This window comes from Mauremys reevesii, linkage group 1 (assembly GCF_016161935.1).
Source record: "Mauremys reevesii isolate NIE-2019 linkage group 1, ASM1616193v1, whole genome shotgun sequence".
NCBI lineage: Eukaryota > Metazoa > Chordata > Testudines > Geoemydidae > Mauremys > Mauremys reevesii.
This window is the reverse complement of record NC_052623.1, coordinates 66,917,174-67,330,684: the sequence shown is the minus strand read 5'-3', so window position 1 is coordinate 67,330,684 and position 413,511 is coordinate 66,917,174. Positions and strand designations below refer to the sequence as shown.

The window sequence follows — 413,511 nt, the reverse complement described above, 5'->3', positions numbered from 1 at the left end:
CTTTCACCCCTTCTCCCCCGCCAGGAGGGAGATGTGTAGTTTTGTATTCCCACTTCCGCAGAAGGGGGACATTCTCTCTCTCTCTCTCTCTCGCTCAGCTGCTGAAACCTGGCCTGGAGTGTCAGCTGCTGGATCTGGAGCCTGAACTGTGGTCTGTTCAGAGTTATGAACATTTCAGATTTATGGACAACCTCCATTCCCGAGGTGTCCTTAATTCTGACATTCTTCTCTACAGGACTTTGCATACTAACAGGTTTTACACTTTCAAAAAAATCTACGGTTCTTGGAATGTTGTTGTATTTCAAAACTGGCCTGGTTTAGAAAGTGCAAGTTCTATTCAGCTTCCCTCAATTAAAACTCCTAAATATATTTGAAAGATTTAAGACTTAATTTTAGAGAAATTTATGAACCTCTGAAAGCATCATCAGGTCCTGAGGAAGCTAAGAAGACATGAATTATTTCTGAAGTAGAATGTGTAGTAAGTGCAGGCCCTGATAAAGGCCCAGTATGAGACCTGAACTAAAGTAATGGTCAAGACTTTGCTAATATAAAGCAAAGTTAAGCTGTGAGGCAGAGGCAGGCCCTGCTCACAGAAGCTGGCAAGGAAAGGGCTGATACGTACCTAAAAGGTACTGAACATTTACATATTTGCACATTCCACACAGATAATAAAGAACAGGCTGGCCCATTCCAATGACAGGGGCAAAAGGGTAAAATGATAGATAGAGTTGTTTTGATCGAACCAACATGTACAAGGTAGAAGGCGGCACCTTAATACGTAGAGGGATTGTACCTTGCTACGTAGAGGGGTTGCACCTCAATACGTCAGGTGTGATGTGTAACTTGTTTGTATCTGTGTATAAGAATGCATCCTTGGGGCGGTGTCTTTGTCCGGCCGAAGGGGGAGTGGAAAGTCCTGCCACTGAGCCGGGTCCATTGCCAAGAGGCACTTTCTCGTAGTATGCCCTGAATTAGGCTAAGAAACCTACAGGGAACTGCAATTGTGTCAGAGGTCGCAATAAACCTAGCCGACGTGACTTTGCATCTTACTGGACTCTGTGGTTATTGGGGGTTCTTGTCGGGTCTGCTGTGTAAGCTATCTGCAGAGCTGGGGCAGCACACAGAGGGAACTCACGCACGCAGCCGAGTGATATCAACAAGGAGAAAGCAGAGCACCATACCGGTACAACTCTGACGACAGAATGTGCCATTATACAAACATGGTTCAATTGGGGAGTGGGACAGGCAAGGGCACAACCACCTATAAGAGGACCGCTCCAGAGGCCAGGACACACAACAGGGCACAGGCCATGAGTGTTGATAATGGTATGGAGGTGAGTGGAGGGCTTGGGAGAGTATACTAAAAGGCCAAGGAAGAGAAGTAACAATGAGACCACTCATGTTTATAAAGTTTAGCACATGTAAAAACGCTTACAGTATCAGAACCTGAGATTATCAGCTTTGTTAAGAGGTGGTCTCTACCACCTGTAATTGTACAACATGTACCCCAACACGGACTTGATCTTGATAAGAGGGCTCTGGGCATAACTAATACAGATAATAAACCACTCTGTAGAGCAGGAAACAATTAAGATGCACAACTATAAAATTGTGCTATGCTAGTGCAGTAAAGAATGGCAACTGTTTCATACTTTGAATGTGCAAGACCCATTGTTAATTGTGTATGTATACCTGTAAAGCTTGAAGTTTAAAGTTCAGTCATTTGAGTGGTGTGTATATAAAAAAGTCTTTTTTAAGCTCTGAAGTACATCTCTACCCCGATATATATATAACGCAACCCGATATAACACGAATTCGGATATAACGCGGTAAAGCAGCGCTCCAGGGGGGCGGGGCTGTGCGCTCCGGCAGATCGAGGCAAGTTCAATATAAAGCAGTTTCACCTATAATGCAGTAAGATTTTTTGGCTCCCGACGCCAGCGTTATATCGGGGTAGAGGTTTATATATTTTTCCATTGTTGTATCTTCAAAACTGCTCAGATTAAAAAAGCCATCTTTGGGTTAAGAAGAAACATGGAAAGTTTCAAAGAAAAATGTATATAATAGAAAGCTGAATGCAACTACCATGAATACTATGACAGCACACTATTATCCAATGACCTTTGAGCAGGAGATTTCTTTACATTCATGCCAACAGTGGTTCTGTGTGTAGTTATAAATCTTTTTCTTTTATTGCTTTAGTGTTCCTTCTGCTTCCTTGCTAATAACAACTGACTTAGCTCTACATCTGTATTACTTTCTATACATTGCACTCAATCATTCTTTTCTGTTAGAAGAATGACTCCTTAAGTAGTTCTCTCCTGTGATGGAGTGGAAGGATTGAGCAGATGCTCAGGGTGGTTTTCCACAGATGATTTAACACCAGGAACAAACATATTTCATAGTTTCATTTCCTAGACTTAACAGACTAATACATTCCTGTTTGGAATTTGAAGATTCTTAACAAAATGTTTTACTTTTTTTAAACAGAGAAAAGATATTCCAAAGAGTGAGAGATCAAATAGCAGCTTTCTGACAGCTTCCAGACTGTTCTCTCTAGTAGCTGTCAGCTACTTTGCTGCACAGCTGTATCTCCAGACTAAATTAATTAGATACAGGTGCAAGCTGTAAAGAACAATATATCATCTTTGACCTGTTCCCAGTCAATTCTAGCACTCAAAGAGAGCAGACGCTTGGGATGAAAAATTCTCGCTGCACTGAAGTCAATGGCAAAACTTTAATTGACTTCAATGAAGCCAGGATTTAATGCCTGATGTTCTGATTGACCCAGCTGCAATATATGCAAAGATAAATAACCCTTTACTTGCTAGTAATCTTTTGTATAAAGGATCTTCCAAAGCCATATTCGGAAGATGGAAAAGGAAACCCATTTTGTTATATTCTTTAGGGAGTTCAGTATTTTTTTTATTCCATCATCCCATAGTGCTCGTAATATCTAGGTTTTTTTGTTTATTAATTTCATTGTTTGTTTTTTAAAAATTGAGTTTTATGTAGATGTCCAAAAATCAGGGGTTCTCTCTCTACAGTATATACTGTAATGAGTAATCTTTTTGGAATGTTTCCTGGTGTACTTGAGCACTGATTCAAAAAGCACTATATTAAAGCACACTAGGAAACATTGACAGTTGAATGTCCTCAGAGTTATGAACACTTCAGGAATGCAGGTTGTTCATAACTCTAAAATGTTTGTAACTATGAACAAAACCTTATGGTTGTTCTTTCAAAAGTTTACAACTGAATATTAACTTAATACAACTTTGAAACTTTACTATGCAGAAGAAAAATGCTGCTTTCTTTTTTTTTAGTTGTTTACATTTAATACAATACTGTATTTTCACCTCTCCGCCCCTCCCCTTCTCTGCTGCTTCCTGGTTGCATACTTCCAGTTCCAAATGAGGTGTGTGGTTGACTGATCAGTTTGCAGGGGCGGCTCTAGGCACCAGCAAAACAAGCTGGTGCCTAGGGCGGCCAAATCTAGGGGGCGGCAGGCTGCGCCGGCGGACCTGCCGCAGTCATGCCTGCGGGAGGTCCACCGGAGCCCCGGGAGGACCGGACCTGCCGCAGGCACGACTGCGGAGGAGCGCTCGTCCGCGGCTCGGCTGGACCTCCGCGCAGGCATGACTGCGGCAGCTCGCGAGCCGCGGGATCCGCGAACCGTCCGCAGCCGCGGGGGGTCCAGCCGGGCCACGCGGGACCAGCGGACCCTCTGCAGTCATGCCCGCGGGAGGTCCGCTGCTCCCGCGGCTCCGGGGCGCCTCCCGCGCATGACTGCTTGGGGCGGCCAAAACTGTAGAGCCGCCCCTGTCAGTTTGTAACTCTGAGGTACTATTGTAGTGTGTACCAGCAGGGTCTACATGGACCAATTAATGTGCAACACCTTAGTGTGCTTTGGAAATTACACCTCCCCCAGTCTTTACTGCTCTGTTTAGACAAGCCCTTAGATACAAGTAACCATTTCCAGTGTTTCTCTTTTCTTAAGTCCTATATCTCGTTACATGGCCTTACTTTTTTTTTTTTTAACTCCATGCTTTAGTCTAGGGTTAAAAATCAAGCTATTTATTCTACCACAAAAAGTATTTTAGCATATTATTCCTCCCCAGAATAGCATGTAATTGTCTCCTAATTAGTTGAGGGTTTGTTTAACTCTTTGTACTAGTACTTTACTCAAGAAGCAAACATTCACTACGTAAAATTGTTTCTTGGTATTTGTTCATAATTTTTTAGATATTTTTTTCTTTGTCTAAATTGAACAGTTAAGTAACTAAGAACATTATCAAATTTTAAGCAATACTGACATCTAGGTCAGGAGTTTCTTGGCAATTGATGGCTGAGTGGAAGAGTTGAGGTTTACCTAGCCAATATCTGATTGCTTGGAAATGTCTGCTTTGAAGATAGTATTTATGCCTGCAATAAAATTGTGATTTTTTTTTTAAGCACACGAGGTAATAACAAGGTATTTTGTTTTTTTCTTTTGTCCGTTCTGGCGATTGCAGAATGATGCTTTTTAATTTACTTCACAGGTTGTTTCCTAGCAGCTAAAAATAATTAATGGAAGCCATTGTAAACACAAAACTTCTTTCTGAACATTTTAGTTCCAGTGTTCCACTTTCCATAAGTGGATGGCACGAAAAGCTGGTATAAGTGTGTAGGGAATAGAAAGAGTTCCATTGCACACTTTCTCTCTATTTGGTCTCCACAGAAGCCTTGCTTATTCCACATGGTCAGGGCCATGGCTAGAGCCAGCCTTTGGGGACTACAAACCCCATTGTTCCGGTATGTCTCTCCCAGTTTGGGAGAGCTAGAAATGTCAAGCCAATTTTTTTTTTTAAATAAGGGTCTAGGATTAGCTACAACAGCTTTCATGCCATTAGGCTCCCATTAGCTTCTGTGGGGTTCCATGTAGATTCAGGACTCTACCTGCATGGAAGCTATTGCAGGATCAGGTCCTAGCCCTTTTCATTACACATACAGTCTTGACAATGCACGCTGATCAGTAGAATAGTGATCAATATGATCTGGATATACAGGGATTTAAGTGCTATGACGCTCTGCTTAGCAATGCCTAACTTTTAGACACCTAGAAAAATCACAGGAACAACACTGCTATCAACAAGGCCTGGGTTGGGCACATAGGCAGCCTATACAGTGAATTGGAAGAGACATCTTGCATCTGAAGAAGTGGGTATTCACCCACGAAAGCTCATGCTGCAAAACGTCTGTTAGTCTATAAGGTGCCACAGGATTCTTTGTTGCTTTTACAGATCCAGACTAACACGGCTACCCCTCTGATACTTGGAAGAGACAGGCATCTATGAATGCAATCCACAAAAAGCCAGTATGCTAGGTGAGGAGCTGCCTGTCAGGAATGAGGACTTGCAGTTGCACCTGCCTGTGAGCACAGCTGAGTCACATTAGGGCTGCCAGATAAGCTTCTTTGTCTTATCAGCCACAGTGGTCAAACAGCAGCCACTGGTCCCTGGCTGCTCAACATAGGTGCCTGCAGCTGTGATCTCTCCTATGCCTGCCCTGTTCCTAGCCTTCCTAGTCTCATTCTTTCCTGGGTCAGTTTGAGGAGTTTATCCATGCCATATCAGTAATCTTTTGATGACCTGTACAATACGTGCACAACTGAGGCCACACTCTGGACCTTGGGTGGTAGCCAGCTATGCTTCGGGTTTTCAGTACCTTTTGTGGTGGACATAAAATGGATGAATCTGCTCAGTGCTACCACTTCCAGCTCAGCTTGAATGATGGCACCATGGATGAGCTATCACAAGTAGAACCCCCAATCAGCCTGGATGCATTTATTTAACCTATGTATTAAGATTGATGACTGGCTATCAGACCGTCAGGAAAGAGAACCACTCAACCCATACCTGCTCCCCCAACCCTGGTCTGCTGACCTCCAGTAACCTTCTCCACATGCACACATACCAAAACCCATGAAAGGTGACATAGCCTGGCCTTGTGTCTCTGATGCGGGACACCAGGCCAACATCTCTATTGTGGGATTGGCACACTTCTAGCCTACTGATGAACAGGAAGAGGTGGTCTGCACCTCAGTCAGGAAATAGAGGGGGCTTGGCATCTTCCCCTCAAGACTGCAAATGGCCTCTGCACCTGTCCACCAGTACCCTAGCAGCAGCCAATCAACCTTCTACTTTGAGATATTCTGCCATGTCAGAGGTCAACTTGACAGCACTAATAGACTCTGGTGCATCCAGTTGTTTTATGGACTCAGATTTTGTTCCAGGTCACAGAATTCAGATGCAGTACAAGGCTATTTCTCTCACCTGGTTGAATCCATTGACAGATCTCTCCTCTCTTGGAGTTCTGTCATGTGTGAGATGGCAAGCTTACAAATCACCTCTTCAGGGACAGCATGAAACCCTTCAGTTTGATCTGGTACATCCCCCACATTCTCTGGTCATCCTCAAGATCACCCAGCTTTCCATCCGTGACCTATATATCCTCTGGAAGGCTGGCAAGGTTTAGTTCTGCTCATCATTCCGCCACAAACAGTCCTGCCTCCTCAAACCTGGGTTCAAATTAGAAGCAATGTGCAGTTCAACCCCAAGGACACACTGCCCCTCTGGGAGCACCAGAACAGCAGGGATGGACTGTGAAACCCCAGATAGTGGCTACCCAAACAAGATCAGTAAAACACCAGTACCTTGCAGATGTTTATGGCAAAAGGAAGTCAGACATATTTCCCCCTCTCCTCTCCCTGCCACCCCATCATTGCTGTGACTGCCACATAGACCTCCAGCCAGCTGCCCAGATTTCATTTGGTCGCATTTACTCCGTCTTGGAGCCTGTGTTGCATAGAACCTGAAAAAGAGATTAATCCAATCTGCCTATCCAGCTCCCCAGCAGGAACACATTTTCTTTGTGTCTAAGAAGGATGGCTCCCTGTGCCCTTGCATGGACTATCAAGCTTGGAACAGATACCCTTTGCCTCATTAATGAGCTCTGAGAGACATCATTCCACAAGGATTTTCACCAAGCTGGACCTTTGTGGGGCCTACAACCTATTCCATATCTTGGCAGGGGATAAATGGAAGATGGCATTCCACACCCACGACAAGCATTTCAGATACCTAATGATGCCCTTTGGGCTATATAATGCTCCCACAACCTTTCAGCACTTTATCAACAACACATTTAGGGACATGTTGGACCAGTTTCTAGTGATCTATCTAGATGACATCCTTATGTTTTCTGAGAAACAGATCCTTCATAATCAACATGTACACCTTGTTCTGGAGAGGCTTCACCAGAGCCACCTCTATGGCAAGAACTGATTTAATTCTTGGGTATAGAATGCCTTTCTTCCTCTGTATATCATCCACAGACCAACAGACAATCAGAGCAGGTGAACCAGATTATCTAACAGTACCTGCAGTGCTTCATGAATTACCACCATGATGACTGGGTCTCCTTGCTCCCATATGCCAAATTTGCTTATAACAACAAGATCCTGGCCTCCTCTCGGCAGAGCCTGTTTTATTCCAATGTTTCCACCTTCACTTCCACACAGGGCTGCCTATGAGCTCCTCAGTCACTCCAGCAGTGGACCTGTGACCCATCTGCATTATGTACAAGAGCTCATAGAACACCCATAAGCAGCTAAAGCTCTACAAGAAGTATGCAGATAAAGGCCATCAACATACACCCTAAACTTAAATTTCAGAAACTACATATAAAACACTAGATTAAAATGTTAAGGTTGCAAAATCTAGGAAATCCCAGAATTAAGTTTTCCTGTGTATTCTTAATTTGGCACCCTTTGTCATATCTATTATGACAGTTTAATTACACAATCACTCACTGCTTTTACAAAGAAGCCATGCTTCATTCAGTGCATAGGATGGACCATGCTCAAAGAATGAATCAGGGCTTTGTAATTAATGAGGCTGTAGTCTGAGGGACTCCTGCCTCATTTGTTGCAAGGGATGGCAGGTGGATAGTGAATGAGGCAGCAGATTTCAGGGAGAGAAAGGAGGGACTTGTGCTTTAGGCAGTCAGAATCCAGTTTTCCTGGGTGGCATCTATCACTGCCTCTTCCTGTGGGATGTTGGGCAAGTAATTTCTATAGACCTTTTTCCAGGTGGCCACTAATTGAGTATTCCTCATTTTCTGGGTGCCTGAGTTGACATCATAGGGTTTGAATTGCAGCAGGGAGTGCTCACTACTTCTGCAACTGAAGGCAATGAAAGCTGTACTTTGAACACAGAGTGCTATAAAATGGTAAGTACGCTGAAAAAAATCAAGTCCTCAGCATCTCACATTGGGCATCCAAAATTAGGTTATATTTGACATTAAATTTTGTTCTCCAGCTGTAAAATGGGAATAATTGTACTGCTTTCCCTCACAGGGTTGCTGTGAAAATAAATTAATATTTTTGAAGCACTCAGATTCTGTCGTGTTGAGCACCATAGAAAAGTCCTTGAGGAAACTAACAATTGAGTAGGGTTTGAATAGTGTGCAGTAAATAAGGCATATGGCTATGCACTGAAGTGAGTACCGCCCATCCTGGGTATTAAATCAGAGTTAGGAACTGGGGGAGGGGAGAGAAGAGTATGTGATCATGTAATGAAAGGCCATTATAATGCATAGGCACAAGAGGTTGAATGGACCTTAATTGTGACATTTACTAACTTTTGAGTGCTTGACTTTTCAACTTTAATGCTATTTTAATGTTGTTTATTGTGTATAAATTTAGTCTGGGTGCGGCTGTACAGAACAACAGCTTGAGAAATGCTTCCTAGCAGATTAAGTGAGATGTCTTGAAGTTTGCTACCAGATCTTAGTGCAAGGGTCGGCAACCTCAGGCACGCGGCTCGCCAGGGTAAGCACCCTGGCGGGCCGGGCCAGTTTGTTTACCTGACGCGTCGACAGGTTCGGCCGACCGCAGCTCCCACTGGCTGCGGTTCGCTGTCCCAGGCCAATGGGGGCGGCGGGAAGCACTGCGGGCCAAGGGATGTAGTAGTGGAGTACTTACCCTGGCGAGCCACATGCCAGAGGTTGCTGAACCCTGTCTTAGTGGTTCTAAGGCCTAGTCTTGCCCCCACTGATTTCAGTGGCAAAGTGGTAAGATTTCCATTAACTTCAGTGGGAGCTGGATCACAGCCCTTGTAAACCTTTCATTTGCTTATTATAAAGTTTAAGCATTTGTTTAGGTGGATGTTTTGTGATTCTTGAATACATATTTCTTGAATAGAATTACTTTAGAGATGAATTATATAATTCTGTTGGCTTCTTTCCTTTCTTCATGTTTTTTGGACACTTTTAGAAATGAGTCTAGTTACTTTAATATAGTGTGTCAGTGATCTCCTACACACATTTGGTTCCATCATTATGCTCATTGAATACCATCTTAAATTTTGCTACTGAGCTCTCAGCCCTCAGACATGGTTTAGCAGCAGTCTTGTTTTTTTAAGCTTCTTGCCACAACATTTGTGTGATACTAATATTTGGGTTCTTTGCCCAGTTAAGTGGATAACAAGCATAACTGGTGACAAGGCAGCCATAAAGGTGCCTGTAAAGCTGTTAGTGTAACAGCTGTGCTGCACTTAACAAAAGATTAAACTACTGTACTTGTGGCAGGTGAGGAAAGGGATTTAACTGCTTTCATAATGTGAAAGTTGCTTGTTGTTAGTAGCTACCGGTGTGGTGCTCTGCTCCTGTTCGATGATAACAGTCGGCTGCGTGCGTGTTCCCTCTGTGTGCTGCCCCGTCTCTGCGCAGATAGCCGACACAGCAAACCCGAGAGAACCCCCCAAAGACCACAGACTCTAGTAAGGTACGAAGGAAGCTGAGCCAGGTTTATTGTCAAATGAAGCACAGTAATAGTTTCCCCTTAGACTCTACAAGGCATACTACGAATTTGTGCCCCCTGGCAATGGACTGGCTCAGTCAGTGGCGGGACTTTCCACTGCCCCCTAGGCCAGACACAAATGCGCATTCCGGGACCTCCTTTTATACAGTTACAGGACAGATTACTCATCCCTACTGACATATTGAAGTACAGCCCCATGGCTCATTAGGCTGCTGTCTCCTCCTTTGATCATGTTGTTTCAAACAGATAGATTTATCCATCATGCAGTCCTTTTGACCCTGTCTTTAATATGCACCTGCCTGTTCCTTGTTATGTCTGTGGAGTGTCCTGATGTCATCTTGGCACATGTTCCTCTTATTAGCACTTATGTGTGGATGCACCTGCTTCTAACAACCCTCTTCTTGCCAACTTCTGTGAGCGGGGCCTGTCTCTGGCTCACAGCCTAGCTTTTGCTTAGCAATGCCTGGAAGTACTTTGGTTCAGGCTTCAGACTGGGCCTCTGACACAAGAGTTTATGTTTCAGGGTCTCATCTTACTACATTGCTTAAGATAGATAAAAGCCACAAGAAAAGCTATTAGTCACTGAGAACAGATGCAGATTGGAAAGATGCTTCAATAAAATGTATTCAGTGAATATGGTGTTTTTTAATATGGGCTTAATCCTGATCCCATTGATACAGGATGAAGTGTCACAAAGGTAATTTAACATTTTAAAAAGGTAGTGGAGGAGCTAATATAGAAGAGCAATGTACAAAACTTAGTTTTGGTTTAGCCTTAGAATTTGCAACATAGGCCAGTAGGCCTGAGAGCAATATGGAGGTTACACAAACCCAGAGGAAGAGAATGCTTGAAGACTTGCCTCTCTACAGGCATTAATTTCATTAAAAATTGTCAGCCCTCCTAGCTGGCCACAGCGTAGTGCTGCTGGTAACACAGGGTAAAAAAATTTAGCCCAGGATGGAGGGTTAGGTGAACACCCAACTTCCATTTCAACAATGTAATATCCTAAGTCTTTGCTTTAGGGAGTAGCTGATGAGAACCCCTTTGGCATGTGTTCTTGGTCTGCATTACAAGGCAGAAGAGAGTTCATACTTCAGTGCCTAACCCCTCAACCCTGTCACTTCAAATAAAATAAAAGAAACAAACTTGTGCCTTTTGCTCTGTCACCTTCAGGAAGAGCCATTACAGCCTATACGACATATCTACATGAACTTGGAATGTAAAATCTTCTTATATTAGGCATGCACAAAAGGGTAGAGTTACATTTGCTCTGAATTTCTTGGTGTTTGAAATCCCAAACAATGTTGTATTAATATATTCTTTTGCACTGAATATAAATTAATGAGAGTGGGCCTATTTGAAGGGGGGGTGTATTTTTCCCAGGAATTTAAACTGAAAATTAATTAAACCTGCATTTACAAAATAGACTATAAATTAATTATCTCTGAAAAATGTGGGGGGGCGGACAACTGAGGACATGCCAGGATTTGCTTCTAAAGAGAGACCTTGAATATATTTAAAATTCAACTCTTGTAAAGTCCATTTCTGGAGCCAAGTACAATCTGCACTCTTTCTGGATAAAGAGTATTTAACACAGCACCTCAAGGGAAACTAAGTTGATTAAAATTCCGTGAGTATTTTGGTTAATACAGCACTCTCATTCACTACCTAAGCAAAGACAAACCATACTCATTTGGGTTATTTCTGTACTTATTTTTTCTGCTGCTTTGTTATGTTTCAGGTGAAACAATGTAAACTGAAAGTTAGTAATATTTCCATAACTAATTGAGGGTGGCTTCTAAAAGAAGATGCATGGAATGTTTTAAAAACAAACAAACCCACAAACCACTTTTTTGGCTTAGTCTGAAGTTCAGGATCTTTGAACATGCAGGTTCCTTTCACCCTTTTTCTACAATGTACAGTAGCTCACTATATAATTTTAATCAGATAATCCATCAAGGAAGACTCAATTTTATGACAAGTGAAAGAATGTGCAAGTTTTCATTGCAAAGGACGTTTGATTAAGGCAGCACACAGAAGGGTTAGCACAGATTGTTTTACATTCAGGGTTGGAGTGCTTGTTTTGTTCTGTTTTAGAACATTTAAACCAGAATTGGCTTTGAATATCCATGAAATTTACAGATTTCTCAAATCAAGATTCCTTCCTGTAACAGGTTGGCACTCACATCTGGTGAGCACCCTCTTAGCAGAGTGTGTATGCCTGCACTTTCTCTCCCTGTAGCCCTCCTCGGGCTTAGGTCCTTAAGTAGTCCTGCAGTCTGTCAATGGTCTCAGCCCTGGTATCAAGCTCTACTCCAGGGTTTCCCCCCTGGAGGCAGTGTCCTCACTATCTGGACCTTTATGGCCCCAGCTCCTCAACTGGGCCACTAAAAGAAATCAGTTCTCCTTCTGGGGTGCATCAAGGTCCAGGCCACTTCCCCAGTGGCTAACATGGAGAAGGGGAGGGGAACCCAGACCTATCTACTACTCCAGGTCCCAGACCAGGGACCTTGTAGATAGCAGCCATCTGCCAAATCCCTTTAACTAAACTGCATCACTTCTACACTTCCTTGGGCCATTTCCCCATAGCCTCAACACATTCTTCACCCTTATCTCAGGGCTGTGTTCTGGTTGAGTCCCAGCAGTCAGCGTGGAGATCCTTCTCATGATGATGATGATGATGATGCCGCCGCCGCCACAGTCTCTGCCAGCACTGCTCTGTCCAAGGTCCTGTAGCTCCCTCAGCCAGCAAGGCACACTCCAGCAAGGAACTGAGTGACTTTGGTCATGCAGCTCCTTTTATGTGAACCTGCTGGCTCTAGCTTGGCTATTCCCTCTGACCTCCCTCATTGGCTGCTTCCCCACAACCACTCTAGGCTGCTTGGAGGACTTCTCTTCTGCTCCTCTCTGGGACAGGGTGTGGCAGGACTGCAGGGCCTTCTAGAAGGCCTCAAAGGGTCTGGTATATGCCATCACACCTCCCCGAATTGATCTGAATATATTTGTAAAATTGAAAAAGATATTTGTTTATTTTTGTTCTTACTACAGGGAGTGACCCAGCACACTGTCTTAGGTTTTCTTTCACTATCCTGACCAAGGGGATTGCTTTCACTGTCTTAATATGTTAAACCGATTAATGTTCCTTAAGATAGCATAAGTGGGATTATAGAGCTTTCATCTATACCTGGGACATTATTCTTTCCCTTTGCAATTCCTTTCTCCATCTCTGACATTGGCTTTGGGTGATGGTAGAATTAAAGGTCTGACTGTTATTTATACAGCACTTAAAATGTACTAAGAGCATTACAAAGTAAATAGCACAGGCTTTTGCCCTCAGAAGTCTAAGAGCTTGACTGTGCATGTTCACTACTGTGCACTACTAACTGACCTTTGATATCCATAGGAGTACTCACATGAGTGAAGTTACTCTTCTGTGTGTTAGTACTGTGTTAGTGGGATTGGGCCATGTGACACAATGAATGCATAACACACAGCGGAAGTGTCAGGGAGGACAAGAATTACAGTGATAAGATCAATTACTTAGTTTTGGTGTGTGCATCTCTTAGTTCCAATACATGTATTAATTATTTATTTAATGTTAACTCGCTTTGAGCTATGTGGAAGAAGAGGGCTTTTAGGAGGCTTTTGAAATGAGGAGAAGGTGCTGGCTAGCTGAACAGGGAACAAATGGCCCTGGTGTCACTCCACAGGCAAATGTTGTTTGCTTAGCCGTATAGATTTGATTCCTAGTTTAGTTGTGCACCTAATTATTTAACTATCCCAAAATCTATTTAGTGACCAAATAGGACGGTGGTATCCATCCAGCATTAGCAATAAAGGAAAGAGAATTAGGGAGGAATTTGAACGCATTCACAGAAATAGGAGGTGTGCCTCTTATACATGGCAAGAGATACCAGTAAACAATGGCCAAATCATTGTCCTCTGTCAAAACACTTTGAATACCTTTAAACTCTCCTCTGCCATGATGACTACCAAAAAAAAAAAAAAAGGAAAAAAGAAAAACTTAATAGTAGTTAGGCAGCTGGTATTCTTTGACCACTACTTATCAGGCTGCCTAGTATTGTCTCATTGTTTCCTTGTACTCCCTGTTTGTTCTATTCACCTGTTGTGCATACTGAACTTAGATTGTGAGCTGCTTTTTGTTATGGTTTGTACAATGCCTAGTACAGTGGGGCCCTGAACCATAACTGTGGCACTTAAGCACTAGACCAATACAAATAGTAAGTGTGCTGGAAAGAATTCCCAAGCCTTTTATCATCAAATTCATATCCTCCTCAAATTAGATTGGAACACTAAAACCAGAGTGAACTGTATTGTCTCTTTTCCTTCAGGTACTCAGATAGGCCTAGGCCCGCAAAATCCCACTCACATAGGAGTGCATAAGCTGTCTGCCAGCTCTGGCCACAGAAATACCCCATAGGGACAGCTTAAAGTCTGCTTTGTTCCACCAGAGTTTCTAACTCTCTTCCTGGGTCACCTTGATGTCTGCTTTATGGAACTGGCACAGAGTCATCCATTTTGACACAGTTTCTGCACTGAACAGGGAGACGGAAGAGATGTTTGGAAATTGGGTTGCGTGAAAAGGAGCATCAGGAATGTTCTGCACACATTGGAATCTCGACAGTTGAAACTTGGGGCTGTGAGGGGGCATCATGCCACACCCCCACTTCTTCCACAGAGAGAGTGCTCTGAGGCCTTCTTGCCTGTGAACACTGCCATCTAGTTTATTCACAGTGTTTTAATCCCTCCACTGATGCACATTAGTATTTCCACACCTTTATACTGTATCTGAGTTTTCTAACCCCTTCACCAAAAGGAGAAGTGAGGTGTCTCTACTCAGCTTTTATACAGCTGTAAATAGGCTGATTGGCTTATTGACTCATTAACCCCCATCTGTCCAGGTAATTGGGTACACCTGTCCAATTAGGCCTTCTCCAGTGGAACCTAATCAGTATTAATAATGGCTAGAGTGCTAGCCCTTGACACTGTCACAGAGGCAATAAAATACAATGTAACCATGAATGAGGTTTTCATTAGAGTTGAACTTGAAGCATGGGTAGGAAAGTTCAGGGTAAATGATCTTCCTATTATTACAGACAGTGGAGACAAACAGGAAGTGTGAATTAAAATGGGAAATATAAGGATGGAGTCATGCGTGGGTATACTCCTTTACCCAAATGAATATGTTTTAGACACATAACTGAAATAAACTGATACAAAGCCACAGATTTGTTTAGCAATGAATCAGAGATGCGTCTTTAATGACTCCTGATACAAGTCATCAAGTGACAATTGAACCTAGGACCTTTAGTAGCAGAGAACAGAGCTCTACCACTTGAGGTAATAAAATAATTGTATCAGCTATTAGGAGAAGTACACTCTTATCTTCTGTCCAACCAAGTGGGAGAGAAAACACGCTTAGCCAGTGTTTTATGACTGGATAGCTATAGCAGCAGTGTCACAGGGGTGCTCACCTCCTGGCAGTTGAGTGTGGTATTGCAATCTTTTTCCATTCCTGGCACACACACACCAGGTTGCCAGTCTCACCAGATAGGTCTTCAGTGGCTCAGCCCTCCAGCCAAGTCAGACAGTCAAAAATGAACCCCTTCTGGGGTAGTAAAGAGTTCACCAGACTGTCTGCCCTCACCAGGGTCACCAGCCCCATCATCCAGCCCTTTGCTTGGGCTTCTAAAGGAGCCTTCTCCTCTTCTCAGGGCTTAGGCCAGTTTACTAGCAGCCCATGGGGGAACCCAGGCCCACCCACTACTCTGGGTTCCAATCCAGGGACCACATAAACAGCAGTCACATACAGCTCCCTTCCATTAGTTGCTGCTGTGTTCCCTGGGCCTCTTCTCACCTGATCCCTTTGCCTGTTACCTTATATAAGTGGGGGAATGGTCCCGCTACTGTGGGGAACGTTCCTGGCTTATAAATTACCCCAGTGAAATGGGTTAGCGAAAGGATCTGAGTCCTCGCTCCCACTTCCTTTACCCAGAGGCGTGCCTGACCTCAAGGGCTCCCCTTCCACTCTCCTGTCTGGCAGAGTCCTCGTAACCCAAACAAGGCTGGGTCCAGGATTCATGGGGGGGGGCTCAATCCCCACCCTTGTTGTGGTCACTTAGAACAGGGCCTAGGGTGTCCCCACTCCAGGGTGTTCTCTCTGCTCCGGATGCTTCCCTGACCCAGTGATCATTACATATAGTTCAAGCAAATACAATTTATTAAACAGCAATCAATTTAAGATAAATAAGGAAAAATGGGAAAGGTTAAAGGAAAACCCGTAACCCCGCTCTGTGGCATGGGGACATCACAAACAGCAGTCTCTGGGATGTAAGGGAAGTGCACAGTCTGTTCCTCACATGTCCCAGGCCTCCTGCCCAGGCCCTGGCTGTGCTGCAAGGATGCTGTGAGTCAGACACTTGCTCTGGCAGTGGCCACGCCTTCAGGCGCTAGGTGGCAGGACCCTTCTTCCCAGCATCAGGCCGTCAGGATTATGATCCCCCTCCAAGTCTGGCCTGCAAGGCCTCTTGGCTGGAGGCATCTCCTGAGCTGGACCCGCTGCTCAGGGTCCCCCCTCACTTTCCCCAGCTGCTCACCACACCTGTCTCCAGACTGCTCCAGCTCCAGTCCCAACACTGCTGCTGCTCTGCCTCCAGATCCCTGGGCTGCTTTTCTGGCCCCTCTGGTTCTGGTTGCTGCAGCTCTCCTCCCAGCACAGGTCTGCTCTCTGGGCTGCTTCTGTGGCTCTGCTCCCAGCACTGACCTGCTCCCTGGGATTCTTCTCTGGTTCTCCCTAACTGGCGCAGCTCTGCTCCCCAGCTCAGCTTAGGCTCCTGCTCTCTTTTTAGCTCAGCCCCACTCTGGCTCAGACAGTTCCAGCTCATACGGAGGATAGAATCCCCTGACCTCCTGACTCCCTCATTAGCCTGCACACCCTGTCAGTCAGGCTGACCTGAAGCATTAGCCTCTCCCCATTGTCCCTGGGAACTGTCAGTCTCAGGGTCCTGATTTCCCATCAACTCTTCCCCTTTCTTTTGGTACTGCGAGCTAGCCAACCAAAAGTCCCCCCCGCTGCCGCCACGAGTTTTAGTAAGGGGCCAACAGTCCCTTTAACACTTAAGGTTCAAAGTGTCAGGTCCTCTCTCCCAAGTCCAGTACATACAGGCATGGAGCACATTTGGACAGAGAGGTGCACCCATCTTCACCCCTCTTATTTCCTGCCAGGAAATGAGCTGCTACGGCCCTGCAGCTCATTTTATCTAAGCCTGCTGGGCTCTGATTGGCTACTTTTGTGCAGCCTTTATAGGCAGGCTTGGTGGACCCACATTCACTGCTCCTCTCCTCGGGCAAGGTTTAATAGGACGGCAAGGCCTCCAGCAGGGGTTCACTGTGTCACAGACAAGCTAAGAAGGAGAGCGCCAAAGTGTAAATGGCTGCATTTGTGTAACCTTACTGCCAGGTGGAGACAGCAGCAACCAGGGCCAGGTTCAATATCTAGGGCTTCCTTTCCATTGACACAACACAGAACTGGCTTGAGCCCCCACCCAGTAACCTGGGAAAATTACACACCACCCTCGGACGCTTCTGAGAGGCAATACTTCCCCCCACAAGCACAGAGTCTGAGTGTAGAAAAGAAACTTTTAATGAAAGGAGGGAAGTCACCTGACATTAATTAGTGAAAATGCCACAAGCAGGATTCATAATCACAGGACCGTGAGCAGGACACCCACCCCAGAGTGTGTGGGGCAGTGTCTTCCTCTTCATATTCTTGAGTCCTACAACCAACAGTTCCTTTTCTGTGCCCCTCTCTGCTTCCTCACCATACCCCACTCACAGTGATCATCCATGGTCAGAGAGGACCCCAGGGTTCAGAGGTACATCTGTGTGAATTCACCTCACACCCGGGAAAGAAGGCACCTTGCTTGCTCCAGCATCTGAGCACTTGCTTTGGCCGGCTGCCCCGCCAGCCGCTGCTCCTCTGTGCTGGCCGTCCTGCCAGCCACTGCTCCTCTCCGCTGGCCGTCCTGCCAGCTGCTGCTCCTGTCCGCTGGCCATCCTGCCAGCCACAGTTCCTTGCTGCCTTGCCAGCCAGCTGTCAATCACCTTCTGCTGCTACCTGCCTCTCTGCTGTGACATCTGCACATCAGTCTCTTAGTAATTGTCAGCTTTTAGCAGGCAGGGCAGAAACACTACCCCACTACAACTGATTTAATCTCTGATTGAACATTTTAAAATAACAAAAAGGCTTCTAATGGAGCCTATATAGCTCTTTCTTTGAACAGTGGGGAAGGACCCTTGGGGAGCGGCCATACACCTCTTAGCTGGAATATCTGTCCCCACACCTCTTATTTCCACAGGGCTCTGGTATTCAAGCCCGTGGCTTAACGAGGTTCTTTCAGCTGAGGGTGACCCCCTCATTTGGGACAGGTTAAGCACGGTTCTGCTCCCCTTTATTCACAATAATGCCAACACTGGTAACAGCATTTCACTACCTGTGCATTCAGTACTAAGGTGATTTGTAACCCAACACCAGCCAAAGCTGATCACTTTGAGCAACACACTGCTCTATCTGCTGGATATCTAAGCAGAGTATGTGTGTTCATGTTAATACAGTTTACTCTTGAAGTCTCTCCCCTTCCCAGCTACCTGTCAGGGAAGAATTCAGCAGACCATGATTACATCAGGGTCACAAAGAATGAGGAAAAAAGACACAGAAGAGTGCATGGAGATCAGTTTCTAGCCAGAGCAAACCTTAACATCAAAAATACTGTTTTATTTACTACTATAGTTTGCTTAGCATCTTACCTGCTTATCACTATTAGAAAAGAGAGATACATCTATATCCAGTTTCTTGCTAAATATATTAGTTCAGGCAGAAATAATTCAGCTCCTATTTAAAAAAAAAATTTCAAAAAACTGTTCTTCAGCCCCGGAATAGTTTGTGATTATTAAGAAGTTCATGGGAAAGACCATCATTTCAGCTCCCAGTGTAGTAAGTAGTTTACTATCAAGAGAAAAGTGTAGTGCAAAACATTTTATTATAGAAGAATTGCAGATTGTTTTATGCCTATATGGAATTCCAAACAGCTGTTTAGCAATCTTTTATTTCACTTTATACAAGATTGACCAGGCCATGGTTTTTCAAAGACCTGTTTCTGGCTTGTCTAAATATAGATAATGTAGAGGAGATTTTGTTTCAAGTACTTTATTTGTTGAGGGGGTACTTTCTTAGTCATCTTGTCTGTACTTCTCACCTCACTACCACTTTTTTACTGATGATACTTAGCTGCACATATCTTTTGACACATGGTGGCTTCAGCACAGATCGGAGTTCTAGCTAGTGCCTTCTCCACAGGACTGTTCTTCCCCCATGCTTTAGCAATAAGTCCATCAACCTTCAGACCCAACCAATCAATGTTCTTCTGTGTTTTGGCATGATTTGTAGTGGGGTATGCTCCTTAGCTAGCCAGCAGGTATTAATCAGATTAAATGTAGTTTTTACGCAGCAGAGTCAGACATAGGCTAAACAGTTCAAGCAAATAAAAAAAAAGCTAAAACCTTCATCCATCTTCTGAGGTAAACTTGCACTTTGTTGATCATATTCCTCCTTAACGGTTCCATGGCCTGTTACCACATTTACCCCAAGGTATATGTAGCCCACTCTTCATCTTGGTAAGATGGTCTTTTGTAGTGAAGGACAGGCAGTCTTTTCCCCTTTTTCCTGCTCAGATAATATATTCAGGGGATGGATGGATGGGTGGCCTCCTGCCCTACTAGGTGGAGAGAGACCAAACTGTCTATTTATAAGCATTTCTACAGCACCTATCCCCCAGCTTCTAGGCCTTATTGGCAGCTGAGGCTCCTATATAATGGAACCAGTACAAGAGGTGGCAGGAGTCAGCAAGATTGCTGGTGTAACTAAGTACTCTTTCCTGCATTCTAGAACAACTTTTGCCAGTTTTTTAATTCTGCCAACCACATTTTGTAGGAGAGAGCCTAACTTCCCACTCCTCCACTTTTCTCACAGCATTTTCGGTTTGTTTTGCTGGTTTTATGGACTGTATTTTCAATGTATCTTGAAATTGTCTTTTATAATTACACCCTGGAATACATTGTGCATAAGAAACACTGGAGCCAAATCTTCTAAGCTTGAGTTTGATTTTGAGGTGTATTTCTCTCTTTTTTCCCAAATTTTGTTCAGTTAGGGACTGATCTTTTTATTGACTTCAGTGGGCTCTGGAGCAGGTCCTTTTACTGGGAGACGTACAAGAGAGTCATAATTGGTGCCTCTGAAACATTTAACATGAAAGACAGGATGTTATTGGAAAACAAGATCTCGATTCAGTCCCTTGTGGATAACACCCACTTGAATGAAGTTGCCATCTGTTGTTTTCTTGGATTGTGTCAAAATATATGAAATAAATGGGAAGAGAGAGAAGCAAAACTAGAGAGAAAAATGTGAGCAGAAAATAATGTTTGGAAATTTACTATTAAAGAACAAATAATATGAGAAGCAAGGATGTGAAACATTTTATGTTGGGTGTCTAAGCAGCACAGTGGTGTAAAGAGACCAAAAAATTGACAGGCTCACTAGATGGAGGAGAGCTAGTGTAATGGCTCTATACTGGTCCTCCTTACAGTCCCCAGTGTAGAGGGTGTGCTGGGTACTGGAAAGAGAGAGAGAGAGATAGAGAGATCTATTTACAGGAGCCCGAGGATTATCCAGGGTTTATCTCTGGCTATACTTGCATAGCTGGGTTTGCGGGGAGAGAGGGATCTGAGAACTTTGGCCCTCAGCTAAGGGTGAAGATGGAAAGAAGAGGTCAGATGGGAAGAAGCCCAGGAAAGTAGTAGCATTGAATTAAACTGAGCAGTATGTTGCTGCTGGTAATATGGTCTCTGGGTTGGAGCAGGCCTGGGTTCCCCAATTGGCAAATTGGTGTAAACCCAAGAGCAGAAGGGGCATGCCTCACCTAAGCCCCAAGAATGGGACAGAGCTTGTTTGGAAGCCCAAACGAAGGGCCCAGAGCTGGGGCTGAAGACTCAGGAGGGGACAGATAGACTGTCTATTTTTTTGACTGTTTGCTATCCTGAAAGAGGTTCATTTTGACTGTGTGACGTGGTCGGAGGCCAAGCCACTGTGGACCTTCCCAGTGTGGTTTACAACCTACAGGGGGTACTAGGAGCAGGAAAAGGACTGCAGCACTACACTCAAACACATGGAGGCGCTAAAGAGGGGAGTGCTAATACTGTTTTGCTAACACTGTTACTATAAAGGTGTCAGATTTGTCTGAAAGCTGTATTTTGATAGTACTGCTTTTAAGAATTTTTGAGAATCAGTGATATAAAAAATATTTCCTGCAGAAGAAATAAGGTTTTGGGGTTTTTTATTGATTTTTAAGGGCATCAGCTTTAGCAGAGAGGCACTTATTTACGAGACAAATGTTAGACAGAGGTTGAAATTCTACTCTGTTTTTACAACCCATGCAACCTCACTGCTGTAAATAAATTATGAAAAAAATAACCTAGATTAGATATTGCTGTTCTTATTTAAGGAATAAAATTAAGCAAATAAAAATGAGGAAAAAAAGGACACCTAAAAATTTGGACATAAGCTAAAATAAATGAAAATATTTTATATCCATCCTCTGAGGGTTGCTAAGCTTCAAATCTAATTGACCACCCATGGAAGCAAATTCCACAGAGAGACTCCTACAGTGAGCAGCTTCTGTCATCAGCCCTAAAGTGTTTAACCACAAAAAGTGACAGCAAAATACTCCCAACTGATCTTCAATGAAGAGATAAGTCTGGGTATCATATCATTCAAGGCTTTAAAAACTAAGGTCAGTATTGAAACTGCATCATGGATAGAACAAGAAATCAGCATAAAGACTTGGGTCTTGATCCAGAAGCCCAGCCTGGCAAGGATCATCCACTGTTCCTGGAGAAGAGTTGCAGTAGACAGACCTCCAAGGGCTCCTGATTCCAGAGAAGGATCTTATCCTGATAGGGGCCAGAGGCTGGAACAAAGAGAACCCCTGGGGAAGAGTTTGACTAGAGGCAAGCCCTGGAATCACGTGCGGGATAGATGGACTAAGAATGACCTGGTCACCCAGCCAAGATACTGGGGTGAAAGTTTTGTTTATGTTCCGTTAATAAATGAGAATGAGAACCTCCACAAGGAGGTGCTCTTCTGCATCTAAATGGTCTGTTTGGACCTGATAGCTTGGGTGATGGAAAAGTCAAGTAAGGGCTCAACTGCAACACCATGCCTGCCTGCAAGGAACGGATGCCAGGTCACCTGGAATGATGATACTCACCTAATAATTCCCTGTCGTTGCAGGAGCCTTGGGCATTGGCCTTGGTATCTTCTGTTCTCTGCCTGTAGTACACTACAGTTTAGCCCAGCTAAAGTCATTGGGCTCAATATAGGACTATATGGGTGAAATTTAATAGCCTGTGAAATGCAGGGCTCTAATAGATGATCTTCCCTTGTGGCCTTAATCTCTGTGAAATAAAAAAGGGGAAAAAGTGAGTCCCTTAGATAGCAAACAGTTTTACAATATGCTTAATTTTGCTCATATAGACTTCCCTGGGTTTGCACGCATGTGAGAGCAAAATTTGGTCCATTATGTACAAATGCAGGGATCCTGAGATTACTTAAGTGAAAACATGTATCTCAGACGGTCTTAATTTGTTCTTCTTTCTGAAGGGTTGGTGTCTGAATCATTGTACCATGTACAGCTAGATGTGGAAATCCACACATATAGACAATAATGTAAACATCAAAATGAGCACGCTACTCCTTGATGATACTAATAACCACAATCAAGCTTCACTCTGAAAAATTATCTTCTTGGATAGTTTCCACTTCAAATTAGAATCCAACAAATGTAAAAGCCAGCTGTGTGTGGGCACTAATAGGGAAAGTTCATCACTTGTTGCAAACGTCATGGAATAGTCTTGTATAAGAGTAGCAGCAATTATTCATGTATGCTTTTGATGCAATCAAAGCGAATGCAGATTCTAATATTCTTTCATTGTAAACTTTGTTGATTTTCTTGAAAGCATGTGCTGTACACAAAGCTAGGTAAAATCTCAGTGCTTTATATTTCCATCCCTCTGCCTCTTTAAATCAGGGGGATTGCTCCAAGGTCAGCACAGCTCTGGTAAGCCAGGAGGCCAGATTTTTTTTATAGCTATTTAGATACCTAGAGATGCAGATAGGCACCTAGGTGCCTTTGCAAATCCCACTAGGCACCTAATACCTAGTGAAATCAATGGGAGTTAGGTGCCTTGGTGCTTTTGAAAATCCCACTAGCCACTTATCAGCATCTGTAAGAGCCTAAAAACTTGGTTTGAAGTGCTTTGCGAAATGGGGTTTAAGCTACCTGCAACAGTTCCATAGTGAGTTGTGTCTCCTCTGAATCTATAGGTACCCTAATCTTTTTAGCTAAAATGTGATTATTCTGATTGTTTGTGGAGGTGTTATAAAGATACGATTATTTTATGATTGATATTGATTTAAACTATGCTATCTATAAAACCAAATGTTAGTCTCATCTCAAAGCTGCAGAACACAGTTACAAATACTTGGTTGAAAAGAGGGACGTGTTCTGACTGAATTTAGTATCTTGAAAAGTAGTGTAAAAAGCAAATGCTTACGTAATGTAAAAATATATTTTGTTTAGAAGCGAAGTTTAGAGCAGTGTTAGATACAATATTGTGAACTTTTCAAACCTGCGTTATAATCTCTGCTGCTGGTACACAACTCTGGATACTGCTGAGGATATTTGTAAAATATTTGATTTTGTAACTTAATTTGCTCAGGAATTTTTGTAACTGTTTAATTAAATTTGTATATAGATTTTTACTAGAACCAATTCATTTTGTTTTCTAAGTGCCCAATTCTTCCACTATTACTCACCCTGAATAATATTTTACTCTGTGAGTAGTTTCAATTAAACCCATGGTATTGCTCATGGAGTAAGCTGCTGCCGACAGAACTGTGCTCAGAGGGCATTATCCTGCCAGATAGTCTCTGTGCCTCTGACAGGTGTTGAATGCTCTCAGCTGCCTTTGAAGTCAGTGGAAGTTGATAGTGCTCAGTACCTTACAGGGCTAGGCCCTATAGCAGTGTTTCTCAAACTGGGGTCGCCGCTTATGTAGGGAAAGCCCCTGGTGGGCCAGGCCGGTTTGTTTACCTGCCCCACCGCAGGTCCAGTCGATCGTGGCTCCCACTGGGAGCTGCAGGCCAATGGGGGCTACTGGAAGTGGCGGCTGGTAAGTCCCTCGGCCCGTGCTGCTTCTAGCAGCTCCCATTGGCCTGGAGCACCGAACTGCAGCCAGTGGGAGTTGCGATCAGCCAGACCTGCGGACGGGGCAGGTAAACAAACCGGCCTGGCCCGCCAGGGGCTTTCCCTACACAAGCAGTGATCCCAGTTTGAGAAACACTGCCCTATAGGAATATAAGCTTATTGAAGAAGATAGCACAAATCAAGTGCTGAATAGATTTCCCCTATTGTATTTTATATTTTGGCTAAGCTATGAAAAACAAGGCATTCAGTATTGGTAGGTTTATGGTATTAAGCACTGACAGTGATACTAGTGGTTCAGGTCTAAGAAAAATGGAAAATAACTGGAAATTAGAGGATTTTGAGGTGAAAAAAATGAAGATTTAAAAATAAGGCCCTGATCCAGCATGCATATACTCATTTGCCTATCTTTACTACTGCGAGCGGCCGGGTGGATTAAAATCATTGATTTTTTTTTAACAGGATTTTTTTATTTAAATACAGGTTTATTTTTAAAAATAACTTGAAAGTTTATTTTAAATAGATTTGACAACCTATGTTACAATAAATTTACTGTAATCTTTTAAAATAATTTTAAATTAAATTTAAAAAAATATTAATTAGCATGTTTACTGGCAAAGTTTTTTAAAAAGTCAAACCACAGAACTGATGGAAGTCACTGGCTAAGCACTTTGAAGTAGTTTGTTGAAGTGCTAAGTCAGTTTTTGTCAATAGTAGCCTCTTCTGCAGGTGCACAGAGAAAATTTTCTTCACTTCAGTTCATTTGACTAGTTGAGTTCAATGACAGTTCATTCAAAGTTATGAAATCAACTGGGAGTTGCAAAAGCAGGGAAGCTTATTTTTCTCTTAGAATCTATGAATAAAAACTAGGGTAGAGAAGAGAGCTGCTAGTTCTAAAATCCTGAAGGACAGTGGAGACCAAAAATAATCAGTCCATTCATTAACTATAACTAATACTTTGTTTAATAAATCAGTTGGTTTTAAATGTAAAACATATTTTAATAAGCTCTTCTCTTATGTATCCAGCATACTTAAAGGACTTTTATTTAACTAAAAAAAAAGTTATATGTGCATTTATTGAATATTAATTTCCATCCAAGTAGAGCTTGAAACAAATCACAAGCAAAAATTAATAATCATCTATTAAGGGAGAAACTAATTATTCACCACTAGTGTAATAAAAGTGTAAATATTAAGAATCTGAATAAATGTCAGTTAAGCTGTATAATTGTTATATAAATGTGTATCTTCTGGTTAGCAAAAAGAAGCCCAAATTCAGTGTAAGGCTTATATCTAGTTGCAAATCAACATGTTTTAATGTTTACCAACCAATAAGAATCAAAGATTTCTTTAGGAAAATAAGTAAAAGATACAAATGCAAAAGGGGATTAGAATCAGTGACTTAAATCAAAGTTTCCTGCTTGCTGATTTAAATCGGGACTGAAATTGGTGATTCAGACTCATAGACTTTAAGGCCAAAGGGACCATCTTGACCATCACTGTGATTTAAACCTGTCCACCCTGATGAGTAGTGCCATTGAAGACACTGTGGAATATTGCTGGAAGCTATGGGTACCGGACAAGTCGATCAATATAATAAGAAAATAACACTCAAAAACAATACTGGGTGTAATCCTGGCCTGATTGTAGTCAATGACAAAGCTTCCATTGACTTTAAGTTTACTGCTATGTACATACAAAATGAATTATTAGGGTTTGCTTTTTTAAATAAAGACCTATGTACTTATAAATATGGAAATGAGCAGTTAAGGGAGGGCAGCTCAATATTCAAATTAACTCAGTTAATTAACCAATCAACTAATTCATGGAAATGTAGGGCTGCAAGGAACCTGGAGAGATCATTGAGTCAAGCCCCCTGCGCTGAAGCAGAACCAAGTATACTAAGACCATCCTTGACAGGTGTTTGTCTAACTGGTTCATAAAAACCTCCATGATAGGGATTCCACAACCTCCCCTGGAAGCCTATCCCAGTGCTTAACTATCCTTATAGTTAGCTGGATCATTAGCTCCCCCATCTTGGGCCAGGTACTGGTGGGGAATGCAATGTGAACACTGATCCATGGCCCACTGTGATTCACTACAACCCACAGATGCTTTTCAGCACTATAACTTTCTAGCTGGTTATTCCCCATTTTTTTCTTCCTAAATGTAGTACTTGTCTTTATTGAATTTCATCCTGTTGATTTCAGACAAATCCTCCAACTGGTCAAGGCTGCTCTGAATTCTAATTCTGTCCTCCAAAGTGTTCCCAGTTTGGTGACATCCACAGCATACTCTCCACTCCATTATCCAAGTCATTAATAAAAATATTGACAAGTATTGGACTCAGGACAGATCCTTGCAGGACCCTACTAGATATGTTCCCCTAGTTTGACAGCAAACTATTTATAACTATTCTGAGTATGTCCTTTCAACCAGTTTTGCACCCACCGTATAGTAATTTCATCTAGACCACATTTCCCTGGTTTGCTTATGAGAAGTCTTGTTGGACTCTGTCAAAAGCCTTCCTGAAATCAAGATATCCCCCCATCCACCTCACCAGTGAGTCTGTCAAAAAGAAAAAAAAAGAAATTAGGTTGCTTTGGCATGATTTATTCTTGACAAATCCATGTTGGCTATTACTTATAACTCTGTTCTCTAGCTGCTTACAAATTGATTGCTTAATAATTTGTTCCAGATCTTTCCAGGTATCAAAGTGAGGCTAACTGGCCTATAATTCCCCAGCTCCTCTTTTCCCCCCTTTTAAAGATAAGTACCATGTTTGCCTTTCTCCAGTCCTCTGAGACCTTACCTGTCCTCCATGAGTTCTCAAACATAATTAACAATTCCAAGATTTGGGTACCCTATGGTGAATATCATCAGACCCTGCTGACATGAATACATCTAATTTATTTAAATACTCCAACTTGTTCTTTCCCTGTTTTGGCTTGTGTTCCTTCCCAATTGTTGTTAATATTGTTTGTGTTAAGTACATGGTCACAATTAACCTTTTTAGTGAAGACCAAAGCAAAAGAGGCATTAAACACCTTATCCTGCTTGATGTCCTCTATTCTTAGCTTTCCTTCCTTGGTAAGTAGAGGACCTATGCTTTCCTTTGTCTTTCTCTTAGTCCTAATAGAACCTCTTCGTATTGCCTTTTGTGTCCCTTGTTAAGTGTAAATCATTTTGCACCTTAACCTTTTTGATTTTGTCCCTACATGTTTATGCTGTTCTTTTGTTCTCATCTTTAACAGTTTATCTATTAACAGGGACCGATAACAGCGAGTTTTGAGAGGGAGTTTGGAAGGGGAGTGGGAAGGGGGCGAGGGACACTTGCCAATCTTTAAAACCTTTAAACTAAACTATAATCAAAACTTCTTGATTTTAACAAAAGCCCTATCATTAACCTAGGTAGCTGTAGGAGAGAATGCAGGCAGAAGCCCAGCAGCAGAGTGGGGGCTATCCTGTTTATTGCGCTCAGTGTAGCATGTATGATTACCTGCCCTGTGGGTGGGTGGCGCATGTGTGTATTTGGTGCAAGGAGCTCCTGACCCTCAGAGACTGTGTACGGGCTTTGGAGGCCAGGGTGGCAGAACTGGAGGAGCTAAGGGAGGCAGAGAGGTATGTTGATGTGGCTTTCTGGGACACTGTAGATTTGTCCCACCTCCAGTCAGACAGCCCCTGCGCTGTTAAGGAGGATGAAAGGCCCAGGGAAGCAGAGCAGTCAATGGGAGCAGAGGGAAACCGTTCCATAGTTGGAACCCTCCTTCCAGATGATGTTGGGATATCCTCTCACACTGATGTTACTTCTCTGGGGGAGGGAACTCCAGTTTCTAGGAAAAGGCAGGTGTTAGTAATGGGAGATTCGATCATTAGAAATATAGATAGCTGAGTTTGTGATGACCAGGAGAACCGTATGGTGACTTGCCTGCCTGGTGCGAAGGTTGCAGATCTCTTGAGGCATCTAGATAGACTTATGTGTAGTGCTGGGGAGGAGCCAGTGGTCATGGTATATATAGGTACCAATGACATAGGGAAGGGTAGGAGAGATGTCCTGGAGGCCAAATTTAGGCTACTAGGAAAGAGACTGAAATCCAGGACCTCTATGGTGGCATTCTCAGAAATGCTCCCAGTCCCATGCACAGGGCCAGGTAGGCAGGCAGAGCTTCAGAGTCTCAATGAGTGGATGAGACGATAGTGTAGGGAGGAGAGGTTTAGATTTATTAGGAACTGGGGTAACTTTTGGGATGGGGGAGCCTATACAGGAAGGATGGGCTCCACCTAAACTAAAGTGGATCCAGACTGCTGGCACTTAACATTATCATAGAATCATAAAATCATAGATCTTAAGATCAGAAGGGACCATTATGGTCATCTAGTCTGACCTCCCACAAGATGCAGGCCACAAAAGCTGACCCACCCACTCCTGAAATAATTCTCTCCCTTGACTCAGCTGTTGAAGTCCCCAAATCCTGATTTAAAGACTTCAAGTAGCAGATAATCCTCCAGCAAGCGACCCCTGCCCCATGCTGCGGAGGAAGGCGAAAAACCTCCAGGGCCACTGCCAAGCTACCCTGGAGGAAAATTCCTTCCCGACCCCAAATATGGCGATCAGCTGAACCCCGAGCATGCAGGCAAGACTATCCAGCCAGACACTCAGGAAAAAGACTTTCAATATCCCAACATTGACCCTCGGTACTAATTACCAGTGGTCGCACGTTATTGACCTATTGACTAAATCACGTTATCCTATCAAACCATTCCCTCCATAAACTTATCAAGCTTAATCTTGAAGCCAGAGAGGTCCTTCACCCCCACTGTTTCCCTCGGTAGGCTGTTCCAGAATTTCAGTCCTCTGATGGTTAGAAACCTTCGTCTAATTTCAAGCCTAAACTTCCCGACTGCCAATTTATATCCATTTGTTCTCGTGTCCACATTAGTACTGAGCTGAAATAATTCCTCTCCCTCCCTGGTATTTATCCCTCTGATATATTTAAAGAGAGCAATCATATCTCCTCTCAACCTTCTTTTGGTTAAGGAAAACAAACCGAGCTCCTCAAGTCTCCTTTCATACGACAGGCTTTCCATTCCTCGGATCATTCTAGTGGCCCTTCTTTGTACCCGTTCCAGTTTGAAAAGGTTGCAAAGCAGTTTTTAAACTAGGAGATGGGGGAAAGCCGATTGCTGTAGAGGAGCACATGGATCAGACAGAGACTTCTCTTAGAGGAGAGTCTATTGATAGAGATTCTCTAGGTTCTAGTCAGGAGCAGAGGATGGAAGAGGATAAAGTATGGGCCAGATCAGACAAAAACATTCACATAAAAAAGAATCTGACACATCAGAAAAGGGCAGACAAATAAACAGGGACAAGTTTTTAAAGTGCTTGTACACAAATGCTATAAGTCTAAATAATAAGAACTAGAGTGCCTCGTGTTAAAGGAGGATATTGATATAACAGGCATCACAGAAGCCTCGTGGAGTGAGGACAATCAATGGGACACAATCATTCCTGGGTACAAAATATATCGGAAGGACAGAATAGGTCAGGCACATGGTGGGGTGAGGGGAGGAAGGGAGCAGCACTATAGGTGAAAGAAAATGTAGAATCAAATGAAGTAAAAATCTTAAATGAATCCACATGTTCCATAGAATCTCTATGGATAGTAATTCCATGCTCTAATAAGAATATAACAGTAGGGATCTATTATAGACCACCTGACCAGTACAGTGGTAGTGACTATGAAATGCTAAGGGAGATTAGAGAGGCTATCAAAATAAAGAACTCAATAATAGTGGGGGATTTCAATTATCTCCATATTGACTGGGCACATGTCACCTCAGGACGAAATGCAGAGACGAAATTTCTCAATACTTTAAATGACTGCTTTTTGGAGCAGCTGGTACAGGAACCCACAAGGGGAGAGGCAATTCTCAATTTAGTCCTGAGTGGAGCACAGGATCTGGTCCAAGAGGTAACTATAACAGGACTGCTTGGAAATAGTGACCATAATATAACAACATTTAACATTCCTGTGGTGGGAAGAACACCTCAACAGCCCAATACTGTGGCATTTAATTTCAGAAAGGGGAACTATGCAAAAATGAGGGGGTTAGTTAAACAGAAATTAAAAGGTACAGTGACTAGAGTGAAATCCCTGCAAGCTGCATGGACACTTTTCAAAGACACCATAATAGAGGCCCAACTTAAATGTATACCCCAAATTAAAAAACACAGTAAAATAACTAAAAAAGAGCCACCCGTGGCTTAACAACCATGTAAAAGAAGCAGTGAGAGATAAAAAGGCATCTTTTAAAAAGTGGAAGTCAAATCCTGGTGAGATAAATAGAAAGGAGCATAAACACTGCCAAATTAAGTGTAAAAATGTAATAAGAAAAGCCAAAGAGGAGTTTGAAGAACGGCTAGCCAAAAACTCGAAAGATAATAACAAAATGTTTTTAAGTACATCAGAAGCAGGAAGCCTGCTAAACAATCAGTGGGGCCACTGGACGATCGAGATATAAAAGGAGCACTTAAAGACGATAAAGTCATTGCGGAGAAACTAAATCAGGGATCTGCAACTTTTGGAACGCGGCCTGCCAGGGTAAGCCCCCGGGTGCGCCAGGCTGGTTTGTTTACCTGCCGCATCCTCAGGTTCAGCCGATGCAACCAAAGAAGTGAGCTGTAGCCCATGAAAGCTTATGCTGAAATAAATTTGTTAGTCTCTAAGGTGCCACAAGTACTCCTGTTCTTTTTTAGAAAGATCTCACAAAACTAAGTGATTGGGCAACAAAATGGTCAATGAAATTTAATGTGGATAAATGTAAAGTAATGCACATTGGAAAAAATAATCCCAACTATACATACAAAATCATGGGAGCTAATTTAGCTACAACTAATCAGGAAAGAGATCTTGGAGTCATCGTGGATACTTCTTTGAAGACATCCACACAGAGGGTGGAGCTGGATGGCAGGAGAGAGATCACTTATCTATGTTCCCACTCTTTGATTTTTTTTTTCAGGTCACTAAAGATCTCCTGATGGAGCCATATTTTTCCTTCACCTTGGCATAGCTTGCTGGTTTACATTTAACTTTATCTATTTGAGAAACTGTCAGTTCTCCTGAACTTCTTGTTTCTTTAGATTTTCTTCCCATGGGACCTCACCTACCAGTTCTCTGAATTTGTTAGTCTGCTTTTTTGAAGTTATTTGTCCTTACTCTGCTCCTTTCATTTCTTCCTTTCTTTAGAACAAGGGTCGGCAGCCTATGGCACGCTTGCCAAACACGGCACACAAGCCGATTTTGAGTGGCACACTGCTGCCTGCTGTGGTCCTGGCCCCCAGGCCCACTCAGCCCCTCCGCCCACTGCTCTCCCCTGCGGGGGCAGGAGGCAGAAGCTTGGTCCTGCGGCAGCCAAGCTTCCCTCTCCCCCGCTTCTTCCCCCAGAGTGGTGCTTTTCTGTCCCGCCCCCTCTCCTTCCCTGCGCCGATCAGCTGATGGCCCTTGCGAGGGGGAGGGGGAAGAGTGGCAGCATGCACGCAGCTCTGTAGAAGAGGCAGAGAAGAGGTAGGGGCGGGGCCTTGGTGAACGGGGTGGAACAGGGCATATCCCTTCCAGCCCCCTGCCGTGAGCCGCTCAGGGCAGGGGGCTGGGAGCACCCCCATGAGCCGAGCACCCCAGCCCTCTGCCCTGACCCCTGAACCCCCCACATATGCCCAGACTTCTGCCCTACACCCCACACTTCTCTGCCTTCTGCCCTGAACCCCCCACACCCCCACTGCCCTTTGCCCTGAACCCCTCACACACACCCAGCCTTATGCACTGCACCCCCACAACCCCCAGACCTCTGCCCTGACCCCTGAACCCCCCCACACACCCAGCCTTCTGCCCTACACCCCACACTCCTCTGCCCTGAACCCCCCACTGCCCTTTGCCCTGAACCCCTCACACACACCCAGACTTCTGCTCTACACCCCACACACACCCCAGCCCTCTGCCCTGACCCCTGAACCCCCATGCACATCCAGCCTTCTGCCCTGAACCCCCCCCCCACACCCAGCCCTCTGCCCTGACCCCTGAACCCCCCAGGTCTGGGGTCCCAGATGCCGGCCCCTTGCCAGCCGGCTTTCCAGACGCAGGCCCCACTCAGCCCACTGCCAGCCTAGGTGAACAGAACCCCAGGCTGGCAGCGAGCTTGAGCAGGCTGGCGGTGTAAGATCAGCATTTTAATTTAATTTTAAATGAAGCTGCTTAAACATTTTGAAAACCTTGTTTACTTTACATACAACAATAGTTTAGTTATATAATATAGACTTATAGAAAGAGACCTTCTAAAAACGTTAAAATGTATTACTGGCACGCAAAACCTTAAATTAGAGTGAATACATGAAGACTCGGCACACCACTTCTGAAAGGTTGCCGACCCCTGCTTTAGAATCACGAAATGTATCCTCTCATGTTCACTCTCATCCAAACAGCCTTCAACCTTCAGATTAACAACCAATTCCTCCCTGTTAGTGACATGAAGTCCTCCCTGGTTACTTCCTCCTCCTTCTGAAACAAAGTTGTTACCAATACATTCCGAAAACTTACTGGATATTTATAGAGCTCTGAGGAATTTTTCTATTCAAAGAGTATTTGTGTATGTTTTTGCTTTTTTAATTATAAAAATATGAATGTTGTTTTATTGGAAGAATGTGGGTAAATTAAGAAAAACTGAAGATTTCAAATTAAAGGGGTTAGAGAGTGAAATATTCTGATATATCAGATATATGGTGAAATCAGTGCAATTTTTAAGAATAAATACTTTTGCCAGTAACTGGTAACTAGTTACAACATCTTGTACAAGCTGCCAGGAACACTTGAAGAAGCATATCAACTCATCTCTTATAATTACTTTAGATACAGAAAGACATAAGAACAGACGTACTGGGTTAGCCCAGTGGTCCATATCCTGTCTTCCAACAGTGGCCAATGGCAGATGCTTCAGAGGGAATGATCAGAACAGGGGATGATGGATCACTTGATGGTTGCCTGTCATCCACTCCCAGCTTCTGAAAGACAGAGGCTAGAGACATCCAGAGCATGGATGAGATCTAAGTTTTAATAAGTTTTCTAGCATACTTCCCCACTTCATATTCAATTAAGCTGTCATTATCTATTTGTACAAAATATTTTGGCATATATATACTTTTTATTTTAAAAACTGCATCCCATACAACTTCTACTTTGTCTGCTCTCAGAGACTAAGCAGAATTGGACCTCATCACCACTTGGGTGGAAGACAGTTAAGAAAAACCCAGCGTCTACAGGAGCTGGTATCTGTAGTTCAGTAGGAGGCATTCTTCCTTGTGAGTGCTTACTAACCCAATAATACCACATGGTGTTCAGTGCTGCTGAAGTAAACTCTGTCAGATGAGATGTAAAATCAAGCTCCTGATTGATTCAGGTCATTAAAGAGCAATCCAAAACCCAAACAAAGAAAATCCAGCCCCTACTGACTGGAGGGAAGACAAGCAGATAGTGTAGTGTACACATGAATATATAATTATCTATCTTGACAGGTACTCAAGTTTAGTGTTCAATATATATTCATCCAACCTATTTCAATAATTTCAATCAGTAATGAAATGCTGCTATTTCTGGAGTGGAACAAAGAGGCTGTTCAACATTGCAACACTATCCAGTAATTTTAAAACAGGAAATGAAGAAGAATATATGTCCAACTGAAAATAGAAGAGGATTTCAATAGGACTACTCATGGTATTAAAGTTAATGATATACACAATTGTTTGCAGGACTAGGGCTCAGCTAAACTATACAGCTGCCTTTAATTTCAAGGTTTCACCCATGGCTGGGGCGGGGGGTGATTTTTGAAACAGTACTTTATCCCAAAAGTTTAACAGGTACCTGGCATCTTCTTTAAGATTCAGTTAGAAAAGGCTATGAAATTCCTTAATCCCATCTAATCTATTCCTGTCACTTCTCTAAACCCCACTTAGTTTTATACTGACGTGGCAGACAAGGCTCAGAACTAACAAAATAAGCATTCTAGAACTGACACTCTGTTCCTCGGTACGTTCATTAATAAATACCACTTAATGATCTCTTAATACTAAAAATATTTCTCTGCTTATGAATCCAACTTTAAGCAACCTCTTTTTTTCCTATGTCTCATTTTACCTTTCTGAACCTCCTTCCAGCATCATAGTTACAGATGGAGTGAAGTTGTTGGTCAGTTGCCTAAAGTAACCAAAGCCAATGTTACTACATAGCTCATTTGAGGTCAGAGTGTCATATAAACTATTTGGCTGTAAATCGCTGTCCTAAGTAGATTGTGAACCAATCATCACTGTGATACATTTATCCTCTAATAATCTGATTTCTATTTCAGAATCCAGCTCTATATTAAACATTTATCTGCCAGTTCTCCATGCTGCTTCATTTTTCAAGCACATTTATTCTTTTGGGTAACAAAAAAATTACTGTACTGTAAAGTAGAATTTTTAAACCACATTTTATTATATGTATATTAAGTTTTATTGAAGTGTGTTAACTAATTCTCGGGGTGTCCAGAACTGTAAGTCAACTTGTTACTCCCCTGCCTCAGCTGCTAAATTGTGTATCTGTTAGCTAGCCCAACAAATGCCTCAGTACTCTGCCAGCCCTTGCTTGGTCTTGTAGGTAACACTTGGTGCATATTCATTTCTGAACCCCCTTGAAAAGCTTTGCCCTGCAGCATCCAGCCTGCAATGGACACTCACAGAAATTACTAAGGACTTGTCTACACCATAATTCTTGATATAGTGTTAATACATACATTTCTTAATTACATTAATGCTTTAATTATATTAGTGTGAAGTTTTTATGTGATAACTTATGTGACATGGCAGCAATGTATTAGGTATAGGGAGTTTGTCAGACCCAGGTCTGCCGACAGCAATTCCAGACCCCAGGGCAGAACAGTCAATAGGCCCCCATGCATGCACAAGCTGCGCCCGTGTTCATGCGGCCCACCTGACATTTGGGCGGTGCTGCGCCTGCACTCTTCTTCAGGGCTTCCATATGCCCACCCAGTAGGGGTGCCAACTGTCTACTTGGGCAAACCCAAAGACCCTTTCCCTGCCCTTTCCCTGAGACCATGCCCCAGTCCTGCCCCTTCTCCGAGGCCCCACCCCTGCTCCTTACATTGCTCGTGTCCCCCACCCTCACTCACTTTCACCAGACTGGGGCAGAGGGTTGGGGTGCAGGAGGGAGTCAGGTGGTCAGTGCTTACCTCAAGCAGCTCCCAAAAGCGACCGACACACCCCTTTGGCAGCGGCTCCTGGGGAGAGTCCAGGGGGTCTCCGTGCACTGCTACCTACAAGCACTGCCCCTGCAGCTCCCATTGGCTGCAGTTCCCAGCCAATGGGAGCTGTGGAGTTGACATTCGGGGCAGGGGCAGCATGCAAAGACCCCTTTCCCAGGGGCCACAGGGATGTGCCAGCCACTTCTGGGAGTGGCATGGAGTGAGGGTGGGCAGGAAGCCTCCCTTAGCCCTGCTGCGCTGTTGGCAGCAGTGACTGGGGGCCCCTGGGCAATTCCCCCCCACCAGCCCCTTAGCTGGCCTGGTCAGGCCAGATAGGAGTTGCTGCAATGTGATAGTGAACCCTTGGCCAGTAGGCATTGAGGGACTCAGGGTCACAGACCTGACCTAATATTTGGGACAGTTATACATATGTGATTATTGACTTTAATTTTAAAGTCTCTCTTTGAAGGGAGATGAAAAACATCCTGGAGGCAGATTGTTTTACATTTGTGTATTTCACCAGTAGCAATGCTGCTTTTAAAAATCTTGATGAAATGAAAAGTAGCAATGCAAAATGAAACATAGATTGTACCACCTAAATTAAATCTTAACATTCAAAAGATATTTTTGTATCACATTGATGCATGATAGGTTGCAGAAAAACAAGACCCACAGTCTTATTATAGGTATGTCAAATCTAGCAGAAAAGATGTGAACAAAGACAAAATGCTGCAGTCATGCAGAATAAATGTATTTAGGTTGTTCTTTTATTCTTCCAATTGGGTAAAAATGTTCTCTTCAAAAGGGTTTTCACCTTTTAAAGTCTTTTCTTTTTAAGTAATTATTAGGGATGTACTGAACTATTTGATATGCCAAGCAAATTGAACACAGTTCAAAAGGTCAGCAGATTAGGAGTGCAGCTTTGTGAACATCATGGAAACTTTAGCAATGAAGCTATTTTTATCAAACCAAAAACTGAAAGCAGCATTTGGTTTTCCTAAGACCATGTGAATAGGTATAAAAGAGTCTGAGAATTTGAGAGAGCAATGGGGCAGTCCTCAGATTCTATTTTTCATCATTGCCAAGGTGGGACAGTCTGATTTACTAGCTGATTAGAATTTTATGTTTGCTTTATAACTGAGAGGTCAATTTTTATAAATACAGTAGTACAAATGTTTGAATCAAAAAATAAGATCAGGAGTGAGACAGTACTTAATGTTAAAACTTGCTCCATACAGAAACATTGCTCAGACTCTCTTCAGGGAGGAGGTTAATTAACATCGTAGGAGTTCTTTTAAAAAAGGAAGGCTTGCTCAGACAAAGCACTAGATAATACAAAATAGTTTGTGGCACACTGTTTTGATACGTAGTAAGACAGGATTTAATTACTTTTACAGGGAATGACATACACAGGTCTGGAAAACTTAGGCCGTGTCTACACTACAAAGTTCAGTCAACATAAGGCAGCTTATGTCAACCTAACTGTGGAGGTATACAATACTCCTCCCACCAATTTAATTCTCCTGTTACGCCTTGACAAGAAGCATAGATCTTAGGATGACATAGTTAGAGTGACACAGTATCAGTCTAAACACTGCATTGCTTATGTCGCCCTAAGTGCCCTCCAGAACATATCCCACAATGCCCATCCTGACTGCTCTGGTCAGCAGTTTGAATTCTGCTGCCCTGCAGCCAAATATACAGGCATGCGCCCCTCCCTTTTTAAAGCCCCAGGAAGTTTTGAAATTGCTCTTCCTGTTTGCTTGGCATGGAGAGCTCTCATAGCAACTGCCCAGGTGGTCATACCAGCTCCATGCAGCAAACATACTGCCTGGACTACACAGGAGGTGGTGGATCTCCTAGGTCTGTGGGGAGAGGAGACTATGCAGTCACAACTGTGCTACAGCTGCTCGGGGCATGGAGGAGAAGGGCTGTGAAAGGGACACGCAGCAATGCCATGTAAAAGTCAGAGAGCTGTGGGAGGCAAACTGTCGCTCTGGTGTGGGGCCGCAGATATGCCACTTCTACAGGGAGGGGGCTGGGGTCAGGGTGATGGTATATGGGGGGAGCTGTCAGGTAGTGCGTCAGGATACTTAGCCTCAGGCTCTGGGAAAAGAGGGCATGGTTTTAAGGAAATACAATTCATAATAGAAATAAAATTAAAACTTTCCCTGGAGATGTAAAAACAGACACCACAGCAGTAGTAGCAGATACTGCAGCAGTACCCAAGACAGTCCACCCTGTGGGAGATTAAACACAATGACAGACGCATACACACCCAGCTGTGAGAACCTTGTTGATGTATGTGCTTGTGAATTCTCTGTTACCTCCCCTTTAAAGATACTTTCCCCTGCATGTATGAAGTTTACCTCAGCATTACATAGGTATGTCTGCATGGGTGTGGAATAAAAATCTATTTATGGAAACTGAATTTATCTTTATTATTCTCCATCACGTAGTGGCTGCTGCTAACATTCAAGACAACAGAAATAGGCGCATGTGCATTGTTATAGTCTGGCTCACACAGCAATCATTGCAACGTTCATAGCATGGTGCAAACAAACAAAGCCAGACTCAGCAGACTACAGCAATCCACGTTACTGGGGCTCCGGGTTAAAATGCTCCTTCAAGGCCTCCCTCATCAGAATAGCCCCTCTGTTGAGCTCCTCAAATGCCCTTGTGTTCATAACACACAGCACAATACTGAAGAGCAATGCAGGATCCATGCTTTCTGACAGAGATAGCTGGCTCGCAGGTTACCAGGGCAGTTGAAAAGCAGTTAGAAACCTAGTAGGATGCCCATGGAAGGATGGATTGAGAAACCTGCTTCATGTGATGCTGAACCTAGTCCCATGAGTAGGGTGTCCAGATGTCCCGATTTTATAGGGACAGTCCCAATTTTGGGGGCTTTTGCTTATATAGGCTCCTATTTCCCCCCACCTCGTCCTGATTTTTCACACTTGCTGTCTGGTCACCCTATCCATGAGGTATTGCAAACCCTTCCCAAAACACCCTGCAGACAGTTGCACAGTGGGGGAGCTATCCCCAGTGCACTGCTCTCTCTGTCAATGCAAGAGCTGCTAGTGTGGATGCGCTCCACCAACACAAGGAGCTTAGTGTGGACATGGACTGGAATAAATTGCCTTGGGAGGTTGTGGGATCTCCATCATTGGAGATTTTTAAGAGCAGGTTAGACAAACACCTGTCAGGTATGGTCTAGATAATATAGTCCTGCCTTATCATAGTTTCTCTCTGCCAGGGTCAATTTACGGGAATAAAAGAAACACACAGTTGAAGTTGGTCATTTGCTGAGATAATACTGCTCCAATGGTGAAGTAAATGACCTGGTGAGACTGATGGATGAGGATGGACATCATAGTAAAAGCTGTTTATAGTTGGTCAAAGGTATACTGGGCCTTCAAGGAGCAGATGAATTGGACTCCCTTCCAAAGAATTGCCATCATCAGGGCTACCAGGTAGGAAAACCCTCTGAAGGGCTAGTATAAGTTGAGAAACTCCAGAAATCACTGTACCCCTCCTGCATCTTTCAGAGCTGCCCAGTCATAGATGGCAGTTACCTTGCACAGATCCATAATTAGGCCCTTAGGGGGAAAACAATATATTCAAAGAACTGGATCGTGTTCTGATCCAAATTTATATGTCTTGAATATTGCATAGAGGTGGTTCTAGTGGAGCCTCTGCAAGATGTGGCGCACATGTTGGTCATGAAGGGTGTGGTTCTAGAAAAAAAATGAAGATATTGTCAAGATATGATAATGAACTATCCTGCATGTCCCCAAAGATATCATTAATAGTGTTAGAAGGTCACAGGAGTGTTGCACATCCCAAAGGGAATCACCACGTGCTTGAAGTCCTCATTTTTGAGTGCAGAATGCAGTCTTCCACTCATTCCCTTCCTAAATCCAGACCAAGTTATAGGCCCCATGGAGGTTGAGCTTAGTGAAGACTTTGGTGGAGCAAAATCTCTAGAAGAGCTCATTGAAGGGAGTACCTATTACAGATTAGTTACCTTGTAATCCACACAATGATACAGGGAGCTGTCTTAGCCACAAAGAAAATCAGGGCCCCCACTGAGGCTGTGGAGGGACAAATGAACCCCCTTTTCAGGGTCTCTCAGAGATAGTCTTGGAGCATCTGTAACTCAGGTTCCAAGTCCGAGGTTCCGTGGGGACAGGCCTGGAACCCAGGTCTCTGGGGTGGCCAACACCTCCACTGTCACTACGTGGCAGCCATCGTAGGGTTGCCTGCATTACCACTAGATCCTGTGGAGGTATATGCCACAGGAAGTACCACCTCAGAAGGTTGAACTGACAGCTTCCCTTGTGGCCCCTGACAGGTCCAGGGACCCTGTTTAAGCTCAAGAAGAGTTCCAGGAAGAGTCTGTGCAACAAAGTGGACACCCTCGCCAGCTGTAGTGATGGACTTGCCTATCAGCTTGCTCTTGGACTCCTGCCCCTTGGTTCTGACTCCTGGTCTAACCGTCACTGCTCTGCCCACCCTAGCTCTGTTCAGGACACTGAGAGGATGGGAGTAGATACTCCTCAAGGGAAACTTGGCACCAGACTGGAGGTCAATGGGACAGTCACAGTGACGATGAGGTGGCAAGATCTCAGCCTTCTTACTGAGAACATCTGCACAGTCTTGGTACTTCACTGGGATCACCAAGACTGCTAGGAGGGATGTGGTAGCTAATAAGAGTGCTCTTGCACTGGCCTCCTCCACCCCTGAATCCCTAGGCACACAGGGCTTATGCAAGATTGAACTACAGAGAACCTCCAATCTGGAACTGTGTTCAGGGAGACAAGGCTGATAGTATGGAGAACTAAAATGCACCACATAGGATGCGTGGATCATGAGTGGTGAGCCAGGTGATGCCAAGAATGACTGAGAAATGCGTGGTGCAGACCTAACTGAACTGAACTCCAAGGGCACAGTCTCTTGCATGATTGGGCCTGATGAGGAAAGGGATCCATTAGTGGACTCTTTCAAATCAGAGAAAGCCTTGCAATGTGTTGCGATCTTATTCACTCAAGTGAATTCTAAGTCCATAAAATTACTGGAAGTGCCAGTAACTAGAGCCTCCAGTTGACTCTGACATGGAAGAGTACCAGAGCCAAGGAGAATCTGAATGTATGTCAGGTGCTGGTTAGATGCTGCCAGACTACCAGTGGTAAAGTGAGGGTGCTGCAGGTGAGAGCAAGGAAAGAAATGCCATCTCAGCTCAGACTCCCCTATCAGGGCTAGGGCCTGGTGTTTCCTGACCAAGATGTGGATCAAACCTTGGCAGAAGAGCTCAAGGCAAAATGTCCAGGTTCCCTACAATACAGATATAGACCAGACACCCAACATTGGTGAAGAACATTGGTTCTTCTCTGCATTGAAGAGGTGGGGCCATGCCAAGCTACATCAGTTCAGGTTGTTGGCTGGACAAAGGAGGTTGTCTGGCAGGTTTCATCAACAGAAGCATGGGTCAGGAAACCATCCTCCTTTCTTGACTGTGTTCTAAAAGGCAATTGTCAATCTTGATACTTGGATTGATTAAGGCGTCCAGCCCAGTCAGGGGTTCCACCCATGCCAGCTCATCTTTGATCTCATTGTTTAAACCAAGTTGGAAGTGATAGCACTTCATGGCCTCATTCCATCCAAGCACTGAAATTCTGTGGCATAATTAGCAACCAGCTGGCATCCCTGCCTCAGTGCTTGGCAAGCAGCTTCTGCCATACATGTATGACTCAGGTCATCATGAATCACTGCCATGGCTTAGACAAAGTCCAGGAACTAGATGTCTCCAAAAGTGGAGAGGCCCAGCCCAATGCCTCTCCAGTTAGCAGACTGATAAGTCTCACCCTGGACCAGTCTGAGAGATACCTGTGCAGGTGCAACACGAACAGGAGATGACACTGGTTTAAAAAACCTGATGGAACTTTCGACAGTCATGGTCAAACTTGTCCAGCAAAGAAATCTTAGTTCTTGATGGCCTAGGGCCATTCTACATCTACAGGACATTAGAGGGTGCCCTGCAGACCCAGGTTAACTGTGCCCCTAGCAGTAAAATGTTCTCAAGGGAAGAGAAAATAAGAATTGTATCTACTCTAGTCTTTTGTTCAAAAGTGTGGGAACTACCCCAAAAGCTGCCATGTGGATTCCAGGTGTGGTCAGGGTGAACATGAGGCAAAGCCTAAAGGAACAGCAAAGGTGATAGGTTTGGTGATTACTTCATAAGGAAACTTGGATTTTCCCATTATTTACCTATCAGACAAGCACGCCTATACTGTTCTGTGTAACTCTTTAGTCTCCTCCAGGTTTACAAAAATAAAGCATTCATAATAACTTGGCCTGTTTACATTGTGACTTGCAGACTCATTCAAGTTCAGTTTTTGTTGCATTTTTCTCAACCATCCTCCCAGCTTTCTCCAAATGTTTATGCTTTTTGCTTCTATCTCCAACATGCTGCATCCCTTCTTTTTTTCAGTGAGTTTTAAATTTCACTTAGACGTTTGTTTAGATTTTTTTTAAAGGTTAAAAAAAAAATCTAATCATTGTCCCTGATCTAGTTAACTTTCCTTTTAAAACTCCCCAAAAAGCATAGTACAATACTGTAGTATATTAATCAGTGTATAAATGGCTAATTTCAACTCTCTTGACCTAAATGGAGTTACACCAGTGTTACGTTTAACCCAGTAATTGCAAGAGGACTAATGTCTTGCATTTTTACTTAATTTTTTTCTACTTTGTATTCATTTATATATTTGGAATGTAAATGTATAAATTTTGCAGCTGAGTCAATTATACAAAGGAACTGTACTGAAGAAAAAACAGTGGGGTGTTTTTTGCTGTTCTTTCTGTATGAAAAAGTTAAGTAAAGGAATGTAAAATGTAGCACCTAACACAATATGAATAGGCAGAATGATGGATGTTACTCACCCTTTCCATTCTCTCATTAGTGCAGCTTTCCATCTTCCCTTCACTATAACTAGCCTCATAAATCCTGATTTCCTGCTGTGAAATGTCATCTCTTTTCTGTTATTCAGTCTCACCACTCCATAACTTCTCATTGCTGCCACTTCCCAATCACTAAGTAACAGACAAATCCAGTTCAAGAATTTCATGCACCAACCAGGCATCCTCTCAGCTACTCAGACACAGACTTCTTTGCTCTTGTGAATCTAAAATGACAGGCTACATGGAAGAAAAAGAAACATGGAAAGGGCCAGCTAGTGCCTGACTATTGGGCAGATGCACAGGAAGGGTGAAAAAGGTGCAAGAACAAAGCCGTCCTCCACTGCTATTCACAGCAGCTGGGTAGTCCCTGTGTGTATGTCTACACGGCAATTAAGCAGTCATGGCTGGCCCATGTCAGCAGACGTGGGCTACAGGGCTGTAAAATGGCAATGTAGACGTCCCCATGCGGGGGGGAGGGGAAAATGGGAGAAAGGAGGTCCCAGAGCCCAGGTTCCAGCCTGAGCCTGAATGTCAACCCCACCATTTTACAATATCGCCGCATGAGTCAACTGACATGGGCCAGCTGTAGGTGTTTAATTGCAGTATAGAAAACCATGTATTTCCCTGAGTGCTGGGACCCACCTCTCCATGCACACCTCAGGGCATAAAATGGTTGTCACAGGATTCACTCACCACTGGGCACCTTTGTGTGACTGTGTCTAGGGGTTAGCTCCACTCAAGTCTGACACTCCCCACTTCTGATGGCTTGCTCACACTGTATCCCTCCTCGCTCTACAGAATTCGCAGCGCTTCCTTTTTGTGACTCGGCCCTAAAGCCAGGTCACTATATACTCCTCCCCTTCTGGGCTATCAAAGTCTCACAGGGTCAGCTGTCCACATGTTGTTCCAGACAGTCTTCTGCTCCAAGGCCACATCGTATGCTACTTCCCCACTGACTAGCAGAGGAAAACTGGGTCCACCGTCCACTCACTATTCCTGATTCCAGCCCAGAAGCCCTATGTCTAGCAACTATGGTCTGCTTGCTCCCAGACCCTGTTGTTGTTTCTCTGGACTCCTTCCTACTTTCCTTCTCTATTGTCTGGCCCCCTCATCTGGGTTTACCAGCCCAAACTCTTGCCTCCCAGGGAGTCAGTGTAGACTCCTACTTCCTTTGGGTTTTTGCAAGATGAGGTAGCCCCAAACATACCTCCCTTGTCCCAGGAAATGATTGCAGACTACTTCCCCTACAGCCCTTTTCTGGTCTCAGCTTGCTGACTTATACAGGATCAGCTATGGGTTTCATCATCAATTAGGCTTTCAGTCCCTGGGTGGCCCTAGGGGTGGACTATCAGGTTAATTATCCTAACAACCTGTTCTGCCTTGTATGGGGTCAACACCCTATCACAGGAGGAGATGAAGCTGTGGCCCATTTCTCCCCTGTACACCAGCTAGAAGAGCTGGCCAGGTGCAGACGGGGTAGCTGCATTTCTAAGATTGCCTTGGCTGATGAGATATCCAAGCCTCTGAAGATTCTGCTGTGAGAAAGGGAGCACGGGGTGTAATGAAGTGTCAGATACACTACTCACTATAGGTCCATCCTTAGTTTATTGAATAACACTTTTCTGAGTTGGTATGGTCCTTTAATGTAGAAAAGTTGGAGTCCCTCCTCCAGTTAGAGATTCCTGAACTTCTAATCCTTGCACATATAATAATCATGTTGATTTGAATGGGAGCAGTGTAAGCATGCTAAGGGCTAAATGATCAAGCAAGTAGCCAATGTCATCCCTGTTGTTCATGATTATTAAGGCCTCATAGTGAAGAAGTTTCTCCTCAGAAAAGTGCAGACTACAGACACACATGGATAATCTTCTTACCTTAGACAATTTCACTGAAATTCTTCTAAGTCAGCTTCAAGTAAGCAGAAATGTTGGGTCCCAGCTTAGAATATGTCTGAAAGGGGGACATATTCTTCTAAGTCAGCTTCAAGTAAGCAGGGTTGCCCTGCTTAGGATGCCACCTGATGTACTGAGATACCACTGAGCCTGTCTATTGTGCCAACCTGGGATACCCTTTTTACCTGTCTTGCTGGCTATTCTATTAAGCCTCCTTCAGCACGCACAGAGGCAGGGCAACACCAAACTGCAGAACGAAACAGACACTGAGATCAGTTCTGTGAAGACTCACAAAAGGGACTTGGGTGTCCACCTCCCTTGGGGTGAAGACCCAAAGATATATTATGAAATCTGCCGCCTCCCTCAATGTGGAGAAAGGTATGCACAGCCTCTTCCCCCTCACCCCAATTGTGAGTTGTACAACCAGGGTTATATTATAAACAAGAAATAAGTTTAACAACTACAAAAGGTGAATTTTAAGTGAATATAAGAGATAATAGACAGAACAAAGAAGATCACTGAGCAAGTAAAACAAACTATGCAAGCTAAACTCACTATACTTAAGAAACAGGTTACAAAATGTGATTTCTTACCTTAAATGTTGTTTTAGGCAGGTTGTAAAGTTTCTGTGGTTCAGAGTTCCTGTTATATTTCTTTTCAGGCTGGACTCCTGTCTCAATCTGGACTCCCCCCTTGCTTTCCCTTCAGGTGTCTTTTGCAGTCTTTCTTCTTGGGCAGACAGAGAGGAGGAGTCTTGTTTGCCTTCCTCCCCACCCTTAAATAGAATTTACATAAGGCGGGAATCCTTTTGTTTCCCAAAATTGAACCCCCATCCCCTCTCAGTGGAATGTTACAAGAAGTCCCAGATAATGTTTAGTGTCAGGTGACACTACTAGGTCAAGTGGTCTTGTCAAGTTACATCTCCGGACGCCTCCCAGGAGGGAGAGAGATTAGTATTTTCTTGGTTTTGTTTCCCCTTCCTGATGGCTCATCAAATCTGATGGCCTCTTGTCTGGTGGGTGTCTTCCCAATACACATCCAGTTGTAATGGTTACATAGTCCATATTCCTAACTTTAGATACAGAAATGATATATGCATACAAATTGGATAATCACATTCAGTAAAGCATAACCTTTCCAATGATACCTTACAAGAGCCATCTTGCATAAAATATATCTTGGTTATGTCATATCCATATTATAAGCATATTTTCATAAAGAATTTGGAGCATAGCATCACACCATGGTAAACAATTTGCTTCTGAAAAAGACCTTTTTTTAATTAGTATGGCTGCTGAGCAGGGACGGTTCTATGTTTTTTGCGCTCCAAGCATGGCAGTCAGGAGGCCTTCGGTAGCATCCCTGTGGGCGGTCCGCTGGGGACGCGGATTCGGCGGCATTTCTGCGGATGATCTGCCGGGCCTGCGCTTTTGGCGTACCCACCGCCGAATTGCTGCCGAGGCCGCAGGACCGGTGGACCTCCCGCAGGCATACCGCCAAACGCTGCCTGACTGCCGCCCTTACGGCAACCGGCATGCCGCCCCAGGCACGCGCTTGGTGCACTGGTGCCTGGAGCCATCCCTGCTGCTGAGCACTTGAGATGGGCTTAGGCAAAGCCATATTTGCAGAGTTTGTAACATTAGGTAAAATGAATACCCTGTCTGATTCAAGCCAAGATGGGCAAAACTTCCCCTGCCTGCTCTGAGGAACCTATGCTCCTTCTAAAGCATTGGATTTATGAAAGCCTGCTAGGACTTGTCTCCTTCTCTCCACCCTGGAAGATATTAGTAAGATTTTCTGAACTCTTCCAAAGGCCAAACAGGTGAGTCAGAAGGAGTTTTATAACTGCTACAGAATGCCTAAGGGCTGCTGTAAGGGATGGAGCTTGGTTTCTTAAGTGAGTCTGACAGTTTTTGTCTTTCCCAAAGAAAAATATATATATTTAAAGGGGAAGTACTGCATGTCCTTAACATGTTTATTCCTGAACATTTTGTAATCTATACAAAACAGACCACATTAGTTTTAGGACTAAGAGGAATAAGAGGAATCCCATGGGTAAGTTAGAAATTCTCTTGCTGGGAAAATGGAAAACTTTCTCATTGTCTTAAGACACAATGATTAATGATTCTGTATCTTAATTTTAGCAATAGTGCTTCTGACATTTTTAAACTTTTGATTTTGTGGATTCATGAAACAGAGGTTTTTCTATTTTACAAGGATTTGGAATTATATGAGTCCCACTGCAACATGGCACAGAGAAGAGCCAATTTAACTAATGGAAAAAATCACAGAAATGGGATTTGGGGGAAGAACTGCCTCTCCCTATGGTCAATACACTGGAGTTCACTATTGAGTAATCAAGTGGGGGCATGGACAGTGGGACAAGGGTTTAATCAAGGAGTTTAGGCACACAAGGAAGTGAAGTCATACTTCCCTTGGGGAAATAATCCACTGCTGCCTGGACATCCCACAGGCATGTATGTTGATACTGCTGAAGTCTGAATCAAGGATTTCAACATACAGCAACCATGAGAGATATGATTTGTGTATTATAGGGGGAGCTGGGAGTGACCTCTAGATTTAAGTACTCAAACACTTTTAATTATTAAGGATTCTTGTGACCTTTTGTTTGAGAAGTATTAACACATTGTTTTCAGCATGCCTTTGATACTCATCAGGGAGAGCCTTCTCAAGTTACAGAAGCATCTCTTCTTTGCCCCTTAAAACTCTGTTCAGATACAGGGCTCATCTATACAGATTTTTTTCCAGTTATAGCATTTAATTACACCACTGTAGTTATACCTTTGTAACTCCTCATGAGAATACTCTTACTCCACAATAATTGGATTTTTTTTCATCTTAGTTTAAACCACTTCCAAATAAGGTGAACCGGAAAAAGGAACTCTGGAATAAGTGTCAACATAGGGAGTCATACTGGTGTAACTAGAGCAGTTTAAATTCATACTCTACCTTTATAGTGGTATAACTTTCAATGTGGACAAGCCCTTGGCTGAGTTGCAAAGTGTTAACAATCACTACTTCCTTTCTCTCACTTGTGTTCCTCAGGAAACATTTGGCAGCCTGACAAAATCTCTGAAACATTCTAAAGACTCCAGTCCACGTACCAGGAACAACTGGAACCTGCCAGAGCCACTGGAGCAAGTGCAAAAAGGGAGAGAGCCATGCTGAGCTTGGGATGAGTCAGCATGAACAAATAGGAAATAAATCAGGTGTCTGTAGTGAATGAAGTTGTTGTCTGTCAGACCTGTTGACTACAGAAGTTGGAAGGTGTATGGGGGGTGCTGGAACAGGGGTCCATGGCTCAATCACTTTTGGGGAGGGGGCAGAGAGGAGCAAGCAGGGGCTGGGGTCTTGGGGAGAAGAGGTGGCAAAGGGCCAGGGCCTCCAGGGAAAAGGGCAGTGCAGGGAGCAGGGCTATGGTATGGGCACCTATACCGCCCCCCTTTTAGCTAGCTTCCGTCACTCCTGGTGTGTAGTGAATGAGGCAGGAGATTTCAGGAAGCAAAAGGCTGGCATTGTGGTGGTCAGGGATGCAGAAACTGGGAGGGCTGGGGGGGGGGCATGGCTCCCATGTGACTGGTTCCCTCTGAGGTGCCACCTGGAACTGGGGTACTACTGAGATCCCTGACCCATCAGACTGGGCTCCCTTTTACACTGTACTGCTGTGACAAGCTGCCAAGCCCTCTCTAGGCTCCACCCTGCATTTTCACCAGCACATGTACAGGTAGGGACACACCCAGCTGCAGTTATATGTGGATGCTCTGACCAGCCCCTGCATGGGAAGGCTCCAGCTATGGTGCTTCCCAGTTCCTAGGCATGTACCCCATCTGGAGTGTAAACCCAAAATTATATTGTCTTGCGCTGCACAGGGAATTGTACAGCATAAGCTCATGAAATTCATCCTTTCCCTCAATGTGGAGAGGAATATGCAACAGCTTTCTGCCCTGAGTTATGACACCCACTCACTGGTTTTAGATAAAGCAAAAACAAGTTTATTAACTACAAAAGATAGATTTAAGGGATAACAAACAGATCAAAGCAGATTACTTAGCAAATAAACAAAAACCACAAACTAAGCTTAATATACTACATAGATCAGATATGAATAGCAGATTCTCACCCTAAGAGATGACACAAGCAGGCTGCAGATTAAGGGGCAAGCTGCACTTGCTTACAGCTTGGAATCCCCAGTGTTCCACTCATAGGCTAAAAATCCCTTTAGCCTTGGTCCAGCCCTTCCCTCCAGGTCAGTCTTTGTTCCTCAGGTGTTTCCAGGAGTCTTCTTGGGTGGGGGAGTCAGTGAAGAACCACAATGATGTCACTCCCCTGCTTTATATAGCTTTTGCATAGGGCATGAACCCTTTGTTTCAAAGTTTGGTTCCCACGCCAGTCAGTGGAAAAATACTGACATCCCAAGATGGAGTCCAGCACCAGGTGATCTGGTCACATGTCCCTGGAGTGTCACAGCAGTCATTACTTGGAGGCTGTCTATAGCATGCTCAGGAAGGCTCCCCAGGTGGGAGATAAGTTTCTCCTAAGGCGTATTGTTCTCTCTAATAGCTCATTAACCTGAATGGGCCCTTCCCAGCCAGCTATCTAGAATGAAAGCATCTTCTCTAGTGTGCATTCCCCAGGTATAAACACATTTGAAATATAGATACATAGTCAATATTCCTAACTTCAGATACAAAAATGATACATGCATACAAATAGGATAATCATATTCAGCAAATCATAACCTTTCCAATGACATCTTGCATGCCTTGTCTTAAATAAAATACATCATAATTATGATGTAATTATATCATATTAATATCACTGTGAAGAATATAGGATGCAATGTCACAGCCCCCACTTTAAAAGCAGGAGGGTCATTCACATGCACCTTTTAACATGAGCAGAGTGGCAGCAGCAGGAGCTGTGCAGAGCAGCGAGGGAGCTGATAGGGTAATCAGCTCCACTGCCATGAATCACAGCCCATACTAGTGGCACCAGCCTCTTCCTGGTGGGGGGGCTAATGTGGGCCTTAGTTCCTCCCCTCAACACAGGGGCCCTTGCTCCTCCTCTTCCCCCTGAAGCCTGACCCCCTGGCAAGGCCAGAAGGCAGAGCAGGGCTGTGGTAGGAGCTGCCCAGGGAGCAAGAGCTGCTATGGGGAGCCCTGGACCTCCCACCTTCCCTATCAGGGAGAGCTTATTTAAACCCTGCTTACAGTGAGAACAAGGATAAGTTTATTATCAAAGAATAGAGATTCAAGTGATAGTGCGTAAGAATATTGGAAACAAATGGTTACATAAAAACCAAAATCATAACTCACTTTCTTGAGACTAAATTAACTAACAGGTTAACCTCCAGTCTAAAGAAACTTACCTCACCCAAAGTTCTTTCCAGTATTTTCAACCAAGCTTGGTCGAGACGTCTTTTTCATTAAGCAAACTCGCTATCTGTTGACTTCTGCAGAGAAGAGCACCTGGGTGTCTTCTCTGCCCCCCAAATATAGCATACCTTTGAAGTGTACCTTAAGATAAGGTTCTCTCCCCCTGCTGTTTTCTCTTTCTGGTAGGCCTGGTCTATACTACAGAGTTAGGTCTACATAAGGCAACTTATGGTGAGCTAACTGTGTAAGCGTCTACACTACAATAGCAGCAAAGAGTCCTGTGGCACCTTATAGACTAACCTACAATGTTCCTTCTACCGATTTAACTCATAGACTTTAAAGTCAGAACAGAAGGGGCCATTGTGATCACCTAGGCTATGGCTACACTTAAACTTCAAAGCGCTGCCGTGGCAGCGCTTTGAAGCGCTAAGTGTAGTCAAAGCGCCAGCGCTGGGAGAAAACTCTCCCAGCGCTGTCCGTACTCCACCTCCCTGTGGGGAATAATGGACAGCGCTGGGAGCGCGGCTCCCAGCGCTGGGGCTTTGACTACACTGGCGCTTTGTAGCGCCGCAATTTGCAGCGCTGCAGAGGGTGTGTTTTCACACCCTGCTGCAGCGCTGCAAATTTGTAAGTGTAGCCAAGCCCCTAGTCTGACCTCCTGCACATTGCAGGCCACAGAACCTCAACCACTCCTGAAATAGACTCCTAAGCATTGGCTAACTTACTGACATCCTCAAATCATGGCTTAAAGACTTCAAGTTACAGAGAATTCACCATTTACACTAGTTTAAACCTGCAGTGCCCCAGGCTGCAGAAGCAGGCGAAAAAAATCCAGGGTCTCTGGTCAATCTGACCCAGGGAATAATTCCTTCCCAACCCCAAACATGGTGACTCTGAGCATGTGGGCAAGACCCACCACACAGACACCTGGGAAAGAATTCTCTGTAGTAACTCAGAGCTCTCCTCATCTAGTGTCCCAGCTCCAGCAGTTGAGGATTTTTGCTATTCATCCACTACATCGACCTAATAACTCCACCTCCACAAGAGGAGTAGCAATTAGTTTAATGTAGTTAGGTCAACACAGTGTCCGTGTAAACACTGCATTGCTTATATCTCCTGTTGCTGCCACTGACAGCCAGAGCCCTGCCCGCCCTTGACCTGATGGCTGCAGCCCCGCCTGCCCCTGGGCTGACAGCCTAGGGCAGCGGGGCTCCATTTATCAGTGCACCACAATGCCCCACTTTAATCAGTGCAAGCACTCCTGGTGAGGGGACACACTGCCGAGAGGAAGGCCACGAAGAGCCAACTTAATTACTGTGGTGGCTGTAGGTCGACCTAACTTAAGTCAACTTAATTTTGTAATGTAGACATGCTCTTAGGGCTAGTCTACACTGGCAGCGCTAAAACGCTGCTGCGGCAGCACTTTAACGTGCCCGTGTGGTCGCGGTGCAGCACTGGGAGAGAGCTCTCTCAGCACTCTAAAAAAACCACCTCAGTGAGGGGGTGTAGCTCCCAGAGCTGGGACACTGTTTATACTGGTGCTTTACAGCACTGCAACTTGCTGTGCTGGGAGTGTTTTTTCACACCCTGAGCAAGAAAGTTGTTAATTGTGTAGACAAGCCCTTAGTTTCTTTCTGAAGTTCTTACAACCCTTCATTTGCATTCAGATTGGTGGCAGGAGACCCACTGTGAATGAGACAATACCCAATTTACTTGTAAACAGATGGAAGGACAAACATCTCTTCTCACAGAGCTTTTGTTTTTCACCTTTGCTGGTGACCAACCCCTCCAGACAAAGACATTAAGAACATATTTTCAGTATATTTATATAACTTCTTACATAGTATCTGTACATGCATTTCACAATTATCTTGATGATGAGAGTGACACAGGCTTTTATTCAAGACCTCACATGAAACTCTTTTGGTGAGCAGAGTCAGGAGATTCCTGTAACCACAGGTGCTCAACCCCCCACTCCAGTCCAGGCCCCATCCCCTACCCCACCCCTTCCCCAACTTCCACCCCTGCCCAGTCTCTTCCTGCCCCGCCCCCACCCTGTCTCTTCATGCCCAGTTCCACCCCCTCCTCCAAGCACACCCCATTGCTCCCCTGCCCCCCCCCAGCCCCTCCTTCACGCTGTAGACCAGCTGATCACAGTGGGCAGGAAGTGCTGGTGGGGGGGAAGGGGAGCTGGCTGCCGGTGGGTGCTAAGCACCCAGAATTTTTTTCTGTGGATGCTCCATCCCTGCAGCACCCATGGAGTCGGTGCCTATGCCTGTAACCCCTATGCACCCTCTCTGTGCCCCTTGCCAGTTGGCACTAAGAGCTTCCTAGGTCAGACAATGGCTCTTTATAAAGATTCAAGGCTCTGTGAGACATGCTAGATTAAGCCTTGTAAGATTTGGAAGCTCAGAAAGTAACACTCCTTTATACAGAAATGGCTTGCCTGTTCCATGCCCTGAAGACTCTTTTCAAAATTCACTCTGCAATATTAAAATGTAAAACAATGAGCAGGATCCTGATCTCACTTGCACTGGTGTGAGGCTGGAGTAAATCCATGAAAGTCAGTGGTGAGAATCCCGAGTTTCACTGCTGATACTGAGAACAATATCTAGCCTAATGGGTTTAAATCCCTGCTTCACACACTACCTAAATTTTAATTTGCACTGTTAATTTCTGAGTGTGTTACTTCTCAGTATCTCCAAAGCAGCTTCTCTTACCAATCAATCACCCATGACTGGTTTTCCCTTCCTTTATTGTTATAGTTAAAGGATGTGCCAATACACATATTGCTGCTTTGATGGAATTTTCTTTCCCATTATAATTTAGAAGGGTTTCTGTGGTATAATGCCCCCTTTCAACTCTATGAAAATGATATAATCAGTGTGACCCAACCGCCAACCAGTTTACCCTTATGGTTTCTAAAATTATACTAGTTGACTGAGGATGCTCTTCATTTTTGCAGATCAATCATTTTTACAGCCTACTGTTGTGGTTTACAATGAGCAGGTTGTGACATCCCAGGGCTCAAACCCAGGCTGCTGAATTCTTAGACAGCTGTTGCATCTTGGCCACCACCCAATATCTAGTGAAAACTGACAGCCTGAGAAGCTAACAGGACTACAGCCTCAGCCAAGACACCACCCAGGGGAGCCCTGATTGGAGGATCACCCAGCTCCACTGATTGGTTCAACCATGCTATATAAGCCAGAAGGAGGCATAGCAAGTTGTCTGAGCAACTAGGTGATTCTTCTGCTGCTGTATTAGACCAGACATGCTGCACCAAAGTCTGTTTCTGATTCCTGCCTTTGCTCCCACAGTGCTCCTGCTCTGTGCCTGATCCTTTCCTCTCCTCCAGTTCCTGCCGTTATGTCTTGCTTCTGTCCATCGGTTGCCAGTCCTAGTTCTGACCCCCAGTTCTGACTCTGGCTTGACCCTTGGCTCTGGCAGTTGGTACCTGACTACAACAGGGTGCTGGCCAAAAAGGTTCTGGCCAGGCTCTTGTTAGCCCAGCTCCCATTAAGGGGTATTAATTGGTACTGGCTGGGTGTGGCTTGCCAAAGGGTCTAAAGAAAAACACCTGCAGGCCTTGTTAGCCAGGAGGCTATATAAAGCTGGCAGGAAGGAAGCCGGGGCGGGCCAGGAAAGGGAGGAGCCTGAGGCTGTAGTTCCCAGCTGGCTGAAGAAGCTAGCTGTCTCTCAGGGAGCTGGCTGCAATAGACTGTATATAAATGGTGGTGGGAACTGACACAAGGAATAAAAGGGCACTGGTGCTTGCATATTAAGTGGTCTCCGACTGATTTTTGGGACAAGCAGTGAAGTGCTCTGTTACACTGACCCTACTCCCAGCTTCAATTCCTGGCTCTGATTCTGGCTTGCCCCTGGGTTCTGGTAATCAGCAATTGACCCTGGTGCTGACCCTTGACTCTGTTCCCTGACCTGGATGCCTACTCTGACCATTAGACTGCCTACATCCTGGTCCCTAACACTGGTTTGCCTAGAGCCACACACCAGCCCCACCCCAAATTAGAGGACTTGAAGGACAGGGAATTACTTGTGGGGATGACATGGCCAAATCTGAAGACATATCTTGATTGACAAACAAGGAATGCAGTAACAAACATCCCTATCATATGCCATGTTCCTGAAGGTTTCCTGCTGTTTCCAGGACACAGTGATACCACAATGGGTTTGGCGGGATTGAGATTTGCAATTGGGGAGTAGGCCATGTGAGACTACTCCGGGGGGGGGGTCACCTCTGGTCCTAATTCTGCTTAGCCTCTCACTTGCCTGACAGATCCACAGCTGCCCTGAATGGAAAATCCAACTATTTCATTTTGGCATGCATTCCACTTCTATTAAAACATCCTTGCCAAATGGAACAATGACTGTAGAAATATATTTCAGTAAAGCGCTAGAATTTATTAAAAATAAATGGAATTCCATTATTGAGCAGTGACTGACCCAGCACATCTTTAAAACAACTTGACAGCCTGCCACTATCTTGTTTTAATGGACACTTTCAATCATTATTTATGAAGTGTCATCAGTGTGCATTATGTTGCAAAAGTAGAGAGAAGGTGCCCTAGCACTGGGCTTCTTCGTGCTATCAGTTCTGTGCACTGCCCCATAGCTGCTGTGAACGATAATTGGCGATTAATTCTTCATTTTGTTTATGTACATTTATATATTTTCTGTTTCTGAAATAAAATAGCATTTTGCCTTTACTGAAGAATTTTCTCAATCATATTGATGGTGAAACACAGCCATAGTTCTAGGGACTCAAGTATAGCTTTCTGCATTTGATCTCTATTGACAACTGTCAAAGTTAAATGCTTCAAGATTCATTTTTCAAAGCCCTTCACCAGACTGCTGTGAGCTATCTGAAGGACAGTTTCTTTCTCAGTGATCATGACCTCCTGCAACAGCTTCTTTCCAATGGAATTGTCAGCCTCAAGAACGAGCAGTTTTCATGGGAGAGACAACACTTTCATGGCAACTGGCCCATATCAGTGACTTTGCTCTCAATACTTGAGAATCCCTGCAAACCTCACTACTGTCAAAATAAAATTTAAAACCCATTTTGAACATAGCATCCCAAGTTCAAGTACACAAATGATCCTACTGACTTCAGTGGGACCATCTGTGTTTAAAGTAATGTACATGCTTAAACACCATAGTGAACTAGGGCTTCACTCTCCCCATGTTTTTTTCCAGCAGTGATTTTTCTCAGGCCTGGCCTCACTCAAGTGCTACATTAAGAAAAAGGCCATCGCAGCGCTGTAATTGACTCTCTCACTTGACGGGAATCTGCCTCAGAGATATCCACGAAACTCTCATGGAGATACTGGGCAAACCGCTGCTGCAGGTGTTTGTCAGACCTGCTTTGTTTCTTTCTCCATTAAGGGTAACTTTCCTGTACCACTCTGCCGTCATGGTGGGGCTGGGGGGGAAATATTGCTGCACACAGGCAGGCCGCATAAGGGCCAGGGCAGAAAGTGCCCCATGTATGGCTTCATAAGCCATGGCATTAAGGGGTAGGCAGGGTTTCCCAGGATCACAATGGGCATTTCGACTTCCCCTATGGTGATCTTCTGGTCCTGGAAGAAAGTCCCTGCTTGCAGCTTCCTGAACAGCCAGTGTTCCGAAAGATGTGTGCGTCATGCACCTTTCCGGACCAGCCTGCGTTAATGTCCATGAAATGTCCATGGTGATCCACAAGCACCTGAAGAATGATAGAGAAATACCTCTTCTGATTAATGTACTCGGTGGCTAGGTGGTCTGGTGCCAGAATTGGAATATGAGTGCCATCTATCACTCCTCCACAGTTAGGGAAGCCCATTTGTGCAAAGCCATCCACAATGTCACGCACGTCACCCAGAGTCACGGTCTTTTGGCCCTGCACACTTCTGACAACACAAGTCCAACGGTCGACTTTCCCACTTCAAACTGGTTAGCGACCGATTGGTAGCAGTCTGGAGTAGCCAGCTTCCACCGTGCAATTGCCACACGCTTCTCCAACGGAAGGGCAGCTCTCATTCTCATGTCCTTGCACTGCAGGGCTGGGGTGAGCTCATCACATGATCCCATGAATGTGACTTTCCTCATCCGAAAGTTCTGTAGCCACTGCTCCTCATCCCAGATGTGCATGATGATGTGATCCCACCACTCAGTGCTTGTTTCCCGAGCCCAAAAGCAGCGTTCCACTGTGGTCAGCACCTGCGAGAATGCCACAAGCAATCTCTTGTCGTAGCTACTATGCATGACGAGATCAATGTCAAACTGCTCTTGCCTTTTTGGTTTAAGGAATAACTCCACTGCCACTCATGATGTGTTAGTGAGAGCAAGCAGCATATTGGTCAACAGTGCGGAATCCATTTCTTCAAACTGAAGAGGCAGAGCAGAGCACGCAGTACACAAACCATTGAAAAATGGTACAAAATGTGGATGGAAGCACAGGGATTGCTGGGATGTGAAGCAATGAATCACGGGGCATTGGGACCGGATCCAGGATGCCCTGTGACTCCCTCTGCCTTCCCACAACTCTTAGAGGCAGAAGAAGAAGAGGTGCCCTGTGGGATAGCTGCCCAGAGTGCACTGCTCTGAATACTGCTGCAAGTGCCGTAAGTGTGAACAAGCTATTGCGCAGGCACCTGACGGTGTGAACACACAACAGCGGTTTCCCTTCAGTGCTCTCTGACCGGCGCTGTAACTCTGCCAGTGTAGACATACCCAAATGTCCCTTACTTCAGATTATGACAATTACATCTTGTTCTACCTTTAGTAGCTATGGAGAACAATTGATTACCATCCTCTTTATAGAGGCCTTCACATATTTGAAGCAGCCCTTCACATATTTGAAGACTGCTATTAGGTCCTCCCTCAGTCTTCTTTTTTCAAGACTAAACATGCCTAGTTTGTTTAACCTTTCTTCATAGGTCAGGTTTTCTAAACCTTGTATCATTTTTGTTGTTTCCCTCTCGATTCTCTCCAGTTTGTCCACATCATTCCTAAAGTAGTGTGCTCAAAGCTGGACACACTACTACATCTGAGGCCTCACCATTGCCAAGCAGAGTGGGAGAATTACCTCCCGTGTCTTACATATGGCACTCCTGCTAATACAACCTAGGATATTAGCCTTTTTTGCAACTGCATCACATTGTTGACTTATATTACATTTGTGATCCAATAGACCCCCTAGATCAGTGTTTCCCAAACTTGAGACACTGCTTGTTTAGGGAAAGCCCCTGGTGGGCCGGGCCGGTTTGTTTGCCTGACGCGTCCGCAGGTCCGGCCGATCGTGGCTCCCATCGGTCGCGGTTTGCTGCTCCAGGCCAATGGGAGCTGCTGGAAGCGGTGTGGGCAGAGGGACGTGCTGGCCGCTGCTTCCAGCAGCTCCCATTGGCCTGGAGCAGCGAACCACAGCCAGTGGGAGCTGCAATTGGCCAGACCCGCGAATGCAGCAAGTAAACAAACCAGCCTGGCCCGCCAGGGGCTTTCCTTAAACAAGCGGTGTCCCAAGTTTGGGAAACACTGCCCTAGATCCTTGTCTGCAGTACTATCACTTAGCCAGTTATTCTTCATTTTGTATTTGTTCCATTGATTTTTTTCTCATGAGCAGAGAACAAGAGGATAGACAAGAAAATGGTGGCTAGACTATGGGAGAATGGAGAGGATATGGAGTGAGCATTGGACCAGCAAGCCTGGAAAAGACTGATCTGGTGACCTGATCCTCGCTACCTGGGAAAAGGGATTTTTTTTTCTTCCTAAATGTGTGTCAGGCATCAGGGCCTGCAGCATAGCCAGTCTCTGGGCAACCTACCAAGCACAGTTGGCCTGTAGCTGCCTGATTGGCTACATTGCTTGATTGGTTGGAAGGGTCAGCAGACCAGCTCTTAAGCCCAGCAGCAGCAGTAGTTCAGGGACAGCTCAAAGCATTCATCCATGGCTGGAAGACCTGCTTGCTTCCAGCCTTACTCCTGCTTTGTTCCAGCCCTGCTTCTACCTTGGACCCAGCCCCTGGTCTTGCTTTGACTCCAGCCTTGCTCCTGCCTTGCCTTACTCCATGTAACCCAGTTCTGACACTTGGCTCCAATTCCTGACCTCTGACTTTGGCTCTGACTCTTGGCTCTAGCATCTGGCCACTGACTCCAGTTCTGACCCTGAGCTCTGATTCCTGGCTACCAACTCCTGTCCTGATCAAAAGGCCTGACTTCTACTCCAACAAGGCATGAATGCCCTTGTAACAGTCACTGACAGTTTGAGCAGCCCCAACACAAACAATAAGGGGACTAGAGATGATATAGCACACATTGATCCTTCAAAGGCCAATATCTCTCTGACAGAGATAGTGGGAGCCACAGAGTTGCCATAAAGCAGTGGGTTGTCCCACTGCAGGTGCAGAATGCAGTTCTGCAAGCTCAAGCCATGCTGCCTTCAGCCCTGACCCCCACATTCCACAAGTGCAAGTTCCCTCTGCCTGACAAGTTCATTGGTGATCATGACACATGTTGAGGGTTTCTAAATCAATGTCAATTCCTATTTCTTCTGTGCCCATGGTCATACTGACCAGTGGGATTGATTATTAGCCTGCTTACTGGGGAGACACTGGCTTGGGAGTCTCTGCTCCTGGAAAACTCATCCCTTCTCTGTTACCAAACCTATGCAAGCCAATCAGGTCCAGCCCAGCTCTCTGTCATGGGGAAGAATTGATGTCAGGCATCAGACCTATGCCTGTACTGCAGAGAATCAGGACACTTCGCATCAAGCTGCCCTACCAAGGTACAATTGTGCTCTGGTTGGGAAACACCAAGGTTCAGCCCCAATCGGGGTGGGGTCCAGGCTGGGTTGGCGCCATCTCCTGACTTAGTGGATTCTATAGATGGGTCACTCCTTTTGTCAGGACTAGTCATCTACCAGACAGCTCCCTTAGAGGTAACTACCCTTTGAGATCACTGAGAAGTCCTCCAGTTTGAGCTAATTTGTGCATCGCATTCATCAGTTGTCCTTGGCATCCCTTGGCTTGTCACCCATGAGCTGCACATCCACTGGCGGTCAGGCACAGTACACTTTGACTCCCCATCTCACAGACAATCCTGTTTCCCAAGAGCCAACCCAGGACCAGCAACCCTTTGTGGCTTACTTGGTCCTCTAAAGAATTCAGAGGCAAAAAGAGAAGATTCAAAGGTGACCCTGGCAATCCCCAGGACTTCCCTATTCCTGTTAAATCTCAACACTATGTTGATGTGTTTGGCAAAAAGAAAGCCAACACCCTACCACCTCACTGCAGCTGACTGCCCATCAACCTCCAGCTGGGGACAGAGATTCCCATTTACTCCCTCTCCAAACCCAAACTACAGGAACTCCAGATTTATCTTGAGGAAAACCTGAAGAAGGGGTTCATTTGCACCTCCTCATCCCTAGTGGGGACCCCAATCTGCTTTGTGGTAAAGAAAGCTGTCTCCTTCCTTCATTGTGTGGACTACCCAGCTCTGAACAAGCCGCACAATATAAAACTGGTATCCGTTACCACTCATTAATGAGCTGTTTGAAAGACTCCACTCTGCCAGTCTTCACAAAATTGGACTTCTGTGAAGATTATCACCTGGTGAGGATCCAGGAAGCAGACAAATGGAGACTGCCTTCCATACCAGGCATTTCCATTTTGAGTATTTAGCCATGCTGTTTGGGTTGTGCAATGCCCCGGAAATCTTCCAGCATTTCATACTCTTCACATCTTTAGGGACATGCTGATCCAATTTTTCATCATTTATCTGGATAACATCCTAATTTTCTCCAAAATCAAGACCTCCACAATTATCATATGCACACTGTCTTGGAGCGGCTCCATCAAAACCATCTCTACACGGGAGTTATTTAAATTAAGCACCAATGTGGACACAAGAACAAATGGATATAAACTGGCCATTAACAAGTTTAGGCTTGAAATTAGGTGAAGATTTCTAACCATCAGAGGCGTGAGGGTCTAGAACAGTCTTTGAAGGAGAGCAGGGGGGCAAAAAAACTAATTGGTTTCAAGATTGAGCTTGATAAGTCTATGGAGGGGATGGTATGATGAGACTGCCTACAGTGGCATGTGGCCCATTGGCAACTGCCAGTAGCAAAAATCCCCGACTGCTGGAGACAGGACACTAGATGGGGAGCGCTCTGAGTTATTACAGAGAATACTTTCCCAGGTATCTGCCTGGCAGATCTTGCCCACATATCTCAGGGTCTAACTGATCACCATATTTGGGGTCAGGAGGGAATTTTGGCAGAGACCCTGTTTTTTTTTTTACTTTTCTCTGCATCATGGGGCATGGATCACTGGCAGGTTTAAACTAGTGTAAATGGTGAATGCTCTGTAACTTGACATCTTTAAACCATAATTTGAGGCTTTCATTACCTCAGCCAGGGACTAGGGGTCTATTTCAGGAGTGGGTGAGGTTCTGTGGCCTGCAATGTGCAGGAGGTCAGACTAGATGATCACAATGATCCCTTCTGACTTTAAAATCTATTAATCTGAGTCTATGAAGCTGGAAAATGTGAGGACAGAGTGGAATTCTTGGGAAATACCATCTTGCCCGAGGGACTTGCCATGGACCCGCAGAAGGTGGCAGCAATCTCTGACTGGGCTGCACCTAAGGATGAATGTGGGATGCAACAAATCCTGGACTTTGCTAATTTCTACAGGCAATTTATTAAAGGTTCTCCAAGCCTGGATGCAAAATGGGGCCTGGTTCACCTGGGCCACGTCAGCTCAGTCATCCTTGGATCAACTGAAGAGGTCATTCACCTTCCGCACAGACTTGTCTGGAAGTTCCCTGGTACTGGCTAGCATGGACACAGCCTCCCATCTACACCAGGTGCACTAAGAGCTCAAGAAACACTTGCAGTCTGCCAAAAAGGCCTATAAACACCCTGCAAACCAAGATGGTGGGGGATAGCTCAGTGGTTTGAGCATTAGCCTGCTAAACCGTGGGTTGTGAGCTCAATCTTTGAGGAGACCACTTAGGGATCTGGGGCAAAAATTAGTCCTGCTAGTGAAGGCAGGGGGCTGGACTCAATGACTTTTCAAGGTCCCTTCCAGTTCTAGGAGATTGGTATATCTCCAATTATTACCTTTATTACTATGATCAGGCTGCCCCCAATCTGTCCATAGTGGGACAAGGTGTGGCTCTTTGTTCAGAACTTTAAATCAAGCTGACCATCTACCAAATTAGACTACCAATACCTGGGCCCCTTCAAGATTATAACATGGGTGAATCGAGTGGCCTTCAGGTTACAGCTGCCCAATTCCTTGAAGATCCACCCCATCTTTCACATCTCACTTTTAAAGGCCTATACTGAGAACCTATCCCCAAATTCCTCCACACACCCCCCACCACCTCCCATAACAGTCTGTGGACAGGAGGAATACTTGGTTCACCAAATCCTTTATTCTCCATGAGTTAGAGGAAGACTACTACCTGGTGGAGTGGGAAGGATACAGTCCAGACAAGCAGTCTTGGGAACCAGTAAAGCATGCCTCAGACATAGTGGAAAAGTTCCATCAGAAGTACCCCAAGAAATCAGGCCCTGAGGCCCCTATAAGGTGCCCTTGAAGAGGCAGTACTGTCAGGAAGCAGGGCCTGCAGCGGAGCCAGTCTCGGGAAACATGACCTGGCCTGTAGTAGGCTGCCTGAGTGCCTACACCACCTGATTGGGTGGCAGGGTCAGCAGACCAGCTTTTAAGCCCAGCAGCAGCAATTTAGTGGCTGCCCAAAGCATTTGCCCACGGCTGCGATAGCTCTTGTGCCTATTGTTCCCAGCCCAGCCTAGCCCTGTTCTTGCCTTGCATCACTCTGTCATCCAGTTCTGACCCTCGGCTCCAATTCCTGACCTTTGACTTTGGCTCTGGTATCTGGCCTCTGATTCCAGCTCTGACCGCTGGGCCTGACTCCTGCTCCAACCACTAGGCATGACTGCCCATAGCCACTCAGTGACAGTGCTGTATTTTGCACATGTCTTTGTGGAATTTCATTTTGTTGATTTCAGAACAGTTCCCCAATTTATCAAGGCAATTTTGAATTCTAATCCTGGCCTCCAAAGTGCTTGCAACTCCATCTGCAAATTTTATAAGTATACTCTCCACTCCACTACCTTAGTCATTAATGAAGTCAGCAGGGTTTGAACTTCAGTGGTAAAAGTATGAGTCTCTACCACTTGAGCTAAAAGAACAATTTCCTCAACAGTTAGTAGTAGTAAAGTTTTATGTTGCTTTGTCAATCTGTCATTAGAGGGCAACAAAGTCAAACATGGTGCTAGCATGGATTACATCAACAAAGAGTTTTTGGCAAAATTTTCCCACTCTTTCTACTACTGGTTGTAGCAACAGTCAGTGCTGGTGCACACAGGTATTCAGAGGGACCACCACATCAGTCAGCTCTGCTCAAAACAGGTCTACAAACATGGTGCTTAAAATGCCAGTGGCAGTTGGCAGTTTTTCTACACTAGCACACCTACTGTTGCTACTACTAGTTGGTAGCAATGGTGTGACACTTTTGTCCTAAAAGCCTAGTGTAAACAAGGCCAAAGAAGACCAGATGACAAAGAGTGCAAACAACGGTCATGTCAGAACCTACTGTAGATCACCAGTAAAAGAGGTGAGCTGAGTAACGTCAGTGTAAAGATAGTATCTTAGTAAATCATAGAATCATAGATTCTAAAGACACCCTTCATACGATCCCATCTCCTAGCAGCACCTTATCTACATGAGCAATAGGAGGGACAAGAGAGAAGCTCGTTGCCCTTCACACACAAGACTCATAGGCGATGATGAGCAATCACCCATCATCACCTTTTGAGACTTCCCCTCCAATAACAAGAGGAACCACTGAAAAGCAGTTTGTCTACTCCCACCAGGGGTATAGTCCCACCACCACCTGTCTATCAACGGATTGCTGATAGATCTACTACTATCAAGAATAGCTCCCTTCATCCATTCCTAGAAGACCATCCATTACTTTGAGCAGATCTGTCTCTATGCCAGGAAACAGATTGAAACCATAATAAAAGATGGTAAAATAGATTGAATCCTACACCTGCAAGGTCTGATCTATCACCCACTTAGGGTTTTATACTGCCACCCATCCATATAGTAACTTCCTTCCACATAATATAGATTGGCAATAGGAAAGTTCATGTTAGATGGTCTTCATGGGGTCTCTGGGCTTGTCTACATACAGTTTTTGCATTGATTTAACAAATCAATAGAAAAATCCATTTCATTAAATTGGTGCAACCTCCTAGAGTGGATGCAGTTATACCAGTTACCAAAACAAGCTATACTCCTATAAATGCCTTTGTGCAAATAGAACTGGTCCACATTATGAGACTGCATCAATTTAACTAAAATCCAAAAATGTATGTGTAGATTAGTCCTCTCAGTCTTCTCCCTTTTCTGGTTACGGAAGGCTCTACTTGGGGTAGGGTTTCTGTAAACTCTCAATACATTTTATAAAATGGTAAAACTAGAGATCAGATAGTAGTTTCCCAAAATGTTAGTATCAAAGGAAAGGTTTTAAACATTAGGATAGTTTTTGTAAAAATGATTATCTTTTGAAATATCATCATAAAGACAAATTCCCTCCCTGTTTCTTTTGGACGGCAACTATAGTTTAGAAATAATAAGTCCTCTTCTGATTGTTGGAGTTTTTTGAATAGGTGATAGTCCGATTTGATTGCTTCAGATTCAAAAGGGCATGTCCTGTCACGCTAGAATAAAAAGGAATACAGAAAGGATAGGTACGTGTAAGAGGGTGGAAGTATTGTTTTTAGCTGTCCTGAACAATTCTTCGAGTTTCATGTGTTTAATCTGTCTTTCTGTGAATGCAGCCTTACAAATGTGCCAAGCCTTCCCATCTGTCTTGTAGACACTATTTGCCAATTCTCCAGCAACTGGCAGAGGCAAAAGAGTACACGTGTTGAGGCTCATAAAGAGGCACAACAACATCCACTTGAAGCAGTTTAATACATTGGCTGTGGTTCAAGGGTGTTCCGGTAACTAGTAAACTGAGAAGTCTAAAGTATACACAGCATGCGTTAATAAAAGGCTTGATGGAGAGCAAAGAAATCCTACCAGTCGCCACAAGGAAGGTTGGCCCCAGGAAATGAAAAGCACACAGTGGTGTACACGTGCGCACACACCCTCCCCGGGACTCTTTTGAAATCAACCCACCCACACTTCGTCCTGAAGGAGACCTGTGGGGATAGTCAGCGGGTGTCGAGAGCCACTAAAGATGGACCGTTGGCAGTGCTCCTAGACCATCGGAGACGGAGGTTTGAGACCTAAGGACAAAGTTTCCGCCCTCGGGATCTTGGCTCCATCCATCAACTGGAGTTCTTCACTATGAAGCTAGAACTCCAGAGGTTCCCGATTTAGCAAAGAGCCTGCGGTAAAGTACCGAAGACAGGAGCTGTGTGATGTGAGCATTTGGAAGCTCCCGCTCTTTCCTCCACAGTTACCTTTCTCGACAGGCAGCTACCAATCCGACTTGCTCGTGTTAAAGCAGGCTTGGCCGCCTGGGTGTGTACAGACTGATCCTGTTGCGGTGCAGGCTCCGCTCCGGAAACGTGCTCCATAGTCAGGTCAAGAAGACAGCGCTCTGGGGGAGGGAGAAGGAGCAACACTCTTCGGGAATTAACAATTACAAGCCCAGCCTGATTCCGGAGCGCTCTAGTCGACACGGAGCGGGCGAGCCTTGCTGCACCCTCGAGAAGGAAACAAGCGGGCGGGAGCAGGCGGCTGGACCGGTCCCACACTGAAAAACGGAATACAGCCCATGTACGATTTTTAAACCGGTTTATGTCCAATGCGATTGCGTGTACTCCCTGGTGCATGTGATAATGTGGTGCCGTACTGCGCGTGTGGCAGCCAGCGGCAGCAGACAGCAGATTAAATCGGACCGTGCGACTGGGGCTGGGCTAGATAATTGACACCTGCTGGGCGCCAAAGAGGAGAGGGGATGCAGACCAAGCGCCGGGGCACGGTCTGGAGCCCGGATCCTGGCGCTACTGAAGTCAGTGGCCGAGCCCCTCTTGACTTGACGGGGAGCAGGGGTTAGGCTCCACGCTGGGACCCCGGCGATGTATGTAGGTCACAGCAGGCACCAGTTTAGCAGAGCTGAGGCGCAGTTTTCATTGTAACCAGTTATCGGGAGTCGCTGACCCTGCTCCCTGGGCTGCCAGCACCTTTCCCCGGGGAGGCTAGAAGCGGGCGGGGGACTCGGCGCCACAGCGAGCTGCTCGTGCCCCCGAGCCCTAGGGGGAGCCGGGGAAGCCGCTCGCTGCAGCTCCCGCTGGCTCCGATCCTGAGGCGGCAGTGACGGCAAAAGCGGCCGCTATTGGTTCAACACCATATATGGGATGACAGGAGGGTCATGTGGGCTGCGAGGCAGCTGCAGCCCCGGGTCCCTGGAGAGAGGGATCTGCGCGCCGTGCCCGTGGGAGAGGGGGAGAGAAACAGGACGGGGGAGGAGGAGGCTGAGTGAAAAGAGACGCGAGAAGGAGGAGGAAGGGAGCGCGGTGCAGGGGCGGAAGAGAGAGCAGCAAAGCTGGTTAATTGCCACAATCTGCAGCAGGAGAAGCAGCAGCAGCAGCCGGCGGTGCCCTGTCTTCCCCGCTCTCCGCAGCCTGGAGGAGAGAGCCCTGCTGTGGGGGGTGATGGAGCAGCATGGGCACCCTTCCTATAGCACCCGCAGCCCAGCCTGGGAGGAACTGGTAGGTACATGCAAGCTCCGCACGGCACAGGCATTTCCTACTCGCCTGCCTGCCTGCCTGCCGCTATTGTTCAGCCAAGGGTTTGTGTTGTCCTCATTCCGCCTTATCAGTTTCCCCGTCACTTCTTCCCACTCACCAGAGCTTGTCTGCGGTCTCTCGCTCTCTCTTTCCCCGCTATTATGAGTGCCCCACAGTGTCTGTCTGGTTTGTTCTTGGTCTTGTCTTCCGTGGGAAGTGGAGTTATTTTACTGTTTTAGTTTAATTGGTTTGGTGGGAATCCTGGGCTCAGCCCGGAAGGCTAGTGTACAACTTTGCTGGAGGGGGAAGGGGAAGGAAATAAGATGATCCCCTCTGTGTTAAACAGTTTTTTTCAGGGAAAGACGGAGGGAAGCGAACCAGTGTTCTGATATGGGGGGTTGTGTCCTGAGAACAATCTGAATCTCTCCACATAGATCATTCCTCTAATCGAAATAAATTGCTGTTTATGGCTTTGCTTTAACTATTCTCTTAGCAGAGGGATGGGGCCTTTCCTTGCTGACGGCAAATTTATTTGGTTAAATATGAAATGAGGATATGACACAAACTTGAGGAAAGCTGCTGAGTGGGGGATTGTCGGTTTGTTTAGGCAAATCCTAGTCTCCCTTTTCAATCAAAGGAAATCATGTCACCTATATAGCCACTAGATTATATCAATTTTCCCTCTGAAATATTACCAGATTCCGTTGCTGAGCCTTTCTGTATTGTGCAAATACACACACACGCACAACGTGCAGTGAAGGATAAAAATAGCCTGTGGGTAAGTCACTTGTGGGATTTAATACGATCTCAGGCTGCTGCGGCTGTGTTCTCTCTGACATATTGACCTGATACTGTACTTGAAATGGATGAAATACAAGGCTATGCTGTATCTTATTATGACTTTGTGTCTGAAGGGCTGTGTGATTTCCTTCCAAGCTGAAGTGTCAGTCCCGTGCTCTCCTCTCCCCTGCTTGCTGTCTCCACCGGCCGGAGGTTAGCTTCACCCCCAGCCGCATGTGCAAATTTCACTTTGTTTTACTGTCGGTTTTGTACAGATGGTCCAGGATAAGAATATTTTGGCTGGTTGTTTCTGCATTTGCATTTTCAAGAGTGTAGTAGTCTTACACTGTATCTCTTTGAAGACACCCATAGTGAATTAAATTAAAATCCTAACAGTTAAGATTCGTCAACCTTACCTTTGTTCAGTTGCTCTATAGTTCTTTGCCCTTAACTCCTGGGTGTTTTTTGTCTGCATTGTTTGAAAGTTCAATTGCCCCCCCTCCCCCATTCCGTACACAGTTCCCAAATCCTACTTGAGAAGCAGCTTTCATAGGAAAACAGTTCCACTCATTTTTCAATAACATGTTGCTGACACCGAAACGATTAAATACATGTGAAAGGAAGCCTTCCAAAAAGATTAGACACCGTGATAGGAAAACGGCGAATCTGATTCCCATTTAATGTGTTACTTTATTAAACTGTAGTATTTACATTGAAGGCCACCATCTAAAACTCAGCCGAAACTCAGAACACAAAGCAAATTGAGTCCCACAGGTTGGAAATCCTAGCGTCATTTCTGGCTGAAGGATTGAGGCACATTTCCTTCCTTCTCACATCCAGTGGCTTGAATAAACAAGAAACAAATCACCCCCCCCCTCAATATGGGCAAGATTTGCCCCTGTACCTCTTGTTAACATTTAATGTCTCCTCTGTAAAACAAAGGTTTTTTTGTTTTGTTTTAGCCGGTTACATCTTTGCAGCAAGAGCCACATCACTCTTATTGCAGCTGACTTTTTATTTAAGAAACAAAATAATTTTATAGAGGAAAGGGCAGCAGGGGAAATTAGGACGTGTACAGACCCTGAAAAACCATAGAGAGGGACAAACATTATAGGGGAAACTACTTCATTTATTGCTGTTTCCAGAACTCTGCATATTAATTACCCATTCAAGTTATCGGCAGTTACATGAAATGGCTATTCCTATAATACTTCTCTGTAAACTACCAAAAATGGGCATGGAACAGAAAACACAAGTTCACCTGCTTCTAAAATCTGGGCTGTACATGTGTAAAATTTCAAACTTCCATGCAATTATTTTCTGTATTTAAGGCACACTTTTACAAGGGGAAAACTCCCAATGACTTCAGCCAGAGCTGGATCAGGGCCTTAGTAATTTCAAATACGTAGAAGTAATACATAAGATTGTGAAGCCCAGTCCTCACGCAGAGATTCAATAGTTTTGTCTATGTTAGGCTTGAAGGATCAGCCAATTTATGTGTATTTAAATTAGAAATATACACAATGTGTGTTACACATGGTTGGTAACACTTTAAAGAGTCTAGACTCAGTTACTGACTCTTTATGTTGGCCACCTATGATGTGTAGATTTGATCTTCTGTCTGATCAAAAGCACTGATACTTTCAAAATAATCCCTTTGTCTTGGGTAATATTGCCTTTTTCATGATATTCTATAGCTCTTCATCTAGAAGTATACTGATAAGCTTTTGTAGCCTGTACTTACGGAGCCATCTCAGTCACCACTGAAATACAGCCACCACGGTGATAAAATTTCGGTAGCCATTCTGCTCAACAACAGTATACAGGTGTATTGTTATATTTTGCTTTGTCTTTTTTTTTATTATTAAGGAGGTCATGTGGAGAATAACAGACAGAATAACCGAATTCAGACAGGCAGTGCATAATCACCTGAAATTTATTTGCTCAGGATTCCAAGTCCAGTTAAACAATTGTACTTAGCACTTATATACAAACAGTAATCCTCACAATTAGAAATGGTTTAATACTTATTTAATAATAAGATGAACAATGCTTTATTAATCTAATTGCATTATTTGACCAGCTCCTCTCAGAACAGCCTGTGAGGTGCATAAATAAGTATTATCCCCACTTTACATATGGAAAACTGTGCCAAAAAGGTGAGGTGATTTGCCCAAAATCACGAGAATCAACGTGGGAATTGGAACTCTTTGCTCATGTTTGTGATCAAATCTTATTTTTTCTCACAGTAAATTATATCTAATGCTGTTATTGCAAATGGGTTTCAGTCATGCTATTCCTAGTGACAATATTAAAAGCTGTACGGTGTTTAAAAAAATGAAGCTGATTTGTCCAGCACTTTGGGGTTCCTTGAATATGAGGGGAAAGAACTTCAGCTGGTGAAAACTGTCATAACAGCATTGACTTCAATGGGACTATGCTAGATTTCACCACTTGAGGATCTGCACCGAAATGTTCACATTTTACTTTATTCTTTCCACCAATCTTCATCTGCTCTAGTTCTGATTAAAATGTTAACAACTCTTAAAAATAATATGAAATATAAAACACGTTAAACAGAAAGCAAGAAAAAAACATATCCAAATATTATATAATAGCTGCATATTTAAGTACATATAAATGTCTCACCTATGTGCACCATGAACCAAATTCAGCTCACAGTAAAGTCAGTGGCCCCTTGAGTGCTACCATTCATTCTACTGTAGTTAAAAGTCAAATTCACTGTTGGCTATAACATGATGTATAAATCTCAACGTGGGAGAGAATTTCTTATACCAAATCTGACTTAAATCAGTTTGATTAAGTTATAAGATAAAGTATAACAAAGGTATAATTGTAGTAGTTTAGCAAGATGAGAGCCTGAACCTGCTGTCCTCAATGAGGAAAATATCATTGGCAGTTTTCCCTGTGTGAGCACTGTGGCCATGATTATGTAGATTAGCGCCTTTCTAAAGCAGAACCTGTAGAAACATTGATATTTTATAAATTGCCTCTGTACAGGCACAATATGTACTTTTACAATAAGAACTGTTTACATTCATATAAATGAACAGTTCAGGGTGATTTAGCACTTACACAACTTTATTCACCTTCAAAGCACTCTACAAACATTAACTAATTGCAGAATATAGAGCATATTATCACACAAACTTCCATTAAAAACTCTGAAGAAACCATATTATAAATGATCTGTAATTATGGGCCATACCCAGCCACTTGGACAGATCTAGACTGTTGCTACTAAGATAATCAAATATTAGCACAGAATACCCCCCACCAATGTAGCTCTTTCCCCAGCATTCCAATTTTGTAAAGCTGAAATCTTCATTAGGAGATACAAATCATTCTTTTGGGGAGGGCCATGGCCCTGTTCACAACTGAAGGCCTGTAGCTGCTAGGGCAGAGTCTTGCATTGGCTCTGTAGAGTGTAGATCCATATTTAAGCACATCTAGCAATTCCTACACAGTACAAGAAGCATCTAAGGACTATTGTGCAAGCTCATAGGGTGGTGTAGCAGCCACGGGGGAGCTACACTGTATTCCTGCACACTGGCTGTTTTCCTAGCCCTCCTGCACTTCATCCAGTTACTTGGGGTTTCATAAATTCATAGCATTTTAAGGCCAGGAGGGACTATTAGATCATCTAATTGGATCTTCTGTATTTCACAGGCCGTTAAATTTCATCAGGTTACCCAGCATTGAGCCAAATAACTTGTGTTTGGCTAAAGCATAATTTCCAGAAAGGCATCCAGCCTTGATTTCAAGACATTGAGATGGAGAATCCACCACTTCCTTTGGTAGCTTGTTCCAGTGGTTAATCACCCGCACTGATAAAAATGCATGCCTTATTTCTAATTTGAATTTGTTTGGCTTCAGCTTCCTGCCATTGGCTCTTATTATGCCTTTCTCTAATGGGCTAAAGACCCCTGGAGTATTTTTTCCCCATGAAGGTACTTAGACACTGTAATCGAGTAATCTCTCAATCTTCTTTTTATACGCTCAACAGATTGAGTTCCTTAAGTCTCTCCCTAAAAGGCCTTTTCAGCAGCCCCACATCCTTTTTTCTGCCCCTTTATCATTTTTTCAACATCCTTTAAAATGTGGACACCGGAACAAGATGCAGTATTCCTGTATCAGTCTCACCAATCACATATATAGAGCTAATACCTTCCTGCTCCACGTCACTACTCCCATTTATACATTCAACCCGTGCATGAGCCATTTTTGCCACATCACGCTAGGCACTTATGTTCAGTTGCTTGTCCAGTATGACCCCTAAATCCTTTTCAGAGTCACTGTTTTGCAAAGTGCAGTCTCCATGTGCTCTGTAGGTATGGATTGCATTTCTTGTTCCTAGATGTATAACTTTGCATTTGGCTGGCTGCAAGAAGCTGTTAGCAGTCTAGTTAAATTTGTAATTCCCTTGCACATGTTCTAGGGTCCACTACTCACAGGTTCTAGATATGTGACAGAAGTGGGGTTTTTAACTTAAAAATATCTAATACTGTAAGTTTAATATTTAATATGATAAAATATATTTAAAATCAATTGCTACATGATCCAATATTTTATCAAATTCAATATGGATTTTTAAATTAGTCACTGACTCTCTAAAAAGTAAAACTGGTTTGAAAGAGAAAATTAGATTAGTATTCTGATCTGGAAAATACTGATGCTATTTATTTAAAAATGTAAACATTCCAATGTGAGGTCTTGAGCCTGGAAACATTTACACATCTGCTTAACTTTAACCACCTAAGTATTTGCAGGATCGGGGTCTAAATTACATGCAACTAAATGATGCTTTAGAAAAAAAAAATCCAGGGCGTGCTTTTCCAAACACATTTATGCAGGTGAGTAACTATAGCCAACTGTGTAATCCCATTGAGTTATAACATACAACCTCAGAATTGTACACTTAGTTAATATGCAACCCTGTAACATGCTTGGTGTCTGAATGTGCCTTTTTTCCTGTCATGTCTTGGCTCTGTGTATACACTAATCTTGCAGTGATGCACCACATGACAGCAGAAGTCCATTTGTAATCTCTTTGTAGCAAGAAATGTCATTTATTTTTGGTTCTGTACAGAACTCAACACAATGGGGCCCCAAACCTGTAATACAAATAAATAGATAATATTCATATATACAAATATTTGCAGGACCAGGCTTCATACTCACAAATATGGGACCAAAGCCTGTCCACCTTACTCATGTGCGTTGTCCCAATAACTTCAGTGTATTGCTTACCAGTATGAGATATTTCACTGACTTAAATTCAACAATTCACAGTGGTAAGCACTAATATAGTAGCAAGTGTTTATAAGATCAAGATATAGTTGCATGTATTTGAATATTAACCAAACACACACATAAATATTCAGTTTGAATACACATTCCTAAAGTATACTCAAATATTTGTAAATGAGTCAGGATCTTTTGCAGTTTGTCATCTCATTAAGGTTTATAGAAAAGGAGACTCACATAAGTTCCCCTTTGGAGAAGAATTAGACATGGGCATATTCATCCATTAGCTTCTTTTGTTACCCACAATCAAAGGCAATTAAGCTAGGATGAAAAGTGCTGTATTACAGGTAGTTGTTATATCTGTGAAGTGGTGCTTATGGCAGGATTTGGCCCCTAAAGATAACTGTTCCAATGAATGACACAGAAAATAATGTGCAAATTCCTTTAAAATATTTCCAGTAGAGTAAGGCATGAGCAAGGGTGGCAGAATCTGACTTTAAGTGCCTGACACAACTTGAAACCAAAGCCCTGAGCCTGCAAAGATTTATGCAGTGCTTAATTTCCCATATTGTGAAATCAGTGGGACTCCTCAAGTAAGTGAAATTAAAGACATAAATAAGTATCTGTAGGAGCGGGGCCTAAACTATGGTTTCCATTTTGTTCCTGTGACATATTTGGGATTTCAGATTCCTTTCTAAAAACCATGAATGGAATTGTAGATGGAATATATATTTCTTTGCCTTATATTAAATACACACACTGACAAACATTTGTGTGTTTTTCTTAAATGTTTTCTTAAATGTTTCTGTGATTAAAATACTGATCCATATACACTTATTATAAACCAACAGACCAGAGGGATTATTTTTTTTTAAGATTCTCACAGCTGAAACACTCTGGCAGTGTGTCACAAAAGTTTGAGCTACAGAATGAGAGACTAAAAGAGTGACAATAAGCAAAAGATGCAAATGGAGAAAACAACAAATATGGTCATTAGGGAGGTGGACAGACAATATGAGAAAGTAACTGTAAGCGTGTTCTTGCAGATGTGTAATGTTTCAGGCAGGTGGGAGAAAAACAAAAGATACTAGGGGTGTCCTGTTATTTATTGTTTGTATTGTGACAACAGTTAGAAGCCCCAATCATGGGCCAGGACCTCACTGTGCTAGGAACTGAACAAAGAACAAAAAGTCTCTGCCCCAAACAGCTTACAAGCTAAGGTTCAAACTTTAAACTGAACCAATGCAACAAAGGTCTTTCTCATCTAGAGCAAAATAGTGTCTTATTTTTGAAGGCTTTCTATATACACATAACCCAATCCCAAGCAATCTTTTATACCTCAAAAAGGCAGAAAAAACAAAAAACCTCTATAAAATCCACTAGTGACTTCACTATTGCTAATTAGTATTACATTGAAGGGGTATTACATCAGATTCTACAGAGATGGGTGATAGTATAAATCCTTATGGGAGGTCTACATTACACTAGAAAATTATATCAACACGACTGTGTTGGTTGGAGTGTGATTTAAAAAAAAACACCTATATATTTATACCGGGGTCGGCAACCCTGGCACGCGGCTTACCAGGGTAAGCACCTTGGCAGGCTGGGCCAGTTTGTTTACCTGCCATGTCGGCAGGTTCGGCGGACCGCGGCTCCCACTGGCTGTGGTTCGCTGTCCCAGGCCAATGGGGGTGGCAGGAAGTGGCACAGGCGAGGGATGTGTTGTCAGCGGCTTCCCGCTGCCCCCATTGAGACAGTGGGAGCCGTGGTCCGCCGAACCTGCTGACGCGACAGGTAAACAAACTGGCCCAGCCTGCCAGGGTGCTTACCTTGGCGAGCCGCATGCCAGAGGTTGCTGACCCCTGATTTATACCACTATAAACCCCACTGTGTATGGAGTTATGCCAGTATAAAGGTGCTTTATGCTGGGATAGATTATTATGCTTCCTGAACCAGAACAAGTTATACCTCTGCAAAGCACTTTTATTGTGATACACAACAGAGGAAGTCTGCAGCTTTGAAGCATCAAAACTTTGCAATGTAGACAAGCCTTCAGATAGACAGTGTTTTCTTACTGCTAGGCACGCTGGTCCCACTATCATTGAGGTCACTGACTTTGTCTTCACTACAATAAAGGTGTGGTGGTGTTTTTTAAATCCAGAGATAGCTATCTTGATGTAAAATCCTAGTGGAGACAAAGGGCACAGTATTTTTTACCTCAGTGTAGCTAGTTGAAGTCAACACTGCACCCCCCACTAGCTACATGGAAAACGACCTGTGCATTGTCTCCACTAGGATTTTACATCCAGATTAAAAAGTTTGGTGGTGCAATGAAGACATAGCCATTAACTTCTAGCGGAACAGACTAGACTTCTTCCCAGCAGTGGTGCTGGAACTGGGGGTGCAGCCAGTTTGAAGTAGTAACAACAACCACCACGTGCGTGGTTTCCATCATCAGCCCCCCGGCTTGCCAGCGGCTCAGCATCCCCACGCAGCGGTCAGAGTGCGGCTGCGAGAGTAAAGCCGGCAGCGAACCCTAAAGCTTCCGCGCCCGCCTTGGCGGGACTGGCCCGCGTTTGGGGGTGTGGGTGTGTGTGTGTGTCTTGGCCGGGGGGCAGGCACTCGTCCTGCACGCCCCCGGCCTGCAGCGCCCGGCGGCTGCCCCCTTCCGCCACAGGTCCCTTGGTACAGCCAAAGAGCGCGGAAAGTTGCCCGGAGGGCGGCTGGGCAGCGAGCAGGGGAGGGGAACGCAGAGCCCCCCGCAGCGGCTCCGGAGCCAGACAAAGTCGCGGCGCCCGGCTCCGACCTGGGCTGGGTCCTGACGCCCCGGGTGCGGTGTCCAGCCTGTTGCTCTGTGCGGGCGCGGGGGGGGCTCTGCGGCGGGGCGGGGGAGCCGGCTGGGCGGGGAGCGTGTCCCCGCCGCTCTCCAGGGGGCAGCGGCCGCCCTCACCTCCCCTCAGGTGGGAGCCGGCAGCGCGGCCCGGCACCGGCCCCGGAGCGCAGGGGGAGGCGGTGGAAGATGGCGGCGGGGCGGGCCGCTCCTCCAGCGCTGGCTGCGGGCTCCTCCTCGGCTTGTCCCCGCCGCCGCCTCCTCCTCCCCCGGCGCCGCCTCCTGCCCGGGGAGGGGAGCGGCAGCCCGGGCTGAGCCGAACTCGTGTGCGCTCTCTCGGCAGGAGTCCGAGAAGATGGCCGGGGCCGAGGCGAGGATGAGCGGGGCCGGGATCCAGCAGCAGCAGCCCCAGCCCGCGGCGGTGGGAGCCGCGGCGGCGGCGGGAGACGAGTCCTCGGACAGCGAGGGGGAGCACGAGGGCCCCCAGAAACTCATCCGGAAAGTGTCCACCTCGGGCCAGATCCGCAGCAAGGTAAGAGCCGGGCCGGTCCCCGGGACACTTCTGCCTGCTGGAGCCCAGAGGCTGCCGCGTCCCTCCCCAGCCCCGCACAGCGAGCCGGTGCCTGGGGTCCCCTCCTGCCTCCCCCCAGCTGGGGCGGCAGCCTCTGTCCCCGCCTGCAGGGGGCTGAGCAACCGGGCTCGGGGCGAGTCGCTTGCAAAGCTCGCAGCCTACCCGCTCCGTCCCGGGCAGAGAGGGGCAGCATCCGTCCGGCCAGCCCAGCAGCGCCTCTTCCTTGGCCGAAGCCCAGCCCCGGAGCTGTCTCCATTCACTCTCCATTGCATGCCCCTCGGGCTCCCGGCTGGGCGGCCTCAGCGCCGGGAGAACGCCAGGCAGGGCTGGGTCCAGTGTGTGTCCCCGCTGGCGGGGAGCTCGCTAGCCCCAGTGACCAGCGCCTTGCCTACGGCCAAGTACAGACACAAGTTTTGAAACCCACAAGGGCACGTACGATTCCTCTTTGAAAGCGGGAGTGCCACGAAGGAAACATGATTTCCGTTTGAAGCCCACGCTGGAAATATGGAAGGAAACGTCTATCCATTCCTCCGGTTAGGCGTGAATACTTAAAAATAGCTGTCAAAATTTAATGTTAATGCCTAAGGGAAAGTTTTCTGGCCGTCTCAGAAGGCTTTGAAGTCACCCAGGTGGGAATTGCCTACTTTCTCATTCTTATCGACTTCACACCTTTCTTGTAAAACTAATGCAGATAAGATTGCTCTTGAGGCTCTAGATAATCAGTGCTAAATACTTTCCCACTCAGGAGGCTCTCAAAACACTTTACAAACTATGCCCTGATCCAGCAACTGGATCCTCACAGAGAAACTGCCTGCCTGCCCAGTGCCCCGTCGAAGTTAACGTTTCTATGGATGTAGTGAAGTCAGTAAAGACCTTGTACTACTCAGCAGTCATAGAGTCAGTTTTTGGGATCAAAACGACTCTGCAGGCCCACATTGTTTATACAACAGGTCATTCACTGTCGTTTTCTCTGCAGAACTCTCCTTACTGTTTGGAGGATCAGTGGCAGTTTGAGGATCAGTGGCAGAATATGGATTGCATTTTAGTAAAAGATTAAGTGCAGCCACGTCCAGGTGAAAAGCATCAACTGTTTAATAGCATAGAGTAACACTATACAACAGTTCAGGGTAGAAAGAAATCCCCTGTTAAGAAGGTAGGGTGACATTCCCTTTTGGTTACTAAAAGTCAGTTTTACTATTACAGATCTGTACTTTCCCCATTGGGGAAATTCTTGTAGCAAAGCATTACTTAATATTTTGTTTTTGACAAATATTTCACATTCTTTAAACTTAAAACCATACAAAAAATTCCATCTTGACATCTCTTGCATGTGACTATCTTCAAAATATTAAAAAAGTAACAATGTGTAACACTTCTTTTTAATATTGCAATGTTAAATGTGTTAATTTTCAAGCATCTCTGAAAAGGTTTATAATCACATAAAGAGATGTTATGAAGTATATGAATGTGATAGAATCAGTTCTGTGAGAAATAATATTGTCTTGCATGCTAAAAAGACACCTAATGAATTGTCACTTTTTCTAAACTTAGCTTGCATCTTTTGTTCCTTTTGTGTGTGTGTGTGTGAATCAGATTTGTATAGGAAAGACTAACTACTGATATAACTGTTGTGTAGTGTGTGTTCAGGAAATCTAGATTCTTGCTTTATCAGTTACAACTGACGATAATATGCAAACCAGAATATAAATAACTCTCCACCTACTTAAAAGTGATATACTTTTGTTAAAGAAAAGAGCTGTAATAAATACTTCACTAGCACTTTATTTTATAACTCATGATGCATTATTTTAAAGTATCTATATTTAGCCAGACAACTCCCATTTAGTTTAAGGATGTTGTATGTTTGCTATTGTAGTGGTTGTGATCAGTGGTTACATGAAACCACTGGAACAAAGAACACCAGGGGACTTTTCTTGGACTCAGCTAGTCCCTGTCATTGAAATTAGATTGGTTAAGATTCACTTACTCAGTGATTGTGTTTGTAGGCCAAGGTTTTACTTACATGGATTGGGTTCCTCTGGCAGCTAAGAATAGACTTTTGAAAGAGACCCAAACAGGTATACTGCATTTATTGTTCAAGTTTGTGGGGCAGTATAGTTTAACACTGCTATTTTTCTCAAGTGTTTGTTTACATAGTTTCTTGAAACATTTCTGCAGCTTGTATTGATTCATTAGCTTAGAATGCAAAAGCCTCTGTTGGTAAGTGCTTTTTTGTTTTTGTTTTAGTTTTAGTAAGGACAACTTTACTTTTAGATGTTTTGGTACAGTTGATCACTAGTGAAAACTCCATTTGAAAAGAACCACCATATGGTAGTCATTCAGTAGGGGATTTTTTTAATGTTGTGTATATCATAGCGTTAATCAAATGCATTTATCTTAATAGGACTGCCTATCTTGCTCCTTTCATAAACATATATTTGTCATTTCTAAAACTGGCAGTGCTCAAAGTGAACCGCTAAACTTCAGCTCTTCTCCTGAATTAGATACAAAAAGCTTGTTTACTTGACTAAAGAAAAATGAAATGGGAAATGAAAAGAAAGAAAACTGCCTTTGAAGACCTCGTTAGACTGATCAGTTATGCACTGCTCCTCAATTAAGACTTCTGCTGCAGCATTATTTATTGAAGGTCCAGTTTTGCCCCACTTACTTATGTGGAGTAGCATTTTCTCCACAAGTTTCGATGGTATTACTTTCACCGTACGTTACTACTCACCATGTGTAAGAATGACAGGATCAGCTCTTAAAATAGCTAAGTTACTTAATTTGAATGTGAATTTAGTAATGTGGTATTACATGTTGGTTTGGCTTGGATGGCTACAGTTTCAAGCTTAACAATAAACCACCTGTCCACACTTTTAAGGGCATGTCCATGGTACAAATAGGACCATTGTCCATATCAAAATTCTGTCAGTGAATCTTAATCATCCTCTGTACCCTCTAGAAGGCTGGAAAGCAAACAAATTTGGACTCTGACAAACTGAGGTGGAGGGAGCAAGATGTGAAGTTGAAGACTGAAAATATCCTTTGGGAAAGCATCCTCTTTTCTTAAACCTGGGAGCTGTTTGCTTAAGCACCTTGCTGTTTTCCATTGCCAGGGTATCATGCAAAGAGAGAGAAAGTCTATAAGGTATCCAGAACCCAAATCATTTAGTGCTCTTATAAGTTAAAATCAGCATCTTTAAACATTATCCTGGAAGCTGCTGCTTACTATGGTGCACAGGTGTAATATACTCTCTGAAGAAAATGCCACTAATTAAAGTTTGCCACATTCTGCATCGTCTGAAGTTTGAGAGGTCTTCAGTTTCAGTCCCAAATAGAGGGCATTGCAATAGATTAATAAGTAACGTGAGTTCCCTCACTTTTTTCCCCTCACTGTGAATGAGGAAGTACCCATTTAATATTTTAAATGTTGCTCACTGGGATAACCTTATAAAATAAGCGCATCCTTTTCATGATGCTCTTGAGAAACAGCAGTCATACAGTTTTATAGCTGCATGCTCAGTACTGTACCAACAATATTATATGCAAGACAATTAACCTAAAATAGCAGAAAACACTCTACAGTCCAAAGGCCAAATTCTGTCCTTATTTACACTAAATGTGGCATACTATTTCAGTTCCTTTCAAGATGATAGTTCAAAAGTTTCTTCAAAGTAGACAGTACCTACTTAAACAGAACAGGTAGCTTATTTCAGCTGTTTGGGGCAGCAGTTCCAAAAGTCCTCCTATCATAATCAGTTTGGTTCTAGTCACTTTAAAATACAACTGGGTTTAGTGAAGAGCAAACTACAATCTAAGAAAACTGTAACGGTCTTGTTTCAGCTCTTAAGCCTATCTGGGAAAAGAGGATTCAATTTAGAGCTGATACATTTTTTTAAAAGTTTGCTTGTCTCAGGGAAATGGTCCCTGAAACACTTTGAAGCAGGTTAAATAGATGAGTGTAGTTACCCACTTGGTTAATGAGGAGCAGGATTTGTATCTTCCGTAGCTGACCTTGCTTCTCAGATGTGTGGTTGTTTTTCTAGCCTATGGTTTATTGTGGGATGAAGCAGATGTACTCTAGTGAAAATGCAGGGAACTACAGTGTGATGGGTTGGATCACAGAATCCCCCTTGGGAACTGCCAACTGATGTGCCAAGATTACTTCTGCCCCTGCTTTCCCTGCCAGCTTGGGACTCCAGCACCCTGATTTGTTGAGCCAGACACGCCCGTCTGCTCCAGCACAGACGCAGGGTCTGAACCACATGCCCCAAAGCTGCAGACTTAACTGAAAGCAACTTAAGAAGTGTTCCTGTCTTTAACACTCAGATGCCCAACTCCCAATGGGGTCCAGACCTCAAATAAATCCGTTACCATGTATAAAGCTTATACAGGGTAAACTCAAAAATTGTTCGCCCTCTATAACACTGATAGAGAGGTATGCACAGCTGTTTCTCTCCCCTCTCCCCCGTTATTAGTACATACTCTGGGTTAATTAATAAGTTCAAAGTGATTTTATTAAATATGGAAAGTAGGAGTTAAGTGGTTCCAAGTAGTAACAGGCAGAACAAAGTGAATTACCAAGCAAAATAAAATAGAGCATGCCAGTCTAAGCCTAGTACAGTAATAAAACTGAATACAGATAAAATGTTACCCTCAGAGATGTTTCAGTAAGTTTCTTTCACAGACTGGACACCTTCCTACTCTGGGCACAATCCTTTCCCCTGGTACAGCCCTTGTTCCAGCTCAGGTGGTAGCCAGGGGATTTCTCATGATGGCCGCCCTCTTTGTTCTGTTCCATCCACTTATATATCTTTTGCATAAGGTGGGAATCCTTTGTCCCTCTGGGTTCTCACCCCTCCTTTTCAATAGAAAAAACACCAGGTTAAAGATGGATTCCAATTCAGGTGACATGATCACGTGTCACTGTAAGACCCCAAACCTTCATTCCTCCCAGCCTGACTCACAGGAAGGCCTGCTTGCAAACAGAGCCATCCACAGTCAGTTGTCCTGGTTGATGGGAGCCATCCAGATTCCAAACCACCATTAATGGCCCACACTTTGTAAAATTACAGTAGGCCCTCAGAGTTATATTTCATATTTCTAGTTTCAGATACAAGAGTGATACATTTATACAAATAGGATTACCACACTCAGTTGATTATAAGCTTTGTAATGATACCTTACAAGAGACCTTTTGCATGAAGCATATTTTAGTTACATTATATTCACACTCATCAGCATAACTTCATAAAATCATATAGAGTACAATGTCACATACAGAAATAAAAATTGAGAGGGGTAAATAAACTTGCGTTGTCCTGTGGACTGCCTTTTCCTTTCCCCCCTACACCAAATATTTCTGCTGCTGCTTTTACACAAGTACTTTGTACTTACACAAATAGATGTTCTGAAATTGGGATGTGTTAAGTCAGCAAAGATGATACTGCATTGTTATTTAGTGTAACAATTCTAACGATAACTTTTATCATCATACTTTTTCTAAACTCATTTGCTTTTGAAATGTCAGCAATCATTCTAGGGTAATACAAATAAAATAATAAAAATACATAGTATCAATTTGTCTTCAGTATGTAACACCAACCATTTATGAAATTGAACTTTCAGAAATGTTTTAAAATCTACCACATGCTTCATAGTGCTAAGTTTCTTTAGTCAGTTGCTGTTTGCTTCTGGTATAGGTTTCTCTCTAGTAAGTGGCTGATGACAGTATTAATATTAGATTTCAGTGAATATTATTTTCTCTTCTGTAGTCTGTTTTATCTAGTGTTTATTTGGCAGTTTCAGACTTGGATACCAGCTGGCCAGTTGTAAGCCCAATGGTAATTTGACAAAACAATATTATTTTCTGTACAAAAAACTGTCATGAGAATGTTAAGGTGTCAAATCTAACTTTAACTTAGTTCTCTTTGCATATGTGTTATGGTTGTCCGTATGACCATATACTAATTCTCAAATTCAAAGTAACTGACAATTTATTTTTCAATAATAGAAACACGTGTAGCAGCTTTAAATTATATTGTCATGCATATTCACAAGGGGCAGATTCAAAGTTAGAAAGTGTGCAGTGGTCCTCCTTAATTTCTTTGGCCTGACACTGTCTGCAGACTCTACAGGGAATGAGCCTCGGAAATGCTTGCCTCAACCCATGTGTACCTGCACTGTTGTTTTCACTACACAACTAAGTTAGTTATGCAGGCATGCACAGCCCAACCATCCTTAGCTGAATGTTTCTGAAAACTATTGAGAATGAGATTTTTTTTCAAAGTCTCAAACTCAGTTTTCAATTCAAGCAGCTCTTGTCATTGGGGGCTGTTCTGTAAATTCAAAATCATCTTTTCACTTTAGGATGTTTCAGTTGTAGCCTTGTTCACAAAAGGGTAGAATAATTATTTTTTATAATTGGAATAGTGCACTCTTTCTCCACTCTGCTCATAATTATATTACTGAACCACATTACACAATTTTCCAGAAAAAAAATCACGCTTGGAAAATTTTAGTCCAAAACATGACAGTTTCAGAAAGTTATGAGCTATTAGCATGGAGTGTAGGAGAGAGTGCAGTTAGAATGGAAAAGTTATGCTATTTTAAGAATAGTGGTCATTGGCACTTCAATTTGTAATATATGTTCGTATAGCTGAAATGAAATCTATTGAGGTTTTTCTTTTGTCATATATATATAAGCAAAACTTATGTTGCTTCTAACGCTGCATATCAGAAGTGGGGGAGGAAAGGGAGGTGCTTATACAATCTATGGTAGATAGCTACAAGTAGTTCTTGAAAGAGACTAATTGCTTTTGGTGTTTTGTGAGGAGTATATTTTCTTGAAAGGGTTGATACTATTTTGGTTAGAAAAATAACAGAAATGAAACTGTTTCCTGCTGGCTGGTGAGCTACAGATGTGAAGAAAGGCAAGACAATCAAACATTTATCTAGATTAGTGTGAGAAATTTTCTTTTTATTGCTTTCTGAATCAATTTTTTTTAAAGGTGTTGGGGAACAAAGGTCAAGAAAATCTTTACCCAGTTTTATGCATTCGTGTAAAACTTCCACAGAACTCTGCAGACATGTTTGTATAGCCTATCTATATGTGAAAGTCTTCCACAAATCTTTCAAGGCTTTATCCTTAATATTTATTGTTGTTATAATCTATTATTTATATGTTGGTAGTTTCCAAGAGGAAGACAGCATTTGCTGAAACATAATTGGTAAATATATCCTTAAGGCAATATTGTAGCTTTCTTTCTTTTTGTTTTTTGTCCTACTTTGTATATTGAGGTGCTGCCTTTTAAATATTGAGTGATATGACTCACATTATTATAGTTCAGTATTCCTGTGTGATAGTTTAAGGAACATTTTACATGCTTTAAACAGTTTTCCAGGCCAAGTTATTTAAATCAAGCTAATTCCAATTAGTTGAATGCAATTTTGTAGTAATATATATGGAGGGGGAAAATGGACAAGGTCTAACAAATTATTAGCCCTGCAATGTGTTTTCCTTTTAACTGTGGAATGAAAATGTAAATGTTAAGGCTTATGTTTGTTAAGGCTTATGTTTGACTAGCAAAGATTGTTTCAAGCTTCTTTGAAAACTGACATTTAAAATTAATGCCTTCTAAGTTTTTCTGGGTTTTAGCAAATGCTATTTGTTAGTTCAGATGGGTGTGACTAGGAAGTGTTTGCACTCCATGTAAGAATAATTGATGGTGTTTTATGAATGGAATGTTTTATTAATTATAATTAAAATAAATAATACCTAATAATACCAATAAGACCTCAAGACTAGACTGCTTCCTATCTTTCCCCTCTGCTTACTGAATGCCCTTCTGGCTAAAGAGTCAGACTGAACATGTTTATCTTGCAGTATGACCTAAAGATCAGCAAACTCTGGCTTTGAGGGAGTGCAAGAAGGCGTGTATTCTTGAAGAAAAAGTCCCCTCTAACAAAAATATCTTATACCAACAAATTCAAGAGTCCAACCCTAGCCCCAGATGGCAAGAGTATACTGTAACTGCCATGCCAAGGCACAGGGACGGAATGCTCTAGGAAACAGCTGGGTCTCAATCCATTTAGGGCTTTATAGATAATCCATCAACATCTTGAATTGTTTCCAGCTGTGAATAGGAAGCTAGTGCAGAGCATAGGTTTAATTTGCTCACATCAGACTGCCACATTTCATTATGCACTAGCTGGAACAGCCAAATAGTTTTCAATAGTAGCCTATAGTAGAATGCATAGTATGACAGTAGTCTGTCCTGGAAGTAACCAGAGCATAGATTACTGTGATGATGAGGTTTATATAAGAATGGAAGGCTAGGATTGTCTAGGCTAGCTGAGGATGATAGAAAGCATCCTAGACAAAAAATGTCACTTGACTTAGGAATGGTGATGGTTTCAATAAGACCATTATGAACCTCTGAAATGGAGGCTGAGCATAACTCCTCATTTAAGGGATAAATTGCAGACACTGCCCATTTCTTATGGTTTCTGCATCCATCCATCTGTCAGCATCACCTCCATTTTGTCTGGACTAAGCTTTGTACAGTTAGCTCTCATCCAGAATTCTATCTCAGCCAGGCACATATGGCATGGAGACTGCAGAGTCTGAGCTCAATGTGAAAGTCATGTAGAGCAGGGTATTGCCATACTAAATGACTGGAGCCCCAAATATGATTTGAAGCAGCACTGTGTAAATGCAAAACCATATTAACATTACCTGATGGGGGTAATTAAGGCAGAGAGCGGTTCAGTGACGTGGCAGGATGGACCCATGGAATTGGCATTGGATTTAGAATCAAGAGAACTGGATTCTAGTCTACTTTTCTGTGATTTCCTTACTGTTTCTTACTAGTATTTGGAGTGAGGATAGGCTGTGCTGTGCATGCATGTGTTATTTGCTCAGCTGTATGGTGAACATACATATCTTGTTAAGTGTGTAATGAATGAGATTGGCTTCCTCAGAAATTATCAACATGGCTGGGTCTGCCCCCCCACCTGTTTAATAATTTGGTGACCTGACAATCTCACTTATTTAAAAAACAAAGCAACTTTCTATCTTTTCCTGTGGAAAAGGGGGAAAAATTATATCCCTACTTACCCCCTTATACCCTCCACCCCTCCCTCCCAAAAAGTGAAATTTCAAAACCAAACTTCATTTAAAAAAACCTCCCTAACAATTATGGTTGCTGATTGACAACAATTTAGTTAGCTATCATATTGTTACTAAAGCAAGAAACTAAGGGCAAGGGGCAACTAAGCAAGTAAACACATAGTCGTGGCATGTATGTCTTACACTGCACACATGATAAGCAGGAATAGTATTCTTATAAAGCATGTGTTTCATCACAATGCAGCAACCATAATGGTGGCCCGAAATAGCTGTTATTTCGTTGGTAAGCTCAAAATATAAACACTACACAAGATACTTAGAAAAAGAAACATAGGCCCTGATCCCACAAACCACTTAATCATGTGTTGAAATTTAAGCATGTTAGTAGTCCAATTGATGTTTATGGTATTTATCACATTCTTAGAGCGAAGCACATACTTAAATGCTTTTGCTGGATCGGGATCATAAAAGTTGGTCAACAAGTACACATACGTATATACTTATGCTCTTCTCTGTTACAGTACTTATATTTGCTATTTTATTTGAATAATGTATTTTTCAGATAAGTTTATTGTCATTTGATACCTGTTACTGTTTAGCAGTATTCTTTTAAAAAGAAAATACTTAGGTAAATACTGCAGCCAAAATAACATAACTCTCCTACAGGGATTGTTGGAGATTTTAACATTGTTGTGTTGTGATGAAATAGACATTACTTTATATTTAATGAGAAAAATGTTTATTGTGGGTGTAGTGGCCTTTATGATGTCCTTAGCTATTCATTTCTCTGCTTTTAAGTGTTTGGGTTTTGTAAATGATGTGAGAGGTAGCTGCATTATTGTCACTTAGTAACCTTAATGGGTATTTGAAGCTAAGTATTTAGTTTTTGTGAGGTTGTGAGATTCCATACTTGTTCAATGGGAAGTTAACCCCCCTTTTCTCCCCCTCCAGGACTACACAGGAAAATGCTTTGAGAGGATGTACACATCACAATCCTGTAGGTCCTCCCTGAAAAGAACGAGTGAAACTCCTGTAAAACCATGCTGTGTACTCATGTAATCTTGTAGGTCTAGCATGCTTCTGTGCTGAGATGACCTGACTCAGGCCTGCCTGGTCTACACTGAAAATTATGTCAGTTTAATTCTTCTGTCGACGTAGCTAGTGTCTCTCGGGGAGGTGAATTACGTACTTCCACAGGAGAATGCTGAAGCACTCCAGCGGCCCGGCTTCAGTGGTGCAGCTGTGCTGCTGTAATGTTTTGAGTGTAGCCAGACCCTAAGTTCCACATCTCTGGAGATTTAACTAGATCAGTGGTTCCCAAACTGAGGTTCACAAAATATTACAGGGGGTTCTCAGGGAAAAATTCCCTAATTGCGGACAGAGCTGTCCCTAGGGACCTCGGGGCCAGCAGCCCGGAGCCCCTGGACTTCCAAGAGCTAAGCAGATCAAAGCAAGCATGTCTATCACACTGAGGAGATTTAAACTTCAAGACTCCTTCTAAAAAATGGTAAAGGGAGGTGGATATTTTTTGCTGTTTTTAAAATTAAATAGGCAGCTAATATTGTTTTTAAAATTATTATGAAGAACAAGTTTAAGCTTTGTTGTAACGTGTGTTGTTTGCCTGGACTGCTCAAGACCTGAATGCTTGTGTAGGAACTCTTTGAGTTGGCTTCCTAAACACCTTCATGCTGTTTCACATCTGATACTCCTTGATGAAACATAGGAGCCTTGTCTTATAACAGACTTATTCAGGGTGACACAAGCTACGAAAGTGAGATCTTGGAAGAGTGTTGCCATTTTCATAATGTAATACAAATACTGTAATGATAAATAATTAATAATAAATAGTGTGCAATAAGCATGTCATAAAAACAAATTTTATATTTCCAAGATCACTGCTTTTATAATTTATACTCAGGTAAAGGAGAAAATCCCTGGAAATATTCATTTTTAGCAGCGGGTTCACGAGACATGACATTTTAGTGAAAGGGGTTCACAGGTTGTTAAAGTTTGGGAACCACTGAACTAGATCCAAAGGGGTTACAGGCCACATTGGATAGCTATGTACTGTTACATGGTTGCTTAATCCCAAGCCTGGTCTACACTACGCGTTTAAACCGGTTTTAGGAGCATTAAACCGATTTAACGCCACACCCGTCCACACTAAGAGGCCCTTTATATCGGTATAAAGGGCTCTTTAAACCGGTTTCTGTACTCCTCCCTAACGAAAGGAGTAGCGCTAATATCGGTATTACCATATCGGATTAGGGTTAGTGTGGCCGCAGATCGACGGTATTGGCCTCCGGGCGGTATCCCACAGTGCACCACTGACCGCTCTGGACAGCAATCTGAACTCGGATGCAGTGGCCAGGTAGACAGGAAAAGCCCCGCGAACTTTTGAATATTTCCTGTTTGCCCAGCATGGAGCTCCGATCAGCACGTGTGGCGATGCAGTTAAAAATCAAAATAAAGAAAGAGCTCCCGCATGGACCATGCGGACGTGATCGCTGTAAGGGCAGGCAAATCTGTTCTATCAGCGCTCCGTTACAGAAGACGAATTAAAAAACATTTTTAAAAAATCTCCAGACAGACGCCATAGCAGGGACTCAGCGAACTGCTGCGTGACAAGCGTAACGGAAAGCCAAGGAATCAAATGGACGCTCACGGACTGGAGGACTCAAGCTATCCCACAGTTCCTGCAGTCTCTCTGAAAAGCATTTGCATTCTTGGCTGAGCTCCAAATGCTTCTAGGGTCAAACACAGTGTCCACGGTGGGTCAGGGCATAGCTCGGCAATTTACGCACCCCCCTCCCCACCCCCAGAAGTGAAAGGGAAAACAATCCTCTCTTGACTCTTTAACATGTCACCCTATCTTTACTGAATGCTGCAGATAGACGCGATGCTGCAGCACTGAACACCAACATCCTTGCTCCCCCCCCGTCATGGGTGGCTGATGGTGCAAAACGACTGGTACCCGTCCTCATCATCAGCCTATTAGCACATGGGGCAGTGCAAAAGGGCTGGTAACCATGCTGACTAGCATCCGTCAGATCGATCAAGGGCGCCTGGCCCTAATTTTTCCTGGTAGATGGTGCAGTATGGCTGATAACCATCGTCGTCATAGCAACAGGGGACTGAGCTCTGTCAGCCCCCACCCTTCATGTGTAAAAAAAAAAGATTCAATTGCCCCTGGACTAGCAGAGGGATGCTGGGCTCCTCTCCTCCACACTCCTTACTGTCCTGTCTGGACTATCATAGCAGCTGGAGGCTGCCTTCCACTCATTTCTCACTAACAAGTCAGTGTGTCTTATTCCTGCATTCTTTATTACTTCATCACACAAGTGGGGGGACACAGCTACAGTAGCCCAGGAAGGCTGGGGGAAGAACGGAATCAACAGGTGGGGTTGTTGCAGTAGCACCCCCTGTGAATAGCATACAGCTCATAATTTCTGCAGGATCTGACACAGAGCAGCTGTGCTCTCTGATACAGTGGTTCTCTAGTACACTTGCCCATATTCTAGGCAGGACTGATTCTATTTTTAGATATCAAAAAGGAGGGATTGACTCTGGGAGTCATTCCCAATTTTGGCTTTTGCGCCCCTGGCTAAGAGCAGCCAGGGGCACTTATGACAGCAGCAAATGGTGCAAAACGACTGGTAGCCATGATCATCTTTTTACCAATTTATGGATTGGTAGATGGTGCAGTATGGCTGGTAACCATCTCTGCTGTCATGCAAAAGCAAAAGCATGCTGCTGTGTAGCGCTGCTGAATCGCCTCTGTCAGCGGCATCTAGTACACGTACGGTGACAGTCACAAAAGGCAAAACAGGCTCCATGATTGCCATGCTATGGCATCTGCCAGGGCAATCCAGGGAAAAAAGGCGCGAAATGCTTGTCTGCCGTTGCTTTCCCAGAGGAAGGAGTGACTGACGACATTTACCCAGAACCACCCGCGACAATGATTTTTGCCCCATCAGGCACTGGGATCTCAACCCGGAAATTCCAAGGGGCGGGGGAGGCTGCGGGAACTATGGGATAGCTACGGAATAGCTACCCCCAGTGCAACGCTCCAGAAGTCAATGCTAGCCTCGGACCGTGGACGCACACAACCGATTTAATGTGTTTAGTGTGGCCGCGCGCACTCGATTTTATACAATCTGTTTTACAAAACCGGTTTATGCAAATTCGGAATAGTCCCGTAGTGTAGACGTACCCCCAGATGCTCATTTTGTGACATCACTTATGGCTGCTGTTGTACTCAGGAACAACAGCGGGGGCAGTGCCTACCCCAAATCTCTGGCGTGGTTTACATGACAGAGCTGCCTTACATCAACCTAACTCTCTGAGTGTCTACACTACTGTCATAGGTCTCACCCCCACTTAGAGCTGTTGGGTTCCAATGTGGGGACCTGCTCTGGTTTCCCTCTAAACTAAAATCCTAGTTTAGATCTAGTAAAAGCTGCCACCACTCAATCAGGTATGTGGATTGAGACACAGTCCTTCCCCAAAATCCTAGGGGATTCCAAGAGCCCCAAATCCATGGAGTTCTTACACCCAGGAGAAATAAACCATTCCCCCCTGCTTCCTCCCACCTCCCTTTTCCTAGGCGAGACACCGGGATTTAACTACAGAGGGATACCTCCCCCCTCCCCTTTCCTGAGAATCCACCCAAAGAAAGATCAACCAAGTCCTTAATAGAAAAGAATTTATTAAAGAATAAAAAGAAAAGTCACTGTCTCTGTAACCAAATTGGAACAATATACAGGGTCTAAACTTATCAATCACTGGAGAGAATTCCCCCTCCCTTCTTTCTCAGTAAAAGCAATCACAGTACAGACTTAAAGAAATTCTATAGCAAAACACAGAATTGCAAATACAGAAATAAAAGTATAAGAATACTAGTTCCTTGCTAATACTCACTAGCTTGAATAGAAGAATTTGTTGCAGAAACCTGGGAGGACTTGATTAAGATGTCTGGACTCTCTTAATTCCCAAGAGAGACTCTCTAAGAAAAACAAAGAACAGGGAAAAAAAACTTCCCTCCACACGGATTTGAAAATAATCTTGTCCCTCATTGGTCCTCTGGTCAGGTGTCCACAGGTACTGCTTGTTAACCCTTTACAGGTAGACAAAAACCTTAACCCTTAACTAACTGTTTATGACAACTACAATGTTGCTCCCGCCAATGTAAGTCGCCCACTACATCGACCTAATAACTCCACCTCTGCAAGAGGCGTAGTGCTTAGGTCGATGTAGTTAGGGCGACGCAGTGTCCATGTAGATACTGTGTTACGTACATCGCCTGTTGGCTGTCAGCCCTGCTCAGCGCTAACAGCAGGAGCCTCCCTGCCCTGAGCTCTCAGCCTCTAGTGGTGGAGCTCCAGTTCAGGCTGTCAGCCACCCACCACTGCCCCGCTTCAGTTGGTGCAAGTGCTCCCAGTGAGGATACACACCACTGGCAGAAAGAGGGTAGTGTAGACATGAAAAATCATAGTAATTACCATAGTGGCTGTACGTCAACCTAACTTAGATCGACTTAATTTTGTAGTGTAGACAAGGCTGCAATGAGGAGGATGGGATTTCCCTGGTTTAGTAACAGCTGAGGAAGTCTAAATGGGTCATTGTAGCCAGTTGTTAGTCCCAGCTGCCCATCAGGGAGAAATTCCTCCTTCCACTTATGCATCTAATGTTGATCATGGAGGAGATAGATGCACACAGCCACACCTGTACTTGTTTTGAATCTCTCTTAGTAACTTGTGCATCCTGACATCCACTCTTTCCTGGCTGCTGCTCTGTGAGGGTTTGTGTGGTAACTTGCACAGAGAGAGAAAGGGACTGGGCTCAAGGAGGGCTGTTGAGGACGTAGATTTGGTGGAATCCTGGGTACATGTGGTTGCTGTCTCCTGTGTGGTGACACACCCTTCTGTCGTGTGATGTGTGCTAGGCAACTCTACTCTCTTCTGCATCATGAACACATAGAAAAACATAAACTGTTGAGCAGTAGTCAACATGGTTTCTGTAAAGGGAAATCGTGTCTTACTAATCTATTAGAGTTCTTTGAAGGGGTCAACAAACATGTGGACAAGGGGGATCCGGTGGACATAGTGTACTTAGATTTCCAGAAAGCCTTTGACAGGGTCCCTCACCAAAGGCTGTTACATAAATTAAGCTGTCATGGGATAAAAGGGAAGGTCCTTTCATGGATTGAGAACTGGTTAAAAGACAGGGAACAAAGGGTAGGAATTAATGGTAAATTCTCAGAATGGAGAGGGGTAACTAGTGGTGTTTCCCAAGGGTCAGTCCTAGGACCAATCCTATTCAATTTATTCATAAATGATCTGGAGAAAGGGGTAAACAGTGAGGTGGCAAAGTTTGCAGATGATACTAAACTGCTCAAGATAGTTAAGACCAAAGCAGATTGTGAAGAACTTCAAAAAGATCTCACAAAACTAAGTGATTGGGCAACAAAATGGCAAATGAAATTTAATGTGGATAAATGTAAAGTAATGCACATTGGAAAAAATAACCCCAACTATACATACAATATGATGGGGGCTAATTTAGCTACAACGAGTCAGGAAAAAGATCTTGGCGTCATCGTGGATAGTTCTCTGAAGATGTCCACACAGTGTGCAGAGGCGGTCAAAAAAGCAAACAGGATGTTAGGAATCATTAAAAAGGGGATAGAGAATAAGACTGAGAATATAGTATTGCCCTTATATAAATCCATGGTACGCCCACATCTCGAATACTGTGTACAGATGTGGTCTCCTCACCTCAAAAAAGATATTCTAGCACTAGAAAAGGTTCAGAAAAGGGCAACTAAAATGATTAGGGGTTTGGAGAGGGTCCCATACGAGGAAAGATTAAAGAGGCTAGGACTCTTCAGCTTGGAAAAGAGAAGACTAAGGGGGGATATGATAGAGGTATATAAAATCATGAGTGATGTTGAGAAAGTAGATAAGGAAAAGTTATTTACGTATTCCCATAATACAAGAACTAGGTGTCACCAAATGAAATTAATAGGCAGCAGGTTTAAAACAAATAAAAGGAAGTTCTTCACGCAGCGCACAGTCAACTTGTGGAACTCCTTACCTGAGGAGGTTGTGAAGGCTAGGACTATAACAATGTTTAAAAGGGAACTGGATAAATTCATAGTGACTAAGTCCATAAATGGCTATTAGCCAGGATGGGTAAGAATGGTGTCCCTAGCCTCTGTTCGTCAGAGGATGGAGATGGATGGCAGGAGAGAGATCACTTGATCATTGCCTGTTAGGTTCACTCCCTCTGGGGCACCTGGCATTGGCCACTGTCGGTAGACAGATACTGGGCTAGATGGACCTTTCGTCTGACCGGTACGGCTGTTCTTATGTTCTTATAATCAATACTGACCTATTTCTGATTGATCATTGTGAAACTGTTACGCTGGAAGCTAAATAAACCTCTTACTTACTGCTGATGAAGCATTGTAACCATTTATTATTACTTGACTATTCACACAGCACTATGTTTGTGCTTTATGGATAAACATTAACAGGTCTCTCTCCTAAGGAACTGACAATTAAAATTAGATATAATGCAACAAAGGATAGGAAAAGGTAATGGGACGGGATATGGAAGGCAAGGATTGCATTAATGAAAGATTATGATGTACCAATTGTTACATACATTGTTAATTTCTTTTGTGTGTTAATTTTTAGTATTCTAATATATGAATACTGTTGGGGATGAAGGCTGGGTAGAGATCTGCAATAGAAGGTTAACAGAGAAATGAGTCACTTGGGTCAGCAAAGAAGAGCAAACATTTCAGAGCTTTTAAGGAAACAAAAATGAATTTTTATAGTTCACATAGCTTCTCATTAAAGGCAGAATAAACAGACTTAACCTTCGTAGTCGTCAGACCTGTTGCTCTTTTATATTGTTAAATTTGATTTTTCCCCACGAGTGAATTTGTCTAAGCAGACACTGCATACAATATAGAAGTCTCCATTACAATATAATATACCTTTGCAGGAAATAACTGAAGTTAAGAAGCTTTCTTCACGAAGCTTGATTGACTGCTGCCTGTTTTTTGTGTCGAATGAACATTGGACTTAAGGTGTTTTATAGCAAGACACTATTTCCTGTCTATTTCAGGTTTTATCTTTTAAGATGCAATGAAAGGATTTCTCCCTAGAATTAGAATTTTGTAGTCCCTTTATTTTATTATGTATTTATTATTAGCATTATAGTAGTGCTCATCATCTGTCTACGGGCTATAGCCACGCAAGATACTGTCCCTGTCTCAAAGAGGTTAACCTCTAGAGCAGTGGTTCTTAATCTTTATTGCAGCCTGCACCCCTTTGGTTCTCAAAATATATTCTCGCACTCCTTATAAAAAATCAGAATATGTTCTCACACCCCTTACACCTAGATATATTTTTTGTTTGTATATTACAATAATTGTTAAAAAATGTATAATGTTAATAAATACGTAGGTTTGATGAAACGAAGTAGTTGTACTTACGTGTCTGTGCTTAATTTGTGTGTTCGATGATTTACCTTCCAAAAAAATCTAGCATGTCTCGCACCCCCAGAAAGGGCATCCCGCACCCCCAGGGGGTGCATGCACCCCAGGTTAAGAACCACTGCTGTAGAGGTTATATTGTGCTTCTGCACTCTATACTGTGTATGCAGTGATGTGTAGCTCTGCTTTTCCAGGAGCAGGGAAAGGAAATGTTCCTATGCTCTGCCCACCTATTTCTGGGGAGTAGCGTTTGACTAGTACCCATTCACCCTTGCATACTTGGAGCCAAGGCCTGGGTAGGCAGCTTTTGTACAGGAGTGTAATCTTACCCTCCTTATGTCCCTGTGTGACTGCACAACCCTATACCACACTCTAGACCTAGGAAGACAAGCAACAGATAAAGGCAGGGAAAAGGAATAGAAAATGTAATTATTATTTTAAATCAGCTTTTATTAAATATCAGTTATTCCCATTGCTATTCTAAGTAGCCATGATCAGCTGGCCAGTTTCTTCTATTTTGATAGAAGTGGGTCTAAAGGAGGACAGCAGGGGTATTGGCCTTACAGTCCCGTTGATGGAGGGTATTCCTTGCAGAGGTAATTGAGCAAGATCAGAACATAAGAACGGCCATTCTGGGTCAGACCAATGGGTTCATCTAGCTCAGTATCCTGTCTTTGGAGTGAGTGAGCAAAACAGGACAATTTATTGAGTGATCCACCCTGTCATCCAGTCCCAGCTTCTAGCAGTAAGAGGTTTAGGGACACCCAGAGCATGGGGTTCCATCCCTGACCATCTTCGTTAATAGCCATTGATGGACCTATCCTCCATGAACTTATCTAATTCTTGTTGGAACCCAGTTATACCTTTGGCCTTCGCAACATCCCCTGGCAATGAGTTCCACAAGTTGACTGAGTTGTATGGAGAAGTACTTCCTTATGTTGGAGGCTTGGAAGCATAACTTCCTTATGTTTGTTTTAAACCTCCTGGTTCATGTGTGATGTGAAGGGTAAAGAGCACTTATTTACTTTCTTCACACCATTCATGATCTTCTAGACTGCTATCATATCTCTCCTCAGTTGTCTCTTGTCCAAGCTGAACAGTCCAAGTCTTTTTTAAATTTCTTCTCGTACGGAAGCTGTTCAATACCCCTAATCATTTTTATTGCCCTTCTTTGTACTTTTTTCAATTCTATTTTAACTTTTTTGAGATGGAATGACCAGAATTGCATGCAGTATTTAAGGTGTGGGTGTACCATGGATTTATACAGTGGCATTATGACATTTTCTGTCTTTTTATCTATCCCTTTTCTAACGTTCTGTGAGCTTTTTGACTGCTTCTGCACATTGAACAGATGTTTCCAGAGAACTATTCAAGATGACTCTAAGATCTGTTTTGAGTGGTAACACAATTTAGACCCCAGCATTTTATATGTATAGTTAGGATAACATTTTCCAATGTGCATTTTTCAATGTTAAGTTACATCGCCATCTTTTTGCCCAGTCTCCAGTTTTGTGAGATCCTTCTGTAACTCTTCGCAGTCAGCTTAGGACTTAACTATCTTGAGAAGTTTAGTATTGTCTGCATACTTTGCCACTTCACTGTTTACCCCTTTTTCCAGATCATTTATGAATATGTTGAACATTTACCTGCTATTTACCTCTCTCCACTGTATAAGTGGACCATTTATTCCTACCCTTTATTTCCTATATTTGAGCCAGTTACTGGTCGATCAGAGGACTTTCCCTCTTCTCCTCTGACTGCTTACTTTGCTTAAAAGCTTCTGTTGAGAGACCTTGTCAAAGGCTTTCTGAAAGTCACAGTACACAATATCCACTGGATTACCCTTGTTCACATGTTTTTGAACCTCCTCAAAGAATTCTAAGAGATTGGTGAGGCATGATTTCCCTTTACAAAAGCTGTGTTGACCCTTCCCCCAACATATCGTGTTCATCCATGTGTCTGATTATTTTGTTCTTTTATGTGATTTCAGCCAGTTTGCCTGTACTGAAGTCAAGCTTACTGACCTGTAATTGCCAGGATTTCCTCTGAAGTCTTTTTTTTTCTTTTCTTTTTTCTTTTTTTCAAATTGGCATTATATTAGCTATCCAACAGTGTTCTGGTACACAGGCTCATGTAAGTGTTAGGTTAATACTTAGTAGTTCTGCAATTTTGTATTTGAATTCAGAACTCTTTGGTGAATACCATCTGGTCCTGGTGACTTATTACTGTATAACTTACCAATTTGTTCCCAATCTCCTTTACTGACACCTGAGTCTGGGACAGTTCCTCTTATTTTCACCTAAAAAGAATGGCTCCCGTGTGGCAATGTCTCTCTCATCCTCTGCAGTGAAGACCAATGCAAAGAATTAATTTAGCTTCTCCAGAATGGTTGTGTGTTCCTTTAGTGCTCATTTAGCATGTTGATTGTTCAGTGGTCCCACTAATTGTTTGGCAGGTTTTCTGCTTCTGAAGTACTTAAACAAATTTTTGTTTGCTAGTTTGTGTCTTTTGCTAGTTGCTTTTCGGCCCGTCTAGGTATACTATTAAACTCTGGCAAATGAAGTGTGTTCCTTTTTATTTCTTCAGTAGGATTTGAATTCCAATTTTTAAGATTTCTTTCAGGGATTTGGAGCAATCAAATTTTTGAATTGCTCCATTCTGGCTCAGCTCCAGCTCCGGGCAAAAACCTACTGATCTGCGCTCCAGCTCCAGGCTCCGCTCCAAAGCCCTGATTTCTTTGTGTGTCTAGCCATCTCTTTTACTCTTAGCCGTGGTAATATATTTTTTGGTCCTCTTACTGTTTTTTTAAATTTGGGGTATATATTTGGTTTAAATGCCTATTACAGTGTTTTTAAAAAGTTTCCATGCAGATAGCAGGCATTTCACTCTTGTGACTGTTCCCTTTAATATCCACTTAACTAGCCTCCTAATTTTTGTGTAGTTCCCCTGTATGGAATTATATGCTACTGTAGTGGGTTTTCTTTGGTATTTTCTCCCCTACAGGGATTAAATGTAATTACATTGTGGTCCTTGTTACCCAGCGGTTCTGCTGTATTAACCTCTTGGATCAGATCCTGTGCACCTAGGGTGACCAGATCACCCAGGTCAAATATCGGGACATGTGGGGGGGGACAGGGACAGAGGGGAAAAAAATGGCGGCAGAGCAAAAAAAAAAAAAAAAAAAAAAATCCCCCACCCCCGATTCCTCCTCCCTCCGCAAGCGCTGGAGGGAGGCCCGGGAGACTCAGGGGAGCGCGGGGCTGGGGTGAGTGTGAGTCTGGCCTGGCCCCAAGCAGGCAGGACTCGGGCGCGGTACCTGGAGGGAGAGTAGGGGGCGGCCTGCAGGGCCAGGCGGCGGTTGTTCTCCCCACCTGGGCAGCGGGACTTGGGAGCAGCCCTCACTGCCGCGGGGGGGGAAGCGGCCGCTGGCCAAGCTTGGCGGCTGCGGCTCTAGCACCCATTAACCGCCCGGGCCTGCTGCGGGGACCCAGCGCGCACCCAGCCCCTGGCCAGTCGCGTCTGGGCTGGCTGCCCAGCTGGTGCAATTCCGCGGGCGGCCCCAGAGTGGGGGCAGCAGGCCCCAGCCCCCCCATCCCGCTTGGGTCCCGCAGGAGAATGAATGGGGCTGGGCTGCCGATGCCTCCGCTGCGGGATTGCACCAGCCGGGCAGCCAGCCCAGACACAACTGGCCAGGGGCTGGGTGCAGCGTGCGCGCTGCTGGGTCCCTGCAGCAGGCCCGGGCTCGGGGGGTTCTGGCCCGTGCGCCAAAGCCGCAGCCGCTGAGCGCCACGTGCTTGGCCACTTCCTCCCCCCCGCGGCAGTGGGAGCTGCAGCAGCGGCTGCTCCCGAGTCCTGCTGCCCAGGTGGGGAGAACAGCCGCCGCCTGGCCTTGCGGGCCGCCCCCCTACTCTCCCTTCAGGTACCGAGTCCTGCCTGCTCGGGGCCAGGCCAGACTCACACTCACCCCGGCCCCGCACTCCCCTGCGTCTCCTGGGCATGGCATGCTTGGCAAGAGGCGGGGATTTGGGGAGGGAGCCAATGGGGGAAGGAGGGGGCAGAGTCAGGGAGGGGGAGGGCGCGAGCCCTTCTGGGCTCCGGAGCCTTTGCTTGTTTGTCCAGTGTCCCGACCTAACATTGGTCGGGACGCGGGACAAACAAGCAAATATCGGGACAGTCCCGATAAAATCGGGACGTCTGGTCACCCTATGTGCACCACTTAAAACTAAATCAAGAATTGCTTCTCCCTGCGTGGGTTTCAGGACTAGCTACTCCAAGAATAGTCATTAATGATGTCTAGAAATTTTATTTCTGTATCTGTCCTTAGGTGACATGTTCCTAGTCAATATGGGGATTGTTGAAATCCCCCATTATTATTCGGTTTTCTGTTTTTTGTAGCCTCTCTAATCTCCCTGAGCATTTCACAGTCACATCACTATCCTGGTCAGGTGGTCGGTAGTATATTCCTACTGCAATGCTGTTATTGTTCAAGCATGGAATTTCTATCCATAGAGATTGTATGGTACTGTTTGATTCATTTAAGATGTTTACTATATTTGACTCTATGCTTTTTCCACATATAGTGCCACTCCCTCCAGAAGATGACCTACTCTGTCACTTCTATATACCGTGGAACCCTGTCTTGGGACTGGGGTCTGATCGGATAATCCAGAGAACGGGCACAGAGCTTCAGCTCTGGTCGCTGGGACTTGGGCTGTCAGCCCCTGGTGGCAGGGCTCGCGCTTCAGCCATATTAATGAAACTGGGGCTGAGAGCTGGAGCCCCGCCACCCGGGCTGTCAGCCCCAATTTGGTTAATATGGAGAGCCAGATAATGGGGGCTCAGTTAAACACAATTCTACAGTATTTTGTACCCTGGTATTACCATGTCCTATTGATTATCATCATTCCATCAAGTTTCTGTGATGCCTGTTATATCAATATCCTCATTTAATATCAGGCACTCAAGCTCACCCATCTTAGTATTTAGACTTATTGTATTATGTACAAGCACTTATAAAATTTGTCAATATTTAGTTGTCTGTCTTCATATGCTGTAATTGAAAGGGATTTTTTTAAATTGTTTCTCTTAAGTTCCTACCTATACTTTATCAACTTCTATCCTCTCCTCTTTACTAGGATATAGAGTATCCCCTTTAACAAATCCTCCCCTAAAGGATGTGTCTGACTGAACCATGTGCTCCTCTGCACCTGGTGGCTTTACCCCCCCAGCCCTTAGTTTAAAAACTCTTATATGACCTTTTTAACTTTACATGCCAGCACTCTGGTTCTGTTTTGGGTTGGGTGGAGTCCATCCTTCCTGTATAGGCTCCACCTTTCCCAAAAGATTCCCCAGTTCCTAATAAACCTAAATCCCTTCTCCAGAAACCACTGTCTCATTCATACCTTGATATCTTGCGGTTCTGCCTGTCAAACTGGCACTGCGCGTGGAACTGGAAGCATTTCAGAGAATGCTGCCATGGAGGCCTTGGACTTCAATCACTTACCTAGCAGCCTGAATTTGGCCTCCAGGAACTCTGTCTTGCCTTTCCCTATGCCATTGCTGCCTACATGAACCACAACCACCACTCCTCCCAGCACAGCACATAAGTGTATCTAGATGTCTTAAAAGGTTCTCAGCCTTCACACCCAGCAGGCAATTCACCATGCGATTCTCCTGGTCATCACAAACTCAGCTATCTATATTTGTAACAATTGAATCCCCTGTTACTATTACTTGTCTCTTCCTAATAATTGGGGTTCCCTCCCCTGGAAGGGTATCCTCAGTGCAAGAGGATACCGCATCATCATCTGGAAGGAGGGTCCCAACTATGGGATCATTTCCCTCTGCTCCAGTTGGATGTTCTCCTTCCCTGAGACTTTCATCCTCCTCAGCAGCTCAGAGTCGGAGTGGGACAGCTCTCCTGTGCCCCAGAAAGTCTCGTCTTTGTACTTATCTATCTCCCTTAGCTCCTCCAGTTCAGTCCCCTTGGCTTGAGAGACCCAACTCTGTCTCTGAAGGCCATGAGTTGCTTGCACCAGATGCACACATACGCCACCTGCTCACAAGGCAGGTAATCATACATGCTGCATTCAGTGCAGTAAAATTGCGTGCCCCTACTCTGCTGCTGGATTTCTGCCTGCATTATTTTTCTACTCTTGAAGGGTTTGTTTGTTCTTTGTGTGTGTCGTTTTTCCATTGGCGGGGTTATTGGCATAAATTTAGAGAATGTTTAGTAGGTGTATCTGGCTCTCCCGCTCTAAACTCCCAAAATTCCGGTTTGCTGCTCCTGTTCACTAGCTTTTGTGGTTGCTTATGAGTTGGCTTTTTAAACCCCTCTTCTCCATGCGTTAGCTGTGCCCCCTCATCAAGGGATCCTAAAGGGATTAGGGATCAAAGGATGGCAGGCTAGAGCCTTGTTAGGAAGCTCTCGGCCTTGCCTTGCTGGCCATTAGGCTCAGCACACAGTCCCCCAAACAGACCACACTATAAACTCCAATGAAGCAGGCACACAGTAACAGACAACAAATTCACCTCAAGGGACACTTAGGGATCTCCTTCACCTGGAGAACTCCCTCTTAAAACTTTCCTGTTTACTGCCCCTGTTTGCTATATGTCAGCCCAGAATGCTGTCCTTAACAGCTGTGATTTTCAATAAATAAATAAACTGTTTGTTTTTCTTTTTTGCATTAGGCAATATAAAAATAAGCTCTGATCCTGAATACTCAATAAGTAAGTGTTTGCAAGGTCAGGGCACCAAGCGTGTATGTTTCAGTGATCTGTAAAATTTCAGAGAGCAAAGTGTGAAACCATTCAAAATTTAAAAACTGTTAACAGTGCTGTCGTTGGAATCCTTTTTGTGTGTTGTCTGCTAGCAGGCAGGTTTCTCCTCTTAATCTTATACTCTTAAAAATATTTTGAGCTCTTCTAGGTCTATCAGAGCCAATATTCCATGTCTGTGACTGCTATATCATAACACTTTGTCCTTGTTCTTTTGCAATATCAGGAATGTTATTCAACGCTTTTGGTCCCAAATGTATTTGATTTTTCTTATAGCAGCACAAAGAGAACTGAAACCCATTCCTTCTTTTATGCCACTAAAACTCATTTTCTCAAATAGTTTGTTGTTCCTGTCCTTATCATGTTGTTTTAAGTATGATTTCCATGGAGCTGTGAAGTTTATCTCAGTGGGTGTTTGCTCCTTAGGTTATAACACTGACCTTACAAGAAAAGGTTGCTTTTTGTGGAGATTTCTGATTTTCTATTTCATCACCTTCTGCTACAAACCAAACCATTTGTCATAATTTCTCTTTCCCACATAGTTCATATTTTTTCTTATTTAAAAAGCCTACAAGTGATTTTAACATTCTCAAATCTCCAATCAAAGTAGTCAAAATCAAAATCAACAACAGTGAAACAGGCCGGAACCTGATAAAATTGCTGTGGCCTGATACTGCTTTACTAATAGTTTTCTGAAGTGATCTTAAGCAGGGTTTGTCCGTCCCCCCTTGCAACTTTCAGTTTTCCCTAGTTCTTTCCTAGATCCTTCTGTTCTTTTCATTTTTACCATCTAATACTTTCTCGTCTATCCAGTGCTGTCTTTTCTACTCTATATAATCACTGGATCGTAGCTGTTGTCACTCTGTGTCAGTTGGATACAGTAATTCATGACTTCAAAGTTATCTAAGCTATTGTGTTCCAGAATACATCATATTGATTTGACGTTTTTGTCTTTCCCTTTTTTTTTAAATTTTAAAGTAAATGCTACTAGTTTAGACCCTAAACCTGCAAACACTTACACACACACTTAACTTTTTATACAAGTGAGTAGTCTCATTGAGCTTAAAAAAAAAATCTAGGTGACTGCATTATTGATGGAGAAAGATGTTTTTCTAGAAATTGTGATCAAATTGTTGCAATACCAACTTCATTCCAAATATCATGACTGAGTGTAGGTCTGTGATTATCACACTTTGTGTATAAAGTGGACCGTAATTAGATGCTTTTGGTGTGTGTGTGTGTATATATATAACAAAATGTAAAGAATAATTTATATTGTATTGAAAAAAGAGGCAAACGGGGGGATTCTTGGAGAAGTAAATCTGTCACTAAGTGGAAAACTTGAAATAAGAAAAAGAATTTGTATCATGGATTCTAATCCTCTCCCATCCTCTTTCAGCACAATGATGTACTGCCAATAATTTAATATAGAGCTCTTACTTAAAATAAAACATAAAATTACCCACTTAGCCTGTGATAAGCCTTGTGTCCCAAGGGAGTGCTGATAGAAAGGAAGCGGGAGTGCTTGGGGAATCTATATATTTCCATTAGAATTAAATACTTTCAATAACCACAACCAAGGAAGGAGGCAGCAAACAACTCATGTTATGCTGACTTGTGCTAACGACAACTATACTTTATTCTTGAAAAATATATTGTATTATCAATAGCAAAACACACAGCTTAATTAGTAATTTGAAGAGAAATGAGTTGGGAGTTTGTTGTAGAATAAAGATTTTATAAGTGATTTAGGGAGATGTCCTCCCCGAGGAGATATCACCTGTGTGAATGTTTGCCACTTTTCTGAAAAACAGCTTCTGCAGTCTCATTTATTTCAAAGGAAATACTTTGCTTCCTAGGTATAAGTTATCCCTGATAGGGATGATTTAGCAGCAACCGAAGACTGGGCTACTCCATCAGAGGGAGTGGTAATCACTTCAACTTTCTCTTTCATTTGGTGGCACAATTTTAATAAAGGGCTCCTTGGAGCCCCCAGTAGACACCTTTAGCATATCAGCATCTCCACCCACAGACTCATATAACACAGTATAGTGACACAGAATGACCACTTCTTATGTACCAGTACCTCTTCAGAGTGCCACTGCACAGTTCTTACTTGATAAGGGATCACTGTTCTGACACGTTTTTGTTTGTGCTGCAGATAAGACGGCATGATTATAAGACAGTGCTAGGGAATCCTGTTATGTCCTGGGAAAGGTCCATACACTTGTTCTGTCCAAACTACAAACAAAAAGCCATATTATAATATGATCCCCACTCCAGTAATGCTTTTTGTGTCAGACAGTTGCGTGCTGTTATAGTTAGACTTGTAGGTTGGGATTTTCAAAGGAGCCGAAGGGAGTTAGGTACTGAATTTCCATCTGTTCCCTTGAAAATCACAACCATAGTGTAGATGGGATCTTAAAAGGGTCTCCTTGTTCTTAATTTTTCAGTGCCATTTACTCTCATCTGACCTACCTTGAGTCCTTCCATTCTGTGGTGAACAGAAAATAGTGGCTCCTCCTGTAAGAACTCCAAAAAGAAGCTAGATGGCATTCTTGATTGGGTTCTTTTGGTAACCTGTTAAGCTTTCACAAAAGCATGGAGCTGTGCAGTAGTGGGCAGGTGCATTTTTCCCCGTGAACACTTATCACTCTATGTCTATTTCCTTCTTAATTTTTTTCCCTTTAATTGCTGTGTCTTTCATGTAGGCTGTAATAAAACATTTCTCAAACTGTTAGGAAGTTGTGCAATTAGGTCTGCCTTCTCTCAGATCCTAAGCTTGCTCTTTGCTTTTATTTGACCTTAAACCACCTTGAAGTTGGTGGGTCTGGAGTTGCTGCTAATATCACTAATCCATTTTACTACAACATATGGCCGTGGAGAAATACAGACTCCAGATGTCAAACCCAAGGTGTTAAGTAACACCAAAAGCCTAGATTTTGATGTGTGCAGAGTTTTGTAATGATCAGGAAATGATCTTTACATCTTCCCTTATTGAGGAAGCATATGTGATGTAATTTATACATGGTCTAGACTAGAATACAGAAAAAATGATGCCTGAAACCTGCAAAAAAATACATATTGTTTTTGTTATGTTTTGATTAAAATAAAATGAATAAATTCGGAGAATACATACAGGGATGCTGTCTTAGAAACATTTGCAGTAGAGCTTTTTCCCCCTAGGTAGCTGTGCAATGTACAAAATGATTATTCATCTCAGAAGTATAAATAAAGAAAAAGGTTCTGACATGTATTTAATGATGGCTTGATGTTTTAATTGCAAAAGTACTTTATTTCAAGGTAGAAGGGCTGCAAATCACATACCACTTAACAATATAGTGCTAATTAGTCTCTCTCTCTTTTTAAAACAACCTCTTAAATCTGACTGAGTGCAGCACTTGAATTTTACCCTAGAGAATGGAACTTTCATAGGAAATTCTCTGTGTGCTGTCAGTTGGAGAATTCCTTGTTGTCATAACTCTTCACTCCTTTTTATGTACTGTATGTCTCAGCAATGGGGGTATTCACATCCTCAACAATGTTCTTTTTAATTTTAAGATTTAGGACCAAGGGTTAAGCCGGTAGTTCAGGCAGTATCCTGGCAGTACATCACTTATTATACCAGTACCATTTGTACTATTCTTTTAAAGGTTTCAGAGTAGCAGCCGTGTTAGTCTGTATCTGCAAAAAGGACAGGAGTACTTGTGGCACCTTAGAGACTAACAAATTTATTTGAGCATAAGCTTTTGTGATGAAGTGGGCTGTAGCCCATGAAAGGTTATGCTCAAATAAATTTGTTAGTCTCTAAGGTGTGTGCCACAAGTACTCCTGTTCTTTTAAAGACCATCTTAGCATTTCTGTTACAAACATCTAGTCTTAGGGATTTATAATTTGGCTATAAAAACTCATTCTGGACAGAGCCAAGGACTTGTATCTTTAGGAGCTGATCTTAGAGTGAAAACCCATTTCAAAGCAATCGAGTTAATTTTGTTAGTCATCATAATTTCCCTCAGTATGAAAAAACTAGTGATCTGCACAAGCAGCAACCTGAATACTTCAGGGGAGTATAAACAACGAGGAATCCTTGTGGCACCTTAGAGACTAACAAATTTATGTAGGCATAAGGTAAACCCACTTCATCAGATGCATAGAGTGAAAAATACAGGAGCAGGTATAAATACATGAAAGGATGGGGGTTGCTTTACCAAGTCTGAGGTCAGTCTAACAAGATAAATCAATTAACAGCAGGATACCAAGGGGGAAAAATAACTTTTGAAGTGGTAAGAGAATGACCCATTACAGACTGTTGACAGGGAGAAATTAGTATTGGGGAAATTAAGTTTAGGTTTTGTAATGATCCAACCACTCCCAGTCTTTATTAAGGCCTAATCTGATGGTATCCAGTTTGCAAATTAATTCCAGTTCTGCATCTTCATGTTGGAGTCTGTTTTTGAAGTTTTTTTTGTTCAAGATTTGCCACTTTTAGGTCTGTTGTTGAGTGATCAGAGAGATTGAAGTGTTCTCCTACTGGTTTTTGAATGGTATGATTCCTGATGTCAGATTTGTGTCCATTTATTCTTTTGCATAGAGACTGTCCGGTTTGGCCAACGTACAAGGCATAGGGGCATTGTCGGCACATGATGGCATATATCACATTGGTAGATGTGCAGGTGAACGAGCCCCTGATGGTGTGGCTGATGTGGTTAGGTCTGTGATGGTGTCCCTTGAATAGATATGTGGACAGAGTTGGCACCGGGGGTTGTAGCAGGGTTTGGTTCCTGGGTTGCTGTTTTGTTGTGTGGTGTGTAGTTTTCTGGTGAGTATTTGCTTCAGGTTGGGGGGCTGTCTGTAAATGAGGACTGGCCTGTCTCCCAAGGTCTGTGAGAATGAGGGATCTGTCCTTTTTGTGTAGGTTCATAGAAGGCACGGGAAACAGCACAACATGAAGTACCAATATCCTAAGGATAGGACATGGGGACGGACATGCTAACTGTTCTTGGAAACTTGTGAGCGTAGCAATGCAGGATAGAGAGAGAGAGATGCACTCATGGGTACAGTGCAATTTGAACACCTCACTGCAGTGTAGGGTGTGATGCTGTCTACCCTGGTGCCAGCTCAGGACAGGTCTGCAGGCTAATTCACTCATAGGCTAATGGAGTGTCAAAGGAGTGTCAAAAAGTATTGTAGTGTAATCAGGCCAATTCACTTGTGTGTTAGCTTAGTTCAAAAGAAATGTTAATGGTATTGTCTTCACTTATCTGTAACCTGTTGATTGCTATTGCATTTCATTATGCATATCCCTGTAACTACTTAATCTGACATTAAGTGTGTGTGCTAGTGTTAAGGTGAAGAATGTGATGTGTAAACCTCATGAAAGATTGTTTGCTATTACATTGTGTATATCCTTTGTAATTAAATTACCCATCAAATGCAATTGGAGCCTTGGAAATGTAAATGGAAAAGATCCGCCAATTTCAAATCGAGGGCCATTGTGTTCAACAATGGAAATTCACAGAGAGTCTGCATTTCCTACTCATCGAACCCACATGGGTGAAGACACTGTTCAGATTGTTTTCCGGAGAAGAAGATATAAATATTGATTAAAGGAGTGGTCCTGTATCTCTGACTGTTTTGGACTTTTACAGGGAAGATACCAAATGCAAAATGGAGATTCCCAGAAACATCTGGGTTCCCTGAAAAGTTTTTGGGAAACTGAGAGATTACTACAGCTCTGCTATTATTTTTGACTTACAAACTGTGACTCACCTGTCTAATGTGTTTTATCTGTTTTAACCTCTCAGTAATTCATTTCTTGTTTTAACTGATAAATCTTTAGTAAGGGTATGGCTACACTTGAGAGTTGCAGCGCTGGTCGTACAGCTGTGTAGGGAAAGCGCTGGTGTGTGGCCACACTCACAGCTACCAGCGCTGCAGTGTGGCCACATTTGCAGCATTTGCAGCGCTGTTGGGAGTGATGCATTATGGGCAGCTATCCCAGCGTTCAAGTGGCAGCAACGTGCTTTTCAAAAGAGGGGGGTGGGCTGGAGTGTGACAGGGACCGGGGGAGAGAGAGAGAGTGGATTTTTGGAGCTGACACTGTGTATCAGCTCCCTGCCTTGCAAAATCAGAAAATTTTTCCGACCCCTTATTCTTAACTGCAAACAGCCTGCAGACCAGATAAGCAGCTGCTCCAATGGACTCCCTTTCTCCGCCCTGCCCCCGCTGTTTCTATCGTCAAGCAAACACTCATCCCCCTGCCTGCCTCATTCATAGCAAGGTAGTGGGTTATCTCATTTGATTGTTTACAGTTACAGATTGATCACGGCAAACAGGAGCTGTGTTTGTTTTTTAGATAAGCAGCTCCCGGAGCCCCGAGTTCACAACAAAACAAAGAGAGGCAGCATAACAAAACAAGAGAGTAATTTAGTTAAAAGCATTCTGGGATATCTCCTAATACCCTGGAGGCCAATAACAGCACTGGTGTGTGGCCACACTTTACGAGCAGCGCTGCATCACCAGCGCTGCACTCGTTATACCCCAAACAGATCCAGGTGTACAGCCAGCGCTGCAGGCAGGGAGTTGCAGCGCTGGATGTGTCCTGCAGGTGTGGACAGTTACTAATTGCAGTGCTGGAAAGCCTCCACCAGCGCTGCAACTCTCAAGTGTAGCCATACCCTTAGTTTACTAGAGAATTGGTTGCCAGCATTGTCTTTGGTGTGAGCTGGGCCGTCCTTAGGATTTACGGAGCTCTATGCAGTATTATTAAACTTGTGCCCCTATGCCCGACTTGCTCTTAGCAACACAAACATAAGTTTACAGTGTTGGAAAACTTGCCACATGCACTGTATTAAAACCTGTTTAAACTAATTAAACACACTATAAAGCTGATGCACTGTACTTGCACTAAAGAAGTAGTGCTATAGAAAAAATTCTGATTTATTGACAGAATGATGCAAATAATTTTTTTTTAAATTTGTCAACATTTTATTGGAAATTTCTATGAAGAGGTATTGAAACAAGGATATGTTTTTAATTAAAAGCAACCTTTCTGGCTTTTTTGGCTGCAAAATCAGTAATAACGTCATCATATGACAAAGACAAAGTGATGTCTTGTTCAGCTGCAAGAATAGCAAGACCAGTCAAGCGTTCCTGACTCATTGTAGAGTGGAGATAGTTTTTAATGAGCTTTAGTTTCCTGATGCTACTGTTACAGGAATTGTCAGTAGAATACTAGTGGCAATGTACACATTAGGATATATGTCAACAAGTTTGCTGGTATGAATAAACTGTACAATGTCCATCATCGATTTTGCGTGTGGCAACATTGATGACAATGTACTCAATTCTTTGTACAGTTCAAGTCCATTTAAATCAAAACTATCACCGTGCTTCAGGTTCTTGCACTTTGCTTTCTAGGTTCTTGCACTTTGTCATTAGTTGCTCTCGTTTTCCTATTTTGTTGAATTTAGTTATGTCATACAAAAATCCAAACTGTTCATGATGTGCTTGTAAGGTATTAAGCCTTTCATCAATGGAAGATATTGCTTTATCCATCACAAATTAAAAAAAATCAACCTCAAATTTCTTTTCTGGATCTTCTGTGGGCTCATCTGCTCCTTCATATTCCTCTTGCCGATGAAACTCAATGTTGAAAAATGCACATTGGAAAATCTATACATACAAAATGCTGGGGTCTAAATTTATGTTACCACTCAAAACAAAGATCTTAGAGTCATCGTGAATAGTTCTCTGAAAACATCTGTTCAACGTGCAGTAGCAGTCAAAAAGCTCACAGAAAGTTAGGAACCATTAGAAAAGGAATAGATAAGATGACAGAAAGTGTCATAATGCCACTATATAAATCCGTGGTACACCTACACCTTAAATACTGAGTGCAATTGTGGTCATCCCATCTCAAAAAAGTTATAACAGAATTGAAAAAAGTACAGAGAGGGGCAACAAAATGATTAGGAGTATGGAACAGCTTCTGTGTGAGGAGAAACTGTTCAGCTTAGGAAAGAGATGACTGAGGGGAGATATGATAGAAGTCTACAAAATCACAAATGGTGTTTTTTAAAAAAAAAAGAAATGTGAATATGGAAGTGTTATTTACCCATTCACCTAACACAAGAACCAGGGGTCACCCAATGAAATTAACAGGCAGAAGGTCTAAAACAAACATAAGTACTTCTCCACACAATGCAGACAACCTGTGGAACTCATTGCCAGGGGATGTTGTGAAGGCCAAAATTATAACTGGGTTCAGAAAATAATTAGATAAATTCATGGTGGATAGGTCCATGAGTGGCTATTAGACAAGATGGTCAGGGACGCAACTCCATGCTTTGGGTACCCTTAGACCTCTGACTGCCAGGAGCTGGGACTAGATGACAGAGAGTGGATCACTCAGTAAATTGCCCTTTTCTGTTCACTCCCTATGAAGCATCTGGCACTGGCCATTGTCAGGCGACAGGATACTGGGTTCAATGGACCATTGGTCTTACCCTATGTTCTGACTCAATGGCTGTTCCTACGTTCTCACCCTAAGATCTCCAAAGAGCCAAAAGCAGAAAAAAATACTGGCTCCTTGGATGGAGCAAAAGGCCTTGCTCAGCATAGAGGCAGTCATCCCTCAGGCAGAAAAAGATTCTCCAGCTTACAATGAATTGGAAACACAGGGGTGGGCTTAGAAGAGCGCAATAATGTAAAGCCCTACCCTGATAAGTAAAGATATCAACTGAACACTTAATAGTGCCCAACACACCTTTTGGATCTGTACGCACTGTACTAGGTTAAGTTATTGGAATGTTAATTTTAGTTAATTACAGATACACTTTATAAAAGAACTCTGAGCACATACAGTGGTGTTAAAAGATTTTGATAAGATCCCAAAGCTAACAGAGCGGGAAGGGCATTCCAAGTACTGATGTGCAAATAGGCAAAGCAGGTGTTTTGCTTTAGCACAGAATTCTGACCCTATTGCCTATCTAGCACTTTTACAACAGGCAGCAATACTTATCCAAGCCAAGTGTGCAGCTAGTGACACTTTGCCATACCAGGACCCATCACTATGCCCTGGCATCCTGGTCTGGCGTACAATAACATTCACGTACAAAATTCTACCAACCTGTTTTAGAAAAACAATAGAACATAAAAACATTTTTAACTAAGTAGCTCAATCATTTTTATTCCCCTATCATAACAATCTAAAACGTATTTTCCTTCTAACAATAATGGATAAGCAATAAAACATTAAAAAAACAAAACAGAAGGCATGGTATATGTGTTCAATATATCATTTAAAGCAGCCACTTTCAACTTGGGAGTGCTAACACCTTTTTCCAGACAGTCACATCATTTTCTGCAGACTCTGCTTTTGGCTCATTTACAAAAAAGGCTTCTGGCCTTCTGGTTTAAAAGATAACCTTTAGAATGTAAATTGCTACTGTAATTAGAAGTATTGCTTATACAGCATATTATTGAACAAATGTGTAAGGAGCATAAATTCCATAATATGTAAAGTGAAAATTATGTATATAGTATTCCTAGGAACACAACAGTGGCCTTCTAGTTCAGTATCCTATCTGACAACTTCAGAGAAATGTGCCAAAAACTTTGTGGTGCCCATTTATGGAATAACTGGCCATAAGGTAAGTTTCTTCTTAATCCCCATCTGTTAGCAGCTGCCTTTTGCCCTGAAGTATGAGATTTATATCTTCTTTGGTTTAGTTAGGAAAAAAGTATGAATTTTTTAGTCAAACTTCTAGAAATGTAGGCAATTCTATCTATTTTGACTTTGGTATAATGAGCAAAATTAAACTGACATTTTTTTTTGGTCCTCTGACTGTTTTTGTTGTTGTTAAATTTGAGGTATATGTGTAGTTTGAGCCTCTGTTATGGTGTTTTTATTATGGTTGGGTTGTGGATTGGCTTGAAACTCAGCTCTTCCTTCTAAAGAAGGATGTTTTATTGAGTTAACACATGAATATTGTATTAGGAGCCCACTGAGGTGAGTGGGGTGCATTTAGTTCTGCTTGCACGTATAGTAGTGGTAGCATGTTTGGAAAGAAATTTTTTGGTCCCTAGTTCATTACTGGCAAAAGGAGCTTAAATGTCTCGCTGTGCTAGGACAGTCTCTGCCTTCCCCCACCTGGTTCATACCAAGAACTCCATTTAGCACTGTTATTGTAACTAACGTGTAGCAAAACTTAAGGCAGAAAGGGACCTATGGGGAGTGGAGGCAACTTATTTCCTCCTATAACTAACAGTCGGGTTGTGGGAAAAGGGCATGAGGAAAAATGCCTCATGTTTCGATCTCCTCAAATTTTTTTAAATCTGTCTTTGCAGTGAGCACCTCTGTGGAGAGGAAGGAAGAGTATAGTAATGATTCAACTTACCTTACTTCCCCTCCAAATAAAAATGCCTACATACTGCAAGTATTTACACCTTTACAGTTATTGCAGCAATATCTAGAGACCCCATCACGGTCAGCACCTCATTGTCCTACACATTTTACAATCTGAGTTTAAAAAAAAAAAAATTCACCACTACTCTATGAAGTAGAGTTACAGTGTACCGGTTTCAGAGTAGCAGCATTGTTAGTTACAGTGTAGTTAAACATCACATTTGTACATGGACTGACAAAACCCAGACAACTCAATGCTTGATCCTTTACTCATACTATTGTTCCATAATATTTTTTCCTCCATTACATCATGAACTATGAAAGTGCCAACTTTTTTTTTTTAAACTGCCTGGCCTGTTCTTTTTTTCATGCCACAACCTTTTTACTTAAAAATAACTTTGTATTCAGTATATATTTAGAGAGGAAACTCCTCTTTAATGTGAAAATGTTGAACATCTGTGGTTTTACCCACAATATATTCTAAGCATTTGGCATATGCATTTATCTGTAGGGACACAATGACATTTTTCTCGGCAGTTGTAACCATGACAACAACTGGGAATGTCTGTGCCTCTTAACTTTTCAGAAGAATATGACTTTTTACCTTCCTAAGGGAACATTTGGTAGAAAAGGTTTTTGCAAGTTGCTAAGCATATTCAATTTCTTCAACCAGTTCTGTCAAGTTTATAGTGTTTCAGTTTTAGTACGAAAAAGTTTTAAAAGTAAGAGTAGAGTTTAAGTGAAACATCAGAGGTATATTGGTGTCTCAGCACATGCTTAAGAAACATCCATGTGCATGTGAAAGGATAAAAGTACAAAAGTTTAGTCCTATTCCATAATCGCATTACAGGTTTAAGTGTAAGTGCAGAGAAACTAGGATGTTAAAGAAGTTGATTTTATCTTCATGGAGTAACTTCAGTGTTGACATTTGTATGAAGTAAGTAATATAAACATTTATTCTATTAGGTCCTGAGATGTTAAGGAGCAGTGTGTAATTACATAATTCACTTCACTTATATAACATCACTAAAGTTTCCATGGATACATAGAAATTTACAGATTATTTCTTAGTATAAATGTCTTTGTAAAATAAAATAGTCCTGGAAAACAAAGTTTTACAAGACATTGTACTTAGTGCAATTCAAATTTATATAGCATCTTTCACAAACTGTACCAACATCCTAAAATGTAGAACATAGTATGTGGTATAGCAAATAGTGGTTCAAATAAATATCAACCAGATTATCAGAACTGCTCAGGACCCAGCAACTCCAATTTGGTGACATTTCAGTGCCTAAATGGGAGTGGATAGTGCTAAGCTCTCTTGAAAATCTGGCCTATATTGTTTAAAACATTCAGTTGTCGTAAATTTAACAGTGGAAGGAGTAAGATGAAGAGGCATGGGAAATTGAGAGATGGTAAAAATCTGAATCCAAGGACAAGTTCATCAGATGCGGCCTGCAAATGTATAGGCTGTTAAACAGCAAAAATCTCCTAGTGGAGAAGGTTTCTGGTGTGATAATTAAGTTCCCAAGATTTATTGTTCTGGGAGACTTCAACACCCATATTGATAACACCCTTGCTACAGTGACCTAAAACCTATTCTCCACACTTTCCACCCTGTTTCTCACAGGTACTTTCACCTCCACACATATCCAGTCACATCCGGAACCTGATTTGCAGACTTCATATTGCTTACATCAATCTAGGATTTACCAACCCATCTTCCAGGCTGAGATTGAAAGTCTCCCGCTTTCTAGTCAAAAGGAAGCAACCATAATAATCTAGGAAGTTAATGAGTTCCAGTCAAATTCTAAAACATCTTTCCAGGTGAATGCACACAACCAAAATACCATGGAACAGAAGATCTACTCCTGAGGGCATTCTGTGCCAAAAAATTAAAAATTCTGCACACAATATTTTAAAATTCTGCAAATTTTATTTGTCAAATAAATGTGGAGGCTCCAGCATGGCATTGGGGAGCACAAGCCACTGGCTGTGCAGAGGTGGGAGATCACTGTGCAGCTCCCCACTCCAGGACACGGACTCAGCAGTGAGACTGCACCCAACCCTGACATAGTGTAAGGACCGGTCCTGCCCCAGAAACACCCCAGGGACCTGCCCCTCCATGTCAGGTGCATCAGGTATGGGGCAAGCATGCTCAGCAAGGCAGGATCCAAATGTGGAGGGGCTTAGTGTGGGGATGATCCAGGTGTGGGTTGAGGGGGCTCTGAGTGGGGAAATCTGGGTGCAGGCGGCTCAGTGGGGGATCTGGGTGTGGGGCAGATCTGGATGCACAGGGGCTTGTTGGAGGGTTATGGGTGCAATGATAATGAGACTCTGCAGGGGGGTTCCGGGGGATGGTTGGGGCTCAGCGGGGGGTCTGGGTGTGGGGAGGATAGAGCTTGGCAGGGTGGTCTCGGTGTGGGGGGCTCATTGGGTGGGGTCCAGATGCTGGGGGAGTAGGGGTCAGTGGAGTGGGGATCCATATGCAACTGGTTGGGGCTTGGTAGGGTGGTGGTGCGGATGGTCCCTTATGAGGGAGTGGGGGAGGGGGAAACAACCAAATGGAAATGGTATTTGGCACACACAATTCTTGTGAGTCTATGACCTCAGCATGGGAGAAACAAAGGAAAGCTCACTTCTGCTTCATCATAATAGCTGCTAACTCATACCTTGTTGAACTGTTGCAGAGAGAGAGGAGATTTAGGAGAGTTCTTGTCAGAGGGAAAGCGAAGATGTGCCAGTATTTCTGTAAAGTCTCTCACTGAAGGATTGATTGGAAGTGAAATTGATCTTCCTCAGTGGCTAAAATCATGGAGCTTTAATCCTTGTTCATAAAAACTTCCATTGACTTAAATGAATGATATAAATAGAAGTTCTTTCTGGACAAAATTTGCACAAGGACATAAAGATTTTGCCTGGAACCATTAGTTAGAACAGGGGTCGGCAATCTTGCAGAAGTGGTGTGCCAAGTCTTCATTTATTCACTCTGATTTAAGGTTTCGCGTGCCAGTGATACATTTTAACGTTTTTAGAAGATCTCTTTCTATAAGTCTATAATATATAACTAAACTATTGTTGTATGTAAAGTAAATAAGGTGTTTAAAATGTTTCAGAAGCTTCATTTAAAATTAAATTAAAATGCAGAGCCCCCCCAGACTGGTGGCCAGGACGCGTGCCATAGGTTGCCTATCCCTGAGTTAGAAGTTAGTGTAGGGTAAGAGGATGTGGCCTCTTTATCTTTGCTAGGTCTCTGAGGATTGTCCCAGTCTACAGTTTAAAAACAACACTTTTTTATTGACATGAGTATGCAAAGTATATCACAGATCTCTGCTACATCTAGTAGAACTTTGATTTCACAAACATAGGGAATAGAATGAAATAGCCTATTTTACACCGTTGTATCTAGACCAAGTGTTCAACATCATTTTTGAAAGGTCTTGTTATTTCTCAGCCTATAAAACAGTTCTTCATTGTTGGTACTTTGTGAAACTTTTGAAATCAATTCACATATGTTTTGGGGTCTTTTTTTTGAGTTTCATTGCCATATGACACACACACAGCTGAACAAAAACCAACCAACAAACAAACAAAAAAAAGCAGAAATGCCTGTTTGAGACGTAGTAGAATAGTTGTCAGTAAGGATACTCAAGAGAACTGTCCCTGGATCCAGTAGAGAATTTTCATTTCAGTAGTTGTTTCACAGTGCATTGTATATTTTCCCAGTATATTTGTAGTTTTTACACTATTCTTCTGTTCGTGGGGGGAAAGGGGTGTCAGTCAGCTTTTTCTTCGTTGCATTTCAAAAAATATTGTCTGTGATTTCCTTAGCTTTTTTTTAATTGAATTCCTATCCTGCTCTTAAACAGTGAACACATGCTCTGTAGAGTCAAAAATTCCTGGGGTTTGACTTATTAACAAATTAATTAGACAAACTCCAGCGTATGACACTTCCTAGGGTTTCCTTAGGTCTGCTCAGCCCCAGATTTCAGCTTCTTCTGACCAGAGGGGCTTCTTCCACCTCCCTTATATCCAGGGTAAGTTAATGAGCTGCACATGCCCCAGTGAGTTAGCAGAGCTCAATTCCAACACCTGCTAATAGTGTGTTTCAGCAGAAGAACCCAGCTGCAGTTTTGTGGTGTCAAAAATAATGAATCAAGAAATAATATTGTAGTTTTTGTTTTTACTGCTGTATTTTGAGTTGATACACCAGAATTCTCCCAGTAGTATGGGAGTCCCCATGTATATTTCCTTACTTTCTTGTGCTTTCAAATTTTTATACATTACAAGTAATGAGTTTTGTTACATCAGGTGCATTTAGCATAAAGCAGTTTTTAACCCTTAATCTTCTATTCCAATTAACAATACACACTGGCAAATAGTTGTGTGCAGATTTTTGCAAGGTACATAGCAATGTGAACTGGGAGAAGATGGAACCCTACAATTATAAACCCAAGAATGATCTTACAGTAAGACTTTTTGATATTTTAATATTTACAGTCTATTTCTTCAAATTCTGTTTTTTAAGGTGGTGGTTATTGAACAGAGTTTGAACAGTTTGCCACATGTTGGTTTTTAGAATTGTGTATATACCCATAATTTAGTGATCCACAGTAATTCTGCTCATCTGTAAGAGCAACATCAATGCAATGAATTAATTTATCAGTAGAGCAGACTATTTGATCGGAAAGATCTAAAAGAAAGATAATTAAGTCTGACTGATTTCTGTCTCTGTCTTTTGTCTGACTGACTCTGGAAACAACTTAATGAAATTTTAAATATTTGATCATCTATTAACTGAAACTGCTTTCCTAAATTGTATTAATTTTATGTGATGTAACACTGAGTTAGTGTATATTTTGTTCATAGCTGCTAATGAACACGTCCCATTTACATTGTTACTCCTGGGTTTGCCTAATGAAAACTCACAAACTTAATAAACTTCAGAAGTGAGATATAGCAGATGCATCTGGACAAGTATCTGGTAATAATTAGGCTTGGAAGGATTCGATTTTTATCAGTAAATGTCAGTAAATACCAATTTCACTTTACACAAACTGACAAAAAATATTTCTGTAAATGGTAATCTATTTACAGGTAGGCAAAATAAGAAAAATGCTGCTTGAGAATTTATTAGAGTTTGATTTAAGGATATTTTCTCTGTATATTTTGACATGAGGTTGACAATTTGTTTTCAAGGTTAGAAAGCTTTAACTTTTTGAATCTCAGTGTCTGCAGTCATTAAATAGTTATTGGCTGACTGCCCCCCCTCCCCAATTTCCCACAACTGTGAAAATATAAGTCTGTACAAATAGAAAAAAATGCTTAAAAACCCATTAATTCTGCTGAGAACAGTAGTAATAGGTTTAATCTACTTCATTATAAAGAATATGGAAAAATATTTGAAGCAGCTGCTGAAGTAACTTTTTGCTTTTAGGTATCAAATCTGTTTTCTCCAGGTTTTCCAGTGTGAACGACTGCAACTGTGGTAGGTCAGATCAATTAAGTTTCACACCCACGTAGCATTACACCATGAATCACTGGACAATTGTTCTAAACCTCTCAATGTTACATTGAATATGGTGTGTTCTGACTGGTTCATATTAACTTCTCTTTTTAAGTAAGAAGTCATACTCCTGTTAAGGTATATAGTGTAAAGGTTTACGAAATTCAGCTTCTGTGCCTTTAAGAAACCTCATATGATACAAGCAAATATATTAGATGTCTTGTCTGAAGCCTTTTTTTAAACCTTCATGCTTAGAATTCAATAGGAACATAATTCCTGTCGGTGTAAAAACAGATTAAGTCTGAAAAGTATTCCCTTTATATATTGGTTACAAAATTACTTTTCTGGAAATGTATGTAAACATGTCTGCAGGTATCACTGTGATAGTAGGTGAAAATCTAGCATTCATATTGTGATATGTCTTAAGTTTTATCCTAAGTGCACACACTTGATTGATGTTCATAACTTTCCCTTTCCTGGTGTTTTTATTGTTAAATTAAATTAACAGCAAAACATAAACCACAGCATATAGTTGCTCCTGAGTTTGACATAGGGTACATTGGATTTCTTTGATGGTTTAGTTTAAGAATTTATCCAGTCCCCAGGAACCTCATTATGCTCTATTCCCTTTTCAACCCCAAGCACCCAAATACTCTGTGCTCTTTCCTGGACTTCCAAATTCTTCAGTTTCCTGTAGTTGTGAACCCCACACTCAATTACTTTACCAGTTTTTTTCTTATATATATGTACTTTATCACTTAGTTTTATCGAGGTAGATCTCTGCTTTAAACACTTGACATTCAAGTGTGGATAACTTTCCCTGACACAGAGCTTGATTCTATATTCCATGAGGAAGAAAAGCTCCCACTGAAGCTGATGGGTTTATCTGTTGCAAGGAGTATAGAGTTGGGGTCTTGATCTCAGCTGTCTTTTGTAGATGCTAGAGATTTTTGTAGCATTGCCACTTTTTTACCCTGTAATTTAGTTTTCATGCTTGCTAGAGATTCTGAAGGACATTCTACCCTTCATGTGTAATGTGGCAGAAATGTGCTGGGGTGGTCTGGGTGGCCCAGTTGCCTGGCATTTAAAAAAAGAAAAGAAAAGAAAAGAAAATATGTACTGCTTGACTTCCTTCAACTCTTTCCCATCTTTTAGAATAATCTGATAATATAGTCATTATATACTATCAGGTTGAATAAGAACCTGAGCAAGATAGCTATCTGGTTGAATAATAAGAAAACTGTTCATCCATGAACACCTTTGCCAGTGTTCATAAGATCAGGTTTCTGCCACTGTCAAACCAGAGTTGGTCTGCAGTGCTCCCTGCCCCTCCCCTTGCTGATGCTAGTTTATGAAGCTGTTCATAATAGGGCAGTTTTTCCAGTTTAAAAACTTGTCAGGTAAAAGGGCAAAATGTGAATGTTTTGTGATTTGCTTAGTTAATGGCTTTATTGAAAGTATGGATCCAAATAACTAAGGACATGGAGTGGTAATTCACTAAGTCAATTATCAGAGGATTGAATTTACACAAGTTTTCAGTGTGGGGCTAACTTTCACATTAGGTTAAATGGTTTTTATATATTATTTAATAAGCAGTTTAATTTGATGCCCCCAAATAGGGGAAGAGTTTATCATCTTAATATGATTCGATGCTTAAGATGTTTTAACTTTAATTTCTGTTTGTAATAAATCAGAGTAGTTTTGTTAGAGCAAAGGCTGTCGCGGTTCCTTGTCTAAATGCTGAAAAGAGATAATACAACAGTTTACACTTTATTAGGAAATTACGTAGTCAATGGACTTGTCTAGACTAGCATAAATGGTGGGTTTTTTTTAAATGTATTAGCAAAAACATTTGAGGGCTCTAATGGAGACAAGGCAAGTGCTCTCTGGGAGGCAGGGACCTTTGGTTTCCTTTAGGGGTCTGAGGATGTTAGCAAAAGTTCCAATCTCCTCTTGTCCCAGTTTGTATCTTACAATTTCCCCCTGTGGCTTTTCCCAGAGGTGGCTCCAGGCACCAGCACCCCAAGCGCGTGCCTGGGGTGGCAAGCCACGGGGGGGGCGCTCTGCCGGTCGCCGCGAGGGTGGCAGGCAGGCTGCCTTCGGCGGCATGCCTGTGGAGAGTCCGCTGGTCCTACGGCTTCGGCGGACCTCCTGCAGGCTGCCGCCGAATTTGCGGGACTGGGGACCTCCCGCAGGCAAGCCGCCGAAGGCAGCCTGCCTGCCGTGCTTGGGGCGGCAAAATACCTAGAGCCGCCCCTGGCTCTTCCCTGCCTGTTTCAGTGCCTTCCCATTTTTGTCTCCCCTTATCACTGTGTCCATCCCCTTCTGTGTTCACCTGTGCCTCTTGTCTGCACCCATGTCCTCCTGTGTTCTCCATGTCCCAGTCCCGTAATGAGGTACAGGAGAGAATTGGACAGCCCGAGATACTCACTGCAGGCAGGCATTAAGGGGGGGTACAGGCTAGTGCTATACTGGGAGATAGGAGGCAGCATTGGGCACTGTGTGCTACCCTCTCTTTATTCAGCCCCTACTTCTTCCCTGACTCTCCAGGGGCAAGGAGAACAGCTGAGATGGGAAAGCAGGAGGAACACAGTGAGCGGCTGCTCTGGTTGTTCTTAATCTGAAATTAACTAAAAGCAGTTAGAACCTCATGATGCTAGTAGGCAGATGCAGGTGTTTAAAAATATAATAAACACCACAAAAAATTGTAATTCAATATTTACTGGTAATTAGTTGATTCCCTCCCCCACTGCAGCAGGTTGTATGCTCGTGAGGTATCTTAAACTTGATGCTCAAAATATTGCTTTATAAAGAAACACTTTATTGTTAGTCCAGCTGTTCAGTTTAGCCAATCAGATGTATTCTACCTATATTAGATTATGTTGAAGCAATAAATATAACTGGGGGTAGGGAAATATTAGAATCTAGAGAGAGTGAAACCACACTACAAATTTAAGGTCTCTTTTTTACCACATGTTCTTAAGGTTTGTCCAGGGCAGTATTGCTGAGATTTATTTGTGATCCTGTAAAAGACTTGGGTTAGCCGGCTCTTCAAATTCTGTGAAGCAGTAGGTACGGTATAAAATGTTACACAGCTTAATGAATTAAAACAAACTTTTTTGTGTAAAACCATTTAAGATATGTATGGTGTTGTTTGTTATGAATTCTTGCAATAGAGCTTTCTTCAGGAAAAATCATGAGCAACTTAGACTGTTATGCATTTTAAAATAATAGCATGCTTTTAATTATGTTAAAAATGTGCAACTCAATTTGTGTTCAGTAAGATCACTTGTTCAAGACAGTTACCACCTCTTTCAGTTTCTTTTCTATAACTATTTTTCTTTTCTGACACTATTTCCTACTGCTTTTCTTCCATTAAAAAAAAATTGTTTAGTGATGACTTTCAGGAGAAAATAAAGCTGTTCTTTTTTCAATATTTATTTTTCTTTTTGGTCTTGCATCTGTTTGCATTTTTGTTCTTAGTCTTTTGGATTGTAAATATATTTTAAAATATAATTTTAAAATATTTTAAATCCACTGCTATCTTAACATTGGTTTAGTCCATCAGAGTGCCTGACAGAATTTTAGTACCGTATTTTTCCCTTAGCCTCTCTTGTCTTTATTCCCTTTATTTCTGGCTTTTTTCTTCTGTTCAGGTAGAGAGGTTTCAGTCACCCAACCTGGCTTTCATATTTTGTTTTTCATCCTTCTCCTACCCCGCCCCCCAACATTAAAGTTTTTCTCCTTGGTTTTTATTACGGTTTCTTTTGACTGGCTCATTTTTTCATGCCACTGTTCTCCTTTTTGTTGTTTAAGTGTCTGATCTGTTTTGCTGCACTAAAACTCATTCACTGCATTGTCACTATTAGCATTAAAATTATGCCGCTCTACAGAAGTTCTTGCTCCAGTGGGAGCTGTGATCGGCCAGACCTGCGGACTGGGCGGGTAAACATACCGGCCCGGCCTGCCTGGGGCTTTCCCTACACAAGTGGTGACCCCTGTTTGAGAAACCCTGCTCTAGATGGTTAGTAATATGCAGTACTAATTAGATTAATTAGTTAATACATGTTCAACACTTTGTTTTCAAAGCACTATATATGTGCTAAGTTGCTAGTGGCTGCCTCTTGAATTCATATTTGCTTTCTTCCATTCTACTTTATTATTTACATTATATTATGTATACTTTAAAATGTAACTGGATTTTAGAATAAATGACATTTTAACCATAATATTGTATTTATGTCTTCAGTATCTTGTATTCTTAACTTACTGACATTTTTTATTATAGTCTGCACTCTAGAATAAGGTCTATTTTAAATGTGTTTTGTATATCACCACCATCATTTAAAAATAATAATAATGATGTCCCATTTGGACAGAGAACAAGCTTTAAAAATTTGCATTCAAATGATGATTTTAGTGGAAAGGTATAAATGTCTAGAAAAAATGGAGAGTCACAGAAGCAGAGAATTGGGTGAATGCTCAATCATGACTATATAACTTAGCTACTGCAGTGTTATTGTCACAGTCTTGGTTGAGCTCCCCCTGCTGGATGCCTACCAGGCTGCAGTCTTTGGACCCACAAGTTCAGCTCATGTGCTCCCTTTAGTCACTGGGTAGGCTCCAGCTCGCTTCTTGGGCATCAGCTCTGTCTGATACCCCTTCTAGAAGTGGGATCCCACAGGCCAGCTGCCCTAGGCACCCAGAGCTAGTACTGACCCTCAAGATACCCCAGTAGTTTAAGCACACCTTCCCCACAGCTCCACCCTTGTGGGCACTCTGGTTTAGTTTATCACTTCAGAGACATAGCGTAATAGACATAGACATTGCAGAAGGGTTTCTAAAATATTCTTTGTTTTAGACGGTACTAGATATACTAATCTAGGCAAAATAATAAACACTTGCATGCTATTCCCTTCTCCCTATTTCCTCACCACTCTTGAGTGTCCTTTCAGATTTGGGTCAGTGTCTTTTCAGGGTTCCAGGTTCCCTTTCTGAGACTTCACTCTTCCAAGTCAGGCTTTTCTTCCAGGTCAAGAAGTTTCCTTTCTGATCCCCTACAGTAAGCTTCCTTTCAGCCTTGGCTATTCCCACAGTCAACAGGCCCCCTCTTGCTCAGGAAACCTTTCCCTTTGAATCTCTTGGTGAGTCCCTCTTCGACTTCACAGCCTTTGTGTTTTTAACCCCTGCTCTGACATCATCTGTCTTTTTGTTTCCTTCCGGGGGTTTTCCACTCCTTAAAACTTTAGGTATCCAGAGACAAGTGGAGAAAAGTGGTTTCACTTAGGATGTAGCCATCCCATTGTTTCTGTTTGGGCAAGATCTAGCCAGGGGTTGGTCTTTAACAAAAATCCTGTTCAGAGAGACACCCCTCTTTGTCTCCTTACTGCAAGGAGTATGAGGCATGGGTACAGTGAAGTTAATCATAAGAGTTTAAACATACAGAGAATTCATAATCTCTAACAGAATTTGTAAATTGTACATAGATTTCCCTAAATCATCACAGTTATAAAAAGAGTCAAAGATTTATATGGGACAGTGAGGATATTCCAGAACAGGGGTGGGCAAACTTTTTGGCCTGAGGACCACATCTGAGTCTGGAAATTGTAAGGAGGGCCATGAATACTCATGAAAGTGGGGGTTGGGGTGAGGGCTCCGGCTGGGGTGCGGGCTCGGGGGGGGGGAGAGAAATGAGTAGTTCAGGGTGCAGGAGGGGGTTCTGGGCTGGAGCAGGGTGTTGAGGTGGGGGGGTGGGCTCTAGGGTGGAAGAGTATGGGACCAAGGGGTTCAGAGGGCGGCTAATGGGAGCTGCGGTGATGGCGCTTGGGGTGGGGGCAGTGTGCGTATCCCCTGGCTGCCCCTACTCATAGGAGCTGAAGGGGGGACATGCTACTGCAAGCCACACAAGCCCCAGACTCCACTCCCTGGCAGGAGCTTGAGGGCCAGATTAAAACATCTGAAGGGCCAGATGTGGCCCTGGGCTGTAGTTTGCCCACCCCTGTTCTAGAAGGTATGTCAGACGAGTGAAGAAGTCTGGTATTTAAGGATGGGTGATCAAAATAAGAGGGTCATCAGGTTGCTCAAAGTCTCCTGTGTAGTGATGAAGCATAGTATCATTTTGTCATGATACACTGTGAGGAAGTGAGTAGTGAAAGGAGAAGAACTGTATCTGAAAGGAGACAGGCAAAAAAAGTATGCATGTCTGTTTGCAGTATTCGGGTTTAGGAGCATATCCCTTGACATTAAGACCTTATAAAGATCTAGGTTTTATATTGATGTAAATACAACAAATAAACTTAGAGCTTATTTGGTCTTTGCTGCCTGGATAATTGATGCAGTTTCCAGTATTTTAGGAATTAAGATTTTTATAGTCCGCATATATAGAATATGTCTAACAGGCTAAACAACTTTTTGGTTTTATTAAAATCCCAAATGTGCACCAAAGCTACCAAAACAAGCTGCTCCTAATAAACTGCTCTGGTCTTATATATCTCCTGTCCTGTCCATAGCCTTATTTTCACTAGGAGAAAAGATATGTTCTTATCTTGTGTTAGCTAACACATCTACCTTGACCACTTAACACATGTGAAAACTACAAACTTTCCTTCACTAGAATTTTATCTTGTGTTAGCCATGTGTTAATACAACCTAAGAACACATCTTTTTCTTAGTGTGGATGCATCCCTACACGAACAAAGTTCCTGTACTCATCTTTCATTTAAACGTAGGTCTTGCAGCCCCTTCCTCCTATGCAGTCATGTCCCTGGACATCTGTAGTATATATGTTTGTGTGCTTGATGTAGTATTTTGGCACAAAACTTCCTATATTACCATCAAATTGTTTACTCCCTAAGTCTCATCTTTTTTTTTTTAAATGTATTTTTCCTTCTGTTTGCCTTTTTCTCTCTCCTTTTTGTTACATATAAATTTGTTGCTCATTTATCATCCTCTCTCCCCTCCCTCCTTTTAGGCTTGATCCAAAGTCCATTGAAGTCAATAAGCTGTGGATTATACCCTGAATCTCCATCCTCTTTCACTTCCATCTTTCCTCACTCGTTTGCCCTATATTTTACCCCATTATCTCTTCTAAATTTACTATCCCACCCATTTATGCTGTACCAGGAAAAGAGATGGAACCTTCCCAGGAATTATTTTATACCAAGTTTATTTTTCAGAGAAGATATGTGGAGACTATTGTTTTTTCAGATGAATACTTCAATCCCCAGTGGTTGTGTGAGCTTTCAGGAAGTGACAAGCTCTTCTGAAATTACTGTTTAAAATCTTCATAATTTGAGTTTAATCAACTAAACTTTGGCCTCGCTAACACTAGATTTCAACCTATTGAATCCAGTAAAGTAAGTTTTATCTCTCTCCCTCTTCTTCTTCCTGTGGTGTTTCTTTTTCTTTCCTTTCGTTTGCTCCAAAGTGGCCAAAAATATATATATAGTTTTAGCCCTGATCTCTGTATTGATTTGAGAACCTATTGTTAAATGCACAACAAAATTGTTAGAAAAATTCTGCCCTTTACCTGGATCAATTTTGACTAGTTTGTATTTATTTCAATTGTAGTACAGAGGGACCAGAATAAGTCTTACAGTAGAAATTCAGTGGCAAGCTTAATTAGAGTTGATGCTGCCACTCCGTAATTCTCAACAGCCTATCTCTAAAACTCAGTAAGTTAGTCTCGTATTAAAAAAATCAGCAAGAGCAGCATATCGTAATAAAAACAAGCAGATAAAGACACATGGTTTTGCTTTGTGAAGTTTTTTCAATACTTCTGAACTATAGCTGATCCTATTTAAGGGGAATGCAGTTTTAAGATAGTAATCTATATGAAATGGAGAATATGCTTTGTTTTCATCTGTGATCCCTAAGATTGTAGCTACATGTAGATAAACATCCAGATTGCTATTTAAGGAAGTAAACTTTAAACTATGGCAAAACAGCTAAAAATAGTAACAAATAACTCACACATTTTCATCTAAATAAAGCTTACAGAAAACTTCCTTTGAGCATGCTGCAGCTTTGTTTCATGAAGAGGTATTGTTACACTAAATTGAAGGACAGATGCCACTTTTTAAAATACAAACTTGAGGTGTAAATTGGGGAACACAGAACAGTCCAACTCCAAAATTGGAGGGGACTTTAGGGAAGGAGAAGTAAGAAGGGGGCATGAACGAAGTGTAGAATAACAGAGAAAGGTGCTAATGCAGAAATGAACTGCACACAGCCTGGAGCAGAGCAATCATTTAGATTTGTTGAGAAAATAAACCTAAGTCACTTGATTGTTATTGGTAGAATACAGGATTTGGGATTAGATGCAGGTAATAATAGCATAGTTGGGCAATTTATTCTCTATAGTTCTCAAGTGTCCCTCATGCCCTTTGAGAACAGCTGGTAACTTAATGAAATAGTTAATGATTTTGCAGACAAAGCAAACTGAAGGGATATGGGCATATGCCTTCTGCCAGCTGTGTGGAAGAAAACTAGAGCAAACGTTACTTATGTTAGTTATTTTGATTTTATTATATATATATTTTAAAAGTGCCTAATTTAAGATGTGCATGAAACAGGATAGTTTTCTTCTCTGCTGTTTTGGCATTACCATGAACTGGATAAAGAAGGAGTGTATTAGCAACACAAACATTGGTATAGTATGGGTTGAGGGCAAATGCCTAGAAGATTGGACTTTGCCAATGATAATGCACAATTGAGAAAAGCTATAAATAAAGACAGGCACCATGGCAAAAACAGCTTGCCAAGCAAGGCTCCAAATCAGTTATGCCAAAACAAACATCCTTGAAACCCAGACATCAAGGAGTAACATCATATTAGAAGGCAAAAACATCAAGAAAGTAGAACAATTCATTTATCTGGTAAGCACCATACTAGTCAGCAGTGACCTCAAGAAAGATGTGACATCAAAAGAGAGGAAAGGCATCCACAGCATTCACTAAACTCAACAATGTATGGAAATTAGAGATACACTGTACCAAAAAAAACCTCTCAGAATTTCCTTAAGGCTGCGAGAGCTGGATATCTGTAAAAATGTTAGAAAACTAGATGCCTTTGAAAATAAGTGCCTGTGAAAGATTCTGGCATTGATTGGAGAGACTTTATCACCAAAAAAAGAGATCCAAAGAATCACTAACCTTCAGCTTGTCTCCACTAGAATTAGACGGACATGTTGGATGTATTTGGACCATGTACTCCAGATGCCAGCGCGCACGCTCCCACATGAAGCTGTCTGTAAGGCCCAACTGGTCTAGAACTTGGACCTGCAGAGCTGCTAGTTAGCTGACATTGCCATGGTGTCACTTAGCAGCAGCTGTAACAAGCTTGCACTCCCCTGCCTGCAACCTGTTTTGGACATAGGCCATGGGAAGTCCCATCTCAAGTGGTCTGACAGGCAGCAGCCCTATGGCCCCTAATTGGCTCCCTGCCTTATATAAACCTATGGGGCATTCCAGGAAGCATCCAGACAACAATGTGGACTTCCTATAGCTGCCACAACCATTCTCAGCTCTTGAACTCCTGGCTTTGGCCTCAGCTTGATTTGGACCCTAAAACCTGACTCTGACCCCTGGTATTGACCTTGGCCTGGAACCTGACTATGCACTGCTTCACTACTCCCTGCCTCAGGTTTGCCCCTGCTCTGGTCCTGGGTTCTGACTGCCTATGATGGAATCCTGACACTGTCAAGTGGAAAACAACTGGTATGAGGCAATGATGGCACTCAAGAGAAACCTTAAGAACCCTTATCAGGAAGGGCAGGATAGTCGATCTCAACACCACAGAGCAGATGAAAACAGCAGCTAATGGCAGAAGGGGATGGAAGAGACTGGTTTCCACCCTGTGTGTCAACAGCAGAGGGAGAAGGACGGAATAATGACCAACTTAAGATGTAGAACTCTTCTCATATCTTAACAATTAACAATTCCTCACCACAAAACCAGAAAATGATTATCGAGAAACCCAATAAAAACCAAATAAACACTTCCTCACTGCAAATAGCAACATTTGCTATGTCCTCTCTCCCAAAAGCTGGGGTCAATAGATGGACCTTGCAGCATGTCCATAACGTCAACAAATTTGGGCTAAACCTGACCAAACTGGTACAGTAGAACCTCAGAGATACAAACACCAGAGTTATGTATTTACTGGACACCCTGTGGAACCAGAAGTCCTCAATCAGGCAGCAGCACAAACCAAAAAAGGAAAAAAAAAAAAAAAAGAAGCAAATACTGTGCTGCCTCGGGGCTAATGGTTGTGGCTTCAGCCCCAGGGTGGGAGCGTTGGGTCTCGGGGCTTTAGTTTTGCAGGAGGTGCTGGGGCTTGTGGCTTCAGCCCTGTGGCTCCATTGTTGGTTTCAGCCCCGTGGGGAATGCTGGAGCTCAGGGCTTTAGATACGAGGGGAGCATTGGTTTCAGCCCCAGCTCTCCCCCTGTAGCTAGGGCCCCAAGCCCTGGTGCGCCCTGAGAGGCTGAAACCAGGAGCGGAGCCACAGGGCTGAAACCCCGAGTCCCAGTGCTCCCCTCCCAGGTCTAAAGTTCTGAGTCCAAGTGATCCCGTGGGGCAGAAGCCGTGAGCCCCCTGCCAATAGCTGACTCTTCCTTGCAGCCTCGCCATTGGAGAGACACGGGAACAGTGCATGGTTTCATCAGCCACTCTGAGACCTGGCAAACTTTTAACAGAGTGAAGTTGTTTAGGAGATTGCTTTACGCTGCCCTTCTGGTCACAGGCTTACAGTGGTGTTGCAAACAAGATGGCTTTGGCTGGCTAAGCCAGACTCTTATTAAACAGAAGACAAAAAGAGATAGAGGAAAGAGGAGAAATAGGGTGGGAAAAAGAAAAGGACTTGGTATCAGGAACCTACGTCTTGCATCTTTGGTAGTATTTGAGATTTAGCTGGATCCAGTAGAGGTGGCGACATCATCTGTGTCCCTTTCCCTGTGATCTGGTTTGGTCAGGACATATTTCAGAGTCAGGACAATGAAAGCCAAATGGGGAGTCATGGTGGATCCAGGAGTCCCAGGAGATAATGGGGGTGGGGATGGCAGCTATGATGGTGAAGCAGTTCACTCATTTCTGAACCAGCCAGCTAATTAACTAAAGTAATGATTTCTTCCTAAACTCTCTCTTTGCGGACCTCAGAATATCTCATCCTCCTATTATTTTGTCTACCAATTAGTCTTAATTTCCAACATATCAATTTTGGTCCATAATTTCGGTCCCCCATTTCTTTTATTTACCAGACATAGTCTTAACACAGTCCTTGAGTTATATGAATAGGCTTTTTTGTTTGGGCTAATTCAGTGTGTCTCCCTTTTGTACCTTTTCCCATTAACATAGGTGATTGGATAAATGTTTATAAAATGTTCCACTTTCCCTACAGTTGAGCTCACAATTGGGGTAGACCTGTTGAGCGCCAATTATCACAACAGTCCCGTCCCTGATGACAGCTGTGGCAATATCCCAGAGAGGCAGTCTCTTAGGCAGGCAGGTCCCAGCCCAACTAATATCTTAAATTTAACCTGTCCGATTGCATGACTGAAACTTTTGTAAACAGGAGGGAAATTTGAAATTTCAAGATTGCAACTGAAACACTTGAGCAAGGCTGAATATTCGCTAGTTTGTCTGGGAGCATAATGTAGTAAAATCTCCTTTTGTGGGTGAATTGGTGATAGAAAGGTAAGGGAGGTGCCATTTGGCTTGTAAAAATGTACAGAATCATAATTTCAGTGGTGCCATCCTCTGAGGCATGGCAGCGGATACTTGCTGCCCTCAGCTCCAGGTTGTCTTATTGGTGGAAATTTTGATAATACAGTTTTGTCTAGAATGGGTTGAGTTGAGTATCATTTGAAAGCTTTTTCTTCCATGAATCATTAGTACCAAACATTACAAACCTAGAACAATTATGTAGATATATGTTCAAGAAAATGTTTAAAATCAACTTTGTTTAAAATTATACTTTAACACGGATGCATTGCTTACATAAAAACGACACTGATTTTTGGTAATCCTAGGGAAGCTAGCCTTCGTATGTAGGACTGAAAACATTTATTCATCAAAGTCCTCATCAGTGTTATCTTAGTCGAGGGCACCAGCACTAGACATGTTTTCACACTGACCCTCGCCCGCATCACACTTGCACATCTCTGTACAAGGCAGGCTGCTGGCCAAACATTTGCAGGGTGGTGAGCATCAGTTCTTTGCATACATGCATTTGATTAGCTGAAGGATTGATTGACACACAACTTGTGAAATCAGTCCATCCTCCAAGACCTATCCATGCCCGAAGCATTAACAGATAACACAGTACTGTTGGTTGAGGGCCACTATTTAACTTTGTGAGGGCTACATGTTTGACAGACCTGTGTTAAAGTATAATTTAAAGAGATGATTTTTAAACATTTCCTTGCATATATACATAATTGCTCTAGGTTTGTCACAGTTGATACCATTGTGTTCATGGGAGAAAGGGCTTTTGAATGATATCCAACACAACCCATTTCCAATGAAATTCTATTATTCACCAACTGGAGGACTGGGAGCTGGAGGGATCAGCGAGTCCCCTTGCCACACCACAGAGGGTGACATTTAGATATTTATGAATCAAATGACACCACCCTTGCCTTTCTCTCATTAACTTGCCCATGGAATTCCATGTGCTCCCAGACTGTCTTTTGCTTTCCACAGATGTTCTTGAGAATAAAAACACTTTAGTTTTTGGTCCAAATGTTTGCATCTATGTTTTGATGTATTTACTCAGTTTTAGTTGAGTTACTTTTTTTGGATTTTTTTTCAGTCAGACAGAAGAGCTCTCATTAAGACAAACGAGTTATTTGAACATTGGATCATAGAGAGGGAAAAAAGAAAGTCGAAGTCTCCAGCAAAAAATATTAATAATAAAAAAAATCCAGATCCATTTTGTTAAAGGGGAGGGAAGGTGGTATGGGTGTGTGAGAGAGAATGGAGTGACCTGACATAGCAATGTTGGTTGTTATAGCTGAACAAGTTCTGACAGATATACCAGGAAGTTAAAAATAAACAATCATTTGTAGAAGATTAATTGTGTGGGAAGGGGGGAAAAAAGTACAATCTTTCTGGTTTGTTGATTCCAAAAATCTTTACAGAAAGCATGATTTAACTTGCCCTCCTTTGTATTACTCAAGTAGTAATGAGGTTAAAATCTCCACCCAAAATAATATCGGAATTGGGGAGTGGAATAACTTTAGCAATAACAGAATTCAAGATATTGGAAACACACATGTTATATTTAAATGTACTTCCTCATTTCCAGAATCTTGACAATATAATCATTCAGTGCTTCTGGAATCTGTATGGATCTTTTGTGTGAGTATAACTGTTTTTCTGAGGTACATGGGGAAAAAAACAGTCTTTCAACAAATGTTAATGTTCACCTCTGTTTCCTCCAGAAGCCTATTTTGAGCAATGCTTGTTATTTACAACAGAATGCCCTTAGTGTTCTATGAACAGGGCCAGCTTTAGCAAGTGCGGGGCCTGATTTGTATTCACCTGGCGGCGCTCTGGGTCTTTGGCGGCACTTCGGCAGCAGGTCCTTCACTTGCTCTGGGTCTTCGGTGGCACTCAAGGACCCGCCGCCGAAGACCCGGAGCGAGTGAAGGACCTGCCAGGGGTGGCTCCAGGCACCAATGCACCACGTGTGTGCCTGGGGCAGCCTGCCGGTCGCCTTCAGGGTGGCAGTCAGGCTGCCTTCAGCGGCATGCCTGTGGGAGGTCCGCTGGTCCCGTGGTTTCAGCGGCAATTCGTCGGCGGGTATGCCGAAGGCGCGGGACCGGCAGACCTCCCTCAGGCATGCTGCCGAAAGCCGCCTGACTGCCGTGCTTGAGGCAGCAAAATACATAGAGCCGCCCCTGGGACCCGCCGCTGAAATGCTGCCGAAGACCTGGAGAACACCGCCGGGTCACTAAAAATTAAAAAGGTGCCGGTGCAGGGCCCTGTTAGGTGCTGGCGTGGGGCCCTCTTAGGTGCGGGGCCTGATTCGGGGAAATCGGCCTAAAGCAGGCCCTGTCTATGCAGCACTTCCAACTTGTACATGACAGATTTAAAACATTTTGCAAAAGTTAACCCCTATATTATAGAAAAAAACCAATAACCTAATGAAAGAATATATATTGTATGGGATATGTTCATTGGGATATATTATATCTAATAGGATTTATTTAAAATTTAAACTGTAAGTACATGGTTTATCAAAACTATTTGCTTATTCAGTCAGAGCATGAACACAGCTGTATAGTAGAGTAGCACCTCCTTTAAACTTATATTGCATCCACATATTCTCCACTTGAGTATGTTCTGAGAAGAATAAGTAAAACAGGTGCCAGTACTTATCAACCTTAAAAACAAACATAAAAAAACACTAATAAACCAGCTTACACTTGTGACAGAATTGGGAGTGTTTAAAATTGTGCAATACCCCAAAGCTTTCAGTAAACTGACTGTTCTGACAAACACTATAATTTACAGGAAATCAGATTGTAGGCAAGAAGTTCTTACTGTTTGCTGTAACTACTTTAAATTCATAACTATATCGTGTTAGTATTGATTCAGGAAACAAATGTCAAAGTGATGAGAGATGGTCTGTGGCGAAGACTTAGGAGATCTGGGTTCAATTTCTAGTTGTGCCACAGATTTCTTGTGTAACTTTTGGTAAATCATTTAGTGCCTAATCCAAACCACACTGAAGTCAGTGGGAGCCTTTAAATTGGCTTCTTGTCCCCATCTGTAAAATCAGGATAAAAAAAAACAAAAAACTTCCCTATTCTATAGTGGTATGGTGAAAATAAGTACAATAATGCTTGTCAAGTGCTTAGACACCGTTGTGCTGGAGAACTGTAGAAGCATATAGGTTGACATGACCTGGTTTTGTACTAGCTCTTCTTGCTTTCTTTCTTCTCCTCCCTTATCCATACACTTTTCTGAGCCTGATGAAGTTCTTGGTGAAGAAATCTAGGTGGATAATGTTGAGGCACCTGAAGTAAAACCAGCATATTTGCATGAGACAGAGCTCTTTGAAGAAAAAGAAGGGAGTGTAAGGAAAATGTAGAACCAGAGAGCTTTGTTCTCACAGTTCGTAAGTGATTTTCAATTTGAATTTCCATTGTATTGTAATTGTTCCTACAGGTACATTTTGATACCTTTTCTGTCTAACTGCAGATTGAAGAAATGGGATGCAGGAGTTTGGGGAGAATCTTGAGTGGTGTAGAGGCGCCAGTGAACAACATGTAAAATTCAAAATAGAGTATGTGACTAAATTCTCAACAGTGAGGTGGCGATTCTTGTTTTAGATTCAATATTCTATATTGGAAGTTCCCAAGCTGTGATCTGTGAACCACTCATTGATCGTTGGCGCACTTATTGGTGGGAGGCAGAGTACTGGGTCTCCTTTTTCCCAGGCTCATCATTTCAGAGGAGGAGAATGTTCAGACAAACAGGGAAAAGGCATGATGTGTATATTGGTTGGGAATTATAATGGCATGGGCACCATACAGCTAGTAACATGGTTTGATTTTTTTTTTAATTGCTCTGTTATTCCAAACATGACCTGAGAATGCACCATGGTCAGTATCTGGACCTCTAGGATTAGTATCTGGTCACAACCAACAAATCCCCTTAAGTGATTAATACATATTGTGGTGTTCTCAGCTAAAAGGATGGTGGACATAATATTGTTCTCAGACAGTGTATGAAGTCTTAAAGGCAGATACGCTGATACATACAAAGACTGCTATGATTGTGGGTGTGGTTGCCTGGCAGCAGCTGTACGCAATTTTTTTTCACCCGTTAGCACAAAAACATTTGAATTTTTTTTTTGAAAATGTAGCGTGATCCATGTTTCAGCTTAAAAAAAGGGAAGAAAATAACACTGTTTGGCCTTGAATGTTAATTCTAAAGGCCTGGTCCACACTGCAACTTTTAAATAACTTTGTCACAAGTTAGTGGATATGGTTTATGTCTCTATACAACTCGTCAATACTCTTAGTAACCATGGCAGCTAGCAGTAATATTGCTCCTGCCAACAATCTAGGCTGGAATTTGTTTGCCTTCCTGTAATCCTTTCCCAACACCTGCACTTTCTTTGGTTGGGATCCTGTAACTGTGTAACTGGCCTGTCCCCCTTCCTCTTAGCTTTCTGATTTTGCTGTAGGTGAATGATGTTTGAACACACTCTCCTTTGCTGAGGCACTATGGCAGGGATCGGCAACCTTTGGCATGCGGCCCGTCAGGGAAATCCGCTGGTGGGCCGGGACGGTTTGTTTACCTGCCACGTCCACAGGTTTGGCCGGAGCTGTGGGAAGTGGCGTAGGCCGAGGGATGTGCTGGCCGCCGCTTCCCGCAGACCCCATTGGCCTGGAACGGCGAACCGCAGCCAGTGGGAGCCACGATCGGCTGAACCTGCGGATGCTGCAGGTAAACAAACTGTCCCGGCCCACCACTGGATTTTCCTGACCGGCCATGGGCCAAGGGTTGCCGATCCCTGCACTACGGGATAACAACCCATTTCCCCCCTGAGAATGTGCTGATATATGTAGGCATGGGTTTAGGTCTGAGTGCACAGATTTGGTTAACACATGGCTGTGTTGTGGAATATAAAAATCTACTGAGCGGGTACAACTAAACCTTGTTTGTTGTAACCAGGTAAGATGAACTAACTGGTAACTGAACAAAGCTGAATTTGTAGCATAGATAGGGCACAGTGACAATCCTGTATTAAAGATGGAGCTTTACACAAGGGCAAACTTTATAAGAGACCATTTATAGAAAAAGAAAATATAATCTATTGCCACTGCTAATTACTGAAATATAGTATGGGACCTCAAGCTAACTTTTCCTCCGGATTCTGCAGTGAAGTCAGAAACACAGAACTATGACTCCCCAAAATATTACTGTAGAGACATCAATTGATGTAAGGATGGAGTATAAAGGTAACAGGCTTTTATGCCTGTTTATGCAGTGCCCTTGCTTAAACAAAATTGATAAACACCTATAAAAGTCCCATCAAGAGAGTCGAGGAGTTAGAGGAACAGTAATATTGACGAACGTATTTTACTTTGAGGTGGGGGCATATATCTCAATATTTAAAACACATCCAATATTAAAAAAGATTAAAATCTTTAATACAGCATCTCCATTAGTTTGTTATTGGACTGTCTGACAGGAACAACATGGCCAAAGCCACCATTCTCAAAACTCAACATGCACCTGCCTAAAGTCTAAAATAAAGAGAATGTGTTCACTCTCTTTATTAAAAAAAGGCAGCTCCCTGCCTGGAATGTTTATTACCCTCTCAATGTTTGTAAATGCAGGATTGTCTTATAATATGTTCAATACAGTGTTTGAATATAATAGTTTGTTTTTCAGAGTGGTTTTTCTAATTGCTTGTAGTCCAGCAGAAAATGTTATACAGATAACTTCTAGAAAAGATAGAGTAACATTTAAAAAGCAAATGGCTTGATCATTTTTTTCCCATTATATCTTGCCTATCTCATAAGGGTATTGTGAGGACCTATCAGTTATTGTTTCTATAGCTGGTCTTGATAAAGCAGTGTTCAAGTGTTAAGTAGTAGTGGTAGTCGTCATCACAGACTTTTCTCCAAGTTATTGCAACCTTTCACCCATCCCATACTTAGCCTTGAGATTCAGCTAGAAAACTTAGCTTCACTTTCACTTCATAAATTAAAGCAAGATGTGATGGAGTGCTATCAGCAGTACCCTGATTACTGACAATGCTGCAGCCTAGAGAAGGCTGCAGGCCCAGCTGAGGGCAATTACTGTACGTACTTTCTGGTGGGGCACTGTGAACACCTGGGTGACAACCACTGGGTTACTGTAATTGGAGAGACTATAAGGGGAGGAAACAGGAAACAAGGGCTGGTTCAAGAGGAGCTCAGAAGGAAGCTTAGAGTGAGTCTGGGCTGAGGGCTTCAGGGAAGCCTATCCTTGCTGTAAGTCTGTGTTGCCTGGTATTATTATGTAATAGCGAAATAAATGCACACCATGGTGAAAGATAAACAGCCCGGTGTGCATTTGTGACTGCAAAACCATCTGAACTGGCCCGGCAGTGAGTTTCACCAGGTAGCAACGGAGGCACCTGTGACACAAGAGAATTTCTTAGTCACCAAGGTTGCAATTCAAACTCTCTTCTGTTTGTCTCTGCTAATCAGGAGCAAAGAGATTCACCTTTAGTTTTGGAACCTATGCATCTTCAAGGTATTCTGAGTACTTTCCCTAAATGTATTTACACTTTGTATAAGATGAAGCACAGAGAACCCAAAAATAAAAGTAGACATACACTGAAAAAGTATTGCTGAAAACTACTTGCATGGTTTTGGTGGTAGAGTAGAAAAAAGAAGTTAACTATTAAAACTTGCAGTCATTTCTGTTTGTGACCTCCAGAGATCTGCCTTTCTAGTAGGAAAGTCATCAAGGCCCTGGGAGGAAGAGAGGGAGGAAGGAAGAAGCACGTGGCTTTCCTTCTTGAAATTTTCAGATATCCTGTACATGCCTCCTTTCTCTGGATAAGTGACAAACAAGACAGGTAAAACTAGTCATCCGGTTTAATTTAAATTCATTTCACTTTAGTGTTGGGTGTAACTTAATTATCTTGAAAGTCAGTTTCTCTGTTCCCTACTGGGAGTCAAAACCAGGCTTTTATTTGACAACTGCTGTGTAATTACCCTTATTCATTGAAGTTGACATGGCTTGAACATGCCATATACTAAGCTTTTATACATTTGTCAGTAAAAGCTGAGGCCAAAATTTTCAGAAGTGTCCACTAGTTTTGTGTACCTCAGTTTTTGGGTGCTCCCCTTGGTGCAATTACTGCTTGAGTATTCCCCCTCCCAGCTACTGATTACACCCATTTTCACCGTAAATTGATGGGATCTGTGGGTATGCAACACTCATGAAAATCAGGCTTGAAATATCTCATATTAGACACTCAAAAGCTGAAGTGCACAAAGTTAGGAATACTTCAGAAAATATTGACCTGAACTTGTTCTTGTTTGAAATTCAGATTTTGAATCTTACATGTATACTACATTAAAATTACATTGTTTTCTCCAGGTTGAAAACAACCTTTGAGCACAACACTTAAATGTTCTGTTTCTTAGTGTTCTACTACGTAGTGTTTTGTGTGTCTGTCTTTTTTTGGTGGACTGTTTGTATAGCGACAGATGCTGTTGCTTAGCAACCAGTAGCATAGTGGAAGTAGGTAATTAATGCAGTATGAATGTTAATTTCTCTTAGGAAATGTATAACTTAAATTGCCCAACAAATCTATTAAAATAGTTTTTTTTCTAGTCCTTCCTCTTCCAGTCATTTCTGTTCAGTAATGCTGCCGGGTCATCCTTGTTTTTAGCTATCAACTCTGATATACATGGTATAAAATAACAAATGATGTCAGCTTGTTGTTTGGGTATAGAATCTGCTCGTTATAAACATGGGGTGACATGAAAATGTAAATCCTAGAATGATAAATATGACTATTTTTAAAGTTCTGCTTTAATCTTTCAGTGATTTACTTTAAGGCACAAACACTACATTTTAAACATCCTGTTATATTTGATTTTCCCAAATTAACAACTGTTTTTTGCTGCTATACATATTTACTAACCTCTCTTTCACATTGGGCACCAGGATATCTCATCTCTCTGTCACATAACCATGTGTCCAGTATATAGCTTGTGAGGATTATTTGAAGGTTGAGGTATCTTATGGACATGCCTTGGGTGAACTGAAGCACACGATTAAAGGCCATCTGTCTCTGGCAGAAGGAATAGTAGATATTCTGAAGAGCATTACACTTATCATAGTAATAGTCTACCATTTTGCAATCGGTTCTAAATTATATGGATGTAGTTTCACAATTAACAGATTGGAATCTTCATCAACCTCTCAGAGTGGTCTCTCGGCTCATTTTAGAATATTTAAACAGAAAAAATAGAACAATTAAAACCTATTCTTTTCTATAGTTGATCAAAGTTTACTTGATATTTCCAATAGTTCTTCTGAATCTTTTAATTATAAGCTTTTTGACAACATTAGGAAGCTCTAACTTTATTTTTATGTTTTTAAGATTTTTTTTTAACCTGAGCATGTAAAATATAAAACACTGTGTCTGAAGATACAGGTACAATTTAGTCCCCTTAATAGCTATGTTCTGTATCTTGTGAGCCCAGGATGAGCCTTTGGCTACATGTTGTAATGATCAGGACCACTGTAGCACTGTCTTATTGGATAGATCTGTACTTTCCGCAGTTAATGTGCAGGTGCGAATAGTCTAGTAGGATCTGACTGCTAAGCTATATATGTGCAATACTTCAGCTGCTTACAAGGATGTTTAATACTTAAGAAACTTTCATAAAAGAATTTTCCTAGAATCTGAGTATGAGGAATAGTTGGTTAGGATTTTATGGTCTCTATTTAGAATAAGTACTGACTTTTTGGATTTTGAACTAGTGGGACATGTAAATATTGCTTTTAAACTAGGCAGGGAAAGGGGAGCTTTCATGGATTAATTCTGTATGAGGAATAAGTTGATTGATGTACTAAAATGTATATACAAAAGTGCAAGGAATATGAAAAATAACCATGAACAACTAAAGTGTATCTTAGCAATTGATAAAACCAGAACCCTTTTTTCAAGCTCATTGAATGTTAGAAGAATTTTGAATTTCCAATCTCTGGATCCGATACAAAATCAGGCCTATTTTTCAGTTCAGATGCATACAAAATCTTGCAAGAACAGTTGATATAATGTGATTTCCAACATTCAGGATGAAATTTCAGCATGGTCTTGATCACAACTCAAACCCTAGCTTGGTTTCATCCTCTAACCTAAAATCTAGCTCAAATCCAATACAGATCCAAACAGTGCCTTCTCAGTCCATGTTTCTCACTAAACTATGGTGATTCTCTTCTAGGGAGTGATACTGAAAATTGGTGGTGGTGATCCCTACAAGAATGTCAGCTGAGAGAGGTACAATCAGTACAGGAGAATCAGGAAGAGAAAAAGGAGGGAAGAGATATTGATGTAAAAAGTATTTACAATGCCAGAAAGTTAAGAGTAGAGAAGTGTGCTGGTGAAATCTCTGGGTTGAAAGACAAAGCAGAAATGACGGTTGGTTTTGGTTACAACCCTCTTGAGCTTGTGGAAAGTATGAATGAAAACTCTGAAGATACTGGGAAACCAAGAATCATACTGTATTCAGAAGGGATTTTTAACTCTGGGTAACAAAAGCCAAATATGTATAATCACAGATATTCCAGTTACACAGAATATAACTTTATGATCCAAAAACAGAGATTCCAGTCAGAGAAGAAGCCATGTTCTAGTTGTTTTACAAGTAGGGAGGAACTGATTAAGGCAATGACAGAAGTGAGAAACAGATTCTTCCAACTTCATCTTCTTTTAGTAGACTTCACTCCTTCCTTCCAGAGGAGACTCTGGCCATGGTCATCTGTTGTTTGTCCTTCAGGGTTAGCCTAGCCTGGGGATGAGTAGCCACACTGCAAAGCCATACCCATTGGCCTGGAGCAGCGAACCGTGGCCACTGGGAGCTGCGATTGGCCGGATTGGCCTGCAGATGCGGCAGGTAAACAAACTGACCCGGCCCGTCAGGGGCTTTCCCTGCACTAGCAGTGGAACAAGTTTGAGAACCATTGACCTACACGGATGGTTGTTACAGAAAAACCTAATAAAGATTATATTGAATTCTCACAGCAAAGTACAATTAATCCATAGATTTAATCCTTCTCCCAAAAAAACCTCCCTATTGAATAAATTAAATATAAAATATTTGAGGAAATCTCAATCTGTTTGTGGCTATTTAATGAGTACTAAGAGGCTAATGTGACAGATGCACTATATACTGAATTATTTACTCATTTGAAGTAATTAGGATTCCAAGTAGTCAAAATGTGTAGGCATCTATTTGAGCAGGCATTGAAGATGGCTGAGGTTTGTGTCGGGTTACGAGTTTTGAGGAGCTTAGTGGAGACATTTGAGAGTTGTAAACTGTGGGAAGAAATGTTCTTTTGGGGTCATTGCCCCTCCCCCACAGTGCGTAAAGCTGCATAAAAGGACGTTCTCCCTGGAAATCCTCACAAAGATTCCCTTGCAAAGTTTATCTCCATGTATCATTGAGGGTAAAGGCAGGGGTTGCCTCTTGGAGTAAAGGCTGTGGGAGTCTGCCCCCACACTAGTTCTGACCCCGACGGCTCCCTCTTGCTTCTGGGCCTTGACTGCCCTAGATGAGGGGCCATATGGCAAAGGGAATACAGCCTCACTGTGTATTACCTTAATTGGATAAGGTTTGTGGAAGTGGAGGAGGACTGAGGTGGGTGCTGCATAGGTGCTAGAGCACCCAATTCACTGTGGTGGGATTGAGATCTGCGCATTGTCTGGGCTTTGATTGCTGCTGCTATCACCTGCTGTTGAACTGCATTTTAAATTTGTCAAGGGCGCCAAGAGCCTTGGATAGTTATTCTTTTATTATAGGGACAGCTAGTAGCAACTCTGATATTCAGTTTGCATAACACTTTTCATTATAAAAGAATCGTGTACCCTTTTTTTTTTTTTTTTTTTTTTTTAAAAAAGCTGAGTCAACTCCATTATTTGCAGCAGGCCTTTGCAATTCATCAGGGAGACATGCGGGGCCAGAGAATTGTCCTCTTGTCCCATGCAATTCCACTCAGGTTTAGCTGAGATATACCATATATACTTGTTCATAAGCAAAATTTTTTTAGTAAAAGAGGGAAGCACCAGAGAAGGGGGTCGGCTTATGAATGGCTATAGAGAGGGAGAGGTGGGACACAGCCCCTCCCCCCAACAGAGGGAGCAAGGAGAGGCAGCACAGCCAGCAGAGCCAGAAGGGAAGAGGCGGGGCCAGAGTCTCTCCGCTTCTGGCCTCGCTGCTCTCCCCCAGTCTCCGAAGCAGCTGCAGCTCCGGGGCTGCAGCTGTGCCACTCGGCCCCGCCCCCCAGAGCGGACTGCGGCCGCACCGCCTAGCCTGCTGGAGCAGCTCCAGCCATGCCAGAGACATCCTCCCCTGGCCCTCTCCAGATAAGGTGGAAAGGGATGGGATGGGGAGAGTGTGGGGGTCCCGGGCTAGGAGTGGGGTCATGTTACTCCCCTGACTCCCAGCTTCTCCCCTCCCTCCCCCTGAAAAAATTTCCCCACCAGTTGCTGTCCCGGCGCGTCAGGGTAAGCAACTGGCACGCCGGGACACTTCATTTACTTAGGTTTACCTCCATGCCTGCAGACGCTCGAGGTAAACAAACTCATCTTGACCCACCAGTAGCTTATCCTGATGGCCCGGGAGCCAAAGTTTGCTGACCCCTGACTTATAAGGTCGGCTCATGAACGGGTTATAAAATTTTCCATTTTTACTTATCCATCTTGGTGGGGGGTCGGCTTATAAACAATCCGGCTTATGATGGAGTATATACGGTAAACTACTGAAAATGGACATTTTCCTTCTTTAATGTATGTTGTCAGCAACATTCTGGCAGCTTGTCAAAATTATGACCGAACATGCACATTCTAATCTAAGGCTGGACCTGTGCTGCTGTCTTCTCTGCAGCAGCATACACTGCACCACTGGGAACTCTGGGAGGAGGCAGCCCAAAAGCTGGGGAGGAGAATAGGGATGAGGTGTGAAGTGCCAGGCTGCGCTCTCCGCAACAACCATCTCTCTGACTCATTAAACGGCCCCAGTAGCCCTTTGGTCCTCTGGGATAACAAAGGATGGATGCTACTTTGGGAATGAATTATGGTTGTGTAGTCTCTGAGGCTCTTGTCTGTAGGACCTTTGCTTCCTTCATTGTAGAGGTTGGCAGATGTGTAGAGAATGAGGAAGGGGATTACAGGAAGGAAAAGCATGTTCTTGTGGATAAGGCAGATGAATGCCATGCAGAGAATTCAGTTTATTCCTGCCTCTGCCAGAGGCTTCCTGTGTGATGCTGAACCAGTCACTTAAAGTAAAATTTTGGTAGGAAGGCACTAATTGTGTGTGCCTCATTTTCTTGGTGCCCAACTTGAGACACCTGAGTCCTGCTCTGAGCACTTGAAGCTTCAGCAAAAGTCAGTGGGAACAGTGAATGCTCAGCTGCTCTGGCAGTAAGGCATGTGTTTTGGAGGAATGAGCACAGGGATGGACACCCAGAAGTCATATCTCGAGGTCTGATCCTGGCTCTTTCATTGATTCACTGAGACCCCTCAGGCAAGTCTCTTTGTCCTCATCTGTAAAATGGGAAGAATAATACCTCACAGGGGAGATGTGCAGATAAAATTAGTGTTTTTAAGCCACTCAGATTCTATCGTGATGAGCACCTTAGAATAGATCATTAGGAAACGAACAATTCTGTGTTCAATACAAGGTTTGGATGATGTGCAGTAAATAAGGCACATTGAATGATGAGGATAAAAACTAATATTAAACAGCTGCCTCATTCGTGGAGCACCATCCATCTTGTGCATTGAATGAGGAATGGGTCCACTGGAGAATATAGTACAGTAGAACCTCAGAGTTACAGACATCTTGGGAATGGAGGTTGTCCGTAACTCTGAACAAAGCGCAGTTCGGGCTCCAGATCCAGCACCTGACGCCCCAGGCCAGGTTTCAGCAGCAACTGATCTCCATACTCAGCGCAGGCATGAGTTTGTAAGCAGCGTGTCCCCCTTGCTGAGGAAAGAAAGTATGAAAGCAGCACAGACCCCAGCGCTGCTCTTGCTCTGCTGACTTTAGCTGCCTTGGGCTGGCAGCCCCAGCATCTTGCTATAAGTGGGTGGTGCCCTACACGTGGGGGTGGGGACAGGCAGCCCAGATGAAATACAGGCACAGTATAGTATTTGTTTTTTGGTCTTTGCTGTTTGGTTACTTCTGATTTCACACGGTGTCCGGTTAACTACTCGGACTGTAACTCTGGTGTTCATATCTTTGAGGTTCTACTGTATGTGATTATGTAATTAAAAGACAATCAAAATGTATATGCGCAAGGGGGCTGAATTAAAGTTGAACGAGCATTCTGAAGTCTGGCATTTCCTAACTTCAGGTTGCAAAGGCAAGCACTCAAAATACCATTCATTCAATTTAGCTGTTTTGGTATGTAATATTATATAGGTAGAAGTAAAAATAAAGCCAAAATAAGCGAACATTTGTGTTTGGTTTTGCTCCTGTTTCTGTGTGTTTCCAAAGTGTTTAGCATATCTTGGGTGCTACTGAATAATAGTAATACTTGCATGGGTGATGCTGATCATGTAACTAGGACTTTTGGTTTCCAGTATTAATGTTTATGGAAAAAGTGGTCAGATTTTTTAAATGGAATGCTGTATAGCCTATTTTAAAAAGTTGTTTTACATGACTCTTATGGTCAATCTTGTACCATATCGCACCTCTTCTTGTCAGTTTTACGTTAAGCCTAGAAGTCGAGTTCAGCTGCATGAGGCTTAGCTGCTTGTTTCAGCTAAAACTTTACCATAAATCCTGGCAATAACTCTATTAGAAATAAAAATCCCTGTTTATAACTCTGCTCTCTGTGTGTACTCTTGTATTTTTGTTGTTGTTGTTGTTCCTAGAGAGCTTTAGGAACAAAGGAAAGTTCATGTGCATTTACCACAGTATCCCTTATGCAAGTTTATTTAACAGGGTATGTACAATATGGTGAATGTTTAATCGGTTCTCTTATCTTCTGTTTATTTGGAGAATAAGACATCACCTGTTTTAAGGAAAAAGCACAGCAGAAATAGCATGGAAGGTTTTTTGCTAGCTCAGAATTCGAGTTGGGATGAGAATTCACAAAGCAACTTCCAGTTATAAACTGGTAACCTGGTTACTTTTATATTTGTGGAGATTTAGAGTAATTATCAGTACTATCCGTTTAAACTCTTTAAGAGAATGCCTTTTGTTGTTGGAGTCTATATCATGGGTTTGCAGGAGGGATGGTATCTGATGATCTAGTTAGTTTTTTCTGTCTTTTTAATCAGTTTCTAAAAAATAGTGTTGCATTTAGGAAAATAACAAATCATTTACCTCATTAATATAAATGTCATAACCTTTAATTTAAATTGTGCTTTAATATTTCACTTAGACCCTGATCCTGCAATCAAATTTCTGCATTTGGATCCTTGAACCTGCATGGAATCCCATTGAAATCAGTGAGGCACTCCATCAGTGCAGGATTTACCCGTACAGATCCAATTGCAGAATCGGGGCCCTTGAGTGAAACTTGGCACCTTATTTTTGTTGTCAGAAAGACTAAAATTGTGAGCTGTTGTGAGCACAGTGGATTGATTATTATAATAGAGATCATTCAGTATCCTGAAACTGCACTGATGGAAGAATTCTCTCCATGTGTCTGGGTTTCCTTGTGATTTTTGTTGTTGTTGGTCATTTTAAATTTGTCTTAAAACTTTAATACAACTTGATCAGGGCACTTTAATCAAACAATATAATAGATCCTCATTATAAGAGGAATCAAGAGAACCATTCACCTCTTCCCCCTCAAGTCCTTTTGCTGTCCCCACCCCCATCACTGCTGCCTCTGACCTACTTTCATTTTCCTGGTTGCTGTAATCCTTTCTTTCAGTGACAATTTGGTCACTAAAAGGGACTCAGCAAACTACAAAAATGTAGATGTGGGGAAGGAGACAAGAAAACAATTGAGGGAATAAAATAGTTCAAAATCTTGGAGTGCAGTGACCAGATTAATATAAAAAAAAGATATTAGCGGAATACATATCCTCCACATATACCAAGGTTATGCCCTAGAGATTTCCTTTGTCTAGAGATACTCTTCATTTCCATTCCTTCCTCATTATCCCTATGTAACAGGCTGTTGCAGAAAAAATTAACTGGTCGCAGTCTGTTCCATCAACTTTGTTTTCAAATGTGTGAAGGTGGGTTTTTTTAATCATTGATAAAGACTATTGCAATCTCTTTTTTTAAAATGAATTAATGGAAAAATTTCTGATAGAAAATGTATTGTTCTGAAGTTTGTTGACAAGACAGCAGTATATAATGGGAGACAAACTAAAGAAACATTGCTTAGATTCAACATTTGAAGCTCTGCCTAGAGCAGGGGTGACCAACTTGTGGCTCTGGAGCTGCATATGGCTCTTCAGAAGTTAATATGCAGCTCCTTGCATAGGCACCGACTCTGGGGCTGGAGCTACAGGTGAAACTTTCCAATGCTCACTGTTCAACCCCTGCCTCTGCCACAGGCCCTATCCCTGCTTCCCCCAAGGCCCTGTCCCTTCCCACCCCCTTTTCCAAACCTGCTGCGCCCTAGCGCTTCTCCTTGCCTCCCAGAGCCTCCTGCATGCTGCGTGAGGCACAGGGATGGAGGGGAGGCGCTGATCAGCAGGGCAGCTGGCAGGCGGGGCGAGGGAGCTGATGGAGACTGCTGACATAATACTGTGGCTCTTTGGCAATATACATTGGCAAATTCTGGCTCCTTCTCAGGCACAGGTTGGCCACCCCAGGCCTACGGCATCAGTTTTGTTTGCAAAGGAAGAAGAGTTAAGGACTGTAGCAGTCTCTACTCGTGGTAAAAGTGCCTCCTTGCATAAGAAGTTGGCGTTATACGGATCTGCCCCTCTAGCACTCCCTTTGGCTGCTTCTGCTGTCCTGCACCAGCTTGTCCTTTGCCTTTGTGCCCTGTGTCTTAATCCTCTAGCCAAGATACTTCTCCAGTCTTGTTTCCTTTCAGGGTATCAAAAGGCCAAGATAATAAGAGCCAATCAATGGTAAACAAGAAGGTCCTCTACCCTTTCACAGGGCTACATCAAGATTGCCAACTTGCCGGTCGTTCTTCCCTCAGGACTTCCCTCACAAGAGCCTGTCTTGCTCTCTGTGATACTCTCCTTGCAGGGGAATTCTGCCTTCTCTGCATTCTCTCCTCTATTGAATTCCCTCAGGTTCCTATAATCCTTAAATGTTACCTAGCTCTGCCCCCTCTGAGTGGGGATGTAATCAGTCAATCACCCCACAGGTCCAAAGCATGACTCTAATTGGGGTTTTCTGCCTTCTTTAGCAGGTGATGAGGGAAACCTGTCAAAAGGACTTTTAAGTATGTGAGGGAGGAGGTAAGGGAGACTGCTTGAGCCCATTCATATTACTTTTAGATGCATTTTTAAGAACAGTGAATCATAGAATTGAAGATGCGTAGGACTGGAAGGGACCTCAATAAGTCATCTAGCCAGTTTGATTAGATTGACTTACTGCTGCAACTTATGCTAAATCCCCAAAATGTGACAATATGTCCTCCATGATTTCATATGGGTCCTTCAGCTTCTTCCATTTGCCTTATTTAGAGCTGATGATCTATGTCTATACATCTTAACCACCAAAGTGACATTCCTTAGAGCCATTACACTAGCTAGGAAAATTTAAGAGGTAGGAGCTTGATGAACTTTTAGGCTCCATTTTTCACCTTGTCAGATCACGGTAGTTAAACAACTTTGTTAGAGTTCATTGTCCTAAAATCAACTCTCTTTTCCACAGTGCAGAGGAAATCCTAGTTCACATTGGAAAAATCACATCATAGTTTCAGATATCAGGAAGCATTAACATATGTGTTTTTGAAGAGCTCTTTAGATAGCTGGCTAAAAATTTGAATTACACAAATGTGTATAGTCAACAAGAATCCAAGACCAGAGCAACGTAAGCATCATAAGCAGAAAGAATTTAATGTTTCATTTCAAGCTGATCTGCAAAGCTGCTACTTGTTGGAATTTACACCTTTGCTAAATGTTAGAAAGTCTGTTGCAAGCATCCTCTGATGCAGCTGTTGTGAGAAATGTTTTCCAGCCTATGGGGTCTCATTTAAAGTAATAGTATACATAATTTACCCATGTTTGTTTCTTTAAAAATACAGGGTTGTCTATTTTTGCCTTCCCTATTAATAACTCACAGCTAATTTCATCCCTATTTTGGAGATTGACGGACATACAGTAGAACCTCAGAATTATGAACACTAGAGTTACGAACTGACCGGTCAACCACACACCTCATTTGGAACCCAAAGTACGCAATCAGGCAGCAGTAGCAGAGACCCAAAAAGAAAAAAGCAAATACAGTACAGAACAGTACTGTGTTCAATGTAAACTACTAAAAAAAAAAAAGGGAAAGTTTTTAAAAAAGAAAGGAAACTGTTTCTGTGTTTGTTTCATTTAGATTCAGATGGTTAAAAACAGCATTTTTCTTCTGCATAGTGAAGTTTCAAAGCTGTATTAAATCAATAGTCAGTTGTAAACTTTTGAAAGAACAACCATAACGTTTTGTTCAGAGTTGCAAACATTTCAGAGTGAGAAACAATCTCCATTCCTGAGGTGTTCATAACTCTTAGGTTCTACTGTACTACAATTAAGAGGGAAACCTTTCTTAACTGTTAATTTCTTCTGATCTGTGTCTTTCAGTCTTTTCCAATTTTGTGTTAGCATTCTACTTCTAAATGTGTGTATAATAATAGAAATGTAAGTAGTTATAGTAGTTTAGTTTAAGGTGATTTTAATGCTTGTTTGTGACATGACCTATTCTACAAGTAAATTTAGGGTGGGAGGGGGCATAGTCCATACCTCTACAACCCCTCTTTGGCAATTTTGTGCTGCCCCCTTTCTCTAGTGAGAAACAGCCCAGTGCTCCTAGGAGAAAACAAGTTAGAAGCTAATAAGTTGTACCTTTGTTGTGGTTTATACATTATGGGTACTAATTTATTTTTTTAAATGACTTACTGCAAGTGAAAAGATGACACATACAATGGAAAGGTCTCCTATTGCTAGTAGCAGTCCATTAGTAACAGTTATTAAAATGGCAGAATAAATACAAGCAGGGAGAAGATTAAAATGTTTGTTATTGAATGGTCAAACCATTTCAGAAATAAATGTCCTATTTCAAAGAAATACAGTAACACCTTAATGAGCCTGTGGTTACCTTAAGGTTATGAGCTTATGTGCCTATGTCTTTATAGCCTGGAAATCAATGTCAGTGGAGATAGCAAGTGAAGGCCATAATTATTGGTTTGTATGAGGATGTTCAGTGTGAAAATAACTGGGTGTCACTGAAGAGGTTAGATTAACTGTTAGAGTTGACAAGGTATAATTGCTTATGAACAGCTCTGCTTTAACAATGAAAATTTTGTTACTAAAGCTTTTTCTTTTTAGTATAATGTCTGGTCGGAGAACTGGTTTTAATTAGAGGTTGACATTGCTGAGAAGTAAATGCTCATTTATTTTTAGCTAGGATAAATATCCCTAAAATAGTTTCACTCAGAAGTAAAGGGTAATGACAGCAAAATATTTGAAAATGGAGATGTTGGTAGTTTAATTGAATTTGAAACAAATAATTTAAAATCCATAGACTGGCCATAAACTGACTAGCTCTCTTTTAATTGGTTTCACTTGGGCACTGCTAAACATTGAAATTTTCATACTCCCGTAGCTTAAGTTTTTGAGCTGTGTCAAGATGTAGCCTCAAGTAGACCTCTCCAATAGTGTGGTCTTGAAATGGCAAAGACATGGATGATGGTAGCAAGCTCTACTTCTACAAGTAATGGTCACAATTGTCTTGCCAGATACAGATGGAAAAAATGCTCTTGGAAATCCAGGGATGCTCCTAAGCTGTAATATTGTAAATAGTAAATGGCAGCTGCACACCCCCAGCCAAGGGTACCAAGGTAATTTCACCAGTTCTTTGAAGCCAAGATTTCAAGAGTAACTAGTGATTTTGAGTACCTCAGTGTTTATCTGCTCAATGTATATCACATTGAAGGGGCCTGATTTTCAGAAAGTGTTGAGAAGTCACACTATGAAAACTGAGTCCCTTTAAGGAAGCTCAGATTGGGCATCCACAATCAGTAGTCTCTCCTGAAATTGTTGGCCTCAGTTGCTTCCAACAGAGAGTACTTTGGTCTTATCTTGGTTGAGCTTCATTCTTGTAGACACTTGCCATTTTCTCTAATTCAGAGTTACATGGAAAGGCTATATAAAGCTGAGTGTTCTCAGCATATTAAGGACATAACGGTCTATATTTTTTTATTAACTCTCTTAGGCCGTGTCTACATGGGGAAATTGACCAGCATAGCTCATCTGCAATAGCTATTCCAGAGTAGCTCCCCATGTTGACACTATTCCAGAATAAAAGTGATATAGATTCTGGAATAATTACTCTGCTTTGTGAGCGTAATAATAACTCCCGAGTTCTCGGGACACTCACTGCAGTATCCAGCCCCATCACAGGACACTCACAATAACTATCAGTTAAACTGTCCCCCCAAAGAGACAATGTATATGCAGCTTGACGAGTGCAACTCAGGATCAGGTCCTTTATAACATTACAGCACTAAATATATTTAGAGTGAAAGCAACGAAAAGTTTATTTTCAAAGATTAAGATAACCTGTGGAGCTCTTTGCCAGAGAATGTTGTGAAGGGCAACCCTATAACAGGGTTCAAAAAAGAACTAGATAAGTGATGAGCTGCCAAAATCTTAACAACGGGTTCCCTATAAAAAGTTCTGATTTAACAACGGGTTCCCTATAAAAAGTTCTGATTTAAGGGATGTGCGACAGCATGTATTTTTTGTACCAATAGGGTTACCATACGTCCATATTTTCCCAGGAGGTGATTAAGAACCGAAAAGCCTGACATGTCCAGGAAAATACAGATGTATTTTAACCCTACCTAAAGTTCTTTTTTAAAAAGATGGGGCTGAACTAGAAATGAGCTCCGTTTCACATGTGTGGGTGGTGATCAGGGAGTCTCAATTTTTGGGTCTTTTTCTTATATAGGCTCCTATTATCCCTCACCCCCGTCCTGATTTTTCACACTTGCTGTCTGGTCACTCTAGGGTGTGCACATGTGTGGGTCCCAGCTGCTCCCTGCCCCCCCCCATTGAAGCAGGTGTGCAGGGTTACTGCCCTGGGAACTGCAGGGCACCAGTGGATGTGGGGCTGGCTGCAGATAGGGGCGTGGGGCAGGGCTAGCTGGAGGCAGGGAGTGACACGGGCTGGCTGTGGGCAGGTGATGCAGACGGGCGGGCTGCGGGTGGCTGCGGGCAGGGGGTGGCTGCGGGCGGCTGTGGGCAGGGGGTGGCTGCAGGCAGGGGGTGGCTGTGGCAGGGGCTGCAGGCAGAGGGCGGCGGGGGGCTGGGGCTGGCGGGGGGCAGGGGCTGGCTGCGGGCAGAGGCGGCTGGGGCAGGGGCTGGCTGGGGCAGGGGCTGGCTGCGGGTGGCTGCAGGCAGGGGTGGCTGTGGCAGGGGCTGCAGGCAGAGGCTGGCTGCAGGCAGAGGCTGGCTGTGGGCAGGGGCTGGCTGCGGGCAGGGGGTGGCTGCGGGCAGGGGCTGGCTGCGGGCAGAGGCGGCTGTGGGCAGGGGCTGGCTGCGGGTGGCTGTGGGCAGGGGTGGGGCAGGGGCGGCTGTGGGCAGGGCTGGCTGCGGGCAGGGGTGGCTGTGGGCAGGGGTGGGGCAGGGGCGGCTGTGGGCAGGGGCTGGCTGGGGCAGGGGCTGGCTGGGGGGCAGGGGGCTGGCTGGGGCGGCTGGGGGGGCAGGGGTGGCTGGGGGGCTGGGGTGGGGCAGGGGCTGGCTGGGGGCAGGGGCAGGGGTGGCTGGGGCAGGGGCTGGCTGCGGGTGGCTGGGGGCAGGGGTGGCTGGGGCGGCTGGGGCAGGGGCGGCTGGGGCAGGGGCTGGCTGGGGCTGGCTGGGGCAGGGGTGGGGCGGGGGCTGTGGGCGGCAGGGGCAGCTGGGGGCAGGGGTGGCTGGGGGCAGCTGGGGGCAGGGGTGGCTGGGGCAGGGCTGGGGCAGGGGCTGGCTGGGGTGGCAGGGGCTGGCTGGGAGCAGGGGCTGGCTGGGGGCTGGCTGGGGGTGGGGGTGGCTGTGGCAGGGAAGGCGGGGGAGGGGCGCAGACACTCACACGGGGGGGGGGGCTGGGAGCAGCAGGACGCAGCCGCGGACTCACCAGGCAGCAGCAGGAGCCCCAGGGCCAGAGGTCCAAAGAGCAGGAGCAGCAACAGGGCCAGGAGGCAGCTCACATGGCTCTCGCAGCACAGCGCCCCCCGGCGGCCGGGAGGAGGAATTACAGGCTTCCCAGGCAGAGCCCATCAACGCTTCCCTCGCAGGGAAGCCTAGTTAACAAGCGGTTCTAAAACCGCTTCTAAATTTAACAACGGGTTCACGCGAACCGGTGCAAACCGGCTCCAGCTCACCCCTGGGGATAGGTCTATCAATGCTTATTAGGATGGATGGATAGGGATGGTGTCCCTAGCCTCTGTTTGCCAAATCTGTGAATGGGAGACAGGATAGATCACTTGATGATTGCCTGTTCTGTTCATTCCCTCTGGGGCACCTGGCATTGGCCACTGTCAGAAGACAGGATACTGGCCTAGATGGGCCTTTGGTCTGGCCCAGTTTGGCCGTTCTTATGATTTAAGAGATACTGAGAAAGGATAAGGGGTGGAAACAGATCTGGTTACACACATAAAACAAAACAAAAAAAGCTCTACACTTATTAATGGTTACACTTCCTATTTTATAAAGTAAATTTTCTCCCAAGGATTCAGTCTTTGATAGAGCTGCTGGTTTTCAGTCAAAACCAGGATCCAAGTTTTTATGAATATTCCTACACCCTACAGGGAGTTTCCTCAGTATACAGATACCAAACTTGATAAATTTATGGAGGGGATGGTATAATGGGATAGCCTAATTTTGGCAATTCATTCATCTTTGACTACTAGTGGTAAATATGCCCAATGGCTTGTGATGGGATGTTAGATGGGGTGGGATCTGAGTTACTACAGAGAATTCTTTCCTGGGTGTCTGGCTGGTGATTCTTGCCCACATGTTCAGGGTTTAGCTAATTGCCATATTTGGGGTCGGGAAGGAATTTTTCTCCAGGGCAGATTGGCAGATGCCCTGGGGGGTTTTCGCCTTCCTCCGCAACGTGGGGCATGGGTCACTTGCTGGAAGGTTCTCTGCTCCTTGAAGTCTTTAAACCATGATTTGAGGACTTCAATGGCTCAGACACAGGTTGATACAGGAGTGGGTGGGTGAGATTCTGTGGCCTGCATTGTGCAGGAGGTCAGACTAGATGATCATAATGGTCCCTTCTGACCTTAAAGTTCATGATTCTACCACAATGGTTTTCAGCTTTTTTTAATATTTCCAAAAATTCATTGTTTTGACCTCAGAATAAAGATCCCCCCGCCCCGCCGTTGTTTGATGTGCTGGCTCCAGGTTGTTTTCATATCCTCTTGTTAACTTGACATGCAAGTGTAGCTCCCATTTTGTTTGGTTTATAATGCTTATTCTCCATATGAACCTAAGTAGACATGAATATACTTTGCTGTGTCTGGCAAAATCAATTCTTTACCTCTTTTGGGGGTGGGAAGCTTCTCCTTAATACAAACTATATTAATAACCAGCATGATCCCGGCTTTCATTTAAGATCCCACATGATATTCTTTATAGATAAATACTACAGCAACCTATTTAGTGTAGTGAATTTGTCAGGCCCCATAGAAGTTGCTGTTGCAGAACAATGAACCCTTTGCCAGTTGGCATCAATGGATTCTTGATTTAAATAATTGCAGATTTTCTGTAATTCTCTGCTTTTCTTGTGAGAGCAAATGTTAGTAAAAGATAACATGATTTAACATGTCTATCCCAAAACAAAACAAAAAAAGCAAAACACATTTTGCCAACAGATCTTACTATGCTAACCCTCCCCCCTAATTTGTGGAACTAACAATGTTTGCAAACCTCTCCTGTTCACTTGGTTGTGTATTACATTGAGTGATGTAGTGCTACATTTGGTAATTCCAGGAGCCCCGCAGAAATCTCAAGTTAGTAATTCTGTCATGCGTGAGAGTGTCTCCAAAACCATCTTGTGTGTGTGACATCACCGTAAGATAAAGCACCCATATTCAAAACCTAAGTAATATTTTACCAATTTTATCTAATTGAGAATCTGTGTAACAGTAATTATGAGAGTTCACATATTAGTAGTAAATACTCATATTGTATCAGGGACAGTATGATTTATATTTGCCCCTTGGGCACATGCAGGGGCGGCTCTTGGCATTTTGCCACCCCAAGCACAGCAGGCAGGTTGCCTTCGGCGGCTTGCCTGCGGAGGGTCCACTGGTCCTGCGGCTTCGGTGGACCTCCCACAGGCGTGCCTGCGGAGGGTCCACTGGTCCCGCGGCTTCGGTGGACCTCCCACAGGCGTGCCTGCGGAGGGTCCACTGGTCCCGCGGCTTCGGGGAGGTCCTCCGAAGCTGCGGGACCGACCAGCAGACCCTCCGCAGGCACGCCTGTGGGAGGTCCACCGAAGCCACGGGACCAGTGGACCCTCCGAAGGCAAGCCGCCGAAGGCAGCCTGTCTGCCGCCCTCGCGGCGCCGGCAGAGCGCCCCCTGCGGCTTGCTGCCCCAAGCACGCGCTTGGCGTGCTGGGGCCTGGAGCCGCCCCTGGGCACATGTCAATTAAAAGATCCATTCTTATGAAGTTCTCAGTTTTACTTGATTTCAGTGGGGGATTTATATTTAAAGCCTCTTTCAAACTCCAACCATATTGGAATGGGAGCTGTTTAAGTGAGAAATTACCAAATCCTTTTACCTAAACTGTATAACTATAGCTGGTTGCTATCCACAGTCAGATACCTTTTCAGGTGAGGATGATGCTGAATTTCCTCTTGGAACTCACTGCTACCAGTTTTTTCACATCTTATTAATTTCTCTATATCAGTATCTTTCTGCTGGCTCCTATGCCAGTCTATTGACCCACTGACCTTTTCTGTATCTCTGAGCATTACAAACTTGATTGACATTCCCCATCCCATCCTTAGAGAATGGCACACCTCTGGTTCATCTTCTCCTAAATCAGGCCTCCAGGACAAGGCATCGGCATTCTGGTGTTGCTTCTCTGGGCAATGTACAATCTGGGAGTCAAACTGAGCCAGCTCTTCCAACCATTTGGAGTAAAGCGTGCGAGCCTGCACCTGTTCCTCTCCAGGTTGGGCATTTGCTGAGTGGCTAGGCAGCAGTTCTGCAGAACAGGACCTAGGGGTTACAGTGGATGAGAAGCTGAATATGAGTCAACCGTGTGTCCTTGTTGCCAAGAAGGCTAATGGCATTTTGGGCTGTATAAGAGGGGGCATTGCTAGCAGATCGAGGGATGTGATCATTCCCCTCTATTCAGCATTGGTGAGGCCTCATCTGGAGTACTGTGTCCAGTTTTGGGCCCCACACTACAAGAAGGATGTGGAAAAATTGGAAAGAATCCTGCGGAGGGCAACAAAAATGATTAGTGGGCTGGAGCACATGATTTACGAGGAGAGGCTGAGGGAACTGGGATTATTTAGTCTGCAGAAGAGAAGAGTGAGGGAGGATTTGATAACAGCCTTCAACTACCTGAAAGGGGGTTCCAAAGAGGATGGATCTAGGCTGTTCTCAGTGGTGGCAGATGACAGAATAAGAAGCAATGGTCTCAAGTTGCAGTGGGGGAGGTTTAGGTTGGATATTAGGAAAAACTTTTTCACTAGGAGTGTGGTGAAGCACTGGAATGGGTTACCTAGGGAGGTGGTAGAATCTCCTTCCTTAGAGGTTTTTAAGGTCAGGCTTGACGAAGCCCTGGCTGGGATGATTTAGTTGGAGATTGGTCCTGCTTTGAGCAGGGGTTGGACTAGATGACCTCCTGAGGTCCCTTCCAACCCTGATATTCTATGATTCTATGATTTGCACCCTTAGCTTACATAGGTGTGGGAGCTCCTGAGATAGAACCCAGTTACACAGAGTTTGTAACCATTTATATATATATATTATATATATTATATATTAGGCAAGGGAATAAGTTCAGACCAGAGGGCTGCAATAGGGATGGGAAACTAAGGGAATACAGTAAGAACGGTGAGACAGTGAACCAGTAGCACAATTCCTTCCTCCACCTCCAGAGGTGTCCAAAACCTTTATCCCAAACCGGAGACCTTTAACGCCACCAGAGGTACACATAAAACAGTGCTGCGCTAGGCTGCTGAAGTTCATTGCTCCTTTGGTGACTGCTCATTCTGGACCTCCAGCCTGGTGGGGTGCTGTTCCTCAGCTTCTTGGCCCTCATCTGCCGTTGGGACACATGCAATCCTCAGATCAAAGTGCTTACCACAAGTCCCAGGCTAGCAGTGTTCATCCCGGTCCTTTTCCCTGGGCTCACGCACACCCGCACTCAGGGAAAAAACAGTCTTCTTTCCACAGAGGCCCCATGCGTGCACACACACTGCTGCCCCCCTGGTTCCTCCTTGCTGTCATGGAATCCTCTGGCTTCTTCCCCCTCTAGGCCGTTGATCCTCCAGGACTTGGCTGCTTGCATTTAGGTGCCATCTGCTGGCTTTTTAAAGCTTCTTTGAAATTCAATCCATACTGGCCTCCCTATTCTTAAAGTGAGAAATTCTTTTTAACTAAACTGTTTAATTATAGCTGGTCGCCATACATTTACAATGCTCCAGTGGTTTCCAATAAAAAGTAAGCATTTGGCAACAGAAACCAGACATATAGTATATGAAACAGATGCCATGTAAAATTATAAAAGCACCTTAGAAATACCATTCATAGCTTGCACTACTTGAAAGCTTAATTGGTGGTGGATATTGCTTAGTTGAGATTTAAGGGCCAGATTTGACCGAAAACTAGCAAAACGTCTGTTCTGCTAGCTAAATAAAATACAAGTCATAACAAGGCCTCACCTGACACAAGGGGGTTGTGCTCATTTGACCTCTCTCATCCCAGTCCAAATGCTAACAGCTTAGCCCCATTTCTTCTTCCTTCATAGGTGGGCCCAGGTTTAAGCAGAAAACTGCTTCTCTTGCCTGCTAAAAGTCACAAAGCCATCAATTGAGGAGGAATGCATTCATTATATATGCATCAAATCTACCAAGTAGACACTGACCCTATATTCCACAACTATAAATCCACTATGCTATTTAAATGAGACCAAGATAGAAAAAGAAGGGATTTGGTGGTTTCATGCTGAAGAAGGGGTAAACTATTAATGCTATTCTATATGCAATGGATCTTTTTATATTGTATTTAAATTTCTACAGAAAGAAAATGTTCTGTAGGTGCAAGTTTACATACCTTATTTGTTTTGTTCATGTATTACTGAATGCTGCTGTTTATATGGAAGGCAATTTCTATAGAAACACATGAAGAGATGGGAAAGGGAAGCCCGTGTACTACTTTTTTGGGGCAAGAAAAAACATTGTCCAATAAATGGCCCTCTGCCACAGATGCTATAGGGAATGGTTTTGATGTTTTATAGGAAGAAACATATAAAATGCTACTAAATAGTGTTTTGAACAGCATAGTTTCTGCCCCGTCACCCTTTTTTAAAATCCCTTCACAGGCTTCTACTTCTACACCACATTAAACACAAGCTTCTGATCCTTACCTTCAAGGCGCTTTATAACATAGTCCTGTCCTTCTTTCCTGCTTTCAGCTGTCCTCCAATGTTTACTTGTGTGCGTCTCCTAACAGAACCTTTATGCTTTCTTTGACACAGAATACCTCTTGGAACTTGTAGCCCGCTGGAGCACTCACTGGTGTGGTGCCTCCTGCTGGTTGGTCTGGAAATTAGCTCTTCCAGCTTCTGAGCGCCTCCTGCTGGCCAGTGTCTCCCTTGCTGCTGCCTGCTTCTCCCTTTTTCTAGTACCACCCTTTAGTTCAGGCCACACATCCGTCCTGGCCCGCGGTGCCCCTTCTCTGGGGTACTGCCCTGCAGCAGTGTCCCCACACTATGGAATCCTCCCCTTCCCGGGGAACCCCAATTCCCCAAAGCCCACCTTGCCTCAGTGACCGAGGTTTCATCTAGCCCCTTTTCTCAGGGGCAAACTGTAGTCTGAAATGGCCGCTCATCATTGGCAAGGGGGTTTGGACCTGCTGCCTTTTCCTGGCCTGGCTGCACCTTCAGTACCTCCACAGGCCCTTTTAGCTGGGACTCGCCTGGCCAGAGCTCCCCAGCTCTGCCTGTCCTTCCCCAGCACTGCTGTGTTTGAGATACCCTTTTCTAGCCAACAGCCAGGTCCTTCTCACTCCACCACTGGAGTGAGACTCCCTCTGCTTAGCTCCCAGCCCTTTTATCAGGGCCAGCTGGACCCTAATTGGGTGTGGCCACAGCTGCAGCTGCCTACCCAATCAGCCTCCCTTGGCTGTTTTCAACCCCAGCCCTCTCCAAGGGCCGGCTTTTAACCCTTTCCTAGCCGGAGCGGGGTGATTGCCCCGCTACAGAACTAGTCAGTGAAGCTGTGTTAGGGTTTTCTGTGCACAACCTAGTGGCTAGATCGCTGGTCTTTCAGCCAGTAGGCCAGAAGGGATGATAGGGGGACCGGGCCCTCCCTCTCCACTGGGTCCCAGCCCAGGGCCCTGTGTAGGTCATGGGGAGATGGGTCTCCCTCCCAGCAGGGGGGATCAAGACCGGCTTTCCTGTGACTACTTCCTACATGTCTCTTTAGTTTGGGGTGTGGCCCCGCTTGTCCAATTGCCCCATAGCTAGGGATTATTTGTTTCCATTTTCCTTACTGTCTCTTGACTTATTGATGATAAACTTATTGTTGTTTTCACTATAAATATATCTCAGTGCTGTGGTGTTATACAAGGAGCTGAACCTGAGTTCATTCAAATAAGCTGGGGACAGGAGACCTGATATTTCTGTGAGTGTTCAGTAGATAAAGGGCTGGACACTATAGAGGAACATTTCAAAGGGGATCTGGGACTGGGGTCCACCTATGGTTAACCTGTAAGGCAGTGTGAGGGCTGGCAGAGCCCTGAGGAGAGTGTTTGGGTGGCTAGCTGGGTGGTAGTGTCAGGGAGCTGACACCTAGTTAATCTCAAGCGAGTCCCCCTCTCGTTGGAGGCAGGAGGGTAACAAGGTGACTCACAGTAAGAACTGTCACAGGAATCAAGCCCCAGATCTTTATATCTGAACTGGTCTACCCCTCCCTTTCTGCCCCACACTCAGCCCTGCTTCCCCTATCGCCCTGGAGGGGGGTTGCCTCTTCCACCCTACACCTTACTCCTCTCTGTTGGCTCAAGCCCTGCCCCCTCCCTTTCTGCCCCACATCCAGCCCTGTTCCCTCTCCCCACCTTCTCCCCCACCCCTTCCAGTCCCCAGAAGAGAGTTACCTCTACGTTCCTTACCTCTCACCCCAATGAAAGATTTTCTCTAAAAAGGGTGGGGGGTAGATCCAGGAGCCATTTCGCTATCCTAAGATCAGGTGGCTAGTGTATCGCCTGTGAGCTCCTGTTGCTTAGGTGCAATAATTGTCCGCCCTAAATCTTCATATGTCAGTCACTACAAAATAAAAAAATGAATAATTTAGGAGTGCGCTGAAGACAATAGAGAGGAAAACAAACATGAAGATCATAAAAAAACAGCTCATACTACTGTAACTTTAGCGCCCTCGTGGCCAAGATGCAGTCTGCTAATTGAATATATTTGAAAATGTAGAAAGACATCCAAAATGTTTAATAAATTTCAATTGGTATTCTGTAAAAGCAACAAAGAATCCTGTGGCACCTTATAGACTAACTAACGTCTGTTAGTCTATAAGGTGCCACAGGATTCTTTGTTGCTTTTACAGATCCAGACTAACACGGCTACCCCTCTGATAATTGGTATTCTGTTGCTTAACAGTGCGATTAAAACTGCACTCTTTTTTGAGTTAATAGCATGATTTAACTGCGATTAATCCACAGCCCGTTTTCATTATATTTTGTGTAAATGAAAGCCAAAACTATGGACAACATTAAAGGGTACTATTTATAGTTCAGTGCTGTGGATTCGCCCCCCCCCAACAAAAGTGTTAACTTTGTAACAATATACTGGGTAATAATGTTGATATATAATTGCCTTAATATTCGGCATTTTATTATGAGGATGACTATTAAAAAGGGACTTTTTGTATCCTCTCATATCTGTCTCAGTAAAAATGAGTATTTCTAAATAGCCAATACTATAGCTGTAGGTTGCTATTACTTACATGATACTGCTGGGTTTTTGCATTCATTTATTTTAAGAAAGCATAATAAATAAGAAATAAGCTTAGCATTTTTTTAAATTATGCTTCTTGGTGGTCTAATGTACAATACCTCCTCTTTTGTTCAACCCTGTAGAATCCAACACTTTAATGTGAATCCCAAGTCCGTATGTTGCCAAAGAAAACATGCTGGTAATGTTCTTTGAGTCAGCAATGCTGAACCTAAAATACTGTAGGATATATGTTTTTTTATTCTGTGATACTGTTTTTCATAATAAAAAAAGCATTTTGACTTTAGATGATGAGGAAATGAGATGTGCCAAACCATGTTTGTGGACTGATCTAAGATATGGTAGGAAACAGATGGGGGAAAAACACTACTGTAAATGACAATTCACTCTTTATGTGTATCTGTGTTAGCATTAAGTTCTGGAGTACTCTGAAATTTGCATCTAAGTCAAATGTGCCCACTTTGGTTGCAAGCATGCACAGAAAAGGCTTGTTGTTTTTATAGTTCAAGTTTAAGAATGAAGAAAAAAGAAAAGAAAAGAAAAACAAAACAAAACAAAAAACTCAGCCGCTGTCCTTATAGTACCTGGGATGAAAAGAGTTGCTTACGAGAGAAGCTGAATTGTTAGCTGTTTGTTGGGAGCCCAATCCTACTCCCACTGAAGTCAATGAGAGAGTTCCTTTGTTGTCAGTGAGAACTGGATTGGGCCCTTACATGATAAACTGCTGTACCTACTTTTGGGAGTACTACATGAATATAAAAAGAAAGAAAAGGCTGTCGCTTCTTGAGAACTCAAGCTAGGAAGAATATCCTTTTAAAAATTTTGAAGATCTACGGAGGGTTGTTTATCTATATGGGTTTTTATACTATGCTCATCACCATAGTATCCGGGTGTATAACATATGATGTGATAGTGCATCTTTGTCCTGTCTTAAAGACAACACAACCCATTATCTGCTAATAGGTGCCTTGGTCACTGTTGGAAGCATGTGTTATCCAAAGTTTTGATATTGGAATATTATCCTAGTAGAAAGTTATTTTTTTATTTTGTTGTAGTTTTGTTTTTAAACTAAGCTCCTCTTTCCAAAACTTCAACCACCCAAATTATCTGAGATTTAAAATAGGCTTAAACATTTTGTGGGCTGTGGAGTGTTTAAACTAGAGTACTAGTTTAGCTTACTATAGAAGGCCAACAAATGTTGAATAAAGCGTTTCAAGCCAAAAATAATGATTTAAAAAGCTATTTTTGCTTTTATTGCTGCTGCTTGATGGTATTTGGTTAAGAGAGAGAGTCAGACAAATTAGTGGTGGGTGACTCCTCAAAATTGCAGATAGGCATCCACAAGTTCAGATGCTAATGTGAATGTATTCAGGAATCCATGGTCTAGATGTGCCCACAGAATAGGATTTTCACTGTTTCAGCCCGAAAATAGAAACAGGCTGCTTCTTCGATTGCTTGCTCATGTTGATTCCATTCTAGGTGTGCATGCCCACGTGCACAGTCGTCGGAGATTTTTGCCTTAGCGATATCTGTAGTGCCGGCAGTGGTGCTCTCTGGAGTGCCGTGCTCATGCATCCATATATTAGGCGCTGCAAGTCCTACACCCTCTCAGTTCCTTCTGACCACCCTTGAGGGTTGGTCAAGTGCCTTATCTTGCCTTGCAAGAGTGTTAGCAGTTTTTCTAACAGCCCATTGACTGTCTTCTTTGTATATAGTTCTCTGATACTTAATGATTAAGTGTTAGCTATTAGTTTAGTAGTTAGAGTCCTGGCAGGGCATGCCCTGTTCCCCAGGCTTCAAACTGTGTTAGTCATGCAACAGGCCTATGCCTGTTAGTGACCCCCATAGTACCTGTTTGGAGTGCTTGGGAGAGTCCCACAAAGGAGAAGTGCAGGATTTGTTGTAAGAACTTTCGTCCGAGAACCGAGGAAGAGCGGGACATCTGCCTGAAAGCCCTCCTCATGGAGGCTGCACTTCACCTGGCATCAGAACCCTCTCAATCAGTCTCCACGCCCAGCACCTCAGTGTCAGGACAGAGTGCCCCACTGGCACCAGGTTCCCCCTGGCACTGTTACCCCTTGATGGTGACCAAAAAGCAGACAAAGAAACAAATAAGCTCCCCGGTGCCATCCAAAAAGGAGAAGAGAATTCTGGGCAAAGGACCCAGTTCAGACCATGTGCCCATAGGAGCTGCAAGGGAGTGCTGCGTCGGTCAGACCCCCAGCCCAACCAGGGTCCACCTTCAACTCCTGGGAGCAGTAGGGGACCCCGGCTCCTACTGGGCCTTCGATGCCTGAGGCTGCCCAGATGGCTAAAGACCTGGTGGGCCTGCTGGTGCCGCATATTCCGTGCCCAGTGCTGGATGTGGCTGAGGCCCTGCAACCCAAGGGCAAGCCAGCCATGGGGCCACCCCAAAGGGCAGTGGAACGTTGCCGGTCTCCAGAATACAGGTGTAATTCCACATCCTCACGACCTAGGACCCTTTCTTTGCAACCTCGGTCACCGGCCAGACTACTCATGTCTCTGGCACCACGCTTACGATTTCCCATCTCTGCGGCATGGGACACCAGAATCGAGGCGCCGGTCTCTGCATTCCCAGTACTGACCAGCCTCTCGCCAGCAATCACCCCGGTGCAGGTTCCTATAATCTAGATGATCCTCCATGCATCGGTGCCCACTGCTGCAAGACCGTTCACCATCGCGGGCACCGGTATTCATTGTCCCAGTACTGCTCTGTGCAAAGGTGCCGATACCCACCCTCCAGGCATCAGTCTCTGGTGCTAAGAGTAAGCTGGCAGACACACAGGCTTCCATGGCCCCACTCTGGTCTCTGGAAAGTGACTGGTCCGAGTTCAGCCTTTTGCCAAGGAAGCATAGATCTCTGGCTACTTTGGAGACTGGCATGTCACCTATGGCAGCAGGGCCAGTGGCTGGCACAAGAGCCTTGTTGGAACCATTGGGGCATGCCTGTGATGCTGGTGCCATACTCTCACCACTCCTCCCTGGCTGCCTTGGACAAACCATCCCCATCAGGCTTGGAGCACTGTGCGGAATCTGACACGGGTAGCACAGCAGGTGCTGATGCCTAGGGACCCATCCCCAGAAGGAGGAGGTGAACCCACCCCTCCGTTTGCGATGCCCTTGTTGTTTTCGTCGCCAGATGAAGTGGTGACAGGGCCTTCCCAGACTAGCAGCTCTCTCGATGACTTTAAGGAGCACCAGGCTCTCCTCAAGAGGGTGGCTTCCAGTCTAAACTCGGAGGACAAAGTGTTGGCAGAGCAGTTGGATGAACTTTCTAATGTAATATTGGCTGCTGCAGCACGACTCAAGATGGGGTCAGTCCACCCAGAGGTCCTCAAAATCGCGAAAGTGTTGTGGCAGACCACCTCATCCAATCTGCCCAGTTCTAAATAGGTGGAAAAGAAGTATTATGTCCCTGCAAAAGGTCTTGAGTATCTCTACACTCACTCACCAGCTGGGTTGTTGGTTGTGTCCGCAGCCAACGAAAGGGATAGGCAGGGCCAGGTGAGCAACATGCCTATGAATAAAGAAGACAAATTTGGCAGGAACTGTAGAGTGGAAAATTTTTGGCAGGAAAATTTATTCAGTGCCCAGTCTACAGTTACGGGTGTCCAACCACCAGGCCTTGTTGGGCAGGTAGAATTTCAATCTGTGGGACTCCCTTGGCAAGTTCAAGGAGGTCCTCCCCCAGGACCTCTCCCAAGAATTTGCCACGATCCTGGAGGAGGGCAAAGCAGTAGCAAGGGGCACCCTCCAGATGGTCTGGGACGCTACAGACTCGCCCGACAGAATTGTTGCCTTGGTGGTGGTAATGAGGTGCAGCTCTTGGCTGCAATCCTTGGGTTTATCCCAAGAGATACAGTCCACCATTCAGGACCTCCCATTTGAGGGCACGGGGCTCTTCTCTGAGCCTTAAAGACTCCCATGCCACCCTATGCTCACTGGGCATCTACATTCAGCAGTGGGCCAGAAAGCAGTTCCAGGCTTCTCCTACTTCTAGATCCTGGGGTCTTCCTTGGCAAGATGCCTACAGGAGAAAGGACAGAGACAAAGGGTATAAATGATGATGATGCTTGTCCTCTCACTCACATGCTCAACCTGGCCCTTCGAGACACCGTGAGGGCCAGAGGCAGGCATTTTGAGAGTGCGCTCGAGGATGGCTCCCCAGTGAGATTACAGGATCCACCCTCCTATTCTTTCCTTAACTGCCTGTGCCCCTTTCAACTGGCATGGTCGCGAGAAACCTCGCACTGTTGGGTGCTCAACATATTATCTTTGGGCTACACCCTACAGTCCTTGTCCGTCCCTCCCTCCCACCCCCATTCCCTGTCCCTCTTCAAGGACCCTTCTCACAAGCAACTCCTCACTCAGGAGGTAGAAAACCTCCTGTGGCTGGGGGCAGTAGAGGAGGTGCCTCAGGAAATGAGGGGAAAAGGGGGGTTCTTCCGCTATTTCCTAATCCCGAAAGCAAAAGGGGGTCAAAGACCCATCCTGGACCTGTGATGCCTTAACAAGCATCTCAAAAAGTTGAAATTCTGCATGGTCTCCCTGGCCTCCATTATTCTCTCCCTGGAGACTGGTACGCCACCTCCAGGAGGCCAGTATGTCGCCTTTGACTTGAAGGATGCATACTTCCAAATCTCCATTTTCCAAGGACACAGACGGTTCCTCCATTCTGTGCTGGGCCAGCACTGTTTCCAGTTCACGGCACTATCGTTTGGACTCTCATCAGTCCTGAGAATGTTTACAAAGTGCATTGCGCCAGTGGCTGCATACCTGAGGCATTGAAGTGTTCAGATTTATCTGTACCTCAATTAATGGCTCATCAAGGGATGATCTCGGGATCAGGTGCAGAGGAACCTCGATCTGGTATGTGCCACCTGTCGCGATCTGGGTCTGTTGATAAAGAAAATTCAGTTGATGCTGGTGCAACAGATAGAGGTAATTGGGGCTTGAGTCCTTGATTCAACTCGGGCCGAAGCTTTCCTCCCCAAGGCCCAGTTCTGAGCCATGACAGATCTGATCTCGTACATGTGGGCCCACCCTCTCACCACTGCTCACACATACCTGAGGTTGTTGGGCCACATGGCAGCCTGTACTTGCGTAGTCTGGCATGCATGGCTCCATCTCAGGACCCTACAGGCATGGCTGGTGTCGGTTTACGCCCCAACAGACACAACATAGACCAGTCAAGGTACCAGACCACATAGTAGTCACTTGTGTGGTGATTGAATCCCGTATCGGTATTGGAGGAAGTCCTCTTTGCGGCCCCGACCCCATCGGTAAACTTGGTGTCCGATGCCTCGGATCTGGGTTGGGGAGCCAACCTGGGCAATCTCAGCACACAAGTTCGTCCTTGAGTCACAGTTGCCCCCTCCACATAAACGTCAGAGAGCTCAGAGCAGTTTGCATGGCCTGCCAGGCTTTTCTGCCTTATCTGAGGGGCAGAGTGGTTCAGATCCTAATGGACAACACCACCGCAATGTTCTATATCAACAAGAAAGGTGGATCCTGGTCGTCAGCCCTTTGCCAAGAAGCTGCTTGGCTGTGGAAATTCTTTGTATAGCATGCATGCCATTCATCTCGTAGCTGCGCACTTCCCCAGGGCCAGGAACGCTTTGACAGATCGCCTCAGCAGGACCTTCTCGTCTTGTCACGAGTGGTCACTCTGTCCAGAGGTGGTTAGCATCATCGTCCAAAGGTGGGGAACTCCCTGGGTGGACTTGTTCCTGTCCAGGCAAAACAGGAAGTGCCATGTTTTCTGTTCAATTTGAGGGATTGACAGCGGATCCCTGTCTTTTTGCTCCCGTGGTTGAGGGTTCTGTTGTACGCCATCCCACCAGTGCCATTAATACACAGAGTCCTCATGAAAATCAAACAGGACAGGGCGAAGGTAATCCTCCTAGCTCCAGCTTGGCTGCACCAGCACTGGTTTGGCATGCTGCTGGACCTTTTGGTGGCTGCCCTGCCACAGTTGCCACTTTGGCTGGACCTGCTGTCCCAGAACCACAGCAGTCTTCTGCACCCCAACCAGGCAGCGCTGCACCTGACAGCTTAGGTGCTGCATGTTTAATTGCAGAGGAGCAGGAATGCTCGGCTTCTGTCCAAGTACTGTTGGGCAACAGAAAACCCTCCACTAGGGCGACCTACCTTGCCAAATGGAAGTGGTTCATGTGCTGGGCATCGGACCAAGGTATTTGGCCCGAGCAGGTCTCACTGCAATCAATCCTGAACTACCTTCTGCATCTCAAGCTCCAAGGTCTGTCTCTTTCATCTATCAAGGTCCATTGGCCGCTATTTCGGCCTTACAGCCACCACTCCAGGGTAGGTCAGTCTTCGATCATGACATGATGGTCCGATTTCTAAAAGGTATGGGGCAACTCTACCCTCACGTCCATGGCCCAGTCCCTCCATGGGTCTTAAAACTCATACTGTTGAGGCTCACCGGCTCCCCCTTCAAATAATTGACGTCCCATTCCCTCCTTCTGCTCTTGTGGAAGGTCTCGTTCCTGGTAGCAATAACATCTGCCTGTGGAGTCTCTGAGATTAGGGCACTTACCTCAGAGCCATCCGACACAGTGTTCTATAAGGACAAGGTCCAGCTGCAGCTGCTCTTGGCCTTTCTGCCTAAGGTAGTTTCACAGTTTCATGCCAGCCAGGACATATTCTTACTGGTCTTCATTCTGAAATCTCATAAATCAGATGAGAAGTGTAGATTACATTCTCTGGATGTCAGGAGAGCATTCACCTTCTGCCTCAAAAGAACTAAGGCATTCCATAAGTTGACGCAGCTGTTCGTTGCAGTGGCAAACAGACTGAAGGGGCTGTCCGGTGTCTGCCCAAATAATTTCATAATGGATCACCGCCTGCATCTGTTTCTGCTATGAAGAGGCAAAGGTGCCTCCACTGGGGATTGTCACCACCCATTCTACTAGGATGCAAGCCTCATCTGCAGCTTTCCTGGCCCAGGTGCTGATCCAGGATATCTGCAGGGCTGCTACCTGGTAATCTCTCCACACTTTCACGTCCCACTACGTGATTACTCAGCAGGCCCGGGATGATGCTGACTTTGGCGGAGCAGTATTGCAAGCTGCACGACCGTGAACTGAACTTCAAGCCTACCTCCAAGGATACTGCTTGTGGAGTTACCTAGAATGGAATTGACATGAGCAAGCACTCGGAGAAGAAAAAATGGTTACCTACCTTTCGTAACTGTTGTTCTTTGAGGTATGTTGCTCATGTGCATTCCATTACCTGCCCCCCCTGTCCCTCTATCAGAGTTGCCAGCAAGAAGGAACTGAGAAGGTGTAGGGCCAGCGACACCTAATATACCAATGCATGAGCGAGGCACTCCAGATGGCGACACTGCCGGTCCTATGGATACCGTTAAGGCCACGTTAGAAACACTGCACCGGCAACTACACAACACATAACAAAAACACTAACCCAGGAACCAAACCCTGCAACAAATCCCAGTGCCAACTCTGTCCACATATCTATTCAAGGGACACCATCATAGGACCTAACCACATCAGCCACACTATCAGGGGCACATTTTCCAATGTGATATATGCCATCATGTGCCAGGAATCTGACATCAGGAATTATAACATTCACAAACCAGAAGGAGAACACTTCAGTATCCCTGGTCACTCAATAGCAAACTTAAAAGTGGCAATTCTTTAACAAAAAAATTCAAAAACAGACTCCAACGTGGAACTGCAGAACTGGAATTAATTTGCAAACTGGATACCATCAAATTAGGCCTGAATAAAGACTGGGAGCGGATGGGTCATTACAAAAACTAATTTCCCCATACTAATTTCCCCCTACTGTTACTCATACCTTCTTGTCAACTGTTTGAAATGGGCCACCCTCATTATCATTACAAAATTGATTTTTCCTCCCTTGGTATTCTACTGTTAATTGAATGGTCTCATTAGTACTGACCCCCCACTTGATAAGGCAACTCCCATCTTTTCATGTACTGTGTATATATACCTGCTACTGTATTTTCCACTCCATGCATCTGATGAAGTGGGTTCTAGCCCATGAAAGCTTATGCCCAAATAAATTTGTTAGTCTCTAAGGTGCCACAAGGACTCCTTGTTGTTTTTACTGCTTGAATAGCCTTTCTTAGGTTAGGAGAGCTTAGACCCACACTGCCAGTTCTGGTTTTGAAACACAGTCCTGGCTGAAACCATGATGTGCAGAGGTGTAAGAACGTGAAGACAAAGACAACAGAGATCAACCAAACTTCTTAGAACCTCTCAAAGATTCAGTCTGACTTGTGAATAATGGTTCAGTTCCAGTTTTGTCCTTTCCCTTTAAGATTAAAACAAGATATCTAAAGTGGCACAAGATAGTAGACATGGGCCAGAGCCTGCAAAGTGCTGGGTGCTTCTACAAAGTGTTAAGTACTCTTATTTCCATTATCCTTAATGGCTGTGGAGGATATCCAGCACCTCTTATGGTCAGGCCTCTAATGGGGTGATGATTGGTTTTTGTTCATTAATCTGTGGGAAAAATCCAAAATGTGATAGGTGTTTTTCAGACACAGCACTATCTAAACAAGGGGGGAAAAAGATATATTTTAAAAATGTGTTAAATAATATATTTTAAGGAACACACATTTAAACACCCTTTAGAGCTTGTCTATGCTGCATCGGCTTGTGGACTATGGGGTGTGAATTGTAGAGCCCACCAAAGTGTTGTGAGCTAACTGCCCTGTGTGGACACTGTTGGCACAAACTTCAGTTCGTGTTAACGTGGTCCTATTTGAAAGAACACTCACAAAAGTGATTGTTTTTTGCAGTGTTCTTGTAGCCATGTTGGTCCCAGGATATGAGAGAGAGACAGTGCGTAAGGCAATATCCCTTAGTGTACCAACTTCTGCTGGTGAATGAGACAAGCTTTTGAGCTGCACAGAGCTCTTCTTCAGGTGATTGTAGTTACTCAAATTTCTCATGTTTAAGGAGGCTGTGCGTGTGCACACATGCTTTTTTTTTGTTTTTGTTTTTTTAAAAAAAAGCACATTCCAGTCTTTGAAATGTGCCTGTCATTAATTTAAATGCTGCCCTTGAGCATGTGTTGTGTCTGTTTCTTAAATTCTCATTCCTAGTCATAAGCCCCTGTCCTCATTAGTCTACTAATTATTGTGACCTATGATGAAGCAACAGCCTGTTGCTATTTTTCACCCTGCTGTGTAGACGCTATGCATGCATATGGGTATGTGACCTAGTATGGGGTTACTGTGGGGGAAAAGAGAGCTAGTTTCATCATTAAATATTAGATATTTTCCTATGATGTGGCTCTTTTATGTTGTATGTCCGTATTGCTGCTTTTGAAATCTATTCCCATCTTTGATCATGTGTTTTTGGTTAAGGGGATCTTCATGCTATTCTTGTTAAATACGCTGGATTTTTACTGACGCCATGTTTTCAGTTATTTTTCTATTAGGCAGTTGGGTTAAGGTAATTAGTAATGTATTTGAACATTTAGCTAAATGTGTGAGTTGAGACTCTGTTTGTATTTCCTTTCTCATTTGTGCATCAGAGACCTGATCTCTCCATGTTCAAATTCCATTTTTTATGCACCCACAAACAGAAAAAATATAACAATAATTAATAAACTGCTTTCTCTGAGTCTCTTGGTGTGTCCTAACTTACCTATTTTTATGGTTAGGATTCTTTGTGTAGGTTTATATATATTTTAACCAGTACAACGACTTCTCCAACCCAACCCCTTTTTTGCTGCTGCAGATAAAAATTCTGCATATCAATTTAATCAGCATGGATATGTGACCCATGACCATTAGATGGGCTACCAGACACTTTTCTTTTGCCTTTGTCACTTTCTGGTTGTCCACTTGGCCCTAATAGTAATGTCCTTAATGTTCTCTTATTGATCAGAATTTTGCCACTGAGGAGGCACATCTGCATTTTAGTTACAGATTGGTTTTTATTTTGGAATATTTATAAATATTGCACTTTTTTGCAAATGTAGCATAAATGTAATTATGATCCATTTTACTGGACCATGTTGTGTTCATGCTTGTGTACTCACATGGAGAGGCAGGAGCTATGAGCAGCACAGAAACTGTGTTCATCGGGGGAGGGTTTTATTGCAACACTGGACTAGGAGTCATGAGATCTGGGTTCTGTTCCTGACTGCCAGGTTTCCTCTATGGCCTTTTGCAAGGCACTCAATGTAGCCTTCAGTGTTCTCATTTGTAAAATGCAATAAGGCTAATATTTGCCTGTTTTACAGGCTCATTGTAACTAATTCTATAAATGCTCTAAAGGGCTTTCAGTTCCACTGATGGCAGGTGCTGTATTAAGTATTAGAGATTTTTAATTGTTATAACATTCCTGCTGTCTGTTGTCAGCAGGTGTTTTGGGTGGCAATGCGAGAAATATTGTTTCCAAGAAATCTAGAGTAGAGCCTTCGCTCAATCATTAATGGAATGAACAATGTTTCCTTGGTATTGTTTACAAGATGTTGTTGAGTAACAAAGTTCAACGGAGAAAAGTTGTTTTCTCTTGCCACAGAGGGCAGGACAAGAGGCAATGGGTTCAAATTACAGCATAGCAGATTTAGATAAAATCTCAGGAAAAAACTTTCTAATTGTAAGAACAGTAGGACAATGGAACAGACTGCTTCAGGAGGTCATGGAAGCCCTCACTGGAGGTTTTCAAAAAGAGGGTGAATAGCTATCAGTCTTGGATGGTTTAGAAACAACAAATCCTGCATCTTGGCAGGGGGTTAGACTAGATGACCCCTGCCGTCCCTTCTAACCCTATAGTTTTACGATTCTATGAAAACTAGTTCTCACTTCTGACTGATATGTTGAAAGAATTTGTGTCAAAGAGATGCATACAGCCTCATTCATGTAAGTAAAAAAACCAGGAGTACTTGTGGCACCTTAAAGACTAACAAATTAATGCTAAAATAAAATTTGTTAGTCTTTAAGGTGCCACAAGTACTCCTGGTTTTTTTGCGGATACAGACTAACACGGCTGCTACTCTGAAACCCGATTCATGTAAGTGTGGAGCGAGAGGAAAATACAAGTGGTTATTTTTCCTTACTAAATAAGTATCATCTGACCCCCATTCTTAATAATATTTTTTAAAAGATAAATTTGTTCTACATAAAGCCTGAGATTAACCATATCCTCCCACAACAGGTCACATTTTAACCTTGACCCCTATTTCCTGTGACAATGGTGCTTAGATATGTAAGGTTCTGTCAGTTTGACATAGCCCTGTATTACTGGCTGTTAACCAGAAATGTTTTAAAAAAATCCCCCTCCAAAAAAAACAACAACCCCCCCCCCAGCTTTTGAGTTTTTCCACACAGAGATATGACAGTACAGTCCAGCTCTGGCTGGAATCAGTCTGCTGAATAAGTTGAACTCAATTATCATCATTACTGTAATAATGGAGCTGTGTTCTGTTGCGTTGTGAACTAATTAGGTTTCTTTGTTTTTATCCTTTAAAATTTATCATATAAACTTTTGTAAGAGACTCCTGATAGTCAAGCTTTTCATGATGTTAAAAATGCAAAGTTTTAGATTTAATCTTGAATTGAACACTGTTAAACACTAATACATGACATTCACAAGCCTTTTGGTAGCCCCTTTGGAAATGTTGTATAGAGCCCTTTAAATTGTCTATATTCTGTCTACAAAAGTTCACTTCCCACCACTGAGTAGATTATAGAGCCTTGCCAGTCAGAAATCTTAAGGGAAAAACACTGTTCAGAAAATGCTGCTGAATTGAGAATACTAGGACTTGTTCTAAAAATAAACTTACTTGAAAAGGTTTGTTTTGTTTACTAATGTGGTTTACATCACTGTTTTAATATTTAAATAGCCGAATGTTGTAACCCAGAGTACAAGAATACTTTTTATGTGCAGAACTCCCACCAGAATCTTGGAAACCTTACATGAAACATTATTATGTTTATTTTGCCACTGGCAATTTTCTTGGTTTAATGTTACAAAAGAGGATGAAACTGTGTACTTCAGAAATGAAAAACAGATGATAAATGGGTTAAAAAATTTAATGTAGTTTTTGCCAAGTAGTTATGCTTAGTCAGGAACAATATTTTATTTGCAAATGATATTATTCATGAGACTCTATCAAAACAATCTGTTAAGGCAATATATTTTTGAGGTCCTGATTTTCAGAAGCATGGTGTTAGCCTAGTTCATCTCTTTGTGCCTGTAGCTTTCTAGGCATAAATAACTGCATACATAATTTTTGCTCACTCTTACATGTATTGGCAAAAAGGAAACCTGGGGTTGAGGAATCTGGCCCTAAATCTATTCTATGTGTATTCTTAAATTTTACCTTAGAGCATATTTTAATTTTAAATTAACAAAGGAAACTAATTATATCCATAGTAAACAAAGATTAATAACATTTTAATATTTTTTGATTAGGCTCTGCCACAACAGCCCCAAACAAAGCTGAACCCTATATGATGTGTTACAACCAAATTTCCCCTCACAGGTAGTTTTCTTGTGTAGAGGGGACAGGAAGATAAAGAATTTCCATCGCAGTTTCCATTAAATTTTTCTGTTTTTGAGGGAAGAGGGGTTACGTTTTCCCCTCCTTCTTTCCTTCCCAAGCCCCACTGAAATGGAAGGGGATTCATCCTACAGAACCCACATCCCCCCTGAGATTCATAGGAGGCCAAGGCAGTGATGTGCTCAGGGCCGGCTCCAGAGCCCAGCGCGCTTGGGGCGGCATTTTACCGGCAGGGCGGCAGGCGGCTCCGGCGGACCTTCCGCAGTCATGCCTGCGGGAGATCCACCGGAGCCGCGGGACCAGCGGACCCTCTGCAGCCACGTCTGCAAGAGGTCCCCTGGAGCCGCGGGAACGGCGACCGGCAGCGCGCCCCCTGCGGCGTGCCACCCTGCTTGGGGCGGTCGGATTCCTAGAGCCGCCCCTGGATGTGCTGTTGGTATTTTAGCAACAAGTACTCAAAAAAACTTTCCCTGTCCTATGTGTTTGCAGAGAGGAGGTGAGAAGGGACTGAGGCACCTACTAATTAGTTTTCCTATTTGAAAACAAATACTTTTTCATAAGCATAACCAAAGAAGGAGGAAATGCCACTTGTCAAACAAACTTACATTGGGTACAACCAGAAACCCTGGTCTGGATAATAAAACTGACAACTCAGTTACTTATTGGCTGATGAACCAGTTGTGGATGTGCACTTAAAAATCTTGGGTCATTGACTAAGCAACTTATCTGATACAGTCTAAAATTGAAAAAAAGCCTCTTGTTTTCTTTGTGAATGCTACCAATTGGCATAAGTAATGGAGGTTTTTTTGCAGTCTGCCACTATACTAACTTTCACCTCTGGCCTTGTGTTACCCATGGAGAAGAATGCATGGGGCTAATTATGTGCTCAGCCTTTCCAAAGGCTTTACCACCGTTTGGTGGTACAGTATTTGTAAAGAAACTAAGATGGGAGGCTGTTTTTTATTTTCAACCTCAATATGGATTCACCAGTTCATCAATGTATCCAGGTGCTGACTCCCAAGAAGGCAGAGGCAGTATATTTTTGTCAGACAACCTTGTTGTAAATCAGTACTGTATTTGGTTTTCTTTGGACAAGTTTCTTTTATATTTAAAAGACAAACAAAAAATCCTATCCTGCCTGCAGTTCACCTTTAATTAAGGAATATTGAAGAAACCCTATTACCATGAATTTGGCTTGAGAGACAAGGTGAAATGTATGTGAATTGTAGTTATATGTTGAAGTTAGGTATAAATTGCTTAGCTTTATATTTATTTCCAAATTCCATAATTGTTGCTGTAAAGTGCTTTTCATTAGTTTGACTTGAAGTAGGCTTACTGGAGAACAGTAACTTAACATTTGCATTGGCAACTGAAAGCTAAAGGCAAGCTGATTTTTTTTTCTCCAATGATCCACCGTGGGTGGGTGAATGTGTATTGATTTTCTTTTCTTTTCTAGTGTCCTCACTTAACCTTCAAGGATGATTGAAGGCTGTGTTAATTATAGACATGCTTATGACAAAAATAGATTCTCTTTTAAAGAATGAAATGAATCCAGGTTTTATTTAACACAGTCATGAACAGCCAAGCAGTGAACAAGTTTGTAATAGGTATGCTTGATCCTGAAAAAATGTGTGTGGATATGCTAAGCAACATGGGTGCAGCCAGTGACCAGAATGCTCTATCTTTGTTGTTTAGTTCTGTAGTGACAGTGAAGCAGGAAGGGAAGAAGGGGTGTCCTTACCCCAGTTATTACTTTGTGGGTGTGGAAATATATTGCTTTTACCAATAACTGAACATCATTGTTACCTATAAAGTTCCTATTTGTTAATGAATATGTGATAATTCAGAGTTAGACTAGAGATTTTCTTTTAAAGAATTTTGTGTCTAAATGGAATGATAAAAACAGAGTAAACTTGGCAAGGTAAAAAGAGTTGATTAATGCCAAAGGAAATACCGGTAACATCCATTACAGGTTTAAAACTAACTCATCATTACATGTGATTAAATGAAATGTTTGGAGGCCCCATGTATTCATTACAGTTTTAGTCATGGATTGTTGCCTCTTCTATTTAAAGTGATGTTGATTGTGGTTCTAAAGATGAAACTTACATGTTTACAGATGGGGAACCCAGATGTTTTTATAGCCTTGTCAGCTGTCTTATGACGCTAAAGTTTCCAACTGCTGAGAAGAAAAGTGATGAAACTGAACCTCTCCTACATTGTGTGACTTCATAACATTCGAAGGGTTTAAATGAGTTTAAAAATCTAATTTCCAGTTTTCCAGCAACCAAATATTTTAGCACATAATGTAGGTAATATGATCTACCAGCAGATGGAGACGGGAAGCAAACTAAAACTTGGTGAGGTCAATTTTCAGTGCCTTTCCATTCTCAGCTGGTGAGAGTTGCAGATAGGCTGAGCTAGAGTTTTAATTTGGCTTGTTTGTCAGATACTTTATAATCCTTTACTGTGGTAAGATTACTTAGCTAGACTAGGCGCTCCATTGTGAGAGGTTAGTACTGCTATTCTCTTTCTCTCTTTGCTTCTCTCACGCTGTCTGGAGCAACCCTCTGTCCTTGATTTTTCCACTTTCTTTTTAAAAGAAAGAACTGTTTGTGCTGGAACTATCTAGGTCTTTCCCCCCATCCACTCCTTTCTCCAAATGTCCTTTCATTCCACCTTTGATAAAACAGACTGGACTCTTTTTGGGTGATCCATAGATCCCTATATGTCCCACATCGCTTGCTTGTACTTTGAATTAAGAGCTGAAAACTTTCTACCCAGAGCCTATTACCTTATTTGGTTTTGCTGTGAACATACTAATTACATAAGAAGATAAGTCCCATTGTGAGGAGCTGTTCTTTTAGCATGATATGCTGCTCTTTTGTTGGTCAGATCTCATCTAGAAAGGGAAGATGCTGAAATTGGTACTGTTCCAAGATCCCAAGGTATATGCATGTTATTACTGAACACACATACCAGGTACCATTTTTTTTTATAGTTAACAAAATAGGAACTGTAAAAGCAGCAAAGAGTCTATAAGGTGCCACAGGACTAACAGACGTATTGGAGCATGAGCTTTCGTGGGTGAATACCCACTTCGTCGGATGCAACAAAATAGGAACTGATTCAATTGGCTGTATATCTGAGAGCCTGTATGTTTTTTCATTTAGATATAAATATTTAAAACTACCAGGATTTCTGTAGGAAGTAATTCATAATACTCATTTTAAAAAAGGGTTTACATTTCAAAAGTATTGTTAAGTTTTAATTAAATTCCATAAAACGCATCTGTTGTATAGAGATATTATTTTTAAAGCAACATACTTTGGAACCAACTTGTGACTGTTTTGGCTAATTTTAAAAAAATCCAAACTGAAAGATATGCCTAAAATTGTGATAAACTTTTAGAGCATATCAGCTGATAACTCCACTTTTAGTATTTTGCTGATTTAATATAGTTCATGTTTCAAAAGTAGTAGGGCAAAATATTTACAGTAAAATATTTTTTGTTAGGATTTGACTCCATAATTCTGACAAAATTAGAGCAATATTCTGAAATTGCAGAAATTTTCAACTCACTTTTATGCTAATGTTGGTTTGCTGTTTAGAGAACTGAAAATTCAGTAGCAGATTTGTTTGCATTGCATTAAAATAGTTCAAACTGGAGTGATTGATTGTGACCTGTCAAATCACATACGATTGTTTGTAGTTTTCTGATTGGCTAAGTTTACCCTGTGCAGTGAAGAAGCTTGGGAGAAGTTACTCTGACTGCGAGAGAGTGGCTGCAATGTGGGTGTCCTCTGAACTAGAGAGAAGAAAAATTGTTAGTAACAGTGGAAGGTGGCTTTGTACTGGCTCCTGGTTGAGTTTGGAGGAGCAGACCTACTTATATCAATCCATCACCTGCTCTCAAAGACTATCTAAATTTAGCGGGGCTATTGGCTCTACCTGGCACCCTCACAAAGACCTTGTGGCTAATGGAGACTCATTGGCTGAACTGAAATGCACTGGCTGGGATTTGGTAGTTGCAAACAGTAGGACGTGCATATTTATTTATTAGCTATTTATCTTTTCTCTCTTTCCTAAACCTGAGAGGGTGAATAGATTGATGGGCAGTCTATTTTGCTTTACAGTGTGATTTTAATAGGCACCCAGAGTACAGGATGATTGCCTGTAGTTGCATTTTAGAACTCTGAAAGCAAGCAAGCAAGAAAGAATATGCTGCTGAGAGATAATACCCAGAGCTTCAGATACAAGGTCATATAGACGTCAAGAGGTTGTGATTGCTTAAACATGTACGTTGTTATGTGGTGGTAACTATATCCTTGGCTAAGGCTAAGGCCAAGGGAATCGTTGTTATGACTGAGTTAGCACAGAGCATCTCCAAGAAGCTGGTATATTTCAATATGCTGTTGTTCCTTCTTACTCTTTTCCCTGTCTCTTCCTCCATGACTGCTCCTCTCAGTCTATATGCTGCTTACTCAGGATTATCCCCCACACCCACAAGTAAATTACTTGCTTAAAATAAATTAAAAGCTCATTTTTTCTGAATGTGAACGGTGAGGGTACCACCCCCTTCCCTTGTTCCTTACCTGCCGGTCAACACTGCTCTTACTTACTTACTTACAATAAAGAAAGATGAGGAGCTCTATAAATAAATACAAATAATTATTAAAAATTACTCTTTGAAGAGTTGATTTAGCTTTCATCAAAAGCAAGAGGCAACACAAGTAGGTAGGGTTAGGAGGAGCCGGGCTATATGGAGTGACTGGTGCTAGGGAGGGAGATCAAACTGATGCATCCATATTTGTTGTGGACGTCTGAGGGCAGTAAACAGCACAGTGAATTTTCATTTAGCACTGTTAGAGAAATTGCCATATGTCAATGCAAATCAGTGTGCTGTGAGTAAGTATCATTAGCATCTTTACTGGGATTATTGAGAAATAATAGTGCAAATCAAACTCCCTCAGTCAGTCAAAGCACAGGGATTTTATGTAAGTAAGATCATCGATGACTGTACTACATCTCTAAATTCTGCTGAGATCATTGCACTTCAGAATAAACAATTATAAAATGTTTTGTGATGTCATCAGAACTTCAGTGCTTCTATGCTTCTATCAGAGTTTGTGCTTTCCAGTGTGAACAATACCAGCTTTTAGGACATTCATTCATTAATATTGTGAATGCTGTAGTAGTTGAGGATCTCAAACATATAGTTAAAGGATAACCTGCTAAATGTCATTTGTCAGAGTATGCAGTGTAGTTATATCCATGTCAATCCCAGGATACTAGAGAGACAAGGTGGGTGAGGTAATAACTCTTATTGGATCAACTTCTGTTGGTGAGAGGGAGCATCACCTCAACCACCTTGTCCCTCTAAATTTATCAGAATAGAATTATTTTGAGGGAATTACGTCTATGCTTAGAGGTCAACTCCGTTACATTGCTGTAATGTCAGGTTTTTATATTGGCTCCAATTAAGCAAAAAGTAACTTTTCTGGCTGAGTGAGGCTTTGTGGACATCTTTTTATATCAGTTACAGTATGTATTATATGAAAATACACACACGAACGAGACAATAGAATTATCTCACTGTCCTAGGGTCTGGTTATACATTTGATGGTATTTTTACTGGCTGGAGCTATACTATTTTGCACATCCATAGCATGTTTTGTCTGAAGATCTCAAAATGTTTGACATACTCTAGTGAATTACATCCTCACCTCTTTTGAGCATTAGGTATTATCCCTGTTTTATAGCTTGGGGAAATGGTACACAAAAAGATTTTCCAAGGTTGTACAGTAAACCAGAGGGAGAGAACATGTGTTAGAATGTTCTTGACTGTTAGTCAGTCCTGTGGTTTAATTAGCAATCCTTTTTATTCCTGAGTTAAATACCCGGATATATGAATTTTAAGACTTGCATCAATGTCACACTACTTCTGCCAGCAAAATAATACACAGATCAGCATTCTCATTAATGCTTAAATGGCCTTTTGTGTTTGGGTTATTTTAAAATTCAAACAGACTTCTATTTGCCAAAGGATGAGAGCACATTCAGACTACCTTATTACAAAATTTAATCTTTAATGCAACTAAACATCTGCTCAGTTTCCAAAGAGATATTCTTTACAGTTAAGTAGATCTACTTGCAGTTGTGTTGTTTGTTTCTGTTTATTACATTTTGGTATCTACTTTGAATGTATTTTCCTGCGGTCTATATGTCAGAGGGCATCATGAAAAGATGAAGTCAGTGATATGATATTACTGAGTTGGTTTCCCTTCCTCAAATTAATTATATTGGGCTTGTGAAAGATGTGTGGAGCGTTGCTATTTGAACTGTTCTGGTGCAAATTCATTTTTAAGTTTAGATATCAACATGAATTAGTTAAAACCCATCAATCTGTCATCTTTAAAACTGTGCAGTGGTTGGAGGAAATAATCAGATCATCTTTTTCATATAGATAAAAGAAATTTCAGGGCTAGATCCTCCTAGTTGGAATTTTGAGACTTCTGTGGGATTGGGTATAGGTGGGAAATCTTGCAGAATTCATTCAACAAACTTTTGTACATCTGCTTGGAGGTACAGGGCCAGATCTACACTAGAACTTTTTGCCAATATAATAATGTCGGGGTTTTATGGCATTTTTATAGTGGCAAAAGCCTGAATGTAGATACAGTTATACTGGCAAAAGCACACTTTTGCTGGTAGTAGCTGCCTCTATACTAGGAGAGTTTGCTGGTATAGCTATGCTGGCAAACATTTCTATAGTATCTCAAATGGGAACACTCATTGTAATTTAAATTTGTGTCTTGGTGGGTATGTCAGTGGCTGTCAGTTTCCTGTTCCTGCTCCCTTCTTTATCTCAGAGTTCCTTGTCCTCTGGGTTTTCCTGCATGCTGGAGTCCATTCTTTCCAGACATCACCAGAAGTGGACCTGTGATGGTACTTAGCCACTATGGGCTCATACTCTAACATTTTGCATCTTCAAAGTCTTTTGCAACTGTAACTCAAAATCGTATAACATTCTGCTGAGGTAGGTAGTTTCAGCAGTTTTAAACCTTTGGGTTATTACCCCTAAGAGAGTTGACATGAGTAGCATTAGAGAAGGGAAATGGGTGTGGGATGGGGTGGGGAAGGTGAGTGGAGTGTCTCATAACTACTCATATTTGTTGGGACTATTTCACTTAATTGGATTTGGATAGCTACACTCAACCTAGATCTTAGACATGAATAGTGTACCACATTTGCATCAATGTATTTGAATATCTGTTGGGTCCAGGAGAAGGGATTCTGGGAAACATCTGAGAAGACACTGATTGCTAGAGGCCAAATGTAGTGGTTTGGAGAAAGTTGCCTTAGTTAAAGAAATCTGTGGCTCTTTGAGGAATTTGTTTTAAATACCCATAAAATATTTAAGGTGCTTATCTAACTCTTGAACATTGAGATTGCGTTTATTTTCATTGTTTTGTTTTCCAAAACATTATCCCAGCTTTGTGCGTCCATCTTTGAACCCCCCCCCCCTAATTTTTATTATTTGTATTATCATAGTGCCTAGGAGTCCTAGTCATGGACCAGGACCCCACTGTGCTAGGTGCTGTACAAACACAGATCAAAAAGATGGTCCCTGCCCCAAGAGGCTTACAATCTAGGTATAAGACAAGGGACAACAGATGGGTATAGAAAGATGGAGGAAATACAAGGAAACAATGAGACAATATTGGTCAGCATGACAGACATCTATTTTGCACAGAGTACACTTAGCCACAGAGCATCCCCACTTTTTAAAATCTAATGCTCATGTTCAGGCTTTACACTTTGTGTAGAGGAAATGAGGTTTTTTTTATGACAAAGGAATATGCAGCTAATCTAAGTCACTGGAACTCTATGAAACTTTGGTCCTGGAAATTTGAAGAGTCCCCTACAAAGTATGCTTTGCATCTGCTGTGATATCACCATCTTGGCTTTGATGAATGTTGTCAATGAACTAGCATCGTGTATGACTTGATCTCTGATTAAATACCTGACCTTGCTTGCATTAATAAGACCTTTTTGGATAACAGTTTACCTAATACTTGGCATACTTGTTGCAGCAAGCATAGCACAAATCTAACCGAAGAAAGCGGGAAGGATTGGCCATATTTTTTCATATCCAGCCTGATAAACAGGAAGATGTGCAGGTTATTGAGCTTTCACAGAAAAGATCAAGTGTAACTATGACAATCTCTCCAACTTCCTAGGAAGTGCTAGAGCTGAAAGTGGTCCAGCTAAGTTTAGGTCTGACTTTAAAGCACAGATGCTGAAACTATTGAAGGAAGTCTTTGCCAATTATATTTAATTTTGGCCTATGCTTTTCATAGCAGTTGAAAGCTAGGTAAGAATAACTAGGACAATTGCTATCTGTCCCCTCAGAGAGGGCATAATCCTAAAGCATCCAGTGATCAGATCCAACCTCAAGAAAATTGCACTTGCTGCCAGTTGCTGTGCAGTCTCCCCTTCTTGGGTAAGATAATTGGGAAGGTGGTGACTAGACAAATTCAGCAGTACCTTTCCAATCTGACTTTGGCTCTAAAATGAGGTTTGGCACTAAGATTATAATAATAGGGCAAATGGCTGTCCTTGTCTGGATTATGTGTGTGCTGTAGCAGGAGTTAAAAAAAATAAAATAAAATAATAATTAAAGAAAAAATTTCCTAACCTAACCTTAACTCCTTCCCAGAGAAGAGATTGCAGATAATCATAGAATCGTAAGACTGGAAGGGACCTTGAAAGGTCATCTAGCACAGTGACCTGCACTCATGGCAGGTCTAAGTATTCTCTAGACCAGGGGTCGGCAACCTCTGGCATGCGGCTTGCCAGGGTAAGCAGCCTGGCGGGCCGGGCCAGTTTGTTCAGGTTCGGCCGACTGTGGCTCCCATTGGCCGTGGTTCGCCGTCCGAGGCCAATGGGGGTGTCGGGAAGCTGCGGCCAGCACATCCCTCAGCCCGCACCACTTCGCACCGCCCCCATTGGCCTGGGACAGCGAACCGTGGCCAGTGGGAGCCGCGGTCGGCCAAACCTGCAGACGCGGCAGGTAAACAAACTGGCCCAGCCCACCAGGGTGCTTATCCTGGCAAGCCGCATGCCAGAGGTTGCCGACCCCTTCTCTAGACCATCCCTGAGAGCTGTTTGTCTAATCTGCTCTTAAAAAAATCTCCAATGAGAGAGATTCCACCACCTCCCTAGGCAATTTATTCCAGTGCTTAATCACCCCGACAGGAAGTTTTCCCTAATGTCCAACCTAAACTGTCCTTGCTGCAATTTAAGCCCCTTGCTTCTTGTCATCAGGGATTAAGGAGAACAATTTTTTCCCCTCCTCCTTGCAACAACCTGTTATGTACTTGAAAACTGTTAAGTCCCCTCTGTCTTCTCTTCTCCAAACTAAACAAACCCAATTTTTTCAGTCTTCCCTCATAGGATATTTTCTAGACCATTAATAATTTTTGTTGTTCTTCTCTGGACTTTCTCCAATTTGTCTACATCTTTCCTGAAATGTGGCTCACAGAACTGGACACAATACTCCAGTTGAGGCCTAATCAGCGCCGAGTAGAGCGGAAGAATTACTTCTTGTGTCTTGCTTACAATACTCCTACTAATACATCTCAGAATGATGTTTGCTTGGGGTTAGGCAAATGCTATTAAGCCAGGACCTTCTGATGGGCTCAATCCTATCAAGTCTTATGTGAAGCAGTTGGGTGAACCTGGGAATACAGTGCCACTCATTCACTGTCTCCTCAGACAATAGAATTATCTCACTGTCCTAGGGTCTGATGGAAATGGGAATCTGGATGAAAAATTGGTGGCTCAAACTCACCTCAGGTTAGACTGTGACAATGCAGGTTGGAAGAAGGAAGTGATTGGAGGAACTAGCAGAAAATGTGACCACACCCTTAATGAAAACATCTGGCCTCTCTGTCAAAGTGGTCTGAGGTATAATGGCCAAGTGTCTGAAGAATATAATAATTATAGATCTTGGCCTCTTTCAATTCTCCAAACATACCTGGAAAATCTGTTTTTATGCCATCCTACTTTGAATTAACTACATAGTTTTCTCATTGTACTTTTAAATATACACTTTTCTTTGATGGTAGTTCTTGCGACATGTCTGCATTACTTTACAATTATGCATGACTCAGTTTCCCTGTTCAATTTGGTACTGCATCCTACCTCAGTGCATAGAGGTAAATCAAATGAGGCTGTAAGGGGCTGTTACAGAACCTAATAGGAAGGAGAAAGCAATGACAGAGATAAGTCACCTCATGTACACAGCTTTGAGGGAATTAATGTAACAATGGTTAGGCCATCAATTGCTGGGAGAATTTACCTAGCTGTCTCCATCCAGGATAGCATGTTTTACTCTTCCCACAACAAGGCCTGGGATCAAAGACGATTCAAAAATGGTAGAAAAGGAAAGCTTTTTGGGTGAGCTGAGAGAGGCTGGCCAGTGCGTGTCAGTGAAAAGGCTGGCAGTCCAACTGAGACATTCAGAGACAGCAAGAAGTGTGAAAGCTGTGTAGGCTGTTCCAACTCAGAGATGGGGGAATAAGTCAGACCAGTCTGAGCAGTGGTTGGAGAAATTAAGCTTAGGTAAGGGACTATGTGTTTAGGTCTCTTTCTTCTTCTCTAACCACTATGCCATTGGGGCAAAATAAAACAAGCTTTTTTTTTTTTTTTAAGTTTTGTCTCACTGCAAACCTATAGCATCAGAGGCTCCCAAAGAGAACTGCCAGGGCCTGGTGAATTAGTCATGGTTGGTTCTCGGGTCTTTGCCTGAGAGTGGATGAATTGTAGAATTCCACTGTAAGAGAGGTAAAGGCTGGAGGTCCGGCATCTGTGATGGGTGCAGTCAGAGAGATCCAGAGAAGGGATAGCAGTGCGGGTAGTCTGGTAACAGCTCTAAAGAAAATTAGGTGATTGATCTTGCCATCAGTTACTGGTCCCTTGAAACTTTAAAGTGAACAGCTAATTTTTGTATGGAAAAGGGTTTAGTTACACTTTAATTTTCCCTAGCATAGAGTAGCTGCTCCCTGAAGAATACAGTAAAACCTGCCAAGAATGATCCCTCATGGGAGTTAGCAAAATTGGTCTCTTATAAGAGGTGGTCTATCTTCAAAGGTTTGCACGCCAAAGAGTGGTGGTGTTCCGTGACCTCTTCAAGTAGTCGCTTGTGACAGGTGGTCTCTCTTCAGAGATGGTCTCTAAGGCAGGTTTTACTGTATTGTCTGTAGTTTGTAGATGAGGTGATGATTAAATATAAATTTATTTTACCTAATGGTCAAAGATTCTTACAGAAGAACATATGGACATATTAATGAAGAGCAGTAAGAGGGGCATATATCAATATGTAAACCTGCCACATTTAATGTAGCTCCCTTATTGTGGCATTATCAAAGTATTAAGCATGAGTACAATATCTAAGCATGAGTACAGGTATCTAAAAGGGTGTCATAAGGAGGTGGGAGAAAACTTGTTCATTTTAGCCTCTAAGGATAGAACAAGAAGCAATGGGCTTAAACTGCAGCAAGGGAGGTTTAGGTTGGACATTAGGAAAACGTTCCTAACCGTCAAGGTGGTTAAACATTGGAATAAACTGCCTAGGGAGGTTGTGGAATCTCCATCTCTGGAGATACTTAAGAGTAGGTTAGATAAATGTCTATCCGGGATGGTCTAGACAGTATTTGGTCCTGCCATGAGGGCAGGGGACTGGACTCGATGACCTCTTGAGGTCCCTTCCAGTCCTAGAATCTATGAATCTAAGATGAAACAGGAAATGAGATCACAGAAGTGCATTAAAAATTGATACACAATATTTCCCTCTTCAAAGTGAAGCCTGTAACATGGAAGATTATATTAGCAAACGTGACTTTATGGTGCATGAGAGAAGTATTTAATAAGTTACACACAAGTTAATTTTCTGGATTCAGATGAGAGAAGGGAATGTTGGCTAGTGTTTAGAGCAGAGGAGTGAGTTGGGATTCATAGTTCTGCTACTGCTGACCCACTGAGACCTTAGTTACGCAAGTCACTTTACTATTTCTGTGTCTCAGCCACTCAATCTAAAAGGAGGCATTATGTTTAACTTCTAGTAGTGTCTGAAATTTGATGCTTCAGATTAAAGAGATGTGAACATTCAAGTCCAGTCAATTAAAAAAAAAAGTTTCAGGTACCATTCATTTCCGTGCAACTCCTTATGTTTGTTTGTTTTTTTAAAAGAAATTCTCCTTGTATTGGTGTAAAAAACCTTTTAAAAACGGGAAATTCATTATTTACTATACTGAATAAATAGTGAAACTGACTATATGCAAAAGTGCTGTCAAATGCCCTAAGTGAAACTGAAAAATAAATATTTTTGTTCTTTCTTTCAGTTATAGTAATCTTAGGTCTTTGTTTGACACTGGTCTTATAGCTGCCCTAGCCCAAATCCCTAGGGCTTGTCTAGTCTAGGGGAATTTTTTTTTTTGACAAACATGTTAGCTAACGAGAGACAGAGCCTTCGGTGTTACTTGTTAAAATCGTAGGTAAAAATGTTCAGACAGAAGTAAAAGTGTCCCTTTTACAAAGCAATCTTCATTCCAAGGCAGCTGTTGGACTCTTTCACAAACTACTCAAGAGATATCTTCCTGTGCTGTGACACACAATTATTTGTAACAGTTACAGTATATCTTTAATATGTTATTTTGTCTCATTGGGTACTAGAAATAGATTGTTCAAAAAATAATACACACCAGCCTAAACATGGCTTTACACAGCTCCTGAAAGATAGCATGTGACATCTGCTTGAATTTTGTTGTGAATAGTGTCACTGAGTTATTTTTCCAGTTGGGTCTAGTTCTTATTAAATAAAAATGGAATTTTTATTTATAGCTCAGGACTCCAGCACCCTGTCTTGTTGAGCCAGACACTCCCGTTTGCTCCAACAGAGACCCAGGATCTGACTGACTTGCCCCAAAACTGCAGGTTTACCTGAAAGCAGCTAACAGAAGTGTGCTTGTCTTTAGCACTCAGATGCCCAACTCCCAATGGGGTCTAAACCCAAATAAATCCGTTTTACCCTGTATAAAGCTTATGCAGGGTAAACTCATAAATTGCTCACCCTTTAGCACACTGATAGAGAGAGATGCACGGCTGTTTGCTCCCCCAGGTATTAATACATACTCTGAGTTAATAAGTAAAAAGTGATTTTATTAAATACAGAAAGTAGGATTTAAGTGGTTCCAAGTAGTAACAGACAGAACAAAGTAAGTCACCAAGCAAAATAAAATAAAATGCGCAAATCTATGTCTAATCAAACTGAATACAGATAATCTCACCCTCAGAGACGCTTCAGTACGTTTTTTCCTCAGACTGGACACCTTCCAGGCCTGGGCAGAATTCTTTCCCCTGGTACAGCTCTTGTTCCAGCTCAGGTGGTAGCTAGGAGATTCTTCATGATGGCTCCTCTCTTTGTTCTGTCCCTCCCCTTTATATATCTTTTGCATTAGGGCAGGAATCCTTTGTCTTTCTCTGGGTTTCCACACCCCCTCACTGGAAAAGCACTAGGTTAAAGATGGATTCCAGTTTATGTGACATGATCACATGTCACTGTTAGACCCCCAGCCTTCATTCCTCCCAGCCTGACTCACAGGAAGGCCTGCCTGCAAACAGAGCCCCAGTCGATTGTCCTGGTTGATGAGAGCCCTTAAGATTCCAAACCACCATTAATGGCCCACACTTTGCATAATTACAATAGGCCCTCAGAGTTATATTTCATATTTTTAGTCCCAGATACAAGAGTGATACATTTATACAAATAGGATGATCACACTCAGTAGATTATAAGCTTTGTATGATACCTTACAAGAGACCTTTTGCATGAAGCATATTCCAGTTATATTTACTTATTACCATATTTTTATAAACCCATATAGACTGCACAACATCACAGTGAGACTATAACTTACCATCATTAAACAAGTATTTTAGAAGTACCTCGTGCTTCAAACAAATCCTCTTACTATCAAGAGCAGTGTTGATATGGGGTTGCCACCTCCAGGATTGTCCTGGAGTCTCCAGGAATTAAAGATTGTCATGTGATGAAACCTCCAGGAATACATCCAACCAAAAGTGGTAACCCTAATGATAGCAGAGGTTCTACTGCCCTTGCCAGTAGTACAATACCTTTATGATTTCTTCTTGGATTAGTTAGGGGATTTTTAAAAATTGGGATAATAATGAGAAACTAGACTCAACCTTAACAATGGCACAACCCTTAACACTCAGTGGATACTTTTCACACTTACTCTTCTTTATATATTTAGATTTAAATAATAAAAATATGCTGTCTGTGCAAAGGGAGGATCCCTGGTATATTAGTTAACATTCCAGCATAATACCCCAAGTACATTAGAAAACAAACATTTTTGGGGGGTTGGGAGGAAAGGGAGCAAATAACTCATCCCTTTCAATCTAAGTCGGCCACCAACTCCTAAAAAGCTCTTTTCCCACCACTCTGGGACTATATCCTCAACCATCTCAAAAAACCTTATCAAATAAATATGACTGTCACATGTTTAAAAAAAATTGGAAAATTTGTGAACACGTGTTATTAATGACAGTATGGATGAGAACAATATGCATTTAATAACTATAAACATTTGTTGCAATGCCTAGTTACATAGCTTAATCCTGTTGATTTATATCTGGTATTCACTTCTCTTTTTTCTCCGTCGATATTTGCACTCTGTAAAAGTCCAATAACATTTTTAACTTAAAAAGCCCAAACAAACAAAACCCGCAAGCCTCTTATGTGTTGCCTGTCATTTATCCCACAGCTGCATCACCCGGTGGCATGCTTTTTCTCACCTCCCTTGCTCTAAAGATGGTGGAAAGGAATTAATCTTCCTTTTGAGGAAGATTAAACTCTACACATTGTCCCTTAAAAATAAGTGTGTAGAATATTGACTCCTATGTTTATGGAAGGAATAATCAACCACTGACATGTTACCAACTTGAGTCAGCAAAAATTTATCCAGCCTCATGCCACATAGTACTTCAGAAATGTTAAATGGACGTCTTCTTGCATGGCACATGAGTTCAGGGCATCAGGCTCTGTTTCCTAGATTAATGAAAGTTCAGTGCAATCATATGGTCAGTAAAAGCTTGCTGATGATTAGGGCCCTATCAAATTCACTGTCATGAAAAACACATCATGGACTGTGAAATCTGGTCTCCCCCACCCCTCCCCTGTGAAATTTGGTCTTTTGTGTGCTTTTACTCTATACTATACATATTTCACGGGAGAGATCAGCATTTCTCAAACTGGGTGTCCTGACCCAAAAGAGAGTTGCAGGGGGGTCACAGTATTGCTACCCTTACTTCTGTGCTGACTTCAGAGCAGGCTGTTGGCTGGATGCCCCGCTCTGCAGGCAGCAGCGCAGAAGTAAGGGTGGCCATACCATACCATACCATCATAATTTCTGTGCTGCTGCTGGTGGTGGCTCTGCCTTTGGAGCTGGGCTCCTGGACAGCAGCCGCCGCTCTCCAGCTGCTCAGCTCTGAAGGCAGTGCCACTGCCAGCAGCAGCGCAGAAGTAAGGGTAGCAGTACCTCAACCCCCCCTACAATAACCTTGCAACTCTCCCCCCCCAACTCCTTTTTGGGTCAGGACCCCTACAATTACAACACCATGAAATTTCAGATTTAAATAGCTGAATTCATGAAATTTACAATTTTTGTAATCCTATGATTGTGAAATTGACCAAAATGGACCATGAATTTGATAGGGCTATCCTGGGATAATTCCGTAAATAACTACAAGAAATTATTCAGACCTTTTCTGGCAGAACGTTAATTTGTGACTGTTTTGTTTTTCACAACAAACTGTTCACAGACAGCTGACTGTTTGTTATATTACTCCATTTGCTCCCCCCCCTCCATATTTTAGGACCTTACCCTGTAGTTAACTGCATGTAGGTGCAGGGAGTAGAAGTAAATGTAGCATCACGCAGGCCTACAGGTGTGCCCCTCCACAGTCTACTGCAGAAGTGGGGCCACAGATGTTGTGTTAAATGACAGTGTACGCAGCAGTCACTGTAGAATGCTAAACGCAAGGCACTGCATGTATTTGGGCATTACCATAACACCACTACCACCTTGTGGTAATTGGCAGTAACTGAATTTTATACAAGTAACAACAAATCCTTATTGTTCATGCGAAGGATGATATAGCTAGATCTCATACATAAATATATTTTCTACTTAAAAATAAAGGAAATTGTAGTTTCTCATAAAGAGGTTACCAGTTTGGCATTTTTGTTGTTATTTTAGAATTTGATGGAGATGTTAGGTATATCGAATTAAGAGTGACTTCTCTACCGGCACACTTTTCCTGGTACACATAAATCTGGTGTAATGTATACAATATTTGTGTGCAAAAATATATTATCTAGCAAGTAGGCATGAGAACTAGCTATTGCCAACAGCTTTTTTTCTGGGCTGGAAAGAAGAATGTCTGGGAACTTAGGCCCAAAATCTGGACTGTGTTTTACAAAAATTGCTAAACAGAATATTAACATGTTTTAATAAAATGTAAAATAAAATTTTAGATTTACAGATTTAAAGTATCCCAATCTTTTTTATCGTTGGCAGCTTCAGTAAATTTAATTGATGAACTAGCTGAACTAGCTTATATTATGAGTCATCATAACAATGTTCAGTCTCCTAGTGACTCATTTCAGACCTTTTAAGAAGCTTATACTGCATTCATGTTGTTTAATATTGGAAATATTCTTGTCCATTTAAAGTCAGAACTACCATTGTATTATCAAAATACAGCTTTAGGCCTTGTTACGATGAGTACCAAATATATGCAATGGGACTGGCCTTATGACTTCCATTTTGTCCCCTTGTCTCAAAGCTTGGACTTATGTTAGATATTTGGAATCCATAGTCTTGGGCAACATGACTGAAGATTAAAAAAACCCCAAAAAACCCCCAACCTTGGATTTTTTAATTTTTTATCATTGACATAGGTGTTAAATTGGTGTGCGTGTCACAAAAGTGCACACTTTTTTCATCAATCAAAAAAGCAAGATATTCAGTGACCCTTCAAGTCTATCTAAAATGCAGCTGCCAGATTGCCTGCCTTGCCTTCCATGTGACTATATCACCCCATCCACTGGGATCACTCAGTCTCCCATTGTCAACCGATCAAGTTTAAATTTCTTCTCGCTTTCAAGGCCCTATATAACGCCATTGCATCTTGCATCCTCCTAGCCTCATGTTGTATACTTCTCTGGCAATAATGCCATACTTAGCCAATCTCCTCTCAGTACTTCTTTCTATGTCATCACCTCTGTAAGGATTCCCCGTCACTTCCTGTTTGCCATTTTTCTGCTCTGTATATATTAAAATTCCTGTTAAAGACTTATTTCTTCCACAGCGCCTGGAAGAAGTGAATCAATAATAATATCATCCTGCCATTGCCTCTAAAAGAATAATGAAGTTATTCCTTCCTCTGGGCTTCCCGGTGCATCCTGTTGTCTTTGTACATGGCTTGTTTAGACTGCAGCCTTCTTGAGGTGGGACCTCTTTGCATAGTTCCCTGGACAATGCTAAGTACATTCTCAGTACCTACAAATATAATACCAGCCACCACTCGCCAACCTGCCACCAGCTTGAAATAGATCTTTGGTGACTAGTACAGCAAAAAAAGTTATTTGCCAAGGGAATGCTTTTCCCCAAAATTCACTTTGTTTTCCATTTAGATCAGTATTTTGTGTGAAATCTGTTTTTAGATATGTTTGTCATTTATAAACAAACAAAAACCCAAGCAGAGCTCTGAAACAAAGTGAAATATAATAAGACTGTGAATGAGACTTCCACCAAAACAGCCTCTACTGCAAATGGAACAATAGAGAAAAAACAACTTACACTGCAAACATGAGTGGCCAAATTACTTATATATATAAAACTAATATCACCACTTAACTCATCATAAACAAAATATGTTAAAAGCAATTAAAGTAACTGTTCACCCCCTCAGTTATAACGCAGCCAGTCTCCAGGGCAGAAAAAAAGCAAATTCCTGGTGCCTGTTATTCCTAGCTGAGTCCACTAATTAAATAACCCTGCTTTGATTGGTTCCACAGTCCAGAAAGGGATTGCGGAGGAGATGTATTAGGTGATTAGATTGCAATAAGTGCACCTCAGGCCTCCTGCCATTCTCATCATGTATTAAATTGTCAATGCTTGTCCTAATTTTTTTCTATGGAACCCCCAGGTGAATCCAGACCTGCATTAACTTACAGGTATATAAATTCAAACCTGACTTTCAGTGTAGTATGAACATGTTTAAGAATATATCCCTGCTACTTCCCTACATAATTATATTTAGAAAGCACATTAATTCTTAAGACACTTACAATGCCAATTAATGAAAGGGGGAGATAACTCCAACTCTTTAAAATGTCCTCTGCCTGCACAGGTTCAGAGGAAGTCTTTGAGGGACCCACCAGCAACCAAGCTACTTTTCTTTGATTTATAGGTGAGAGGGGAAAGTTCACTTGGTACTAACAACAATGTTTTCTCAAGAGTCATTAAGGAATTTCAGGTTTGTAACCAGAAAAGGTGGTCTGCTTTTTCAGTGTTGCCATATCGGACATGCAAAAAGAAGCTCAAAGTGTGTGACAAAATAGTTTAGAAATAACAACTATGAGTTAGATTAGATTAACCATCCTGTCAGTAACTCAGGCAACCTTAGAGTGAATGTGCAAACTTAAGGTAACCCTGAAGCTGAGAGCATGCCTCCCAGCCCAGGTAGGCAGACTTGCACTAACTCAGCTCAAGCTAGTGTGCTAAAAATAGCAGTGTGGACGTTGCAGCTCCAGTGTAGGCTTAAGCTTAGCCACTTGAGCTTGGTCCTGTGTGACCTCAAGTGGCCAGCCCAAGCCTTTGCTGATGCTGTGTTGTCCACACTGCTATTTTTAGCATACTAGCTCAAGCTGAGTTAGTCTGAGCCTGTCTTCCCCAGGCTGAGAGTCACACCCCCAGCTGCAGCATAGATATACCCTTATAGGCTACAGCTGCAGTGAAGTTGGCTCAGTTGCCTCCTGAAATGCTCTGGCTGCTTTTAGCTAATTCCATTGTCCTGTGGTTTTGATTAGTCAATATTTTAGTTTACTGCCTAAAAGTCTTCTGGCTTTATAAAAGGAAAAATATGCAACAGTGACCGTATCTGCAGCTCATGGGATAATCTACTGCAAACAACATGCCTGATTTTTAACTTGTCTCAGGTCGTGGGAAAGGGCCTGTCCTGGCAGTACTAGCTGCTATGTGTCCAGTTGCTGATGGTGTTGAAGATTCCAGTGCAGAAAGATAAAGCCAGCTTCTCATCCGTACGGAGGGGGAAGTGTCTTTTTTTTACACTTCTCAAATGTAATTCCTCAGACAATCTGATTCTTTCTGATGGTAGCTGCCAAACACTGGGAACACCGATGGGACCAGCCTATTGTGGTAAAAAAAAAAAAAAAGACAGTTATCTGTTGATATACGCTTATGCCTTCATGGTATTATTAATTGTCTTGGTCCAGTTGCATCATGTCTCTCAAAATTCATGTTCTAAAATCTGACAAGGAATCAATACTATGTAACAAAAATAACCAATCAAACAAAAAACCTTCACTCTGTCAATATCCCTATTTTCAATCTCTGTTTCTTCTCTTGCCACAGAAATCACATTCAGGAGCGCAATGATATTGTTTGAGAAAGATCTTATCAATACAAAATCTTCCTGAGATAGGATTAATCACTCTTGTTCTCTTTTCTTGTCTTGTTGCTAGTGATTAACTATATTAAAAATCTGTTTTAAACAAGTGAGATTGGATGGGACTAGCTGTCTTTCTAATAGGTACAAAGGCTTTCAGTTCATTGACACCTTCCTCTCCCGTGTAGTATACTTCCCAGGTCCTGGCTTGGAGCCTAAGATCTAGGCCTGGTCTACACCTACAAATTAGATCACGCTAGCTACATCATTAAGAGCTGTGAAAAAAGTCACACCTTGTGCAATGTAGTTAGGTCGACCTACCCCCACTGTCGATGCAGTTAGATTAATGGTAGAATTCTTCCGTGTAGCTAGCTTCTGCCTATCAAAGGGATATATTTAGTACAATGATAGAAAAATCTCTTCTCTCTCTGTAGCAAGTGTCTGCGCTACAGATGTCTATGCTGTGGAACATAACTGCAGCACACGTAGCGTAGACATACTCCTGGAATCAGAGCATGAATTAATAGCACCCATATGCAAATGAGACTTTGTTGTAAGCTTATGCTGTTTCCTTTAAACTGTGTTCTTCCATAGTCCTTTTTTTTTTTTTTAAATAAATGAAGTACAGTAACCTACTTAGCACTGGGATTTTTTTATTATGCTACAACTGGAGAGAGAATTGTACTCTAAGTAAATTCAAATAAGCTACTTTTCAGTTGCGTCATTGCTAGTAAAAAAGTTAGCAGTAAGTCTGATCCTTGGTGTGGTTTTACATGGTAGAAAATGGAGGTTGCCTTAGCTTTTTAAAAATCTATTGAATACGTGTTAGCGTGTCTTAATCCTTTTCTGTATATAATTTCTGATGGTGCTGGAATAGATAAAACATCTCTTGCACACTGCTCTCACTAGAGTCAAGTGGACAGAGAATAGAGGATTTCAACCAAAACCATCAGATAGAATTAACAGTCTGCTTAGCTCTTCTGCTTCCCACAACTGAGCAGAGTGGGATGGTTTGGATGACTAGTCAGAACAAATGATTGAAGGGAAAAGGGCTCATGTCTGGACTCTCTTAGAAGCAAATGGCCTCAATTTAATCAGCTTTATAGAGCACCCCCTGGTAGCTGGATGACTGAGATTAGCAATCAAAAAACTGACCAAGAATTTTAAGAGGAAATCTGATAAAATAAGTTTGAGGTGCCTCCTCCTTTTGTGTGAAAACGTTTTTTTGTAAATCAGTTCATTTTGAATGCTTTTTGGCAATGAAAGGATTCTGAAAGCATTCTTCTTATAACACTGACTTATTGAATTGCTATTGAAGACTATACCAGTTTACTGAGATTATATATAAATATCCTACCACTTCCCAGGAGTGATCCGGTAGAGGTATTAAGTGGAAAGAAAATATCAAATGAAATTGCATGAGAAATACAGATACTTTCAAGTTAGCATGACTGTACTTTTCTGTCCCTTATTTAGATTTTTAAGTTATTTTGAAAGTTTATTTAAAACTTTATAATAAAGTGCCCCAACTGCCGGAAGTTAGACAAACAGATGTGGTCTCTGCCCCATGATGGTTCTAGCAAGCACATGTTTGGCATGGGGAAGGGGAAGAGACTTAGGCCACGCACTACCGCGCTGGATGCGGCATAGATGTGTCGATCTATCGGATTTTTTTTTTTGCCCGTCCCGCGATAAATCAAATCAATCCCCCGCCCGCCAATACTCCACCTTGGGAGGAGAGGAGTAAGATGACGGGGAGGGGGTTGACTTGACCGACCCGTGAGAGTGGCCGAACAGGTAAGTCGAACTAAGATACTTCATCATAGATCGATTTCACCCTGCTCCCCCCAGGGTAGACCAGCCCGTAGATAAGTGATTGAGTGGTGATGGCTTGAATGCCAATTGTAGTTACACATAGTTTTAAAAATCTGCAAAGAAGCTTAAAAATACAGTTGGGTTACAAAATGGTGTGATGTGAATAGTAAGATTTGCATTCCCTTTTGCATCCTTTGTTTTTTATAAATGCTAGCAATAGTAGTTGTAATAACTTTTTTGTCTTCTCCTTCTTGCCCCCTAAACACAGCTCTTTAATTTATTTGAAGTTAAATCTCTCCAAAAAACCTCAACCAAATAAACTAGGTTAAAAAAACCCTAACAACAACCAAACACGAAGGCAGGAAAATTGTAATTTTAGGAATATACTTTGAAGTGTAAGTTCTGCATTTCTTTGCTACCGAACTTATTCTCTGGGTACTAGCTTTTGTTCCCAAGTGCTACTATGCAAAGCAGTTCTTTTTGCATGAGACTATTTGATGGAAGTGGCTTCACATTTATTATATTCTGCTACCAGGTGTGCATATCAAATACAGGTCATGCAGCTTGAAAGAATATTGGATCAGTTTTATTAATCATAGACCTGGCAATGCTATGGTACATAGTACTGGAAGTACCAAATGCCCTTCATTACCACTAACTGGAATGATCTTGCGTGAGGGCCCTTCTGAAGCCAATACATCAATCTCTCATGAACTAAAAGAACCCTGCAATGTTGGCAGTTGTGTCTTCCATGCAAGGATGTTAAAAACTTGTGTCTTCTTCACAAGGCCTATTATAAAATCGTAACACACAATTCTCATCTTATTGCATCTCATGCAACTGGGCATTCAACAAAGCCCCTAGGCCACATGCACAAAGAAGATGGTTCAGTACTGTCTCCAAAGGTCTCGTCACTTCTTTCATGCTCTCAATAGGGCAGAACTAATCATGTCTCTTCAGACAATCCTGAAGCGATCACCTAGAGATTCACACAAAGCAAAACTCCACAGAAACAGGTTAACAGTTATGAGGAAAAAATTGTATTAGCTTCTAGTTTGTTATTGTAGAAGACAAGCAAATACCAAAGAAACACATTGACCTGTTTTCATATATGACACTTCATTGAGAGGTGTCAGAAAACAACTTTACCTATCTTTAATGTATATACTAAGTTCAACACTAGTATAAACTAGGTTCAGGAATTTTTAAATAGTCCCTACATTTCTTCAGTGGCTGAAAATTTGATATAAGACATCTTTACTCAGGATAATTTTTTCTCTTCAAACAATGTACAGTAGAACCTCAGAGTTACGAAAACCAGAGTTATGAACTAACCAGTCAACCACACACCTCATTTGGAACCAGAAGTATGCAGTCAGGCAGTAGAGATTTAAAAAAAATAAGCAAATACAGTATAGTAGTATATTAAACATAAACTACTAAAAATAAAGGGAAAGCAGCATTTTTTTCCTGCATAGTAAAGTTTCAAAGCTGTATTAAATCAATGTAGTTGTTCTGTCTCAAGTTCACAACTGAACAACGTTTTGTTCAGAGTTACAAACAACCGGCATTCCCAAGGTGTTTGTAACTCTGAGGTTCTACTGTAATTTAATAGAAATTGACTAGGTCAGTGAAACAGGGTGGCTTGCCCCAGGGACTGGAGAGCCTGGGGCTAAGACAGTTGTGATTTCTGCCTGAGCCCCACCTGTCAGAGGATCCAAGTATAAAAGAAGCAGGAAGTTGCAGTGAAGGGGGCAAGACTCAGGAAACTGTGGCAGGGTCTGCAGAGAGCAAGGAAAACTCTCCAGGCAGGGAGGCTTGGGTGAGACCCTGTCCAAGCAGAGGAGAGACTGCAAAGGCCCCAGGCAGAAAGATCTGGGAGGAGGAAGAGAAACCTTGTGTCATGTGGTTTATGAATGGAGTTTATTTGGGATTTTGAGTTTTATTTGCAGTTTTTTATATTAATAAACCCAGTACCCTCCCAAGGAGGAGTATTTTTGACAAAGAAAATTAAGTTTGATTTGAATACACCCAGAGAGAAATTAGCTGCCTGTAGTGTGACCCTGGCCCACAAGGGGGCACAAAGGAGGCAGTCAGATTAAAAAATCCTAAAACCGGTGTAATAAATAAGTGAAGAATAATAAGACAGTGTTACAGTATATTTACATATGAAGTTTGTGATCTAAACAAAAGAAAGTCAAGTAATTTTAAGTTACGGCTGATACTCTACACCATGCTGTTCTCCTCCCCCTAGTTTCTTCTCTCACAATGGTGAGAGCTAAGAATGGACTCGAGTCTTCACTTTAAAATTTCGTGATTATTGTAGATCTGTGTCATAAGTATAACGCTGGCATGCATAGAATTATTTTGCCTCTGAATAGGGAGTATATGCATTATGTACATAATGAGAATTTAAAAAAACATATTACAAATAAGGTGACTGAATGTTTGCAGTTTTTATAAAGTGGAGATAAATCCTCCCTAGACCTTAATTCCATTGACTGTACTTTTGAATACTAGTCCGTACGTAAACATGCTGTATGGTTCATAGATGCTCTTAGCTACAAGGGGTGCTAAATCCTAACCCAACATGTGTGGATAAGATGTCTGTTTGTATGAAATTGAGAATTTATTTTTATGGACAACTTTTTATTGATAAAATGAAAGGCAGTAATTATAGAAGTATAACTTTTTTTTGACAGTTTTGATACTCTAGCACATTTATTTCCATGCTTGTCATTTCTATTTTTCCATGTTTTTCTGTTAAAACTACTTTGTTAATAATCTGTTCAGTTGTTTTAATGGAAAAAACAGACATCATGCTACTTAAAACTTAAAATGAAAAGTGCATATTTAACTGCACAACTCACAGTAAAAGGGTGAATAATTACAATATCTTTATTGAAGTGAAGGTAATTGAATAGTCCTATTCTTACGCTTGTTATTCTAATTTAATTACACTAGCTGCCAAGTGATCGGTGGACTTCTCATATCAGAGTGCCAGAGGAGGTTCTGCAGCAAAACAGGAAATACAACAGAAGAAAAACATTTAAAGAGAAAACACTCTTTTAAAACAAATTGTGTGTGTGTGTGGTGGGAGGAGAACACACAAGGTGCAGTGATGGAGAAAGAGGATGCACACAGTTAATAATGGTGGTAATCACAGGGGCTAATGAAAATAACTTTAGGTAAAAAGTCTTAAGGTAATGGTTAAAAGTGGAGAGAGGTCATGGGAAAGAGAGTCCCTCACTCTAGGGTCCTCTGAAGCAAAGGCAATCTTGTTAGCTTAAAAAGATACATAATATCTGTCAAGCTGTCCTCCAGTGGCTCAAGAGCGTGAATACCTGTCCAAGACTGTTCAGAAGCAGGTCACAAACTCCAAATTGGTTAAATAATAATAATAATAATTGGAGATATACCAATCTCCTAGAACTGGAAGGGACCTTGAAAGGTCATTGAGTCCAGCCCCCTGCCTTTACTAGCAGGACCAAATTTTGCCCCAGATCCCTAAGTGGCCTCCTCAAGGACTGAACTCACAACCCTGGGTTTAGCAGGCCAATGCTCAAACCACTGAGCTATCCCTCCCCGTTGTGAGTTCTATACTTAGATATCACCAATTATCAAGTGAAAAAACTCTTCAAGCACTATGGAGGCACAGACAGTCCCTTGTGTATCTTACCACCCCGTTAAGCTTACCTTACACCAAACATCTCAGCAATATTCAGATTACTACCAGTCCCAAAGACCAGACCCTTACCCTAGGTCAGTTACACCTGAGATCTCACACCAAAGACAATCCTATAATAAACTATCTAAAGATTTAGTAACTAGGAAAAGAAAATGAGAGAGTGGAGCTTTTTGTACTAGTTGGAGTTTCCTGAGTGCTGTAGGTTTCATTTCCAGGTATATTGCGTTGTATGTGTTCAGCCGAGAAGTGACAAAGGCTGCAAATCCTCAAAATACTTTCCTCTGCCCATGAGGATCACCTCTGTTTTGCTCTGGTTCAGATTCAGCTATCTGTTCTTCATCCATGAGTTCATCTCATTCAAGCTCTGAGCCTGCTTGGTGGTAGCGGTGTGGTTGTTTGTGATGCAAGGTAGAGATATAGGTCAGCTAGTGTTGTTGGCAGTCGAGTCCATGTCATCTGAACAGTTCACCTGGTGGTTGCATGTAGATGTTGCAGAGGACTGGAGAGAATTGATTCTTCTGAGTGTCCAGAGTCCTCTTATCCTCAGTAGGTCTGGTAGAGTTCCAGTAGCCAGAAGTCCCAAGCAGCTGGACCTCCCACAGTGGCGCTAAGAGTATAGATCTGTTATCTCCACTGACTGTCAGCTACTGAGTTGTTCTGTTCTCTTTTTAAGCTCCTCCTCCATATATATGCTTTCCAGGTCTGGGGGTTGGGGTGGCCTGGGCCCTAAATAGCACTTAACTCCTTCCTTTTCTGTGTGGGGTTGTACACCCCTCACAGCTGGCAATAACAACACCACCATGAGGTAAGGAAGTATTATCCCCACTTTGCAGATTGGGAATCAAAGCACAGAGAATGAGTGATTTACCTGCGGTGAGACAAAAAGTCTATAAATGAACTGAGAAAAGAGTCCAGTCTTCTGAATACCCATCGGTGCTTTTGTTCTCTTAATGAGAATGAAGCTGTAGCTGGAAATAAGGAGTGGAGCCTGTACCATGTAACTAGTCAGCCCCCCACAGATCACTGGCAAGTAGAGCTGATGGGGAATTTTGCAACAAAACTTTTCTTTTGGGGTCAGAAACTGCTGATTCATCAAAACTTTTGTTGGGAAAGTTTCTTGGGTCCAGGCTGAAATTTCAGAGCAGATGGGCAAGGGAGAAAGGGAAAAACAAACAAACAAACAAAAAAAACCCGTAGCATAGCCAATAGCCTTTGGTGGTTAGTGGACTCACCTGAGATGTAGGGGAGACTGGTTCAGGTCTCTTCTCTGCCTGATTCTCTCTGCCCATGAATATGCAATAAGTTCCTGCATTGAATTGGGCAGAATAAGAACTTGAACCTGGGTCTCCCATATCCCTGGTTGTCCCCTAACCAACTGGCTTTGTCCCAAGGAATATTTAATTATTTATACAAAGTGGAACAGCTCCAACAGGAGAGATCTAGAGAGTCTGACTGTTTAGCTCAGGTGGATTCACAGCAGGGATTGATCCTCTATCTCCCTCATCCCAGGTGAGTGCCCTACCCACTGGGCTATTGGCTATTCTGGGCTGGTCCCTATCCTTCTCTTGTTTTTTGTGAAAAATTTCTAACGGTCTTGGTCTCATCCCAGTGTGGAACAAAAACAAATCTTGAAACCTCTAAATTTTTCATAACCCAGAATAATTTTTTTCGGATTGCCCTACCAGCAAGTGCTCTGTTGATCACAGTTTAAGAGCCATTGGTTTACACCATATCTTCACAGAACTGCATGGTATAAAGGCATCTTTTGATGCTAAATCAAACATTTTAATAAAATATGAAAAGCCTAATCCAGTCCCCAGGATGCCAGATTACATAAATCATGAAAATTTAAAAGACAGTAAGCACAGTCCATAATTCTTCAGCTTTATCTGGAGTCAGTTGCTATAAACTGCTTTTTCCATGTTGCACAGTTCCCTGGCACACTTTTACCATAGTCACATCAATGAGATTGCTGCTTTTCACACTTAAAAATATGGATTTCTGGGCAGTGAATAATGAATTAGAGAGTAATCTTTTTTTTCACCACTGAGATCTGCTGGAAAGAGGTGCCCTGTCTAAGGAGTTATTGTGGATGAAAGGTTTAATTGAACTGGCTAATCAAAGAACAGATGTATTAAACTTCTTGGGGAATAGTTAGAAAACTGAATTCAAAATATGTCATAAGTAACCAGAATTTCCCACACCTTCTAGTAAAGTGGAGTGAAGTCAATGTAAACTTGGAATGCAGTGAAACCAATGAATTATTTTAAACTGTATAATCTGTAACTCAAAAGGAAATGCTCTAAAAGTAGGCCTGGCAGAATTCAATTTTTGTTTTTTAATTTTGATGGATAATATCTCTGTTCATTTTAAAGCATTTTTTATTTTTATCAATATACATTTTCACAGTTGCAGGAATTATGGAGGTGGGTCTGACAGTAATTATTTAATGGCATTAGATGCTGAGATTCACAAAGTTAACACTTGATAACTGTTAGAACACAAATTGTCAACATCAGATGTCAAAATATACTCAATAAGTATTCTTAAACTCTAAGTTCTCACGCAGCATTTTTCTTAGTTTGCTTATCTGTATATTTTGATGATTATCCATGGAAATAGCTTTTGGTCAGTTTGTATGTGTATGCTGAAATCGACATTTACTGACATTTACCAATAAAAATCTAATCCTTTCAATCCTATCTATAAAGTCTCAAAGATACCCAGCACTTTAATGTGTCAACTAACAGGAGTTTGATAAACTAGAGTTATGATATGAGCTGCAGTTTGTTATAACACCTGTTGTTGTCTTATACAGACTTAAAGCTATTAAAATATCAGAAACAATATGGTATAATGACAGATCATTTTGTAACCAAAATTGTTTGGAAAGCCTTTACTAATGGAGGGGTATAGTACTGATGCATGTTTAGGTTCTTCAGAAAAGTCAATAAATATTAAGGTTCTGGGAACACTCTCCTATCACTTTATAGGTCTTCACAACATTTATATTGTCCAAAAGTTCAGTATTTTCACAAATGTTGATAACATTTAGTGGATTTGATAGCCAGAAATAACAGTCTGCTTTCTACTGAGTACAACTCCTTAGAGTTGTGTCTTAATCAATGGAATTTGTTAGTGTTCTTAAAAGGAGAAAACCAACAGAGTAATATAAATGAAAAATTGAATATTTGTTGAGACAGACCTAATTATAAGATTGATTTTATTGTAATTTTTGTTTATATTTTCTTTCAAAGAATGATTTGAATTGAAAGCATTGCCGCAGTGTTAATGTGCCTCTCTGCGGCAATGCTATTGTTACATCCTTTAGTAAGGGATGATTGCTGTTGTTGACATTTTAAATGTGTTAGACCATTACCCTAGAACCACAGACACTATTTACTCTTCCCTGTGGAATTGTAATGGGATTTTTGCATTTTGCTTGTGGGAGGCATCTTCTCTTGAGTAGTTTTAGTAGTTTGTCTTATTTTATAGTTATACGTACATGTACTTTATGGAACAACAAAATCTTTGAGTGCCTACTCTGCAGCCATTGAAGACAATAGCAACACTCCCATGGACTTCACTTGGTACAGGATCAAATCCAGCATGACTTTATTAAAATTAGCATAACCAGCAGTGTAATTTGATTGTGTCTCTGGAAAGAGTCATATACATTTCTGTAATTTTCCAATTTTGATTTTCTGACGTATATGGTATTTACATTCCACTCTTCTGCCTGGAAAGAGTCATTTTACCCATTTTAAACCTTTTAACTCAGAACTAGTGAAACTAAAATGAACAGTACTTGATATTCCAAGTAGTAGCTGTACATTATTGTTCTAAGACAGAAGTTAGCTCAATTGTGAATAATACCCAAGCCCTTAAGTCTTCGGAACTAAATCACAACCTTGTAAGTGATCTGTCCCTTGTGCAATATTTTACAGCTGTTCTATTCCCCTTATTAATAAGAACAGTCTGTTCTTTCAGTTAATTGTCTTTCATTTACATAGTATTTTCCATTTTCAGAACTTTACAAACATGAACTAATGAGATAAATGTTTTGTAGATGGGGAAACTGAAGCAGAAAGGATAATTACTCAGGGCCACAGAGAGAGTAAGGGCTTGGTTATAGGAACATTTCATTCATGCTAAGCTTGGATATGAATCTATCTCACGCTAGCCTGCCGCATGCTAACTGTCCATGCAGACCCTGCTGACACGTGCTAATTGTTCCTTAGTGCACTTTGATCTAGTCCTGTTTCAAAGCAAAGTAGATCAAAACACACTAAGGAATTGTTGGAATTTTAGTTGTGGCCAGAGGTGATTTACCAGCCGAACAAGGAGAGAAATCTGTAGACCAGCGGTCGGCAATCTTTCGGAAGTGGTGTGCCGAGTCTTCATTTAATTTAAGGTTTTGCATGCCAGTAATACATTTTATCGTTTTTAGAAGGTCTCTTTCTATAAGTCTATAATGTATAACTAAACTGTTGTTGTATGTAAAGTAAATAAGGTTTTTAAAATGTTTAAGAAGCTTCATTTAAAATTAAATTAAAATACAGAGACCCCCGGACCAGTGGCCAGGACCCAGGCAGTCTGAGTGCCACTGAAGATCAGCTCGTGTGCCGCCTTTGGCACGCGTGCCATTGGTTGCCTACCCCCGCTGTAGACGTACAGGTCAGAGAAGTACAATTGGTTATGATACCACAAAAAATTGCTGCATAAAGATAATTTACATTGGGTTTCTAGTTTTTGTTGGTGTTTATTTTTATCTTTAGATACATATTGAAACTGCTACAATCTTTTTTATTACATTAAATTACTTGCACCTTTTCTATCAATTTTTTCTGTTAATTTCTTTAACTGTGCCCATTCATAGCCCTGGCATAGCAATTTTTAAAGGTCAACCTTTTGTGTTTTTTGATGTCACAAGAAACCCTCAATAAAAATGTACTCTTACATTGAACAATTGGGTGAAGATTTTGTTCTCTGTAGATACAATTTATTTTTATTTTGAAACAATTAATACAGAGCTGTCAGTGTAAGTGGCAGTAATGAAACCAGAGGTGAAATTAAGCCGGTACGGTCCGGTTTGACGTACCGGCAAGAGCCAGTAAACGGTGCTGGACCGCACCGGCTTCCACGGCAGGGATTTAAAGGGCTCTGGGCTTCCCACCGCAGAATCCCTCTCGTGGCTCCGGTGGCCGGGCTGGGGCTGGATTTAAAGGGCTCAGAGCTCCGCGGTGGCCGGAGCCCTGGGCCCTTTAATTTGCCCCTGAGCCCTGCGGGGCTCCCAGCCACCTCTGCAGCTGGGAGCCCCGGGTTGATTTAAAGGCCTTGGGGCTCGCAGCCACAGCCGGTGCCCCACAGCCTTTAAATCTTGAGAGGCACCACCTCTTCTGGTTGAGGCCACGCCTCTTCCGGTTGAGGCCAAGCCCCCTCAGGACTCCGGCGGTACCGGTAAGTCCTGTAAGTTACTTTCACCCCTGAATGAAACTACTGTTTTGAGCTTGGCAACAAAGCATAGACTTGCAATCCAAGATCCCATCTTGATCAAAATTCAAGACTTTGATTGAAAAAGACATATTATTAAAAATGTAATGATCTACAGAAGACTTGGAAAGTTAAGGGAGTATGAGTTAATGAAAACCATGAGATTTTCTTTTTCTGTAATGTGCTTAGAATTGTGCTTGCTTCAGACCATAACTGTGTGCCCTGTGAACATGTAGAAATCTCACAGCAATACAGAAATATTGGTGATCTGTTTTGGTATTCAAATGTAGGAAGGTAAATCAATAGGCAGTGTCTCTGGAGGATGGAATGCATGGTATATTATTTTATTTAAAAAATGGTTTGCGTCCTTAGCAACCAAAATATTAACTGTCCAGGCTTCTGATGGCCTAGGTAAAGTCAAAAAAAACAAAATTTAAAACAAAAGGTCAACTTGAAAAATCACTCTTCTGTCTGACGTTTTTTAAGTTGTCCCTAAGATTATATAACTGAAAGTGACTAGGAAGAATGTAATTTTTTCTTTGATTTTTTTCAGTGTGTTTTTTTGAGCTTGGCAGTACTTTGTACATAGTTGGTTTCAATATTTTCCCTCAGCAGGCTTACCCTATTGTTTCTGTGGATTTTTCTCACAAAAATGGCCCGGGGGACACATCCGGCCCGCGGTACCATCCTGCCCAGCCCTTGAGATTCTGGCCGGGAAGGCTAGCCCTCGGCCCCTCCTCTGCTGTTCCCCCGCCCCCAGAGGTACGCCGCTGCGCGGGCAGCACTCTGGGCGGTGGAGTTGCACGCTTCTGCCAAGCAGAGCGGCAGCGTGTCTGGCTCCGGCCGGGCGGCGGGGCTGCCAGACATGCTGCTCTGAGCAGCATGGTAAGGGGACCCGGGGGTTGGATAAGGGGCAGAGGATCCCGGGGGGCAGTCAGAGGATAGGGAGCAGGGGGTGGTTGGATGGGGAAGAGGTTCTGGGGGGCGGTTAGGGGACCGAGTGGGGGGTTGGATAAGCGTGGGAGTCCTGGGGTGGCCTGTCAGGGGGCGGGGGTGTGGATAGGGGTCAGAGCAGTCAAGGTACTAGGAGTAGGGGGGTTGGATAGGGGGTGGGGTCCCGGGAGCAATAAGGTGTTGGGGTCCAGGAGAGGGTGAGGAGGTTGGATGGGTCAGGAGTTCTGAGGGGGCAGTTGGGGGTGGGAAGTGGGAGGGGTCAGATAAGGGGCGGGGCAAGGCTGTTTAGGGAGGCACAGCCTTCCCTACCCGGCCCTCCATACAGTTTTGCAACCCCAATGTGGCCCTCGGGCCAAAAAGTTTGCCCACCCCGATCTAAGGTGATAGTCATTAATTCAGGGGTGGGCAAACTTTTTGGCCCGAGGGCCACATTGGGGTTGCAAAACTGTATGGAGGGCTGGGTAGGGAAGGCTGTGCCTTGCCAAACAGCCTGGCTTCCGCCCCCATCTGACCCCTCCCACTTCCCGCCCCCTGACTGCCCCTCTAAGAACCCCTGACCCATCCAATCCCCCCCTGCTCCTTGTCCCCTAACTGCCCTCCTGGGACCCCACCCCCATCCAACCCCCCCCGCTCCCAGTCCCCTGACTGCTCTGACCCCTATCCACACCCCCGCCCCTTGACAAGCCCCCCTGGAACCCCATGCTTATCCACCTCTCCCTGTCCCCTGACTGCCCTCTGGGACCTCCCGCCCCTTATCCAAGCCCCCAGCTCTGGCCCCCTTACCATGCAGCTCAGAGCAGCATGTCTGGCAGCTGCGCTGCCCGGCTGGAGCCATACACACTGCCACGCTGCTTGGCAGGAGCGTGCAACCCCGCCGCCCAGAGCGCTGCCTGCGTGGCGGCATGGCTGCAGAGGAGGGAGGACAGCGGGGGTGGGGAGAGGGCCTAGCCTCTCTGGCCGGGATCTCAGGGGCTGGGCAGGATGGTCCTGTGGGCCGGATGTGGCCTGCGGGCTGTACTTTGCCCACCTCTGCATTAATTTCAGTTTGCTGAGCGTACAGCCGAGTTCATTGATAACTAAAGGAAAATTGCATTGTACTGTCTATTTTATTCATGAGTATTTGCTCTGTCCCTAAATTTTTAGTTTTTAGTTTGTGTGCAGATTTTTATAGTGACCGTGTATAATTGGATACACGAGCTGTCATGGGGGAAGCTGGAGGTTTTAGCAGTTGAACGGGAGACAGAGCTTTTGGCAAGCATCGCAGTGCGGGCTTGTGAGATGCACCCATTAACTGGATGCTTCTGCCAAATTACAGCAGTGAAGTAGTTAACAATATTGACAATTGTTTCCATTATGCTTCAGAGTTAATATTCTGCTGAGGTTAATGGGTCAGTTCATGGCTCTTTGATTTTTCTTGTCTGAAGACTCAGGGAGACATTATTACTGCTTTGGTTTCTGCTCCATTTGTAACTGAAGGTTTTCCTCTCAACCCTGGGGGTTAGCAATGTGATATATATATGACCCAAGGACCTCTGGATGCCAGCTGGCAGATGGGTTAGTGGGGGGTTCATCAAAAGAATGTCATGTAAGTCTCTAATGAAAGCCTGTATCACACAGGTCATCATAGACATTGCAAAGCATATGGAGTTATGAATATACACTGAAAATTATGTTCTTAAGGTCTGTGACTAGAGACGGGTCACCAGAATGGTGTAAAGCGGGTTTTCTTTCAGGCAAGAAATGTGTGTCTATTTGTCTGTTTAGGTGTAAATTAAGGACCGTATGGTTCAAAATGGGTATCTATTCACAGCGTGAGCCAAATGCTAATGAAGGATTGTGAAATCTTCAAAGAGAGGAAATTTAGAGGAAGAAGTGAACCAGTAAGGACAATGAACTTTTGGGGAAATAACTTGGAGGTATGAAGAGGAGGGATAGCTCACTGGTTTGAGCATTGGCCTGCTAAACCCAGGGTTGTGAGTTCAATCCTTGAGGAGGCCATTTAGGGATCTGGGGCAAAATCAGTACTTGGTCCTGCTAGGGAAGGCAGGGGGCTGGACTCAATGACCTATCAAGGTCCCTTCCAGTTCTAGGAGATAGGATATCTCCATTATTTATTTATTTATACCCTTATTCCTTTAATCTGTGAGGCCAGGCTGCCAGCGGGCTTGATTTTATGAAAAGAGATCTCAGCCAAATTGGTTGAAAATGCTGGGGAAAATACTTGGGGTATATTTTTATATCTTGTAGGAGATTGGGCAGTGCCTTTTAATTAAGTTTAGGTTCTAGAAAGAATGTTATGATTTTGTTTTATGTGTAACCATTTGTTTCCAATATTCTTACTTTCTATCATTTGAATCACTATTCTTTGATGATAAACTATGGGCTTGTCTACACTTACTAGTGAAGATGCTACCTACACTGACGAGAGAGCTTCTTCCATTGGTGTAGATACTCCACCTCCCCAAGAGGTGGATCCTGAGCTGAATCTTGTAAACAGAGGGGTGCTGTTCCTTTGGGAGTAGTGTATCTGAGAGTTCTGTGTGCGTTCAATGGAATGGGCTGAGCAGTCCAGAGGGACCCTCAGAGGACTCAGTGGTTGGTGCGTACCTATTGCTAATCTTTGCAGAGAGAATTAGGGCTGTGAAGGCCTGGAAGGTCAGTCTTGTCTTGCCAGAGGCTGGTGGCTTCAGAGAGCTGATCCACAGCAGGCACAGGCAAGACTTCCTGACGCTAAGGGCAGGTGGTGGGGAGGTGCCTCACAACCCCAGGAAGTGTCACACTATAAAGGTTAGATTTTTGGACCAAAGTAGGGGCACAATCGGAATTTTCCTGAGGAGGAGGCCCAGGTAATCTGCCAAGTAGCAGAGATCACTACCAAAAATATATGGGGATAAAAGTCTGCATTTGTACATGTTACACAAAATATTAAAGCCCATGTGTTCCAGGATTGCATCACACTGACCTGTGGGACTCGCTAATCAACATACAACCAAGAGCTGCACACCTCTGTGAATTCAATGCTCCCAATTTCATTTTCAGCAGCATCCCATTTTGTGCATGCATTGGGTTCCAAGAGGCACCCACATATATGTTGTTTCCACCCTTCGCATAGCTTGAAGAGAGGGCAGCCCAGGGTTCTGGAAAACAGGGAGCTAGGGTTGGAGCCACAGGAAAAGCTACTGCCCCCTCTCCAGGCCCTGCTGTTTGCTGACAGCTTCAATCACTACTTTTGCCTCATCTCCCAGGACTGGTCTCAGGTGAGAGAGACCAGCCAAGACCTCTCCGTCTCCCTCTAGTGACCTATCATTAAGGCTAAGATTTTGTCTCAGATATTTTTAATAAAAGTCACAGACAAGTCATGGGCAATAATGAAAAATTCACGGAAGCTCGTGACCTGTCCCTGACTTTTACTAAAAATATCCATGACAAAATGAGGAGCCTGGGTAGTGATGGGCAGGGTTGAAGCTCCAGGGTCCCCCTCCGCTGGTGGTTCGGAACTGCAGGGCTTCCCCTTGCTGCTTGTGGTAGCCGGGAGCGGTGGGGGGGCTCTTGCCACTTGGAGTGGCGAGGGTACCCCACAGCTCCCTGGCTCCGCAGGCAGCAGGGGACCCTGCAGCTCCCAGCCGGCACTGGCTGAAGTCATGGACATCTTTGACGTCCATGATTAAATCGTAGCTTTACGTATCATCTAATTCCAAGCAAGTGAAGGTCTGGGCTTACTGAATCCCTGGAGCAAAGTTCTGTAGCAAGGGTTGGATTTTGTACCAGTGGAACTGGATGATGCAAGTACTCTGCTCTCAGTAGTGTATGTCTGTTGATGAAAGCATTTACACTGTACACAAATGAATGAAAATACGTTACCTGACTATTTTAAATTAATAAGAATATTTATTATCAGGATCTGTTGTAATAGCTACATATGAAAAAAACTATGCTATAGTGGTTAAATGGTTTTTCACCTCCAACTTTAGAAGGATTTTTTTTTTTTTGAGAAAAAACTTTCTCATAGTTAAAATGAGAGTTTAAAAGATTTGTCATAGAGTTTTGATTAATAAGCTGTTTACGATTCCGGAGCCATTTAATGGACAACACAATCCCTTGGTTACATTAAACATGTTGGAGTGTTTGTGCAATATTATTAGTGCTCTAAAAGGGAGAGAGAAAGCCGTGATAATGCCTGTTTTTGTAGAAATGGCATTACGGATTTAATTTAATCTTCAGGAAAACAGTGTGTATTTTTTAAAGTCTAGAAAAATAAATAGGCCAACAGATTTATGTTCTTTCTATAGATTTTAAATTCATGTGCCAATGCCTGTTATGTATTTGAAGAGGGAATTAGGATCATTGGATACAGAGGTTAAATTGTATGGAACTGATTTCTGTATTATTCTCGCTTTTGAATTGTGTTACATATGCATAAATCATATGCACGTAATTCATGTGCACCATGAAAATTTCAAAGAGGGGTACAAAACACAAGTACAGTATGGATATAACAAACAAAACCAAAACTGGTGTATGTGCCTGTGACTACTGTTGACGGAATTGTTAACAAATTAAATCCATTACATCACGTGAAAATATTTTATCTTTGTTAGATATATTTTGGGGCATTTTATTTAAAAAAACACTAAAGAATTTAGTACAGTAGCCATCCTATGGATACATTTAATAATTGTTTCACATTCATCAATGGGAAATAGTGGAACAAAAAGGTATATTTTCCTTTTTTTTGTGAATGTATTATGTTAAAGTTAAGAAGAATTTGACATCCATTGAAAGAAGAATATGTAAGATGCTCTTTGATTAAGCTTATAAGTGGTCCAGATCAACTTGTAAGTGACCTTTGCATCATGTTGTCTAGAAATTGCACTGTACTATGACATCGGCATCATGACATAATACAAAAGGGAAATACCATGCTTCAGAGACCATTTTAGAGCAGAGAATCCAGATCCATATGTATCTTTGTTTCCCTTTTAATAGTGTACTTCCAAAGAGAAATTTGTGTATTTAAGACTCTTGGTGATATAGGCCAATGTGCACAACTATATTATACCATTGAGTTATAAAAACTCCTCCTATGAAATGTACATGGAGAGTGCTTAAAAATCAATGGTGTGATGAGGCCCACAGATATTACCAAAACATTTCTAAATACATTAATTTATTGTGCTTTTGACACTGTTCTTCCAAGTTTCAGCTGGTGTCTTCTTTTCCATTTTAATAGTTAGAAGAAAGGGGTAGCAAGAATACAGATGCCACCGAGTAGGATCTGTATGTGCTTATATGGCATAGATAGCTAATATTTTTTTTTCAGAATTGTGCAACTGCCAATCATTTCTCACTACAATATTGTGGTTTTGGAATTATAGAAGTAATACAGTTAAATAGCAATTTAATCTCCAGAATAGTTATTTGCATTTTTAGTGTATATCTCCACTGCTTTTTGAGTGCATACACAAAATTAACATTTTGCCAGTATTCTCATTGTTAAAAATAATTGTGCATAGTTTGATTGTCAAATGATAGAATCAATCATAATCTCATATACATGAATACAAATAAAAATAATGAATATCTTTATACAGAACAGAAAATTGTTTACAAAGGTCTAAGAATTTTTTTATATAGTAGATTTAGATACTTGGATATTTGTACCAGGTCTGATGTAGTTAAATATTTTTTTCTTGTTTTCAGACAAGTATAAAGGAAGGGCTACTACTGAAGCAAACAAGTTCTTTTCAGAGGTGGAAAAAACGTTATTTCAAACTTCGAGGCCGTACCCTTTACTATGCCAAGGATTCAAAGGTAAGGATATAAGAGACTGCCTTATGGGAACAAATGCCTTATGCTTCTACCACCAATTGTCTCTTAGGTTTATTAAAATTAGAACATCAATTTAACAGTGATTTGTTTTCACAACCAATTTGCTATTTATCAAAATTAGTATACAAAATTAACTTGCAAAAGAAGACAGGTTACATACACCTCTGAGTTTTAGGTATGGTGGTTTTGTTTCTGTTCTTTTACCCTTTTTAAACAAATTAGTCAAATAATGTTAATAAGCTGATTTCTGTGTTTTTTACTTAGGAAAATAAATTTTAAAAAGGAAAAAAACATTGGAGGGATATTGTTCAAATGTTAAACCTCAAAGTTCAAGCTATTATTGTCTGAAGGGCACTGTCCTGAAAGATACTTAAATGATTATGCTAAATAATGCTAGTCAGGAGTCATCCCTTGAAATGAATTTTTCAATGGAAAATTAAGTTCTGAAAAACTGAAATTTTCAGTGGGAAAATTTCATTTTCAGAAATTACTCTTCTTTCTGTTAGGGAAAATCTAAATGAAATATTTCATTTCAGGTCAGTTTGATCCAAATGGAAATGTTTCAGTTTGTTGAACTGAACTGAAACATTTAATTTCAAGTCAGTTTGTCATTAAGCTGCTTCTGCGTGAGCCCCCATGGTGCCTTCTGGGAGTGGTAATTCAGGTGCTTCAGGCCCTCATTTGCTCCTATTGATTGGCCTCCTTGACCCCACTGCATTTCCCATAATGCACTACAATCTCCCCTGCGACTGAGCTGCATGGTGCATCAAAGGAGTCACATAGGTAAGAATGGGGGCATGAGTCACCCAAGCTAGGCACAGTTGTACAGTCACTGCCCTGAAGAACTGACAGCCTTAATTAACAAGACAGACAAGGGGTGGGAAAATGGCAGGACCATTCATATATTACAGATGGGAAACTGAGGCAGATCTGGGAATTAAATCCAGATCCCCTGCCGTCCCAGTCATACCTGCCTCAACTGCAGGACCATCCTTAGTTTAGACTACCTGCCATGAGCTGTGTGTGTGTGTGTGTGTGTTTCTTTTTTACTCTCTTTTGCCCACAGCACAGGAAGGGAGGAGAGAGACATGACTGGAATTTTTTTTACTGGTCATCAATGAGCCTCAGTGAGCCAGCAGAACTCATTTAACCCTTTCCCAGCAGACTTAATGCTGGCAAATAGGCTGTGATGTTTAAAGTAAACTCTGCCAGACTGTTATATGTATCTTTCTTCTTTGACTCCATTATGGCATGTTTATGTGGCCCTCCACGGCTGAATATCATATTGTAAATTTTCTCAAATTTTGAAATGAAGATTACTGTTTTGACTGGGATAAAATTCATTTTCAGCCTGCTTAAGTTTTTGAATTTTCCTACTGATCCGATTGTTACATGGCTCCCTCTGAAAGGTGAAATTAGAAAGATTTATCTGCTTAGTAATTTTTCTACTTTTTTCATTTGATTCCTAAAACAATAATGTGGAAGTGAAAGTGCAGTAGAGTAAGTGTGCTTAAAAGTGGTGTTTAATGTGTTTGTGTTATTTTCCATTCACAGTCTCTAATATTTGATGAAGTTGACCTGTCAGATGCCAGTGTAGCTGAATCAAGCACAAAAAACGTCAACAACAGTTTCACGGTATGGTGCCTTTATCATAACTGTAGCCTTGAAAGCTATAAAAAGACTGTAACTAAGACAATCAAGAATGCTCTCAATAAAGTTGTTTCTCATTTTCCTTTATATGGAAGTGTATTAATGAAATAGCCTGTAGTGTCTTGACAACATTATATTAACTGTTGATAATTCTGAACATAGTTTCATGCACATCTTTTATCAGCTTTTAATATATTTAATATTTGTTTCATAAAATGCTGATACAGAACATTAAAAAAATAGTGAAGGTGAATATCAACTGTCCTTATTTTCAATCATCTTTATTTTATGCTGTAGTTTATCTTTTAATGTGTCATATTCTTTTAAGTTAAATTTCCTGGATGATTATCACTAAGTGTGATTTTTATTCCCTATTCTTAAATAGATAATTCTGATCCTCAACTGTATTAAAATAATTGGGTTTTTTGCTAACCATATTATTCTTAGTTGGTTTCAACCTCGCTGTCTTTGTACTTATACCTTATTTATACAGTGGCATATGAGTGAGGGCATTACAAGTTTATATAAATCCATATCGGAGTTTTATACAAAAACCTAGAATGTTGTCGTCTTTTCACGCTCCTAAGGGAAGGCTGAATGTTTTGTAAATGTTTTAAATTATTTTATTATGGGAAATAAGTGATAAAGATCAGTCTGTTATGTCCCCGTCCCCCCGCCCCCGAAAGTGGTGAGGTTTTGTGAAAATTTTTAACTCTCATGGAAAGGTATTTTAAAGCCAAGGACTAGCTGCCAAGAAGACACTGGGTGAAATCCTGCTCCATGAAATCAATGGAAATTCTACCATTGACTTTAGTGGTACACCTCCACCCTGATATAACGTGACCCGGTATATCATGAATTCAGATATAACGCGGTAAAGCAGCGCTCTGGGGGGGGGGTCACACTCCTGTGGATCAAAGCAAGTTCAATATAACACGGCTTCACCTATAACACGGTAAGATTTTTTGGCTCCTGAGGACAGCGTTATATCGGGGTAGAGGTGTACTAGGATTTCATCATCTTATCTGCAACTCCCACCACTCTCAATCTAACTATTAACCTTTCCGTTTTTCCTGAGGATTTTAGCAGTCCCAGGTGATCTTGGTCACATAGTAAGAGTCAATTTCTGAGGAGGTTCCGTGCCTGCCTGATGAAAGCTTTGCTGATGAAGTCTCCAGAGGCTCGCTCATTCTGGTGTTCGATGAGTAGCTAATGTAATCACAGCAAGCGTGCTTTTATCAGCCTAGGTTGGAGGTCAGGTTGTTTCTTTAGCATTTATAATTCCTTCCCAGATACAGTGATTTTCAATAACAAAGTCTGGACGACCAGATCCACATCTGGCAAGATAGTATGTGATCTTTTGGCTAGGGGAAGATAGAAAAAGACTGCCTTTTTGCTTTTTGGCTGTCTATTGTCAGTGAAGAGTCCAGAAAGCCCTCTTTGCTGCATGTCACTCTGATGACAGTGGGGCAGATGCCCTCTAGTGAGGGTGATGGAATGTTAGCTATTTTTTCATAGTGGTTTTCATTACCTATTTGAAATTCTACTTCCATCTTGCCTGTTTTTAGCTTTAGACAAGAACTATTTATCATTCCAGCATTGGGATAGCTGAAGAATGAAGAAGAAGTGTACTCTACCTGTGTGAGCAGAGGTTCAAAGTTTCTTTGGCTATCTTTCATCAGCAGAAGAAAGGCATGGGTGTGTGTCTCTGTTAGTGGCCCCAATTTCTTTCAGTGTATCTAAGAATGCCTATGAGATGAATAGAGAGGGTTTGTTGTTGTTGTGTTTTTTGAAAAAAGGATGTAATACTGGTTTTTCTGTTCTTGGCCATCATATCTTGAACTCCAGAGTGTCCATCTTTGATGTGAGTTGTCTTCTATGTGCTTTTCTTTTGGATTTCCTTACAGAGGTTGGTGCTGGATTCTGGAATAGGTTGGAGAATTCTGAAGGATATTTTGTTTTTTCACTTCATTTTTCTGGGCTTTTTTGAGAACCATGGAGATAGTGAAGAAGGTACTGGGGAAAATGTCTTTGGGGCCACAGTGTTGACAGCTGTGGATAGTGTATTATTTTCATATCTTACTAGGTCTTCCAGCCTGGGCAGAGCTTTCACTAAGAAGTTTTATTTATTTATTTAAATTATATCTGGGTCTGTAATTCTTCCGGAGTGGACTATATACTGGCCCTTGCCATTTGTTACCAACTCTCATCTCCTTCTTGGTCTTTTGTCTTCTTCCCTTGAGTTTGTGTGACATAGTCTGACAGCAGCAAAGCTCAATGGGATAGCACATCTCTGTCCTTGCCCTTTGACTAATACTGAGGGTAGAGGTTCCAGAAACTTTTCGCCTTTCAGCACCTCTCCATGGGGAGTACTGAGAGCTCTCTTTTCTCTTCTTTCTTTAAGAAATAACGTATCCCAACCCAGTTTCATTATCTGTTTCTTTGGGTTATCTTCAGCTTTCCCCTGTAAGCATTTTGTTCACTAAAAATCTGTCAAGAAAGAAATAGATGATGTGGATAACATGCTATTGATTCTCCGTCCTAATGTGTGACACCCATTATTAACTTAGGTTTATTTTGGGTGGAATAACGTCCGTCCTAATGGGTCACTGTGCTGCTGTCCAGTAATGATTGGAATGAGATAACTCTTTCCTGCCTCTTAGGAGAGGGAAATGCACCTTCATGAATATTTAGTAGTTTCAGTGAAATAGTAATTTAGTTTTATTTTTTTTTAAATCCATTCTTATTTTAAATTTCAGACTTGCCATTTCACTTTAAAAAATCAGCTTTCTATGGAAAGCTTTATATTCTCTCCCCTTCACCCCTTCTAGTATTGCATCTTTTTGGAGATAGAAAGGTGCATGTTGATATTTTTAATACACTAAAAGCACTATCCTTGGGAAGAACCCACATCCTAAAATTAGACACAACACAGCATTAAGGTTGGATTTATCTGAAATGTACACAATGTGTATTGCACATTTGTAGAATATTTTGTGTGACTAAATGTTATGCTTATTCACCAGAAATACTTTCTCACCGAAACGAAGTGGGAGGAAAGGGAAGAGATTTGAAGGGAAATAAAATAAAATAGAAAGAAGCCAGCTAATAAAGCATGTAACATAACATCTATTTCAGTTTGTTCTTCATAATTATTTCTACCCATGAATATCTCAACCCCCAGACAAACCTTCTTTCTGACAAATAGTGCCTAGTGGACAGGTTTGTACTGATGAGCAGTGCAGTCCTCTCCTTTTTCAGTCTCTGAGGACCTGATGCAAAATCCACTGAAGTAAAGTAAAGGATTCCTAGGGTACGTCCAGGCTACCCACTGTATCGGCGGGTAGCGATCGATTTATCGGGGATCGATATATCGCGTCTCATCTAGACGTGATATATCGATCCCCGAACGAGCTACCCATCGACTCCGGAACTCCACCAGAGCGAGCAGCGGTAGAAGAGTCGGCGGGGGAGCCACGGACGTCGATCCCGCGCGGTAAGGACAGGAGGTAAGTCGGAATAAGATACTTTGATTTCAGCTACGGTATTACCATAGCTGAAGTTGCGTATCTTACATCGACACCCCTCCACACACACCCCCCGCAGTGTAGACCAGGCCCTAGTGACTTCATCAGGTTTTGAATCAGGTTCTAAGTGCCTATGTTGCTCCCTAAGTAGTCTGCTTAGCTTGTTTGGGTCCCCTTCCCCCCAAAACAGTGTACAACCTCTGCCTCAGTGAGCTGTTTAGAAATGTGGGTGTCTTATACTCAGCAATTCAATAGCAATATTAGATTTCTACTTTGGAATACTACTTATTTTAGAGAATCTGTGGGCCCATGTACACTGAGAGTATAACTGTGTCAGTACATGGCTGTCTGATTAAATAAGAAGCACTCATATTTTAGTACCATTTTCTGTTTTTAGTGTGCATGGAATAGTGTGGTTCTATAGCCATTTTAGGGACTGGTCTTACAGCCTAGTTCCTAATCATAACATAATATGGTCCTGTTCCTCAGCTCCATGCTATACTTGTGTTATCCTGTTCTACAAACAAAAAATGGTCACAATGTGGATATCCATAATTGTGCTGACATGGTTTGATAGTAGGGTAATGCAATGAGCAAGCTGGACTTGTTTCTCCATCGCCCTGCACAGTGTGTAGTAATTTGTGTCAGAGCAAAGTGTGTGCAAAACACTACCAAATCACAATGGTGCAACGTTTCACACCTGCTTTGAACTGGTCTAAATGCCTACATGAGATGCAGGGCAAAAGAAAACTAGTCCTGTTGGACTTAAAGGACATATCAAATATTAAATAATGAAAAGGGGAGAGGTGGGGTTGAGAAACACCTCTTTGGACATTCTAAAATTTAAAAAATATTTTCAGGGCTTCCATTTTCCTGGTCCATCTGTCTAATGTTAGTAAAGGTAATGACAGGAATCGCAGGAACCCCCCTTTCCCCACCATGGTGGAATGGAACACCCAATAAGGCATTACCAAAAGTCTGGAAATGCCTTTATTGGGTAAAGAGGCATCTCTAGCTGTCATTTCAATACAAGCTGAGGAATGTAAAAGCACAAGCTGTTCCTTTTGTGGGGAGGGCATTAGGGTGAATCAGACTCCTATACCCATAGCCAAATTAGAGATGGAACAGTGTCCAATTTCGCCTTTCTTTCCTTTGTATCCTAACTCTACTTGGATTTTTGAACGGGGGAAATAAGGGTGCCTCATACCTTTATTCAGGAAAATTACTTTATTATTGTGCAAATGACTCTTCATTCTGTTAGATATGGAAGAGTTTTCTCCAAGATGTGGCAGTGGGACTCTAATCAGTTGGAGCATTTGAGGGGTCTTGTGTGGGAATTAGTTTCCATTGGCTCAAGTGGATATACTTAGTAGGAATCTTTCTACATTTAATTATTATGGTTCTAGGACAGGCAGAGCCAAATTAATATGAAGCTCCTCAGGATAACAAATATAACTGCTAAAAGGAATCTTTTTCAAGTTTTGACAATATAGCTTTTATCTTCAGTGTCTATCACTGTCTTGTCTTTTCATTAAAAAGAAGTACATTAAATAACTTCAAAACATTTTAAAAATGCACATAAATATTAACCACATTTATTTTCAGTCATTGATCTACAGGTGTATGTAAAATGCTATGGTTACTGCAAATCCATCTGGCTTAGTGCAGTCTTATGAAATGCACAGGCACCAGGTGGTATAGCACCTATTTTTAGTCCTAACTGATGTTTGGAAAATTTTAGTTCCGATATCACCTGCCATAACAGGTGTGCCTGAAAGATGGTTAACAGTAGGGTCTGAATTTTAGCTCTGAGCTGTTAAGTTGTACTTCTAACCCTTCCTGCACATGCCCACAAAACCATAAATGCTCACTTCCTTTATCGCTTCTAAATCATCCAGTAATGGGAAAAACTTCAGTGGTTTAGTTCTGCTGGCTAGTCTCTTCTGTGGGTAATAAAGGAAATAATGAAACCATATTTTGGACCAGTCTCTGCTAGGAACATATGAATTGCCACACTAGATCAGACCTATGGTCCAGTATACTGCCTCTGACAGTGGCCACCACCAGATGCTTCAAAGGAAGGTGCAAGAAACTTTACAGTAGGTAGATATGGGATAATCTGCTCCTTTTGGAAGTCTTGTCCTTACCCGACATAGTTAGAAATTCGCTTGAGTCCTGAAGCAAGAGGTTTTATATCCCTTATAATTTGTTTTGTTGTTTTATTTTTCTAGATATTTTGTTATCCAAATAGGTGTCTAATCTCTTTGAATTTTGCTAGTTTTTGGCTTCAATGACATTCTGTGGCAAGGAGTTCCATAGTCTAATACTGTGTGAAAAAGTATTTCCTTTTATCAGTTTTGAATTTGCTGGGTTTCAGTTTAATTGAACAGTCCCTTCTTCCAGTGTTACAAAACAGGGAAAACAGAAGCTTCCAATCTACTTTCTCTAACTGGACCACTTATTATTTTCTATATTTCTGTCACCTCCCCTCTCATTTACCTACTTTCTAAGGTAAACATTCCCAGTCTTTTTTTCAGGTGAGAGTTTTTCCATGCCCCTGTGTATTCTCACCAGTCATCTCTGACCCCTTCAGATTCTGCAATATAATTTTTGAGGTGGGGTAACCACTACTGCACGTAGTACTCCAGATGATGGGAAACCACTGATTTATATAATGGGATCATAATATTATTTTCTCTCCCATTCTTTATGCATCCTAACATTTTGTTTGCTTTTTTGATGGCAACTGCACATTATACAGAGGCCTTCTTTGAACTGTTCAGTGATGCACGAGTGAGGTCCCTTTCCTGAGCTGATACAGTTAATTTAGATCCCTATAAGGTGTATGAATATTTAAAAATTTCCCTCCAGTGTGCATTATTTTGCATTATCAACAATGTACTTCATCTGTTATCATGTTGTCCATTCACCTGCCTTGTTTAAGTCCCTCTGAAGTTCCTCAGTTTTTTCTGGGCTTGAATACTCAAAATAATTTGTCATCTGAAAATGTAGCCACTTTTCAGATTGATCCGCTTTTCAGATTGTTAGCAATGATATTAAACAACACCAACAGTAGTACAGAACCTTGAGGCATGCAGCTGTTAAATTTTTGCTGTGATGAAAGCTTACCATTTATTCCTGCTCCTTTGTTTTCTGTCTCTTAGGCAGGTTTTGATCCTTGACAATACTTTCTCTCTCATCTCATGATTACTTAGTTACTTCAGCAGCTTCTTCTGCAAGCCTTTGTCAAAGGCCTTTTGAAAGCTAATAAATTATAGAATCATAGAAGTGTAGGACTGGAAGGGGCCTTAATAGCTCATCTAGTCCAGTCCCCTGCACTCAAGGCAGGACTACATAATAACTAGACCATTCCTGACAGGTATTTGTCTAACTTGTTCTTAAAAACCTCCAGTGATGGCGATTCCACAACATCCCTAGCTAATTTGTTCTACTTCTTAACTACTCTGACAGTTAGGAAGTTTTTTCTAATGTCCAATCTGAATGTTCCTTGCTGCAATTTAAGCCCTTTGCTTTTTGCCCTATCCTCAGGGGTTAAGGAGGACAATTTTTCACCTTCCTCCTTGTAAAAACTTTTTACGTACTTGAAACTGTTATCATGTCCCCCCTCAATCTTTTCTTCTTCAAGCTAAACAAATCCAATTTTTTCAATCTGTCCTCATAGGTCATGTTTTCTAGACCTTTAAACATTTTTGTTGCTCTCCTCTGGACTTTTTCCAATTTGTCTACATCAATTCTGAAATGTGGCGCCCAGAACTGGATGCAATACTCCACCTGAGTACAGTGGAAGCATAACTTCATATGTCTGGCTTACAATATTCCTGCTATTATCTTTCCCCTGTTCTTGAATAAGGGCCTACCCTGTCCTTGGTGTTCCTCTTCCTTCTAATGTATTTGTAGAATGTTTTCTTGTTATCTTTTATGTCTCTAGCTAGTTTACTTTCGTTTTGTGCCGTGGCCTTTCTAATTTTGTCCCTACATGCTTGTGTTGTTTGTTTATATTAATCCTTCATAAATTGACCTAGTTTCCACTTTTTTCAGGACTCTTTTTTTCAGTTTCAGATCATTGAAGACCTCAGGTTAAGCCAGCGTGTTCTCTTGCCATACTTCCAATCTTTCCTATGTAGTGGGGATAGTTTGTTCTTGTGCCCTTAATAATGTCTCTTTGAAAAACTGCCAACTGTCTCAAAGTGTTTTTCCCCTTAAATTGCCCCCATGGGCTCTTACCTACCAACTCCCTGAGTTTGCTAAAGTCTGCCTTCTTGAAATCCATGATCTTTATGCTGCTGCTTTCCCCTTCTACCATTCCTTAGAATCATGAACTCTATCATTTCATCACCACTTTCACCCTAGCTGCCATCCACTTTCAAATTTTCCAACCAGTTCCTCCCTATTTGTCAAAAATCAAATCTAGAACAGCCTCTCTCCTAGTTGCTTCCTCCATCTTCTGAAATAAAAAACTGTCTTCAATGTATTCCAAGAACCTGTTGGATAATCTGTCAGCTGGTTTCTCTTTTATCCAATAGTTTGAGATGTTCAAAGAATTCTAATAGGTTAGTGAGGTGTGATATTCTTTTGCAGAAGCTGTGCTGATTAGATCTTTTCATATTATGATCTTTAAGGTGTTTTGTTATTCTATTTTTAATCATCATTTCATCCTATTTACCTGGTATAAATGTAAAGCTTACTGATGTGTAATTCCCTTGATCATCCACACAGCCTGTTTTACAATATAGGTTCAACATTTGTTATTCTCATACCCTCTGGTACAGTAGCTGTTTTTAATGAGATTGCTTATCCAGCACCTCTTTTTCTGACACCCCAATCAATTCTTAGAGTTAGGTGTTTTGCTGTATTACTTCTCCCAACTCCTGATAGCCACTAAAGGCTTTAAAAACATAGTGCTTTGTGGGATTGCTCTGCCTAAAATATGTTTTGATGGACAGGATGAATTCCTTAGATTCTTGAACTACTTTCACTTCCGTTCTTGTTGTCCAAATTGTTCTAAGCTTTTGTCAAGGTTAAAAAGAGAGAGAATGAGAGAGAGAGATCATAAGAAACGGTCATACTGGGTCAGACCAAAGGTCCATCTAGCCCAAATTCCTGTCTTCCAGCAGTGGCCAATACCAGTTGCTTCAGAGGGAATGAACAGAAAGAACAGGTAGTCATCAAGCGATCCATCTCCTGTAGTCCACTTGGTATATCTGAGTGCAAGAGTTGCTAAACTATCTTTTCCCTGCCAACAGCAGGAAATTAGAAGTTTTTTTTCTCTGGAGAAATTAGAAGCATTTAATCACTTCTTTAGTTTTGGGTACTACAGGTGTCTGTCCTTTTGACTTCAGGTTTCATAAATCATAGCCCAAGACAATTACCCCCAGTTTCGAGGATGTCTGTTTTGGTACAAAATACCATTTACTTTCCTCTGTGGATAATTTTACATAAAAAAATATTATTGTTACCCCCTTTGGCCCAGTTGATTAGCCAGTATTCAGAGCCTTCACTGTCATTGTCCATGTTATTGGAGATATACTAATCTCCTAGAACTGGAAGGGACCTTGAAAGGTCATTGAGTCCAGCCCCCTGCCTTCACTAGCAGGACCAATTTTTGCCCCAGATCCCTAAGTGGCCCCCTCAAGGATTGAACTCACAACCCTGGGTTTAGCAGGCCAATGCTCAAACCACTTATTCTATCATCCACTTGTAACTGTCATTGCTTCTTCTGTTCATCTGCACCATTCATAGTGCATTTGTTGCTCTGGTCTCTGCGTGTTAAATTGCTAGATAGCTAAGTTTGAAATTCCAGTCAATTATTCCATGATGAAGAGCTCAGTGTTCTGCTGTGTCTTCATGCTAAACACACACAGCAAATTTTCTAAAATGTGGAGCACCTGCAGCTCCTGCTGACTCCAATATAAGTTAGATTTAAATCAATTTAAGAGGGTCCACAAAGAGGTTAGCACCAGTTTCACTAATTTTTAAAAATTATTACAGTTCAATTGGTCCAAATTTTGTATGTAACAGGCTGAAAGAGGCCCAAAGCCTTATCTTAGATCAGATTTGTGAGTTGACTATAAGTTAATTTTGCAGCTTGTCATAGAGCCACTTAAATAAATTTAACAACAACAAACATCAATCTGCCAACCACCAGCACTCCACAGTTTTCTGGAGTCAGATGGATTACATTGCTTGCAATGTTAATTGAAAAGACTAATTTTTAAGAATTTGAGTAACCTTTCTATTTTCTTTTCCCAGGAGTTACCGATAAACTTTTTCTTTTGAATTCTGTCCTCTGCCATTATCAAAAAGGGCAATGAGTAGTGTCTCTTTAAGATTTAAAACTGGCTCATTTAAACACTTCCAAATTATGTTTATTTTTTGTTCCAATGCAATGCTAACAAATGGTCCCAGGGTGATTATCTGCAGACTGAAGCCCTTTTTTTATGAAAACAAGGTAGAGCACGGGTAACAAGCTTCTGTGCACACATACCTCAACAGCATGACTCACCCAGGAGCAGATAGTTCAGTCTCCATGTCCATTTAGTTCTCAGTATTTCTGCAGAGACTGCTGTCAAGGGTGTCCATTAATATCCTTTGTGATTGTAGTCTACTTGTAACTGAGACCTGGTTGTGGTCTACTAGTAATTTAGGTTGCCTGCTCTTTGAGAAATTATTAAATATCCCATGGCTAATAACGAGTTTTGACTGCTATTGATCTGAGCGATAGTCATACTACTGAATTAGTGGGGGAAGTGCTTTGTATTCCGTTCAGTCCCATATGGAGTCTCTCATACTCATGCTGTTTTAAAAACAAACCAAACTGAAATAGCAAATTAATTATGTTGCAGCAAAGAATGGGAACTACAGAAACAATTAGTATTAGAGTCTTATGAAGTATTTAAATTTTTTACTCCATTTAACACTTATACTTTTTTTTCCTGATAATGATTAAAAAATGTAATGAAACTGGAAGCTCTCCAGAGTAATGCACCATTTTATACGATCTGTGGATACTTTGATGGGTCTGGGTGTGACTCTTAAGATTAAGCATTTTTAGGTCAGACATGGCACACTGGCTGTCTCCTTCCCTAGTGTGCCTGGAGACAGTGAAGCTCCGAGTTTAATTATGAAATAGCAATAAAGCATTTGAGTGGTGAGGCTATAATCCATGGATAAACTCCATGGGAATGGGTCTATTACAATGAAAGCTTAGTACTTCAGAAGAGAAAAAAATAATTAGCAGATTTTTAAGACACTGGCTACACAAATAGTCTTGTTTTAGTAATATTTTAATGGATCTTGTTTTCTACAGTTATTTGGCTTAAGCAGGTCACAGGTAATTTAATAATTTTAGGGGCAAAAAGGGAATTACATGGCTTATTTAATTTGCAGAATTTGAAAAAAACATATAAAAAAGACTTAAAGGTAACTACATCAGTAAAGAGATTAATATAGATTAAATATATGTTTTATTTCCTTGTCTTGTCTCATTTTCTGTTACTCTGTTAAGGCAGTGAGTACAAGTGACAGTGACAAGTGTTTTAGAAATTATTGCTAAACAACTATCAAATTTCATTCATTGGAAACTTTTGCTTTTAAATTGTTGTCCCACCCACCCCACTTCAGATCCATACACTAAAATGGATTATAACTATGAACAAAAACATTGATAAAAATGCCAGTAAAAATCTTGCAAAATACTTCTAGAACAATTTCAGCATGCAAAATAGTTTTTGTTAACAATGCCTTGGATGTAAAGGACAAATATATTTACTGTTTGATAAACAGTGACCTCTAAATTCAGACACGTGTTAGTTTTATGCAGGTATATTACTGTTTCAAAAAGGAAAATGGTTGGTGCTTGATTTCAATATACTGTGTGTTGTTTTGCATACCAATTCAACAAGATACATAAGAGAGTGCCTTTCTTTAAATATGCAAATCTTCCAGTGTGACAGTTAGGGTACATCTACAGTGAATGGGAGCCCATGTAGGCTAGATAGCTCGCTAAAAATAGCGGAGATGATGCCACAACATGAGGCTCAGCGCAGGCTGTACAAGCTCATGGGTATTAATGTGTGCAGCCAGTGCTGAAGCTCACATTATAACTAGCAGAGTACAGCTAGGGCAGTGCAACTATGCAAGCTGCCACTCATGCCCCCAGTTGCAGTGTAAGACATACCTTGAGACATATGCTTAAATACATTGCCATATCTGTCACAACAGTCTCATCCATGGAGAAGGTAGTTGCTGTACATTGCTATGCACTGAGACCCTGATTCAGCAATCTCCTGCAATAACCTTGGAAGACTTTATCGTATTAAGATGTGCTGGAATTGTATATAGCTTCCGTAGTGGGGAGATGTGCCACCTGTGAGACCTGATAAGTGTATGGGAGTTTGAAAGACTATATTGAAAATGTGCCAGACAAGTATGGACTTTTGGGATAATTAAAGTGGATTTCCTGGGGAATCCCTTAGGAGATGTTGTTACAAATCCCCCTACTCCTGTTATGCAAAACACTGCTTTTTGAAGCAGCCCCCTGAAGAGAGGGTCATTACCTGCTGATTGCCTGCTACAGAAGGCCAAGATCAAAGGCCTGAGCTATATAAATAAATGGCAGATTTGCCCAGCCTATGTTCTGGTTGTGAATCTAAGGGTTTGGCTACACTTACAAATTTGCAGCGCTGCAGCAGGGTGTGAAAACACACCCTCTACAGCGCTGCAAATTGCGGCGCTACAAAGCGCCAGTGTAGTCAAAGCCCCAGCGCTGGGAGCCGCGCTCCCAGCGCTGTCCGTTATTCTCCACAGGGAGGTGGAGTACGGACAGCGCTGGGAGAGTTTTCTCCCAGCGCTGGCGCTTTGACTACACTGAGCGCTTCAAAGCGCTGCCGCGGCAGCGCTTTGAAGTTTAAGTGTAGCCATAGCCTAGGATAGATAACTTGTAATCATGGAGAAAACCCAGTTCTGCATTTTGAAGGACTAAAACCTACCAGAGCCCTAGGTTAGAGTTGGGAGTAACCTTTGGTAAGATGTTTAGTATAGATGTAGGTTCTTTTATTGTTTTAATGTGTTTTCTCTGTAATGCTTTTACCTTCAGAATAAATATGCTTGCTTAGAAGGAGCTGCATGGTAACTTATAACTGTGGACAATATACTGATCAGAACCTTCAGAGAGAAAACAAAGCACAGATGTTGGCCTTTTTTTAGGCTGTCTTTCTGGCTGGGAATATCACAGTGTAATCCAGGGAGTTATGCAGCCTTAAAATTCCCAGTCAGGTGGGGAGAGATGTGGGTCTTCGCCCAAGAGAGCTGGAAGATAGAAACCTGTAATTCTGTGACAAGTACATCACTTTTAAAAGGATGGGCAGGAATAAGATCAGAAATAGCAGCTTTAGACCTGAACAGAGTAGATGTTCAAGGAATAAGATGATATACAGAAAGTTGCTGGTTTGTGACAGATGTAAATAGTGGCTCAGGGTAAATCTCTCTCTCCTTCTGTCTCATCCTTTGTGTCATAAACTCAATCCCAGTTCATATCAAGAATAAATCTCCCTTCCTTGTAAATCACATAGTTAGATTCATTATCAGGCTTTCATCCTTTCATCTGAAGGAATTATTTTCTCATTTTAGCAGTTGGACTTTGCTAGAGACAGGATGTTGGATTAGAGGGTCTGTTCTATTTGTACATTTTAGCAGGGCAATTCCTATGTCATTTTTATTTTGCTTGTTCTTGACTGTAAATAAAGCCCTGACCCTGCAAAGGGATTCACTAAGGCAGACCCTCAAAGCACTACATTGACCCTTTTGCAGGATTGTAATTAATACAGCAAGATCAGAAAGTGGACCTGCACTATTGCTTTTACTACATATTCAAGTCTCATAAAAATCTGACACAGCCACAAAATTGCATGTATTCTTTTATGAATCAACAGCTAATACAAACTACATTCTTCCTCTCAAATAAAATAGGCTGGTAATCATCCGTTTACAATGCATAAATCTGTTTAATGGTCTAAAGTGTTTCCTTAAAAAAGACAGTTTCTTCTTTTTTAATACATTTATAACTTATTTGTAAAGTTTTCTGTCTATAAAGTATCAGACACATATTATGGCATTTTAGAAATAATTATATCTTAAAAAATACAATACAGTATGATCTATAACATCTAATGTGTGTATAACATATAAGAAGAAAATAAATATTTGTAGGAAGGAGGCAGTTTTTTTCCTACCTGTATTTACTGATTGCATTTTTGAAGTGATCCTTTTATAACTGTGTTTCAAAAAGTGCCTTTAATAAGACATTCCATTGGGACACTTTTTAGTGACTGCTGAAATTCTGTTATGGGGGAAATACATATTCCCAGCCTAGCAACTGTCGAGTGAGTCTGATAGAACTACATGATTTTACATCATCATTCTACTATATACCGACAGGACACCATCCTGTGAGTTGTTAAGTTTCTCCTACGTGATGCTGAGTAGATTCCATTTTCATTGGCTTCACTGGGGATTGAGAGAACTCGGTACCTATCATTTTCTTGCCCAGGCTTACAGTGTCTTGAGATGTTTTGTTTTTTGTTTATTGGCTAAGCTGCTAACTCATCAGACACAGCTTGTATCCCAAATACTAATATGGTGAAGGGTGATGCTATTACTTTATTGAATTCATGACCTCAATATACTTAAGAAAAGATGGGGATAAATACTGTGCCTTTTTGGTATGTGTGCTTTATGTTTTCCTGCCAAGAAATAGGTCATTGAATTAAACTACATATGAGTCATTTGAAGATGTTGCTTGGTGCAGCAGTTCTGCAGATATTGCTATGAAAAGCTGAATAAATGCACTGCAGTATTACTATTTTCAAAATCATATATTCAGTGCCATACATTGTTACAAAGCTAGGTGAGCGTTCTTCGACCTGAAGAGTTACAGTCAAAGGGTGTGACTCTGCTCTCATTGAAGGTAATAGAAAATCTCCCATTGACTTCAGTGGGAGCAGGATTTAAGTCCTAAATAGTCCATTCAAGTACAAGATGCTAGCCGAAAGTGGGGATTACTGATAATTAAGATGGATTACCAGGTAAAGTGGGTTATATTTGGAGGAGAAGAAATCAGGAGATGGGTAAAGGAAGAGTTTTCAAGGAACGCCTGGCAGAATGATAAAAGTTGAATGATTTGTTTTGGAGAATGGGGGGTGGGAGGGTGGAGGAGGGAGGAGAACAAGAAAAAAGAGATTGAATGAAATAGGTACAAAAAAGGAATAAATTTAAGCAGTACTTTAGAAAGCATGAAATTATACTTGATCCATGCTTCAAAATTCCCAAAGATCTGAGAAAACAGATGCGAGAATAGATTGCAAACTTCTGACTAATGTGCATCCCCAGAATTTGGTCTAACAAATAACATAAGAACATAAGAACATAAGAAAGGCCGTACCGGGTCAGACCAAAGGTCCATCTAGCCCAGTATCTGTCTACCGACAGTGGCCAAATGCCAGCCCCTGAGGAGAGAGAACCTAACAGGCAATGATCAAATGATCTCTCTCCTGCCATCCCATCCCATCCCTCTGTGAACAGAGGCTAGGGACACCATTCTTACCCATCCTGGCTAATAGCCATTTATGGACTTAGCCACATGAAATTATCAGTCCTTTTTTACATTGTTATAGTCCTAGCTAGCCTTCACCTCCTCAGGTAAGGGAGTTCCACAAGTTGACTAATGCGAGAAAGAAAAGAAGAAATTTTTTTTTTTTTTTTTTTACTGCTGCTTATTTTTTTTTTTGATTTCCCTTCTTATTATATTATATGAATAAAATAATAAATTTTTTTTTCTTTCTTCACCTCATCATTTTCATGATTTTATATTATGTCCCTCCCCTCTTCTCTTTCTTTTCTTAACTTTCCCTTTCCTTTAATCTTTTCTCTCTTGGGACCTTCTCTAAACCCCTAAAACTAATCATTTTTTCTTTTCTTTTTTTTTTGCTTTTTTAGAATAGAATTTCTTTTTTGAGGTGAGAGACCACACACATACACAGTATTCGTGGATGGGGTGATATGGTCATGGATTTATATATAATATATATTATATTCTCAGTCTTATTCTCTATCCTTTTTAATGATTCCTAACATCCTGTTTTTTTGATTTGCTTTCTGCTGCTGCGTGGACATCTCGAACTATCGATAACTCCAAGATCTTTTTCCTTTCTGCTTTGGCTAAATTGCAGAATTAGCCCCATCATGTTATTGTTGTTATTGTATTTTTTTTTTTATTTTTTTTATTTTTATTTTTATTCATTATTACATTAAATTTCATTTTGTATTTTGTTGCCCAATCACTTTGTTTTTTCAGATCTCTTTTTTTTCTCTTTTAACTCTTTTTCTCTTTTTTCTTCTTTAGTATCTTCTGCAAATCTTCACCTGCCTCCTTACTTTTTTCATTTATTTATAAATAGATTGAATATGGTCCTAAGGAGAACCCTTGGGGAACACCACTAGTACTGACCTCCCAAATACTATGTTACTGATGATGAAAAATGGATGCTGAAATAAAGCAGAAGTTAATATACTGGGAAAAAAATCTCTTACCAAAGAGGCCTCTCTTTATCTGTCAACACAGAAGGAATCTTCTGCATGCCGAAAACAATCCTATGAATAACTTAGGGCATGTCTACACTGCCCCACAGTTCTAACTACAGGGATTTGAATAGCAGTATGCACCAAAGTGCTGCACTGTAACTACCCCATGTGGACCCTGTAGGCATGAACTAAAAGATTCTTCTTCGAGAAGTATCCCTGTGGGTGCTCCATTTAAGGTAGTCATGTGCCCCAGCACTTGCAATCAGAGATTTGTAGTAGCAGTGCTTGATTGGGTTGCATATGCGCTGTCTCCGCCTTACAGTGCCTCAGGCGGTTATAAAGCACTGTGAGACCAAACACCCCCCACCCAGTTCCTTCTCTACTGCCTTTAGCTTGAGTTGGAGCACTTAGGAGTGCCTTGGTACCCAACCTAAATAGTATTAAGTTAATTGTTGATTATCTTATAGTTTCCTTTCCTTCTCTGTTTATTTTACTTCCCGTTTATATTAAGAAATTAAGTTTCAATTGTTAGTGACCCTTCAGGTAGAGTAGTTGTTCTCCCTTCTGGGGAAAAAGCCTTCTCTGAAGGGCATGCCCAGCTCCCCTTAAACTCTGCCTTACGTGCAGACTCTCTATTCTAGTCTCTGACGGGCACTCGCAGTGTGTCCACTGCCTTGGTGAGTCACACATCCCACAGAAGTGCTCACATTGCTATAACCTGAAAGCCTGCACCAGGAAGATGAGAGACTTGCAGTTGAAACTCCTTATGATGGAGAAATCTCTGCGCCTGGTGTCTGAGCCCAAATCACGGACTCCCCCTGGACAACGGTCTCCTACAGCAGCCTCCTATCCACTCTCCCACCTCGTCCCTCTGCAGAGACCCCTCTCATGAACATCTGCTGTGGCAGGAGGTAAACCACCTCATATACCTAGGCTTAGTAGAACCAGTACCAACACAACACAGAGGGAAGGGATTCTATTCACATTACTTCCTAACCTCGAAAAAAACTGGAGGATGGAGGCCCAGTTTCGACTTACGAAAACTCAATGAATTTCTGAAGACCCAACGCTTCAGGATGATTACATGAGCAACCGTAATTACAGCACTGGAAAGAGGGGACTGGTTCTCAGCCCTCGACCTCCATGATGCATATTTTCTTATAACAATATATCCCTCACACAGGAAGTTCCTTGGGTTTGTTTTAGGAGCAGACCACTTTCAGTACAAAATACTGCCCTTTTTGGACTCTCCACTGCCCAATGGCTATTTTTGGTGGTGGCGGCTCACCTCCGCAGACAAGGGATTATAATATTCCCCTATTTGAATGATTGTTTACTGAAAGCATTGACTCAACAAGGGGCACTAGGAGCTACTCAAAACACAGTAGCTCTTTTCACATGTCTAGACCTACAAATAAATGCACAAAAATCAACATTAGCACCTGTGCAGAAAATGGAGTTCATTGAAGCCTGCCTCAGTTTTCTGGAGGCTACAGCCTTTCTGCCCTGACAACAATTCACAACTTTACTCACAACGTTAGATAGTCCGCAGACATTGGCCAGGGCTTGCCTACAACTGCTGGGCCACATGTCCACAACAATGTTCATAGTTAAATATGCCAGACTGCACATGCGATGCCGGCAAGCCTGGCTCTGAACAGCCTACGTTCTGCAAAGACACAGCATAAACAAATGTCTTATGATGCCAAACAAAGTAAAAGACTCCTACAGTGGTGGACACGACCAAACAAGGCTTGTGCACGAGTCCTCTTTTTACAGAACCCTCCAACTGTGATGATTACTAGACACTTCCCTATTAGGTTAGGAGGCACACGTGCAGGCTCACACTATCCAAGACTATTGGTCCCCATCAGAATTCCTCTTACATATAAACCTACTGGAGCTATAGGCGATTCACAATACATGCTCCCATTTCCTACCTATGATCAAGAACAAAACCATAAAGATCCTCACAGACAATGATGCTTGCATGTTCTCTATAAACCAGTAATGGGGGGACATATTCACACTACCTATGAATGTCAAGTATCAGAGGGGTAGCCGTGTTAGTCTGGTTCTGTAGAAGCAGCAAAGAATCCTGTGGCACCTTATAGACTAACAGATGTTTTGTAGCATGAGCTTTCGTGGGTGAACACCCACTTCTTCGGATGCAAGCTTGGATTCTTTGCTGCTTCTACCTATGAATGGAAGCCATGCTACTTTGGATCTGGTGCATCAGCCACAACATCGACATCTCAGGATGCCAGAACACCACTGAAGATGCACTATGCAGAAAATTCTCCCAGGATCACGAGTGGGAAATGGATCCTTGAGTACTACTGAATATATTCAAGCAGTGGGGATTCCCAACTGTAGAGCTCCTCAGGACAACACAAAATGCCAAATGTCCACAGTTCTGCTCCAGAGAAGGATTGGATCCCCATTCTCTGGGTGATGCCTTTCTCATCAAATGGGACGCACCCCTTCTGTGCGTCTTCCCACTGACCCCTCTTCTATCATGAGTATACACAAAATCAGAATGGACAATTCCAAAGTCATCTTGATAGCCCCCACGTGGATCTGGCGAATTGGTTCCTTTACCTCCTAAAGATGGCTGTGTGCCCATCACACACACTTCCTCTTCTACCTCATCATCTCTCACAAGATGCGGGCCAGGTTCACTATCTGAACTTGACAAGACTCCACCTCAAGATGTGGCTATTCCATGGCTCCCAGAAGCCAAAATGACCTGCTCAGAGGAAGTAAGGGACATTCTGTTAAACAGCCGTAGACCAACTACTCGACATACCTACTTATAGAGGTGTGATAAATGAAGGGAGGGGAGTAGCTCCCTTTTACGGACACCCAGCCAGCCAGTAGCTACAAAATCCCTCTTAGTAGCTATTCTCTAATTGATCTACCTGTAAAGGATTAAAAAGTCTCACTGCTATGCATAGGTAAAAGGAAGCACGTGGGCACCTGGCCAAAAGAGCCAATGCGAAGGCTAGAACTTTTTAAAATTGAAAAAGAGACTCCCCTTTTGTCTGTCTATCTGTTGTTCTCCCGGGGAGAGGCGGACAGGGCAGCAGCTTTGCTATAAGAAGGTTGGGCCAGGTATGAAAAAATCATCAGTATCATACCTAGAAATTACTCATTTAAAAACCCAGATATGTAAGTAGATCAGGAAATGTCTAGGAGGATGCAATTAGGTTTATTCCTTTTATTTTGTTACAGCTTATGGATTCCTCTGTGCTAACCCCAGGTGCTTTTGTTTTGCTTGTAACGTTTAAGCTGGACCTCAAGAAAGCTATTCTTGGTGCTTAATCCATGTAGTTGCTCTTTTAAAATCTAGCAATAGCCTGAGTTCCCAGATGTATTTTCTTTCTTTTTTTTTTAATTAATAAATTTACCTTTTTTAAGAACAGAATTGGATCTTTGTGTCTTAAGAGGTTTGTGAACATGTTGTTTAATTAGCTGGTGACAACAGCTGATTTCCACTTTTTTTCTTCTCAGCTCTTCCCCAGAGGGGGGGTGAAAGGGCTTGAGGTTACCCCACAGGAAGGAATTCCCAAGTGCACCTTCCTGGGCTCTCAAAGGGGTTCTGCACTTGGGTGGTGGCAGCATCTACCAATCCAAGGTCAGAGAATAGCTGTAACCTTGGGAGTTTAATACAAGCCTGGAGTGGCCAGTATTAATTTTTAGAATCCTTGCGGGCCCCACCTTCTGCATTTGAAGTGCCAGAGTGGGGAATTAGCCCTGACAGGAGACGATTCACTATATGGGGCCAAAATAAATAAATCACGCACTCTACTCTACTCTTCTTCTGACATTGGACTATATGTTGGAACATAAGAAATTGGCGCTCTCCCTGAGTTCCGTCAAAGTACACCTTGCAGCTATCATGGCATTCCACCATAAGTTGGATGAGTTATTGATTTTTCACTCACCCAGCCACCAAGCATTTTCTTAAGGGCCTTCGTAATATCTACCACAAAATACAACCCCCTACTCCATCCCGGGAACTTAATGTACTGTTATAGGGCCATATCGGACCACTGTTTGAACCACTAGTGACATGTTCACTACTTCACCTTTCAATTAAGGTCGCCTTCCTTGTCGTCATCATGTTTGCCAAATTGGTGGGAGAGCTAGGAGTTCTCATGGCATACCTACCATACACAACATTCTTCAAAAATAAAGTTACCTTAAGACCGCATCCCAAGTTTTTAACTAGGTTGCCACCTTATTCCATCTGAAACAACGCATTCATTTCCTATTGCTCTTCCTGAAACCCCATGGGAATAAACAAGAAGCAGTACTCCAAACCCTGGACATAAAAAGGATGCTGGTCTTTTACATCGAGAGAACAAAGGCTTTTTCAAAATCACCAAAATTATTCCTCTCTATCACAGCATGCTCAAAAGGAGGCACCATATCTAAACAGAGACTAAATGGATCTCCAGATGCATTGACTTTTGCTGTCATCAGCAACGGCTTAAATCCCCAGCAGAGACCTACACACACTCCACCAGAGCTCTAGCTGCTTCGATAACCTTCCTTAACAATGTCCCCATCATGGATGTGATGGGTTTGGTCACAGAGACCTCCTTGGGACTGTCATCTGATGTGCTGAAATTACTTCTGAGCCCATTTTCCTTGATGGCTTAGGATTCCAGAACCCAGCCTTGTTGAGCCAGACACGCTAGTCTGCTGCAACACAGACCCAGGTCTGAACCATGCCCCCAAAGCTGCAGGCTTTAACCAAAAACTGCTAAGCAGGTCACCTTTCACCAGCACCCAGAAACCCCAAATAAATCCATTTTACTCTTGTAACTTTAGTGCCCTCGTGACCAAGATGGAGTCTGCTCTGCAGGCAGCTCTGGCCAAGAGATGGCGTGCGCAGGAATGCAGTAGGAGAAATCCCTTTCACCTCAGGGACACCTGTTCCAAACCCCCCAGAGTGAACACACCTACCCACAGGAAAAGTACAATGGATATAACAAAGGGAGATATTTATTTACAGAGGGATGGATGAGAGGAGAAAAACAACAAAGGGAAATATAGAGGGAGCAGTAGAACAGGGCTGCATCCAAACCAAGGCCCCACAGGCCCAGTGGTAGCACAGTCTGGAAGGGCAGACACTGAGCAATGTGTCTGCACACAGAGTTCAGGAGTCCTGAGCACAGTTCCAGTCCAGTGGTGAGTCTTGGGTGCTCCTGGTCGTCTTCGGCGCTAGTGAACTTTCCCCAACAAACCCCTCCGGTGCCCTCTTCTGCCTCTCTCTGCAAAGCTACCCAGAGCGACCACCTCCCCATTTAACTAGCTAGCAGCCTCCTTCCTTATTCCCAGTGCAGAGTCAGAAGCCTCAGTACTCACAGCCCCATGCAGCTCTGGGCAGCCGTGATACTGGGTCAAGCTCCGGCCTGTCCTTCTCGGGCGATTCCTCCCTGGCACAATGCTGCTCCGGGCTCCTGTCCTGGGGTGTCCCTGATCAGCCTTCCCAGGCCTCAGGCAGGTTCTCTGCTGCTTCACTTTGTGAGGGCCTGCGGGCTGCAGCCCTTCTCACCCTCAGAGCTCCAGAGCCACACCCCCGAGTTTCCCTCCTTTCTCTCAGTGCTCCCCTTCCCCCCTAGAAAAAGATTTAAAGGGGCCATGCTCTCTAAACCCAAAAGTGGTTGCACTCTGTAGAAAGCTTATATAGGATAAACTCATGAATTGTCCACCCTCTGTAACACCGATAGAGAGATATGCACAGCTGTTTGCTCCCCCAGGTATTAATCACTTACTCTGGGTTAATTAATAAACAAGGATTTTATTAAGTACAAAAAGTAGGATTTAAGTAGTTTCAAGTAATACCAGACAGAACAAAGTAAGTTACTAAGCAAAATAAAACAAAACATGTAAGTCTAAGCCTAATACATTTAAAAAACTGAATACAGGTAAATCTCACCTTCAGAGATGTTCCAGAAAGCTTCTTTCACAGACTAGACTCCTTCTTAGTCTGGGCCCAATTCTTTCCCCTGGTATAGTTCTTGTTAGTTCCAGCTCAGGTGGTAACTAGGGGATTTCTCATGACTGCAGCCCCCTTTGTTCTGTTCCACCCCTTTTATATCTTTGGCACAAGGCAGGAATCCTTTGTCTCTCTCTGGGTTCCCACCCTTCCTTCTAAATGGAAAAGCACCAGGTTTAAGATGGATTCCAGTATCATGTGATATGTTCACGTGTCCTATAAGACTTCATTACTCACTGGCTGGCACCCATGTATACAGGAAGTCTTACAAGTAAACAGCCATTTACAACCAATTGTTCCAGTTAATGGGTGCCATCAAGATCCTAAGCCACTATTAATGGCCTAATTGCATAATTACAATAGGGCCTCAGAGTAATACTTCATATTTCTAGTTTTAGATACAAGAATGATACATTCATACAAATAGGATGAACACACTCAGTAGATTATAAGCTTTGTAATGATATCTTACAAGAGATCTTTTGCATGAAGCATGTTCCAGTTGCATCATATTCACACTTATAAACATATTTTCATAAAATAAGTGGAGTGCAACATCACAGTGGACATCTGCAAAGCAGCAACCTGGGTGTCAGCTTGTACATTCATACAACATTATGCATTAGAGCAGCATTCCTCATCAGATGCTCCGTTTGTACTTACCATCTTATCACTCACCATGACTACAACTTTGAAGCCCATTCCTTCCACTGACAGGCACTGCTGTACACTCATCTAAAGTGGAACACCTACAGGGACACTCCTCAAACAAGAAGAGACGGTTACTCACCCGGTGCAGTAACTGAGGTTCTTAGTGTGTTTTTTTGATCTCTAGGTTCTTTAAAAGGAGTCTGCTTGTGAACATTTTTGTGTGTATAAGTGTGCTTTTATGTTGTTTGTGAATATAACCACTTAATATAATAGGTATGCTTTTATTGGGTGCTGTATGTTGCAGACACTACAAAACTTTTTCTCTAGCCTTTTTATAAAGGCAAAACTATTTAAAGACATCCAGGTAGTATAACAACCCTTCCTTTCTCCCTAAAAATCACCCCTATATTTATCAACATAACCAAAAATGATTTTTTTACAGAATTGCCAGGTGACCGCTTACAAATTTAACAGCAAAGGCTCTGGTACAATAAGGTACTTAACCAGGTATGTGACTTAAAGCATGCAACTTCATGGGATTAATGTTACATATGTGCTTAAGTACCTTGCTGAATCAGAGCCGGAATGCCTTTAACAGTAACATCACCAGTCAAGTGCAGATTTATCCCTCTTCAGACACCCAACCACCCTCCTTCCTGCTGCAGGCAAATTCCCATCCTTGTTAACCTGTACCTGAAATGCCAGGTGCCTCTCTGGGTTTTTCCAACTTTCAGTTCAAGTTCCACATGTGCTGCTCACTTGCCTCTCTGTTGTTAGTTGCTATCTGTTTAAAATATTTGTGACCTATTTGTGGAAAGTCTGTGGCACTCTGTGCCTCAAAGCAACACCCTGGACCACCCCCATATTCACCACTGTCATATAATTATGATAAGTTTTGTACAAAGTATGCCTTGTGAGGTATAATTTTTAAAAGTCTTGCTCTGTTGAACATTAATATGGATTGTATGTGCTATCATTGTATGTGAAGATATGAAGTTTTACTATATGTGTGTCAGAGAAAAACTTAGTTCTCACTTTTTGGTTGGGTGCAGCAGAGTCAGATACTTTATTCTGTTTAGCAGCTACAGAAGGGAGAGAGTGCACTAGGACATAGGGTCTCTCCTTCCTAGACAGGTCTCTCAACAGGTAAACAATTACAGCAAGCATTTATACTTTTGTTACAGACAATAATAAGTAACAGCTGCATTTTGTTTATACATAGGTCATCCTGATATCTTGTTTTTCTCACTGAAGAGACTGCAGTCTACATTTCGTATTATCTACACATTATCTACACAAGGTCGAAACAACTTCTCACACAGTTCTTTTCCACTCGCCTCTCACAATCCTCGCTTATACAAATCTCGCCTTATTAGGGTTACAGCTAGCCTAACTCTTGCTAACAGAGACTGTCATGCATTAAGATCCCCTACAAATCCCTGTCAGTTCTTTCTCTATTTATACATGTGTGTTACTGAAATATGTTGTGAGTTTGGGAACACCCACAACCAGCCTTTCAGGTACAACAATGGAGTAGCCAGATGCGCTGATGGCCCAGTAAAGGGAATCCACACTCCCAGCTACTATGCCAGGATCTGTATACAATGGAGACTTCTCAGAAAGAGCACGTAGACAATGGAGAATGCTTGACCAATGGGGTCATGAGCATAGAGCTTTCCAGCAAGCTGGAAGAAACTATAAAAGAGGGGAAGTGACATCATCTCTTAGCCTCACTCCCCCCACAACTCAACACCTAGAAACATGTCTGAAGGACAAAGATTTTGAACTGGAAAGGTGGTCCTGGGCTGAAGGAGAGTTCCAGCCTGTGTATTGAAGATCTGTAACTTGCTTGTACTATCTATCCGGGTGAGACACTGCTTGATTCAAATTCTGTTTAGTTTATAGAACTTAGACTGCAAATTTATTTTATTTTTTAGGTAACCAACTTTCATTTCTACACTTATTACTTATAATCACTTAAAATCTATCTTTCTGTAGTTAATATATCTGTTTTATATTTTACCTAAAACAGTGTATTTTGGTTGAAGTGCGTAGGAAACCTGCTCAGGTTATAAAGGCTGGTGTATGTCCACTTTCCTTTGTAAAAGTGGCAAAGTTAATGAACTTACACTGGTCAGGCTTCTGACTAGTGCAAGATGGTACAGTTTTGGGGTGCAAGGCTGGGAAGCTTGGGGGAATTGGCTGGAGCCTCTCTATTTAGTTCGTTCATGGTTCATGAGAAGCATGTAACTCAGTTAGGTGTGTCCCTGCCTGTGGATGTCTGTGTAAGTACAATGCCTGACAAAGGTTTGTGGCTTAGCAACAGCATCACTGTGTGAGAAGGAGCCCAGGTTGGTGGGACAAAGGGCTCAGTGGTCCCACAGTTCAGGTTGCACCCTGGGAACACCTATCACAATGTCCCAATTCAAATGCAGTATTGCCTAGCTGAAAAATACAAGAAATATGAGTCAGACCCCCCAAAATTGAGATACTTTTAAAAAATGGAACTATGTTTTATGGTCTCTTTAGATTTTCTTAACTCCCCCTCCCTCGTCTGCCCTCATCCCTTTCCAATATGTGTTAAAATTATAATGTTACCATCACTCACAAATTTATCATGAGTAATGCAATTTGGGGCTCTCATTGGAGGACCCAGCTGAGGTCAGGGCAACATTGTGCTGCTGTAAAAATGCACTGTGTGATAGACTGACAGAATCCTGCAATATCCTAGGCAAACCTTATGGGATTAAGGTAAACCTTATTGAATTAGGTTTAATACCTTTGGTGTCCATTGTATTAAAAATGCAGTTGTGTATGTGTTATTGTGGAATTATATGTTACTCCTCTAGGAGGAGAGGGGTGGTAATGTAATTTTTTTGGTTATTAGCTCCTTTGAAGCCACCCTGTGGAGAGGTTCACTTATAATAGTTCAAACTGACTAAAAGAATTTTTGGATGAACAGCTGGATAAGGGCTGGAAGGGACTTTATACAGAGAACCATCCCAAGTTTTTAACTAGGAACCCAGGAAAGGTAAAACAATGATCTAGGTAAGAAGCATTCCTTCAAACAATAACAAAGTTTATAGATGTGAAGAGGGACTCCTCAGCCCAGACTGTGGTAACAGGGCTGTTTGCCAAGGCTGAGAATCTGGAGATCAAAAACACTGATCTGCTAAAGACAGAAAGGGGGGATTTGGTGAGAGGTTGGCCTGAAACTGTCAGTGAAAAGGCTGACAGGGTGGCTGAGAAACCGAGACAAAAGCAGTGGTGGATTAGCCAGTAGACCTCAGGGGCCCCAGCCAACTGCAGGGACCTGGAAAAAATCCGCTGATGGAGGCAGAAGCCTGGAGCCCCAGCCGCCAGGCAGGTGGGTGGGGGAAGCCCCCGCATCCCAACCCCGTTATGCGGCAGCAGCTGTGGGATGGGGGAAGCCCCCCCAGTAGACCCTGTCCTTGGCAGTAGTTGTGGGATGGGGAAAGACACTCTCCTCTCCCTTCCGCCCCCAAAGCATCCATCCCCTTTCCCGACAGAAGCTATGGAGTGTCAGGACAAGCTCCAGCACCGTTCCATCCCCAGCAGAAGTGTGGGGGGTGGTAGGGGAAGCCCCAGCACCCAGACCCCCGCTGCAGCCCTGGGACTGGAGGAGCTCTCACTCCCTAGTGTGGCCTGGGTGCCATGGTGCAGGGACAGAGCTTCTCCGGTCTTGGGGCTGCAGTGGGGAGGGGGCAAAAAGGAGCAAAAGGGGTTGCAGGCCTGCAGTGGGGGGGACCCTGGGTGGAACAGGGGTGGGCCCCAGGGAAGGGGCAAAAAGGGGTGGGGCTGTGGGCAGGGCCACAGGCAGAAGGGACGGAATGGGGGTGGGGGCCACAGGCAGATGGGGTGGGGGGGCCCCACTTGGTCTGTCTCAGGGCCCCAGGAAACCTTAATCCATGGCTGCAGAAAGGAACCAGGGTGCAAGCAGTGTCTGCTGTTTCTGCCCACTCAAAGATGGGGAATAAGCCAGATCCATCTGAGCTATGGATGAAAAGGCTAAGGAAACGTGTGTGTGTGTGTATGATTCTTAGTGATTTAAAATCTATGTTTCTAAGTGCTGTGTACCTTCTGGCAAAATAAATCATGCTTTGTTTTGAAGAAGCTGTTTCGGTATTGCTGCAAACATATGCCAGCCTTCCAAATTGAAATCCTGGCAGGGTGCAGTCCCTGTTGGACCTGCTAACTAAATCACAGTCGGTAACCAGGGGGCTGTAATCCAGGTCCTGATCTGAGGATGGACAAATTGTGGAATTTCATTTCAGGACAATTCCAGAATACATAAAGAGGATGCACTCAAAGAGACTCCCAAGAAAGGACAGTGTGCAGCTAGTCCGGTAACAGTGAGCTGAATGATGAATATGTGTTTTCTCCATCTGCCTAGTACAAACAGAAAATATTAAATATAATGGTAACACTTTAAGCATCAATTTAATATAATGGACTTCAGCTAAATTAGTGATAACTATGACAGCCATATAAAGAACAAACAGGCTAATTGTGATCAGTGTGCTACAGTGAGTACTAAACAAATTTAAGATTGGCCATGTCAAGTGATAGTCCTGTAATGCCTGTGAGTAGTAATTTAAAGCACTGTAAAGCTTTTCTGTGCAAATATCATGTTCCTGGAAGTTGAGTGTTTTGCCATCACTACTGTCTCCCCCTCTGAGCTGTGTACACTGTTATTTTCTTAATTAGCATATGCTGTGTTTGTGCTTTCTGAATTGGTTTTTCACTTTACCTATGATTGATTATATCAGTCAGCGCTGCTGATATACCTGTTTCAAAACAATGATGGCAGTTCCTAATGGTGGTTTTATGGTATTAGGGTCACTATAAGACAGGATGTGCTGAGACAATAAAAATTAGTTGTGAGTATGATTACAGCAAGGAGGGAAGCTGCAAAGCAGATTCAGAATTCCAGAAGACCTGCAAATGAGTCAGCATTTCTCATTGCAATATTGACAATACAATTACAATATGAATGACATATTGTATTTTGTGGAAGTGCATAAATATTCTAGGCAGTGTTTTACATAAATTCCAACTGAAGTATGTAGTAATGTTATCTAGTGCCCCCCAGTCTACCAGAGGCCAAATGAACCGAATAATTTACAGTACATTGACATGACATACAATCTATGAATTATAAATTATCTACTTTATAAAGGCCTTGGGCTTAAGATGAACAGTGACCATTAGGAAACAGATTAATGTCTGTCTTTGTATCTATGCGCAAAGTATATAGTTATAATGATAATCTTACCCCACTGTGGCATTGTGAAACTGAGAGTCCTCATGTACCCGAGGCCTTCAGGAATCTGATGTAATGTTAGCTCCTTGAAGAATTATGCTATATGCTATTTTAAAAAAGTAAATTAAATTAAATTGTAGGGCTCACCTTTGTGTATTTTTTACTTTTACAGTTCTCAGCTTATCTTTTATAGCAGAAACACTTCGGATTGAGGAATGTACAGAATTTTATAGCCAGATTTAGCCCTGGTGGAAGCAGGTGCAACTCACACTGAATTTAATGGAAGTTTCACCTCCTTATGTGTGGGATGAATTTGATCCCAGTTCTCTTAGGTGAAAAATCAAACTGGCAGAACAAAAGCTGATTCTCCAATTTCCAGGGAAATGGACACAAAGTAAATTGCTTGGGTTTGTGTGTGTTTGTTTTAGAGAATAGATCAAAAATCCCAATATCAGTGTGTGTGAAAATCCTCTTTTCTGACAGCCCTTGCAGAAGAAGGGAGGTAGGGTAAAAAAGGTGACCCTCACCTCATTCTCCTGCCAAATATCCCCTTCTATTATTCAGAAGTAAAACATGGAGACTGTCACAGTAAAGGGTTGAAGAAAACAGCACTTACTTTTTCACCCCTTTTATTGTTTTTTAATCCTTTATCTGCAGTCCTCTCTTGGTCCCTAATCTTTCCTGTTCCTCCTCCCCAACGTCTCTTTGCCCCATGTGGTGCCTTCACTGCTGCCTTGAGAGCCTATTTTGATACCATCTCCTCCTCCAACTACTGCCCCATCTGAGATTTAGGCTTCTCAGTCAGTTAAGCATTGTAGCACTGAGCAGAACAATGTCTAAATACCTACATAAATCTGGGCCTAAACCACTTAGGTGCTTCTGAACATTTTATCCAAGGCCTTTTCTCCATCTTCATCATTTTTGGTGGTGCGGTTGATGTGGTTGAACACTTGTATCTCCTAAACTTCTCCTAGTCTTCAGAGAGCTAGTGCTTTCCTGGTTCTGATCCTACCTTTTCAACTCCTCCTTCGGTGTTTCCTGTGAGAGTTCTTCCTCTTTCTCTCTTTGAATTGCAAGCTCTTCCAGATTGGAACTTTTCTTTTACTTTTCTGTAAAGCACCTAGCATAATGTATGCAATACAGATAACAGTATGTGGGGGTATTACATTGATTGCTATAGGGGATCATGTTATTTAATATTTTCATTAATAACTTAGAAAGAGGAAGAAATATGTAGATGACACAAAAATTGAGATGTACTAGAAACATCTGAGGACAGACCCTGCCAATGTAAGAATGGTCATATATAGTCATACCAATGGTCCATCTAGCCCAGTATCCTGTCTTCCCACAGTGGCCAGTGCCAGATGCTTCAGGGAAATGTATCAAGTGGCAGCTTCTGGCAGTCAGAGGTTTAGGAACACCCAGAGGATGGGGTTGTATCCCTGACCATTGTGTCTAATAGCCATTGCTGGACCTATCCTCTATGAACTTATCTGATTTTTTTGTAACCCATTTATACTTTTGGCCTTTGCAACATCCTGAGAATGAGTTTCCCAGGTTGATTGTGTGTTGTATGAAGAAGTACTTCCTTATGTTTGTTTTAAACCCACTGCCTATTAATTTCATTGGCTAATCCCTTGTTCGTCTATTACGTGAAGGGGTAAATATAACAGTTCCTCCGTACCATTCATGATTTTCTACATCTATGTCATATCCCCCCAGTCCCACAAAGAGAATGCAGAAAACCTACAAGGAATGGAAGATGGGATGGATCAGCAAGGAAAAGAAATGGGATGGATCAGCAAGGAAATCTACCTCTTGGAGGACAGAAAGTGTAGGAAAAACAGTGAAAATTGCCAAAAGCCAAGCAGAGTTGGACCTTGCAAAGGAAACTAAAATCAACTGTAAAAGTTTCTATAGCCATATAACTAAAAAGAAAACAAGGAAAGAAGAAGATGGACCACTAAACAGTGAAGATGGGTGGAGATTAAAGATAATGTAGGCATGGCCTAACACCTAAACCAGGGGTCTCAAACATGTGGGCTACATGCGGCCCGCAGAGTTATTTTCTGCAGCCTGCCAAGCTCCCCGCCTCCTCCCCCCCTGGAGTTATTTCCTGTGGCCTCCATGCTCCCCTCACCCGCCGCCCCCTCTCCCGCACAGCGCACCGCATCCCCGCTCCTCTGCCTACGTCCAGGCACTTCCCACTGCCAAACAGCTGTTTGGTGGTGCTTAGCGCTTTCCAGGAGGGAGGAGCGGGTAGCCACATGTTCAGGGGAGGAGGCAGAGAAGAGGCGGGGCAGGAGCAGGGATTTGGGGAAGGGGTTGGAATAGGGGCAGGGAGGGGCGGAGTTGGGGTGGGAACTTTGGGGGAAGGGGTTGGAATGGGGGTGGGGCCTCATGGAAGGGGTGGAGTGAGGGTGGAGCTGGGGGCAGCAGGGGTGGTGGCTTTTGTACCTTTATATGAAAAGGTGTCAGTGATGCGGCCCTCAGGCCAATGTACTAGTCCTCATGTGGCCCTTGTGGTGATTTGAGTTTGATCTAAACGTATACTTTGCCTCAGTTTTCAGTAAGGGTAATGAGGAGTTTAGGGGTAGTGGCAGGAATGGAAATGAGGATATGTAAGTAGAAATTATCACATCTGAGGTGGAAGTCAAACTCAAACAGCTTCATGGGACCAAATTGGGGGATCCAGATAATCTCCATCCAAAAATACTAAAGGAACTCTCGTATGAAATTGCAAGTCTAATAGCAAGGATTTTTAACGAATACAGTAAGTTGGGGGTTGTTGTACCCTGTGACTGGAGAATTGCTAATATAGTACCTATTTTTAAGAAAGGGGGAAAGAGTGGTCCAGGTAACAACAGGCCTGTTTGACCTCAGTCATATTGAGGTCCTGAAAGAAATTTTGAAAAAGAACATTGTTAAGGACCAAGAGGTCAGCAGAATTTGGGATAAAATATAACATGGTTTTATAAAACTGGATCATGCCAGACGAACCTGATCTTTTTCTCCGAGAAGATTTTTTTAGACAAAAGAAATGCCGTAGATTTCAGTAAGGCTTTTGATACAGTTCCACACTGGAAATTATTAGTTAAATTGGAGAAGATGTTGATTAATATGAAAGATGGGTAAGGAACTGGTAAAAGGGGAGATTACAACAGGTCATACTGAAAGTGGAACTGTCAGCAGGCTGGAGGGAGGTTACTAGTGGAGTTTCTCAAGGATTGGTTTTAGGACCAATCTCATTTAACATTTTCATTACTGACCTGGGCACAAAAAGTGGTAGTGTGCTAACAAAATTTGTGGATGAGACAAAGTTGGGAGGTATTTCCAGTATGAGGAGGACCAGAATATCATTCAGGAAGATCTGGACAATCTTGAAAACTGGAGTAATAGAAATGGGATGAAATTTAATAGTGCAAAGTGGAAAGCCATGCACTTAGGGACTAACATCAAGAACATAAGAATGGTCATACTGGTTCGGACCAAAGGTCTATCTAGCCCAGTATCTTGTCTTCTGACCGTGGCCAATGCCAGGTGCCCCAGAAGGAATGAACAGAACAAGTAATCATCAAGTGATCCATCCCCTGTCGCCCATTCCCAGGTTCTGGCAAACAGATGCTAGGGACACCATCCCTGCCCATCCTGGCTAATAGCCATTGATGGACATATCCTCCATGAATTTATCTAGCTCTTGTTTGAACCCTGTTATAGTCTTGGACTTCACAACGTCTTCTGGCAAAGAGTTCCACAGACTGTGCAATGTGTGAAAAAATACTTCCGTTTGTTTTTAACCTGCTGCCTATTAATTTCATTTGGTGACCCCTAGTTCTTGTGTTATGAGAAGGAGTAAATAACACTTCCTTATTTACTTTCTCCACACCAGTCATGATTTTATAGACCTCAATCATATCCCCCCTTAGTCATCTCTTTTCCAAGCTGAAAAGTCCCAGTCTTATTAATCACTCCTCATAAGGAAGCTGTTCCATGCTTGAGAAGGGGCAATCACATCTGCATGCAGTATTCAAGATGTCGGCGTACATATAGAGATTTATATAGAGGCAATCTGATATTTTCTGTCTTATTACCTATCCGTTTCTTAATGATTCCCAACATTCTGTTTGCTTTTTTGACTGCCGCTGAATATTAAGTGGATGTTTTCAGAGAACTATCCACAATGAATCCAAGAACTCTTTCTTGAGTAGTAATAGGTAATTTAGACCTCATCATTTTATATGTATAGGTGGGATTATATTTTCCAATGTGCATTACTTTGCATTTATCAATATTGAATTTCATCTGCCATTTTGTTGCCCAGTCACCCAGTTTTGAGAGACCCTTTTGTAGCTCTTCGCAGTCTGCTTGGGACTTAGCTATCTTGAGTAGTTTTGTATCATCTGCAAATTTTGCCACCTAACTGTTTACCCCTTTTTCCAGCCAATGTGATGGGGCCATGAAAAAGACTAATATCTAAGAAAGATGAATTCAAACTGGAATGGGTGCAGAGAAAGGCTACAAGAATGGTCAGAGCAATGGAGAAGAGACTCAAAGAGCTTGACGTGTTTCGCCTAACCAAGTGAAGGCTGAGGGGATATATGATTCCTCTCTGTAAATACATCAAAGGCATAAAAACCAGGGAGAGAGAGGAGTTATTTAAGTTGAGTGCCAATGCTGATGCATGAATAAATGAATATAAACTGGCCATCAATAATTTTAGGCTTGAAATTAGACAAAGGTTCTAATCATCAGAGGAGTAAAGTTCTGGAACAGCTGTCTAAGGGAAGCAGTGGGGGCAAAAAACCTAACTGGCTTCAAGACTGAGCTTGATAAGTTTATGGAGGGGATGGTATGATGAGACTACAGTGGCGTGTGGCCTGCCTGTGACCACTAGGAGCAAATATCCCCTGTGGCTGGAGATGGGACACTAGATGGGATGGGCTCTGAATTACTACAGAGAATTCTTTCCCAGGTGTCTGGCTGGTTGGTCTTGCCGACATGCTCAGTGTCCAACTGATCACCATATTTAGAGTCGGGAAGGAATTTCCCCCCAGCTCTGATAGGCAGAGGCCCTGGGGGCTTTTGCCTTCCTCTGCAGCGTGGTGCATGGGTCACTTGTTGTTTTAAACTAGCATAAATGTCGGAATCTCTGTAACCTGAAGTCTTTAAATCCATGATTTGAGGACTTCAGTAATACAGCCAGAGGTTATGGGTCTATTATAGGAGTGGGTGGGCAAGGTTCTGTAGTCAGCAATGTGCAAGTCAGACTAGATGATCGGCTTTAAAGTCTATGAGTCTCTCTCTCCTCCTATGGAGGTAGTTCCATAAGCCTAATAATTTTTGTTGCCATTTTTGGTACCTTTTCTCTTCCAATTCCAGGGAGAAGAGAAAAAACATACAAATATGAATTGGGTAGGGGTGCGCATCTGTGGAATAAGAATTAAGTAACAATCGAAAGGAAACTAAATATGATATTGGAATGTAATACCATTGGGAAAAAGCCATTGATGAGATAATGTATTTGTATGTATACATTATATATATGTTAGTGGATGGCAGATGTAGTTGGGAGGATCTTGTAGGAGGTTTCTTCTGCCTGTTTCAAACTCTTTAGGCCTGATTGGATAGCCCTAATATTTTACTGAAATTGTTTTTATGTGAATTTTGTGGTGCTTCATGGAAACCTGTGATATTTGTAGTGAATGAATCATGTCCTAACAAGACTAAAATGGGGCATTCTTGATTTTTGTGGTTCCCAAAAAGATAGGAAAAGGGTTTTTATACTATGGGTAAAAGTTGCATCAGAGTAATGAAATCTAGCAAAGCATTAACACACTATTTAAGCCCCACTTAAGCCTTTTGTTTAAGAATTTAGGAGGTATGGAGAGCCATGGGTGGGTCATCTGTGCTGGGATACATTTTAACCCTGTATGTTTCAACAAATTCTTAAGTTGCTTACTTTGAATTAGAAAGCCACAGACACTTAGAGTGTGCACACTCACAAAGTAAGAGACTTTTTAAGTGTAAGCACTGTATGGTAAATTTACCTATTTAGCCATGGGACCATGTGACATTACTCATGACATGCCTACATGAGACATTCAGGAAGATTAAGCCAAATTAACTAGAGGTGTGAATTTAGAGTGCATTATGTTAAAGCACATTTAACAGCCGTGTAGATGGTCTCCTTCAGAAGTAAAATAGCTCTAGTTCGCTTTAAAGTGAACTAAGAGCACTTTATTTCTGAATTAAAGCATCCACACAGAAGTTTAATGCACTTTAAAGTCAGTCAAATGTAGTTGATTCAGCTTACCTTTTGTGAATATTCCCATATAGAGGGGTCTTCCGCATAGGCGCCGACTCCGTGGGTGCTCTGGGGCTGGAGCACCCACAGGGAAAAATTAGTGCGTGCTCTCCACTGACCGGCAGCCAAGCTCCCCTCCCCCCACTTCACCTCCTCCCCCGAGCGCGTCGCATCCCTACTCCTCCGCCTACTTTCCAGCGCTTCCCTCCGCCAAACAGCTGTTTGGCGGTGCTTAGGACTTTTCAGGAGGGAGGGGGGAGGAGCGGGGATGGGGCCCGCTCAGCGGAGGAGGCGGGGCGGGGTGGGGACTTTGGGGAAGGGGTGAAATGGGGGCAGTGCAGGGTTAGGGCCAGGGCCAGGGGTGGGGTCAAGCACTCACTGGGAACAGTGGAAGTCGGCACCTATAGCCTTCAGTGTAAATGGAGAAGAGAAGGGTGGGGTATTGTATGGTACATAAGATCATTCTCAACTCAGGAAACCCCTTAAGGATAGAAAGAACCTGAATTCATAGCTTCATTGCTTCTCTTGGTTGGAGGTCAGAAACTTAATGTTATTCCAGCATAGGTATTTTTATTTCATATAACATCAGGTTGTCTTTTTGTTTTGTATGTCTGGCTCCCTTACAATAACCAGACTGGCTGTTCCTTGAAGCTTGTTGTTGGAAGTGCGTGAAGCAGAAAGAATATAAGTAGATTAGTCTTCATAGCCTTTTACGTCCTGTATCTACAAATATGTGGGGCTCTTCCAACTTTCCAGTGTGTTTATTTTAATAGCTCTAATAATAATTTATCTAACATTCATATGTAGCCATCAATTGTATAACTTAATGCCTCTGCTACAGCCTGCTGTAACTTATATGAACAAATATTAAATAAAAGTGGTATTGCTATAGGAATATCTGGTATGGTTATACATGAGTTATTTGGCAAAGAGACTTTTTGACTCTTTCATGTAAGGGATTCTATGTGAATGATATTACTAAAGATAAGAGATCCGTGATATATGTATTTGATCTGTATTTTTTTGGAAAGATTATCAAGATTTTTTTCCAGAAGAACTTTAAGGAGCAAAGGTATTTAAATGTATTTTTGGATTAAATGTGTTTCACTACACTGTCTGTTGGTAGTCAGAAGGAAGGAATTGACATGAAATGCTCTGACCTAGCTGTGTGACTAAGGCAGCTTTGTCCTTACTTTAAAGCTATAAATGGGTATCTTTATTATGATATCATACAGTATATTGGGAAACAAAGACTGGGGGAAGTATTTGTACAAATAATATCTATGAGTTCGATGAAGCCTGGTGCTTGTTATTGGAACCAGGGTTATATTATGGTTTAATGGCTTCTTTGTGCTTCATTTGATGAGCTGTCAGAAAAACATTTTGAAGTAATAAAGCATCCATTTGGCTCCTAACTGATGAGAGAAGCATTGCTCTTTGCATTAACTGTTATTCAGGAAGAGAAGTGGACAGATGTTAATAAGTCTTATAAAAAAAAAGGGTGGAGAAGACTGAAGGAAATAGAAAACAGAGTGGAGTCCTCCAGTTTCATGTGCAGCTTGTACATTTAAAAAAAAAAACAAAGCTCAAAGGTTTGTACTGCCCTTCCATGTGACTTGTAGTCTGCTGTATTTCAGTTAGGTTGCTTGTCAGATATATTAAAGTGCAGTTCAGTTTAATGAAGAACTGCATAGCACAAACCAGGAGCAGAGGCTATCTCATGGTCACCGGGTGAGTAAAAACAGTTGTAAATAATTACTTACTAATAATGTATGTATTGTAAATGTTACAAGAACCTTATAACACCATGAGAGAAAATTAAGAGTTTTCCTGTGGTTTATGCTGTTACTTTACTTAGATAATTTCCAAATGTAGGCAGTATGGACAATGAAATACATGTTCAGACTGAACAAGGTTTTAGTTTTTAATTTTTGCAGAAGAAGCAAATGACTCTTTCTGTGATTACTTAGATTTTTATTTTAGATTCCTTCGTTGTTCTCAAAGCAACTACAATATCTATTTTAGTGCGGTGCTCAAAATAATTTCTGTGGGAGTTAGCTGATAGTTTTTGGTGCCTTACTGTGATTTTTAATTGTTTATCTACTAGTGGGGGAAGAAAAAAACACCTTTACTCTGAATCTCCAAGATTCAGCAGTCTTCAGATTTCAAGATGAATACAGTGTCTAAGATCTAAATCCAGACTACTGAACCCCGCACAACATCAACCTGTTCCAAGAGTGCACTGAAGCACTGCATAGGCACCATTGCATAGGGTTTGAGCTGTTTGTTTTTTGCTCTGTGTCTTTTGATTATACAGCTTGTGTAGGTGTATTCCTATATTAACTCATAAATCAAGTTTTTTTATATTTGATTACAACAATTATGTAAATACAATGTCATCACCAATGTAGGAATGAGAAATGCGCAGAATGTTTATGAATCTCCAGCTTTTGTTTATCAGTATGATTTGTCTTTGTCTACAGTAATTATAGATTTTGCAGTTGCTATAATGTTGTTATGAAACAGAACTGACATCTGTTTAAAATAATTTATGGAAAGATTTCTTAGCCATTTTAGAGCTTTGCAGGGAGTTTTACGTTTACATATGGATAAAGAGCTGAAAAAGAGACATAATTAATATATTTTTTTAAAAGCCCATATGAAAGCCCAATATAAATCCTGGGAATTTAAATTGAGAAAAGTTCACTTTACCATTTTAAGACAGTGATTAAAAAAACAACAGCACATAGCTCACTGATATTCAAGGTTTTGATTATCATATAGATTTAGGGTGTGCATTTCACTTGCATCATCAGAGAGAAGAAACATTGGCTTGTCAGATGTTACATTTTGTAATGATCTCTCCTATCTATAAAATTCAGAATCATTAAATTGAGACGTCTCTTTCAGATAATCACTCCGTTCCGGAGGCTGATATTGTGTGCTGAGAACAGAAAAGAGATGGAGGACTGGATCAGCTCACTGAAGTCTGTACAGTCTAGAGAACATTATGAGGTAAGATAATATCCCTTTCAGTGCATGTTGTTCTTCTTTCAGGATAAATACTGATTTAATATACCAAGCTCTACAGTACACAGAACCCAAGACATACAGTCTTGTGGAGTGTGAAAAACCTGTAAGGTTAAAATGCAGTTTTTGTTAAACCTTTATTTTACTAGTACAATTCATGCTACTATGCTCTTGTTCTGAGGTTTTGAGAGAGAGTTAGTCTCCTTTCAATGTATTTCTTCTCCACATTGAATTTTCCAGCATAAATATGGAACTCCTAAGTACTTTCAGTTTCTATAGCTGTGTTCTGTACTTGCAAATTTGTCTTAACTTCTCCTTTACTAGACCGCACAGTTTAATGTGGAACATTTCTCAGGGATGCATAACTGGTACGCCTGCTCCCATGCGCGACCTACCTTCTGTAATGTGTGCAGAGAGAGCCTCTCTGGAGTTACTTCTCATGGCCTGTCTTGTGAAGGTAAAGTCAACATATTTTTCCTTACAATATCCGATAAGCTAATAAAAAATTAAAAGTCTATAGGCAGGTAATAGTACTGAAAATGCTATGGAGTAAGAAGAAACCTACTCGTTGCTATAGAAAGGAACATTTCTGTTGGTCAGAATAAATGCTAACAATATGACACACATTATTCACACTCTGGACATTATTTTCTAGTTCATCTCAATATAAAAGGCTCCTCCTGCTACAAATACCTTCCCCCTCCCCCAGTTCCCCTGTATGTGCTTGCCTGAGTGCAAGGTTTTTGAGAGAAGGTGAGATTACTTTGATTTGCACTTCAAAAATGATGTGGAGCAAAAGTGCAACATTTTCTTTCCTCCGTTCTCAGAATTGATATAGCATTCCTTTGAAAGAAAAGAGGAAAAAATAGAAATATTGTTAGTCTCTCATCGGCAAAAATCTGGAACAACAGTTAACTCCTTAATTGGGTCCATGACCTTATTTCTTCCCAGTTTTTGTCTGATTTGCTGCTCTCTTTCTGCTGACTGATATTGTGGTGCAGGCAGGGAGGGTAAAATATGCTTCTTCACTGGTCACATAATGGATAAAAAAATCATTTATATGCTTTTCATAATTTGATAATTAAAGAACTAATATCCAACATCAATAAAAACTGGGATGGGACTAAAGGTTCAATGTTAGAGTGCAGGAATTATCTAGCACAGGCACATTTCTATAATAACCTTGAAAATATTCAGTTTTATTTTATCATTTATTGGCTTTTCACTGTAACTTCTGTGAAAAGCAGTGATATGTCTACCTTGTTTCCTGGAATGTGGCAGTAAATTAAGTGTCAAATGTGTCCTTATGGAATATATATGCCATTTACACACAAGCTTTGGTATTGCTTTTTCACTGGGAAGAAAAATATGTTCTTAATACTCTTTATAATAATGGTTAGACCTTTAATTACAAAATAATTAACTGCCCAGCAAACTCTTGCTGCTGTATAATAATGTAAATATGGTAATCAGTTATTACACAATATATTATTCAGAAATAGATTTTAAGTTGTATGTTACCTAACTACCTGTAGAATTCTGTTCCTGTTATCTGTACTGTGGAGTATCTGTACTCAATGCTAAACTGTGCTAAAGCCAGTGTCAGGTCCCTGTCGGTTAGTGTTCATCATCTGAAGGCATTCAGCAGGGTGAAACTGTCCAGGGACATTGATATGAATATACATGTAAACCCCAAGGAGATTATCTTGATTACTGGGGCTCTGTGTGCTGGTAGCTCAGGGAGAGGCACACTGTCACTGGGAGGAAAGGGGAGCCAAGGGCAGACTCAGAGTCTGCTCGGCAACCAGTAGGGAGTGAGGTGCCCTTCCATGGGAGCTCAGGAGAGGGGAGAAGCCACTTTTGGAGCAGTTTGGGCCAGTCAGGGAAAGGATAGAACTGACTGGGGGAAGGGGGCTGGTGAGCTCCAGGCCTGCTTGCAGGGTTCAGTCTCATCTTCAGTTTGTCTAACTTGGGTACATTAGTGAGTATGAAGTGGTGTTCAGGGTCGGTGCCCTCCAGCTCACACCAAGTTACAAGCCTCTTCTGGTAATCCATACTGGGAATTTACTCAATTTCCCTGAGAAATGAGCAAGGGTAAATGTAAGGTCTGAGTTTAAAAGACGGGATCCCAACAGTACCTCCAGTGTAGCACCCCCCTATCCACCTGGTTACCTCCTTTAGTGCCAATCTCCTTACGGGTTTTGATGGACAGGCCTGGATTCTTCTGATTCCCGCCACCCACTCAGTAGGGTGCAACTTATTTTTCTTCCCATATGAATTTATTTGCCAGTGCCTCCACGCCCCTTGCTCCTTCCTGGCAGGGTCACCAGCGCAGCTTGGGAAGCCACCAGCACACAGAGCCCCTGGAATCTAGGTAATCTCCTTGGGGGTTACATATATCACAGAAGTTAGTGATGGTGTAGCTGACCTCCACTGTCACTGCTATTTATCATTTCCCAATTAGTTTCCCTAGTCATTCAAATAGTTTTCAGTCATTCAGGAAGTTTTCGAAGTATGATTTTAGGGGACACAGTATCTAGTGCTTAATCAGAATTCAAATATATTGCATCTACTGTGGTTCCCTTTAAGAGCTAATATTGTACTTATTTAATAAAAAAGAGTAAGTTTTTTCTAGCAAGAATTATTTTTTTGTAAACTCATGTATTTCTCCTACACTCTATGATTCTGTGATTTCAACGCTTGTAGTCCATTGTCCACTAGCTAAGTACCTTTGTTTTTTGCATCTTAATGTTCTATTAGTTAGCTAGGACTGGCTGTTACATTTACATCAATGTAATCGCCAGGGTTGCTCTTTTTTGCCTTTTTGAAAATTAAAATTACTTTTATTTTATTTTAGTTTTCGGTTACGTTTCAATTTCTCCATGATTTTTAGATCTAATTCTTAGTGGTAGAGTAATTTGTTTCCTAATGTCCTTTGGATTCTAGAATGCATATAATCTGGACTGGTTTATGTGTATATATTCAAATATTCTTTCACCAGTTTCACATGTTCTTAATTTATATTTAAAGAGTCTTCCTTCCTTTCTAATCATTCAAATATATATATCTTATTGAAGGCAAATTTCATAAAAGGAGTATCTCTACTAGTCATTAATTTAATCTTCCTAATTTATCTATGGATTGACTCACTTTTTAGTATTGCAGTATTTCCTCCTCACCCCCTGATATTGTAAAAGCTGTAGTTAATCCCCTTTAATTTATTTGGCTAACAAACTCATTTTGGTTGTTTGCCTGCCTGTACTCTCTTTATAAGTCCTACATGACTAAGTCCTTGCTTTGTTGTCTCCCTTGTTTGTTTCCAGAATATTTTTAAAAATTTGATATTGCTTGAGCTGATCTTTGTAATACCATATTGGCCATTTCTTGTACTCCACAGTCTTTTTATCAGAGGTAATGTAGTGGGTATGGTGTCTTTTAGGAGTAACTAGGGTGACCAAATGTCCCGATTTTATAGGGGCTTTTTCTCATATAGGCACCCTCACCCCCATCCTGATTTTTTTACACGTGCTATCTGGTCACTCTAGGAGTAACCCAGAAATCTTCAATGCCACTTCTTCCCATTACATCTTAATCGCATGGCTTTTTTAATTTGCTAAAATGGTCATGCCTGAAATTTGACACCCACGTACTTCTGTATTCTGTGAATCCTTTTATTTCTATGCTAAATTCAGTTAGGGCATGGTCACTGGTTCCATGCTTCCCTGTTATTCACATGTACTCAGTGATTTTCTCCTTATCAGTAGATCCAGGATGTCTTCCTTCTTGTTGGTGTTTCTGGTTTCTGGCACATGAATTGTCTTCTGTGAGCGCAGCAAGTTGCAGCACCGTAAAGCGCCAGTGTAAACAGTGCCCCAGTGCTGCGAGCTACGCCCCTCGTTGAGGTGTATTTTTTTAGAGTGCTGCGCCATGACCACACATGGCATGTTAAAGTGCTGCCAGTGTAAACTAGCTCTTAGATTGTTTGTATTCTTTGATTCCTGGTTAGCTGTATTTGTTACCTTGTAGGTAAACAAAATTCTCTCAGTTAGTATCTTGCAGCTTAAAAACTTTTGAGAAATGGCCCAGTAATATTTCGTTCCCTCCAGTCCTACTGGTCTGAAGCAGATGTCCACAGGTGTTTTTCTTCTTTGTTTAATTGTAGCTCATAATTATTTCGGCAATACAGTGCTATTCCTCCAGTTTTTCTTTCCTTTTTATCTCTTCTACATACACTATCTACAGTTATCAGAATCATCCCACTAAGTATGTGATGCCAGCAAGTCAAGATTTGCATCCAGCTAGTGTCAATAACATCCTGATTCCTATTGCATTTGTGCACAGACATTAGTAATTCAGATAAATTCATGATGTGCCTTGCTTTGGAATTCTATGCAGAATAGAATTAAGTTAAATTCTCATTCCCCATCCCTTTCAAACTTTTCTTTCCCTCAAAGTTGTGAAGTCTGCCTTATTTAGGAGTCTTGAATTTAGGAGGTTGGTTAAGTGGAGGGACAGTTTTCAGACAAAGAACCATAATAACCCACAGAACCCTAAGAACGCTCCTTAGCCTCAGTCACTCACCACTAATAAGTTTAGTATTTATTGGTGCTTCTGTACTTCTGTCCATATCACTTTCTAAGGAATATTGCTCTTATGTGTATTCTGAATAGAAATAATAGAGTAAACTCAACTCAGAAGGTTTAGTTCTGAATATAGTATTATAGAGAGTCAATACATTTTTCATAACAGAGCTAACATTGACAATTCAAAGTCAGACATATCTGGTAAGTTAAAGACTGCAGTGCAAATGAGACACTTTCAGCCTTATTTCTTACACACACAAATTACATTAAAAGAACATGTAAGGTTGCAAAGTCACACAATCAAAAGTTAGGAAATGCCGGAATTAAGGTTGTCTGTGCATCCTTAATTCGTCCCCCTTGTGGTACCTGTGCATTATGAGACTGTCTTCAGTTACATAATCACATATTTTTTCCACAGGATCCCTGCCTCATTCAGTGAACATGATGGACCTGCTCTGAGGACGAATCATGATTGTGTTGTGTAGGAGGCTGAGTGGTAGGACCTTTGCCTCATTTATTGTAGAAATTGGAAGTGAATGAGGCAGTGGATTGTATGAAGAGAAAAGATCTTTAATTGAATGCTGCCCTGGAGGATTGGATTCTATCTCTACCTCTGCCACAGAATTTCTATGTGATGCTATAAGCAAGTCACTTAAACCAAACTTTTCTTGGTGGTCATTAATTGTGTGTTCCTCATTTTCTGGGCACACAACAAGAGACCCTGGGGTTTGATTTATGGAAGGTACTGAGTGCTCGCAACCTCAGCTGAAGTCAATGGGAGCTGAGCTTTGAACATATATAGTACTATGTGCTGCTAAGTGCACTGAAAAATCAGGTCCTAAGCATCTCAGTTTAGGCATCCAAAATTAGTGGTTGCTTTTGACCTATTCTCTCTGTACCTCAGTTCTTCATCTGTAAAATGAGGGTAATGCCACCTCCTCATCTCACAGGGTTGTTGTGATGTGAAGATAAGTTTCTAGAGCACTCAGATTCTATAGCAATGAGTGCCATAGAAGAGCTCATGAGGAAATTAATAATTGTGTATTCAGAGCAGGGTTTGAATAATATGGATTAAATAGGGCTAGGGCCGCACATTGAACATTGAGGATAAAAGATAACACTGAATAGCTGCTTGTTATTTGTGCACTGTCCATCCTGTGCACTGAATGAGACTAGGGTCCTGTGGGGAAAAATAGTATGTGATTTTATAGTTAAAGACTTTATCATAATGCATATGCACAGGGGACTCGAATTAAGGTTGCAGAGGCAGCCTTAATTGTGGCATTTCCTAACACTTGAGTGCCTGACCATTCAATCTTGAATGTTTTTAACATAATTTTTTTGTTTTAGTATATAAATATTTTATTATTAGCTGACTAAATTTACATGACAATGAGGAAACTAACAAGGCCTCTCCAAATTATTTTCCTAAACAGGTTTATCTAATACAGGCTGCAATTCGAGTGCTTTGAATTTTGTTGTTTTCATGTCAGTGTTTGAATTTCTTTTCAGTTGGATTTTTAATCCCAGTATTCTTGGAAACAAAATAACAGCTTCTGTGGATTCTCATGGGACAACTGTTTGTTTCTTGACAACATAAACTATGGGTACCAGAACAGCGATCTCCTTGTCAGTTTCAAAAGTTTGGCTTTAGCTTTTGAAGTCAGGAAAAACATTCCAAGTAAGCAGCTGTTCTTTGAAAACTACCAAAAAGAAACTTCGTAAGACGACAGAGAGAGGCTTGGCAGGACATGCAGATTTTTTCAATGCAGTATAATTAATAAATCAGTCAAGAAAATGATATATCTTTATGCAAAACCATGTTATAACAAAGATGTTTGTTTTCAAAGCAAGAGGTCCCATGACAGTGTTCTATTTCATTAACTTTATTTCTATTATACCTAATAATTGCTATAAATTTTAATTATTGTATCTGGCAACAGATGTTGGTGAAACTGTGACAATGCCAACTAGTTACATGGTCTACTTAATTGCTTTAAGGAAAAATGTTGTATATTACAGTTAATTAGAGAACTTTACCAAGCAATTTATACTTTTTAATAATATACTGTATATTTATGATTAACCTGGTTTCTGACTGGCTGCATTTTTCCTTTCCTTTTTTTTAAGCTTTATCAGCAAATTGTCAGCTGACATACAGAAATATAACTGGATGCTACAGAACTGGGTGCTACAGAACTCATTTATTAATCAGCCCCAGTATCATTTGAGATAGGAGCACTTAATATGTCACATTTGCAAAGCTCTGTGTTAGTTACGGTTGAATTCCACTTTTCTTTATAAATCTTATCTTTAAATGGTGGCATTGCTAAAAGGGAAACTATGAACAAGTTCATAATTTACAAAAACTTCTATTTGTAAAAACTCCTCACAAATTGCAATACTTCTTCCCTATTATTCATTTGTTCTTTTCCACCAACCACCCTTATTTCTGACAGTGTTTAACATACAGGGTGGCAGGCATTGTTTTCTGGTGGTGGGTGGGTTTATATATGTGGCTGTCTTTAGGCAGCCTTATTTGAAGATGGAGAAGAGGCAGGGTGTTCAGAAAGCACATGTGATGTCACTTGCCAGGGTATTATCTGCTGGTCCTGACTGGACACTTGCCTTTTTACTGGAATGCTGGGGATAAGTAGGTTTGAGTTACTTTTTGATTGGTCCTGAGTCTGAATTTGCAGGTCTTAATTAGCACCCATAGTCCTAGCCAATCAGGCAGCAAGCCATCCAGGTTGACCAGACGTTGGCCCCAGAACCATGCTATCTAATTGGATGGTAACTCTTCCACTGAACTGTAATGAAGTGAGGACATATAATTCTTTCCGACTCCTCATTCCCATCACTAGAGCATCCAATTTCTTCACAGGTGGATTGGATCTGCATAGCAAGTTCCTAGAAGACCTCATGAGGTCTTCATTCCTTTCCCTTCCAAGGTTACAGGAAATTCTGCTTGAGATATATACATATAAACATTTGTAAAAATCATTCCAGGTATGCTGAGAAATGCTTTCCTTGCAGCATGTCCTAGAGGTGATCATATTATGGATTAGTCTAATCCCCTCCGGAAGGTCATTCTACAGCTGAACTTCCTCTGCCTCCCACTCTTGTGTTTGTCATGGCTTTCATACTCTGTATTGTTTCAGAGTACAGCTGTCTTAGTGGGTCATGGCAAGGATGTGGTGTATGATATAGCTTGGTCTTCAGTTGCTGATTGCTTTGTAGATCAGGGCCAAAACCTTGAACTGGCAAGAGAAGCAGACTGGCAGCCAGTGGGGATCAGACCACAGTATGATATCCTCACAACAGCCTGTCTACCTGAGGTTTTCTGCTGCATTCTGCCTGAACTGGAGCCTTTGCATTGATTCCACCTCCAGGCCTAGATATAGGGCTTGGTTGGGATTCCCTATTCATGCTCTCAAAGGAGTAATAGGGCACAAGGAATCCCCTTACTCCCCTGTATGGGCTACCCACAATGTAGGTCTGTGTGTAGGAGTGAGAGTGGCCTCCGTGGGGTTGCTGCTCCTGCATAGGGTGACCAGACAGCAGGTGTGAAAAATCGGGACAGGGGGTGGGGGGCCATAGGTGCCTCTTTAAGAACCCCCCCCCAAAAAATTGAGACTGTCCCTATAAAATCGGGACATCTGGTCACCCTACTCCTGCTTAGGAGGACAGGTGAGGTTGGTGAAGTGGGAAGCCTTGGTTCTGCAGCCTCTCATCCCCACCCATGTGCTCACAGTCGCAGCTGAGCTGATGTACAGGGGGAAGTAAGCTGCTTCCCCTGGAGCAAGAGTCAAGTAGGCTCCAGATTGTGACTGAGTCAGTTTCATTTCTGGTCTGCTTCTCAGGTAGCACAACTGCACACTGCCTCTTACTTAGGCTCATGGTTGACTCTACAATATAGTCCACAGTGGTTTTGCAGGTTTCAAAGTGGTAGCCATGTTAGTCTGTATCAGCAAAAACAATGAGGAGTCCTTCTGGCACCTTAGAGACTAACAAATGTATTTGGGCATAAGCTTTCGGGGGCTAGAACCCACTTCATCAGCTGCGTGGAGTGGAAAATACAGTAGCAGGTATATATACATAGTACATGAAAACAGGGCCGGCGCCAGGCACCAGCATCCCAAGCAGGTGCTTGGGGCGGCAATCTGCAAGGGGAGGCAGTCTGTGTGTTTTTGCCCCCAAGCAGCGGCTGAATTGCCACCGCAGACGGCGGGGGCAGTCCGTGTGCCGTTAGGGCGTTTCCGCGGCGGTGGCAATTCGGCGGCAGCTTCTGTGTTCAGCTGTCTGCGGCGGTGCAGCTTCTGTCTTCCGGCTGACGACAGAAGCTGCTGCCGAATTGCTGCCACCACGGAAACGCACATGCCACCCTAACAGCACATGGACTGCCCCCGCCGTCTGCGGCGGCAATTCGGCGCACTGCTTGGGGCGGCAAAAACAGTAGAGCCAGCCCTGTATGAAAAGATGGGAGTTGCCTTACCAAGTCGGGGGTCAGTCCAACAATTCAATTAGCAGTAGAATACCAAGGGAGGAAAAACAGTAGAATACCAAGGCAACCCTCATTACCACTAAAAAGTGATTTTTTCTCCCTTGGTATTCTACTGTTAATTGAATTGACTCATTAGATTAACTCCCCACTTGGTAAGGCAACTCCCATCTTTTCATGTACTGTGTATATATACCTGCTATTGTGTTTTTCACTCAATGCATATGATGAAGTGGGTTTTAGCCCACGAAAGCTTATGCCCAAATAAATTTGTTAGTCTCTAAGGTGCCACAAGGACGCCTAGTGGTTTTGCAGTAGACCAGCCTGCAGGTGACAAAAGTGTGAATCATTGTGTCTAGTGCTGCTCTTGTTCTCATGACCCCATATTTATGGACCAGATTTTCAAAAGCATTCAGCACCCACTGTCAAGGCTATATAGGTCTGTCACGGACTCACAGGTCGTGTCCACTCTTGGCCCTGTGCGGTCCGAGGGGGGTGCCCCTTCAGTGAGACAGCCCTTCTTGGGGGTCCACTCTCTCTCGGGGTTAGGCCCCTCCACCTCCTGGAGCCGCACCTCTCTGAGTCCTAGCACACCTGTTTCGCACCCTGGGCCCCGCTCAGGGAGTCCACTCGCTCTGGACCCCTGGGGCCTCCACCCCCAAAGGGGATGATGCAACCCTGTTCCCTAGACCGGAGTGACTCTCAGCCAGCGTAAAACAGGAGGGTTTATTGAGAGGTGAACACAGCACAGGAAACTCTCCAGCCTCAGGCCTGGCCTCCCTCAGCACAGCACATCCCAGTTTCCCTGCACCCAGGCAGGCCCTGCCTGCTCCCCCTCCTCAGCCCAGTGCCCTCCTGCTTCCCAGATGGGCATCTGATAACACCGACCCCAAACCCTACCTCTGTCCATTGTTTTCTCTCCAGGTAAACAGGGTTGAAAACAGGGTCTCCTGGGCCTCATCTCCTCTCAACTCTGGCCCCTCTGGCTGGAACCAGCTGGTTAGGTAGCCGGGGTCCTCTCTTCCCAGCCCATTGTCCTCCCACTGGCCAGAACCGGTTGCAACTCCTGAGCTGCATCAGGTCATCAGTTGCTGGGGTATCCATCCTCCAGGCCATTGGCTGGGGTCCCAAGTTCCCTCTCTGGTTCTCTGTAACAACAAACTCCCTCTCCCCTCACTTCATTAAACCAGTAACACCCGGGGACACTGAGTCCCACTCCCTCTGCATGCAACCCACTGGAAAACATGAAAAAACCCAAGAACCCCCTTCCCCCCCCCCCAACTCCGTCACAAGCTTCCATTCAGATACCAGATTAAGTGGTGGATTTTCAAGTGAGCTGAGCTCATGGGGTACTCCCAGGCTGTTCCAGTGGAAAATGCAGAGTGCCGAGCACTTTGAAAATCCATCCCTTATTTCTGTGCCTCAAGGGGAGCTGAGCACTTTTGGAAATCTGGAACCACTGTGGGTGCTGAGCATTTTTGAGAATCTGGCCCTATTCCTCTGGCTGAGGAGGGATAGACATAGATACTGCTGGAACCCGTGAATGCTGCTTTTGAAATAGCCATGGGGATTGTTAGAGAGCAACTGGGATGCTCCTTCTGTTCTTCTGCCCTTCACTGTGGGTGGACCATATGCCTTTCTGTTCTCCTAGTCCCTGCCAAGGCAGGAGCAAAGGCCTTGTTCATTTTTTAAAAATCTGACAATGGATCAGTGGTATTAAAAATATAAATAAATGTATGGTCCAGGCTCCAGAGGGACCTTTTGTACCAGATCTTAGCACTTTTAATCTTGGACAAATGTTGGGCCAAAGCATTTGATAGTTATATTTGTTTGCAAAGAAACTACTGATACTGCCTGTGCTCTTATAAAGCTTTTATGGTTATTGCAAATATAAAGTTCTATAAATGGAATGATCTCATACACTTCCACTAACATAAAAACTCAACTGTAATCCATCAGTCTGTTTGGTACAATATGATTTCATTACATGGTATGCAAATTATATCAAACAAAATAAAAATTATTCAGACTTTTAAAATATCAAACCACATGCATGAGGCATATGTATAATACATTAAGACAACTATTAACTAAGGTTTGTAACCTGTCCTTTAAATCGGCTTCGGTACCCAATGACTGGAAGTTAGCTAATGTAACGCCAATATTTAAAAAGGGCTCTAGGGGTGATCCCGGCAATTACAGACCAGTAAGTCTAACATCGGTACCGGGCAAATTAGTTGAAACAATAGTAAAGAATAAAATTGTCAGACACATAGAAAAACATAAACTCTTGAGCAATAGTCAACATGGTTTCTGTAAAGGGAAATCGTGTCTTACTAATCTATTAGAGTTCTTTGAAGGGGTCAACAAACATGTGGACAAGGGGGATCCGGTGGACATAGTGTACTTAGATTTCCAGAAAGCCTTTTACAAGGTCCCTCACCAAAGGCTCTTACGTAAATTAAGCTGTCATGGGATAAAAGGAAAGGTCCTTTCATGGATTGAGAACTGGTTAAAGGACAGGGAACAAAGGGTAGGAATTAATGGTAAATTCTCAGAATGGAGAGGGGTAACTAGTGGTGTTCCCCAAGGGTCAGTCCTAGGACCAATCCTACTCAATTTATTCATAAATGATCTGGAGAAAGGGGTAAACAGTGAGGTGGCAAAGTTTGCAGATGATACTAAACTACTCAAGATAGTTAAGACCAAAGCAGATTGTGAAGACCTTCAAAAAGATCTCACAAAACTAAGTGATTGGGCAACAAAACGGCAAATGAAATTTAATGTGGATAAATGTAAAGTAATGCACATTGGAAAAAATAACCCCAACTATACATACAACATGATGGGTGCTAATTTAGCTACAACGAGTCAGGAAAAAGATCTTGGAGTCATCGTGGATAGTTCTCTGATGATGTCCACACAGTGTGCAGAGGCGGTCAAAAAAGCAAACAGGATGTTAGGAATCATTAAAAAGGGGATAGAGAATAAGACTGAGAATATATTATTGCCCTTATATAAATCCATTGTTATGCCCACATCTCGAATACTGTGTACAGATGTGGTCTCCTCACCTCAAAAAAGATATTCTAGCACTAGAAAAGGTTCAGAAAAGAGCAACTAAAATGATTAGGGGTTTAGAGAGGGAGGGTCCCATATGAGGAAAGATTAAAGAGGCTAGGACTCTTCAGTTTGGAAAAGAGAAGACTAAGGGGGGGCATGATAGAGGTATATAAAATCATGAGTGATGTTGAGAAAGTGGATAAGGAAAAGTTATTTACTTATTCCCATAATACAAGAACTAAGGGTCACCAAATGAAATTAATAGGCAGCAGGTTTAAAACAAATAAAAGGAAGTTCTTCTTCACGCAGCGCACAGTCAACTTGTGGAACTCCTTACCTGAGGAGGTTGTGAAGGCTAGGACTATAACAATGTTTAAAAGGGGACTGGATAAATTCATGGTGGCTAAGTCCATAAATGGCTATTAGCCAGGATGGGTAAGAATGGTGTCCCTAGCCTCTGTTCGTCAGAGGATGGAGATGGATGGCAGGAGAGAGATCACTTGATCGTTGCCTGTTAGGTTCACTCCCTCAGGGGCACCTGGCATTGGCCACTGTCGGTAGACAGATACTGGGCTAGATGGACCTTTGGTCTGACCCGGTACGGCCTTTCTTATGTTCTTATGTTCAAAATAAATCTATTAAAAATTAGGTTTGTCCTTACCCAAGTAACCTATGAGACTCAACAATAACCCCCAGTCTACTGAATAGACACATACCGTCCTAATCCTTCACCTTCTCAGAAGTCTACGGAAACTGGAAACAGGCCTTCTATTGTGCTGCAAAGGGCTACATTGGACAAAGAGGAAAGTAAATGCCCAGCAAGCATTTCCTTCACATTTAAACCAGAACTCTAGCTGCTCAAATGCCTCAGGTGATTTCAGCTGCTGCTATGTCACACAAAGAGAGAGACAGTTTCTCAGGTAGCCAAGACCCAAACAATTACATTTTTATAGGTCAAAATAAGTACATTAAATTGCACCTGGAAATTAATTGGGAGCCCATGTGAATCTCACAGGACAGATATAATAGGCTCCTTCCACGAATAACTAAGCAAACTGACTATTGCATCCTGCATCTGCTAAAGTTTCCAAATGGTCTCCAAATATAACCCCATGCAGAGTATTCCAATTGCAGTCATTCAGTTTCAAGGTGAGAAAGCCATGGATAACTGTAATGAGGGTTGCATTCAAAATATATCGAGCAAGAGATTTATGCTGTCTCTTTTATAATGTCAATGGAAGATATTTTTAAAAGCTACAGTATAAAAGAATTGCATTTTTTTAAAAGTCATTAAAATAACTAAAGTTTACATATGAATAATTGACAAGAGCAAGAAGACTTAAGACTGCCATTCCATGCTTTAATGTCTGTAGATCTTAAAGAATTTCAGGGGATACAGAATAGTGAGTAATCTTGCAGCCAGCAAACAGCAGTATGTAATCCCTAGACACAGTTCAGCAAGTAAAAGGTAGAGTGAGTTTGAACTCTGAATTTTCTTTGTTTTAATTGGTTTGTGTTTTGTCTGAAACAGTAAGTGAACATGTACTCCTCTGTTTTATAGAGTGATTTGCATTTGACTGAATTTCTGAAAATGTAACTGTTGATGTAATGCTTTACAGAGACTGCAGTCAGGGAATAGCTAATATAAAGTACATTTGTGTCTTTCTTCTAGTGTGTAAATTTAAAGCACATAAAAGGTGTGCGGTCAGGGCAACAAATAATTGCAAGTGGACTACGTTAGCCTCCATTGGGAAAGATATCATTGAGGATGAAGATGGTGTAAGTATTATTCAGGCTTTCAATACTTCACAACAGTTAATTGTTTGGTGGGTATTTTATTTTATTTTATTTTATTGGCCAGTATAGAAATGTTGTCATATGACCCATTAAAGTTAATGGTAGTTGGCTGTATTGCTATAGATACTATATTAAAAGCCTAATTCAGGGGTTCTTCAGGAGACACATTTACCATCAATGGGCTCTAGAAGGAAGAATTCCATGTTACAGAATTCTGGCGGAAGTATGGATGGATCCTCTGAGCTTTGAGAATTGCTGTGAGAAGCCCCTTTCTCTCCTACCTCAAACTTGAGTGAAGAAGGTGTTAGTCTTGTTGATATGCTGTTTTCTCGGCCTGCTTTGTCTACTTGTAACTGACCCCAGTTCCCCAGAAGATCTGTTTGGAATTCATTAACATAGTAGTTCTATTGATACATGTAAGAGTTAAAATTAAAAGTAGAAAATGTAACAACACTTTCTGTCTGAGTTGTGTCAAAGTAGATGAGTTAATTTTACAGCCACTGGCATGAAACACTCTTATCTAGAAGATTAGTGCTAGAATTACCAAAAATATGCACGCATACAGAAATTTACATATCTAGATATTGGTGCAAAGAGTAAATCAGAGGAAAGTTTCAGGAGGACACTGAATTACTGATATTTTTGTAGTTTTAATGGCAAGTTTCCATGCCATGGCATTTAACTTTATAACAACTTCCTCACAGATAGCTATGCCTCACCAATGGTTGGAGGGTAATTTGCCTGTCAGTGCCAAATGTGCTGTCTGCGACAAGACTTGTGGCAGCGTTTTACGCCTCCAAGATTGGAAGTGCCTTTGGTGTAAAGCTATGGTAGGTACCATATGGCTTGTAAAAATGTCTTGGATTCTGCCAGGATGATTATTTACCCATTATTCTTATTTTTCATTACTTAACCTTTTGGAAGGGAAGGGGACCAGGCAGCTCCTAGAGAGTGAGTTGGACAGATCTGTAACATTCGTAATCTAGAATATCTGTCCCACTTGTCTGTTGTTTTTAATAGGTCCACAAATATAGGTTTTTCTTTAATAGTCCTTGCTATATATCATTTATCCTTTGCATTTCTCCTAACTCTCTGAGGCCATGGTCCAAAGCTCACTGAAATCAAGGGGAGACTTTTTGCTTTTACCTCAGTGGGCTTTTGATCAGGCCCTTCATGCTTCATCCTGTACTGGAGGCCCCTTGTGTTTTGAGCAGGTCATCTGCTTGAATAGTTGGTGGCATACTCTGTGCCCCTTATAGTTATATGTATGGCTTTCATTTTAGCTTCCTTGTATCTTCTAATAAATATAAATCTAATTGTCCTAATCTATTCTGAAATACATAACTGCTGAAACTTTGTTACCCTTGTTCCTATCTTCTGTACTATTTTTCATGTAGTATAGATTTAAATTCTTCATCATTCTATCACTGTCTTCTCATCAATATATAATTGCATTTCTTCCCTTGATGCCTTTATCTCTTGTTAGCGTCCTGTATTTTGGTGCTTTTCCTAGAAAATCTGCAGAATTTTTAAGTATCGTAGTGCATTCAGAATATTTTGTTTAGAAATAGATAACTAAACAATTTATGGTTTAATGTTTGTATATATTTGAATATACTCCAGTATAGTCTGTTATATATTACCCTATCTCTGAATAATATCTAGCTACTGTATCTATTGCAATTTTACCATAAAATCAGATTAAATGTTAGGAAACAATTATTTATTTAACTTATTTTTCCTCAGGTTCACACTGCCTGTAAAGATCTGTATCCTCGAAAATGTCCGCTTGGACAATGTAAGGTATCCATCATACCTCCAACAGCACTCAACAGCATAGATTCTGATGGTACGTAGTATAACAGGGCCATTAGTAGGTATTCTATAGTTATGGTTTCACTGAGATTTCTACCTGAAGCAGGGCTAAAATCCCTCTTTTTCACAGATAAATTTAGTCTCCAAATTTAGCACAATAACTCTTCAGATGGTAATTGAACTTTCCATGTAATTATATTTTAGAAAAGTACTTAATAGCTTGCAGAGGAAATATTTTTAAATGCTCCCCTTTACAATTTTTGTGTTCTCCTCATGTTTCTCTGGGATCCGCCAGCTAAACAACCAGAGTCCTTGAGAACTTCACACACATGCATTCTGACATGGGCCACTTTCGGAAAACACAAAGAATGATTTCTTTAACTCCAAATCACTGTTTTGTGTTACGCAAAGATTAATTTACTGAACTCCTCAGATGCACTCTCTTCTGATGTTTTTGAGGGTAAAAAAAATATCATTTCCATTTTCTATCAAAATTGTATTTTAATTAGAAACACTATGTTAGTCATTGAAACATGAACAGATCACTGTTAAAGATAGTGAAAACTGAAATGTGCTCATTGGTTGTTCAGGACAGAGATCTTGACTGTAGGTGCAGGAAAGAAGGTGAAGTTGAGGTTGGGAAGATGAATTGTTGAGTGGAGTGCTGAGAAACTAATTGTTTTATTTCATTTTTTTTATAGTTTGTGTTGGTGGCATATGCAATCCAACTACCTTACTTATAAGTTAGGCACTTTTTTTTTTTGTATGGGATTGATATAAATGACTGTGAATACTGGAGATGTTCATTGACTGTGTGAACTTACTGTCTAATGTCTTTGGCTGAAGCAGTGAAATTGCTGCTATTTATTATTCATGCTAAGAAGATTGCTTTCATTATTAGTGCAATTAGATTGCTTATCAGTAAAAAAAAATATTGTTTTAAATTATGCATTAATAGAAAGTGGAATTATATTAAACTTCTTACATTTTCAAAGTCAATTTTTTCTAATTCATCAGAACTGATAAGAGTTTTAGCTTTCAGATTTGTTTTTAGACAATTAGAAAGAGATAATTACTTTATTCTTGCCTGAAATAAGCGTCAAAACCTGGTCACATATGGCCTGATTCAAAGTGGTGCTGAGCATCCATAACTCCCATTGGGCTCTCAATGAATGTGATTTTCATGACAACACTGGCCATTAGCACTGTTTACTAAAGTCCTGACCCAAAGCCCATTGAAGACAATTGAAAGTCTTGCAAAGACTTCAGTAAGCTTTGGCTCAGACCATAAGAGTGTGGTGTTCAGTTCTTCCATTATAACTCAGCTGTATAAATTCAGTCTGAAATAGAAGTTTTCATGCAAAGTCTCAGTTGGGCGTAATTTAACAATATAACATTTAGTGGAAATGTATGGGGCTTCTTAAATTTGGTGGGAATGGGAACTTTTGTAGATTGGAGGACTCAAGTCAACACTACTGCAGTGTGGTGGAACTTGATAGAAGCTTTTAAAAACAAGTGAGAAAAAAATATGGTTTATATCTGGAAAATGTATTTGATGTTATGGTGATATATGCTGGAAAAAATTGAAACATTCCATCAACCCACCTTTTTGCTGTGGAAAATAAAGCTATTTTCTTTTGTGTTTTGCTAAATTTAGACAACATTTCAGATAAAAATCTGGGAGACAAAAAGCAAAGTAGTAAATTTGAAGTAGTTTTAATATAACAGTGCTATTCTCCTTGAGGCTAATATTCAGTTCAATTTTTGCATTATGCATCATATGATTGCATCCCTTTTGTCCTTTCATCCATTTTCCTTTCCTTTCTCGTGATTTCTCTTGAATGTGTTCATATATAAAGATCTTATTTATTTCATTCTTTCTAACTTTTTGTTCACAGGATTTTGGAAAGCCACATGCCCGCCATCCTGTGCCAGTCCTCTTTTAGTTTTTGTTAACTCAAAGAGTGGAGACAATCAGGGAGTAAAGTTTCTTCGTCGATTCAAACAGTCGCTAAATCCAGCTCAGGTGTTTGATTTAATGAATGGAGGACCTCATTTAGGGTAATGAACTTTGCAATCTTGAGCAAGCCTTTTCAAAGGGAATTGAGTATAAAGGTGACTCAGTTGTCCCCTAATTATAGTATTTTTTACAAATCTCTGATATTTGCTTTCCTATTAACATCCGTAATTTAAAACACCAGTCACCTATAACTTCATTATCAGTTCTGAAGGTGTGTAGGATTTTATTTATTTTAAAAAAAGATTCACTTGAAATTAAAAATGCATTCATATTTTTCATGGACTTTTGGCTAGCTCCAGGCTGTGGTCTCTACAGTTACGTCTATACAGTCTGCAGCAGTGGGGCTTGTGGAGCTCATGCTAGTGCTCTAAAAATATCTGTGTAGACAGAGCTTTGAAATTGTGGCTGGGGCTGGAGCTTGGGCTCTGAAGCCCAGGGAGGGGGCTGATCTGCCACAGGCTATGTAGACATACCTAGTGAGGCCCTGATTTAGAAAGGCAATTAAGCACTTGCTTAGGTGCTTTCCTGAATCAGGGCATTATACACAGCTGAAAGAAATGTGTTCTTTTTGTGTGTGTGTATTTTCAACATACAGTTCAGCTATGATTGGCAGCTCATTTTGAATATCTATATACAGAAATATGTATGTGTAAATATTCTGTAATGTCTTAAAATAGCTTGAATAATATTCTAACAAAGCTTTAGGGCAGGTCTACACTACTGGTTAAGTTGCTTTAACTTACGTCACTCCAGGGTGTGAAAAAGCTCCCCCATGAGCAACACAAGTTTCGCGCTGTTTACACCAGCGCTATGTCAGCAGGAGATGCTCTCTTGCAACATAGTTTCTGCTTCTAGCTGCAGTGTAGTAATTATGCTGACAGGAGAACGCGCTCTCATTGGCATAACGCATCTTCACCAGACATGCTACAGCAGCGCTGCTGCATCAGTGCTGCTGCATCAGTGCAGCTGCCCCGATGTAGCACTGTAGTGTAGACTTGCCCCTAGAATTTTGGACACAAATGGCACTTTGAAAATACTACAGGAAGTGATGTGGTTGGTTAAGGACATTAGCTTTTCACCACTGGAGACCTACATTCAGGTTACAGTCAGTGGTGGATTAACAAATTTGGCGCCCGTAGGCCCTCAAAAAATTGCCCCCCTCCAGCTCACCTCTGCTCCCTCGCGGTAAGCCTGGGGGGGACGGAGGAGAAGGGGAGTTGTGGCGCTCGGGGCATGGCAGCGGTGGAGTGGAGGTGAGCTGGGGCAGGGAGCGGTTCCCTCCCCCCCCCCCAAGAGTCACTCCCCATACCCACGGGTCCCAGCTCACCTCTGCTCTGACTCCTCCAAGTGCTTTCACGCGGCAAGCCTGGGAGGGAAGGGGGAGAAGAGGCGTTGCGGCATGCTCGGGGCATGGCAGTGGTGGAGCGGAGGTGAGCTGGGGCAGGAAGCGGTTCCCGGCCCCCCCGAGTTACTCTCTGCGGGCCCCACCTCACCTCTGCTCTGCCTCCTCCGAGTGCCGCTATTCGCTTCTCCCTCCCTCCCAGCGCTTTCACGCGGCAAGCCTACGAGGGAGGTGGAAGGAGGGAAGAGCAGTGCGCCTGGGGGAGGAGGCGGGCCCGGGATTTGGGGAAGGGGTGGCGTTGGGGAGGGGTCGCGAGCACCCCTGCAAATTTGCTGCCCTAGGCCTAGGCCTTGTTGGCCTAGGCAATAATACGCTGCTGGTTACAGTTTAGGTCGCAAATGCAAATATTGCTTTGTGATTAAATGTCCTATTCATGTCAGGTAACACCAAGTGAATATATTGATTTCACATTTGTAAAGATGCAGAACCAGGGGTGCTGCAACAGTTTGTGTAGTGGGAGTGCTGAGAACCATTGAACGGAACTGTAAACCCTGTATATAATAGAAACCACTTCAAGACTTCTAGAACCCCTAGTTCCAGTACTTATGCACAGAGCTATGTTTGTATGATAAAAATTTAAAAATGCCCCCAAATAAAAAAAATGCATGTATCTATATTTATATTTATATCTATATCTGTAACTCACTCTCCAGCATAACCCTAATATAGATTCAGACTTTATTTAAAAAAACATCCTTTCCACCTAATATTTCACATGCAGGCTCTTGCTAGAGGAAAAAGAGAGGAAGTTTCAATTGAATTGGATAAGCCATTTTTGAGATATGAAAGTTTGAAAAATGTATCTTAAGTTTTTTAAAAGTCTGGGTTTTTTGTAAAGTTGTATCTCAAAAGCACCTTGGTTTAAATACTTGACACAGTACTAAAGTTGGGAATAAGTATCAGAGAGGTAGCCGTGTTAGTCTGGATCTGTAAAAGCAGCAAAGAGTCCTGTGGCACCTTATAGACTAACAGACATTTTGCAGCATGAGCTTTCGTGGGTGAATACCCACTTCTTGCATCCGAAGAAGTGGGTATTCACCCACGAAAGCTCATGCTGCAAAACGTCTGTTAGTCTATAAGGTGCCACAGGATTCTTTGCTGCTTTTAAAGTTGGGAGGTGATTGACTTTGGCAGTGGTTCCCAAACTGGGGTCTGTGGAACCTATTCTATCAGATGATGCTGATAACTTCCTGTTTTCAGCTATTTGAAAGGCAAAATCGTATTCTCTGTACAGTGTACTTCTAGAGGATTATTTCTGTTCCTGGGGTGGCAAATATCATTTTGGCATCAGCTTTGTGATTCCAAACACTGTTTGAGATGAGTAATATTGTGTCTTGTTTTGAATATACATCTGCCTATTATACAAGATTCAGTATTTTCATTAGAAATGTCATAAACACTTCAAAAATCTGACATTCACGTTATGTGCTTCTTTTAGAAATAATGCTAAGATGATACATGTTCTGGAAAATAATATGCATAAAAATACACAGCCGTATTTTTATCATTTAAAGAATCAGTATTTTTTTTTAGTATTTCTCCCCTTATTTTCTCTTAGTTTTCCCATTCCTGCTCTCTCTCCTCTTTGATCTCTATTTCTTCATGTCTCCTTTTCCTTTCCTCTTAGTCTCACCTCTCTGTTTGTTCTTTGTCTCCTCTGTCCTCCTTTTCTTTATCACCTAAGGAGAATATTGTATTGTGTATCTTGGCAGAATTTGGAGAACTGAAGGAACTGGAGGCAGGTAGTCTATGAGTAGAAACAAGACATTGTTTGAAGATCCAGTATGAAATATATTCGCTCTGTTTGCCTTGTATTCCCATGATCACCATCTCATGTATAGCGATTAATTTTCCTTTGGTTTAGAAAAGTCACAAGTTGGCAGGGGACTGGACTGTCACCCCATCCACATTCTGGACCACACACTGCAGTCATTGCTTAACCTTTACTGGTGCAAAACTCACATTGACTGCCATGGTGCCTCGAACATCCAACTTTGATTGGCATTCTCAGAGCATGGACTCTATGGTTTGGCTCAGTATTCTGACAAACCTCATATTTTAAAAAAACTGAAAACTGCGCATGAGATCTTAAAGGGAAATTTGTCATTAAAATTCTGCATGTTATTTCCCAGAAAATAGGGTAGGTAGAATATATTGTAACAGATAAAAGTGTAAGTTACATATGGTGTAGTAGTTGGACTTATCTACATCCCTATTATCACAAAAGCAAAAGCAGGCACCTATGTACTGTAAACACAAGCATTTTCATTGAATATCCATGAATGGGCATGCATTCTAACCAGCTGCATTTTCCCCTCAGGTTGCGGTTATTTCAGAAGTTTGACAATTTCCGGATTCTTGTATGTGGTGGAGATGGAAGCGTTGGTTGGGTTTTGTCAGAAATTGATAAACTCAGCTTGCACAAACAGGCAAGTGTATGTACTTACTTTTTTTTTTACCTTTTCCCACAGATAGGTAGGTAGCGGGCCAAATCCTGTAATCCTTACTTAATCAACACTCCCACTGAAGTCGCTGGGAAATTTGAACTGAATAAGGACCATAGGATTTGACCTACAGATTTGAATTAGTAATCAGCTATATAATTAACATTTGCTTCTTGAAAGGGTGTAAACATTTGTGTTAGTTCAGGGGTGGGAAAACTATGGCCCGTGGGCCAGATCCAGCCCCTCAACTTTGGATCCGGCCTGCGGGATTGCCACCCCCGTGGCGTCGCGGGCCCTCCTCCACTCTGGGAACTGGGAACCGTGGCCAATGGGAGTATCGGGGGAGATACCCACAGGCAAGGGCAGCACGCGGAGCCCTCTGCTCCCCTTCCCCTAGGGGCCATATACAAGCGGAGCGGCACGGGGATAGGGACAGGGCAGGCAGGCCCTGGTGCGTGCCACTGCCTCCCCAGAGCCCCTCCAGGTAAGTCTGCACCCTGCACTGCAACTCCCTGCCCCGAGCTCCCTGCCTGCACTCCAACCTCCTGCCGTACCCCACACCCCTCCTGCACCTCAACCCTCTGCCCTGAGCCCCCTGCCACACCCCACACCCCTCCTGCAACCCAACCCCCTGCCACACCCCACACCCCTCCTGCAACCCAACCCCCTGCCCTGAGCCCCCTCCCACACTCCGCACCCCTCCTGCACCACTGCCCTGAGCCCCTTCCCACACTGTGCACCCCAACTCCTTTCCCTCAGCCCCCTCATACATCCCGCACCCCTCCTCTGCCCCAACCCCTTGCCCTGAGCCACTTCCTGCACATTGTACCCCAACCCCCTTCCCCAGCCCTACATTCGTGGCCCTGCATGCAATTTCCCCACCCAGATGTGGCCCTCAGGCCAAAAAGTTTGCTCACCCCTATGTTAGTTCATGCTTTCAGTTCTTTTATTTGCAATAAAAGATGTGTTCTTTTGCTGTATTTCAGTGTCAGCTGGGAGTGCTTCCCCTTGGTACTGGAAATGATCTTGCCCGTGTCCTTGGTTGGGGAGGGTCATGTGATGATGACACACAACTTCCTCAGATTTTGGAAAAGTTAGAACGAGCCAGCACTAAAATGCTGGACAGGTAAAAATATAAGTATGTGTGTATGTGTATTTGTGACAAATTTCAGAAATACCTGCCCGGGTGTCTAATGGTCTAAAACTCTTTCTCAGAGGTTTAATTTGTCGTTGTTGTTTAAACAGCTTAAAAGGTAGCACATTAACAAACCCCATCACCAGTTGAGTTCATTTTCTCAGTTTTGTTAAGACTTTCTTGGTCCAAAAGCAACTATTCTCCCTCTTCCTTGTAGCAAAGGAAGATCTTTGAATTTAAAAAACAAATTGGCTGTGCTAACAATCTAATGAAGACATCATACCCTATTGTTTATTGGTGTGTGTATGTGTTTTGTACACGTGTGTGTATGTATGTGCATATTACAAAATAATTACACACTACCCCCATTCCTATGTCTCTCTCACAAAATCAGGAGTCATTTTTAATGGGAACTCCTCATCTGATCACTGGATCATTTTACAACATAAAAAGTTCTTGTTTTTGATCCTTAGTAATAATGTTAAGGTAGGCATTCAGAAACATGCCTAGAAGACTATTAATAAATCACTTTTTTTCTGTTTTAATTAAAAAAAAAACTTGGAGTCTCTTCTCCCTGTAAATTCCACAGACTGTTTCCAAGGTCATTTTTTGGCAATTACTTGCTTTCTTTTGCATATTTTGAGGCATGTTAGTTTTAGCAGCTTCATACTGTCAGTGCTATGCAATATTGTTCTATGCCAGAAAGAAGTTGATATTAATGAAGATACTTTGTCCCAGAACTGTTCTAGATTGAGGTTTCAGTATAGGAGGTTTTGGAACAAATTGATAAACTAAACAATAATAAGTTATCGGGACCAGATGGTATTCACCCAAGAGTTCTGAAGGAACTCAAATGTGAAATTACAGAACTACTAACTATTGTATATAACCTATCTCTTAAATCAGCCTCTGCCAAATGACTGATGGATAGCTAATGTGACACTGATTTTTTTTAAAAAGGCTTCAGAGGTGATCCTTGTAGTTACAGGTCAGTAAGCCCAACTTCAGTACCAGTCAGATTGGTTGAAACCACAGCAAAGCACAGAATTATTAGACACAGATAAACATGATATGTTGGGGAAGAGTCATTATGGCTTTTATAAAAAGAAATCATGCCACACCAGTCTATTAGAATTCTTTGAGAGGAGTCAACAAACATTTGGACAAGGATGATCCAGTGGATATAGTGAACTCAGACTTTCAGAGAGCCTTTGACAAGGTCCCTCACCAAAGTCTCTTAAGCAAAGTAAGCTGTCATGGGATAAGAGGGAAGGTCCTCTCAAGGATCAGTAACTGGTTAAAAGATAGAAAACAAAGGGAAAGAATAAATGGTCAGTTTTCACATGGAGAGCGGTAAATAGGAGAGTCCCCAAAGGATTTGCACTGGGAACAGAGCTGCTCAACATATTGCTAAATGGTCTGGGAAAAGGGGTAAACAGTGAGGTTGCAAAGTTTGCAGACTATACAAAATTTCCCTAAAATAGTGGCTTAAGTGGACCATTGGTCTGACCCACTATGTCCATTCTTATGTTCTTATCTCAAAGTGTTTTAGAAAGGAAGGTAAATACTGTTAGTCCCCTTTTACATATGGGGCTGCTGAGGCACAGGGAGGTGTGAAGTGACTTTCCCAAGGTTACACAGTAGGTCACTAGCAGAATTTGGGAATACTAGCCAGGTCTCCTGACTTCCAATCCAGTGTCATATCCGGTACACCACACTACCTGCTATAAGTAGCTGATGCATAATTAAAGCTGATGGGACTTTTTATACAGGAAGTAATTTGGATATCATAGGTAATATATGTTAAACAATTAAACAATGAATCGTGAGATGACAACGAATTCTCATCGCTCAGTGGCTTGACTCAAGAGATGCTGATAATTCACAACTCCCACTAACTTTCTAATAAGAGTTTTGTTGTTTGGCATACTCAGGGTGAAATCCTTTTTGAGGCCGAAAACCCCAGGAAAGACCCCTTATGTGTGTGATTATTTAGTAATTGATCACTGAATTTTCTTTCCGTTGACAAGTGGAAGTGTTTGTTTTGTGGATGTTCTTAGAAGAATCTGATAATTTGGAAAACTTCAAAAGCTGCTGCTTCTATTTCCTTCAGATGGAGTATAATGTCATATGAACTGAAATTACCATCAAAGCCTTCTATTCTTCCAGTTACTCCAGAAGAGGAATCTGAGGAATGTCAGGTGAGGCTTTATTTTGCATACATTTAGCTGTTTGAGTGACAGCACTGAAAAGATAACAAAAACAGTTCTGAGAAGTGGTACAGGAAATAAGTCTCTTCAATTGCTCTTTAAGTCACATCTAGTTCATGTCATAAGTATATAATATAATAAGGTTTCCATTTCTTGGTTAAAATATTTCATATTATTTTTCCAAAAAAGAGTGAGGTGAGTGAGTGGTCCTCATCAGAGTGATCAGAAAGAACTCATAAGAACAATGCAAGAATTTTTTTGTAAAAGCAAACATTTACTAGTATATCTTGAATTTGGGGAAAATGAAATGAGAGGGTTTTTTGGGAAGGAATTTGCTTTCTTGACAAGAATAAAGGCATTTTGGACCCGATGAAAGTGCCTTACAGGACTTCATGTTCTTCTCTCCCCTTTTTGTCCATTCAGACGTCGCCGAATAATTGCTGGACTGGTGGAATATCCTAATACAGCTTTCAAACTAGCTGCCTACCTCGCTGCCATTGTAGCATCAATCTGGGGGTGGAATGAAGTGTTGTGATTAAATTCATGTGGCATAAAAATGTAGTTATGTCTGGAAATGGAAAGATATCACCCTCCTGCAAGATTTCATGTAGCTATCAATCTTAACTTAAGACTACGTGAGAAGCAGAAATTAATGAGTAGGTCCCTGATTAATGTAACCATTCAAACATTACCAAACCTGTTTGGATAATCAGGAGTTGTTAAATGCTGGGAGTTCATTAGATAACTGAGATTCAGAGAGGCTGGGGTCCCAACAGCAGAAATTCTGCTGTCCTTTGCAGTGGTGCTGGAACAGTTTTTACAGTGGGGGTGCTGAAAGCCAGTGGTCCCCAAACTTTTTACCTCGTCCCCCCACCCCCCAGAGCTGGGGCCAGGAGCAGGGTCGTGGCTCTGGGAGGGGGGCACATGGACAGGAGTAAGGGGGCCAAGGCTGGGGATGGGAGCAGAGCCCTATGTGCAGGGCTGGCAGCAGCCAGCGGACCCTGGGCATGGGGCTGACGGCAGCCGGGGGCCAGGAGCAGAGCACCCGTATTTCCCGCACCTATGGTCCTTTACCACACAACTCTGTCCCCAGTGGATAGATGTCAGTAATGCACTGCAGAGATTATGTATTCTTCTACCATTTTGTAGAGCGGTCAGTGCCTTCAAATACATCTTCATCTTCTACAGTTAAGAAGAAGAAAATGTATGGAATGTTCCATTATATCTTCCTACGAAATTGTTAAATTTAGTTCCAATTAAAGCTAAAGAAACTAGTTGTAGAATACTTGTAATCTTAGTATTTAGAGAATAGGTACCATAGGCCATTTTGCTAACTGTAGTTATCTTGAATGATAAAGGATCATTTTCTTTTGGGCACCTTGAACTGCCTTCCCCCCTACCCCCCCACATATTAATATTTTCTGTATGGTTTAGTTTGGGTTAAACTGAATTTTAAGTCTTTGAAACAGTAGAGACGAATAGACTAATCTTACATTATGTGTTGTACCAAATTGCAGCATTGATTTAAAATGGTAGATATTGACACACACACTCATTGTCATCATAGCCATTTCATTTGAGACACATTGGGAGCTCAGACATCAGTGTTCGTTCTCCTATGCTACATTTTTTTTATTTTCTCTTTAAAACTAAAAATGCTTTCATATCAGAGCTCTGGAGCTAAGGTGGGTGGATAAAGGAAATGAAGAAATTATATTTCTGCTTATTCCATGTCATGAATGGAAACCCAAGTCACTAATCTTTAAATCTCAAGAACACACAGTCACTTTGAACCAGAACTTAGATTTTAAACTAAGGGCTAGATCCATACCTGATACGGACTGCCCACCATTAGGAACAGCATGGAGCTGCACCACCCTAGAGAGAGTGTCAAGAGGCAGAATGGTTCTCTGGTGCTCAGAGAAAAATCAGATGCTATTAAGGTATAGCTTGCTGCGCCTACGTGCTGGTGCAGGGTGAGGTCTATGGACATGGTCCTGGTCCATGATGCCTCCCTACACCCTTCCTGAGCATAGGGTGTGCAGTTCTGTGTGATCCTTACACAGACTGTGCAATCAGGGGGCAGGGGACATCTCTATGCTCTTCCCTGCATGCATCTACATAAAGGCCAAGCAGAATCTTGTCACGAATGGTTTATTCACTAAGGGCTAGGCTTTGATAGTATTATACCAGTTTAGTAGCCCATACTCCACTGCTCACCCTATTCACTTCAGTGGGACAGCTTGTGGAATGAAGTACTATTCAGTATTAATAAGGAGTTCAGAAGCTGGCCCTAAAACTATGATTTATTCCCAACCCATTGATTTAGTTGCAGGGTATCTTTCACTTTTTTCTGGAAAAAAGTTTCTGACTATTAAAGATCTGAAATCTGTTCAGACCGTCATCTAGAAAAATAGGATGATATTGTTGGCTATGGAGGGTGATAACTTCAAAGAAACCTTTAATTGGATTTTTAGCACAGAAAAGATAGAACTCTTAATTCAACGTCTCACAGTCACGGTGATTTTGAATATTAAATTGCAGTTAAGGGGAGGCATCTGACCTTTCTGCACTAAGTGTAGATCTCATATGTTGGAAGTAATCCCACTTATCTGGGAAGATAATTACCGCTTTGTGTTAAATGCTAACACGGGTGGAATATGAAGACTCATTTTTGCTGCATTTTCAGATATCTGCTTATGAGGATTCAGTTGCTGCTCATCTCACAAAAATCCTCAATTCTGATCAACACTCAGTTGTCATATCATCTGCCAAGTGAGTTGATGATTTTGATATATAGTGTGTGGGATAAATCCCAGCGTTCCATCTACATATATGAACATTATAACCTTTCCAGTAAGCTCAAATTCCTTCTGACTCTCGATCAGCTAGTTTGACCTAACACTATCCTGATTTACATGTTATAAAGTACAGTTGGTTTCTTTTTATAATTATGTTGTATTGTATAATTATATTGTATGTGTTAATGTAATTTAAACATATCAATCACACAAAAATCTTAAAGATCATGTAATGTAAAAATCACTTAGTTAATTAAGACATTAGTATACTGAGTTAAAATGTAAGCCATATTTTTACTTCTGCATATAAGAGATCTGGTTTATTTAAAGGGGTTCTTTTTGTTCACATCCAGTCTATTAGACGCACACACATAACCAATGTGGAAGTAGGAGTCTTCAGCTATATGGAATAATTAAATATGGGCTCAAGCCACAGAATTTTGATTCCAAATTTGAACACCTCTGTATATGAGGACTCATCTCTCTAGAACCATGAATCCCAAATGAAATCATAGTGTTCCATTTTACCGTGCTGAGTTCCACAGGTTGACTGTATGTTGTGTGAAAAAATACTTCCTTTTGTTTGTTTTAAACCTGCTGCCTATTAATTTCATTTGGTGGCCCCTAGTTCTTGTGTTATGAGAAGGAGTAAATAACACTTCCTTATTTACTTTCTCCACACCAGTCATGATTTTATAGACCTCTATCCTATCCCCCCCTTAATTGTCTCTTTTCCAAACTGAAAAGTCCCAGTCTTATTAATCCCTCCTCATACGGCAGCCGTTCCATACCCCTAATTATTTTTGTTGCCCTTTTCTGAACCTTTTCCAATTCCAGTATATCTTTTCTGAGATGGGGCAACCACATCTGCCTGCAGTATTGAAGATTTGGGCGTACCATGGATTTATATAGAAACACTTATATTTTTTGTTTTATTATCTATACCTTTCTTAATGATTTCCAACATTCTGTTTGCTTTTTTGACTGCCGCTGCACATTGAGTGGATGTTTTTTCAGAGAACTATCCACAATGACTCCAAGATCTCTTTCTTGAGTGGTATCAGATAATTTAGACCCCATCATTTTATATGTATAGTTGGGATTATGTTTTCCAGTGTGCATTACTTTGCATTTATCAACATTGAATTTCATCTGCCATTTTGTTACCCAGTCACCCAGTTTTGAGAGATCCTTTTCTAGCTCTTTGCAGTCTGCCTGGGACTTAACTATCTGGAATAGTTTTGTATCATCTGCAAATTTTGCCACCTCCCTGTTTACACCTTTTCCCAGATCATTTCTGAATATGTTGAATAGGACTGGACCCAGTACAGACCCATGCAGGAAACCACTATTTACCTCTCTCCATTCTGAAAACTGACCATTTATTCCTACCCTTTGTTTCCTCTTTTAACCAGTTACCAATCCATGAGAGAACCTTCCCTCTTATCCCATGACTGTTTACTTTGCTCAAGAGCCTGTGGTGAGGGACCTTGTCAAAGGCTTTCTGAAAATCTAAATACACTATATCCACTGGATCCCCCTTGTTCACTTGCTTGTTGACTCCCTCAAATTAAAAGGGGCCTTTCATTTTGGCAGCAGCCAATTGACTGACAATAGAGCCAAGATTGTATGCATCTGTCCTTACAGTTCTTTTCCATCTAAGAAAGCAGGTTATTACAATGCAGTTTGTATCAGGATGGCCTACGTACTGCACCATTAATATTTATCTGTGCCAGATGATCAGAACTCTGGATTTTAATTGTTGACTTTCTTTTTAAGATCCAGCATTTATTCATTGCGAATTGAAACTACACACAATTAACAATAGTAGGTGTTCATTCAAACCCAACACATAAATTTATTCTGCATGTTCAGAGTAGGCAACAAAGGCCAAATTTTGCTTTCATTTACACTAGTGAAAGGTCACTGACATCATTGTCATTTGGACAGGTTTATCTCAGGATAGCATGTGTCTCAAAGGTCTCGATCCTGCATTGAGAACTCCTGTAAATGGACCCTGTGATGGGGTGGATTAGGCCCAGGCTAGGAAGGAGCAGAAAAGAAGTCCTCCAAGCAGCCTAGAGTGGTTGCAGGGAAGCAGCCAGTTAGGGCCCAGCAAGGCCATATAAAAGGAGCTGCAGAAGAGAGCAGCAGTCAGTTGTTGGCTGGAGCTGGAGAAGAGAGGATTGTGTTCCTGTCTGTCTGAAAGAGCAGCAGGACCACAGAGAGCTCAATGTGGGCAGGGACCGGGGGAGCAACAAAGGAGCTCCTGGCTGGCTGCTGAGACTGAGTAAGGACTGAGCCTGGGGAGGGCCACAGGAAGGTAGTGTCTCCAGAAAGGAAGCTCTGGGAGTATGGACCCATACCAGGGCCAGATTTCTTAAAGACTGAGCCCAGGGAGGGCTAGAGAGACACCAGCCAAGGGGTGCTGAGACAGGCCCCTTGTGGACTGTATACCCCAGAAGGGGTCTGTTATGATACACATACACAATGTGTGTGACTCAGCCAGAGGGCTGAGTTGCTGGAAAACCACCTGAGAACCACCGACAGGAGTCACTCTCGAGAGGTGGGTGCTGACCCGGTACAGACTCCTGTACCCATGTAGAGTCTCACTGAAGTCTGCATGAGCGCAAGGGTCTGCCCACGTGGAACGATTTGCAGATTGGCCTAAGTCAGTATAAGGAGCACAAGTTATCAACTCTGTTGGTATGGTTGATGATACTGATAATAAAAGGTATGCAAACAAGGGAATAAATAAAAATGACCACATTAATGTCATCTAAGTTAGAAATAAAAGGGAAAACGGAAGGAAGGGGTAGGGAACCAATGTGCACCAAAAGACACTGGATACTTAAAAAGAAAAATATAAAATCTACTTTTAAAAATTATTTCATGGTGTCCCCTTTACAACCAGAATGGTCTACAGTTGTATATACACTGTAGACAAATGGCTATAATTTTATTGGTCGTCCACTTCCACATGTGAAGTATGTGATTTTAAAACTTTGGCTATAACTTTTTCTTAATGTTCTCATGCAAAAGAGGCATGGGAGTTCTCTTTGGATTTGGTGGAATTGTAATAAGAAAACCAAAAATATGTTAGTAATTAAAAAATGCATCCAATAATCAATATTAATAGATATAGCCAGTTCATTTCTTTTTATTTGACTCCCTTTTTTTATCCAAAGGATATTATGTGAAACCGTAAAGGACTTCGTATCCAAAATAGGGAAGACCTATGAAAAAACAATGGAAAATGCAGAGGAGGCTGATACCATGGCCATTAAAGTAAGAACTTTTCTTAACATGTTTTTTTCCAGCTACTATTAGGTTTTTACAATTTAATGAAAATTAAATTAATTTAGGGGGACTGGGTATTCTAATTCAAAAGTAGTTCAGGAGACCTGACCCTATTCTCAATGAGGTCAGTGGCTATAAGTTGTTTTTCTTTCCATTAAAAGGACCAACTTTACACTAGAAAACAATCTATTAAATTTACTAAAGATGAACTTTTTGTCTTTCCCATTCCACAAAATAAAAACAAGACTCATAGACTTTAAGGTCAGAAGGGACTGACAAGATCATCTACTTTGACCTCCTGCACATTGCAGGCCACAGAATCTCACGCATCCTCTCATGTAATACACCCCTAACCTCTGGCTGAGTTACTGAAATCCTCAAATCATGATTTAAAGACCCCAAGTTACAGAGAATCCACCATTTGCACTATTTTAAACATGCAAGTGATCCAGGCTCCATGCTGCATGTTCTCTGCCAATCTGACCCAGGAGAAGAGTCCTTCCCAATCCCAAATATAGCAGTCAGTTAGACCCTGAGAATGTGGGCAAGGCCCACCAGCCAGACACCTGGGAAAGAATTATCTGTGCTAACTCAGAGACCTACCCATCTAGTGTCCCATCACCACCATTAGAGATATTCGCTGCTACCCATCACAGATCAGCTACATGCCATTGTAGGCAGACCCAACATACCATCCCCTCCATAAACTTACCAAGCTCAGTCTTGAAGCCAGTTAGGTTTCTTGCCTCCACTGCAGCCCTTGAAATGCTCTTCCAGAACTTCACTCCTCTGATGTTTAGAAACCTTTGCCTAATTTCAAGTCTAAACTTGTTGATGGCCAATTTACGTCCATTTGTTCTTGCGGCCACATTGGAGCTTAACTTAAATAATTCCTCTCTCTCGCTGGTATTTATCCTTCTGATGTATTTATAAACAGCAATCATATCTCCCCTCAGCCTTCTTTTGGTGAGGCTAAAATAATGGACACTTGATGTTATTGAAAAGCTTATCAATTGAAAATTACTTTTCAGTTAATAGAGAGCATATATCCTAACCCAGGGGTTCTCAAATTTAATTGCACCATGACCCTTTCTGACAACAAATATTACTTACAAGACCCCAGGATGGGGGACTGAAGCCTGAGCCTACCAGAGCCCCGCTGCCCCGGGGGGGGGGGGGAGGGGAGCGGGGGCAAAGCCCAAACCCAAGCTCCACCCAAAGCCCAAGGGCTTCAGCTCCAGGCAGGGGGGCTGTAATATGAGCCTTGGGCTTCAGCTTTAGCCCTGGGCGGTGGGGCTCGGGCTTCAGCCCTGGGCCCCAGCAAGTCTAAGACAGCTTTGGTGACCCCATTAAAATGGGGTTGTGACCCACTATGGGGTCCTGACCCACCATTTGAGAACTGCTGTCCTAGGCATATATTAGGAAAGTGAGTAAAATGCATAACTACAACCACAGACATTCACAGAAATATACTGCTGTAGGAATTGACGTCTCTCTGAAAGGGATACAGTTAATTGCAATAAAACAATGGGATTGTGAAGAAAAAGTAACCAGCTGGAGGAGGGGGACAATAGTACATATAGTGGGCCAGGCTGAAATCACAGACCCGTGATCTAGAGTGGGTAAGGAAATTAAGAGTCTGGTTTGAGAGAAAATAATTACATTGCAGAAAAAAGAATACTTTCTCTGTTGACTATGTTATTGTACAATGATGCCTTTGTATTTCAGTCTCTGATGTTTTTTTCTTCACTGTATGCTTAAACAAAATAGAAAACTATTCAAGTAGTGTTTAATGAATAATACAAAAAATATCCTGTACCAGACAAATTATTACTCCAGTTTAGACTTTAGACAATCTGGTAGTTAACTTTTGAATTGACACTCAAGTGATTTTTTTTTCTTTTTGTTTGTATTTGTAACTTTGTTAGTGTTCAGAATTAAATGAGAAGCTAGACCTATTGCTCCAGGCTCTTCACACCGAAGCCCAAGCTACTCCCATCCTACCACGGCTCACTCCCCCCATTGTAGAGGAAGAAGTTGAGGAGTTTTCAAGTGAAGAATCCTTGTCTGAAAGCAAGGAACAGTTAACAGAGAGCATTGCAAAGTCTTCTACTCAGAAAATCTTCAAACCAAGAGAACAGTTAATGCTGCGGGCAAACAGTTTAAAGAAGGCAGTGAGGCAAATCATTGAACAAGCAGAAAAAGGTGCACATCAGTAAGGGTTTCCTTGTTAACCATAGAGTGTCACTGTTTCTGCTAGCATAAAGTTCCATTGTTAATACTTGATTCCCATATTCTTACATAAATACAGTAGATGGTTGTTATAAGCTATCTGGCAAGACATGCCATGTGTTAGAATACTGCCTATCCTATAGATATATATATCTGTCTGTCTGTATCTTTATACCATATTCATTCCTGGGCTATCTGATGGACAAGATGGAGTCCTTAACATGACATTTGTTTGCTGCCAAAGGGAGTAGCTAGTGGAGATGTACTCAACAATGTATGAAATCCCTACCACAGGGGTCAGCAACCTCTGGCATGCAGCTCGCCAGGGTAAGCACCCTGGCGGGTTGGGCCAGTGTTTACCTGCCGCGTCAGCAGGTTCGGCCAATCGTGGCTCCCAATGGCTGTGGTTCACCGTCCCAGGCCAATGGGGGCGGTGGGAAGCCGTGGCCATCACATCCCTCGCCCGCGCCGCTTTGCACTGAGTCTCACAATTACTGTGGTATTTGTGAATGCAGGTGGCACATAACTAGCCTTAAGTGTGCTCAGACACTATACCTGATTGCATGCACAAATTAAGCATACAGTTATGTGCATGTAATTTTGAAAATTAGACCCAAAATATATTCTCAGAAAATACAGTGATAGAAAATTTGACCCAACTATATAGCATTTAACTGGGCTAGATGGGATTTCTGATGTAATATGTTTTGTTTACGTTTGTAACTCTTCTCCTTCAGAAAGAAAAGTACTGAAAATTATTAGCAGGAAGCTTTGCCAAACCGTCACAGAGCTCCATTTTTAAAGTATTATTATCGATATGGTGGTGAATCACCTCTCAGTTTAATTATTCCATTATCACTGGCAGAGGATTGCTAAACTGCTCTTGAACTGATTAGGCAGAACAGTCCTTTTCTTAATATCTGTATGTCCTAAATTAGTGCTACAGTAGTAGGATGTTAATTTTCTACAGAAGCTTTACATATGCGTATTTTCTCTGAAGAAATTTTAACTATTTTTCCTCCTGCTATGCAGTTGTGGATGAACAGAATGCTCATACTGAAGAACAAGTGAACCAATCCCCTATAGAATATAGTAAGGAATTGGATGAATCCAAAGAAGAAGAAAAAGAGGAAGATACAAAAGAATACGAATCTCAGACAAGTAAGTAAATACAGAATAAAATTCTTTAAAACTCTATAGAGTATTACTTTTATTATGAAGCCAAAGTAGTGGCTTCAGAGTTAAACTGGTTAGACAGTTTCCATTATTAGCCTGATTCTGATGCACATATACACCCTCCACTTTTTTGGGGAAAAAAGACTTCTTTGTGAGTAAACTGTCCTATATATCTCTTGATAGGAGCTATTTTGAACTTCATCTGCTACCGTAGTGACTCTTGAAACAGGTGTGAGGCCTGAAAGTGGGGCTCAGTGCTGTAAGCTTTGATTGTTGTTTTTGCAAAGTTTATAACTTCTTTGAGGCATCATATGGTTCTGTTCTGTTGTTTTGACACTTTCCTGAGAAAGAGCAGAGTGAAGCCTTCCTGGATCTGATATAGGTTGAAAAAATCAGTGCAGGTTTATGTGTGACAATTCAAGATAATCTGTTAGAATTCGTGTTCTCAACAGGACAGATTTTAGTTTCAGATGGAAACTGCTGATAGTTTTTAATTCATAGGTAAGAGGCGGGTGAGTTTAATGTGATGCTGGAACCTTAATTGTTAATATCTTGAATTTCTGGCTTTTTTTTTTTTTTGAACTAAAGCATTCTGTTAATGCTAGTTAATAGGTGCAACATTCACAACCCTAACTTAATTTTTTTCTATGTGGGTATCTTTCCAAACCTTTGTTTCTCTATGTCGTATTTGGGCAGATGACATGTTAAGAATCCAGAATGTGCCCTTTTGACGCTAAGCCATATTCATCTACTTTGATATCCTTACTAGGACATCATAACTATATAACAGAAACCTGATTTTATGTGCTAGACCTGTATTGTTTTTAATATATTTTAAAGAGGGAACCAAAACTTTACTGAAATTGGCATTAACAGCAATAAGTGTACACTTACCAGAGAGGCTACGGTTTTGAAGGATTGAATGGGTATGGAGGCTGAACTTGGTCTGTGTAGGTGGTTCCTTTTAAATCAGGGTTAGAGAACAAAGAAGGGCTAATATGGGAAGCATCTGTTCCTGCTGCCTGTGCTGAGCCTCTTTCTGAGTGGATTTCAGACTCTAAGGCTGGAAATTTTTATGACCATTACATTTAAAGTTTAATTATAATAAAGAATGAAACTTAGAATTTTGTTTTATTTGTATTGTTAATTAATTAATTGTTCAGATCAGCTGAATTTCCGTGGGTTTTTTTCTTTTTTGTGTATGTGGAGGTCAGTATGGTTCAGGCCATCAGAAGGTGAAGTACACCTCTACCCCGATATAACGCTGTCCTCGGGAGCCAAAAAATCTTACTGTGTTATAGGTGAAACCACGTTATATCGAACTTGCTTTGATCCGCCGGAGTGCACAGCCCTGCCCCCCCCGGAGCACTGCTTTACCGCGTTATATCCAAATTCATGTTATATCGGGACACGTTATATCGGGGTAGAGGTATAGTTTGGGCATGTACAGTAAACTGCGGAGGAGATGACCAAGAGCTATCAAGAGTGTGATCATCTTCTGTCTATGCAGGCACACACAAGTGCTATGCCAAAAGCCAATAGGTGTTACAAAATTGCTTTTACCAAGATCACTAGTGACCTATTCCTGGCCATGCCTCTTTTCCATCCTTTCATCTTTGATCTATCCACTGTCTTTAACACCGACAGTTTGATGGACTACTCAGCTCCTCTACATAGTGTGACGTCTTATTGACCAGTTCTCCTCCATTCTGTTAGCAGTTACTTCTGCTAATCACTTCCGTGAGTTTATGTGGTCTTTGTGAAGAGTCAGCTCTTGACTGGTTTCCTTTACCAAGCCTTTTGACAACAAGAGACAGGACCGCAAAAAGCTTTCTCTCCCCTGTTTAGTTCAGTCTGGTTTTGGAAGAGGAAGGTCAGTACTTCTCTGATTTCCCAGAAATCCAATACCTGGAAGCTCTGTTGCTCCCATATCCTAGTTACTTGATGCCACTGTTGGCAGTCACTGTCACTTATTAGCATAGGGATTTTCTACACAAGAAGTTGTATCAGTATGCAGTAAGAATGGATTTAAACTGTTACAGTTATACTGGTATAGCTCTCCAAGAGGAAACGTTTATTCTATAAAACTATGCCTTTTTTTCTCATTTATCTTTATGTTGTTTTAGAAGCAGTTTAAGCTAAAATGGGAAGAGCCACTCTTATTTTGGAATAAAAGTGTCTGCATGGGGAGTTGCAGTGGTTTACCTGTGTCTGTACTATTATACCAGTATAACTTCCTGTGCTGACAGGCCTGTAGAGAGAAGGATGCTGACCATCCTCAGTTATGCAGAGGTTTTCCCTGTCCTCAAGAAGTGGAGTGAGATTCCATGCTGCACATCTAAGGAGCCTAGTGGGATGTGGGGGGCTAAGCTGGCTTTAAGCCATCTTTGCGCTTTTCCAAATCTTGGCTGCTTCTGGGGTCAGAGCAGCCACTAGGACAATTTAGAGAGCCCTGGGATAGAACATCACCAGTATATTGATGATACACAGCTGAATATCATCTCTTGCCCATAGACCCACTAGATCTGTCTTGGCTTGGCAAACTACTTGACAATAGTCAGTTCCATCTGGATGCACTGGAATTACAGTATTTTCTGTTCTCAACCCTGGGAAGATTGAAGTCTTGCTGGGGTGGAGCGTCATCAGTATGTGAGACCATCCTTTCTCTAGTATTCCCACTTAGTGGGGTCTTATTTGGGGGTTTTAAAACAGATAGTCTTTTTTGATCATGCCCATAGAGATTGTATGTAGCAGAAAGCCAGGCAGGAGGGAACTGAGGAAGGTTTCTAGCTGAAATTCTACAGTCATGTAATGAGTAGCTTTAGAAATACACCTCTACCTCGATATAACGCTGTCCTCGGGAGCCAAAAAATCTTACCGTGTTATAGGTGAAACCACATTATATTGAACTTGCTTTGATCCACCAGACCTCCTCGCCACTGCTCGACACTACTTTATACTATATTATATCCGATCGGATCGTGTTATATCGGGGTAGAGGTGTAATATTATTTGTGTTAACCAAAAAAGTTTCTTGTTGTGGGGAGGGGGGAAGTAACTCTTTCTGGATACTTCACTACTGCTACATGGCAGCTTGACTCTAAACAAACCATGTTTTGGGCATGGGTAAGAGACGTTTATTTACTTTCCCAGTTTCTTATTCTGCACCCCAATTTATTCCATTATAACATTACAACAGCAACATGTCCTGGCGGCTGTGGGGCTCCATTATTATAATTCCATCCTGGTATGATTTCCAGCAGTGGGCTTTTGTCACAGCTTACTAGTACAGAATGCTGCAGCATGTTTCCTTAGTGATTTAAGAAGCCGTCATTGTAATACTCTCTCTCTGCGTTCTTTATTTATACACTGCCTGCCTGCAATGTTGTGGATGAATTTTAAACTGTCACTGTTAGAGCCTTTAATGTGAATTTCTACTCAGAAAAATGACTATCTAAAATGGCATCTCTTTACTTATCTTTATCCCTTCTCTATGGTATATTGAGTACATCCGCTCACTTTAGTTACAATAATACGTTTTTACTGCTGTTGCTCTTGCAGACACAACACAGCTGTGAGAGTCTGAGCTGGATTCTGTTTCCATTTTATGCATCATTAACAAAATTGTTTACTAAATTCCAACTACCTGGCTAATTAGTCAGACCTTTGTAATTCCATTGACATTAGGAGGTTGCACAAGTGTTACTGAAAGTGTAGTCTGAAGATGGTGAGGTTACACTGGTGATGAGTTTAGCTTTCAGATCCCATGTTGACTTTGCGAAGCTAGTAATTAGAAAACACCTTCCCCCATCTCTTTTACTTGCAAGCTGATCATGTTTGGCCTGGGTGTCAGGTAGAGACAATAAACATAGACCCCCCCACAAAACCATTTTATTGAGTTGCTTACCAGAGCAGGACCATACTTTTGACACTGTAGGCCCAGCTAAGTTTGATCTCTCCTTTGAGCCTGCACCTAGAGCTGATGGTATGATCATGTGTTAGGTCCCAGTTCAGGAAAACACTTTAACTTTTAAGCATGTGCTTCAGTCCCATTGAAGTTAATCGACATAAACACATACTTACGTATTTTTGCTTAAATTCTTTCCTGAATCAGGGCCTCATGTTGACAGGTAATCTGGCTTGAACTGTAGTGGGTTCTATGATTTTTCCTCTTTACATTTGCCACAGCTCCTCCACTCCCTTCCTTTAAACACCAAGTAAAGACTTGCTTTTATTCCCAAAGTTTTTTTAAAATGGTAAGTACTCTTACCCTTAATAATAGATTACTTGTTACCCCAACTATTAGAATGTTTTCCTTTCTCTTCCATTTTTCTTTAGTTTTATTAGAGCAGTTTTTATTAGATTTGTTTATAATTTATTATGAAATTATTATATAGCACTCCAAGAACTTTGGATGTGGATTAGTGGCCTTATACATAATTCCTATTACAGCAAATCTTTTAAACTTTTTTCCTTCTTAATTCTGCAATTTTTTTCAATGGGACATCCAATTACATTTATCAGAAATGAAGTGCAGTATTTAAGGTAATATTAAATTAGTACATGCCCTAATGAATTGAAGTGGAAGTTGGGAACTCCAGAGTTCTTGTTCTATATATCTCTGAGGATTTTCATTTGGGCTAATCACTTGAACTTCCTGCATCTGAGTTTCTCCATGAATAGAATAAATGAAGTAAATACATAAATGGGGATATTTCTGGGTACAGTCCCTGCTTAGGCTGTCCCTTTGGAGATCCTTTTCCAGTTCCCCGATTGCACCCTTTCAAGGTATGAATGTGCCTCCACTTCTCTTTGGGGTGGATACCCATGATCCAACCACTCTGACTGGGTCTCTGGGATAACCCCCCCGCCCCAATTGCCAATTGGGATATCTAGCAGTCTCCATGGGCATGGCACCTATCAGAGCTTCCCTTCGGCAGCCTTTGGACAGTAATAATATGCAGTAACAGAGAAGCAGTTTGTGATTTATTTGCCAAAGATGCACAGCACTCTAAGAAGTGGATTTAAAATAACACACCTATATGCTGACTGTCTTAACTACGCTTGGCGTTCTTTCTCAGCCCCCTCAGTAGATATGACTTAGCCGTGGTGTCCTGCATTCTCTTGGGGACCAAGTTACATTGTGCTTTCAGCAGGACCGGACTCTCTGTCAGTCTGTGTCAGCCTGCAGCAGCTGACAACCTTTTCTCCCCACTCCCTTTCTGCAGGGCAGATCTTTTAACAGATAGGTGTCTTTTGATCTCTAGAGTCTCAGCCTTGGCAAAACAGCTACATTTTACAGCTATATTCCTGATTATTGTGTTTCAACATTTGCTGGGGTGCTTCTTCTCTAGGGCATTATTTCATCTCTCCTGCTTGGTTTCTTTAACAACTCCTTTTGATCTAACTCCATAGCAAGTAACCCATCACAAGCAAACACACAGAGGGACACAGAATATTCATACAAAAAAATACAGATATTTGCCAGTTCTCCAGAGATCTTAAAGTGGGTTAATAGGTTAGATTAATAGCTCATGCTTGTGCAATATGTTGAGGCTCTGAATCTTAGATAAGCACATATGCAATTGTATCTACAATTTGTGTGTGGGTGTATATTTAGTTCTAACTTTGTTATTTCTTCTTCTTTTTTTGGCATAGTTAAAGCTGCACCAAAATCTCCAGATCGACATACAAGTCGGGGCGTCCCCTCTCATACTGGCTCTTTCTCTGCCCAAGCTGTGGCAGCCAGTAAAGAAAACCTCCCTGTACTTAACACCAGGATAATCTGCCCAGGTAATGATGATTCTGAACTCCATTAGTCCTTTCAGTACCTTGCTATATGCCACAATTAGTTGTTAAATAATAATACCTTGCACTTACATAGTGTCTTCCACCCAGAGATGTCAAAGACCTTTACAAATATTAGTGAATTAATATGCATAACCTCTTTGTGTGGTACCATAGAGAATGTATATTCATTGAAAATGCTTCTGGTCACTGTCATGAGCAACAGATACATTACAAAAACATTGCACTTGGTTTGGGGAATGAGGAGCAGAAATGAGAGGGCTGTGTTCATCGTGGAGTCAAAGGAACCTTGCTCCCCTAGTGGATGAAGGCCGTGCTAGCCTAGTAAGAGGCTAAGGGCCAGAATCAGGTAAGAAATGATCTTTTGACTGAAGTCTGAATGGAATGCCAAGGGGACATACCTGTCAGTAAAAATATAAATTAAACTGTAAAAAGGTACTTTGCAACAATAGCAGTTAGAAAATCTGTACACATCCCAAAGTAAAAATGTATACCAGAAAGCATTGCTAAAACACTGGCTTAATGAACTTTCATTATCAGTATTAACAATATACCTCTGCCTCGATATAACCCTACCCAATATAACACGAATTCGGATATAACACAGTGCTCCGGGGCGGGGCTGCGCACTCCAGTGGATCAAAGCAAGTTCAATATAACACGGTTTCACCTATAATGTGGTAAGATTTTTTTGGCTCCCGAGGACAGTGTTATATCGAGGTAGAGGTGTATATTGAAACTAAGCACGTACTGTTTGTAGATTACTTTAACTAAAAACTTTTGAAAGCAAATTTCTATCTGCATTAATTAAACACAATTGTGCATGTTACTTTGATATTAGCCAAAATGGGCATGGCAGGGTTGCCAACTTTCCAGTGGGCAAAGCTAATCAGGCTCTGACCGTTCCCATGGTAGAAACAAGAATTGTTTCTTAGCTCATTAGTCAAATTCTCCCTGCCAGCCTCTCCTCTTTTGTCTTTCTTATTTATTTTCATTTAACTTGTATTTCTGTGTTTTTACACCTGCCTGTCTGTCTCTCTTTCCTCCCTATCCCATCTGACTTCTGTCTTTCTGTTCTCTAGTCCCCTTGCCCTCATTTTTTCACCCATACTTGTTTGTTCTGTCTGCTCTGTCCTTCTCTCACTTGCCTTCAACCCCTCTCTAGGAGATCAGAGTGGTGGCTTTAAACATTTGCAGAGAATTTCTCTTGTATAAAAGGGTGGCAAGGGAAGAACTCCCTGTTGAACGTACATTTATCAAGCTGAATTAAGGAGTTAAGCATTTCTCAAAGATTCTAAATGAGCTGATAGGCTGCATGAACAATGATCCCACTGTGGAAGCCTGCCCCTGTGGGAATAGAATGTGAGATGCTGAGATTGTTTAGGCTTTTGGGATGAGCTGATTGTGCTGGGAACTGTGTGTGAAGGGCTGGCCTTGGGCTTGTTCTTATCGGCCAGCTAATTGTAAATAGGATGATAAGTCAGACAGGTGTGTAGGATGATAATTACCCTATGGGTTACAGCTGTGGCTGTGAGAGTTTAATTAATTAATTAGCAATTGTTTGATTGCTTACCATATTGTATATAAGAGCATGCTGGGAATGAATAAACGCATATGCATACACACATGCCTTCTCTCTCTGTTTGGGATCACATTGAATGTTGAACTCTGTTCCTGCTCTTCTGCGATGCAACATGCCCCCCCCCCACTCTCTCCCAAACCACCCCAAAGTAATGAAATAGTTTGGAGACTGGGTGACTGGACTAAGAGATGAAAAATATGGTAACCTTCAATGGCATTAGGTGAGTCAGTTAATTACTGTGCAACCTGTCACCTCCGTAGTCTTGGATTGAAATATGACATTTTTATCCAGTGGTGGACAGTGAACCCCACCACCGAATTCAACTCAGTTGTCTTTCTGCTCAAGAGAGGCCAAAACTGGAAGAGAGAGGTAATGTAGGTAAGAACTTAGGTGCGGTAGCAGAGCTGTCTGAGAGAGTGCACTTCCTGTCCATCCTGTGCTTGGCTATAGACAATACTATTTCTCAGAATTGCATGCGTTACATTAACAAATATTGTTTTGTTTCTGTGTTTTCTCCTTCAGGTTTAAGAGCTGGATTAGCTGCCTCTATTGCGGGGAGTTCAATTATCAGCAAAATGTTACTTTCAAACATTGATCCATTTGGTGCTACCCCATTTATTGACCCTGATCCAGATTCACTGTAAGAAAATTTCCTTGTTTTCTCAAATTGACTATGTTAGGGTTCAGTCTCTTTTCCTTAATCATTTCTTTAGGAAATTGTACTTTGTAATTACTAGAATGAATAACGCAAGCCTTGAAGCACAATTTTTATAGATAAATTCAAAGAGCCAGATGGTGTCTTTTAGGCAGAAGCCCTGAGTTAAAGGCAGTGCAGAGTTGCATTGCTACAGCAGGATTACTGGAAGGCATTGTGACCGGTGGAGCTTCTTGATACACTCATGAAGCATGTTTTCTGTCCACCTTAGGAGCATGCAACCTCCTCCCCCCCAGGCAAGCTCTCCTAGATAGGGGTGTGGAAGTAAGGCCCTGTCTCTTCTGTTCCTTTTGAGGTGACTTACACTCCATGGTCCCTGTGACTGCTATAGAGTGGAAGGATGCTCCAGTGGTTATGGCACCAGCCTAGAACTTGGGAGATCTGAACGCAATTTCCTGCTCCATCACAGACTTCCTGTGTGCCTCAGTTTTCCATCTGTAAAATAGGGATAATAGCACTTCCCTATCTTCCAGGGTTGTTGTGAGTTTAAATACATTAAAGTTTGTGAGGGGTCCAGGTACTGAGTAATGGGGCCACATAAGTATCTAAGATCAATCAATCAAATGCTTTGCACCCTGCCTCAGTCATGTGCCTGTGCTAGGGCCAGCCACAATCTAGCTCAAAGCCCTAAAATAATTGTTCAGATAACTTCATAAGTGGATACTTACATATATTTATTCTTTTCACAGGGAAGGATATTCAGAAAAATGTGTCATGAACAACTACTTTGGAATTGGATTAGATGCAAAAATTTCATTAGAATTTAATAATAAACGAGAGGAACACCCTGAAAAGTGCCGGTAATGGAGTTCTTAGTGATAAAGCAGAGGCATTTAATTTTTCTTAATGTTGTTATTCTGTTTGCTTTATTTTATATCCTTAACTTTTGACTCTTTCCACAGCTTTGATACATAACAAATTGCGTGCTTCAGTATATGAATTTTTATTTACTTATTTTCAGAAGCCGGACGAAGAACATGATGTGGTATGGAGTGCTTGGTACCAAAGAGTTACTGCAAAGAACCTATAAGAACTTAGAACAAAAAGTTCAGCTTGAGGTAATATTTATTTTATTTACAGATTTGATGAGTTTTTGCCATTAAAATTTACAGTGCAGAACATGGGGATCATCTTGAAATATCTCACTTGTTTTGTACCTAACAAGTTAGGTGAAACTATGAAAAGTCTGTCCCTCATAAATGTAATCTGTGAAATGCGGTGGATGAGAAGTTAATCACAATGTGAATGCTTGGACACACAATGAGCATTTTGAAATCTGCAAAAGTATGGCGTTTAATGTTTCTGAATAACTTTTATCATTGTCACTATAATAATGTTTCATATAATTAAGGAGACAATAGACTCTAAGGGATCTGTTTTCTCAATATGCATCTCTCACTGACACCAATAAGAGGTTTGGGGGAGCTTTTGGGGCACACTGAATAGAGAGTGGGTCTCAAGAACAACAATATACATTACGGAAAAAAAAGATCATTAATTCTATCAGGTTGGTTTAGCTAGTATGGAAGCTGACTAAATGTCTATACAAAGAACTAATAAACATCTTGGAAAAGAAGGCTTAAGAATGATTTAAAATGACTTCATGATAAATGACAGATGAATTTAGTACATAAAGAACCAGGGCATTTAGAGAGACTTTCCTAATTCCAATACTGAGGGAACTGTGTAAAAGTAGGAAGATATTGTGTCTTTCCACAACACAGATACATGTATAAATCAATTCAATCTGGCTAGTTCCTATTCTAGTTCTAAAACCAAATTTAAGCCTTTTTCAAAATACCAGGAACTTGAAAAAGACATTAATCTTAACAAGTTCAGACATAGCAAAAGATTAGCCGTGATACAAGTCTGGGAAGTGGTTACATAAGTTTTCTTCCAAAGTTTGATGGGGGAAGGAAAGAACATGCATTGTCCTTTTCTTTGCACTAAATATTTTATCTGAAAGTTCATGTTATTTATATGAAGATACCTGTTAAGCTGAGAGAGTAATTTTAATTTATTGTAACTCTCTTTCTCTTGAGTGTGCTTTAGAAGGGTTTAGTATTATAGAAGCAAGTTTCCATTATCTAAGGATTTAGCAATTATCTAGAAATTGTGCTGTAGTTAGTGAAGATGATGATAGGAAAGAACATTATGTATGCTCCAGGTAGATTTCTAATTTAAGAACCTGCAAATGTAACATTTCTTTTGAATAAGATATATTTTAGCATTCAAATCTGACCTTTTCATAATTATTTCTGAATATTTTTGGAACTAGAAAAGTCAGTGGAAGTTTCATATTTAGTATTGTCTTACATAATTATATGTGTTTTATGTGCTGTGATAAAATACACAGCATTGAAGAGTGAAATAAAATTAGTCATTTTCCAAGAGTTAGAACTAATCATATACTATAACTCACAAGTGACACAGTCACATCTATTAATTTCATGTCATACTTTGGATACTGTCATATTTTAAGTTTTTATATTTTGAATTGCTGCTAAGGTGGAATAATATAAAACCAGAGATCACAGGTGCTACTAAGCATATTTCTAATACATTTTGGGACAGTTTTTCAGAAGTGGGTTCAATATGTTGTACTTCCAAAACTGTTCTCACACTGACTCCAGGGTTACTTTTTAGCAGCAGCTAGAGTTGTCAAAGTATTTTAGGAGATAGGGGATGTAGAAAGAGGGACTGTTCCAGAGACTGTTTGCATGTTTGGAATTTCATCTTCTGACTGGCTGTTTTTCTGTAAATTGTCAGAAGTGGACAATGTGAAGTACAAGGGAAATGGTGAAAGAAGGGAAATGGTGAAAGAAATCTTTTCATCATGGGATAGCAATTGGGCATGAACAGTTAAGGGCATTGAGGAAGATATAGAAGTGAAGCCAAGCATATAAGCACAAACAAGACTTCTGCTTAACTTCACCTTTCTCATTGTGCTGGTTTATTAAATCCTTTCCCTCCATCTTTCATTGTTTGTCTGATTATATTGTAAGCACTTCAGGGTAGGAAACACTCTTCTTGCATATTTAGCAAAGGATCTAGCATACTCTAGATGTTATGTAAATAACAATAGTTTAGCAAGACTATGAATACCTCTGCAGGGTGGGATTCTAATTATCCAACGGGTGAATGACGCCTTTTTTGAAATAATGAGAGATGAAGGTGGCAACATCCAATGAAATCTCAAGTTTAAAGTGAAATCTCACAAGAAGTACTTTTTCTCATTTTTCATAGCAATTTTTTTCTAGGCTTTATCCAAGAGTTAACAAGTAGATATGCTGCAATGGCTTCTGTCATTATGTGGTTGACAAATGGAATGCTACAGTTTATTAGTTTATTTAAGAAAGCAGTAGTCCTCTTTTTATATATTCTTACACAGCTTTTTACATTGTATTAACATTTTATACATTGTTTAAACATATTAATAATTTTTCATTTTATATTTGCTTATAATATTTTGTAGGCTCATTTGACCACTTTTCACTGCAGTAGTATAGTTATTTTTCCAGTGATGAGGTTCTAATTGCAACTAAAAGATGCTATCTGCTGTTGGTAGTATTTCTGGTTAGAAGAGAGTAGACATGCTGGACCATATGCCCCAAGATCAGTCCTGATAGCCCAGTATTCTGTCATTGGCAGCAGCCAGCCCCATATGCTTCAGGAGAAGGTGCAAGAAACCTCCAAATTCCTAGTAGTTAGAGACTGACATATAAAAGGATAAAGTTACTGCTGGGAACTTGAGCAAATTTCTATGAAGGGACAGAGAGAGTTACCTTTTGACACTGTTGCAGATACTTGTAGCTCAAATATTTTGTAGTTTAAGAAAAAATCTTGATTAGTGTGTGAAGAATAGATTCATGCAGAGCTACTCCACAGCATAGGAAAAATAGACTCATATAGAGCTACTAATGCAATATTGACTTTAGCTTCCATTGCTGGCTCTGTTGAAATGCTTTGTGAATTAGAAATGGTTGATTACTTTATCAGGTCATTTGTCTTACATTCTCACATAGGTTTTTATGCATTACAGTGTGATGGACAATACATCCCCCTCCCCAGTCTACAGGGCATAGCTGTGCTAAATATTCCAAGCTATGCTGGTGGGACTAATTTCTGGGGTGGAACCAAAGAGGATGATGTAAGTAACATTAAAGAAAAGTAACCTTTGGAAACAAAAATTACAAAAAGCACTTTGCACTATTGTTGTTCTTATTTAATTGTAATAGTACTGGTATATAGTCTGGATAACTATCAGGAAGCTATTGTTCCGTAAGGTGGTTTTAGTTTAGAAATGTGTGCACTCTTGCATTAAGCTTTTCCATTTTTGCTGAAAATATGTCACTTGGATTTCCATTTTATCTTTTCTTTCCTTTCTCCTCCCCTTAAAGTCACCAGCATTTCCAAGTAGGGCTCAATACTTAAAGAATATATGGCTATAAAGGTGGAATTTTTAGACATTACTCCTTTACAAACAATGATGGATGTTAATAGCAATTCCTCTCCTCTTTTATGTACTAGTTGATGATCTGCTATAATCAAGGTTTCCCAGTGCACACACTTTCTGTGCACTATATCCAACAGAAAAGAGAGCTGGCCAACTATATCATTCCCACAGCTTACATCTTCATTTTGCTCCTATTCTTTAAAAAGCTGTCGGTGGATTGGTGAATCTGAAAACAGGGACTGAGAATAAATTAATTGAAGAGAGGATTAAAAATTGTAGAATCCTTTAATTATCTTTTTGTGTGTCTATATCTTGTATATATTGTTGCTAGTAAACTTATGGACTGATCCAAAATGGTCCTTTTTTTTCTTGACAGACCTTATACTGCACAGACACTTTACTACATACATTACTGTTTCACTGCTTTGAGGGTATGCCAGATGGGATTCTTACTGTTGAAGTGTACTTTATGCACGAATGATCTAGTGTGATTGCTGTGGGATTACCATAATTTTGAATCTCCTGATTTAGTGTGTGTGAAGTCTGAATCACAGCATTGCTTTGGCATGGTTTTGTACATTTAATTATCATTTAAAATTAGACTTGTTAGTAAGATTGTGTTTTAACATAGACTATCCCTAACATTTCCCCCGAAGTGCTTAACTTTCTTACTGTTCACAATCCCTCACCCCTTTTTCCCCCCTTCTTCATCAAAAACATTATTTCTTATTCTTTGGAGTCTTTTTCCTATTCATAGTACAAGTCTTTTGAGCATGGCAGTCAGCTCAAGCTGCATTTGAGTAAAGATATCTAGCATTTTGGTGGCCTCCATATTCATGTTTGTGACATGGAAATTTCCCTAACATCCATCCAGGTTATGTTCAGGAATTTTTGCTTTTTTTCCCAGAGGGTCAAGAAAGAGAGGAAGACTGTTCTAGCAATCATATTTGTATGCAGCACACACGTATGTCTGGGAGCAACCTTGTTGCTACTCATAATCAAACGTGTCACGAAGGTGACACATTTATTCTGTGGGAGGTTAGGTGCACAACCCACTGCTCTTTGTGCCGTCTCAGGTGACTGATCAACAGAGCAATACTGACAGTAGTCTTTGAGAGGTTGCTGGTTCTGCTTATCTGAACAGAAGAAAGTCGCCGTCTTGACAGCGATGTCTATTCCTAAAATATTGCTCAGTGAGCCTGGCTGTGTTTGACACAACACACTTACTGAATTTTGTATACGGGGAGTTATCCCGGGGAGTTTGTTCGTTTGGAAAGAACAGGGAGATTAGAAGCAGAACCCAGGGGGAAAAAAGGGGAATGCTAATCCTTGAATTTGAATTCTTAGAAGACTGTTATTTCTTTTGTTGTTGTTGGAAAAAAAGCATGCTACAGAAGTTCTATGGAAGTAAATTAGACATGCAGAGAAACCAGAATATAACAACACCCATCTCTGCACTAAAGATAAAACACAAGCTAAATGGGCTTTTGTAAACAAGCAGGGGGAATGGAATTGATCCCAACTTGTGAGTAGGCTGTAATCCAGTTCCTGGGAAGATGGAGAAGTGGTATCCTGGAGTAATTTCCGGTCCACTGGTTACAAGTAAAGGACAAATTGAGGGGGCAAATGCAGGAGCATGCCATCTGTGTTATGCTATGCAAGCATTGCATGCCTCAGAATTCAAATGTGGTCCAAAAAGGCATCCTCCTCAGTTCACACACTGCGTGGAGGATGCCATTTTGTGGAATGTCACTAAAAAGGCCAGGGGCATGGCTCAGTGTTCATGTCACACTCCCTGTAAGTACCCAGCCCAAGCTTGGGAAGCTAATGATCCAACCAGCAGACCACATTCAGTGATGAATCCTGGTCATGTGCCACCTGAGGCATGTTGTGCATATGCTAAGAAGGAGACTAAAAAGGCATGCCATGCAAGCACAGAATTGTATACACAAGGTTTTAATAATTTTAATAATTTGCCCTTATGTAAGTAAAGAAGGGAACATCTCTCTTTGCATGAATCGATGAGTCAGTAATTATTAATAAGATATCATGCCTTTGTACATTTCTGGCAGATCATTAGATTAACTGCACTATAGAGGTTTAACAAGCTGTACTTCTGGCCCTATCAACTTTACATCAACACAAAGAATGTATGGCGTAAAGCCACTTAAACAACCAATACAATGCCTGCAGATGTCACAAGACTAGCCAGCAACACCTAGCAGCCTGTATTCAGTTAGAAACTTTTGGACAAGTTTGCATTGATCTTTAGTTGGATAAGCAACGGACAATTTATCTGTCATATTAAAAAGTTGTTGCATGTCTCAATAAAAATGTCTCCACACACCACTGCCCAAATTCCTAGGCCAAGCCAGACCAGGCTTACTTCAAAAAGAGATGTTGCACTGGCCTGTTTATTGCTGATGTGCAAGTGCCACATGCGGTGTAGAGGCCTTCTTGCGTGACTCTTCTGTCTTATTTCTCTGTTCAGGCTCTTGCCTGAGCCCTCACTGTAGAAGTTAATTGCACTTTTTAAAATGTATGGTAAAGGTTTTTATACAGATGGTATGCTACAAATGCATTTCTAATATACACTTATAAGAACAGCTTTCACTGATTCTACAATGCACATTACTAAGTAATATCACCACAAAGAAATTGAATTACACTAAAGTAGAAAAAGAACACCACATATTAACACACGTCAATCTAGTCACCACCTATTAATTTATATTTAAAAGAGAAAAAACAGAAACAAGACAGTCTCATCCAGCTAAAGAGGAATCCAAAAGATTCACAAAATTAATAAGTGTTAAAAAAACACAAACAAAGTCTCACATTAAATTACTCAGTGTCTTTAAAGGATGTTTCTTCAGTTAATTCGTCATATTTAGTATCTTGATTTTTCTTTTAAAAAGTGGTAGGCTGGTCTGTATCATAGAGCAGAAAAGTTAAACCATAATAGATAATTGTGCCATGCTTTGAAACAGCATAATAATTTCATCTCTGCTTTTTTAAGAATAATTTTAGGGATGAAAGAAATGCTTTCATTTTTTTCTTAAAGGCAAGTAAGCTGAAGCTGGATATATCAAAAGTTACTTGAAATAGAAAAGGAAGGAGAAGCACCTGGCAAAGAATAATCTTTTTGTTCTATATTCATGTAAGACATTTGCATGCCCTTGATGATGAGGGTCATATAATATCCTAGAGAGAGAGAGAAACTTTTTATTTTAGGGAACTGCCAAGCTAACTTACAAAATCTGCTTTCAGTGTTAGGTCCTGATGCTGCAAAGACTTATTTGTGTGCTTAACTTTTATGCCCTGTGATTAGTCCAATTGAAATCAATGGACATGTACTTAAGTCTTTGCTGGATTGGGGCATTAGTTTGATACAAAACCAGAATGTTCAAGTAAAGTTTTCATTATTAAAACAGGTGAATTTTATTCTGTAAAATGAGATTCTTCTTCAGCATTATTGAAGTGGCATTGACACTTCATTTACCAATATAGATTTTGAAGATGGTCTAAAGAGAATTCTGGACAAAGAAAGATAAGCACTTTTGAGCTCTGTTAAAATAAATGTCCTTCTTAATTACTCTTGGACTTTAGAAATATTGACCAGTTGAAGATTAGCATAGTTTTGTTTGCCACCTTAATCTTGCGTTGACTAACATTTCTCAGTATATGCATTTAAACCCGCCACCAACTTTATATATCAGGAGTTGGCAACCTATGGCACGCATGCCGAAGGCGGCACACGAGCTGATTTTCAGTGGCACTCACACTGCCCGGGTCCTGGCCACCGGTCTGTGGGGGCTCTACATTTTAATTTAATTTTTAATGAAGTTTCTTAAACATTTTAAAAACCTTATTTACTTTACATACAACAGTAATTAAGTTACATATTATAGACTTATAGAAAGGGATCTTCTAAAAACATTAAAATGTATTACTGGCACGCAAAACCTTAAATTAGAGTGAATAAATGAAGACTCGGCACACCACTTCTGAAAGGTTGCCGACCCCTGCTATATATGGATAATATACTGTGGCTTTCAAGTACTTTAATTGTCATTATGATCACCCTTGTTATGACAGTCCTTTGCTATGTTCAAGTGATGGTATAATTTATATATACTTGAATCTAGAATTTTATTTTTCAGATACATTAGTTCTACTATTTAAATACCTAAAGTGTGTTTGGAATTGCACCAGACATAAAAGGAGACAGAATCCTTGCACTGTGTAGATTGCAATAAGAGCTTAGAGTCTAATAATAATATTTTCTTTTCCTCTCAGATATTTGGGGCACCATCATTTGATGACAAAATCTTAGAAGTTGTTGCAGTATTTGGCAGCATGCAGATGGCAGTTTCAAGAGTCATCAAATTGCAGCACCACAGAATAGCTCAGGTATGTGTCTTGTTGGAAAGTAACCAAGATAGCTGGCATGCTGGGAGGCTGCAGAGAAAAGAGGTAGTCTAGACAACTACTGCATTATACATTAATAAAATATTGACTTGGCTTTAATTTTAACGGATAACAAGTCATCATAAATGATGAATGAAATACAACAGTGTTTTACCCTCAAGACAAACCTGGATAGAAGCCACAGCTCCTAACAACCAGTCTAATGCAGGTGGACTGTCAATTTCATTAATATATTACTCTGTGAACTAACATGTTTACTCTCTTTCAGTGTCGGTCAGTAAAGATCACCATACTTGGAGATGAAGGAGTTCCAGTGCAAGTAGATGGAGAGGCATGGATCCAGCCCCCAGGAGTTATTAAAATTGTACATAAAAACAGAGCTCAGATGCTAACACGAGACAGAGTAAGTTATAGAAAGCCTTTTATCTTTTGTATGGGATATTTCATTAGTGCCATTATTATAACAACTTGGTTCTATTATAACAAGAGAAAAGAGCTTATGAAATAATAATATGAAATAAGAGCTTAGCCCTGCTGTGTGCCGCTGCCACCCCAGAGCCACTCGAGGTAAGTGGCGCCGGGCTGGAGCCCGCACTTATGAAATAATAAATAAAAGATTGGTACAGATATGGTCTTGTACACAAATAGCTTAACTCTTATCTTTGCCACCTGATAGAATGTCTGACCATAACATTATTTCTTTTTTTTGATGAGATGAAATCCTCAAACTTCCAAGAGGAAACATTCTGATTATCTGGCTTTGCCTGTAGTACTATGTATACTTTTGTATAAACATAAAAGACTATATTAGTGACTATAATATAGTCTATATTAGTGACATATTAGTGACTATAATATACTTGCTCTTTCAGACACTAGCTTTGTACTTTATCATAAATTGAAAGTTTTAGCTGCAATTACTAGGTAATAAGGTATATAATGTGCCTTCTTCATGACTGCCGCAGCAAGAGCGCATGCTCTGCCAAATAGTAACAGAGCCCATTTCAAACCAGTTAGCCTCTGGGGGAATGTGCACTATTCTACCAATCTAGAATCAAGGGTGTAAATCAGGGGTGGGCAAACTTTTTGGCCTGAGGGCCACATCTGGGTGGGGAAATTGTATGCAGGGCCATGAACGTAGGGCTGGGGCAGGGGGTTGGAGTGCAGGGTGTGGGAGGGGGCTCAGGGCAGGGGGTTGGGGTGCAGGAGGGGTTTGGCAGGGGGTTAGGGGCCTCAGTGCAGGGGGTTCAGAGTGCGGGCTCCAGCCCGGCGCCACTTACCTCGAGTGGCTCTGGGGTGGCAGCGGCACACAGCAGGGCTAAGGCAGGCTTCCTGCCTGCCCTGGCCCCGCGCCACTCCTGGAAGTGGCCAGCATGTCTGGGAGTGGCTTATGGGGGTGGGGTGGGGCAGGTGGCTCCGCAGCACACTGCCCTCACCTGTGGGTACTACCCCCAAAGCTCCCATTGGCTGCAGTTTCCTGTTCCCGGCCAATGGGACCTGTGGGGGACGGTGCCTGGAGGCGAGGGCAATACATGGAGCCCTGTGCCTCTCCATCCCCCAGGGGCCGCAGGGACATGGTGCCAGCTGCTTCCAGGAGCGGCACGGGGCTAGGGTAGGCCGGATTGAAAACCCTGATGGGCCGGATCCAGCCTGCGGGACGTAGTTTGCCCTCCCCTGGTGTAAACGCTCCTAACTTCCCCATAGTTCCTCTGTCCATTGGCCTGAATGGATGCTGAATTCAGTCCTCTCCCTTCATCATGACCTGTGTTATGATAGCTACTTTGTTGTTTAAAGCAAGTTTGTTAGGGCTTTTTTTTTCTTTTCTTTTTTTTTCTTGTTTTCATGTTTGGACTCTGCATGACTGTTAGATTCCCACTGTGCTCAGCATAAGGTTCAGAACATCTTGTCCTGACAAGTAATGCCTACAGTAATGTCTTAATGTAAATTTATCTCTAACAGCATATTTTACAGAGGACAGGGGAGAGAGGTTACTCACAGAAGTAACTGTTGTTCTCTAATACTAATTTTAAACACCATTTATAGTGTGGAGTATTTGTAATATTTATGTAAAATGATGTACTAATCTGTGTGCCTAATAAGCTTAAATAAAAAACGGCCAGTACTGTCAGCTAATGTATCATACCATTTTCATCAGGCTTTTGAAAATACCCTAAAGTCTTGGGAAGACAAACAGAAGTATGATTCCTGCAAACCTGTCCTCCGATCTCACTTGTACCCTCAACAGGCTGTTGAGTTGGCTATGGAAGAAGAAGTTGCACAGATCCAGCTGTGTTCACAAGCTGCAGAAGAACTTATTACCAGGTACAGTAGAACAAATGGGTTTAATGGGATAGTAGTATACTCCCCAAGGTAAAATTATTTATAAAGCTGAGGGTATTTCTATATTCTGACTGAAGATTTGTTATCACAGTATCAGTTTTTTTAAAAGTCTATTTTATATACTATAGCAGATCAGCAAATGTTGTTTTCTCCCATGAAAATTTTTAACTTTGTGTGGATAAATCAAACATTTTCTGCCAAAAACTGAATGTTTTCAATGTTTGTTCAGAGAGTTTTTGATGAAAACTCAGCAGTTTCTGCAGAAAGCAGACACTTTTCACAAAAATACTTGTTTAGTCGAAAATAAAATTTTCTGTAAAAAAAAAACAATTTTGACCAAAATTGTTCAGTTGGCCCTGTTGTATACATATAATAATACACACTTTGATATTTTATTTTCTGATAATCAAAGTAGGTTTAGCCATATAACTTCTTTTTCAGATATCACTGTTTTAAACTCATAGATGTACCATTTCTCAGAGATAGAAAGTACAATAAAATAGTGATACTCATCTGTTTTCTTTGTCTGCACTAGATGAGACCATAACTACTGGCTTTGTATATTAAAGCTATCTAGTGGGTAACCGTTAAAATTAATGAGAGAGAGGTAACAAGTGATGGAAAAGTTATAAATACATGAAATCTATTCATGTTATATTTGGCTCCATTCTTATCAGCAAATGAAAATGATTATCTTTCTTATGCCTAACTATTAATAATAAGCGATACATTAAAGTTAAAAATATACTGTTGTTACTGGATTGAGTTTTTGGAGGTCACCAAAAGGTTACATTTAAACCCAAAACACATCCTAACTGTGCATGTGAGAAATGTATAAAAATACTCTCATATACAACGCATACATGGAGGTGACATCCATGTGATAAACTGCACAGTACTTCAAACACATGCTGATAACCACCTCATCTTCAAAACCCCACGAATTAAAAGAAAATCCACCATCTATAGAAGAGTTTATTTCTTTTCCCCTCAGATATATAATTTCCCCCTGAAATTATACCTGTTCTAGGCTCAGAAATTAAAGGATTCAATCCTGGGCCAGGAACAGCCTCGTAGTATGATCTTTGAATCTATGAACAATTCTTCTGTGCATAAAATACAAAGGGTTTTAATCTCTGATGTCTTGTGGCTCCTCATGTGTTCAATTCTTAGCATTAGATATGTGTGTTCAATCCTTAGCATTTTTTCCTCAGGCTTATGAAACATTTTCCTATCCCTCCATCCTCCCATCTGCCAAACTTTTTTCTCTGACTCCTATTCCTTACCCCAACACAAAAAATTGTGTGTTCCCCAATCACCCAATTTATCTGTATTAATGAAAATGTACAGCACAGTTGCTGCTTTTATAAAACACTTTTTTTAACATAAACACAGTCTTAACTCTTAAATGACTGAACAATTAAATATCTGTAGGAACAAAGTCTAAGCAAGTCTAATTGTCCGATAGACCTTTTGTATCTTTTTGTGTACATATTCATTGTTATGAGAGTTCACATTCTGCTGGAAGTCCTAAGAGCCTCTTGACTGTTGATCAGTTGAAGTTTTGCCCTTCAGGGGCTCGTGTGTGGCTAAATCTGCTGAAATCTTTTCTTCACAAGAACAGTGAAGAATTTCTAGTAGTTTGTATCATTTCAGCAAGGCTTTGCTGCGCCTTTCTCAGTTCCAAATCAGCCCAAAGTTCCAAATCAGTTGGAATGATTTGTTTCGGCTATTAATTTGAAAACTCCAAGCTGTATGAAACCAGTGTTGTATCCAGCGACCTACTAAAGAAATCCACTTTGAATTTAAATTTTAAAATCATACGTTTTTCCCATCCTCCCATTCATAATCAAACACAAACTAATCCCTTTTTGCTTTCTTGTCTCAGGACAATCAAATTCTTTTGCCTTCTCAGGGCTCGTCTACACAGGGACACTGAGGAAAATTGATCCGAATTAACTAAAGGTGTGAATTTAAAGTAAATGAATTAAACTGTATTAAAACATGGTGTGGATGCTCTTACTCAAAATTAAAGTGGCCTTAATTTGGTTCAGTTTAATTCACTTTGAAAGTGAATTAAGCTAAACTGAATTAAGGACACTTTAATTCTGAGTAAGAGCATCCACATGGGTTTAATGTGGTTTAACTAATCCACATTAAAAGTTAATTAAGATTAACCTTCTGAGTGTCCCCAAGTAGACAAGCCCTCAGCTGCATGCTCAAAATCATTTCCTCTATGTGGCAGAGGAATTCCATCCATTGAATCATTCTGTATTAACTTGCTGTCAAGGCTCACTTCAACAAGCACGTCATACCAATGTACACAAGGGTCACACTTTATTTAGAACTGTGGTAATGTCAGCTTGTAGTTTAAATGCTGTTGTTTTCAATATTTTCCAAATCTTGAGCAATGCATCCAAAAAACTATTTTTGGCTGATAGTGATATGCCTACACAGAACTGATTCTGCTCTCTCACTCAGCCCCAGAATCCATTTCCCCCTAAAACGCAAGATTTTTTTTAAGAAAGGGAAAATTCAGTTTTCAGAGCAACACCCCACTTTTTCAAAGAAAAGTACATTTTTATTGAGTCACAAACATTTTTAAAAGCCACCAGCAAAGTTTATAAGACATTTTAATTCCCCAAATCACCACTCATCTTTTTCCGGGGAACTTGCAGAGCTCTTTTATTTTTACATGAGACACCCCTTGAAAAACCAAGAAAAGGCCCACTAAGAATTCCTTATGTTTTTTGTTTTTTTTTAATAAAGGCCCTATGCTTTCAAAGAAGCAAATGTTTGTTTTTATAATAGTATTTGTTTTGAGTGTACCGCAAGCAAAGCCACTCACTCATTTTTAAGTCAGTTTACTGAATCTTTCAGAGAAACATAGGACACAGACTGGAAGGGATCTCCTGGGTAATCGAGTCCAGTCCCGAACTATCACAGGCATGCCATCATACAATCTCATCCATAATTTTATCAAGCTCCATCTTAAAACTAGTTGGATTGTTTGCCCCTGTTACTACTATTGGGAGACTGTTGCAAAACTTCATTTCTTTGATGGTTAGAAACCTTCTTCTAATTTCCAGCCTAAATTTATTCATGGCCCATTTGTTCTTGTGCCAATGTTGTCCTTTAGTTTAACTAGCTCTTCTCATTAGCACACACCTACTTTTTGTGCCAGTGTCATTGAAGAAAATATTAAATAAGATTGGTCCCAAGAGCAAACCTTAAGGAACTCCACTAGTAACCTCTCTCCAGCCTGATAGCTCTCCTTTCATCATAACTTGTTGTCGTCAATCATAACTTGTTAGACAGTTCCTTACCCAGTTTCCAATTCTGATATTAATCCCTATCTTAACTAATAATAGTCCATTGTGTCAAATGCTTTACTGAAGTCCAGATAGATTAGATCTACTGCATTTCTCTTGTCTTTAAAAATCAGTTATCTTATCAGAGAAACATATTGGCTTAGTCTAGCATGATCTGTCTTCGGCAAACTCATGTTGCATTTTGTCCCATCTTCTGTTTCAAATGATATCTTTCAACAGAAAATAGTGTAAATACCCTTAGTCTTGCTACAAAGGCACCCTAAGTGATGATGCTGAATGAGAGATATTTTATGTCTGAGATGATAGATGTGTTTAGGAAGGGGTCTCTCTCGATATCCAGTCGAGAGTCTCTGGATTTAAAATGTTTTGTCTCACGTATGCAGACACACACACCGTTTTCAGACCTTCATAATTTTAAAGGGATTTTCTTCAAACTTGGATTGTTTTTCCTGGTTCAGCAATGTATAGGATAGCACCACATTTGATGTTTCTAACTAGAGTCTTCTGTGTTGTGCAAGTGCAAAATTTCAGTTCAGTGTGTGGAATTTTTACTTTCCCTCCTGTCATCCCATCAATCTCGACTTAAAAAACTGCCGAACCAGTTTTGTATATGTTTTTTAAAACGCTCACCTTTGGGCAGATATTAACATAGATATTTTCAGTTTAAAAATGTTTTTGAGACTGTTATGAACAAGTAAAAATACCAGTTTACAGTGGACTGTATTATGGGGCTCACTGTCTCAAATGCTATAATATAAAAATCATGTCATGAACCAGACACTGTTAGAGCAACTGTTTAACTGCACAAGTTTAGGACAGGAATTGTAGAACAGCATATTCAGTTTAAACTGCAGGGATGACTCAGGTAGGCAGGAAGGGGGAATTTATATAGACATAGTGTAATATAATTATCCAAACTGAAATTCAGCCAGGTCATAGGTTAATACAGGGGCTGGCAAAGTTTTTGGTCTGAAGGCCACATCAGGTTTCTGAAATTGTGTGGAGGGCCGGTTAGGGGAGGCTCTGCCTCCCCAAACAGCCAGGCATGGCACGGCCCCCACTGCCTATTCATCCCCCCCATTCCCTGTCCCCTAACAGGATATACAGATTGTCACATGACACCACCATAATAATTCTCTTCAGAATGTGTTTCCTGTATGAATTATGTGAATGAATAGTCCTGGTTTAATCAGTATAATCTATATGTAGCCATTGCTGGTAGGATGACATGCCAGTTAAGACAATAAACGTTCCTGAAGCCCTCATATCAGAACAGATCTTCTGTATGAAGAATGTCATTTAGATAAGAGAGCAAAGTGCTTTGTTGTCTAAGGTGATACTTATATTTAAGCTTTAGATACGTAGAAATATACATAGGACTCTAGGACAATTAGTGTAAATGTTCTGTGAAATATTTCTTTTCCATCTGCCAATGTTTTTTAATTTTAATCACATTTTAACTGGTTGTAAAAGAAGGTGACAAAGTACCTTTCTTGTTTTTCATATTTTTGTAGAATCTGTGAAGCAGCAAAAATACACAGCATGTTGGAACAGGAGCTGGCTCATGCTGTCAATGCATGTTCACATGCATTAAATAAAGCCAATCCAAGGTTTCCGGAGGTAAAGGAACAACAAAGCGTTATTTAATAATAAATCAACTGTAGCCCATGTGTGCAGAAGTGTTTCTGGAGACATTGGAGTAGTCCCGTAGTCCCAATCACCATTTTCCAGTGGCTAGCATGTTAACTGCTGAGGTTATTGATATTCCAGGCTCCTGATCCTGCAAACATGCTCAACTTTAAGAGTGTGTCATAGGCCCAAGCACTGAATGGGATGGGGAGGAAACCAGCCATGCTTTTTCTCCTGCGCCTACAGCAGCAGCCTCAGCACCCCCTCCTTACGCTAGTAGGGCCACTTAATAGCTGATGGGCTCTGTTGAGACTCTACTTCAGTGAGTCTGAAAGGCAGAGACAGCACCAGCAGGGGTAACCAGAGGGAAAAGGAAGTGGGAGAGAGACTCCCTTCCTCACAGACCTGGAGCACATTGGAAGAGGCAGAGGATACCTGACAGCTCCCATCTCACTCTCCCCAATGGGGAGGAGGAAGGTACTGCTGGGTGGAAAAACGTTTCCTTTTGTGGAAACGGGACCTAAGTGGGAGTGAGACATTAAGCATATTGGAAATAGAGGGGGGCAAAGGAAGATACAGGGGCTCAGCAGAGCATAGCATTAAGGGCATGACTCAGAGTGCTGGGAGATGGACACAGAACTACACCCAGGTACAGTCATGCGGGCACACTCACACAGATGCACATACATCTTAATGGAGGACATGGTGCTAGTGGGAGAATTTCAGGAGGAGCAGAACTGAGCTCCTTATCTCCCAGCCCAACCCCCACAATTTGAGCTTTTGTAGGATCTGGGCACTAACGTGATTTCATGAACATGAGTTTGTCAGTCCAATTTTGTCTAACCTAACATAATCTACTTAAGCCCTCATCACCATAGTAACTATGCAGGCTAACCACTGCTTGTTAAAGTGTGGCAGCTCACCCCCTCAAGTGTGATGTGAACAATCCTCATTAATGATCCTTGTTAATAAAAGGCCCAGAGTTTCTTTATTGGCCTTAGCCAGCCATAAAGAACATGTGGCTAGTCACTTGATACTCTAGCACATCTGAGCCCTCAGTAAACAGAGTCAGGTGCAAACCAACCAGCAAATACAGTACATTTCCCCCTCTTCCATTCTGGATTCTTATGTAAACTAATACGGTCTGTTCTGCCTCTAAATAAACAGGTGAAATTCCCACAAGCTTCAGTGGAAGTTGTAGAGATGCATCTGAGATCAGATTTTGGCCTCTGTACATTGCTCTTTATCTTATTCCCTTTGGTCTAGTAGAATACACTTGTCAAGCAGAGCTGGATCAAGCTGGTTCCTTTTGGAAAAACTGGCCAAGATTGGGATTGTAAACTCAATGTACTTCTGCTCACAGTTTAACTTATTTGACTGTTCTGCTTCTATTCCCCAGAGTCTTACCAGAAATACTGCCATTGAAATAGCTGTCAATGTGAAGGCACTACATAATGAAACTGAATCTCTACTAGTAGGAAGGGTTCCTTTGGTAAGAAAAAATAAATGTTGTGTAACTTGGCCCTGTGTACGTCATGCTTCTCTAAAGGAGCACCATAGCGTTATAGTGCAATGAAATACTATACCTCGGAACCTATAAAAGGCTGAATCAGAGGATTTTATACTACACCTATTATTTGGGTTGGAATGGATTATGAATTGTTCTCCTAGTCCATTCACCTGCAGCATGGCAGGAATTAGTTTCTCTTCCTAAACCATTGTTAATTGGTGAGTGTCCAGTAAAGTTTTGTTGGCATTGAAAGTCATTGCATCTCTTCCCTTGGTTGCTTGTTTGTGGATCTATACGTAGTTAAGTTCTTCAATAATAACACGTGCTCTTGACATACAGTTAGAAATTGGTACATTTGATATGGTGAGGGGAGGAGGAAAGAAACAGGGTTCCTCATGCTTTTCTATCAATTGATACACTAAGTAGGAATGGTTATGTCTTTTTTGTGCCTTTGGTCTTCAGATTCAGGAGAAAAATTATTAATGTTTTATTAATTACCCTAAGTGTGTGATAATTACAAATGGATATTGATTGGAATATTTTCCTGTAGAGGGACTTGAGTCTGAAAGGAATGGTATTAAGATAAAGACCCTTTCACATCCTAAATAAATGGTACAAATCCACTTTATTTCCATAGTGACTAAAAGTCATTGCCACCTGAAGACTGTGTCAGCAGTTCACTTCTAGAAGTATTAACATGTTAGGCACATGCTCTGCTTTATTTAACTTTAGGAAGGGAACAATGCTCTTTAGATAGATGTATCCAATATAGAGGAAAAAATCTGCTGAGATTTCAAATTCCTATATGTTAATGTGGAGGCAAGAATGCAATATTTGGGTTTTTAAATGTTTGGGGAAAGGAATTTGGTTGAACAGTCTTCAGGTGGTGATTGGGATGCTAGTCTAAAGATGGTTTAATGTATCAAGGGATGATAGGACGTTTAAATTATGAAATCATACACACTGAAACCCCTCATTTTTCAGCCAACAGAGGGCACAACCTCACTCTTAGAGTATCTATGCTAAACCATTTTTTTAAACAAGGCTGTTATCTGATATCAATATATTTTCTGTGTCAGTCCACGTGTTGACTTTAGAGATACTCATAACTCTCATTTGCGAATCAGCACTAAAACTTAGCCTTGGACTGTCTTGTTGGCTTGTACTTCCATCAGTGCTGAAACAACATGTAGGTTGGGCTGACCCATGGAGATGATGGATACAGCTGAAAGTTTTGGTGTTACTTAAACTGCCAGTCAGGCACCATACTCCAATTTAACTGTCTCCCCTGACAAAGAAGCAGATCTCTTAATTTGCTCCTTCCTTATTTTTACCTCTTTTCATCTGTCCAGTTCTTCCACACTCCCCTTCTCTGCATCCAGTGCTCCTGACAGCCATGCAGTTGATACCATCATTGCCTGTACTGCCTGTTGATCTTTTTTCAGGAGTGGGAGGCAGGGGGGGTTGTCTCTACCAGTGTTGCTCCTTCCATCTCAAACTTCTCCTCCCCCTACTGAGAAGGTCTAATTGACAAGTCAGACTCTAATTCACTGAGCTAATCTTTCCATTAGAAACAGGAAGGTTCTAAGACTTTGTGGTCTGTTAGACATGCAGAGAAGAGATCTTGCACTAAGTTGGTCAATTCTCTTATCTCTGCTTCAATTTCACTATTGATTTCAGTGGAAGCAGGATCAAGCCCTTAGTGCACTTTCTCACTATAAGCAGAATTAATTGATTTTCCACTGCCAAAATGTAATTCTCTGAGACTCTATGTGAGACCTTAGATAGGTGCCATCTGAGGAAACCCATACCATTTGGACTAGTCCACTTCTTTTATCTTCCCCTGAGAAGAACAAATCAAAAACAGAATAATCCAGAAAATGAAAACATTCTAAAGTGATGTCCTCCTCAGAGGAAAAAGAGAGGCTTCATTGTCATCTATGCCCAAACTCCAAGCTCCCAGCGCTGTAAGCTAATCCCCACGGGGAGGTGGAGTACCTACAGCGCTGGGAGAGCTCTCTCCCAGCACTGGCGCAGCGACCACACTCTCACTTCAAAGCGCTGCCGCGGGAGCGCTCCTGCGGCAGCGCTGTGCAGCTCTAAGTGTAGCCATACCCAAAGTTTTCTCCAGGCCACTGGCCTTTATTAAATTCTTACCTCCCTTGTTGCGTGACATCATAGTCCAACAATAAGAACATACAACTATGAGCTTATAGCAGAATTGGGAAAAGCACAAAATATTAATATTTTTACATTTGGCACTGTGCTGATTACCAGTTGTGCTTCTGGATTGATTAGGGTGACCAGATGTCCCTATTTTATAGGGACAGTCCCCATCCCGATTTTTCACATTTGCTGTCTGGTCACCCTAGGATTGATGGAAGTTCAAGACCACAAGACTAGGGAATTTCTTACTGTAAATTTGGTTTCTCTGGGCTTGTGCATCCATTAGTTTGGGAGACTCTCCCGTGTGCTTTAAATCTCCATTTATATTTCTGGAGTGTGATGAGTGATGGCAGAAACGGATAGGTGGGCACACATCAAAGTTTTAGCTGTTTTAGTCATTCTTGTAGTTAGGACCAACCCAAATGCAGTCTCTGGATTGGTGAAATGCATGCGCAGGGAAATTAGATGTGGTAAGAAATTCCCCATTTGTTTACTTTCAGTATAAGGCAGCCATTTAACATTCTTTTTCTGGTTTGTTCATAAATAGCAACTGGATCCCCCCCATGAAGAGCTGCTGTCTGATGCATTACACAGTGTGGAGACTGAACTGAGAAAACTTGCTGAGATTCCATGGCTTTATTATGTTTTCCAACCAAATGATGATGAGGTAGGCCAGGTTATTACTCCTAAGTGAAAATAATTTTATTTCACTAGACAAGAGTAAATTAGAATTCCCCATCATCAAGTGAGGCAATTTTAAAGTTTAGTGGTTGTTTTCCTCTTTTTCCATGCAGGATCCCCCTCTGGATTATTCTAAGAGAAACAACAGAAGTACAGTATTTCGCATAGTGCCAAAGTTTAAAAAGGAAAAAGTCCAAAAGCATAAGAGCAGCCCTCAGCCTGGTATGTGTTTTGACATTGCAAGAAAGATCATAACTTTTGGAAGAAAACATGATTTCATATCTTTCATAATAGCTAAAATAATGTGCAACACCTAGAGGATAAAATCCTAGCTCCACTGAAGTCAGGGGGAGTTTTGCTGATTGATGAGTCAATGGGATGAGGATTTCTTGCAGTACATTTAGCAGGTGTGTGTCAATAGGATCCCCAAACGACTAGGTGAATAGAAGTAGTATTTTGTAGCTACTGTTTTGCCATCTACTTTTGGGATAGAAGGTCCCATGTGTCTGTTTGGGTGGTTTTATTTAACTAACTCCATGCCATCACAAGTCATTTATAAACCAGTTCTGTTTCTGTATAAATCACTGATTCCGGTTTTTCAGGGTAGTCTGAGAGGCTGCACAATGGCTTTCATTAACATTTGTTTAATTGAACTAGTCATCCTTTAAAGTCCCAAATAAGTTTTCACCGCAGTTAATTCTGTACATCAAACAAAATCCTGCTCTCTTAATTAGTTAGTAGAAGTTGAACAAACTCCACTCTCCTCTCTCCCCACTGTTATCTGTGAACATACTGCCCTGAAAATAACTGGTGTCACAACAGACCTAAAACTGCTCCAACACCTTGGTCTTTCACAGCAGGCAGTGTGTTAAACTGCCCTCAAATGCAAAACAAGCTCTCTTCAGTTGTTAATCTGAATTTAGCTTCTCAGTTCACTAATATGTTAAAATATAAAGCATATTAGAGTACTTCAGTCTGAAGCTAATCAGCATTGAATGAAAGATAAACAAAGGTACAAAAGAATAATAGTAACATAAAACTACTTTATTTGAATAAACTTGGCCTGTTAAGACTAATGTGGGCAACTAACCTTAGAGAACAATGTTGTCAAAGAGCTTTTTAATGGTCCATGCAACCGGTATAGTTAATAGAATATTCGTTGCATTAATTAAGAGCACTAGAAAAACTTCTGAAGTTGGGCTTGCATGCTGCGATCGCTATAGGAGTACAGTATATATGTTGATTTTACATTTTAATTAGTATTTGAAGTGTGGTTTTTTTTCTGACTGCACTGCAACCAATAACGTGTCATTAGTATACAGTGGAACAAACCTGGATCTTGCGCCACTGATCCTAATGTGATTAAAAGTGAATTTGTTGAAGTATATGAGGTTTGATGGCTTTATTGAGGAAACTGGAGTAAAGCTGAAAGCACGGCTGCAAAGCAAAGAACCCCATCTTTGTTTAGATACCTTCTAATGTTTATTGCTAACCTCTAACCTGCATGTGAAAAGAAACTCAGTTTTTGTGGAAATGATACCTTTAACCTTTTCCTTTGCTAGCACGGCAGTTCTACTCTGTTTTCCACTCTCTTTGGCCTAACCTTTGCTTGTAATGCATTTGAGCATGTAGAAATTAAGGGGGTTTTGCTCTTAACTTTGGTAGTTCAAAAATGGGGCACAGATGAAGTTGCTGCTTGGCTGGATCTGCTCAGTTTGGGAGAGTACAAAGAAATCTTCATCAGCCATGACATCCGAGGCTCTGAGCTTTTACACCTGGAAAGGCGAGATCTTAAGGTATTTCCTTTGTGCTACTTTTCTGCTCTTGAGAATTTTCTTTGACAAAAACAAAACAAAACCTTTCTCCTGTCCTTGCTTCTGTTATGTGCTTGTAGCTTGGCTTATACTGTGCAAATATGCAGTAAATTACTACACGCTGTCCTGTGGCCTGAATTTCTTATATGTTGACCTGTATTTTCAAGCCAAGGATATTAACAATATTGGAGATTATCTTTTCTCATGCTTCATATAGAATGATAGTATGTTCCATCAGGCTCAGTGAAAGCACTCTCATTGTCTTACCTACATCAATATACTACATTGTTAACTTTAAAAAAACCTCAGTTTTAACTAGATTTATTAAAGAGGATCAGTGTGGAAGGCGAATTATTCATAATCAATTTATTAGGCTAGTGATAATTATTTTAAATGTATCTAGTGCAAGGTCAGTAGGTAAAAGTTCATTTAAAATTATGAATACATTACTTCAGTAGTCAATGTGTGGAAGATGAACAGTTTGATGATAGTCTTCACACTGGCCATTTGCAAGCTTATGAATTTGTCTGTCAGGTGTCCAAATATAGCCCTCAGTACAGCTTTTTGTTTTGTTTTTGGTCAGTTTTTAATTTTGTGAAAAAAATCAAGGCTTCTATCTTTCTGAGATCACTTATTTAAAAAATTAAAAATCATTCCTCCCTCTTCAGTTCAAATAAATAAGAACCATGTTTTGGAAGAAGAAATGTTAGTGTGTTGAAAAATATTAGCCTGGCAAATGAGAGTTACTTTGCACTTTGAAATGGTGTTATCTGAGATTGCTGGTCTTTTTCAGGATCTACTTAAGTGCATCCATTATATGTAATAGAGACAGTATCTTTGGGGATTCATTAAATTACTTTTTCCTGGAACAGAAATAATGACCTTTTGATAATGTGTTTGAGAAATCTGCATGCAAAAATATGCAACTTCTCATACTGCATAAAACAAGAGGTTTCAATGTATACAGTATCCTAACATTTACCTCTAAAACACAAGTCATTGTGTCCAGCCACATCTGAATACTGCTGCATGTCTAGGCTGTTTCCATGTGGACATCTGTAAGGATGCTCCATTAAATTGTTTAAAAAATTGCTCCCATAGCCTGCAATACTTCCTGATAAGAGAGTGCTGACGTATGTCTGCCGTGGGAGGAATGCTGTTGGCAAAGGTAGTTGTGTTCTTGTAACGTACTTAGGGTATGGCTACACTTGCAGCTGTACAGCACGGCCGCGGGAGTGCTCCCGCAGCAGCGCTTTGAAGTGCGAGTGTGGTCGCGGCGCCAGCACTGGGAGAGAGCTCTCCCAGCGCTGCAGGTACTCCACCTCCCAGCACTGGGGCACTGTTTACACTGGCGCTTTACAGCGCTGTAACTTGTTGCGCTCAGGGGGGTGTTTTTTCACACCCCTGAGCGAGAAAGTTGCAGCGCTGTAAAGCGCCAGTGTAGCCAAGGCCTTAGTCTTGTATGATACATGTCACTGGTCCTTCTGTTTTATCCTGCATCAGTGAGACCCGTGAGCCTCTTTGTCACTGCATTAAACGCTTCCATTGAGGCCTCACAGATCCCAAACCTGCAAGAACCAAGAAACAGAAAATTATCCAAATAATACATCACAGACTACATTCCAGTCTCTGGTGTAATTGCCCATTGTCCAGCTATACTGAAAGAAGGAAACTTTATATGGATTTAATGAGGCCGCAGTTTTATTATTAAATGTCTGGGACAATCTGGCAGATAAAAGTGTATAGTGCAGGCAACTCCATGTCCTTCAAATAACTACCTGGGGCTTCTATCAACCCCCCTTCATTTTTCATCCAAGTCCCCCAGCCAACCCCTGGCTTTGACCTTAGCATCCATCCCCCACCTTGTAGGGGAGGGTTAACGTGGACTATAAGAAAGGGGGGTTTGGCTCTCTGCCATACCAATCATAGGAGCCCCGAACCGCTCCCACCGCTCTGTTCCTTTAACTAGCACATCCTTTTTAAGTGCTTTACCAGCCCATTTATCTGGTCACTGGATGCCTTCTCTATGGAGTACCTGCACTGGACATCCGCCCCACACTTACAGAATAAGTTGCAACACATAACCTAACAACCTTTCCTCCTCGCCGTAATAGGTCCTCCCTGACACCTGCTGTCGGGAAGGCGAAAAAACCCCACTCCACTGAAGCCAATTTGGTGTGAGGGAAAACATTCCTTCCCAGCCCCCATAAAAAGGAGTAACTAGCGCAATGCCCACTGCAAGTCCTAACCCAACCTGATATTTGCACCTCGAGGGGAGAGAAGTGGGTGGGTGGGGCTGCCTTGCCTGCTGCATGGAGAATGTCTGAATCTGCCCCTTTTAAAGCCTTCCGTCCTTAGGTACCCAGGGGATGAATCACCCACCCTTTTTACATTGGCTTCTGACTTCCTTACTTTCCCCCTACCTGTACAACACTGCTACCTTCCTCTGGCAAGCCAGGACAATGTCTTCTCCCCACCCCCCTTTTCAGGTGCAGTGCAGTCATTCTGAACAGGGACTAGACAATTCAAAAGCTAGACAGGAAACTCGGCACCCCAGGGCTGTGGCTTTCTCAAAATGGTAAAAACCCTTGAAAGGAAAAACCCAAGAGATCAAAATTGTAGTAAACAGCATTACAGCAGGCAAGGAAAGTCCCTCTGGCCTTGTGCAAGGATCATTTTGATTATGTGATCAAACTGAAACTTAACCAAGTAGCTTTCTGCAATGTGACCATTAACTGACTCTCCTTGAAGCTAGGGCAAATGATTAATCAAAGTGATTTTTAATTGCCAGTGGTGCAGGGAAGCCACTATCCATGAACTACAAAGAGGCTAGGTCATGTGCAGTAACCACAGTGTCATGTCGAGAGTGTTTCATATTTTTGCCAGAATAGCTGTGGAACTTCCAGCAAAAGTGCTCATTAAATCCCAGCAGACCCTTTGGCCAAATGTTTGTGTTTTTTGTGTAATAGCAGCATATCTGAATAAATGAGTGGAGTACTAAGGCTGTCTGTTGCAAACAATACTGGGAATTCTGAATGCAGATCACCAATTAGAGACAGTGCTCGGCACCTATGGTTTTCTGACTGCTGAGTTGATCAACGATATATCTCTGTGCTACAAGGACATTGGAAAACATGTCCACAAATTTCCCCTATCATATTTTTCTCCCACATGACTGAGATGTGAAAACTTTATGTGTCTTCAATACACAATCCACCTACATCCTTTCCTCCTTGCGATCCACGTTTGTACAGGCCCGCACTTGTACTATCTGACATGGTCTTTGATCCCTCACCTGTGTGTAACCATCTTGTTCCCTAGACTGTCTGCAGTGAATTTACCTTTCACCTTGCCTGAGCTATGGGAAATGGCTTCTGTCTGTTGCCCATTATAACTAAGCTGCCGGCCCACCTCTCTCCTCTACTATCAGAGGGTTACTGCAAAATTTTATCACCAGGAAAGCCCTTTCATGAACCAGATCCCCAGTGCTGGAGTGTAACCACTTCCTCCTCACCCCAGCATCCAAGCTGAAAGTAATTTATCAAGCTGAGGAACCTGACACCAGTCTTTTCTCTGTCATAGTTGGTATGTCCTGGACTCAGTTTGTGCCTCTCTGGGGCATCTGTTCAAAATGGAGAACATCTGCAAGCAGTGCCAGATGTCCCTCAAGACTCTGCCTCTCTTGCCCCTTCTCCAGCCCCAAGTACCTGATCTTAGCATGGACCTTCCATCCACAAGATCTCTCCCTTCTTTTGATGGTGGTGGGAATGAAACATTGACTGTCAGTGCCACAGGAGCTGTGGAAGGAAGGCCTGACTTAGACCTCAGTTCCCTTTGTCTGCTCTACAAGCAGACTCCCTCAGCATGTCCCCAAGTGATTCCCAAATAGTCTGTGCAGCTACCTGGGGACGAACTGAGAAGAACAATAAACTCCTGGCATCCCACGGAAGCCCAAACAGTCTGGCCAGTCATTGCCTCAACCTGTAATTTGAAGGTGGAGGGGGCAGAGAGGAGGGCTGGGTTGGATTATTGAATTGTTATAAGATTACATCTGGCTTTTATTATAACTCCTGCACTTCACCTTTCTCATAACTTTTAGAAATATCTCCTTGTCAGTTGAAGTTTTGATTGTAGAGGTTTTTGTTGGTTGGTTTGTTTTTTCTTTCAATGCTTGTGCAAAATCCAGTCACCCGTTTTATGAGGATTTTATTTATGAGGGTAGAAAGTAATATATGCTGGTTTCATCTGTACTCTCCAGCTTCTCTGTGTCACTCAGGAACCATAAACCTGTTTTTTGCTGGTCAGACAAGCTCAAAGCAGCCAGAGGATAGCAGTGATTCTGACCCTTTAATTTCATATTGTTATTTGCACATGCATTACTCAAAAATAGGAAAATTGTTCTTCTCCCTGAGTTCTTCTCCCTGAGAATTAACCTCTCTACTAATTTACAGTTATTAGCATTTTAAAACTGCTCCTGTGCATGAGAGCTGGTTGCTAATATTCCTAGCTGCAAGAGTGTCTATTGGGTTACAGTGGTAGCGTAGTTCTGATGTCTCCATAGAAATATTTCAGCACAGAAGTGTGTCCTATATTTGAAGATGCAGGATCTGGATGGTTGTATAGTGAGAGTCAAACTGAAATTTATGGTGAGGGTTGTGTATTGTTTTCATCTTTAGTTTTTGTTAACTGAGTAATAGGAACTAAGTGTTGTTGTAGCTGTGTTGGTCTCAGGGTATTAGAGAGAGACAGTGGGTGAGATAATCTAATTTATCAGACCAACTTCCATTGGTGAGAGAGACGAGCTTTCGACCTTACATAGAGCCCTTCTTCAGGTCTGAGAAACGTACTCAGTGTCACAGCTAAATACAAGATGGAACAGATTGTTTAGCCTAATTAGTTAACACACATTTCAATGGACAATTCAAGATGAAGTGGCCCTTTAACATACTTCAGTAATGGGGGAAGGAAAAAGGGGGCCGGGGGAAGGAAAAAGGGGGGAGGTGTTGGGTTATAAATTTATTGTAATAAGCTATAAAGCTGGTATCTCTGTTCAGTCCATGATTTTTAGTGTCTAGCAAAGTTATGAATTTAAGCTCCCAATTCATAACTTTGCTAGAATTATGGTGCAATGTCATTATATCAACCTAATTTCCTACAGTAGACCAGGCCTAAGTACATTTCCCAGACTTGAAGAAAAGCTCCGCGGCCTGCTCTACACTAGAAAATTAAATCCAGACCCCAGGGTAGCATAGTTAAGCTGACCTGACCCCTAATCAACATAGCTACTGCTTCCTAGGGAGGTGGCTTACCTGTGCTGAAAGGAGAACCCTTCCTGTCGGCATAGGTAGTGTCTACACTGAACCTTGGCCTGGTCTACACTACGCGTTTAAACCGGTTTAGGGAGCGTAAAACCGATTTAACGCCACACCCGTCCACACTAAGAGGCCCTTTATATCGATATAAAGGGCTCTTTAAATCGATTTCTGTACTCCTCCCTAACGAGAGGAGTAGTGCTAGTATCGGAATTACCATATTGGATTAGGGTTAGTGTGGCCGCAGATCGACGGTATTGGCCTCCGGGTGGTATCACACAGTGCACCACTGACCGCTCTGGACAGCAATCTGAACTCGGATGCAGTGGCCAGGTAGACAGGAAAAGCCCCGCAAACTTTTGAATATTTCTTGTTTGCCCAGCATGGAGCTCCGATCAGCACATGTGGCGATGCAGTTAAAAATCAAAATAAAAAAATAGCTCCAGCATGGACCATGCGGACGTGATCGCTGTAAGGGCAGGCAAATCTGTTCTATCAGCGCTCCGTTACAGAAGAAGAAATTCAAAATCATTTTTAAAAATTCTCCACACAGACGCCATAGCAGGGACTCAGCGCACTGCTGCGTGACAAGCGTAACGGAAAGCCAAAGAATCAAATGGACGCTCATGGAGGGAGGGAGCGGGGACTGGAGGACTCAAGCAATCCCACAGTTCCTGCAGTCTCCGAAAAGCATTTGCATTCCTGGCTGAGCTCCAAATGCTTCTAGGGTCAAACACAGTGTCCGCGGTGGTTCAGGGCATAGCTCGGCAATTTATGCCCCCCCACCCACCTACCCCCAGAACTGAAAGGGAAAACAATCCTCTCTTGACTCTTTTACATGTCACCCTATCTTTACTGAATGCTGCAGATAGACGCGATGCTGCAGCAGTCAACACCAACATCCTCACTCCCCCTCCCCCCACCATGGGTGGCTGATGGTGCAATATGGCTGATATCCATCATCATCATCAGCCTTTTGGCACATGGGGCAGTGCAAAAGGACTGGTAACCATGCCGACTAGCATCCAATGAGGTCGACCATGGGCGCCTGTGTAAAAAACTCTTGATTTTTTCTGGTAGATGGTGCAGTATGGCTGGTAACCATCTTCATCATAGCAACAGGGGGCTGAGCTCCATCAGCCCCCGCCCTTCATGTGTAAAGAAAAAATTCAATTGTCCCTGGACTAGCAGCGGGATGCTGGGCCCCTCTCCCCCACACTGCTTAATGTCCTGTCTGGACTATCATAGCAGCTGGAGGCTGCCTTCCACTCATTTCTCACTAACAAGTCACCGTGTCTTATTCCTGCATTCTTTATTACTTCATCACACAAGTGGGGGGACACTGCTACGGTAGCCCAGGAAGGCTGGGGGAGAACCGAATCAACAGGTGGGGTTGTTGCAGGAGGACCCCCTGTGAATAGCATACAGCTCATAATTTCTGCGGGATCTGACACAGAGCAGCTGTGCTATCTGGTTCTATGATACACTGGTTCTCTAGTACACTTGCCCCATATTCTAGGCAGGACTGATTCTATTTTTAGATACCAAAAAGGAGGGATTGACTCAGGGAGTCATTCCCAATTTTGGCTTTTGCGCCCCCGGCTGATCTCAGCCAGGGGCACTTATGACAGCAGCAGATGGTGCAGTGCAAAAGGACTGGTAACCATGATCATCTTATTGCCAATTTATGGCATGGTAAATGGTACAGTATGGCTGATAACCATCTCTGCTGTCATGCAAAAGCAAATGCATGCTGCTATGTAGTGCTGCTGAATCGCCTCTGTCAGCGGCATCTAGTACACATACGGTGACAGTCACAAAAAGCAAAACAGGCTCCATGATTGCCATGCTATGGCATCTGCCAGGGCAATCCAGGGGAAAAAAGGCGCGAAATGCTTGTCTGCCATTGCTTTCCCAGAGGAAGGAGTGACTGACGACATTTACCCAGAACCACCCGCGACAATGATTTTTGCCCCATCAGGCACTGGGATCTCAACCCGGAAATTCCAAGGGGCGGGGGAGGCTGCGGGAACTATGGGATAGCTACGGAATAGCTACCCCCAGTGCAACGCTCCAGAAATCGACGCTAGCCTCAGACCGTGGACGCACACCACCGATTTAATGTGTTTAGTGTGGCCACGCGCACTCGATTTTATACAATCTGTTTTGCTAAACCGGTTTATGTAAATTCGGAATAATCCCGTAGTGTAGACATTTGTCTCTCTCACCAACAGAAGTTGGTTTAATAAAAGCTGTTACCTCACCCACCTTCTGTCTCTAATAGGAATTACAATGTTCAAAAAAAGCTCTTTTAGAAAATATTAAAAAAATCCTTTGAGATTTGTTAGATTTTGGACTCACTGGATGTCTTTGTTAAATTAGTAATAAAGCTAGACGAAATCTCTGATCTTAAAGATGTTAACGTAGAATTCTATATATATTGTTTGTTTGGAAATATTAGAATGGAAACCTTTTTGCCAAAGATTGAGTGGCAGACCTTTTTTGGGCAGGGGGAGGCGGGAGGTAGAAGGCAGCCTACCCTCTCTAGCCTTATCTCCAGAGTATAGTACAGATGAAGATTCCCTGACAGCTGACAATTTAAGAAGAAAATTGTTGCAAGAACTTTCATCAGGTTCTTCTCCAGTTATTTTTCAAGGATCTCTTGAGTACTTACGTCATTGGGTGCTAGAAACTGTGAAGTGAGCTGGCAACGTAGCTAGCTGTGTGGCATGGAAATGGGGTGGGGGGCGGAGAAGGTCCTGCTCTGGAGCTAGAGTTGAAATTGTGCTGAGGGTCCCCCTTCCAACCTATGTTAGCTGCCATCTTTGAAAACCCAAAGCAAATGTTGGCCAAATGGAAGTTTGTTAATCAGATGTCAAATAAATAGAGAGATATGATACCAGATATAAGGTGATTAATGTATGCTTTTGGAGAGTGGGGTGCACTTTGTGATTTGCAGTGTGTTGCTGTTCCAAATCCCTCCCTTTGTGTAGGGCAAAAGTCAAAATAAAAGAATCCCTGGAAACTTTTTGGCATCTAGATGGCATCTAAAGTCGCCATATGTGCTGTCTTCTCAAAAGAATGGTTTGGGGAGATCTCCACAAGAGAAAATTCAGAGCTTTTTTACCCTTGTTTGGTTTTTTCCCCTCAAGGATGGCACACTTTAACTGAGGGGCCAGGAGAATTTGTAATGAGAGTCTGAGGCCTAGGGATGAGGAAAGAGCTGTTGATATGCTGAAAGGGTCATACAATGATCCTGTCCTCTTTCTAATCCCTGAAGTCTGACAAAATCCTGCTACAATGTTCAACTACCAAAAAATCCTACGAATGAAAACTCTGGCAATGCCTCATCAAATTCATGCCCAAGTTTGGTGGTGATGGTGAAAGATGTATATTCTATTTTCATTCTATGTTGAAGTGACTGTAATTTAGATGGAAACAGTAGATCCTCTGACAAATTGTTGCAAGGAGGTTTCTGAGTAGTTGCTTTGAACTTTTTTTTCTTCATTAAAAAATTAACTTGAAGGCAAATAAGAAAATTTTCTACAACTTTGAATCTATAACCTTATGCCCATTTGTTCTCAGGAAAACAGTTGCAGTCATTGTTATGTGTGTTTAATAATTGTTGCATACATTAACTATTTTTCTTTCTTAGATGTTTTTGTTGAATACTCAAGAAAGAGTGAGATTGACAGCAGAGGATAGAACAAAGTGCAGTACAGACAGATGTGCTACAAGTTTCTTCACATTAGTCTGTCAATCCAACTAAATGTGCAAAACCCTTGCAGTTTTAGTCTGGGGTCCATTCTGAGCAGGACCTTCTAATTATGCTGAATCATCATATGTGATGGTCTTGAGCTGTAGTGTAGATAATTGTCCATTGAGAAACAGGACCAATTTCTTTCCATTTCCTGCCTAACCTGAATTTGAACTCAAATCTTCAAAGGTGAAGAGAGGCCAATGTGTTCAGTTTGTACCCACTTAAATTTTATATAGCAAAAGGGATTTCTTTCAGTTTTATACCACACTCTCCTTGTCTCAGGCTGGTAAATGGAAATTAAATTGCATAATAACTTAAGTATCAATGCTTATTTCCAGAGTTTTAGATGTCTTCAGAACACATATATGTGAACTCTTGTAGAAAGTGTGCATACCATGATATATATATTGTTACCACAGTTTTTACAGTACATTAAAATAAGAATTAATTTATGCTGCCCTTTCCCTCTCTATTATTCTTGATGTGGAAAATGTATTCTCCTAAAGTGGAAGATTTTATATTTCAGAAATAGTTTATATGTTCATAATTTTTCAAATAACTTTAATAATATTTAAACCTTGCACTTACCTGGCATAATTAATCCAAGAATTCCAAAGTGTTTAACAAAGGTGGGTTTTGTATATGGGGAAACTGAGACTCGGAAAGTTTAGGTAAACTGCTTGAAGTTACATAGTCAGTAGCAGAGTCAGGAATCCCATTCTGCTACTCTGACCGCTAGACCAATACAAATTAAGCAAGGTTCAATTCCTTTTTTATTTCAACTACACACTGTTTACAAAAAAAACAAAAAACTAATTCCATAAGCAACCCATAGTGGGTTGGGTTAAATAAAAGTATGATGGCTATGCCAAAAATGTAGACAAATTGTTGAAATAAAGTGAATGAAAATGAGTAAGCTGAAACAAATAAATAAATCTTGCACAATGCCCTTGAAATTCTGCAAATTCACTGCCAAAAGGAATGAGTTCCAAAGGTGTGGGTGATTGGGGGGAGGCAGCCTCTTCGTAAGAGGTCCTTGCTACTGCCAGTTCTGAAGAGTTGGGTCCCAGAGAACGCTATCAAGAACATTTCAGCTGATCTTAACTGCCTCATTGATGTACATAGAGAAAGTTATACAATACATTCAGATTTGTTTCTTGTGTACTTTCCCATTTTCCTTCTAGATGTCATTATCATGTTTGTCAGAAACTTTCCTCTAATTACCAAGCATATCCATGTTAAGATACTTATCTTTCTGGACTGAGAAATTCACTGTAACTTTAGCTATTGTTCTCTGAAGGAAAGTTGTCCTACATACCTGTAGACCTACATCTACTTTCCCATGGGGATGTGCGTATTTGCTGATTAAGATAGGCATGTTAGAGCCACAGATAAAATAAAAATTGATGGATGGAAGCTATGATCTATCACATCTCTTGAAGCCAACAACTGCTAAGTTAGAGAGGAGAAGGAGATTGAGCAATTTCTGGAAATTTAAAAAAACCTAATGGCTGTGCACAGAAGTCAGGAGAACACAAAAGTAAGGGTTTGTGTTAGATACAGCAGTAGTTGCAGGTAAGTAATTTTCTCTGTGCTGAATAGAAAGAGGTTCATGATAAGTTGTCTGTAATGTATATTTTTTGCTACGTTAGATAACACTTTGCTATTTCCACATTTAGAAATGTGTTTGCTGTTGCAGATCACTTAAAATGAACTGTAAAGGATTCTGTAACTGCTGCTGGCTGAATTGCATTGGGCTTTTTCTCTTTTGTAAATAAACCCTCCTCTCCTTTTCTTTTGTAGGACCTGGGGATAACGAAAGTGGGTCATATGAAGCGAATTCTCCAGGGAATTAAAGAGCTTGGCAAGAACACTCCCTTGTCTGACGTGTAACAATACTGGTGCTATCCTTGGAAGGAGAGAGAATTGCTAGTTAGCAAAGTGGAGGCACTTTGCTGTCTTTGTAGTTTACTATATGGTTGAATAAGCACTGGTGTACTATGCAGGTTAATATATCTGCATTCTTGTGTGGTGAAGAGCTTGACCTGAGAATCTGAATGGTTTTGTGCCAAAAAAAAGGGGAGGGTTATATGTGCTGTGAAGACCTTTTCTTAGTGTGCAAACTTGGCAAGTTCAAGTAAGCACATTTTGGTAAAGAGGTTGGTATATAGTGAACTGCATTGCCTGGAAAATGTAATTAAGTAATGATTGCTTTCCTTACATATGGCCCAGTACAGCTCTCTTACAATGCAGCAATGTATCAATGTAGAGCCTGAGTTTGCCTGGTTAACTTTCTGAGGCATAGCTTCCCTAAAACATTTTGTACAGAAGACTGAGAGATGGAACGTTCCTGGTTTTGCTTGCAAGACTGACATTGCCTCAGGTACTTAGCACTCACTGGCCAAGGAGTATGGTTACAGACACCACGAATGCAAACTATAATGCATGGTGTACCTGTCTGAATCGTCTGTCTTTCTGTTGCATGACATATCTGATACTTCAAACACTTGAACAATTTTTATATCAGTTTTAATAAGATTTAATTTATTACTACTTGTGTGTCTTTTATTTGGTTACAGGCACTTTTCTATTCTTCAGTGTTGTATTTTACCTGAACATGTTATGTGGCAAAGGACTTGTGGATGTGAACACTTAGTATCTGTGCCATATTTAGCAAATGATGTGCATTATATATAATTGACACATTCTATAGTTAGGTTTTTAAATTACCCATGTAGACTAGGTATATCAGGTAATTAATGCCTGAGTGTTTTGGAGAGACAGGTACCTCACAAAATTATCAATCAGCATCCTAAATGGAAAATTATGAGAGAATTTTCTTATGGCGCATTTCAATGTAGCTAGTCAGTTACCTTGAATATCTGTACTATAATTTATTTATTATGCAAAAAGAGGATTAAAAAGGTTAGTGAAACATTTTTTAAAAGCCAGAAGTAATTTAATGTTATTTACTATTGTATAAAATGTTTTAATGTTATAGCTGATTTGATTTTGTGAGGTAAACTTCCCCAGTCTGATACAAGAACTTAGCCATGTGCACCATTTTAATATTATTTTTTAAAGGTTCATTAAATACCAAAACAATGTACGCATCTACTCCACATATCTATATTCAGTCTGTTTCTTACCAGTACTACTGCACTGGTAAATCATACATATTTAGTAAAAATGTTAATCCTTTCCCAAGTATTGTACACTATGCATGCTTAGGTAAATCACATGCAAAACAATAATACAGAGTGTAAACAGGTTCACTTAGAATTACTCTGATACTAAACATTTCATTAGAACAGGGTTTATGCAATTCAGTGGGGGTGCAGCTAAACAAGGCATAGTTTTATAATTAATTGAGTTCCCAGATAATTTTTCACCAAGTATTTATCTGATGGGAAAAGAATTTAAATATCTCTGGAGATAAAAACTACAGTAAAACTACTTAAATAATTAGGATATCTTGATGGTTCACAACTTGGGTATAGTTACACAGTAAGTTTTCTCTATACTGAAAACTTACATCAGCATAACTACGTCTCTCAGGGATGTGACAAATCCACAACCCTGAGAGACTTAGCTGTGCCGACTTAACCCCTAGTGTAGACAGTGCTAGGCTGATGGAAGAATTCTTCTGTCAACCTAGCTATCACCTCTCAGGGAAGTGGATTAACTATAGCAACAGGAGAACCACTCCTGTCACTGTAGGGAGTGTCTACACTGAAGTGCTACAAGAGTACCTGTAGCCTTTTAAGTGCAGACATACCCTAACCAGCTTGTATAAAATGGATACCTCCTTGCCGTTTGTAAGAATGCAGCATGCCAGCAAAAGAGGCATAGCTTTTACTAATATATCCTCCTTTTCAACAACAGAGGCTTTGTCAACTCTTAAAGGTTAAAGAGTAGGTTAATATATGATTGCTTTATGATATTTGAGCAGACTTTCATTTGGTTTAAAAAAGTTTGTTTCCCACATTTTTAAAGGGAACAGTGTCAAGTATTAGGTTTAACTTTGACCTACCTTTCTCATTTGGTACCTGGAAGGTAAATGTCTTACTTAATTTTTTTTCTAACATCATTCGCCACTCTCTTGCCAGGAAATTTTTATTAAAAAAAAAAATAGCTCAAGTCTGTCTGTCTCAGGCGCTATGTGCTCTTCTGCTGTGGAGTAAATAGAAGGACACAGTTCCGAGAACTATGCTGACATAACTGATTATGCTGGTAAACAAACAAAAGAAAGAAGCTGTGTTCCATTAGGTTTTCAGCAAAAAACAAACAAAAACTGTTTGCCAAGTGCATTATTTTCAAGCTGTTGTACTAAAAGGGTATGCAAACAACAGAGAGTTTTAAGAATGTACTTGACACTGACCCCTTTAATTATGTTCAGATGACATCTGTTATGTCTCCATAAACCATCTTTCCTTTCTCTCCCAGCTTCTCTGTAAGCTACAGTGTGTACATTTTAATGTGCAGCAGCATTCTAATTTGGGGGTGTTCTGATAGAATATATAATTAATCTTGCTGGTAAACTCAAGATTACAATTCATTGAAGTGTTTTCTTTGCTTTCCTAGTCATAGGATGAATTCTCTCTAATGTGCTCACTGTCTCACTAAACAATGCATAGAATTGGGCATATGCAGCAGAATTTCTTAAGACTATACAGAAATTGAGAAAGAGGACTAAAGTGACTGCCTTTGAAAAGGGTGAACTCCTTTTGCACAGGAAAATGTATTATTAATAATTCCTCTTTGTTATAACACTCCTAAAATTACCTCAGGATAGGACAACTTTTCAGCTGTTGTCTTTCTATCAATAGTCCAGGTTTTTTAAATGACTGCCAAAGAATTTAACGTCAGTTATGTAAGTGGGGGTTTTTGAATGTACAAGTTAGACTAAATATTTCAGACTTTATTTATATTGTATTGACAGAGGCCCAGGAGAGCAAATTTTATAGGAAACTATGACTCAAAAATGTATTGCATATCAGTTCCAAATGCATTGATGAGTAGAACAAAAATAACTAAAGAATCCTTTTACTGAAGGCACAACGTCTATAATGTTGTTTACTTATGTGGATTTTCTGCAGAAAGTACTCTTTAAACACAGTGTTACTAACTTATGATTTGATAGCAACTTTTGAAATATTAAGTGTTTTTGTTAAAGCCCCAGCTTCTGGAGTCCTTTTTTTTTTTAAAGAGAGTTTCAAGTCCTCCTGGCTATGGAGAAAAGGTTGAAAACATGTACTTGAAGAGCTCAGAAAGCAGAAGGCAAATGAAGAGACCCCCAAACTATTATGATTGGGGGGGGGGGGGTGTCTGACTCATGACAGTTGAAACCTTGTGGCAGGTAATACTATAACCAACAAACAAACAAACAAACAACACCTCACTGGAAAAAACATGACTTAATACACTTAATATAACACTTCTGCTCCTGTATGTAGACAACTCACCTCTGCCCCATTGCAAATATGTGCAAGGCAAAACAGGGCAGTTGTTATTAAAAAGGAAGTGACGGTATTTGTTCAGATGACCTGGCTCTACTTCTTAGAAGGAGGAAAGGGAGACATGCATGTTAAAATGGTAGTAAATTGTCATGGGCAGATATATTATCTTAAAATCAGGGTTTGTTTTTTGTATAATGTTTTCTCTTCCTGGCATTCAACTATTGTAGCAACCACTTTTTCAGATGGCACGTGTGCTGCCTTTATAATATAAAATGCCTTCTTTAAAAGAGTCTGTTCAAATCACAAATGCAAATAGTATTAGTTTTTACGGTATTGTAAGGGGGGAAATATGTACAAAAATGTGAAATTGTTAAATTTTTTTCTTTTCACTATATTTTTGTGCATTTTCCCCTTTCTACTTTTTTCCTATACCCCCCCCCCCCTCCATCCACCCCAGTACGCTTCTGTTTAAAAGGAAAATATTTTACACTTAAGGGGGAAGAGAAAATCAATAATAAAAAACCCCAGCTGAACAGTGTCTTTTTCAACATAATAGTTCTGTCTCAGCCTCTTCTGCTCTGGGGAAGGAGTAACGTTATAGCTAATGTGCCCTAAAACATATCATTTTAATGCAAGCAAGAATTATTATTTTCCAATATAATGCCATATTCCATTTTTGTGGATTTCTCTGCGTTCTCTGATATTTTGTCTATACAAATATGTAATCTGCCAGTTTATAATTTTTAACTGGATTAAATAATGCCAGTTAACCTTGTGAAAACTGCACAATACCCACATGAGACGTACTTTTTTTCACAAGGTATCCTGGTAAAGACTGTCAGTGTTCTGTCATTGTATCATAGCCCTGCCTGCTGGCAGGTTGACAGAAAACCTGTTTCACACTGAATGGTAAATTAATATATAAACCAAGACATAACAGAAAGTAGAGTAGTGTTACTTTTAAAAATGTATTTAAGAAAATATATTGTACATAGATAATGCCAATTGGACATGAAAGACAAAAAGGACAGAGAATCTATTTTGCTTGATTCCTAATGTTTATGATTGCACTATTAATGTTTACCACTGTTTATTCATAGCTATATCTGTACCTCTGAGTATTAGGCTCCTTCATTTGTTTGACAGTTCTGGTAACTAGTAATTAGTGGTGTAAAAATTGTTGATATTTGTAAAAGTTTCAGTTATGTGAGATATATATATATATATATTGTTGAGGATAAATGAGTTGGAGTAATATATTTATCTTACAACCAGGGAATTAGCTGATAATTCATGGGTGAGTAATTCAAAGCCACAGAGAGTTATATGGAGTTTTTCTCCTTTCTCCCAAGTAGGATAAATATCTCACTATTGCATTATACTGTGTTACATTTATACAACAAGATCCTCCTTTTGCTGATTCTTTAGTAACAGGTTATACATTTTGGGGTATGATTTTTATATCAAAATGCTGCTCGTTCAAGCTGCAAAGATTTTAATGTTTTCAGGAATTGTAAATGACTATACTGTTGGCTTGAGTAAAATAATTAGCTGGATTTTTTTGATGACTTGAGATAATTGAGGAATTTGGATAGGAATTAAAATTTGGCTGGTATACTTTTATAGACAAAAATCTGATACTTTATAATATTATCAACACTGCTGATAGCAGTATCACTTAATAATCATCAATAGAAGGTCTTCACTAGTTGTATAAATCTGTGTATTTATCTATATATGGGATATAGTGTGGAATTTGATATTTTATACAAAAATGCATTTTCTAGTTCTTTTCTACTGCTGTTGTGTCATGTTTAATAGCTCTGTTAATGGTTTGCTTATGTACTTGAAATGCTCATTTCTGCCATACAGAAGCCCAGTTTATTTCTCAGAAATTATATTGAATTTGGAAAGCTTCCCATCTTTACTCTCACAAAAGATTTTCTAGAATTCCCAAGGTCCATCCCGGCAACCCACTGAAGTCAGTGGCAAAACTCCCATTAACTTCAGTAGGAATAAGAAGAGGCCCCTGTTTTTCTTCTGAATTATTGAATTAAAGGCTGTAACAATAGGCACTTAAGTACAAATTCATTTGTTTAAAAAGTGAATGTGATAAAGGACAAAACACCCAAAAAATGAGAAGTAAAACCATCAGAAATGTAGGATTTTATATCTCCAGCATTTACAGGCAGGTTTCACCAAGTCTTAAACTTTTGTGTGTATTGCTATGCTAAATTTTATAACAAAAGACATATTTCATCCATTCACAGCCCAGAAAAATAAAACATGATCACCCTCATCAGTGACATTCAAATACTTAACATCCTTGACTAAATTGGCAACAATGCTGAGTTTTGTTCACCAGAGTGAGCATGCAGTTGTGCTTTAACATTTCCAGCAGGTGGCAGTTAAACACAACAGGCCAGATTTTGAAAAGACCTGAGCTCCCACTCAGGCTATGTCTACATTACCACAGTAAGTCGACCTACACTACTCAACTCGTAGCTGGAGTCGATGTACCTTAGGTTGAGTTATCACAGGATCTACACCACGGGGGGTTGATGGGAGAAACTCTTGACTTACCTCACTCTTCTTGTTGGGGGTAGAGTACAGGGGTCAACTGGATAGTGATCTGCTGTCGATTTGGCGAGTCTTCACTAGACCCGCTAAATTGACCACCAGTGGATTGATCTTAGAGCATCGATCCCAGAATGTCGATCTCAGCTGTAGTGTAGATCCTGGCTTAGTAACCTAAATGAAGCAGATGGATTTTGCCTGTCAGCGTCCATTGAGTTATCCAGCTATCTTAGAGATGAAATCATGGCCCCATTGAAGCCGGTAGGATTGGGACCAGTATTCCATCCTAAGTGTCTAAGTAGACGTTAAGCACTTTTAAAAAATCTGGCCACTTATTTAGGTGCCTGAAAAGGAGCTGTTTGGTGAAAATCTGGCCCCAAAACTACTGCATGCCCAAATGAGAGCAGGGGCCTGGGAAGCTAAGTAATCACACAAGTGCACTTTCATTAAAGCCAGTGTTACATGTATGTGACAGCAGCTGAGTTAATGAAACGTGCTGTGTAGTATATGGTTGTACACGAATCATATTCCCAGAGTATATATTTGATTTGAAATTAGTTTACCATTAACTTTTTATAAATCTAAAAATCACACATAACCCAAAGTGACAAATATAATTTTTTAAAATAATAAAAATCTGTATAAAACAATATACAGTAGAATAATGTAAATCTGATCCAGAATTGGACCTGATCTTGTAACTCTAACTGATGTGAGCAGTCCTTACACAAGTAGTCCTGTGGGTTTCTATGAGACTGTTCACGTAAGTATTACACATCTGAATAAGGGCTGCAGGAGTTGGTTCATACTTATAATAATATAGGGGACCAAATTCCGCCCTTAGTTATATTTGCACAGACCCAACTGGGGATAGTATTTGACCTGCTGCTCTTTAGACATGTCTGTTCCACCAGCAACTAACATTTATCAAGATAGCAGCATATTTTTTTAGAAAGAAACCCCTATGATCACTTACAGTGGTTTTTAAAGTATTGAAAACAATGAGACATGTTTTTACATTTCTAATAGCTGAAGTATGTAAGGGTTAGTCTATTAGTTCTTTTTGTGGAACAGATATTTCAGAGGTTAAAAACAAACTAATATCTGTAAGAAATTGGAATGGGCACACTCAGGGTCAAAAATATACTTTAAAATAAAATTAAAACAATATTTTACAAAACCTAAGATCAGTAGAAATTTTTCCATGATTTTTTTTTCAATTCTGATGGAAACAAATCCTTATTCAAAAGTAGTGTTTGCAACCCAAACATTGCAGCATTGGGCTAGAGCATGAGAACAGGAAAATGAACCTGACATGAAATGAACTAAAAGCAAAAGTGAAACTGATGAGTTTGTTTTCATTGTGGAAGCTGAGAGAAATGCAAAAATAAATAATGAATCTGACTAATAAGGAATAAATTAGAATGTTAAAATCCTTGTTATCATAATCTAAGGGAAAATTCTTTTTAGTATAATTATTCTATAGCATCCTTTTAATAGCAATTCAGAAGGAACAAATTATTTACATTATAAGGTAATTAACATTTTCCTCTCAACATCTGTGGAAGTAGGGTTTGCTTGGGACTAATTTTTGTTCTGCTTACAGAGGCAACTGTGAATGAGGGGTTCGGGAAAACTCTTGGAAGCTGTTTACTGTGCCATGGTTCAGATGAAGGCATAAATTAAAGAGGTTGTGCATGTTGGTGATCAGGGACCTGGGGGTGATCAGTAGGCGATTGTGAGAATATATGCTTTTCTTTGGACATCTTGAAAAAAGTTATATTAGCATGTGTGAGGAAGTGTTCAGGAATGCAGGTGCACACACAAAACACTTACTTCCAGTTACCCTAGACTCACAGAATTTCGTGTCTCTACATTTGTGTGTGCAATCGGCTTTACCTTCTGGTTATCAAGCTATCTTAGGGTTTTGTATTGGCACACAGCAGAAATAGTGTTCACGGCAGAGGATTATAGTCACAATAAATGGGATTTGCTGTTATGAAAACCTTAGCTTCATTTGAGCCTACGAGGCACTGAGTAACTTTTGAGAGGTGAGGAATGCCCGCTCTTGGCAACTCTTAGGATTGGACCTTGAAACACCAGAAACATCAGCTTAATGCCTCTGTCTGGTCTAGAACCAGAAGACTCATGTCTTAATCCATAATGGCAGCCCACGAATCAGTTAAATAACATGTGCTTTTATATAACATTTTGCTGACATTTATTTAAAACTAATAGAACTAGATGGCACAGTCCTAGCACAGGCAAACCTCCTGTTGAAGCCAAAGTTCGTTCTGCTGGTCCAGGAAGTGTAGGACTAGGCCCCAGAACAGCAGAGGGAGGTTTAGCTAAATTATTTTCTACAGCAGTCACCGTTAAAATCCCAGGCATCTTAATGTGTGTCAGCCTCAGGAAAATAACTTGTTCATAAAATATTGTCCTTCTCCTGAAGAGTTGAGAATACAGCTTGCTAACATTCCTAACTGCTATATTCAGGGCCATCCTAGGATTTATGGGTCCCTATGCAGTATTATAAAACTGGTTCCCCTATCCCCGACCGCAGCCCGGGCTCGCATGTGTATTTTAGATAAGGGTGGTCTTTTGAAGGATTTCTTTAAAAAAACTGTATGTCTGAAGATCCAAGTATTTAAGGCTAAAGATGAATACACAGATTGTACATCTAAAAACCTACACAAGGATTTTTTTAAAGATGTGATTTTATAATCTTCAGCAACACACTAATGGAATATTTTTAAAGCAAATTTTAAATTAAGGTCCTGTAGACTAACATGTTCTGAGTAAATATTACAGTCATGCACAACTTTTTTTTGTCAGTAAATTAAAAAACTGACAGTATATACCCTGGAGTTGGCAAATGACTGTTAAATGGATTCATTACCACTTGAATGGCTCTTTAACAGTTTCAGTGGTGTGCTAATAGGTCTGGCAGGCTGGAATGCTTTTTCAGTTTCAAGGCTTTTCCAGTTTCCTCTGGAGGAAGACTCACCAGGCTGCAGCAGCCAGCTGTGGTGGGAGCCTGCAGGAGGGGTCACATTACAACAGGGATAGGAAGCTGTTGGTGGGTGGACATTAAGACCCAAGGGTGCCCAAATTTTTGAGTACCCTAGGCAGCCTTGTATGCCTAAAGATGGCCCTGGCTGTATTCACATACACCTATACCCCGATATAACACGAATTTGGATATAATGTGGTAAAGCAGTGCTCTGGGGGGATGGGGCCGCGCACTCTGGCCGATCAAAGCAAGTTCGATATAACGTGGTTTCACCTATAACACGGTAAGATTTTTTGGCTCCTGAGGACAGCATTATATTGGGGTAGAGGTGTACAACCATGCAGTAAAGAGAATTAAGCAATAAAGTTCACTCAGGACCAGATGATCTCTCAAATCACCCAGAACACAAACCCTTCAACTATCTTTCATAATATGCCATGAGGAGAAGGTACCTTTTTTTTAATGCTAGGCCGTAAATGTTTATCACAATTATAGTCCCATTAAAGACAGCTAATGTAGTAGAAATAGTTTAGTTTCTGCATTTCATGTTTGTTTTTTAATCAGATTTCTTTCTCTTGTTCCCAGTTATATGTACAATGGCTATTAAAAAAGTGATTACCAGACAAAAATTGAGGAATAAATCATTAAAACTGTAGTAATCATGTTAATTTAAATCAGATTCTGACTGCATTTTAACACCATTGCTGTATTCCTTTCCCCTATTCAGCTGCTATTCACTGAAGTTGTTTGCACAGTTAGCATAGATTTTTATTATCCATACTGCAAACACAATAATAAAAACAACCACCACCACCAACAACCAAACAAGCGTGCAAGTAGCGCCCAATCCTGCAACCGTCCTTAAAACTGGCAGTCCAAATGAAGTCTGCTCCTGTTGGCTTCAGCCTTTAATCATGCAGTTATTCTGTTTTTATTGTGTAGTAGTGTTTGACTACTTGCATGAGTAAGGACTGCTAGTCCATATGTAAGGGTTGCAGGATAAATCTCAGTTAATAAAATCTGCTAAAATGTTTTATGAAATCATCATATAGTTTAAATGCTTGTAGTTGAATTAGAGATTGAAAGTATGACCTGACTTAAAAATGAGGTGGAGGGAGTTGAATATATGAATTGGCAAGTAGAACAATCCAACATGCTTTGTGCTATTTTTTCCACAGATATATTGTGAATGTCCTGGACACTTTTATATATGTTGAATCAAAGCTCTTTCAGAGATCTTATTGGTGTGAACATGCCAAACTGCTCTATAATTTGTTATATAGAGGAAAATTAAGTATCTTTGAAAACATCATGCAAAATGAGACTCTGATTCTACAAATCCTATGCATGTCCTTAGCTTTAAACTGAGACTGTCCATGTGTTTAAAGCTAAGCATTTGCACAAGTCTTCACAGGATCAGGGTGTACCAGCTCAATGCAGATAGAAATCGTTCCTCACATAAAAATGGGTATCACATTGGTGAACATTAGAGTCTGCAAATTTAAATTACATAGGAGTATACATATTTACACTGTCCATGGTATGTGTATACATGTGGATAATATGTAGTGTGTAAGCAAGGATGTATGTTTATATACATACTCTGCGTATGTGTAATGATTCTAACCCATGTGCAGGAAAACTTAAAATATATACGATACTAAAGATGGATTTCTCATAATAGTATTTTTATGTCAGATGAATTGCAGAAACTAGTTAATGTTCAGGATGTTTACAGATGCTAATTAATATTTTAAATATTTATAATATAGATGATGCAATAGCAGGGTTTTGGATTGTTGCCATCTAAAGAATTCTTAAAGCTTCTTGATGAAATTCTGGCCCTACTAAAGCTAATGCGAGTTTTGCCATTGACTTCAATGAGGCCAGGATTTGACCCCCTCTCTGAAAATATTGTTTATGAGCCATTTTCCTAATGTGATTTTTTAATAAGTGAAATATATTTATTTTTCCCAATGTGAAATCTACAGTTATTTTTTGGATTTTTCTATAGAACCTGCAAAATACAGCACAGGTAGGACTGTATGCATTTTAGAGCATTCACATTTTTTTATTGTTCTGTTCCTTTGATACACCTAAGAATATTAATAATGAATTTTAATATTTTTTTCTAAAATGTGTAAAAATTAATGTAGGATCTGCGTTTAAAAAGATCACATTTATTTCTTCGTCCCCTACATAGATGACCTACTGTATTGTGAGGGACACAGAAAAATTATATTGTCTCATTTAGTTTTCACACTCACAGATATCATATAGTTCACTTTGTTTCTTGGCTAATGTAGATTTTCAATTAGACACTTTAAAAACTTCTTTTGGGGCTCAAAAATACACTAATTTAAAATTATAATCAAGATATGGGGTGTGCTGACCTCAGTCCTAGAGTGGAATTTTTTCTTTTCTCCTCAGATAAATAAAAATGTATTACATAAGTATGCAGTGGTAGGGCCAAGTGCGGCAACCAGTTCAAGCGAATGGAACTACTAACATAACGACTGAAGGATCAGGCCTTTGATATGCACTGGTAGAAGAGAAATACAATAACGTAATGCTTCCTGAAGAGAGGAATAAAGGGATATATGAACCTGTGTATACGTTAGGTGGATGCCTCTCACCACTTGCCATGAAAAGATGTTATATGGTGAAACATCAAAATAAACGTACCTTGATACTTTTAATACCTTAATCTAGACCTAAATATATTAATTTCAGATAAGAACCACTATGCACTTTGGCATATGCACATCTGAAGCAGATCAGTGTTTGTCACAGATAATCACTGGTGAAGAACCTCCCAGGGATACAATAGGGTTCTTAAAATTATGACTCTGTACCAATGTTATCAAAAGCTGAAGAACTGAGAAGCTAAACATTTTCCTTTGGCAGGGATGTTCTATAGATGCCGAATGTCACCTGTTCCCTAATGTTTCTTTTCAAAGGGAAAATTACTTAGGTTCATAGATTTTTAGGTTTTTTGTTTGTACCCCTCTACCCCCTTGATAAAAATGATGTTGGAAAACAGCCTGATCTGCCGCCCTGGTGGAACGACCTGGAAATTTTGTCTGCTTGTTCCTTGAAGGATCAGACACCAAAAGACTAAACATAAAGGCCCTGATTCTGCAATCAGCCCTGCAAGGACTGACCACTGGGCTAGTGCAGAGACTTACTAAGGCTTTTCATGGGCACACCAGTCTGCCTAGGTTTGATTGTGCCCCCACTGTTGTCAATAGAAAAACTCCCATTGCCTTCAGTGGGAGCAGATTCTGGTCTAAGCAAGCAGATAACTCTCCTACACATCTTCCTTATTTTTTCTGTAATTATACTTGGGAATTGTGAGTCCATACTCATTGTCCTAAAGGACATAAATTAAATCTCAAACTAAGAATATATAGGGAATGAGGAAGTATAGTCCAGTGGATAGAGCACCAGACTGGGAGTTGGGAGCCCTGGATTATACTCCTAGCTCTCTGCCATTGACTTCCTGTATAACTTTGGACAAGTCTCTTAACCAAGCTGTGCCTCAGTTTCTCCTTCTGTAAAATGGGGATAATAATGCTTACCCACCTTTGTAAAGCACTGTGAGATCTGTGGATGAACGGTGTTATATAGGTTGCTAAGTTATATTGACACTATAATATTTCATATAATTCAGTTACTTTTGTCCATAACACTGCAAAAATTGCTTTTCTTAAGTTTCAGTTCTGACAATCTTGTTGATATTTAAGGACCTACTACATTTCAGGTGGTCAGTTTTGAAGCATAGTAATGCTGTAGTACTTATTTCTAAGAGTAAGACACACAGTGGGCTCTGTTTGCTGCAGAAAAGAGTACAACTTTAAACTGCCTGAAAAACTTGCCAATGAAATATATCTAACAGAGCAGGGTTGTAACTTTTGGCTTTATTTACTTTTAATAATGGTAAGGAACAGTGAGTTTTGTTTGTTTACATACTGTTTACAATGGCACAGTTTTATTTTTAATATATAAAACAATTGAGGTATTTATTGCATATACTATTTTAAAGATGGTTTATGTGTTTTCACCTTTGGAATATATTGTTACATTTCCTTGTACAGATAATTCGGGTGGCTTTGTTAATATAGTTAGTAATTTTTATGACTACTAAGTGACCAGTTTTCTGTGCCTTTTTATTGTCGGATGCATGGTTACATATTTATTATTGTATGGAAGTCACTGAGATGTGTATTTTTGTATTCTGCTGGAAGCAATGGTTGATTTTATTGTACATTATGAGAGGTGCCTCCTGTAATGGGCACTCACTTGAGATCTTCCTTCTCAAATAAACAGAATGCATTCAATGTAATAAGTCTTTGGGTTCTTTGTATGTGGGGGATGTTGATCGAAGTACTGGACAAAGTCGTAATTTCCTGGTTTTAAATGTTAGTGGGGATGCATTTTTAATTGCTAAGCTGTGGAATTTAGAACTTGGGACCTTATCAATACCATCAGTTTTAAAGCAAGATTCCCCATTTAAATCAATAGGACATTCTTCTTCAATCTGTTGGCACAATTGAGCCTTTGTAGTTTAAAAGAAAACTCTGTAAATTCAAATGGAATAAAATTTGGGTGTGTGGCTATCGTGCATCACCTCCTTGCAGTATGCCACACAAAGCCCTAAAGTTGTAAATTACAGCCTTTAAATGTGACTTTTAAAAAAACTCTTTCGTTATGCCTACGTGCAAGCCAGCATGTAATTTCTAAGTAGCTCACTGTGTGTGTAGGTGTTACTTTTGCAGGGATCTTGTGCTAGATGTTACTGACATACAGCAAATTAAATGTAAAAAAAAAAAAGAATGCAAGTGTAATCTAAAGTAACAATTGACTTTAAATTTGAATATACAGCAGTGCTCATTTTCCCAAGGTAAGTGACAGTAGTAAAAACTGTTTTCTTCTAGAGGTACGTATTGAACATCTGAGAGGCCATCCCAGCTAAACTGATGAATGACCTGATCTCTTATCAAGATTCAGAGGAGACATCAGCAGACCAGGACTAGCTTTTGTTCTCTGTGTCAGTGGGCTACTGGCCTCGTACTCACAGGGTACATGATGTGAAAGTGGCTACACTGATCATGGTGTATGCAGAGGAGAGTCTTTCTTTTTTTCCATGAAAGGCCAGTGAAACATTAACCCAATTCAGTTCTTGGACTTACGGGCCTGTTCCTGAGGTTCTGATCACTTGCAATGCCTATTGTCTCCAACCTGCGAACCTTTGCTGAACATAACTGCAAAGGTATGGAATCAGAAAGGCATTCTCCTAGTAACTCAGATCTTTTAAATGTCAGAGCTTGCTGCTTGAATACAATGGGATCACCTCCTCTTGGGATCAGAGCCCATACTTGGAATACTTTTCATGTATTTATTTTTGTGTATTATTTTTGAAGTGACCCAAAATGATTTGTTGTAATATTCAAAGCTTAACTTGAATCCCAATGAACAGTTAGCCTGAAATGGTAATAATGAAAGAAAATAGAAGACATTAGATCCTAGACAGCATAAGATAGATAGATCATTATGATAGTCTAGCTCGCTCCCCAGGATACTTTGGCGGCATCAGTAGCAATAAGCCTCACTAACAAGTAGGTTTCACAAAAAAATCTCACCGTCACCTTCTTTTATGTGTGTTTGAATAAAAAACAAAAGAATGTGATTAATAGTTTCATTATAACACTCTTATCTTGCGATATGCACATAGATCTCTGCAATTTCCATTTAAAAGAATCTGGTTTAAATATATATGATTTTAAATCTAAACTGAAAACACTGTAAAAGATGTTTTTGTTTGTCTAATTATTTATTTCATTCTCATCGTTGTATTGAATGCAGTAAACATCACTAAAGGACTTGAAATTATGCTAACACATAGTCTGACAACAAAATTCACCAAAATCCAAAACCAACATGAATTGACAAACATTGAGGAGTTGGAACTAGAACTGTTGCACAAATATAACTTTAGTGAGCAAATCTAAATATTCCCCCATTCTCGTTTATGATGTTTAGTGAAAAGGATGATGAGGCCTGTGGTCTAAACAAGTTAAAACCAAATGGGGATGGTTGGAGTGGGGTAACAAAAAATATAGTCAGAAGAGCAAAACTAATGGCACTACACAGATCTGTCATTTCAGATTAATGTTATGAGTAGGTGTAGTGCAAAAATGAAAAACAAAATTATATTAAAATGACGCCATTCGAACCACTGAAACAGAGTCTGCCTGTGCATCAGTTAAAAATCTGCCACTGGAAATAGATGTGGGAGTATTGTCTAGTTGTGCATTTAACTAGTTGTTTCCTTTGGAGCTATTACAGGCTATTTTCTAATTGCATAATTGCAACTTTGAACATATATATAAGTATACTCTTAGAAACCAAAAGCAGTTAAGAAATAAATAAATGGACTCATCTGATTGCAGTGCAGTGCCATGGCTCAGCATTTGTATTCTGAGCATGTCAAGGTGTAAGGGACTTGGAATCTGTAAAGTCAGAATGCACAACGCTTGTGGGAAGGCAGCACATCATGGGACTCTGAAGCTGTAGACGTGGCATTTCTTGATTTAATAAGGCTATTGACACAGTTCCACATGACATTCTCAAAGCAAAGTAGGGAAATGTGGTCTAGATGAAATTAGTATAAAGTGGATGCAAAACTGGATGTGCACTCAGAGTTACCAATGGCTTGCTGTCAAACTGGGGGGAAGTATTTATTGAGGTTCTGCAGGGGTCTGTCCTGGGTCCAGTTTTAGTCAATATTTTCATTAATGACTTGGATAATGGAGTGGAGAGTATGCTTATTTGCGGGTGACACCAAGCTGGGAAATGTTGGCATTTTGGAGGACAGGATTCAAATTAAACATGATCTTGATAAATTGGAGAGTTGCTCTGAAATCAATAAGATGAAATCCAATAAAAGCAAGTGCAAAGTACAGCATTTAGGAAGGAAAAATCATATGCCCAACTACAAAATGGAAAATAGCAGGCTAATCAATAGTACTGCTGAAAAGGATCTGGGGGATATATCGGATCACAAATTGAATATGAGCCAATAATGTGATGCAGTTGCAAAAAAGGGCTAATATAATTCTGGGATGTATTAAAAGGAGTGCTGTGTGTAAGACATGGGAGGTAATTATTCTGCTCTACTTGGCACTGGTGAGGCATCAGCTGGATTATTGTGTCCAGTTTTGGGTGCCACACTTTACAAAAGATGTGGATCAGTTGGCAAGAGTCCAGAGGGAAGCAACATAAATGATAAAAGGTTTAGAAAACCTGACCTAAGAGGAAAGATTAAAAAAACTGGGCATGTTTAATCTTGAGAAAAGACGATGGAGAGGGGCCCTGATAAGTCTTTGAATATGTTAATGGCTGTTCTAAAGAGGTCAGTGATCAATTGTTCTCCATGTCCACTGAAGGTAATTCAAGAAGGAAAGGGCTTACTCTGCAGCAAGGGAGATCTGAATTTCTTCATTGTTAATATTTTGAATATAATCACATCTCCCTGCGGCCGCTCCGTCATAAAAACGATTACTTTGTAATTCCCAGAATATTGAGTCTATTAAAATATTGATAGGAATACTAATTGTATCACCTAAAACTACTGGAAGAGGTAGCCCAGCCAAATGAAACTAAATTCCTGAAAATCCAATAACCGTTAACTGTACAAGGCCATTCAATAGTCAATTACTTCTCTGTCAAGAATTATATTTAATAACTTATTAAGTTCAACTAAGGTTTGATTAAGTGTTTGTTTTTTAAATAGAAATTAAATTATTGAATCATATCCATTGACTGGGAAATCATCAACAGTATGCCATAGACATCTGATTCACTTGAATCGCTTCTGAAAATACATAAACTACAAAAGGAAAATGAATTGACTGTCTAATACAATGTGGGGCAATTAAATTACAATTTAATCAAGATTTTCCTGTTGATGGACTAATGGGAAACAGTTTGAAGAACAAAGCTCTTTGTTTCCTTTTTGTCTAAATATAACTTGGGTTTTGTGGTTTCTGTCATACACAAAAATTCATATGCAAAACAAACATAAAGATGAAGACTGCCCGTGTGAGCGGAAAGAAAAAGCGGTTGGATTCTCAACTAATGTAAATAGAGCTAATAGTCTCAATGAAGTGACAATGATTTATGCTAGCTGTGAATCTGCCTCCTGGTGTGTTTCTGGGCTGGGAGAAAGACATCAGAACATGAGGAGAGAGGAGGATTTCCACTCTCCCAGCATTTTACTAATCCATTCATGTCCTGGCTGCATGACTCAGTCATATTCATTCCCAGCTCCCACTGTAAATATGAAAAGGTGAGTGAATGTGTTCTCAGGGCCCCACAACTTTGTCGGATCCTGGCCCCGGATAACTTTAGTCCATCCTTGAGCACCATAAGTGGTCACGGCACTAGAAACTCACTTCTGACCCGAGGTATGTAACAAAGTTGTTATCTCCTGTGTTCGAACTGCTTAATGTATCATCAAAGGTTGGCTAACTTTCAATATGAAATGAATAGGCTCTATCTAGCTGTTCTAGGCTTTTTTACTGTACTCACCACTGTGGTATCTAAGTGAGTCATTAGTGTATTGTCCTTGAAACTAACGTTCATAGAATAAAAGTATTTTTTCAGAACTGTATGTATGATGACATCTACCAGGTATTACTCTATTGGCTGCTCCAAAAGACATCCAAAATCTCTTCCATGTGTTGCCCTTCATGCCCTTCTTTTCAGTTTCCCTCTCCCCTCCAATTCCTCTGCCCATAACTGAACATGAACCACAGTGAAAATGATGTTACTAATGAGTCTGATGAATAAATCCAGAGAAAGTGTTGTTGAAAGCACCTGGTATTTCCTCAATAATCTTATCATGTGATTTATGAAGTAGTTAAGCTATTTTGGCCAATCCACCCCTCTTGCTTGCATACAGGAATAGATGAGATTTATATATTCTATTGAAAATGGGCCGCCCTGTGGATACACAATTGTATCACCATGAAAATCTAAAACTACTGTGAACAGATTTCTTTACTCCCTCATGTGTGCACTGTAGAAATACATAGCTGCTGATTACTTCATAAAGTATATCTATTGTGACTCATGCTACAACTACATATAAAGAAAAACGTATAAACTGAGCCAAATTAAAAAACATTAAGATAGAAACATTCATTTGTACTGTACCAAGCCCAAAATGTCACTGAATGCAAAGGTAAACTTGAGGCACCCTTAGGAAAAAACCAAACCAAACCCTGTAGCAATAGTATTAGAATTCACGAACTAAATATAGACTGCACTTGGATGGGACATCTAGGAAGACAACTGAAGTGGGCAGCTTGGAATGATGTTTCTGATGCAATAAGTGTCACCGTTTCCTCTGACTCAGTATGTAACCAATGCCCCAAGCAAGATGCTAGGGGCCACTTTTCTGCTGGAGATTTTGTTTTTCTGAGAAATGAACAGCATACCTGATAACTTGGGGTTATTAAAATGTTGTGGAACTTGTCCTATTACTACGGGTATTTAGCTCCAGTGCCCTGACTTCCCTAGCTTAAATTCTCCCAGCAGTCTCAAGTGGATATGATATTCTTTGTCGCTTTCTGTCCTGCTGTTAAATAGCGACTGTGTTTCAACCTTGAGAGAGCTGCATTTCAGTAATGAGTGAAGAGATCACTAACCAGCTCAATTTTTGCAAGGAGCTGAGTAACTCCAAGAGGTGTTGTAAACCCTCAACTTCCATCAAAGCCAATGGGTGCTTAGAGGTTTGCAATTTCCAGCCCTGATTGCTTTGGAATCTTTCAGAATGAAAGGTACTGTATAAATATGTTATTTGTCATTATTTTATTATAATATCATGGAGGCATCATTGGCAGGTCCATAATTAAGATTGTTGAGATTTTTTCAATTAATGCAGAGATTTAAATCCCTTTCTTAAGGATGAATGTTATTTCACCACCAAAATTACACCATTGACTCAATTTGTTGTTGTTACACATAAGTCTGCTCAATAGTTTAGAAATTGGAAAGTGTTAACAATGGACCCCTTTTGAAATGTTATGGATTTTGTCTAATATTTTTCAGTTCCCTCTAGTTTAAAAATAGATTTAACTAGTGAAACTTCAGGTTGATCTGAATAAAACCTCATCTATAGGCTAATTTTAAAATAAATAAAGTAAGAATAATAAATTTATTAGTATTATTCACCATACTGCTTCCATTTATGCCAAGAAAGATGATGCGGAAAATAATATTAACCTAAAATTGATGAGCAACATTTTCAGTGTCAAATAGCCGATGCATGTATTGTTCTACATCCACATACTGGCATTTCAGAGTTATGGGCCAGTCCTTTGGCAAAGTTCAAAGCCTCAAAAGCTCAGTCTCAGCTCTGACTGAATTGAAGAGTTTTGCTAGTCAGTCATCTTTATGAGCTGTGGCTCTTTGTGAAGTCTGCACCCAGATATCACTTAGTGGCTCACAATGTCCTGAATTACTAGAACGTGAACACTTTGAGATCAACAGGGCGATAGTCGCCATGCCTTGCTTTCTGCAGTATTAGGGTTACCAACCCTCCAGGATTGGCCTGGAGTCTCCAGGAATTACAGATTGGTCTTTAATTAAAAATTGTCATTTGATGAAATCTCCAGGAAAACATCCAAACAAAACTGGCAACCCTATGCAGTGTCCCCTGCCTCCCTAAAGTTAAGAAGTAATCAGGGCATTGAGAACTAAGGGAGGAATAGCCAGGTAGCCTATGATGCCTGGGTGATCTTAGAAACTCTCGAGTACACTGGGATCTAAGGGTATTAGCTTGATCCTCTTGAGCTATTTAAAATCTGCAGCTTCTGAAAGCAAGCTAGCTCTTAAGTGAGGCAAGTGCATTAGCACTTACAACTCTAGGATGGGTGCCAAAAATAGGATCCTAATTTCATATTTAGGCACTTGAATTAGAAGCCTGGTTTTCAAAGAAACTGAGCATCCTGGAGCTCTCACTGACTTCTGGGTGACTAACTGTCCATGTTTGCAAATCAGGGCACAGAATTAAGGCTTTAAAAAGGCAAAAGCAGCTGAAGAGCGGAGGAAAGGGATACAACATCCAAGCAAAGTGATCAGGGTGATGATAGGAACATGTCATTCATTCCACGGTTGTTTCCTTTTAAGCTATGCACAGGAAGTTCCATTCCTCTCATCCTCTTTCCATCATGTAACTCCCCTGACATGCCTCACAGCAATTTCTAACTTCATATCTAGCATCCTTATGTCCTTTCCTTTCAACATTAGATCCTGGCAGTGGTAAACAAAATGCAAAATGGTGTCAATAAGGTAAATCAGATGCTCCATTTACCCTTTTTCATAGTGAACAAAGTGGCATTCATTGAAATTTAAAGGGATCATATTTAAAACTGATAAATTGCCATTGCTTTATACACAGCCCACACTTAGCATGTGAAACTCACTAGCATGAGATATTATTTAGATTAGTTACTTGGGGCCTGATCCAATGCACATTTAAATCAATGAGACATATTGGATCAGGCCTATCTATGAATAGTGAGAACATTCATAGTTGCATTAGATAGGATATCTTTTTCAAAGAAAAGAGAGATGTGCTCATGCTTTGGACACAAGATGATTGTGCTAAATGTCAGAGAGATGAAATTTGCAATGGCGGCGTAGCCCTGTCAGTCCCAGGATATTAGAGAGAGAAGGTGGGTGAGGTAATAGCTTTTATTGGACCCACTTCTGCTGGTGAGAGAGCTTTTGAACTTCTTGAGCTTTTCCTCAGGTCTGTGTAGCTTCAAAGCTTGTTTATCTCCCCAACAAAAGTTGTTTTTTTTTATTAATTAATGGAAATATCCTATCTCCTACAATTGGAAGGGACCTTGAAGGGTCATTGAGTCCAGCCCCCTGCCTTCACTAGCAGGACTAAGTACTGATTTTGCCCCAGATCCCTAAGTGGCCCCCTCAAGGAGTGAGCTCACAACCCTGGGTTTAGCAGGCCAATGCTCAAACCACAGAGCTATCCCTCTTCCCTCAATAAAAGTTGTTCCAATAAAAGACATTACCTCACCCACCTTGTTTCTCTAGAGATTATGAAGAAATTTCACCTATGTTCTGATTCTTTAATTATTAGATGGATGGAATGAGACTCTTCCACAATAATTTTCCTGGGCTCCTCCAGATTTTAAAGTCACTCTTGCATTATGCAACCGTAAAATGGCAAACTGCATTCCAATGTACAGGACTTCATTGCTGCTCTGCATAATGTCTTAGTTATCAAGGAGCTATTTCAATAGAGATCTTTTATGTAAACCTTAATGAATATTTCATTATTTCTAATAAAATGAACCATACATACTTGGACACTTCCCCATGAGTTTGATCAGCAGTGTCCTGTCAGTAAGATTTATAATCTCTAATTCCCCTTGAACTTTCCACAGTACAAGGATGTTTGATGAAATGGGATGCAATCATTCCTATGTCACTTCAGATTAAAGTATTGGAGTTTTTACATGACGGATGCAGTCCAAAAGAACAGCACAATCTCCCTCGTGTGTTTTCAAAAAGTACTAATATATAGTATATATAAAGTCTCTCTCCATAATGAACCAAAACACATCTTAGAAATAGCAGGATAGCAGTGCCTAGGGATTACTGCGCAGTACTGTATATTTGGAGGGATTATTTAATTATTTTTATATCTCTACCGGCAGTGTGAGTTGTAAGACTGTGAAGACACCCACAGGTGGACCATTAAATGGCAGTCAAGCTGTTATCTACAAAGTGTTGGCATTTAAATTTGGAATTTAATTAGGATTCTAGGACAAAACAGATTCTGGAGAAGCTGGAAATGACAGTTTTGGTAAACTTCATGGTTTAAACTGAATCACAGTAAAATTTCATGGTCATGAAAATGGCAAAGTGACCAAGTTAGTCTCCAGTTACCATCTGTGACAACTTTAATTACCAGGGCTGAGATTATGTACTGCAGCCTCCGATGGCTTTAAGTCACCTTTGTGCGCTTTTGATCCTGAGCTGCTCTGCAGGCTGGAGAAGTCTCAAGTGTAACTTAGTATAGGCCATGGGCTTGTCTAAATTGCATCAGCCTCTTTAGGCTGCCATACAGACTATAGTCCTGTCTCAGTGCAGGGGCCTGGACTAGATGCCCTATTGAGGTTCCTTCCAGTCCTACATTTCTATGTTTTTATGGCATTGTTCAGAATCTCCACAGTGCTGTGTACTGCAGCGCTTTCCCTGACGTTCCTCTCTTACCCACAGCCCCACCCCAGCACAAACCCTACATGAGGGCTTGCAAGGGGATCTTTGCGAGACAACTTTATGGCCATCTTCTACAGTGTCTGCATTGGGAAAATTCTCCCTTGATCAGAGATGGGGCTTTCAGGTTGTCTGCCCAAAGGAGCTGAAGCAGGGATGAGGATATCGTGCCAGGATTTTGTAGATATTTCAAATCTTGGTACCTCTGGTATCTTTGAGGGAAATCAAGGAAGATTTTGTGACAATCCCTTGGTTAGTAAGTCCCCAAACATCATTCTAGTGTGTTGGAATCTGGTAGTATCCCTTTAAATAGTTTGAGCGCCCTCTTGTGTGTGCAGTGTTGTATGCATCAAAACCTGCCAGATCAGCAGTGTGTATATATGTAGGTAGGCTTTGCATGCTCTGTAAAAAGCAAAAGACACAATTGGCAATGAGAATCTTAATCCAGGAATACAGTGAAATAGTGATCATGAGCTCTAGTGAAACTGAAAAGGAAACTGCAGCCACCGGGACTGAGTAAACTGCTCATTTAGAAAGTGAAGCATTAAAAATGTCTGGTTGTTTGGGAAAACTGACTTGGTAGCTTAGTGGAGGAATGGCTCATCTGTGTCAAGAGTCTACAATGGTACATAATAACTACCAATTCAATTGATACAAAAAAGGTGGTGGTCTTATGGAGCATAATGGGCTCAACTTATAAGATGCTCCTACCAAATCCACAGACAAAGCATTTGCTGAGATAGTAGAAATTCTACAAAATCACCTATCCTCAAAGCCACTGTTAATTGCAAAGTGAATTATATGCTGAGTCAAAAAGCAAATGAATATGTGGGTGAATTAAGAAAAATAACAGAGCATTTCCAATTTGGAATTTAAATAATATTAATTTAAAGGCCTGCTGGGTGTGCTATGTAAATGAAGCAATTCAAAATGACTGAGGCTGGTTTGATCCTAAAATGTGCACTAGAAATTATTGTACTAATGGAGATAGCTAGTAAAGATGGCAGCAGCTACCACAAAACAGCAGTGGGTATATGTAAGCAGGCCTTGCTTGATATCTAAAGAGAAAGAGACACAATTCTGAAACTATTTCCAACGTGGGTTTCAAGTCCTGTTACTCTACCTCAGAATTTTGTTCACATGGATTTACAAACTCTTGAGCAGTAGTTAGCAAGGTAGCTGATGCTTGGGCAGTGTAATACCCAGCATATTGTGGTCTTAATCAGCCAGTCTTATTTATGTTAGGTTAGATACAGTAACTCCTCTCTTAAAGCCATCCCGGTTAACATTGTTTGGTTGTTACATTGCTGATCATTTAGGGAACACGCTCATTTAAAGTTGTGTAATGCTCCCTTCTAACGCCATTTGGCAGCCGTCTGCTTTGTCCACTGCTTGCAGGAAGAGCAGCCCATTGCAGCTAGCTGGTGGGGGCTTGGAACCAGGGTGGACTGGCAGCCCCACATCAGCTCCCTGCTCCCCTAAGTTCCCTGTGCAGCAGCCACCCAGCTTGTTGGCAGTTCAGCTGTCCCTCCCCGCACTGCCAGGTGCTGCTCCTGCCCTCTGCCTTGGAGCTGCTCCCCAAGCCTCCTGCTTGCTGTGCGGGGCGGGGGGGGGGGGGAGAGAAGGGGACTAATGTCAGGGTGTCCCCCTGCTCCTGCACCCTGCTTACCCCATCTCTCTCCATAGAGCGGGGGGAGGAGGGGGGACACACAACAGGGCTCAGGACGGAGGGAGCTTCCTGGCAGCAGCTGCATCTCAGCTTGCTGATTAATGTAACAAGGCAGTGTACTTAAGAGTGCAGTCAGCATACTTAAAGGGAAAATGTGCCTCTCTCTCACTCTCTCTCTCTGCCATGCTGTTTCCCCTCCCTCCATTCCTGCTACATTAACAATGAGTTAACCCCTGAGGGCTCAGCCAATTGCTAGTTCATCATTTAGCAGTAAGGCATTCCCTGGGAAATATCCCACCCTGACTTCACCACCTCAACCAAGCTTCACAATCATCATTGCTGTGTACAGTATTAAATTGTTTAAAACTTAAAGAGAGAGAGAATATATATACATAGTCTTTTGTCTGGCAAAATATTTTTTTCCCTTGAACCTAACCCCCCTCCCCATTTACATTAATTCTTATGGGAACTGGATTCGCTTAACATCGTTTCACTTAGTCACATTTTTCAGGAACATAGCTACATTAAGGGAGGAGTTACTGTACAAGTTTTGTTTGTCTTTTTCCCCTGTATTTAAAATGAAAAGGTGAATGGAATGTAAAAGCCAATTAATTATTTGCTGCCTTTCAGGTTGCTCTAGTACATCTAGGAATGGAAGATTCTAGAATATAAATAAAATTACCAACTTCTGAATTTTCAATCATTTGCAATGGATAAGTTTGTATTTTTCCCCCATGTATACATGAAAAATAAAACTAGATTTATCCTGTAGAACATCCAGTTTTGGGAGCCCAGAAACTGTTGCTGTGAGATGTTCTTTTTAGAAGCAACATAGAGAATAAGAAGCGTCCAATAACTAACCAATTTTCTTGTGTAATCACAAATTAAATATTTATATCAGACTGTTAAATATCAACATTTCAGTACAATCAATAATTTCCATTTCTAACATGATGTATGAAAACAATTTTCTGGGAAAACAATGGTGTACTGTAGGTTATGTTTTCATGTTTTTATGGTTTCCTGGTGGTTATAAATCCTGAATTTCAAAGATTTGGCAAAGTGCCATATAAGAAGATATTATCACTGAATAATCTAAAGGGAGTTGTAGAACAAAGGAAAAAGATGTCAGAGTTTATTTTTAAAGCTTTTCTTCACATATTTAGTTCCTGTTTTGTTCTGAAATTTTTTTTTACTTTAAGTAAGTCTTGACATTCAGAAAAAGCCACTCTGACAGTTATCAATTGTCCTGAACACTAAAAGGTATTTTAAAACAAAGAGGTTGAAACAGTGAGGAACTTTCCGTCATAAGCTTAACTGGAGAATTGCAGAGCTTTTGAAACTTATCTACTGTAGGGATGAGAAGTTTACAGAATATGTAAATGACTCCCAATGTATCTGACTTCCCCCTTAGTCCTCAAGAGTGGTGGAGCTTGTTTATCCCACCACTGTGACCTCCTTAGAATCAATGGGCTCCTGGTTCTTTATACTCCAAGCCTCAACAAATGCACAGATTTTAGCCCCTAACTCGCTAGATTTCCTGGATTATACAGGTTAAGATGCAAGTGGTGGTAGTAGTAGGGTAAATATATGAATGTGTAGCCTCTGACCTCTAGAGTGGTAATTATGATGCAACTGAGAAATACCAAATGACGAAGGACTAACTAGCAGTAAGAAGAAACTAACATTTTATTAAGGGAAAGGATAGAGTGAAATTAGAAGTGGTATGCGTGGGAATAAGGAATGAAAGGGAAAAGTACGGAAATCCATACACTCAGCCTTGTGCTTGGAGCTTGGTAGGAAGGTGGGGTATCTCTCACTGTGAAATGGAGAGGTCACTCTTTGGGGTCCCCTGGTACAAGGGAAGCCACATGGCTAGCAGTTGGTTCTTTCCTGGCTAGTGGAGCCACGGATATCATCTTTGTGGCTGAGAGCAACCGAGCAGTTCTCTTCTTTCTCTCAACCACTGCTTGTTCAGGCGCAGTGTGCATGTTCAGGTAGCCCCAGCCATACTCTGTCTTGGGCCTGTAGTTGGTCAGGTCCCTGGTTCTGTAGATCCTTCTCCTCTCAGGCTGTTTTGGTCTCAGGAACGTGGGTTAAGCCAACCTTTGGGGATTCTGGGGGGAGTCCTTCATTTTGGAGCATTCTCAGAGGATCCTGCTCAAAGTTGTTAAGCAACTATTCTACCTTGTGTCATTTCTTCCTGCTGCTGCTTATGTTGTGTCTGTGGGACAGCTCCTGCTTACAGGCTGCTAAAATGATAGGAGAGCCTCTATAAACTTTTTATTAAATCATTAGATGTTGCCATAAAATGAAAAATGAATCCAACTGGAACACCATTTTAAATACACACACAAAAAGAAAAGAGGGCAAGAGCCCCTGCAGCATATACAATTAAGTGCTATATTGTAACAGTGCATGAAAACCTGCAAGTGATATTGACTGTAAACTTTGAATATGTCATCAGACTTGGAGTACAGGCTGGAGACTCTCTTGCAGCACTGGATTTAACAAACGGTTGGGGAGGAATGAAGAAAGAAGTTCTCAGGCTAAATTTGAGAGAATGGGTTGAGACTGTGCTGTCATTACCTCAGTTTGAGTGTCCCTGGACATAGATGATTCTGTTTATGGTAAGTCTGCTTCCTATTCTCCCTGTAGCAGGGGCCTGATACAACTTTCATTGACATCAATAGGACTTTTTCTATGGAGTTCAGTACCAGTTGGGGCAGGCCATAGCTGAAGAATCTCAAAAAGATGTTGGGTTTTTAAACTTTTGCGCTTACCTACCCCTAAGGACATCTAAACTCAGGGGGGCGGGCCCAGAGGAGAAGAGAGATCAAAAGCCTGGCTAGAGCTGAAGGGAGTGTTTGTGTTGGGAGTCAGTACAGGTCCCCTCTTCTCAATGCCCTATTGTTTGTGAAGCCCTTGAGAGTCTCAGTGTTCTCTGTGCACTGGTACGGGGTTATTAGAAGACCGGCGTTTGGCTGGCTTTGGTGGTTGGCTTTTGCTGGCCTGTGACCATTTTTTGCAGCCTTCTAATTAATTTGACTGGGAGCAGGATCTAGTGCCACACAAACTTCCACCTGCCTGAAGATTGGGATTGAAACAGCTAACCAGACCCCACCTTGACTGGTCACTGGAGCGTGGGGTAGCCTACTGGTGGCAGGGGTGGCTCTAGGCATTTTGCCGCCCCAAGCACGGCAGGCACGCCTGCGGGAGGGCCTCCGAAGCCGCGGGACCAGCAGACCCTCCCCAGGCACGCCGCCCCAAGCACGGGCTTGGCGTGCTGGGGCCTGGAGCCACCCCTGACTGGTGGCAGGGATGCTCCTGCTCCCCAGGCCTGATGCACTAGGGTGCCCCTTCTCCGGCCAACGCCTGTCTCAGTGGGGGCCTTTTACGGTGCGCGCTGTCACTTCTGCACAGCTTCTCCGAATCCTCCTCCCCGCGTGGGCCGGCCTCACTGCACGTGCCCAGCTCCCCTCGCGCGGGCTCGGCTCGGCCCCCACCGTCTCCATTGGTCTCGGCCGCGCCCGGGCTGGGAGGCGCGCGCCGACCTCGCTCTCCCCTATCCCTTCCCGTCCCGCTGCGTTCTGTCGCTCAGTCCGGAGGGGGAGGCGGAGACTCGCGCTATCCCCTCGCCCAATAGGAGGCGAGGGCAACTCTCACATGACCTTTTGCTGCTCTAGTGCGCGCTGCCGGGGTGCGCGAGAGCGCGGCCCGGCGAACCTCGCGACTGTTGGTTGGAAGTCGCGCGAGAGCGGTGGAGGGGCGGGGCGAAGCGGAGAGCGCTGCGGCGGCGGGAGCGGGCCCCGCGGCTGTGCGCTGCTGAGGGGGTGTGACATGGCCGCGGGCGCTGGACGCTGCGGAGTCAGGTAGGGCCCTCCCCCCTCCGCCGCCCCGAGACCCCGCCCGAGGCGCCTCCGGCCCCGGCCGCTGCCCGTGACAGGCCCGGGCGGGCAGCGCAGGCGCTTGGGGCTGGGAACGATCCGGGCTGGGTGCAGCGGCGGCGCTGTCCCGTCCCTGGTCCCGTGCGGGGAGGGAGCCAGGGCTAACGGCTGGATCCGGGGGCGCTTCTCCCCATCACCGCAAGGGGAGCATCGCTGCCGCCTCCCTGCGGGGAGCGCTCGGCAGAAGCCCCCGGTCTGGGAGCTGGCCCGGGTGCGTGTCGCAGCAGCGCTGGGCTCGCTCCCGGGGGCTTTCCAGCAGAGCGGGGGCTGGTGGGCTAGTTTGGGGGACCCGTCAGCGAGCCCGGGGGGCAGGGCCATGGTGGGTGGCCAGGACCCCCTCCAGCTGCTGCAAGTGCGAGGGTGTTGGGAGTCTGAGCAGAGACTGTCCTCTCCCCTCCCCCAGCACCTGTTTAATCTTTATATCAGCTTCTGGTTAGTGGATGCTGAGCAAATGTGAAATCACTTCCCACCCCCCAGATTTGGCTGCTGTATAAATTTTGGATCCTTTCCCCACTCCTGTCAGGTCTGGGCCTCCTGGCTGCGGGGGGAGAGAGTCTTCTATTTCACTCTCCTAGACTTCATTTTTGTGAGTTGATCCTGTTCGTTGTGGTGTCTGCCTCATGGCTGCTGGTAACTTTCCCAAGCAGCCAATTTCACTTCTGCCCAAAAGTTCTGAGTAACACCTGTACACCACACTAGGATCCTGACTAGAATTCTCCAGTATTATTGTAATACAAACAATAAAGTTTAAGCGTAATAAAAATGCCTAGTCTTCTTAATTTCACCTTGCTGCTTCTTGGGAAAGATATGAGTGGCATAGTAGAGGCATTGGAGCTGTCCATCTCAGATTCAAGAAGACAGCACTGCATCTATTCACATTTGAAAGATTCTTTCAGAACTATAAGGATTAGCACTTAGATATGGGAATGGACACTATAAAAATGGAAATAGATAGAAACTTGGTTTTGAGATCCTTAATTATATGTAAATTTGTGACATTGGACCCATTTGTCAGGGGAAGGTCTCCAGTCAATGTGAATGAGTAGGCAAGTGGATTTTTCATGTCTTGTTTTTATGCCTAATTATATTGCTAACTATTCATGCTGTATCAGCTTTGTAAATTTCTTATGAAATTTCACTGTCCTACACAAAATTTAGAAGTCCATTCACTTGATGATGAAAAAAATTAATTATATTACTTACTCTTACTGTGGATGGACAGCAAAAGAAAATAGAATTATTTGATAATCTGAAATTTCATATCCAGAAGCAACCCCACGCTCAACATTTCTGATGGTAATTATGAAGTTTTCACAGATGGATCAAGTAGAGTTTGTTTAGTTTAAGCAAACATTTGACTTTTCTTAAAATGGTTTTAAAATGTATATTTTAGGGTAGGAAAAACATATTTACTTTTGCTTACATCTACCATTTTACTTCAGGAAAACTGTAAAATAAGAAGTATTTTTGAGGGTTCTTCTGGTTCCTTTGCTAATACTGCATAAGAACATGATGGCTATACTTGGTCAGACCAGTGGTACATCTAGCCTGGTATCCTGTCTTCTGACAGTGGCTGGTACCAGATGCTTCAGAGGGGATGAACAGAACAGGGCAATTATCAAGCCAACCATCCTCTGTTTCCAGTTCCAGCTTCTGGTAATCAGAGTGTTAGGGACACCCACAGCATGGGGTTTCATCCCTGACTATTTTGGCTAATGGTCATTGATGGACCTATTCTCCAGGAACTTAACTAATTCTTTTTTGAACCCAGTTATACTTTTGGCCTTCACAATATCCCATGGCCATGAGTTCAACAGGTTGATAGTCTGTTGTGTGAGGAAGTACTTCCTTTTTTGTTTTAAACCTGCTGCCTATTAATTTTATCGGGTGACCCTTGGTTCTTGGGTTATGAGACAGGGTAAATAATAGGAATCATTAAAAAGGGGATAGAGAATAAGACTGAGAATATATTATTGCCCTTATATAAATCCATGGTACGCCCACATCTCGAATACTGTGTACAGATGTGGTCTCCTCACCTCAAAAAAGATATTCTAGCACTAGAAAAGGTTCAGAAAAGAGCAACTAAAATGATTAGGGGTTTAGAGAGGGTCCCATATGAGGAAAGATTAAAGAGGCTAGGACTCTTCAGTTTGGAAAAGAGGAGACTAAGGGGGGACATGATAGAGGTATATAAAATCATGAGTGATGTTGAGAAAGTGGATAAGGAAAAGTTATTTACTTATTCCCATAATACAAGAACTAGGGGTCACCAAATGAAATTAATAGGCAGCAGGTTTAAAAAAAATAAAAAAGTTCTTCTTCACGCATGGCACAGTCAAACTTTGTGGAACTCTCTTACCTGAGGAGGTTGTGAAGGGACTATAACAATGTTTAAAAGGGGACTGGATAAATTCATGGTGGCTAAGTCCATAAATGGCTATTAGCCAGGATGGGTAAGAATGGTGTCCCTAGCCTCTGTTCATCAGAGGATGGAGATGGATGGCAGGAGAGAGATCACTTGATCATTGCCTGTTAGGTTCACTCCCTCAGGGCACCTGGGGGCCACCACTGTCGAGACAGATGATGGGGCTAGGATGGACTTGGTCTTACCCCCCCCGGGGCTTTCTTATGTTCTTATGTTATACTTCCCTATTTACTTTCTGCACACCATTTATGATTTTTATATCCCCCATTAGTCATCTCTTTCCAAGCTGAATAGTCCCATTCTTGACTCTCTCAGATGGAAGCTGAGCCATCACCCTAATCATTTGTGTTGCCCTTCTGTGTACCTTTTCCAAATATAATATATCTTTTTTTGAGATGGGGCGATGGGAACTGCACGCAGTATTCAAGGTAGATTTGTATAGTGGCATTATGATACTTTGTCTTATTATCTATTCCTTTCCCAATGGTTCCTAACATTGTTAGCTTTTTTTTGTTTGCTTGTTTTTTTTAACTAAAGCAGTTTATGAATAAAGAACACTATACTATTTTTATGATTGTGACGCTATCATCTGTGTACAGTACCAGGAAATAAACAAAAATAGCCATGTTAATTTTGACTCTGTCATTAACATGGAGGAAAAGATGAGGACTTGGTGTTTACAATGGCGAAAGAAAGATTATTTTTAAAATTCTAAGAAGGCAGAAGAAGAGTAACTAAATTTAACATTTCCTCACAAGTAATTATGCAGCTAGAACATGCCCTAAAATGTTATATTTTGTGATAAAGCATGAAAAATATAGACTGCAGTTGCAGTGGAGACAGTTTTCTAACTTAATTTTGTTAATTTTTTTAAATAGCAGAATGGTCAAGTCCAAATTATAGACTAAAGATTTTTAAGTGTTTAGTGTATTTATCCTCAGTTTTAATGTACTGTGGGTGTATGTTGTCTTTCTAAGAGATGTACTGCTTATTGTCAAAAACACTGACTCTCCCTGCTTTCGGTTTATATACCGGGGATTGGCAACCTTTGGCACACGGCTCGCCAGGGTAAGCCCCCTGGCAGGCCGGGACAGTTCGTTTACCTGCCATGTCTGCAGGTTCGGTCGATCGCAGCTCTCACTGGCTGTGGCTCACCCCTGCAGGCTAATGGGGGCTGCAAGAAGCCATGGCCAACACATCCCTTGGCCCGTGCCACTTCCCACAGCCCCCACTGGCCTGGAACTGTGAACCGCAGCCAGTGGGCGCTGCGATCGGCCGAACCTGCAGACGCTGCAGGTAAACAAACCGTCCTGGCCCACTAGCGGATTTCCCTGATGCGCCACGCGCCAAAGGTTGCCGATCCCTGTTATATACAAACAAATGGCTATTCTCAATATGCAATTGATCTATTTTGACAATTCCATAATAGTAGTGTAATCCGCAAATAAAAGGAAAATAGAAAATAGTTTGTTCATTTGGGTTTATTTTGTTTTTTGTTTTAGAAGATTGTGTTTGAAAGTCTTTGAACCTAAGTTTTCAAGCAAACCTTGGCATAAAGAAATGATCTGAAACTGATAACCAGAAGTTTCTCTCTTTTTCTAAACACTATAAACATGGTATTAAGCAGACATTTCTACAAAATATGTTTTAGGTTTTCTTCCTACAAATAAGCAAAGATGCAATTGTTTAATTGAAAATCACCATATAATTTGAAAATGGCCAGCTCATTTATATTCATAATTTAACTTGTTTATTTTAAATATGTAATTATGGAAAATTTGTTTTTTCTGTGCTGCTTATGTCATGGAAAATAGTGTCACTCTGAAACTGAAGTAGACTTTATGCGTGGTATCTGCCTCATGTCAGACTTTAGGTATGATGATGTGACATAACAAAGAATATAACAAAATTAAAATCAAAGCTAGCTTTTAAAAATTATCATGAAAATGTACCAATCCGTGGACAAAATCTGTTCACGCAACTGTACTGTGATTATGATTATAGTGGAAGCAATTTATAGGCCTATCCAAAAAAAAATAAAATTACCATGCATGAGCAGAATTTTTCTAGGCTGCCAGCTCTGCTTTTTAAAGTGATAGAGGTCACATTAGACATTGTAAAATCATTAGAAATTGAAGATGGAAAAGACCTTCTAGACTTTCTAGTCAACCCTATTGCCAATCCAGGATTGTTAAACTTGGTGTTATAGCGTAAGGTTGCAAAAGAGTTTACGTTTTCTCTCTCCTTTCATAACTTTCTGAACTGTTCGATAATGAGATTGAAGTTTTTCATGCTTGGTCCCTGCCTAAAGGTGAAATTCTTTCCAGAAACTTTGAGGAAAATTCCTTTAGTTGTTTTAGATTTGGGGAAAAAATCTTCAATTTTTAATTCAAAAACTGTATATACCTCTTTAGATAATGCTACTATAAAAAAGCTGTGGTTTGAAACTTGACATGGACATAATGTTGTCATAGTGAAGGCTACCAGATCATCTAGTCTGATCTCCCTCTATATCATAGTGCTTCAACACCATCCAGTACCTGCACACAAAACCCAACAACCAAAATTAGATCAAAGTACTACAGCCCACAGTATATTAGACCAGTGCTTCTCAAAGCCGGTCCGCCTCTTGGTCAGGGAAAGCCCCTGGCGGTCTGGGCTGATTTGTTTACCTGCCGCGTCTGCAGGTTCGGCTGATCGCGGCTCCCACTGGCCACGGTTTGCTGCTCCAGGCCAGTCGGGGCTGCGGGAAGCAGTGTGGGCCAAGGGATGTGCTGGTCGCCCTTTCCGCAGGCCCCATTGGCCTGGAGTGGTGAACTGCGGCCAGTGGGAGCCGCGATTGGCTGAACCTGCAGATGCGGCAGGTAAACAAACCGTCCCAGACCGCCAGGGGCTTTCTCTGAACAAGCGGCGGCCTGCCTTTGAGAAACACTGTATTAGACTGTTATGTGCCACAGACAGAAAATAGGAGGGACCAAGGTGCACCCGTGGCAGAAGCCCTGCTCCGGCAGTGAAATGATTAAGTGAGAGATGCCCAGATAATCACATGCTGCTGAAGAAGGCCAAAAAAACAAACAAACAAAAAGGGAGATTTAAAAAAACCTTCCAGAATACGTTGGAGGTGGGTGGAGAAATCCCTTCTTGACTCTGGCACGTGACTGGCTGAAACCTTGAAGTATGAGCATTTAGGAACGTCAAGACATAAACCGGAAGTGAGTCCCTTGGTTGTTGAGCCCTGTCCCCTATCATCCTAAGCAACTCCATCATACAATCACACCCTCATACAGTCCAACTCTCTCTCAAAACTAACTAAGTTGTTTGCCCACAGCTCTTATTGAGAGGCTTCTCCAAAACCTCATCCCTCTCATTATTGAGGACTAAAGTCTTTGGTTGGTTTGGAAAAAATGGTTTTGATTTAATAAAGATGTGTGCAGAATGCACAATCAAAAATTTCCTTATGTTCTCCGGTGTGTATTTGAATATAGATATGTTGAGTATGTGTACACAGCTAGTAGAATTGTAATTATTATTATTCGGCACCAATAATGACAGTGACACAATTCTGGTAAGTTTCATTGCCATTCAGTGACGACAAAGTGAAATGTTAAAAATAAAGTATATGTAATTTTCTCCAGGCATTGCTCAGAAAGGAACTTGTCCCACTCACTATTGACTAGAGGGAAGTATATTGGTTTTAATTATAAGATATTGAAACATTTTTTCTTTAAAAGAAACTAAATGTAAACTTTAAAGGGCAGTATCTAAAAGGCAACCTCTGCATGGATGAAAATTTTTTAAACTTTTTCAGTTTTAAGATATCTTTTGTCACAAAATTGTGGGTTCATTGCTTGTTTCATCAAAATTAGTTTTCTAAATATATGCTAGGTAAATGGGAAGCACAAAATAATGTAATGAATGTTTTTCTGTAGGTCTGTTTGAGCTGACTTTCTTCCATGACTACTAAGATCAATTAAACCATGGATACTTATACCAGAGCCCGAAGCAGTCAAACAAAGCCTAAAGTGTCAGTGAAAAAGGTAAACAGCTATTTTGTTCTTTTTAAAAAACCCCAATTCTTTGTGATCTGAATCTTGAGAGTTAGATTAAAGAAAATAAGCTGACAAGTCTGGTAAACTTTCATTTTTTGTTTTATCTTAGTAGGCTAAAGATTTAAGGAGGCAAGTAGTTTTCGGATTGCTTTTGCTTTGGTACATTTGTAAATCTGGGAAACTGAGTAACTTAAACAAAGGACATAGTGGACTTACCTCTTGCTTCATGTTTTCTGTAGTTCTTCTGAAATCTAGGAGACTTTCAGAAAAATTGCAATTGTTAGATGATTATTACCTTATTTAGCAAACCTAAATATTTTATTTGGGAGTATTCATATTAGTATACAATTTCCTACCACAAAAGAAAACATAAATATGTTGTTTACAATCAAACCTTATTTTGTGACATTTATATTAAGGATGTTGTAATAAGACATAGCCACAAAAATTAATTCCACCCCGGGTTCTTGACTGGTTTATGCTCAAGTTCACGTGAACTTCTGCTGGGCAGTGCTTTTGGAAAAATAAAATCTGTCCTCCATTTGTTATGGAGGGTATTTATAACAGTTTTTGTTGTTTCATTTAGGGTATGATGTTTAGCAGCTTTAATAATCTTACATGCTTTTTTTAAATAAATCATTTTAGATTGGGGAATATCAGAAGTCTTTCCTCAATGATTTTCTTTCTGTTTAAAACTAGATTTTTTTCTAAGTGCTCTAAAATCTACACAGTTACTTAGATAGCCTTGAAATTTGGTGTGCCTCATGGTGGTGCAGGGTTCTGACCAATGAGTTTGCAAAATATAGCTCCTGAAAAAAACAGCTTTTCTAAAAGTTGACGGATTCTAGCTCACAGATAGAGATCAACCCAGGGCTCCAATCATTGCATCACAGTTTCACATACTCAGAGTTACCCCCAACAGAGGGCATGACATCGATCAGCCCTTTGGGGGAAATCAAATTCAAATGTTGACAGACGTCTTTGCATGCCTACTGGATTACACTGAGCATGTGTGGACAGAAGAATTAACAGAATTGTTGGCCTTCAAAGTTGCACATGAGCTGGATGTTCAAGGAAATATACAATAGTCCTTTGAACCTGACCCACCCCGGGCAATGTCCATTCTAGTCACAGCTTGGGCATGAATGTTTAAAAGGTTTGGTGGCATATCGCTAAATTCTGTCTCTGTTAGGGTTTTGTTTTTATTTTATAAATAAATATAATCTAAATATTTTAATAAAATATATATGTGAATGCTTGCTGGCAGGATAAAGGCATTTTATGGGGTGGAGTAGTGGAGGTGATAGGGGTGAGAAGGATTTGTGGCTGCAGCAGGGTGAGGGGGATAAATGGGGATAGGTAGTAGGGGATATGAGAGGGGTTGGGAAGCCTGTCAGCCCCACATTCATTCCTTCTCTCTGTGCATGTCAGGATCGGAGGGGGTGGCGGGGGAAGGTCTGAGCCCCTCTCTCTCCCCGCTCCATGTGAGCTGAGATCTAGGGTTCCTGCTCTCAGAGGTGTCTGAGCCCCACTCCCTGATTCTCTCTGTGTGCACCATGGTCTTGGGAGTCCCTGTCCCTCTTCATCAGGGTGGGAGAGTCTAGGTCCCTCTCCCTGCCCCCTCGTGTGACCTGGGATATGGAGGAGGCCATGCTTCTTTGGGGGTATGAGCCTCCCTCTCTTTCCCCCCTGGGGTGTTTGTGGCAAGATCTGAGGGATCCCTTGCCCATCTAGGGGGGTCTGACCTCCTTCCATATGCCCCCCTCATATGAGCCATGGAGCCATGGTGGGTGGGTCTGAGCCCCTCTCCTTTCCCCATCTCATGTGAGGCTCTGGGGGAGTGTCCCTGCCCACATGGGGTGTCTGAGCTCTACTCCCTGCCTCCTTTGGTGTGTGCCAGGATCTGGGGTAAGCCCTTCCGCGCTGGGTGGGAAGCTGTAGTATTGATCTCAAAGGCCTAAAGAATTAAAGCTCTTTATAAACTCTTTGACTGTCAACATTAAACAGATAGGTAAGTTAAACAGAGGCCTTGGTTTTATTCCGCTACATGGCAAACACCCAAAAGCATTAGTTCAAATTAAAAGTTTATTGATTAAACATAAGAAAGAACAAGAAATTAAAACAAGCATTTATATTGAAACTGTGGTTGAGTGATTATGCAAAACAAACATAGTCAAAACCTTTAAAGTCTTTTTGGAGGCAAAATATGAGAGTCTCTAATTTTCAGAGCAACCTTTCTTTGATGAAAAGGAAAAGGTATTTTTATTCTGTCCTGATGCATAGAGGACATTTACTTATTCTGTTCTAGATAGACAAGATGGAGTGACAGCATAGAAAAGAGATGTGAAATAAGGCTTTTTTGGGTGTTTTTGGAACACTGGATCGCTAGTTAGTTACGAGCTGGTGCTTTGGCTGACAAGTCAACCACAATACTTGCTGCTTGGACATTGGCTTACAATCTGGTCAGGGATGTCATCTGATTATATCTTTTCTTCTTACACAAGGCAGGCTTGGATGAATAGAGCAGAGTTGACTTCAGGATTTGATGAATAGCCAAGAGAGTGAGAGAGAGGATAGAGATAGTGGGGGTAGAAAATAACACAACAAGGGAAGAGAAAACAATACAGAGTCGTATGTGCCTTTGCAGTGCAGTCAATTAGATATCCCACTGATGGGCAGAGGATTGTATAATGTGAGTTGCAGTGTTGTAGCTGTGCTGGTCCCAGGATATTAGAGAGACAAGGTGAGGTAATATCTTTTATTGGGCCAACTTTGGCTAGTGGGAGAGACAAGTTTTTGAGCTACACAGAGCTCTCTGAAGCTTGTTGAAAGTTTGTCTCTTTCACCAACAGAAGTTGGTCCAATAAAAGATACTACCTCACCCACCTTGCAGGTGAAAACAAAGTTCCTTGTACAAGATCAAGGCTGGCCAGCCAGCTTTCCTTTCAAGAAGGAGGTCCTTTTAGATGAGCCCATGATGAGCTGAGATGAATTGCAGTGCTGGTGGTTTGGCGGATAAGCTGGGGGATGCAGGATGGGATGGGAGATGAGAAGGAGAACTGAACTGATCCTTTTTCAAAGTCTCTTTTTCAAGAAACCCCAAAAGGGAAAAAAGGGTCAATGTAATTGATTCCCCCTTATTATGTTGTCCACCAATTAGATTTAATACCCGTCACACCAATTTTGGTCTATTTGCTTCTGGTTCCATGTCTTCTGTTTTGACCAAGCATAATTTGAACAGTCCTTGGTTTAGGCTAATCTAGCTTCATTGTCTTGTTCTCTTGCACTTGTTACAACTTTCAACATTGTAAACAACTTGACAGTTTTTCATGGTTATTGTAACATCTTATGATCTTTCACATACTTTTTTCATTTGAGCTCACAACAGGGGTGCAGTTTAGAGGTCAGGTAGTTAAAAGAGCTTAGAATGGGCAAGCTCAAAGCATGCACAAAGAACACAGTGGATATGTCTACACTGCAATTAAAAACCTGCGGCTGCCCTATGCCAGCTGATTTGGGATCACGGGGCTCATGCTAAGTGGCTGTTTAATTGTGGTGTAGACATTTGGGCTGGAGCCTGAACTCTGAGACCGTCCCGCCTTACAAAGTCCTGGAGCCTGGGCTCCAGTCGGAGCCCGAATGTCTAACTGCAATTAAACAGCCTCTTAGCCTGAACCTGTGTCAGCTGGCATGGGCTAGCCATGAGTGGTTAATTGCAGTGTATACATCCCCATGGCTGAAACTAGGGTGAGGCACTCAGAACAGGCACGCTTGATGCATGTCAGAAGCTCTCCAGCACCATGAGGGGGGATGAGAACACCCACTGACATGAATACAGCCTAGAACAATAGGTCTGAGACGTGAATTGCTCCATTCATCTCCTTGAGGTGTTCTCATTCATGAGACCATCACATTGAGATGAATGGGCCACTTGATACCTCCCTGAGGCTCCTATGGCTGCAGATTCCTGTGTAGAGCTGTGTGCTGCATTTACCAAGAATATGGGAGTGATGTGAGGGGAAACGCAGACTGGCCAAGCAGGGACAGAATACAGCTTCTTTTCAGAAAATTATGGTGGCTATGAAGAGTCTTTGGGTTCTCTCATCATCCATAGAGATTCCAAGGCCATGTCTAAGGGGAAACCTGGATTCACTGCCAGGGACATGCTCCATTCCCGCCCCCTTTGTGGGATGAGAGGAAGTGGGAACAAAATTGTTTGGTGGGGGTCAGATTGGAGGGCAGCTGGACTGGAAGGGACAGGGCTGGTTGGTGGGGCTGAGCGGTTACTCCTGGGGGAATTCTGTACCACTGAGCAATGCAGAATTTGCACAGAATTTCCTCCTCTCCCTCAAAGTGGGCTGCAGAGCTGCTGGCTGCTGCTAGGGTCCGCTGGACTCGGCAGAACACAGCTCGCAAATAGAAGACACTGCTGGCCGGAGGGGGAGAGGGAAGGGGAGGGAGCTGGCGGGTTCCCAGTTGCTGCAGTTCTCAGGAAGTCCTGAAGGAAGGAGGCGGTGTGCAGGAAACTCCATACAACAAAGCCTGGGACCCAGCAGCAGGCTGTTTCTCCCTCTGAATCCCTGGGCTCTGGGGAGTAGCGGGTGCGGGTGGCTGGGCTGGGGGGTGGTAGTGTCCGCAACTGGGCTCTGCGATGGAGAGGTGCAGATGTCTGGTCTGGGGGTGGGAGCACCCTGTGGCTGCGCTCTTGGGGGTGGGAGGGGAGGCAGAGAAACAGGAACTGGGTTGTCGTAGGGGTTTCTTTAACTCTCTATTCCTGGGGGAATTTTTTTCTATATTGTTAGACATACTTGCTGACAGGTATTTTGAAATAAATTACCAAAATAATTGAAACTGGCGTGATTATATAGTGTTATTTTGACAAATAAAATATGCAAAAATTTGCAGAATTATAAAATATTATGCGCAGAATTTTTAATTTTTTGGTGTGGAATTCCCACAGGAGTAAGGTGGAAAGGAGAAGGATATAGGACCAGGATGAGTATTCCCACCTGGCCTGCATGCTACAATGATCACTAATTCCTACAAACACATTTTCTTTCTGTTTAAAAAAAAACAAACCCAACACCTTAGGAAATAAAATGGCAAAAAACATTAACATAAAATTAAGGCATGTGACAGCTTGTGTCTTTTCAGAATTTTGAGTTCAGCAAAACTCAGGCTTAAGAAAACTGGGAAATACAGAGTTAAGGTACACACTTATGTAACCTTAACTCTGCCATTTGTAAGCAATGACCCAAAACACCCATAATACACATACTCTCACTCTGTCTTTTCACTGTACAAGGAAGAAACTATCTGCACCTGCCTACGCTTAGTCTGCTCTTCTGACAGTATACCACACTTGTGAAATTTAGCAGCTACTTCACACTTACTCACAGGGTACCATCTAAACCTGTATTTCACCTTACCCATCAGTAAACAGACTGTGCTCACATCCCATCTCACTGCTGACAATTCCCATGGTCAGAGACTCCCCCAGAAGCACCTTCCCATGCTTTGGTACTGAGACAACTTACCCAATTTTGCAACAAAATGATGCAGACTAGCTCCTCATTGTTCACATGCTACTCTTTCTTTTCCTCGTACACCTGGGGTGGGAGCAGATCCTGATCCCCTCGTATCGCAATCGCAGCTCTGAGACACTCCTCAAACTAATCTTCATTTGCTTAGCTCACAAATACACCTCTACCAACCTGCCCCACCTACAGTCTCCAACATTCAAACCATTCAGAACAGCTACAACTCACACACTGAATGAAGCTGCAGTGCTTGTGGATAATTGCCAGTAGCTATCGCTAGCTGCAGGGGGGGCACTGTCAAGGTTACACAGGCATATACCTTCACTGAGTTTTCTGAAGTTTGAGTTTTGCTGAACCTGGTGTTCTGGAATGACATGAGCTGTCACTGGAGACCTTTCATTTTGTATTTGTATTATCGTACCATCTAGGAGCCCTAGTCATAGACCAGGAACAGATTGTGTTAGGGGCTGTACAAACAGAACAAAAAGACAGTCCCTGCCCTCAAAGAGCTTGATACTATTATTGACATACAAGGCATAGTAGTCTTTCCATTCTATTGTACATTTTTTAATAAGTTTTAAAGCTGAATTTATGAAACTGGTAGTTTAGAAAGGATCGTTGAACTATATTAACTTACTTGTTGCGGTTCTCAGGTTGGATGTCCAGTCAGTTTTAGGGGGCTTTGGCTACCCTTCCTTTATTATCCTTTTACTACAGTTTTAGCCCTTATTGTTGTAGAGAGATCCCTGAAAATGAGAACAGGTTGTGAACCAGTGCAGTGATTCCTGCCTGAATCAATAGGTCCGAGAGGTATGAATTGTTATGCTAATCTCAGTTAGGGTCCTGGTGGACTCTGCAGTTATGCATCATTGAATTTAGCACTTCAAATATGCCATGACTTTTTTTTTTTTACCATGGAGTTCTACATTTTCATGCAACCAGGAACCCACCAAATTGTTTTCTGTCTGCTAGCCCTGTTGGGATCTGACTATAGCTCCCTCTTGCTCTCCACATTTCCCCAAAAGGGTAGTTAATTGGATTATAGTGCATGCTCCTTGTTTTGTTCCATGGAGCCAGCCAGTATGGTGGTAATGGGCCACCCTTCTTTTCTTCTGCTATTGAACCCCTCCTTGCAGTCTGGCTTTCCTTTTCTGCAGACTCAGACCAAAACACGTACAAGAATTTTTGTCAACTACTGTGATACTTCAAAGGAGTTTTTTATTATCTGCCAAAGCGTTCGGGTGCGTGGATGTGGCCTTGAGAGTGTTCTATCATTTGGAACCCAAGCAGCCAGCTTTACAAAAGAAACTTGTTGAATTCAAGTGAAAGCTTAAGAGTTTACTAGATCAGAAGATTGTTTAATTAAGGGGCAACACTGTAAAAGTGAAAGCACTCCAACAGTCATAATTTGGTGTATCTGCAAATAGTGAAACTCCTAAGCCTCATGTAATCGTAAATGTGTCTGATTTTGTTAGTTTTTGTTATGGCTGGTATCTGCTGCAGCTAGTCAGTTAAATCAGTTCCCCTCTACAGTGACAGTCACCTGATAAATTCATGACATGGCTGCAGATCTTTGGGAGCAGCTCTTTAGAAGAGTTCAAGAGAGCCAGTAGCCCTTACTACAATCTGATGAAAGTAGAGATGGCTTTTGTTCATTTTTTAACATTTGTTCGGTATGAGTGGGAAGCATCTGTACATGTGGACTTCCTGTTTTACTGTCCACTGAGAGGATATGGCAAAGTTTTGAATTGCTGCATTAAGCTAGGAAAAGAAGTGACAAGGATTTTCTTTGCTGAATACAGTTTTTCCTTGTTGAATACAGCACTTCACTGATCAGCACTGGTTTGCTCCAAATGGTTCTCAGGGTGAAATATGTACATCCTCAGTATAACTAATAAGAGTGAAGCCTTTGTTGATCAGTTGCTGATACTAGGATTCTTCACTGAACATCTCACAAGTTTTCTGGTTGTCTGTGTGGGAGGAATAGGCAGAACTAGCAAGTGCATCTTTGAGAATATTCATGGTTTTTGGCCATAACATAACTGGGAATTACATGCTTTGGTTGCTATTAAGAACAAATCCTGCTCCTGACTTGTGGATGAAGATGCTCTACCTCTACCTGAAACCTGAGTTCTCCTTCAAGTGGTTGTGCACATATACATTCTACTGCAGGTCTAAGTATGCCCAGTGCACTTCAGTTGGAGACTTTCCCCCCTAGAAGTATGGCTAGGTGGCACATGTAGCCCTATTCTTTGTGTTATCAGATGAGGGCATAAAAGGGGCACATCTGCTGCCTCCTTTTCAATTCCTTCTCACCACCTGTGGTGACAGCTGGACCTCCCCATAGCATTTGCTTCATTTAGCCAGCTTTTCATAACTCTTTTGGTGTATACAGTTAGTTAGTTAGTTTAGATAGTATTTTTAATAGTTACCAGGACAATTTATTATTAAAAAAAATCCCTAGGATTTAAGTAGTTTGCCATGTGCAGGGCTGTTATCCCTGTCACAGATAGGAATAAGAGTGCTTGGTTTCTTTCAGAAAACCTCAAGTCCAACCCAATGACATTAGTGCATGCCTACCTATAGCTCCCGGGCCACATGGCCTTGTGCACATACATAACTCCACATACCAGACTTCCCCTTATGCTGAATGAAGGCCTGCAGACAGTGATCATCCTTCCAGGCACCCTCTGGACAAGCAGATTTGCGTACCTGCATGAGTGCTTCAGTTTCTGGATTGGTGGCTGGATCTGTGAAACGCAAGCAAAGGAAGATCCATTTCTGTCCCCAGAACCAACTCTGACTCTGGTAATAGATGCTGGAGGGGCCTATCTCAGTCAACTTCAGGCACAAGCTCTTTGGTCACCAGAAAGTTTTACTCCACATAAATGTGCTGGAGAGCCAAGCTATTAATCAGGCCTGCAAGCTGTTTATGGTCTACCATCAAGACTCAGGTGATGCAAGTTATTAGGGACAACACCACTGTCATGATTTATCTAAACAGGAAGGGAAGTGCAAGATCATCTCAGCTATTCCAGGAAGCTGTCCTTCTATGTATATAAGTTTCTGTGTATAAGAAACTACTGTATATTCTGGCGTATAAGACGACTTTCTATATTAAAAAACAACCCCCCAAAATCGGAAGTCATCTTATACGCCGGGTATAACAGCGGGCGGCTGGGACTTAAAAGGCTCTGGGCTCCCCGCCGCAGCGGGCAGCCCAGAGCCCTCTGACTCCCGGCCGCGGCTGGGATTTAAAAGACTACCTCGGAAGGGGGGGTCGTCTTATAGGGCGAGTATAGCCCAAAAACCTATATTTTAACTCTAAAATTAGGGGGTCGTCTAATACGCCCCGTCGCCCTATACGCCGGAAAATACGGTATGTCTCCTGGAATGTGTTCCACCTTCCTTGAGTGAGAAACACAATTGTGGATTCCCTTAGCAGGGTTTTTGTAGACCAATACAAATGGTCAATCAGAAAGGATGTTCTCCTTCAGATTTTCCACTACGGGAGTATCTAATAATAGACTTATTTACAACTGACCTGAACAACAGGTGCAGGAGATTTGCTCCAGAAGGGTCTGCAGCCTGACTCAGTCAGAGATGCCTTCCCTTCCCCCTGCGTCCAGTCTTTGTTTCTATGCTTTCCTGGCAGTTCCTCTCATTCCAAGGTTACTCAGGAAACTGAAAAGAGACAAAGCAACATTTAATCCTTGTCACACCATCATGGTCAAGGCAGCATTGGTATCATCTCTCTGTCTTGTTGCCAATAACGTTACCTCTAGTCAAGGATCTCCTGTCTCAGAACCAGGGTGAGTCTCTACATACATCCCAACCACCAATGACTTCACCTCATGGCATGGACAATCTCTGTGGGGTGGATTGATTTAAATCATGGCAGTTTAAATCACCAAATGGAAAGCCTTCATTTAAATCATTGAGTTCAATCAGCTTTTCCATGTGTACCTAAGTTGTTTTCTAAAGAAAGGTGCATTCTCATTAGTTGATATAACTATTAAAACATGATGATTTACAACTAAATAGAACCTTAACACTAGATTTGGCACATTTTTTTTGCTACCCAGGAGTATACACTTTTTAATATACATTTATTTCAGAAATTTTATAGCTGAACTATGGTAGAATTGTTATGAGAAAATGGGCTCTGGAGAGGTTCAGATCATCTTGGTGAGCAGCAGAAAAGAATTCACTAGAGCCTCATATGGAGCAAAGTGGAAGAGATTTTAAGTTTGGGTGCAATCTCAACAGTTTTTGTCCCATCCCACAGAGGTGACATATGTGCTGGACTATCTGATGCAGCTGAAGTCATCAGGCCTTTCATTAGTTCTGTCAGAGTCTACTAGTTTCCATTTCTGCACTGCCTCTATCAATAGAAGGATTTTCAGTTTTCTCCATCTATCTTACTTCCCAATTCTTGAAAGGTCTATTCAACATTTACCTTCCTGTGTGTAATCCTGTATCTGTGTGGGATCTCAATCTAGTCATCTGCAAACTGGAAGGATTCCCTCCTGCCCCACTCTCTCTTTGAACCTATAGCTACAACCTGACTATCTTTATTGACTATGAAGACCGCTTTTCTGGTGGCAATCACTTCCACAAAGAGGGTTGCAGAACTTCAGTCTCTCCTGGCTAATAAAGTTTCCCTTTAGCCACGCCGTAAGGTCATGCCTAAGATAAAGTTAGCTTTCCATCTGAACCAAACTATTCATCTCCTGGTATTTTCAGTGAAATCTCATTCTTCCTGAGCTGAAGAAAGATTTCATACCTAGGATGTTTGTAGAGCTTTGACATTCTACCTGGACTGCACTAAGTCCTTCAGAATCTCTCAGAGGCTTTTTATAGTCTATGCAGAGAGAGTTAAGCGTCAGTCAGTGTCTGCTCAGTGAATCTCACATTGGATTTCTGACTGTATGAAGCTCTGCTATGGTCTTTCTAAAGTCTTTCCTCCACCAAGAATAATGGCTCACTCCACTTCATCTGTCTTTCTTAGCAATATCCCTCTAGCTGATATCTGCGAAGCAGCAACATGGGGCTCTGTACATACTTTTTCCAGCCATTATGCCATCACTCAAGGATGGAGTCGGAAGATTAAATGAATAGCAAAATAAGACACTATGACTGATTTATATCAAATGGACAAAACATTTACAGTATTAATTTCATTTTAAAATATTTCACTTGCTTACTGTTACCTTTCTGTGTAAATAACTGTTTTAGTTGTTGTTGGGATGTTGTACAATCTCCAGTGGGAGGGCAAGTGATCCAGGAGACAAGCACTGTACCAAAATGTGTTCCACAACTTGAACAGTGTTAAGAATCCTTAATCTAGGTTTACATTCTCCTTTTGTCTGACAGTTTTGAAGATGCTACCTCAATCTCCAATAGCAGGGAGTACAAAGGTAATAGTTTTCAGAGTAGCAGCCGTGTTAGTCTGTATCCGCAAAAAAAACAGGAGTACTTGTGGCACCTTAAAGACTAACAAATTTATTTAAGCATGAGCTTTCGTGAGCTACAGCTCACTTCTTCGGATGCATAGAATGGAACACACAGACAGGGGAGTGCTGCTCACTCTGGAATTATCAGGCACCTTATGGAGTGGCATGTTATACCATTTTTCTGCAGCCATGTTTATTCAATTGTAAGACATAAGACAAAAATTTTACCATAAAGTGATTATTTTTTCCTGATGGTATGTCGACAGCTCGAACATTCCCTGATTAAATTTGCATCTCTGCTACTTTTTGCTGATCTTTCAGAAGCTATTCAAGATTTAGGTAACTTTGTTGTTAATTTTGTACTTCAGTGTTAGTAGGTTCAACTCATTTTTTCATTTACTTCATTTTTTGCACCAACTTTAGATCTGGCTGGCTAGTTTTGCAGACATGTTTCCAATTACTGCTTAACTGCAGTCCTCTTTCAGGAACTACCTTAGCATTTCTTACAGAAATAAAGGAGACCTAGGTTTTTTTCAAACTGGTGGCCTTCTGCAAAGTACTGTCTCGCAGTAAAATGAGATGGCACCAAGTGTTTTTTTTTTTTCCTGAACTGAGGAGTCAAGCAGTTTTGTTTATCTTTTTGTTCAGTTTTACCAATCTTTTTTCCTATAGATTTTAAATTCCAGGTATAATAAACACATTTTTGATTCTTTTGTTCTTTATTTTAATTACAGAATTGTCAGATTACCAGCTTTTACGTACCTATTTTACAAACATCTGTAATAGTCTTCTGTTCATGTGCGCCTCTCCTGTTAAATATTTGCACCAAGAAACGCATGCAGTGAACCCTGTTCTTTCATCATTCTTTCAGTGGCTACGTGGGAGACCGAGTGAATATATTTCTTGTTAACTGCTGAAGCTGCCTCATTTTTTGTGTTTGTTTACCATAGGAAGAACAATTTTAAATTGTTGCCTATACAAAAGAAAAGTGTACAGGTTCCATTTGCAGGTACAGAGTGATACAGGGGCCTTTCTTTGTATCTGCCTAGTTCTTTATTCCCTGCTCATCCTAAGAGTCCAGGTATTGTTTGAACTAATCAATAGCAACTCCTGTTTTCTCTCTACTGTTGTTGTAGACCATCTCAGCTAGGACTTGGCATTTTTGGAAAGAATGTGGCTTTTTTGCATTGAGGGGTATTCTTTTTGTTGGAGAGAAGCGTAGGTCTGTTGGCAGTTTGAAAACTGCATGATCCCCCATAATCATAAGTAGCATTTAAATTTTGCAGCTGATGGCTGGTGGCCTGTACACACAATAGTTTGAAACAGTGTTCAGAAAAACAGTTGTATGTTTGTGGAAAAAATACCCCACATTTAAAATTCTGCTCAGCTTTTTCATTTGCTCTACATTTATGTGTTTCTCCATTGCCTTTCAGGATTTCACTGATGGTGTACTACGCTCTGTGAAATCATTGCTACAGAGCAGAAAAGAATTATGTAACGTGTCCGCTGAAGAATGTTTAAGGCAAGAGGAACAGGACAATTTTATTGAGGTTTGACATGGCATGTCTACTTACACTGTTGTATAAATATGAAGGATGCTTTTAGTTCACAACAGAATCAGAAGCTACAGGATTGTATAATGTGCAGTAGATCATGACTGTGAATTGCAAATAAACTCTACCCTCATACCTAATTAATTAGTTTTAGGTTCACCAGAAGAGTGAAGAATGGTGGAGTTGACCAACAGAGTAAACACTTCTGCTTTTTGAGAAATATCATGTGGTCTGAAGTCTAAGCAAAGAAGATGCAATATCTAATTTAATCCAAAAATGGATTGTTTACATATACTACTATGAATTAACTTAATGAGGGCCAATCATCAGATATTTCAAAGAAATGTAATGCAGCTTTCTGCATATTAACCACTTTTGGTAAAAACAAAAATTATGTTTGGTCTCAAACACTTTTTAAACTGGCCAGGTTAATTTAAATTATACTGTTTCATTTCTTTAACTAGAACAACTAAATTATATTATTTAGAAATCAAATAGATTAAAACATTGTTAACTTTCTTTTTAACTTGACTAACTTGAAGTTGTCTTGATTATTTTAATGTAAGATATAGTAAACTTTCTTTACATTAAAAAGTATTTCAGTCTACATTCTGTCATGGTTAATACAGCATACAGAGTATTAAACTGTGTAATTAAAGATCATATCATGAATGCATTTGAACAGGTTGTGTTTTGTGATACTGTGATTGGCCACTGAAAGTGGTAGATACTCCTTACAGCATACACCTCTACCTCGATATAACGCGACTTGATATAACACAAATTCGGATATAACGTGGTAAAGCAGTGCTCCGGGAGGGCGCACTCCGGTGGATCAAAGCAAGTTCGATATAACGCGGTTTCACCTATAACACGGTATAATTTTTGGCTCCCGAGGACAGCGTTATATCGAGGTAGAGGTGTACTTTTAAGGACTTTGTCCAGTTTGGTTTAAAATTTCTCAGGACATAAATGGTGGGATTTCTGAGTATCTAACAAAATCTAAGAAGATACAAGAGAGTAACCTCATTGTCAAGATCTTGCAGGACATATTAGAGATGATAGTGGCCTTCATGACATTTAAATTTGTCTGTAACCAAAACAGAGAAAACATTGGATTCATCGTAGAGATTAGTTCTCATCTGAAAAGTGACTTTTTGTAAAAATGGCATATTCTTGCTCAGTAAATCTGTTCCCCCTTTGTGCGTTCATAGTCGTATCTGCTGACATTACTGACAATGTAAGTTTACTCCTGTTTTTGTAGGGGTAATACAGCTATGAGAGTTGGAGATGGATTCTCTTCTGGCTCATGTATTATCAACAGAGTTGTTAAAGGACAAAATTTTTGCCTCTCTTATGCAAGCCCGGTGAAGTCTAACACAAATGTTCCACAGATTTAAATGAGGGTATAATTTGAATAACATGGAGTTGCACAGGTGTAACTAATAGCAGAATCTGGTCTGTATGAGAAGAAAAATATCCAGCTTGATTTTCAGAGCCCTAGGGTGAGTTTGCGCTTGGGCAGTTAGAAAAGCTTTCTACTTTTACAGAAACTCCTCACTTAAAGTCGTCCCGGTTAACATTGTTTCGATGTTAAGTTGCTGATCAATTAGGGAACATGCTCCTTTAAAGTTGTGAAATGCTCCCTTCTAAGGTCTCGTTTGGCAGCCGCCTGTTTTGTCCACTGCTTGCAGGAAGAGCAGCCCGTTGCAGATAGCTGGTGGGTGACTGGAACCAGGATGGACAGCAGCCCCCTATAAGCTCCCCCTATCAGCTCCCCACTTCCCTAAGTTCCCTGTGCAGCATCTGTCCCTCCCCCCACTGCCATGTGCTGCTCCTGCCCTCTGCCTTGGAGCTGCTCCCAGAGACTCCTGCTTGCTGTAGTGGGGGTTGGGGGGGAGAGGGAAAAGAGGGGCTAATGACAGGGTGTCTCTCCCTCCCTCCTGCTCCTGCACCCCGCTTACCCCATCTTCCATAGAGCAGGGGGGACACACAATGGAGGAAGGGAGCTTCTAGGCATAGCTGCTGTCTCAGGTCTCAGCAAGCTGATTTAATTAACAAGACAGTGTACTTAAGCCTGGGGTCAGCTACTTAAAGGGGAAGTGCGCATTTTTTCCTCTCACAGGGTGTGTGTCTCTGTCTGCTCTCCCTCCTTTCCTGCTACCTTGTAGAGTGTTGTGAGAGTTAACCCTTGAGGGCTCAGTCAATTGCTATTTCATTTAGCAGTAAGGCATTCCCTGGAAAATATCCCACCCTCTGACTTCTCCACCTTACCCAAGCTTCACAATCATCATCACTGTGTACCAGTGTTAAATTGTTTGTTTAAAACTTATACGGCGTGTGTGTGTGTGTGTGTGTGTGTGTGTGTGTCTCTCTCTCTCTCTATATATATAGTCTTTTGTCTAGTGAAACAAATTTCCCTGGAACCTAGCCCCCTCATTGACATTAATTCTTATGGGGAAATTGGATTCGCTTAACATCATTTCGCTTAAAGTCGCATTTTCCAGGAACATAACTACAACGTTAAGTGAGGAGTTGCTGTACTTGCAAACTGAGCAGATTTTTTTAATCATGAAGACAATAAATGTGGTACCCCACAAACCAGTTAATACATTTGTCAAAATAGAATTGCACTTCGAGTAAAAACCCAAGAACAGTTTTCAAAAAGATCAGAAATTAGTTGATTCTACTATTGTCAGGATTCTTTTTGTTCCTTATTGTCCTTAACTCTGCTGGCCGTAGATTTCTCCTGTGTCCCTTTGCTTCCCGTAGCCATTTTCTAGAGTTCTTAGCTTCTATATGATCTATATTCATTACTATCAACTTCCGCTTTCTTCTATTTGTTATATATTATTTTTTATTAGGAAAAATATTTTAATTTTAAGGATAGTTAAGCACTGGAACAGGTTACCAAGGGAATTCCTGTTGTTGGAGGTTTTAAAGAACAAACACCTGACAAGAATGATGTAGATATACTTAATGATGTAGATATACTCAGTGTAGGGTTGGACTAGATGATTTCTTGAGGTCATTTCCAGCCCTACATTCATGGTTTCCTGATGAGAAGGGTGATTAAAATGTTAATTTCATCTGTATGGTTGCATTTCAACATAAGGTATACTGAATAAGTTTGATTAAAAAACAACTTGTGTTGGATTCTTTTTTTTTTAAGTATCTTTCGAATCTTTCAGTCCAAACTGCATTCATTCAAAACTATTTGAATTTTATAAATGCAGTTTCTTCAAATATAGTATCATATGGTGAGTAAAGGAGATAGAACAATTGCAATACAAATCTGTGCATATTGGCTGAATTGAAGAGGCATTATCAACTTCAATGTTTTATGAAAATAGCACCTCATTTAACAGATCTGCATTTTGTATATATTCTGTCTGCTTACCTTACTGACAGCCTTTTATTAGCTTTATCTCTTATTACCACTGCAGAACCAGTGAAATTATTAGAAAGTGAGATTCGAAAGTGAGCTGAATTCTTTTTGACTTGCTTATTAACATAATTATTAATCAAGGTCCAATTTCAGCATCTTTATTACCAGTGATATGTAACAGAAAAATAATAGCTTGACTTTCAGCATCCAGGCTGAGTTTGTTTATTATGTAAATACTTAAATATTTTCCTAGATTAAATTTGGGAGAGAGCGGAACTGGGACTTTCTGAGCAAGGATATTAGGAATAGGCGTGGGGAGTGGGAGGGACTGGGAGTGGGGGAGATCAGGGCTTGAACAGTGAGCCTGGAGAGACTGGCTAGGCAAGGAGATTGGGACTGGGGTGATAAGCCTGAGGAGTGGAGACTGGGACCAGGAGTCTGAAATGGGGAAGAGACAGGACTGGGTCTGGGACAGGTTGATGGGAATGAGGCAGAAGGGGATAAGCTTGTGGGGGATGGGCAAAATAGTCTGGGCCCCCTAAAGCACACTCCCTCCAGAGCCTGGAATAGCACCCCAAATTCCTGAGTGTCACTATTGTTGTGCTGTCATTGAATAGCCGAGAAGCCTACTGGCAAAGTGTGACTCATCTCTAATGCTGATCCACAGAGGATGACAACCTACTACTGAAATCAGTTACTCAGTTAGCTCAAGTAATAGAGGTTTGTGTGGTGGATCTAAAATTTTCCAGCTCTGCTGATATGTGGGACCCAGTATGAGTGCCACATGATGGAATTCCTGGGGGCTTTTTTTAGTTAGCTTTTTTAAAAAACCTAGGAAATTATATGCTCCCCCCCCCCCAACCCTACATTATGGGAATATTAGATTGCAAAATCAAGCAATCCAAACTTAGATATGCCAGAGTTAAATTTGTGTGCAACCTTAATTCAGCTGCCTTGTGCTTATGTGCTACAGTGCTATCTTTAAATTACATACTGTTTTTTCCACAGGACCCTTCCTTGCCTCATTCAGTGCACAAGATGGACCTGTTCTGGGGATGAATCAAGATTGTACAGTGAAGGAGGCTATTGTCTATAGGACTCCTGTCTCATATGTTCCAGAAGTTGGAAGGCATGCAGTGAATGAGGCAGGGGATTGCAGGAAGAGAAAGAATGGTCTCTGGGCTAAGGCAGTTGAATGCTACCCTGGAGACTTCTTTTCCATCTGTAAAATGGGGATAGTTATATTCCCTCATCTTACTGTGCGTGTCTTAAATTCATTAGTGTTTGTGAAGCACTAAGATATTATAGTGATGAACATCAGAGAACAGCCCATGAGAAAATGAATAATTCTGTGTTCAGAGCAGGTTTTGTAATAATGTGGTAAATATAGAACAATGAGACTAAAACAAAATATTAAACAGCTGCTAATGAAATGAGCACTGTCCTGTGCACTAAATGAGGCCTGGTCCTGTGGCTAAAATAGTATGTGATCATGTGATTAAAGGTATCCTATGCACCAGGAGGCAAAATAAGGTTGTGTAGACAACTGTAATTTTGACATTTCTTAACTTTTTTGTTTACATGACTTTACAACCTCAATAATCTTTTTAAACTTAGTTTTTGTGTAATTAAAGTGTATCTGAGATGGTGGTAATATATTTGAAATCTGAGCAGTGGTTACCAAGGTAAATAACATCAAATTCTGCAGATCTTGGCTTTTTGCAGAATAGATGCCTGTATCACAGCTTTGATCTTAATATTAAACTGCGGTGTAACTCTTATTTGAGTAAATATTTTAGCATCACTTGTATTGAAATCTGTATAGTGGATTCCCAAACAAAAAAATAAACCTATGTTAAAATGGAATTAAGATTGAGATTGTGGTATGGTTACAGGCTAGCTATCTCCTTTCTGGTCTCTGAGGGCATACTCTCAGACTTTTACCTATCTTGGGATGGAATCTCATGATTTTTTCACTCCTAGACTGGGACATGTTGGATACCAATTGCTTACAGCCTGCAGCTGTGGCAGGTTTTCAGGCACCTGAGTTTCTTTCCTTTGGGAATCAGTGACCATTGAGATTGACCAAGAGCCTTCCTGAAATAGTATTTTTATTTAGCACTTGGAACAAAGCATTAGATGAGACTTTAGAAAAAAAAATCTTATGATTCAAAACAAACTGTTAGGTTTTCCTCCTAAACTATTGGAGCAAAACAGAACCAATTTATATTCTCCTAGCAAGGCCATTTCTCCTGGCATAATGGATCTTGATGATAACAGTATGAAGCTTTACTTTAAATAGAGTCACTACACTTTTCAGTTCTAAGCAGCTTTCTCTATAATTAGAAAACCAGAAGACTCTTTCTGGATCTTGTATTTCAGATTGTTTGTATGCTTGTTTTACAGATCACATTTCTAGGTTTTGCTGGAGAGACAGATGCTGCTCATATGCAGGTAATGTAAATACAAAAAATGACTTTGTCTCCAGCACTTGTTATAACTGAGATATTTCATGTTTTTGGTGTGGGAGCCCTAATACTTATTTTACTTCTAGAATATGCCATGGAACATACTTTTTAAAATAAATGGTCTGTTTTAAACATTGTAATTAACAGTTTTAATTTTTTTTTTATTTTCATGTGACCTCCAGTGTTTTGTATTCATTTGGAATATAGAACCCTGGAAAATCTTAAACCTCCTTTTTTTTTTTTTTTTTTTTGTTAACTTGAGTGCCAGCCTTGGGGTCTGTGCTTTTTGAAATACCCATGGCTAGATCTTAAGATAGTCTTAGGAGAGTTAGATAAGCAGTTCTTGTTTTTAAAACAAGAGTGTAACAAAAGTATGATGACTATTTCATGCAACTATAAAGAATATTAGGGATTTAACCCTCTCTCATGTGTGTTTAGTTTCAGGCCTGGTTTAACTTTAGAAGTGAGGATAAATCAGTGCTACTTTGTATGTGAACACTCTTGTAAACTATAGGTACAAGCTAAAATGATATCAGACAAGTTTAAAACAATGCAAGAAACTCCAGGCACAAAATTGTACTAGTTTAACTAAGTCTGTTTAACAACTTACCTTCAGGGGCAGCTCCAGGCACCAGCACGCCAAGCGCGTGCCTGGGGCGGCAAGCCACGGGGGGCGCTCTGCCGGTCGCCGCAAGGGCGTCAGGCAGGTTGCCTTTGGCGGCATGCCTGCAGAGGGTCCGCTGGTCCCGCGGCTTCGGTGGACCTCCTGCAGGCTGCCGCCGAATTCGCGGGACCGGGAGCCTCCCGAAGGCAGCCCACCTGCCCTGCTTGGGGCGGCAAAATACCTAGAGCTGCCCCTGCTTACCTTTCATTAAATGTGTGCATGTTCTGTGTTGACAAGCCCTTAAACTACTTTGTAGTTCTCTCTCTCCAGATGTAATAGGTCATATATTAAACTACTTTGCAATTCACGCTTTCCTCCTTCCCAGCATGGTATAGGTCATATCAAAGTAGAACTTTTGACTACTGTTCAGTTAGAGTTTTACAAATAAGTGAGAAATATGATTTACTTGTAATTTGAAGTAGAGTGGTATGAAAGAAGCATCACTGAGCTGTTGATTTTATTAGTACATTGTGGTTAATTTTTAAATTATTTTGGTTTCAGGGTGTCAGTATTTGCATTTAAACGTGTGCAATAAAGTGTAAAAGAAAATCAGGAGACATAAAACGTATCTTGTACCTTTTAGACATTTTACTTTTTGTGTGTGTTCTTGTAATGGAAAATAATAGATGTCTTAGAAAACCACACCAAAGAGGCTGCTGATTAGGTCATGAACCACAAAATGACTTATCCTCTCCACAGCTAATATAAAGCACAAGATGTATGGTGGAAGGTGTTAGTCATTAAATATAGAGGCTTTCCTAGTTAATGGTCCATTAGTAGGTAAAAGCAAAAGGATAAATACTGTGAGTTAAGTTGTGCTCAGACTTGCATTCAGTGCCAAATACACTAAGGGTGCTGTAAAAATAAATACTTTACAGATATTCTTCTAAGCACACAGGTCCAAACCCTGGGCTCTCTATTTGAGGTTGCACAAAGAATTCTGTTTACTAAGAGAAAGCTAGGTCCTCTGTGTTCAATAATTTATATTGGATTAAGCATAATTTTAAAAATTTCTCAATGTTTATGCTGTATAAAAAGTAAGTAATATAATATTAAACACGTAAGTAATATAATATTAAAAAAAATGTCGGCATATTTATTTTAGGTAAACATAATTCTATGTTGATCAAGATCCTAGTTAAACATAAGCCTGAATCAATTATTTTTTAAAAATATTCTGCTCAGATATAAACCCTATAATGGTGAACCTACAGCATGTGGAGAATACCAGATGGAAACAGTTGCATGCAAATTTTCCCTCTGTGTGTTTACATACCTGCTGTGATGTTCTGTGGCTCTTTACTACTCCCAAGTCTCTCCTTGGTGCTTTTAAAAGTTTCCCTGAGTCTTGGAGGCAGTGATATTATATTTCTTCTGGTAGAGGTATTTTGAGATCTGAATTAGAACACTGTTGTTAACTAGCCCTTTAAGCAGGATTCCAATTTGGTGTGGGAATATAATTGGAAAACTGAAGGGAAAGAGTGATGATTTTGACAGACTTAGAGGCTGGCAATATTTATTTAACTTTCTAGTGCTCCAGATCAAAAAGTTTCCTTACCATTAATTTATTAGTTTTATACTTAGTGTGTGAATTTGTGTTTGAATTAGGAATTGGCTGCTGTTTCTGTAGAGCTCCCAGATGTTCTGAAATCACTCCATTTCTGTAGTCTAAATGAAAATGAAGTTATTTTTCTGAAGGATATAAATAAACCCATGGCAATCAGCGATGTCTCTAAACATCAGGTAAAATTCCTAATCCTTTTTATAAGGTATACGGAATATTAATGTGTTTTGCAGTCTCTTCATCTTTCAGATGTGTGTTACAAAGTAATCCTGGCAATAACCTGGCCAGGTATTGCTATTTTATTAGTGCGTTTTGAAGCTATATGTGTTATATAAGTGCTCTGATATTTTTAGTGTTGTAGCTATGTTAGGATATTGGAGACACAAAGGTGAGTGAAGTAATGTATCTTTTGTTGGACCAACTTCTGTTGGTGAAAGACACCGACCTTCAGGCTTACATAGAGTTTACACAGAGCTCACCCACCTTGTCTGATGGTATTTTTAATAGTGGTATAAATATTATACTGACTAAAGACATTCCTGCTGCAATTTATGAAATATTAAGAAATGCAAGATTCTTTATCATAGGTACTTTCCTCTCTCCTTCCTAGTTCTAGGAAGATACTCTGCTGTGGAAGCCATAAGCACTGAACTAGGCAACAGCAAATTGTGCAGGAAAATGTGGTAGGAACAAGTCCCTGTGGGGCCCGTTCTCCCTTCCTCTTCACCATTCAAAAGTCTGAGTCTTCGATGGCCAAGGGAAAAAAATGGAGATATCCCCAAAGTGAACCACAGTTGGCTGTGTTGAACATGGCTGAGCATCAGCAGACTTCCCTGACAGTGAGCATGCAGTAAAAGCAGCTGAACTGCATGCTCAGCTGCCCTCTACAAAATGCCTGTGTGCTCATCCAATGGTCCACATACCTCTGCTTCCCACACCATAGTCCCTTTGTACTGCCATTTGGAAGGAAGATGAAACTGGTTGAGTGGGGCCGGGTCTACTCTACAGAGTTAGGTTGACGTAAGGCATCTCATCAGCCTAACTCTGTAAGCGTCTGCACTAAAATGTTGCTCCCGCCAATGTAAGTCACCCACTATGCTGATTTAATAACTCCACCTCTGAGAAGTATACAGCTTAAGTCGATGTAGTTAGGTCGACGGCAGTGTCCTCCTAATGAGGACGCACACCGCCGACAGAAGAGCATAGGGTGGATATTAAAAATCAAATTAATTACTGTGGTGGCTGTATGTCGACTTATATTGACTAAATTTTGTGGTGTAGATATGCCCTTAGTCTTCTCAACTCTTCTCAGATATAGTGCTGCTCTTCTGTCAAACAGGGGAGAGAAGTTACAGGAAAGGTTAGGTGCTCCCAACACTTGATACTTCCCATTTCCTCTCCAAATGTCAGTGAAGATAGCTAGAATTTGTTAAAACTGTTTTGACTAATAATGTATAATGAAGTAATTGTATTACTTGCAGGAGTAAAACTACTTAGAACAAACCAGCAGGGTTTTCTTCGTTTTTTTTCCTGTTTGTTTTGGGTTTTTTTTGTTTTTGTTTAGTGTAGCGATTTATTCATTCTAAAGAACTCCTATATTCAGAATGTACTTAGAGGATAAGAGTGGCCTCTAAACCGTCTGAAAACTTGGCTCTAGTGTTGTTGGATAAATCACTTAACCTCTTTACCTCACTCTCCTCATCTGTAAAATGGAGTTTTGTTTGTAATATGCAGTGAAGACTTAAATTATTGTTATACCTTTTAAATTACAGTAATATTAACAAATGTCTTTAGCAACAGTTTCACTACAGTTTATGTCCTTGACCTGTGCTCTTGTTGTTCTTGCCATTTTAAATGATTCCAAGTTTACATTATAGATGAAAGTATGTTATTGAGAACATTCTTTTTTGTTTTCTTGTTTTTCTTTCTCAAGAATCACCTTTCTGGAGTGCTTTGTGTGATGAGATTGTCTCCTTCGTTCCCAAGGATCAAAATTGATTCTGTATTTACCTTACTGAGCAAATACGCTACTGGTGTAAAATATACAATGGAAGTATACTCATTACAGAAACATGAAACGGAGATGTCCCATGCAGAGGATGATGACACTAATCAGTCAGTGTCTTCAATTGAGGATGATTTTGTCACTGCTTTTGAGCATTTAGATGAGGATGAACCGTCAAAGATACAAAATGCTGGTTAGTTTTCATGCCCTGTTGAAATAGATTGCAGAGCTCATTTGTTGCAATTTAGGCTAAAGAGGGATTTTCATGCTGTGGTAAACTACATGAAATCCATATTGAATTATTTTTTGCTAATCACCATCATTCAAGACCCCTTTTAAAAAAAAAAAAACCCACAAAAAACGAATAATTTGAGATTTCACCATTCTTTCCACAGCAGCATGCATGTGACATAAAGCAAAGACTTTGACTCCGTGTCAGATCCAGAAAAAGTAGAATCTGTGATATGAAGACGAAAGCTCTTAGTCATATTAACTCCACACTCCTCATCAGAACCCAGCCTGGGCTGGGGAAGCTAATGATCCAACCAGTGGACCAAATTCCGTGAAGAATCCTGGCCATGTGTCACCTGAGGCACATTGCGCATATGCTAAGAAGACGACCTGCAGTAGTAGGGGAACTGTCATTGACAAAATAAAGTGCTTATGGAATACTTTATTCTTTAAAATGTTCTCTAGTCTTAAAAGACCCTCTAACTTATTGTAGTAATTACAAATCTAGATATTACTGTCAAAATCATTTACCCAGTTTGCTATTTTAGTCTTTTGTTTTTAAAGTATTTTCTTTTTCTTTTTAGGCACAACCTATACTACTCAGAATCACCGGGATGCTGCTTCACAGACCATCCCTGCTCATTGTTTAGAAGCTATTGACTCAAAGATCATTGTGCACGCTGGGCATCGAAAATCATCTGCCAAATCTTCTGCTTCTCTGATAAATATCTTGGGACTTAAAGAACTGTCCTCATCTGTAAAGAATTCAGTCACAACCTGTATTTCTGATCCTTGGATACAGAGGAGTTTTTACAAGCCATGTAATTCCTCTGATCAACGTGTTAATGTTTTGCATAAAACATTGTTTTCTTCCTCTCCTGCTGAATCATCTGAGTCAGATTGCTCCAGCCCTAGCCCTGTTATCTTCTTAGATGAAGAAGGGTATCAAAAGAGCTTGAAGGCAAAACTTCAGCTACCAAAAATTCCAGTAGTGAAAGATGGTATAGAGGACTCAGACTCAGAAGTAAGTGAATTTTTTGATAGTTTTGATCAGTTTGATGAACTGGAACAGACTCTGGAAAGTACTTGTAAACTTATAAGGGATCCCATCCTTGGTAATCCACCCCAGAAGAGAAAGATTGCCCTTGAACAATTGCATTCTAAAACTACTACTATGAATCCTCAAAAATTCAAGTTTGATCGTCCCACTCTTCCAGCCAATGTAAGGAAACCAACTCCTCGTAAACCAGAATCGCCCTATAGCAGCCTCTTTGATGTTCCAGACTCCCCTCGGCCAGTGAAAACAGGAGAAGACAATGGAGGTTTATTCAGCCCTATAAGATCATCAGCTTTCAGTCCACTAGGGAGCTGTGCTTCAACTGAATGTCTTTGTCGGATGGATATCAATGGAAATGGGCTTAATCAAAATCATGATACACTTTATAGTGAATATTCAGATTATGCAAATAATGTTTCATTTGAAATACTGGGTTCTGTTTTTCCTTCTCAGTCTACATCACTACAGAAACATGCTGAAAACATTTCCAGCCTTAATAGGATTGTCTCAAAAGAGGAAAAAGGTCAAAATGCAGAACTCCAGAGGAAAACTGACAAGGAGCCAGCTAAAAAAGTTAAATCTAAACACAAATCACAAATGATTAAAGACAGCATACAAAAATTTGCAACGGAACTGGTTGAAAAAAGTTTTGGTAGTGCATTTAAAGACTTACAAAAAGGAGTTTCTTCATGCACCAATGCACTGTGTCACTTGGCTGCTAGATTGACTTCTTCAGTCTTTCAAATGGCTTTTTATGAGATAGGAAGGCGGCGAGCCTTGTCACTGAAGGAACGTGCCATTAATGGGCTAGCAAGCTTTTTGGTCAGTGAAGCTATAACAAGTGCTTTAAAAGAAATGCGATACGTAAAGAAACAAATATTTACTAACACAGTTGCAAGATTTGCAGCAGACCTCACCGAGGAACTTATTTTTGAGGGAATCATGGAAGTCTGCCAGTTTTCACATCCATCAACACCAACGACTGCACGGGATTGGGCCTTTGATTATGAAGACAAAGTAGTGAGATCATATGCCAAAGATTTGTCTGAATCTGTCATTCAGGAAGCTTTCATTGAATTATCCCAGGTTGATGTTACCTTCACAACGCAAGCAGCAATTAGTGTTTCCATGGACAACATAAAATATGTAAGTGCAGAAAGTACGTTGCAGTCAACACAGACTACCACTGCTTTTCCTAATTTTCATGATAATGCACTTTTAGCATTGAATCCAGTACAAGAAACTGGAAAAGAATATACTTTACAACAAGCCTTGTTTTGTACTTCTGGTGTTGTAAGTTCAATACCAGTGCCCTTAGCTGGAACAGCACTTTGTCAACATCAGACTTCATCTGATGTTTATAAGGCAAAAGTATGGACTTGTTCGACAGCAGGTGGCAGTCTGAAAATATACAAAGACGCTACACAGCCATATTTTACAACAAAAAAGAGAGAAGAGGAAGTGGCTTCTCTTAGAAATATTTACCTGACTGCAGATCACAGTGAAAGTACTGAAAGTAGTGCACAATGTTTTTTTAACCAGAATGATTTTAAACAAACAAACAACAATCCTGAAGTGAATAATAATTCAGATTTAACAACTGGGCCAACAAGCGTCAACAGTTTCTCTGGAACAATGGTAGATATGATAGTAAATGAGGCGTATGAAGCAATAACCTCATCCGGGGTTACCAAAACAGTGGAGGAATATACAGATTTTGTAACTAGAAAAACACCTCGTTGGCAGTGTGTTGATAGAGATATTCCTAAGAATACTTTTGCTGATCACTTGGCCAAGTATATTGTAAAACAGTCTGTAGATGAAACTAAATCTATATTCTCCCACACAAATGAGACTGTAGAATGTAATGGAGGCTTACAGATGAAGACAGATAACTGTAAAAAAGACCTGCATAGTGCAGTAAAGAAACAAGAATCTGAGAAACACAGATTTGTTCCTATAATTGTGGAACCGCAACAGCTGCCTCTGAATAACCCACCTAATTTTCTTGTTACGTCAGTTGACTCTGCTCAGTGTTTACTTTCAGTACCTAAAGATTGTGTTCAGGAACGTAAAGGAAATGAAGTACATAGGTTTTCTTCAAGCACTCCACCTCCTTGTCCTACTGTGACTCTCACTAGGTGTAATGTGGAAGAGTTTACTGATTCAGGAAGCAGTTCAATAAAATCCCAAAGTAAACTATTGAAAAAATATGATACGCAAAAAACAACGCTAGCTCCTTCAGCTTTGGGGCAAGAGAGCTGTTTTCTACATGCAAGTAACCTTTCTTTGGTGATGTTTGGCTGTGAAGATTCTTTGCAGATGGAAGATAAATCAAGCATCAGAGATGGAAATGTCTGTGCAGTACCTGATACACCACCACCAACTCCTTTAGTACCATCTCAGACTAGTTCTGAACGGAACCTAAGGAAGCTCACCAAGAAACTCAAGGGAGAATTAGCAAAGGAGTTTGCACCTGCGACACCACCTTCTACACCTTATAACTCACCTGCTGCTGCCTTGTCGGCAACTGAACATGACTCCTTGGAAAAGGAAGAGTTTATGCTGAAACTCATGCGATCCCTTTCTGAAGAAGTTGAAAGTAGTGAAGACGAAGAACACTCTGAATTGCTTGTGGAGAAAACTGAACGTTCAGAGAAAACAGTACAGTATGCTGATCATTTAGCTGGTCATATCATTTCTATGGCAACTGAAATAGCTGCTTCCCATTTAGATGATAAAACAATTAAAAGAGAAGCTGACAGACACTGCCAATTAAATGCACAAAACAAAATATGTGGGTATACTGCCTTTATAAATATCCCAGAAGAAACTTTACATTCATTGTGGAATTATGCAGGTGATATGGCTGGAAAGGTTATCAATGAGGCTAAGAAGATGATAAAATCAAGGCATTGCAAACTGCTGAGGTTGAAGCGGGTTAACTGTCATGTAGATTGTCTTTCTCTCAGAAAAGATGATAGAGACTGTAGGTCAAAAGAGAGGTGGTGTCCGGTAGTAAACCAGTGGTCCAGAGAGGTAGATTCATCCGTACTTTCTTTACCTCAGAGTGTAGGAACAACCGGTCTGACTTACCGGTATCCAAGCTGTGAGAGCGTGACCGATGAATATGCAGATCACATCATTCGAGTTCTGAAAAGGGAAGGTGGCAACAGTGAGTTAATAATGGATCAGTATGCTAGTAGACTTGCTTATAGATCTATAAAATCAGGCCTGCAACAAGCTGCCAGGAAAATCAAGCTGACATACAACAGAAGAATATTTCCTGTACAGAACACACAGGTAAATGGTAGGCTTGAGCTGTTCAAAATATTGAACAAAGATATGGATACAAAATGGCAAATGAAAAGTGGTGTTCATAGGTGTGGAGGCCAAGCCTGTGAAATAAACAATTTACACAGAACTGACAGTACAGAGTTATTACATTTTTCTGAATCCCTTGCTCATCATATAACATGTGATGTCAGAAGAAAACTGAAAATGTCAGCAGTTTGCTTGCCAAAATCCTTAACGGATTCCTGTCTGTATAGAAAATCTAAATTTGATGAAGCCACAGGGGACTGCCTTAAAACAACACTTTCTAAAACAGTTCTTCCTTTCTCACAAAAACATAAACTGTATCATAGCACAGGCAGTTTAAATGAATATGGCTATCGAGAAGGCATCATTCAAGCTATAGAAGAGTATGCTAGAAAAGTGGTGGATGACACCTTAGAAATGAGTTTGGAGTCTGCTGTTCTCCAAGCTGCTGAAAACAGGAAAAATGAGGATAGATTCACTTACACAGAAAAGTTGTCTCCATTTTCTGAAACAGCCTGCAGATACTGTAGTATGAAGGAATATCAGTATTGTACTGGAAGTTCATCTCCACACCTGCCTGGACAAGAACCCCTCCCTAGAATCAGGCAGCTCCCCAATTCAGGGTTGAGTGGTATCTGTCAAAAATCAAGAATTTTTCACCTTGATATTCCCAAAATTCACATTGACATGGAACAGAAGACAGTATTTTCTGAGAAGGTGGTTGGTGCAGCTATTGAGAAAGCGGAGAGAGAGCTGAGTAACACAAGTCTGACAGCAGATAGTGGTATTGGACATGGTGGAGTCAGCTTTGCTGAAAGCCTTACTACAGAAATAATGACTTCAGCTATGACTAATATTGGTCAGGCTGTTAACATAAGGTAACATTACATTCTCTCCTATTCTCTTGCTATTGTTACCAGAAAATGGCACCCACTTTGCTTAATTTATTAATCTGAAAATTTATATGGTCAGAAGCACTTTTTGCCACAATTACATTCTGAAAATATAATTTTAAATTTTAAAGTTTATTTTGGAACCTCCTGCTGGTGGCCTCCAGGCTGTTCGGAATTTTTTAATAATAATGATCTTGTCAGTTACAGGAGCTCAATGTCAGTGCAAACTAGTTTCTAGCCTACTTTAGAATGTACTTATGCTCTGATGGGTGACTCTGGTAAATGGGATTCCGTGATTTTTCTCTAACATCCTGATCAGATTGTTTTATCAGTGATATAAATTACTGGAATTTAGTTGACAATTCAGTTGATCTATGAGCCACAGTATAATCCAATTCTGTCTGTAGCTGCATTAGCTCTAAAGAACTGACTTACAGAATCTGTGACTTGCAATGTACACCAAGAGCAGGTGTATTACATTAAGTAGGTGTTTACATAGTCTCTTTTCATTGTAATTGTACTTTAACACTGTCTTAATTTCTGGAAGAAAAAAATTGTGTATATTTGAAAATAGAAATATGAAATAAATATTAAATAAGAATCATTTTATTTTTATATATGATTTTAGTTGATAAAGGATTATTAAAGCAGACTAGAAACTGGTTTGCAGGCTCTTGCTACATTGTTGATAAGGACTAATGTATTACAAGTCCTTAAACTATACCATATTTTTAGGTATATTGAAATAAATGAATGCCTTTAAATATCTTGATAGAAGATGGCACAGAATGTGGTTGAATTAGTAAATGAGAAGGTACATTAAAATCTATTTTCATTAAGAACTAGATGTTACAATGATCAAAGTGACTTCAAATAACACCATTTTCATGTCCAAGTGCAAGACCTATCTCTTCAGCGTAGTTTTTCACTGAGTAATAATTAATAACAATGTATTTCTCTCATCATGGCCTGGGAGTGAGATCTGTTTGGCAATAAACTATGTTTTATTTGCTTGACTCTGAGATGGTCTGGTGATGTATAATGTAAATACCTAGATGTGTTAACGTACTGTGGTGGCTCCAACCAGGCTACTCCTAGTTTTTCAAGGCAAAATTATGATGTGTATAAACACGTAATAAATGATGGTCTCTGCCATGAAGAGCTTATATTCTAAAAGATAGATCTTTCATTCTCTCACAGAACTGCTACCAAAACTCAAGGAACTTTTCCTCTCCTTTTTTGATTGCCTTCTAGTGTAGACCTTCCACTGAAAGTTCCCTGTAGCATATAAAGATAGAAGACTGCGAATTCATATTACTTGGCCCTTGTACTTATGTTATTTGGAATCCTTATTCAGAGTACATGTAATATTAAATGAGAATATACCGTATAAATAAAGTGCTGTTGAGTTCTTATACTGTTGATGTCAGAAATGTCACTTTTCACAGGAGGTTCAGAAATACAGCTTTTTAATCAATACTTCATGTAAAGTTTCAAGTTTAATTATGGTGCTGAGAGCCCAAGGGAATAATGGATTGGGGAAGCAGCTGTGCACCAGACCAGTAATGTCAGAGGGAGACATTGTGGCTCTATAAGATATACAGACTTCAAAGGTTGCTGTGAGGAGCATATTCATCATTTGTACTTACTACACAGTATAAAAAGTGTGTGTCTATCTGTCTCTCCCTTTTCCCTACTTCCCCTTGTAGCACTCGCCTAATGGTATTAGCTAATGTTGTGGAAAAGGACTCTTGCCACACCTCAGAACCACATACCCCATTTAAAATGTGAAGTGTTGCCTGTAGCACAATCATAGTAATCTTTGTACTTCGTGAACACAGCAGCCGTATTACGACTGCTTCCTTTGAAGGAGTGATGAGCAAATAAGACTTTCTGTACACTCTAGCCCAGGCGTTGGCAACCTTTGGCATGCGGCCTGCAGGGTAAGCACCCTGGCAGGCCAGGCCGGTTTGTTTACCTTCCGTGTCCGCAGGTTCGGCCGATTGCGGCTCCCAGTGGCCGTGGTTCGCTGTCCCAGGCCAGTGGGGGCTGCGGGAAGCGGCGCGGGCCGAGAGATGTGCTGGCCACTGCTTCCTACCCTTTCCACCCCGGCAAGCCTGTAGGAGGCGTGCCAAAGGTTGCCGACCCCTGGTCTAGCTATAGCACAGCTGCATGTGGGTAGCCACAATATGTCCCTAAGAGTAGTTCATATGCACTTGCCAGGCAAATTTTCAGACAGAACCACTTTTCAGAATGACCTCAGTTTTCTTTAGTGTTCTTAGAATGGGCCTGATGAAGGGTTTTAGAAATATCTTTAATGCACATTAAGCCTACTCACTTGATTTGGTTCTGGGTATTGAAAGTCTAGATTTTTCAGGCTTCATGTGCAGAGGAGAAAAGTCTATAAATAAATGGACATGCCTATTTTTTCTGAAACAGGGAGACTAACCCTATGTCTACACTAGGACATTTTTTCTAATACAGAGAGGGCTGTAGGAGGCCACCAGCATTTTAAGCATCATGTTGTCTACCCTTGAGCAGTTCTGTATGACAGGGTGCTTAAAATGCCAGTGACTGTGTTAGCCTTGATGGAGCTGAATTAGTCAGAGTGACACTGGCAAGTCCAAAGATGCCAGGTCCTCCCTGTGTAGGTGTAGTCACTGTAGTAAATGTGAAGTCTACGAGACTGAACTGCCCAGGCACTAGGGCTATGGCAATGCTGGAATGCTACAAACTATTTTTTGAAATTCGGGTTTGCGTCCATGCTACTACCCAACTTTCCCAGTGATAGATGGTCCTAAGTGGTGCTCCCAGACTTGAATCTCCTTACAAAAGTGTAATATATAGTTGCTGAGAATTGTAAATCCAAAAGGGAATAGTTGAGTCAGTTGACAAATGTCCCTTGTTTGCTAATTAGGTTAAGTGAATTTTTGCAGAACAATGTGAAATACACCACCAGTAATGCTGTCATCTTAATTTTGGTTTAGTTCTATGGGAAGAGAAGGATTTCACTCAGCTGAATCTGTAGTTAGCCAGCAGATGAGTCTCAGTATTGGTGATGATAGCACTGGCAGCTGGTCCAATCTAAGCTTTGAAGATGAACATCCCGATGAGAGCAGCAGTTTCCTTCACCTCAGTGACAGGTAACTGTAAACACGTTTATCTGCTTACACAATCACCTCAATGTATGTTGATCTGGTTTAGCTTTCTCTCTCTCGTCAGAAAACTTTATTTTCCATTGAACAGAATGATGCTTTTTCACTAAAATTGGCTTCAGCATTGTTATGTTTAAATCAGTTTTGCCCTTCAGAAGGGGATTTTTCTAGTGTGAATTCACATTCATACTTATAAAAATTGTATATTAATAGTTAGGGTATGAATTTTAAACTCTTATGGCAAGAAATCAAGTTACAGTTTTTATAGTAATGTTGACACGTCATGAGTAAAATCTGAATACTGTATATTAATATACTAATTTTAAAAGCAACACAGGACTGCTAAATGCAATGTATATGTAACATGGCATGGATAACATGAATACAGTAACTTTTATTTTCTTAATTTTTAATGCTTAATTTCTTAATTATTAAGATTTTATATTTTAATTTGCCTGTTTTTAGTGGGAGCTGCGATTGGCCGAACCTGCCGATGCGGCAGGTAAACAAACTGGCCCGGCCCACCAGGGTGCTTACCCTAGCGAGCCGCGTGCCAGAGGTTTCCAACCCCTGCTGTAGTATTGAATTTCAGAAAGGGGAACTACACAAAAATGAAGAGGTTAGTTAAATAGAAATTAAAAGGTACAGCACCAAAAGTGAAATCCCTGCAAGCTGCATGGAAACTTTTTTTAAAGACACCATAATAGAGGCTCAACTTAAATGTATACCCCAAATTAAAAAACATAGTAAGAGAACTAAAAAAGAGTCGCCATGGCTAAACAACAAAGTAAAAGAAGCAGTGAGAGGCAAAAAGGCATCCTTTAAAAAGTGGAAATTAAATCCTAGTGAGGAAAATAGAAAGGAGCATAAACTCTGGCAAATGAAGTGTAAAAATATAATTAGGCCAAAAAAGAATTTGAAGAACAACTGGCCAAAGACTCAAAAAGTAACAGCAAACTTTTTTTTTTTTAAGTACATCGGAAGCAGGAAGCCTGCTAAACAACCAGTGGAGCCACTGGACGATCAAGATGCTAAAGGAACACTCAAGGACGATAAGGCCATTGCAGAGAAACTAAATTAATTCTTTGCATTGGTCTTCACGGTTGAGGATGTGAGGGAGATTCCCAAACCTGAGCCATTCTTTTTAGGTGACAAATCTGAGGAACTGTCCCAGATTGAGGTGTCATTAGATGAGGTTTGGGAACAAATTGATAAACGAAACAGTAATAAGTCACCAGGACGAGATAGTATTCACCCAAGAGTTCTGAAGGAAGTCAAACCTGAAATGTCAGGACTACTAACTGTAGTCTGTAACCTATCATTTAAATCATCTTCTGTACCAGATGACTGGAGGATAGCTAATGTGACACCAATTTTTAAAAAGGGCTCCAGAGGTGACCCCGGCAATTATAAGCCGATAAGCCTGACTTCAGTGCCAGGCAAACTGGTTGAAACTATAGTAAAGAACAAAATTGTCAGACACATAGATGAACATAATTTGTTGGGGAAGAGTCAACATGGTTTTTGTAAAGGGAAATCATGCCTCACCAATCTACTGGAATTCTTTGAGAGGGTCAACAATCTTGTGAGCAAGGAGTATCCAGTGGATATAATATATTTAGATTTTCAGAAAGCCTTTGACAAGGTCCCTCACCAAAGGCTCTTAAGCAAAGTAAGCAGTCATGGGATAAGAGGGAAGGTTCTCTCATGGATTGTTAACTGGTTAAAAGATAGGAAACAAAGGGTAGGAATAAATGGTCGGTTTTCAGAATGGAGAGAGGTAATTAGTGGTATCCCCCCGGGGTCTGTACTGGACCCAGTCCTATTTAACACATTCATAAATGATCTGGAAAAAGGGGTAAACAGTGAGGTGGCAAAATTTGCAGATGATACAGAACTCCTCGAGATAGTTATGTCCCAAGCAGAATGTGAAGAGCTATGAAAGGATCTCTCAAAACTGGGTGACTGGGTAACAGAATGGAAGATGAAATTCAAAGTTGATAAATGCAAAGTAGTGCACATTGGAAAACATCCCAACTATACATATAAAATGATGGAGTCTAAATTAACTGTTACCACTCAAGAAAGAGATCTTGGAATCACTCTGGACAGTTCTCTGAAACCATCCACTCAATGTGCATTGGCAGTCAAACAAGCGAACAGAATACTGGGAATCATTAAAAAAGGGATAGATAGTAAGACAGGAAATATCATATTGCCTCTATATAAATCCATGGTACGCCCATATCTTGAATACTGTGTGCAGATGTGGTCGCCCTGTCTCAAAAAATATATAGGAATTCGAAAAGATTCAGAAAAGGGCAACAAAAATAATTAGGGGTATGGAACGGCTGCCGTATGAGGAGGGATTAATAAGACTGGGACTTTTCAATTTGGAAAAGAGACAATTAAGGGGGGGACAGGATAGAGGTCTATAAAATCATGACTGGTGTGGAGAAAGTAAATAAGGAAGTGTTATTTACTCCTCATAACACAAGAACTAGGGGTCAACAAATGAAATTAATAGGCAACGGGTTTAAAACAAACAAAAGGAAGTATTTCTTCACACAACGCACAGTCAACTGGTGGAACTCCTTGCCAGAGGATGTTGTGAAGGCCAAGAGTATAACAGAGTTCAAAAAAGAACTAGATCAATTCATGGCAGATAGGTCCATCAGTGGCTATTAGCCAGGATGGGCAGGGATGGTATCCCTAGCCTCTGTTTACCAGAACCTGGAAATGGGTGACAGGGCTGGATCACTTGATGGTTACCTGTTCTGTTCATTCCTTCTGAGGCACCTGGCATTGGCCACTGTCAGAAGACAGGATACTGGGCTAGATGGACCTTTGGTCTGACCCAGTATGGCCGTTCTTATGTTAATTCAGTTTTCAGGGAGGATTTGGTAATTTTGTTCACTTACAAATTTAGTTCCTCATAATTAATATTTTGAAAAGATTCCTCTGTTTATTTTCAGTTGGGGCATGCATGCTGGGTGCATTGCTGACTGTGAATCTTATTTGTAGTGAAGAGGAAATAGAACAGGCTAAAAAATTATACTTTTCCCCCATTGTTGAAGATTGTGTTGAGATTTGCCGTTCTAACTTTTGCAAGCAGTAGGTTAAAGAATGGGGAGATTGATTTGTCAATCATACAAAATGACTTCAGTGCTATGCTCCTTGCTGTCGTAGGTACAGATATATTCTGGAAATATATCCTTGCAACTTATGCTTTAAACATAATGAAGAATAGAGTTAAATTTATTTTAGAAATTGGTTCAGATGATCTAGAACTAATGCACTTTCCACTATGAAAATATTATGATCACCATTTTTATGTACTAAAGTGAAACGTCTCACTTAAACTTTTGAAGTATTTTCTTGCATTTGCTTTACATTATGCTGCTGGATCAATGTGTTAATTCAGTAACAAAGTCTGCCCTAAGTGATAGTTATGCAACACCATGTAATTCACTGAGAATATATGGGTGGAACTAAAAGCAGAATTTGGACTCTTAAGTGTGTGAAGTCAAAATACAAAGAAACAAATATTCAGGGAATTGGAAATAAAGAGTAAAAGCAACATTTTAAAGTATTTTGTTTTCTAGTAGCATCTAATTCATATGCTCCTAAAGTTTGCTTATAGGTGATTGTTTCCTGCCGTCAGTTTTCAGTTAGCATGGAGGGCGATGGTCAGTATTAATATTTATTGAACTAGTTTAAAATAATTGTGACTGTTTTTCATAGTGGAGAATAGGCTAAAGTTTATTTCTGAAGAGCAGAACATTTGGTCACAATGATTACATACCTTTTCGTAACTGTTGTTCTTGGAGATGTGTTGTTCATGTCCATTCCATTACCTGCCCTTCTGCCCCTCTGACGGAGTTACAGGTAAGAAAGAACTGAGAGGGCATAGGGCCGGCAGCACCTGATATACTGATTCATGAGCGCGGGACTCCAGGGGGCGTTACAACCGACCCAACGGATACCGCTAAGGCAAAAATCTCTGACTGTGCGCATAGGCGCGCACACACCTAGAATGGTATGGACATGAGCAACACATCTCGAAGAACAGAATGGGTAGGTAACTGTTTTTTCATTGGTCCACATGATGACAAACTATACACCACGCTGATGTTTTTGTAGCTATGCTATTATATTATATTATATTATATTGTTTTGATTAAGGAGCTGAATTGATTAGCCTGAGGCACTAATTTACATACTAGTTTTGCAACATCAAATATCTGTTTTCTTTGTGTTGAAACAGAAAGATTACTTTGAACAGCAGAGAGTGCTTTAATCCTTCTTAATAGTCTTTGCTGCAATAGTTTTTTGTAAAGTTTTACTAAACAGGTTTCATTGGATTCCATTTCCTCTGTCTTGTTTCTAATCTCTCCCGTGAAACATTTTATAGACAGACAGCCCTCCATCAATTAACTAAGTCATGTCTCATCATCCCCAAATAGCTCATAAATAGAAGTGGTAAGTGACTTTCCTTTGCTCCAAATTTATTTATCTAAATATGCATCTCTCTCCCCCTCCCCCAGTAAGATGAACTGGTTGGGCCCACTTTTATTTAGACTTGATTTTCATACATTCTCTATTCAAAGTACCCTGAAATTAAAGCACTTTTGTGGCAGCAGCATCCTGTAGCCCTCTCTTTCAGAGCTCTGTATTCTTCACTCTTCCACTGAAAGGATTAACAGGTGTATGGCTAGGGAGATCTACTTTACAGACACAGTAGTTCACTCCTTTTTCTGTTTCATCATTGAAGCTACCTGTTACAAACCTCTGTATTGGCCCTATATAGACCGCATCACTTCAAGACATTCAGACCTAGTGCTAAACAGCTTTGTTTTCTTTTCTAGCTACTTTCTGTACCAGTAAGTCACACATAATCTTTGATGATGTGTGTGGTAGTCTTGCTGACACCATCTTTGGCATTGTAGATACTTGTAGCACTGATTCCTATCCATAGTTCAGTAGCACTGTGAACTGTTATCAGTATCACTAATATTCATCCAAATTTAAAAAGACCCCAGTACATAACTTTGATCATAGATCTTCTAAAGAAGCAATAGACCTGTTTACCAGCACATTCAAAAATGTATGACTGTGCTTTGCTATCTATCTACTACCTTACTTAACATGTATTTTCCTTTTGATGTTTCTAAATTGTCTTCCAGTGCCAAAAGTTTTTATCCAATCAAGAGTGTGGTTCGCAAGTTTTGCTTAGTGACGTCTGATTAGATTTCAGTTCTTTTATGAACTTTCACTCAGTTCTGAAACTGAATTGAAAGTAGACATTCAGACATAATCTTCCATGTGGAAGAAATTGATAGATGTTAGGCTGTCTACAGAACTGAGTAGACAGCATAAACGCACAGGTTACATTTAGTTAGGCTTGGCAGAACTCACTTTTTTTTTTTTTCAATTTCAATAAGTAATATCAATTTTAAATTTTTTTTTTCCAATTTTGACTATTAGTATTCACAGTTGGGGAAATTATGCTGGGTAGTGTTAGGGTTCAGGCAGTGCTGGTATTAGAGCTGAATCTGATGCCTGAGGCACTAATTTACAAGGCAGAGAGGAGGCTGTGTCCTGGCCCGCACAGCAGAGACTCCCTGGCCAGGTCTGCAAGGAGGAGGACGAGCTGCTGCTGAACAGTTCCTGCCTGGCAGCAATGCCACATTCCTTGCTAGAGAGTGGGTGAGCAGGACCATGACTGTGGAGCTGCAGATGGCTCTCTGTGATGCTGCAGGGCTGATGACTCTCAGTTCCTGCAGCACCAGGTACACAGGGGAGGCTGCACTCACTCTGAGTGTTACCAATGGATATTTTTCGTCAATTTCAGTGTTTCAGCTGAAGTTGACGTTTACATTGAATCCTGCCAAGCCTATATTTAGTTATCTTCATAACTATAAGAGCTAGACTCATAATTTGTATTGGTTTAGGTACTGATGCACAGGATGAATTCCCCAGAGTAAAGCATCTGCACCTCAAGCTGTTGCAGTCCTGTCCAGCGTGTCTTGCTTTCCTCTTATTAAATATTTTCTATGGGAAGAGTACATTCTATGTAGTGACTCTTAAACAATCTTCTGACAGTATATATATTTATCTGGATGGGATATAGAGAGGTTTGTTCTGCTTTTGGATTGAAGAGAGATTGGATTAATGCAGATCCTTTGAAGATGCAGGAAAGGGCATTCCGCTTTAGGAGACAGAATGTCTTGAAAGAGTAGTAATTGGTTACAAAGCCTTATATCTCCAAGTTACTGAGGTGAACATGACCTGGAATAATTATAATGCAGTAGCCTTAGTTCAATGTCTGGTGGATACATGTACATAATACAAAAGATACTTACTTGACAGACCGATAAGTTTTACTTATTCCACTGGTTTCTCTATTAGTCATGGGTGAGGGCAGTGTGAGGGAACTTTATAATATTCCTTTCTGTTCACTGCATGTTCTGTGGATAGATGACTTCATTCTCCAGGGATCTTAATCTAGCATCTAGCAACAGCACAAAATTCACTTTACAAGTTTTCTATTGGCATTTATTTACAATTGGATTGCTTCATAAAGGATGAAAATCTTCAGAGCGCAAAACAGCCACTAATTGATACTTTTAGGAAGAAACTTCTCTTATCAGTGGGTTATACTATTATTGGCATACAGGGTTTCTTGTGACTTTCTGATCAGGAAAGAGATCTTGGAGTCATCGTGGATAGTTCTCTGAAGACGTCCACGCAGTGTGCAGTGGCAGTCAAAAAAGCAAACAGAATGTTAGGAATCATTAGAAAAGGCATAGAGAATAAGACAGAGAATATCTTATTGCCCTTATATAAATCCATGGAAAGCTCACATCTTAAATACTGCGTACAGATGTGATCTCCTCGTCTCAAAAAAGATATACTGGCATTAGAAAAGGTTCAGAGACGGGCAACTAAAATGATTAAGGGTTTGGAACGGGAACTCTCCATATGAGGAGAGATTAAAGAGGCTAGGACTTTTCAGCTTGGAAAAGAGAAGACTAAGGAGGGATATGATGAGTGGTGTGGAGAAAGTGAATAAGTAACAGTTATTTACTTGTTCCCATAATATAAGAACTAGAGGTCACCAAATGAAATCAATAGGCAGCAGGTTTAAAACAAATATAAGGAAGTTCTTCGCACAGCGCACAGTCAACCTGTGGAACTCCTTGCCTGAGAAGGTTGTGAAGGCTAGGACTATAACAGGGTTTAAAAGAGAACTAGATAAAATCATGGAGGTTAAGTCCATTAATGGCTATTAGTCAGGATGGGTAAGGAATGGCGTCCCTAGCCTCTGTTTGTCAGAGGGTGGAGATGGATGGCAGGAGAGAGATCACTTGATCATTACCTGTTAAGTTCACTCCCTCTGGGGCACCTGGCATTGGCCACTGTCGGCAGACAGGATACTGGGCTGGATGGACCTCTGGTCTGACCCAGTATGGCCATTCTTATGTTCTTATGAAAACAGATACTTTGCTACTATACAGTCTAGCCACGTGGCTGAGTATCTAATTTGAGTAATTCAGACATAGTGTGGCTTGTTGAAAATATATAAAGCTGCTCCATAATCAGAGCAGTATTATGTACAAGATAATTCTATTAGATTCCAAGCATCATACTATTTTTCTCTTTTACAGTCTGACTGAGACCCTAGTCACTTTTTACTGATCTCATTTAGTTTCTGTGTTTGTTTTTTAGTTACACTTCAGAATTTCTAGATGAAAGGTGCTATATGTCTGTGTAAAGCAGTCAGCTGAATAAACTATATTTAATGTTTGTGCTGTGGAATGCTATATTTGTATTTCAGAACTAAAAACTTCATTTTTTTGTTTATATAAAAATGAAAATGTTCACATAGTATATAGCACACTGTTGCTTGAGAAATATTTTCACAACTGCCTGTATAATAATTCGTTTTTGTAGTATTGTAATTATCCATGTTATTGTAGTAATTGCATGTCCAATACTTCTGTGATTTTGAGGTTTTTTTTTAAAGCTGTGCCATTTTAGTTGGTTTGCTGCAATTTTAGAACTTATTTACTTTCTTTGTAGACTCTAGAAATCGCTGCTTTTGTTTTTCTTTATTGGAATAGTGAACAGACATACTAAAACACAGCATGTTCTTAATTAAATGCACCAAACTGGCTGAATAAGAGGTCTGCAACATTTTTTTAAAAATATATTGGAAGGTTCCAAGCATTCAAGTTAAATTAGCATTCACCTCTTTGTTCTAGGGTCGTGTTTTACCCAGTTTAGCCCTGTCCTGCGTAGAAACATAAAAATAAATCCAATCTGTCTGTGGAATGGATCTCCAACTGCTAGTGAAATAAAACCTTATAGCAAAATAAGAAGTCATGTTTTAGAAGTGTTCTAAACAATAAAGAGCAATTTTTAAAACGTCACCTGTAAATAATTTTATAGTTCTGATGATGTAAAATATTATCTGCATATTAATCATTTTTCAATTCTAAACTTTTCCTGCTAATCAGACCTGTTGTAGATCACTGCTGGGGTTTTGGAATGAGAATTACAGAAATATTTTTATTGTGAAGCCTTCTTCACAGTGTATACTTTTACAAGCTCTTGCCTAATATTTTATATGCATACGCTTACATTGTGACCTGTACTCCTGTGAGTAGTCCTGTTGAAATCAATGAGACTATTTGCACAAATAAAGATCTGTAGATTTTGGCCCAAGGACAGAATTACTGTAAACAGTGACTTGGAAAATGTGTGAGTACAAATGAATCTTGTTACCTGTTTATAGCGCTCACCAGATTTCATGATTGTGCAGCTTACTATTCTGAACAGCCCTGATGGTCATGCTTATCCTCTGTTCCAGCAAACCTACTTACATCAAATATCTTGACAAAGCAGCTTTGAGGAAAATAAAGGTTCTAGTTTGAGCTATTGTTCTTTTCTAGTTCAGCTCTGTTCTCTTCTTCCCCTGGCAGTCATGGTAACAGCAGTAGCTGGAGCAGTCTTGGTTTAGAAGGAGATATGTATGAGGAGAATTTATCCTTTCCAACATCAGACAGGTTGGTCGAGTCCAAAAATTTAAACAGATAGGTTCCTCATAATTAATGCATGAAATCATCACTTTTGAAGATGAGGGATACAATTAATGTGTTAATCTGATACATTATCAACGTGCTTTTTTCACTTAATCATGACAATGAATTCATACTGAATGGATAAATTCTGCTGTACTAAAATGCAAATGTCTAATTGCAAAATGAAAAATACCTTTTGTGCATGTTCTGCTTTGCTAGTCTATAAATCGTTCATTTGCTTTGTCATGCAAACAAGAGAGCTTGCTTCCTACAGGATTTCTGTTTTGTTTTTTCTTTTGCTTCAGCTTATGAAAACTTTTTAAATTATTTTATAGTGGGGTCTTTAATATGAATAATATTAAACTGAAAGAATGCAGTGAACTATTTTGTTTTTTGTAATGAAGCTAAAATAAACTTTCCTGCTTACTCAAAAGTAGAAACATTTTTTTTTCCTTTTTAAAATTCCTTAGAATTTTTTTTGATATTAAGGTAGGATTTCTTTATTAGTTTTTTTTAAACCTTGGGAACTTGTTAACAAACCCAATTGCAACATGAAATGGTGTAAGAAGCAAAGATGCTTTTTCATGGTCATATTCCTTTCTCTTTAACACTCATCACTGATTCTTAGGATTGGCTCCATCCATCGTGAATGTATTGGGTATCTGTTAATTCTTCGATATTTTATTTTTAAAATCCAGTGATGGAACAGAAGATAAAGATGAAGACCCCAAGGATGCTGTAGAAGGTAATGATGATTTCAGTAGAGGTTGCTGTAACTGACTTTTGTAATTTACATGGGTTATTTTTAATAATTATTTTGCTTTGGTAGTACACACACAGCAATGTGACAAGCCTGTAATACAAGGGCATTTACATAGTACACATCAAGTAAAGTGTAAAGGGATATTGTTAATCTAGAACCATTTAGGGTATGTCTACCCTGCATCTCCGAGGGAGCGTCCCAGCGTGGCTCTACAAACTTGCAATAGCGGGGATTAGCATCCTAAAATAGCTGTGTAGACGTTGCTTTGGTGTTGCTACTCAGGCTGGATCTTGGTGGGCTTGAGAGCCTGAATGACAGCCTGAGTTGCAACATCAAACCATGTCTACACAGCTATTATTAGCATGCTAGCAAAGCCCTGCTAGTGTGAGTTTGTGGACCCGGACTGGGAGGCTCCCTTCCAGATGCAGTGTAGATATACCTATAAACACTTTCTAATGCCCTTTAAACTATGGTATATGGAAAATATAGGTTACAGTGCTGTTCAGATAATATGTACCTTTATTCACCTAAGCCATTGAACTCTCTGTCTAGCTCATTGGAAGTGTAAATTCATGTGTGTCATCATTCTGTGGCAGATATTAAATACAGGTGACTTTAACATTTCCACAAGGACCATATTGAGTGCACATTGGCCCAGATTCTCTGCTGTGCTGTTTCCTTTTACTGAAGCACAGAATAGGATCTGTCAGGGAATTTGTTACAGCTCATTAATTCTGAGGGTAACTCTGCACTGGCTCCAGTGTAGATGTGAGCCGCCAAAGGATTTTACACCAGCAGAGGATAGCTAGAATACACCGTGCTCTGGGCATGCTCCTTCCCTGTCCCTGAGAAGGGCTACTAGGATGATCAGAGGAATGGAAAACATACTTTGAGAGGAGACTCGCGGAGCGTGGCTTGTTTAGCCTAACCAAATGAAGGCTGAGGGGAGATATGACTGCTGTATAGATACATCAGAGGGATAAATATGAGGGAGGGAGAGTTATTATTTAAGTTAAGCACCAATGTTGACACAAGAACAAATGGATATAAACTGCCATCAACAAGTTTAGGCTTGAAATTAGACAAAGAGTTCTAATCATCAGAGGAGTGAAGTTCGGAAACAGCCTTCCCAAGGGGAGCAGTGGGACCAAAAAATCGCCAGTTTCAAAATTGAGCTTGGTAAGTTTATGGAGAGGGTGTTATGACGAGCTTGCCTACAGTGGCATGTGGCCCATCTGTGACTGCTAGTAGCAAATATCCGCAACAGCCAAAGACAGGACACTAAATGGAGAGGGCTCTGAGTTACTACATAGAATTCTTTCCCAGGTGTCTGGCTAGTCGGTCTTGCCGACATGCTCAGGGTCCAGCTGATCACCATGTCGGCGTTGGGAAAGAATTTTGGGTCAGATTGGCAGAGATCCTGCCTTCCTCTGCAGCCTGAGGCACAGATCTTTTGCCAATTTAAGCTAGAGTAAATGTTAGATTCTCTGTAACATAAAGTCTTTAAATCATTTTGAGAACTTCAGTAACTCAACCAGAGGATATGGGTCTGTTACAGCAGTAAGTGGGTAAGATTCTGTGATGTATAGGAGATTAGACTAGATGATCATGTCAGTCTCTGCTGGCCTTAAAATCTATGGGTCTGGAAGCCCGGGGCCAGATGAAAGGGGGGCTTGTGTTAGAGCTGGTTATGACATCGCTGTGCCAGCTGATACTCCCATGTATTGGGAAGATGTTTTAGATGGGACCACAAGGAGTTTGCTTGCTGACAAGGCCTCTCAAGTGTGAAAGAATAAACCTCTAGTTAACTCTTTCCACTAGGGAGTGAATTTTGCTGCCCAACTTCAGAGTGACTTGATGTGGGGAAACATACTTTCTGATGTGGAATACAACCACGGTCTTCTGAAAAAATAAATTAGTAGATGTTCAGGAAAAATAAAGAAAGTTTGGCTTGCTATTAAGCATCTGCAAGAATCTGAGGGAGATGATTGACTAAATTAATCCTGCTTCTCCCATCTTTATCTACACAATTATCTTTTTAATAGCTAATACCTTTTGTGTAATGTAATCAAATTGTATTCTGCTCTGTAGGTATACTTCAGGGCCTTCAATAATAAATTGTTAAATTTCCTTGTGTTTCCTACTTGATTGAAAGAGCCTTAAATTGTAGCATCACCAAGTGGCTTATGAGTAAAACCGTTCTTGATCTTTAACTTTTTACATAATTCCAAAATGTTTTCTAGAGTTTAATATATTACTCTTTTATTATGGAATTTTGTTGTCCATTTTTCTAGTGCAGCTATTTCCATTTTACCAAGGTATCCACTCATCATTCAATGGAGAGAATTGTTGTTTATTGTAATTTTATTGCTTGCGTTCTGGTATCACCCAAAGACCACAATCAGGATTGTGACCCTTTGTGCATGCTGAGCAAACACACAGGTAGGATAACCCCTGCCCTGAAGAACATTAGAGTATGTCACAGTATGTATCATGTCAGTCACTAGTTCTGTCTTCTCTAAACTAAGAGATGGGTGAGGTAATATCTTTTGCTGGACCAACTTCTGTTGATGAAAGAGATAAGCTTTCAAGCTTATGCAGAGCTCTTCTTCTGGTCAGAACTCTGTGTAAGCGCGGAAGCTTGTCTTTCTCGCCAACAGAAGTTGGTTCAATAAAAAATATCACCTTGCCCACTTTCCAATGTGCTGGGGAGTGCTTGACCCCAGACTCCACCCCCACTCCTGTCCTTCCCCCAAAGCCCCCACCTCACCTCTTCTCACTCCTGCTCCACCCCCACCCGCTTCTTCCCACCCCACCCCTTCCTTGCTCCCCCTTCTACCGCCTGAGCCTCCTGCAGGCTGCAAAACAGCTGATTGCAGCGGGTGGAAGGCGCGGGGAGGGAGGGGGAGGCGCTGATCGGCGGGGCTTGCTGGTGCACAGGAGGCAGTGAGGGGAGCGGGAAGTTCCAATAGGGGGGCTGCCAGTGGGTGCTCAGCACCCACCATTTTTCCTCTTGGCTGCTCCAGAACACCCACAGAGTCCGCACCTATGACCTCACCCATTTTGTCTCTTTAATATCCTAGGACCAGCACAGCCGCAACAACACTGCGAACGTTCTCTAAGCTAATTTTATTTGAGGTACCTTTCCAGCTATAGGATTTCTGGGTGAAGGTCTTCAATTTCCTCAGTTAATAATTAGCATGTAATCACTAGGCAAGTCCATCATATGTAGACATGTTACCACATCGCTTTCAATCCATTTGAGTATCAGGGATTTTCTGAAATTAGCATTTTCCTCCTATGACATGTCAAGCTTCCAGGCATATAGCCAAATCATTTTTCCATTGCCTGCTAAATGTGTACCTACTATTAACGCTTGGTTTCCCCATTGTCGGTTACACTCCTTTCTTTTCCTCCCAGAGGGCAGGCAGTCCTCTTCATTTCAGGATCTCTCTTCTTCCTTGCTGAGCTTTGCCACATTGGTGTGAATTTCAATTAAATTGTGTGCTACAATAGAATTATATAAATTATAGGCTTTCATGGAATAGAAGCTAAACTGATATAAACTGTGTATTTTAATATAGGCATTTAATACAAATAGTCGTATATCTGGGAAGAAAGAATGTAAGCCATACTTAGAGGAAGGGGGACTGAATTTTGGAAAGCCGTGACTCCAAAAAAGGTGCAATGATCATCACAGATAACCAACTAAATATGAGCTGCCTTTGTGATGCTGTGGCAGAAAGGGCTAACATAATGCTTAGTTGTATTAATAGCGGAACATCAAGCAGGAATAGGGAGGTGGCTATTGCCTCTCTGTCTAGCATTGGTGAGATGACTTCTGGAATAGTGCGCCTAGTTCTGGTACCTATACTTTAAAAAGGATCTTGAAAAATTGGAGATGACTCAGAAAAGAATGGAAAGTATGGTTTGAGTTCTGGAAAAATGTGTGTCTCAGTGAAATGTTAAAGGAGCTCAGTCAACTTAGTGTTTGTATAGAAGGCTAAGAGGCAGTTTGATCAGTGTGTAATTTGTACAGAGAGAAGTTATATTATACTAAAGTGCTATTTAATCTAGCAGTTGAGGGTTTAACAACAAGCAGTGGTTGGAAGTTGAAGTTAGCAAATTTCAGGCTGGAAGTAAAATGCTGATTTTTAACTATGAGAACAATTAATCATTCAAACATATTACATGGGGATGTGGTAAATTTTCCATCATTTGGCCTCTTTAAATCAAGATTAGATTTCTTTCTGCCTTTAGGTATGCTTTAGTTCAGCCACAGGTTGTGGAGGAGTGATGCTTTCCCTTCCCCATCCCAGCCTGTGTAGGAGAATAGGACGCTTTCAGACCAGTGTGTTTTCTAATCTCTGCTACTTGATCAAAATATGTTTGTTAAAATGAGAGTTAAAAATCAGGTATTTAATATATACATTCTCATTAAATATCTAGTTCACCTGTCTCAAGAGTCTGCGGTTGACTTGCAGATTTGATCATTTGCATTTTATTTTTAATATTAGGTGTGGGGCAGGTAGGAAAGGCATTGCTAATAGTGAATGTTGACATGGAACCACATATGGTGGACCCCCAGCTGAGAACAACCCTGCAGTGGCTGGCAGCTTCCGAAACAGAGGTGTCTGAGCTTCGTTTTCATGACACTGCTACGAAGGAATTCATTCTCGTGAGTACTGCGCTGTTGCCATGTGATTGCAAAGTGTGATTAGATTTTTTTATAGTATTATCTGTTTCTGTTGCATTTGCCAATGAAGTATGAGGTATTCAGAAAAATTACTTAATTATTTTAATACTTAGAGAGAATGAGAGCCTGTTTGTCTCTGAATATAGCATATACAGAATTGTATCAAGTGCTCAGTTAACCATATATTTTAATGATTTATTTCATTTAAATTTAATCAAAAGCAGATAAAATATAAAAGCTTTCCTTTAACTGAATAGACTGCATTTTCAAGAATTATTTTTGCAGCATTTGTTTCAGTTAGCAAAAAATTGACCCTTGCCATTGCCAAGACGTTATCCACACAAGTGAACTTAAATTACAATTATTTGGTTTATATCAGGGATCGGCAACCTTTCCGAAGTGGTGTGCCGAGTCTTCATTTATTCACTCTAATTTAAGGTTTCGCGTGCCAGTAATTCATTTCACCATTTTTAGAAGGTCTCTTTCTATAAGTCTATAATCTAGAACTAAACTATTGTTGTATGTAAAGTAAATAAGGTTTTTAAAATACTTAAGAAGCTTCATTTAAAATTAAATGAAAAAGCAGAGCCCCCTGGACCGGTTGCCAGGACCCGGGCAGTGAGTGCCACTGAAAATCAGCTTGCGTGCCGCCTTCGGCACACGTGCCATAGGTTGCCTACCCCTGGTTTATAGCTTAGTTTAATATGTTGATTGTACAAATCTTATTACAGTTGTGAATGTACATTTATTAGCAACAGAAGAAAAAGTTACACTTAAAATCAAGTTTAAATAGAAGTTAATTTTCATTCCGGAGACTATTATAAAGCAAATAGTTAGTTTTTTGATTGTGTGTTTGTACACCGTGCATTTATTATGTAACCAAGAAGAATGAAGGTTAAAAGAAGCCCAGGGTTTTGCATGCTCCTTTGGGGAGAGCCAAAGTATTGTAAGGGAGACTAACCTGGCGATCCCTCCACTTCTGATAGGCTTTAGAAATGTGTTCCTCTTATTATGATTATGCAGTGACAATCACTCCTATTCATGATTAAATACTGTATTAAATATACAAATATGTTAAATTACAGGCTTGAGAGTCACCTTTGAGAAGACAGCTACCTTTGGGAAATAGTGGCTTTTAGCAAGTTTGGGAAATGTAACCACAAAATTAGTGTGCTATAAAAAGTGAATCATTTAATGGAAGCGTGGACTTCTTTTGTTTCCAAGTAGTGAGACTGGTAAGAATGGTGTCCTGTCAAGTGTTCTACTTTTCATGCTGTTGACATGTGAAGAGAGAGATTACCCCTTAACATAATGCCATTCATCTTAGAATGAAGATCTTGGCAAGATAATTTGTGATAAGTGTATTTATATCTAAGAAAGCATAAGACTACTGTGTTTTGGATCATTTCGATTGCTAGATGTGTTGGCATTTCAACCTAATTGGTGCTTTGTGAAGTTCAAGCAGCTAAAGCAGTTGTTTTGTACTGTCCCAGGAAAAAAGGTAGATGGAAAAGCAGGTTTATTTCTAAACTCTTTGTGTGGAAAAACTCATGTACTGATTTAAAGAACTCCAGAAGATTGCAGAATAATTAATGGGCATATTGAAAAATGTGTATTCAGTATTCCATTTCTTGAAGGTAGATAAAAATAATTTAAATGACAACATAAAACTCATATTTCTAATGAAAATCAAAATATTAGGAGTAAGAGTGAAGTTTATGTCTACTGTGAACTTGAAAAGGGATCTTATCAAGAGGATTTATCTTCTGCATTCTATTTGCCTCCATTAGCTGTGGAGATGTTTTCCAAATTTAATTTCATTTTCCTGTTGTGTTTGTCAGTTTCCTCAGTGCTTTAGGGATAGTTTTTCACTGCTCAATTGTCATATGCATGATTCAAAGCCCGTTCAAGTTCTGTGATAGTCTTTGCATTGAATTGAATGGGTTTTGGATCAGACCCTATGCTCCTGCTTGGGAATCTGTTTTGTTTCATCTATCATTCTTTCCCTTCCTTTCATACTTGTTTTATTATTACTTGTTATTTCAAGCATTTATATAGCACCCACGGCATGGTGATGGAACCCATATAAATGCCTGTATTTATAGTAATAATTCTTGTACCGAGTGAACATGAGAGTCAGGGAAAGATCAGCTGAATGGTAGAAGCCTCTGCATACTTAGCACATCTCTCTTTTACCCTCATATCTTTACCTACTCTGATTTTCTTAGGTGTCAGACTTGGAGTACTAATACTTGAATTCTCACAGGAAGGGATCTAGATGAGCTGGTGTTAGAATAAATGTTGGCTGAACGTGCATTTATCTTTAGATACCTCTTGTATTTAGAGGAACACTGTAGAAAAGAGGTGAATATTCACTCCTAAACATTCAGGAGAGCGGCAAGACAGTACATATGGCTTATCCATATGACACTGCCATGTCTCAACTTTAAGATGACACTGAATTGACACATTCAGATGCAACATACAACTTGCAGGTGTTACATTCCCAGACCACGGATGGTCTTAAAACCTGGACTTTATTAAACTTAGAATAAAACTCCAAACTAACACAATTTGTGCAATCCCCACTCCAGCACAGTCTCAGTAGACCACACCTTGTTTCCCAATTGTGTAATCATTAATCTCTTCGGCAGAGCTCCAAACCCCTAAAGAGATAGAGCAATAGATGTAAGTGACAGGGCTCAGGTAAACATAATCCTGGCATGCCATTATGAGTGCTACACTGGGAGGTAGTGGTCACACAGTCCAGAAAGCATCAGAATATGGACTGACTATTGAAACCAGATATTGTATATTGCTTAAGCTTTCCCAGTACCTTATTTTGAAGTGGGTTGAAATATTTGAATTACCACAGGTAAAAAATTAGAATACTGTAGTAACATGGGTGAAATCAAATGGGATAACAATGAGGAGTCAGAGGATATACTGGGGAAATAGAGGGCCTCTCACAGATTTGTAACCTTTTCATGCACCATGTGAGATTTATGCTTGAACTTAACTAACAGACAACGACCGGGTCAGTCTGATCCAATAACACTTATCTTCATATGGTTTGAAGCAAGGTAGCATCAGTGTCATTTCTGGATAACTCAGAAAACTGTCATCAGAGGATTGAAGGTTTGGAGGATGAAAGATTTTCCAAAGTGATTCTTAAAATTTCATTTGTTCTTATTCATCTGGGCTTCATTCCTGTTATAGTTTGTGTAGACAGTTTATCCAGAGCCCAACTTCAGAATCAGGGCATTATTCTTAATTTTGAGGTTTCCTTAAAAAAACAAATAAACGAAACCCCTTGATTCCTGTGCACAGTTTCTTCATCTGTAAAATTGGAAAATGCTGCTTATCTGGCTTCTCAAAGCACTTTATGTAGTACTGCATAAACGCTATTGTTGTTGTTTATTATTTATTAACATTATTTCATAAAATCATAGACTATCAGGGCTGGAAGGGACCTCAGGAGGTCATCTAGTCCAACTCCCCCTGCTCAAAGCAGGACCTAATGCCCAACTAAATCATTTCTTCCAGATATGATGATTACCTTCCATAAAAACATTTTTAACATTCCCAACAAACAATCCCATATATTAATCAGTAAACACCAAGCATACTGGTCCTAATTCTAGGACCTAGAGCAGGGGTAGGCAACCTATGGCACGTATGCCGAAGGCGGCACGCAAGCTGATTTTCAGTGGCACTTACACTGCCTGGGTCCTGGCCACCAGTCTGGGGGGCTCTGCATTTTAATTTAATTTTAAATGATGCTTCTTAAACATTTTAAAGACTTTATTTACTTTAAATACAACAATAGTTTAGTTATATATTATAGACTTATAGAAAGAGACCTTCTAAAAACATTAAAATGTATTACTCGGCACACCACTTGTGAAAGGTTGCTGACCCCTGACCAAGAGTAACTCCTTTGATTTCAATTCTTTCAGTGAATTAAAAACACCAAACTTCCAAACTCTGTACATTTCACTTCTTTATTTTGTATTTATTCTGTTTGCTGCTTTTGTGCCTATGAACAGGGCCCGATTGTGCTAGGTTCTGTACAGTAGTGGTAGAGTAGTAGTATGCAGTGTAGTAGAAGTTCCTGCCCTGAAGATGATATGATATAAATAAGATTTAAAAGTAAACAGGACAGTGTTTTAACCCCACAAGGTCTGTTTATAAAGAATATGATGTAATTGTTTAAATACAGTATTTTTGGGGGGCTTGGGGGGAAGTTGTGGGCATACAAGCTGATTTTCAAAAATGGGTGCCTAAAATTTCATGCCTCTAAATCCTTATTTAGATACTTAAGTTACCTACTGTTCAGAAGTACACAGCACCGTCCCAACTTGAATCCTAATGTATAAATAGAAGTACTTCTGAAATAGCCCTCAGGTGAGATGCCACTGAATTGAAATTGACAATCCTTGACACCAAGAGAACAGAGCAACTCCTACTAAAAGGTCTCATAAAATCTGAACATATGACCTATATCCTTCCCCTTTTGGGCTTACTGTCTTGGGGCTTGTCACAGTGAATTTAAAACACATTAGATCAGGCCCTTAACTAATTAAAAAAAGGGGAAAATAATCAAATTTTTGATTTAATAATCAAATTTGTTTTTTTAACCAGATGATAACTCACTTAATGAAAACAACTCATCTCCGTATCATGCACACTTAATAAAGCTACCATATCCCTTTTCTGTAAACCCAACAAAGAGCCCATTATTCTTAACACTTGCTACCACTCATTAAATGCAGTAACAGGAAGCTCAAGAGAGTTCTGGAAAATGCACAATTTTAAAAAAAGACAGTGAGCAATATAAATAGTTTTAATAAACATGACAGTCATTTATAGAGGGAAAAATAATTACAACTGCTGACTCAAAGGAACAAAATTGGACCTAACTATTATAGGCGTCCTGGCCTCCATCCACCCATTTAAAAATTCCTCATTTCTGCTTGAGTAAACTGAAATATATAGCTGTTCTGATGACAGTAGGAAATTGACTAGTCTGATGAAGAAAGTATGGGCTTGACCTTTGAACCCTGAATTGAAACAATAAGATTTAGAAGAGCCAGTTGCTGTCTTTGCGTCTTTGTTTTATTATATTTTTACTTTCCCAGTATATGAATTCCAAAAACTGATAAAGCGTTTACAGTATATTTTTACTTAGTCACTAGAAAATAATCCTGTTTAAGAACATCAGCCAAATTTATGTTTGGATTATGACAAATGAGCAGCCTCACTTCTGGAATCTTCATGAAATAGTGTGGTCACTCTCTGCATTATTTTAAATCTGATGCCCAGATATTTTTTAGATAGTTTAGTCAGTTTTTGCATGTATATGTGCATCAGAGTTGTGTCCTTGTAGGATTCTATAGGATATACCGGTAATAAAAAACGATACAATTAAATAATTCTACAGATTTAAACAGTAATTTCTTAGAATGCTGTTGGCTTCTTTCTGGTTGAATTCTGTAGGAATTTTACATGAGGAATTTCACTCCGGTTAGTGCATTAAAGAGAGCACTCCCTGCTAGAGCAAGTAGTTGATTTTCCTATTTGTTTTTCTTTTGGGGTCTGAAAAGGAAAAAAAAAATCAGTTTGGTTTTCTTAGCAAAATTAAGAACTGAAGTTTTTTTTGGTTTGGGTCAAATGAACCATTTTGTTTGATCAGAAACTGAATTTTTGTTTTGTTTTCCGTACCTGGCTGTTTTTATGTGGTTTTCAGCCTGTTTGTTTATTTTGGGTTTTTTTTTTAACTGAGCTAAATGAACTGCTGTTTCAAAGTGAAAAGTCAAAAAATGTGTTACAACTTTTTTTTAAACCCCCCCCCCCCTTTTTTTTGGTTGTCCATAACTGTTTTCCAAATTCGACATCAGTTGCTAATAGTTTCCCTGCCTGAAAAAATTAAATTTAGTATTTTTCCAGTTTTTTAATATTTGCCCAGGTCTACTCTCCTCATTTAGACAAGAGTGGTAGATGTGCTTTAAACCTATTTCTTTTGTATTTTAACTTCCTCTTGATGTGGAATATTTGTTAGAGAGGGGATTCAGGCTGGACTAGCAGCCTTCAGTTACTGAAGACAAGCATGGATGAGCTAAATGTAAAGAAAAACAATGAGTGAATGGTGGAAGAAACCAGAATAAAAGGTTGTAAAACTTGAGGCTTGTAAAACATGTCAATTTGTCACTGTCTCCCAGTGCTTAGTATATATCTAATATATGAGGATTCCTGGTTCAGACCTCTGAGGGAAAAGTAGTTTCCAACTACACTTACTCTGCTTGTAAGTGGAAGTTCAATTTATACTTTTTGTTTGTTTGTTTTCTTTGGAGACATTGAAATTTCCTAACTGGAGACTGTGTTTCCGTTGAGGGCAGAGTGTATGTATACCAACCAAACCACACTATATGTTTTGAAAGGAAAATCCACATCCTTATATTAATCCTTACTTTTGTCTTTTACAGTATTACGTGTGTACTATTGGAGGTGGTGGCAAATGTATTAATCTTATGTTCAGAATTTCCTGTTTTCTGCAACCCCCATGAACCACAGACCACATTGCTGTGGGACCATATCACTTGAAAATGTCACTTCCTTGAGAAGAAATTTTTATGGAAACTAACTTAAAAAAAAGTTTGGTCCTTGAGGAAGTTTTGTTTTTATAGCTGTGGAATAATGTTTAACTCTTCACAGCTGGTTTTCTAATAAGACTGGATCAAGGAGAATTTTCATAACTGTCGGTCATTCAAGATATTTATTTCACTAGCTTAAATATTTTGTTGTTGTTTCTCTAGCTTTCAAAAAGACTGAGAGAGAGAGACTGGAAAGTGGGAGATCTCTTGCAAGCAGTGCTGAAATACTGTGAAATGATGGAGAAGATGTCTGATGGGGATAGACTTCTGAATAAACCTTTATTTGGCTGGCTTCTGGAAAATGTCTGAAAAATCCAAAGACCCAATATTCTTCCCTTCATTCCTCCTTTAGAAGGAGACATGAAGGACAAAGATGTATAGCGTTAAAATTTAACTGATGAATGGTCTATTAACTGTCAGCATTTTAAGAGACTTTGGGGTGAAAGTAAATATAGCTGTTCTGTAAGTATTTTGTGACACTGTATACGGTATGTTTATCCAGTGCATATCTTCATAATTGATATCAGAGTATTGTGTCCATCCACGCATATTTGTATATACTGCTGTGTTCAGACTATAGAATGTGTATGAAGAAAGATCTTGTCCATGGACAATAGTTGACAGGTGATAAAACAGAATATACAGGGATTCCCACTGTATTGGTATAGTTTATAATCGGAGGCATACTATATTAATAGCATTATTAAGTTTGAATTGCTAAAGAAACATGTTTCAATTTTACATGCAACCATTTTTATTGCAAATTCTATGTTTTGAAGCATTTTGATATGTTGGTCTGACATACTAATGCATTAGAAATAGCAAGTACTTGTTGGAGATTTTCCTCTTGGAATTTTGCCATCTTTTGAGAAAAACAGTTCCTTATCCCTAATTGTCCACATATAAATGATTTTTGTGTCACAAACTGATCTTCTGAATAAGGATCACTATAAAATAGTAAATTTTCTTAAAATATGAAAAGAGAAAAGTTTTGCAAATTGGTTGTCATTTTTCTTCAATAACTTTTGCAAAAATTCTTGTTTTAAAGGAAGCCATTCAATCAAGTCTTTTAACAAATGGAACTGTGAGGTTGGTTACTAATGCTGTATGCTTGTCCTGTGGTTGATGGGTTTGTCTGTGTCTTTACAGGTCTATTGGTTCGTAAGTGCTAATAGTTCATCTTGTTTTGTTTTACAGACCCTTAGGGGATAAAGTGTTCCCTGACGAATACCAGGATGCTATGTAAAACGTGATGTCACGGCAAGAGAATAATGGGGCCTTATCTATTTTGGGTGGCTATAGGAATTTAAACATCCAGCTGACTTTAAAGGACTGTAGCTGTTTAAATCACCAAATTTAGAACCAGATCCTGAGAAGTTGAGAACTTACAATGGAAATTGCATATGCTCAGCAACTCTCACAGTTTCATCTTTGGTTATAGATAAGGGTCCATGCATAGGGCTGGTGAGCCCACCAGCACTTTCCTTGCAGTGCCATTGTGCTTTGAAAAAGTATGCGAGTGCTCATCTTTTAGCCATTACAGTAATCTGTAAAAAGACCACCTCCCGCCAACATTGGAATATATATAAAAAGTTAATGTATACAACCTAGACCACTGACACCAGTTTAAATTTCCAGTTTCTTATGTCTGCTCAGGAACTGTTACCCGAGTTTAAATTCATGTTGCTGTATCATCTCATTAATTGAAAAAAAACAATTGGTGCCTCATGGCAAAATTAAAAAAAATCTATTTAGAGATAATTTTGTTTCATATGGGCAATTTGGTCTAGTTGATTTAAGCATAGCACAAGGAGACAGTTCTAATCCTAGTTTTGCTTCTGATTTGCTGTGTGCCCTTGCCCAAATTACTTAACTTCTTCGTCTTAAGTCCCCCAATGTGTATAATGCAACTAATGACAATTGTTTTTACAGTGCTTTGAAAATATGAAGAATTAAGGTTTGTTGTTTTGTCATCCTCCCTGAGGTGCCCCCCCCACACACAAAAAAAGAGATTTTTCAGGGGCTTTTGTTTTCCTGGTATGTGTACATGTTCGTGGTTGGTTGATTGTCTTTTTTGTTTTCTTTTTTTTTATTTCCCCCAGGACATTGGCTCTTTCTGCTTAGTCCTCATTTGAAACCAAGCTCTGTTTGTGACTCTCCTGTTTGCCAGAGCAATCAATAGAATTATCACAAATAGAAAATTGACTTTAAGTGATAAGCAGCCAGCGCAGGGCCGCCCAGAGGATTCAGGAGGCCTGGGGTCTTTGGTGGTGGGGGGCCCCCGCCACAGGTCTTCAGGGCACTTCAGCGGTGGCTCCCAGAGTGGAAGAACCCCCCACCGCCGAATTGCCACCAAAGACCCGGAGCGGAAGAAGCTCCGGTGGCCCAGGCCCCGCGAGAGTTTTCTGGGGCCCCTGGAGCGAGTGAAGGATCCTGCTCCAGGGCCCCCAGAAACTCTCCTGGGGGCACCTGCAAGGCCTGGGGCAAATTGCCCCACTTCCCCCCCACTTCCCCCCCCCCCGGGCAGCCCTGAACAAGAGCCAAATGAATCTGAAAAACAATCCCACTGTGCCAAATTCTGCTCTGATTTATGCTTTTTGCAATCCCATTAGTAATCTTTCAAGGGTTGAAGGACAGCACAGAATATTGGTCCAGGGTTTCCAAGTCCCCATTAGTGTCCCAAATTAAAACAGGGATGAGAAATACAAAAAATAATGTGAATACACAACGGTCTGTAAAAAAGAACAATTTTCCAAAAATTTCCATGCAGCATCAACAGATTAACAAATTTGTAGAATATGATGGATTTCTAAAAAGTCAGTTAACAGATTATCACTTTTTTATGAGGTGGGTTTACTACAAAAGGTAGACAGATGAGCAGGTTCTTTGACATTTATAAAGGTTTAAACAGTAGTTAAGCAGGAAATAGTTCATTTACATTAAAATAATAGTATAACTTTTAAAAAGTGATTCTTGCTTGGAGATTTTGGCCCCAAATATATCCATGTTTTAACTGCATTGACTTAAATTCATTCCTGATGTACCATTTGACCCATTAGCTTTTTCTCTAAGTAACATATAGCACAGATTTCAAATATGTGTGTGTAGGTTTTTGATGGAAAATACTTAATGTTTACTTTTAAGTAGATAATATTTTTACAAATCTTCTTTAAACTTATGTTAAGGCATTGTCATCTGGCTTCAGGACTCTTTTCAATTGCCAGTTGGATATTAAAAATAGGAGACAAGTTTATAGATAATTTAACTTCCATACAATTGTCATTAAATAAACAAAACTATAACATTTCGTGGGAATCCTTATCCTGAACAAATCTGATTGACATAATCTGCCTGTTAATGAGGAAAATTCACTTCTATTCTAAAGTGAATCAAAGATTATTCCATAAACTAGTTAATTTAAACCATTCCCTTCAGCATACAAGTGTAATGAAATGAAAATTCACTGTGAATGAGACAGTGGGCCAAATGATGATCTCTCAAACCAGAGCAAATCTGAAGTATCTCCAGGATTTAGACCAATTTAATAGAGCAGAATTCATCCCATTATGTGTACTGTGTGTATGTATTGGCATACTAAAATTAGGGAAATTTGTTTTGGTTATTCTTTAATTTTAGATTGATAGAAATATATGCAATAGCTACACTGTTCCAGAATACCATTTAGTAACCAAATTATAAATATATCTTTTGGTATTTTGAAAATTGGTAATGGTTTGATATGTTTTATAAGATTCTGTAGTTAAAGCACGTTAAGAAGGGTCACTCTATAAAATAACAGTGAAAATGACAGTGTTAAAACAAATATATTTTCTCTTCAAATTTGTAAAACAAGATGCAAACAAAAGCTTTAATATTAGGATTTTTTAAAAGCATTTCTAACAAGCCCATATGGTAAAATGCCATTAGAAAGATCTAGTATTTCTCTTTCAAAATGAGAATACAAAATAACTCAAGCCTTATTTAAAAGTGATATAAATAGTACATCTCTCCTTGGTGCACTTTGAGCTAAAAAATCACTATTCCAGAACTTATGATGTCTCTCTCAAAGATGTATCTGATTTTGAATGTTACATTTTTCTAATGTAACTGTATCTATGGGACCTCTTCTCTAAAGAGATGCTCAGACTTGGGAAGGTGGGAGCGCAGTAAGTAGTAAACATTGTCACCAGCACAAGAGGAGCTAGTATTTGCATTAGCTATTTACAAAGCATTATTTGAAGGAATAAAATATTGGTTTCAGAAATTTGTGTTGTTTTTGGTTTAGTTTAACAATTTCAGCTTTTCAGCAAGAGCCACTACTGTCAAACTTATACTGTATTTGAGCTTTGAAGAGGCAGGTACAGTGTCTGACCACTGTAGTCACTTTATTTTGTACCATCTTTGTACATTCCTGTTGTATAGCTGGAGCTGTAGTTCTAGAGGGTCATTGTTCTTTGTAATGTCTGAATAGTATTTAATACCAAACTTTATTGTTGTTAGCTGTAACTGCTGCTTATTTGGTTACTTGTGCATTCTTATGATAATTCACAGCCCAGTTCAGTGACTCAATTGTATACCAGAAGCAGAGTGAATAACTTTAAATGTTTATGTAACTATACTAAATGAATTCAATATGAAGGTCTTGTACTGTAAAAAAGTGACATCTTTGCCATTTTAGTAATTTGATAATGTATTCAGTTACCAGATTATGAACTTCAGGTTGCACTAAATTTGTCCTTGTTTTTCACTGTGGCTTCAAAGAAAATAAACACATCTTGTGTGCTTTCAAGAGAACTGTCATTTATTGTAATCTCTTAGAATTTTCTTTTTTTCTTTTCACCTCTCACAAACTAAATAGGATTGGTCCTGGTTATGTGAAAGAACTCAAAGGCTGGGACAGTAAATAGCGCTAGTGCAAGAGTAGATGGCCTTCTAACTGAGTTAGCACTAAATCGGTGTCCCATCAGGATGTTAAAAAACATGGTAGTGCTCTCCTTGGCATGAGGTGTGA

The 413,511-nt window shown here is 41.3% G+C and overlaps 2 protein-coding genes and 2 long non-coding RNA genes across 18 annotated transcripts; 3 read left to right on the top strand and 1 right to left on the bottom strand.

Moving 5' to 3' along the window:
• The first annotated feature begins 9,703 nt into the window (after positions 1-9,703).
• LOC120393812 lies at positions 9,704-14,684 on the top strand. The gene is made up of 2 exons (XR_005592131.1): positions 9,704-9,826; positions 12,481-14,684. It is a non-coding gene; the product is annotated as an uncharacterized LOC120393812 (long non-coding RNA).
• Positions 14,685-63,872: 49,188 nt separating this feature from the next.
• DGKH (diacylglycerol kinase eta) lies at positions 63,873-323,502 on the top strand. 6 transcript variants are annotated; one of them, XM_039496971.1, is made up of 31 exons: positions 63,873-65,494; positions 74,737-74,925; positions 206,355-206,465; positions 208,038-208,118; positions 245,420-245,524; positions 245,864-245,996; positions 259,359-259,465; positions 260,188-260,313; positions 261,230-261,332; positions 263,197-263,359; positions 267,041-267,149; positions 268,151-268,290; positions 270,413-270,500; positions 273,199-273,284; positions 276,499-276,598; positions 278,539-278,815; positions 279,875-280,003; positions 285,677-285,811; positions 287,931-288,048; positions 288,813-288,923; positions 289,085-289,181; positions 292,166-292,273; positions 296,879-296,992; positions 297,279-297,413; positions 299,166-299,332; positions 304,197-304,302; positions 305,711-305,803; positions 308,535-308,654; positions 308,782-308,890; positions 310,334-310,464; positions 321,358-323,502. In XM_039496971.1, exons 1-31 carry the CDS (start codon positions 65,141-65,143, stop codon positions 321,445-321,447), a joined length of 4,035 nt encoding a protein of 1,344 aa, XP_039352905.1. In that variant the 5' UTR covers positions 63,873-65,140; the 3' UTR covers positions 321,448-323,502. The 6 variants fall into 6 exon arrangements, with proteins under 6 accessions (XP_039352905.1, XP_039352904.1, XP_039352906.1 ...); XM_039496970.1 differs by having other exon boundaries at positions 267,041-267,155; XM_039496975.1 differs by lacking the exon at positions 63,873-65,494 and adding an exon at positions 74,105-74,145 and having other exon boundaries at positions 267,041-267,155.
• LOC120376360 lies at positions 152,318-154,404 on the bottom strand. 2 transcript variants are annotated; one of them, XR_005587254.1, is made up of 3 exons: positions 153,773-154,404; positions 153,069-153,191; positions 152,318-152,759 (listed from the first exon to the last, which is right to left on the bottom strand). It is a non-coding gene; the product is annotated as an uncharacterized LOC120376360 (long non-coding RNA). The 2 variants fall into 2 exon arrangements; XR_005587248.1 differs by having other exon boundaries at positions 153,069-153,194; positions 153,773-153,820.
• A 25,825-nt stretch (positions 323,503-349,327) lies between the features above and the next one.
• Positions 349,328-413,289, top strand: AKAP11 (A-kinase anchoring protein 11). Of its 9 annotated transcripts, none has more exons than XR_005597078.1 (14): positions 349,328-349,455; positions 355,888-355,995; positions 368,437-368,553; positions 374,351-374,398; positions 376,685-376,819; positions 378,574-378,838; positions 379,461-384,132; positions 387,135-387,290; positions 396,290-396,373; positions 397,087-397,133; positions 399,446-399,469; positions 401,669-401,829; positions 408,663-409,589; positions 409,698-413,289. XR_005597078.1 is itself a non-coding variant. In XM_039532722.1 (14 exons), exons 2-14 carry the CDS (start codon positions 355,936-355,938, stop codon positions 409,744-409,746), a joined length of 5,859 nt encoding a protein of 1,952 aa, XP_039388656.1. In that variant the 5' UTR covers positions 349,328-349,455; positions 355,888-355,935; the 3' UTR covers positions 409,747-413,289. The 9 variants fall into 9 exon arrangements, 7 of the variants coding, with proteins under 7 accessions (XP_039388656.1, XP_039388675.1, XP_039388639.1 ...); XM_039532722.1 differs by having other exon boundaries at positions 409,549-409,589; XM_039532741.1 differs by lacking the exon at positions 408,663-409,589.
• The last annotated feature ends 222 nt before the right edge of the window (positions 413,290-413,511 follow it).

Bases quoted from the DNA above. Each gene is read 5' to 3' on its own strand.
- DGKH (XM_039496970.1), top strand. From the start codon at position 65,141: ATGACAGGAGGGTCATGTGGGCTGCGAGGCAGCTGCAGCCCCGGGTCC. The intron at 245,525-245,863 runs GTAAGATAATAT...CTCCTTTACTAG, and splicing joins AGTCTAGAGAACATTATGAG to ACCGCACAGTTTAATGTGGA. The intron at 308,655-308,781 runs GTAGGCCAGGTT...TTTTCCATGCAG, and splicing joins TCCAACCAAATGATGATGAG to GATCCCCCTCTGGATTATTC.
- AKAP11 (XM_039532705.1), top strand. From the start codon at position 355,936: ATGGATACTTATACCAGAGCCCGAAGCAGTCAAACAAAGCCTAAAGTG. The intron at 378,839-379,460 runs GTTAGTTTTCAT...TTTTCTTTTTAG, and splicing joins GTCAAAGATACAAAATGCTG to GCACAACCTATACTACTCAG. The intron at 384,133-387,134 runs GTAACATTACAT...ATTTTGGTTTAG, and splicing joins GGTCAGGCTGTTAACATAAG to TTCTATGGGAAGAGAAGGAT.